Source organism: Talpa europaea (assembly GCF_964194135.1).
Source record: "Talpa europaea genome assembly, chromosome: 5".
Taxonomy (NCBI): Eukaryota; Metazoa; Chordata; class Mammalia; order Eulipotyphla; family Talpidae; genus Talpa; species Talpa europaea.
This window is the reverse complement of record NC_140071.1, coordinates 72,666,793-73,155,854: the sequence shown is the minus strand read 5'-3', so window position 1 is coordinate 73,155,854 and position 489,062 is coordinate 72,666,793. Positions and strand designations below refer to the sequence as shown.

General features: G+C 40.1%; 3 protein-coding genes and 1 pseudogene across 5 annotated transcripts in view; 3 read left to right on the top strand and 1 right to left on the bottom strand.

Moving 5' to 3' along the window:
• The window catches only part of LOC311170550 (uncharacterized protein), a gene marked incomplete at both ends in the record, with an annotated part of 7,825 nt that extends 4,864 nt beyond the window's left edge, over positions 1–2,961 (top strand). The window contains one exon of the mRNA XM_084232954.1: positions 2,866–2,961. Coding sequence (XP_084089080.1) covers positions 2,866–2,961 — 96 coding nt within the window. The remainder of the gene's footprint in view (positions 1–2,865) is intronic.
• A 55,103-nt stretch (positions 2,962–58,064) lies between these two features.
• On the top strand, positions 58,065–362,171 carry MCC (MCC regulator of WNT signaling pathway; the record flags this gene model as incomplete). Its single annotated transcript, XM_084233100.1, has 17 exons — positions 58,065–58,121; positions 223,624–223,737; positions 256,310–256,452; positions 279,800–279,942; positions 298,328–298,491; positions 300,722–300,928; positions 316,875–317,021; positions 317,912–318,001; positions 319,085–319,233; positions 326,201–326,341; positions 328,439–328,542; positions 331,561–331,744; positions 344,942–345,176; positions 346,049–346,255; positions 350,697–350,797; positions 361,059–361,181; positions 361,991–362,171. 17 exons carry the CDS (start codon positions 58,065–58,067, stop codon positions 362,169–362,171), a joined length of 2,490 nt encoding a protein of 829 aa, XP_084089226.1.
• A 24,707-nt stretch (positions 362,172–386,878) lies between these two features.
• DCP2 (decapping mRNA 2) lies at positions 386,879–434,467 on the bottom strand (the record flags this gene model as incomplete). Of its 2 annotated transcripts, XM_084234017.1 has the most annotated exons (11): positions 386,879–387,042; positions 389,193–389,244; positions 392,938–393,048; positions 396,667–396,802; positions 398,649–398,756; positions 398,855–398,967; positions 399,089–399,241; positions 408,356–408,454; positions 409,223–409,371; positions 414,851–415,002; positions 434,415–434,467. In XM_084234017.1, 11 exons carry the CDS (start codon positions 434,465–434,467, stop codon positions 386,879–386,881), a joined length of 1,290 nt encoding a protein of 429 aa, XP_084090143.1. The 2 variants fall into 2 exon arrangements, with proteins under 2 accessions (XP_084090143.1, XP_084090144.1); XM_084234018.1 differs by lacking the exon at positions 392,938–393,048.
• LOC311171163 (mitochondrial import inner membrane translocase subunit TIM14-like) lies at positions 431,769–432,152 on the top strand (annotated as a pseudogene). The gene has a single exon. The product of its transcript is annotated as a mitochondrial import inner membrane translocase subunit TIM14-like (transcript).
• Positions 434,468–489,062: the final 54,595 nt, after the last annotated feature.

Here is a 489,062-nt window from a genome sequence, read left to right as displayed (position 1 = left end):
TAGCGTTAGTGTTAGGGTTAGGGTTATATTTAGGGTTAGAGTTAGGGTTAGTGTTAGGATTTGGGTATGGGTTTGGGTTAGGTTTAGGGTCAGGATTTGGGTTAGGATTAGGGTATGGGTTAGGGTTAGGATTTGGATTAGGTTTTGGGTTAGAGTTAGAATTAGGGTTAGTGTTAGGTTTTGGGTTAAGTTAGGGTTAGAGTTAGGGTTAGGGTTAGGATTTGGGCTAGGGTTCGGGCTAGGGTTAGGGTTAGGATTTGGGTTGTGATTAGGGTTATGGTTAGGGTTAGGTTTAGGATTTGCCTTAGGGTTAGGGTTAGAGTTATGGTTAGTTTGGATTTTGAATTATGGTTAGGGTTAGGATTTGGTTTAGGGTTAGTGTTAGGATTTGGGTAAGGGTTAGGGTTAGGGTTGGTGTTAGGGTTTGGATTTGGTTTAGGGTTAGGGTTAGGCTTTGGGTTAGGTTTATGGTTAGGGTGAGGGTTAGGATTTTGGTTAGGGTTAGGGTTTGGGATAGGGTTAGGATTTGGATTAGGTTAGGGTTAGTGTCAAAGTTAGGGTTAGTGTTTGATTTTGGGTTTGGGTTTGGTTAGGGTTTGGATTTGGGTTATGGTTAGGGTTATGGTTAGGGTTATTTTAGGATTTGGGTTAGAGTTTGGTTTAGGGTAAGTGTTCAGTTTAGAGTTGGGTTTTGGGTTAGGGTTAGGGTTAGGGTTTGTATTTGCATTAGGGTAGGTTTAAGGTTTGGATTTGGGTTAGGGTTAGGTTTAGGGCTAAGTTTTGATTTAAGGTTAGGTTTAGGGTTAGGATTTGGTTGAGGGTTAGGGTTTGGATTTGGGTTAGGGTTAGGGTTAGGGTTAGTGTTAGGGTTAGGATTTGGGTTAGGGTTAGTGTTCTGGTTAGGGTTAGGGATAGGGTTAGGGTTAGAGTTAGGGTTAGTGTTAGGTTTTGGATTAGGGTTAGGGAAGTATTAGGATTTGGTTTTGGGTTAGGTTAGGTTTAGATTTAGGGTTATTATTAATTTTGGGTTAGGGTTAGGGTTTGATTTAGCTTAGGGTTTCGGTTAGGGTTAGAATTAGAGTTAGGCTTAGTGTTAGGTTTTGGGTTAGGATTAGTATTAGTGTTAGGGTTAGTTTTAGGTTTTGGGTTCCAGTTAGGGATAGGTTTAGGGTGAGGTTTAGGTTTACGGTTAGGATTAGAATTTGGGTTAGGGTTAGCGTTAAGGTTAGGGTTAGAGTTAGGGTTAGTGTTATGTTATGACTTATGTTAATGATTAGGGTTAGTGTTAGGTTTAGTGTCAGGGTTAGGGTTAGGGTTAGATTTAGGGTTAGGTTTAGGGTTATTGTTAAGATTTGGGTATGGTTTAGTGTTAGGTTTAGGATATAGGTTATGTTTAGTGTTCGGCTAAGGGTTAGGATTTGGATTAGGAATTGGGTTAGGTTTAAAGCGAGGGTTAGTGTTAGGTTTTGGGTTCGGGTTAGGGTTGCTATTTGGGTTAGGGTTCGGGTTTGGGTTAGGGTTAGGATTTGCATTATGATTAGGGTTAGGGTTAGGTTTAGGATTTCGATTAGGGTTAGGGCAAGTGTTAGGGGTAGTGTTGGGTTTTGGGTAAGGTTAGATTTAGGGTTAGGATTTGGGTTAGGGTTAGGGTTATGGTTAGGATTTGGGTTAGGTTTAGGGTTAGGGTTAGTGTTAGTGTTAGGTTTTGGGTTATGGTTAGGGTTAGGTTTAGGGTTAGGGTTGGGTTTTGGAATAGGGTTAGGTTTAGGGTTAGGGTTAGGTTTATGTTAAGGGTTAGGGTTAGGGTTAGTTTTAGGATTAATGATAGGGTTAGGATTACGGCGTGCAGGGGAGCGCCTCCCCGGGACTGGCATTTTGCAGCAGAGACAATTTTTGCTGGAGACGCTGTGAAACAAGTAGAAGGTTCACAGAGGAGAAAGAGGTAAGCTGGGAGGCTTGCCAATGCCGGGCGCCGCCTTCTTCTTCTTCTTCTTCTTCTTCTTCTTCTTCTTCTTCTTCTTCTTCTTCTTCTTCTTCCTCTTCTTCTTCCTCTTCCTCTTCCTCTTCCTCTTCCTCTTCCTCTTCCTCTTCCTCTTCCTCTTCCTCTTCCTCTTCTTCTTCTTCTTCTTCTTCTTCTTCTTCTTCTTCTTCTTCTTCTTCTTCTTCTTCCTCTTCTTCTTCCTCTTCTTCTTCCTCTTCTTCTTCCTCTTCTTCTTCTTCTTCTTCTTCTTCTTCTTCTTCTTCTTCTTCTTCTTCTTCTTCTTCTCCTTCTCCTTCTCCTTCTCCTTCTCCTTCTCCTTCTCCTTCTCCTTCTCCTCCTCCTCCTCCTCCTCCTCCTCCTCCTCCTCCTCCTCCTCCTCCTCCTCCTCCTCCTCCTCCTCCTCCTCCTCCTCCTCCTCCTTTTCTTCTCCTCTTTTCTTCTTCGATTTCTCTTAACTTCGCTCTTGTTTATTCTTCTTGTTTTTCTTCCTCTTTTTGTTCTTCTTCGCATTATCTTCTTATTCTTCACATTCATCTTCTTATTATTCTTTTTCTAGTTCTTTTTCCTTTTCTTGTCCTTCTTCTTCTTCTTCTTCTTTTTCTTCTTCTTTTTCTTCTTCGATTTCTAATTCTTCCTCAATTTCTGTTAATTCTTCTCTTTTTGCTTCTTTTTCTTGATATTCTTTTTTCTTCTTCTTCTTCGCAGTATTCTTATTCTTCACATTCTCCTTCTTCTTTTTCTGTTCTTCTTCAAGGAGAATGAGAGGAATTGGAAGTAGAAGTATATTATGAAGAAGAAATAGAAGATTAAGAGGAAGTAGAAGATTTAGGTGAAGATGAAGAAGAATAAGAAGAAAGAAGAAGAAGAAAAAGAAGATGAAGAAGAAGAAGAAGAAAAAGAAGAAGATGAAGACGAAGAAAAAGAAGAAGAAAAAGAAGAGGAGGAGGAGCAGAAGCAGTATAACAAGAAGAATTAGTTGAAGAGAAGACGAAGAAGACGATGATGAAGACATCAAAAATGACGATGAAGAAGGCGAAGATGAAGAAGATGAAGAGGAAGTCGAAGAAGATGAAGAAGAGAAGACAGAGAAAAGGAAGACGAAGAAGAATACGAATAAAACTAAATCGCTGATCAAGACGAAGACGAAGAAGAAGAAGACCAAGTTGAAGAAGAAGACGATGAAGACGAGGAAGATGAAAAAGTAGAAATAGACGAAGAAGAAGGTGAAGAAGAAGATGGCACAGAAGTAGAATAAGTTGAAGAAAAGAAGGTGAAGAATGCAGTGATGTCTCACTTATGTTGTGATTGTCACTATATGAATGAAATCACAAGTGTTTTCTTTGAGTCCAAACAGTACTCTTGGTCAAAATCTGCATCTAACTGAAAGCAAGCAGTTCCTCTGAATATCAGTGACTCTTTACACAAATAAGGCAAATGTGACTGGGCTCAAAAATCCAAGTGAAATGCACATACATCTCAATTGTCAGCTCTAAGGATCAGTGGTTATGACAGAAATCTCATGTGTTCCCTTGACCTCCTATGACACCTAATGAGGAATAGCTGAAACAGTAGGAAAACCTGCATTTCCTTGGAATGTTCAATGTCCAGGCGTTAAGAGTTACAGAAATGTGACAACACACCAGATAGCAAGTGAAATACAGAGATATCTCACTTCTATGTTGTGAACGTCATTTGGTATGTGCAAAATCACAAGTGATCCCTTTGCATCCATAGAGTGCTCTTAGGAAAAGCTCAATGAATCCAGAGCAAGCAGTTACTCTGAATATCATTGTCTTTTTGCCAGTATAAGATGTATGTAACTTTCCTCAAGAGACTAAGTAAAATGCACATATATCTCCATTCTCCGCTTAAAGATCAATAGTTATGAGAGAAATCTGCAGTGTTTCTCTGCCCTCCAAAGAGACCTACTGAGGAAAACCTGAAGCACTGTGAAAAACTGCACATGTCTGGAATGTTCCATCCAGGTGTAAGAGTTACCTGTATGTATGTGATTTTTCACAAGAAAATAAGTGAAATGCTGTGATATCTCACTTCTGTGTTATGAGTGTCACTTGGTATTAGCGAAATGACAAATGTTCCGTTTATGTCCAAATAACGCTCTTGGATAGAAGCTGAAACACTCTGATATCAAGCAGTTCCTTTCACTATCAATGTGAATTTCCTTAACAAACAGTAAAATGATTAAAAAATTCTTTGAATTGAATGACAATGAGTACACCAATTTCTAAATGCAGCAAAAGTAGTAATTAGAGGAAAATATATAGCAATAGAGGCTCACATCAATAAAAAACTCAAAGAAACAACCTAATCTCGAAGCTCAAAGATCTAGAAAAAGAACAACAAAAAAACCCCAAAACCAGTAGAAGAAAAGAAATAATAAAAACCAAAGCAGAAATAAATGAAATCGAAACTAAAAAAACAATCCAAAAGATCAATGAAACCAAGAGCTGGTTCTTCGAAAATAATCAATAAAATAGACAAACCCCTAGCCAGGCTCACAAAGGAAAAAAGGGAGAAAGCACAAATAAACAGGATCATAAATGAAAGAGGAGAAATGACAACGGACACAGCAGAAATCAAAAGAATAATCAGTAACTACTATGAACAGTTATATGGAAACAAGTTCAACAATCTAGAGGAGATAGACAAATTCCTACAACTCTACAATCACCCAAAGCTAGATAAAGAAGAAATAGAACACCTAAACAGACCAATTACAAGCAGCGAAATTGAAATGGTAATCAAAAACCTCCCCAAAAACAAAAGCCCAGGACCTGATGGATTTACAAATGAATTCTACCAAACATTCAGAGACGAATTAGTGCCTATCCTTCACACACTCTTCCAAAAAATTGAGAAGGAAGGGACAATACCAAACACGTTCTATGAAGCCAACATTACACTAATACCAAAACCAAACAAGGACAACACAAAAAAGGAAAACTACAGGCCAATCTCCCTAATGAACACTGATGCAAAAATCCTCAATAAAATTTTAGCTATCAGAATCCAACAATGTATCCATAAGATAATTTACCAGGACCAAGCAGGATTCATGCCAGGGACAAGAGGATGGTTCAACATCCGAAAATCAATCAACGTTATCCAACACATCAACAAAAAGAAATATAAAAACCATATGACAATATCAATAGATGCTGAGAAAGCCTTTGACAAAGTGCAACACCCATTCATGGTAAAAGTCCTTGAAATTCTTGGGATACAAGGAACATACCTCAACATCATAAAGGCCATATATGACAAGCCAACAGCCAGTATCATTCTCAATGGTGAAAAGCTGAAAGCATTTCCATTAAGATCTGGAACAAGACAAGGATGTCCACTCTCACCACTGCTTTTCAATATAATACTGGAAGTCCTAGCCAGAGCAATAAGACAAGAGAAAGACATCCAAGGAATCCAAATAGGAAAAGAAGAAGTCAAACTATCACTATTTGCAGATGATATGATAATATACGTAGAGAACCCCAAAAACTCCACAGAAAAACTATTTCAACTCATCAATCAGTTCAGTAAAGTGGCAGGATACAAAATCAATACGCAAAGTCAGTAGCCTTCCTATACACAAACAATAAATCTGAAGAAGAAGAAATTTTAAAAAATCCCTTTTATTATTGAAACAAAAAAATCAAATACTTGGGAATAAATATAACAAAAGAGGTAAAGGACCTATACAAAGAAAACTATAAAACACTGTTGAAAGAAATAGAAGAAGACACAAAGAAATGGAAATTCATCCCCTGCTCATGGATTGGAAGAATAAACATTATTACAATGGCCATCCTACCAAAAGCAATATACAGATTCAATGCTATTCCAATCAAAATTTCAATGTCATTCTTCAAAGAAATAGAACAATTATTGATGAAATTCATATGGAATCACCAAAAACCCCGAATAGCCAAAGATCCCCTGAAAAAAAGAGAAGGGAATAGAGGCATCACACTCCCAGACTTCAAACTATATTACAAAGCCATAATCATCAAAACTACATGGTATTGGAACGAGAACAGACACACAGACCAATGGAATCGAATAGAAAATCCAGAAATAAACCCACAGATTCATGGTCAACTAATCTTTGACAAAGGAGCAAAGAATTTGTATTGGAGCAAAGAAAGTTTGTTCAATAAATGGGGCTGGGAAAACTGGGTCGCTACATACAAAAGAATGAAGCTTGACTACTACCTCACACCATACACAAAAACCAACTCAAAATGGATTAAAGAAGTAGACACAAGACCTGAAACCATAAAATACATAGAAGGAAATATAGGCGAAACACTACGTGATGTGCACATCAAAGATATCTTTACAGACATATCACCCAAAGCAGTGATAGGGAAGGCAAAGATCAACAGCTGGGACTACATCAAATTAAAGAGCTTCTGCACAGCAAAAGAGACAATAACAAAAACAAAGAGAAACCCCACCGACTGGGAGAATAGTTTTGCACACAACACTAATGATAAAGGACTGATTACAAAAATCTGCAAAGAGCTGATGAGACTCAACAAAAACAAAGAAAATAATCCAGTCAAAAAATGGGCAGAAGAGCTAAAAAGAAAGTTCTCTGAAGAGGAAATGCAAATGGCCAACAGGCATATGAAAAAATGTTCAACATCACTTGTCATCAGGGAAATGCAAATCAAAACTACCATGAGATACCATCTTACACCAGTGAGAATGGCACATATTAAAAAAACTAACAACAACAAATGTTGGCGAGGATGTGAAGAAAAAGGAACTCTCCTGCACTGTTGGTGGGAGTGCAAACTGGTCCAACCACTATGGAGAGCTGTGTGGAGATTTCTGGACCTACTAAAAATAGAGCTTCCATATGATCCAACAATTCCACTCCTAGATATTTACCCAAAGGACACAGAAACATCAATCCAAAGAGCACCCACACCCCTATGTTTATAGCAGCACTGTTTACAATAGCTAAGCTTTGGAAACAACCCAAATGCCCAAAAATAGATGACTGGGTCAAGAAGATGTGGTACATATATACCATGGAATATGACTCAGCATTCAAAAACTATAAACACATGCAATTTGCAGCAACATGGATGGTGCTAGAAGGGATCATGCTCAGCGAAATAAGCCAAACAGAAAAAGAAAAATACCGGGTGGTCTCACTCATAGCAGGAATCTAGAAAACTTAAATAAGGAACCAGAAAAATGAATAACTATAAGAAAGTGAAAATCAAAATCAACAAAAAAATGAACCAGAGACACTCTATGGGCGGTGGGGATTGGGGAGGGGAGGGATTGGGGTCAAAATAAGGCGGCTGCAATTGTATGGGGAATATAAATATAAAATTTATTTTAAAAAAAAAGAAAAAGAAAAATATCGGATGGTGTGACTCATAGCAGGAATCCAGAAAACTTAAATAAGTGACTAGGAAAATGAATAACTGTAAGAAAGTGAAAATCAAAATCAACAAACAACTATGAACCAGAGACAGTCTATGGGGGCTTTGGGGGGGAGGGGCGGGATTGGGGTCAAAATAAGGGGGGTGCAATTGTAATGGGAATATAAAAATAAAATTTATTTAAAAAAAAAGAAACTGTAAAATGACATACATCTCCATTCTCAGCCTGAAGAATCAGTGCTTATGAGAGATATCAGAAGTGTTCCTTTGGCCCCCTATGAGACCGATTGAGGCAAAGCTGAAACACTGGGCAAACTTTGACTTCTTTGGAATGCACAAGAAAGCAAGTGAAATACAAAGATATTGCACTTCTCTCCTATGTCAATGGCTAAGAGAAAAAACATGTCTTACTTTTTCTCCAAAGTTGCTCTCAGGTAAAAAGCTGAATCACTCTGAAATCAAGAAGTTACTTGGAATATCAATGTCTCTGCAAGAATAAGATATATGTGACCTTCCTCAAGAAACTAAGTGAAATGCACATTTCACTTAGTGGTCATGAAAGAAGCCTGAAGTGTTCCTTTGGCCTCCAAAGAGACCTCATGAGAAAAAGCTGAAACAATGTGAAAACCTGCATGTCTCTGGAATGTTTTATGTCCAGGTGTCAGAGTTACATATATGTGACTTTGTACAAGAAAGTAAGTGAAATGCAGCGATGTCTCACTTATGTGTTGTGAGTGTCACTAAGTATGAATGAAATCACAAGTGTTTCCTTTGAGCCCAAAGAGTGCTCTTGGGCAAAATCTGCATCTCACTGAAATCAAGCAGTTCCTCTGAATATCAATGTCTCTTTACAAGAATAAGGTATATGTGACTTGCCTCAAGAATCCAAGTGAAATGCACATACATCTCAATTGTCAGCTCTAAGGATCAGTGGTTATGACAGAAATCACAAGCGTTCCTTTGGCCTCCAATGACACCTAATGTGGAAAAGCTGAAACCATAGGAAAACCTGCATTTCCTTGGAATGTTCAATGTCCAGGTGTTAAGAGTTACAGAAAGGTGACAACACACCAGATAGCAAATGAAATGCAGAGATATCTCACTTCTATGTTGTGAATGTCATTTGGTATGAGCAAAATCTCAAGTGATCCCTTTGCATCCAAAGAGTGCTCTTAGGCAAAAGCTCAATGAATCCAGATCAAGCAGTTACTCTGAATATCAATGTCTTTTTGCAAGAATAAATTGTATGCAACTTTCCTCAAGAAACTATGTGAAATGCACATATATCTCCATTCTCCTCTCTAAGGATGAATAGTAATGAGAGAAATCTAAAGTGTTCCTTTGCCCTCCAAAGAGACTTACTGAGGAAAACCTGAAGTACTGTGAAAACCTGCACATCTCTGGAATCTTCTATCCAGGTGTAAGAGTTACCTGTATGTATGTGATTTTGCAAAAGAAAATAAGTGAAATGCAGTGATATCTCACTTCTGTGTTATGAGTGTCACTTGGTATTAGTGAAATGACAAGTGTTCCCTTTGTGTCCAAAGAATGCTCTTGGGCAGAAGCTGAAACACGCTGAAATGAAGCAGTTCCTCTGAATATCAATGTCTCTTTACCAGAATTAGGCATATGTGACTTGCCTCAAGAATCCAAGTGAAATGCACATACATCTCAATTGTCAGCTCTAAGGATCAGTGGTTATGAGAGAAATCAGAAGTGTTACTTTGGACTCCAATGACACCTAATGAGGAAACACTGAAACAGTAGGAAAACCTACATTTACTTGAAATGTTCAATGTCCAGGTGTAAGAGTTACATAAATGTGACTTTGCACAAGGATGCATTGAAATACAGAGATATCTCACTTCTCTGTTGTGAGTTTCAATTGATAGGACAGAAAACACAAATGTTCCCTTTGCTTCCAAAGAGAGCCCTCAAGTAAAAAGCTGAATCATTCTGAAATCAAGCAGTAACTCTGAATATCAATGTCTCTCTGCAAGAATAAGATATGGAGACCTCCCCTGGTGGTGCAGTGATTGAGCGCTGGGCTGTGAAGCTGCCCGCAGTCTCTGCAGCACTGGTTTGATCCCCAGCCACCGGCAAGGGTTCCACATGTCATGACAGACCTCTCCTGCCACACCTGCTGCAGTGTATTTTGTCAGTCTGCCTGTTCTGTTCCCCGCTCTGGCTCTGGTGAATTCTCTCACCCTCCTGCATTTCTGACTGTACCCAGTGCTTGTATAAATAAATAAATGAATAAATGAACCTTTTTTTAAAAAATAAGATATGGGTGACATTCCTCAAGAAACTGAGTGAAATCCACGTACATCTCAATTCTTAGCTCTAAGGATCAGTGGTTTGAGAGAAGTCTGAAGTGTTCCTTTGGCCTCTGAAAACTTGTATAAATCAGTAAAATCAGTAAATTCAATCTCTGATAACTTCTTTGTGATTTTTCTCCAGGAAAGAAAAAGTAAAATACACAGGTATCTTAATGCGATGTGCAAATACTCTCTAGGAATGTACAAATTCTCTGGTCCTCGAACTAACTCCAGAGTGATTTTGGGTGATAATGCTGAATCACTCAAAAAACTTGCACTAACTCAGTAAGTTCAATGTCTGTTAACTTCTGTTATTTTTTCTCCTGAAAGAAAGTAAAATACACAGGTATCTTAATGCGGTGTCTAAAGACTTTCCAGGAAAGAAAGTCACTCATCCTCCAACTAACTCCACAGAGTGCTTTTGGGAAATAATGATGAATTACTCTGAAAATTTGCACTAAGTAAGTTCAATGTCTTGTAACTGCTGTGTGATTTTTCTCCAGAAAGAAAGTAAAATACACAGGTATGCTTATTCACTCTCTAAAGACTCTCTAGGAAAGATTGCACTCCATCTCCATAGTACTCCAACTACCTGCAGAGAATCCTTAGGGCGATAATTCTGAATCACTTTGTAAATGTGCACTAATTCAGTATTTTCAATATTTGATTACTTCTATGCAAAACAAATAACCCAATGAAAAATGCACAGAAGAACCAATGAAGACATTAGAATGAGCAGCAGGCACTAGAAAAAGTATTCACAGTAACTTAGAGAAATGCAAATCAAAACCATAGTGAGATACTATCACACATCTGTCAGAATGGCCCATATAAAAGGGAACAGAAACAATAATTGCTGACAAGTATGTGGAGAAAAAGGAACTCTCCTACACTGTTGGTGAGAATGCTAACTGGTCCAGCCCTTGTTCAATGTAGTATGGAGGTGTCTCAAAACATTAAACATGGATCTGTCATTTGAGCTAGTGACTGCACTCATAGGCATCTACCCCTAAAATTCAAAAACACTAATTGAAAAGGAAACTTGCATTTTATTGTAGCACTATTTATTACAGATAAACTGTGGAAGCAACCTAAGTGTCCCAGAACAGATAAGTGGAGCAAAATTATATATGAACAATAGAATACCACTCAGCAATCAAAAAAGATAAATTCATGCCATCTGCAGCAACATGGATGGAGCTTGAAATGATCATGCTAAGTGAAATAAATCAGAAAGAGAAAGGCAAATACAGAATAGTGCCATAGTCAGATAGGGGCCTTCCTGGTGGTGCAAGGAAGCTGTGCTGCGGAACAATCTGCAGCTTCTGCAGCATGAATTTGATCCCCAGCCTGCCAGGGAGCAATACACATGGCGAGGTAGACCTCTCCTGTCTCACCTGCTGCTCCCCTCAGCAGTGTATTTTGGGGAGTCTGCCTGTTCTGTTCCTCACTCTGCTGTTGGTGAATCCTCTCACCCCCTGCATCTGTGGCCCTTACCACAGCTCTTGTATGCATAAATAAATAGATATTTTTTTAAAAAAGAGTCAGATAAAGACAGGCTGAAAAACTAACCCTTGAACGCTGACTATAGAACTGAAGCACTATGGTGAAGAATTGGTAGGGGAGAGGAAAGAGCAAAGAGGAAGCACAATTGACTATGGTGGTGGAATATGGGTGTGTTGGTGGTAGGTGCACTGAGGTAGTAATACCTGATTGGGGTACCCCAATATTACCTAAGTGAACGATTAATTTTTTTAAATGAAGGTAATGTATTTCCATTTTGAAAATTAAATTTTGACAGTATTTTCTTTTTTTTTGTTGTTCTCTGTTAGTGAAACTAGGCAGAAATTAACAAATGAAGTACTTACGAGTTTTAGTGTAACACAACTCTTCTCATTATCTTTAAATTAGATTAACCCAATCATTGTCTTATATTTCTTACAGGACCTTAAATACTGTCATTCTTTTTAGTCTTTCATCCCCAACTCCATCACGTCTTCCCTATGAGAAAAAATCCCCCAGAAAACTGTGGTCTCTTAATTAAACCCTAAAACTGATATTCCAATTAAGGAATAGAAAGAGTCTTGTAATTTCCTTATCTCCAAAGAAATTAATTACATCTCCAGAGAAATTTGAAAATAGTAATTTATTAGAATTTATTAGTAATTTATTAGTAATTTATTAGAAAATAAATTTGAAAATAGTAGGATCAAGCTCAAAGGTTTATACAAACATGTCACTTTCATTCAATCTCTAGTCAGCATAAAAAGGAGTATGTATATATATTTTTACACTATCTTTTAGCATTCCTTTTTATTAAATACATGGCATGGAAGCATGCCCCAAAAGAAGTTGTCCAAAAAAATAGCATAAGAGAGAAAAAAATCATTTCTTTGGATATTTATTTGCCAAATGGTAGGTTTTCTTAATCGTAGGGAGGTGACTTATTTTGGTAAATTCTAGTTCTTCATGAAGATTGAGTTTGTAAGAAGTCTTCACAAGTACTTTTCATTTCTAAAATGAAATGAAAATTTCAGTCCCAAATTTGAGATTAAATTCTGATACACTACTGAAATTAAAATATTCTTATGGGAAAAACTAATTTTTACAAAGGTCTTCCTTTATAATTGAAAATTGATGTTTCTAAAGGATTATTGCTATCATTGCTAATATTAGTATAAAATCTGCAAACACAAGATGTGTAGTTTAAATTATTGGATTTTTCTAGAAATAGTTTCTGTTCATATTAAAGAGAATCTGACCTTACTTTTACTTTTCCTCTCTGTTCCTAGCTTGGCTTTTGTTTCTTTTGTGCCCTTGCCACAAATGGGATGACTAACAAATACATTATACATTGGCAAGAGGAATCTGCTTCTTTTTCTCTATAATTAAGTAAAACTATGAAGAGATATTATGACTCTCCTTACTGCCAAATTATCAACAACATGCACAGAAGGCATCCATGCTACTTTTCAAAGCTCTTAGCCTTGTACAGGAGTTTTCCTGTACAATAGATGAACAATGACTCCTGTGATTGTAATTTCATGGACTAGTAAATATCAAAAGACTGCGACTTGCCAACTTTTTATGTTGCCAAAAATCAAAAGTCAATCTACTGTCTATCTACCAACATCACTTTGTAAAAGAAAGGCCTTTTAAGCACCAAAATAAGACATCTCTTAATAAGTAAATAAATGAAAAAATAAATTCTTTTAACCTTAATTTTTGGTGTTTTAATGGTGGGCATGCTGTGAAAGCATACATTTACTGAAGTATGAACCTATACCACTAAAACATATTTGTGTTATAAATCAATGTGAACTCAAAAAACATAATTATATCAATAAAAATTCTTTTAACATCTCATAAAATCAAAGAATGAAAGCTTCTTGTGGTTGTTATGGGAATTATATGAGATAATGCTTACAAAGTGTTCAATGCCTCCTGCAAGTAGGTGCTCAATAAACAGTAATGGGTATTATTGTTTTCTCTAATTATTGGAAACAAATTTTGAGTTATTTACAAATGCAAAACTTTATGGTAGTATTAGAAAAGAGAATCTTTTAAAAATTGTGAAGAAATGGGATCTCTCAAGAAAATTTCAAGATATTTACTGAACGGTTTACAAGCTAGAAATTACCTCAATGATGCCACTATATTTAGTGGTAGATATGGTGAGATGTATCAGTTACTGAGAAGAAAGTGTATTCCTACAATTGTGAACTGTTACTCAATAAAACAAAAAAAAAGATGTTATTAAAAATGACACTGAATACTCTCACATGTAGAATATCAGATCATGAAAAAGAATAACGATTTCCTACCTAGAGATTAGATGGCCCTTAATGGGTTATGAAGGCAGTTCAAAAATATTTGCACAATGTCACATAGGGAGAAGGAAAACTGAGATGGGACATGAGGTCCTAACTTCATTGTTGGCAAGAGAAAGAAAAGCTGCTGACAGGAAATGAAGGATCTCATCATCTTCTCTTAAGATCCTTGCTATGCAGGAATCTAGAAAACTTAAATAATGGGCCAGGAAAATGAATAACTATAAGAAAGTGAAAATCAAAATCAACAAAAAACTATGAACCAGAGACACTTTTTGGGGGGTGGGGGTGGGATGGGAGGGATTGGGGTCAAAATGGGAGGGTTGCAATTGTATGGGGAATATAAAAATAAAATTTATTATTTAAAAAAAAAAGATCCTTGCTATGGGTCTCTGGACTTTTCTACCCTGTTGGGTGGTTGTTTTTACATCCTCTGCTCTCTTTTGTGGATCTAATATTCCACCACAAAACCTAATATATGTGGCCATTTGATGAAATATGGCATATCTCTGTACCAGGTCCCCTATCTCTGCCCACTCTCACCCAGGAAACACCAGCCTTCCCCATGATTTAATCCCAGTACCACTGCTATCTGCCATCTATTCTGAATGTTGATGGCAATGCCATGCCAGTTATGAAATATTTCAGTATCTCTTCTGCCCTTTTAGCAAGATGTTGGACTAAAATAGCAAACTCACTTTTAGAGTCTGATAAATGATAGTGAGGTGATGGGAAGTCACAAAGTCCCACTTTATTAATAACTCACATTATAAAACATGATTGTGTTGAGTAGTTCAACAAGTGTTCTTTTTTTTTATTAATCCCTTTTTTAAAAAGTTTCATTTAGGGCCTCCCTGGTGGTGCAGCAGTTGAGCCCTGGGTTGCGAAGCTGCCCGCAGCCTCTGCAGCGCCGGTTCAATCCCCGACCACTGGGTGAGTGTCCCACATGGCACGAAGATCTCTCCTGCAGCCCGCTGCTCCCCTCAGCAGTGTACTTCAGTCTGCCTGCTCTGCTCTCTGCTCTGACTCTGGTGAATTCTCTCACCCTCCCGCACTTCTGACTGTACCCAGTGCTTGTATAAGTAAATAAAATAAATCTTTAAAAAAAAGTTTCATTTATTTATACAAGAACTGGGGTACAGGTCAGATGCACAGTAGGGTGAGAGAATTCACCAGAGACTGAGCAGAACAGGCAGAGGGACTGAAAACATTGCTGAGGGGAGCGGCAGGTGAGACAGGAGAGGTCTGCTGTGCCATATGGGTATCTCCCTGGCCGGCCCGGAATCTAACCGGCACCGCAAAGGCTGTGGACAGCTTCAGAGCATTGCACTCAACTGCTATGCCACCGGGGAGACACCTAGTATTCATGTTTTATTCTGTTTTTACTGTTTTTGGGGTAAAGATTTGGATTTAACCAGAATAAAGGAATTTTGAAAATCTTAAAATATACACCAGAGGGCAGTAGCTCCATATCTAGACTCTGAAATAGACTGATTATTTTGCATTTTTCTGGCCTTTCTTTGTGTGAAGGAGGAGCTTTACCTCTACGGCATACAAAGGCCATTTGTGTCTTGAGTGTTTTATAAAGATATATCAGCTGCTTGGCAACACCCTGTCTATCTGTCCTTGTACTTTCTTTTCCATCATTCTTCCAATGATTCATCCCAGTGGGGCTTTAATAGTAGAGTTACATTTAACATCTTTTTTTAAGATTTATTTATTTATGATACAAGAACTGGGGTACAGGCCAGAGGTGTGGGGGTCATGAGAGGATTCACCAGAGACAGAATGGGGTACAGAACAGGTAGATTGGCGGAAGTACACTGCTGAGGGGAGCAGCAGACGAGTCATGAGAGGTTATTGTGCCATATATTTAACATCTTAATGTTTTTTTTTTCTTTCTTAAAGAAAAGGCAAAGGAGTGATTTTAAAAAATCATTCCTAATTTGGAATTAGGAATATCTAATTTTCATCTTTTATTTGTGAATGAAGTCATGAATTAAGAATGAAGAAGAAGGGCCTCCCTGGTGGCACAGAAGGTTGAACGCCATGCTGTGAAACTGTCCACAGCCTCTGCAGCACAGTTTCATTCCCCAGCCAGTGAGATTACCCATATGGTGCGGCAGACATCTCCTATCTCACCCGCTGCTCCCTTCAGCAGTGTATTTCAGTCAGTCTACCTGTTCTGTTCCCCACTCTCTCTCTGGAGAATCCTTTCATGTCCCCACACCTCTGGCCTGTACCCCAGTTGTTGTATACATAAAATGAATAATTTTTTTTAATATTTATCTATACAAGCACTGGGTACAGCCAGAAGCGCAGGAGGGTAAGAGAATTCACCAGAGCCAGTGCAGGGAACAGAACAGGCAGACTGACAAAATACACTGCTGAGGGGGGCAGCAGGCATGGCAGGAGAGGTCTGTCGCGCCATGTAGGACCCTCGCTGGTGGCCAGGGATCAAACCGGCGATGCAGAGGCTGCAGGCAGCTTCGCAGCCCAGTGCTCCACCGCTGAGCCACCAAGGAAGGCTCGAATAAATGTTTTCTTTTTAAAGCTGCTTGGCAGCACCCTATTTGTCCTTGTAGTTTCTTTTTTTTTAAAATATTTTTGCTAGTTTTTAAAAATTAATTAATTTATTTATACAAGCACTGGGTACAGTCAGAAGTGCGGGAGGGTGAGAGAATTCACCAGAGCCAGAGCGGGGAGCAGAACAGGCAGACTAATGAAGTACACTGCTGAGGGGAGCAATGGGCATGGCAGGAGAGGTCTGTGTGCCATGTGGGACCCTTGCTGGTAGCCGGGGATTGAACAGGCTCTGCAGAGGCTGTGGGCAGCTTTGCAGCCCAGTGCTCAACCACTGTGCCACCGGGGAGGTCCTGTCCTTGTAATTTCTTTTCCATCATTCTTCCAATGAAGAGTTAAAGATTTATTTATTGAAAGATTTAAATTGGCAATTCACCAACGGGGGATCAACATGGTGGCGAGGAAAATCTCCCATTAAAAAAAAAAAGTTAATAAGGAGGAAAAGTGGCAGGTTCAGTGAGAACTGGGACACGGAAGATAAACGGGTGACTCCAGCAAACTACCCAAAGAAGAAAGTTACCATAAAAGAGGACTAGAAGGGAGGAAAGCTCAGAACCCTGCTACCCTCCCCCACCCACAAAGTCAGCACTCTCTGACCAACAGAAAGGAGGAAAAAACTGAAACAACCAACAAGAACAAACTACACATCAAGCGGGACTGTGATGGAAAGGAACTATTTCAGCGACCACACCCCGTGAACTGGAGCTGTGGAGAACACTGCAGGATTCACCACAGAGGTGAGCGAATGGCTCCAGGCACCATTAGAAAAAAACAAATACTCCCGGAGACCTACAAACAGCCCAAGGCCAGCCAGTAAGCTTGTGCGGAAAAGCAGCGAGCTTGAAAAGGATACGCAGATTGCGGCTGCCCAGGTCCCTGTGCCTGCGACCTAGGCTTGTGGGGAGATGCGCAGGGGCCCTCACTGAGATGAATGTCCCTCACTGACTAATCAGAAACCAGGCACCTGGACATGGGAGCGGGGTGCAAAAGGCGCCATTTCTGAGGACACTGAATAGGGCTACAGCCCACATCCTGGACCTGAGGGCTTTGGAACTGAGACCCGGGGCACGAAATTCGGGGCGTGGGATCCCCACAACGGTGGGGCACAAGGCAGACACTGTTGTGCCCAGCGTCGACCAGTGCAGCCCCCAAGGACACAGACAACCGATGCAAGGGCACAAAGGAGTTTATTACGGGCTCGAGTCCGGGCCCTCAACACGCACCAATGCGACGGCAGAGGTCGAGAGCCCCGAAAAGAGGAAGCAGGGGTATCTTATAGGGTCACGAGTGGTGCAAATTTTGAAAGAAGTTGGCAATTACTCACTGGCTACTGCAAAAGCATTTTGGCATGCATGGTTATAGTTTCAAACTGATTGGACAGTTAGTGATGCTGTCCCATTTATGGATAGGACTGCCCTCATTGGCGGCTGGGGTGGTCTGCTTTTTCGTCACCAAGTGGAGTGAGGGTTGTGACTATTGAAACTATCTCTGGAATGCGGCTGTACAAGGACTAACATATCAAGCTGGAGGATATACAAAATGGCGAAACCTTGGCTAAGCTTGGTTCCACATTCCCCCATTTTCTTTCTTTTTTTTTTTTTGAAAAATGTCTAGTCAGCTAAGAAAACAATACAGCTACCAAGTCTTTTATCAGTTTGTCAGTCTCAGAATTATGGTTAAGTTCAGCCACATAATGTGTCATTTGTTGTTCATTCACAGGTTTATAGGTCCAGCAAAGTTGAAAAATTGCCATTCTTATATAAAACATTGACTTTTTCTGGGTCATCTCAGATAACAACCTCTGAAATTTAGATGCTAAACCATCCACTTAGTCAGCAAGAGGTATTATCCTCAGCCACAAATGAGAATTACTCTGCTCAAACAAGAGATTTTTCTTTAGTTAGCTAGCCACAGAGCCATTTATCTAGTCACTAAACATTAGCTATTGAATAAAAGAGGCTGCCGTCCACCAGTCTTAATGTTAACCCCTTCTCATTTTCTCCTTGCATAAATGAATTTGCTGCCCTAATTAAAACATTCTCCGTTATTACTTGAAGGAAACCAAGGCCAACGTTAACACATTTCTTTAGTTGTTTTTATCTCTGAAGCCTTCCTAAACTCTTTAGAGGTCCTCTTTTGCACTGTCCCTAAAACTTGCTTAATCACCCTAACTTGCCCTATGTTTTATTCCTCCCCTTCTGTGAATGGAGCCCCTAATTGCAGTCAGGGAAAGGGGCGTCATTCTGATCAGTAACTGCTTCCTGCTGAAAGTGGGCAATGAGGGGAAACAGTCAGGGCTCCACTCCTATGTATTGGGAGGGGTCTTGTTTTAGGGGTTGTAGGGGGGAGTCATATAGGCGTAAGGGGGCATATTGGGAGCGCAGGACCATTAACTGGACCGTGTTTACCCGTTGTTTAATAAAGGCCACGAGTCGATTAATGCAGGGCCTGATGGACAGGATTAAGAAGAGGGTAACAACTGGGCCCAGAAGGGGCAAGAGATAGGGCAGCCATCTTCCTAAGCCTTCCCAAAGAAATGTATTGTTGTCTTCTAGTATTTTTTTCTCTGGTGTTCTAGTTCCTCTTGTAGTTGCTTAATTTTGTTTCTAAATATTCCTGACTTGTTAGCATAGAAGCAACATTCTTCCCGCAGGTAGAGACAGACGCCTCCTTCCTTTGCTGTGAGAAGATCCAGCCCATGACCGTTTTGCAGGACCACTGTGGCCAAAGAGTCTAACTGAAACTATAACTGTAAGGTTGTGTCTGCTAGCTGCCCAATGTCTCTCACCAGCTGAGCTGAAAATTTTTTGTAAAGGTTAACAGAGGTCCTAATTCCAGCAACTCCGGTACCTACTCCAGCCGCCACTCCCAGGCCGAGCAGTAGTGGGACAATCACTGCCCGCTTATGTCCGGCAGGCACAGACTGGGCGAGCTGTATGGGAAGGCTTTGGTTGCCTGGGACCACTCCCACATCGGGCATGAAATATATTAAAATGCACAAGCCCAACCAGTCAGCAGGGAGTACGGGGTAGACTGTGGTGCCACAGAAGAAAACAGTGCCCAGCACCAGCGGGCGCATAGAGGCAGAGCCATTAAAACTGGGCACCGCAGCCGCACTGACTACTGAACTGCAGAGCACCTTATTTACTTGACCCACTCTTAAGGCCCCATTGTGACCAAGGCATGGCATCTGAGCAACTGTTGGAGAGAGCTTGACATTATTGATGGGCAAGGTCAGGTTACACTTATATCCAATTAGTCCAGTTGCACACAGCAGGGATCGCTGTGTAACGGCGGGGAGGGGTCCTTCTCTTACACATAACCAGCAATCGCTGGCCAGGGTTGGGTTGGTCTTGTTTAAAAATTGTAGGGCTTAGTCTAACATGGCCTGTACTGTCTTTCCCAATTTAAGGGAACCCACCGGGCCTGGGATGCGTATCGGATTGAACCACCGATCCTGTGTTTGGGCAACTTGTTCAAAAACCCTCTGAACTTCCTGCTTTCGTGCGTGGTCTTGCACCCCCACACCATCTGTCATTCCCCAGTGGGTTTGCAGAGTCCAACAAAAGGGTTTTCCTGCTTTGATAGGGCATACATATCCTGCATTATTTCCTAAGGATATGCCAGTCCAGAAAATTTGATTGGACTCTGTGCACTGATAAACAGTAGACCTTTCATAGCACTGTGAATGAACAAAGGCATAGGCTGAAAAACTCCCCCGTGCTTTACAGTGATTGCAACTTTCATTTTTAGGCGGCATGCGATTTAAACACTTCCAACAGACCACCCTCCCCACTATACCTAGACATCCATGGGTGGTGCCCTTAATCAGGGTTGCCGCAAACAGAGGAACTCCCTCAAGGCTGCAAGCATGCTTGCTAACATAGCACTTGCTCTGAATATGACTGAATACGCCTTTGGTGGTGCACCCTTGGCAGGGATCCCAGTCAGCCCCGACAAGGAAAAAACAAAGGAAGGACAGTAGTTAGCCAACATTACAGTTTGTTGTCATTTTTCATGGTGTGGGCAGTGGTCTGGGAGCAATGGGTTGCAGCCAGGAGCGCCTGAAGAGTCAGCTTGAGTGGATTGGTGGGATGCTTCCGGGCTCGCCACTGCAGCTGGGAGTCATCAGTTGGTGCCGTCTTGACTTGCGAGTGATGAACCCAGGCCGCAATGCCATCCACTTTGAGTGCGGTGGGTGTGGTCAGGAGGACGATATATGGACCCTTACACCGGGGCTGGAGGCCAAGACCGTCAGTCTTGTGTCAGTGGACAAGGACCAGATCTCCAGGCTGAAATTTGTGGGCTGTCTGAGAAGGTCCTCCCCGTTCATAGAGCGCTCTGAGGCGGGGCCAGAACTCCTGGTGAGCCTGCTGTACAGCCCATACAGAAAGAAAAAGTTCACAATCAGAAGGCAAGTCACAAGTTAACAGAACACTGTGTGGTGTGGTTGGGGGGGTGCGGTTCCGTAGATAATCTCAAACGGAGACAGACCCAGATGATAAGGGGAATTGCGAGCCCGGAAGAGGGCATAGGAAAGGAGAGTCACCCAGTCCCCGCCAGACTCTAAAGTTAATTTAGTTAAAGTTTCCTTTAAAGTTCTGTTCATTCTCTCCACCTGCCTTGAACTCTGGGGCCGATAGGCACAATGGAGCTTCCACTCTGCTCCCAGGGCAGAAGCCACAGATTTTGATACCTGAGAGACAAAGGCTGGTCCATTGTCTGACCCAATGGTCACTGGAAACCCAAACCTAGGAAAAATGTTTTCCAACAGGATTTTGGCTACCACTCGAGCCGACTCACCTCTTGTCGGGAACACCTGTGGCCATCCGGAAAATGTATCCACCAGGACCAGCAGGTATCGATAGCCAAATTTACCTGGTCTTACCTCAGTGAAGTCTATTTCCCAATGGACCTCCGGGCGTGTTCCTCATGGCCTCATTCCTGGTTCACCACTTGTCTTGGTGGCTTTTACCATGGCGCACAACTGGCAGGATGCCACTACTCGTTGCATGGAACAGGTTGCGTCCTGGACATGGAGGTTCCATTGCCTAATTAGATTTAAATTTTTTTTTCTCTCCCAAATGCGTGGCTTGGTGCAAGCGCTGAATGAGATCAGCGGCCAAGTGTGCTGGCAAGATGGCCTTAGTTTCTTGGGTGTACCACCAGTCTCCCAAAGGAAAAGCACCCGGTAGAGACTGTATGTAGTCAAAGTCCATAGTACTATACTCTGGGTCTTTCGGCAGCTGTGGGTCCCCTGGGTCTGGGAGTTTTACCGTCAGGGCATCTATCGGCATCAGGGCAGCTTGGCGTGCTGCCTCATCCACCCGCTTATTACCTTGAGTTGGAGACGAGGAGTCCTTTTGATGACCAGGATGATGCACTATAGCCAGCTTACGCGGTAGCCACAGCGCTGCCAGGAGATCCAGAATTTCCTGAGTGTTTTTAATGCCTTTGCCGTCGGCAGTTAAGAGCCCGCGCTCTTGATATATGGCCCCGTGTATGTGGGCTGTGGCAAATGTATATCTGCTGTCAGTATACATAGTTAAATCTTTTCCTTGGGCCAAGTTGAGAGCTTTGGTTAGGGCAATTAGTTCAGCCTTTTGAACGGATGTCCCGGATGGCAAAGGCTCAGCCCATATGACTTTCTGCATGGACACCACTGCCACCCCTGCCGCTCTTTGGCCCTCGTGGATAAAACTGCTTGCATCCATAAACCAAACCAGTCCGTCCGGCAGAGGGTTATCTCGCAGATCAGGGCGTAGCCCTTGGACCTGGGCCAAGATATCAACACAGTCTAGATGGGCCTCCAGGTCAGGGGCAGGCAGGAGGGAGGCAGGGTTTAGCCTCGTGGATGGTGAAAAACTGACCCTCTCTGGGTTGAGCAATAGGCTCTGGTAATGTGTGATTCGGGCATTACTCATCCACCTCTCTGGCAGCTGCCTGAGGACTCCTTCCACTGCATGGGGGGTGGTTATGGAAGTAACTTGTCCCAGAGACAGCTTTTGGGAGTCCTTGAAAAGGAGGGCAGCCACTGCCACCATGTGTAAGCACAGTGGCCAGCTGGACGCCACTGGGTCTAACTTTTTAGACAGATAAGCCACAGGACGCCTCCAGGGGCCCAAGGACTGAGTGAGCACCCCTTTAGCGATGCCCTTTGCCTTGTCTATGAACAAATGGAAAGGTTTTGTAATGTCCGGAAGACCCAGGGCTGGTGAAGACAGTAAAGCCCTCTTTAAGGACTCAAAGGACTACTGCATCTGGGGAGTCCACTGAAAAGTCACTTTTTCCTGGGTAGCCTCATACAAGGGTTGGGCCAGGTCTGCGAATCCAGGTATCCATAGCCGGCAAAAACCCAGCAGATCCCAGGAACTCACGTACCTCCCTTTTGGTGGTGGGTGTCGGTAACTGTAAGACAGTAGCTTTTCTGGCTTCCATCAGCCACCTATAACCGTTTTTGAGGCAGTAGCCCAGATAGATTACCACGGGCAGGCAAATTTGTACCTTTTTTGTGGAGACGCGGTATCCCATCTGGCTCAGTCCCATCAGTAATTCAGCTGTTCCTGTTTGGCAGGCATGCTCACTTTCTGCTGCAAGTAACAGATCATCAACATACTGGAGCAAAGTTAGTTTGGGAAATCGGCTGCGGAATTTTCACAAATCCTCATAAAGGGCCTTGTCAAAAGGGGTGGGAGAGTTTTTAAACCCTTGAGGCAACCTTGTCCAAGTTAATTGTCCACTGATGCCCCATTCCGCATCCTGCCATTCAAAGGCAAACATTTCCTGGCTTTGGGGTGCTAGTGGTAGACTAAAGAAGGCATCTTTTAAGTCCAATACTGTGTCCCACACATGAGTAGGTGGCAAGGCACTCAGCAAGGTGTAAGGGTTTGGGACTATGGGGTGGACTTCCCTGAGGTCCTGTACCAGCCTGAAGTCTTGCGAATGTGGTTTTCGCACCGGTAACAAAGGGTTGTTCCATGAAGAATGGCATGTTTTTTTTTTTTTTTTAATAAATTTTATTGTTATATTCCCCATACAATTGCAGCCCCCAGAATGGCATGTTTTAAGGATACCACTGTCCAATTGCCTCCGAATATGAGGCGTTATTCCTGCCTTGGCTTCTGCAGGCATAGGGTACTGTTTTACCCGAATGTGTTCAGCCCAGGGCTTTAGCTGGACTATAATGTGTGGTCTGTGAAACGCCAGGCCAACCCCTGCGGTTTCTGCCCAAACATTGGAGAAAGATTTCATCCACCACCCAGAAAGGGGTGGGTGATCTGGCGCCACCAAAAGGTGGTACTCATCTTGAAGGGAAATTGTGAGGAAGTGTAGGGGAGAGCCCTTAAAGTCCTTGATTTCGACACCTTCCTGTCCAAATGAGATTTGTGCTCCTACCTTGGTTAAAAGGTCTCTTCCAATTAATGGGTATGGGCATTCAGGGATTACAACGAAGGTGTGCGAGATCTGACCTTTTCCCAGGTCTACAGATTTTTTGTGGTCCAGGGATACTGCTTGCATCCTGTAGCCCCTTGCACCCACGATGTTCTGCCGGACAGTTTACCCAAGGGTTCCGTGAGGACAAATGCTGTGCCCCCGTGTCCACAAGTAAATTAACGGGTCTCCCCTCCACTTTTAAGGTTAGCCGGGGCTCGGGGAGGGTCGAGCCCTGATGGTCCTAGTCACTGTCATTTCTTGTGTCCCGAGCACCAGGACAGGAGTGTCAGAAATGGCGGGGTTGTTTTTGAGGTTATTCCCCGTTTCTTTGGGGGCCCAGTGTCCTTTTTGAGTGCAGTATGCATATTGATCACGTTGTAGGGTGCTGCCTGTCCCTGAGAAGCTGGGGTGGCGGGAGGGGCGTAGCTTACCCGGGTCATCCTTTTGAGTGACGGCGAACAGGATTCTGGCCATATCCCGAGTGTGGCGTGCATTTTCATTCGCCCTTACCTTCCGTTCTTCCTGGCAGATGCAGTCTTCTCTTTGCTCAGGAGTTTCACAGCGATTGTACACCTTTTCTGCCACCTTAATAAGATCTTGAATAGATTTTTCTCCCAGCCTATCTATTCTTTGTAGTTTTTGTTTAATGTCAGGAGCTGCCTGGTTAACAAAGGCCATTACCACCGCGGCCCTGTTTTCTGCTGCCTCTGGATCCATAGGAGTATATTGCCGAAAAGCTTCCATGAGGCCTCTAGAAAAGCCATGGGGGTCTCCTCCCTTCCCTGCTGCACATCCCCTACCGTGGCCAAATTAGAGTCTGGTAGTACACCCGGAGTCTCTCCTTACCTTCAGCCTGGTTAAAATTCCAGTCAGGTCGGGTCAAGGGAAACACTAAGTCTATGCAGGCCACGTTTGTGGTGGGCATGCCATCCTCTCCAGGGACTAACTTCCTGGCGGCCGTCAGTATACGATCTCACTCCTCAGTGGTGAAGAGAACCTGCAAGAGCTGTTGGCAATCATCCCAGGTGGGCTGATGAGTAAATAGAACAGTGTCTAGGATATTAACAAGGTCTTTAGGGTTGTCAGAGAAACGTGCATTTTGCATTCTCCAGTTGTAGAGGTCACTAGTCGTGAACAGCCAGTAGTGCATGGGCTGGTTGCCCTGCTCATTAGGCAATCCTGCCATGCGCAGGGGCAGGACGGTGGAATCCAGGGAATTCGCCTTCACTGAGTGGGTGCCTGCTGCCGGACCCTGCCACAAGCCCCACCCGCCTCTGGGGGAGGGTGGTCAGCCGACCGTAGGGGTTGGGGAGGGTTACTACAAGGGTTATGATAGGGCAGTGGAAAAAGAAGTTCCTGCAGTGTAGAGTCTTGGAAAACCGCAGGTGCCAACGGGGTGTTGGGGTGTGACCCAAGCAGTTTAGCTGGCAGTACGGGTTGTGCCTGTAATGACAAAAATGGCTTTAACCAAGCAGGGGGGTTCTGGACTAGATCTTGCCAGACTAAGATATACGGGAGTTGGTCAGGATGTCTGAATTTTCTTTCATGGTGACGATTTCCTTCATGCAATGGACAATCTGTAAATCAAAAGTTCCCTCCAGGGGCCAACCAACTCCGAACTTTGGCCACTCTGAGGAAAAAAAGGTGATTAGAGGGGATTTTTTTCATCTCAACACTGAGGTCCGACCCTCTGGACCTGACATCTTTAAAATGCTGTAAAACCACAGATAGAGGGGTAGATGGTGATTGAAACATGATGACAAATGCTAGAAGTACAGTGGCTGTTGACACAAGAAACAGACCAAAAACTAATTTTTCAAAAGGCCCCCAAAAGGGGTATCTGCTTCCCCACAAAGGGTGAGGCTTTCCTAACATGTGGTCCGGGGACATCTCCCGCGGTCCACGCCGGCGGCTTCCAAGTGCATCCACTTAAACCTGATCCGGCTATTAAGCAGATTTTCAGGTTTGCAAACAACTACAGCTTTTACAGGTACAAAGTACAAAAGATACAGGTACTAAGTACAACCACAGGTCTGCAGACTTGAAGCTTACCTGGGTGAGTGTTGGAAGTCACCTGCGTGCTTTAGAACTCCTTTTGGTTGCTCGGTAGTTGGGGTTTGCACTTGTTGATCCCGGACGAGCCCCCAAATGTTGTGCCCAATGTCGACCAGTGCAGCTCCCAAGGACACAGACAACCAATGCAGTGGCACAAAGGAGTTTATTACGGGCTCAAGTCCAGGCCCTCAACAGGCACCAATGCAATGGCAGAGGTTGAGAGCCCCAAAAAGAGAAAGCAGGGGTATCTTATAGGGTCACGAGTGGCGCGAATTTTGAAAGAAGTTGGCAATTACTCATTGGCTACTACAAAGGCATTTTGACATGCATGGTTATAGTTTCAAACTGATTGGATGGTTAGTGATGCTGTCCCATTTATGGATAGGACTGCCCTCATTGGCGGCTGGGGTGGTCTGCTTTTTCGTCACCAAGTGGAGTGAGGGTTGTGACTATTGAAACTATCTCTGGAATGCGGCTGTACAAGGACTAACATATCAAGCTGGAGGATATACAAAATGGCAAAAACTTGGCTAAGTTTGGTTCCACAGACACAGCACCCCAAAGCCGTTGAGGCTTTCCCCTCCAGTCCCACTCTGTTCCCCTGTCCCATGGTAAAAAAAAAAAAAAAAAAAAAAAACAGCTTCCCAAGGACATTAGGAGAAATCTCTGGCGCCACCTAGCGACCAGAAAAAAAAACCAACATTCCATAGAATAGGGACCTTTCTTCAGTAAAGTCTGCTTGAAACCAGCAGAAGGCTCCCGAAGGAGCCAGAGATGAGCTGGGAAGTTTGCCCAGGCCAGGTCCCTTCTGGTCAGCAGTCCGAACCCAGAGGGGGAGTGGGCACCCAGGGCCGGGGCAGACTGGGTGCGCAGAAGAGTGTGCCTGTATCCAAATAGCCATTTTAGAATAGGGACCGTTCTTCAATAAAGACTGCTTGAAACCGGCAGAAGGCTCCCAGGGGAGCCAGAGGTAACCTGGGAAGTTTGCCCATGCCAGGCCCCTTCAGGTCAGCAGTCCAAACCCAGAGGGAGAGCAGGCACCCACGGCCGGGGCAGGTCAGGTGCACGGAAGAGTGTGCCTATCTCCAAAGCACCATTTTAGAATAGGGACCTTTCTTCAATAAAGACTGCTTGAATCTGGCAGAAGGCTCCCCATGGAACCTGAGGGAGAAGGTTCCCTGTGCAGTCAGAGGTGAGCTGAAGTCACCCACAAGCCTAGTCCCACCTGGCAGGAAGTTGGAGCCCAGAGGAGGATCCAGAGATTTGGAACCCAGAGTGCAATCCTGCTGCCCCACCTCCAGGGAAGTCTGTGGGACTTCAAGACACACATTTGTAACTAAACACAGAAGGAGGAGAGATTCTGTGACAGTGACCACTAGCATATTCAAAGTACCACTACCTCACTAGACTTCTGGCGTAACAGTCTTTGACTTGTTTGGATTGCCAGTTTCTGAAACTCCTGAAAGAACACACCAAAAAGATGCCAGCCAGTACCAGCGGCACATAACGCATAAGGCCAATTAGAAGACAGGCAGCAGGGAAAAGAAAAACTACAAGCAAAGCAGCAACGCCTCAGAAAAAAGACACACCACAAAAAAAAAAAAAAACCCACCCACCAGCTTGCAACTACAGTGACTTGGAAGAACTTCTGAGCCTTCCGGAAAAAGAACTTAAAATTGCTGTGATGAAAAAAATGATGGAAGTCATTAAGGAAAACAATGCTCAGAAGAATGAAATTGAGTCCCTAAAAAGGAAAGTAAAAGAAATGCAAGAGATCAAAGAATTAATGGAGGTGCTAAAGAACTCTGGGAAAAGCAATTAAAGCAGAATAGATGAAATGGAAGAACGAATAAGTACTCTTGAAGACACACAAATAAAAAGAACCAAAACAGAAAAGGAAAGAGAAGTACGAAGGAAAAAGACCGAAGAAAGACTTCGGGAACTATCTGACTCCATGAGGAAAGGAAATATAAGAGTTATAGGAATCCCAGAAGGAGAGAAGAGAGATATAGGAACAGAGAAAATATTAAAGGAAGTAATTAAAGAGAACTTCCCAAACGTGAAGAAGGAGCTGAAAATTGATATACAAGAAGCAAGAAGAACACCAAACTTCCATGACGAAAGGAAAAATACAGCAGGACACATAGTAGTAAAGCTCCCAAGAATCTAAGACAAGGAAAAAATAATGAAACTGACAAGAGGGAAGAAACAGATAACATTCAAAGGAAAACCAATCAGACTGACATCAGACTTCTCTGAAGAAACTCTACGGGCAAGGAGAGAATGGAGAGACATAGTCAACAGACTCCAAGAAAAAAGATGCCAACCAAGAATATTCTATCCTGCAAAGCTTTCCTTCCTCTATGAAGAAAGAATAAGGACCTTCCCAGACAAACAGAAACTCTGGAATTTCATTACGACTAAACCCCCACTCCAAAAAATACTACAAGGAGTCCTAAATCCAGAACCTCAGAGAGACAAATAACAATGAAAGAAGGCCAAAAAAAAGTTATTAAAAGAATAAATAAATAAGAGGGTGGAGCAACATGGCGGCGAGGAAACGCTGCGAGTAAGAGCTCCCATTAAAAAAAAGTTAATAGGGAGGAAAAGCGGCAGGTCCCAGTGAGAACTGGGACACGGAAGATAAACGGACGACTCCAGCAAACTACCCGAAGAAGAAAGTTGCCAAAAAAAGAGGACTAGAAGGGAGGAAAGCACAGAACCCTGCTACCCTCCCCCACCCACAAAGTCGGCACTCTCTGACCAACAGAGAGGAGGAAAACAACAAACTAAAACAACCAACAAGAACAAACTATGCATCAAGCGGGACTGTGAGTGGAAAGGAACTATTTCAGCCACCACACCCCGTGAACGGGAGCTGTGGAGAATCCTGCAGGATTCGCCGCGGCAGTGAGCAAACAGCTCCGGGTGCCATTAGAGAACAGCAGAGACCACCGGAGGAGACCCACACACAGCCCTGGGCCGGCCGGTAAGCTTGCGCGGAAAAGCGGCGTGCTTGAAAAGCAAACGCGGATCTCGCGGTTGCCCAGGTCCCTACGCCTGCGACCTAGGCTTGCGGGGAGATGCGTGGGGACCCTCACTGAGGTGAAAACCCCTCACTGAGTAATCAGGAACCAGGCACCCAGGCACGGGAGCGGGGTGCAAAAGACTCCATTTTTGCGGACACTGAACTGGGCTACAGCCCGTGTCCTGGACCTGAGGGCTTTGGAACTGAGACCCGGGGCACAAAATTCGGGGCGTGGGTTCTCCACGACGGTGGGGCACAAGGCAGACACAGCACCCAAAAGCTGTTGAGGTTTACCCTACCATTCCTGCTCTGTTCCCTGTCCCATTGGGTGGAAAAATCAGCTACCCAAGGGCTCTAGGAGAGATCTCTGGCGCCACCTAGCGACTTGAAATGAGCAAAAGGCTCCTGGAGGTGCCAGTGGCCAGCTGGGAAGTTAGCCCACACCAGGCCCCTTCCGACCAGTAGTCTGAGCCCACAGGGGGAGCGGGCACCCACGGCTGGGGCAGACCGGGCGCGCAGAAGAGTGTGCCTGAGACCGGACGTGCAGGGAGTGCGCCCTGCATCGCCATTTTAGAACAGGGACATTTCTTCAGTAAAGACTGCCTGAAGAAGGCTCCCTCAGGAGCCAGAGGTGAGCGGAGAAGGTCTCCCACGCCAGGCCCCTTCTGGCCTGCAGTCCAAACCCAGAGGGGGAGTGGGAACCCACCGCCGGGGCAGACCAAGCACACAGGGGAGTGTGTCCCCACATTGGCATTTTAGAACAGGGACTTTCTTCAGTAAAGTCTGCTTGAAACAGACAGATGGCCCCTGGAGGAGGCAGAGGGGAGAGGAGAAGCTCACCCAAGATGCCGGCCAGTCCCAGCAACACAGTGTCCCAATGATTACGACAATTTAGAAAACAGACAGTAGGGAGTAGAAGAACCACACGCAACCTAACAACTCCTCAGGAAAAAAGCACACCACAAAAAGAAAACCACCCCCCAGATTGCAACGACAGTAACTTGGAAGAACTTATGAGCCTTCCAGAAAGAGAATTTAAAATTGCCGTGATTAAAAAAATGACAGAACTCATAAAAGAAAACAATGATCAGAAGAAGGAAATTGAATCCCTGAAGAGGGAAAACAATGGTCAGAAGAATGAAATTGAGTCCCTAAAGAGGGAAGCAAAAGAAACTCAGGAGATCAAAGAATTAATGGAGGAACTAAAGAACTCTGGGAAAAGCAATGAAAGCAGAATAGATGAAATGGAAGAACGAATAAATACTCTTGAAGACACACAAATAAAAAGAACCAAAACAGAAAAGGAAAGAGAAGTACGAAGGAAAAAGACCAAAGAAAGACTTTGGGAACTATCTGACTCCATGAGGAAAGGAAATATAAGAGTTATAGGAATACCAGAAGGAGAGGAGAGAGATGTAGGAAAAGAGAAAATATTCAAAGAGATAATTGAAGAGAACTTCCCAAATGTGAAGAAGGAGCTGAAAATTGATATACAAAGGGCAAGAAGAACATCAAACTTCCACGATGAAAGGAAAAATACAGCAAGACACATAATAGTAAAGCTCCCAAGAATCCAGGACAAGGAAAAAATATGAAGCTGACCAGAGGGAAGAAACAGATAACATTCAAAGGAATACCAATCAGGCTGACATCAGACTTCTCTGAAGAAACTCTACGGGCAAGGAGAAAGTGGAGGGACATAGTCAACAGACTCCAAGAAAACAGATGCCAACCAAGAATACTCTATCCCACAAAGCTCTCCTTCCTCTTTGAAGAAAGAATAAGGACCTTCCCAGACAAACAGAAACTCCGGAATTTCATTACAACTAAACCCCCACTCCAAAAATTACTACAAGGAATCCTAAAGCCAGAACCTCAGAGGGACGAATAACAACGAAAGAAGACCAAAAAAAAAAAAGTTATTAAAAGAATAAAGAAATAAAATCAAAGGAAAGACCAACACAATGGCAAATACAGATGCTAACATATCAATATTAACTCTAAATGTAAGTGGACTAAACTCTTCAATAAAAAGACACAGAGTAGCAGCCTGGATTAAGAAACAAAACCCAACCTTTTGCTGTTTCCAGGAAACATATTTAGCTACAAAAGATAAAAATGGACTCAAAGTTAAAGGATGGAAAACAATCCTATAAGCAAATGGACCAAAAAAAAAGCAGGAACAGCTATACTTATATCAGATAAAACAAATTTCAAACTCAAAAAAATAAAAAGAGACCCCAATGGTCACTACATTATGATCAAGGGGACAATACTTCAAGAAGAAATAACACTCATTAACATATACTACCCAAACGAAGGAGCACCAAAATATATCAGACAACTGTTGTCATCTCTGAAAACAGACATCAGAGAAAACACATACGTAGTGGGAGACTTCAACCCACCACTATCAACAATGGATAGATCAACAAGAAAAAAATAAGCAAAGAAACTAAAGCTCTAAATAAGGACCTAGAGCATTTGGGCTTAACAGACATCTATAGAACACTAAACCCCCAAAAACGGAGTACACATTTTTCTCAAGCGCACACGGATCATTCTCCAGGATCGATCACATACTGGGGCACAAGACACATGTCAACAGATACACCAAGATTGAAATCATACCAACCATCTTTTCTGACCATGAAGGTATCAAACTAGAAATAAACCATAAAAAGAAGGCAAGGAACTTTCCTACCTCATGGAGATTAAAAACCACACTCCTGGAAGACCACTGGACTAATGAGGAGATCAAAGAGGAAATTAAAAAATTCTTTGAATTGAATGACAAGGAGGATACCAATATCCTAAATGTATGGGATGCAGCAAAAGCAGTAATAAGAGGAAAATATATAGCAATAGAAGCTTACATCAAGAAACAAGAAAGTACTCAAAGATACAATGTAATCTCGAAGCTCAAAGATCTAGAATAAAAACAACAGAAAAACCCCAAAACCAGTAGAAGAAAAGAAATAATAAAAACCAAAGCAGAAATAAATGAAATTGAAACTAAAAAAACAATCCAAAAGATCAATGAAACCAAGAGCTGGTTCTTCGAAAAAATCAATAAAATAGACAAACCCCTAGCCAGGCTCACAAAGGAAAAAAGGGAGAAAGCACAAATAAACAGGATCATAAATGACAGAGGAGAAATCACAACGGAAACAGCAGAAATCAAAAGAATAATCAGTAACTACTATGAACAGTTATATGGAAACAAGTTCAACAATCTAGAGGAGATGAACAAATTACTACAACTCTACAATCATCCAAAGCTAGATAAAGAAGAAATAGAGCACCTAAACAGACCAATTACAAGCAGCGAAATTGAAATGGTAATCAAAAACCTCCCCAAAACAAAAGCACAGGACCTGATGGATTTACAAATGAATTCTACCAAACATTCAGAGACGAACTAGTGCCTATCCTTCACAAACTCTTCCAAAAAATTGAGAAGGAAGGGACAATACCAAACACATTCTATGAAGCCAACATTACACTAATACCAAAACCGAACAAGGACAACACAAAAAAGGAAAACTACAGGCCAATCTCCCTAATGAACACTGATGCAAAAATCCTCAATAAAATTTTAGCCATCAGAATCCAACAAAGTATCCATAAGATAATTCACCACAACCAAGTAGGATTCATTCCAGGGACACAAGGATGGTTCAACATCTGAAAATCAATCAACGTTATCCAACACGTCAACAAAAAGAAATATAAAAACCATATGATAATATCAATAGATGCCGAGAAAGCTTTTGACAAAGTGCAACACCCATTCATGATAAAAGCCGTTGAAATTCTTGGTATATAAGGAACATACCTCAACATCATAAAGGCCAATATGACAAGCCAACAGCCAGTATCATTATCAATGGTGAAAAGCTGAAAGCATTTCCATTAAGATCTGGAACAAGACAAGGATGTGCACTCTCACCACTGCTTTTCAATATAACACTGGAAGTCCTAGCCAGAGCAATAAGACAAGAGAAAGACACACAAGGAATCCAAATAGGAAAAGAAAAAGTCAAACTATCACTATTTGCAGATGATATTATAATATACATACAGAACCCCAAAAACTCCACAGAAGAACTAAATCAACTAATCAATCAGTTCAGTAAGTGGCAGGATACAAAATCAACATGCAAAAATTCGTAGCCTTCCTGTACACAAACAATAAATCTGAAGAAGAAGAAATCAAAAAATCCATCCCTTTTATTATCGAAACAAAAAAAATCAAATATTTGGGAATAAATCTAACAAAAGAGGTAAAGGACCTATACAAAGAAAACTATAAAACACTGTTAAAAGAAATAGAAGAAGACACAAAGAAATGGAAAGACATCCTCTGCTCATGGATTGGAAAAATAAACATTATTAAAATGGCCATCCTACCAAAAGCAATATACAGATTCAATGTTATTCCAATCAAAATTTCAATGTCATTCTTCAAAGCTATAGAACAATTATTGAGGAAATTCATATGGAATCACAAAAAACCCCGAATAGCCAAAGCTTTCCTGAAAAAAAGAGAAGGGAATGGAGGCATCACACTCCCAGACTTCAAACTCTACTACAAAGCCATAATCATCAAAACTGCATGGTATTGTAACAAAAACAGACACACAGACCAATGGAATCGAATAGAAAATCCAGAAATAAACCCACAGATTCATGGTCAACTAATCTTTGACAAAGGAGCAAAGACTATGCATTGGAGCAAAGAAAGTTTGTTCAATAAATGGTGCTGGGAAAACTGGGTCGCTACATGCAAAAGAATGAAGCTTGACTACTACCTCACACCATGCACAAAACCAACTCAAAATGGATTAAAGAACTAGACATAAGACCTGAAACCAAAAAATACATGTCTCGGATCTTGAAAACAGGCAGTATCATATTGTTAAAGCACAATAAAGCAATAACTATTTAAAAAATAAATAAATAAATTTCTCAAAACTTACAACTCACTGTGGACTCATCAGTCCCATTAGGGGATATAGCAGAATTACCCTTATGTGTGAAATTACCTCTTTAAACTGGTTACACTGTTCTTGAGGTTTGTTTCTATCATGGATCTGTGTACTGGTTGAAGGTGACCATCTGGTACTGGGACCGACCAACTGACCCTGAGTTTGCCCTTTGAAAGGAAAAGGGGACAGAATTTCAGGCTTCTGGGGAGTTATCTAGCTGCTGCGACCCTTTCCCCAGGGAAAAAAAAAAGATGTGGTACATATATACCATGGAATATTACTCAGCATTCAAAAAAGATAAACACATGCAATTTGCAGCAACATGGATGGCGCTGGAAGGGATCATGCTCAGAGAAATAAGCCAGAAAGAAAAAGAAAAATACCGGATTGTCTCACTCATAGCAGGAATCTAGAAAACTTAAATAAGGGACCAGGAAAATGAATAACTAAGAAAGTGAAAATCAAAATCATGAACCAGAGACACTCTATGGGGGTTGGGGAGTAGAGGGGGGGATTGGGGTCAAAATAAGGGGATTGCAATTGTATGGGGAATATAAAAATAAAATTTATTTTAAAAAAAAGATGCTGAGAAAGCTTTTGACAAAGTCCAACATCCATTTATGATGAAGACCCTTGAAATTCTTGGGATAGAAGGAACATACCTTAACATGATAAAAGCCATATACAACAAACCCACAGCCAATATTATCCTCAATGGCAAAAAGCTGAAGGCCTTTCATTTAAGATCAGAAACAAGACAAAGATGTCATCTCTCACCACTGCTCTTCAATATAATACCTGAGGTCCTAGCCAGAGCAATAAGACAAGAGAAAGACATACACGAAATCCAAATAGGGAAAGAAGTAAAATTATCACTATTTGCAGATGATATGATAATATACATAGAGAACCATAAAATCTCCACAAAAATCTACTCAAAGTAATCAACCAGTTTAGTAAAGTAGCAGGATACAAAATCAACACACAAAAATCAGTAGCCTTCCTATATACAAACAATCAATCTGAAGAAGAAATCAGTTGTAACAAAAAGAATCAAATATTTGGGAATAAACCTAGCAAAAGAGGTGAAAGACCTATACAAAGAAAATTATAAAACACTGTTAAAAGAAAGTGAAGAGGACACAAAGAAATGGAAAGACATTCCCTGTTTATGGATCAGAAGAATTAACATTATTAATATGGCCATCCTACCCAAAACAATATACAGATTCAACACTATTCCAATAAAAATCTCGATTATGTTCTTCAAAGAAATAGAACAAATACTGACAAAATTCATATGGAACCACAAAAAAAACTGTGAATAGCCACCAAAGTCCTACTGATGAAAACAAAAGAGAAATGGGGTATCACACTTCCAAACTTCAAGCTATACTATAAAGCCATAATAATTAAAACAATTTGGTACAGAAACAAAAACAGACACACAGACCAATGGAACCAAATAGAGAGCCCAGAAATAAAGCCACACTTATATGGATAACTCTTTGATGGAGGAGCAAAGAATATGCAATGGAACAGGGACAGTTTGTTCAACAAATGGTGCTGGGAAAACTGGACCACCACATGCAAAAAAATGAAAGGAGACCACCACCTCTCACCATGCACAAAAATCAACTCAAAATGGATAAAAGAACTGCACATAAGACTTGAAACCATAAAATATATAGAAGAAAATATAGGTAAAACACTACAAGACATACATCACAGTAACATCTTTAAAGACTAATCACCCAAAGCAAAGAAAACCAAGGGATAGATAAACACCTGGGATTACATCAAACTCAAAAGCTTCTGTACAGCAAAAGAGACATTAACCAAAATAGACACCCCACTGATTGGGAAAAAAATTTTTGCAACCCATTCAACTGATAAGGGACTGATCACAAAGATATACAAAGAACTCACACAACTCAACAAAAACAAAATTAAAATCCAGTCAAGAAATGGGCAGAAGAACTTAAAAGACATATGAAACAGATATATGAAAAAATGTTCAACAGGGCCTCCCAGGTGTTGCAGTGGTTGAGCGCTGGGTTGTGAAGCTGCCTGCACGCAGCCTCTGCAGCGCTGGTTCGATCCCCAGCCGCCGAGTGAGGATCCCACATGGTGCACAGACCTCTCCTGCTGCCCGATGCTCTCCTCAGCAGTGTACCTCATCAGTCTGCCTGTTCTTCTCTCCGCTCTGCCTCTGGTGAATTCTCTCACCCTCCTGCGCTTCTGACTGTACCCAGTGCTTGTATAAATAAATAAATGCTTTAAAAAAAAGAAAAAAAAAGTTCAACATCCCTTATAATGAGGGAAATGCAAATCAAAACCACAATGAGATACCACCTTATACCAGTAAGAATGCACATATAAAAAAAAAAAAACCAGCAATGACAAATGTTGGTGAGGATGTGATGAAAAAGGAACTGTGCTACATTGCTGGTGGAAGTTCAAACTGGTTCTACCACTATGGAAAGCTTTCTGGAGGTTCCTCAGTCTACTAAAAATGGAACTACCATATTATCCAGCAATTCCACTCCTATGGATCTACCCAAAGGACAAAAAAACATTGATTCAAAGTAACACCTGTACCCCTATGTTTAATGCAGCACTATTTACAATAAGTTATGCCTGGATACAACCTAAATGCCCAAAATTAGATGACTGAATCCAGAAGATGTGGTATATATACACAATGGAATATTATTCAGCAATCGAAAAAGATAAACTCACGCCATTGGCAGCAACATGGATGAAGCTAGGAATTATGCATAGTGAAATAAACCAGAAGGAAAAATGTTGGATGGTTTCACTTACAGGAGGAAAATAGGGGGCTCAAATAAGACATTAGGGGAAAAATAATAACAGTACAAAACACAATAAAGCAAAAACAGACAATTATAAATCAGAGACATACTGCAGGGGAAGAGGAGGGAAAGGGATCAGAGGGAGGGAGGGAGGAGAACAGGGGACTGAGGTGCATGGGTGCATTGGGGAAGGAAATTCTATGGGGACTACACCTGAGGGGGTGGGGGGAAACAAATATCATTTAAAAATGAACAATGATGTAAAAATTAAAATTATTTCTTTTCTTTAGATGTAAACATAAAAAAACACTTTCAAGAGTAGATCATATGTTGGAACACAAGTCAATTTTCAATAATACAATGCCGTAAAGCTAGAAATCAGCCATTTAGAAAAAAGGAAAAACCATAAAGTAGTTGGATATTAAAGAGCATATTACTTAATAGCTATTGATAAAAACAGGAAATTATAACAAATAACAGAAATACTTTGACATTTATAGATTAGGATACCCGTTACCAGAATCTATGGGATGCAGCAAAAATATTCTTATGAGAGGAGATAATTGCAAAACAGGCCCATATTATTCAACACTTAAAAGCAAACAGCCCAATTAATAAAAAGGCAGTGTGTGTGAACAGACAACTCAGTAAAAAGGATATGCAGAAAGTGAATAGACATGAAAAAATATTTAATATTTCTTCCAATAAGAGAAATACAGGTTAAAACTACAATGAATACTATCTCACAACACAAAAATGGCACAGATCAAAAAGTGCTAGCAAAGATACAAAGAGGATTCCTATTACACTGTTGGGAATATAAACTGGGGCAGCCATTATGAAAAGTTATCTGAATTTACCTTAAAAGACTTCAAATGGAAATACCATATGATCCACAATCCCACTCTCACTCATCTATTTGGAGAATATAAATTCATTAATGCACACAAAACTGCATTCTCTACAATGTTTATTGCAGCATTATTTATAATAGCCAGAATATAAGCAGCCTAAATGTACTTCAATAGATGATTGGGTCCAGAAAATGTAATATATTCACACTATGGAATGCTCTCTAGACAAAAGGATAGATTAAATGAAGCCATTACAGCAAAATGGAGGAATTTTGAGGGAATTGTGTAAAGAAAGTCAGAATGACAAAAACAAATACTCAACCTTCATACAGAGCAAATAATTTAACAAAGTAATATACTTGCAAAAATTAGTGGACATTAATAAATACCATGAGTGCTCTGAGGTTAAGAGGAAGGGTGGAGGGATAAAAGACAAGGATGGTGGTGGGGCAAAAAAAAAAAATTAAAATAAATAAATAAAATAAAATGCAAGGAAAAAAAGCAACAGACATTTTACTAACTCACACAGTTTCTGTGGACCAATAATCCAGAAATGGCAAGTTTGGTGGTTCTAGCTCAGACAAGTGGCTCACTCAAATGCCTGGCAAGATAGTGGTGACTGCGGTTTTCTCAGTATTTGCTGTTTGTTTGTTTTTTTTAATTTTCTCTCCCCAATAATTCACTCTCTCTGCCCCTTTTACCCTGTTCAGTGCCTATCAGATTTTTGCTGTTCAATAAATATTTATTAAGTTAATAGAAAACCCATATCTTCTAACTCAGCTGATGATTTAAAATAGGAGGTATGACTGATGATTTAAAATAGGAGGTATGACGATAAAGAAAATGAACATTGCTGGTTAATGTTAACTTCATTAACCAAGAAACTTTAATTGAATAATTGAATGGGAGTAATAGGAGTTGATTTCCTCTCTATTTGAAACTCTTTCATTTATTTCATTGAGGAAATTTGTACAATATAATTTTTTCATGATTAATTTCCTTGATTTTTTTATTTTTTTAAGCAAGAAATGCAGCTTTAATTTTTTTTTAATTTCACACATATCACTAATAGAAGGACATGCTTACAAAAAGGTTTAGCCAACAGAATAAGTGACACAGAAAAGGCCAGAAACCTACAAAGCAAAATTACACTCAGCAGCCCCCAGGTCATTAAAGAATACATTCAAATTTATGGGCAGCCCAGTCACCTTATCAAAGGAAAACAATATAAAAAGCTCACAGCTCTGAGGAGGAGAGTCTACTCCACAGAAGATGAGAGTGCGAGCACCAATCACACAGCTCACAGTGTTAACAACTTCTAAACAGAGAAGGTGAAATAACATTTGTTCACCAAAAGGTCACTTTCCAGATTCAAGAGGGGAAGGTTTAGGGGCACATGTTGAAAAGTTGGCTTCAGTCTGTGTCTTATTTTACTCTGGGCACAGTCTACCTATGAAACCAGACTGGTGGTAGAGAGCAATTAGTCTGGCAGCTAATCAGTGTCTCTGCTGAAACCTTTCGGAAAACCATCCCAACTTAAAGGAATGGTGCTTCAACCTGGGTTTGCTTCTCACAGAAAATATCAAGCACTGGGAATACCCTCTTGGGAATACACACGTCCCCTCAATCAGCCAGTATTTACCAAGAGCCTTTAGAAGGTATTTACATTAAATTTCTTCCCTACAAATGGTTTAAAGTCTTTTTTTTTTAAATAATAAATTTTATTTTTATATTCCCCATACAATTTTTTAAAAGATTTATTTACTTATACAAGAACCGGGGTACAGGCCAGATGTGCAGGAGGGTGACAGGATTCACCAGAGACAGAGCAGGAAACAGAACAGGCAGACTGACAAAATACACTCCTGAGGGGAGCAGCCGGCGTGACAGGAGAGGTCTGCCACGCCATGTGGGACTCTCGCCGGCTGGCTGGGATCGAACCAGCGCTGCAGAGGCTGCAGACAGCTTCACAGCATGGTGCTCAACTGCCTGCGCCACAAGGGGAGGCCCATCCTTGATTTTTTTTTTAAAGATTTATTTTATTTATTTATGCATACAGGAGCTGGGGTACAAGCCAGAGGTATAAGGGATGGTGAGAGGATTCACCAGAGACAAATTGGGGAGTAGGTGGATTGACTGAAATACTGCTGAGGCGAGCAGCGGGCAACATTGGAGAGGTCTGCTGCACCATGTGGATCCATCTAGCTGCAGTGGCTGCTGATAGCTTTATAGTGCTGAGACTTAATCCCTTATGCCACCAGGGAGGCCCTGAACACTTTCATTGTAAAAAGAATCAAGGAAGGGCCTCTCTGGTGGTGCACTATGAAGCTATCTGCAGCCACTGCAGGATGAGTTGGATCCCAGCAAGACAGGGAGCTAACCCACGTGATAGAGCAGACCTCTCCTCTCTGGCCCACTGTCAGCACTGTCAGCAGCGCATCTCATTATATCCACCTGTTCTACTCCCCACTCTGTCTCTGGTGCATCCTTGCACTGCACCTCTGGCCTAACCCCAGTTTTTGTATGAGTAAATAAATAAAATAAACATTAAAAAAAACTGTTCATAACAGATTTTTCTTTCATATGTTTTTCTTTTTTTTCTTTTCTTTTTTTATATATTTAAAGAGCAGATTTATTAGGGAAAGAGACAGAAGCGTAAAAGATACTTGTATAGACACAAGCAGGCAGGAAGAGCTGCTCCTAAAAGGACAGGTTTGCTAAGAGAGAGGCTTGCATGGTTGCAAGCAGGTGGACTTGAGGAGAGCTACCGTTGCTGAGGGAGGTCAGTGAAGAGAAGCCCCAGCATGGTACAGGTCATGGGCAGGCAGGAAGGCTGCTGTCCTGCAAAGGGAGAGAGTTGGTGAAAAGAAGCACCTGCATAGTCACAGGTGGGCATAGGGCCTGCTGCTTTCATATCTTTTCATATCTGTAAGATCATTTTTATGTTTCAATCTATTAAGAAAAGTATTTTGATGCCAAGTTAATCACAATAAAACTTAATACTAACATACAAGATAATCAGTAGAAGGACTGGGTCTGCCTAGTGGCCTAGGGGTTAAGTCTCAGTGCTATCACAGCTAAAGCCTGAGTTCAATCCTGATCAGGGAGCTAACCCACATATGGCACAGCAGACCTCTCCTGTCTTGCCCCTATTCCTCTTAGCAGTGTATTTCAGTAAATCTGCCTGTTCTGTTCCCTACTCTGTCTCTGGTTAATCCTCTTACCCTGCACCTTGGCCTGCACCCCAGTTCTTCTCTGCAAAGGGAAAAAAATAATCAGTAGTGGGAATGATATAAAATCAATCTACGGTGACTACATGTTTGCTTACAGATTTCCCACATGAGAAGTTTACCTACATGGTAATGTTGGGGGAGCCATGAGTATTCACTATATACTTACACTTAAGTATTGTCCATAAATCATTAGTATCTGCATACCAGGGAGATTGTTAGAAAATGCAGAACTTGGGCATCATCCAGACCTAATGAATCAAAATCCCTATTTTGAACAAATTCTTGGGTGATTTACATGCATTGCAGCTTGAGAAGCTGGTTTTAGATTGCACAGGAAAGGAAGGAAACCACCTATTTTAAGGCAATAGTTTTGTAGGGAACTCTGTTAGCAATAAACCAAATAGCTGGCTCCTGAAAATTTTAAGACATAAGCAGTATGAATCCCCAATTCTAAAATAAACATATACTTTTCCAGAAATATAAGTATTTGGAAGAGTAGAGGACTTGTAGGATATTAGGCTTCTATGTATTTAATGTTGTGTTCCTTCTAGGATCACATAATTTTTTTTTTTTTTTGCAGTGACTCTGGTGCACTTTCCTAAGTAGTTTTATCTCACTCACAATTTATCATCATTTGAAAATCTGTTTCCTGACATGACTTTGCATTTCTTTTCAATATATTTCTCACCCAAGAGCCATTGCCCTCTCTGCCACTGAAATTCAGTCTTTTGAGACAAACAGCTAGTATGTGTGTGTGGCTGCATGCACATGTGCACACAGGTATGTACTAGTAGATAATAATTTTGCGTGTATACATATGGGTTTTTCTGGGAAGACATGCATATAAATTACCAAAATCCCAGATACTGTTTGAGTTTCTACAGGAAGGGTAAACAGGCAGGTGCATCAAATTATAGAAGAGTAGGAAACAAAATGCTTTTGAAATAAAGATGTAGAAATATCTTTTGGTTATTGCATGTGACATGTGGATTTTTTTTTTTGGCATTTTATGGGGATAATCTTGGTACTCTAATGACCATGTTGTCATTTTGTGCTGTATAGAAAAGTTAGGAGAAGCCCAGGACAAAGTTATGTTGAAATATAATTTTTGGGCTTCTAGTACTACTCTGAGTCAGGTGTGCCCAGAATTATCCAGGAGTAGGCATTAGAACTTCTTTGCTATCTTCTCCAAGGAGTTATGTAAGAAGGGGACTGGTGATTCTTATCTGATGATGTCTTACAGTAGTTTTATGATGAAGTATGGCAAACTATAGAAAATATTTGCCACAGCCAGTATGCTTGAAGGCTCTTGGACATCAGTATCTCATAAATTAAACCCATGCTTAATTTTGAGTTGGTCCCAGACTTGTTACATATAAATTTTAACTGAATTACACATGGAGGTAGAGGCATAGCTTCCTTGGAGTTGAATTTTGATTTGAAAAAAGCAATCCGATTCAATCAATGTCCTATTTTTCTTTGCTCCAACATAAAAAAAATTGCTTAGCTTGTGATCATGTTTTCCCAAAATGTGGCCACAAGTATAGGTGGTAGGCACAATAATTATAATATATCCACTTGACATTAAACAAGATCTTAATAAAATTCACTTTCTTGTTCTCATTCAGTCCCTTTGTTTAATTGAGAAAAATGCCTCATTTGAGTACAAGAAAGTCATTAATAATCCCCTAACTTTCCCAGCCTTCCTTACAAGGAAAAGGAAGGCCCCTGGCTCAGAACTTTGGGTAAACAACAGTGTACAAGTAGAATTTATTTTTATTGTCACCTTCTAGTTATTGCAACTTATAATTGTTGTCTATTAATAGTATTACAAATGTTTCTTTTAAAATAAAGTATAAATTGACAAATTAGAGAAATATATTAAATAGAATATAATACAGATGGTGCATGGTCTGGCAAGAGATGTGGAAGTGATTCATGAAGACTGCCACAGTAAGTTCTTCTATAGAAAAAGAATGGACTTTAGAATCAGATGAGTTAGCCTTTTATTGTCTTTGGTTGGACACTTACAATTTTTGACTTGGGGAAACTATTTTATCTCTGAGATTTAGTTGCCTTCATCTCAAAAAGGCAGTAAAGTGATACTATGTATTTAAAGTATGTAGTACAGTGTTTTAACAAATTAATGTGCTCAACCCTCACTTCGATTGTCTAATAAACTCTTTGTCTATTTGTACAAAAAAAGTGATCAGAATGTACCTCCTCCTAACTCTTCATCACATATCTAATTTCTTTCAAAAATACACCTTCAGTATCAGTCATTGAAAATCATCTGCCCTCCATCTCTTTAAAATTAATTTACCTCCCTTTTGTCCTTGTGATTTATACAGTACTTAGGTCTCTTAATATATCTTATAATATTTAAGTTTTATAAAATTGTAAGTCTGTAAGACTGTGAATATGAAAACTGGAATTCTGTTCTGATCATATTTTTCCTTTTTATATTCACAAAATGGTTCTGCAATTTCCAGGACATCTGGGTGTCATAAGGTAACCAACTTGAATAGCATATCTTTCTTCATTTGCATCTTCATTAGCTCATCCCCACTGGCATTGTTGAAGACTGTGCATTGTATTTACAATTTACATGGCCACATGCTACCACCCATTTTTAAATTCTATTTGTGAAGTAAAGGTTTTATGGAATACACTTTGCAACTTACAGCAGCATATAGTAACAGAGCTGTGAATGCATTTAGGAAGATCCATGTCATACAACATGACTGTTCTTCCCTTGCCATTACCTTATTTTAAGTGCCTTCCTTAGCATCTGGTTATACACATCTCATGAAAACAGTTGTTTGTACACATGTATATATTTGACTGATAGTGCATGTTATTAAATAGATATGCCCGTAGGAAAGGCATATACTCAAATAGATCTCCCAATGTAATTCAATAAATTCACTTTTCTAGCAGACTTGGACATTGCAAGTCAAGCCCCATGTGGACCCAAGAGTCTGTTAATTCCATACATTGACCTTTTCCTGGAGGAGATATGTGAATACAGTTTTCTTCTTTAAGTGGGCTAGCTAACAGAAAATTTAGTTAACATGCTAAAGAAATTCAGGCAGTGGAGTTCCAGTCATCAGTTCATTCTAATCTTGAATTGTAGGGTTAATCAAATTCCTTCACTTAATCTGAATGTTTGTGTCCAAAACCTACCATCCTGCCTTAAGAAAATACCTTTCATTTCTTTTTCATAGTCCCCAGTTTTGTGAAATTTGATGAAGACGGACAGTGAAGTGAATCTAATTTGGATGGTTAAATACTCAGAAGGAATCAGGAAGAAAGCATAGATAGCTGCTTTCATTAAAATAGCTTTGTTCAAGAATACATGTCCACTGTACTGTTGTAGTGCTATTTCCATTTTGCTTTGTTTAATTAAAAAGGAATACTGGCACACAGTATTCTGGCTCCCCTCAGCAATGTACTTTGTCAGTCTGCCTGTTCTGTTCCCCGCTCTGGCTCTGGTGAATTCTCTCACCCTCCCGCGCTTCTGACTGTACCCAGTGCTTGTATAAATAAATAAATCTTTAAAAAAATAAAATATATAAAAAGGAATACTATTAAAACAAAAACTTCCCTTTAGAAAGATGTGCATATACAATTGAGTCAGCAGATTGGGCTGAAGACTATGCTATTTGATAGGATTTTCACAACTGACACATCATGGAAAAGCACTTTGGCTTGCCCTCTTTGATATAAAGTTAGCACATGTAAAGGAGTTTATTTGTTCAGAACTGGGCATCAGATGTAATGGAATAATGGATTGTTTTTATGTGACCCTGTTTTTTATATTCCTCAAGTTGCTCATTCATTCATTTTGCAAATTAGAGGTGCCAGGGTTCATGTGGGCTAGGTGAAAAGACTGAAAACCTTGCCTCCCCTCCCCCACACTTAAGATCAGGAATAAGACAAAAATTTGCTCGTATGTGTTCACAGTAACATTATTAACAATGGCTCAGAAATGAAGACAATTCAAAGGCCCATCACCTAATGAATGGATACACAAAATGTGTATATACTATGGAATATTACTAGGCAATAAAAAGGAATGAAGTACTGATACAATCTACAGCATAGATAAACCTTGAAAACACTAAATGAAAGAAGTCACAAAGTGTCACAATTTCATTTTATTTCACTTATATGAAGTGTCCATAATAGACAAATCCATGGAGATACAAAAGATATTTGTGTTCAGGATGAATAGGAGTGATTGTCAATGGGTATGGGTTTCTTTGGGGGGGGGTGATGAAAATGTTCTAAATTAGATAGTGGTGAAACTTGTATAAGTGTGTAAATATAGTAAAAACCATTGAATTATACACGTTAAAATGTGATTTTTTAGTATGTGAATTACGTTTTCATAAAACTTAGATAAATATATTTTAAACAATTTACCTATGATAGAACATTGTATTATGAAGAAAAATAGCTAGCTTAGATTGTGCAGAATGATTTAGACTTGAGTCCTATCATGAAGTTATAATTACCAAAATATAAAAGATGGCCTGCAATATGCAATATGCTAAAAGAGATGAACAAATGTAGAAGGTCTAAATGACTAAAAGAAGAGATGAAGGAGAAGGGAATAGAAAACAACTCCACAGTTATTCAATTATAAATTGATTCCATTTACAGAAATTTGTAAGTTGAAATTAAATCTGGGTTTTAGTGGAAAGTGACAAGGTCAGTTTTATACATGATTGGTGGTAATGATAAAACTTAATGAAAGTATCCTGTAGTTCCAGGAAGAAAAATTAACAGGAAGACTAGTAAGCATTGTAGCTAGAGATGCTGATCAAAAAGCATTTGCTTAGAAAGAAAAGTTTGAACTCATGGGCAATCCTGCAAAACAACTGAGGATGTCTGGGAGAGGGAAAGTGACTAATTAAGACAAGCAAGAGCCTGCTCCTCGTGCCTTAGCATGTCCCTTGAGGAAATCTCTACCATCGTAGCAGTTTGGAGTCTAACAGTCTGGAATGATGACTTTCCCCAGCCTGTTCCTAAAATCTTTCTTCTTCATCTTCAGTTTGGTAAGTTGTTCCGATGAACAGCCTCCTTTGCCATTATTCTATGAAGCATTATGTATACTTCTCTACCCCTTTTGGGTAGATTTTGCAACATAGCCTAGTTATGTAAGAGTGATGGAATGATGTTGTTTTCACTTCCCAGAGAACACCAGAAATAACAGTGGCAGGCAATTGAAATTCATTAAGTTGAAAATGTTCTCCAAATTTAACTACATCTATTTTCATGAATCTATTTAATATATATGCTTTCACTTTTCCTTTCCAGGAGATTGTCCAAGCATAAATATGCCTGGCAGAACTTAAAACATTTTTATAAACTTCCCTGGATTTCCAAATCCCTAATCTCCAATGATTATTTTTCCTTTTCCATAGAGAATTTAATATAAGAGAATGAATGAGTAAATACAGCAAAAATGTTCTTTGAAACATCACATGATAGTTGCATAAGATAGCGAATCTCAAGTAGGAATATCCCACTGATAATGTCAAAGATGTAGACAAATGGTTGGTGTGAGGCAGTCCAAGAATGTAATTAATGAGACAAACACCACAGTGGTCCTTTCTTTTCTTGAATTAAATTTGCATTTGGAGAAGGCTGGTTTTATGTTTGTTCTATGTGTAAGATTTAGTCTGGAAATAATTTTCAGGTATTTCATTTCTTAGAAATTTTTAAACACAGACTAACCAAATTATCTACTACTTTCCATCTATTTCACAGTAAGTCACTGGATGTAAAAACAATATAGTGTATTTCATAAACAATCAAGTGAAGAACCAGCCTTGCAAGGAACAAACAGAATTCGGTGGACCTGTTTTAAGAGGGGTCAATCATGCTAACAGCTCTGAATCTAATCCTAGTCAAGAGAGTTGAAATTAATTTGATTAAGAAAGGAAGAACAATTCAAAGGTGGAAGTTGGGACTTTGGTTTAAGGTCTCATCTGATACTTGCTCTGGTCAATGTGTTAAAGTTATCAACATGTGACCTCATGTATTCTTGAGGATTTCAATATCAACTGTAATTTATATATTGGATAATTTCCAAATCTATACATCTAGACTGACTCTTCACTGAACTCAAAACTTATTTATCCAGCTGCTACAGATTTTATCTTAGATGTCAAATAGGAATCTCCAATTCAATGCATCCAAATGGAATCCTTGATTTCCCCAAATTCAACTCTTCCCCTATCCAGTTGTTCAACCCCAAAATTATCTTTGATTCCTATGTTAATCTCATTACTTGCATACAGTTATTCTCCAAGTCCTGTTAGTTTTAGCTAAAAAAATATATATCTCTAGTCCATCCACTTCTCACCATCTTCATTGATTTCACTGAGGATGCCTTTTTACATGGAAATGCAACACACTTTAACAAGTTTCCAAGATGGGACTCCCTGTTGGTGCAGGGGTTATAGTCTCAGTGCTATGAAGCCATGTAAGCTTCTGCAGCACAAGCTGGATCCCTGCCAGGGAGCTAACCCACATGGCATAGCAGACCTCTCCTGTCTCACCCGCTGTTCCCCTTAGCAGTGCATTTCAGTAGATCTGCCTGTTCTGCTCCCCATTCTGTCTCTGGTGAATCCACTCACCCCCCCCCCACTTCCAGCCTATGCCGTAGTTCTTGTACACATAAATAAAATAAAAATAAATCTTAAAAAAAGTTTCAATGCTCTATTTTGGGACCTTTTGTATTCTCAGTATTTTCAAACATATAAAATTAGACAGAGAGGATAGCATGAACTGCTATATACCTACATCAGTATTATTTACTTATTTTAAAAAAAATAACAGAAATTTATTTTCTCAAAGTTCTGGAGGACATAAGTCCAAGATAAAGACACAATCAAGTTTAGTTTCTCCTGAGGAGATAACTGCCTTTTTGTAATTTCCTCACATGGTTGTTTTTTTATTATTTATTATCTTACATCACCGTTCATTTTTACACATTTGATTTCTCCCCTCATGTGTAGTCCCCATAATTCCCAACCACCATCACACCTGTGGCCATCACCATAGTTCTTTGTGCTCTTCCCTCCTCACACTTTCCCTAACCTGCTGTATGCCTCAGATATATGGTTTGCCTGCAGGTTTTTCTTTTTCCTGACCCTTTGTATGGTTTGTCTGTATTCTCCCTATAAGTGAAACCATCTGATATTTTTCTTTCTCCTTCTCACTTGTTTTCACTTAGCATTATTCCTTCCAGCTCCATCCATGTTGCCACAAATGGCATCAATTTATCTTTTTTGGTCACTGAGTCATATTCCCTTTTGTATATATACCATATCTTCTTGACCCACACATCTGTTTTGGGGCACTTAGGTTGTTTCCATATCTTAGCTATTGTAAATAGTGCTGCAGTAAACATTGGAGTGCAGGTTTCCCATTGAATTAGTGTTTTTGTGTCCTTGGGGTGTATTCCCAGGAATGGAATCTCTGGATCATAAGTAAATTCAATTTTAGTGTTTGAAGGATCCTCCATATAGCTTTCCATATTGGCTGGACCAGTTTGCATTCCCAACAGCAGTGTAAGAGTGTTCCTTTTACTCTGCATCCTTCCAAGCATTTGTTGTTGCTAGATTTGTTAACATGGGCATTCTAACCAGTATGAGGTGGTATCTCATTTTGGTTTGATTTGCACTAGCCTGATTGTAAGTGATGTTGAACATTTTATTGTATACCTGATGGCCATTTGCATTTCTTCTTTGGAAAAGTGTCTTTTTAGCTCTTCTGCCCATTTTTTGATCAGGTTGTTTGCTTTGTTTTTGTTGAGTTGTGTAAACTCTTTGTATATCTTTGATATCATGCCCTTATCAGTTCTATTGTGTGCAAATATTTTCTCCCAATCAGTAAGGTATCTTTTAATTTTGGTTATTGTCTCTTTTGCTGTACAGAAGATTTTTAGATTTATCTACATAAATCTCTGCTGATTATCTTTTCCTTCATTTTCTTTGCTTCTGGGATGAGTCTTCAAAGATGTTTCTGAAGTGTATGTTATAGGTTATTTTGCCTGAGTCTTCTTCCACATATTTTATGATTTCAGGTCATGCATATGGTGTGAGGTAGTAGCCTCGTTTCATTCTCTTTATGTGGCTGCCCAGTTTTCCCAGCACCATTTGTTTAAGAGATAATACTTTTCCTAGTGTATATTCTTTGCTCCTTTGTCATAGATTAGTTGACCATAAATGTATAGCCTTTTTTTTTTTTGCATTTTCAATTTGATTCCATTAGTCTGTAGTCTGCTTTTGTTACAATACCTTGCTGTTTTTAGTTTTATGACTTTGTTGTATAGTATGAAGCCTGAGTGTAATACCTCCATTTTTCCTCATTTTAGTCAGAAAAGCTATACAAAGTTTTAGTGATTCCATATGAATTTCAGTAATATTTGTTCCATTTCTTTGAAAAAATGTCATTGTGTGTACCAGTTTATCTTTGAACGTTTGGTAGAACTCACTTATGAATCTATCTGTTCCAGGACTTTGTTTTGGGAGAGGGTTTTGATTGCAGTTTCAATTTTGCTATTTGTAATCAGTTTGTTAAGGTTTTCTATTTCCTCTATATTCAGCTTTGGATTATTGCATAGTTCTAAGAATTAGTCCATCTCATCATATTGTTGAATTTGTTGGCATATGTATAATCATAGTTGTCTCTGATTATCCTCTGGATTTCTGCTCTGTCGGTAGTAATTTCTCACCTTTCATTAAATATCCTATCAATTTGAGTCTTTTCTTTTTCTTGCTGAGTCTGGCTAAAGTTTTATCAATTTTTTCCCAAAGAACCAGATTTTGGTTTTATTGATCTTGGATTGTCTTTTTAACTTCTATTTCATTATTTTTGCTTGAAATTTTACTATTTTCTTTCTTCTGTTGCCTTTGGGTTTTTGTTTGTTCTTATTCCTTTTCTAGTTCTTTAAGGTGGGAAATTAGGTTGTTGTTGTGTTCTTTTTGGGGGGGGGGGCGGGTTCATTCTTGTTTTTTGATGTGGGCCTGTATGATTACATAGTCATTACTATTTTGCTGTGTGCCATGCTGAAATGTCATCTCTTATAGAGGTCTTCCCTGGCTGCTTCATTTAAGGACCTGGTCTCTACATCATAACCCCTATTTATTTTCTGTATAGCATCCATAAGACATGATAACGATCTTCTTTATTTTTTTATTAGTCATTTTCCGCCATGTGAGCAGGGTTCTTTGACATCCTGCATAGTGCTGGATCCCAAGGCACAGCACAATGTCTGGCACACAGTGGGTGCTTTTCTTTTTTTCTCAGAGAACACTACAAACTTGCTGACCCTACATATTTTCACATATATAAATGGGTCAGGGGTGAGTTAAGTGATAATAGAATCCCTTCACGTTTTTTTATGTCATTGTCTGATGATTTAGGCCAGGACAAAGATGATCCTTTTGTAATTCTTTCTGGACTGTTCATGTCATAGCTGTTGGAGCAAGTGATATCTCTGACTAGGCAGCCACTGAGACTGCTGGAGGCTCCCAATCTGGAATCGAGCCTATTCTGGGCCTGAGAGAAGAGATGGCTTGCTGATTGAACAAAGGCCACAGGAATTGGGTTGGGAGAATATCTCTGGACACATAGGGGTGGGAGAGTATAGGGGTGGGCTTATAGATTTAGGGCAGGAAATTCTTTCAATGATACTTGAGAGCTTCCTGACTTTCATAAGCCTCAAAGATTTAGAGGTCTGTGACTTCCTGAATCTCCAAAGGACTCTGAAATCCCACTTTCAAAAGTCATCTTTTGCTTCAGGAAAATTCACTGATTTAATCATTATTTCAAAGTTCTCTTTATAATTCAAATACTTTGGGTTTGATGAAGAAGATTATAAGTGTTTTCACCTTTGTGTGTATTAGTTTCACCAGACAGTTTTCCTTCTAAAATCTGAACTCTCATGGATGGATCATATGGTAGCTCCATTTTTAGTAGACTGAGGAAACTCCAGACAGCTTTCCATAGTGGTTGGACCAGTTTGCACTCCAACCAGCGATGTAGGAGAGTTCTTTTTCATCACATCCTTGCCAACATTTGTTGTTACTAGTTTTTTTGATATGTGCCATTCTTCTGGTGTGGTTTTGATTTGCATTTCCCTGATAAGGGATGTTGAAAATTTTTTCATATGCCTGTTGGCCGTTTGCATTTCCTCTTTGGAGAAATGTCTTTTAAGCTCTTCTGCCATATCTCGACTGGATTTTTTACTTTGTTGTTGTTGAGTTGTGTGAGTTCTTTGTATATCTTTGTGCTCAATCCCTTATCAGTTTTATGGAGTACAAAGGTTTTTTCCCAATCAATAAGGTGTCTCTTTGTTTTGGTTAATTTCTCTTTTGCTGTACAGAAGCACTTCAGTCTGATGTAATCCCAGGTGTTTATCTTTTCCTTAACTTTCTTTGCTTTGAGTGATGAGTTTAAAGTTATTACTGAGATACATGTCTTCTTGTGTTTTACAATATTTTCTTCTATATATTTTATGGTTTCAGGTCTTATGTCCAGTTCTTTTATCCATTTTGAGTTGATTTTTGTGCACATTGAAATTCAACACTATTTCAACAAAAATCTCAATGACATTCTTCAAAGAAATAGAATACTGATGAAATTCATATGGAACAACAAAAAACCATGAATAGCTAAAGCGCTATCATGAAAACAAAGGAGAATGGAGGTATCACACTTCCAAATGTCAAACTATACTACAAAGCCATATTAATTAAAACAGTATGGTATTGGAACAAAAACAGACACACAGACCAATGGAACCAAATAGAGTCCAGAAATAAAGCCACACTTATATGGACAACTAATCCTTGATGAAAGAACAAAGAATATGCAATGGAACATGGACAGTTTGTTCAATAAATGGTGCTGGGAAAACTGGACCACCACATGCAAAAGATTTTGTTATTTTAATAGTGGTAACCTCAAAACTCCATCTGTATCTCAACCCAGATTTATCTCCATAGCTCCCCTTCAGGATTCCTGATGAACATATTCACTTGAATAACAGGTTGCCACCTCAAACTTAAGATATACCATATTTAGAATAACTGAGCTCAATGGGTTCACTCTCTTGGTTGGTATCAGGACCAAACAAAAGACACTGACAAGATTGAGTGCACAAAAGACCAGTATCTATTTTGTTTTTACCTGGCAAAGGGTAAAACTCACCAGGTTGGAATCTCTCTCACTGTTCCCAGTCCAGTGTATGCAAAGAAAAAGGCCTTTTGTGCAGCAAACTAAAAAAATATCAACTTATTCTCACCAACAGTGTAGAGGGAGAAGGAAAAGGTCCAGTTACTGACAGATGGTAAGAGGTGGAGCTGTAGCTATAGGAGCCAGCAGGGTGTGGAAGGAGCTTGCTACTGTTAAGGTCTTCCCTGATCTGGGGAGTTAAGGTGGAGGAAAGGTCCACTACCTGTCAGGGTAGCTGCCTTCTGCAGCATCTCCAACTCAAAAGAGACTGAGTCTACATACATGGTTCCCTATTAGAGGCTACCAAAATGGCCCCTCAGCTCCACCCTTTCCTTGTAACCCCTTCACCTAGGATGTCAAAGGATGTCAGGGGTGGAATTCAGGCCATGGCACTGTATAAGTATAGTCCCCTCCAACTTGGTTGGGGCCAGATGTCAGGGAGCAAATTAGATCCCTCAAATGCACAGGGCCACTCCAACAATGTGATGAGAAGGAAGTGGCAAAACTAGCATTTCCAAAGAAACTGTCTCCTGAGGTGACAATTGGGTAATTTTTAAAAAAGAGTTATTTATTTTTTACATACAAAAACTCTGGTGTCAGCCAGAGATTGGGAGGGGGGGATGAGAGGATTCACCAGAGACAGGTGGGGAGCAGAACAGGCATAAATACTGAAATACACTGCTGAGGGGAGCAGCGGGTGAGCCAAGAGAGGTCTGCTGCACCATGTGGGTAGCTCCCTGACCGGGGATTGAACTCAGGCCGTAGTGGTAACAGCACTGAAACTTAACCCCTAGGCCACCAGGGAGGCCCCAATTAGGTAAAATTATACAGTATTGTTTAGTGTGGGAAGGGGCTTTGAGCAATGTCTTTGTTCTTCATCTTGGCATCTTCTGGTCATTATCTTCTATAAAAGGTCTGTGCTCTGTAAAAGACATACTTCAGAGGGACATATTATAAGGATTCTAGAAACCTTAGAATATAGAATATTACTCAGCAATCAAAAAGGATAAACTCATACCATTTACAGCAACATGGACGGAGCTGCAAGTATTGTGCTCAGCGAAATAAGCCAGAAATAAAAAGAAAAATAGCAGATGGTTTCATTTATAGGAGGCATGTAGAGGAACCAAATAAGGGATCAGGAAAAAAAATAACTCTAATAAAGTAAAAATCAAAATCAACAGGCAATCACAGACCAGAGACATTCTATAGGGGAGAAGGAGGGAAAAGGATCAGGACAAGGGTGGGAAGAGCACAAGGGACTATGGTGATGGTGCATAGGTGAATTGGTAGTGGGAATTTCACAGGAAATCATACATTGTACAAAAATGAAGGATATATATATATATATATACATACATATATATGAAGCTTCTCTCTCTATATATATAGGAGAAGATTGTGTACAGGTGAGCTATGGTGACCTGAGCCAATGGGGGAAATTTACTGTGCTGATAATAATTATAACTTATTTCCTTTTCAGGAATCCCTATTTTTGGTGAAGAAATTGCTCAAAATCTCAATCAAAATTTCAATATGCGTATCAATTTTAATATTAATATCAATTTCAATATGCATATCAATTTTAAGTTCTCTTTTTGTAACAATTTCTGTCTACTTTCTTTCTATATTATCTTACGTCTATGCCTCCTGTCTATTTCCTTTCCATTTCCACTTAACTCTTTTTTAGCTGCTTCTTAGATTTTTTGGATAATCCATTTGACATTTTCCTTTTTTACTTTCAATTTACTACATCGCCTGCTGCCAGATTATACAGGAGTTGCATCATATGTGGGGGTTTAGTATTCAATTTATTGTTTATGGAGAAAATTCTGTATAGTCAAAATTGCTTTTAAAAATGCCTTGTATTGTCCGTCAAGTAGAATCTGCAGACATAGGGCTTCTTGGAAAGTTCAGCACTGCCAATATTTTCTCTACTTTTGGAACAGATCACTTTCCTTTTGGTTGAACACCAGATGAAGTCATCTGCTTGGTTTTGGGGGCTATGTAGTATGAAAAATGTTTCTTTAAACACCAGAATCACACTCAACACTAGTGTATTTGCATTCACATTAGTTACTCATATGTATGATACAAATCTACTAGAATGTCTAAAATGATAGCTCTCTTCCTAATATTTCTTTGTTCAATAACTTTTAATGGCTCTTCATTGCCTATCAGGGAGTCCCATTTATTTAGCCTGGCACTCAAAACTGTCCATGATCTACCTTAACTCACTTTTCTAATCAGATTGCACTCCAAAGTAGAATGCCTGTGACAATCCACATATATGCTTTGCATATTAGTCTGCATTCATACTTTCTTTCTTTTTTTTTCCTAAAGATTTATTTATTTATACAAGCACTGGGTACAGTCAGAAGCATGGGAGGGTGAGAGAATTCACCAGAGCCAGAGTGGGGAGCAGAACAGGCAGACTGATGAAGTACACTGCCGAGGGGAGCAACGGGTGGAAGGAGAGGTCTGCGCGCCATGTGGGACCCTCGCTGGCAGCTGGGGATCAAACCAGCACTGCAGAGGCTGCGGGCAGCTTTGCAGCCCAGCGCTCAACCACTGTGCCACTAGGGGAGGCCCCATTCATACTTTCTTGTACAGTGATCCCTCTACTTGCAATACCTTTTTCAACTCTCTCTCTGTGTTGGGATCATCCATTCTTCAAGATCAACTCACATGCTGCCTCTTCTAAGATTCCTTCAGAGGCTTCTCAACATACCCTCCTCCCAATCATTTTTCTCTCCTTTGAACAGCAGTGCTTCTTCATTTGTATTATTTTTTTTATAGGCAAGTATCATATTCTAGCTAGCATTGTGATTTCTGGTGATGTTTTATGAGACTATAAACACCTTGATGGGCAGGATCAGTGCTTGAATCTTCCTTCACTGCCATATGTATCTACAAGTAGATAGTCAGTTCTCAACAGAGTATAATGAATAAATAAGTAAAGAATTGTGATTTTTCAACCTCTTTCCAGGCAGAAGAGACTCAAAGCCTGAAATTCAATTACCCACAACAGCAGCAGACTCTGCTTATCCCAGTAGTGCCTCCATCAGGCATTAATGAAGTCAAGAGGAAGGCAGATGGGCAAGATAATATATGCAAGCAAACATTTTTTAAATTTATTTATTTTTGTTTTTATATTCCCCATACAATTGCAACCCCCTGATTTTGACCCCAATCTCTCCTTTCCCTGGCGCCCCCCCCCCCCAAAGTGTGACTCTGGTTCATAGTTGTTTGTTGATTTTGATTTTTTCTTTCTTATAGCTATTCTTTTCCCTGGTCCCTTATTTAAGTTTTCTAGATTCCTGCTATGAGTGAGACCATCCGGTATTTTTCTTTTTCTTTCTGGCTTATTTCGTTGAGCATGATCCCTTCCAGCACCATCCATGTTGCTGCAAATTGCATGTGTTTATCTTTTTTGAATGCTGAGTAATATTCCATGGTGTATATGTACCACATCTTCTTGATCCAGTCATCTATTTTTGGGCATTTGGGTTGTTTCCAAAGCTTAGCTGTTGTAAATTGTGCTGCTATAAACATAGGGGTGCAGGTGCTCTTTGGAATTGATGTTTCTGTGTCCTTTGGGTAAATCCCTAGGAGTGGAATTGCTGGATCATATGGAAGCTCCATCTTCAACAGGTTGAGGAATCTCCACACAGCTTTCCATGGTGGTTGGACCAGTTTGCACTCCCACTAGCAGTGAAGGAAAGTTCCTTTCTCTCCACATCTTTGCCAATATTTGTTGTTACTAGTTTTTTTAATATGTGCCATTCTCACTGGTGTGAGATGGTATCTCATTGTAGTTTTGATTTGCATTTCCCCGATTGCAAGTTACATTGAATATTTTTTGATATGCCTGGTGGCCATTTTTATTTCCTCTTTAGAGAAGTTTCTTTTTAACTCTTCTGCCCATTTTTTGACTGGATTGTTTTCTTTGTTTTTGTTGAGTTTCATCAGCTCTTTGTAGATTTTTGTGATCAGTCCTTTATTGTTAGTGTTGGGTGCAAAAATTTTCTCCCAGTCGGTGGGGTTTCTCTTTGTTTTTGTTATTGTCTCTTTTGCTATGCAGAAGCTCTTTAATTTGATGTAGTCCCAGCTGTTTATCTTTGCCTTCACTATCACTGCTTTGGGTGATGCGTCTGTAAAGATGTCTTTGAGGTGCATGTCATGTAGTGTTTCGCCTATATTTCCTTCTATATATTTTATGGTTTCAGGCCTTGTGTCTTGTTTTTTAATCCATTTTGAGTTGGTTTTTGTGCATGGTGTGAGGTAGTAGTCAAGCTTCATTCTTTTGTGTGTAGTGACCCAGTTTTCCCAGCACCATTTATTGAACAAACTTTCTTTGCTCCAATGCATATTCTTTGCTCCTTTGTCAAAGATTAGTTGGCCATAAATCTGTGGGTTTATTTCTGGGTTTTCTATTTGGTTTGATTGGTCCATGTGTCTGTTCTGGTTCCAATACCATGCAGTTTTGATTATTATGGCTTTGTAGTGTAGTTTGAAATCTGGGAGAGTGATTCCTCCATTCCCTTCTTTTTTTTCAGGAGGGTTTTGGCTATTCGGGGTTTTTGGTAGCTCCATATGAATTTCATCAATATTTTTTCTATTTCTTTGAAGAATGACATTGAAATTTAATTGGAATAGCATTGAATCTGTAGATTGTTTTTGATAGGATGGCCATTTTAATAATGTTAATTCTTCTGATCCATGAGCAGGGGATGTCTTTCCATTTCTTTTTGTTATCTTCTATTTCTTTTAACAGTGTTTTATAGTTTTCTTTGTGTAGGTCCTTTACTTCTTTTGTTAGGTTTGCTCCCAAGTATTTGATTTTTTTTTTGTTTCAATAATAAAAGGAATGGTTTTCTTGATTTCTTCTTCTTATGCAAGCAAACTTTTTGCTTCTTCTTAAAGAGCAAAATAAACATCTTATTTGGTTTTAAAAAAAGAACTTGGAAATTAATAACACAATGACTTTTTCATAGAAGGATTCAGGAAGTGCCAAGTTCTGTCACTGGGATGGAGACATTTTGTTCCTATTGTATAGAAAGAGACAGATGAAGTCTCTTTAGCAGTCCCAGAGACTGACTGTTTTAAAGAATCAGAGCATTTTCAGTGTATCTCAAGCTCAGCTGGACTTTAACCTTTATGGAGGAAAAAAAATCTAGTTCTTTTAACAATCAATCCCTTGAATCTTTTCTGATACATATGCCAAACCTCACATAATACAAGTCTAGCTCTGCCCAGATGAGATTTTAAAGGAAAGTCTGGAAGTTCGGATGGTAGGAGATTTGAGCCTGACTTAACATCTTTCAAATTTTAATCTTGTATTTCCTTCATGTATCACTTATGCAGAAAATGCACGCTGCCAGTGACAAAGAGGGATTTGCGAGTGATTTTACGTTCTCAGTGTTGATTTTAGACTGATCAAGGGAATGGCCGCCCACACTCATGTAAAATCTGAATGAAACCATAGAAAATTGTCTTGATCTTCCTTACTATATTATGGAAAGTGGCTTCCAGGAGGGAAGTATTTTTTTGTCTGCTTTGTTTTTAATTTTTCTGCACAATTGCTCACAAGGATCTTCCTGTTTCTTCTCTCCCTCCCGGACTTGGGTGCTGTAATTACTATCGCAGAGACCTGGAAGGATGCCTGTTCTTTGGCAAGGTCTCCTCTGCTCGGCCTCCTCTCGTTCTTTCTGGCTCCGCCTCCTCCGCACACCCTATAGCCAGCAGCTAGACAGCTGGGTTCAATCAGAAACCACTTACTACTCTAGACGATTCAAAGGGGGAAACTTCGGCGTGAAGCGCAGCCGGCTGCAGTCTGTGGAGCTTTCCATCCCCGGAACCCACCGCGCGGGATCCTTCTCGCCCGGTACCCCTGGTGTCTCCGGGGGTCCGATCCTGCGAGGAGGTGCCTTCCAGCCTGGTAATGGGTGTGGGCGAGGGACCTTAAGAGAGGCGCGGCGGCACCAGGGTGGTCCCAGCTCGGCTCGGCCGCTGCAACTGCGAGCGCGCACGCCACCCGGCGGTCTGCAGCCATGGCTGGGCGCTGAAACGCTGGCCGGCCCGGTGCCTCTTAGAAGAGCCTGCATCCTCGATTTTGGCTTCACCGCTGTCCTGGGTGAAAATGGCTGTCTAGACTAAAATGTACCTTAAGGGACCATACTGTGGTTCTCCAGCCAGTTAAGCCCAACGCTTAAGCTCCGAGACCTGGAGGAGGAGGAGGAGCCCAGCTCTGAAAAGTGCAGTCATGAATACTGGAGTTGCCATGAAATATGGAAACGACTCCTCGACAGAACTAAGTGAGGTAAGAAACAGCTGAAATGGGTTCTCTGGTTTCTGAGGCATTGGCTTTTTGGCAAACCCCCTCCTTCGCTATCTACCCCAGCCCCATACTTAAACCCCTCCCCACGCTCCTAGGCTGGAGGCAACATAATTAAAGATTAATAGATTTTTCTGGATCCTGTTTTAACTTGTAGTGCTACTCAAGGAAATGACCTGAACTGGCTTGATATTTTCAGTCTGAAACCAGTAGCTCAAAAAAGAAACTAGCTCTCACCACACCACCAAGGCGTTTACTTTCTGCTTTCTGTGCCTCTGTCCCTTTCCACCACCATCCCCCAATTTGTGTACAACATTCCTCTATGTAATCAGCAAAAAAAAAAAAAAAAAAAAAAGGTGATCCCAGCCGAACACAAGCCAATGGTAACTAATTGGCTAGGATTGGGGCTGGTGGTGTGATGGGAAACTCACTGGCGTTTTAAATCTATCAATTGACGTATTGGTGTGATGCGTTTGGTTGAGATCAAGCAAGGCGGTCTCTTCTCTGAGGAGGTGAATGGATCAGCACTGGAAGGAAACACATCAAAGCTGCTTAGAACTTTATTTCCTGCCTGAGACTGGACTCCTGACTTTCTGAGGCAAGAATATTTGCAATTTCTGATTCTCACTGCAACATATCATCTAGAATATTTGAGGCTAAAACTACATCAAACAGTATTCAACTATGTGAGATGCCCAAAGCCACCTTTTTTTGATGACTTTAGGGATGTCTCCCCCTCCCCCATCCAAGTCTTTGAATACTTGAGAAGTAGTGATGCCAAACCTAAGGAACTGTATACTTAAAAGAGAGGAAGAAGGCTGTTTTTCCCTATTAGCACCATCACTGAGTCATTTATGGGGGCAAAAGATGAATAAATACCCTGTGCTTCTTATGTATGGCTGAAGACTAGAAAAGGGAAGAAAAGGAGACTGGTGTAAAAGCAGCCAGAAAGGCAGATAGAGGTGATATCAGATTACCAACAGAAAAGGAAAAAATGAAAGGATGGCACCCTCATGGTGTATGTGGGTGTATGAGGGATAGGTTCATGTGGAAAGGGAGTGAAAAAGGGGTAACACTCCCACCCCCCAGGTCTGGGGCTAGGTGAATGCACTTATCCACTATCTGGTTCTTTAAGGGTCTTGTTGCTTTGCTGTTCCTGCTTGGGCTTAGAATAACTTTTTGAAGTGTTGATCAAATGTGGTAGAAGCATTTCCTTAGGGCCTTTTAACTTAAAAAAGAGAGGTTGTGGGAAGAGGCACAAGGACCTAAGTAACTTTTGCCAATTTCACCTGGAGGGAGAGGTTTCAAATCTAAAATAGAGGGTCCTGGGTCCTTTACTAATGCTAAGGAGAAGGCTTTGGCTTCTAAGGTCATTTAAAAATCTAACACCAAGGGAATCTTTCAGAGTCTCTGCTAGACCTTCACATTTTGTATTTCTCTGTAGCAGCTATAACTATCTTCATTTGAAGTGTGCTATTCAGTTATTTTTGCTTAAAAATAAATCACAGATTTGGAACAAAAGTGGCTAAAAGGCTCAATAGTGAAAGTGGAGAGTGGGATTGACTTTTGTAGTATTGGCATGTATAATAAATGTATTAGCTGAACCACTAGTGCTGTGGAACCCAGGTGGGAGATCAAGCTCTTTGCTTCTCTGTGGCTACTATTTAGAAAACTTACAGCCACATGAAAGTGTTAAGTGCGCATTATGAACTCTGCGTTAATTGAAACAATTAATATTTGAGCATTGTAAGGACATAGCTTTGTCCCTAAGGAAATAAGTTTTTACACAAACCACATTTTTTTACCAGATTTTTCCCTTACTGTCTGCTTGATCATTTTTTGCCTTCTTTCAAACCACTTCTAGATTCAATGATTTTGTTGTCCTCCCAATCCTAGTTTCCCTGTGGATTAACTGCAATAAACTCTAAGAGTAGTGTTTTGTTTTTGTACATATTTTAAATTAAGAGGCGCCTCCATGGACAATAACCAGGAGGTCTGTGGCTGGACTGTTAGATAGATAACTTACTTTATTTCTTAGTGCTGTGAACCTAATCCTAGCTAAAACAAATTCTAATTTATTTTCATACTTGGTTGGGAGCACTTTCTGATTAAGTGTTTGTATACGAGTAAGCTTCTGGGACTACTGTGAGAATGAGATAGTCCAGGGTTTGCTAGGGCATTAATATCATAAGGGGAAATAGGTGAGATTAACCTCTGAATAGGAGGGGTTTTTTACTTCCAATGTAGATTTCAACTCAAACTTGGAATCCCCCTTTTCAGGATGCCCTGATGTAGGCATGAAGTGGAAGGAAATCTGCTTCCTGGCATCATTGATTATAGTGACTTCCAAAATGGTTTCTCATTTGGGGCTTCTGAGCTACTTATGAAAATGCTGTCCTGGCACACAGGTAATTACTGCTGGAGAAAGTGCCTGATACTGAGAAAGCTGCCTTGTCACCATTTAACTTCTAAAGTGTTAAAGATGGTACATCTTTCTTATTTGGCATTAAAATGCCTCCAGCTAGCAGTGGTAACATATTGGGGTCAGAATAATTTGCTGAATGTCTAGGAAAGGTCTCCAGTATATGGCTATCTCCTACTCACTTCCCTATCAGGACACATCAATTGCCTTACCACCTGAGTTTGTCCTTCTGTAAGCCCACATGTACCTGGCAACACTACCCATTCTTCTGCCATAACCCTTACCACCCTGTATACCATTTATTCCTGTGTTTGTCTGTCTCAGAAGTTTACCTGTTAGGGAGTGTTCAATGGTCAGAGCAATACTTCTTTCTCAGGGAACATTCTTGCAGCATGGTTGACAGTTAAGAATGAGGGAAAGAAGTAAAAAGAAAAGACTAAAAGGAAAATGGTGTGGCCCCTACTGTATATTCTCAACTTCCTTCTCCCTGAAGTTAAGATCCTGGTTACAGAACCCCTTACCCCCCATCTCTTTCTGAAGGCACCCAGGAGCCCCAGACCTCCAACTGGGTTTGAAAAACTTTGCTTCAGCTAAATCTCATGGGAATGCCTGAATGTGTGTTTCTAGATATTCTCTCTTAAGGGCAGAGATCAGTGTGGGGGTCACTTGGATGCAGGGTCTAGTCCTAGCCTGTGGGAGTAGTTTCAGAAGTTGGAATTAGATTATGTTATTGCATTAGAAATGATAAATGTGAAGAATGGCAATGTTAAATTTTTTTAAGATTTATTTATTTATTTATACAAGACTGGGTACAGTCAGAAGCGCAGGAGGGTGAGAGAATTCACGAGAGCCAGAATGGGGAACAGAACAGGCAGACTGACGAAATACACTGCTGAGGGGATCAGTGGGCTAGGCAGGAGAGGTCTGTCACACCATGTGGAACCCTCGCCAGCGGCCAGGGATTGAACCGGTGCTGCAGAGGCTGTGGGCAGCTTCTCAGCCCAGCGCTCAACCACTGCGCCGCCAGGGGAGGCCCAATGTTAATATTTTGCTGAAATACTTCAAATGAAGCAATATTGTGCAAAACTACTTATTTCATCTTGCAAGCATTCCCTCCTTTATGCATATCAAAGGTTAAATCCATGTTTTTAAAGACATGTTGATATCAGTACAACAAAACTTTTTTTGACATGCAATAAGGTTGGTATACAGTAGCATTCTCTTAGAAATTACTGCTGTCCATTGATACTCTGGTTAAAGTAAAGTTGTTAGTGCTTGTGAAAATGGTAAGCTAATGCTGCTAGCCTTATCATGGTTTCTTTAAAAATTGAAAATGAGTATGTGGTGTTTAAGGATAAGAATGTGGAGAGTAAATCTGTATATAATTGTGCCCTACATTCAGGAAGACATCTTTTCTGACAAAGATAGGAAAGTTCCTGTGGTTAAGCTTCTGTATTCATTTGTAAGTGATAGAAATATGTTAATAGGTTTTATTTTGGGGGAATGATTTTAATCTCGTGGGAGTGATAAAGATTTCAATTCATTTTGTGTGTGCCTGCAGTAGAGCATTGATAAGTCCTTTTAAGCGTGCGGGTGAGGACCCACAGTCAGACACCCCATTTTGTATCAGGGCTGCCCTATAACAATTTTACTAATGTAAGTTTTTAAAAATATCAGTGTTCATATGGAGATTCCAATAAGGTCTGGGCTACTGTGTGGGTTTTATTCAAAATGTGATTGCAATATTCCTCAGTGGTGGAATTAAGTTATCATCAAAGCAATCAGCCTGTGATGTTGTAACTGGGTGGTCCCCCGGAAAAGGGGAAGTTTCAGGTTCCCTGCCCCACCCAAGTGAGGGTGGAGCTAAGCAGGGAGGAGAAGAAGGGAGGAGAAGGGAGGAAGCAGGATGGAGAGCAAGAAGAAGACCTGGAGGAGGTATGCTCTACAGAGCAGAGAGACATGTGAAAAAACTGCACTGGCTTTTTGGTCCTAGACTAGTTGAAACAGCTGTGGGTGAGAGACCTGTGGAGAGGTTTAAGATGGCAGCTTCTTGATTTTGCTTTTGCTTTTTTCCTCCCAGACTTGTCTGATTGTTTCTGACTCTTTCCTATGGTTCCCCTCTGGAAGGCGCTTGTGGCAGGCTTTTGGGCCTTGCCTTGGGCCAGTCCTGTTTGGCTGGACTTTTACCCATAAGGGGACCGGTAACTTCAGGTGCTTGAATTGAAAACTATATTGTCTTTTCTGTATTGTGCACTGATTGTATTGAAGTTCCTTTCCATTAAAGTTCTATATGTCTTGATGTGGCAGATGGCAGAACCTATTTAGAGCAGGCGGGTTTGAGGATTATGGGGTGCCCCTCTCCCTGTCCTGTAACAATGCTTTGGGGCTCTAACTGCACCACTGGTTCACTAGATGGGAAGTTGGCACATATTCTACCACAAAATGATGAGGCTCATACAGTGTCATAAACACAGTGCAGCAGTTGGAACAAAGATGTTATGTAACAAGCTATGTGGAGAGTTCTGAGGCTTATGCTTTTAATAAAAAAATTAAGCTTTTCAAGGTTTTTCTACCATCAAAGACCCCAGGTAAAATGGTTTTCCTTTCACATCCTGTCTTTATTTCAACAAGTAATTTGAGGAAAAATTTTAATTGCTTTAAAAAAATATTCTAACATATGAATGGTTAATAGGAAGAGGCCAGTTAAAGAAAAAAGACATTAGATTGTAAATTTCTAGACAGCAATATGCAGTTATGTCCAGTGTTCAGGAATAGTACTCAAAATTGCTAAGCCTACGCATGCCTATTTTCTGTCATTTCCCTGCTTAACACCCTTCATTTCAGGTACCCTACTCTATTTCTCTGTTGACCATCTGTATCTCTGGCCACTTCATACCCTTACATTCCAACTTCCAGCCAACTCAACTGTGTCCAGTTGAGTGCTGTTTTTTTTTTACCTCAAAACTTGCAATTTTCAGCAGAGCTGTACCTCTGCTGAAACATTCTCCGTATCTTCAACCTTGACTTATCTGGCTCCTGCTCGTCTTAGAAGACTTAGTTCAAGAATTAGTTCCCATAATAATCCTCATGACATTCTAGTAAGGTCTAGGTTTCATGCTCTCCCCTGTGCTCTGATACACCAGCCATTTCTGCATTATAGCACTTACTACCATACAGATATGCAGATTTGCTGTTCCTACCAAAGCAGCTGCTATTTGCACTGGCATGGTGCCTAACCCCTCAACATTCCCTTTGAATGAATGACCTTAATTTCAACCTATGCAGTAGTATATAGGTTCTATATTTAGGAGCATTTGCTAGTGAGGAATGGAATCTCAGACAGATTAAACCTCTTGTGCAAGGTCACATATCAAGCAGGTGGCATTATGATATTCCAAAAGTCCCTGCTATTTGCATAATACCTGCAGTCTTCTCGGAATATGTGGTCATGGCCTCCAGAAGTGGCCTTGGGGATGGTGGGTAGGTTGAAAGAGAGACATCTGGAAGGATGACCAAGCTCCTGAGAGGATTATGCTAATACAGATTGGCGATTTCATATAAAATCCAATTAATGAGGAATAATGAGTCTGTTTTTGGGCAGGCTGAGTTTGAAAATGTGGTCATCTAAGTACAAATGTGCAATAGGTTATGTGATGAAAAGGTTCAGGGAGAGGTCAAGATTAGGACTCTCTGGTCTTCATAGCTATTCTCCTACAATGCAGATGAGTTGATAGCTGATGTTATAGTCCACTTCAGCTCCTCCACAATACATGCTTATAGCTTATGTACACATAAGTTACAAAGTGGTACTACTCTGTGTGCTCAAATGTAGGTAAAAGGAATCTAGTCTGCCCTTAATATATTATTATATGTATAGTTGACTCTTGAACATTGAGAGATACTAGCTTCAAGATGCTGCCTTCCCCCACTGTAAGGAACATGAGTTCAAATCATGCTATTTTTTGCCTTCCATGCAACAGACAGCCCATACCTTGAAATGCTTTTTTCCACCATACATCTAACAAAAACAGATGGGCCTTGCATTTGTAACAGCATGGCTATGGGCATTTAACAGTGTAAAGGGTTGGCTAAGCAAATTGTCTCAGAGAACTGACAGTGAACCTACCTGGATTGGGATGGTTGGATGACACCCACTTACCCCAGGATAGCCAAATTGGCAGATGCTCAAGTACCTTGCAATCTACCCTCCTTATCCAAGGTTCAACCAACCGATATGCAGAATTGCAGACAGAAAAAAAAATCTACTTATTAGTGCACCTGTGCAGTTTAAAACTATTGATATGTTGTTTAAAGGTTATGCTTAAGTTGTGGTTCTGAATTATTTAAGAAAAATTAGCTATTAACTAGACTTAACTATGGTGATCATTTTATAATATATACAGATGTAGAATTATTATGTACTACACCTGAAACTAATATAATGGTTTATATCAATTTTATCTCACTTAAAATCTCTGAATAGCTTGGCCCAATACAATAACGTTTGTTCTTACAATTCCTCCTCAGAAAAAGGGCAGGATAAACAGATTGAATAAGTGGCTATGTTCATGAAAGTAATGTGTTTACCAGAATTTGGAAAATATGTGTGAGTAAGCAAAACATCTTGTAATTATACTACTGGATAGTATTTGAGTATATTCTTTTGCTTATAAATAATCTTTAAAGGAATAATACTTTTTATTTTTTATTTTTTTAATTCTTTTCCTAGAACTTAATGCAATATCTTGCAATCTCTGGCAATCTCATTTCTTCTTTCTTTATTGCAATCTCTGGCAATCTCATTCTTCTTTCTTTCTTCTTCTGGTTTATAACACTACATATGATTTAGGGAAATAAGGTCATACCTCTCAGATGTATGTTACTGCACTACACCCACTATCAAAGTCTCCATAGTCCTCTACTCTAGGCCATTGGGCCACGTCTGCATGTTTCCTCCCCCTCTATTACCTTCAATTTTTCAATTGTATTTCTTTTTTTTTTTTCTTAAAGATTTATTTATTTTTATTTTTATTTATACAAGCACTGGGTACAGTCAGAAGCGCGGGAGGGTGAGAGAATTCACCAGCACCAGAGCGGGGAGCAGAACAGGCAGATGGATCGAAATACACTGCTGAGGGGAGCAGCGGGAGGCAGGAGAGGTCTGCGCGCCATGTGGGACCCTCCTCTGGTGGCCGGGGAGCAGCCGGGGATCGAACTGGCACTGCAAAGGCTGCGGGCAGCTTCGCAACCCAGCGCTCAACTGCTGAGCCATCGGAGAGGCCCTCAATTATATTTCTAAGGTTAGTTTTAGTTTACTTTCATCAGTTCCTTTGTTGTTGTTTTTTTCTATGTTTTGCATACATAACTGAAATCATCCAGTAATTGTAAGTATCCTGATTTCATTTTTCACATAGTCCCCTCCAGTTCCCTGAAGGTTGTCACAAATGAGTTTATCCTTTTTTAATAGCTGAGTGGTATTCGTATATATCTATATCTATATATGTCATGTCTTCTAATCCATTTTTGTGTTGATAGGCATTTAGGTTGATTCCATAACTTGGCTATAGTGGTTTAGTGCTGTAATGAACATAAGAGTGAATATATCCCTTTGAATTAGTGATTTTGTGTTCTTTGGATAGATATTTAGGAGTATAATTGCTGGATCACTTGTAATACCTATGTTTCATGTTTTGAGAAACCTCCATACTATTTTCCATAAGGGCTAGACCAGTCTATATTCCCATTGAGTGTATGAGGGTTCCTTTTTTTAATACTCTTGCTAACATTTGTAGTTTCTGGGTTTTTTTTTTTTTTCTTCTGATATGGACCATTATCACTGGAGTGAGGTTCTGTCTCAATGTTGTCTCAGTGTTGTTTTGATTTCCCTGATGTAGAATATTTTTTCATGCACCTGTTGGACTTCTTTAGGTTTTCTTTGGGACCTCTTTACCTCTTCTGACCATTTTTTGATTGTTTTCTTTGTCTTTTTGTTGAGTTGTATGAATTCTTTGTAGATCTTGGATATTAGCTCCTTTTCAGATGTAGGATGTATACATATTTTCTTTCATTCAGCAGGTGCTTTTTCTCTCAGTGATAATTACATTCACTATGCAGAAATTATTTGGCTTTGTGTAGTACCATTTGTTTATTTTTGCTTTTGTTTTCTTGCTTTAGAATTAAATCCCCAAAGATATTAATGAAGCCATTGTTATATATAGTTTTACTTATTTTTTCCTGTGTATTTTATGTTTTCCACTCTTACATCAAAGGTCTAATCCACTTTCAGTTATTTTTGTGTGTATGACATGAGAGAGTGGTCTAGTTTTATTTATCTGCACATGGCTCTTCTTTGTTTCCTAGCGCCATTTGTGCTAGGACATTCCTTTCTCCACTTTACATTCTTGGCTCCTTTGTGGTAAATTAACTGTACAAATAAGTGTGCCTTATTTATGACTTTCAATTCTATTCCATTGTTTGACATGTCTATTTTTAGTCCAATACTGTACTGTTTTGATTACTATAGCCTTGTAGTATAATTTGAAACCTGGGAGCATGATATCTCTATACCTCTTCTTTTTTTGTCAGTGTTGCTTTGCTCTTCATTGTCTTTGTAGTCCATATAAATTTTAATAATGTTTCTGTTTCTTTGAAAATACCACTGAAAGTTTGATAGGGGTTGCATTGAATCTATAGGTCACTTTGGGTAAACTGGACATTAGCAACATTAATTCTAATTGGATGATTATCTGATTGGATAATCATCTTTCCATTTCCTTGTATCTTCTTTTTCTTTTAACATGTTTTATAGTTTTCATTGAATAAGTTGTTTATTTCCTTTTCTAGGTTTATTTCTAGGTATATAATACTTTTTGATGTTATTGTAAATGGGATTGTTTTCTATCTCTTTTAATTATTTGCATATAGGAATGCAGCAGACACTCATGTTGATTTTGTAGTCTGCCAATTTATTATACTGAATTGCTGTTTCTAAATTTTTTTTAGTGGAGTCTCTATGGTTTTCTGTGTATATTGCCATGTAACATGCAAAATTTGATATTTTACTTCTTTTCCAATTTGGTTTTTTTTATCTTTATCTTGCCTAATTTGCTCTAGTTAGAACTTCCAATACTATGTTGAACAGTAGTGATAAGAGTGGATGTCCTTATCATATAACTGACCTTAGAGGAAAAACATTGGTTCTTGCCATTGAGGATTATGGCATGTGGGTTTGGCATATATTGCTTTTATTACGATGAGCTGTGTCCCTTCTCTCATTTTTTTTAAAAAAAATGTTATTGATGAACGATTGTTTTACATCCTTAGCATTGGGACAGCATAGGATTTACCCCCTCAGGTGTAGTTACTATTAGCAGTTCCTGCACCAAACCACCACAATAGTCCACAGTACTCTCCCCCTTCTCCATCCCCCAACTTTCATCACTCTGAAAGCCACAGATCTATGTTCAGATTTTCAGGGTCAGCTTTAAAGTTTTTATTTGTCTGAACCTTGGTTTGGATTTTCTAGTAGACTCCACTTATAAGTGACAACATCCAATATTTATCTTTTCCCTTCTGGATTATTTTATGTAGTATAATCACTTCCAGCTCAACCTATGTTTCTGCAAATGGTTTGAGTTCATCTTTATTGATCATTAAGTACTATTCCATTGTGTATATGTACAAAACATATTCTTGATTCACTCACCTGTGTTTGGGCCATAGTTCCCTATCTTGGCTATTAAATAAATGCTGCAATAAACATAGGACTGCAGGTTTCCTTTTAAATTAGTATTTTTGTGTTCTTTGGGTAGATACCTAGGAGTGGAATTGCTGCATTGTATGGTAGTTCTATTTTTAGTCTTTTGAGATAACTGCACACTACTTTCCACAGGGGTAAGCCAGTCAACATTCCCACCAATGATGTTGAAAGGATTCCTTTTCCTCCACACCCTCTCCAGTATTTGTCATTTCTGGTCTTTTTGACATGGGTGATTCTCAGAAGTGCCAGGTATTGTCTCATTGTGGTTTTGATTTGCATTTCTGTGATGATAAGTGTTGGTGAATACTTTTTCATATGCCCAGTGGCTATCTATATGCTTTTGTTGAAAAAGTGCCTATTTAGTAGCTCCTGTGATGATTTTTTTGATTGAATTGTATAAGGTTTTTGTAGGTCTTTGGTTTCAGTTCCTTGCCAGATGTATGGTGTGCAAAAATTTTCTCCCATCATTCAGCAGTATGTCTCTTTGTTTTGATTAGTCTTTTTTTATACAGAATTTATTTTATTTTATTTTATTTTATTATTTTATTTGAGCTGCTGCTGGGAGTGAATCCACAAAGATATCTCTGAAGCTTATATGATGGACTGTTTTGCCAGTTTTCTTCTATGCATTATATAGTTTCAGTCTTAGAGCCAACTCATCCATTTTGAGTTGATTTTTGAGTATAGTGATAAGATAGGGGTCCAGTTTCATTCTTTTGTAACTGACAGTCCAATTTTCCCAACACCATTTATTGAAGAGACATTCCTTGGTCCAGTGTATATTTCTTATTCTTTGTTATATATGGCTTTATTTCTATGTTCTCAGTTCTAGTCCAATGTCTGTCTATCTGGTTTTTGTTCCAGATCCATGCTGTTAATTATGACTTTATAGTTACTTTGAACTCTGGACTTGTAATGGCACATTCCCTCTTTTTTTGTCAGGATAGCTTTGGCTATTTTGGGTTTTCTGCATTGTTCCATGTGAATTTTACTAATGTTTGTTCAGTTTCTTTGAAGAATGCTATTGAAATTTTTATTGGGAGTACATTAAATCTTTAAATTGTTTTGGGTAGGATGGCCGTTTTTACAATGTTGATTCCTCCAATCCATCAGCAGGAAATATCTTGCCATTTCTTTGTTTATTCTTTTTCTTTAAATAATGACTTATAATTTTCCTTGTATAGGTCCTTCACTACCTTTGTTAGGCATTTATTTATTTATTTATTTATTTATTTATTTATTTATTTATTTATTTATTTGTTTATGTGTGTGTGTGTGTGTGCTTGTAAATGGGATGGTTTTATTAATTTCTTACTCTTTCAGCTCATTGTTTATATAGGGGAAGGAAACTGATATTTTGGTGTATTGATTTTATAACCTCCCACTTTGTTGAAATGGTTTACTGTTACATTTTTCCATGGAATTTTTAGGTTTCTTTATCTTATGTCACCTTCAAATAATGATAGCTTTATTCCTTCATTCCCAATTTATAATTCTTTTGTATGTTTCTCTTGCCTAATTGCTCTAGCTAGAACTTTAAATTCTATGTTCTATAATGGTGAGAATGGACATCCTTTTCTTGTATCAGATCTTAGTGGTAAAGTGGTGAGAATGGACATCCTTTTCTTATATCAGCTATTAGTGGTAAGACTTTCAATTTTTCACTATTGAGAATGATGCTAGCTATGGGTGTGTCATATGTCTTTTATTACATTGTGATATGTTTCACGTATCCTCAGTTTTTCAAGGGTTTTCATAATAATTGCATGTTGAATCTAATCAAATGCTTTCTCAGTATTTATTGATATGAACATGCTTTTTACTTTTTTTTGTTGTTGATGTGGTGAATTATGACCACTGATTTTTTGATGTTAAAGCATCCTTGTGTTTCCTGGTATAAATCCCTCATGGACATGATCCTTTTAAACTTTAAGATTTTATTGAGCATATTTGTGTCTATACTCGTTACGGAGATTGTTCTATCATTTATTTTTTGTGTTGTCTTTGTTTGGTTTGCTATTAGAGTGATATTGGCCTCATAAAATGTGTTTGTAAGTGTTCCTTCTCTCTCAATTTTTTGAAAGAGTTTGAGAGGCCTTCCTGGTAGCACAGGGGTTAAAGTCTCAGTGCTATCAAACTATTGCCAGCCACCATGGCATGAATTCAATTCCCAGCCAGAGAGCTACCCACATGGTGAAGCAGATTTCTCCTGTCTTACCAGCTGCTCCTCTCAGCAGTGTATTTCAGTAAACCCACCTGCTCTGCTTGCCACTCTGTCTCTGGTGAACCCTCTCACCCCCTGATCTCTGGCCTATACCTCAGTTCTTATATGCATAAATAAATAAAATCTTTTTAAAAAAAAGTTTGAGAAGGGTAGGCATTAATCCAATTTTGAAAGTTTAGTAGAACTCGCTTGTGAAGCCATCTAGACCAGCACTATTTGGGGAGGGGAGAGTTTTGATTACTGTTTTACTTTCCTTGCTTATGATTGGTTTGTTCAGGTTTTCTAATTCTTCCCTATTGAAGCATAAATGATTGTATAATTCTAAGATTTTATCTTGTCTAGGTTGTTGACTTGTTGGCATGTAAATGTTCATAGTCATTACTTTTTATTCTCTGAATTTCTTCAGGGTCTGTGGTAACTTCCCCTTTTTGTTTTTTAAATTATTTGAGTTTTCTCCCTCTTTTTCTTGGTGAAACTAGCTAGAGGTTTGTCTTTGGTTTTTCGTTGTTGTTGTTAAGAACCAGCATTTTTTATTAACTTCAACATATGAATTTTATTTTTATTTTATATATATTTTATATCATTCTTCATTTTTGTACAATGTATGCTTTCTCCTCTCAGGTGTATTCTTTGTAAAATTTCACCACCAATTGACCTGTGCACAATCACCATAGTCCCCTGTGCTCTTCCCTCCCTTGTTCTGAGCCTTCTCCCTACTCCTCCCCTGCAGAATGTCCCTGATTTATAGTTGTCTGTTGATTTTGGTTTTTAATTTATTATAATTATTTTTTCCTGATCCCTTGTTTGTTTCCTCTACATTCCTCCTTTAAATGAAACCATCTGATATTTTTCTTTTTCTTTCTAGCTTATTTCACTGAGCATAATCCCTTCCAGCTCCATCCATGTTGTTGCAAATGGCATGAGTATATCTTTTTGATTGCTGACTAATATTCCATTGTCTATGTATACCACTTCTTCTTGATCCAGTTATCTGTTGAGTTATCTGTTGAGGCTTTTGGGTTGTTTCCATAGCTTGCCTATTGTAAATACTGCTGCATTAAACATAGGGGTGCAGGTATCCTGTTGAATACCTGTTTTTGTGTCCTCTGGGTAAGATTCCTAGGAGTGGAGTGGCTGGATCATATGGAAGTTCCATTTTCAGTAGTTTGAGGAACCTCCACAAAGCTTTGCATAGTCGTTGTGTAACAGGGTGGTCCCCAGGAAAGGGGGAGGTTCCCTGCCCCACCCAAGGGAGGGTGGAGCTGAGCAGGAAGAGGAGAAGCTGCAGAAGAGACTGAGGAAGGAAGCAGGATGGAGCCAGGAGACCTGGAGGAGGCGCATGGAGCCTAGAGACACGTGAAGAAACTGTGCTTGTCTTTTGGTCGTGGACTGGGTGACACAGATGTGGGTGAGACCCGTGGGGAGGTGACAATGGCAGCTTTTATCTTGATGTTGATTTTGCTCTTTTCCTTCTGGGCTTGTCTGGTTGTTTCTGACCCTTTTCTGTGGGTCCCCACTGGAAGATGCTTTAGACTTGTGGCAGGCTTTGGGGCCTTGTTCTGGGCCGATCCCATTTGGATGGACTTTTACCCACGAGGGGACGGGTAACTTTGGGTGCTTGATTTAGAAACTAGATTCTTTGCCTTTCCTGTATTGTTTCCTAATTGTATTAAAGTTCCTTCCCATTAAAGTCTCATGTTTTGTGTTGATGCGGCGGATGGCAGAACCCTACATAGAATAGGCAGGTTTGCGGGGTTTGGGCTGCCCCTCTCCCTGTCCTATAACAGTTGGAACAGTTTGCTTTTCCAACCAGCAATGTAGGAGAGTTCCTTTTTCTCCACATCCTTGTCAGCATTTGTTGTTGCTGGTATTTTTTTTAATATGTGTAAGATAGGCACAAGATTGTTTCTGAACATTTGGTAGAATTAATTTGTAAAGCCATCTGGTCCTGGGCTTTTGTTTTTGGGGAGGGGTTTGATTACTGTTCCAGTTTCACTGCTTGTAATTGGTCTGTTTAGGTGTTCTATTTCTTCTTCTTTTTTTTTTTTTTTTTTTTGTGGGACCCTCACCAGCGGCCAGGGAGCGAACCAGTGCTGCAGAGGCTGCGAGCAGCCTTGCAGCCCAGTGCTCAATCGCTGCGCCCTCAGGGGAGACCCTGTTCTATTTCTTCTTTTTCTAGCTTTGGATGATTGTAAAGTTGTACGAATTTGTCCATCTCTCCTAGATTATTTAATTTGTTTGCATGTAACTGAAGAACCAGCTTTTGGTTTGAATGTTTGGATATCTATTTCTGCTCTAAATTTTATTATTTCCTTCCTTCTACTGACTTTTGGGGTATTATTTCCCTTCTTTTTCTAGTTCCTCAAAATGAGAGAGTAGGTCGTTTATTTGGGCTCTTTTTTTTTTTTTTTAAATAGAGGCATGTTTTATTTATTTATTTATTTATTTATTTATTTATTTATTTGTTTTGTTTATACATGCGCTGGGTACAGTCAGAAGCGCGGGAGGGTGAGTGAGAAATTCACCAGAGCCAGAGCGGGGAGCAGAGCCGGCAGAAGGACCGAAGTACACTGCTGAGGGGAGCAGCGGGCGGCAGGAGAGGTCTGAGCGCCATGCGGGACCCTCCTCTGGTGGCCGGGGAGCAGCCAGGTATTGAACCAGCACCACAGAGGCCGCGGGCAGTTTCACAACCCAGCGCTCAACCGCTGCGCCACCGGGGAGGCCCTGGGCTCTTTCTTATTTCTTGATATGGGCTTCTGTTGCAATATACTTCCCTCTTAGTACTGCACTTGCTGTTGTCCCATACATTCGGGAATGTTGTGTCCTCATTATTAGTCTCAAGGTATTTTTTTATTTCTTTGATTTCCTCATTAATTCAGTGGTCATTCAGTAATGTGTTGTTCAGTCTCCACTTATTTGCAGATTCCCCTGCTTTCTTTTTGTGATTTCTAGTTTTATAGCTTTATGATCAGAGAAAATGCTTGATATAATTTCAATAATCATGGTCTTATTGATGTTTGTCTTGTAACCCAGTCTGTGTTGAATACTGGAGAATGTCCCATGTGTACTTGAGAAAAATTTTTATTTTGCTTTTTGGTGGACAGTGACCTGTAAATTTCTATTAGACACATATGGTCTAATTTAAAGTGATTTGGGGGCCTCCCTGGTGGCGCAAGATGTTAAGCACCCCACTGTGATGCAGTCTGCAGCCTCTGCAGCATGAGTTCAATCCCCGGCCATCCAGGAAGCAACCCACATGGCACAGCAGACCTCTCCTGACTCGCCCGCTGCTCCCCTTAGCAGTGTATTTCTGCCATCTGCCTGTTCTGCTCCCCACTCTGTCTCTGGTGAATCCTCTCACCCCCGCATCTCTGGCCTGTACCCCAGCTCTTGTATGCATAAATAAATCTTTTAAAAAAAATTAAGTGATTTTTTCTTTTTTTTTTTTTTTGTCTTATTGAGGTGTGTCCATTGGTGTGAGTGGGGTGCTGAAATTTCCTACCGCATATGTATTTTTTCCAATGTCTGCTTTCAGAGTTGATAGTAATTGCCTAATATATCTTGGCATGCTCCTTTGTTTGGTGATTTTATATTGATAAGTGTTAAATCTTCCTGATGTATTTTTCCCTTAATTATCATGTGGTGTTCTTTCCTGTCTCTTGTTATCTCTTTTACCATGCAGCCTATCTTAGCTGATATAAGATAACTCTTCTTGCCTTCCTTTGTGTCACATTTGCTTCTAGAATTGTTTCTGTTCCTCCTTAGAACTTTGATGGGTTTTGTGAAGATAGCAGATGGTTGGATATTTTTTCCTAATCCAGCTAGTAGCTGTGATTTTGTTTGGTGAATTTAGAGTGACTATTAACATATCAATCCCTGTTATTATCATTTTTTTTTAAAGATTTATTTATTTATAGAAGCACTGGGTACAGTCAGAAGCACAGGAGGGTGAGAGAATTCACCAGAGCCAGAGCGGGGAGCAGAACAGGCAGAATGATGAAACACACTACTGAGGGAAGCAGTGGGCACGGCAGTAGAGGTCCGTGCGCCATGTGGGACCCTCGCCGGCGACCAGGGATCGAACCAGCGCTTTATAGGCTGAGGGCAGCTTTGCAGCCCAGCACTCAACCGCTGCGCCACCAGAGGAGGCCCGTTATTATCACTTTGTCCATAATTTCGTGGTCCTATTTATTTCCTTGTTCAGTTTTTTGTGTTATTTCTCTCCCTGTTTATATACTAAAGCTCTGTTTAATATTTTTTGGATGGGGGAATCTAGTTATTGCAACTATTTAAGATTCTCTTTGTCTGAGATAGCCATTATCCCTCCATCATATCCAAAGCAGAGCTTTGCAGGCTAGAGTGTTCTTGGCTGGCATTTTTTATCTGTTAGTATTTTGAATATTTCATTCAATTCTCTTCTTGCATATAATGTGTTCTGAGGAGTCTGATTTTATCTTAATCAGGGTTCCTATATAGGTTATCTATTCTGGTCATGCTTTCTTTGTTTGGACTCTTGGAAACTATTATATGTCTTGCTGTAGGTTTTATGTTACTGAGGTAGTTTGGTTTTCATTTAGCTTGTATTTTTATGTTCATTTCTTTTTTCAAAGTCAGAAAATTTTCTTCCATTATTTCTTTAAATAATTTTTCAGTTTCCTTATCTCTCTCTTCCCCTCTGGGATACCTATGTTTCTTATATTTCCTTTCCTCTTGGAGTCATAATTCTCAAAGTGTTTCTTTCTATTTCTTTCTGGTTTTTGTTTTGTTTTGTTCTTACTATGTTTCACTTTTAAAGTGAAGTTTTTTAAAAGATTTATTTATTTATGCATACAAGAGCTGGGGTACAGGCCAGAGGTGGGGGGATGAGAGGATTCACCAGAGATTCAGTGGGGAACAGAACAGGCAGATGTACTGAAATACACTGCTGAGGGGAGCAGTGGGCAAGGCAGAAGAGGTCTGCTGTGCCATGTGGGTAGCTCCCTGGCCAGGGATTGAACTTGTGCTGCAGTGGCTGTGGACAGCTTCTTAGTGCTGTGTCTTAACCCCTTGCACCACTATTTTCACTTTTTTTGGAGAAAGGGCTTATGAATGTACTCACTCTTGATATTACTGTGTTTCTTTCATCATTCAGTTTATTATTATTATTATAAATGAGAAGATTCTTAGGGTTTTGTTTTTTTTTACCATGACTATTTGCATAGTGTTATTTGGATGTCTTAATACATTTTAATCATGAAAATGCCTTTATTTGGTCCAGCTGCCTACTTGGAATCCATACAAGTCTACTCTCACTGGCCTTTTCTAAAAATCTTGTAACATTTGGTCTCTACATACACATAATATGTACTAAAGGGTGCCTTTGTCTTGCTTTTTATGCTTATATTTTTCCTGCTCAACAAGCTTCCAAGCACTTCAGTAATTGGGAGTGGCCAGTGCTATTGTACAGTCCTGCTTTCCCTCTGTGATACCTAATACAATACAGGAAATCAAAGACCCAATTGAGAAAGATCCTGTGTGTTGAAAGCATGAGTCAGAATACTGAATTTCTGATCCTCAATTGTGCATCAGTTTACTAAAATCTCACTGCGCATCAACAGTGCTTTCCCTGAAGGCACTTTTTAGGAAATTGTGAAATGAGAAACTTCTCATCCCTATATAATACACTGTAACTGAGAGTGGAATTTTGCCAGAAGGAATAAAGGACATATATTCACAGCATCTCTATTTTTTGCTGGGAGTTGCATTGATTCAGTAATTGGTAGTGAGACAATTTCCTGCTCATTTCCTGCAGTTTACCTCTTCCCACTCCAAAAGTTTGCCCAGTATCACTTAGTCCCTCAGGAACTGCTCTGATAAATATAGTAGGTTATGCTTCTTTCCTATTATCATGAGACTAATAGATCTCTCTTCAAATTACAGTAGTAAGCAGTAGTAACTTGTCTTAACTATTCCCTGTCCCATTTCTGTAGCTACTATTACTGGTAGCCCCAAGAATAAATAGCCACTTTCTTAATGTTTTACATTTTTATGATTCTGTGCTGCCTGCTCACTTGATAGTCAGTGGTTTTATTAGCTTGTGATTGAAAATTCCAATAAATAAAAAAAGAATTACTGCAATTTATTGAAAGAAGAGTCTCATAAATTCTCAAGAAACTGATTATATTCTGTTACTTGTTTTGCAAGAATTCTAATAGGCTTATTCCTATGTCTAGATTAGTTGTTGGAAAAGGGAACATATTCTAATATCGACAAGTATATCCTGATAATCAGAAATCAACAAGAAAGCAAAAAAATTAACAAGAAAGAAATGATAGTACTTTGTTGTTAGAAGGGTTTTCTTACACTTGGTTATGTTAAAATGAGTGTGGTAGCTCCTGATTTTAAATTGAAAAAGGAAATTAAATTACCTGTTTACTTTTTTTATGTAGCCTGTAAAGGGAAGAATTAAAAGAATGCCTATCAACCTGATTACAATTGTAGGCTTTCTAAGATTGGGAAAAAAAATCCACAATATTTATATAGGTGAATGATAGATATTTAAACATTGTCAGTGGTGTGGTATGTGGCCATATTTTATTAAAAAGAGGTGATAATGCTGGCTTACATTGGAATGCTTACTACATGCCTGACACGATGAGGAACATGACTCAGAGATTAAATAACTTACTGAATGCTACAGAGTAAGTGGCCTTCAATAATTAATATTATTATTTAAAGATTTATTTATTTATGCAAGCACTGGGTACAGTCAGAAGCGCGGGAGGGTGCGAGAATTCACCAGAGCCAGAGTGGGGAGCAGAACAGGCAGAAGGACCGAGGTAAACTGCTGAGGGGAGCAGCAGGCATGGCAGGAGAGGTCTGCGCGCCATGTGGGACCCTTGCCAGTGGCCGGGGATTGAACTGGTGCTGCAGAGACTGTGGGCAGCTTCTCAGCCCAGCGCTCAATCACTGTGCCATAGGGGAGGCCGGCCTTCAATAATTAAACCCACACTTATTTCTCACCAGTGAAACTGAAATAAAATGTAAACTAGCTAAAAGTGGTAAAGATCCTATTGTGTTTAAAGTAACTATTTGTTAAATGATAAGTAATCTTTGATTATGCAAATATTATTACTCATCTGAATTTCTGTCAGGGTAATCAAATGTTCTCTTTTACCCAAGAATTTCAGTGCAGAAGCTGAGTTTTTCTTGAGCAAACTAGGTTGGTCACTTATTTCTCATGTCAATAGAAAATTTTGTTTCTAATTTCACAGTAGGAAATTCTTTAATAAACCATCTTTTCTTTCTAAGTAGCTCTCTTGCTACTGGGTTTTTTCTGCCTTCCTTTTAAGATTTGAGTCTGGAAACTTCACTGTGTCTAGCACACTCCTAATAATTTGTGAATATACTGTTCTGGGTACTTGATAGAAGAGATGACAATTAGCCATTGTTAGTGGCAGTCAAGGAAAAAACAAAATATTTCTTAAGCAGCCAAGTCAGCAGCATTACATCCTTGTGAGTCAGTCCTTGGAAATGTAAACAAAGATCTCTTAGATAAAGATATTTCCTTTCATTATCTTAAAATAAACATACTTGATCATTAAAGGTCTAAGTAGTACTGCTGCAATCACTAACTTTCTTAGCAAGATTAATTAATAAAAAATGTTAATGATGCAAACATTTTTATCTTAGTCTTAGTAAATTATTTTCCTCAAGAGATGTTAAACTCATATATGCCATGTTTTTATTTGTATATTTGTTTTTTTTTAAGATTTTACTTATTTATGCATACAAGAACTGGGGTACAGGTCAGAGGTGTGGGGCATGAGAGGATTCACCAGAGACAGAGTGGGGAACAGAACAGGCAGATCTACTGAAATACACTGCAGTGGCTGCGGATAACTTCATAGGTTGCGTCTTAAGCCCTTGCTCTGCCAGGAAGGCCCATGTTTATTTTTTTTTTTTGCAGAGAAATTTAAGCATTAAAGTGAAATCATTTTTATCTTTTTTTTAAAGATTTATTTATTTATTTGTTTGTTTGTTTGTTTATTTATACAAGAACCAGGATACAGGCCAGAGTCGAAGGAGGGTGAGAGGATTCACCAGAGATAGGGCAGGCAACAGAACAGGCAGACTGACAAAATACACTGCTGAGGGGAGCAGTGGACAAGACAGGAGATGTCTGCCGTGTCCTGTGGGACCCTCACCCACCAACCGGGATTGAACCGGGTTACAGAGGCTGAGGACAGCTTCAGAGCGTTGCACGCAACTGCCTGCGCCACCAGGGGCGGTCCCATTTTTATCTTTTTATCAAAACTTTTTCTTAACACCTATATTGGTTAGACCCTTTACTTTGAGGAGCAAAGACACCCTGAGCTAGCAGAAAGAGCACATATTGGAGTTAGGGCTATGGCTCAGATCACATGGAATTTGGTATGAAATTTTCATTTCTCAACTTCCTAAGCAAAAATGTTGTTACAATATTCTCTGCCTCATCTAGTAAGTTAAAAACTTAGAATGGACATCACATCAGAAAAAAAAAAAAAAAAAAAAAAAAAAAAACCCTTGAATCATTATTTTTACCTCTATGTGAAATAAAGGAATTTAGGGAGAGATTCTGCTAGGTGTGAAGATTGGTATCTTAGGATTCCGAAATTCTTGGATTCCATATGAAATCAGTCCTTGGAGACTAGATAGCATGCTTTATATCCTTTTTCTTTATTTTGTGTGATTGTCCTTTTTTCACAGTAATTGGTATGCATTTTATGTGACACCATGCTAAATTTTTGAGTTCTATAAATGACAACTGAATTCTCAGTTCAGTACACAAGCAGGGTCTACTTCCCACATTATTGCAATTAGCTCAAGTCAACACCCCCTCATTTGTGGCCTTCCAGGCACCCATTACCTAAACATGAACAGCCCTATTTTCAATCACTGATTGTTAGAATGATTACATTTATTGCTAGTTATGATTTGTTTAAGAAAGAATATATTGAATTTGCTAAAGAAGGAATCTATCTTTATTTTGCCTTAAAACCTAAGCAATTTTTTACTTTTTTTTAATTTTATATATTTTTTACATCATTTTTCATTTTTGCACAATGTATGCATTTTCATCTTGGTTATAGTCCCCATACAATTCCCACCCCCCCCCCTTATTTTGATCCTACTCCCTCCTACCCCCTCCCCCTCCATAGTGTGTCCCTGGTTTATAGTTGCTTGTTGATTTTGTTTTTTACTTTATTATAATTAGTCTTTTTCCCGGACCTTTATTTATGTTTTCTAAATTCCTGCTATGAGTGAGACCACAATTTTTATAGTGTAAAAGTGCTTAAAGCAATCTGAATCTAACTCCTTCTTGTACACTGTCCTCATTTTAGCATCTAAAAATTTTATGTGAATGGAAGAAAATTATATTTAGCATCCCTGCTCTTCCTTTTTCTTCCTTAAGCTCTCTTCCTTCTACAGTTAAACTTCTCATACCTTATGTATTTATTTTTCAAAAATGTAATTGCACTTAAACAATATATGTAATTATGCTTTGGGACTGAGATCTGTGCACTCCATTTCCTGTCTCAGAACTGAATCTTGTACTGAAACAGAAATAAAAAGTCTATCACTGGGGTATTCTTCCTAACCTTCTAGTCATCATCGTTATTACTATTCATTTCTTCTGATTGCTGCTCCTATATTTTCATGAAAATTACCAAGGGCAGCTGAACTAGATAAATTAGACCCTTTCAGACTGAGCAAAAAAAGAAAAAATAAATAAATGATCTGGTAGTACTAAATTCATCAGCAACATTAGCCAGGAGTCCTACTATAGCAAAGCTTCATTCTGGGTGCAGGACAATAGGTTGGGTAAGATAAAGACCATACAGCCACTAGTTAGCAAGTATGATAAATGGCAGTTTGTTGGAATCCCTGAATAACATTAATCCGATTTAGAAAGCTACCACAATTTACTAATTTGTTTCACTCACTATGTCAGTCTATAGAAAAAAAAAAAGCATATTATTCTAAAACTGTGAAGAAAGTGCTGTTTTGATGGGTTCTCATTGCAATAGTTACATTCAAGAGAGAGGAATTTAACCACATAAGCATTCTTTATCATTCAGGTGTTTGTTGAAAAAACTTATAGCAGAGCTAACAGACCTTTCATTCCTGCTAGCAGGGCCTGTTAGAGTGACAGGACCCTGTCTCCACCTGGAGAGAGAATACAGAGCCCCGACACCAGGAAAGAAACTAAACCTGCTGGTTTTTCACAGGTGTGTGTAGGCAAAGAATGAGTATATCTTGTCTCCCTCCAGCTTACAGAGCTCCTCTGATTTTCATTTCTTCACCTTTGTCTTGTCCATTAAATGCTACTCCAGCCTGTAGACCTGCTATGCCCACTGCTATCATCACTATTTCTAATGTTTGCTGACATTTTTCTTTTATCTCTTCAGTACCTTCTGCTTCTTTCCTGATTCTCACCTTTAAGAAAAAAAAGTCTGGTCTTTACAGGTAACACCAGTCAACGTTAATATTCCTTTGCTTGTGTCCTGAACTAACGGGTATAATCTTTGGCTTCTGAAGCTGGTCTATGTTAGCTGATGTTTTTCTTCCCCTAGGTCCAGTGTTTAGAACCAGTCTATAAGCCAGTTAAAACTAATTCCCAGGTAACAAAAGGTTAATGGTAATTTTAAAAAATAGTCTTCCTTGGCTAAAGTTATATTGCATAGTAAATGGGTGAACTGTTATTTTCAAAAGTTTGTGGTTTTTTGGGCAGTCAGTAAATTTAGGGACACTCTTGTATAACAGTGTTCTTGACCTAATAGAGCAAGGGAAGAGGATACGGAAGTCATACCACCATCTTACTGCCTAAACTGTTCTTGACCATCACTGGGGGACAGAACAAAAAATTGTCTTCTCTTGTTATATTACTATCAAGTGAGTCACACAGAAGATAAATGCTGGGGGAAACATGTTCTGAAATGGCTAAGGGAAATTGATGAACATGGTACAACCTAAAGGACTTCCCATAAATAAGAAGAATTTCTGGTGTGTGTGTTTGTTTGAGAGAGAATGAACTTATGAGTGCAAGTGAGGGTCAGGGAGAGCTGAGCAGAAAAGTATGACTAGGTGAAACCTCTAGTTAAAGAGGAGAAGGATTGAGTTCAGCTAGATTCCTGAGGACTTCTGTGTATTCCGTGCTAAATTAGCTACTAATAGGATTGGCTACTCTAGGAAAAGTCATTGTATAGTTTTAGCAGAGGACTGATGCAGGAAAATGGTTGCTGTATAAAAGATAAATTTTGATCAATTTTGTGTTGGATTATTTGGATAGGAAATTGTTAATGAGGAAAAATTTCAGGAATTATTTCAATAACCCAAACTTGTAGAAATTAGGGCTAAATTAAGATTGAAGAATTAATTGAATACAGCTAAGAGTGACAAGACTGACTGAGAGATTGTTAAGGGAAAGAGAAAAGAGGAATCAAAGATGTAGCTGGAATTTTTTCCTTTATCACCCATTCTACTTTTTTCATTCTGCTTTATGATCAATTCTGTTTAGGAGACCTATTTTATTACATAACATATATTAGGAGTTATTTTAATAGCTTTCTTGAGAATTATATATCATCAATTTATTCATTTCAAGTTTATAATTCACTGGTTTTTATCTATTTGCAGGACTGTGCAGCCACCACACAATCTAACTGTAGAATACCTATATACATCATGCCTGAAAGAAAGCTCATTAACACTCACTGCCCAACTCCCTCCTTCCTAGGCAGCTACTAATCTACTTCTGTCGCTGTGGATTTGCCTCTTTGTGACTGACTTCTTTCATTTACCATAATCGTTTCAAGTCCATTCATGTTGTAACCTATTTCAGTATGTAGCTGGGTTTTGATTTTGCAAGTAGTATGGAGGTTGAACGTTACATACATGGGAAAGAGCACTATGTCCTCTTTATTTCAAAAAGTTATTATGGAGATCAGGTAATGTGCAAGAACATTTATTTATTTTATAAACACTTAGAATTTTTATGGCTGAAGAGAAACAAATTTTTGGGTGATGGGATGCAACTTAGATGTCATTACATTTGGGTCGATGGTGACACACTTGTAAATTGAAGATCCTCTTGGGAAGTCCTGGTTGCTGAGTCAGTGGTTGAGTCCTTAAGACCTTGTGAGATTCTCTAAAGCAGATGTTAAAGAAGGAGAGCAGAGGGTTGAGATGCAGAGAAAACTTGCTATAGGAGGGTAGGAAGAAGAGCTATTTAGAGAATTACATGAGAGTGCTAAACCTGTTCTGCTGAAATGGTTTCATAATGCAATCATTACTAAGTTCTCTTAATGAGCTAACTATTGGCCAAGTCTTGTCTGTGCAGGAGTCTCTGGCCCACTTGTTGACCCAGGACCACATGCTAACTGGTCAGTAATTTAGGCCCTTATTTAATAAACAAAGTTAAGCAAAGGTGTAAAGTAACCTGGGCTTAGTGTGTTGGCTTAAGCTTTAGCCTAATTTTGTAGGGTCTTAGGATATTTTGTCAGTACATCATAGTTTGCTCCTTTACTGGAACATTGAAAGCCACTGCATATATAACAAGGCATGCAAAAAGCCTTTGCAAGTGCTTAGATGCCTTTAAGTGTCAGGGAGTAGTGCCATCTCACCTGCCACCATCCCTTCAAAATAAATACAAGTACTGTCACAAGTAAGATACTGGGAATTTCTGAAGGATTGACTCTGGCTTCAGTTGGGGAAGACCTGCTATGTTGTGTAACCAATTTGTTAGTGGTGTGATTGATTGTTGCTGGGTAAACAAGAGGCTTACTTCTGATATTGAACCTCTAGTGTGACTATTTCTCCTGTGTAGATTTTTTTTTTCCCAGGAGGGGTATTTCTTTTTTTTTATGGTCGGTGGTCGTGGTAATGTTGTGTGTGTATGTTTCTGTGTCTGAGTGTATGTGTGTGTGTGTGTGTGTGTGTGTGTGTGTGTGTGTAGAAGGGAGACCAGGAAAGGGAAGCAAGTAGAAAGAAATATAGATAAAAAATGAAGATGGTAGTCACCTGAGCTGGGGCCCAGCAGTATAGATAATTTTCAAGTTTCCAGGAGAAGGAGTGAAGCAAAAGGGAGCCATAAACCAAGAACACAATTGTTTCCTGGAGTTTGGTATGGGATCTCTGGTTTTAATAAAAGTTAAAATCAAATGCCTAAGACTGCACCATGCTGTAAGAGTCCTGTCTTTGGAAAGAGACTTATTTTGTCTCTTTCTAAATTTATATAGCTTGTGCTATATATTGCCTGTATTATGGGGTGAAGCAGGTACTTAAAGTGTTTATCCAGACCTCACCATCCTCTTTTTCTAGTAACCCCCTTGCACTCTGTTTCCATTGCCATGTAGATTCTGTAAACTTGACCCATCTCCTGGGCATTTGAAAGCAAGGTATGATTCTACTCCTACTCTGACTGTCTCTAAAGAGGGGAGATGTAAGACATGTGGCATATAAACTCGGAGGGGTTGGTCTGCAAGGAGGGACGAATGTAGATGTGTGTACTTTTCTGAATGGTGCCTATAGCTTCTGGAGACCTCTGTGTACTTACAACAAGTGGAAAGGGAGTTGATTCACTTTGAGAGCTTGCAGACAAAGGATCCCTAATATAATATGTGAAGCAGTCTGGGATTTTATATCTGTTCTGTGGACCTATTGAAAGATAAAATACAAGATGGAAGTAGGGGCTGAGTTACTGAATACAAGATACATTGAGATAGCTGCTGAACCCTTCCCTGGATGCAGACCTTGAAGCTGGGTCACCATCATGAAATGTCACAGACTTGCTCTGAATTAGAGAAGCATTTGTTAAAGACATCAAGTTGGAATGAGATATCAAGCTCACACTTGTGAGATTGGCTATATCCAAAAGACAGGAAACAATATAGTCAAGGATGTGAAGAAAAGGGAATGTAATTGTTGTAGTCATTATGGAATGTGGTTTGGAGATTTCTCAAGAAATTAATAGTAGAAACTCCATGTGATCCAGCTACCCTACTTTTGAAAGAATACAAAACCACTAATTTGAAGAGATGTATGCACTCCTATTCATCACAGCACTGTTCAAAATAGTGAAAGGTTGGAAACAGCCTAAGTGTCCCTCAACAGATGACTGCATAAAGAAGATGTTGTGTGTACACACAATGGAATACTACTCTACTTTTAAAAAGATGAAATCCTGCCATTTGTAGCAACATGTCAGATGGCGAGAAACACCATATGACTTCAAGCATGTGGTCTGTAAAGAAAAATAACTAAATAAAAATTAACTTCTAGATTATAAGCCCTATAAGTGATTCCCAGAAGTGATGGGGAGAAGAAAGTGGGCAAATTGGGTAAAAGAGGTCAATTATATTGTGAAGGCTAGAATTAGACTTTTAGTAGTGAACTTAATACATGAATGCATCATGACTTTTCTGGCAGAGGAAGGCAAACATTTTCTGTAAAGACCCAGAAAGTAAATACTTTAACTTTCATGGGTCATATGGTGTTTGTTGCAACTACCTAGTCATCCATAATAGGGTCAATGCAATCTTAGCAACATGGTTGCTAAGATGGGCATAGCTGTGTGCCAGTATGGTTACATAAAATTTTTGTGTTTTGTAAGTTAATCTTTGGATTTTCTTGTTTTCAGCTTACAAATGTATTTAAAAGCATTGAAAAATGTGAATACTATTTTTAGTGTGTAGGCAATACAAAAATGTGCAGGTGAGATGGATTTGGACCATTGCTGTGGTTTGCAGACTCAGAGCAAAGGGAAGGAAAAGGACGTGCGTGCTTTTATAATAGCTCCTGGAGGTGAGAAGAGCTCTCAAATGAGAGTCCTGAGCATTTTAGCCTGTTCATTGAATTTGATATTATGGATCGTATGTACTATTTTTTGTGGTTTAACTTTTTTTCATTTGACATAGTGTTTTTCATATTTAACCATGTTGCATGTTTGTAGGGAAAATGAAGTGGCTCAGTCTCTTTTTTCCTCCCACTGCTAGCCTCTATGGCTACCACCTGCAGCCTTACTTGCCTCCCAGGTTTCATTGCCCACATGTGATATTGTGTTGGTGCAAAAATTGCTTGGGAGCATGAACATGGGTCACATACACCTCTACTTGCAGGCACCTGGCAGAGAAGCCAGGGAGCACAGGACATGCACATATGTAAATATAGACACCTAAGCCAAGAAGTGAGGGGCAAAAGGGGGAGATTTGCAGGGACTAGGGGATTCCCTCTGTGTCTACTGGGCTGCCTGTGCCTGGTCCCCGGATTCAGCATGTTAGAGATACTAAAGTTTTCAAAATTCTTTTTGTCTGCCCAAATCAACAATGAACCAGCATGGCCTGGGATGGTTGCACAACAGTAATATTCCTTTGTATGAATATATCACAGTTTGTTTATTCATCTGTTGATGGACATTTGATTTTTTCCAGTTTGTATCACAAATAAGTTTACTGTAAATATGTGTGTATAGGTCTTTCTAGGGACCTGTACTATCATTTCATCTAGGTAAATACTTAGAAGTAGAATAGCTGGTTGCCTGGAAAGTATATGTTTAATTTAAAAAAAAAAAACTATCGGGCCTCCGTGGTGGCGCAGCGGTTGAGTGCTGGGTTGCGAAGCTGCCCACAGCCTCTGCAGCGCTGGTTCGATCCCCGGCTGCTCCCCAGCCACCAGAGGAGGGTCCCACATGGCGCGCAGACCTCTCCTGCGGCCCGCTGCTCCCCTCAGCAGTGTACTTCGGTCTTCTGCCTGGCTCTGGTGAATTCTCTCACCCTCCCACACTTCTGACTGTACCCAGTGCTTGTATAAATAAATAAAAATAAATCTTTAAAAAAAAAAAACCTATCAAACTATTTTTCAAAGAGATTGTACAATTTTACATTCATACCAACAATGAAGGCATGTCCTAATTGTACCACATCATCCCTAAGTGTCCTGGTTTTAGGAAGCAGTTTTAGAGTTGCCTTATTAACTCTCTTAAATGTGGAAAATCACATCCTTGGGATCACTTAATATTTTTTCTAAAGAGCAATAATATTTATTGCCACTTTTTATTTTCAGAACATTGCTGTCAAATGAGGATTGAAAAGACCAAATATGATGACTGACTCAGGCAAAGTTAAGTTGTATGGCTTCTAATCTGACCAGGGTTTTCTTTTTTTTATCCTTCCCTTTAAGTATAAGCCTCGGGCCTCCCCTGGTGGCCTGTGGTTGAGCGCTGGGTTGCGAGGCTGCCCGCAGCCTCTGCAGCACCAGTTCAATCCCCGCCCACTGGTGAGGGTCCCACAATGAAAAATAAATAAATATAAACCTCTTGTTTTTCTTACTTTCTTTCTTTTACTCCCTTCAGTTACTGTGCTTTTGTCATGTTGATTTGTGAGGTTTGTTTCTGATTCTGCGTGGAATTGGTATGTGAGAGTCAAGCTGTTTTGTGCCATATCATGACAGTCTCTGGAGAATTAGGATGTTCCTGGAGATAACCCCTTAGGTAACAGTGGTATTTTACTTTTTGGAGTAGCTTCTCTGCAATAAAATTATTATGGTCTTTTTGCCCTGTCTTTGAGTTATGCTACTCTGAGAAGTAAAATGTCACTGAAAATATGTGCAGTATGGAAACTTTGGAAAAGCCATGTTTTATCATTGCCAATTTGCAGCTTACTGGACAGAGTTTTGGTACGCTGAACATATAGCCCTCAGCTGTCCAAGTGAATCAGGGCCACTGTTGATTAATCAGTAGTAATCCAAACATGATTTTGGTGTGATAGCTAATATTCGATCCAGAGTTAATGGACTAAGATATTTCCTCCAGTACACTCCATTTCCTTGTTTTTGTCTTCACCCGCCATTCCTTCTAAAGGTCTATAGTGTCACAATCCCTTAGATTTTACCTGCAATACCCTTGAACTAGTCAATTTGGAAAGCTATCTGCCCTCTAACACCAGAAAATTCTACTAATCTATTCATTGACTTAAAATCAACACTAGTTGTTAGGGCCAATGCTTTTTTTTGTTCATTTCTAACTTGAGAATGCTAGACTTCTACCAGGTAAAGAAGTGGAGATTTGTGGTTTCTGAATGTCTCTTCTCTGCTAACTAGGTGAGGATAGTGATTACTGCTCTAGACTCATTGGTGGTACTATGAAGTAAACCAAACCTCAAGGTTTTCTTAAGGGCATAGATTGAGTACAGGAAAATACAAAAGTAAGGAATTTCTCAAAAGGAATTTTTTAAAATGTATCAGGATTACAACTTTTTAACTCCATATTTTTTCATAACCTCTGCAAGGTTATGATGGTTGAAATGGTTTAGAACAATTGTTCTCTTTGTAATTTATAACAAATCCTAATTTTCCAGATACTTTCATGGTATGGCACAAAATTGGTATACCACTTCTGTATATTTAAATAACACAAACACACCAATTTGAAGAGATATATGCACCCCCCCCCATGTTCACTGCAGCATTATTTACAGTAGCTAAGTTTCATCAACCTAACTGCCCACCAATAGATGATTGGATAAAGAAGATGTGGGGTGTGTGTGTGTGTATGTGTATATATATATATATATACACACATACAATGGAATATATGAATATATACTCAGCTATAAAAAAAGATAAATAATGTGTCAGAACTTTGAGGCAACATGTCAGATAGAAATAAGTTAGAGAGAAAAAGACAAACATCACATGACTCCACACATGTATGTGTACATAAATAAAAATAGGAATGAACTAAACAAAACAAAAACAAATTTTTAGACTATAACACCAAATTAGTGGTTACCAGAATGAAAGGGGGGAAAAATGGGTAGGTCATATAAAAGGGGTCATTTGTATGATAAAGAATAGAAGTGGATTTTTAGTGATGAACTTAACTATAGTATATACAGACAATGACGTACACCTGATTTTTATATAATGTTTTAATGCAGTGGTACTTCAAAAAAAATGTAACTACAAAAGGTAAATTATTGGGCCTACTTCACACCTACTGAATCATAAACTCAGGAAATAGGCCCAGGAATCTTTTTCACAGGTGATTCTAATGCACACCAAAGTTTAGTGCCAAACTTATATTTGGATACTAGTTGAGTTACTTGAAAGCTAACCATGGAGAAAAGGTTCCTTGTTTCACTCCTGATAAGATAATCTAGTAGGTAATTAGAGAGACTATGTACCCAGAAAGCCCCATGGCTTGGGGCAAAACTGGAACACCCCTTGGATATCAAATATTAACATAGACTGTAGCATGAGGGGTCCAGAGAAGATTCATGCTTCATTTAATGAATGGTACATAGAAAGAAGTGCCTGGAGACTGTGGTTTGGGGAGGGGGATGTTGTAGCACAAACTGCAAGGACACTATTAGCTAGGGACCTTGGGGGAGGTAGCTGAGTGTATGGAAGCATACTCCATTAACTGAGGGGTAGTACATGCAAAGATGCTGGGGTGTCCAAAAGGCAAGACTGCTCCCCAATAAGAGAACAATCTCTAGAGTGCACTCTTGCCAATCCCTAAATATTGGTACTGTCTATGAAGCATACAGACTGAGAGTCTTGGTAATTGAAACCCGGTGAGGAAGGATAACAATGGTACCATAAATAGGAACAAGTCCTTCCCCACCCCCAGCAAATTCACACCAGTGTTTGGAACCCTCAAGGTTCTCCACCACCCTGTGACTCAGGAACAGAAGTCACCAAGTCCCTAAACTAAAATAAAATAAAAACACAGCATTATCTTCTGGAAAAGTGAAATAGTTCAGTTCTCTAAGTTACTGATACAGATACTTCAAAAAATAGGTAAATCTGAAGCATCAAATTGGGCAGACAAAAAAATACAACACATGGCATCTTGACACCTCAAAGAAATATAAGATTACATGGAAAGGATAGCTCTCCAGAATCAAACACAACAAAGACTTGAAAGATTTCACTTACTATCAGTTACAGAATTCAAAAGTACCATCATAAGAAAATCAAAGAGATAGAAGAAAATGCAGAAAATCAAGTAAAATAATGACACAACTCAGAAAAGCTAATCAAAAAAGTACAAAAAAATTGAGAAATACTGAAAATGTAATGAGAAATATTATTAATGAACAGAAAATGGAAATTGAAATGTTAAATAAGAAAAATAACAGATTCAATATATAAAAAGCTCAATAGATGAGATAAATTTCTTCAGAAATTTATGGACACAGAATAGATCAAATGGAGGATGGAATCACAACCTTGAAGATAATAATGAACAAACATTGTAGGTGCAAAAAGAAAGAGAAATATGAAGAAAATAATGAAGAAATACTTTGAGAACTATTTGACTCCATTAGGAAAGGCAGTAATAATAATGGATATCCCAGAAAGGGTAGAAAGCAAGAAGGAAAGTGAGAGCTTATTCAAAGAAATAATAGAGGAAAAGGCCTCCCTGTGACAGAAGAGGTTAAGACATAGCGCTATGAAGCTATCTGCACCCACTGCAGCAGGAGTTCGATCCCCAGCCAGGGAAGTGACCCACATGGCACAGCAGACCTCTCCTGTCTTACCTGCTGCTCCCCTCAGCAGTGTATTTCAGTACATCTTCCTGTTCTGCTCCCCACTCAGTCTCTGGTGAATCCTCTCATGCCCCACATCTCTGATGTGCACCCCAGCTCTTGTATGCATAAATAATTCTTTTAAAAAAAAAGAAATAATAGAGGAAAACTTCCAAATATGCCAAGGAATTAAATACACAAGTTAGTGAAGTTAAAAGAACACCTGGTTATCTAATAGCAATAAGACCTATGCCAAGAAACAAACATAATAGTGAAAATACCAAGAGTCTAAGAAAAAGAAATAATGTTGAGGATGACTAGGGGAAAACAAGACAGGTAATCTATAAAGATACTCCCAACAGGCTTACATCATTTTTCTCAGCAGACCCTACAAGTGAGAAGAAAATGAAATGACCTATTCAAAATACTTAATGATAAAAATTAGGAACCAAGAACTATGTCCTGAAAGATATGTTTCTGAAAGATATGAAGGAGAAAATAAAGACCTTCCTACACAAACAGGAGCTGAAAGGATTTGCCAATCTAAGGCCTTTCCTACAATATAAGTTGAACAGAGCTATCCTATCTGAATCAAGAGAAGAAAATCCACAAAATAAATTGAAAAAAGGAAAGCTAGAACCAGAAAACCAAGGACAAAAATGACAGTAACAAATCCTCATATATCAATCATCCTAAATGTAAATTGACTGAACTTATCAATGAAAAGATACAAGGTTTGGTCAGAAAACAAAACCCAACTGCTGTCTCCAGGAGACACATCTGAACTCTAAAGATAAATATAGGCTCAAAATTAAATGGCTGGGGCCTCCCCGGTGGCGCAGTGGTTGAGCACTAGGCCGTGAAGCTGCCTGCAGTTCTGCAACACCGGTTCGATCCCCAGCCACCTGCAAGGGTGCCACATGGCGCGCAGACCTCTCCTGCTATGCCCGCTGCTTCCCTCAGCAGCGTATTTCATCAGTCTGTCTGTTCTGCTCCCCGTTCTGGCTCTGGTGAATTCTCTCACTTTTCTGCACTTCTGACTGTACCCAGTGCTTGTATAAATAAATCGTTTTTAAAAAAAGAAAAAAGAAACAAAAATAAATGGCTGGACAATCCTGCTATCAAATAAGACCCCAACAAAGTCTGTGACAGCCATATGTCAGATAAAATAGACTACCAGTTGAAAATGTAACAAAAGATAGAGATGGTCATTGCATAAAGATTAAGGGATCAATATATCAAGAAGACATAACTCATCAATATCAATGCACCTAATGAAGGAGGATAAAAATATATAAGGCAACTGTTATATCTAAAAACAGACATTGGCAGCAATACAATAATTGTAGATGAATTCAGCACCCCATTTTTCACCAATGGACAGATCAAACAAGTAGAAAATAAACAAGGAACCAAGAACGTTAAGTGGAGAATCAGACCATATAGGCATAGACATTGATAGGTCACATCACCACCCCTCCCCCCAAAATCTGAGCATAAATTCTTTGAAAAGGCACATACAACATTCTTCAGAATAGATCACGTTAGGTCACAAATAAATGTTAATATACTTATAAATTTTGAAATCACATAAAATATCTTCTCTGATCACAATGGTATCAAACTTGAAATCAACCACAAAAAAAAAGCAGGAAAAACCTATAGACACTAATCAGCATTCTATTTAAGAATATTGGTTTAATGAGGATGTATAAGAAGAAATTAAAAATTACCTTGAGAAAAACACAAATGAAGATTTGTGTTACCAAAAACTTGGAACAAATGAATATTACACAAAAAGAATACTAAGAGGGAGGGCCTCCCCGGGTGGCACAGTGGTTGAGCACTGGACTGCAAAGCTGCCCGCAGCCTCTACAGTGCCAGTTCGATCCCCGGCTGCCGGCGAGGGTCCCACATGGCCCACAGATCTCTCCTGCCATGCCCACTGCTCCCCTCAGCAGTGTACTTCATCAATCTGCCTGTTCTGTTCCCTGCTCTGGCTCTGGTGATTTCTCTCACCATCCTGCACTTCTGACTGTACCCAGTGCTTGTATAAATAAATAAATAAATAAATAAATAAATAAATAAATAAATAAATCTTTTTAAAAAAGAGTACTAAGAGGGAAGCATATAGCAATATAGGTGCACACCAAGATACGAGAAGAGCTCAAATAAATAATGTAACATTTCATCTTAAGGATCTGTAAAATAAGAACAAGTCAAATTAAAGCCAAAAGAACGAAGGAATAAAAATTAGAGTAGAAGTAAATTAAATAGAAATCAAAAAGGAAACACATAAGATCAATGAAATCAAAAGCTGATTCTTTGTTGTACATAAAATGAACAATGAGTCAACCTAAACAACATACCCCCACATACCCCTGCAGATTGCATGCAGAAACAGACATAATTTTACTGTTTTATATTAAGCCAGACATTTAAGAGATTTTCAAAACCAATGATAAACCAGTGCCATTCTTCTCATTAATTTTTTTCTAAAATATATATACTTTTCATAAAAAGTATTTAGGTTAGCATATAATTTTAAAAATTATTTTTAAATGCATATTTTTAAATGTTCTTAATTTTGAATATGGTGAAGAGCAATAGATATAACCCATATAGTAAAAGTCTTCTAAGATCCCAGTAATTTGAGTGTAAAAGTGTCCTGAGGTCAAAAAAGTTAGAAAACCAATGGGTTAGCTAATTTCAATGCTTAGAGTTTATTCCAGAGATCCAGATGTCATTAATTCCTGCTTTTACTCTTGAATTTGTAATGAATTTAGGCAACCTTGAGAGATGTTTATTAACCAACTTAACTATTTATCTTTATTATTTTGAGTCATTTTCTAATTAGAGCTCATTTACATATTCTGGTGAAATTTTCCTAGAAGTGAATATTTTTTTTTAAGATTTATTTATACAAGCACTGGGTACAGTCAGAAGTGTGGGAGGGTGAGAGAACTCATCAGAGAGCAGGGAACAGAACAGGTAGATGGACGAAACACAGTGCTGAGGGGAGCAGAGGGCACAGTAGGAGAGGTCTGCACCCCATGTGGGACCCTTGCCAGCTGGCCGGTGATGGAACCAGCGCTTTAGCCCAGTGCTCAACCGCTGTGCGACCAGGGGAGGCCCTAGAAGTGAATATTTTCTTGAGTGAAATGTTGCTTTCTCAGATACCTAGTAGAAGGTATCAAATAGCCTCACTTTTAATGTGATGGTTTGTGTATCTTAGAAGTTATAATCAACCTTCAAGTTAAGAATAATAGCCATGTACTTCCTCCTCCCTCAAATTTAAGCTGATTCCTGGAAATAAAGAAGCAAGTGGCTTCTCAGCTATCTTTGCAAATAACTTTTGAAGCATATTAAAAGCAGCATAATTTCCAATTTTCTTTTCCTTTAGTAATGATGATGAGTCTATTAAATGACTTGGGGGTAGGAATGGAGTACATTATCTAGTAACTTCTTGTATTTTCAAAGGCTGTCTTCTAACCAGTGAAGCAGGTTTATGGGGCTAGAAGTCAGGATTGAATGATTTCAAGGAGACTCCTGATATCTGTATAAAAAGTATGGCTTTTAGCTAAAAGAAAAAGATAGTGTTGTGCAACCATCCCAGGCCAGGTAGGTTCATTGTCAGTTCTCATAGATGATAAGAGGATTTGGAGCCTTCAGTGGATTTTGCAGACCTTTAATGCTGAGACAGGGGACCTTATCCACAGGCAGGCAGGCAGGCAGAACAAGAGAAACTCCAACCCTGAGAGAGGCAGAACAGCAACTCTCCTGCCCAGGCCCCTTTACAAGGTTATATGCCCATAGCCACACAACCCATACATTGTTGAAAACACAAGTTCCATCTGCTGTTTCCTAGAACTCAGAATCTAGGAGGAAGACATAACATTTCAACATATGGGCTGTCTATGATGTAGAAGGTGAAAAATAGCCTCATTTACTTATTTTCCTTACAACCACCCATGTCAAAGTGGGAAGGAGTGAGCAGGAGTCCATTACTAGGGAGAAGGTCAAGGCAGTGTTTCAGACAGAAAGTGATAATAAACTGGTGACAAGTTTCACAGGCATCAAATCCAAACTGAACTCAATGGCAGCATAATCACCACCAGTATGGTATTGGGTGACTTTGTTCAAGAGAATCGGCAAGAAAATCTAGACAAATCTGCATTTCATATTCTTTTACTGTGTAAAATTAATGTAATAAATTGAACTTTGTTTTTTGTATTACCTTTCTCCCTTATCAAACCCTTCTTCCCCCACAAAGCACAAATAGGATTATATAGAAACTTTCATCTAAATATTGAGATCTAACCTAGACATTACCAACTTTTTTGTTTACAAAGATAAAACAGGCAGTACTGATAGGAAGTTATGAAAGAGAGAGAAATAACTTTTGGCTTGGCCTGAATGAGAGACTATATACACCACAGCACAGCCACTATTCACAAAAGGCTGCAAGGCAAAAACTTGAATTCTCTTTCTTAGGCTCATAAGTAAGCGTGTGGATAACTACTTTTTTCCTGGCAATAGTGATGTGTTAACATGTGGAAAATGAATCTGAATGACACAGTTTTGACTCTATTGTTGAAGCATCCCCATAAGATATCCTTTTGGATAAAATCTGTGCTGGTGAATTCAGTAAAGAAAGGGTATCAGTCCTTCCTGCAGCATAATAGTTGGAAGGAACATTGCAAGATGAGACAGTTTATTAGAGCAAAGTGCCTTAAATGTCCCTACTTTGGAGGCCATGTTTTTCAAAGACTGTGCTAGGGTGTGTAGGTAAACCTTGGACTAACCCCAAGAATTCCAGTTCTCAGAACATAGGAAGTGGAGGGAGTAGTATTACACATGCTTGGAACCCAGCCCATTAGAAGAAGCTGCTTAGTTTTCCAGTGTTGGCAGTCTTTGTCTTCAGTTTTGAGTCACTCAGTATTTGATCTGAATTCCCCACACAGTTTACATAAACAGTTCCATGCACTTCTCAGGAAATGTGTGACATAACTTTGTGATTGATGTTACAATTCCAATAGCAACGATCACATGTGTTCTGATAATTTAAGCAACCTTTATTACGTTGTAAAGGTATATGTCTCAGCATGTGAAAGAAAAGATATAAGATTGAAACCATGTACCATACTAACAGGATGAATTGGGATGATGACTAAGAAACATGGGTTCTAATCCCAGTTTTGTCTCTGTCTTGCTGTGTGTTTGAGAAAATTTCCTCTTCACCTCTATTTTTGTAAACTAAGGAGGCCAGACATATGCCCTTCTATGCCCTTCAGACTTCTGATATGCCCTCCCAGTTCTGATATTTAATCAGTCATTTATTCTCATCTTTTTTCAGAGCTGATGAATCCTAGGGCAGATGCCCTGTGAGTTATGTTGGCATTGGTTGGTTAGTCACTGATCATCTTTAATTCCAGCTGTATGCAGTGTAGCTGGGGACTCTAAGAGAAGACAGACTTTATAGGGAGAAAGTCTTCTCTGGGTTTCGGAACTGTAGGGATGTTTTCTTCTTTTCAGAAGTGATAGTGATTCCTGAAATTCTGCAATATTTTTTCCTCTATTTTTTTTTCTTTTTCCTTCCTGAAGACTATGTTTTGAAGTCAGAAGAGGCTACTGACTTAGCAAGTCTTAGATTCACAGGATTTGTTTAGTAGATTTCAAAACCAAAAAATCAATGGTAGAGGCATACAGACTCCCAGGCCATCTACATCTATCAGGTAGGCTTGTCCAGCTGTCCAGATTGGGCAGGTCTGAAGGTGAGGTGAGTTATGCTACTCTTAATGACTCTCCCTGAAACCCAGTGATGGTGGGTGTATTGTACATGTCCTGATTGTACAGACATAGAGATGCCAGGTTTACCTGAGCACCTTTATAAGATGAAGCAGGAACTAGGGAGAGAAGATGCAAAGATAGGAAACACCTAATTCAATAGCAGCCAGGCAGAGGCTGTAAAGATTGGGACTGGAACATAGAAGGTAAGGGTTTATCATAATTAAAAGGAAAATTTTATCATCACAGAAACCTATGAAAGGAAAGAAGGAGCAAGTTTATAGCATGGACAGAGGGGAGATAGGACCTTGAGGAATTGTTGTTCTTATCCCCTGTGAAGTAAAAATTCTACAGTCCTCTTATTGTCCTTATCACTCTGCTGACCTCCTGGTCTTCCTGTGCTTTATTTGGTTCTAAGTGGATCTTTATGTTGTGGGAATTGTCATTGGAAGAAAATAATTTCTGTAGAGTAAACATTAGGGCTCCAGCTCATCCTACATCAATCACTATTCCTTCTTCAAATTCAGGGAGTGTCATGATTAATTGAGCATTTAACAAGACAGATTAGGGCATGTGCACCAACGACTAGGGAATATAGTTTTGGCCTGGTACAGAGAACTTTTAATATCAGAAACTACCTGCTTCTGTGGTATAGGAACATGTCAATAGCTTTACTATTCAGAACCATTCTGGGTGAATATATCAGCCAAGAAGATTTCACCTAACTCCCTTTTAGCATTTAGAAGATCACCAGAGTTGCAATGCCAATGAAACTTAGAAAAGAGCCAGGTAATTTCTACACTGTCCTTATTCTTCTATGTCACTTATGAAATGAGTTTTTCTGTTACTCAGGCAGTGAGGTAGGGATAACACTTGGTAAACCTCTGTGTGGCTTTTGTTCAGATTAACATTCTTCACTGTGACCGTAATTCCTACAAAAGCAAGAAGAGGCTAGCTAAGGGTATACATATTCTCTTTGGTTCCTGGCTTAATTGTAAATAAATTGAAGCCCCTTATTGAGAGGTATAAAAGCAAAGACAGACATTTGTGGCAGCCAGGGACAGTCACAGGTTCCTGAGAAAGGTGCCGCGGGATGCTGTGTGAAGTCAGCTGCAGTGGCTGGAGCTGGGGCTCCATCGCACATATCTGCACCAAGTGTCAGAGACTTTGCTTCCTGTGGTATACTAATGAGTAGAACTCCTGCCTAAGGAGTTACATGAGAGAACTTTCTTCAAAATTGCTGCACCATTAATAAACAAAAGGAAAGAATATTCAGAGAGGAGAACCATTGGATAGTCTATGAAAGAAATGTATGATGTAGTGTCAGGGACAGAGGATTACAAGCATTTTTTTCTAGGAGTAAAAAAATCAGATGTAATTTGTCTTTTTCCTGGTCCCTTATTTAGGTTTTCTAAATTCCTGCTATGAGTGAGACCATCCGGTATTTTTCTTTCTGGCTTATTTCACTGAGCATGATCCCTTCCAGCTCCATCCATGTTGCTGCAAATTGCATGAGTTTATCTTTTTTGATTGCTGAATAATATTCCATTGTGTATATATGCTACATATTCTTGATCCAGTCATTTATGCAAAAATGAAAAATGATGTAAGAATTGTATAAAATAAAATAAATTTTTAAAAATCAGATGTAATATCCAAGAGATCTGGATACTGCAAAACATGATTAGAAATTGGATTTCCACCCATACTGGAGCACTGTACAAATAAGTGCAACAACATTTGGTAAAGACGTCCTGTACTGATGGGAGGCTGTCAATCACTTGGAGATTGTTTTTTAGCCCAGAAAGGTGTTTTTTTAGCCTAGTTCCTCCTGGCTACTCAAGAACATGTACTTCAGATTTTTCAATTTCTTTTGAATTTCACTCATGTCAACACTCTCAGCTTGCCACATTTTTTTAAAATTTATTTTTATTTATTTTTAAAGATTTATTTATTCATACAAGCACTGGGTACAGCCAGAAGTGCGGGAGGGTGAGAGAATTCACCAGAGCCAGAGGGGAGAGCAGAGCAGGCAGACAGACAAAGTACACTGCTGAGGGAAGCAGCAGGTGGTAGGAGAGGTCTGCGCACCATGTGGGACCCTCCTCCGGTGGCCAGGGATTGAACCGGCACTGCAGAGGCTGCGGGCAGCCTAGCAACCCAGTGCTCAACTGCTGCACCACCAGGGGAGGCCCTGTTTTTTTTTTTTTTTTCAAAGATTTTTTTATTTATGCATACAAGAATGGAGGTACACAGGACAGAGATATGGGCGGGGGTGAGAGAATTCATCAGCGACAGAGTGGGGAACAGAACAGGCAGATGCACTGGAATACACTGCTGAGAGGAGCAGTGGGCAAGTCAGGAGAGGTCTGTTGCACCATGTGGGTCACCTCCCTGCCCGGGAATCGAACTCATGCTGCAGTGGCTACAGATAGCTTCATAGATTGCATCTTAACCCCTTGCGCCACCAGGGAGGCACCCCGCCACATTGTTTCTTGATGGAGCTGAAAAGCAGTTGGTAGCTTCCTTTGAAAGAAGAGAGTGTAAATCGTATGGTCCAGCAGCAACTATGCCTTGGGAATTAATGCTTCATGAAGTTCATCACATATAAGGAGAGAAGAAACTGGTCATCTACTTGTAACTTTAGTTTGTTCCCTTTTAGGAAGTGCTTTTATCATGTGCTTTCAGAAGTCAGAAAGCATTTGTTATAAACCTGCCCCTCTGAGAATTTGCACTTGGTATATGGAGCCATGTATACACAGAATTTCATCAAGTATAATTCAGAATAATGTGCACTTTAGCATATTTGTAGTCATGGGTGTCATCACTTTTGCCAGTATACTAACATGAATCTACTTAGCAGAAATTGAAACTATAAATTTAAAACTTTTAATTATAACCTTAGTTGACAGAGGTTAGTTGAGATACTCACACAGTATTTATCATATTAACTATATCACATTTAAGTTATTAAATTCAGACCATTGATAAATTATTGTCATAGGGTCTTTCTCGTGGCTTAGGATATTTGAGTAATCAGATAATTAAAGTAAAAACTTTGACTTAAAAAGAATACTGTTCATGAAGTTTCCTTCACACTTTCCTCATTTTTAAATTGCTCTTAAGAGTAGCAGTAGATAAATAAATGCTGTAGCGAGGTTAGCTTCTAGATAAAGAGTGATTTTTTTCTTTTTTTTTTTTTTTTTTTGGGTGAGTGGCTCAGAGCTTTCAGCTACATTTTTAGTACCTCACAAACTTCTCCAGGTACTCTGCTCTCCCAATAACATTAACTGTGTTGAATTTTGCTGACAACTGTGGGTAACAAATGAAGGTAAATTACTTGATAGGTTTCCAGCACCCTGTATCTTTATTTTCTATTTATCATGTATACTCACTTTCAATAATGTATTTTAAACTGGTATTTTTGTAAACAAATCAATGTAAGGCTGAAGTGGTAACTTAACAAAGTTATTGTTTAAAAAATAAAAGGACATGGGTTACACCTGAGGGGAGAAATCAAATACTGCCCACAAAGTAATAATGATATAAGAAAATAATAATTTTTAAATATTAAAATAAAAAAGCATAGAAAGGGAAACTGTATCTTTCTAAACAACCTAAGTGCCCATGGACAGATGATTGGAAAAAGATGATGCAATGCATATATATAAAGGAATACTACTCAGCTATAAAAAAATGAAATCCTGTCATTTGCAACAACATAGATGAATCTATAGGGTATTGTACTTAGATAAGAAGACAGAGAAAGAAAAACCACATGGCTTCATGCATATGTGGCATATATATAAACAAAACAAATGAATTAAATTAAACAAAAGTAAACTTTTTAGACTATAAAACCAAAGAGGGAAGGGGAATGGAAGAAGGTAAATCTAATAAAAGGGTTCAATTGTGGGGTGTAGGACAGAATTGCACTGTTAATGAACTTAATGAAGTTTATGCAGATATTTACATTGATGCACACCTGAAACTTATGTCATGTTACTTAAATGAAAAAAGTTTTAAAGACATCTTTTAACACAGCCCCAGAATTTCAAAATATTAAAAGTGAGAACATTACATGTCAGTGAAAGTGAACCATATCTGACAGTGAGAAAACAACACTTAAAAGACCTGCCCAAAATTACATACCATATAGTGATAAAGTACAGATGAGGCTTCAGGCAACCTGGGTCATGTATAGTTCTGCCACTTATGAACTTATGCTCATGAACAGGTTCTTGAAATTCTAGGTGCCTCAGTTTCTACATCTAAAATAAAATGGGACGGGGGGCTTCCTGGTGGCGCAAGGGGTTAAAACGCAACCTATGAAGCAATCCGCAGCCTCTACAGCACGAGTTCGACCCCCAGCCAGGGAGTAACCCACATGGCGCAGCAGACCTCTCCTGTCTCACCCGCTGCTCTCCTCAGCAGTGTATTTCGTCAGTCTGCCTGTTCTGCTCCCCACTCTGTCTCTGGTGAGTCCTCTCACCCCCCACACCTCTGGCCTGTACCCCAGTTCTTGTATGCATAAATAAATAAATCTTTAAAAAAAATAAAATGGGACTAATGGTTTGCAGGTCTGTTTGTTACAGGGTTGAATTCCTAAACACAGGCAAAATGCAGGGCACACATTTCATATGTGGCAGCAGAGAGCATGTCCTGTTAAATCTCCAATTTCCTGATCACAGTTCATAAAGTTTTCTATTACATTTCAGAGCCTTTCAGATTTGATGATTTGCCTACAAATAATGCAAATTATTTAGATATTTTGGGCCATTTTATTGCTTACTATCAGCCTTCTTACTTTTTCTTCCAATATTCATGATTTTCTGATCACTTCTTCTTGTATGTTTTCTCTTTTCATTTCCTTAGGCATTTACTACTACTGATTTCTGAGCCTCCTTCCTGCCTTTCCCTGTGCGCTGTCTTCATTCTTAGCCTCCTCTTGAGGCTAACCCATGTGTGTCCCCTTCCCTAAAATCCTGCTCCCTAACAATGGAATATAACCCAGGCTGTGTCTAATGACTAAAGCTAAGGAGTCCTTTGGTCAAGAAGATACTGTCCTTCCATATTGACACCTGAGATTTGGTACCTATTATTTCTGCATCTTTCTTTTTTTTTTTTTTTTTTTTTTAATAGAGGCATGCTTTATTTATTTATTTATTTGTTTGTTTTGTTTATACATGCACTGGGTACAGTCAGAAGCGTGGGAGGGTGAGAGAATTCACCAGAGCCAAAGCAGGGAGCAGAGCAGGCAGAAGGACCGAAGTACACTGCTGAGGGGAGCAGCGGGCGACAGGAGAGGTCTGCGCGCCATGTGGGACCCTCCTCCAGTGGCCGGGGAGCAGCCGGGGATCAAACCGGCGCCACAGAGGCTGCGGGCAGCTTCGCAACCCAGTGCTCAACCGCTGCGCCACCAGGGAGGCCCCTATTTCTGCATCTTTCTTTCCTGCTATATATATCTAGTTGATGGCCAAATCCCACTGACCTTTCTTTTGCAACGTTATTTCTTACCTCTGTCTTCCTTCGTGACCAGTCCCATCATCGCACATCTGAACTAATGTTCTCTTTGCAGATTTCTCAGAGTCCAGGCTTTCTTCAGTCCACCTTGGACTACATTTCCAGAGCTATTCTCCTTAAAATTCTGCCTTGTATTTATCACTTTTGTTTCTATAAAAATTCTCTCTGTATCAACATAAATCTTTACTGGCTGTCTGCTAAATCATGTCCAAATTCCTTAGTTTGCTATTGAGGCTTTCTGTAGTGTTTCTAATTCCTTCTCATGCCTTTTCATATTGTTCTTTGTTGCCCTAAAATCGGGAGTCATTCTGGTGTCTTTCTTTGTGTGCTGGGGGGAGGGACTCATTCACTGGGAGATGGGACCCATCTCACTCCCCACTTAGAATGGTCTCCTTTTGCTCTCATCCATGGTCTTTCTCTTTCTCTATCAAATGCTCCACATTGTCACAAAGTGTACCTCAATTGTCCTATCTCTTGGCAAAGAGTCCCTCCTCTGTATCCCTGTAGGAATTTTTTTCTAACTATATTATAACATATGTTTCCTTGTGTAAACTCTGTCTTCTCCAGTAGTTATAAACTTCTCCAGGAAAGGGATTTTTGTCTTAAGACCAATCCAGTGTCTAGCATCTTCTTTTCCATCAAACCATTTTAGGTAGAAAGAATGGGGTCCATAAAGGACAAACAGTAGAGCCCTGTGAGAACTGGGTTAGAATCTCACTTCTGCCTCTGAGTCACAGAGAACCTTGCCATATCTCTCTAGGTCTCAATATTTTGCGTTCTTAAATATGAATGAACTAAAGCCATTTTTCAGGTCCTCAAACTAATGTTATACAAATGACTCCACAGATTGGATTTGGAAATAGTATCTGCATTGCAGTCTCCCCTCCCTGTTATAATTAAGCAGAGGAGTAGAGTGGTTTAATGAAGCATTATGTAGCTTAATAAAAATAATAGAGAGAGTTCACATAATAAAAGTAGAATTTTCCTTAACTACAATCACAGAAAGTGATGAAACAACTTTTAAAAAACAAATAAAAAGCTGAACTAGAGACAAAGGCAGTATCTCCTCTTAGGATTCATTTACAGGGCTCCCAGCCTTGTTTTTGTTCTAAATAAGATTAGTTGCCTCTTCTTTACATTCCTCTGAATTCCTGGTTGAATAGAGCAGTCATTTGACTTTCCTGTTCTCCTAGTAATTAAATCCATTCCACCCCTCAATCTGGAAGATATAATCTGAATTCCTTTCTGTTCCACAACTGCCCTCTTTCTATTGGGATAAACTTCCTCCTTATTTTTCTTTCACTATTTTGAAATGAGACTACTTTTTATGGGAAATTGCTTTTGGAATAATGAATTGACTTCCCACTTATTAATTTAAAATAGTTCAATGGTAAAGATTGCATTATCCTAAATCTCTGGAAATATTTTAACTGTCTTTGGAACCCTAAAATAGAATCTGAGTTCTTAGGGAAAATCTTTTCTTACTATTGCTTATCAAAATCTGTTCTAATAAACCATCTTCTGTAACTAAATCCAAATGTCTTTTTCTCCTAAGAACTTTTTTTTTTTTTTTGATCCCCATCCTCCCCTTGGGAATCTTTTTCTAAGATCTCTGAAGTGACACCCTCCTCTTTGCCCCACCCCCCTCTCCCATCATTGTGAAGCCCAGACTTAACAGAGATTTTCTGATTTTTTTAGATGTGATTACTGTGGGCCCTTACTATGGTGATTTTTTTTCCTTTCAAAGTGACAATTGCTGTCATTGAATGGGTTTCAAATTATCTCAGGAGGGGTTCTTTAAGGCTGGGATCCCTTTGGATTTTCCATCATTTAGGGGTAGGGATGAAAATAAAGGTATGAGGCTTTGACATGGTACTGAAACCTAAAAGCTGTACTTCCCCCTAGGAAGGGTACAGGATTGCACAGCTTCACCATTAATCACTAGGAATTTTATTGTTTACTCCCAATTCCAAATCCACTGTTAACCTGGTTGTACACTCTTTGTTGGCCTTTATCCTTGGTTACTCCAAAGATATTGTAACAAGGATTAAATTAACCTCTCCCTTTGACTAAGTGGATTATTGATGGCTTCAGCACATTTAATTAACTTAAGTTGTTCCCTGGGTGAAAAAAACAGATAACTTGGAGAACACAAAAACGAGGATATAAGAGTTTCTTTGATTTACTCCTTAAGGATTTTTAGCTTGAACTTCCATGGACAAAATGTATATTTATGTACTTTCCAGAAGTAAGAGCTGCCCAGATGATTTAATCTAAAAAACAGGAGTAATTATATATAAACTCACATTGATTAAACAATACTAATATTTACATGCTTGTATTTCTTGTAGGACAGCAATAGAGAAACTCAGATTTTTATCTGACAAGTTTATTGCCACAGTGGATCTAGATTTCATATTTGGGGAGTGTTGTAAGAATAGAGGTGGTTGGTCCACGATAGAGCTGTGTGGAGATTTCTTGACCTACTAAACATAGAGCTTCCATATATGATCCAGCAATTCCACTCCTAGGTATTTACCCAAAGGACACAGAAACATCCATTCCAAAGAGCACCTGCACCCTTATGTTTATAGCAGCACTGTTTACAATAGCTAAGCTTTGGAAACAACCCAAATGCCCAAAAATAGATGACTGGATCAAGAAGATGTGGTACATATACACCATGGAATATTACTCAGCATTCAAAAAAGATAAACACATGCAATTTGCAGCAACATGGATGGAGCTGGAAGGGATCATGCTCAGCGAAATAAGCCAGAAAGAAAAAGAAAAATACCGGATGGTCTCACTCATAGCAGGAATCTAGAAAACTTAAATAAGGGACCAGGGTAAGAAAGAAAATATCAAAATCAACAAACAACTATGAACCAGAGACACTCTATGGGGGGTGGGGGGCGGGGAAAGGAGGGCTTGAAGTCAAAATAAGGGGGTTGTAATTGTATGGGGAATATAAAAATAAAATTTAAATTAAAAAATAATAATAATAAAATTAAATTAAATTAAAAAAAGAATAGAGGTGGTTGGAGGGACAGTAGTAAATTGAAACATTGCTTTCCTAATTATTTTAGGAAGCACCTACCTTCTTCTTTAGCCCCATTAACTACAAGCCTTTAAGTGTAGAATTCAGTAAGCTTACTTTGTGAAATCACTTCTCCAGTGAGAGAGTATGAATTTTACCAATTTTCTTTCTTTCCTTTTGATATTTCATCTTTCAGACTACGCATATTCTTAGTCACTGAAAGTACTCCTAGTAGCCAAATGTATTTAGAAATAATATTTAATTCTCTTTTCCTATTTTAAAAGCTGATACATCCAGTTTCATAATGTATAGGCTTAAAATGCAGTACAGATAATAAACCTCTTCTCTAATTCCAGAGACTAATTCAAGCATAATGTGGTTTAGAGTAGCTCCTCCATTTACTCAAAGTATTAGAAGACCAAGATACATTGTTTGTTCCTACAGACTTTAATATTTAAGTCTACTTGTACATTTCTTAAGTGTGAATATATGTGTGTGTGTGTGTATAGGCATGGGTATATATATCATGAGAATATAGATGATGTGCTCTTAAAAAGCATATCAGTAATTGAGGCCAGCAATTATATTCACATTACATATACTGTTTGGAGGTGACATGGGTATGTGCACATTTAGATATTTATTTACTGGATAAGTCAGATCTTTCAGTACTGATTATTTAAATTTAATGATTTCAGTATCTCCATGTATACTATGCAAAGAAATATATTCTTGGTATATTTACCTTGCCTAAATCGTAGAATCAGATCCTGTTATCTGCCTACTGTTGCTGGGTTCCACTCCATTAACACCTTGCTAATGAACACAAGCTGGGTCAAGCTGGGTATTGGATGAGTCGGAGAAGCTGAGGAAGATTTATAGGGAGCAAAGAGAAAAGATAGGGCAATTCTGGGTATGCCATCTGGCTGAAACATGGGGCAGATGGAGGTTGGCCTTTAGAATAGTTGGAGCCCCGGGCCGAGTCCCACTGCAAAGGCCTTGAGTATCAGACTGGGAATTGGCTATTTAGTTCAGGAGTCAAAGGATCCAGTGATAGTTTTTTTGTTTTTTTTTTTAATATATAATTTTTTTTAAAAGATTCATTTATTTATTTATACAAGCACTGGGTACAGTCAGAAGCATGGGAGGGTGAGAGAATTCACCAGAGCCAGAGCAGGGAGCAGAACAGGCAGACTGACGAAGTACACTGCTGAGGGGAGCAGCTGGCATGGCAGGAGAGGTCTGCCGTGTGGGACCCTCGCCGGCAGCCAGGGATCGAACCGGCGCTGCAGAGGCTGCTGTGGGCAGCTTTGCAGCCCAGGGCTCAACCGCTGCACCACCAGGGGAGGCCCAAAAGATCCAGTGATTGTTTTTAAATTATCTTCAGCCATGTCAATCTGGTTACATATTCCTGGCCATGTGCTGCCCTTTTCACCACCTTGATGTGAGTGCCTGAAAATTACTTCAGTCAGGTTCAGTCAGATTGTCCTGGTACCTGGTCACTGACTATATAGAAAACTTATATTCTTGAGAGCTTATAAAAAATTCTTAATAACTAACTTTATTAATTCATCTCTATTTTATTTATTTCTTTTTCATTTTGTTTTAATATTTATCTTTTTTTTTTACATTTTTTAGACAATATTTGCTTCCCCCATCCCTCAGATTGAGTCCCCATAAAATCTCCTTCCACAAGGCACCCATGCACCATCACCACAGTCCCCTGTTCTCCTCCCTCCAGACCTCTCACTCCTCTTCTTCCTCCTCCCCTGCAGTATGTCTTTGATTTGTAATTGTCTGTTTTTGCTTTGTTGTGTATTGTATTGTTATTATTATTGTTTTTTTTACACTGATGTCTTATTTGGTTCCCTCATCTCTATTTTAATATATCTTTAATAAAAAACCTGAATGTGACCTAATTTTTGAGCCAATTTTGCCCTTTATTCTGCCTATCATTTAAAATTCTATCTGTGTAGGATCCTACTTCTGTCAACTGATATATTGGCTGTCCCTCCTAGAGTGGTGTCATCTGGAAGTTTGGGAACTGTACCATCAACATATTTATCGATGACTGGAATAAAGTGTTGAATAAGCTGCATGGATGCCTGTAACTTACTATGAAAGACCTCTTTCCCAAATTCAGTCTTTCAGCCTGCTTTTATTCTGCCCCAGAGGATCAAATGTGTCCTGGAAGAATTTGTTACAACCTTACTGATGCCTGGAATTTTGTATATGGATTCAGATATGTCATGCATATTGGTCTGTTGGCACTGGAGATACAGTAGGGGATTAGGTTAGTACCAGTAAAGGCTAATGGAACATGGGAAATAAATTAGTGTGGTTAAGAGGAGAGCTTTTGTTTTTATACTCTATTGTTTGATTCTATTGTCTTTTTCTATTGTGGTAATTCCTAATGGTACTCTTAATTGTATGTTCCTAAAGAATATGAGAAAGCTAACTGGACACTCTGTGGGAGCAGGGAGACTAGTAAAAAGGAGGGCTTTGGAGTCATTTTCCAATCTGTCTACACAATAACTGGAGCTCTTTTCTTAGATTTTCCAGAGGAGGTCCCATTAATTTTCTACTTTGGGTGTATCTGCTTGACTTCTGCTATTTGGAAATACAGATCGTCACAGAGAAGGAAAGAATCAATTGAGTTCCATGTCTCAAATGCATTTTTAAATTTAATCTTTTTTTCCCTCAATCCAAGCCTCACTTGAATTGCACATAGTACTTGATGTCTGTAATCTTCATGCCTTACATTGTCGAGGTGAAAAGACATTCATCTTATACCTATGGAAGGTTAAGGTTGGGCTTGGGTTCCATCTCTAAATAAATTTACAATCTTCCAGTGTCCAATCTTGTGTCTCTCTCCTATCATCCATAGTACCCGAGGTCTCCAAACTTGAGTTCCTTGGGGAATTGTGGCACAAATATGTCTTGATATCCCTTGTAGGTCCTTAAGGCTGGAGCAGAGTTGAGGAAGTTAGGTCAGGCATCATTCTATCTATTTTATCTTCCTCCAGTTTTTAAGTATTTCTCCTCTGCTGTCTCCCCTCCTGTTCTCTTTCCCTCATTTATTTCTTTAATGTATCAATCATTGGCCATCATTTTCATGGCTCTGGAAGGAAAGGTGAATAGTGTAAGGTCAATCTGCCACACTGCTACTGGTTGAATAACCAATCATTTTCATGGTCAAAGAAACAACTGAAAGCTGAGTTTCCACATAGTTGTTGTATCAATATGTCATATGATATACTCTATTACTATGAAGTTACTATGAAGTTAAAATACTTCTAGAGCTTCTGGGTTGGTGAACATGTGGAGATTCAGGGGAGAATGGCATATTTGGAAAGGGCATGGAAGCTTCCTTCCTTACATATCTTTTCATCTGGCTGTTCCTGAGTTACAGCGTTTGTAATAAATCAGCAATCTAGTGAGTTGGAAAAAAAATTAACAAAAATAAAGATATTTCTAGTTGATTTTTAAGTGACCAGCAGATATTCAATTTCTGATATAACCGATTTATAGGAAAACCACAAACCATGGCAATACATGGACACTTATGTCCGGAGACTGCGCATCCTGGAATAGCAGTATGTGGCCAGGACAAGGATCTGCCCATCTAACTGTGATGCTCCAAGTTGACTTTCTCCCCCTTAAACGCAGTTCCCTATTTTGTGAATAATATCTCTGAAGTGCCTTGTAGGGCAAGCATTGTGTTTCTTAGCTCAGAGGCAAAAAGCTGGAGGGAGGACAGCATGTATAAAAGCAACGAATGTACCTCCCACCCCAAGGTCTTTAAACTGGACCAGGAAACTCTCCAGCCCACAGCATCTAAGCTCCCTGTGAACTGGCATTGCCTTTTCCAACAAGTGGAGCAGGGGGTCCTCTGTTGCTCAGCTCTGCTTCTGAGGCTTTGGTTCCTGGAACTCAAATTCCAGTTGACTATAATGCAAATGCCCATCTGCTTTTCCACAGCAGCTGGTGTGTTAACTTTGTGAATAAAATTATCTAGCATGCTCTCTGGAAATCCTATTACAGTTAGCATTAGACTTTCTGAGGAAGGAAAAAGTGATATCCAAGATATCTTCACTGAAACTTCCCTTACTGTAAATAGCCCTGATACCAGGCAATAAGGGACACTAAAACTGGCCAAGGACAGTGCCCACATAGATTAAAGGTCACCATCTGAGTTCTTCACCTGAATGTACAATTGCAAGACTCTCAGGTGCAGGGAAAAACAATAATGGGATTTATTTAACAAACAAGGGAAAAAGAATCACTGAAGCCACAAATGGCCAATTATCTCACCCTAAACAAAAGGTGTCTAAGAAGGCATCTCCCTACCACTGAAGACCCAGAGATCCTATCCCGAACAAAAGGCCATGGTCCCAAGATGGTGATTTCCTGCTACTAGAACTCCTGGAGTACATGGCAGCCAGATAATAGGCCAGTATCCAACTCATTAAGACAGCAGAGGTGCTGAGATGTCAGCACAGTACCACCGTGCTACAACCATCCCAGGCCGGGTGGGTTCACTGTCAGTTCAGGCTTAAAAGAGAACCTTGGAGCCATTGGCATCATCCCCACAAGCCAGCAGGGAGGCAACAATTTGGGCCCCCCTGTGAATCTATTTTTCCACTGGGCCTTCTCTGGTGTTCTCTCACGGTCTCTTCCCCTTACAGTTGTCTCTCGTCCTCTCATAGCTGTTTTCCACTGCAGCCGTCATTCCAGTCTGAGTGACACTGCCCTTATATGCTCAGCCTCCAGGCTCAGGGTACTTACTCATACATGCCCATCCCATGCTCACGTGCTCCACTTATACACGCCCACACCCTGTGCCCATGCTCCCAAGAGGCCGGTGGTATATAAGCCTGACCGTTTCACTTACCCTACAACCAAACAATTGACATTGGAAACAGCAGCTTCAGCAGCTAAACCACATGACAAGCAGCCCACACTCACACAGCTCAAGGAGGTGATTAGCTCTGGGTTTTCACCTTCCCTTCCAGGCTGTAACAGCTACAACGCCTGGAACAGTTTCAGTCACTTGGCTACTTGCAAAGCCTTTGAACTTTTCCTCTCTGAGGTTGGCTGCTGGAAGCCTTGCCACGTCCTTCAGAAGCCCACAACAGCCTTTCTGGAAGATAGGTGTGGTGGGGGCTGAATCCAGGGGACAGTTTCCACATTCCCTTATAGTTCTTATCAGAGTCTATACCGCCACTGATACTTTATTGGTATTTTCTCTGGGGCTATCTATCCTCACCAGCAACTCCATCCAGGGGTCACCACTTGTAATAGTCTTTGGCTTCAGCCCCCAGGTTAAAGGTAGAGCAGCTTGTCAGCCCAGGGCAGCACCCAGGCCTCTGCTGGAGCTTGCAGCGTAGTTCCAGTTCCAGGGTATAATAGCGTTTGGCTTCAGCCCCCAGTTACAGTCCCACTGATCTATTAAACAAATCAAATTACGGGAAAAGCTAAGAGTAGCTAGACTGTGTAAACTGGATACTGCAGATACTGTGATATACTTATGTCTTGATGAGTTGAAAATCTGCACTTATTTACTCCTATTGCCTTATAAATAACCAGATTACATACATTTTATGGCTGGTCAGCTCAGTATAGTCAAAGGTCAGTGCTTATTTCTGTTGAAAACTTAGAAATCTATTTCAAATTAGTTTAACAACAAAAAATTATCTCATAAAACTTCTGAATCCAGGAGTAACTTTACTGATCTTTAGGCCTGGGTAGTACATTCAAGGCCTACTCTCTCCCCATCTAGTGCATATTGATTTTAGGAAAGACTCACTTGGAGCAGGTCCTACCCCAGATTACTGACTGTGCTGCAGGTATTGTTACAGGGCAACCCCAATATAAAACAGGTTGCCTGACTGTGGGTCCTCACCCACACGCTTAAAAGGGACTTATTAATACTCAACTGCAGGCACACACAAAAGGTTAATAAAAGGTTTATTTACAAGGGAAGGGGAAATGAGGAAATGTACAACTCAGGGAGAAAAGAGGGACATAAATTCATAAATGCATCCTACCCATTACGCCAACCTGGAATCCCAATGGCACTCTGAGACCTGGTGGTGAACCAAGAGCCGTGAAGCCAAGAGAGCCCCCAAGACCCACATGTCTGGTTTTATACCAACCCTGGCAGCTTAACTCCACCCTCAGTCCCAGCAACCCTCCCTTTGGTGATGATGGGATTTGTCATTTCCAGTGTCTGGCTTTGGTCTGGAGTGGGGGTGGAGTCCACAAAGCCTGCATGGAATTAGCTCAGGACATCTTTTCTTTCTAACAGTATTACAACTGTTCTTCTTGCCATCCAGCAACCATAAGGAAGGAAAGGGAGCTTTTCCCAAAAGGAATAGTATGGGTGATGACAGCTTCCTATTACTCTTTGTTTCCCACATGGAGAATACAGTCACTTATGAAGATTTAATGTGCAGAATAGGAAACCAAAAAGGAAGTAGGATTTGGGCTTTTTAAAGTAGAGAGAAAAGAGCTATTAGAAGATACAAATGATATAATGAATAACCAGATAAAATTTGTGTTACCTGGACTGTGAATAGCAATTCATTCATCCAACTAAGTTGGTAGATCAGGTCCTGATTAGAAACTGACAGGACCTGGAACAGAACCAAGGAACCCGTCTTCTGGAATGTTTATATTTCGCCCAAAAAGGAATTGGTACTTCACTTTGGGAAATCTGCACAGTGTGTGTGTTAAAAATGAATGTATACACCATGGATGACTAAAATAAACATCCAGATTTACTTTCATCCATACAAACCATTCCCATTAGCTAACCTATCACAAATGGCCCCACTTTGATATATCAGATGGCAAGTTCTCACCCCAGTCTTGACTTTACAACTGAGATTCTTTCTAGTTGTGGCCAAGGCCACATTCTGCCTCCAGCAATCATGTTCCCAGGAATCCGTATTATACTATATAATCCATATTATACAGTTTAAGAAAAGAAAAAACTGAAGGAGATTAAGAACCACTGCATTGTGAGAGGCTTCCCTGGAGAAATACAGTACTTTCTCTTGAAGTACTTCTGGGATTCAAAACTCCCATTACTATGTTTCTGAAAGAGACCCACAGTGTAAAGAAATGTTCCAATGACAGATTTATTCTTGGGGACTGTCCCAGGTTTTTATAAAGAGAGCTTGTTATCCATATGGTAGCAAACAAGTAATACTAGCGTTGCTGTTTAGACTAATGGTGTCCAAACTTCTCTATTTGAAAAAACAAAAGAAGTTTGAGCACTTACAGTTTGTCATATATATGTATATGTATATATATATATATACACACATATATATGTAAAATACTTTCCCATTGTATTACTGTTACATAACCTATAAAACATAAACTAGGCGTTAAGGGACAAGGTGAAAAATAGGCAGATGAATATCCATCCCAAAATCTAATGAATTGCCATGATTACATTTCCTTTGAGACTTTTGGTTTAAACTGCATGAATTAAATAGATTCTGCAGAGTACACTGGAAATATGTCCTGTTTCTGTGGAAAATGTGTTTTAAGTTGTAAACATTCATTTTATAAAAATTGAGACCATTACTTTGTTACAAATTTGAGATTCTGGGTCTTTTCCTACTATTATATGGCATCACCTTGAGGCTCTGAGGCAAACCATGTTGAGAAAAAAGTGTATCCTCACCACACCCCATTAGGGTGTAGGGTGAACAAAGACTAATCCCCTGAGTTCCTGATGACAGTTTTTTCAAATCTCCTGGCTTTTTGTCTATACTTAACTCTTAGCATTCACAGCCTTTGTTAATTAAAAATAGACAACCATCACCACAAAATGTAAAGCTGAGAGAAATCTGCAAGCAAAATTTGATTTAGCTTAAACTACCGGTTTTTTGTTTTAACAACTTTAGTGAAGATTTTTTTTTTTTTTAAAGATTTATTTATTTATTTATACAAGCACTGTGTACTGTCAAAAGTGCAGGAGGGTGAGCGAATTCACCAGAGCCAGAGCGGGGAACAGAATAGGCAGACTGACAAAATGCACTGTTGGGGGAACAGCGGGCGCAGCAGGAGAGGTCTGTCTCGCCGTGTGGGACCCTTGGCGGCGGCCAGGGATCGAACCAGCGCTTCTGAGACTGTGGGCAGCTTCGCGGCCCAGGGTTCAATCTCTGTGCCACCAGGGGAGGCCCCTATAGTGAAGAGTTTTTGAGAAAAGAGAATAAATAAAATATAGGACTTTATTTCTCATGTGTTACCATGTTTAACTGTCAGAAAGAAAACAGGGAAAAAAGACTGGAGTGAAGCCTACAAAACACTAACAACCCATTGTGGATAGTAATTATACAGGTAACTTCTTTCTTTCTTTTTTAAAAATTGTATTGTTTTTATTGAGGTAACAATGGTTACAACATTGTATATGATTTGAGGGTAAAGGTACATATTGCAACACCCATGCCCACCACCAAAACACCCATCATCCTCCATCATCGTCCATCAGGCCTGCTCCCCTCCATGACCCTCTTCCTCTAATATCTTCAATTCTACAGTCAGATTTCTGGGGTTTGTTTTGGTTTTGATTTTCTGTTTCTTTGTTTAGTTTTCATATATTCCACATATTATAAGTAGGAAATCTCACAATGCTTGGGTTCATGAATCCTCACCCATGCACTGAAGAACAAAAGTATAAAACCCAAAACAGAAATGTGAAATGTATTTATTTGCAGAGAGAGGGCAAGAAGGGAGTGTGTTGGTGAGGGACAAATGCAGGAGGTCAGTCTGGATGTCTACTATTAAATTCATGTTCTCTTCACCTTCGTCCCAATTTTATCAGATAGTACAGAAAATGGCATTTGTAATCTACACTAATTATACTCCATTTGACCTATTAATGTATCAATTCATAGGGTAGAATAACCAGGCAGAAATTTTTTTAGTTTGTTGGAACTTTCCATAAGGGATATTAGATAGAGCTCTTCTTCTGGAGCAAGGCAATGATCTTACCTGATTCCAGAGAACATTTCCTCTTCTCAAGGTTCCCAATTTTTCTCTCTATGGTTTCCAGGTGTCCATTGGAGGCAAGCTTCCCACCTTCCTTAGAGGTCTCTAGAAACTTATGGGAAAAGTGATAGACTCTTTTCTTCTTGGCTTTGTTCAAACCAAACTCACAAAATGCATTCCAGTAAAATCTTCGCTATTGAAACATGTTTCCAATACACTAGTTTATGGAGAGGCAAATAAAATTTCCTATTGAAATTATGCAAAATAGACACATTGCCAAGAGTAATAATTACCATTTTTCCATATTATGATATTATCAAGGAGAGAGAAATGCACACACAATTTAGTTCTGTTCACAAAAACACAATTTAACATTGCTGTAGATCATAGGCTACTGAAAGAAAAAGTTTTCCTTGAATCAAAACAAATCCCAAAATCAGTATAATTTCAAACAAGCACTTCTTAAAATTGTGTTCATAGATAATAGTCCATTCAGCCTGCTTAGAAAATTCTCACTCCCTAGTTCTGTTAGTCAGCATGAATCTTAAGATATTGATAAGTTCTGTGGCCTCCCTAGTGGTGCAAGGGGTTAAGTCACAGCATATGAAGCTATTCCACAGCCACTGCAGCACGAGTTCGATCTCCAGCCAGGGAGCTACCCACATGGTGCAGCAGACTTCTCCTATCTCTCCCGCTGCTTCCCTCAGCAGTGTATTTCAGTCAATCCACCTGTTTTGCTCCCCACTCTCTCTGGTGAATCCTCTCATCCCCTCACCTCTGGCCTACATCCCAGTTCTTGTATGCATAAATAAATAAAGCTTAAAAAAAAGATATTGTCAAGTTCTTTCTCCGGAAACAATTTCTGCAACTGTCAAAACTCTGAGATAACCAAAATTTAAAATCTGTTAATAACATAATTGGCATCGAAATATTTTCAACATCATAACTTAGAACATTCAAGAACAATCAAACTTGACAATATTATAAGTACATATCAGACACTTGAAATGTTTCACATAAACCTGAGAGCCCCAATGTTAATATCCATATGAATGACAAGGTTAAATATTAATCTCAAATGACAGTGCTTCCCATTAATTTTCAATATAGCAGATAAATACACAATAAATCGAATTCATCTCATACCTTTCCTGTGAGGAAAGGGAGAAATTGTGTGCAGTGTTTCAGGAGCTCTACTGAGATTCCATAAAATTCCCTCTGATAAATCAAGCAAAAGACAACCAAGTTTTCCTAATTTATATTCTAGGAAGTTTCATCATAAGTATTAAGAAAAAAACATGTAATTACCCAATAGAGACAATCAGAGCTCTGGTTAAATTCAGCAAGCACAATTAACCTATCATTTTGATTCTATAATTGGAATTTTTAACCTTCAAAACCCCTTAACTTCCCAGCTCCCAATTTAAATTCAGTATTTAAAGACTGAATCAGTTTACCTCAAAATGCTGCTTTTATATACCATGTACACAACACCAATGACCCAGGTAGAAGAGGAAAAACAAAACAAAATAATTACAGTTCAGTGCCACAACTTTATGGGCAAATCAACCCATTAAAACCCAAGTTAGTTCTCATTGATCAAAAATTCCATGCTTCTTGGAAGCACTTGTACCAGTTCCCATTGTATTTCTGAGCTCAAGATTTCTATAGGTACTGCCTATACCAATTTTCATCCTCTAGAAGCCAAAATAATCAGGCACAACAGAGAAGATGTATATAGCTATGCAATATATAGACATAGAGAGTTCCCTTAGTTTTCTTTTAACCCATGGGGAATATCTTATGTAACTGCAGTTTTACATTGAAGTTCTCAGACTGTTTACGCACTTGAATCACACATATACCTAAAAAAAAAAAAAAAAAAAAACCTGAAAAGAGAAAAATCAAGCATAGGCCCATAAAAGACTCTCAGAAATAAAAATTATGAAAAGCAAAACTTAAAAAGCCAAAATCAAAAACAAATTCTTTCCATGTAGTCAAAATCAAATTCCTAAAGTGGAGAATGATGACAGCAGAAGTCATACACTTTCAGATGCCATCTTACATATCTTAGGCTTTGGAAGGAAAATAAAGTTTAGTTAGAGAATTATCTAAGGAAGACTCATAGCCTTATTTATCATCTCTGGGTTTCCAGGCTTCAAAAGTTATTCCTGAAGTATCCTGCATCAGAAACCAAAGGAGAAAAAATAGTCACATTGTTGCCTTTTTCTGAAATATCTCAGGTCTTCAGCAGTTTCACCATGAGTTTTGGCCTCTCGGTCATTGTCTCTGGGCCTTTATTCACTCTATAGTGATGTATCCAAAATGTTATGCCTGCAAGTTTCAAAGAAGTGTGAGTGATTAGCAAAACATTATAGGACCAGACCATTTCTCCAACAGCTGAACTTGGGTATCTCCACTGCCAGGTCTTGAGTAAGACCTGCTCGCCATACCTGAAAGCATGGAATGTTTCATCTGGAGGCATAGAATTCCTATAGAGAGCATGATTATGACTTGTAGCTACGATTTCTTGGATATGTTTTGTGAACTCTTTGATTGTACATTTTTGCTCTACCTCTGGTCAGTGTTCAAAATTGAAACTTGGAATGGTCTTCTAAAGACAATTTCAAAGGATTTAAGTGTAAGCCACCTCTAGGAGCCACTCTTATCCAAAGGAGGATGATGTACAATACCTGATCCCACCCAGATGGGCTTCTTAGCATAGTTTCACGAAGGTCTTCTTTAGGGTGTGATTTGTTTTCTCAATTTGTCCTGTATATTAGGTCTTCAGGAAGCATGTAGCTTCTACAAATCTGTAAGACACTAATTTCTGTGTGATTTTTGAAACAAATGCAGATCTATTGTCATTCTGCATTGAGTTGGGAAATCCAAAGCAAGAAATTATTTCTTTCAACAATTGGTTGGCAACCTCCTAATCTTTTCCAACCTGATAGGGGATGCTTCTACACATCCCTAGGAGGTATCCATAAAGACCAAAAGACACAGTTGGGTAAAATCCACTTGACAGTCTTTATAAGGGTGCTTGCCTCCAGCAAGTTTAGGGTGATAGCCTTGTAGTTATTTTTGGTGATATAGGGCAACAAGGGGCACTAAAACTGGCCAAAGAGAGTGCCCAAATAGCTTACTAGTCACCGTCTGAGTTCTTCACCATGCCCACAATTGTTATACTACTAGGTTCAGAGGACAAGAATAATGGGACTTATTTAACAAACCAGGGAAAACAGAGTTACTGAGGCCACAAATGGCCATTTACTTCACCCAAAGCTGTGTCCAGTGTTTTAAAGTCCTAGACACAAACGCTTCCCAAGATGGTGTCTTCCCACCACTGCGGACCTGGAGCACGTGGCAGCCACACTATAGGCCAGGATCCAACTCATGAAGACAACAGAAGCTCACCAGAGCTGCCAAGATGCCCCAGCACCAGACAAGTGACACTCAAAATAGTAGCTGCAGCATCCAAATGACCTGACAAGTGGTCACACGCAGCTCAGCAAGGTGCCTTGCTCTGGGTCTTAGCCTTCCCTGCCAGGTTATAATAGCAAAATTGGGAACAGTTTCAGTTACTTGGCTACTTATAAAACCTCTGACTTTTCTTCTCTGAGGTTGGCTGCTGGAAGCCGCTCCACTTCTTCAGAGGCCCACAACAGCCTTCTGGAAGATAAACATGGTGGGAGCAGAAACCACTGACCCCAGAATTCCTGAAGAGCCAAAAATGCTGGAATCCCAAAAAGCTGCTTCTGCAGTCCCTTATATTTTTATCATAGTGTCCACCCCCACTGATACTTCATTTGTATTTTGCTATCCATCCTCACTAGCACCCCCCCCCTCCAGGGGGCTCCACCTGTAACAATCTTTGGCTTCCACCACCAGTTACATTAGCACATAAATAGCGACCTTGAGTGATCTGTTAGGCTACCCTATGCAAATACGGGCCCTTTAAATATGGTGTGGACTCTAACAAGGCATTTTTCTTACAGTGGGCTCTCTAGTGTATATGTTTCAATACTAGGGCCTCTAGGAGGAGTATCATTCCTTGTTAGTTTATTCTGTAAGTGGAACTAGGGTCAAAGTTTAATAAATCCCCATACACAGGCTATTCCATCATCTTGATCAGTATATTTGGGAGCAAATTGAGATAAGTCCATGAGAGTGATGAATATCCCATGGAAGACAGAATGAACAGCAGCCTTAGATACATAGTCAGATGCCTTGTTGCCTTGAACATCTTCAGACCAATTCTTTTGGTGGCCAGGACAATGTATTACTGCTGTAACTGACAACCAGGCTACTACTTTCAGTAATGCCCCTAATGATCTAGTGAGTGCTTCTGTTTCTCTTCCTGCTGTGAAGAGTCTCCTTTCTTTCCATATGACCCCATGTGTGTTAGGACCACGTATGACTATTCAGTGTCATGTGTATATTACCTTGAAATATTTCCAGGGCTGAGACAGGGCTATTAGTTTGGCCTTCTCTGCCAATGTACATGCTGGGATGACCTTAGAGTCTACAGTGTCCTGAAGCATCACTACTATATAACCTGTTCATTAATGACCTTGTTCCATAAAACTGCTCCCATCTGTAAACAACTCCCACTCTTAGATCTGTCAGGAGCTAGTCAGAAAAATCTGGTTGGCTAGCATATACTGTGTCAATAGTTTCTAGATAGTTAGCTGTTAAAATTCCATCCTCAAAACTCTCTTCATGCTTGGAAACAAGGTAGATGGAATGAAAGAGCTAGTTACTTGCAGTCATACATTAGGATTATCTAATAGAGGTGCTTGATATTTCTGCATTCGTTCAGCTGTCACCTAAAGTCTTCTTGCATACATACACAGTAATAGACCTAGTGCAAATTTATCTGCCTCATGCAGAAGGTCACAAGTGGTAGTTATAGCACACAAACATTCCTTGGTGGTGTGGTCCAATTGTTTGGACAGGTATGAAATGGTCTGCATTTCTGGTCCTAACAATTGGATTAGTACCCCTAGTCTGATCCCTGTCTCTCTTTTTTATTTATATTTTATATTATATTTCTTTATATTTTACATCATTTTTCATTTTTAAACAATCTTTGCTTTTTTTTTTTTCCTCAGGTGCAGTCCCCATAGAATTTCCTCCACCAATTCACCCATGCACCATCACCACAGTCCCCTGTGCTCCTCCCTCCCTCCCCTACAGGATGTCTCTGGCTTATTTTTATTTTTTTAAAGATTTATTTATTTATTTATACAAGCACTGGGTACAGTCAGAAGCGCGGGAGGGATGAGAGAATTCACCAGAGCCAGAGCGGGGAGCAGAACAGGCATACTGACGAAGTACACTGCTGAGGGGAGCAGCGGGTGGCAGGAGAGGTCTGTGCGCCATGTGGGACCCTTGCCCAGTGGCCAGGGATCCAACCAGTGTTGCAGAGGCTGTGGGCAGCTTTGCAGCCCAGTGCTCAACCGCTGCACCAGCAGGGAGGCCCGCAAGACTGTTGTTTTTAAGCATGTTGAATGTTTATCCTTGACAAGCTCATTAATGGACCTAAAATCTTGAACAAAACAGTATTCATTTGTGTTGGCTTTCTTTACCAGCAAAGTCAGGGTGTTGTAGGAGAATGGCAGAACTGAAAGAGACTGGATATAATTAACCTTTGCAATACTGGCTGCATTCTCCTCAAGACCTCCCCTTTTAAAGGATATTGCTTTTTCTTTGGGGCTTTACTCCCTCCCACCACTTCTATTCTTACTGAGCCTGAATTTTTGGCAAATTGAAGAATTCCATCAGCCCATACCACTTTACTTACCCTTTTTTAGATTTCTGAAGCACTTCACCTTCTGGTAGAGCAGCATGAGTATTGGGAATTGCAAAGCATGTTCAGAGGGCATTTGTAGATAAAGCCTCTGATCTTGAAGTGAGATGTGGGCATTAAGTTTACTGAGGGGTTCATGGCCAAGATGGGGTTGGATTGGATAATCTTCCCTGTACAGAAATCTATGTTGGAGATTTGCTGGAAGTTGTAGGAATGTTTTTTCTTATGGCCTTCCCATGTAGCCCCAGTAACTGATAGAGTTCTCTTGCTGACTTGAGCTAATTTAAGAATCAAAACAAATAACTTGCTCCAGTGTCAACCAAAAATCAATCAAATGGCTCCCCATAGTAAGAGTTACCTAGACCTCCTAGGGACTTATCACAATAGACTTTTCCAGAACAAGTGGAGCCCCGGGAACCCTTATTCTTTATCTGAGCCCCCATCCTTGTCTTTCATTTGTCTCCTTTCCTCTCTCCTTACTGCTTCATTACCTTATGCAACGCTTGTCTGAATCATCATTCATGTTGTCTCCTGCTGCCTTTTCTTTATTCCCACTCTCTCCTTTCTTCTCCCCTTTCTTGTTTCCAACCTGAAACACCTGTCATTCCAGTGTCCCTGTTCTTCACAATAAGTACACTGATACTTCCTTTGCTTCTTCTATTTCCTTTCCATGCCACTTCTCTGTTTATCCTAAATCCTATCTTGTCTTCTCTCTCTACTAAAATGTTTGCAGGCCTAGGCCTCCTTTCTTCTCTTGCATAGTAAATGCTAATATCTATATCCACCAATCGGGAAGGATTAATCTCCATTAAGCCTTTTACCGTGGGTAATTTCTTAATTATATTCAGAGTACTCTTCCAAATGAATATCATATTAATCATCCAGGCATTTTATAGGAGTATCTAGATTCACATCTAGACTGCGTGGGTACAATAAGATTCAAGAAACTTGGGTGGATCCTCACTGACCTTTTGTTGAAGCTTTAGAATCTTACTATAATTTTTTTTTTTTTTTTTTGCTTAGGCTATCCCTTCATTATAATAAGCACTTCTTATAATGTTGCTTTTCCAATCTTCCATCATTAGGGTCCCAGTTAGAGTCTACCACTGGTACAGCCTCTTCTGATTCTGGGGTTTCTAGATTTCTTGGTGGAGATGATGAATCTCTTCACTTTCCTTCCCTAGAATCATTTTCCACCCATTTGACATTCATAGGATAGTAACATCAACATCTACCCAAGAAGGCTGATGGAAGGCAAAACCAGAAACAAATAAATCAACCATGACTTGAGGATCCTGCCAATACAGAGGGACAGAATTTTTCCAATTCAGGAGGTCCCTGGTGGAGAAGGAGATATGTGACCAATAATATCCTGAAGTTTGGCCCTGATCATTTCTACTTGTTGGGAATTGGTGTAAACAATCATCCAACCCCAGTGCATCTCCTTTGGCTCAATGGTGTGCTCTGTGTGAGGAGAAGCCATTCTACTCCTGAGGGTAAGAGGAGGAGTAGCAGTAGGACCTGAGGCAGTGTGGCCTCTGCAGCCTCCCCAAGAGGATCACTAGCCTCTTGAAAGGGTTTTCTGCTGGTGGGTTCAGAGCCTCCAGTAACTGGTAGCTTGCTTTTCTTGACTGTCTTCTGTTTTTTTTTTTTAAGGTTTATTTTTACTTATTTATTTATTTATATAAGAACTGGGGCATAGGCCAGTGATGTGGTGGGATGAGTGGATTCACCAGAGACAGAGTGGGGAACAGATCAGGCAGTTCCACTGAAATACACTGCTGAGGAGAGCAGCAAGTGAGACAGGAGAGATCTGTTGTGTCTTGTGGGTAGCTCCCTGGCTGGGCATCAAACTCTCGAACGCATGCCGCAGTGGCTGCTGATAGCTTGCGCCAACAAGGAGGCCTTCTCCTCTTCTTATCAATCAGGGTGAGGGAAAAGGCTGCATTCTTCTTCTTTGTGCCTTCAAATGGGCTTTTGACTTTTTTAACTTTAGTTCATGTAAGGCAACCAGAATTTGTCGAAGCAGTTTATCCATCAAGATAAAGACAGCTCCTGTTGAACCTAGAGTTAAATAGTAGGTCTCTCTCCCACACACACATGCATACACACACACATGCACATGACCTCCCAGAAGCCAAAGAGGCGAGGTGTTGAAAACAAACTGATGATTATGCCTACAGGGATTCCTATAAGAATAGAATCAACTGCCTAATACCAGACTTAATCAGATAACCAAAACTTGAAGAAAAAGAGGAAGGAGATGTATAAGAAATAAAATATCTATGCAAAGATTGAACTTGTGCTTAAATAAAAAATCCACACAGATAACTGCAAAACCAAGTTCCTTTCTATCAAATAAAAAGGCAAAATTCCTGGTATGTATCCAACAATTACAAAGTGCTTGTAGTGGTCAACATAAGGAAGGGTGCCTTGGACTGACCATCAATGGGTGTGATAGACCCATTTTGGATGACAAGCTACAAGCAGGCAAACCCACAATGCTTTGTTTTTGAATCCCCACCTGTGCACTCAAGTATGAAAGGATAGGACCTGAAAACAGAGAAATAAAAAGTTATTTATTTACAGAGGAAATGAAAGAGTACATTGGTGAGGGATAAATGCTGTGATGGTTGACCTGGAGGTTGGCTTGGAGTCAAGGGCTGAGCCCAGCTCTCAGGCACTTGTGCTCCTGGACCTGTGGTTTCTACCACCAGTGCTCCCCTGCCCTGATGCCTCTTTAACCAAAAAGCTGCCAGGCTGCAGCACAACATTATCTTTCAGATTAACATCAGTGGAGCAGTAAGTGGAGTATACATGAATGTCTCTCAAAGAAAAGGAAAATCAGAAGCTGTGTTCACTTATGCAGTCTCCCATTTTCTTTCAATTATATCTCAATGACTGCCTCTCTCCTTCCTCATTCCTGGGATGCTGGGAATTGGAGTGGAAGTGGGGGCAGGGAAGATGGCATCCATTCCCATGGACACAGTGAGGATCCTATAACAATATGAGTAAAATAATCTGATATTTGTTTTTATTAGTCTGACTTATTTCAGTCAGCATAGTATATGTCAGTAGGGAATGATAGGTATTGAAACATGAATTGATACTTCTGTATTTTGTATTCTAAACTACCCAGGCATCTCCACCTCTAAAACTTTGCAAGGGTTGCATTGATTACTTTTTGAATTTAAGCAACTGTGAGACTGAGCTGGTATTGCTACGATTGATGTTTGTGCCATGTGGAAAGGAAAATATAGTTGAATTTTTTTTTAATCAATCCCCCATTTATTTATTTATTTATTTATTTATTTTTAAGGATTTATTTATTTGTTTGTTTGTTTGTTTGTTTGTTTGTTTATACAAGCACTGGGTACAGTCAGACGCGCAGGAGGGTGAGAGAATTCAACAGAGCCAGAGTGGGGAGCAGAGCAGGCAGAAGGACCGAAGTACACTGCTGAGGGGAGCAGTGGGCGGCAGGAGAGGCCTGTGCGCCATGTGGGACCCTCCTCCGGTGGCCGGGGAGCAGCCGGGGATCGAACCGGCGCTGCAGAGGCTGCAGACAGCTTCGCAACCCAGCGCTCAACCGCTGCGCCACCGGGGAGGCCCAATAGTTGAATTTTTAATGTCTGTCTAACAACCAGGAATATTTGAGCTCTGTTATTGAAGGAGAGAAAATCCACAGTCCACTTTCTTCCTTTTCTAAATTCCTACTTCAGTTTTCACTTCCCTTACCTTCAGCATACTCAATTCATGGAAATAATTTTTAATTATTGTGGAAATATGATTCAATTCTGATACTCTAAGCATGAAATGATCCTAATTTTTTTCAATAATCTTGCCTTAGAAGAAATTAAATCACCCGCAATAATTTCCTCCATCCAACATACATCAAAATTCCTGTCTGTCTTGGCTTTAGTTACTTTGGAAATTTCTAAGTGAGTCAGAAATTATAGTAGAGTAGTATAACATATGCTTTATAACAGTAGTATAATACAGTTGACTGATCAATGAGCAAGCACAATCTCTTTTGTAGTGTTGTAGTGGTTGTACTTTCCTTAAAATGCAATTCACCTTTTCACCTTACTTATTTTAAACCTGAAGCCTCTTCTAAGAGGGGAGGAAAAGTGGGGAGAGATGAGAACTGGGTATGGGAAGAGCACAACAGACTGGTGAAGGACTGTAGGGGCTTTGGTGGCAGGAGAGCTTTTGACCGCACGAAAGGTATAGGAGAAATTACACACACACACAAACACACACTGGTACTTCATTAATTAAAACAACAACAACAACAAAAAATCCCTGAAACCTCTGTATTTTCCCTTGGCTGGCTGATAGACACTTTGATGTAAATGATTCTTCAGTAGATATGAATTTGACTTGGATTTTCCTTGGCAGAAATAAAGCCAAATAACTTTATGATCTCCTAACACTAGAAGCACTAGTCTTGCTAGCTTGCAATCTTATTATTAGGTTTCTCTCTAAAATAATTTTAGAACATTAGGATAAATGAGCAGTAGAGGTGGTTGATACTTGTCTTTTTGTGGAACATGCCTGTTTATTTTTCTGTCATGGTACATGATGCAAAGAGAATACCTAAGTCATACAGCTTTGACCTATGAAATGCTGAAATTTCTGTCATGTTTACTTTAAATATAATGGCCAAAATTTTTCCCATTGAAAAGTAGAAATAAAATGTTACATTTCCCTTTAGTGATCTCAGTAGCACACTTACATCATTTAAATATTTAACTTAAATATAAACTGTATTCTATGGCTACTACTAAGCAACAAGATAGTGAGTTATATATGATGAGATTTATTCCCTGAAGGCAAATATGATTTCCAGTTTTCTCTGAAGGGGCAACTTCAGTTAATTAGTAGATCTTTAGTGAACATCCTAAGAGCTTTCAACATGCAAGAGCATTTTTACAACTTTCCAATTTTTAAAAAAACAGTTAGAGTGAATACAACTTAATTTCAGGTTCTAATTTCTTTTCTCTTAATAGTATATATTCCAATCTCTTGTTTTTCATAATTAATTATAAATTCAATTGAAGAGGAAAGAGAGCAGTCTCTTGGGCGTTGACTCTTCTGGACCCATTCCTGGTCCAGCCTCCCATCCTGGCACCCTCCTCTGTCCCCCTCAATGTAGATCATATCAGCTCAAGGACAGACCTTGGTTCTCTGCTCTGAAAACTCTTCTCGCTTTCTATCTACTCTGCTCTAAGTTTAATGGCTAGCTTAATGATTTTTTGCTGGTCTCCAGAGTGCGTCATGTGGAAATTCTACTATTTAAATTTGGTGGCACTAGTAATGAGGACAAATAATGTATAGCACAAAGAGGTGTGCCTGATGTCATCCTAATAAGCACTTTATTTATTTTTTTTAAAGATTTATTTATTCATACAAGCACTGGGTACAGTCAGAAGCGCGGGAGGGTGAGAGAATTCACCAGAGCCAGAGCGGGGAACAGAACAGGCAGACTTATGAAGTACATTGCTGAGGGGAGCAGCGGGCGGCAGCAGAGTTCTGTGTGCCATGTGGAACCCTCACCAGGCAGCCGGGGATCGAAGTGGTGCTGCAGAGGCTGCAGGCAGCTTTGCAGCCCAGTGCTCAACCACTGCACCACTGGGGAGGCCCCTAATAAGCACTTTAACTCATTAAAATAATGAATTCCTACCTACCTCAACAACCCTAGAAGTAACTTTCCCCATTTTTTAGAAGAGGAACCAGAGATATAGAAAAAATTTTTAACCTGTCAAAGTCCCACAGCTAGTGATCAACATGGCTGTGACTGAAGAACAGGAGTCTGGCTCTGGTGCCTGTGCCCGTAACACCACACTGCTGCCCATGGGCCACTACCATTTATATTATTTGTTGAAATCAGCATTCCAAATTGTTGGTATCTTTGGTTTGAGATAATATGCAGCAATGCCATTTCAAACCTGGATCAAGTTTACCTCACTTAAAAGGAAAACAGCAAATCAGAGTGAGGAGGACCTTTGAGGCAAAGAGTTTGGGTCTTTTTCTCAAGGGTCTGCCAGACAACCTCATCCAGAAAAGAATGGACACCATGGTCAGCTGTCATGCAAAATGGCAAACATTTCATGCTCACAACCACTCTTGTGGACAATACCAATCCAGGTAGGTTCATTTTCAGTTGTTGCAGACAAGAAGAGAATTTTGGAAACTTTGGTAGATTTTGCAGGCCTTTAAGCTGAGACAGGGGACCACGTACACAGGCAGGCAGACAAAGCAAGAGACTCCACGCTGAGAGAGGCAGAACAGCAACTCCCCTGTCTAGCCCCCTAACACTGTTCAGTGTCCATAACCACACAACCCATACATGGTTGCAAATGCAAGGCCCATCAGTACACTCTATGCTGAATGTTGGGAAACAGCATTTGAAAGGAAGGGCTGTCTGTGGTATGGAAGGTGAAATAGTTTGATTTTAACTCATTTTCCTTATAGCATATATGTCTCCTTCTTGTGTTTTGGGCTGAATTGCTTGGATCCAAGAGTTGATCATTCTTCAAGGAAATTATAGTTGCTTTTAGAAGTTTATGTTTTATTTGTAGACTGCATATCCGGATCCATGAAGAAGAATAGTATTATGTACTCGGCTGGGTGGGGCTTTGAGTTTCCTCAAGGAAATGGGCAGGAAGAAGAGCCCTATTTTAAGTCTGGTTGTTTTCTATATATAACATCTTTACATAGTATAGCTTTCTGTTTATCTGTCTTTTTGAAGGAAAGTTGAAAAATATGAGTAGAGATAGACAATTTTTCTTCAGATATTTTGGTTTTGTAGACAATCCCTCTAGGGAGCCTACCCTGGCATGCTAAAACATCACATGGCCCTGCAGTGTGTTCTTCTACTCTGACCTGAGATGAAGTGCCTGCTTCCAGTTCCATTTCACATGGAAGAAAGTGGTAAATTTAATTGCATTGTATTATTAAAATGTTGCTTCCCGAGCCACTTCTTAACAAGACTGTAATGACTAATTTTATTCAAATATGTTTTTATGAACGTAGATTTCAGACTCCTTCTAGTAATGTAAGCCTGTGGGAAGAATTCCTCTCATGTTTACTAAATGTTAAAAGTGATCTCAGAACAAAGAAATAGCTTTACTTAAAAGTAAATTTTAGGGCCTCCCCTGGTGGAGCAGCGGTTGAGCGCTGGGCTGTAAAGCTGCCCGCAGCCTCTGCAGCACAGGTTCAATCCCCAGCCGCTGGTGAGGGTCCCACATGGCGCAGCAGACCTCTCCTGTTGCTTCCGCTGCTCCCCTCAGCAGTGTATTTCATCGCTCTGTCTGTTCTGTTCTCCGCTCCGGCTCTGGTGAATTCTCTCACCCACCTGCGCTTCTGACTGTACCCAGTGCTTATATGGATATTTAAATAAATAAATCTTTTTTTAAAAAAAGGTAAATTTTAATATAATGTACTATATTGTGTAAGGTTTCTTTATATCTTCAAATGTCTTTTATCATCAAAGTGATAGTTAATTTCATTTTCATAAACTATCACAATGTTCCCAAAAGTAGATCAGTACCTCTAAATTCAGTTGGTCAACAAATACTGAGTTTCTGTTATTCTTTTAGTTGCTAGTCAGAGTGGATGTGTAAATTTAAACTGTGTTAATGACAAAAGGTTCAGAATCAGTCCCCTCACACTTAGTGGTGGAGAGTTGAAGGACTTTTTCTCTAGCACCTACTTTAGTCTTTCTATTCTTTTTTGGTCTCTTGTGAATTGTTTTCTTCTCAGGAGCAGGGAGCATCAGATGAGCAGAACTGGTCTGACAGTCACCATCCTCCAAGGCCATCTATAGTTTGACATTTCATAGTAGTTAAGATTGAATATCACATGTAATCTAGGGATGTGGGCCAGCCAAATATATCTAGGTGATCTGGGTGGATTTGGATCTAATTTGAAAAGAAATGTTGATGTAATGATTAATGTTTCAGTCTTTCTCTCCCAAAGTATCGACAAGTTACTAGATGGAGTGGGGTGAGGGTAGGGGTTAAGAGGAGTAGGAGAGAGAAAAGAGAGAATCATACACATGTTAGTTAACATCACCTCTGAACTACAAATCAGAGAAATGGAGGTTTTGTTCCTATTCTTGATTACTGAGAGTCCAGAGAATCTAGCATTCAGTGACACTTCTTTGCCTACATATTTGTGTTTGGGCTTAATAGATGATTGCTTTGGTCCCCTTTCTTAAGTTCACAATGAGGTACTTCATAGACTGAGCCATGGAGAGGTATTTGGAGTCTAAGATTTTTACAGGTGAACATCAAAACTTTTGGTATCCTCCACCCCAAATACGGGGTATTTTCAACTTTCAAAACTCATGGTAATTTACTGTGTAGATAAATATTCCATCTGACCCAAAACAATTTTGTTACAAAAAATTCTATTTTCTATTGCTAATGGTTTCAATAAAGTGAATGGGTGCATAGTATCCATTTGCTTTTTTGTATCGTTTTGTTTCACTAATATTAATGATATTCAAGTTTATAGCATACACACTGCACCTGGGTACTTTTCTTGAGTGCTTTTGTGTAATGTTTTATTTAATCCCTATAGCAACTTTCTTTGGTGGGTATGAAGGCAGAGCTACTATGTAGCTATCCACTTGCACAGAAACTTCCAAAGTTCCCCAAATGTGGGTTGACACAGTCATGCTTTGCAAATGACTCACCACTCCACTATAAGTTTCAACTTCTCAAAATTTGGTTTTGCTTCTAGATAGCTAATTTGAATGGTCTACATTTTGTAGCTGAGGGCACAGAAATTTAGAAACATGTCCCAAATGACATAGTGGTAGAGCATAGCTTGAAGGCCAGGCCTGTCAGCTCTGAGCACGCAATGGGTAGGAACCTGTTTTATTTTTTTTCCAAAGATCTGTATGAAAGTTCTTCCTCATGTAAATGTTATATTAATTACACTTAATTTACAATTCCTTATTTTTCTTACTGTTCAAATAAGCCTGCCTTTTAATCAATTTTCAAAGTGACTTTAACTAGAGTTAGAGGTTTGTTGAAGTGTTGATACATTGAAGACATATGTATTCAATGTGTAAGTTTATATATAGATATATTATGCATCACTCAGAATTTGATGCTAATGTGAGAAGTCTACCATTAAACTGACCAAATTCTCTACTCTTAACTCTTGCATGCATACCTGTTTGCAATCACACACCTCTTTGGGTATGTGGATCCCAAATAGGGAGGCAACAGAAGCATTTGTGGTAACCTGCAAACTGGTAGACCCCTAGAATGGTACATGCATACTCACAACACCTTCTGCTGTTGTGCACTGCTATCTCAGGCATTGAACCTGGAAGACTGAAATACAAAAGTCAGCTAACTAGACCTCTCACTCACTCTCTGAGGCCCAATATACCAGCACTGGGATATGGGATATGGTCATATTAAGTGAATTAAGCAGAAACTATTAAAAAAATCTGAAAAGGTTCTGAATATATTGTTTCTCTACTTCAGTGTGAATGAATGTGGTTTTCATGCTTGGTTCTTTTTTTCCCTGGAGTTTAGAAAATCTAATGCTAGCAGTGATAAACTTTACTTTTGCTTGGTTAGAGTTTCCCATTAAAGTGAATGCTAGATAAAAAAGATAACCTTATTGCCTATTAATTAATGCTTCAGTGGCAATAAATTAACTAACTGTATTTAATATATTATGAATATACTGTGCAATAAATATAAAGCCAGAGGGTTCAAAATTATATTGGCCCCATAAAACTTAGTGTCACTTAATACATATAACAAAAAGTAGGGATTTGAATAGAGTTGAAGTGTATTAGTGTAGAGGTGAAGTGTATTAAACTATGTTGTGAATGTTTATAAGGAACATTGACCCTATGAAATAAACTTGAAATAAAGATAACAGCTATGGGTATCAACAAAATCATGATATTCTTTATTATATCAAATTTCAGCACTATTTTCTGTATTTCTTTCAAACATATTAGAAAATTGATAATCAAGATAATCTTAAAGACATTGCATGTAACTCTCATACTGGGCAAGAAAATTTGTGAGCATTTCCATTCTAGGAGATACTTTCAATTTACAGGTGATGTGGGGGAAAAGGGTTCATAAGAAAGCTCATTAGCATATTTGACTGTAGGAACAAGGTGAACTAAATAGACAGCCACGACTCTTGGGTGAAACAGCACCATATGTTTTTCTTCTGAATTGTGATCTGGCTAAATAACAGTTTCCTTCATTATAAGTAAATGTGTTAAGAAGATTGAAGATTCTTCTTCTTAAGGATTTGCATCCTACGATAGCTTTTTAAAAATTTTTTATTTTATTTTACATATTTTTTATATCATTTTTTAATTTTTGCACAAAGTATGCATTTTCATCTTGGTTATATTCCCACCCCCCTCATTTTGACCCTAATCCCTCCTCTCTCCCTCCCCCCGTAGACACACTAAGATCATTTTTAGGCAGGAACATATTTATACTACTGATGGGTAAAAATGCAATCAAACTGAGTTCCTATATTAGAGTTGGAGGTGTGGCTTTAGGGAATTTCTCAAGCTGGGAAATTCTTTTTTTTTTTTTGAGAGAGAGGCATGTTTTATTTATTTATTTGTTTGTTTGTTTTTTGTTTATACAAGCACTGGGTACAGTCAGAAGCACTGGAGGGTGAGAGAATTCACCAGAGCCAGAGCGGGGAGCAGAGCAGGCAGAAGGACCGAAGTACACTGCTGAGGGGAGCAGCGGGCAGCAGGAGTGGTCTGCGCGCCATGTGGGACCCTCCTCCTGTGGCCAGGGAGTAGCCGGGGATTGAACCGGTGCTGCAGACGCTGTGGGCAGCTTTGCAACCCAGCGCTCAACCGCTGCACCACCAGGGAGGCCCAAGCTGGGAAATTCTTATGAGTTGTGAGAGAGACTTGAAAGGACTGAGATGCATCGAAATAGGGAAATGTTGCAGTAAATTAATATTCCAATTTAAAAAATATTTAGTTTTTCCAATATTCATCAATAATTGAAGGCCAACCTCAATTTTTTTTTAACCCCATGGAAACATTTTTGGAATTAGATAAGTACATTGGATATTAGGATTTGTTTTTTAAATAAGGACTTTAAATTTTTTACTACACTATGTAAATTGTATAGTGTAAGGAATTTGTGTACCTACCAGAAGAAGAATGTGTTGGGCTCATCTCTTTAGTGTCAGAAAATCCCTTGCAAGATATAGGGAGTACACAGGAACAAGGTAATAAGTAAGAGATGCCAACTGCCCTATCATTCATTCTCCACATTACTGCTTAGACCTGCCGGAAGCAGGTATCCAAATCCATATTAGAAGACATTAGAAAAGGTTGAGTTGGGCCTGTGGTTCTCATAAGGATCAATTTTGATGACCTAAGAATAGTTCATTTTTTTAAATTTTAAAAAGATTTATTTATTTATACATACAAGAACTAGGGTATAGGCCAGAGTTGTGGGGGGTGAGAGAATTCACCAGAGACAAAGAGAGGCATAGAACAGGCAGATCGACTGAAATATACTGCTGATGGGAGCAGCGGGTGAGTCAGGGGAGGTCTGCTGTGCCATGTGGGTAGCTCCCTGGCTGAGGATGCAACTCATGCTGCAGCGAGCTTCATAGATTGTGTCCTAACCCCTTGAGCCACCAGGGAGGCCCTCATGTTTTTTTTCAAAGCTAACACCTCCAGTTGTATGTTAGGTGGAGTCACTAATTTAATTATATTAGGTATTTAGAAAAATAGTAATTGCAATTTCTGGTTGCTGTTAGTCACCACTGAGCATATATTATATATTCCCTAAATAAATAAGCCATGTTTTTTTCATAATTTCATTTCAGTTTCTGAAATTTAAAATAGATTTTTAGCTCAAATACAATATGGCTAGAACCTTTTTCTTTTGGCTCTCTCCCACCTGACTGACTGCCACTCTTGGTGTCCCTACCTGGCTCTTTCTCCTTCCCCAGCTGCACATGCACAGGTATCCTAAAGCACAACTTTTGCACCTCCTCTCAGTGATCTTGTGGCTTAAGAACCATCTAAACATTGACTTCCAAGTCCGTGTCACCAGCCCCTCTTCTAATTCCAGATCCATAATCAACTGCCTCCAATCATATTTATTTGTGTATGTATTAGGTATCTCAAACTAAACCTGCTAAATCCAAACCGTGGGCATTTCTCAATCTTTACTATATTTATAAGAAGCAATCCCAGGGCCTCCCTGGTGGCACAGGAGTTAAAGACAGCACTATCAAGCTATCACCAGCCACTGCAGCGCGAGTTCGATCCCAGGTCAGAGAGCTAACTCACATGGCTCAGCAGACCTCTCCTGTCTCACCTGCTGCTCCCCTCAGCAGTGTATTTCAGTCAGGCTACCTGTTCTGTTCCCCACTCTGTCTCTGGTGAATCCTCTTACCCCCTGTCCCCACACCTCTGGCCTGCACCCCAGTTCTTTTATGCATAAATAAATAAATATTTTTTAAAAAAGAAACAATCCCATCATTTCATTTTCTCAAGTTAAGACATGTGGGTTTTCTTTGAATCTTCTTCATTCCCCACCTTCAATCTATCACCAAATCATATTGTCTTTATATTCAAATATTATCCAAAATCCAACTACCTGTCCTCACACCCTCAACAAGTCACCATCACCTGTGCCACCTGCTTCTGTTTGTTCTGTGTTGTATATGTAGTTGTTTTGTATCCTCCCTGGCCCCACTACAGTCTGTTCTCACTACAGCAGAGGGCTCCATTAAAATATAAATCAGTTGATGTTATTTCTCTACTCAAAACTGTCTATCTTCTAAAAGTGGGCCATACAGCCCTGTATGATCATCTACCACCACCTATGTACAATTTCCTTCTCATTCTCCCTGCCCAGACACATTTTACTATATATTAATATATAGTAATATATACTAATATACTATATATTATATATATAATGTATTATATATACATATATAATATATATAAAATATATATAATGTATTTTATATATACATATATATATAACTATCCAGTGGCCATGTATATGTGTGTGTGTGTATAGCTATCCAGTGGCTGTGTGTGTTCTTGTGTTCCAGGGATTGAGGAATAATCACCGACACACTGGACTATAGGTTAGCAAGCTCAGGTTTATTGCAAGAGAGACTGCTGACAGCAGGAGGGGGTCCAAGGAAAGAAGCTGTTACTGAGCGGGGGTAGTTTACTTTTATAATCCCTCATGGGGACTTTCTGAGTTCTGGTGCTTTTTCACTCCCCTACTTTTCTTCATTGCCCTACTTTGCCACCCAGAGGTGTGAAGCCACCACTACCTACTATTACTTCCCTACACATATATGCGGCAAACAGCTTCTGCCTGCTAGCTTTGTGGTTACCAGCCTTTGCCTGTCAGCTTTCTGTTTCCTCAAGCACCCAACCTCACTCTGCCATCTTACAACCAGCCCTTTCCAGCCAGCTTGCAGCCAGCTCTTGCAAGCCATCTCCCTACCCAGCTAGTTCTCTACTCCCTCCACGTATTGTATATAATGTTTATTACACACACACACACACACACACACACACACACACACTTACACTTATTTATTGTCCCCTGACCAAGGCATGAGTTACATAAGGGCAGGAACTTTCTGACAGCCAGTATAGTGCTGGGGTACATGGCAGATTCTCGGTTAGACATTTTATGAAATGAACAGATTTTGGATTATTTCTTTTCTCTGCAAAAGTTGCAAGTATACACAATTTTATCCAAATTTTGATAATTACATTGGTTCTCAGCAATTTTCTATATCCTCCTACATATTTCATTTTAATTTCTCTCTATTAAGAAGCCTTTACATAGTATTACTGTCAAATGTAAAACTTTCAGAAAAGTTACAAGTATGATATAATGAAGAGTTGTACACTTTGCCAATCCTAACATTTTGCCTAGGTTTACATAATTTTTTTCTGAACTATTTGAATTGGTTAAGAAGACATCTTTGTAGAGCTTGACCTCCATTCTGAATTGCTTCAGAGTATATCTTCGAAGAACAAGTACATTCTGGGCCTCCCCTGTGCTGCAGCAGGTTGAACACCACTCTGTGAAGCTGTCCACAGCCTCTGCAGTGTGGGTTCAATCCCGGCCAGCTGGCAAGAATCCCACATGGTGCAGCAGACCTCTCCTGTCATGTCCATTGCTCCCCTCAGCAGTGTATTTCTGTCGTCTGCCTGTTCTGCTCCCTGCTCTGTCTCTGGTGAATCCTCTCACCCTCCCATGCCTCTGGCCTGTACCCCAGCTCTTGTATTAAAAAAAAATCTTTAAGAACAAGCACATTCTCCTACATATCCCTGATACAAGTATCATTTTGAAAAAAATTAACATTGGTACAGTACTACTGCCTAATGTATACCATATTCAAATTCCTCTATCTCCATATTGTCCATTTAACTGTTTTTTTTTTTAACTAAATTAAAAAAATACATATTTTTATTTAAAAGCTATTATTGAAGAAATGTTATTTAGGTTTCAAATGTGTATCATTATAAATCAGGGTCTGTATGTACAACATTAAGTTCACCACTGAAAGACAAAATTCCATCTTTCACCATATAGTTGCTCCCTGTTACCCAATTTACCCACTCTACTCCCCCTTTCCCTTCTGATAGGCACTAATTTAGTCTTTCTTATAGCTTAAAGAGTTGCTTGTTTGGTTCTACTTAGTTCATTTGCAACTTTTTAAAAGTCCTTGATCTATTTTTTTGATTTCTGAGTAATATTCCATTGTGTATATGTACCACATCTTGTGTATATGTACCACATCTATTTTTGGGCATTTGGGTTGTTTCCATAGCTTAGCTATTATAAATAGTGCTACTATAAACATAGGAATATTATTCAGCAATCAAAAAAGATAAACACATGCAGTTTGCAGCAACATGGATGGAGCTAGAAGGGACCATGCTCAGTGTAATAAGTCAGAAAGAAAAAAGAAAAATATCAGATGGTCTCACTCATAGCAGGCATTTAGAAAACCTAAATAAGGGACCAGAAAAAAGACTAATTAATACAAAGTAAAAAATCAGAATCATCAAGCAACTATAAACCAGAGACACACTATGGGGGGAGGAGGGTTAGGTCAAAATAAGAGGGTGTGCAATTGTTTGGGGAATATAAACAAAATGAAAATGCATACATTGTGCAAAAATGAAAAATGTAAAAATTATGTAAAATAAAATATTAAAAAAAGAAAAAAAATGATAAATAAAAAAGTCCTTGATCTAATCAAGTTTTATCCATTGCATTTAATTGCCAAGCCTCTCAGTGTTACATTTAATCTAGAACATAGTTGCCTAGATATTATTGGTATATTAAGCTTTACATTTTTTCTTTGTTTTTAAGAATCCAGGCCAGATGATTGGCAAGATGTCTTTCAATTTGGATTTGTTTGATTGTTTATTCTGATCTACTAAGAAAATGTTTTGAGGAACATAAGCCAGGTGAAATTGTGTACTATTCAGATGATCATATAGACCCACAATGTCATTCTTGTATGACTGGTAAAGCCACTTTGGATTGTTAGTTAGAGTATGCCCAGCATATTCCCCTGTCATAAGGATGTTTCTTTTCCTTTTGTAAATGATCTTTGAGGTGATGCATTGAGACAATTTGGTTCTCCAGGTCCCCTTACAACCTTTCACCAATAATTTCAATGATGTAAAATGACAATAGTCTTTTATCATTCCTCCTATGATTATTAGTTGATATCTTCTGTATAAAGCTTTCCCTTGTTTTAAAATCTTTTCTTAGTATCAGTATGGATTCATAAATTTATTTATATTTATATTTATATTTGCTATTATCTAATTCTTTCACTCATTTTGATACTCAAGTTGTCCTAAGTTTGGCTAGAGGGAATTCTATATCCCAGTTTTGATGGGGAAAATTGTGTCATTGTAGCAGCAGGAATGGGCACAGTGCAGGATCTCTATGACCCGAGCAGACAGGGTAAGGAGAGTCCTGGAGCCCTCAGTGGCTTTTCAGGCTTTTATTGGGATTTACCAGGTACACGGCAGGCAGGGGATGCCAGGGGGGCTGGGACGCTGGCAGGCCTGTGTAGGGTAAAGAAAAAAATGTCAGGCTTTTCTGCTCTCTCGCCATCAGGATAGATGGTGGATCCTTGTGGTCCTGAATGCATGCCTGATGGCGGGCACCTGGAGCAGGGTGTGGGCATAGGTAGATGGGATTCACCTGGGCTGAAACTGGGTTTTTAAGGGTGGCGTCATGGGGACGCCAGTAGAAGCCGAGAAGAGCAGAAGCAGCCGAGAGAGAAGCAGAGAAAGCCGGAGAGCCCAGATAGAGTGAAGACTTGCTGGGGGCTGGGAGGACTGCCAGCCCCCCGGTCCCCCAGTACCCCTGCCTCCCATGTACTGGGTAAATCCCAATAAAAGACCTGCAAAAGCCACTGAGGACTTTGACTCCTCCTTTACCCGATCTGCTGGATCAGAAAACCTGTACCGTGTCCAGGTCCTGACTCTACACCTGCCAGCCCCCAGCAAGTCTTCACTCTCTGGGCTCTCCAGGGTTTTTTGGTGGCCTTGTTCTCTGCTCCTCTAGTGGTTCTTCTTTCTCATTCATTCTGCTTCTGCTTCTCTGCTACAGCTGGTGTCTCCGTGACGCCGCCCTTATAAGCCCAGTCTTAGCCTAGGTGAAGGCCATCTACCTATGCCCACACCCTACTCCAGGTGCCTGCCATCAGGCATGTATTTGGGACCACAGGGTTCCGTCATCTATCTTAACGGTGGAAGGGCAGAAAAGCCTGATACTTTTTATTTACCCTACAGTCATCTACAGTCATTTGTAGGTAAGGGATAATGGGGCCTCCTAGTTATTGTATGACACCGAAGATAGTAAATTCTTCCTGAGGCAACTGAAGAGGCCTTGGGTGTCCCAGGGTGACAACCTTGTTCCACTAACTTCCTGACAATCACTCATTGTAGGATAAGGTAAGAAGTGTCAGTCTTTTCTGCCCTTCTGCCATTAGGATAGATGACAGAACCCTGTGGTCCTGAATGCATGCCTGATGGTGGGCACCTGGAGTAGGGTGTGGGCATACGTAGTTGGGATATACCTGGGCTAAGACTGGGCGTTTAAGGGCGGCATCACGGGGACACCAGCAGAAGCCTAGAGAAGAACGAATGAGAGAAAGCAGAAGAAGAACCAAGCAGAGAAGCAGAGAGGATATGAGAGAAGGCTGAGGAGCCCAGAAAGAGTGAAGACTTGCTGGGGGCTGAGAGGCCTGCAAGCCTTCTGGCCCCCCAGCACTCCTACCTGCCATGTACTTGGTAAATCCCAATAAAAACCCAAAAAGCCACTGAAGCCTCCAGGACTCCTCCATTACCCTGTCTACTGGATCAGAAAACCTGCTCAGTGGCCTGTCCTGCCCCTACAATTGGCGTAAGTCAGCAAGATGATCCATGCAGATGACTACGGAGCCCTTCGAAGACCTCAGGAGGGACTGAGGAGTAGCAGATTGAGAGCCTGTGACAATGATGGACGTGTCATGGTGATACAGGAGATGGACAAGGTCTGGGAGCTGTGGGATGAGACCTTGCCTGGAGGAGATGCCTGAGAGGACCAACCAACGACCCCTGAGGCAGCAAGAATCATCAGGGAAGAAAGGACCATGATTTGGAGCTTGCCAGTGTGGACAAAGGGAAAAACCAATGAACTTGTACAAATTAACTGACAATCCCACCACAAGGCGGAGGAACTTTGGCAAGTTAATGTTGTTTTGGGACCCTAAGGGTGGATGGTATTGCTTGTAAACCCCAGGAGATGGGAATCTGGGGGTGGCCAGTGGGCCTTGGTGGCCAAAAGCAGCCTGTGTATGCCCAGCAGCTAAGCAGAGGAGAAAAAGCCAACTGAGAAGGCAAAAGCTGGTGCTGAGATTGAGAAGCCATGAGTAATTGTTACTCAGCTTAAATATGTTGAAGGCCAGTGAGTCTCTTAAAATTACCGGTGGGTAATGCCCTGCTCATTGTTGAGTGAGGGTGAGGAGCTGAGGAACCTGTCTTTGTGGGACGGGTGGGGAACGTGGCTTGTGGTGGAGCCCAAGCCGAACAGGGGACCCAAGGAAGGCTGCATGTGGAGTTGTATCCACGGATCCCGACCCATGTGCCTGTGTAGTGGGTTGGCCTGAGTGCAGGGGTCTGTGTGTCACATTGGTGGCTATGAAAGCCAAGTGTTGGAGTGACTGCAGACAGAAACCCTGAGGGTTGGGCGATTACTCCCAAAGAGTACAGGATCACCAATCCAGGAGTGAGTGCATCCTGGGGGTGGATGCAGTGTGCAGCTTGTGGCTTACACTATAGCCAGAGAAGGCCAGGAAGCCTGATGGCTCCTGGTATGTGAAGGCAGATGCTGTAAGTGGTTCCCCCCTTGTATGAGCAGTGCCTTCAGCAGCAGATTTGATGGATATAACTGGTGCCAATAATTGCCTTTTGCCACTAGATTGGTGCCCTGCTTGGACTTATTTGTGTTCTGTTGTTTTATTGTGATGTATACCGTTTTACTTTTGTGGGCCATGGCTGCAGTGTTCATATTGCCAAAAGACATGTGTTTATGACTTGTATATAGAGACTAATAAAGACTATATGGCAGAAAACCCTGAGGGGGTGGATTGTAGGGTAAGGTAAAAAGTATCAGGCTTTTCTGCCCTCCCGCCATTAGGATAGATGACGGAACCCTGCGGTCTTGAATGCATGCCTGATGGCGGACACCTGGAGTAGGGTGTGGGCATATGTAGATAGGATTCACCTGGGCTAAAACTGGACTTTTTAAGGGCGGCATCACGGGGACACCAGCAGAAGCCAAGAGAAGAAGAACCAGAAGAGAAGCAGAGAAGAAGCAGCAGAAGCAGAACCAAGCAGAGAAGAACAGAGAATGTGAGAGAAGGCCAAAAAGCCCAGAAAGAGTGAAGACTTGCTGGGGGCTGGGAGGCTGTCACTCCCACCTGCCATGTACCTGATAAATCCCAATAAATACCTGGAAAGCCACTGAGGGCTCCAGGACTCTCTCCTTTACTCATCTGCTTGGGTCATAGAGATCCTGCTCCATGCCATTCCTGCCCCTTACAATCATTAACTGGGCTGCCGCCCTGGTCTAACCCTATGGAGAGTGGGGCAATGTGACAGAGACTGTTTATGCAGCAGCCAATCACTGAGGGAAATATTTTGGCTTATTTTGTTTTTGCCTTATCCAGACCTAAAGACTGGATTGGGCCCCATACCTATTCTGACTGTTTAAAAGGTTTTTGCAGGTGATCTTGGTATCCTAGATTTGGAAATGAGTTTGTTTAACAAAACTCAAGTGGCAAATATTCTGTCCTATTGAATGTAGTTAAACTCAGATTTATTAACATGTGAACTGATTGCAAATTAGCCTGGCATCAGCTGTGTTGTATTTAACACCTTTAGCTAGTATGGGTTAGGCTATGGATGGATCAATCTTTAACCAGAAGCATGTATTGGTCTGAGTGAAAAATCAAATGCAAAACTGATGAACAGACTTCCTTTATAGATTCTCTTTTGGGATATTCATGACAGGTGCTAAAAAGTGGAATAGTGAGAAGTAATAGCTCTTATGGGAAATAAGGACTGCCTTTACTTGACTTTTGTGATGGAAACAATGTTTTTGCATCCACTATCTACTTTATAGTCATTACAATTGTATAGAAGAAGTGGATGCCCATGAAAAATCCATAAACTATCCCTGTATTGTTTTTTCCAGACTTATGTTCTACTACTCTTACTAAAACATGTAATTTGACCTTTGCTTATATTTTTTAAATATAGGTATAAATTTTAAACCATATTTACTTGAAAACAAAGGAGTTAAATTTTATTGGCTGAAAAGCAGGTTAGGGCAAAGAATTGTGGACTTGGGTGAAGTTCATTGTCTATTTAAAGGGCAATTCAAATATGGAGAAGCATGAGTAGATTTTTCTTCATATAACTGGAGTTTTGAATTTGTTGGTGCACCTTCATCTCTAGGTAGCCCTACTCCTCTGAGTGTTCAGTCCTCAGCCCACTTTGGAGCTCAGCTCAAGGTGGTTTCTACTTATGCAGGCTGTGTCAGATAAATTGCATCTGTAAATATGAGCCTCATAAGAAGTTAGATAAGTTTTCTCTCCTTTGTGCTTCTTGGGTCTGACATCAAATCAACCATTTAGCCTCAGTTTCCCTGGGGTGAAGGGAATTGAGATGGTAGTCATAATACCTCAATGAGGTATTATGGGAAATGCACGGATAAGATTAACTTGTAACAAGATAGTCTCCAGGAAAAGGGGAGGTTACAGATTCCCTGCCCCCCTCCCCAGGAAGGGTGGAGCTGAGCAAGGAGGAGGGGACCTGGAGGAGGCACATGGAGCAGAGAGACATGGGAAGAAACTGCACTTGCTTCTTGGTCTTGGAATGGTTGAAACAGATGTGGCTGAGAGACCCATGGGTTGATTAGCAGTGGCAGTTTTTATCTTGATTTTGCTGCTTCTATCTCAGATATGCTGAGCCCCTTCTGCCCCTTTCCTATGGGTCCCCACTAGGAGGTACCTTAGACTTGTGACTGGATTTCAGGCCTCAGTGGCCCTGCTTTGGGCCAACCCTGTGTGGCTGGATATTTACCCACAAGGGGATGGGTAACCTTGGGTGCTTGATTTGGAAACTATGTTCTTTATCTTTCCTTCTCATCTCTTTATTGCACACTAATTGTATTAAAGTTCCTTTCCATTAAAGGTCTTATGCACTACAGTATGTTTTATCTTGATGCGGCGGATGGCAGAACCTATTTAGAGTGGGCAGGGTGAGGGGCTTCCCAGAGGCTCTGTAAATATGAGCCTCACATAAGAGTTTAGATAAGTTTTATTTTCTCTCATTTATACTCCTTGGGTCTGACATCAAATCAACCATTTAACCTCAGTTTCCCTGGGGTGGAAGGAATTGAGATGTCTCTGGGGAGCCTCTCACTCTGCCCTGTAACAAATTTGGTGAAATATAAGGGGAAAGGTATAGGTTTTGTGTTATATTTGGGCTCAGGTCAAAACTCAGATAATTACCAGCTTTGTGAAAATGGCTTCTTTGACTCTGCATACAACTTTGTTTATACCCACCTCAGAGATTATTACTCTTTGGGGCAATGTATAGAAAAGTTTAGGAAAGCAATAAAATACTATGTAGAGTTATCTGTTGTTTGGTCCATGTGAATGTGGCCTCAGTCTTCAACCTCTTTTATTTCTACAAACTGAGTATAAACTGGGAGCAGGATTTTCTTGTATCCTACCAACTTGTGATAAACCCAGAACTGCTACACAGCCATTCTAGGCTAAAACTTAAAAATACTGACTAGAACACATTTTTACATGAATGTCTAGCAAATGGGAATACACTGTGGTACAAATATAAATTTTTTAAACCAGTTTAGAAAACAGTTTGGGAGTTTCTTAAAAAGTTAAGCATATACCCACTATATTGCCCAGACATTCTGAACACCAATGTTCATAGCAACTTTGCTTGCAACACATAAATGGATAAAGAGACTGAGATTGTAGACTAAGTGAAGAATGTTCAGGCTTTTGTGCCATTGGCCTCTGTGGATGTAATCTGCAGCCTCAAATGCAGGAGGCATGGGCTCAGGGTACGCATGCCTGATGGCGGACACCTGAAGTGTGGTGTGGGCGTGAGTGGGCACACCTGAGCAAGAGACAAAGCATATAAGGGTGGTGTCACAGAGGACAGAGAACAGAGTGCAGTGGAGAGTGGTCGAGAATGGCTACAGAGGAAGAGACCATGAGAAAACGCCAGAGCCTAGAGAGTAAAGATTCACCTGGGGCTAAAAGGCCTGCCAGCCTCCTAGCCCCCTGGCCCCCTTACCCCTCTGCCTGCCCTGCCCTGGTTGCCTCACTACAAATGGTGTTTAAAGATCATTCAAAGCCTGAAATGCCACTGAGGGCTCCAAGACTCTCCTTTACCCATCTGCCCAGATCCACTGAGAACCTGCTCTGTGCCTTGCTGCCACTACAGACCGCCACACAGTACTAATCAGCAGTAGAAAGGAAGGAATTATCAATACATGCAACTTTGTGGATGAATCTTAAAATAATTATGATGAATAGACAAAAAGTGACAGCTGTGTGATTTCATTTGTATAAAACTATGATACATTAATGGCAAAGCACAGCAAGTCGGGGGCAGGGATGATAGGCATTGATAGGACATTTGGTGGAGGGTGAGTGAAGTATATGTAAATATGGAGGATTAAAAATGAAACAGACAAATTAAAAAATAAAATCTAGAGTATCAAAAAAATAACGGTAAAAAATGCAAATTGGTCTGTAGTAACAGAAAGCAGATCAGTGATTACCTGAGGTTGGGAGAAGCAGGAACAGCTAGAATCATGAATATGTTCATTCTCTTGATTATGGTGGTAATGGTTTCATGAGTGTATACATGTCACAACTTTTCTGTTGTATACTTTGTGTGGAGTTTATCATGTGATGATTATATCCCAAAACTCAAAGAAAAAGTCAGGACCTGTGTTTCTTTGATCTCGTCCATTATCTAGAATACATCGTTTTTTTTTTTTATTAAATAATAAATTTTATTTTTATATTCCCCCATACAACTGCACATGCCCCATTCTGACCCCAATCCCTCCCCTCCCGGCCCCCACCCCCCAAAAAGTGTCTCTGGTTCATAGTTTTTTGTTGATTTTGATTTTCACTTTCTTATAGTTATTCTTTTTCCTGATCCCTTATTTAAGTTTTCTAGATTCCTGCTATGAGTGAGACCATCCGGTATTTTTCTTTTTCTTTTTGGCTTATTTTGCTGAGCATGATCCCTTCCAGCGCCATCCATGTTGCTGCAAATTGCATGTGTTTATCTTTTTTGAATGCTGAGTAATATTCCATGGTATATATGTACCACAATAGTTTTTAACAATAGGTACTGGATGATTATTTCTGAGGTTTCCTTTTAAAATAAAGTTGGGTGTGGGCAAGAAAGTGAGGAACAACTAGAAATTCTAATGTAAGCTTTGTTTATTAAAATGAAGGCTGGCTGGGACCACCTTTCCTTATAGACCATATTGTCTGTTTTCTTTTTTAAATAGTTTCTGAAGAGTAAAATACAGCTGGTTTTTAGTTGTGAGAGCAAGAGACTTAGCTTGTATACCTTAGTGCTCAGTAGGGCCTTACAACATGGAGGTAAACTTTTTTACAGGTGAGTCAAATGACACCTTGAGAGTTCCAGAACCAAACTGATAAGTAGTATTGACCTTTTAAGAAATGGTTTTACTTTCATTAGTTTTCCTGCTAATTCATTAATTTGGTTTGGCAGATGTTTTCTTCAAGTCAGTTTGCTACTCTGTTTTGTTTTCCTGCCTGATTCAGAGAGGATGATAATCATTTTTATTTTAAGGAAGTCTAAGTAAACACTGAGTACAAATTATTTATTTTGACTCTGATGCTGCTTGATAATGTTGCCCTGTATTTCAGCTAGGAATGACCTTAATCACACTGTCTGTGGATCCTTTCATTGCTATTTTTAGAGCCCCCAAGCAAAGTGAAATGGGGAGAATGCTTTTTTTTTTAAATTTATTTATTTATACAAACACTGGGTATAGTCAGAAGCACAGGAGGGTGAGAGAATTCACCAGAGCCAGAGCGGGCAACAGAACAGGCAGACTGACGAAGTACACTGCTGGGGGGAGCAGCGGGCATGGCAGGAGAGGTCTGCGCGCCATGTGGGACCCTTGCTGGTGGCTGGGGATTGAACCAGCACTGCAGAGGCTGCAGGCAGCTTCGCTGCCCAGCACTCAACCTCTGCTCCACCAGGGGAGGCCCTGGTAGAATGCTTTTTGATCAGGTGTGTTAGCTTTACTTTAATCCTTGACCAAGATGGTATGATAAAACACATCATTTATACCTGGTGGCCACCATACTGTGGTAGAGAGCAGAAAATCTTGTAGGAGAAACAACCATGAGAGTTAGCCTGAAGTCAGTGTGGACTAGTTGAAGAATGATCAACACTCCCATCACAAAGCTTCTAGAGTATGGTGGAGGGACAGGAATTTTAGTCTTTAATATATCTGGGCTTCTGGGACTTAAAATAAGTCTTTGTTATGGATAATTTGAGCCAAATAAAAAAGTTGGAAAAGTAGGTATAAGGGGTTTTCTATTACTGTTCCCTAGATGGGACCTCTAACTCATTTTGAAATAATAACTATGAGACTGTATGTTAACTGCTAACACATAGATCCAGTCTATGAGATGTTGTTTGACCTCATGGCAAAACTATTTTATAAATAAATTTGTGGATAAATAAAACAACTGATCCTCAATTTTTAATTGCTGATGTTTAGTGCTGCTAGTAATTCCCTGTCAGGAGTCGCAGTGGATGTTAAGGGCCCCAAGGAAAGGTCTTTGAGTGAGCTCATTGCCAAGGGCTATTTCCTCAAATGTCCCTGTGTACAGACTGCGTGGCACCTTTCAAACAATAGTTTCCAAATTTATTTGGCAACATAACTCTTTGTTCAGGACCCCAACATTTAAAACAACTACAAAGATAAAAGCAGTGGACAGGTTTCCTGCCTAGGTATTTTATTCTGGGTCTGACAGCAAATATCTTGTTTGCAGAAATCTATAAATACTTTCAGGAGGCAGAGACAATTTAAAAACTACTATTATACTGTATTTCTCCTACAGAGATTTACTCCCATAAACACAAATTATGTAGCATAATACGTGGAGAATTTCTGACTAATCTTTGTTCTAGATTATCTGAAAAGGCACTCTTTTAATGTATCTCCTATTTTTTAAAAAGATTTATTTATTTATGCATATAAGAACTGAGGTACAGGCCAGAGGTGCAAGGCATAAGAGGATTCACCAGAGACAGAGTAAGAGGAATCACCAGAACAGGCAGACTGACTGAAATACACTGCTGAGGGGAGCAGTGGGTGAGACAGGAGAAGTCTTCTGCACCATGTGGGTAGCTCCCTGGCTGGACTAGGGATCCAACAGAGGCTGTGGACAGCTTGAGTGCTGTGCTTAACCCCTTGTGCCACCAGGGAGGTCCTCCTTCTGTTTTGAAGGGAAGTTATTAATTTAAAAACTATGAAGTAACTAAAAATCTAAAACTGGTTTCTTTGTGTCTGAGTTTGTATATATTGATTTGCATGAAAGATATTGCTAAACACATAGTGTGTAAATCAAAGGTTTAATTATTTTAAATGCCTGCATGAACATTTATATTCTAAAAGAATTCTATAGTGACTTCATTTGTTATGTGAAAAATAACTTTCAAATTTATTTGAGGGCATTGTTTTTGACACATGTAAATTAAAATGTACCCACTCTGGCATTTTCTCATTTGTTGCTCATGTGGGATTTGTAGGAAACAAAGGGGAAAGTCCTAATGCATTTAACTGATTATTCTGCCTACCTTTTACCCTCCTGGCTGAATGGATGGTAATATCAGTAAGAAGGAGGAGAAAGCAGGAGCACTTAGCCAATCACACATTGCCCTTTGCCCTAGTCTGACATTCACTTTACTCCTGAAACACTATTGACCCTTCCCCCAACTTTTCAGCTCAGTGACAAAACCAAAAGCTAATTTTAGGATGTGATAGAGATATGAAAGAATAAATCTAACAAAAGCCAGGGTAAGGATTCATATTACCAATGTATATTTTGTAAGTTATTTATCACAAAAGAGGCATCTCTAAGCCAGCATCACTCAGGTCATAAGAGAAGCTGGGTGGAGTCCTCCACCCTCCTCCCTGTGTTCTTCTGGCTATGTCTTCAGAGCCGGAAGCATTGTTAGGATTTAGGCTCCTTTCTAAACTAAACTATTTGCACAGACTGGCTAATGAGAGGCATATCAAGCTGCAGAAAGTACTGAAAGATGCTGATTAAATCTCTACTGCAGACTTCCCCAGACTCCCCAAAAAATGTGTTGAGTTGGAAAAGGAGTAGGGTATTCAGCATGAGGTGTAGTCATGGGTGTGGTCCTTTCTGACCTCTAATTGTGTCACTTTTCCCCTGGGAGCACATAGGATAGCACTTCGGTGTAAAGCTCAGTGGGTACCACCTGAATTCTCTGGTTTCACTTCATAAGATAAATGGCATAGCTCTGACCATCCATCACAGTCACATGATGCAACCAGAATACCAATTTAGGGATGTGGGTAGAAGGTAGGGCTCCCCCTAATTAGATTAACACTCTACATTTATTGCTAGACCCAGCCCCTCCAAACACAGATGGGATATCTGTGTTTCCTTTTTGGTGAATTTATTGTTATTACTCCCTTTTTGTTTGACCTGTGCAAAACTTAAGTATCTCTGTTGTAGCTTCCACAAAGAAGATGGAGTTTCATATATTTTCATTAAGGAAAGGGTATTTTTACAATAATACCTTAAAATTCATTCAGTGTTGTCCTTTTGGTTGCCAAAATAACTACTCTTAAAAATCTGTAACTTGAATCCTAAGTTAAATAGCTTTTAAAAACTTGCTATGGTATGGGGCCTCCCTGGTGGTGCAGCGGGTTGAGCAAAGTGCTCTGAAGCTGTCTGCAGCAGCCTCTGTAGCGCCAGTTCTATTCCCAACCTCCAGGGAGATTCCCACATGGTGCAGCAGACCTTCCCTGTCACGCCCTCTGCTCCCCTTGTTAGGGGGAAAGGATGTCCTGAGCTAATTCCATGCAGGTTTTGTGGACCTCACCCCCACTCCACACCAAAGGCATCAAGACATTGGGAAAGACAAATCCCATCATCACCAAAGGGAAGGTTGCTGGGACCTGAGGGTGGAGTTAAGCAGCCAGGTTTGGTATAAAACCAGACACGTGGGCCTTGGGGTCTCTCCCCTCTTGGCTTCAGGGCTCGTGGCCCGTGGCCAGCTCTCAGAGTGCCATTGGGATTCCAGGGCAGTGGAAAGGGTAGGACACATTTAAGACTTTATTTCCCTCTTTTCTCCCTGTGTTGTACATTTCCTCATTTCTCCTTCCCTTGTAAATAAACCTTTTATTAACCTTTTGTGTGTGTATGCAGTAGAGTATTAATAAGTCCCTTTTTAAGCGCGCGGGCGAGGACCCACAGTCAGGCAACCCATTTTATATCAGGGCTGCCTGTAACACCCTCAGCAGTGTATTTTTTCTGTCCTTCTGCCTGTTCTGCTCCCTGTTCTGTTTCTCTCTGGTGAATTCTCTCACCCTCTCTCGCCTCTAGCTTGTACCCCAGTGCTTGCATAAATAACTAAATCTTAAAAAATAAATAAAAACAAGCTATGGTAAACTCCATTACACAAAACAATTTACAGTGTAGTTTGTCAGTGTTGATTTAGAGTCAGTACTGATATTTTCTTATTTCATGAGCCTTTAAGGAAAAGAGAGAAAGACTCCTTTCTTAAAGTTTGATGTTTTATTTTGAAGAATAGTTATTATATAAGACCAAGCTGCTTGTTTTTATAATGTGCAACATGAAACCACCACCTCAGCCTGGGATCTGCTATGAAAAGCTAAACTGTGCTGCTATAACACAGATACGACATTTACAGCCATGTTCATTGCCTCTGTACGTGTAGCCTGAAAGAAGAATTTGCCCTTAAAAATACTACCCTCTATTTACACCTGATTTACTTGACAAGACTGTTATATGTATTGCTATTGTAATGATCCTGACTGATTAAAGTGGTATATTGACATTGTGCGACTGGTGGGGGGAGGGGCAACTGAGATAGAGTGATAGGTTTCAACTAAAAAAGCAATCACTTGTTTATGAAGTTAACTTGTTCATTTTAACTAAAATTAACAGAGAGAACAGTGTAGCTGAGAAGTATGGATTCCACAGAATTTGGCTGCTGGGACAGGTAATGCTGGTGGTTGGACAAGAAGCTGGAGTAGTAGGAAGAATCAAACTAGCTGGTGATGGAATCTCATGCCTTGTCCTGACCCGCGGTATTTGAGAGGCACGGAAGAGGGGCTGGGGATGAAATGAGAGGCTGACACACTGGATGAGAAGCTGCAAAACGGGGGACCTTTATTTCCTCTAGCACATGCCTTATATACCCTGTGCTTGTGCCTGCGCTTTGCCTGTGTCTCATGTTCAGGCTGCGTGCTTCTTTTTGGTTGGTACTTTCCCTGCATGCCTGGCTCGTGCACATATCGTGCTGTACACATGCGTTCCTCCCATTGGCTGCTTTGTCCCATTGGCTGCTTGCTTAATGATATGCATTCTTACTACGCCACAGCTTGCCGTGGCCCCGGACATCTCTCCCTTCTTTATTTAAGTGCGAACCTGGCCTGTCTTAGGTCGAGGCGTGCACAGTATCATCCTTACCCATCATCACAGCCGCTGTGTCTGCACAACGGTGCTGTCTTAGGTTGGTATGCCCGCAACACCTTTTTACCTGTCATTGGCTCACAGGGCATGGAGAGCTCTTTATCCAGACATTATCTGGTTGTGCCGGGGCCCGTTGTGCCTGTTGTAGAGCCACTCTTAACACGCAGCAGCATTGGACGTGGCGAATCAACAAGTACAATGCCACAGACAAGCTGACAAGAAGGACTGCAGCCATTAGGCCCTATCCACTCCAAACCTCCATGAAAGAGAAGGCTCTGGAGAGCCAGTTGGTGAACTTGGCAGGATGCATGACCTCCACATTGGTGGAGTTCATGGTGACTATCTGCTTAGTGAGGTGTAGGGTATAGTTGAGAAATTGCTGACTCCAGGGGCCACGCAGGGCAGCATTAAGGGTTTGCACAACTTGCGAATGAGTATGTAGAATAACTGGCGTAACACAAGTATACTGGTAGGTAGGCATACAAGCAATATGGGAAGTTAACATAAGCATGTCTATCTCTTCTTGAAGCAACTCTATCTGCCAATTTAAATTCAACATTCCTACATGGATATGATTGTTAATGGCATTTTGGGTAGACAGAGGGGCCGCAACCTCTGAGAATAAGGTGTTGAGTGTCTGCCCGTGGCCACGGTATTGGACAAGGCCACTGCGGCTCCCGCCGCAGCTGCTGCAGCGATGGCAGCGACGGCTATCAAGGCTGCTGTAACCCCAAAATCACACTTATGACAGATAACGATGGCTGTGGCCGGGTTGCTGATGTTGACGGGCAACGACAAGGTACCGGGCGAATGCATGACAACCAGTGTGTGTCCTTGTGACACGTTCCAATCATGATCAAAGCTGACAAGGGAGGGCAGAACAATTAAGGGTCCTAGATGTATCAAAGGGGGTAGTATTGGCTACCAGAAGGAAGTAAGGGGGTTTCACACAGAGTCCACTCTGAATAGGGACTGTCCAGTTGCTTGTGATATTGACGGTACTCTCAAAACCATGAGAACAGCAGTTGCAGGCAAAGGTGCTGTTGTTGCAGAGATACCATCTGGTGAACGCATCCGAGCATGTTGGTTTGGGGCACGGAAGACCCAGGGGAAGGGGACCTGGGACGTGTTGTCTGGGGGAGGTCTAGGACCCCAGAACACCAAGCCATCACGGGTGAGGAACTGATTGCCTTGGGGAATATAATGATGCCAACGCATGTTACTCCTGTCTAACCAGGTATTATCAGTATCGGAATCCCAACATGATCCAGCTGGAGGGGCACTCCAGCCATACACCATGTGAGTCTTTGCCTTGAAAGGGGACAGAATCCCGGACAAACCTATCATAGTACCCCCAGAACAGCTCCCCTGAAATTCCCTATTGACACATTAGTCAGAGCAATACATGAAAGGTTGTCAAGCATGCCCTCTGTCCAGTTAACCTGGGGAACATATTGAAAGCAAAGGGCATCCGTGAAATTCCAACTCGCGGTGATGTTGGTGACCAAATCCTTGAAAGGAATGGAGGGAAGACCAATAGATAGATTTGTGGCGAAGACTTGAGGGAGTAAGCCATCATGTCGGTGAACCGGAATCAGGAACGGCGGATGGTGTGTCACTGCCCAGCGGATCTCCCCTGACACCGTCACGGTCAGGGTCATCAAGAGCAACATCAGGATCCGCGGGTGCACAGGTTGCATCTTCATGATTCACCGGGGGGAGTGGAGAGAAACTGGACCAAAAGCGACGGTATCCAGATGGGACCATCAGCCAACCTAGGGAAAAGACAAACACTCCCTGGTGTTTGGGTTAACACCGGCATGGGCGGTTGCCAATCCCCTGAGGATGGCTCTTTCCACCTGGCGGTATGTAAGGGAGGCCGGCCATCTGGCATCCAATGACGATCTGCTGCCAAGCTGGAAGAAGAGTCCAGCATTAAAAAATTTAGGGTAAATAACGCTAAGGTTAATCTATCCTTGGGGGATCGATACGCCACCTTTTGTTTTTTTAAGCATGGACTTTAGGGTGGCGTGCTTGCGCTCCACGATAGCCTGACCCTGGGGATTGTAAGGAATGCCAGTGCGATGTTGTATAGCATGCTGACTGCAAAAGGCAGTAAAAGCCTTGCTGGTATAACCAGGGCCGTTGTCGGTCTTCAGAGCCCTAGGGTGGCCAAGGGCTGCAAAGGCGGCGAGCAAGTGAGATATAACATCCTTGGTCGCCTCGCCAGCATGGAACATGGCGAAAATGAATCTGGAGAAGGTGTCAACAGATACATGGATGAAAGCTAAACGTCCTAAAGCAGAAAAATGCATTACATCCATCTGCCACAAATCATTTGGCAAGAGCCCACGAGGGTTTGCCCCTCTTTGACTCTGGGGGGCAGGAGTATAAGGAGCACACTGCTCATAGGCGCGGATGATATCCCGCGCCTGTGCCCTGGTAAGACCGTAACAAACAGCTAGTGAGCGGGCATTGGTATGTAAGAACTTGTGCTCTTCAAGAGTGCTCTGCAATGCAGGGCAGAGTGGAAATGAGTGAGAGAGTCCGCAATATGGTTACTTTCAGTGAGCGGACCAGGGATGGTCAAATGGCTACGAATGTGCCCAGTGAAGAGGAGGTGAGCTCTCTCCCATATGAGAAACTGAATTTCGTGGAGTAGAGATTGAATGGGGCTCTGTGAGGAAATGCATGCCACGGTCTCTAACAGCGGGACTGACACAGCCAAATATTTACTGTCAGTATGAAGGTTCACAGGTGTATCTGAAAAATGCCGCAGCGCATGGATAATGGCCACGGCCTCTACCAGCTGCGCAGATTTATGTGGTGTCGGGATTTGGGTGCAATAAGTCCGTGAGAACACTGCTGCCATCCCTGTGGACGAACCATCCGTAAGGACCGTGCATGCCTCCGCAATAGGAGTGGTGGAAATAGCCTTCGGGAAGCAGACGGGATGAGCTTGAAAGAATGGAATAAGGGGATGATGAGGGTAATGACTGTCAAAAGATCTTGAGAATGTACAGTGCAGGATAGTCCAATCGGTGTCATGGCGGATGAGCCATTCTAATTGCCATTTGGTGTAAGGGACAACAATCTTGTCTGGCAGGGTACCATAGATTGAGGCTCTGAGATCTAAAACTATCATAATGAACTGATGAATCGCCGTAAAACAAAGGCCAATTGTTTAACAAGGGGAAGAGACGCCTCAGTATTGCCCAATATACGGCCCGCAGCCATCATCAGTCGAGCCACGAAATTGGCAAACGGCTCCGAGGCTCCCTGCACTATATGAGTTGGTTGATGTTGGCCCCTCCCCAATCGCCTAGGGCTCGCCAAGCCGCCTTTGCTGCCACTGCTACCTGAGCGAAAACGGACAGCATGTCTTTATTTCCGATGGGAAAACCCGCCGCAGCATTTTGGCGAGCGGTGCGCTCACAATTCTCAAAGAAAAGTCCCTTCCAAATAAGATTGTCTCCAGGGATCATAACTGCTCGGCATAAGTTTTTCCCATCATCAGGTGTCGGATGTTTGTCTGTGGACGAATCTAACAGGGACTGAGTGAAAGGGCTCTGCAGGCCATACAGAAACACTTTCCTTCAGCATCTTTGTGTCCTTGAAATCTGTAGGCTGATGGACCCGCTGGCGGACGCTTCATGTACAGGGTAAACGTAAACTTCATGTACAGGGTAAACGTCCACTTCATGTACAGGGTAAAAATGCTAGGAGGACATAAACATGTCCTTCATTGCTCGCAAAAGGTCAGCAATGCCAGTGGTCCCTGGTCCTACATGAAAGACGTGGTCCGGGGAGCGTCTACCGCCAGGTGCCGTAGGCATAGCAAATTGTGGCGGCCGCGGGTCATAAGATGGCAGCGGCTGCCCTGGCTCTAACTTGGGCATTGGCCGCGTCTCTTCCTCATCCGATTCCTTCTCCGAACTGGATTCGAAGGAGGAGTCATCGGATGGGATTGGCGGCCGGGCCTTCCGCTTCCCTCTTTCTGGCAGCCCTGTCGACTCAAGAGCCCGTCTTGGCTGCGCCCCACCGTTGTCACTTTCCGACTCCCGGGCAGAACAAAGGGCAGCAGTAGCTGCGGTGCAAGCCTCCCTGCTGCCGGTCTGTAAGGCATCCCTAATTAGCCGCCATAGACTACCAACCGTTGGGGGAACAGCATCCTGACCATACAAATCCCTGTGTAACTGTAGGTCTCCCCCCACCTTGATCCACCCATCTAATGTCACACAATCCTGTTTGGAACCAAAGGCTGGTCTGACTCAAGGTGTCCACCAAGAGTCACACAGCCCGAACCTTAACTGGGGTACCGTAATTTTCAAGTAATATTTGTAAGGCACGCACCAGTTGCCTCTTGGACACACTGGTGCACATGATTCCCAGTCTCCCCCTACTCACTGTAAATGCACGGCCATCTTATCCGGAGACTGGTCCCTCCGCGTGTCCCTTGTGTCCGTGCTCCACGTTGGGCACCACCTGTCCCCACCCGTGGGATTCGAGAGGCACGGAAGAGGGGCTGGGGATGAAATGAGAGGCTGACACACCAGATAAGAAGCTGCAAAACGGAGGATCTTTATTTCCTCTAGCACATGCCTTAAATACCCTGTGCTGTGCCTGCGCTTTGCCTGTGTCTCAGGTTCAGGCTGCGTGCTTCTTTTTGGTTGGTACTTTCCCTGCATGCCTGGCTCGTGCACATATCGTGCTGTACACATGCGTTCCTCCCATTGGCTGCTTTGTCCCATTGGCTGCTTGCTTAATGATATGCATTCTTACTGCACCACAGCTCAACGCGGCCCCGGACAATGCCTAACTTTTTTTCTGGCACATACCTCATTGTATTTTAGTGTTTTGCTTCTTAGATTCTCATGTTTGACTATAAGCAACATAAGGATTTTTTTATTGGATCCCCATGCACCCAACTGGCAAGATAATTTAAAGATGTTAATTCCACAGAGTTCTGTAGATGTGACCTACCAAAAGCTGAGAATCACCAAAAGCTGAGTGGTGTCTGCCCCGCCTCAGTTCCTGTTCTTTGTCAGTTATGAAAGCATAGCTAAGGGAATGAGCAGAGGGCACAACAGCCTGGGTAGACTGAGTGGGGGAGGGGGAGTTCTTGGCTGTAACCCAGAGTGCTTTCAGAGCTGATCTACTTGGTGTATGGCTTTGTGCTTTTGTTTGTCACATCATTATTCTTGGAATATGGAGACGTTGTGGAAGGGAGGATGTAAGGAGCAGGATGGACATGGGAGAAACAATACCACCATGAGCAGCACAATTCTGATGTGGCTCCCTATACCCCTTGTGGTATGGATTTAGTAAGGAGTAAGGAGGATTTAGGAAGTGGGAAGAACTAAATGATGTACCCTGCTGGTTATGCCTCAGAACTCAAAATGACTTTGGATTAAGCTCTCTTCACAGAGTAACTTTTGGTAAACAAATTACAGAATGGTGTTTACAAATGGTTGTAAAGGGAAGCTGACAATCCTCTGTGAGTGTGTGTGAAAGAGAGGGCGGTCAGGAATTAGTAATGGACCTTGCTTGTAGTTGGGCAGCTTCAGAAAGCGCAAGCCTTTTATTATTCCCACCCTAGCTCTGTGTGGTATAAAAAGGCCTTCACTTTGTCTTTTGCTCTGATAGACAGGCTTTGCCATGAACCTGTCAAGGCCATGGGCAGCTTGTTAGAGTCCTGTGCTAACAACCCAGCAGAGATTGCTGTGCTATCTGGGTTATCTCCCTGGCCAGGGATAGAACTCAGGCTGCAGTGGTGATAACACTGAGACTTAACCCTTCTGCCACCAGGGAGGCCCTGGTTATGAGCGTCTACTGATAGCATGGAATATTGTGAGACCAAGATGCTTTATCATGGTTCTGTTATAGGGCAACCCCAATATAAAATAAAATGGGTTGCCTGGCTGTGGGTCCTCACCCGCGCGCTTAAAAGGGACTTATTGATACTCCACTACAGGCACACACAAAAGGTTAATAAAAGGTTTATTTACAAGGGAAGGGGAAATGAGGAAATGTACAACTCAGGGAGAAAATAGGGAAATAAAGTCTTTATTTTTTTATTTTATTTATTTATTTATTTATTTTTTATAGAGGCATGTTTTATTTATTTGTTTGTTTGGTTGGTTATACATGCACTGGGTACAGTCAGAAGCGCGGGAGGGTGAGAGAATTCACCAGAGCCAGAGCGGGGAGCAGAGCAGGCAGAAGGACCGAGGTACACTGCTGAGGGGAGCAGCGGGCGGCAGGAGAGGTCTGCGCGCCATGTGGGACCCTCCTCCGGTGGCCGGGGAGCAGCCGGGGATTGAACCGGCGTCGCAGAGGCCGCGGGCAGCTTCGCAACCCAGCACTCAACCGCTGCGCCACCGTGGAGGCCCAGGAAATAAAGTCTTTAATGCATCCCACCCGATCTGCCGACCTGGAAACCCAAAGCACTCTCAGAGCTGGCTGAACGCTGCGAGCTGGCGGGGAGCCAAAATGGGGGATCCCCTCCAAAGCCCACATGTCTGGCTTTATACCACACCTGGCTGCTTAACCCCACCCTCAGGTCCCAGCCACCTTCCCTTTGGTGGTGATGGGATTTGGAGTTCCCAGTGTCTTTTGGCTTTGGTCTGGAGTGGGGGGTGGAGTCTACAAAGCCTGCATGGAATTAGCTTTAGGACATTCTTTTCCCCCTAACAGTTCTATGAATCACATGGCGTCTATATATAAATCAGATTTTGTTATCTTGCCCTCACAAGTTTCTGTTGCACTGTGCTACTCATTTTTTTAAGATTTATTTTATTTATGCATATAAGAACTGGGGTACATTTCAGAGGAAGGGTGAGAGAATTCACCAGAGAGATTAGGGAGCAGAACAGGTGGATCTACTGAAATACATTGCTGAGGAGAGCAGCAGGCTAGACAGGAGAAGTCTGCTGAGCCATGTGGACTGCCCCCAGACCAGCCGTGATTGAATTCCTGCTGCTGCAGCTGCCAATTTCTTGATAGTGTGTCTTTAATCCCTGCACCACCAGGGAGGTCCTATACTACTCTTAGAGCAGTGTTCACTTCCATTTAATATTTTAACACTGCATGGTATATCTCATCAGTCTGCTAAACTTTATTCCTTGAGGACTTTGCTGATGTTCATGTTTATTCCTGTTTCCACTATAGTGTATCAATACATGCTGCATCCTATGACCCCTTCACAGGATGACTTCAGGATCTGAGCTCAGTGTCGACCTCTGAATTTTGTAGTGTGTTGTAAGCACATCAAGAAATCCATGTCTGAACTTTTGTAGCTATGTTATTGGTGATGTTATTGGATAATGTAGTGGGGAACCCTGTCATTCTTCAGGTGGATGGATATATCTTTTTTAAAATGGATATATCTTTTAAAATGGATATATCTTTTTTAAAAGATTTATTTATTTATGCATACAAGATCTTGGGTACAGGCCAGAGGTGTAGGTGGTGAGAGGATTCACCAGAGACAAAGTGGGGAACAGAACAGGCAGACTGAGTGAAATACACTGCTGAGGGGAACAGTGGGTGTCAGGAGAGGTCTGCTGCACTATATGGGTATCTCCCTAGCCTGGAATTGAACTCGTGCTGCAGTGGCTATGGAGAGCTTCATAGGTTGCGTCCTACCTAACACCTTGTGCCATCAGAGAGGCCCTAATGGATCTACCTTAAAGGACTGACTCTCTTAAGAAATAGAGGTTGCCTAGGTAAAATTTCTATGACTTCCCCTTTGTCTCAGTTTCTAGCTTAGTTTTATCTTCTTACATCATAGCAATTATATTTGTCTCTTATGGTAGAAAGACTTGCCTTTTTTCAGTTTCTTCACTCCACATATTAGGTGAGATTTGAAAGTCTTTCCCCATTACAAAGAACATAGTTGAAGAAAATTGCAAAAAATTGTTATGCAGGGATTTGGCTGAGACAAGAAAGAACCATTCAAGAACTCAGGTATAAATAGCTTTTAGGTGTTCTTGAAGGATGGTAGTTTTCTTCTGCTTAAAATTAAGGACCCTACACAAAGTAATCTCTGCTTATCCATCTGGGTAAAGGACAGATAGATATGCTAACTTCCCTTCTCTTAAAGTTTGTCATGCAAGTAATTGCTTTCAACTAATCATCCGGTTTCAAGTTATGATTATTTTATGATCATATTTGGTGATTTTTAAATTTTTTCTTCAGTAACAGCATATTTTTCTTTTTTCGAAAGGATGTTTATAGGCTAGATCATTTTGGCCACATCTTTGCTCTATCTATATTAGCTCTCTTGGCTACCAGGAACTGATGAGTTGAAAGGTATAAGTGTAGAAGAAGTTCAAATCATATCAAAAAAGTGAAAGTCATGGAATTGTTATCTGAGCTACCTTTGATAAGCAAATATTGCCTGTAACTAAGCATTTGGACAGGTAACGTCTCTCTTTCAAATGAAAGGTAAAGTCAAACAATTGAAGTCTCAAATATCTCAGGCCCCACATTTGCTATCCAGGCAGTTATGTTAATGAGGTCCTTGAAAGAAGGATTTTTTAAATTGTTAACAAAAGTCATTTTGTTGAGGCACTTCCTATGGGTGTATTTTTTATGCTATTACCAGTGGCTTGGATCAGAATGGATCAAAGATGCCTTATTTTTCCCAGTTGGGATATCTCTGAAAAGTTGTGAGTATAATAATTCTAATAAATAAGTTCATGTTTTAAGTATTCTAGGAAAACTCTTTAGTCAAGAATGTTCTGCTGAGAATCATTTTGTGAAGTGCTGTGTTCATAGTAGTCACTGAATAGCTAACTACATGATGGACAGATGAAAAAAGCGTTCTTTTCATGTAAACATTCCTTTAGGTAAAACCATTCTCTAAGATTCACATCCCCCAGAAACACTATCCCAAACAGGATGGGTGTCGCTAGAGCCTGTTCCAATAATGACCTTCAAACTCTATCACCACACTGCGTTACTGTCATTAAAACAGGAACCACTTATTGTGCGAACCAGGCCCTTCACTAAACATCTTTCATCTGTCATCTCATTTAAACCTCCAAACAATTCTATTAGATGTGGAAATCCTGGTTTAAAGAGGTTTACCTAAGACATGCCGCTCTTATTTACATGGAGTCTAACATATAGATAGCCAGCAGGTACACAGAAAGCATGCAGTCACTCATTATCAGGAAAATGTAAATCGATACCACCACAAGATACCATCTCACTCCTGTGAGAATTGCTAGTGTCAAAAAGACAAGAAGTAACAAGTGTTGGTGAGGATGTGGGGAAACGGGACCCTTTGTACATTGTGGGAATGTGAACTGGTGTGCCCACTACGGAAAGCAGTATGGGGTTGCCTCCAAAATTTGAAAATAGAACCCCACCATATGATCCAGTAAATGAACCCCACCATATGATCCAGTGCACTTCTGGGTATTTATCCAAAGAAAACAAAAACATGAACTAGAAAAGATATCTGCAATCCGTGTTCATTATAGCTTTGTTTACACTATGCAATACATGGAAACAGCCTAAATGTCCATCAATGCATGAATGGATAAAGAAGCTATTTTTTATATATATATATATATATATATTTATATATATGTAATCACAGAGCTGTTGTGAGGCTCAAAGAAGAAAGAGCTAATGAAAACTATAAAGAACTATGTAAATGTTGAGCAGATTCCTAAACTAATTACCTAATTTATCTATTTTGCAAGTTCCTCAAAGCACCTGAAATATTTAAATAATTTAATTAAAAAAATTGTATTTATTTTATTACATTGTAGTTAATTTTTAGACCATATTTGATTTTTCTTCACAAGCTTTGTCCCTATAGTTCTCCCACCACCATAGCACTGTGATCCATTACCACAGAACCCTGTTCTCTTCCCCAACACAACCCACCCCACCCCAGTTCTGACCCTTGAACCTCCTCCTCCCCACATATATGCCTCAGATCTGTGGTCAGCTTGCTAGTTTTGTCTTTTTCCTGATCCTTCAGTTTCTCTATATTCCACATATAAGCAAAACCATCTGAAATTTCTAATTTTCTTCTGATGTACTTCATTTATCATGATCCCTTCCACCTCCATCCAGCTGTTGCAAATGGCATGAGTTTATCTGTTTTGATCACTGAGTAGTATTCCCTTGTGTATACATACCATAGCTTCTTGATCCATTCATTTGTTTTCAGGCATATAGGTTGTTTCCATATCTTGGCTATTGTAAATAATGCTGCAATAAACATAGGAGTATAGGTTTACTTTGGAATTAGAGTTTTTGTGTTCTTTGGGTGGATTCCTAGCAGTGGAATCTCTGGCTCATATGGTAGATGCATTTTTACTGTTTTGAGGAAAATCCATACAATTTTCTATAGTGGCTGGACCAGTTTGCATTCCCACCTACAATTTAAGAATATTCCTTTTTCACCACACTGTGTCTGTTTTTTGTTTATTTCTTTTTTTAATGTGAGACATTCTCACTGGAGTGAAGTGGTATCTTGTTGTGACTTTAATTTGCATTTCCCTGATTATTAGTTGTTGCATCAGGCAAAACCACACTGACAAAGAAACGGAAGTCATGGAGCAGGCTGCACAATGCAGGATGCTGCTTGAGAGCAAGATCCTGGCCGTTTTTATTGATAGAATAATCATATAGCATCAGTTATGTGGGGTAGGAGGACAAGGAGAAAAAGATGGGTGAAACTAAGGTATGTCATCTAGGGATTGGGGGGACATGAGTCTGCTGATCAGATAATTGTTATCAGTTTGATGACAGAGTGTTGTGATTGAAACCATACCTCAGACCCCCAGCCATGTTTCTAATCTTATCAACAAGGCTTTCCACTGATCAGCTTCTGGGTCCCAGTCCCATGTCATATATTGGTCCTTGGCCCTCCGGGCATTCCCAGTCATACCTCATGATATATGAGTCTGGAGTAAGTTTATGCATCCATCATCAGCCCCCCAGGTGTTCCCAGTCATACCTCTTGATGCAAGCTTTCTGATTTGAAAGGCATCTTGATTTGAAAGGCACATCATTGGCTCCTATGACTGATTGACTCATTTCTGAAGGGCAGTTCTGACCTTGTATAGGAATGCAGAACTGCAGGTAACAATAATGGTGGCTGAACAGGCCGCTTAAGTCTAGCAGACCCACAATTAGTGATGTTGAATATTTCTTCCTGTGCCTGTTGGCCATTTGCATTTCCTCTTTGGAGAATCGTCTTTTTAGTTTCTTCTGCAATAATGATACCCTTACCTGTTCTTTCCCTAGTTGGATTCCTTGTATGTCTTTCTCTTTCCTGACTGCTCTAACTAGGACTTCTGGTATGATGTTGAAAAGCAGTGGTGAGAGTGGACATCTTGTCTTGTTCCAGATCTTAATGGAAAGATTTTCAGTGTTTCAGCATTGAGAATGATGTTTGCTATGGGTTTTATCATATATTTTATTATGTTAAGATATGTTACTTATATCCCAAAGTTTTCAAGGGCTTTCATCACAAATGTATGTTGGACTTTATCAAATGCTTTCCTGGTATCTATTGATATGATCATATGGTTTTCCTTTTTTCTTTTTGTTGATGTGGTGAATTACATTGATTGATTTTCAGATATTGAACTATCCTTGTATCCAGGAAATATATCCCACTTGGTTATCATGTATAATCCTTTTGATGTATTGTTGGATTTGGACCATTAAGATTTTATTGAGGATTTTTGCATCTGAGTTCATTGCAGAGATTGATCTCCAGTTCTCTTTTTTTGTGTGTTCATTTTCTGCTTTTGGTATTAGTGTGATATTGATCTCATATAATTTATTTTGTTTTATTCCTTATTTCTGAAATTTAGTAGGATAGGCATATGTTTGGTAGAACTCATTTGTGAAGCCATCTGGTCCTGGCTTTTGTTTTTTGGATGGGTTTTGACTGCTGTTTCAGTTTCCTTGCTAATAATTGGTTTGTTCAAGTTTTCTATTTATTCTTTGTTCAGCTTTGGGTATCATTCTAAGAATATTTCCCTCTTATCTAAGTTGTTGAAATTGTTTGCATATAATTGTTCATATTAACCTCTGTTTATCCTCTGGATTTCTGCTGTGTCTGTTATAATTTCTCTTATTTCTGTTATGAGCCAAATTATTGGCCCTCTTTTTCTTTGTGAGCCTGGCTAGAGGTTTGTCTTTTATATTTTAAAAAAACCAACTTTTGATTTCATTGATCTTTTAGACTCTTTACAATTTCTATTTCATTTGTTTCTGCGTGAATTTTTATTATTTCCTTTCTTCTACTGACTTTTTTGTTTGTTCTTTTTCTAGTTCCTTGAAATGGGAAATTAGGTTGCTATTTTGGGTTCTTTCTTGCTTCCTGATGTGGGCCTGTATTGCTACATACCTTCCTCTTAATATTGCTTTTGTTGTGCTCCATATGTTCTGAAATGTATCTTCATTATCACTTGTCTCAAAGTATTTTTTTAATGTCTTTTTTGATTTCCTCATTAACCAAGAGGTCTTTCAGTGACTTGTTCAGTCTCCATGTCATAGGTGATTTCCTTGCTCTCTTTTTGTAATTGATTTCTAAATTGATAGATTTTGGGTCAGGGAAGATCCATGGTGTGATTTCAATCTTCATGTATTTGTTGATGTTTGTCTTGTAAACCAGTATGTGGTTGATCCTAGAGAATGATCCCTGTGTACTTGAAAAAAATGTATATTAGTTTTGGGGGGGGTATAGTGTCCTCTAGTCCATGTGGTCTAGATCTTTGCTTAGTGCTATTGTGTCTTTATTTTCTGTCTCATTTATCTGTGGGTGAGAGTGGGATGTGGAAGTTTCCTACCGCATATGTATTTTTGCCAATGTCTCTTTTCAGAAATGACAGTAATAGTCTAATGTATTTTTGTGCTCCTTCATTTGATGAGTATATATTGATGAGTGTTATGTCTTTCTGGTGTATTGTCCTCTTGATCATTATATAGTGTCCATCCTTGTCTCTTATGACCTTTCTTAGCTGGAATTCTATTTTATCTAAGTATGGCTGTTCCGAACTTCTTTTGGAGGCCATTTGCTTATAGAATTATTGTCCAACTTTTTACTTTCAATCTATGTTTATGGAACATAAATGGAACTCAGTTGTGTTTCCTAAAGGCAGCAAAAGTTTGGATTCTATTGGATAATCCAACATGCTAGTCTGTGTCTTTATATTGGTGAGTTCAGCCTGTTAACATTTATGGTGATTATTGATATGTGGATGTCTGTTACTACCATTTTATTTTTTGTTTTGTGGTACTATTTAATTCCTCAGTCAGTTTTTTGTGTTCATTCCTCTATTAATTTCAATCCTAAGTCTTTTTATAATACTACTTTGATTGGGGGGGGGTTAGTTGTAGTGAGTTTCTAAAGGTTTTGTTTGTCTGAGAAGGTCCTTATTTTCCCCTCATATTAAAAAGAGAGAATTGTAGGATATAGTATTCTTGGCTGACATTTTTTTGTCATGGTGTTTTTTGAATATGTCACTCCATTCTCACCTGAGTGTTCAGAAAAGTCTGATGTTACCCTAATCAGTTTTCTTTCATAGGTTATCTGTTTCTTCCCCCTTGTCAGCTTCATTGTTTTAACTTTGTCTTGGACTCTTGCAATCTTTAATATTATGTGTCTTGCAGTACCTTTCTTTTCATTAAAAGAGTTCAGTGTCCTTTTAGCTTTTTGTATCTTTTTTTATTTCCTTCTTCAAGTTTGGGAAGTTTTCTTCAATTATTTCCTTGAATAACTTTTCAAGCTCCCTTCTTTCTCCCTTCTCCTTCTGGGATTCCTATGACTCTTAATATTTCCTTTCCTCAAGGTGTCAGATACTTCTCAAAGTGTTTCTTCTTTTTTCCTTTGTCACTCTTTCTTTCTCATTCTTGGGTCTTGTCATGCCTGCATCTTGAAGATTCCTGATTCTTTCTTCCATATCTTTTATTCTATTTCCTTGGCTTTCTCCAGATTTTTTTTATCTCCTCCATTGATCTTTTTACATTGTGTAGTTTCTTAATTTTCTTGCTTAAAGTTTGTCTTGATTTTTTGTTTGTTTGTTATGTTACTCATAGCCTTCTTTTCCTTTTCTGCATCCTCTTGAATATATGTGACTTGTTTTTCAAATTCTTTTAGTTTCTTAATTATGGCAATTTTGAATTCTTACTTTTTTAAGATTTATTTATACACGAACCAGGGTACAGGCCAGATGTGTGGGAGGGTGATAGCATTCACCAGAGACAGAGCGAGGAACAGAACAGGCATACTGACTGAAATATACTGCTGAGGGGAGCAGCAGGCAAGACAAGAGAGGTCTGCCTCTCCATGTGGGCATCTCCACGACTGGCAGGGATTGAACTGGCACTGCAGAGGCTGCGGACAGCTTCACAGCGTGGCACTCAACCGCCTGCACCACCAGGGAGGTCACAATTTTGAATTATTCATCTGAAAAGAAGTAAAATTCTTCCATGTCAGTGTTGTTGGATTTTGGAGATTTGATTTTCTTTGTGTGGTATATCATTCCCCTAAGGTCTTGCTTGACCACTTGTATTTTTCTTTCTCCCCAGCCATTGTGTTTTGGCTTATTCTGTTATAGACGGGGCTTCTATTGCATGTGTATCTGCCTCTCCCTCTAATTCTGGATGTTTACTAAGGTGCAACATGGATTATCTTGGTGGTTGGGGCTGGTGAGCAGAATCTCTGCTTATCCTACCTGGGAGTGGGTCATCCAGGTGGGTTGCAGGTTAGTGCTGTCAGGATCTCATCCACTAGGCCTCTGCTGGTCTTGGTGTATGCCAAGTGTCTCTCCCTGAGGGTTGTGTGGTCTCTGGGTGCTCTGGCTCCCTCCCCAAGGTGGATCCCAAGTCTCACCTGATTGGGCTGGTCTGGCATGGTCCCAGGAAACTTCACAAGACCTCTGCTGCTCTGGGCGGTGGCTGGTGGCCTCACATGCTGAAAGTGGGAAGGTCTCGGGGCAATCTGTTTCCCCTTCAAGGTGGGCCCAAGTTCCCACCTGACTGGGTTGAGGTTCTGAAATATTTAAATGTTTAAAAAATAATTGGCCTGAGGAAAACACAGGGGAATATTTATCAGAGTAGGAGAAAAAATACTCTTATGTTCATTTTAAGGTCTTTTGGTATAGATATACACCACTATTGGCAAATTGGAAAACATAGGATTCCTACCAGATAAAGGAAAGCATCCCAGATTCATGGGGTGTACACTGAGTGGGATCTCTAAGGACCAGGATACTCAACAGAATAGGGATACATTAACTCTGCTGGTAGTTTGTTCTATTTTTCTTTTTTTTTAAGATTTATTTATTTATGCATATAAAAGCTGAGGTACAGGCCAGAGATGTGGGGGGTGAGAGGATCCACCAGAGACAGAGTAGGGAACAGAACAGGCAGACTGACTGAAATACACTGCTGATGGGGAGCAGCAGGTGAGACAGGAGAGGTCTGCCTTGCCATGTGGGTTTCTCCCTGGCCAGCCAGGGATCAAACTCATGCTGCAGGGGCTATGGATTGCTTTAGAGTGCAGTGCTTATCCCCTTGTGCCACCAGGGAGGCCCTGTTCTATTTTTCTTAAGGAAGTGCCTTCACCTTCCTTCAGGCCTCATTTCCCCTCTCTGTGAAACAAGATATTTGCACTGAATGATGGTTTACTAGAGTTTGGAATAATTCTGAACTTCAGTGTTTGGGTCAAACCTGCAGGACTGAATTGTCACTGCTTATTTCAGCTGGTGCAGCAGTTTTGGGCTTTCACTGTGCTGGCAAAAGGGTGGGCACATCCTACCAAGCTGAAGTTACAGATAGGATTCCAGCCTGTAGATTGCCTTCTAGTACCTCACACAACTTCCTAGATTCCAAAGCTGATCTGTGTGTACTTTAGTACTGGTTTCAATAGTTTTATTTAAGAGTATTTTTCTATTTTACCCCTTGTGCTACCTCCATGTATTTCTACAAACTCACTCTTTTTCTTTTCTTTTTCTTTTTTTAAAGATTTACTTATTTATGGATACAAGAGCTGGAGTACAGGCCAGAGATGCAGGAGATGAGATGATTCACTAGAGACAGAGTGGGTAACAGAACAGGCACACTGTCTGAAACACATTGCTGAGGGGAGCAGTGGGCAAGACAGGACAGATCTGCTTCGCCATGTGGGTTGCTCCCTGGCCAGCTGGGGATCGAACTTGTGCTTCAGAGGCTGTGGATTACTTCATAGTGTGGTGCTTAACACCTTGTGCCACCAAGGAGGCTCCAAACTCAGTTAATTCATTGATTTGAAACTGTTGTATTTCCCTTATTTAAGCAAATATTTTCCTACAATACAATTAAAAATATTCTTTAAGACTTTCAATCTTAGAATTATTTATGTTTTCAAAACTTAACATCTGAATAGAAAACCCTTTCAGTACTGATAAGAATGTGCCCTGTTATAGCAACTGTGTTTTATAATATTGATTTTCAGATTCATTTTTTAAGGTTTAGCTGATACTAGCAGGTTACAGAGTTATAATAACTATCTACATGTTATTAATGTGCCTAAAACGAAAGGAAAGTACACAAATGTTGAGGTACAGCTGGCCTCACACTTTGTTTTCTCCATCCTGTTTAGTCACCTTCTTATGGGGTTCATCTCCCTGACTGTTAGGCACCAAGTTAAGGAAGCAAACAGGGAAGGTAATGCTTGCATTACATCTGAGAAAACAGAGCCTCAGTAGTTAAACTTCTTGCCCACAGGCTGGTGGCTGTTGATTGTCCAATATGTCAAACCTATATCCTTTTCTCATAGGCTTGCTCTTTTAACTAGTCGGTTGGCTTTCATTTCAGCACTTCCTGTAAAACCTTCAGACAGTGGCCTTCTTTCATCAGCATAAAATACATCATGTCTTTAAAAACTCATTGAAGAAAATGTTAGTAAAGCTTGGGTTAAGAGAAAGGGAAATATGGAAAAGAACAAGGCCAGCATTTGAATCTCCTACCTCCTTCAATGAGTGTGGGAAAAGCAACACTCAGAATGGAATTCACTGACTCTTTGTAAAACCCTAAATCAGATTCAAACATCCTGCTTCAGCTTTATCATGTGTTTAGGAGACAGTTGAGGACACTTCTACTTTGCATTGTAGGTATTTGTATATTTCCTCTATTATTGCCTATTTGCAATTATCACTTGTCACATGTAAAACAAAGACTTCAAAATGGATTCAATTCAGTTTTCCAAATAAATCCACCTGGAATTTGAGGTCTAATATTACACAAATTGCAAAAGGTGTTATTATCAGAAAGTATTTGGAGTGATCTCCCTCTGGTCATATCTAGAATTGTGGAACAGAGATCGAGCAATGTTGAAATGAATTAATTACTCCTGGGTTCTTGATGTCCATGATTTTCCCTCATGTTTTTCTGCTTGGAGTCACTCTCTTTGCAGCCCACAGCCCTTCTCTCCTTCCCTGGGATTCCCCCTTTGTGAAGTTGACCCAGCATCCTTGCAACTAACCAACTCATTTGAACAGAGACTTAGAATAAACATTCAGTATTTAAATACTAAAAGTAAATTTGTATTGGTGATTGTTTTATTTTAATATATTTCTATTTTTTAACAGTAAACACAGATTTTTTTTATGTTTTGCAGTTATTAATTTTATTTATTTATATCTTTTACATCATTGTGTATTCCCCATAAAATTCCCACCACCAATTCACCTGTAAACCATTCTTTATGCTCTTCTTTCCCCTGTTTTGATCCTTTTTCCGCCCTCTCCCTCACAGAATGTCTCTGATTTATGTTTGCCTGCTAATTTTGTTGTTTTTATTATTTTTTATATTATTTCTTTTTTTATTATATATTTTTTACATAATTTTTCATTTTTGCACAATGTATGCATTTTCATCTTGGTTATATTCCCCATACAATCCCTCCCTTTATTTTGACCCTAATTCCTCTTTCCCTCCCTCTCCCCATACTGTGTCTCTGATTTATAGTTGCTTGTTGATTTTTATTTTTACTTTATTGTAATTAGTCTTTTTCCTGGTCCCTTATTTAGGTCTTCTAAATTCCTGCTATGAGTAAGACCATCCAGTATTTATTTCTAAAAGAAAGTTTGAATTTTGAGTAGCTATCATTGTAGTTTTATATGGAACTAAAAGCCTGTGGTTACATGGTGAAGTGGAACTCTTCTGAGGATGAGAGCTTGGTGTGTAGAGGGCTCCATCTGTTGTGATGGCCTCCTACCTTAATATTTAGTCCTATAAAAATCCTTTGTGGTCACTTTATTTATGGTGTTAATTACTGTTCTTACCATTAATGCTGTTGAAACTGTTCTCACAAAATCTCCTGATCATCTTTTTAGGCAAGTTCATGGTGGTTCTCTGGGAATGCAGAGTTAACTTTTTGACAAAGTTTGGAGACTCCATAGTCATTCTTTTTACTTATCATGTCTGTTGTATAGATCCACTGTTCTCTTGTGTCACTTATCATACTTTAGGATCAGGATTAAAATTTTTGAAAAAGATGGGAAGGTGAGGGAAATTTCCTCATTTTGGTTCCAAATCATTAGAGACTAGACTAAGCATCAATTTTAGTAATTGTTTAAGCCTCTTAAATATATTATACTTAGTTTGAATTAATCTAATAATAAAATACTATGTTGCCTTGTCTTGGATCATCACTCATCACACTCATCTTAATCTGCTATTAAATATGCAGTCCTTATTTGTAATATTTTGGCTTGGTGATGGTGACGGTATATATGGTAACTGTTCTCTACTGTAGTAGTTGCATCTTGTACAACCCAGGAATGATTTTCATTGCTGTATCTGTGTGAAACCCAGTGTAGTTTTCTCATCTCAGTGGCTTGCACAGTGCCTGGTTAAGTGATTGAATATTTGTTGCTGAGTTGCTTTGTTAAAGCCACAAACTCTGGAAGTGAAATCATCACACCAAGAGATCCGGCTTATGTCAACTTTTCTATAAATAGTATGCACTGGGGGAGTATTCTCTGGCCATCGGGGAAGGTCAGCAGAGTGGTATGAGACAGACTGATATGGTCTGGGTTGAGCTGAAAGCTCTTATTGATATAGGATTAGTCTCAGTGGAGACACTGTGCTGTCACATGGGCATCATTACTATGGAGAGGAGTGGGGTGGGCATCCAGTCAGGGAGGGGATGCTACTGAGTTCATTAAAAGGTGACTGCAGGGGCAGCAACCACCAAGACCAGCTCCTGGACTGTATTACCATCACATCCATACCTCTGGTTTAGTCAAGACTCCCTGCTATACTGGGCAAGGATATCAACAGCACCTGATGAGGTAGGGGCAGAGGCAGCTGGTCCTCCTAAGACTCCCCTGAACCTCTCCCTTTGCTAAGAACTCTGAGAAGATCCCAGTGGTGGCAGAGTGAGACCCCCAGCTGAAATGTAGAACTGGCCTGTTTCTGGATGGGGTTTTCCCTATCCAGGTGGGAAGGGGCTGGTCATCTAAAAATTTCTTGACTTGGTGGTTCAAAAGTTCTGAAAGGGAAAAGAGGAAATCATGTATGCTTTACCAATAGCCAGAAGTCAAATACTTTTTCTCCAGAGTATAATTTAAAGTCAAATTTAGACTTGATAGTGAGCAAGCATTGTTGGTATAGGTGAGTAAAACAGGGCTGTTCATTCATAGTGCCATAGACATAGAGTCTGAGACTTCCTTATCTCTAGGAAAAGTACAAAATTGACAAATTTATCTAGATTGGGATTGGGGCAAAAATAGAAGGTATTTGGGGTGAGGACTGTCAGGGTAGAAGTCACAATGTGTCTGTGTCTTGAGGAGGGCGTGTCATCTTTGCATTAAGATTTCCTAGCCTGAAATGGTAAGTACTAATTGTGAGCATGTGCTGCATAGTAGATGGAGGTGGCATATGTGTTGTGTCTCAACACATACTCTGTGGACATATATGAATGACTATTAATAAGTGAACACATCCAAAATAGTAACTACAGAAATGAGCTGATAGACTAATTGTATATGTGTGTTGTCAAAAGAAAGCTAAAATTGGTGGTGTCTTGAAAAAAAACATTTAAAGGTAAACTCTGAATGATGGAGCTACTCCAATATAGGTTATTAGTTTCAAGGATTGAGTTTGACAAATCTACATAAAAAACAGCTGCTTGGACTAGCTGAGTCTTTTTTTTTTTTAAAGGACCTACTAAGAAGTCATTTCCCCTTGAAGCTCCATGTACATTCAGGCAACATATGGCGATTAATTTAGCTTCTTCCCCATTTCTCCTTTTATATTTTCTCTTGCAAAACTGAACATTCAACTCAACTAATCACAATTTGTCCAGAGTTTGGTGACTTCATTGAAAGGTGGAAATTAGTTATGGAGGGTTGGGATTGTGTGTGGCTGGCTCATAAAGAAAGCCTGTTTTGGTACAAGAAAAGTTTGCTGTGTTATTTGTAAACTTGGTAGTCAGTAAAGATTGGGAGTTAAAGAGTAAAGATAAGGAGAATGGACTGGAAGTCATTCCTTGTTGCCCCACCCCTTTCTTGTCTGGTGGGAGTGCAGCCAGTCTACTGACCCACTAGGAATCCTGACTTCAATTGGCTTGACTGCGTAGCTTTTCTTGGCTTACTCTCTCCCTATAGCAAAATAATATCTTCCCCCTTTAAAAAGAGAAATAAATGTGTATATTGAGCATTAATGAACATTTCTTAAGCTAACTCTAACATAATTAAATCTCCAACTTTGAAGTAAAGGAGCTCCTAAAATTTAAGGGTAAAGTATGATCCAGAATATAGCTTAAATATTTCTTTCAAGTTTTAATAACAGTTTAAAAAATGAGAATGTCAAAAGCATCGACTGTGAAATGCAAGCAGTTTGTTTAGTAATATTCACAACTGGGGAAAAAAAAGAAAACTACTCACTGGTTCTTGGATGTTGTGAGTCATGGCAAAGACTATGGATTAGGATTTTATGTAACTGGGACCCTGCGTGGATAAAGGTGTGATGTTTGACTGCTGTGCACCAGTCATTTCTAATCCCAGATCCGTGCATACGTGATGGCAAGTTAATTTTAAAGGGATAGATCAGAAGCTTTTTTGCCACATTTAATTATTCAACATGAGAATTTAAATGTTTGATCTCAAATATCCTACAGTAGTCCAAATAACCTGCAGATGATCCATAGTAGAATGTTAGGCCTTTGTCTCCTGTACAGTTACATTCATTTGTTCAAGAAATGCAAATATATTTAGAGATTTATCCTAACAGAAGTTTTCCCCTTCTCCTGGCTTGTTGAAACAAAATGCTATTTCCCGTGCCAGGTGAGGGTCTTTAGACCTCACTCCTGGTCTCACCTAGATGGCTGTGTGGGTTATGTCTAGCTTCAAGCGACCTCATTGTTCTATCTTTGGAATTTTTTTCTGTTTTTGATGATTTACCCTTTTGCTTATACGGTGGGCTGGGTATCTTTCTTTCTTTTAATTTCTTAAGTTTTATCCCAACATGACTGTACCTTTGAAATACTTAAGGGACTTCCTGTATTGGCTCAGTCTGCTATAGAGACACAAGGTATAGCCCAATTATGTGAAACTGGGAAGATAAATATGGAGGACTTTCTGTAAGCTGAGCCAGTAGGACTTGCAATGGCATTGGCAGGTACCCACCACCACTCTCCCTTGTATTCTCTCTGGGCGGGGTCTGTGGAAGAGGCCAGTGATGTATTCTTATCACAACACATAGTTCCACTAGCAGATTGTCGTTTAGATACTCAGCGGCCTTCTTGTACCCTCCTGGATGACATTCACTGAACAAGATACACCTTCCTATTGTAATATCATTTCCACCAAGATTCTGTTTGTACAAGATCTCCTTTCCTTTATAACTTCATGATGTTTTTCACCCATAGTCTATGCATTTATGATGATGTTCCAGCTCCCTTTTATTTTTTCTCCCAATAAGAAGGGTGTCTCTTTGTTTTGGTTAATGTCTCTTTTGCTATACAAAAGCTTTTTAGTTTGATGTAATGCCAGCTGTTCATCTCTCCTTCACTTTTTTTGCTTTGGGGAATGTGTCTTTAAAGATGTTATTGAGATGTCATGTAGTGTTTTGTCTATATTTTCTTCTCTATATTTTATGGTTTCAGGTCTTATGTTCAATTCTTTTATCCATTTTGAGTTGGTCTTTGCACATGATGTGAGGTAGTAGTCCAGCTTCATTCTTTTGCATATTTCTATTTGCTAGAAATAAACATTTTTTATTTTTTTAATTGTTTTTTTTAATATTTTATTTATTTTTCGTAGAAGAACTAGGGTATAAGCCATAGGTGCTTAGTGAGAGGATTCACCAGAGACAGAATGGGGAGCAGAGCAGGCAGATTGACTGAAATAGACTGCTAAGGGGAGCATCAGGTGAGACGGGAGCAGTCTGCTGCAGCATATGTGAGTTAACTCCCTAGCCGGGCATGGAACTCAGGCTCTCAAGGTGATGACACTGAGACTTAACCCCTAGGCCACCAGGGAGGCCCTAACACATTTTTGGTTTTGTTTTTGTTTTTAAATTAGCACTAGTAAGTAGTCTTTATATATCAACATATGTCACTTAGAAATCGAAAATTTTGCATTTTCTTTCAAAATTATCTAACAGCCTGGGACATACATTCCCACCTGTCAGTGAGTGCTGGCAGGGAGCAGCAGCTACTCTGCAGTAAACAGGGCTGTGCTTTCTGGTTTTCCATGGGCCCCACTGCTCCCCAGTTTTCATCTTACCCACTTTTCTTGAATCACAGTTGCCTGACCCTCTGGGTACCGCAGGTTACAGCACTATACCACAACCCAAAGCCAGAAAGGAGAGTTTTTCATCCATTTCTTCTTCCAAGACTTATCCTAGGTGCTGAGGGCCATGGGGGCAAGGGATGTAGAAACTGAAGGACAAGACAAACTCCTGTATGTCGCCAAAGGAGAGGGGAGGATTCATGTATATATAATTGGAGGGACGATATTCTACTTCTGCCTGAGCTACTTATGGGGGCTCATGAATGTGGCCTTTCTCTTTAAGGTGATAGGATTTCAATATGTAGAAGGGAAATTGCTTTCTCCCTGGAGGGAGCAATACATGAGGAAAAGGCAGCTGAGACTTGACCAGTTAGACCCACAGATGGGGGAGCAGAGTTGGAAAGGAGGGGCCAAATCAGGGGCCTTTCCAGTTCAGACTGTGGACTTTGAACCACAGCACCAGGAAGCTGCCAGAGATATTGGAAGATAAATTGTGTTTAAAAGAGTTTCAGAAATGAAATTTGTTTCAGCTGTCAGCAAGCATCCCAAAGGGCAGAAATGGCCTAGATATCTGCTGCACCCTCCACCCTGCTGCTTCTCGAAGCCCATTTCTTCCAAGGGTGCATGGAGGGTGTTGGGAAGATCCACTCTCCTTCCCATCCCTGTTGCTTCTGTTAGGTGACTAAGTCCCAAAGATGCCAAGCTTCAAACCTGTAGGTGGGATAAATTTCACATGCAATTGGAAGTGCACCAAAGGGGTGTGGTGACACATGGACAGGAACTTAACCTATTTTCATAGAAAGAGGTGCAAAGTGTGTTTGGGCTGCTATAAATTATGTCAGTCCAAACAGAACAGCTGTTTGTGTCTTATTCTGGTCAGGTTATAAGTCTCATTATGTAAGTGGACTCACTAGGTTCCAAGTGATGTAATTTTGCCTCCCACCAGCAAGCACTAGAAAAGACGCCCTGCTTCTCTGTGTTGGGGTCTGAATGATGGTGAGAAATATGACCCTTCTGAAGCACATTCTGCTATGAATGCTGATGTGCCAAGTCACTATTGATAGGCTTTGTCTCCATACCATCTTGGAGCCAGCTTCCTTCACTGTTCCCTTCACCCAGAGCTTTGATATATCTAGTCCACTTTGTGCCCTTGAAAAGACAGTGGCATAGTCATCATCAGGGAGACTTACAAACTCCACTTACCTGGGGTGATGAGGTTTCACTCAGTTGCACATCTCTACTCCAGCCTAGTTGTGATGTTGCCACAGAGAGCAAAGAAGTGAGGCAGCCCCTGCAACTAAGGGATACTCTTTCCTCTATGAATTTTGTGGCTATTTTTTAAAAAAATTATTTTATTTACTTATGCATACAAGAGCTGGGGTATAGGCCAGAGGTGTGTGAGGTGAGAGGATTCGCCAGAGACAGAGTGGGCAGCAGAACAGGCACATCTACTGAAATACACTGCTAAGGGGAACAGCAAGCGAGACAGGAGAGGTCTGCTGCACCATGTGGGTTAGCTCCCTGGCTGGGGATCGAACTGGTGTTGCAGTGGCTGCTGATAGCTTCATAGTTCTGAGACTTAACCCCTTGTGCCACCAGGGAGGCCCTTTGTGGCTATTTTATGTTGGCTTGTGTTGTTTGCTTTTTGCACTACATCTAGAATTATCTCACCATGAGCCCTCCAGAGATGACTTTTGAGTGAATTAAAGATTGTGAAATCTTCTAGTGAGAAAAACATTTGTCACTTGGCAGCACTGTGACATCAAATGTCCCTCAGGTTATTTTCTCTTCTATGGGGTAGTTCTGGTCTGCTTTTCCCCATTGATTCAACAGAAATTTCTGCAATTGTTTTGTGTACATTGAACATCATGTGAGTCTCTGGAGTTGCTGAAGCAAGGAGTAGGTAAGTTAGCACCCACGGGATTTCTGGATTTCCTTGTGACAAATTCAAGGTGGATTCACTCACTTGTGGAATATAACCATTTTCCTTTTTCCTGAAGCATAAAACCAGAAAGGTGATGATTATGTCACTTAATGGATTTGGGTTTATAAATGGGTCCTCCAGATTCTGGTTAATGTTGCCCAAGTGCCCTTCCTGCATTTTGTACAGCTGCTGCCGGGTGAATAGCAATACTTGCAAATGAGATGTGCAACCAGCAGGTCGATCATGCCTAGCTATGGGTAACTGGATAATCATAAAACATACTTTCATAGAAAAATAACAAATATTACCCAAGTAGTGCTCTAGTTGATCCTTCTTTAGAAAAGAAACAAATTTGAGGAGGAATTTCTTATGTGTGTAGCAGTCACTAAGTCAATCCCAGTTGAACTAGAGACTAAATCATGTAAATTGACCCCATATACAAATGAAAATGCATGCACACATGCATTTGTGTGTGTGTGTGTGTGTGTGTGAATGAGGAACGTGAACTTCAGAAGAATGGACCCCAAGCTATAAAGGGTGTCACATTAGAAGCAGAATCTATTCTTCTTTTGTTTATTTCTGTATCATTTGAATTTGTAACACTGAGTAAAATATACCTAGATACACATATATATTGCTGGATATGGAGGGAGTTCCATGGCTTAAAATTAGGGGGAGAATCAAATAGCTTACTATAGTAAGAGCATCTTGTAAGCTAAATAAGTCCTACCATCCCACCCCTGAAAAGATGTCTGCTTCCTACTCCCTAGAATTTATGACAACTCCAGAGAAAAGGAGCTTTGCAGTATAAGTAAGACTCTTGAACTGGAAAGCCTATTCTGGATTACCAAGTGGCCCCAGTATCATCAAAAGGGTCTTTATAAGGGGGAGGCAAGAGGATTACAGTTGGAAGAAAGATGTGATTAATAGAAGCAGAGGGTCAAAGTCTGAGAGATGGGTGAGGAGCTGCACTGCCAACCTTGAAGTAGGAAGAAGGGTCTTGAAGTAGGAAGTTCTTGAGTCAATGAATACCAGCTATGGGTAGAAGCTGGAAGCAACAAAAGGACCTCTCCCCTGAACCTTGGAGGGTGCTCAACCTTACCGACATCTTAAAGTTAGCCTAGTGATGCCATTTCAAACTTTTGAACTTCAGAGATGTGAGATAATAAATGTGTGTAGTCATTTGTTTTTGTAGTAACAGGAAATTTACACAGAATGTCTCTGGACTGAGCTTTCCTAGAGATGTCTTCTCTCCCTTAGCCAGTGCTTCCAGATCACTGAGTGCTAAGCATGAATCACCTCTCTCAGTCCTCACAAACCTGTGGAGAAGGAGGGAGACCTCATTTTTGCAGATAAATTTGGGTCTTAAATTGTAAAATTGCACATCATACCACTAGTGTTAAAGGTAGCAGCCTGCCTTGTCTTCATACATGTGTGGCTTTAACTCTCACTTTAGAGTACTTGCAAAGTGCATATGGTGACGTGCTTTGTACAGCTGCTGCCAGGTAAATAGCAATGCCTGCAAACGAGATGTGCAACTAGCAGGTCTCATAATTTTCAAATTTTCTACAGAGAACTCATAATCCTATGCTCAGGAGAATGGACAAAGAATTCCTAATGAAAGACTGGTGCCTCACTCTCATGACGTATCATCCTATCAGCAAAGTCTTTCAGAGACTGTTTTATTTTTTATTTATTTATTTTTTTATTATGTAAACTTTATTTTTATATTCCCCTTACAATTACAACCCCCTTATTTTGACCCCAAGCCCTCCTTTCCCCACCCCCACCCACCATAGATTGTCTCTGGTTCATAGTTGTTTGTTGATTTTGATATTTTCTTTCTTATAGTTATTCTTTTTCCTGGTCCCTTATTTAAGTTTTCTAGATTCCTGCTATGAGTGAGACCATCCGGTATTTTTCTTTTTCTTTCTGGCTTATTTCGCTGAGCATGATCCCTTCCAGCATCATCCATGTTGCTGCAAATTGCATGTGTTTATCTTTTTTGAATGCTGAGTAATATTCCATGGTGTATATGTACCACATCTTCTTGATCCAGTCATCTATTTTTGGGCATTTGGGTTGTTTCCAAAGCTTAGTTATTGTATATAGTGATGCTATAAACATAGGGGTGCAGGTGCTCTTTGGAATTGATGTTTCTGTGACCTTTGGGTAAATCCCTAGGAGTAGAATTGCTGGATCATATGGAAGCTGTATGTTTAGTAGGTCAAGAAATCTCCACACAGCTCTCCATAGTGGTTGGACCAGTTTGCACTCCCACCAGCAGTGCAGGAGAGTTCCTTTTTCTCTACAACCTCACCAACATTTGTTGTTGCTAGTTTTATTAATATGTGCCATTCTCACTGGTGTAAGATGGTATCTCATGATAGTTTTGATTTGCATTTCCCTGATGACAAGTGATGTTGAACATTTTTTCATATGCCTGTTGGCCATTTGCATTTCCTCTTCAGAGAAGTTTCTTTTTAGCTCTTCTGCCCATTTTTTGACTAGATTATTTTCTTTGTTGTTGAGTCTCATCAGCTCTTTGCAGATTTTTGTGATCAGTCCTTTATCATTATTGTTGTGTGCAAAAATGTTCTCCCAGTCAGTGGGGTTTCTCTTTGTTTTGGTTATTGTCTCTTTTGCTGTGCAGAAGCTCTTTAATTTGATGTAGTCCCAGCTGTTTATTTTTGCCTTCACTATCACTGCTTTGGGTGATGTGTCTGTAAAGATGTCTTTGAGGTGCATGTCATGTAGTGTTTCGCCTATATTTCCTTCTATGTATTTTATGGTTTCAGGTCTTATGTCTAGTTCTTTAATCCATTTTGAGTTGGTTTTTGTACATGGGTGTGAGGTAGTAGTCAAGCTTCATTCTTTTGCATGTAGTGACGCAGTTTTCCCAGCACCATTTATTGAACAAACTTTCTTTGCTCCCATGCATATTCTTTGCTCAGAGACTGTTTTCTGAATCAAAAATCCTCTAGACGGAACTTCTCAGAGGTGCTTTTCAGAGGGTGTCTTGATCTAAGAATTTGGCCTAATCAGAACATCGCCAGGTGTTATCTGTGTTTATCTCAGGTGTAGGCATGTTTTCAGGCATTGGTGCAGATGTGGGAAGGTGATACAGAGGATCCAGGCACATGGTCCTGGGTCTGGCGTGAGGGAGAATGTGACTGATGGCCCACCAGCAGGCTGCTCTGTAATCAGTTGTGTCACTTTAGCTGTCACATAAAAAAGACACTCAAAGGCAGCTGCATTATCCCCAGCAGAGTGACCTTGCTTCCTTTCTGTTGTCCCTTTGATACACATGATAAGGGGAAGTGCCTGCAAAATGAGCCTCTACCTGTGGTGCTGTGAGGCTAGGGAGCCCTGGCCATCATCTTTACTATCTTTACTTAGTAGTTCCTCCCCTTCTCCTGTTTGTTCATCTTTACTCTGCTCCTGCTGAGGGTGGCCTAACTGACTGTGGAGAAACACAGCCTAATGAGGTGGACTCCTGAGTGTCCCCTGGATTTCCTGACATCCCCCACAGGACAGACCCATTCCCTGCAGTATAGTCTGGAACATCTTGTTCGCCAGGACCACAGATGTTGATGCAGGACCAGAGAGAGACATGAAAAAAGAGTAAGGCCCCACTCATCTGATGGGATAGGAGAAGGAGAAATGCAGACTCAAAGTCCAGCTGACATGAAACGAGAGGTTTTACAGCCACTGGGAGTTAAGTAGGCTGACAGCCGGAACACTTGCGGAGAATTCTCAAAATGATAGATGGCAGAAGAATGAGTCAGAAAACTGTGCAGAAAGCAGAGATGCCCTGGGGGCTGAGGGATAAAGCCTTCCTGCCCCTCCCACTTCTGACATTTATCACTACTGGATAGGAAGAAACAGGGGTAGAGATAGGTACACAATCTCCACCTTTCACTCAGTGGCATTTTGGGAACTTAAAATCAGTGTGATGTGTAATGACAAAGAAGGTGATAGTAATTTTTGTATTTGATGATTTCTGCCCTTTTGAAATGCTATTAATATAATCTATGGCACCCCACTGTCATAATCAGGCCTGTCTCAAGTGCCCCCATGCCCTCTTCAAAGAACTCACTCTGGGCCCTAAGACAGCTATGGATGTGGCTGTGGGCTTGTTTTCAAGGGACTTTTCCATTATAAAACCTGAGGACCAGTGATGTTTGTTTGTTTGTCCTTCCATTTGTTTTGCCTCTCAAAATGAGGCAAGCCCCAAAGACTAGAATCCACTCAGAGTGTTCTCATACACATCTGCATGGCCCTGCCCTAGGTTGCTCAGCACAGCCTTTTACAGAGAATTACACTGTAATTCTCAAACCATCAAGATATTTCTATATTATTGTAGCAGGTCCTTTCTCTACCCCACCCACCCTGAATTTTGTGGTGGTTTCTTTTGTTGATCACCAGAATTTAGCTAATATGGACTAGTCCTGCACTCTGTGATTCAGGAAGACATTTCCTCCCAGGATCTGGGACTTTTATTTTGGTCCAGAGCCTTTTGTTTTGTTTTGTTTTGTTTTGTTTTGTTTTGTTTTGTTTCTGTGTTTCAGAGTCCTCTTTTCCTATGGAGCACACCACTCACATTGGTGTGAATTCTTATGGCCTTCCTCTTCCACATGAGTTTGCCCTTGCAAATTAAGCCAGAGAACTTGGACTAGGAAAACACGAAGGCTCATCACCTTTTTTTTTCTCTGTAGTTTTTAAATGTTTTTGCAAGTTTTATTGATTTTTCTCTTCTTTATATAACTATAGTTTTGGGAGCATTGTCTCTTAGCCTCCATTTCCACATGAGCTAAGAAGGCTCCAGGGAAGAGGTGTACTCCCTTATTTGTTTTTATCATCCTTACCTGTAGTTCTCTCAGTTCAATATGGAAATGGAGACCAAGAGACGATCAAAGCCTTCAAAGCCTTCTTGAGTCAGAGCAGCCTTGCAAATGTGAGTGGAAGACTGTGCATTCTCTCACATGTTGTCCTGACCTTAGCTGTACAGTATTTTGTCAGAGATTGTTAGGGCAGCTGTCTAAGCAGGATACATGTGGACCTGCCCAGGGAGAGGGGTGGAGGGGCTATAGTTGTCTGGACTGTGTTCAGTTGCAGGGCCTTGGTTGATCCTTTGACTGGCACCTCAGCAGCTAACCAAACTGTCCTGGTGACCCCCAGATATCCTGGTCACTCCTGTATGCAGGAATGACATACAGCTATGGCACCGATGGTTATAGGCACCCTCTTTATGGTGACTGTTCATTGTGACTGTGGCTAATAAAAAATAAGTCCTTGTTTTTTAAAATTAAATTTGGTGGTATCCATCAGTGTCCTTGAATACAAAACACTTATTTTTTATGCCTTAAGCCATTATGCTACCAAACCCTGATCATCTTCAGTACTTGGAGCCTCTTGTCAGCTCAGTTGATTTGCATTCACCTGGATTTATCCCGTTTTTTGTGTACCATGATAGAGAAGAGAGATGGAGGCCTCAGCAGTGTGATAGATCGACTTGGGAGGCTTGGAGCCACCTGGGTCTTGTCTTAGCAAATCAGAGTGATCTTGGAGGGGCCATCTAGTAACTTCTCACACTGTTTTACCACCTATAAGATGAACTTATACTTAAAGAGGAAGCTTCTACTTCAAGACTCTTTGATGATGATAGCAACTAACATTTATTGAAAACTTGCTCTATGCAAGGCACATTGTATTAGGTGCTTTAAATACACTATTTTATTAAATCGTATCAGTGCCCCTGAGGAAGATTTTTTTTATATAGCATTTTACATACAAGCAAATTGAAGGTTAGTGAGGCTAAGACACTTTGTCAATGTTACGTGAACAAATAGATTGCACAGCCAGGATTCAAGGTAAGGGTTCCAACTCAAAAGCTAAAATTCTTCTTCACAATGAAAAGTGAGTAGAAATAAATATTAAGGGACAATACTCACATCCATATATTTATCAAAAAATCTTATGGTCTATATTAGAATGAGAAGTAATAGCCACTTTTTAAAAAAGATTTATTTTTATTTATTTATGCATACAAGGACAGGGGTGTATGCTGGGAGTGGGGTGGGGGGTGAGAGTATTTACCAGAGACAGAGTGGGGAACAGAACAGGGAGATCAACTGAAATACACTGCTGAGGGGAGCAGCGGGCGAGACAGGAAACATCTGCTATGCAATGTCTGTTAGTTCCCTGGTCTGGGATTGAACTCGTGCTGCAGTGGTTGGTGATAGCTTGATAGCACTGAGACCTTTAACCCCTGCACCACCAGGGAGGCCCAGCAATAGCCACTTTCAAGCCATGCTAGTTGGAGTATAAATTGGCACCACTGTTTAAAAAAGCATTTGGGGGACTCCCTGGTGGCTCATGGGGTTAAGCACTGCACTATGAAACAATAGACAGCCTCTGCAGCATGAGTTTGATGTCTGGCCTGCCAGGGAGCAACCCACATGGCGCAGCAGACCACTCCTGTCTCGCCCGCTGCTCCTCACAGCAGTGTACTTCAGTCAATCTGCCTGTTCTGTTCCCCACTCTGCCTCTGGTGAATCTTCTCACCCCCTGCATCTCTGGCCTATACCCCAGCTCTTGCATGAATAAATAAATAAATCTTAAAAAAAAAAAAAACATTTGGGCAGGTTCCTAAAAAACTGAAGACAGTAGCAATTCCTGTTCTGGCTGTGTCCTAGAAATGTCCCTGTATAAACACAGGGATGCAGGTAGAGGAGTCTACATCACATTGTTGCTTATAATAATGATCAAATCCAGTCAGCTGAAATGGCCACCAGAGGTAAATTGACCAACTAGGAAATGAATCAGTTAAAATTAATACTTCATTAATATTTCTATATCAGCATAGATAATCTTAGATTGATGAGTGGGGGGAAGCAATGTTAAAGGGTATATACAAGAGAACACTGCAGATGTGAAATGTAATGAAAGTCAAACAATTTAAAACATAGGCAGTTATGTTGTCAGTATGAAAACTTGGTAAGACAGGTTCATACCAGTATCAGTAGAATGACTGCCTTTGAGGAGAAGAATGGGGTCTGGGACAGGTACAAAGGGGCATTTGATCATAGCTACAGCGTATTTCCTTTAAAAAGTATGGAAGCAGGGCCTCCCCAGGTGGCACCGGCGGTTGAGCGCTGCACTGTGAAGCTGTCCGCAGCCTCTGCAGCACTGGTTTGATCCCAGCCAGCCAGCGAGGGTCCCACATGGCGCAGAAGACCTCTCCTGTCGCGCCAGCTGCTCTGTCTGTTCTGTTCCCCACTCTGCCTCTGGTGAATCCTCTCACCCTCCCGTACCTCTGGCCTGTACCCCAGTTCTTGTATAAATAAATAAATCTATTAAAAAAATAAAAAAATAAAAATTATGGAAGCAAATGGACAAAAGATTCATATTTATTAATTCAAGGTGCTCAGTACATGTACAAATCTGTTCTCTTCTGTATGTTCTTAACATTTTCTGATCAAAGAGAAAACACAGAGAAACTGCATTTGGAGAGCTCATCATTTGCATTTCCTTGCAAATATTGCTGGGCATTCCTATTGTGACTTTTTCTTAGTAGCCAAAATCTTCAACCTTTGAGGATGAATTGTAATTTTTTTAAATTAAAGAGCAGTTAACAGTGAATCTGAGTGAGATAGATGGTAAACCAGGAGAATGGCATTTTTAGTTGAGAATTTGGTGTGGCAGTCAGAGCAAGACTGCTGATGCTGGGGAGATGGCAGTGTCATGAAAACAGTGCCAGGCCTCCCACTGGAACTCGGTCACGCAGCATGTCAGTGCTGTCATGTCAGTGGGGCTGCATGTTCCTGGGTCACCATTGTTAGTGATCTACCTCATCATCATTCTGATCTGTTTTCTGACAGACGCACATGGTCCATCTCTGCTTTCATCACCTGGTCCTTCAAGCACCATTCTCTTCTGCTAAAGTGAAAAATTAGGCTAAAACCTCAAAGCTGTTTTTTCTCATCCTGTGGAATTGGGGCGTTTACAGTAAGTTTCTTGCACCAGAGCCACAAAAAGAACCTCCCATTCCAGGGCACAATTGACTATTGGTCACAGATTAGGATATCAACCTCTTCCTGGGAGGATGTGGGACATGGTTGTCACCAGTCACACATTGCATTATTCTTTGAAAATTGGTTTGGAGTCTTTGAAAGTAATGGGCAAGCACTGGATTCTGTTCAGGTGCTTCTTTGTCTCACCAGATGTTTTGCACTGTGATTGCCATTCACAGAGCTCAGTAGACAGCCTGATTCTTCCAAGGTGGAGCTATCTCTGACTTTGCATCCAGAAAATAAGTTGCACAAAGTTTAGCTTTGTTCCATGGTGGAATAAGAGTTTCTCTTCTCATGTTTACTTTTCCTTGTCTCTCATTTACGTTATCTAATACTGGCTTTTGATTTTCTTCACTGTTTTTGTAGTTACTTGAGCTCAGAGTTTATCTAAGTATAAAGCATGGCTTTGGTGTCCTGCAGTCATTGGATTCCTGGCTCTGACACAGACTGACCAAGTGTGACCTTGAACACATTTGTCAACCTTTGAATGTGAGGAAACTATCAACAGCACTTTCACTAGAAGGTCATTGTGATGATTAAATGAGATGTTATATGTGTGACATTCGAGTTGAATGTTGATTGGCTTCTTCAGACCATTCCCTCTGTAGTGGTGCTCTTAACCTTGATTTCTTCCTCTGCCTTTTAGCCATCATGTTGGTTGTAATGCATCTTTTATTGAGTGATCAGGAAAGCATCAAGCTTTCAGTCTCTTGATTAAGTTTGCTTACTAAATAACAAACTTTTCAGCCTTGTCCCTGTAGTATCTGTGGTTTGAAACAAAATAAATTCAAACACTGTGGTGTTTCTGTGTGTTTTTATGTGTTTCATAATAGTGCTAGAATAATTAGAATTTTACTTCCTGTTGGTAATAATGAAATGAAAATTACTGGTCAGCTGGATCATGTGTCTTTATGAAGCTTGACAACATCCAGACATGGCTGTGATGAATTGATACTGCAAAGCAGGGCATCAAGAAACTACTACAGAATTGCATGTAATGTGGACAGGCTAGTTCTGAATAAGCCCTATCTAGTGTTTCAATTCCCATCTGAGGTTCCCATCTCTTTAACTCTAAATAATGCATGGCCCTTTTTCCATCCCCTTTCAAAGCCTCAGGAGTGAAACAGATCCATTTATGGCTTGGTTTACTTGCTCCTGCTTCCCATCTCTAGAATGAAAACGGAGTCACGCTGGAGTGGGACCACTCCCCAGATTTGTTTATGCCTCTGCTGTCATGTCTTCACCCCTCAGTTTGCTCTGAGTGTGTGATAGAACTGTAAGGAGCCTGGCTTGCAGAGTGGGTTTGGACTAACCCAGTGTGACTCACATTTGTGATAACTTATCTCTTTGGGAGAGCTTTTATTTTCTGTTATGGTCATGGTGCACATGTTTGCATTTGTTATAATATGTTTTGTTACAACATTCGCTACTAGACAAAATGATACAAGTCATTTGGGAGTATACTAAGTGTGCCACCGTGCAGAAGGTGATGCACAGCCTAGACTAAGTGTGTTAGTAATGAAATGGCATTCGGACTGTGTCATGGCAGAATATAAATACCTATTTCAAGAATTCTGCAATAGATTCACAGTGGGACTAGGTTCATGGCTGCAGACATCATATTTAATCTTTGATTTAGGAATTGGAACTCTCTTGGTATCTGGTTGGATCCTCCGAGAATCCCAACTCGGGTGCTGGGTGCCACCATATCTATGGTTGCTTCTCAGTGGAGTTCTGTCTCCCTCCCTATGTAAATGGGAGCCTGCAGCCATCATCCTTGTAGCTGTAGTGTTAGAAGCAAACCTCCCCTGAGAATCTCCCAGAACTCCCTTGCCCAAAACTCCCTTGCCTAAGCCGTAAAATATCCTGGGATCCTCTGATCCTCTAATAACCCAATCTCTTGGGATATTTTTATTCCATTTTCATAACCATAGTGAGGAAACTTACCCATAATTACAAAGTCAATGAGAGGTAGCACAGAAATCCACATCCTGGTGTGCCTGGGTCCATTACCCACCTATTAATAATAAGTTTCTTGTTGACTTTCCACAGGCCTTATCAATGTCTTGAGAAGTAAGTGATGATGCAAATGCAGATAGATTGAACAACACACCAAAAGTCATCATATTCATAATATTATCAAGATTTATTTTTAATTTTTAAAATTGAAAAACACAGAAGGAAGCAAGCTAATTTTATAGGGAAGATCTGGGATCTGCCTGTAGGTGAAATTGAGAGTAACCTTGAAAGATAAGAAGTGACAGAAGAATACAATGCTGAAAAATTCAGAGATGGTGGTAACCGCTAGTTGTGTGAGGATGACAGTGAGGAGGTAAGTGGGAATGGAGAAGAAATGATGAGAGATGGCAATGTGGATGTGTTCGGAATGATTAGGACCAAATTTTGAGAAGTCTCAAAATATCTTCTATCCTGTGGGCCAACACATCTCAAACATTTCTCTGAAGCAGGATTTCTCAGTCTCCGCAGTAGGGGACTGGCAAGACTGGTGTGAGGAGACCTGCGCTTTGTAGGATGCCAGCAGCACACCTGGCCAGGAGCACTCCCCCTTCCTCCTCCCATAGTGAAAACAAAAAGCATTTCCAGACATTGCCAGGTGTTCTCTGGGAACACAAATGTCCTGGGTTGAGAACCACTGCCTTAAAATAAAGCATGACTTAGAGAATGCCTGCCATTCAGAAGCATAACACAACTTGAAATTTCTTCAACATCCTAGGGATAATAAATAGTTTCTCTTAAAACTACCCATGTGTTTTAATTTGTGTTTTAATATATATATGCCTTAAATGTAAAAATATTTTGTTATGATTAAATCAAGTAAAGTGTTGCTCTAAAGGACAAGATTTACAAACTCAGAGACCAGCCAGGGTGAGTTCAGTCAATAAAGCAGGCCAGGCAGTTCATTTGTTTTTGTTTACAAGGATATGATGTTAATTACAGAGGGGGTGGCCAAAGGAGGAAGCTGAGCCCCTTCTCGTTGTCCATTATCACCATCCCTGATGCAGGACCTGGGCTATCAGAGTTCAAATTGTTTAAAGAAATCTGGAAATATATTTTCATATTAAATCCATACATATTTAAAATAGATTCAAATGAAGGAGACTGTACAAGCTAAACACAACACTTCCATACGGCCAGTTATAAACTACTCCCCCCATCCCCAGCCACTTAGATTGTGGCTTCCACTTCTTACTGGCACTCTCCCTGTCACCCACACTTGGGTTCCCCTTGTTTGAAAAACAATGCCTCTGAGCTGAAATATGTACAGATGTTGTCAAATTGCTTGTGACACCGAGAAACTCATTGGCAACACAAGAGTGCGTTCCCTCTCCTCTAGTAACCCCAGAGACACCTGCATGTTCCCCGCAAGGGTCCCTATTCTGCTTCAGCTGCAGCAACTCTGACTCAATCCTGTTTATTAAATTTATTCATCTCCCTCCCCATCTACATGCACAGCACTTTGCCGCTTAAAAGCAAAACCCAAAATATTCCTCATATTACCTGTTTTCAAATCTCAGAATCCTGATACCTCTCATAGAAAGGCACACTTATTTACTCTTCCCTGAGTCCAGAATGAGCAGTGTGGGGTGGGGAGGAATCACCTCCTTCACACTCATTTAGCCTCTGTCAGGATCCTGAGTGTGCAGAGCCCAATGGAAATTAACCACGAATGTAGTATAATGTAGAATTCCTAAATCTCTTCAATATTTTCTGCTGCATACACTGGCAATAAATTATTTTTTTTATGCTCAGGAATGGTAATGACTCAGTGTAACTAAAGTTTGCAAAGCTGTTTGTCCCTCTTAATGCTAAAAAGACTAGGCTAGATAGCTAGATGGCTGCTGAATTTTTGACTGTTGGCTTTTTAAAATAACTGTTCTCTTTCTCCTCTCTGTCACCTGTTAGTTCTTGCTATATAGCTGTGTCTAGCATTTTAATTTGCTGCTTGTAATCTTCTATGAGTTGGGAAATCATGTGTCCAGGAATTTTAGAATTGTATAGCTGGGAGTTTTAGAATTTCAAGCAAAATAGACCATGTTACATGTGGACCCTTCTAATGTGTCAACTGTGTGAGCACTGTTTGGATACTGTCTCCTGGGCTGTTGAGAGCCATTTAGTTTTCCTCACAGTTTCCATATCTGTGGAGGAATATTTCCTCCAGGACTTCTGTCTAGTTCAGTGAGATTTCACTGCTTAGAGTAACTCTTCCCTTTCTCAGGGTCACTTCCTCTCCCTATAACCCTCCTGCGTGCTTGGAGACTTGGGACCTCATCTTGGACAGTCAGTATCCAAGGTTGGGTGAATTCAATTTCTTATACCAATTTTCTCCTCATAAAGGTGAAGTTTGAATGGTCATAGTAAGGATATTTACACAGAGAATGGGTAATAGCCTCTTGACGCCAAATATTTATTCCACCTTTTCATACCAATGTTAGTGGAGTTAGAGCAATTGCACATTATCATTATATCTCTCACTTCTACCAGTCCCCCTGGGTGCTTTTACACACTTCTCTCATCTCTCTCTGTTAAAAGGTAGAGGAAATGAGATTTAAGTTTGGAGACAGATGTTCTCAGAGTTAACTTTTTCTGTCTATCTGCAATGTATGGTTGTGAGTCCATTATAGAAAATTAACGTTGTCCGCCTGTCTGTTTCAGAGGGTAATTTTATATTTGAAGATGTGATTGTGAAGGGGTAAGCTGTCTTACCCCTGTCTAGCACACCTAGACAGCTTACCCCTGCTCATGGAATTAAAGATTTTACACAGAAGTTATGGTTTCTACAGTTTCAGACTTATTCATTTGACTTATGTCTATCTATTTCTTCTTTTGGTATTTTTAATAAAAGTAAAACTGGTTGACTGCTAATCCTATAGGACTGTAGATACTGAACAGAGGAAAGCTATGTGCTAGTTCACAAATTAGCAAAATAAAGTTTAACAAGTTGTTTAATTTTTCTTCCAATGATCTTTCTAATCAGACCACAGCAGAAAATTTTTTCCCAGTAATTAAGAAAAAACAATTGAGCTGGTGGCAGGATGGATGACATAGCATTAGAAGCTGATATTGTGGTTTATTTTATTTTTTAAAAAGATTTATTTATCTGTACATACAAGAACTGAGGTACAGGCCAGAGGTGCAGGAGGAACAAGACAGGTGGATCTACTGAAATACACTGCTGAGGGGAGCAGTGGGCAGAACAGGAAAGTTCTGCTGTGCCATGTGGGTAGTTCCCTAGCCAGTGGGGGATCGAACTTGTGCTGCAGAGTTTGTGGATAGCTTCATAGTGCAGTGCTTAACCCCTTGGGCCACCAGGAAGACCCCCTCGTGTTATTTATTTTAGATTTCTTTTTAAAGATTTATTTATTTATGCATACAAGAACTAGTGTGGAGGCTAGAGGTGCAGGGGAGTGAGAGGATTTACCAGAGACAGAGTATGGAGTAGAACAGGCAGATCCACTGAAATACACTGCTGAGGGGAGCAGTAGGCAAAACAGGAGAGGTCTGCTGTCCCATGTGTGTCAGCTCCCTGGCTGGCTGGGGATCAAACTCATGCTGCATTGGCTGCTAATAGCTTGATAGCCCCATGTCTTTAACCCCTTTGCCACCAGGGAGGCCCCTATTTTAGACTGTCTTAAATAGAAATGGACCTTTGGGTTAAGGATCTGAATTGTACCATTCTATTCTGTCAAGGTGTTGATATTATCTAAATTTATCTCAACAAAGATATGGTACTAGTAAATGGGAAAACAATCCTAGGAGAGCAAACTGATATTAAGAGATGACAGTTCCTTGAAAGTTAAATGCCAGCTGTCTCCTCTAATGAACTTTAGAAGGAGGTAGGAGTATTGCCATCAGATGTTCATTCTACTTATCAGCTTTGTGACTTTGAATGGTTACTCTTAACCTACATGGGCTTCAGTTTGTACAGTTGAAAAAATGGAATTGGGAAGTGTGACATCCTGGTAACAAAGAATAATAGGAGTGAAAGGAGCTTAATCAATAGTAGTCCCTTTTCCTCCTTCCTCTTTTCTCCCCAAGTCTTCTTTCAGACAGAACATAGACAGTTCTGACAATCTGTCATCACTGGTCTTGATGTCCAAGATCACCTCCTCTGGATGGTCCGGTTTCCAAGTAGTGTTCCCAGAATGTGTGTCTGTATATGCACACTTCTCCAGATGTCCAACCAGTTCTGGGGATGGTGAGACTCGGCCCCATTCTTTGTTGAATACAATATTTCTATTAATGCAGCTGAGGTTGGATTATTACTTAGGGCAGCTACTGCCAAATAAACCTCCAGGTCTATTGGGAGCCAAAACTTCAAGTGAAACCAGGTCCCCTGAGAAGGGAGATGTCTTGGGAAGGGAGGTTGCCAACTCTTATTATCATGATGTTTGAATTACCACAACAGCAATAATTGTACATTTTTCTTTCTTCTGACGTAAGCAAGGAAAGAATTTTTTAAATTTTAATATTTATCATTTTTAAATTTTTTTAGACAATATTTGCTTCCCCCACCCTCTAAGATTGAGTTCCCATATAATCTCCTTCTGCACGGCACCCACGCACCATCACCATAGTCCCCTGTGCTCCTCCCTCCCTCCCTCTCACCCCTCTCCCTCTTCCTCCCCTGCAGCATGTCTCTGGTTTATAATAGTCTGTTTTTCTTTGTTGTGTTTTGAACTGTTATTATTATTATTATTTTACACAGATGTCTTATTTGGTTCTCCTATATTCCTGTTATAAGTGAAACCATCTGATATTTTTCTTTTCACTTCTGGCTTATTTCACTGAGTATAATTCCTTCTAGCTCCATCCACGTTGCTGCGAATGGCATGAGTTTATCTTTTTTGATTGCTGAATAATATTCCATTGTGTATATATACCACATCTTCTTGATCCGGTCATCTATTTCTGGGCATTTGGGTTGTTTCCAGGTTTTACCTATTGTAAATAGTGATGCAATAAACACATGTGTACAGGTGCTCTTATGAATTACTGTTTTTGTGTCCTTTGGGTAGATCCCCAGTAGTGGAATTGCCAGATCGTATGGTAGCTCCATTTTCCGTAGACTGAAAAACCTCCAAAAAGCTTTCCTCAGTGTTTGGACCAGTTTTCACTCCCACCAGTAATGTAGGAGAGTTCCTTTTTCACCGCATCCTTGCCAAGATTTGTTGTTGCTTGTTTTTTTGGTATGTGCCATTCTTACTGGTGTAAGGTGGTATCTCTGTGATTTTGATTTGCATTTCCCTGATTATAAGGGATGTTGAACATTTTTTCATATGCCTGTGGGCCATTTGCATTTCCTCTTTGGAGAAATGTCTTTTGAGTTTTTCTGTCCATTTCTTGACTGCATCGTTTATTTTGTTTTTGTTGAGCTGTGTGAGTTCTGTGTATATCTTTGTGATTAGTCCCTTATCAGTTGAATGGAGTGCAAAGATTTTTTCCCAAACAGTGGGGTGTCCCTGTTTTGGTTAATGTCTCTTTGACATTAGATTTTCAGTTTGATGTAATCCCAGGTGTTTTTCTTTGCCTTCACTATCACTGCTTTGGCTGATGAGTCTTTAAAGATGTCTCTGAAATGTATGTCTTGTAGTGTTTTACCTATATTTTCGTCTATATATTGTATGGTTTCAGGTTTTATGTCCAGTTCTTTTATCCATTTTGAGTTGATTTTTGTGCATGGTGAGAGGTAGTGGTCTAGTTTCATTTTTTTTTTTTTGCATGTTAGGGTCCAGTTTTCCCAGCACCATTTATTGAACAAACTGTCTGTTTTCCATTACATATTCTTTGCTCCTTTGTCAAAAATTACTTGTTCATATAAGTGTGGCTTTATTTCTGGGCTCTCTATTCAGTTCCATTGGTCTGTGTGTTTTTGTTCCAATACACTCTGGAAAGTGGTGTCCTCCTTGTCGTTCAACTCAAAGTATTTTTTAATTTCTTCTTTGATCTCCTCATTAGTCCGGTGGTCTTCCAGTTATGTGGATTTCAATCTCCATGAAGTGGGAGGGTTCCTTGTTTTCTTTTCATGATTTATTTCTAGCTTGATGCCTTTATGATCTGAGAAGATAGTTGGGATGATTTTGATATTCATGTATCTGTTGATATTTGTCTTGTGGCCCAGTATGTGATAGATTCTGGAGAATGATCCATGCGCACTTGAGAAAAGTATGTACTTGTATTTTTTTGGGTGCAGTATCCTGTAGCTGTCTATTAAGTCCATGAGTTCTTTGTCTCTATTTAGGACTCTAGTGTCTTTGTTCATTTTTTGTCTCTTGATATGTCCATTGGTGAGAGTGGGGTGTTGAAGTCTCCCACTGTATATATGTATTTTCTTTAATGTCTGTTTTCAGAGCTGATAATAATTGTCTAATATATTTTGGTGCCTCTTCATTTGGTGAGTATATGTTGATGAGTGTTAGATCTTCCTGATGTATTGTTCCCTTGATCATAATGTAGTGTCCATCTATGTCTCTTTTTACCTTTTTTCATTTCATGTTCATCAAGTGCTGTGCCTGCAGCTATATGGCTCCCTTGCCCAGAATTCTGCACTCCAGGTCTCAGTTACAGTGCTATCAGATCCAAAACACTGGCTGTCACCCTGTGCAGTGCCCACTGTGATGGCGCATCCCATGACCCAGATTCTGCACCTGGCCCTCATTTCCAGGATGGGGTCTTGATCCAAGCCTTATTTCCCTCCTTACCCCTGTTTGCATGGCCCACCCTCTCTCACAGCCCGAGGGTGTTTTTGGGATCCCTGGTTTCCAACTATCAGGATGTTGGTGATTGTTTTCTGGTCACTAGGTGGCACAGAGATCTTTCCTAGTGTCCTTCCAGAACTGTTTTTTCCCTGCTGGGTCTGGGGGAACAGAGTGGGAATGGCGTGGAGTGCCTCAACGGCATGGGGGTGCTGTGTCTGTCCTGTGCCCCACCGTCATAGGGATCCCACGGCCCGAATTTCGTGCCCTGGGTCTCAGTTCCAAAGCCCTCAGATCCAGGACGCAGGCTGTAGCCCAGTTCAGTGTCCGCAGAAATGGTGCCTTTTGCACCCTGCTCCCTTGTCAGGGCGCCTGGTTTCTGATTACTCAGTGAGGGACAATTACCTCAATGAGGGCTCCTGCACATCTCCCCGCAAGCCTAGGTGGCAGGCGTGGGGACCTGGGCAGCCGTGATCCGTGATCCACGTATCCTTTTTGAGTGTGCTGTTTTTCCGCACAAGCTTACAGACTGGCCTTGGGCTATTTGTAGGTCTTCACGGAGTCCTCTAATGGCATCTGGAGCCGTTTGCTCACCTCCATGGTGATTCCTGCCTCGTTATCTACAGTTTCAGTTCACAGGGTACAGTTCCTGAATCAGTTCCTTTCTACTCAAAGTCCTGCTTGATGTGTAGTTTGTTCTTGTTGGTTGTTTTTGTTTGTTTGTTTGTTTGTTTGTTTGTTTTTTCTCCTTTCTGTTTGTCAGGAGAGTGCCAACTTTGTGGGTGGGAGAGGGCAGCAGTGTTCTGAGCTTTCCTCTCTTGTCCTCTTTTATGGCAACTTTCTTCTTCGGGCAGTTTGCCAGAGTTGCCAGTTTATCTTCTGTGTCCCAGTTTTCCCAGGGACCAGATGCTTTTCCTCCCTATTAACTTTTTTTTAATGGGTGGACTTACTCACAGCGTTCCCCCCCTGCCATGTTGATCTCTCCTCTAATTTTTTATTTTATATATTTTTTACACCATTTTTCATTTTTGCACAATCTATGCATTTTCATCTTATTATAGTCTCCACACAATTACCACCATCCTTGAATGTTTTGGAGAATAAATTGACAGGCTTTCCCCAACCTGATACCTATAAAAATAAAAGATACATTTGGGAAAAAATACCCATATATTGAAGACATTAGAATTTTTATTTTTTTATTTTTTTTATAATAAATTTTATTTTTATATTCCCCATACAATTGCAACCCCCCCATTCTGATCCCAATCCCTCCCCTCCCGCCCCCCACCCCCCAAAAAGTGTCTCTGTTTCATAGTTTTTTGTTGATTCTGATTTTCACTTTCTTATAGTTATTCATTTTCCTGGTCCCTTATTTAAGTTTTCTAGATTCCTGCTATGAGTGAGACCATCCGGTATTTTTCTTTTTCTTTTTGGCTTATTTTGCTGAGCATGATCCCTTCCAGCGCCATCCATGTTGCTGCAAATTGCATGTGTTTATCTTTTTTGAATGCTGAGTAATATTCCATGGTGTATATGTACCACATCTTCTTGATCCAGTCATCTATTTTTGGGCATTTGGGTTGTTTCCAAAGCTTAGCTATTGTAAACAGTGCTGCTATAAACATAGGGGTGCAGGTGTTCTTTGGAATTGATGTTTCTGTGTCCTTTGGGTAAATACCTAGGAGTGGAATTGCTGGATCATATGGAAGCTCTATGTTTAGTAGGTCCAGAAATCTCCACACAGCTCTCCATAGTGGTTGGACCAGTTTGCACTCCCACCAACAGTGCAGAAGAGTTCCTTTTTCTCCACACCCTCGCCAACATTTGTTGTTGCTAGTTTTTATATGTGCCATTCTCACTGGTGTAAGATGGTATCTCATGGTAGTTTTGATTTGCATTTCCCTGATTACAAGTGATGTTGAACATTTTTTCATATGCCTGTTGGCCATTTGCATTTCCTCTTCAGAGAAGTTTCTTTTTAGCTCTTCTGCCCACTTTTTGACTAGATTATTTTCTTTGTTGTTGTTGAGTCTCATCAGCTCTTTGCAGATTTTTGTGATCAGTCCTTTATCATTAGTGTTGTGTGCAAAAATGTTCTCCTTGTCGTGGGGTTTCTCTTTGTTTTTGTTATTGTCTCTTTTGCTGTGCAGAAGCTCTTTAATTTGATGTAGTCCCAGCTGTTTATCTATCACTATCACTGCTTTGGGTGATGTGTCTGTAAAGATGTCTTTGATGTGCAAATCACGTAGTGTTTCGCCTATATTTCCTTCTATATATTTTATGGTTTCAGGTCTTAAGACATTAGAATTTTTAAAAGCTTATTAAAAAATAAAATCTTAGGCCTCCCTGGTGGCACAAGGGACTGAGTCTCAGCACTATGAAGCTATCCACAGCCACTGCAGCACCAGTTTGATCCCCGGCCAGGGAACTAACCTATATGGCGCAGCAGACCTCTCCTCTCTTGCCCGCTGCTTCTCTCAGCAGTGTATTTCAGTCAATGTGCCTGTTCTGCTCCCCACTCTGTCTCTGGTGAATCCTCTCACTGCCCGCCCCCCCCCCCCGCATCTCTGGCCTATATCCCAGGTCTTGTATGCATAAATAAAAACAATAAATCTTAAAAAAAAAAAACTTCCAATCTCTCTTTCTCGCTCTTACACACACACATTCCTTAACTTTTTCAAACTTCTCTCCAGTGTGGGTCAGAGTTTTTCTGTCAGGAGTGGGTCTTGGTTACTGGAGCAGTCTATAATCTTTAAAATCATTATCAATAGGGAGCAGACAAAGCCATGTAAAACCCATGGCATAAAAAACCCAGAATCCTACCCAAGGAAGGTCCACCTTCAGACAACTATTTAGCCAGTATAAATCAAAAGATGCTTTACCTGAAGCTGCTCTGCCCATCCGGACACCTTCCCCTCATCTCTCATTCTTCTACCTGCTGAAATTCTCCTTTGGCTTTGCCAGAGTGCCCACTCTCTGATAAAGTCTTCCTAAAGCACCTCAGGTAGGAATTGCCTATGCTGTCTTGTGACCCATTATTAGAACTTCCACTGTGTTCCCTATCACCAGTCCCCTGTGGCAGTACAGCTGTTACCTCAATTGTCAGCTCTGCATTGGAGAAACAACTAAGAGTCTTGACTGTGACTGGTGCTTTGCTGGGAACTGGAAATAGGTAAATCTGAGTTCTCCATCATGTGTGGAGTGTCTCAATTTTTGAGGCTGAAGAGGGTTTTATCAATCTTTTATTTGCATATGTAACAGAGTACAGTGATCCAACCAATATTTAATATATGTACAATTGGCTCTTGGAGAATGGGGTTTAGGGACCCCAAGCCTCGAAGTAAAAAATACACATATTATGTTTAACTCCCCAAAACTTAATCATCACCATCCCCTGGTATCTTTAGAAAATTGATTTCAGGACCCCAGTGGATACCAAAATATGCAGATGCTCAAGTTCTTATCGTCAACCTTCCATAGCTGGGGATTCAACCAACCAACATCTGTGATTGCTGAATCCCTGAATGTGGACCCTGCAGTTGGAAAAAATACCCATATAAGTGGATCCACATAAGTGTTCACTTCTGCACTTCAAATACTTGTTGTTCAGGATCAACTGTATATTAAGTGAATCACTTACCATCTGGTTAGCAAAAAGAATTTATGCCCAGATAACCAATTGCAACACTGAGTTGGCTAGATACTCTAATGGAGGAACAGATGTCAGATAGAACAGGGTGAAAAGATTGCCTCTAACATTAGTCAGTGTTAAGTATAATGTGTATGAACCCTTCTCTTCTATAAAAACTTCCTTAAAATCGTTTCAGTTGGGGGGAACTCCCCTAAATAGAAACTAAATTGACAGACAAGGAATAGCCCTTATGAAGAAGAGCACTGTGCTGTTACTTTACAAAAGTGTGAGGACAGGGCTTGCAGAGCTGATGTGGAGCCTGGCACATGCCTGCCTTGTCACTGCAGTGGGGCTTGGCTGGGTGTTAGGGAAGAACAGATGAAGCTGAGGATCATAGCTGCCAGGGACTGCAGTCCTGTGGAGAGAGCACTGTACCTGCATTTTGGCAAGACAGGGACTCAGAATGCATATATGTAGGTTTTGAAGATTCTGCTGCATAATCTAATTTAATCATTTGCAATTCAGATCTTTTCAAGATTAGAAGTGGCTACTCAGATCATTTAGATTAAGTTATGAACAGAGTTTCTGATGACTTGTGAAGTATGGGGCTAAATGATGATAGCATAAATGATGTTACATAATTATAATTTTTTTGATTAGCAAAATAATTTGTACCCATGAATGTTTTGACATTTTTCTCTATTGTGGGAAAAAAAATGATCTTTTTTGCACTGTTGCAATCATAACATATATATGTAGATGTATACTAATTTTGGATAAGAAAGGCTAGTGTTATAAGTATTTCTCATGTCAGTAATAGTAATTTTTCTTAAGTAGCTCATTGTAGGCCACCCATTTCCCTGGAAGTTGAAGAAGAGCCCACAGATTAGAATGATTTTTTCCCTGTCTATTCTCATGGCACCAATATAGCCTGAACAGGGTTGAAAGCAGAGACAAGGGGAAGGAAGAAATTAGTAGTCCTGTTGATAAAAGATAACTAGTGAGTTTTACAAGTAGGCTTTCTGTGAACTCATGTGTCCATGAACTTGAATCATACCATTTTTTATTTTTTTCATTAGATTTCTGAGCTGGAAGCACCATACCAAAAACTTGAAATATATGAGGTTATTAAATTAATAGCTGGGAGCTATGGGATGGAATTGAAAGGAAAGTAGAAATTATGCCATAGACATAGGCATTAGAAAAGAGAAAACAGCAAATTCAAAAGCAGGTGGGGATATGCAGTGGAGATGGGCCAGTGGATCTGGCCCTTCTCAAAAAGAACTACATCTATCCTAAAATGGGGGGCACAGGTATTTACTTTCTATAGAATTCCCAGGACTATACTTTAAGGGTGGTAACAGAAATATCTAGGAAATATTTAGCACATTATATGAAGCTACTTTCTGATATAATTCAGAACCAAGGCAGGTTTGCAGAATAGTAGCTTCAATGAACACACCCAAAGCCCTTGTTAGGGATTATCCTGAGTTGGGTGTTAAATGTCCCAGATAATTTGATACTCACAGTCTCATGGCAGGTGGTTGGAGGTGAAACACAGTGAGGCTGGGAATGGAACCCAGGCATGCCTGTATCTAAGGCACATGCCCAGTCGGTGTTGACTGATAGATTTAGTTCTATGGTCTCCCCAGTGTGTGTTATAAATATATCTATCCTTGAAAATATACAAGATTCCTAATTGGGTTGTCAAATTTTATAGCAAAATCCTAGTGAATTCAGCTACACCCTTTTGTCTTATAGAGAACTTGATTTGATTAACTGGTAAGTGGGAAGATAGTAACATTTTAAAATAAATCAATAGAAATAGATTCAATCATCTTAATTTACTAAAATCTTGCCATCTGCTATTTTAAAGGATTGAAAACCAATGGTTAATGGCAACCATAAAAACCTTAAACCAGTCGGGGAAGAATTCTCCTTGGATTTCATCTACAAAGAAAGGAAAGCTGAACATTAAGTCCTGAGCATCACCCTAATATAGCTCTTGCATCACTAACATCCAGGGTACTTGCCTCTAAAGCATTCGAGAAGACAAATGTTCCCAATACTAGGCTTCAAATGGATTAAAGCAGTGTTGATCCTCATCTGTCAGAACAATTAGCATGAGTAAAATACTTGCCCTACTTAAAGCAGATGGAGGGAGTAGAGGAGGGAGAGGGTATGCTATAGTGCTGTTCATAAGATTAATGTTGCCATGTAGGGAGCAGAGAGCACTGGATTTATTTTCTAAACATCACATGGACTTAAGGGGATGTCAGTTATTGCTGAAAGCACAGACTGTGTTCTTAAAGAGTCTCTGTAGGGTATTGAATAAGGCAGGGAAGAAGCATGGGGTTGGGGAATGGTGTGTGTGATATATAGCATTTCTAACAGTAAAGTATGACTTATTGACCAGTTTTTACCTCTTCTTATTTCCAAGCCCTGTTGAATTCAAGGCTTAATAGTAACTCGACTTTTTAAAGGGTATGTAAATATCATAAAATATTTTATAAAATAAGTGGGATTGATGGGAATGGGGCTGTAATGACTTGACCACAACTCTGTGTGTTTCAGGAAGACTTTATATCCCTGTTACCTTCCAAAGCAGCTGGATTCATGCTGTCTGGGTGGAAGGGGAAAAAACAGCTTATTCATTAAGAAGATTTCTAGGAGGATTTTCTCCCTTTTTGACAGTGGAAGAGAAGTGGGAAAATTGTTGAAGTGGCACAGGAATGGTAGAGAAAAATAATATTTACATGAATGCTGAATCAAATTTTAATTAGGAAAGAGTCAGTCTGTTAGCAGAATTTTAGCTGTCACTGCGAGGCCAGACTTGGGGAGGGGATGGAGTATTATTGGGTGACCACTTATGGGCAGAGTGGGTTGAGATTCTCCTCTTCCTTTGGATACATTCCCCAAAATGTCCTTCATAAGTAAATGGTCTGCCCTAGTAGCCACCTGTCCCCTTGTTTGTTCTTCATCTTCTTGTCTTCTTGTCCCTCAGCTATTAGAAAAAGATTGGAACCCTCAGCTGGTGGCTGTGGATTTTCTGTTGAATTCTGATACTAAACCACCCTGCTTGATGATCTGCTATGCAATGAGAGGTGGCAAGATGGTCTGCTCATCCAGTGATGTATCCTGTTTCTCATTAGGGACAGTTGAAATCCTAAGAGTCTGACTTAGCTGTCTGAGAACCAAGGGTAATTTCCATCTTTGTTTTATTTGTGTCTTTCAGGAACATATTCCACTTGTACTTGTTTGTCTAAATTCCTGCATTGACCTTTCCATTTAATCAGCATCTCTCCCCTCCTCAGTCTTCTCCATCATCACTCACAACCTCCTTACTCATTCCTCTTTGCCCTCAAAGCTTGTGTTTAGATTTGCAAGTCCTTTTTTCCATAATTATACTTGCCATTATTTGGAATACTGCTCATATAGACAGTGTCCCCAAGCACACATTCATTTTAGGTTCTTTCAGGTAATGAAATAATCCTAAAAATATTCTGTACTAATTTTCCTAATGGAAAATTTTATGTGTTTTTATGTATCTGTTATATTATTATTATCATTCATAAAGATTAGAAACTACCTAAATGTGATTAAGAAAATTACATTTTCTTGATAGCATTTACTCATTAAAATTATGAATATGAAGACTGTGTACCCTGTTTGGAAAACCTATATAGAATAACACTAAATTGGCAATATATCTATGCTATTATTGTAGCCATTTAAAGGAAAATACAAATATATAGATAAAAAAATAGAAAGGACCATGTAGAAATCAAATACATATGATACAAAAATTGTGAGGTTGTGGTTGCAATTTCTTCATATAATGTTCACATTGTTTATAATCATAGAATTTATAATTAATTTTAATGTTCCTTTTATCGACTATGTGCAGTAGGGCATGCACAACCCTCTAAGTCTAGATCTTCCATCATTATGCATCTCAGGGGCTTCATGGTTTTCTAACCATTGCTCAAAGTCCTCATTGTGTAATTGAGCAAATCCCATGCTGAAATCCAATGCCTTTGGCTTTTCCATAATTCCCACTGCCCCATACAAAGGGAAAAATTAATGCTATTTTTTCAAATATGTGTCCTGAATATTTTCGTTATGCCAGACATAATGCTGGGTATTGTAAACCAGCCAGACACAATCCCACTCCTCAAGGAATTTGCAGACCCAGTATAAGAGACCCAAGAAGGAATCATTGAGGAGTGTAACAGATGCTTCAATAGGAATGAGGAAGGGCCAGTGGAAGAGATGTCCATCAGGGTACAAGAAGTCTGTCTGAAGCCAGAGAAGATTGCTCAGGGTTACTTAGCAAGCTGAGCAATTTGATTGCTGAGAAAGCTGAACTCTTCCTGAGACAAAGAGCAGTCATTGAAAGGTTGGCTGTTGTTTATTTATATTTAGTTTTTAACAAGAGAGGTGACAATTGCATTTAACAGTGTTGGCTCTGGCTTTGGAGAACAATTTGGAAAGAAGGCTAGAGGTAAGAAATCAGGTTAAATATTGGTGCAATGAGGTAAGCAGTGGTATCCTAAGCCAGAATGGTAATGGTAGGCATAGAGTGGAGAGTTTCTGGGAAGAATTAGGAGGTAAGATCAACAGAAATTGATAAAAATGAGGAGTGAGGAGTAAGGAGAAAGAATTTTTTTTCTTTTTTTTCTTTTATTTTAGGTACTTTTTACATCATTTTTCATTTTCTCACAATGTATGCATTTTCATCTTGGTTATATTCCCCATACAATTCCCACTCCCCTTATTTTGAACCTAATCCCTACTCCCCTCTCCTCCCCCCAACAACCCCCTCCCTAGTGTTTCCCTGGTTTACAGAAAGAAAAAGAAAAATACCGCATGGTCTCACTCATAGCAGGAATTTAGAAAACCTAAATAAGAGAGCAGGAAAAAGACTAATTATAATAAAGTAAAAATCAAAATCAACAAGCAACTATAAACCAAAGGAGGAAGAATTTTAAGAGGATGCCTACATCTATGGCATAGGTAAATGGGCATATAGAACTCGACTCTTGGCATTTATTTGTTCGCATAGCAGGCGTCAGAGTAGCACAGTGGAGGTATGGGGTGGGTTAGCTTGCCAGGGTAGAAGACAGGTTGAATGTGTTCCTGTGGATACAGAGGTCTGGTTGACAGCTCTGTGTAAAGATCTGGAGTACAAGGGAACATGACTACTGGAGTTGAGTTCTCTGTTTTACTTCTGTGTGTGAGGAACATGATAGGCTTTTGATAGTAAATGTCATTTGACCTTAAAATTCTGCTCGCAATGGTAGTCAGAATTGCAAGTGCTAGCCTCATAGTTATTAGAAGTAATTTTTCAGATTTACTAATTTTTTTTTTTTAAAGATTTACTAGCAGTTACACTCAGGGCATGGTTCATCTCTGTTTTACAGCTGGTAACTAGGACTTTAATTTTTCATTTTTCTTTATTTTTTTACATCATCGTTCTTTTTTTTAAGATTTGTTTATTTTTTATACAAGAACCAGGGTACAGGCCAGATGTGCCGGAGGGTGAGAGGATTCACCAGAGACAGAGCGGGGAGCAGAACAGGCAGACACCAAAATACACTGCTGAGGGGAGCAGCGGGCGAGACATGAGAGGTCTGCTGCGTCGTGTGGGAATCTCCCTGGCTGGACAGGAATTGAACCCATGCCACAGAGGTTGCAGACAGCATAACAGCACTGTGCTCAACCCACTGCGCCACCAGGGAGGCCCTGTTCGTTTTTTAAACAACATTTCCTTCCTCTCACTGGTAACTAAGTCATTTTTTTAAAAGATTTTTTTTATTTTAACATTTATCATTTTTTACATTTTTTAAACAATATTTGCTTCCCCCCACCCCCTCAGATTGAGTCCCCATAGAATTTCCTTCCCCATTGCCACAGTCCCCTGTGCTCCTCCCTCCCTCTCTCTCATCCCTCCCCCTCCTCCTCACCTGCAGTATGTCTCTGGTTTATAATAGTCTGTTTTTGCTTTGTTGTATTTTGTACTGTTATTATTTTTTTTTTACACTGTTGTCTTATTTGGTTCCCCTATATTCCTATTATAAGTGAAACCATCTGATATTTTTCTTTTTCCTTTTGGCTTATTTCACTGAGCATAATTCCTTCTAGCTCCATCCATGTTGCTGCGAATGGCATGAGCTTATCTTTTTTGATTGCTGAATAATATTCCATTGTGTATATATACAACATCTTCTTGATCCAGTCTTCTATTTCTGGGCATTTGGGTTGTTTCCAGGTTTTACCTAGTGTAGATAGTGCTGCAATAAACATAGGTGTACAGGTGCTCTTTTGAATCACTGTTTTTGTGTCCTTTGGGTAGATCCCTTAACTAAGACATTTAATGCAGGTTTTGGCAGCCTAACCTTATCCCAATTGTAACTTTATTGTTGTAATCCCACTTATTCTCATGTGGCATAATAATGTAGAAGAAAGTTCCTTTGGAACTTAGTGCCTATTTCAGGGAGAAATACAAAGGCAAAGCCAATTACCCATTAAAACAAATACTTTGTTGAGAGGTGAAGAATTATCTCTTTAATTTTCTAATGGATACATTCTTTTAAATGGCAAAATCAACTCTTGAATATCAGCAAATACATATTTTTAAAAATGTAGCCATACAGATAAAAGAAAGTATTTATTTTGTCCCTGCTGATTGGGAGTAGGAGGTAGGGAAGGGTGCAGCAAAATGGAAATATTTAGAATACAGATGGGGTTTCCATTTTTTTAAACATAGATCTATGCTGAACATATTAAATTTATTTCTAGACCATTTATGGGTCATGACCAGAGGTTAAAAATGTATATGAAATGTACTAGGGGTGGTTGACTGGGGACCATATATTCTATTCTTTCATAGAGTTAGTTATATTTTAGAATATATCATAAAGAATACCATGTTGTTGATATTTAATTTATCCTCTGGGGTAGTCCACAATAAATTTTCACTTTCATAGAAATCTCATACAGCCTCCCAAATATTTTCTTGAACAAGTTAGATAAAAGTTTCAAAAGTCAGATAAATTATGGCAGCTATAACATCATCTCATTTATCTGTCATTCCTTCCCTCCAGTTTGAGTGGCTAATCGAACATTAACTGCAGTAATTTGATTTGTATTCCCAATCAATTGTGCCACTCTGTGAATCGCTAAATTAATTTAGTCTTCCTGGAGTCTGCCCAAAATGTTAAAAACTATTTAGGTTCTTGCAGAACCATTTGGTCTATTAACTTTGTCATGAGATAAGCAGAATAAATGAGTCCCTGATATCAAAGGAAAACTAATTGTAATAGCTCTTTCCAGCTTTGAGTCATCAAAGCTTGACTGTCTCAAGTATGCTTTAGTGGGGTTCATTGTTTTGTTTATTTTACATTTAATAATTCTGAGATAATTTTTTTAAATAATAAATTTTATTTTTATATTCCCCCATACAATTGCAAACGCCCCATTCTGACCCCAATCCTTCCCCTCCCGCCCCCCACCCCCCAAAAAGTGTCTCTGGTTCATAGTTTTTTGTTGATTTTGATTTTCACTTTCTTATATTCATTTTCCTGGTCCCTTATTTAAGTTTTCTAGATTCCTGCTATGAGTGAGACCATCCGGTATTTTTCTTTTTCTTTTTGGCTTATTTTGCTGAGCATGATCCCTTCCAGCGCCATCCATGTTGCTGCAAATTGCATGTGTTTATCTTTTTTGAATGCTGAGTAATATTCCATGGTGTATATGTACCACATCTTCTTGATCCAGTCATCTATTTTTGGGCATTTGGGTTGTTTCCAAAGCTTAGCTATTGTAAACAGTGCTGCTATAAACATAGGGGTGCAGGTGTTCTTTGGAATTGATGTTTCTGTGTCCTTTGGGTAAATACCTAGGAGTGGAATTGCTGGATCATATGGAAGCTCTATGTTTAGTAGGTCCAGAAATCTCCACACAGCTCTCCATAGTGGTTGGACCAGTTTGCACTCCCACCAACAGTGCAGAAGAGTTCCTTTTTCTCCACATCCTCGCCAACATTTGTTGTTGCTAGTTTTTTTAATATGTGCCATTCTCACTGGTGTGAGATGGTATCTCATGGTAGTTTTGATTTGCATTTCCCTGATTACAAGTGATGTTGAACATTTTTTCATATGTCTGTTGGCCATTTGCATTTCCTCTTCAGAGAAGTTTCTTTTTAGCTCTTCTGCCCATTTTTTGACTGGATTATTTTCTTTGTTGTTGCTGAGTCTCATCAGCTCTTTGCAGATTTTTGTGATCAGTCCTTTATCATTAGTGTTGGGTGCAAAAATGTTCTCCCAGTTGGTGGGGTTTCTCTTTGTTTTTGTTATTGTCTCTTTTGCTGTGCAGAAGCTCTTTAATTTGATGTAGTCCCATCTGTTTATCTTTGTCTTCACTATCACTGCTTTGGGTGATGTGTCTGTAAAGATGTCTTTGATGTGCAAATCCCGTAGTGTTTCGCCTATATTTCCTTCTATGTATTTTATGGTTTCAGGTCTTATGTCTAGTTCTTTAATCCATTTTGAGTTGATTTTTGTATATGGTGTGAGGTAGTGGTCAAGCTTCATTCTTTTGCATGTAGCGACCCAGTTTTCCCAGCACCATTTATTGAACAAACTTTCTTTTCTCCAATGCATAGTCTTTGCTCCTTTGTCAAAGATTAGTTGACCATAATTCTGAGATAATTTTTTTAAAGATTTATTTATTTTTATACAAGAAATTGGGTACAGGCCAGATGCGCAGGAGGGTGAGAGGATTCACCAGAGACAGAGCAGGGAACAGAACAGGCAGACTGAAGAAATACACTGCTGAGGGTAGCAGCGGGTGAGACAGGAGAGGTCTGCTTCACCATGTGGGATTCTTGCCAGCCAGCCGGGATAAAACCCACGCTGCAGAGGCTGCATGGGGACAGCTTTACAGTGCAGTGCTCAACCGCCTGCGCCACCAGGGAGGCCCAATTCTGAGATAATTTTTCATCTGCATTATTAGTATCCATTTTTTAAAATTTGTTGACACATCTATTTATTTTCAAGAGTAACAATTTATTAGCCTTTCGTATGAAAACTCCAGAACTATGCATGCCCATTGTAACAAGTCAAAGGCATAGACGTTTATCCTGGAAAAGACCTACTCAGTCTCTTTCACCCCATATATTTCCATCTTCCTCCTTAACCCATGTTAACAACTAGGTGTTTAATCTGTAATACCCCTCTATGCTCATGTAAAATATACAAATACTTATATACATGAACATATTTTTTAATTTTTTATACATTCTCATTTATTTTTTCACAGTGTAGGATTTCTCCCCTCAGGTGAACATTTTTATATAAAATAAATCAGTCTCTCTCTCTCTGTATACACACACACACATACATCTGTGTGTGTGTGTGTGTGTGTGTGTGTGTATCCTGCCAAAAGTGGATGTGCCACAGTTTATTTATTCACTATCCTGTAGATGAGCATTTATCTTTTCAGTTGTTTAGTTTTTATTATGATTAAAGTGCTACAATGAGCATCTTTGTAAATGTATCCTAAAACTAGTAAATTTTTAGTTCAAAAGAGGTGCCCCCTAGGTGTCATAAATAATGTAGGTGACTCTTAGCAGTAATCTGGACACAATATACCACCATTCCTTCCAAGCAGATTGATTTTTTCCTAGTTGAGTGCCTTCAGCAATGCTCTGGGAAGAAGATGCATCAGGAACTGATACCAACCATTTCTTTCCCTCAGGTTGCTTCTCTCTCTCTACCCACCCCCAAGACATTGCTCTTTAAATGTTGTAATTTTCTGCTAGAATTTGGTCAGCTGACTGACATTTCCACTCCTCCATAGTAATGATGGAAAAAGGACATCTCTCCATCAAATGTTTCTGATAGTTTACCAGCATTAATTCCTAATCTTTTGATTTTAGTTCATCTTGACCTACCTCAGTGTTGCCCTCCATTTAGGAAGGTCATCATCTTTGAAGATGGTCATAATTAGGTGCAATGAGAGGCATTAGTATAGTGGTGAGCATAGCTGCCTTCTAGAATGAGTACAATGGCTCATGAACCCCCTGGTACAGATTTGACCGGTTTGTGCACAGCAAGGGCATCAGAAATATAGTGCTACTTTTAGCTATGTTAGTAGAGATATTAAATTCAAATGTTTTAGGTATCTGATTTTATTCATTCACTAACTGTATGTATGCTTATATTGTACTAGTTTTGAGGAACAGAACAGATACTGTGTTTGTCCTCAAGGAATTTTCAGCTAGGTTAAGGAGGACCACTACAAAGAACATTGCAAATGAAAATGTAATGTCCATGTCATTAGATGGGATATGACTACACTGCTGAGGGGAAAGTTGAAGTTCCATGTTCTGATTCAAAGTCCTATATGATTTTTTAAAGTCTTCATAGTAATTTCATATTTATCTGGAAGAATAAATAAGGTAATTATTTTTGAGGAACAAAGGGAGTGTTTTTATATCACCATAGCATTAAGCTTATAACACTGTAATTTAATATATAAAAAGGATTTAGATGTATCATAATAACTGCATATAAGAATAGTAGTAGGGTTTAATTATTCAATAGTATTAGGACAAATATTAAATAAAAAGAGCAAGATTTGTGAAATTCTAGGTAGAATAGTTTATTTTTTAATGACTGCATTTTAAAAAGTAGTAACTGTTTATCTGATCTAAGTGGAGACAAGCTTTCTAAACAGAAAAACAGAGGGGAAAATCTGTAAAGGACAAGATGTGAGGAGACTAAAAATATACAACGTGTAGATGAGCAAAAAATACTATATAAATTTAAATGAATAACCAACCATTGAAGAATATTTACAATACATAAGGTGAATGGTTAATATCCAAAATAAACATAAAACTCTAATGTCAAAATAGCAAAGAATTGAAATGGATAAAATATAAAACAACATGTCCAACAGATTTATGAAAATAATTTAAATTCAAATAATCAAGGAAATGAAGACTAAAAGTCTTCTTGAAACAGTACTGGCAACAAAAGAAACATTTATGATATATCTGGAGTTGTTGAGAGTAATGCAAAATAAATACAGCTGGCAGGAGCATACACCATGAGCTTTTGTAGGAGAGGCAATTTCACACTCAGATGTTATGGCCAAGTAATTCCATTTCCAGGAATTTTCCTAATGTTTTTTGTTGCAGTGTTATATAAGAAAGAAACTTGGTTTCATGCCCAATAATTGGCTGTTGGCTAAATTATGGTAAATCTAGCACATTGCTAATTATATTACAATGGACAGAAAATCGAAGTAAGGTCATCTTTCTTGTAGCCTGGTTTTTCTGGTGTTGTCAATATTTAGAAGGTACAGAGACAAAGCAGAATCTTACACTTGCCACCCCTTTCTGTTCAAACAAGGTTATTTATAAGGGGAAGGAGATGTATATAAAAAGTAAATTTCCCACTTATAAAGTTGTGGGAAATAGCTGTCCTCATACAGTGTGGAAGGAAAATAATGTATATTCTGTATCAAATGAAGTACTGAAGAAGCTAAATATCTTTAATAATCATCCAAACTTTACCTTGGCTGATTAGTAACTTTAAAGAGATGATTTTGAGGCCTGTGATACTTGCTTGAATTGTTTTATGGTCCTGAGCACAAAAGTCATGCCATCAGCTCTGAATCCTATCTTGCTTTTAGGTGAAACTTGGTCATTAATATTACGTTAGATGCCCATATTATTTGAGCCAAATTATGTTCACTGAATGTGAAATCTTCACTGATATGTCTTCTACTTCTTGAACAGAGAAAAGTATGTTCTCATACAGAATTCTTTCTCTAAATAGCAATTTTTCTCTTTGCCAAGGCTCTCACAGTGCCTTAGGTCAGTCAACCAACATTTGGACAACTTTTCATTTTATTTTTTCTTGGTCAAAATATTTAATTGATGGTAAATTTATCATGGGAGCAAGAAGGGGTATGTTCCTTTGGTGAAACTTCCTGCAACAGTGTCAATCACTAACATGTTCCAGGACTTTATGGCATGACAAGTAGATTTCTCTTTGTAAAGCATTCTGTGCCTTGAAATCTCATAATTTCTGGGAAATTCCTTTGCCAAGTCTGCTTTTATTTGGAGGCTTTCATTTACCACTGTGAAATGATACAGGACATAAAGCTGCCAATTAATTTTCTAAGTTAAGGAGTTTTTCACCTTCTGCTTGTCTATGCATATTTGCCATGTTCAGCTGATCACTAGATGCGAGCTTAATACATTTTGGAACAGAAATGCAGACTAACTGGTACCAGAATCTTGAAGCAGATCTGTTTTTTGTTCTTCCTTCTTCAGTCTTTAGAGTCAAGAAAATGACTGATGGGAAAGTGTCTTATACTGTGCAGTCTGTCTCAGGAATTTCCTTGTGGATTAGGCAGTTGCAATTAGATTTGTACTAGAGGCAGATATCTGAGTGAAATCTTAGGTCAGGATACAGAAATCCCAGGATGGGAGCCAAGCACCCATCCTTTACTTCAGAAGATTCCCATTAGCACAGAGATATTGGAAATGATATGGCAGTATCTGAACCCTGACTGTCAAATGTCAAGTCTTCTTCTTAACGAAAGTGCTCCTTCACTTCACTTCAGAGCACTGGAGGTACTTTTTCATACTGTAACCACTGCCCATTAGCAAAGAAACTGTGGGCCATTAACAAGACTGCTTGTCAAACTTTATGAACAGAGACAAATATAATAAAGTGTGTTTACTGTTGGTGGGATTGTCCAACCCCTATGGAAAAAAGTATGGAGATTTCTCAAAATTTTAAAAATAGGCCAGTCTGTGTTATGATCCAGCAATCCCACTCTTGGATATCTCTCCAAAAGATGAAAAAAACACTAATTTGAAGGGATATATATATATACACTCCTATATTCATTGCATCACTATTATAATAGCCAATTTATGGAAACAACCTAGTGCCCAAAGACTAATGAGTGAATTAAGAAGATGTGGACTAAGAAGATGTAGTGCTGACAATGGAATACTACTCAGCTATTTAAAAAGATGAAATCTTGCCATTAGTGACAACATGGAAAGGACTAGAGGGGATTATACTAAACAAAATAAGTTAGAAGAAAAACAAATATCACATGATTTTACTCATTGTAGGACACAGAGAAACAAAATAGAAGAAGGAAAAAACTAAGCCAAATCAATTCCTAAAAATCTGAAAGTAGAACTAAAGCTAACAGAGGGGGAGAGTGGAAGGAGGAGAATAAATGGAGAGGGGCTCAATGAACTGTGTTTAAGTATTATATGTTCTTTGGTAGTGCTAGTTAACATGGTGTAGAATATATCTCTGAAGAGGTATGAATCTATACTCCTAAATTATATATACTGTTGAAAACCATTGTTACCGCAATAAAAACAATAGTGTGTTAAGGACCCAAGTAAGGGGAGTTATGAATAAAAGTCAAATATCACCTTGCACAGTATCATAGATTATTACTAATAGTTTTATACTGTTTGTATCTCGCACTCCATATACATTTCCCCTTGCCCTCATATCCCTGAGTAGATAGCAGGGTCAGTAATAGATTCCACAGAACACACAAGAATGCAGGAATGACCAGGAATATAAAGGTTGAACCCTCAGGTACTTTAGTTACAGGTATCTTACCCCTGCCCCCCCCCCAAAAAAAAAAGGCAACTGAGCTTCCTGCCAGAGACGTGGAAAAAATGGTATATTGTCCAGTTCTACAAGACAGGGGTGATTCTGCCAAGGGATAGAAATAAAGTTTATTGAAGAAATGGAAAAAAAATGGGGGAAAAAATGGAACCAGGTATATCCCATTTCCTTGTTTAAAAAAAGTAATTGCTATAAAAATTAAAAGAGAAAAAAAATTTTATACTTTAAATACCACATTAATTACTTCTTTCCGTGAAGTACAGACTTAACAATGATCTTTTCTTTTCATCTTCCTAAGAATTTTACATTGGTGTGGAGATACTGAATTCTATCACAGTAACTATTACATGTATATGTATCATGTATACTTGCTGCACCCAGAAGAAATTACTTTATTCAACCAAAGTGAAATTGTGTAATGCATAAAGATAGAGCAGAATAGAAACTTCATTTTTGCTGATCTGCTGACATTATAAGCAGTGCACTTTTTCAAGTCATTCTCTGAATTGTCTCTTGCTGCCTAAATAGCTACTATTAAAGAAATGAGGCATTTTATTTTTCTCACTGGAGTACCCAGCTGCAGAGCTTTCTAGTCTTTTCCTAGGTCATCCCACAGCAGCTCAAAAGGTAATCTGTCATGGGCAAGAGGGTAAGGCTATGCATTCTAAGTACTGTCCCTTAGAATGTGTCTCCCCATGGCGGGAATGTGACCTAAACTGAATTTCTGAACTGAACATTAACCCCCTTGACTCTGCATCTGAGCAATATGACAGGGTCTGAATGAAAGAATTCTTTTTTGAGAACAAACTTGTGCTGTTTTTCAGTCCATAACTCAGCTCCACCCAATTATCTAAGCATGAATGCTCCTTGGTATGTTGGTGGGGAGGGGGTAGGGTGACTTTACAGGAGGTGATATAAGATGAAGGATTTGGCACACCTAGGGACAGGAGTGTTTCTTCAAGAAGTAGTCTGTAGAAGGGCCCATGGCTTGTTTTCTTTAACCCAAATATGAATTCCATTAATTATCTTCTTATTTTTCCTTTTCCTGGATTTCTTGGCTTCCTTCAGAGTGACTGTCTCTGCATATAGAGACATGTCCATTCTGCTTCCCATTTTGCTTCCCATTTTGCCCTTATTTCAGATTTAATTCTGTCTTCCCCCCTTCCTTTCTCTCCTCCAGTCTTACCCACAAAATAGCAAAGGTTATACAAATCACTGTCTAATCTTTGCCTCTCCCTCGGACACAGCAGACATCCAGGACAGAGGCACTTCTGTGACTTCTGTACTGGACACACTCAGGATCACCCTGGGCAGAGAGTGGGGGGCAGGGAACAGAGGGCTCCTGGTAAAGCTCTGCCTGTATAGGCAACACTATTTTCATGTGAATTGATCACTGCAGGAGAGCTGGTGCTGAAGCCTGCTACTGTTCTAGCCCAAATTCAGAGGGTCCTTGCTTTACAAACTTTAAGGGGTAAACTGCCATACATGGATTAGCCTTGTCAAATCTTTGATTCCTGCCCTGCTCTCTCCTCTCACCTCCTCTTTGTCTGCCTTCTCCCACCTCACTAGGAGGACTTAATAAAAAGCCATAGAGAGCAAATAGCATGGATGCCTCGGCCCACTATTCAAACTTGAAGATTCACAATACCATAAATCACAAGAGTTCTGTACCTATAGTATATTCTGGAATTTGAATTCACTGTAGGCAAAGACTGCTTTATATTGTCATCTTCATACTACAGATTTGTCATTCTGTACATTCTATTAATGTTTGTGGAATATTTAACTCATGGGGTGGGGCTCATCTTTTTTAAAAGCCCTTTACAATGTATGTAAATAACTGTATTTTTCACCATAAAATGTAGTGGGAGAAAGAAATATTCTTTCAGGTTGTAAAGAACAGATGATGTAAAAACCCTATTCTATGAAATTACTCTTAACACCTGAAATTTATTAGGAAAAAAAGAGTATGATTTCCAAAAAATTGAAAACTTCACATTTAAGTTATCAGGTTCTTAGTTGCCAGGTCACTCTGGTTGCCATGTTGCTACAAGTGAGAACAGTGTGTGAGCTCCAGTTGGCTTGCTCTGGTGTGCCCATGGCTTTATTGTATTAGGTACTGGAAAGGACTAAAGAAAATCCTGCTTTTCCTTATGGCTTTACAAGGATATGCTCCGGCTCAGGTGTTTCCCATGGGAATATTTGGTGATATATTTTTACTTTTTCTTTGTTAACAAATCCACATAATATCTGGAGTGAGGCGGGTTAAATTTAAAGTTTTAAAAATCTTGAGACAGTTGGCAGTTTTTCAATAACTGCTTTCTTTTAGGATGGTGACTGAAAGGGGAAGTTGATCTTGTAGGTCAGATTTCTCAGCCCTGTAAAAGATTGTTTTAAAAGTCTAAAAGGGTTGTTTCCATAGTTTAGCTATTATAAATAGTGCTTCTATAAACATCAGGGTGCAGGTGCCCTTTTGAATTAATAATTCTATATCCTCTGGGTAAATACCTAGGAGTGGAATTGCTGGATAAATAGATGACTGGATCAAGAAGGTGTGATACATGGAATATATACACAATGGAATATTACTCAGCAATCAAAAAGATAACCTCATGCAATTTGCAGCAACGTGGATGGAGCTAGAAGGGATCATGCCCAACGAAATAAGCCAGAAACAAAAAGAAAAATACCAGATGATCTCACTCATAGCAGGAATTTAGAAAACCTAAAGAAGGGACCAGGAAAAAGACTAATTATAATAAAGCAAAAATCAAAATCAACTAGCAACTCTAAACTAGAGACATACTACGGGGGGGTGGGGGGAGAGGAGGGAGTAGGATCAAAACAAGGGGGGTGGGAATTGTGTGAGGACTATAACCAAGATGAAAATGCATACATTGTGCAAAAATGAAAAATGATGTAAAAAAATATATAAAATAAAAAATAAAATAAAAATGAAAAATAAACACATTAATCTTAAAAAAATAAAAATCTAAAAGGAGTTTAGATCTGTCCCTTTACAAATTTTAGATTATGGTTCTCTTTGCCTTTTTCACTCTAGTCTCTTATTTTGGGAGAGGGAAAGCTATTCCTTTATGTATCAATCAATTTAAATAAATATCCAGTTCTATCAGTCATTTTCTGGGTAGTCCTCTCCCCTGTGGGAGTGTAGATCCCTCAGCTGTCAGGCCAAGGTGTGCGAGTCCTGTGCCTCTATAATGTTGCTGTGTTAAGAATCACTATTCCAAACAGCTTTCTTTAAGATACCTGTGTTCTGCATCAAATGATCTGTTTTCCTTTCCACATAAAAAGAAATACAGGGCCTCCTCTGGTGGCGCAGCGGTTGAGCGCTGGGCTGCGAGGCTGCGAGCAGCCTCTGCAGTGCTGGTTCGTTCCCCGGCCGCTGGCGAGGGTCCCACAAAAAAAAAAAAAGAAAGAAAGAAAGAAAAAAGAAATACATACACACAATAGAATATTACTCAGCAATCAAAAAAAGATAAATTCATGCAATTTGCAGCAACATGGATGGAGCTAGAAGGGATCATGCTCAACGAAATAAGCCAAAGAAAAAGAAAAATACCAGATGATCTCACTCATAGCAGGAATTTAGAAACCCTAAATAGGGGACCAGGAAAAAGACTAATTATAATAAAGTAAAAATCAAAATCAACAAGCAACTATAAACCAGAGACACACTATGGGGTGGTGAGGGGGGGTTAGGGTCAAAGTAAGGCGGGTGGGAATTGTATGGGGACTATAACCAAGATGAAAATGCATACATTATGCAAAAATGAAAAATGATATAAAAATATATCAAATAAATAAAAGAAATGCTCTCCAATAAATACTCTGCATATTGACTTACCTTTTTTGCATTGGTGCATCGTTGGGTGTAAGAATCAACCTGGAATGAATTTCAGGAGGCTGCCGACTAAGCAGGCAAGGCTGCCCTTACATTGTCCTAGAGAGGTGAGACCCATGCCTGACTTGAAAGATTTTCTGGGAGAGGAATTCCATACCCACTGCTGCAACTTCTCATATAAGCTTTGCTGCCATGAGAGACTTTAGTAGAAGACCTGGATCCTGGTGCTGAAATGTGAACTTATTTCTCTTTTTATTGTATTAGTTTTATTGAAGTAACAATGGTTTATAAGATGTTACAATACTATATCCATCACAAAGCCCCCAGAATCCTCTACCATATTCCATTGAGTTCCCTCCTTCCCTTGCTCTTCTCCCCCCATGCCTCTTCTTCTGGTAACTTCAGCTCTACAGTCAGATTTCTAGGGTTTCTTGTGGTTTAGTTTTTCTATTCTTTTGTGGTTTTTTTTTTGTTCTATATTACACATATTAATAAAACATCTGGTATTTTTCTTTCCCTTTCTGATTTATTTCTTGTAGCATAATCACCATCTAGTTCCATCCATGCTGTCACAAGTGGTAAGATTTCATCATTTTTAGCAGCTATTCCAGTGTGTGTGTATACCACATCTTCTGAATTCCTTCATTAATCTTTGGGAACCTAGGTTGTTTCCATAACTTGACTATTGTAAATAGTGCTACAGTGAACCAAGAACTATATATATCCCTTGGAATTGGTGTTTTTGCAGCTTTTGGAGAGACATCTAGAAGTGTGATTGTTGAATCATAAGGTAGATCTGTTTTAAGTTTTGAGAACTCTCCATTCTGTTTTCCATAGGGGCTATACTGGTCCACATTGCTGTCAATTGTGTACAGGTGTTCCCTTTTCTCCACACCCTCACCAACACTTGTTTCTGGTCTTTTTGAGATGGGCCATTCCTTTTTTTTTTTAAGATTTTATTTATTTATACAAGAACTGGGGTACAGTCATAGGTGCAGGAGGGTGAGAGAATTCACCAGACACAGAGCAGGGAGCAGAACAGGCAGATGGACCTAAGTCACTGCTGAGGGGAGCAGTGGGCCCGGCAGGAGAGGTCTGCTGTGCCATGTGGGATTCTCGCCAGCTGGCCGGGATCAAACCCATGCTGCAGAGGCTACAGACAGCTTCATAGAGCAGCGCTCAACCCGCTGTGCCACCGGGGAGGCACTGAGATGGGCCATTCTGACAGGAGTAAAGAGTGATTTGCATTTTCCTGATAAGTGATGATGAGCAATTTATCATGTGCCTATTGGCAGTTAGTATGTCTTCTTTGGAGAGTGTCTATTTAGTACTTCTGCTGATTTTTTAATTGAGTTATTTGGTTTTTGTTGTTGAGGTGTAGTAAATAGTTCTTTGTACATCTTGGATATCCAGCCCCTATTCAGATATATGATGTGCAAATATTTTCTCCTACACAGAAGAATGTCTTTTCATTTTTATAATAGTTTCTTTCACTATGCACAAAACTTTTTGGTTTCATTAGTCCCATGTGTTGATTTTTGCTTTTGCAAGTTAATTTTTGTATATGTTATGACATGATGTTTTATTTTCATTCTTTTGCATGAGACTGTCCCATTTTCCCACTACCATTTGTTGAAGAGATTATCATTTCTCCATTTTATACTCTTGGTTCCTTTGTCATAAATTAATTGTCTGGGTAAGTATAGATTTATTTCTAGGCTCTCAATTCTATTCCATTGGGCAATGTGCCCCTTTTTTATAGCAATACCATACTGTTTTGATTGCAATTGCTTTGTATTATAATTTGAAGTCTGGGATTGTTATACTTCCATTCTTCTTTTTTGTCAGGATTACTTCTGCTACTCAGGTTCTTTCGTGGTTTCACATGAATTTCAATAATATTTCCTCTATTTCTCTAAACAATGCCAGAAACTTTAATAGGAATTGCATTGAATCTGTACATTGTTTTGAGTAAGATTGCCATTTCAACAATGTTAATTCCTCTGATCCATGGACTTGAATGTCTTTCCATTTATTTGTGTTTTCTTCTTTTTCTTTTAATAATGTAGTTTTTATTGTGCAAGTCCTTCATCTCCTTGGGTAAGTTTATTTCTAAGTTTTTAATTCTTTTTGATGTGATAAATGGGATTATTTTCTTAATTTCTTTCTCCTCTAGTTAATTGCTTTTATATAGGAATGTAACAGATTTTTGTACATTGATTTTGTAGCCTGCCATTTTGCTGTACTGATTTATTGTTTCCAGTAGATTTTTAGTGTAGTCTTTAGGTAAACCTATGATTTCTGACTTTCTAAACTAGTGACTACCCACCATGTAAGAGCTCACCATATGCTTGTCAGCAAGTACTAACTTGCCTTAATTCTCTCACCTCAGAGCTATGTAATTCCACTTCAAAATTGTGATATTTTTCTGGGGCTGCATGATTCCTAGGATTGAGATTTATGAAAAAACTACCTCAGAGAGTCTTTGGATTCATCTCAGGATAGTGTTTATCTTTAAACTATAATATCACCAAATTATTTCTTAATTAGCATTTAACAATTTTGACCGACCTCATAAGGCAACACATTCAGGCTTCTGAGGAGACTGCATCAAAATATCAGGCCAAAGTCTATTCCATGTTTTTTCCACCCCTGTATTTAGTCCTGTGCCTCATGCTTGACAGCACTTCAGCAGTGAGATCTAGGTTTAATAATTTTGGGTAACCTTTGATTTTCACAATGTTGAAACTTCAGTATTTCTAACCACTGCCAGATTTAGACTTTCCTTTTTAACTTTTTTATCTTGTTGGTAAATGTTTCAATCCTACACAGCCTAGGAATATTTATTAATTTTTCTGCTCACTATATTTATGCTTTCTGAAAACAAAATAAGGAACTTCAGGTGATTTTAGTTTGCATTGTATTTCTATTATTTATAAGAAGGTACGAGGAAAGGAGTGCTTTGGAGGGGATTTGACATTGCACAAAACACAAAAATGTCATTTTAATACTTAGGCCAGACTTTGGACTTGGAGGTATAAAAGCAGCTTCTCTTATAAGGACAGGAGGAATCTAAATAATGGGAAGATTGTCCCAGAGAGAGACTCACCCCTGTCTTGAAAGATTTTCCAGGAGAGGAATTCCATACCCATGGCTGTACCTTCTCAGACAATCTTTGCTGTATGGAGCAGCTGATTCAATGCACATGTCAAAGGCAAAGTGTGGATTACTATGATTAATGTGATTAGGCCTCAATGTAATGATTCATTCTGATTGCTTAATCAGGGTTTGTGTGAATAAGGATATGGCTACTAACATATTCCTGCTTTCAAACCCCAATTATCAGGGTACTTCTTAGCAAGCCCCAAATATAGCATGATTGTCATAATTAGACTTTTGGTGGTGGACATAATATAACATATACAGCTGCACACCTGAAACTTTTAAAATGTTATAAACCAGTGTTAAAAACTTTTAGAGATGATAATGGCCATTGTGGCTAATATTCTGCCAGGCACCTTCGTGGTTAAGCAATTTACCTGCAGGATGTTCATTTAATCTCCATGATTCTGTATGGTTGGGTCTTATTCCCATTTTACAGGGTGAGTACAGTAAGCTTATAAAATTTTTAACAACTTACTCAAGGCTGCACTTGTAGTTGGGTCTGGAGATTTTTATTTTGTGTTCTAAACCACTAAACCATCATTTCCTCTCCTTCTGTTCCCTCTTCCATTTTCTTCCTTTCTGGGAACAAGATTATCATGGTTGGCTGAATTAGGTGATTCAGAAGGAGAAAAGAATCATACCATTTCTTTCTGTCTAAACACACTGTTCTCTGAAACAGTCAGTAGGGACCCTGAGGGGAGAAAACACCGACAGATTTAAAATGAGTATCTCCTATCCTTTCCTGTGCTCTGGATTTGCTGTACGGGTGAGTGGTAAGATGCCTCATGAGTGAGCAGCTCTGAGGTAAGGAGGAGAACCAGACCTGCTTGCTCCTTCACTGAAGTGGGAGCTTGATTCTGGCATCAAGCATTTTAAAGTGAATTACTTTACATGAAAATACTGCATATTAAAGCATCTCTGAAAAGTTGAGAATGCATTTAAAAATTATTGTATTGAATATCTCAGTGGTCAACTCTTGGGTGTCTCTTGTGTTTTAATGAAAAGTGAAAGCACTTTTCATTTCACTTAATACTTGAGTGTTGTATATATAGACAATCCATGCATGTATGTTTGTGTTCATGCATGTGTATAGATGTATGTATGTATCTGTATGTATATATCTGTATGTATACACATATACCCACTCAAATCTAAATATTCAGTTGTTGTCCCCAAGAAAAAAACATTGTCCTCAATCCAGTAAAAAAATAGGTCTTTACTTCAACTCTTGCTGTAAATATAAACTGACCTCCTCTGATCCATGGAGGTTCTTGACTGTTTCAATACTAAAAGTATTTGGTTTCTCTGGAATGGAGAATTCAATACCTGTTAAACTGGATCAGCATAATTTATGACAATGCAGGCCTTGTCCGGAACTCTTTTACTTAAGCTATGTAATTCTCTGTGGGAATTTCTCCCTCAGGGATCACATCAGTATTTCATGCATACTAAAGTACTCACATCCTCTGATTAGCAAAGGTAATCAGTTCATTTTCATCTCCATCGTGATGTGTCATTAGATTCAGCGCACCTTGAAACTTAAGTAAGTGCTACCAGCCCACCTTGAAACTTAAGTAAGTACTACCAGTTTATTATTGTTTTTATTTTGTCTGTGATGCTTTCTAAATGTTCTTGTATGCATCTGTAATTTTGGTTTCCCTTGAAAATAAAATAACACCACAAAAGTAAGAATTCACTTAATCTTGGAAAATACTAAATGTCTCACTTTTATTTGTATAGTAATTGTTTAGTAAGTTTTAAATTGCATGTGTATATATGTGTATATTTATAAGTTTACAGGTATAAAATAGATAAAAATATTCTCAGTTAAAATAAGCCCTCTTCCCATATACAGTTTAAAATTATATAATTAACACCTTTTTCTTGTACATTGCAATGTTCTTGTACATTGCAATATTTAGATTTGAATACTCTTTAAATTTCCCTTTTTGGAAAAAGCTGGAGATTAATTTTTTGCTTATCCTTCCTGAGTCTGATATCAAAATGTTGGATGTTTTGATGAATACTCGTTCCCCTCTTAGAGAAAGACCCTCTGTCCCAGAGCTTATCTTTTCATCAGTTCCTTGGCTGTCTGCAGGGATTCCAGAAAAGCTATGATGTTCATTGCAAAGCATGAAGCATGGTGGTTATGAACTGGGATCTGACATTAAACAATACTAGATTTTTGTTCTATATCTGTTACTTACTAGGTGGCAAATCATCTATTCTTACCTCTTACTTTGGAGTTAATAAAATTAGAGTTAAAACAGTACTCACTTCGGGTCTTCCCTGGTGGTGCAGGCAATTGAGCGCAGCGCTGCGAAGCTGTCTGCAGCCTCTGCAGTGCGGGCTCAATCCCCGCTGGCCTCGGAGCAACCCACATGGTGAGCAGACCTCTCCTGTCTCGCCCACTGCTCCCCTCAGCAGTGTATTTCGTCAGTCTGCCTATTCTATTCCCCGCTCTGTCTCTGGTGAATCCTCTTACCCTCCCATGCATCTGGCCTATACCCCCGTTCTTGTATAAATAAAATAAATCTTTAAAAAAAAAAACCCACAGTACTCACTTCCTAAGACTGTGTGAAGAATAATTAAGAAAATGTGTGTTACATGGGTAATATAGCAACTAGCACATAGCAAGTACCTACATTTTAGCCAATCTTATTTCCAGGAAAAAAATTATGATGTCACTTGTTTGTGTATGAGCATATGTTGCCAAATAGGGTAGGGTTCAGGGTTATTTACAAATCTAGGGTGGTCAAGTCTCAGCCCCTATTTATTTGAGTTTTCTGTAGGAGGGACACTGAGTGGTGGTGTGCCTGTCTTCACAGTTACCACTGGGGCCCATCGTGTGCTTTAACAACATCATGCACATTGGGCAACATATATGGGTCATTTCTTCTTGTGTGGATGGTATTGTGTGCTGCTGTGTTGAAGAGGTGTTAGAATGTTTCAACAACAAAATTTCAAATGAGTCTTCAAAAGTAACACAGAGACTTCAGATCTCTCAATAAAATTATCAGGTAAAATGAAATTAAGAAAAAAATAGCAGCTGATTTCTGAGTTGATCTAGGGCAATAGAAAGTGATTTGCCTAAAGTGAGCAATCTTGTAGATGATGTTTAATGAGTTTTAAGTTTCAAGACTGTGAGCAGGTGCCCTAGCTGGAGTTCTGGAAGCAAATAGGAATGTGCCAGTCCTGAAAGCTACTGAACAAGCTTGATTATGTCCATCTGGAAAGGAAAGCTACCCTTTGCCAGGGATTTTGTTCTTTATATATCTAATTTAGAGATCTGAGTATGAGGCCACTTCCTCTCTCCTTACAGATGTCTCCTGCTGTTTTCAAGGGTAGAACTGGGATTTTCATATTTATTCACCACACAAGAATTCTTGGATGGCCACATAGGAGAGAAAGAAGTCTTGGGACAAGGAATGAGGAAATCTGAATTTGATGAGCCTTTTGTTTCTCTGGTTTTGTTTTATGTCTTTATAACAAGGGAGTTAGACTAGATGTTCTCTACTTCCTCATAATATTAGTGGTATAATTATGTGTGATTCTGAGTGCTCTTACAAATTCTAGTGAAAGATATTACTAATATGTATGTAGCGGCCTTATACAGTGAGCTTCACTGCTTTTTGGGAGCAGTGGACAAATTAAGTCTGCAAATCCCCAAATGTAAAACTGCACAGATGAGTGTGCCAGGTATACACAAATAGGTTTATAACCAGAGGAATCTCAGGGACCATCTGTTATAGGCCCTCCTCAGATAAATGAAAAAAATACACAGGAAGTTAAAGAGAGACTCCCAAATTCACACTGAACTGAACCGGTCACCAGCCCCATTCTTTACCACTCCTAAGTGACTTGTCCTATCATCTCGCCCTGCACCCATTCTTGCAGGTCCTGACCCTGCTTCTCCTCACAACCCTACCCCTATCTGATCACCCATCCACCCACACAGACACAAATACATGCACACATGTATGTGTATCTGACAAGTAAGAGAGAACAGTGGTGTATTGAGTTGGAAGTGCCAGGAAAGCAAGTAGAGAAGATTAAAGCAAGGAATGTCTCTGTGTTAATATCTCTTCTACTATTTACTCATTTTCTGCCCTTGGCCTGATTTCTTACTCCTTCTCTATGCCTTAGTTTCCTCATTTGTCAGAAGGAAGTAATCTCACAGCACTGTGGTAAGCATTAAATGAGATACTGCTTGAAATGAACTTAACCCAAGTGCCTGACACCCATTAAATATCAAATGTCCACTATTAATATCATTTATTCTATTAGTACTATTGAATTGACTAGAATTCTCAGAATATTCCCAGAGGGTGGCATTGGGGTTGTGACTGTGCCTTTTTAGTGTAGATCCTGCCAAAAGTACATATCCGGTACTATTGAATTGCACTTATTTCTTTCTCCTTAATGAAGACAACAGTTCATTAGGTGAAAGAATTTGGCACTACCACTACCCATTATCATCACTCAAACATAAGCAAAAACTGTGTATAGCTTGTAACTAGAGGCCAAGTGGCTCAGTTAGAAGGACTGAATGGTCATTCCCATCATTACAGAAGGAAGAAAATAGGAATACCCTGGCATGAATCATACAAATTACTGGAGCACCAAGGAAAGGAGAAAGAAGTATCACAAGCACCGTGTACCTTAGATGAATTTAATGTCCAATATCATGGGGACAGCTGACTTACCTGTGGGTCCATTAGGGCCCATACCCATGAATACTATGGTGTGCGCTCCATCCTCTATATCAGCTGTGGCTTTGGAAACCATACAGGTCTCTGAAATTAGTGCTACTAGAGATCAGACCAAAAGATGAGGAAAATGTTAGCATTTAATAGCCTAGATTCAGATCCTGAATAACTCCTTACCAATGTTGTCCTTTGAAGAGTATTTATCCCCCCAGAAAACTTGAGATCACATCTTCTCTGTGGAACTCATAATTGGGGTATGATGGTAAATATGCAATGGAATGATTGCACAACAGGTGAGCGTTATGTAGGCTGGATAGGGTTGAAATGTCTGCTGTTTTATTGCCAATAGCAGTGAGGTGGAGAAGTATCTTCTAACTGTAGTGAGGCTCCCAGCACTCATCAGAGCCATTGTGCTTCTGGTCTCAAAGGCATCTTTAAGTGTGATAGTCTGTATTGTGGCTAATGTATAAGGACAACTTTCCTCAGCCCAGGAGAAACCACCAAGGGAGGATGTCACAATGAGCCTGCTCACTCAGTTCCAGACTACAAAATACTTAAGTTGTCAGCAGTTAAGCAAATTTGTCTTCATCAAACAACACAATGGTGAAATATTAGTCAAGTAATGTTTCATTCAAAAATAAAAACCAGAGGCATCCAAGATGGCTTCAGAGGAGCTTCCTTGCTTTATCTCCCAAAGGATCATCTAGATTAGCCAGTAGTATATTACATGTAGAGAGTTCTCTGGCATGTGGCAAAATTAGGACAGCTCTTAAACATCAGAGACGAAGAAGACATAGTAAAGGCTGTAGTTTAGCACAGGAATTTGCCATACAAACTGTGCTCACAGCTACTAGGCCAGTGACCCTGACAAGGGGAGAGCTAGTGTGAAGGCATACCACACCCTGGTGATGGGAAATACCAGGTCCCTAATGAAAGAAAAGGAACATGGACACTGTGCTGGCCTGCAGGCCACTTCCCTCACCTCTCAGAACTTGTGAGGCTCACTGAGAACTCACAAAGATGGGTGAGTCCCATCTTTTTGCAGAAAACTATGGAAACAGACTGGGCCAAATGAAGGATCAAATCAGTGACATTTAAGATAATAATGCACAAATTCAGGTGGAAGAAAAGAGAGGAAATATGAAGAAAAAATGAAAAAAACACATCAAGAACTACTCAACTCCTTTAGGAAAGGCAACATAAGTATAAAGGGTATCCCAGAAGGGGAATTGAGAAAGAGGACAAACAACTCATTTAAAAAAGAACTGTAGGGGCAGGAAGGGCTCTGAGCAGGTTTCTATCATCTATACAGATTGGGTAAAGAAGGAGTCCTGGAGCCCTCAGTGGCTTTCTCAGGCTTTTATTGAGCTTTACATGTAGTGTGGCAACCAGGTACAGGGCAGGCAGGGATGGCCTCCAAGCCCCCAGCAAGTCTTAACTCTGGGCTTCTCTCTCTCTCTTCAAGTTTGCTTTCCCCCTTCTCCCTCCTGCTTCTCTCCTGCTTCTCAGGTGACTATCTCAATACTACTCCCATGGCCCACAGAAGTAAATAAGTCAGTTTGCAACTATGTAACAATAGCAGGTGCCCCATCAGGCAGGCAATCCTAATGGTGGCAGAAAAGCCTGAGAACTCTTTACCCTACAGGAACTAAATATACAATTCTATAAAATTAAAAGAATACCTAGTTATCTAGCTATAATGACATCTACACCAAAACATATTATTATAAAACTGTGAAGAATTCAAGACAAAGAACATTGAAACTGTTTAGGGGAATAAAACAGGCACCCAATAAAGATACTCCTGTAAGATTTGTGAAGAAACCTGAGGCAAAAAGAAACCCTGGGCCTCTCGTGGTGGCGCAGCAGTTGAGCGCTGGGCTGTGAGGCTGCTCTGCAGCGCCAGTTTGTTCCCCGGCAGCAGGCGAGGGTTCCCCCCCCCCAAAAAAAAAACCCTACAGGTAAAAAGAGAATGACATGATACATTCAAAATACTTAAAAATAAAAATTCCTACCAAGGGAGTGCAAACTGGTCCAACCACTATGGAGAGCTGTGTGGAGATTTCTTGACCTACTAAACATACAGCTTCCATATGATCCAGCAATTTCACTCCTAGGGATTTACCCAAAGGACACAGAAACATCCATTCCAAAGAGCACCTGCACCCCTATGTTTATAGCAGCACTATTTACAATAGCTAAGCTTTGGAAACAGCCCAAATGCCCAAAAATAGATGACTGGATCAAGAAGATGTGGTACATATACACCATGGAATATTACTCGGCATTCAAAAAAGATAAACACATGCAATTTGCAGCAACATGGATGGCGCTGGAAGGGATCATGCTCAGCGAAATAAGCCAGAAAGAAAAAGAAAAGTACTGGATGGTCTCACTCATAGCAGGAATCTAGAAAACTTAAATAAGGGACCAGGAAAAAGAATAACTATAAGAAAGTGAAAATCAAAATCAACAAAAAACTATGAACCAGAGACACTCTATGGGGGGTAGAGGGCGGGAGGGGCGGGATTGGGGTCAAAATAAGGGGGTTGTAATTGTATGGGGAATATAAAAATAAAAGTTAAATTAAAAAAAAATTCCCACCAAGAACATTATATTCTACAAGACTGTCCTTCAGAAATGAGGGAAAAGTAAAGACCTTCCCAGACAAAAAAAGAGCTTAAGGAGTTTGCCAACACTAAGATCTCTCTTACAAGAAATGCTGACTGGAGCTATCCTATCTAGATCAAAAGAATAAAATCCATTAAAAAATGAACAAGAAAATAGAAAAAGAAAAGTAAAGATAAAATGACAGTAGCAAATCCTCATATATCTATAATCACCCTAAATGAAAATGGATCGAACTCACCAATAAAAAGGCACAGAATGGCTGCTTTAGTCAGAAAACAAAACCCAACTTTCTGCTAGCTCCAGAAAGAAATATAGGCTCAAAATAAATGATTGGGAGACAATCCTACAATGAAATGGTACTCAACAAAGGGAGGTACAGATAAAATATCAGATAAATAGGCATCCAGTTAAAAATGTAACAAGAAACTGAAATTGATATTGTAAAGGCAAAATGAAACAGCATCCATTGTGCCTGCCCATCTGGCTGAGTTCATGAAGTCAAAGTGAACTGCAAAGTCTCCTCCCAGGTTTCCTCCCAATTCTTCCTCAACCTTATCAAGGAACCCTTTCCTCCAGAAGTAGTAAGAAAGAAGTATAAAGGTGGCAGTGCAATGGGGATCTTTGTCCCTACCCCATGTTTCTTAAAGAGTATTTCATTTCTGTGTTTTTCATCCTTCTGGCCAGAGGTAAAGTGATGAATCTTCTCCCAAGACTTGGCATAATAATATAAAAGGCCATAGTGAAGGAAAGTCTCAGATTGGTAGTTCTGAGGCAGAGGAGGTCATATTATCTAAGGGATAAATTTGTATGCTTCTCTACTATACTAGAAGCAAAACAGCCTCAAAAAAATTATACGATGGGAGCATTGAGGCAGTTGTGCTGAGATTTCATCACACATAACCTTGTGTCTGAAACCCAAAGTGACTTTTCTAAGTAGCCATAACCCTGCAAAAGAGAGCAAATACCACCAGATTGCCTGACATTTTCTTTTTTAAATTTCAAGCATTCCTAACTCAAATCAACTATTGATCTGTTGCTTGGTAGTCCCAATGCAATTAAGTGAAGTCATATTCATTTCTGTTAAAAACAACAGTTTTGAAACCTTAGTCTTCTCTCTCCTATTCTCCTACTATATCTTTGTTAAGCCTAACAGCAAACAGGTAGTGTGAAGGGGCAGTTCACAGAAAAGAGAATTTTTCTAAACCTTAAATGTAAATCTTCAAAGTTGAGTTGTGTGCTGTAGACTGTATCCTACTTTAAAAATCAAATTTATTTACTCACTTCTTACTTTAAATCCCTCTTGGCAGATGCTACAAAAAACCTACAGAGACAGGTTTGTTGTGAGTCTAGTCATCACCCAAATGCAATACGGGATTCAACTAAGGTGATGAGTGGAACTCTACCTAGGAGAGATGGAGAAGACAGATGAGAAGTAGAGACTCAGGACAAAGAAATATGGGTGGTGCTCTAGGATCAGTGAATTGAATGGTGGTTTTTTTTTTAAAGATTTATTTATTTATGCAAGAACTGGGGTACAGGCCAGATATGCGGGAGGATGAGAGGATTCACCAGAGACAGAGGGGGAACAGAACAGGCAGACTGACTGAAATAAACTGCTGAGGGGAGCAGCAGGCAAGACAGGAGAGGTCTGCCACGCATTGTGGGTGTTTCCGCAGCCGGTGGGGATCGAACCGGCACTGCAGATTGAACTGTAGTTGAATGGTTTTAAAAATAATCTCATTTTTAAGGGGTGTGTGTGTGTGTGTGTGTGTGTGTGTCTCCTATACTGGTGGTGGAAGTCCAGTGTTCAGTCCTGAAAGCTGCACATATTGAGCTCCTGGAAGTTCATGGTACTCTGGTTTATCTGTTGAAGAACATTCTCTTAACCTCTGTCAGTTAACCTGACAGAGTTGGCCAGGAAAAGATAACTGAATGGATTCTTGGTTTGTCTGTTCATAGCAACATTTATCAGAGTTTTGGTTCTACTCCTGCTGGAGTGCCTGCTACCTCAAAGCTTCTGGTAATCAAATCTGTCTGGCAATCAGTCAGGAAGGAAGTAGAGGGAGGCATGTAATGTCTGGTTGTCTCATTTTCTATGACTTTCAGTGCTGTTGATATGCAGTGCTAAAGTTCTTTACTTCATTAGCACATACAAGCAAGAAAACAAATGGATCAACTTTAAGAGGAGACCATCTGAAAAAATGAATTGTCCCATTTTTTCTGAATATTCAGTTCCTTGGTCTGCTATATAAGCACCAAGTACAAGGGTGATTGAATTGCAAAAAAAAAAACTAAAATAAGGAATTGCCCTATTGAACTTTCATATTTCCCAAAGGTAAAAAGGCTAATTTGGTTCTGCATTTTTCTTGCTTCTTTGTTGAGAATCAGTAGCCCCACCTCAGCTCTTAACTCCATGCTTGCTGAGTCACCCAGAAAAAGCCCTTAGAGTGAAGAATGTTGCTCTCTGACCTGATGTAACCATCCAAAGTTTGTTCCCTGCCCATACCTAACAGTTTTCTCCCCACTGCACTGAGGTAACCATATCAGGTGACACCTGATTTATAACTGTCTTCTCAGATTGAGTACCCTACATATCCCATTTCATATTTTATATATATATAATATATAATACTATATATAATATATAATATATATAATACAGATAATATGTATACTCAAATTATATATATATATATATATATATATATATATTATATGAGCAGACTAATTACAGGGAATTGGAGGAAAGGAAATGAATTTTCTCCTGAAGGCTCTGATCTTGAGTGCCTTTCTTTCTGTCTCCTCAGCTCCATTTGGCAGCCCTGGCATCACTAAAGGGAGATATAGTAGAGCTTAATAAACGTCTGCAGCAAACAGAACGGGAACGGGACCTTCTGGAAAAGAAACTGGCCAAGGCACAGGTAAGGGATCTGGAATTTTTTATTGTTTTAAAATAAAACATAACTTTGGAAATTTCATAAAAATAAATTATAGCTTAATGAGCAAACTTTCATGTAACCATTGTCCAGGTCAAAAGTAGAATTTGCCAGTATCCCAGAAGTCCCTCCTATATCCTATTTCAACCCGATTTTCCCTCCAAGGAAGATGAGCACTACTGTAAAATTATTTTAGTATTTCTGGTATTTCTTTACAATTTATCACTGAAGCTTATATGTCCCTAGAGAGTTGTTTACTCTTGTCCATTTAAAAGCTGTGACTCCTTTGACTCTCTTAATCTACTGGTTTGTCCCCCATTCTTTGTCTGCTTTATATTTAATCCATTAAAACCTGACCATTTGACCTGTAGTGTTCTGACCTGGATGTTGCTTGTTGCAAACTCATGGTACAGTTCAACACATTCCCCTGTCTGCAGTACATCCTGCAAATTGGCAGCTGGATCCAGAAGTCAGTCAGTTCAAGCCAAGTACCTTTGGTGAGACCATGGAGCATATTTGCTTCTTTCAATGGGAAGCACATAATGTCTGTTTGTCTTATTGTCTGAGATGTTAGTTGTTTTTGATAACTTAGTACCCAAAAATTCATTAATCCATTAGGACTTTTAAAATCATTGTGTTTTAGTTCTAACATTTCTTTCTCAGTATTCATTGGAATGTTTTTTATACAGATCTCTCCCATCATCTATAATTTGTTTCAACAGTGGTTTAGTTCATAGAGAAAAGCAGGATGAACACTTAATTTTTTATTTACTGCTTTTCAAGATCATGAACTGATTCCCTGTGATCTTCTGAAATTGCCCAATCATTTTTTGAAATACTATTCTAAAATTAATTAAACATTTTTAGATTTCAATCAACTAATTAATTTCCTTGTTGAAACTCAAATTATACAGTTTTTAGCCAGTGAGAATATTCATGTTGGCTCTTGAGTCATCTGGCATAAACCTAGAAATTATTCCAGATTCATTTAGTACATTCCTGGATAACCATCCCCCTGCTTTTTCTCAGTAAGAAATGGTCATTCAAGACCACAGTCTGGGTGCAAATGGTTACTTATTGTTTACAGTTGCTCATTGTTTTAGAGCCTCTTTTTTTGTTGGAGACAAGAAATTATTTATTTTCTATACGTATATATGTATGTATGCATGAATATTAATATGAAATGCCTTACAATTTCTTGGGGGCCTCCCTGGTGGTGCAGGGGTTCAAGTCTCAGTGCTATCAAGCTATTGCCAGCCACTGTGGCATGAGTTAGATCCCTGGCCAGGGAGCAGCAGACCTCTCCTGTCTTGCCAGCTGTTCCCCACAGCAGTGTATTTCAGTCAATCTGCCTGTTCTGCTCCACTCTGTCTCTGGTGAATTCTCTCATCCCCCACACCTCTGGCCTACACCCCAGTTCTTGTATGCTTAAATAAATAAAAATAAATCTTTTAAAAAATACTTTACAAGTTCATACTAATTTCCCCAGTTCAGTTTCAGATTACAGGGCATTTTTATTTATCATCTTCCATATTTTATTTCTATTTCCTTTCTTTCATACTAAGAATCCTGCTTCTTAATGTTATAGAAGATGATCGAATTGGATAGTCCATAATTATGGATTTGTTTTGTCCCATATTATTTACAAAGTCTCTTAATACTATTACTATGACAAATATAGTTACTGAGAATTTTTTTTAAATGTCCACTGTACTCTCTTCATTCCTCTAAGTTATTGTAGTTTACTAAGTCCAAGAAATTACATTTTATAGTCTCCCTTTTAGTCCTCATTTAGTCTTCCACATGTAACTATATATTTAATATCATGGCCTTAATGTGAGTTTCCCTCTATTTAATTACATTTATGTATATATGTTGGTTTGTCGGCTGGCTGATTGATTTTGTATATGTGATGTGTGTGTATATGTTTATTAGTAGACTGATTGCCTAATCTTATTTTCTAGTAGATATCTCAGGGAGGATTCATGGGAATAATGTTCACCAAGTTTTTTCATGGTGTTTGTGCCTTTCATATTTGAAAGATATTTTTGCTGGATATAAAACCCTTGGGTCATCTTTTCTTTACTTGGATATATTGCTTTATTTTCTTTGGGGATAGCATGTTACTCTCAAAGTCTGATAACATGATTTTCTTTCCCTCACAAAACACTTATTATAGACTCCCATAGCATTTTTATCTTTTTTAATTTTAGTCATTCTACTTTAATATTCTATATTTGCTGTGTATTCTTTTATAAAACCATTTTTCTTAATTTCAGGTACTTTTTAAACATTACATTTAAACATTTCAGTGTTTTGTTTGTTTGTTTGTTTGGTTTTTTGTGGTACCCTCACTGGCGGCCGGGGAATAAACCGGTGCTGCAAAGGCTACGGGCAGCCTCTCAGCCCAGCGCTCAACTGCTGCACCACCAGGGGAGGCCCTAAACATTTCAGTGTTTAATATTAGTTTTGTACCCTTGCTTTGGTTTTTATATTCAAGGATGCTTATTGTATTTGTATATTAGATCTTCTTTGCCTATCTTCAATATCTATCTCCATTGCAAATCCTCACCCAACTCCTAACCCCCCCTCACTCTTGCTCTCTCTCTCTTTACTTTGTTTTCCCTGTTATTCATCTTTTATGTCTCTTAGAATACATGTTGTATTTATTCCCTCATATGACTTCTACTTTACTCTTTGTTTCTGAGATGCATTTCTTTTTTTTTTTTTTTCCTGATTCTTTTCTGTATTCTATCACCTCACTGCTGGGTCTTCCTAATTCTAAATTATGCTCTTTTGTGTCTTTTCCTTAAACTATTGTAGTTTGTTTTGAAATAGGCTATTGCTTTGAATTATTTCTGATCCATTTTTGTTATGCTTTCAAGGGTTATAGTGATGCTATTTTGCTATTTTTTCCTCGTTGTTACAATTTTGTTGGAATTTAACAGTTCATACTTTCCTGTTTTCTTTTTTTTAATTATTTCTTTTTTAAAAAAAGATTTATTTATTTATACAAAAACTGGCATACAGGCCAGAGGCACAGGAGGGTGAGAGAATTCACCAGAGACAGAGGGGGGAGCAGAACAGGCAGACGGACTGAAGACACTGCTGAGGGGAGCAGTGGGTGAGACAGGAGAGGTCTGCCGCACCATGTAGGAATCTCCCTGGCCAGCCAGGACTTGAACCCGAGATGCAGAGGCTGCATGCAGCTTCACAGCACATCGCTCAACCCGCTGCATCATCGGGGAGGCCCTCCTGTTTTCATTTTTTTTTTTTAAAGATTTATTTATTTATTTATACAAGCACAAGCACTGTGTACAGTCAGAAGCACTGGAGGGTGAGAGATTTTACCAGAGCCAGAGCAGGGAACAGAACAAGGAAGTACACTGCTGAGGGGAGCAGTGGGCGCGGCAGGAGATCTGCGCACCATGTGGGACCCTCACCCGGTGGCCGGGGATCGAACTGGCGCTGCAGAGGCTGCGGGCAGCTTTGCAACCCACCGCTCAACCACTGTGCCAACGGGTAGGCCCCTATTTTCATTTTTATGTGAACTTTTAGGAGGCAAGGTTAAGGTGACTTTTTTTAAGTTTGTAGAGTTTATTTGTTTCTTATTTTCATGTAGTCAAAAATGTGGCAGCCCACTTTCTGATAGTCCCTGGCTCTTTTCACTCTTGCTCCAACCTGGATATATCCTTTTGACTTTGTTACCCCATCCTGTTAACTTTTGATACTATTCCAAGCAGTTTCTCTTCCTAAAAGGGAGTCCTGGGGCTAGTCTTGAAAGTTCATAGGGACTAACTGCTTTAACTTCATCAGATCCTTACTCACTCACTCATTCAGAGCTCCAGCAAAACCCCTTCTATTTTAGCAGCTGTTTTCCAGTTGACCTACCTCACATTCACATGAATACTTACTGGTTATTTTTCAGATTTTCCAGTTCTCAGGTCCTTTGGTCCCTGTGCTTCTACCCACACAGGCACCATTCAGTCTTACGGATGGTGTTGGTTTGTGCTTACCTAGTTGTGCTTATTCTTAAAGGGGACACTGTGATCTAGGCATTTGGTTTTGCTATATAGATGTTCTATGTGTTTTTATGTAGGAATTTAAAGAGCTTGGCAAACCAAGATGCCACAGTCATTGATCTAAAGTAGTGGCCCATGGAAAGATTTGAAGTTCTTTTGTCATAATCAGAGATTATTTGAGTAGGTAGAAAAGACCTTTTATATTTGATCATTTGACAGACAACAGAGAAACTAAGTTGCTTACCCAAGATCAAATGAATAGTTTAACCCCAGAAATAAGACAAGGCCACAAGTGTATTTTATTCATACAGGATGTTATCCATGACCAAGAAATTTAAGTTTTTTCAATGAAAACAATAGTTAAAATATTTTCCTTCTGATAATATTTTCCTTCTGATAATAGAAAAAATTCTCTGGCAAATTAAAATTTTGAAAAATGCTTTTTAAAGTTTCATAAGTTTTTTTTAGAAAGTGGTTATTTTCATATTAAAGAAATAATAAAATGGTGTTAGGCAACTATTTTCTAACTTGCAGCTGTCCAACGAAAACCACTGTTAATAGTTCTTATCAGTGAATATTTTTATAAAAAGAAAAAAAAATTGGGCCTCCCTGGTGGCGCAGTGGTTGAGCGCTGGGTTGCGAAGCTGCCCACAGCCTCTGTGGTGCCGGTTCGATCCTCAGCTGCTCCCCTGCCACTGGAGGAGGGTCCCACAAGGCACGCAGACCTCTCCTGCCGCCTGCTGCTCCTCTCAGCAGTGTACTTTGGTCCTTCGGCCTGCTCTGCTCCCCGCTCTGGCTCTGGTGAATTCTCTCACCTCCTGCGCTTCTGACTGTACCCAGTGCTTATATAAATAAATAAATAAATCGTCAAAAAAAAGGAAAAAAAGACATCTCCAAAATTAAAAAAAAAAGAAAAAAGAAAAAAATTGTGAATGATTTCACCAGAAGTTGGTGTGTACTTTACAGGAAGTTATTCATTAAAATTTGAGACTGCATGGCATTAGAAAACAAAATCCAACCTTCTGCTGTCTCTAGGAAACACACCTAATTGCAAAAGATAAACATACATAGATAGTAATGAAACTAGACCACTACCTCTCACCATACACAAAAAACAACTCAATGGATAAATGATCTGTATATTAGATCTGAAACCATAAAATATATAGAATAAAATATAAGTAAAACACTACAAGACATACATCTCAGTAACATCTTTAAAGACTCATCACCCAAAGCAAAGAAAGTCAACGAAAAGATAAACACCTGGGATTATATCAAACTGAAAAGCTCTGTATAGCAAAAGAGACATTAACCAAAACAAAGAGACACCCCACTGATTGGGGAAAATCTTTACACTCTATACAACTGATAAGGAACTGATCACGACAATATAGAAAGAACTCACACAATTCAACAAAAGCAAAGTAAACAATCCAGTCAAGATATGGGCAGAAGAATTTAAAAGACATTTCTCCAAAGAGAATATGCAAATGGCCCACAGGCATATGAAAAAATGTTCAATATCCCTTATAATCAGGGAAATGCAAATCAAAACTACACTGAGATACCACCTTACACCAGTAAAAATGGCACATGTCAAAAAAACAAGCAACAACAAATGTTGGTGAAAAAAGAACTTTCCTGCATTGCTGGTGGGAGTGCAAACTAGTCCAACCAGTATAGAAAGCTGTCTGCACATTCCTCAGCCTACTAAAAATGGAGCTACCTTATGACCCAGCAATTCCACTCCTAGGGATCTACCCAAGGGACACAAAAACATTGATTCAAAAGAGCATCTGTACCCCAATGTTTATTGCAGCACTATTTACAATAGGTAAAATCTGGAAACCATCCAAATGCCAAAAAAATAGATGACCAGATCAAGGAGATGTGGTATATATATACACAATGGAATATTATTCAGCAATCAAAAAAGATAAACTCATGCCATTCACAGCAACGTGGATGGAGCTAGAAGGAATTATACTCAGTGAAATAAGCCAGAAGTGAAAAGAAAAATATCAGATGGTTTCACTTATAACAGGAATATAGGAGAACAAAATAAGACATCTGTGAAAAAAATAATAACAGTACAAAACACAACAAAGCAAAAACAGACAATTATAAACCAGAGACATACTGCAGGGGAGGAGGAAGGAGAGGGGTGAGAGGGAGGGAGGAGCACAGGAGACTGTGGTGATGGTGCATGGGTGCCTTGGGGAAGGAAATTCTATGGGGACTAAATCTGAGGGGGTGAAGGGAAGCAAATATTGTTTAAAAAATGTAAAAAAATGATAAATGTTAAAATTTAAAAAATTAAAAAATAAAATGGCATAACAAAAAAATAAAAATAAACAATGATGTAAAAAATATATACAAAAATTAAAAATAAATAAATACATATATAGATAGAAAGTAAAGGGCTGGAAAACATTCTACATGCAAATGGACCCCAAAAGTGGGCAGGGACAGCTATACTTATATCATATAAAATAGACTTCAACTAAAAAATATGACAAGAGACATAGGTGGACATTATATAATGATCAAGGGGGAAATATACTAGGAAGACATAACACTCTTCAATACATACTCACCAAATGAAGGAGCACCAAAATGCATTGGACAATTACTATCATCTCTGAAAACAGACATTGGAGAAAATACATATGTAATAGGAGATTACAACAACCCACTGTCACCAAGGGAATGGTCAATGAGACAAATAATGAACAAGATACTTGAGCCCTAAATAATGACCTAAACCACATGGGCCTAACAGACATCTATAGGACACTGAATCCAAAAATATCTGAACACAAATTTTCTCAAGCATACATGAATCATTATCTAGGATTGACCACATACTGGACTACAAGACAAACATCAAAAGATACATGAAGATCAGAGTGATAACACCTATCTTCTCTGATCATAAAAGCATCAAACAAGAAATCACCCACAAAAAAGAAAGCAAGGAACCCTTCCATTTCATGGAGATTGAACCCAACATTACTGGAAGACCATTGATTAATGAGGAAATCAAAGAAGAAATTAAAAAAAAATACACTGAGATGATGCCAGTGAGGACACAACTTTCCAGAATGTATGGGACACAGCAAAAGCAGTATAAGAGCAAAGTTTACAGCATACAGGCTCACATCAAGAAACAAGAAACCCAAAGAAACATGTTATCCTATCTCAAAGAACTAAAGAAAACAAAAAATCCCAAAACCCAATAAAAGAAAGGAAATAAGTTTTCAAGCAGGAATAAATAAAATAGAAATCAGAAAGATAATACAAAAGATCAATGAAACCAAAAGATGGTTCTTCAAAAAAATAAGAGAATTAGACAAAGCCAGGATCACAAAGAAAACTCAAATAAATGGGATCATAAATGAAAGAGGAGAAATTACAACAAACAAAGCAGAGTCCAGAAGATAATCAGAAATTGCTATGAACATTTATATGCAAACAAATTCAACAATCTAGAAGAGATGGAAAATTTTTAGAACTATGCAATCATCTAAAGCAGGATAAAGAAGAAACAGAAAACCAGGAACAGATGGTTTCACAAATGAGTTCTACCAAATGTTCAAAGATGAAGTAATACCTATCCCACAAGAATTCTTTCAAAAACTTGAGAAAGAAGAACTACTACCAAAAACATTTTATGAAGCCAAAATTACACTAATCCCAAAACCAAAGACAACACACACGCACGCACAAAACAGAACTACGGCTCAATCTCCTTAATGAATACTGATTCTAAAATCCTCAGTAAAATCTGAGCAAACTGAATCCAACAATACATCAAAAGGATCATACACAATGGCCATGCAGGATTTATTCCAGGGACACAAGGATCATATTAAAAGATGCTGAGAAAACATTTGACAAAGTTCAACAATCGTTTTTGATGAAAGCTTTTGATATTCTTGGGATAGAAGGAACATACCATAATAAAATAAAAGCCAGATATGACAAACACACAGCCAATATCATTCTCAATGGTAAAAAACTGAAAACCTTCCCTCTAACATCTTCAAAAACACAAAGATGTCCACTCTCACCACTGATTTCAAATATAATGCTGTAATTCCTCACTAGAGCAATAATGCAAGAGAAAGACATACAGGAATCAAAATAGGGAAAAAAGTAAAACTATCACTATTTCTACATGATCTGATAATATATAGAGAGAACCCTAATGAGTAAAACTTATTAAAACAATAAAGCAGTTCAATAAAGTAGCAGATTACAAAATCAGCAACTACAAATCAGTAACCTTCCTATATGCAAACAATCAGTCTAAAGAAGAAATTAAGAGAACCATTCCCACTTACAACTGTACCAAAAATAATTAAATACCTGGGAATAAACCTAGCAAAGGAAGAGAAAGACGTATACAAAGAAAATTATAAAACACTCTTAAAATAGAAGAAGAGACAAAGAAGAGACAAACAGGGGAAAGACATCCCCTGTTCATGGATTGGAAGAATTAATGGTATCTAAATGGCCATCCTGCCAAAAGAAATTTACAATTTCAGCTCAATTCCAATAAAAATATCAATGGCATTCTTCAAAGAAATATAACAAACATTGCCAAAATTCATATGGAGCCACAAAAGAACTCAAATAGCCAAAGATCTCCTGACTAAAAAGAAGGAGAATGGAGATATCACACTCCTAGACTTCTTTTTTTTTAAAAAAGATTTATTTATTTATTTTATGCAAGCACTGGGTACAGTCAAAAGTGCAGGAGGGTGAGAGGATTCACCAGAGACAGAGCGGGGAGAAGAACAGGCAGACTGATGAAATACACTGCTGAGGGGAGCAGCGGGCATGGCAGGAGAGGTCTGCATGCCATCTGGGACACTCGCCAGCAGCTGGGGATCCAACTGGTGCTGTGGACGCTGCAGACAACTTTGCAGCCCAGTGCTCAACTGCTGCGCCATCAAGGAGGCCCACTCCTAGACTTCTAATCATACCACTAAACCATAAAAATAAAACAGAATGGTACTGGAACAAAAACAGACACACAGATCAATGGAATCAAACTGAAAACCTGGAAATAAAGCCACATATATATGACAAAGTAGCAAAGAATATGCAATGGAACAAGGATAGTCTCTTCAAATAAATGGTGCTGGGAAAAATGGATTGCTGTGGTCTCTTTTCCACCAAGGGCCTCTGCACCTGTGTGTGCATGGCCTCTCTGTAAGCCTGTGTGTGTGTACAAGAATTGGATAAGGCACTCCTTCATTACTGCCTTGAGACAATGGCCCACATCACAAGGTGCCTGGGGATGCCTAGGTAACCCATTGAATGATTGTGTGGTCAGGGTCCAAGATGGTCTGGGAGTAGCTCGGAAATTATGCCAAGCACCTGCATTGGAAGTAGTCCCTGTATACATGGCCAACATGTCCCATCCTCCTCCCCATAAAATTGATTACCCTTTGATCTCTTTGAAGCCCTGGTCCCCATAAAGATGAATACCCTTCGTTTCCCCTGGACTCTTCTGCCATTGTCACAGAATCAATCATGCTTGTTCATTATTACTAAGTAAATAGCAAGTGGGCTGCTCACTGAGCAGCAGAGTCATGCCTTACACAACTGCTCCTTGACTCATCTCTTGACATGTCCCCAGGAGCGTGCTGGTGCATCCTTGACCACCAGAAATTGCTACATACAAAAGAATTAAAATAGACTACTACCTCACACCATACACAAAAATGAAATCAAAATGACTAAAAGTCTTGAATATGAGACCGAAACTATAAAATATATATAAAAAAAAAACAGACAAGTACTCCATGATGTACATCTCCAAAACAACTTTGAGGACTCTTCCTTTCAAGCAAAGAAAATGAAGGAAAAGATAAACCAATGAGACTACATCAACTAAAATGCTCCTATACAACAAAAGAAACAGCAACCAAACTGAAGAGACAGCCTACTGATTGGGAGAAAATATTCACACTCCATATAACTGATAAGGGACTTATTTCAAAGATCTACAAAGAACTCATATAACTCAACAAAAACAAAGCAAACAATCCAGTCAAAAAATGGACAGAAGAGCTGAAAAGACACTTCTCCCAAAAGGAAATGAAATTGGCCATTAGGTATATGAAAAAATGTTCAACATCACTTATAATCAGGGAAATACAAGTCAAAACTACAATGAGATACCCCCTTACACCAGTAAGAATGGTACATATTTAAAAAAAAAAAAAAACTAGCAACAACAAATGTTGGCAAGGATGTATTGAAAAAGGAACTCTCCTACACTGCTGGTGGGAATGCAAACTGCTCCAACCACTATGGAAAGCTGTCTGGAGGTTCCTCAGACTACTGAAAATTGAAGTACCATATGACCCAGCAATTCCACTCCTAGGAATCTACCCAAAGGATACAAAAACATTAATTCAAAAGGATACCTGCCCCCTATGTTTATTGCAGCACAAGACTTGGAAACAACCCAAATCCTGAAAATAGATGACTGGATCAAGAAGATGTGGTATATATACACAATGGAATACTATTCAACAATCAGGAAAGATAAACTAATATTCTCAGCAGCATGGATGGAGCTAGAAAGGATTATGTTCAGTGAAATAAGTCAGAAGGAAAAAGAAAGATATCAAATGGTTACACTTATAGGAGGAATATAGGGGAACCACATAGAGGATCAGGGGAAAAATAGTAACAATAAAAAAGACACAACAAAACAAAACAAAAATAGACAACTATAAATCAGATACATTCTGCAGGGGAGGGGGAGGGAGAGTGATCAAAACAGGGGTGGGAAGAGCACAACGGACTATGGTGATGGTGCACAGGTGAATTGGTAGTGGAAATTCTATGGGAACTACACTGAGAAAAGAAAGCAAACATTGTAAAAAAAAAAATGAACAATGATGTAAAATATATATAAATAAATAAATTGTTAAAAAAATTTAAACCCTTCAAAAAAAAAATAAAAACCACATACACACACATAATGAGAAACCACCTCATAGTTAGAATGGTCCATAGTAAAAAATCTGGCTGCAACAAATGCTGGCAAGGATTTGGAGTAAAGGGGGTCCTCTTATACTACTGGTGAGAATGCAAACTGGTCCAACGACTGTGGAAAACTGTGTGGAGGACCCTTAAATTACTAAAAATGGAGCTACCCTATCATCCAGCAATTCAACTCCCAGGAATTCACCCAAAGGACACAAAAACTAATTCAAAAGGCAAACTGCATTCCTGTGTTTACTGAGCATACTTTACAATAGCTAAAATGTGAAAACAACCTAAATGCCCCAGAACACATGAATGGATCAAGAAGATGTGGTATATATACACAATAGAATACTACTCAGAGCTTGAAAAAGATAAACTCATGCCATTTGCAGCAACATAGATGGAGCTGGAAGGGATTATTCTCAGTTAAATAAGTCAGAAGGAAAAAGAAAAATATCAGAGGATTACACTTATAGGAATACAAGGAAACCAAAGGGTCAGAGAAAACAAAACTAACAGGCAAATTATAGATCACAGATGTTCAATGAGGGAGGGGAAAGGAGGGGTCAAAACAAGGAAGGAAAGGAGCCTCCCCGGTGGTGCAGCAGTTGAGTGCTGGGTTGTGAAGCTGCCCGCAGCCTCTGCAGTGCCGGTTCGATCCCCAGTTGCTCCCCAGCCACTGGAGGAGGGTCCCACATGGCACGCAGACCTCTCCTGCCGCCCGCTGCTCCCCTCAGCAGTGTACTTCGGTCCTTCTGCCTGCTCTGCTCCCCGTTCTGGCTCTGGTGAATTCTCTCGCCCTCCCGCGCTTCTGACTGTACCCAGTGCTTGTATAAATAAATAAATAAATCTTTAAAAAAAAAAAAACAAGGAGGGAAGAGCACAAGGGACTATGGTGACAGTTCATGTGTGAGGGGGTGATGGTAGGTTTATGGAGACTACACCTGAGGGGAAAATTAAAATACTATACAAAAATGAACAACGATGTAAGAAAAATTTTTAAAAGGGAGAGAAAAAAATGTAAGCCTGCAAAGACAGAGTAGTTTATGCAGAAGATGGTAAGAGAATGATGGAAAACATTTCCTTTATTATGTTGAGATTGAGTACTCTTTGACTCACTTATAATCAAGACATTCCCATCTAATAGTTTATTTAGCTATATTGTTACTATTTATTTATTTTTAGTTTTTAAAAAATTATAAACCCTTGTTTATTTTTTCACAGTATAGAATTTTTCACCTCAGGTGAGGTCACATACTTTTCCCACCACCAAAATACCCATTGTTCTTCACTATAGTCCTTTGTGCTCTCTTCCCCCACTATTTGAACCCCTCCCCCTCTTTCACCCCTTCCTCCTCTCCTCTTGAATACCTCATATCTATGGTCTACTTAGAAGGGTTAGTCACAAAGTTTGTCTTTGTCTGATCCTTTGTTTGGTTTCTCTATATTCCACATATAAGTGAAAACATCTGGTACTTGTCTTTCTCCATCTGGCTCATAACTCTTATAATAATCCCTTCCACTTCCATCCATGTTGCTGCAAATGACATCAGTTTCTTTTTTGATCAGTGAGTAGTATTCTATTGTGTATATATACCACTTCTTGATCCACTCATCAGTTCAGGGGCATTTAGGTTGTTTCCATATCTTGGCTATTGTAAAGAGTGCTGCCATAAACATAGGTGAGCAGGTTTCCTTTTGAATTAGTGTCTTTGTGCTCTTTTGATAGATACCTAGGAGTTGAATTGCTGAATCACATGGTAAATCCATTTTTAGTCTTTTAAGGAATCTCCACACATCTTTCCATAGGGGCTGGACCAGTCTATATTCCCACCAACAGTGTAAGAAAATTCCCTTTTCTCCACACCCATACCAGCAGTTGTTGTTTCTGTTTTGTTTTTTTTTAATATGGCCCATTCTTACAGGCTTTAGGTAGTATATCATTGTGATTTTCATTTTAATTTCCCTAATTATTAATGATGATGTATATTTTTTTATATTTCTGCCACCCAACTGCATCTTTTCTTTGGAGACATGCTATTCTGCCCAAATTTTCTACTGGATTTTGTTTACTTTTTGTTGAATTATGTGAGTTCTTTGTAGATCTTTGATATAAATTCCTTATCATATGTATGGTGTACAAGTACTTTCTCCCATTCATTAGGATGTTTTCTTTGTTTTGTCATTGTATAGAAGCTTCTCATTTGATGTAGTCCCAGTTATTTATTTTCTGCTTTAATTTCCTTGCTGTTGGAAATGAGTCCACAAAAATGTTTCTGAAGTTTCTGTCCTGGAATGTTTTGCCTATGTTTTCTTCTATTTATTTTATGCTTTCAGTTCTTACATCCAAGTCTTTTATCCATTTTGAGCTGATTTTCATGTATGGTATGAGATAATGATCTAGTTTCATTCTTTCGCATATGGTAGTTCAGTTTTCCCAGCACCATTAATTGAAGAGGCTTTCCTTTTTCCAATATATATATATACTTTGCTTCTTTGTCATAGATTAAATTGCCCATATATGTGTGTGTTTTTTTCTGGACTCTCAGTTCTATTCCATTGATCTGTGCATCTGTTTTTGTTGAAATACTATGCTGTCTTGATTATTTTGATTTAGAGTATTGTTTGAAATCTACAGGTGTGCTGCCTCCATTTTTCCCTTTTTAATCAGGAGAAATTTTGTTATTCAGAGTTTGGGGGGTTCCATATGAATTTCAGTAAACTTTGTTCTATTTCTGCAAAGACTGCTGCTGGCATTTTTGCAGGGAATGCACTGAATTTTTAAATTGCTTTTGGTTAGTTAGCCATTTTGACAATGCAGATCCATGAGCAGGGAATGTCTTTCTTTGTGTCTTCTACTTTTTTAAACAATGTTTTATAGTTTTCCACTTATAGGCCCTTCACTCCCTTTATTAGGTTTAGTCCCAGGTATCTAATTTTTGTGTGTGAGATTGTAAATGTGATGGCTTTCTTAAGTTCTTCTAGTTCATTATTTGATTTTTGTGTGCTTTATTCTGATGCTGTATTCTGCTAAACTGTTTTTTTTTTTCAAAGAGTTTTTATTTGGGGTTCCCTATGATTGCTATTATATCATTTGCAAATAGTAATAGCTTTACTTCTTTTTCCCTCAATTTAGATTACTTGCTCTTGCCTAATTTCCCTTGCCTAATTTCCTAATTTCTAATAGTATGTTGAATAGTAGTAGCGAGAGAGGACATCCTTGCCTTGTACCAGATCTTAGTGGAAAGGCTTTCAGTCTTTTCACCATTCAGAATGATATTGCCTGCGGGTTTGTCAATTATGGATTTTATTATATTAAGATATGTTCCATGTATTTCCTATTTTCAGTGATATTCAAATAAATTGATGCTGAATCTTATCAAATGACTTCTCAACATCTATTGATATGATTGCATGGTTTTTTTTTTCATTGGTGTGGCAAATTACGTTATTTTTGGATGTTGAGCCAGCCTTGTGCTTCCAGTATACTTATTCATGATGTGTAATCTTTTTAATACAGTGTTAGATTCAATTTGCTAAGATTTTATTGAGGATTTTTGCATGTGTGTTCATTAAAGAGACTGGTTTCTGGTTTTCTTTCTTTGTGTTGTTGCTGGTTTTGGTATTTGTGTAATGTTGGCCTCATAAAATATATTTGTAAGAATTCCTTCTTTCTTGATTTTTGAAAGAGTCTGAGCAGGATAGGTATTAGTTCATCTTTGAAGATTTGGTCGCAGTCACTTGTGAAGCTATCTGGTCCTGGGCTTTTGTTTTGGGAAGAGTTTTGATTATTGTTTCGATTACCTTGCTTGTGATTGGTTTGTTCAGTTTTACTATTTCTTCCTTGTTCAGTGTTGGTTGATTCTATAGTTCTAAGAATCTGCCCATCCCATTTAGATTGTTTAATTTGTTTGCATATAAATATTCACAGTAAGCTCTTATTATTCTCTGAAAATCCACAGTGTTTATTATAACTTCTCTTTCATTTTTGATACTATTTATTTGAATTTTCCCCCTATTTTTTGTAGTGAGCCTAGCTAAAACTTCATCTATTTTGTTTATTAGTTCACTGAGCAAGTTTTTGGGTTCACTGATATTTTGGACTGTTTATTTTTTTTTTTCATTTATTTCTGCTCAATTTTCATTGTTTCCTTCCTTCTACTAGCTTTTGGATTTTTTAATTCTTTTTCTACTCCTTGAGATGAGAGACAAGATTGTTAAATTGGGCTCTTCCTAATTTGTTAATGTGGGTCTATATTGTGGTATACTTCCCTCTTAAAACTGTTGTGTCCTATACATTCTGAAAGGCTGTGTTCTCATTATCATTTGTTTTGACATATTTTTTATTTCTTCTTTTATTTCCTCATTAACCCAGTGGTTGTTCAGTAGTGTATTATTCATTCTCCACATATTAATGTATTTCCCTATTTTCTTTTTGTAGTTGATTTGTAGTTCTATATCTTTATGTTCAGAGGAGATACTTGTTATGATTTCAGTCTTCATGAATTCATTGGTGTTAGCCTTGACCCAATATGTGGTCAATCCTGGAGAATGACTCATGTGCACTGGAGAAAAATACACATTTGCACTTTTCATGAACTAAGCACATGCAGTCTAGTTCTTTGTTTAGGGTGATTATGTCCTTATTTATTTTCTGTCTTGTTGATCTGTCTGTTGGTGAAAGTGAGGTGCTGAAATCTCCAACCACGTATTTTCTCCACTGATTGTTTTCAGATTTGATAATAGGTTTCTGATGTATTTTGTTACCCCTTCATTTAGTAAGTATATATTGAGGAGGGTTATGTCCTTCTATTGTACTGTTCCCTTGATTGTTATATAGTGTCCATCCTTCTGTCTTTTTATCTTTTTTAAATGGAAGTCTTTTTTGTCTTACATAAGTAATGCTGTTCCTACCTTCTTTTCATTGTCTCTTGTTTGCAAGATTGTTCTCCATCCCTTTACTTTCAGTCTATGTTTATACTTCAAACTTAGGTATATTTCCTGGAGGCAGGAAAAGATTGTATTCTGTTTCCTAATCCAACTAGATACTCTGTGCTTTTATTTTATTGGTGAGTTCAGTCCATTGATGTTTAGAGCGATGTGTGTAAGTCTTTTCCTAACATTTTCTTCCTAGTTTTGTGGTGGTTCTAGTTAATTCTGTATTCAGTTCTTTGTGTTCATTTCTCTCTTTTGTTGAAATCCTCAAGCTCTTTGTGATATTTCTTAGGGGTGGGGCATGTGTAGATACATACTCCCTAATATTTTCTTTGTCTGAGAAGATCCTTCTTTCTTGTACGGGAAGGAGAAATTTGCAGGATAAAGTGTTCTTGCTTGGAAATTTTTGTCTTGGAGTATTTTGTACATTCCACTCCTTTCTTTTCTTGCCCATAGTGTCTCTTTGGAGATATCTTAAAACCTAATCTATGTTCTGTTATTGTTTATCTGTTTCTTCCACCTTATCAGCTTTATTATTTTTCTTTGTCTAAAACTCTTGGAAGTTTTACTACTCTGTGTCTTGCTGTAGTTTTTTTTTTTTTTTATTTAGGTAGCTTAGTGTTCTTTTTGCTTCTTGTATTTCTATGTTCAGTTACTTCAAGGTGGGGAAGTTTTCTTCCATTACTGCTTTAAATAGTTTATCAGTTGCCTTTCCTTTCTCTTCGCCTCTGGTATTCTTATGATTCTTATATTACCTTTCCTTGTGGTGTCAGATAATTCTCAAAGTGTTTACTCATTCTTTTACCTTTGTATCTCTCTTTCTTTTTCTATCTTGCTTCTTTCCTTTTTTTCATCTTCAAGATTACTGATTCATTCTTCCATTTGGTTTATTCTGCTTCCATGATGTTCTCCCCAATATTTTTCCTCCTCCATTGATCTTTTTACATCCTGCATTTCTGATATTTTCATGTTTAAAATTTCTGTTTCAATCTTCTTTTTGTTGATTATGTTTTTCATAGTATTTATTTCCTTTTCTGAGTTTTCTTTGTATTGTTCCAGTTGTTTAATTTTCTTAATTATGGCCATTTTGAATTCCATGTTTGATAGATAAATATGCTCTTCCATGTCTTTGTGGTTTAGTTCTGGGATTTTGTTTTCTCTCTGTGGTGTATTATCCCTCTGAGAGCTTTGTTGGCCATTTGTATTTTTCTTTCTCCCTGTTGTTTACTTTGAGGTTTGCTCTGCTGTTGTTGGGGGTTTTGTTTTTTGTGAGTCCTTCTCTCCTGCTATTGTATTACTTTATTGTTGGCCCACCTGCTGGAGCCTTATAGTATCTGTGGTGGTGCTACAACCTCCCCTGAAGCACTTCTGGACTTGTTTCTGGTGACTGGGAGGGCTGGGAAGGCACTCAGTCAAGGGCCTCAGTTGCTGGGAACTTACACTGCCCAGGAGTGGTGGTTCTGGGCCTGGCTCCAGTGGCAGGGTGGGCAGAGTGTTGCTGAAGATCCCTGATGAAGGGTGAGGTCCTGTGTAGTGTAAGATGGTCCATGCATCTGTTCCTTAGGCATTGATGGCTGAGGGCTGGGTGGCTGTACTGCCCAAAGGTGGCTTTGGGCTGGCGGTGAAGCATGAGGCTCTGTGTGGTCCAGTCTAGGGCATGTGTCTATTCCTGAGGCAGTGGTGGTTGAGAGCTGGGTTGGCTGCACTTCCCAATGGTGCCCGGAAACCTGATGTAATAGTTTTTAATGGCTAGTTTTACCCCTGATGACAATGGTCAAATCATAATTGCCATTATCTGGCTCTCTAACATTTGCCTCTTATGCTAGACATACTTAAAAATTAGTCTCTATTCCTCTCACTGGATATGGTTTCCCAGTTGAGCTACTTGGACTCAAGAAATAAAACATGGGGAAAAGGTTAGACTTGCCAGTCTTACAACTTTTAGAAAGATGAGATTTATACAAGACAAAATAAGAACAATGAAATTACTTTGTCATGCTTTCTGTGTTATATGTCTGGGTAAGTGATTTATGTTAGGGGTTTTTACCAGATAGTGGAAGAGCAAGTTCATATGTAAATTAATGTTCTGTGGCTATAGTAATTTTTACCAGCTCTCTAAGTATTGCTTTAAGCTAACATTTAAATTGCAGTTGTGTTTATCAGAAATAATCAAAATAGTTCCAACATCTGTTGAGTAAATATTAATTTTGACACTGGAACTGGTTAAATTAAAAGATGTTCATTATACATGGTCCTAAAGTCAACTTAAACGTGATGAGAAGAACCTGGTAAAGGAACCCAATAGCTACATGATGGGGAAGGCGGGGAACTTCTATATTGGTTTCCTGTTTCTGTGTAACAAATTGTCACAAACTTACTGTTTTTAAATATCACACGTTTATAATCTCAGTCTCTGTGCAACAGGAGGTGAGGCATGGCTTAGTTCAGTCTTCTGCACACTTGTAATCAAGGTGTTGGCCAGAGCTGAATATTCATCTGGAGGCTCAACTTGGGAAGAGTCCACACACAAGCTCACTCACTCCATTGCAGAATATTTTTCTTATTTATTGTAAGACTCATGGCAGCATCTTTAAACTCAGCAATGAAGAGAAAAATCCTTTAATAAGCCTGCCGACAAGAAAGAGTCTTATAATGCATTGTAGTTTGCGGCGTGACATCCATCATCTTTGCTATATCACATTAGTTAGAAGCAAATCACAGTTCCTGCCTAGACTCAATGAGATAGTATCCCTCAAAGACTGACTACAAGTAAACGTGGAAACAATAAGTGCACCTTAGAGTCTGTCCATAACAGCTTCCTATGAGATTTGGATAATAATACCAATTAGCTTATACCAAAAATGAAAATCACCACATTTCTTTAGCTCTATTTTGTGCCAAGAAGTATGCCAAGGGTTTCATATGCTTCATCTCACTTAGTCCTCATAATTACCTCTGTGGTAGACACTATTAACGTTTTCCCCTTTTGAGGAAAATGAGGTTTAAGAATTTGAATGTCTTGCTTGAGATTATGTAGCTAGAAAGTAGCAAAAGTCAGGATTTAAATCCAGGTTTCTTGTGAATCAATAGCAGAACTAACTCTGTATTCAGATTCTTTTTTTTAATATTTATTTATTTATGTATACAAGAGCTGGGATACAACAGAGGTGTGGGAGGGGGTTGAGAGGATTCACCAGAGACAGAGTGGGGAACAGAACAGGTGGATCAACGGAAGTACACTGCTGAGAGGAGCAAAAGGCGAGACAGGAGAAGTCTGCTGCGCCATGTGTGTTGCTCCCTGGCCAGCCTGGATCAAATTTGTGCTGCAGAGACTGCAAACATCTTCATAGGTTGCATCTTAACCCCTTGTGCCACCAGGGAGGCCCTGTATTCAGTTTCTTTCTTTTCTTTTTTTTATAAATTTTCTTTTTATATTCCCCATACAATTGCAACCCCCTTATTTTGACCCAAATCCCTCCCCTACCTGCACCCCACACCCCATAGAGTGTCTCTGGTTCATAGTTGTTGATTTTTTGTTGTTGATTTTGTTATTCTTTTTCCTGGTCCCTTATTTAAGTTTTCTAGATTCCTGCTATGAGTGAGATCATCTGGTATTTTTCTTTTTCTTTCTGGCTTATTTCGCTGAGCATGATCCCTTTCAGCGCCATCCATGTTGCTGCAAATTGCATGTGTTTATCTTTTTTGAATGTTGAGTAATATTCCATGGTGTATATGTACTACATCATCTTGATCCAGTCATCTATTTTTGGGCATTTGGGCTGTTTCCAAAGCTTAGCTATTGTAAACAGTGCTGCTATAAACATAGGGGTGCAGGTGCTCTTTGGAATTGATGTTTCTGTGTCCTTTGGGTAAATCCCTAGGAGTGGAATTGCTGGATCATATGGAAGCTGTATGTTTAGTAGGTCAAGAAATCTCCACAGAGCTCTCCATAGTGATTGGACCAGTATGCACTCTCACCAACAGTGTAGAAGAGTTCCTTTTTCTCCACAACCTTGCCAACATTTGTTGTTGCTAGTTTTATTAATATGTGCCATTCTCACTGGTGTAAGATTGTATCTCATGGTAGTTTTGATTTGCATTTCCCTGATTACAAGTGATGTTGAACATTTTTTCATATGCCTGTTGGCCATTTGCATTTCCTCTTCAGAGAAGTTTTTTTTTAGCTCTTCTGCCCATTTTTTGACTAGATTATTCTCTTTGTTGTTGTTGAGTCTCATCAGCTCTTTGCAGATTTTTGTGATCAGTCCTTTATCATTAGTGTTGTGTGCAAAAATGTTCTCCCAGTCAGTGGGGTTTCTCTTTGTTTTGGTTATTGTCTCTTTTGCTGTGCAGAAGCTCTTTAATTTGATGTAGTCCCAGCTGTTGATCTTTGCCTTCACTATCATGCTTTGGGTGATGTGTCTGTAAAGATGTATTTGAGGTACTTATCATGTAGTGTTTCGCCTATACTTCCTTCTATGTATTTTATGGTTTCAGGTCTTATGTCTACTTCTTTCATCCATTTTGAGTTGGTTTTTGTGTATGATGTGAGATAGTAGTCAAGCTTCATTCTTTTGCATGCAGTGACCCAGTTTTCCCACCACCATTTATTGAACAAACTTTCTTTGCTCCAATGCATATTCTTTGCTCCTTTGTCAAAGATTAGTTGACCATAAATCTGTGGGTTTATTTTTGGATTTTCTGTTCGATTCCATTGCTCTGTGTGTCTGTTCTTGTTCCAATACCATGAGTTTTGATGATTATGGCTTTCTAGTATAGTTTGAAGTCTGGGAGTGTGATGCCTCCATTTCCTTCTTTTTTTTTTCAGGAGAGCTTTGGCTATTCGGGGCTTTTGGTGGCTCCATATGAATTTCATCAATAATTGTTCTATTTCTTTGAAGAATGACATTGAAATTTTGTTTGGAATAGCATAGAATTTGTATATTGCTTTTGGTAGAATGGCCATTTTAATAATGTTTATTCTTCCAATCCATGAGCAGGGGATGTCTTTCCATTTCTTTGTGTCTTCTTCTATTTCTTTTAACAGTGTTTTATAGTTTTCTTTGTATAGGTCCTTTACCTCTTTTGTTAGATTTATTCCCAAATATTTGATTTTTTTTGTTTCGATAATAAAAGGGATGGATTTTTTGATTTCTTCTTCTTCAGATTTATTGTTTGTGTACAGGAAGGCTACGAATTTTTGCATGTTGATTTTGTATCCTGCCACTTACTGAACTGATTGATTAGTTGATTTAGTTCTTCTGTGGAGTTTTTGGGGTTCTGTATGTATATTATAATATCATCTGCAAATAGTGATAGTTTGACTTTTTCTTTTCCTATTTGGATTCCTTGTGTGTCTTTCTCTTGTCTTATTGCTCTGGCTAGGACTTCCAGTGTTATATTGAAAAGCAGTGGTGAGAGTGCACATCCTTGTCTTGTTCCAGATCTTAATGGAAATGCTTTCAGCTTTTCACCATTGATAATGATACTGGCTGTTGGCTTGTCATATTGGCCTTTATGATGTTGAGGTATGTTCCTTATATCCCAAGAATTTCAACGGCTTTTATCATGAATGGGTGTTGCACTTTGTCAAAAGCTTTCTCGGCATCTATTGATATTATCATATGGTTTTTATATTTCTTTTTGTTGACGTGTTGGATAACGTTGATTGATTTTCAGATGTTGAACCATCCTTGTGTCCCTGGAATGAATCCTACTTGGTTGTGGTGAATTATCTTATGGATACTTTGTTGAATTCTGATGGCTAAAATTTTATTGAGGATTTTTGCATCAGTGTTCATTAGGGAGATTGGCCTGTAGTTTTCCTTTTTTGTGTTGTCCTTGTTCGGTTTTGGTATTAGTGTAATGTTGGCTTCATAGAATGTGTTTGGTATTGTCCCTTCCTTCTCAATTTTTTGGAAGAGTTTGTGAAGGATAGGCACTAGTTCATCTCTGAATGTTTGGTAGAATTCATTTGTAAATCCATCAGGTCCTGTGCTTTTGTTTTGGGGAGGTTTTTGATTACCATTTCAATTTCGCTGCTTGTAATTGGTCTGTTTAGGTGCTCTATTTCTTCTTTATCTAGCTTTGGATGATTGTAGAGTTGTAGTAATTTGTTCATCTCCTCTAGATTGTTGAACTTGTTTCCATATAACTGTTCATAGTAGTTACTGATTATTCTTTTGATTTCTGCTGTTTCCGTTGTGATTTCTCCTCTGTCATTTATGATCCTGTTTATTTGTGCTTTCTCCCTTTTTTCCTTTGTGAGCCTGGCTAGGGGTTTGTCTATTTTATTGATTTTTTCGAAGAACCAGCTCTTGGTTTCATTGATCTTTTGGATTGTTTTTTTAGTTTCAATTTCATTTATTTCTGCTTTGGTTTTTATTATTTCTTTTCTTCTACTGGTTTTGGGGTTTTTCTGTTGTTTTTATTCTAGATCTTTGAGCTTCGAGATTACATTGTATCTTTGAGTACTTTCTTGTTTCTTGATGTAAGCTTCTATTGCTATATATTTTCCTCTTATTACTGCTTTTGCTGCATCCCATACATTTAGGATATTGGTATCCTCCTTGTCATTCAATTCAAAGAATTTTTTAATTTCCTCTTTGATCTCCTCATTAGTCCAGTGGTCTTCCAGGAGTGTGGTTTTTAATCTCCATGAGGTAGGAAAGTTCCTTGCCTTCTTTTTATGGTTTATTTCTAGTTTGATACCTTCATGGTCAGAAAAGATGGTTGGTATGATTTCAATCTTGGTGTATCTGTTGACATGTGTCTTGTGCCCCAGTATGTGATCGATCCTGGAGAATGATCCGTGTGCGCTTGAGAAAAATGTGTACTCCGTTTTTGGGGGTTTAGTGTTCTATAGATGTCTGTTAAGCCCAAATGCTCTAGGTCCTTATTTAGAGCTTTAGTTTCTTTGCTTATTTTTTTCTTGTTGATCTATCCATTGTTGATAGTGGTGGGTTGAAGTCTCCCACTACGTATGTGTTTTCTCTGATGTCTGTTTTCAGAGATGACAACAGTTGTCTGATATATTTTGGTGCTCCTTCGTTTGGGTAGTATATGTTAATGAGTGTTATTTCTTCTTGAAGTATTGTCCCCTTGATCATAATGTAGTGACCATTGGGGTCTCTTTTTATCTTTTTGAGTTTGAAATCTGTTTTATCTGATATAAGTATAGCTATTCCTGCTTTCTTTTTTGGTCCATTTGCTTTTAGGATTGTTTTCCATCCTTTAACTTTGAGTCTATTTTTATCTTTTGTAGCTAAATGTGTTTCCTGGAGACAGCAAAAGGTTGGGTTTTGTTTCTTAATCCATGCTGCCACTCTGTGTCTTTTTATTGAAGAGTTTAGTCCATTTACCTTTAGAGTTAATATTGATATGTTAGCATCTCTATTTGCCATTGTGTTTGTCTTTCCTTTGATTTTATTTATTTATTCTTTTAATAACTTTTTTTTTTGTTTTTGGTCTTCTTTCGTTGTTATTCATCCCTCTGAGGTTCTGGCTTTAGGATTCCTTGTAGTATTTTTTGGAGTGGGGGTTTAGTCGTAATGAAATTCCGGAGTTTCTGTTTGTCTGGGAAGGTCCTTATTCTTTCTTCATAGAGGAAGGAGAGCTTTGCGGGATAGAGTATTCTTGGTTGGCATCTGTTTTCTTGGAGTCTGTTGACTATGTCCCTCCACTCTCTCCTTGCCCGTAATGTTTCTTCAGAGAAGTCTGATGTCAGTCTGATTGGTTTTCCTTTGAATGTTATCTGTTTCTTCCCTCTTGTCAGCTTCATTATTTTTCCTTTGTCCTGGATTCTTGGGTGCTTTACTATTATGTGTCTTGCTGTATTTTTCCTTTCATCGTGGAAGTTTGATGTTCTTTTTGCCCTTTGTATATCAATTTTCAGCTCCTTCTTCACATTTGGGAAGTTCTCTTCAATTATCTCTTTGAATATTTTCTCTGTTCCTACATCTCTCTCCTCTCCTTCTGGTATTCCTATAACTCTTATATTTCCTTTCCTCATGGAGTCATATAGTTCGCGAACTCTTTCTTCGTTCTTTTTCCTTTGTACTTCTCTTTCCTTTTCTGTTTTGGTTCTTTTTATTTGTGTGTCTTCAAGAGTACTTATTCATTCTTCCATTTCATCTATTCTGCTTTCATTGCTTTTCCCAGAGTTTTTTAGTTCCTCCATTAATTCTTTGATCTCCTGCGTTTCTTTTGCTTCACTCTTTAGGGACTCAATTTCTTTCTTCTGATCATTGTTTTCCTTTATGAGTTCTGTCATTTTTTTAATCACGGCAATTTTAAATTTTCTTTCTGGAAGACTCATAGGTTCTTCCAAGTTACTGTCGTTGCAATCTGGGGGGTGGTTTTCTTTTTGTGGTGTGCTTTTTTCCTGAGGAGTTGTTAGGTTGCGTGTGGTTCTTCTACTCCCTACTGTCTGTTTTCTAATTTGTCGTATACATTGGGACACTGTGTTGCTGGGACTGGCCGGCATCTTGGGTGAGCGTCTCCGCTCCCCTCTGGTTCCTCCAGGAGCCATCTGTCAGTTTCAGGCAGTCTTTACTGAAGAAAGGTCCCTGTTCTAAAATGCCGATGTGGCGACACACTCCCCTGTGGGCTTGGTCTGCCCCAGCAGTGGGTTCCCGCTCCCCCTCTGGGTTTGGACTGCAGGCCAGAAGGGGCCTGGCATGGGCAAGCTTCCCCACTCACCTCTGGCTCCTGAGGGAGCCTTCTGCTGGCAGTCTTTACTGAAGAAATGTCCCTGTTCTAAAATGGCGAGGTGGGACGCACTCCCTGTGCGTCCGGTCTCAGGCACACTCTTCTGCGTGCCCGGTCTGCCACGGCCGCGGGTGCCCGCTCCCCCTGTGGGCTCAGAAGCTGGTCTACAGGGGTCTGGGGTGGGCTAACTTCCCAGCTGGCCACGGGCTCCTCCAGGAGCCTCCTGCCAGTTTCAAGCAGTCTTTTCTTAAGAAAGGTCCCTGTTCTATGGGGTGTTAGTGACTTTTTTTCTGGTCGCTAGGTGGCGCCAGAGATCTCTCCTATTGTTCTTGGGGAGCTGTTTTTTTCACCCCGTGGGACAGGGAACAGAGTGGAATTGGTAGGGAAAACCTCAACGGCTTTGGGGTGCTGTGTCTGCCTTGTGCCCCACCGACATGGAGGACCCACGCCCCGAATTCCGTGCTCCGGGTCTCAGTTCCAAAGCCCTCAGGTCCAGGATGCGGGCTGTAGCACAGTTCAGTGGCCGCAGGAATGGTGCCTTTTGCACCCCACTCCCGTGTCCGGGCGCCTGGTTTCTGATTACTCAGTGAGGGACTTTCTCCTCAGTGAGGGCCCCCGCGCATCTCCCTGCAAGCCTAGGTCGCAGGCGTGGGTACCTGGGCAGCCACGATCCGCGTTTGCTTTTCAAGCGTGCCGCTTTTCCACGCAAGCTTACCGGCTGGCCCGGGGCTGTGTGCAGGTCTCCAGAGTCTCTGTTGTTCTCTAATGGCGCCCGGAGCCGTTCACTCACCTCTGCGGCGAATCCTGCAGGGTTCTCCTCAGCTCCAGTTCACGGGGTGTGGTGACTGAAATTGTTCCTTTCCACTCACAGTCCCGCTTGATGCATAGTTTGTTCTTGTTGGTTGTATTAGTTTGTTTTTTTCCTCCTTTCTGTTGGTCAGAGAGTGCCGACTTTGTGGGTGGGGGAAGGTAGAAGTGTTCTGCGCTTTCCTCCCTTCTAGTCCTCTTTTATGACAACTTTCTTCTTCGGGTAGTTTGCTGGAGTTGTCTGTTTATCTTCCGTGTCCCAGTTCTCACTGGGACCTGCCGCTTTTCCTCCCTATTAACATTTTTTTAATGGGAGACCTTACTCACAGCGTCTCCTCACCGCCATGTTGCCGCTTGCTGAGTCGCATGTGGTTTTTCTTCTCTACTGCCTGTTTTCTAATTTGCCATATGCCTTGGGACACTGTGTTGCTGGTACTGGCCGGCATCTTTGGCAGACTTCCCAGCTCACCTCTGGCTGCTCTGGTAAGCTTCTCCAGGTTTCAAGCAGTCTTTACTGAAGAAAGGTCCCTGTTCTAAAATGCCAATGCAGGGACGCACTCCCTGCACGCCTGGTCTGCCCCAGAGATGGGTGCTCGCTCCCCTCTGCTCTCAGACTGCAGGCCAGAAGAGGCCTGGCATGGGCAAACTTCCCAGCTCACCCCTGTCTCCTCCAGGAGCCTTCTGCTGGTTTCAGGCAGTCTTTACTGAAGAAATATCCTTATTCTAAAATGGCAATGCAGGGACGCACTCCCTGCATGCCCGGTCTGCCCCGGAGATGGGTGCTCACTCCCCTCTAGTCTCGGACTGCAGGCCAGAAGGGGCCTGGCATGGGCGAACTTCCCAGCTCACCCCTGGATCCTCCAGGAGCCTTCTGCCAGTTTCAAGCAGTCTTTACTGAAGAAAGATTCCTGTTCTAAAATGGCAATGCAGGGACGCACTCCCTGAGCACCCGGTCTTGTATTCAGTTTCTTAAGCTGCCTTTAGCATCCAGAGAGGATCTAGATTGTGGTGGTACAAGGGTATAGATTAATTTGGTTTACATCGCTACCATCCTAAAGTGAACAGATAGGCAGGCAAATGCATACATTTGTACCTACATTCAACAGCTTTGTAGGAAACTGGCAAAGATCATATATAGTACTGATTTGATGTTTTCTGAATTTATGCTATTCATTTAGTACAATTGTTTTAAATTAACTTCCTCTATTTTTCCATACTAGAGAAGGAGTTATTTTTAAACATGCCGATAAGTATCTTTTAAATCAGTCAGTAATGATAGGGAGCACTTTCTATTTCTAAACTTTCTATCTTTGAAAACAAATCTCAAATTTTCTACCTCTGAGCTTTTAGAAAGAAAACATACAGAGTTTTCATTAAATATAATGGAGAGAGTAATTTCTTTCTCTTATTTTATCAGATACTAAAAATATACTTTCTCTGTTAGGCTCCTCAATACCCACTCCTTTAATTTTGTTTGTATTCAGTGACATTCCTTTTTGTGCTGGTACCTCTTTGTTCAGTTGGCTCTACCTTCTCCTCAGGGGAACCTGGGCAAGGATTTAAAATAAGATGAAAATGATCAGAATAGTGTAACTTTTAAACAATACAGTGTGACCTTAGAAAGTAATATCACTTATTAGCATATTTTAAAATGGAGTAGTACTCACTTCCTTCATAGGATGTGAAGAGGGTTAACAAATTATAGATGGCATTGCAATTTTTCAAGAATGGATTTCATAATGCTCTTAGGTTTGACAGCTGAGACTAATGTGATGATGAAGTACCAGAGGCCTCTGTGGAGTAAGATAAAACCCAGTGGAGAACATTAACAAAACCATAAAGCATCACCATATTGCATAGGATTTTTCCAGCAAGGGCTCAAGTTCTCATGCCAGTCTGTCTCAAGGCTGACTAATGGCTTCATTCCTGAATCAAATCAATGGCAATGAGCCTAAAGGGCTGTACTTTTGGTGGTTGTAATAATGATGTTGCCTGTTTTTATTAAACATTTTTAATAGCATTAAATAATGTTTAAACATTAAATATTTTTGAATATAGGCATTTTCACCAATTTATGTGGCTAAACACAAGTATTTATAGGGATTTTTATTTGCTTCATCATCATGGTAATACTGCTGAAACCTAAAGAAGAAGGTCTTAAGTATCAGATGAAATTCAGGAAAAAAAACAAAATTTTATCTTATCCAATATTAATCTTTTTCCTTTGCCTTTCAGGCTGAAAGTCTTTAATTGTAGGAGAAATTCAGACTCCTAATGATACTCACCTCCAGAAACTTATGCAAGGCAAGACACAGGCTTTCAGGCTTTTCTCCACTATAGGATCAGTCAGTAATTGAATATATCAATAGGTTGTAGGAGGGAGAACCATGGCTGCAATTACCTGTAATAACATAAACAAGCAGAACTATGTTGTTTGAGAGCATTTCTTTTTTTTCCAGCTAAAATTGCATGGGTGTTTCTGTACAGTAAGGAGAAAAAAATTTAAAAGTTTTACTAGAAGAAGCCTCCATTGTACCCCATGCTAACAAACTTGTTGCTAAATAGTTGACTTTGGAAGCTAAAGTTCACTTGGTAGGGGCTGGAGGGACTTTGACTCTCTTTTTGATACCCCTATATGTCTACTTTTCTGTTGTGGTGCTCCCAGAAAATTGAGGAGAGAATAGTTTCCTACTTGTCATTTGGTGTTGTAAGGCATACTATTCATGTTTTCTGGAGTTCACCAGAGACCAAGGTGAGACCACTGTGCCAGCACTTCAGATCTACAAGCAAATGCCAAGGAGGAGATAGGCCCACAGGTCAAAAAGATGTGAGGCAATAAAGGGGAGAAGATTGTAGCTACAACAGTTTTAACCCCTTGATGACATAAATAGGAACCTGAGAGTTTTGCAGAGAATTATGCTTGTTACTTGGCTTATAATAAATAAATTGTCACTTTCAGTCTGTTTTCTCATCTAGAAAATGGCTATATCATCAATATATGCAGTAATAACAAATATCCCCAAAATTTCAGTGACTAAAATGGCAAAGGTTTGTTTCTTGCTTCTTGCTGGGATATCAGTGGGAATGGCAGGGCACTCTGGTGTATTATCCTCACCCAGCCTCCCACATTGACTGGCTTTACCATCTGGAATATTCAGCCATGGACTAGGGAAATAACTGTGGCAAATCCTACAGGAGCTCTTAAAGACTTTCAGGTAAAAAAGGTGTCCATTCATATCTCCTTGGCCAGGAGAAGTCATGTGGCCATATCCCACTTTAAGGAAAGTATTATACTTTCCCACTTTGAGGGGAAAGTATAATCCCCTCATGCCCACACATGGAGGTGAACCAGAGTCTTGGTAAATGCCCCTCCTAGACCCATAGTATACTGATGCCTTGTGATCATTACCCCACATGGAGGTTCACCACCCCACTTACATAGGAAAAGACTAGAGAGAAATGAACACCACTGAAAAGGGATTGTTTTCATAGATATGAAAAAATGGAAGGTTATTTTAAATTTCTATAATGTACTTAAATTTGTAATTTGAAAACCAAAACATTTGTATAAATGTCAACTAGCAATAATAGAAATAATACCCCTTTTTCCTGATAAGTTGTAATTATTGTATTACCTTCTGGAATGAGGTTTTACTTGGATATATGTACTTAGGTTATTGTTACATGAAAGCACCACATCAAATTTGACCTAGCCCCTGTCCTTATGAAACAAAATACCTGAAGTCACACACCCACCTCAGTTAAAACACGCATCTATGACTAGTAAAAACTTGGAGTGGGGAGAGGCACTAACTTAGTAAGGATAATGGAATGTGACGATAGATTTGGACCTCACTTTACCAGGCCATCCTGCCTATGAGGTGGGCAGTGAGGATGGGGGTGCATTGCCAGGGCAGGAAGGCACTGATTACACACAGGACAGCTTTGTCTCAGGCACCACCCTCTCACCTTCTGCTTTTCCTGCACTAAAGTGCCACGTTCCTGGGGTTGGTGCTCATGGAGTTTAATGGGAGCTGTTTGGCAAGGATGTCTGTTGGGTTCTTTGGTTCTTGCAGGTGGTGACTTGTTCCTTCTTGCAATGTTGCACTGTGGGAGTTGTTCCACTTTTGTCAGCACTCCAGCTTGGAAAATCTCAGGTGGTTTTCACTAAATTCGGAGATCAGCACTTCTGCATATCTTTGACTCAGTGCAATGAATGTGCAAAGAATGAATGGATGAAGTGTTGTTTGAGATGCCTCAAGGGGATATTGATTTGTGCAGATGAACCTTTTCAGCCATTTATTCATCTAGAGCCTAAGAGTTTTGATAATTACTTTCTAGTATTCTCCTTTCACTTGGAAGAGTCCCTAGGATACCATTCTCTTACCTCTTCTTTTCCTTATTTCTTATTCTCCAGCAGAGAAGTCCACCTGGAAGCTCTGAGCACAGTTTCCTTCAAAGTGGGCAACAGTGATGCCCCCATCCCTGTGGTATCTTGCATAATATCTTAGACATTGTAGGGAATCAAAACATATCAATTAAATATTAAATTATTGAGGTTTTCCACCATTTTAAAAAACATACCTATGGAAAAATATAAGACTGTAACCAAATATCTCGGTTTTTTTCTTCAATATATTCTTGTTGCTATGAACTTAATGAGCCAATAAGTTCCAATACATCTTGCCTCTTTTTTCTCCCTTCAGCTATAAGTACTGTTGTGTCTCACTGAATCATCAGGCTTGTTCTTATCTCCTGTAACTATTTGTACTCTTCATTTAGAGGCAGGGGCAGAGGTACAGTAACAGAGATCATGTTCTTGTTACCCTGGCATGAACCACAGCTATCTCTACAACCTGGGAACCCCAGGAGATCTTACTTTTTTGGCAGCTTTCAACAGTCCACGGGGATGCTCAGATTTCTCTTAGTGCTCATCAATTAATCATGTGCCTTTTTCTTCTATAAATACTTGGACATCTACATTTTAGATAGATTTGCAATTTCTTGTCTACCTTGGTGGTAGTGGCCCATTGACATATAAAGACTGTGAAGGAGGAAGAATAAGTGAGGAACTGATTAAGGGACAGTGTGAGCTCATTGAGTTTGTAAGGTGAAGAATTTCACAGTAGTCTGTATCCCAGAGGACTGACTATACTGAAGAAAATCAAAGAGGAGGAACTAGAAACATGGCAATATGTGTAAGGGTCAGAGACCAGGCATTATCCTCTAGTTATTTTAAGATCTGGAGTTAGCAACCTTCATGAAAGTGTTAGGAACTCCTCTTTACATATGTACATACTATACACCCAATTAGAAGATGGGAATGAAGACCGATAGCAAAAGTTTATAGATATTCAACAGGGATGGAGAAGAGTGTAATTTACTGTTGTAATGTGCCAGAGAAATATGACACGCTTTTGTTTATTGACAGAAATTGTCTGAGACACTGTCATTTTGTGCAGTTCTGTTGTTCCTTTTAAAATGTGATGGGTCATGGAAAAAGCATAACTTCATAGAAACAACACTTGTGGCCCTTTAGGGTTTCGTTCCATTTGGGAAAGCTTCCATGTAAATGCAGCTTTTACTAAGCTTTCACCATTGCCTTTGGTTCCACTTATTTCCTGTGTATTTGATCTTGAGTGAAAATTATTTGATATTTTGGGTTGTCATTGAGAATTGTAGTTTTTCTCAAGTTTTGTCAAATTGTAGTTTTTTAGAAGTAACTAATGTAGGTCTATGATACAGTTTTCAATAGCCTTGTCACCTCTGATCTTGTTTCTGGCACCCTGAACAGCTCCCAGTATTACATTAATACTGATCAAGCTGGTGGCACAAGTCATGTTCACAGGTGTGGTCTCTACCATGACTTATACTGATGCACTTATCCAGCCTTGTCAAGTACTTTTATTTTAGCATTGAGTCGAGTTTAGTGTCATGTTCTGCTTCTCTTTGAAGGCTTTTTGTCTTTGTCCAGTAGCTTCTGAGTTGGAAGTCTACCAGTTTTAGGAAGGAAGGAGGGCTTTGAAAAGTGTGGGTGAGAAGTATTAACCCTGCCTCCTGCCAACAGCCTTGCAAGCACAAGACTGGCAAGTACATGTGCTCTTGGCATTAGGAAAGCCTTGCCGAAAATGAAATTAAAATTCCTCAGCTGGTCAGAAAATTAATCAGGACTGAATCTAAGTAGACAGAGACATAAGCTAGACTCCTTGTTCCAATACTGATGAGCATTTCATTATTATGTGGATAAAATGTAGAGTCATGGAAGAGGCCAAGTAGGGAAAGAAATGAAAGAGGTGAACAGTATCTTTAGGATTTAAATTCTGGCTACAAAAAAATTTTATAGCAGCTGTTACCTCTTAGTTGCCTTCATGACAGTATGATAAATTGTGAGTTACTCATTTCATAGCACTTCTAGAGCATCCACAGTGAAGCAGTGATATGACATGTGCTAGCACTAAGTTGTGACCATACCTAGTCCTTGCCTTCCAGGAGTTTATAACTGGGTAGGAAAGGACAGTAGAGAGTGCAAAGTCTGTAATAACCAGTCAGATAAGAAGTACTGCCATACCACTTAGGATTATTTGGTAGGAAAGTAACTGTAATGCATCCCAGCAAATTTAAAAAGGATTAAATTGATAAAAGGGGAAAGGAGCTTGAAAGGAATCTGGAGATATAGACTGCAAGAACTAAGGGACCATCTCTTCAGGATCCTCAAATGAGGTAACTCCATGGAAACTTAGGTCTATTCATTCAAAATTCAGATTCTCAAAAGAAAGAATCTGCTGGATCCAGCTGGGGCATGCACCACTTCTCAGCAGGGGAAAAGAGAAGACAGTGCAACAGCATAGAGACCTCTCTCCAGGGAGAATAAGCGCTAAAAAACAGACTCAGATTTTCCCAGAAGTAGCTGTTTCTGTGTTTCCTGGGATTGCCATCTGTGAGCAGGTGTGTGTTTATTTGTGGCACACTCAGTGTTAAGGTCATGCTGATCTGATGCCATAGACTGTAGAATCATTTCCTGTAGGTTCTTTGACTCACTGACACCTGTTTCCTTCTCTTGATCCCAGAGTGAGCAGTCTCACCTCATGAGAGAACATGAGGATGTCCAAGAACGAACAACACTTCGGTACGAGGAACGCATCACAGAGCTCCACAGCATCATTGCTGAGCTCAACAAGAAGATAGACCGCTTGCAAGGCACTACCATCAGGTAGTTGGATCCAATTTCTGGCTGTTCTCTGCCCCTCTGGGCTGTACCCTGGGATTAAGATGTTTTATTTGTAACTTAGACTTGTATAGCTAATAAACTACTTCCTCTTCTCTGTTAACCATGTACTTTCTCCTCCATTATCTGTTTTGATTTTCATCTTCTGGATAACCCTGCAAGATAGATAGGGAGGGAGTTATAATCCTCAGTTAAGTCAGAAGTTGAGTGAAAGACTTTATCAATAAGTTTAAAATGGAGGTCCTCTGTCTTGAGAGACCAGCACCTTTTTTATCCATCAGATTTGCTCTAGACAAGTAAACTATGTACAGCTCTTGGGATTTACAAATGTAGTTTATAATTAATAATAGAGGCTTCAAGCAATTCTAATAAAACTTTGAGCTTTCCTCACTGACTTAACCTCTTGCAAATCACTAAGGTAGGGGGCAAGATTTTATCCATTGTTTTACTGTGAAAAACCTGGTGCTTAAAAATATTAAGCGGCTACTTTGATTTTACGTTTATAAGAGAGTAGAAGTAGAACTAGAACCTCCAGTGTCTCTGTCCTCACTTAAGTTTTATTCCTTGCAAATGTCTATGGGGCACCCTGTCTTCCTTGTTTCTCAATCAGTTGACCCCTAAATTTCCTGAACACTCACTTTGTGTATCTGCCCTACTCTTTCAGAGGAGGCATTTGCTCTAAGTGACTCACTAAGCAAGGATGGGAACTTTTTCTCTCCCTGTCTATGTCCAAGGAACAGCCCCGAGGAAAGCGAAAAGCTGGTACTTACCTTTATGAAGAAAGAATGCTTTGTTTGTTGAATGTTTGTTCAACTCACAGTTAATACAGTTTTAGAGGCAGCTACTTTAAACCCTCCCTTTAGAAGTCCAAGTCATAAGAAACTTTGGATGCATTTCATAACAACTCCAGGAACTCCACTAATGATGGGGCTACTTGCTGACAGTACTGGTGGGCCTCTGCTTTCTGAGCAAAATCATGGAAACATTTGCACTGAGCAGAAGCCACACAATAAATTCCATATTCAAATTAGAACCTCAGTTTTTAAATTGCTTCTTGACATTTAGAGTGATTGTAGGTTAGAAATGTATGAACAGAGTAGAATTTTCAGCCCCTCAAAATGATTATAGTAGAGTTAAAGTACATCAGCAAGTTTGTAATTCCCATAAAGCACGTAAGAAGGTGAAAGCAAATGGGCTCAATTATTTTTTCATTTCCTTTGCTTCTCACTGTTTACACACAACGAAGCTACAATTTTTGTATATTGATCTTGTACCTGCCACATTGCTGTGTTTATCTATTATTTCTACTAATAGATAGAAATAGTTTTTTTGGTGGCATATTTAGGGTTTTATATAGATAATGTATCATCTACAAATAGTAATAGTTTCACTTTTCTGATGTGGATTCTGTTTAATTCCTGTTTTTGTCTGATACCTATGGACAAAACCTCTAATACTAGGTTAAAAAGGAGTGGTGACAGTGCATATCCTTGTCTTGTTCCTGATCTTAGGGGAAAACTTTTACTTTCACCATTGATTATTTTATTGAATTTAGATTTATAATATGTCACCTTTATTATATTGAGGAGGATTCCTACTATTCTCATCTTGTTTAGAGTTTTTACCATAAATAGTACTGAATGTTATGAAATGTTCTCTCTGTATATTGATATTACCATATGATTTTTATCTTTCTTTTTTGATATGGTATATTATATTAATTGATTTAAGTATATAAAGCCATCCTTGCTTCATTGGGATAAATCCCACTTTGAGCAGGGGATTAATTGTGATGTATAATGCTTTTGATACATTGTTGAACTTGATATGCTACTATTTTGTTGAAGATTTTGCATCAATGTTCATCAGGGGTATTGGTCTATAATTTTTTTTTCTAGTGCTATTATAACCGGATCTGGGCAGCCCCCAGAGGCCACAGGGCAAGAAGGTTTTGTTGGGGCTGATGCATACTGGCCTCAGCCCACCACCTGTGGATATTTCCCCTTACCTAGCCTCAGCAAGGTTGGCTCCAGCCATGGCTCTTTGGGACCAACTGGCCCACAAACCTGCACTGACCTAAGTGCAAGCCAGTTTGGGCTTTTCCTCCTTTTATATCTGACTTTCAGATTCTAAAATGGAATGGTCAGGTGGGAGCTAAATGGACCAATCAGGTGCAAGCTAAATAGACCAATCAGGCCCAAGCTCAATTAATTCATGAATTATTCAGATTGAAACATAGAAAATAAGCTGATAGGTGCTAAACAGCCGAATCTAACACTTAGGATTGAAAAGAGTCCAATCAGGCTTGTGGAGTAGGGCACCCTGAGGGGGATATAAAGCAGAGCAAGAGACAGCTTTATTCATTCTGCTTCTGGCCTTCAAAGAGGAAGCATTATTAATCAGACCACCTTTGAAGAAGGATTTGGCAGATGGCCTCTGAAGACAGAGAAGCATCAAGTAGCTCCATGGGATTCAGAGGACCTGCATGGACTTCCAGAGCTCCAGACCTCCATAGACCTGCACAGAGACTGGCTGCTGCACCTGCGTCCGACCCTACCTCTGACATCACCTGCAAGGAGCACTGTCAAGCTTGGCCCAGCTCAAAGAGCTGACCACAGCATCTGGTTCTCTGGCACCATCTCTTGGTGCTATTGAGTCCATCTCTGTCTGGTCTCGTGTCCAGCCCAGGCTCTAGACGGCTGTTGTGGACTACTGCTGTGTTGCCTCATCTTCTACGAGTGCCCTTTGTTTGGAATTTCTAGATACTATCTGGGCTGAGATAGCTGGCCACGTGTGACCTTAGAAACTCTTTCCCCCAATCTCCTGTTTGTTAAATAAATGCTGTTGTTGTTGGAGGACCCTGAGCCTGAATGGTCTTGTGTGTGGGGGAGAACCCACTGACAGTGACTTGTTTCTGCACTTTAAACACTGTCCTTTGACTCTGTTTTAGCCCCTTGGCACAGTTTGAACACTGTTTTAGATCTGTATAACATTGTCATAGTACTATTTTCAGTTTGGCAGGAGCCAACCTCACTGGGGTTTGGGAGGGGCTACATCCACAGCTGGTGGGTTGAGGCCTGTGTGCCTTGGCTCAAACAAAGCCTTCTTGCCCAGTGGCCTCTGGGCACCATGGGATCTGGTTACACTATCTTTATCTGGTTTCAGCATTAGGGTAATTAAGTACCTTGAAATGTTTTAGGAAGTGTTCCTGTGTCTTGAATTTTTAAAAATAACTTCAGCAAGACAGCCATTAATTCTCATTTAAAAGTTTGAGAAAATTCATTTTTAAAGCCATCTGGTTCTAGGCTTTTGTTTTTGAGAAGATATTCTTTATTGCTGTTTCGATTTATATGCTTGTGACTGTGGTTTATTCAATTCCTCTGTTTCTTCCTGATTAAGTCTAGTAAATTATATTGATCTATGAGTTTGTCCATTTCCTCATGATTGTTGAACTTAATGGCATATTGTTGTTTATAGTAGTCTCTTATAGCATTTGCATTTCTGTGCATATTCTGTGATAATTACTTCTTTTTCATTTCTGATTCATTTATTAATGTTTTCCTCCTTTCTTTGTTAGCCTAGCTAGAGATTCACCTATTATGTTAATCTCAAAGAACCAACTATTAATTTCATTGATCTCTTATAGTTTTTTCATCTCTGTTTCATTTATTTCCATTCTTATTTTCATTTCCTTCCTTCTGCCGAATTTTGATCTTTTTATTTCCTCTTTTACAAGTTGCTCTCAGTATAGTTTTATGTTTTTTATTTGGGATTTTTGTTTGTTTGGTTGATATGGTCATGTATTGTAATTACCTTACTTTTTAAGTCTGTTTTTGCAGCATCCCATATATTCTGGTAGCTTGTATCCTTGTCTTAATTAGTGCAATGTATTTTTAATTTCTGTTTCAATTTCCTCTTTTACTGACTGGCCAATAAGTAGCATCTTGTATAGTCTCCTGGTATTTTTTCCCATTTTTTTATTCTTGATTTCGAACCTTATGGCATTATGGTCATTGAGAATATAATATTGATTTTTGGTATAAGTTTTAGTTATAATTTTTTTGACAATTGACTTGTGTCTCAGCACATGGTCTCTTATTGAAAATTCCATGAGCATTTGAAAAAGATGTGTTAACAGTGATTTTAGGTATGGGTACCTGTAGCTACAGTAAGCCTAGTTGGTCTAGGTCCTCTTTTAAGGCTGTTGGTCCTTCATTTATTCTCTGTTTTATTGATCTGTCTACACTTGTAAGAATATTAAAACCCTCTGGCATTTGTCAATATCTCTCCTTTAGCTCTGTTAGTAATTATCTTATGTATCTCAGTGTTCCATCATGTGGTATATCTACATTTTTTCAGTATTAGTCCTTCTTTATCATAACAAAATGTCCATTTCTTATTACCATTTTTAATTGGAAGTCTAATTTATCTAATATAAATATAGCTATTCTGAATTTTTTAATTGCTGTTTGCTTATAGGATTATTTCTAGCCTTTCACTTTAAGTCCATGCTTGTCTTATTGGTAAGATGGTTTCTTGTAAACAGCAGAAGGCTGAACTTTACTTTGAAATCTATTCAGCCACTACAACTTTTTTTGTTAATTTTTTTTTATTTATACATACAAGAATGGGTACAGGCCAGAGGTGTGTGGTGGTGAGAGGATTCACCAAAGACAGAGTGGGAACAAAACAGGCAGATTGACTGAAATGCACTGCTGAGGGTGTAACAGGGTGGTCCCCAGGAAAGGGGGAGGTTCCAGGTTCCTTGCCCCACCCAAGGAAGGGTGGAGCTGAGCAGGAAGAGGAGAAGCTGCAGAAGAGACTGAGGAAGGAAGCAGGATGGAGCCAGGAGACCTGGAGGAGGCGCATGGAGCCTAGAGACATGTGAAGAAACTGCGCTTGTCTTTTGGTCGTGGACTGGGTGACACAGATGTGGGTGAGACCCATGGGGAGGTGACAATGGCAGCTTTTATCTTGATGTTGATTTTGCTCTTTTCCTTCTGGGCTTGTCTGATTGTTTCTGACAATCAGAAACAATTTTGCTGTGGGTCCCCACTGGAAGGTGCTTTAGACTCATGGCAGGCTTTGGGGCCTTGCTCTGGGCCAATCCCATTTGGATGGACTTTCACCCATGAGGGGACGGGTAACTTTGGGTTGTTGATTTAGAAACTAGACTCTTTGCCTTTCCTGTATTGTTTCCTAGTTGTATTAAAGTTCCTTCCCATTAAAGTCTCCTATGTTTTGTATTGATGCGGCGGATGGCAGAACCCATTAGAATAGGCAGGTTTGCGGGGTTTGGGCTGCCCCTCTCCCTGTCCTATAACAAGGGGAGCAGCTGGCAAGTCAGGAGAGGTCTGCTGCACCATGTAGGTCACCTACCTGGCCAGGGATCAAACTCATGCTGTAGTAGCTGCGGATTACTTCATAGCCGTCAGCCACTACAACTTTTGACTGGTGAATTCAGGCCATTTATATTATTGATTATTGAGACATAAGTATTAACTGCCATTTCATTATTTTTTACTTTGTCTTTTACTTTTGAAGTCTTCCTTCTGTATTTTGTTTAGGTTCCATTTCCATTGTCCTATTGTTACTTGTAGAAATGTTTAAAAGTACTGCTGAAGTAAATATACGACAGGCTATTTGTATGACCTATTTTATTATCTGGTCTCAAATTCATTCTCATGGGTCACATTGTAACTCTCCTAATTCTTCAGATTATATTTAATTATATAATTTAGGTATTTGTTTCTTCTGTATTTATTGTTATTTTTCTTTATAATGGCCCCATTACAACTTCCTTCAGCACAGCTCGATGTTGATCAATTCTTTTAATTTTAGCTTTTCAGTGAAGTTGCTTACCCTTCCTTCTGTCTTGAATGTTAATCCTGCTGCAAACAGGTTTCACTGCTTCATTTCCTGGTTTCTCATTAGCCCACTGCTGTCTGGATTCTGACACTAACAACTTGCCAAAATTTTTTGCTATGGATTAAACTGTGTCCCATCCTCCCCACCCCATCACCACCACCAAATTTATATGTTGAAGCCCTAGCCCTTAATTTGATACTATTTGGAGATGGGGCCTTTGGTATGTAATTAGTGGAGTTGTAGTAATGCAGGTGAGCCTGTTATAGGACAGGGAGAGGGGCAGCCCAAGCCCCGCAAACCTGCCTATTCTAAATGGGTTCTGCCATCTGCCGCATCAACACAAAACACATGAGACTTTACTGGGAAGGATCTTTAATAAAACTAGGAAACAGGGCCTCCCCGGTGGCGCAGCGGTTAAGCGCTGGGTTGCGAAGCTGCCCACAGCCTCTGCAGCGCTGGTTCGATCCCGGGCTGCTTCCTGGCCACCGGAGGAGGGTCCCACATGGTGCACAGACCTCTCCTGCCTCCCGCTGCTCCCCTCAGCAGTGTACTTCGGTTCTTTTGCCTGCTCTGCTCCCCGCTCTGGCTCTGGTGAATTCTCTCACCCTCCCACACTTCTGACTGTACCCTGTGCATGTATAAACAAACAAACAAATAAATAAAAAAAAATGCCTCTATAAAAAAAATCTATTTAAAAAAAAATAAAATAAATCTGCCTTAAAAAAAAAAACTAGGAAACAATACAGGTAAGGCAAAGAGTCTAGTTTCTAAATGAAGCACCCAAAGTTACCCATCCCCTCGTGGGTAAAAGTCCATCCAAATGGGATCGGCCAAGAGCAAGGCCCCAAAGCCTGCCAGAGTCTAAAGCACCTTCCAGTGGGGACCCACAGCAAAGGATCAGAAACAACCAGACAAGCCCAGAAGGAAAAGAGCAAAATCAACATCAAGATAAAAGCTGCCATGGTCACCTCTCCACGGGTCTCAGGGTGGTCCCCAGGAAAGGGGGAGGTTCCCTGCCCCACCCAAGGGAGGGTGGAGCTGAGCAGGGAGAGGAGAAGCTGAAGAAGAGACTAAGGAAGGAAGCAGGATGGAGCCAGGAGACCTGGAGGAGGCACATGGAGCCTAGAGACATGTGAAGAAACTGCGCTGTCTTTTGGTCGTGGACTGGGTGACACAGATGTGGGTGAGACCTGTGGGGAGGTGACAATGGCAGCTTTTATCTTGATGTTGATTTTGCTCTTTTCCTTCTGGGCTTGTCTGGTTGTTTGTGACCCTTTTCTGTGGGTCCCCACTGGAAGATGCTTTAGACTTGTAGCAGGCTTTGGGGCCTTGTTCTGGGCCGATCCCATATGGATGGACTTATACCCACGAGGGGACGGGTAACTTTGGGTGCTTCATTTAGAAACTAGACTCTTTGCCTTACCTGTATTGTTTCCTAGTTTTATTAAAGATCCTTCCCATTAGTCTCATGTGTTTTGTGTTGATGCTGCGGATGGCCGAACCCATTTAGAATAGGCAGGTTTGCGGGGTTTGGGCTGCCCCTCTCCCTGTCCTATAACAAGCCCAGCATGATAAGATTAGTGAATCTCCTCATAGAAAGAGACCAGAGCTTCTCACTCCACTTGTTTTCTCCCCTTGCCATATAAGAACAAGTATCTGCATGCCAGGGAAAGAACCAGTCTAGAAATTATGAGAGAATAAATGCCTGATATTTAAGCAAACTAGTCTATGGTATTTTGTTATAGCAGCCTTAACTAAGACACCGTTTTTGAAAATAATCAGTGATTTCTTTTTTTTAAGATTTATTAATTTATGCATACAAGTGCTGGGGTGTGAAAGGTTCGGTGTGGTAAAGAAAAGGAGAGCCAGGCTAAATTTCTCAAAGGGAGGGAAAGTTTATTGTGCCCCAGGCAGACCTCACAGACCCAAGGCGGGGGTCAGTGAAGCCGCACGTTGTTAGGGGGAAGCAGGGTTTTATAGGGCGAGGAGAGGTCAGGTGGGTAGTTGGGCTCCTATGGCTGGAAAAGTTTGTAGGGCAGGTATAGGTTCTTTGTCTGAGATGAGACTCATGGGGGGTGGGGGAGGCTCATTGTCTGAGTCCTCCAGGCAGGTATCAGCATTCCTGCCCCCCAGGTGGGCTTCCTGGTTGGCTTCTGCATTCAGGCCTCCTGCATGGACCTTTCATACCAGCCTTTTGTTGATAGGAAAAGGGGGAGGGTTCTTTCTTTGGCTACTTCCTGCTGAAAAGGGGCGAAGACCAAGGGGGTGGCTCAGGCCTGGTTATGAGGGTCTTCTGCAGGGATGCGAGAATATGGGTGGAGAAGGAGTTGGTTAAAGGTGGTAGGAGACATTTCCCGAATGCGAGCCTGTATGAATTTTAGGAGACAAGGAGCGAAAAGAAAAAAATAAGGTTATCATTAGTATTGGCCCCAAGAGTGGGAGGAGCCATGACACTATAGGATTTTGAAACCATGTCAGCGGAGAGTTGGAGTCCCCGGTTTTACTAGTAATAACATTCTTCCCTGAGGAACAGGCAGGTACCCCCTTTATTAGCTGTTAACAAGTCCAGAGCCCGCCGGTTTTGGAGAGTGACCTGTGCCAGGGAGGTGAGCTGTCTTTTTAATGATGCTAAAGACACACAGGTTTTTTGTAAGGAGGTATTTCTTTATAAAATTTCTGGGCAGAAATCAGGCTGTGTTCCAGGGCCCCACCTGCCATACTTGCAGCTGCTATCGATGATGCCAAGCTGATTACAACCATGATTGGAAGAAAGGCTGCCCGCATAGTCCGATGTGGTGAGAATAACTAACCTAACTCAGACTGTCTGTACAGAGTTAACTGTGGGACCACGAGAGAGTACGTGGGCCTGGAGTAGCAGAATTAATACACTGAGAGAGAGAGAGCCAATGCACCAGAAAAAGTTTCCCTTTGCTGTTGTTTGGAGTACAGAAGTAACCAAAAGGTTAGAAGTACAGGAATGAAAGCTGACAAGGGCATCAGTTTGATAGCAGGGGTAGCTGTGATTGGAGTCAGTGTTGCCACTGGATAGGAATGCCAGCCAGTGTACCCTGCGGCTTGGACTCCCTGTACCCAATGTTGGTCCCAAGGATCTGAAATAGCATAGCTAACTTGATTCATATTGAAGCCCGTATTATGACGGACCAGAGAGAACATTTGGCCTTTGTCTGGAAGGTGCACTGTGCATGACTGGTAAGGGCACCCCCCATATTCTCTATAGGTATTTTTGTAGTGATCTAAGGTTTGATGGTAAAGAAACAAAACAAGGTGTTTATAGGGTTAGTAATCGATGAAAGAGAGGGTGAGAGTGATAAGTGCTGTGCATCTGGCCTGTGGACACTCCGCAGTACCCACCTAGTGGGTGGTCTCAGTGGATCCTGAGACAAAGGTCTCCCTAACTTTGAATTTCCATACCCAGGACACTGAGCTAGGGGAGATTTTGACAAGAAATGCACATCCTAGTAGGACCCAGGTTATAACATACATACTGTTTGTCTTCAGGGGCACGTTTGACCCGTGATAGATGGTGCCAGGAGGGGTGTCCCAGAAGTGTTACCGCTGTAGGCATGGTGAGAATAACCGTGCGTGGGCCGGTCCACCGAGGCTGCAGTGGCTTTGGCTGAAGCGATTTGAGCAGGACTTGGTCTCCTGGATGTAGTGGTAGGGAAGGTTGGTTGAGGGGGTCGAGATCCGAGGCAGGACTGGGTAAGTACCGGTCTGTGTGTTCCTGGAGCAGTTGGCTGAGTAGGGAGAGGTCAATCCTGTCCCGGTAGGTGTCCACGCAGTTGGTGAGCTGCAAAAGAGGGTAGGCGAACTCCCCTTTGAGGTGACATGCAAGCATAGGTTTGACGACAGGAACATATTTGTCAGACTGTTATAGGACAGGGAGAGGGGCAGCCCAAACCCCGCAAACCTGTCTATTCTAAGTGGGTTCTGCCATCCGCCACATCAACACAAAACATAGGAGACTTTACTGGGAAGGAACTTTAATAAAACTAGGAAACAATACAGGTAAGGCAAAGAGTCTAGTTTCTAAGCGAAGCACCCAAAGTTACCCGTCCCCTCGTGGGTAAAACTCCATCCATATGGGATCGGCCCAGAGCAAGGCCCCAAAGCCTGCCACAAGTCTAAAGCATCTTCCAGTGGGGACCCACAGAAAAGAGTCAGAAACAACCAGACAAGCCTTGAAGGAAAAGAGCAAAATCAACATCAAGATAAAAGCTGCCATGGTCACCTCTCCACGGGTCTCACCCACATCTGTGTCACCCAGTCCACGACCAAAAGACAAGCACAGTTTCTTTACGTGTCTCTAGGCTCCATGCACCTCCTCCAGGTCTCCTGGCTCCATCCTGCTTCTTCCTTCCTCAGTCTCTTCTGCAGCTTCTCCTCTTCCTGCTCAGCTCCACCCTCCCTTGGGTGGGGCAGGGAACCTCCCCCTTTCCTGGGGACCACCCTGTTGCAATCCCCCCTTTTAATTTTTATTCCACCATATCTATGGTGGCACAGATCTCATGGTGTAATCTTAGGAGACAGTCTTTTTTCAGGGTTACAATGTGTGTAAGAGAAGCAACAATTAGTCAGCAGCATTGTCCATGAATGTCCAGTATGAGTTTCATTACTTAAAAATAGTCCATTATCCAAGCCAAAAGAAAAAAAATTTGGAGCATTGGCTAAAACAAGACAGCAAATATATCAAAATCACAGGGAAAAAATGTTAAAATGGTTCAACTTATGCAAAAACGAATTCTCTCAACCTTGATCCCAAACTTTAACAGCATAGCAAAAATTTGCAAATTAAATTTACTTTTAAACCATTTTTCCTATTTTTGCATAAAATCACAGGGCAGAAAATAACTAACAGCAATTTTTAGCTGGCTTTGTTGAAATACTCCACACAGGATCAGAGTGAACTGGTGGCATCCAGTCGATGTAGGCTTCAGGTATAAAGTTGGTCTCATCAGACTCCACCTGGGCTTTCCTCTTCTCGAGGGTACCAGGGCATTTTCGTTGGCCGGGTTGTCCAGTCCTGCCAATGGAGGCAAGCTTCCTCACCTTCTTTGGAGGTCTCTGGAACCCTACAAACAAGGCAAACAGGTTCTCCTCTTCTTGGTTCAGCTCTTTTTCAACTTTCTGGAAGAACTCCACACAAAGCCACACAATCAAACTCACGTCCAATTTTTTTGTTAAAACAGACAAAATCCCTATGTAAGTTATGCAAAAACAGACTCTGAAATAAGTAGCAAAAATTACTACCACTATTTGTATGCTGTGTTGGTATCAAGGGGAGAGAAAATGTGACAAGGTAGCTTTGCTGGGAAAAAAAATTGCAACCTTTCTGCAGATCCTGGTTACTCAAAACAAAACAAAACTTTGTGGATTCAGGACAAAATGCATAAAAAAATTACCAGTATTATGTCAAAGAAAACTTGTAAATGTCAGGTGTATTTCCAGGTCTATTCAGTCCTTTGTAGGAAAGTTTTTTACTCTCAACAGTTCCATCAATAGGAATCTGTTGAGACCTTTTCTCCCTATATTTCCAGAAACAATTTCTGTAGATGTGAAACAATTGAATTATACAATCTTACAAGGTGACAATCACCATTGACAATTTACATACATACCAGATACTGAGAGGTTTTTTTTTTATACACATTTTAGAAAACTACTGTTAACATTTTGTACATACCAAAGTTTTACCATTTTCCCAAGTGACAATGCTTCCCTTCCAGTTTTACTTCATTAGGTAAAAGCCAAATAGAACAAATTCATGTAATGCCTTTCCAGGAGGAGAAAGAGAAACTTTGTGGAGTGTCTCAGGAGCTGTACTGAGGTTCCACAAAATTTCCTTGTATCAGTCAAATGACAGGCTACCAAATTTGTACTTGAATTTAGATTTCTGGGAAGCTTTGCCATAAATATCAGAAAAATAACAGAAACAACAATATTCAATCTCTATGAAGGCACCGGCTTAGTTCAGTAGCACAATGTTGACAATCAAACCATAACCTTTTGTTTTTCTCATAACTGGAGACTTTTTTTTTTCAATGTCTATGGGCACCATGTATACCAATTTGTCAATCACTGGAGGTCAAGACAGTTAGACACAAGGACATACAGACATACAACATATAGACAAAGACAGTTTTTTTTTTTTTAGTTATGCCATGTAGAATATGTTATGTAACTGCAGTTTTTCTCCATAGGCTCAGAAAAAAAATGTCAAAGTCCAAAAAAAAAAATGTGGAGTGTTGCTGGCAGAAAAATTTCCAGTTGTCATCCTACAAACCTAAGACTTTGAAAATAGGAAGGAAAAGTTTTATTAATCATAAGAGTTACATGACCTTGTTTATCACCTTAGGGTTTTCAGTGTTGAAGACTTTTTATTAGAAGTCATTCCTGGGGTATTCTGTACAGCAACTGAAAGAATAAAAGTAACAGTTAACTTTTAAGCAAAAGGAGTCATTTCTTGTTAGCCACCAAGTAGGCACTCCTTGGGTTTCCTGGAATTGAACCTGAAAAAGCAAAATCAAATTATCAGTAATTAACTTTCAATTAAAAGGAATCATCTCCTTACTTCTGTTAGCCACTCTGGGACAGAAGCTGAAAGAGCAGATTAAACATCTAAGCACAGATTACACTTCCCCCACACTAGGGAGGGACAACAACAACACAGGTATGAAAACCTGGTACAGTTACATGATGCACCCTAAAGAGTGCTTTCCATAACAGACCTTCCTCAGTAGGAAGCAGAAACTTAGAATCTTGTCTTACACCAGCAATTGAACAAATCCAGTATTCAAAATGGCAAACATGCCCAAAACAAATTGTGTAGACAAAATTCACAGCAGCAAATCCTTTGAGACTCAGACAAAATCTTGTTAATTTTTCTGATCCAGACTTTGCAAAAATTCAAGTTATCTCCAAGAATCCATCAAGGCTACCAGCAATTACCAGTTACTGCTTAAGGCTACTCTTTCCTTAACACCCAGGCATACATTGCTAATTTAAACACCACTGCTCCACAACTGGCTTGCAAAACCAGTTGGACACAGGGCAGGAAGTAGTCAAACACAAAGCAACATATTAAAGAAGAACCATTATTGCCTTTAGAAATGCTAATGAGGCAGCAGAGATTACAAAAAGAAAGAAAAAAAAGTTCCAAAGTCCTAGCAACAAGAACCTCTGAATTTTACAAGAGCCTGCCAAGTGGCCTCAGACGCCATCTTTGATCTGGCCACATGGTCCAATGTACTGCCTAATCTTTTGAGTAAAACTGGCGCAGAACAATTTCCACAAATTAAAATCTCTTAGCAAGTCACTACAAACAAATTACACACAAACACACAGAATCTTCACAAAGCCCAAGCCAGTTTTTCAACAGCAAATCGACATGTGAAACAAACACACTGGAGAAACCAAAAATCACATTTGCGCTTATGGTAGCCAGTGCCATAGGGAAGCCCAATTTCCCCATGGGGCTGACTAACCACGGATGGCTCTGTCCTAAATCACGTTGAACGCCAAATCTGTTATAGGACAGGGAGAGGGGCAGCCCAAACCCCGCAAACCTGTCTATTCTAAGTGGGTTCTGCCATCCGCCGCATCAACACAAAACATAGGAGACTTTAATGGGAAGGAACTTTAATAAAACTAGGAAACAATACAGGTAAGGCAAAGAGTCTAGTTTCTAAGCGAAGCACCCAAAGTTACCCGTCCCCTCGTGGGTAAAACTCTATCCATATGGGATCGGCCCAGAGCAAGGCCCCAAAGCCTGCCACAAGTCTAAAGCATCTTCCAGTGGGGACCCACAGAAAAGAGTCAGAAACAATCAGACAAGCCTGGAAGGAAAAGAGCAAAATCAACATCAAGATTAAAGCTGCCATGGTCACCTCTCCACAGGTCTCACCCACATCTGTGTCACCCAGTCCACGACCAAAAGACAAGCACAGTTTCTTTGCGTGTCTCTAGGCTCCATGCGCCTCCTCCAGGTCTCCTGGCTCCATCCTGCTTCTTCCTTCCTCAGTCTCTTCTGCAGCTTCTCCTCTTCCTGCTCAGCTCCACCCTCCCTTGGGTGGGGCAGGGAACCTCCCCCTTTCCTGGGGACCACCCTGTTGCAAGACTTTTGCACTCAAGGAGGGGTGGAAGAAGAGAAGACTCAGGAATTGGCACTCATTAGGCTCCTAAGTCGGAGTGATGGAGGGGACTGATAGAGAATAGGGGAAGGGTCTGCAGCAGAGTCAGTTGTGAGAGCGAAAACCCTTGCATCCGCCTTGTTATTCCCTGTGGTAATGGTAAGAATTGTCAGTTGGTGTCCTTTCAGTGGATCATGGTGACTTCAGTTGGAAGCTGCAAGGCTATTAAAAGCTTAAGGATAAGTTAGCATTCATGATGGAGGACCCCTTGGTGGAAAGGAATCCCCTTTCCTGCCAAATCGTAGCATGACTGTGAGCAAAAAGGCAGGCATATTTTGAATTTATATAGATGTTGACTTTCTTATGTTTGCTGAGGGTAAGTTCCCTGGTTAAGTGCTATGAGTTTTGTCTTTTGGGAGGTGGTTCTTCCGGGCAGTTTTTTTTGTGTCGATTACCTGATCAATGGTAACAGTGGCCTAGGCAACCCTCCGCTGACCTCGCACACCTTTTCAAGAGCTGCCAGTCTACAAACACAGGAGGCATCTGACAAAGGAGAATCAGTTTGGAGGTTTGCATTTCTTCCAGGATTTTAGGACATGAATGAATGGCAGAAGGTGGCCAGAGACAGGCAGGAGAGTGGCTGGGTTGAGAGAATTAGACTGAGTGAGACTCACCAGGGGATTTTCAATGAAGAGCACATGGAAATCCTGTAAATGGGAAGGAGTGAGAGTGGAGAGCGAGCAGGGAGACAGGAGGGCCTGAAGGCAGTGCGAGGAATGTACTTGGGTGGGTCTTTCCGGAGTAAGTTTGAGGGATTTTCGGGTGAGTTGGGCTGCCACTGCCAGGGCTCTAGGGCAGGGTTGCCAGCCCCTGACAGTGGAATCCATCTGCTTGGAGAGATAAGCGACAGGACGCAGAGCTGGGCTCAGAGGCTGGGAAAGGACATCTGCCGCCATACCCCGACGTTCGGCTGTAAACAGGAGCAAAGGCTTTTCTGGATCAGGAAGGGTAAGGACAGGTGTCTTCAGAAGGATATGTGTGACCCTGCGGACTCTCCGTGGGATTGGAGAGGTCCTTCAGGGAGGCTTTTGCTGTATCATACAGTGGCTTGGCTAAGGAAGCAAAATTAGGGATACAGTGTCAGAAGAATCCAACCAAACCTAGGAAAGAAAGGATTTGTTTTGTCGATTCAGAGGAGGGAAGGTCCCGGATGACCTGTTTGTGGTCCACTGTCAGCTATTTGGAGGAAGGAGTTAGTCGAAGACCCAGATAGATGACTATGAGAACTGAAAGTTGAGCTTTGGATGGGGAGACAGTATTCTTTGGAGCACAGGAAGCTGAGGAGTTGTGCAGTGTGTTGCTGAGATTGTGGCAGAGAAGGACGGCAGAGGAGATCAGCAACATACTGGAGGAGAGTGCGGGGTGGAGTATGACATGACGAGAGATCACTAGCTCATGCCTGACCAAGCACATGAGGGCTGTCCCAGGAACCCTAAGGCAGGACTGTCCAGGCCAGTTGCTGGGAGGTGTGTGTTCGGATTTTCCCAAGTAAAAGTGAATAGTAAGTAACATTGAGGATCCAGAGGGATGGTAAAAAAGGCATTTTTGAGGTCAGAGAAGTGTGGGGTAGAAGATGGTATATAAGACAGAAGGGTGTAGGGGTTTGGCACTACAGGATGGATAGGCACCACCACTTCATTAATGAGGCAAAGGTTTTGAACTAGGGGATAAGAACCATCAGGCTTTTTTCCAGGGAGAATGGGAGTATTACAGGGCGAGTTGATAGGAATAAGGAGTCCCTTTCCCAGGAGTTGTTGGCTGATGGGTTTGAGACCCGGACGGTGAGTGAGGGAAATTGGAAACTGGGAGCGAGAGGGAAAAGAAGAGGGATCCTTAAGGCGAATGAGGACTGGGGTACGATGGGTGGCAACAATCAGGATAGAGATATTCCAGAACAGGGGGTTGACAGTGGAAGGAGACAGCGGGGAGTCCTGAGAAGGATTAGGAGATGTTTGGAGTCATGGGAGGATGAGAGCAGCGCTAGGGTGTTGGAACCATGAGAGAGTAGCCCTGAGTTTGGTCAGAAGATTGTGACCCAGGAGTGGTGTGGGGCAAGGAGGCATGACTAGGAAAGAGCGGACCAGTGGTCCTGGGCTGAGAAGGAAGGCCGTCAACTCCCGTAACCGAGGCCTGAGAAGGATAAACTTGACTGGATTAGGAGGGGAGGACAGAGAAGGTAGCCCCTGTGTCAACCAGAAAGGAGATGTACTTACCTGCTACCTTGACCGTTACCCTGGGCTCCTCGAAGGTTATCGGAGTTGATGAGTCCGGGCCTCTTCAGTCCTCAGCCGCCAAACCCAAGACCGCCGGTGGCAAGAGTTGCAGGGACTGGAAGGACTGGCCCACCACAGCCAGGTGTGGAGGGACAGTCACTTTTCCAGTGACCCTGGACGTTGCAGATGAGGCATGGTCCTGGCGGAGGGCGGGGGTTGGGGCATTGTCTGGACCAGTGGCCTTCTTGGCCACATTTGAAGCAGGCTTCGGCGGCGGTCGGTTGGTTGGGGCCCATGGGGCCCATTGTCGTCCTCTGTTGGGCAGCAGGCGCTGCGGTCATTGGAGGAACAGGGCCTGGTGGTCTCAAGGCAGCTACTGGGGCCTGAGCTTGAAGCTCAGCCTTCTGGCAACTGCGGAGTTTCCTCTCTGCCCTGTCATTCCTCCTGGTTGTTAAATACTGTAAAGGCCATGTTCAGCAGATCCCGGATAGGGGTTTGAGGACCATTTTCAGCCTTTGGAAGTCAGGAGGGTTTTTTGAGGAAGACTAGGTAATGTTTTTGAGCTTATGAAAGTTTATAGGTTTAGGCGCTGCCGGTTGGAGACCAGCTAGGGGACAGGTCAGAGGTCAGGGTGGAAGAGAAGATAACATGTAATTACATGTATGGTCATAGGCTTGGGTAAGATCATGAAATTTAGGTGTAGGTAGTGGGATAGTTTGTGAAAGAGCCAAGACGCTTTTCAAGTTGGGAGAGATCAGACAGAGAAAGGAACATGGATTCTAACTCCTCCTTCAGTCCCACCCACTTACCTGCGGGGAGGGAGAAGAGGATTAGCAGGGAGAGGGTGTGGCAGCTGGGAGGTGAAAAGAAAGGGGGGGAGGGGCTGGATTGGGGAGCTGGAGGAGGTGAAGACTGAGAATTTAGAGGATTAGAGAATGCAGAAGAGGCAGGGGTCAGTGAAGCCACACACATTGTTAGAGGGATGCAGGGTTTTATAGGGCGAGGAGAGGTCAGGTGTGTAGTTGGGCTCCTATGGCTGGAAAAGTTTGTAGGGCAGATATAGGTTCTTTGTCTGAGATGAGACTCTTAGGGGAGGGGGGAGGCTCATTGTCTGAGTCCTCCAGGCAGGTATCCTCATTCCTGCCCCCCAGGTGGGCTTCCTGGTTGGCTCCTGCATTCAGGCCTCCTGCATGGACCTTTCATACCAGCCTTTTGTTGAGGGTGCAGGTCAGAGATGCAGAGTGTGGGAGGATTCACCAGAGACAGAGTGGGGAGCAGAATAGGAAGATATGCTGAAATACACTGCAGAGGGGAGCAGCAGGCAAGTCAAGAGAGGTCTGCTGTGCCATGTGGGTCATCTCCCTGGCCAGGGATTGAACTCTTGCAGCAGTGGCTGTGGCTAGCTTCATAGTGCTGCTTCTTAACCCCTTGCACCTTGTGGTGACAAGGGAGGCCCTAATCAGTGATTTCTTAACTGAAAACTCAGTGACATTATCTTATTAGTGGTCCTGTTTTTGAAGCATTTGACCCTAAATATTCCTTCAATTTTGGTGTACTCTTCTCAAACATCTAGAACTCTATTGATCTTAGATCTACTCGTCTGTCTCTAAGGCCCACCCTCATCCTTAGCTCTTATCTTGGTTTCATCTCCCATTCTTTTCACCTTTAATAGCTACATCCTAAAGCACTGATCTCTCCTATTAGTGTCACCTCTGCATTGCCACTCAATTCTTCTATTTCCTTGTCTGAAAAATACCCCTCATTTGGCAACTGAGATAAGGTCCAAAATCATGGTCTAACCTAACATAATCTGGATTTTTTTTAAAGATTTATTTATTTATGCATATAAGAACTGGGGTACAGGCCAGAGGTGTATGGGGTGAGAGTATTCACCAGACAGAGTAGAGAACAGAACAGGCAGATTGACTGAAATACACTGCTGAGGGTGTTATAGGACAGGGAGAGGGGCAGCCCAAACCCCGCAAACCTGCCTATTCTAAATGGATTCTGCCATCCGCCGCATCAACACAAAACATAGGCGACTTTAATGGGAAGGAACTTTAATAAAACTAGGAAACAATACAGGTAAGGCAAAGAGTTTAGTTTCTAAGTGAAGCACCCAAAGTTACCCGTCCCCTTGTGGGTAAAAGTCCATCCAAATGGGATTGGCCCAGAGCAAGGCCCCAAAGCCTGCCACAAGTCTAAAGCATCTTCCAGTGGGGACCCACAGAAAAGGGTCAGAAACAATCAGACAAGCCCAGAAGGAAAAGAGCAAAATCAACATCAAGATAAAAGCTGCCATTGTCACCTCTCCACGGGTCTCACCCACATCTGTGTCACCCAGTCCACGACCAAAAGACAAGCGCAGTTTCTTCACATGTCTCTAGGCTCCATGCGCCTCCTCCAGGTCTCCTGGCTCCATCCTGCTTCTTTCCTCAGTCCCTTCTGCAGCTTCTTCTCTCCCTGCTCAGCTCCACCCTTCCTTGGGTGGGGCAGGGAAACTGGAACCTCCCCCTTTCCTGGGGACCACCCTGTTACAAGGGGAGCAGCTGGCGAGTCAGGAGATGCCTGGTGTACCATGTAGGTCACCTACCTGCAGGGATCAAACTCGTGCTACAGTGGCTGCAGATAGCTTCATAAGTTGTGTCATAACCCCTTGCACCACCAGGTAGGCCCTAGCATAATCTGATTTATAAGATACCTACTTGCATCATGAGCTTTGATCTTTCAGCCCACACTTCTACCTGCGTGCATCTGTCTGTCCACCTTTGTGTTGCTACATTGCAAAAACAATGTAACCAGAACGTCTTTATCGCCCAGAAAAACACGTTATTTTGATTAATTTCTTGACTAGGAAGTAAAATACAATGAAATAATAATAAAACCCAGAAAGATAAGATTTCTTTTTCTGTTTTCCTATCTAGTTTTAATTAAACCCTCTTTCACTATGTAGAAGTTCATGAATATGGATCCTATATCATCAGATCTTGTATTCATTGAGGATAAAGATGGATTATTATATATATATGAGAGCATTTCAAAATCTCATTTGTTCATTTAGTCACCAAAAGATTCATAGGTGAGTCTGATCTCCTCCCATACTATATGGAAAAAATTAGAAGAGGAAGAATTTTTTTTAAAAAAGATTCATTTTTTTATTTATACAATAGCTGGGGTACAGGCCAGAGGCATGGGAGGGTGAGAGAATTCACCAGAGACAGAGTGAGTGGGGAACAGAACAAGCAGATGGACCAAAAGCACTGCTGAGGGGAGCAGTGGGGGAGACAGAGGGGTCTGCCGCATCATATGGGAATCTCCCTGGCCAACCAGGAATTGAACCCATGCTGCAGAGGCTGCAGACAGCTCCACAGTGCTGCGCTCAACCCATTGTGCCATTAGGGAGGCCTGAGAAGAGGAAGAATTTAAGGACTATCCAAGACTTTACTCATCACTTATCTCCTGTTATAGATCCTCTAAGATCTTTATTCTTTAAAAGAATGATGGTGATTTCAGAACAAAGTTCTGCCTGTAATTGTAAGGAAAATAGAATGTAGTTGTAGAGTAAATGAAGATGCTCAGGCTTTTATGCCAATAGCCTCTGTGGCTAGCACCTGCAGCCTTGAATGTATAAGGCGTTTGGGAGTGTGGGTTTGGGTACACATGCCTGATGGTGGACAACTGGAGTATGGTGTGGGCATGCAAGCACCTCTCCTGTCATGCCCACTGCTCCCCTCAGCAGTATATTTCGTCAGTCTGCCTGTTCTATTCCCCGCTCTGTCTCTGGTGAATCCTCTCACCCGCCCACGAATCTGGCCTGACCCTGGTTCGTGTATAAATAAATAAATAAATAAATAAATCTTTTTTAAAAATCATATTTTCATAGACAGTTCACTTTTCTGATTAGATCTCTTTTTTCCTAGCCAATAACAATAAACAGTAAAAACCACAATAAAAATACCATGTTAGATTGTTTTCATTGGTATTAGACTTAGGAAACTGTGCTACTACTTAGTTGCACAAACTTGGGTAAGTAGCTTAGCCTTCTGAGGCGCCACTTGTCTTAAATGTAAAATGAAGACATTGGTCCTGGTTTAGATGGTCTCTCACATCCCTTCCACAGTGCAAATCTGTGACTTTCTTACCACTAATAGTCATTACACAGATGTGTGAGATCTAATAACTCCAAATTAGAAACAGCCCTGTTTACTTTGTTATTTGAGCTCGTAGCAAGCACTAATTATTCCAACTCTAAATAAAGGAAGGTGGAAGCACTATGAAATGATACTTTATATTCCAAAGGAAAAAAACCTGAGAACTTTGTAATTCCTAATTATGAAACTATCACAACAGCTAATCATTAACAACACTTATCAGTTTATCAAACTCCTGTTTTTATAACATAAAATAATCACTACTCAGACCTTTTCATGTTTTCTTTTTATCACTAGCATTAGCAGTTGGTGTTCATTTTGGAGGCATTTTTACTCCCCCAAAAGTAGCTATCACTTGCCAATTGAGGGAAGCAAACTATAAATTTACTTTGAGATGCTGATGTTTTGTCATTAACCATTCACTTTCACCAGCTCAGTGACACTACTGTGCAGAGTACCCTTGAAAACAGACCTCAAATTCTTGCCTTTGTAAAACTATCTTAGACTGAAAGAGTGGTTTAACTTCTTGCTCCATTGCTCCTGAATTACAGAGTAGAGAGAGAAACCCAGTGTGGGTCTTCTACATCTACTGTAAACCCAAATGGATTTTCTGCTTACACAGGGCTCTGAGACATTTAACTTCTGTCATCTCCCAGTCCCTGGTCCAACCTCTTTTCAGGAATGACGCATTGATACTCAGGCAGTGATAAGGGTATGTAGTTCCATGAATATTTTGTCAGTCAGGGGGAGAAACAATAGGGTCACACAACTTTGTAATATTCGGGCACAATTTAATTTTTTTTAAAGATTTATTTATGCATACAAGAGCTGGGGTACAGGCCAGAGATGCGGGCGGTGAGAGGATCCACCAGAGACAGAGTGGGGAACAGAACAGGCAGACTGACCAAAATACACTGCTGAGGGGAGCAGTGGGTGAGACTGGAGAGGTCTGCCTCATCAGGTGGGTTTCTCCTTGGCTGGCCGGGGATCGAATTCATGCTGCAGAGGCTGTGGATTGCTTCATAGTGTGATGCTTAACCCCTTGCACCACCAGGGAGGCCCACAATTTAACTTTTTTATACCTTATTCTTTGTGGCACAAAACCCTGCCTAGTCTTCCAAGGTTGTTTTCCACTGCTAATTACTATTTACTTTGTTTTCATGTGTTGTTTTTTTCTGTAATATACATTATCATCACCATAGGAGGAAACCTAAGCAGGGATTGGGTTCTCAGCCCATCTCCTCCCTGTGGAGTAAAGAATAGAAACTTTCTATACCTCCCACCTGCTTATTTTAACATTTCCATACAAGATCTTGCTCCTTCCCCAAATTCCTAGACATAACACATTTTATGTTTCTTTTTACCATCTAATACTGATTTTCAATACAATAAATTCTCCTTTTGATCAAAATTGCCCCTCAATAAGTGGCTTGTGTGTCCCTCCAGTCTCATGTTCCATCCTGCATCCCCTTTTGGCTTCAGCTATACTCAACTCTCCAAGTTCCACATGTTCACATTCAAGTTCAGAGAGGCCTCTGAGTCTTTGCATGAGACTTCCACCCTCATAATCTATCAAGAATCTGCTTACATTGAGACTGCATCCAGGAAGTCTTCCTGGTCACTATTTGCCTGCAGTCCCAGATATGTCCTCTTGTTTACCCATAACATCCTTTTTAAGTTAGAATTGTTTTAAATATATTTGACTCTTAGAGGTAGCAGCCATCTAGTCTTTGCTTTCCTATCCTTGTTTTGGTGCTTGAATATATTGAGCAGGCATCCTTAGTTTGCATTTCATGGCACTGAAAATCCTCTCCCTAACACAACATATCTACTGTGGTATAATTTTCTCTCAGACTTACCTCTGACATCAGTTGGAGATGTTTCTATGATCAGCAGTTTCCATCTCTCACCACTCTGACCACTCCTTTATAAACATCATCCTAATAACCCCCAGGAGTAATTCATTACAAAGCAGAATATTTGGCCAGGTACTATGTATTATGGATCCTCCCAAGGTAGAAGGGTTTGAGGTGGGTATTAAAGATTTTTTAAATGCCATTTATCCTAAAGATGAAACACAGAAGCATTTATATGGTTTTCTTGGCTGTACAACAGTCTCAGTCAAGCTGAAATTGACTACATCATTCATGATCATGCATGAAATCTTCAGTAGACTAAAATCAGAATTTTAAGTGCTAATTGAAAGGCAAGCTAATATATCAGGGCACGATTACCCTTTGGACCGCAAAAGCAACTCTTAAGAGTATTTTTTAATTGTTTTTTCCTAAACCTAATTATTGTTTGATTTGTAGATGTCTAATAGTTAACTTATTCATAGAACATTAACCTATATTTTCACCACTCCCATATCAATTCATATTTTCATGTCTGGGGCTTATATCTGTTTAAGGTCTACTCATAGTTCTGGGTGGACTTTATTTTTAAAATAGCTTGTAAACCAGAGACTGAGGTAAATCCCTGCCTTGGGAAGAATGGATTTCTCAAGAGAACCTAGAACTCTGGAAATCTCTTCACATTTCTCTAATTTATAGATGTGTCACCTCAGCTTAAATGGCGTTTGCTAGTATTCTTTGTCCTTTCCACCTCCACATTTCAGTGGGTGAGGAGATCTAATTTGTTCAGGAAATCTTTAAAAAGGAAAAGTTTCTAGTAGGCTAATAGATGAATCCAGAGCAATCTTTCAGCTTCACACACTGACCATGATATGACTATCTATATATTTGGGCTAAAAGGAAACTGGTCTATGTGTTATAAGGAGAGGGAAGAGTGTGCTCTTACTTTCTCTCTGAATATCTTTTTCTTGTCCTTAAAAGACATTTTCTGTAGGGGTTTTTCTACCAGTGGTGGCTGACTCTCCTTTTTTTCTCAGGGAGGAAGATGAGTACTCAGAGCTGCGATCAGAACTCAGTCAGAGTCAACATGAGGTTAATGAGGACTCTCGAAGCATGGACCAAGATCAGACCTCTGTCTCCATCCCTGAAAACCAGTCTACAATGGTCACTGCTGACATGGGTGAGCCTGTCTGCCATTACTACAAAGCCAAAGTTTGGTTTCTGCACTATAATAGGAATTTTAGAAATAATGAAGTAGCCCAAATTGAAATTTAGTTAATGAAGGAATTTGATGAATAAATAAAAACATATCCATTTTAGTACCCTATATACTATGTTGGTGAAATGGAACTGAATTGCTAAGTTAGCTTCCTGCAGACATTTGTGACTCAAACATACGTCACCTCTATTTCAAAATTCCAGAGATAGGGACCAGTAACAAGACTATTACAGTGTTTCAAGTTATAATAAAATTGGAACTATAATGATAGGAATGGAAAGGACAGGATGGGAGGTGATACATTGTAGAAGAAGAAACAATAGGTCTTACAAATGTTGGGTAAGGAAGAATCCAAAATACCTCTTCACATATTGATCCTTAGTGACTAAGAGAATAATTATATTCCTTAGTAAGGACATTTGCTTGAGAAATGAGTTGGGAAATATGTTAATTTTGAGGTTGTAGATAAATGTACATGTGGAAGAACATGGCATCATGTTTTATTTGTTTAAATATTTTTTTATTGAGGTAGCATTGGTTCTCATTGTTGTTTGTATTTTAGAAGTGTAGGATCTGCCCCTATCAGGTGCTGTTGCCATAGCCCATGTATGTTTTAAACTGCAGGTCATGACCCATGAATCTTAAAATTATATGAAAAATAAAATATTTCAATAATCAAACCAAAGAGGGAAAAGAATAGAACAACAGTATTGTGTGCATGCATGTGTGTGTTTGTATGTATGTGTGCAGTAAGTTATGAAATGATATGTTCCAACTGGGTTGCAATCCAAACCTTGCAAACTGCTGGTTTACTTGGAAATGCCTAAATGGATCTTTGGAGAGAATGGGGTAGAGGATAAAAGCTGAAGTTCTGATATAAGGAGATCTCTCTGCTCTCAAGGATGTGGAGTCAAAGGGAGGAGAAGCATGCTATCTGAGGAAACATTTACATGTAGAACAAAGATGGTAGAAGAACCAGGGGAAGGAAGAGTAAATATAGTACAATTTCCATAGAACTTAAAATTGGGGAGATAAATGTTAATTAAATATTGCACATTGTGCCCCCCTTTCTGGAACTGAGCAAAGGCAGAGGGAGGGCTCTGAAACAAAAGTTAAGACAGGCATGTAGGGGAAGAGACAAGCAGCATACAGACACTCAGTGATCTTCAGGGATAGCACCCATCAACCCATCCACAGCATCACTCTTCTCATGAAGTCTGGCATGACAGTACCAGACTTGGTCTGGACTCCCAAACCTGGCATCCCAGTAGAAGCACCCCAAAAAGATGCCCTTCCAGTACCAGTGGCCCAGTGGCCAAGCACGTAGAACAAATTTGAAAACAAACTACAGGGAGAAGGAAAAATACAAATAACCAAGCAAGCCCTCTGGGGAAGGACACACCACAAAAAGAAAATCAGCCCCCAGAACTCAACAACAATGACATGGAAGAACTTCTCCTCCTGCCAGATAGAGAATTTAGAATCGCCATGATTAAAAAACATAAAGAAGATTTAAAGGAAAAGAATGATTTGAGACATACGATTAATGAAGAGTGAAACTGAGGTTTTAAAGGAGAAAATGAAGAAAACACAGGATATTAAAAGATTAATGGAGATGCTAAAGAACTCTGAGAAAAAGTAATAAAAACAGAATTGATGAAATGGAAGAACAAATCAGTATTCTTGAAGATACAAATATAAAAAGAACCAAAAAAGTAAAGGAAAGAGGGCCTCCCTGGTGGCGCAGGGGATAAGACGCAACCCATGAAGAAATCAGCAGCCACTGCAGCACAAGTTCGATTCCTGGCCAGCCAGGGAGAAACCCACATGGTGCGACAGATCTCTCCTGTCTCGCCCGCTGCTCCCCTCAGCAGTGTTCTTCGGTCCATCTGCCTGTTCTATTCCCCACTCTGTCTTGGGTGAATCTTCTCACCACCCCATGCATCTCTGGCCTGTACCCCAATTCTTGTATAAAAATAAATAAATCTTTTAAAAAAAGTAAAGGAAAGAGAAGTACAAAAGAAAAACAATGAAGAAACACTTTGAGAACTATGAGGAAACACTGTGAGAAACACTTTGACACCACGAGGAAAAGAAATACAAGAGAAATATAAGAGTTATAGGAATCCCAGAAGGTGAGAAGAGGGGCAAAGTAACTGAGAAACTATTCAAGGAGATAAGTGAAGAGAACTTCCCAAGTATGAAGAATGAGATGAAAATAGATATACAGGAAGCTAGAAGAATACCAAATTACCATATTGAAAGGAAAACTACAGCAAGACACATAATAGTAAAGCTTCTAAGAATCCAAGACAAGGAAAAAATAATGAAGCTGACAAGGGGGAAAAACAGATAACCTATAAAGAAAAACCAATCAGGTTAACATCAGACTTCTCCTAATAAACACTACGGGCAAGAAGAGAATGGAGTGACATATTCACCGAACTCCAAGACAACAAATGCCAACCAAGAATGTCCTGCAAATCTCTCCTTCCTCTATGAAGGAAAAATAAGGATCCTTTCAGACAAACAGAATCTCCAGAAATTCATTACTGAATTCTGTTTGTCTGAGAAACCCCCACTCCAAAAAATAGTACAAGAAGCCCTAAGTTCAAAACCAACAAAGAAATGAATAGGAAGACAGGAAGGTAAGCCATAGAATCACAAAAAGACAAACAAAATGCCAAATACAGATGCCAATGTATCAATATTAACCCTAAATGTAAAAGGTCTAGGGCTCTCCTGGTGGCGCGGCTGTTGAGCGCTGGCCTGAGAAACTGTCTGCAGCCTCTGCAGCGCCGGTTCAATCTCCAGCTGACAGCAAGGGTCCCACATGGCACTACAGACCTCTCCTTCCACGCCCGCTGCTCCCCTCAGCAGTGTATTTCGTCAGTCTGCCTGATCTGTTCCCTGCTCTGGCTCTGGTGAATTTTCTCACCTTCCCATGCTTCTGACTGTACCCAGTGCTTGTATAAATAAATAATCTTTTTTAAAAAATGTAAATGGACTAAACTCATCAATAAAAAGACACAGAGTAACACACTGGGTTAATAAACAAAATCCAACCTTCTGCTATCTACAGAATATATATTTTACTACAAAAGATAAAAGTAGGCTGAAAGTAAAAGGCTGGAAAACAATGCTACAAGAAAATGGACCAAAAAAAAAAGGCAGTAACAGCTATTCTTATATCAGATGAAATAGACTTCAAACTAAAAAAGGTAAAAATAATCATAGATGGTCACTATGTTATGATTAACAGGACAATACATCAGGAAGATATAACACTCACCCACATATACTCACCAAATGAAGGAGCACCAAAATATATCAATTATTATCATCTGTGAAAACAGACACTAGAGAAAATACATATGTAGTAGGAGACTTCACTATCCCACTCTCCAATGGACAGATCAATGAGACAAAAAATAAATAATGACACTAGAGTCCTAAATAAAGACCTAGACCTCATGGATTCAACAGTTATCTATAGGACACAACACCCAAAAAAATCTGAGTACACATTTTTCTCAAAATGTGAGAACACATTTTGATCTATGCACACAGATCATTCTCCAGGATTGATCACATATCAGGCCACAAGACAAACATCAACTGATACATTAAGATCAAAATTATACCAACTATCTTCTCTGATCATAAAGGCATCAAACTAGAAATAAACCATAAAAAGAAGGTAAGAAATATTCCCCCTTGTGGAGATTGAAACCCACACTACTGGATGACCATTGGATTAAAAAGGAGATCAAAGAAGAAATTTAAAAATGCTTTGAGACCAACGACAATAAGGACACAACTTTCCAGAATATATAGAATGCAGCAAAAACTGTAATAAGAGGAAAGCAATACAGGCTCACATCAAGAAACAAGAAAGAACTCAAAGAAACAACTTAATTTCTCATCTCAAAGAACTAGGGGAAAAACCCAAAAACCAGAAGAAGAAAGGAAATAATAAAAATCAAAGCAAAAATAAACAAAATAGAAATTTTAAAAAATCCAAAGATAAAAAAAACCAAAAGTTTGAAAAAAATAAAATAGACAAACCTCTAGCCAGACTCATACGAAAGAAAAAGGTGGGGGGAGAAAATACAAATAAATAGGATAATAAACGAAAGAGGAGAAATTACAACAGACTCAGCAGAAATCAAAAGAATAATCAGAGATTGCTATGAACATTTATATGCAAACAAGTTCAACAATCTAGAAGAGATGGACAAATTCCTAAAACTCTGCAACCATCCAAAGCTAGATAAAGAAGAATTAGAATGCCTAAACAGACCAATTACAAACTTTGACATTGAAATAGTAATCAAAACCCTACCCAAAAACAAAACCCTAGGACCAGACAACTTCACAAATGAATTCTACCAAATGTTCAGAAATGAACTAGTGCCTATCCTACACAAACTCTTTCAAAAAATTGAGAAGGAAGGGATACTACCAGATATATTTTATGAAGCCAACATTACACTAATCCTGAAACCAAACAAAGACAACACACAAAAAGAAAACTACAGGCCAATCTCCCTAATGAACACTGATGCAAAAATCTTCAATAAAATCCTTGCCAACAGAATCAACAATGCATCAAAAGGATAATATGCCATGACCAAGTGGGATTTATTCCAGGGGCACAAGGATGGTTCAACATCTGAAAATCAATTAATGTAATCCAATACATCAACAAAAAGAAAAAAGAAAAATCATACGATCATATCAATACATGTGAGAACGCATTCAACAAAGTTCAACATCTGTTTATGATGAGGGCCCTCAAAATTCTCGGGATAGAAGGAACATACCTTAACATAATAAAGTCCATATATAACAAACCCACAGCCAATGTCATTCTCAAAGGTGAAAAGCTGACAGTCTTTTCCTTAAGATTTGGAGCAAGACAAGGATGTCCACTCTCACCACTGCTTTTCAATATAATACTGCATGTCCTAGCCAGAGCAGTAAGACAAGAGAAAGAAATACAAGGAATCCAAATAGGGAAAGAAGTAAAACTATCACTATTTGCAGATGATATTATATATCATATCAAAACTCGAATGGATCAAGAAGCTGTGGTATATATATATTTACACAATGGAATTCTCCTCAGCAATCAAAAAAGATAAACTCATGCCATTCACAGCAACATGGATGGAGCTAGAAGGGATCATGCTCAGTGAAATAAGCCAGAAGGAAAAAGAAAAACATCAGATGGTTTTACTTATAGGAGTAATACAGGGGCACCAAATAAGGGATCAGGGAAAAAATAATAACAATAAATAAAAAACCAAAATTAACAGGAACTATAAACCTGAGACATTCTGCAGTGGAGGAGGAGGGAGAGGAATCAAAACAGGGAAGGTATGAATATAAGGGACTATGGTGATGGTGCACAGGGGAACAGGTGGTGGGAATTTTACGGGGACTACACCTGAGAGTAGATAGCAAACACTGATGTAAAATATATAAAAATAAATACATTATTAAAAAGAAGAAGAAAGAAAAAGGTATTATGGCCAATGCAAAAAAAAAAAAACACTAAAGATTTAATAGTGGGAGAAGGTGATTGATGATCAGATTTTCATTTTGAATTAATCAGTGGGATAAGAAGAAAAAAATCAGTGGATCAAGAATGAATGGGGGAGATCAGCTAGGAAACCACTGAAAAAATTATTGCTAGAAATAGTGTGGTGGTAGTTGAGGTGTAGAAAAGTAGATGGTTGAAGAAAAGGTATTAAATTGGCATGACTTACTGCAGGACTAAAACAGAGGATAGAGAAGGAGAGGGTTATGGGGGTACGGGGCACTCGCATGCATATGTGTGCATGTGTGTGTGCACACATGTCCCAAAGGTGTCTGGTTTGCACCATGGATGGTCAGTGAGGCCAGTCATCAATGTGGAAGTATAGGATAATAGACCAGGGGGTTTTGTTTTGAGTTCTGTTCTGTTTTGTTCTGTTCAGAAATGGGTTGGGTGGTGATCATGTGTTTTGTTTGGGCATACACTTGAGGTGTTTTGAGATATTGGTGGAGATGCATTGGAAAGAAGTTGAAGCCCAGAAGAGAGGTCTAAGTAGAGGGAAAGCAGTTGGGCAACACCCCGATGTTTGCAGATAGTTGCTGAAGCAGAGGAAGTCTGCAGATGAGGGAGTGTGCAGAGCCAGAGATCAAGCATTCAGGGTAACCAGCTGCTGAAGAGATGGAGGGGCTTGTGGCAGGGCGTGACTGTATCTTTCCCAGAGACAGCTTCTGGAGCACAAGACCCCTATCTGCCAAATGCCTGTGTGCTCTCTGCCTTTATTTATTTATTCCACAAATTGTGGATGATCTTGCTAGATCCTGGGGGTTAGACAGAATCTGCAATCAGAATGCTGTACTTCCACACTCACACCCTAGTGACATCCACATTCTTCACCATGGCCCACTGGGCTTTCCAATTCCAAGCTTAGTCCAGCTGTGCCTGGATTGCCAGCTGTGAAGACACTGTCCTTCTTAATGTCCCTCAAACCTGACTGGCCTCTCTTGCCTCAAGGGTCTCTGCATAGTTGTTCCTTCTGTCTACAGGGTGCCTTCCTGCAGTTAACCTGTGGTGCTTTCTCTTGCATGCTATCAGCTGTCTGCTCCTGGGGGAAGAAGGGCCCCTGGGCCCCTACTGGAATTCCAGCATCACTTTCACTCACAGACTCTCCTTTCCCTGTTTCATTTTTCCTCATAGCACTACCTAGTGATATCACATTTGCATCTTTTTTGTTACATACTGTCTGTCTTTATCAGTCTGTCACACTAGAGTTCAAGCTCCCTGTGGGCATGACTTTGGCTATCCTAGTTACCAAGGTCATAGTACCCACAAAACAGGAGGCACCCAGATGTCTGTGCAACAGACTTTGCCACCTTGGAGCTCACTGTTCTATGGAGGCTGTGACAAGTAAACAAGCAATGCTCAGTGATGGGATCAGGACCAAAATAAAACACAGATGGGTCCCTAGTGACACCTCAGGGTAAAGCATCAGAAGACAAGTTCCAGGGGTTGCAAAGAAGCAGAAAGCTGTGGAATGAGTGGTAGCTATGCAGGCAAAAAGCCAGGGGCAGGAGGAGATTGGGGGGGCTCAGGACTCACACATGCCAGGTCCCTGGGGAAGCTGGGCACAGAGAACAGCAAAGACGAGCAGTCATTATAGGCACAGCAGAATGCAGTCCCTGCGTGTGTTCATTGCAACTGTGCATCTGCCTCTTCTTATTTCTTTGCTATTTTCCAATTGAATTGCTACAATAGGGAAAAAACTTCCATATTGAAATGCCATTTTAGAAAATCATTAAAACACAACCATTTCATTATGATGCTTTATTTGCAAAACTGCATTAGCAACCCAAAGATTCTCTTGAGCTACACTTGCAGTTTCAGCAGTGTATTTGCTGATCCCTATTTACAGATTGCAGAAGCCATGGATTGCACAATCCATTCCCTTCATCAGAAATATTTTTCTTTTATTTTCAAACTCCACCCAGACTTCCCTTTTCAATAAGCTACCCTTGAGCACTGTGCTCTGGTCTGGAGAAATAAACCAGCAATTTAGAAAGTGCTTTGACTTATCAAAGCAGTCATGTAAAGTAGAAAAGTCCCGGGATTATCATGTTGCATCTTAAGATAAATTGCATTACCTCATTCAAACCTGGTCATACCATTGTTTGGAAAGTAAATGTAACTAAATCAATAAAGATGAGGTGGGAATCATGGCTTGTGATTCTTATTTCCTCAAATTGGCAGAGTTCTCATTGAAAGAGAGGCTGGATATAATAGCTGACATGCTTTGCACACTTACTCTGATGCATTTACATGCATCCTTATTTAATCCTCAATCCTGAAGGAGGCCTGTGCATTTCTTCATCTATAAAATTGGGATAGCAGAGTTCAAAGAGGGTAAGTCACTTGCCTAAGGCAGCACAGCTAAGCAGTTGTTTTTGTTGATGCCTCCTATATTTCTGTGGATGGCTGTTTTTACACGCCTCTGGCAAAACAGTAAAATATGCCTGTGGTTAGTGTGTTGTGCTTCCTGTAATCCTTTGAGGTCTCTAGTGCTGCTGAGACAATTAAGGGAGCAGCTATGATAATACCTGACTTAATAGCAGAGTGTTTGTTGTTAATCCAGATTTTGCAGATCTCATCTTAGAAACAACATTCTCAAACCAATGATTCTGGGTGTCACAAAACAGCAAGGCCCAGGTGTGTGCTCGAATGCTTATGGTCTTGTACATGTTCGCGCATGCTTGGTGCACCTCAGCTCTTAATGGTATGCGCCCCCAACACTGTTACTGGAACAACAAAGCATGTTTGGAGCAATCATTTGCCAAACAAATAAAATCCCTGATCTATGGAACTTTATACAACCTGATGGATTCTGTTCCTCCATGTTGAGATCTCTTTTAAAAGGTGAGAACCTCTTATTTTCTCAAATTTACCAATGCTAAACTGTTTTGCCCCTCAGAATGTATGGAAGCATATGATACCTTGCTTGCTGGTTCTGATCATTTACATAGAGATTTCCTCCTTGTAAGTAATTTTTGGAGGATAACCAAGGAAGAATTTACACATGAAACCTGGCTCTTGGCACAGCCGTGACTGAAATAAGTTTAATGTTAAAGACAGATTTTCCTGGCTTAGTGGCCAGTGAGGCTTAATGGCTTCAGGAAAAATGTTCCAAAATATTGAGCCTTACTCCCAATTACAAGCAGGGGGCCAGAAAGGTGGGAGGCAACTGTGCTCCTCCAAAAGTGGTTTCTTCAGATTTGGAGAGTAGTGTTTACAAAAGCAGGGTGGACTAAAAGGAGAATACACAGTTTTGTTAGGAATGGGGCAGCTGGGTAGTTATTCTCCAGCAAAGAATTTTTAAGAGGACCAGATGATTCATAACCTGATGCTGAAACTTTAAGGAACCTCTCTAGAAGTTGGAAATGTTCGACAGGACTGAAAGTGGCACCCTTGACTAGTTGATGGAACTGGCTGAGCCTTTGCTGCCTATCCTTTCTTCCCCTTACTTTAACTGGGCATCTGAATTTCTCCCCAGACTTACATTGTGTTGGTCATGCCTGAGAACCAAGCCCAGGGAAGATTTTGAAGTTGTGAACATTGACTCTCTGTGGTATCCATTTGCTTTCTCTGGGGGATCTGAGTTGATCAGTCAAGACCTATCTGCAAATGTTAGCAAGATCAAGTGACTGAGGAGCCCACCTAAAAATCATTCCAGTATTTTCCTTAGAATAACCAAGTTTTACAACAGGAAAGATTGTTGTGCCACCTCAGTTTGTGTTGCTGTCCAGGTAACCATCCCAGGCTGGGCAGGTCTACTGTTGATTTGGGCATATGGGAAAGGAGTCTTGGGGCCTGTAAGAAATATGAAGTGGCTCAGGCTCTTTTTTGCCCCCGCCACTAGCTTCTTTGGCCGCCACCTGCAGCTTTGTTTTCCTCCCAGGTTTCATTACCCACACGTGATATTGTGTTGTTATAAAAAGGCACTTGGGAACATGATTACAGGGCATGCTCACCTATAAATATGATACCTGGGCAGAGTTCACGGGAGGGAGAGATCATGGGGGATCACAGAGATTGTGGAGATCTCAGAGATCACAGGGGCTGGGAGGCTGTGTTGCTCCCTGCCTGTCCCCATGTCTGCTGGTCAGCCTGTGCAGCACATCGCAGATGGAGAGAGGACACCACAGAGGCTTAGGTAGATCTGTCAGGTCTTTAATGCTGAAGCATTATGTACTGCCGTGTCCATAGATTGACCAGTAGCAATAAAATGCATAGAAGAAAACACTGGCAATCTCCTGCTTCTCCTCACGATCTTAGCCCAGGCATCCATAATCATAGGTGCGTGTGCCTTGTGCTCACTCTCTTAAGTGCTTTTTTGCATTGACACGACATCACATATGGGTCATGAAACCTGGGCAGAAAACAAAGCCACAGTTGGGGCTGCAGAAGCCAGTGGCAGGAAGGTGAAAGGAGCCTGAGTTACTCCACTTCCCTTACATTTTGCTTTGGAATATTTTCATTCTATGGAAATGTTTGTCATATCATTCTATTAAAAACAATTTTCAATCAGTCATTCTAGTCAATCTTATACCAAGTATAAGACGTAAATGAAAAGGCATCTACCACATTTGTTTAAAATGAGCTCCCCTAATTGTTAGATTTCATAAACTCCTTTTCAAATATAAGCAGTCTTCATTTTCTAAACACAACATATCTCCTCAAGTTGGATAGCTTTTTTAGGTGTTTGAAATTTGTGACATTTCTCCTTAAAACCAGCATTATAAAAGAATGGTAACATCTAAGACCAATATCTGGAACCTGATTTAATCTGCATTGGAAATAAAGTATGGGACCTCACTAGTATTATTACAAACTCCACCATCACTGTGAACATCATTCCGGCTAGAAAAGACTGTAGAACACACTTGCTCACCAGAGCACAGCCTCCACTTCTCTTGGCCATTTTAGATCTTCTCCCAGCCCTGCCACAGTAAGAGAGTGGGGCCTGGGATTGGTTCTGATGGCTACTGTGCACCAGCACAGTTTACTCTCAAGAACTAGAGCAATCTGTCTAAGATGAGCTATCCAGATACTGAGAAATCCAGATATTGGACCACCAGTCAGTGAGTTTCGGGAGAGTGGACAGAGGTGAGGCCTGAAAGCTGGGTGAGTCTGTTCAGGGGGCTGGAGTTCATTCTCTAAACACACCGCTAGCTTTTCCAGGATAACTCCTCAGAAGCTCAAACAGAGATGATTTTTAAGGCTTTCATACATATGACCAAATTATACCCTCTCCACCCCAAATATTTCCTCAGATCTTTTGCAACACTGAGCATTTTCTTATTTTTAAAAATGTATCATTTCAGGTGAATACCAAATTGGTGCCAAACAAGTAAGGAAAAGGATTAGATGTGAATTTGAACTTTTCTCACATTAAGTGTCATTGTCACCTGTGCCAGAACTTTGATACCACAGAGGATGGAAGGAAGTGGAGGGAAGGGGCTGGGAACTTAGGGAGGGGGTGCTGTGAAGCTTAGAGGGAGGTCCTAGAAGAGACACCAAAGGCAGCTGAGGCTTGTAGTCCTTGGAGGATGGCTATAGGTTATCTTTCTCGTGCTTTACCATATTTGAGATCAAGTGTGCTGTTGTAGAGAAACTGTCAAAGCAGCAAAAACAAGTCCCAGGCTGGCAAGTTTGGGCTGTGAGGAGGTGGGGCCGGGGGGCAGGGTGGGGGGGGGGCGCGAGAGGGATGGTGTGGCAGGAGGTTGCAGATAGTTCTTTTTGACTCTCACCCTGACTCAAGCCTGTGTTCTCAGGAAACAATTTGGTGTGGCAGTGTCACTTTCTGTTGTGGCTACTCTGAAAAATCCATCATCACTGTGGCCCCTAGTCTAGACTTCAGCATATCCATACTATGTCAGATCTTCTTTCCTTGAATGTGAATGTATTTATTTCCCAGTAACTTTCTGTTTTGAAAAACTTGAAACATACATGAAAAATAAATTGAATCCCTGTAAATTCTTTGCCCAGATTTACTATTTAACATGTTAACATGTTGCCGCTTTGGATTTTCTATCCCTCCCCTACATTTGCAAAAAAAACTTTTTTCTGAGGCAGTTGAAAGTAAGTTGCAGATACAGTAATTCTTCACTCTGACTTTATCAGCATAAATCTGTTAAGAATGGGGACCTTGTCTGTTATAACCACAGAACCTTTATCACACTCGAGAATTTTAACACCAGTACAACATTAACTAATATACAATCCACATTCAAATTTCCCCTACTGTCGAATTAATGTCTTTTGTTGCTTTCTTTAACCTGGGAACTACTTAAGGTGCCCACATTGTGTGTGTGTGTGTGTGTCAGCTGGTAGTTGATTCCTATGACCAGTGGTAAAGATTTTAGATCACATGGACTTAGTTATCTGCCCAGCTGAGTGACGCAAAGGGAAGCTAGCTGATGGAATGTCTGTGAATGGATCACTGCTATGCTGATATAAATCATTCTCCCCTCAGAAATCTAAAGTTTAATAGTTAAAATATTCCAAACTGCTCTTGCAGAAACGAAAGTGTTTGACCTGTTCCAGGGATTGGCAGGGAATGACTACAACACATATTCTAAGTCATTTTGACATTAAGTGGTTTGACTATGTTTTAGAACCCCAAATTTAGGAAAACCTAAAAACTTGTTGAAGGTGATCAGTAAGAACCTTGTGTAAATGCAAATAATAAAATACACATTCTTCAACTGTTTACCACCATCACAGAACCTATAGGACTTAATTGTTCTCCCTAAAGGAAATTAGATTTCTCTATCTTTAAATGCAAGGGACTTAAAGTGTGATGACTGAAGCACTCCAAATCTGCAGAATTAACATGACTCTTTGTTGTTGTTTGCTATTTCTATTGTCCTGTATTATTAGGAGTCTAATACATATTATGCAAATCAGCATTTCAGTGAGGTCACAAAATCTTAAATTTTGGCATATTATTTCCAGGATTATTATCATCTTTTCTGCTTATTTGATGTAGCAATAATTACATATATAGGTCCCAAAAACAGAAATTGCTTTTTGCCCCACTACCATCCCTACTGTCCCCTTGTGTCCCCTTGTCTCTTTCTCTCCTTTTTCTTAACCTCAGAGCCCTTAGAATGTTTATTAATGTACACTAGTTTTTGAAAGTGTTTTTACATTCTCAAATTGCCTGCTATGTCAATGTTCCATGTTTGTTTTTATCATTCTGACTTACTTTGCTGCTCTGCTCATAATTCTCTCAAATTCCCTCCATTTTATTGAAAATGAATTTATCCTTTCTTATGGCTATATAATATTCCATGGTATGTGTGTATGTATGTATATACACATACCACATCTTCTTCATCCAATCATCCATCCATGGACATTTAGGCTGCTCCCATGTTTCAGCTATTGTAAATATTGCTGCTGTGAACATTGTGGAACATGGGGGTGAAGGGTTGTCAATAGTTTCATATTCTGTAGATATATGCCACAATTGAGATTGTTAAGTCAAACAGTATTTTCACTGGTACTTTTTTAAAGTAAATCCAGGTTGTTTTCCATAGTGGTTGCACCAGTTCACATTCCCACCAACAGTGTAATATGATTCCTTTTTCCCCACATTCTCTCCAACACTTGTTGGGCATCTCTTTACGATGTGCCATTCTCATGGCTGTGAGATGGTATCTCATTGTAGTTTTATTCTGCATCTCTCTTATTAGAAGTGGTGATGAACACTTTTTTCATGTCTTGGCCTTCTGGATATCCTCTTTAGTGAATTATCTGTTCACGTCTACTGCCCATTTTTTTAATAAATTATTTATTTATATATATATATTTTACATCATTGTTCATTTTTGTACAATGTTTGCTTTCTTTTCTCCTGATCCCTTATTATTTTTCCCCTGATCCTTTATTTGGTTCCCCTATATTCCTCCTATAAGTGAAACCATTGATTATTTTTCTTTTTCCTTCTGACTTATTTCACTGAGCATAATCCCTTCTAGCACCATCTATGTTGCTGTGAACTACTTCCATTTATAAAATGGGCTATTTATTCATTTTACTGTTGAATTGTGTAAGTTCTTTATATCTTGGATATTAATCCCTTATCACTTTTATAGTGTGTGAATATTTTTTCCCATTCAGTAGGGTGTCTAATTGTCTTGTATTTCCTTTCTCTGTATAGAAGTATTTTAGCATGAAATAATACAAGTTGCTTATATTTTTAAATTCCCTTGTCTTAGAGGTTGAGTCACCAAAAATATCTGCATTGTTGATAACACCAAACATATCACCAATGTTTTCTTCTATGTATTTTATTGTTGCAGGTCTCAGATCTAAGTCTTTAATCTATTTGGAGTATATTTTTGTGTATGGAGTTTTAGTGAATAATCAGATGTCATTCTTTTATGTGTGTGTTTCCAATTGTCCCAGCATCCTTTATCCATTTTATGATCATGGATATTTTATCATAGAGTAGGTCCTGTATATACATGGATTTATTTCTTGGCTTTTGATTCTATTCTACCAGTCCATGTGTCTTTTTTGTGGAAGTGCCATATTGTTTTTAATACTTTTGCTTTGTAGTAAAGTTTGAAGTCAAGTAATATGATACCTCTATTTCTCCCCTTTTTTTCTTAGGGTTGTTTTTGCAATTCAAGACTCTGGTTCCATATAAATTTTATTAATTTTTATTCAGTTTCTTTGAAAACTTGCTGTAATTTTGATATGATTGCATTAAAATTGTGTATCATTCCAGGTAGTACAGTATTTTGATTATATTGATTCTCCCCATCTATGGGCATAGGATATGCTTCCCTTACCTTATATTACTACGTCCTTTAATAACATCTTGTAGTTTTCATTATATAGGTCTTTTGTTCCCAAAAAAAAGCAAAATGTTTATTGAAGTGATAAATATCATATAGCATAGTAAAATCAAACAGAATAGGATTCATATCCTGGCTTTGCCATCTATCATCTCTGCATTTTTAGACATATTTTTTTTAACATTTTTTTTTAAATAATAAATTTTATTTTTATATTCCCCCATACAACTCCACATGCCCCATTCTGACCCCAATCCCTCCCCTCCCGGCCCCCACCCCCCAAAAAGTGTCTCTGGTTCATAGTTTTTTGTTGATTTTGATTTTCACTTTCTTATAGTTATTCATTTTCCTGATCCCTTATTTAAGTTTTCTAGATTCCTGCTATGAGTGAGACCATCCGGTATTTTTCTTTTTCTTTTTGGCTTATTTCACTGAGCATGATCCCTTCCAGCGCCATCCATGTTGCTGCAAATTGCATGTGTTTATCTTTTTTGAATGCTGAGTAATATTCCATGGTGTATATGTACCACATCTTCTTGATCCAGTCATCTATTTTTGGGCATTTGGGCTGTTTCCAAAGCTTGGCTATTGTAAATAGTGCTGCTATAAACATAGGAGTGCAGGTGCTCTTTGGAATTGATGTTTCTGTGTCCTTTGGGTAAATACCTAGGAGTGGAATTGCTGGATCATATGGAAGCTCTATGTTTAGTAGGTCCAGAAATCTCCACACAGCTCTCCATAGTGGTTGGACCAGTCTGCACTCCCACCAACAGTGCAGAAGAGTTACTTTTTCTCCACAACCTTGCCAGCATTTGTTGTTGCTAGTTTTTTTAATATGTGCCATTCTCACTGGTGTGAGATGATATCTCATGGTAGTTTTGATTTGCATTTCCCTGATTGCAAGTGATGTTGAACATTTTTTCATATGCCTGTTGGCCATTCGCATTTCCTCTTCAGAGAAGTTTCTTTTTAGCTCTTCTGCCCATTTTTTGACTGGGTTATTTTCTTTGTTTTTGCTGAGTCTCATCAGCTCTTTGCAGATTTTTGTGATCAGTCCTTTATCATTACTGTTGTGTGCAAAAATGTTCTCCCAGTTGGTGGGGTTTCTCTTTGTTTTGGTTATTGTCTCTTTTGCTGTGCAGAAGCTCTTTAATTTGATGTAGTCCCAGCTGTTGATCTTTGCCTTCACTATCACTGCTTTGGGTGATGTGTCTGTAAAGATGTTTTTGATGTGCAAATCACGTAGTGTTTCGCCTATATTTCCTTCTATGTATTTTATGGTTTCAGGTCTTATGTCTAGTTCTTTAATCCATTTTGAGTTGATTTTTGTGTATGGTGTGAAGTAGTGGTCAAGCTTCATTCTTTTGCATGTAGCGACCCAGTTTTCCCAGCACCATTTATTGAACAAAATTTCTTTGCTCTAATGCATAGTCTTTGCTCCTTTGTCAAAGATTAGTTGACCATAAATCTGTGGGTTTATTTCTGGATTTTCTATTTGATTCCATTGGTCTGTGTGTCTGTTCTTGTTCCAATACCATGCAGTTTTGATGATTATGGCTTTGTAGTATAGTTTGAAATCTGGGAGTGTGATGCCTCCATTCCCTTCTTTTTTTTTTCAGGAGGGCTTTGGCTATTTGGGGTTTTTGGTGATTCCATATGAATTTCATCAATAATTGTTCTATTTCTTTGAAGAATAACATTGAAATTTTTATTGGAATAGCATTGAATCGGTATATTGCTTTTGGTAGGATGGCCATTTTAATAATGTTTATTCTTCCAATCCATGTGTCCTCATTCACAAGGCTCTGTTCACACTTCTGGCCTTCTCCCCATACCTGGAACGCACCAACTATCTGACTGCCTTAAGAAAGCCATAAGGCAGTCAGATAGTTGGTGTGTTCCAGGGATGGGGAGAAGGCCAGAAGTGTGAACAGAGCTTTGTGAATGAGGAGCAATGTGGACAGCTGAGGCAAGGACCAATTAGATCAGTAATTCTCACCCTGATTACAAATGAAAATTGTCTGAGGAACTTAAAAATTTTGAGTGTCCAAGCCCCACCCCCAGAGACTATAGTTTAATTGGTCTGGGGTGGGGCATGGACTCTGATATTTTATAAATCCCCAGGGAATTCCATGGAGCAGCCTGGGTTGAGAATGTCAGCATTCTTGATCATGCAGAGTCTTACAGGCTCTGGTAAGGAGTTTGGACTTTAACTGAATGACAGTGGGAAGCCATTAGATGGTTTGGACTAAGGGGAGTAACATGGTCTGATTTATGTCCTCAAGTCTCTCACTTGGGCTACAGTGTGGGAAATGGAATGTAAGAGGTTGTTTAGGTAGCTTTGTTGAGAAATGAAGATGGTTTGGATTTCAGTGGTGTCAGTGGAGATGGTATGCAGAGGTTACTTTGGGGATAAGTTTTAAAGGTTGTGGTTACAAGACAGACTGGGTTTAGATTGTGAGGCAGAAGGAGATCAAGATTACCTGAGAGTTGGCTGAATCACTGGGTGGATGGTGATACCATTTACAAAGATGGAAGAGAAAATTTGAGAGGAGGAGTGAATATTGTGTGCAATGGTTAGAGTGAATCTTTAGGCTGTTTTCTTACTGGATTTAGTGACATTCAATATAAACAGCCAAATCAGGTTAACTAAAATATTCTGATAAATCCTGTTGCTGTAGTGCTGAGTGTTCTTGAATTCTTCCAAAAGCAATTAACCATTTCAGTGCATGGTAAAAAGAATAGAGAAGCAGTGAAGAAGGGAAACTGCTGAAGATAGGGAACTTATTTCATGCAGAAATTATGTTGGATGTAGGAGAGATAGCTGTAGTTGACAACTATATTGCTGTAAGAACTGAATGGCATTCTTATACATAAAATCCAAAATAGCTGGCTGAGATATTTGTATTTAACTTTGAGGGGATTTTTCTCCACTAAAATTATCTTCTATGATATGTCTAGCTAGCATTAAGATTATTTTCCTTCCCAGACCAAACCCTTGATGTCCAGCAATTAAAAGTAGCCTATATTTTAAAATAAGAATCAAATTATTTTAATTGCTTATAAGACACTTACATGGAGAACAAAATGGAATTTGTTAGAATAGTTTATTTTTCCCCTGGCTTAGATTGAAATGGGTTAAATTGCAGATATTAAGAATATCAGGAAAAAAGTCCTGATTTTAAATTCATTGAGGGCAAAGGCTGTCTCCAATGTTTCTTTTTAATTCCAAGTTTCTGCTCACTTTGAAGATTTTGTTTTGTTTATATAGTAAAGTGATAAGACCTGTTTAACTTTCTGGAGTCAGTGTTTGCGTGAGCCTTTTCTGGGACACTCTTTTGTTCTTCCATAAGAAACTTGAGGAATGGGGGTCTCCCTGGTGGCGCAAGGGGTTAGGCACTGCACTGTGAAGCTATCCGCAGCCTCTGCAGCACGAGTTCAATTCCCAGCTGGCCAGGGAGGAACCCACATGGCACAGCAGACCTCTCCTGTCTCACCGCTGCTCCCCTCAGCAGTGTGTTTCAGTACATCTCCCTGTTCTGTTCCCCACTCTGTCTCTGGTGAATCCTCTCAGCCCCTGCATCTCTGACCTGTACCCCAGCTCTTGTATGCATAAATAAATAAATCTTTTAAAAAAGTGTTAAAAAAAAAAAAACTTGAGGCATGACTGCCTTCTAGTGAAAAAGGAGAAAGCAAGAATTCCAAGAGGCATGGCTTCAGCTAGAAAATAACTAGTGTGAAACTCATTAATAAAGACTTGACATTGGGTCTAAGCCTCAGAGACAGTATGGGCAGCCTGTGAGATTAGAGTACAAGGTGTTACAGTTGGGCTGTCAGCCTTCAGCCTTCATTAGCATTTCATTGACCCATAGGTGTTCATGCTGGTAAGAAAAATGGAGAACATCCCTTGCCTGCTTAACTCAGTTTTGTCCACATTCACTTCCAGATAACTGCAGTGACCTGAACTCAGAACTGCAGAGGGTGCTGACAGGGCTGGAGAATGTCGTCTGCTGCAGGAAGAAGAGCAGCTGCAGCCTCTCGGTGGCCGAGGTGGACAGACACATTGAGCAGCTCACCACCGCTAGTGAACACTGTGACTTGGCTATTAAGGTAGAGCCTCCTGTCCTCCATGCTCTGGCTCTTTGAGATCATAAAAAGGAAATAATCAGAGCCCTCTCTCTTTATCAAACATCTGCTAGGGATAAGTGTTCTAAGAGTTGGCCCACTAGGTAGAAGCAGGAGTCTTGTAAATTTTTTTGGCCTGAATTACATTAGAAAAAAATCATTATAGGGCCTCCCCAGTGGCACAGCAGTAGAACGCTGGGCTGCGAAGCTGCCTGCAGCCTCTGCAGCACCAGTTCGATCCATGCCCGTAAGCGATGGTCCCACATGGCACGCAGACCTCTCCTGCCGCCTGCTGCTCCCCTCAGCAGTGTGTTTCATCAGTCTGCCTATTCTGTTCCCTGCTCTGGCTCTGGTGAATTCTCTCACCCTCCCGTGTTTCTGACTGTACCCAGTGCTTATATAAATAAATAGATAGATAGATAAATAAATAAATAAATAAATCTTTTTAAAAAATCATTATATCAATCAAAATCACTGACTTTGCAGCAAAACTGACAATTTACTTGGAAACTATTAGACTACTAATACTGATCCTCATGATTTTGGTGTGGCTCATCATATTGCACTCTTCGGTTGTAAGATTAACTTGGGGGGGTTATGAAATCTTTAAGACCTCTAGAGTATTATTTCAGGAGTTACCAATTCATGGTGCCAACAAGGGGGAAGTTCATGTCTGAATGAGTTATCCATCTGGAGCACAAGGGAGCTTCACAACTTTCATGTGCATTCATTTTACTGCAGGAGGAGGCCCAAATCAGAGCAATTTGCTGCATCTGCACAAACTGGGGAACAATGGGAAAGTCAAGACCTGTTGATCCTGGGCCTCTAGTATTACTTGATTCACTACAGTTTAGTGACCTAGTTGTAGTGATCCAAACTGAAAAGTCTGGAAATAACCATTGTCAGGGAAAAAATGTGAGGTGTTATTTGAAAAATGTCTTAGCACTTTAGGCTCATTTCCATAAACCAGAATCCTAGATTCCACAAAAGAATGGTGATATTGCAAGGTAAAACATGATTCATGTTTATAACACAGCTGGGTTTCCATCTTCATTCATCTCAATTACAAATAAGAGGAGGTTTGGGGAAGCAAGTCCTGGTGTTTGCTTCTCTAGTGTCCCAAACACTATATTGGATTCGAATGTCAACTTGGCGAGGAGGCCCGGCCTCAGCATTAAGAGGAAAGGAGGGGGCTAAGCTCTTTTGCTAGCCAGTAAGGCACAGAACAGGCCCTCAAGGAAAGCCAATCTGATTTGAGAGGAAAGACAAAGCAGCAAGTGTGGAAAGTGACAGCAAGATTTGATTAACAGTCTTTATCAGAAAACCAGCTTGAGAGTCCTAGAGTGACGTGCCTCACATATCCCATTTTGGTATCTGTTTCTCATCACATCACTTCACTGCCTCCTACTACTTTATAGTAACTCTGCTTCCTCCTTTAGTATCAGTTGAATTATGCTTCCTTTTCTGAAGAACAATAACTGTGAATGAATAGTTTCTGAAAGCAAGCAGAAAAAGTTCTTCTTTTCTAACATTATGCATGTTCCTTCTCCATTGAGACTGTTTTAAGGAAATTCTCAAGAATTCTCCAAGTACTGTTAAAATTATGTTTATTTCATTTCATAGCTTTCTTATTAATTAATTGAATCCCTGTAGCTTTACAAACCTCCACAATGAGCTTCCTCATTACTGTGTAGAGGTTTATTTTTGTCTCTCACACTGAGGGATTGAACTTCACTCACACCCTCTGGATTGTGATATGAAACTAAAAGCTGGAAAAGGTGATGCAATCTGCTGTATCGCTGAGTTGGAACACAGGAGGCCTATAATTTAGGAAACTTCAAGTTCAATTTTGTATGCAGTTTGCATTATCAGGATCACTAGCTGGTGTGCAGCCTGGTAATGTGTTCACCAACTTGGAACGTGGACAGAGCAGATAAACATTTGTATGGACACGGCAGTTAGTGTCACAGACAAACTTACACATGAGGAAGACACTTTATCTTGCTTACTCTGGAGACCAGTGGGAAGCCCAGGCAGTTCGCAGAACCTCATCTGAAAATGGGTAAAGGATGATTTTGGATGTCACTCGTCGTGAGCACTGTTTGTAATGAGGTGGTGTGGAGCCCATTCTTCTATGAACTCTTACTCCTGGCCTCGTTTCTTTCCCTCCTCTTTCTCCAAAATGACTCTACTTGTCTTTGTGGCTGTCTCGCAGACTGTCGAGGAGATTGAGGGGGTCCTTGGTCGGGACCTTTATCCCAACCTGGCTGAAGAGCGTTCTCATTGGGAGAAGGAGCTGGCAGGGCTGAGGGAAGAGAATGAGAGCCTGACAGCCATGCTGTGCAACAAAGAAGAGGAACTGAACAGGACTAAGGCCACCATGAACGCCATCCGGGAAGAGCGGGACCGACTCCGAAGGAGGGTGAGTGTGGAGTGCACTGGGCTGAGAAGGACAGGCGGCAGAGCCAAAAGCGACCCGGGGAGGTATGGTATTTGTGGCTTGGGACTCACCATTCCTATCTGCAATGAAGTCATTCTTGTAAGGAAACTAATTTGAAAGTGCTGAGAAGTGGAGGTAAGATTCAAAAATCACTGGCCCCTGGAATCTCAAGTCTAAGTAGATGATAAAATTCTATCCAGGCAACAATTCTCAAACCTTTCTTCAGGGTGCGCACATTTTCCCCAAGCTCGATTAAAATTTCTTCTTTTAAGATAGACTAAAGGGCCTCCCCTGGTGGAACAGGCAGTTGAGCGCAGCACTGTGAAGCTGTCCACAGCCTCTGCAGCGTGGGTTCCATCCTGGCCGGCCAGCGAGAATCTCACATGGCACGGCAGACCTCTCCTGTCTTGCCTGCTGCTCCCTCAGCAGTGTATTTCAGTCAGTCTGCCTGTTCTGTTCCCCCTCTGTCTCTGGTGAATCCTCTCACCCTCCCGCACATCTGGCCTGTACCCTGGTTCTTGTACACATGAATAAATAAATCTAAAAAAAAAAAAAAAGATAGACTAAAAATAGTTTATAATTTGCAAAAGAATCTTTAAGTATATACTTGTTCTCTCTTAGCTATAGTGACTAGTGTGAAATGTCATCTATTCAAAGCAGACTTACTAAAATGAAAATAATCACATGTATGTATATGTGTATGCCTGTATATTATATCTATGTTCTCTGTGTTGTGTGTGCATTTGTGTGTGTGTGTAATTCCTGGCATTTAACCTAGTATGCCAATGACTGTATAGCCTGAACCAGTTGGGAACCTCTTTGTTCAGGAAATAGATACAATTTAAAGAATTGATGTTTGAAGATAGAAATGTTTGGCAGAATGGTTCAAGTACTCAGTTTTCCAAAGATGAAGTTTCCTCAAGGGAACCAACAGTGATTCTTTGTTTGGCTATGAATTTGATCTGTGCTGGACTGGGTGTGAATCAATGAATTATTCAATCAGAAAATATTCTCTCTGAACTTCACTTTGAATTAGGAGATCTACTTTATTCCCTTTCTCAATCTCAACAATATTAGAAGCTTGCCTTCTAGTTGTGCTTTGACTGGTGGTTTTGCACACAGATAAAGAAAAAATATACATTAGAACTCATCATCCTTCATCATTTTTCTTTCTTCTTCTAAATGAACACCTTGAGGGGCTTCCCTGGTGGCGCAGCAGGTTGAACACTGTGCTGTGAAGCTGTCCGCAGCCTCTGCAGCACAGGTTCAATTCCCAGCCAGCCAGGGAGATACCCACATGGCATGGCAGACCTCTCCTGCCTCACCCACTGCTCCCCTCAGCAATGTCTTTGGTCCATTTGCCTGTTCTGCTCCCTGCTCTGTCTCTGGTGAATTCTCTCACCCTCCTGCACTTCTGATCTGTACCCCAGTTCTTGTAATCTAAAAAGAAAAAAATTTTAAAAAAGGAACACCTTGAAAATAACTTTTTTCCAATAAGGTCAGAACATGTACTTCCTTCTGTTCCTTTTTTTTTTTTTTTAAGCTTTATTTATTTATTTATTTATTTATTTATTTATTTATTTATTTGTACAAGCACTGGGTACAGTCAGAAGCATGGGAAGGTATTTATTTATTTATACAAGCACTGGGTACAGTCAGAAGCATGGGAAGGTGAGAGAATTCACCAGAGCCAGAGTGGGGAGCAGAACAGGCAGAAAGACCAAGGTACACTGCTTAGGGGAGCAGTGGGCCCAGCAGGAGAGGTCTGCGCGCCATGTGGGACCCTCGCCCAGTGGCCGGGGATCGAACTGGCGCTGCAGAGGCTGTGGGCAGCTTCGCAGGCCAGTGCTCAACCGCTGTGCCACCGGGGAGGCCCACTTCCTTCTGTTCTTAACTTATGTGCAAGTTTTCATGATTGCCATTGAATATAATTATGGAAGAAATGACTATTTTTGAATGTTATCAACTCTTTTTGACTATATCAACTCCCTGGCTAATGTCATAATTAAAAGACCAATAGTCCTACCTCTCATATCGGAACATCGTTTTATCTGAATTCACAAGTATAGGCTTATTTTCAGTATCCAACTTTATCAGATGCCATTTTCCATACTTGCATAAGCAAGTGTAAATCTGTCAGCAAAAATTTTATCTGAGCAAGTTGATGAAATTTCCTTGCAGCTGAGGCACACACCACCTGTAATTTCCTGGGTCACACTCCCTCATCATTATGGCTAATGCCCTAATTCGGTGTGCTTGCTTTAGCATGTGCTTTCTCATGGTATGTGTTTTGTAAAGGAAATGTGTCTTTAGGTATAATTACATATTGTGGTTTAGAAAAAATTTCTGCCTTCAGCTTGAGTTACTGAAGCAAAAGAGAGCCCTTGTTTGTGAGTAGCAAAAGATAAGATACCACCCTCCTTCTTCAGGTGTTTTCTCCAACTCTAAAAGTCGGTATAGAGAATGGCAGAGGTGGTGGTTCTACCTGCCCTACCTGTAGTGCTCCAAGGGCCCTAGAGGCGCACTCCCTGGGCTCGTGGACCTACCCAGTCCCCTCACCTCTCTGTGCATCACTTTCCTCTGCCGTGAAGTGGGGTAATATTCATAACCAGTGCATGAAAATTAATGATACTGATAAAGCACTGAAACAACACATGGCACATAGTAAATCCTCAAAAAATATTAGTAGTTGTTGGGGTGAAAACCAGAGTTACCTGTAGAGTGGTCTAATGAGTTCACCACCCTATTGTCTTTTTCCTAGTAAAAGTCATTAGATATTTGGAGAAGTCTAATATGAACTTCTGATCACATTTATTACTTTTTAAGTTTTGTAGTCAGTGTGGTTTTATTTGTTTTTTCAGTTTTGCTTATTTATTTATTTATTTGTTTGTTTTATTTTTATATTCCCCATACAATTGCAACCCCCTGATTTTGACCCCGATCTCTCCTTTCCCTGCCCCCCACCAAAGTGTGTCTCTGGTTCATAGTTGTTTGTTGATTTTGATTTTTTTCTTTCTTATAGTTATTCTTTTTCCTGATCCCTTATTTAGGTTTTCTAGATTCCTGTTATGAGTGAGACCATCCGGTATTTTTCTTTTTCTTTCTGGCTTATTTCGCTGAGCATGAGTCAGTATGGTTTTATATAAAAGTATACAATTTACTTTCAATGACCTTCAAATCAAAATATGTTGAGGAACTTGAATCTCTTCATCAAATGGAAATGTCCTTCAGAATTTGTATACATACCATGAATTGGATTTATTTATCTTTATTTCAAGACAGTTGTAGGTCTCATAGAATTTGCCTAGATATCTTTGAATACCAATTTACCAGATGTTAAATGTTGCATTTTGTGTGGTGGGTTGTCTTCTGTTCTCTATGATGTGCAGCACTGCAGCAATTGAGTCATGGTATCAATTCCCATGCCTGCGACAGCCCCTGATACCTGACTCCTTGGCCTGTGCTGTCTTTCCAGCAGATATGAATCCATAGCTCATCGACACTGAAAAATAGTTGGGCACACATTATTTTCATACCCGTGTTCACTGTGCGGAATTCTAAATGACCAACAGTGTCAATGGTGCCTGTAATTAAACAAAGTGCTCTCAGTAGGTTTTCTGAGCCTTGTTCAAGATTTAATTGATTTAGATCTAAACTCCCAGTTTTTAATATCAGTTAACAAATTGGGCTACTGTACAGAGCAGTAAGGAGGGAATGAGAGGTAGACAATTTTTGTTATTGGTCCCATCTCATTATTAAATGAGATAATCATTTGTTTCTACATGCTCTGATATATAACCACACATCTCCTCCCACTTAAAGAAGTGGGCTTAATTTAGGCAAGGTAGAAGTAATTGACTCGAAAGGAAGCACTTTACACTTATTTATTTTTTATATCATAAATATGATTGGTCATCTCCTCTGTGCCAGGCAGAGGGACTGCAGTGATGAGCAGAACACTGCCCCCAGCTTGAAGTGGCTTGGGGAGACAGGAAAGTAAACAGGTGTTTAAAATGCTGTGTGTCAAGTGTGTCAAGTATATGTGTCAAGCATGGAGGGGAAAACACATGGGGAACACTGGGAACTCATAGGAGGGACATGTGATGGTAGGCCTAGCTTTTCCACACTATTTATAGTTTTTACCTAATTTTTTAGGACAAGTGTCTATAGCAAAAAAATAAGTGATTTCCCCAGATATTTTGGTGAAGCAAACTGAGTACACTTGACTCTTGAACAACGTGGGTCCTTAGGTCCACTTCTATTTGATTTTCTTGTTTCTATGAAGAAGTCATACTTTCTCAAGACAAACTCTTGGCTATAACAAAAGTAGCTGACTCCATTAGTTGGAAAGTTGGTAAGAAATTAGGAAGACAGCCAAAATGCTAACCTTTTCTCTGATGCAGGTTTTTTGATAATCTGGTCCTGGTTCTTTAGTGGGCTATACTACAAAAGAGAAAATAATATGCCTATACTATTATCTTCAGACAATGAAAATGCTGTCAGGTTTGTATTCCTTTTCTATTTTGTGGTTTCTTTTTCTTCTGACTCAGCCTATAAAAAATTGCCATAAGTAATTTAAAAAAACTTCTTTTCTGAAACACTATGAAAGTGAAATATACAGGAATAAATATATTATTTCTATAAAGAAACTCTGATGAGGGCTCCAACAGAAGTCTGCAGAAATGTCTCATAAGAAAGTGACTCTCCACAAAGTATCCACCAAACCTGGACATGGAGGAGGCAGCTTTCAAAGAACTACACAGAGACTAAGTGGTCAGCCTCATTAAGGAGAGCTTTTTCCAGCCCAATGATTCTAACCCTTCTTCAGGGTAAAAATCATCTCACCTCAGCCAGCTCCACTACACATTGAGATTATGAATTCACAACTTAATTAACTGAAATTATATCTGCCTAATTCACAATGCTGCCTGTCATAAACAGAACAAATTCATTTTTCATGGTTAATAGTGTTTCTAATCCCACCTAGGTATCTAACACCACCTTTCTTGTCACTAGTCTGTGAACTACATTCAGATGGCATCCTCGCTGACTCAGTCATGCTGTCTGTGTTCCTATGTTTGTACTGGGACACCACATTATCCTTGCCCTAGCCTCACTTTTTCAGTAAATTTCCCTCATTTCAGAACCCCACCTCTGTGCCCACTCCACTGGATGTTCATCTTTGACAGCTTTAGTACCAAATTCTTAACCACTTGCATCTTTCTCTCTGCTTTTGCATAATCTCTCCTGCACCTGGGCTCTCACCTTTGCATTTACTTTGTTTCTTTTAATTTGGTTTGTAGGAGCAAAGAGATAAATTACATTTCTCTGTTAAAGGCATATTCATTGATCTGTGAAAGGTCCCTCTTTCAATTTCTTTCTTTTATAACCTATTCCCTCTCCCCATTTCCCCACTTTATGTATAACCTTATATATTTTTGCATTATTTTTAATTTATGTAAATGCTGCTGTACTCTCTTTTTTTTAAAGAATGATTCCTTTATTGTAAAATGTGTATTTTATTTATTTTTGTATAGAAGAACTAGGGTGTAGGCCAGAGGTGCCGGGGGTGAGAGGATTCACCAGAGACAGAGTAGGGAGCATAAGAGGCAGATACTGAAATACACTGCTGAGGGGAGCAGCAGACAAGATGGGAGAGGTCTGATGTGCCATGTGGGTTAGCTCCCTGGCTGGGGATTTGCCACAGGAGGGCCATCTCAGTGGTAGCACTGAGACTTAACCCCTAGGCCACCAGGGAGGCCAATGCTGCTGTACTTTAGACCTCTCTTACTTACCTCAGTACACTCAGTCAGTTAAGGGCTGTCCACACTGCTGTGTGTACCTCTGGCTGATGTATTTCAGGCTTCCTTGTATTCTATAGTATCATTCACCACATCACAGTGCTCAACACTAGGTTTCCCACTACTGCAAAGAGCACTCTGGTGCTTATACTCTTGCAGATTTCTTCTGTCCTGGGTGGGACTTTCCAGGAACACATGTCCCAGGTGAGACTACAGTCTTGGATGAGCACATTCTCACCTTGAGCAAGTCTTGATTTCCAAAAGGTCTGTCTGGCCATCCCATCTCCGACAGCAGAGCAGACCTGCTCCTGTCCCTGCAGCCCTGCTTGTGCTTGCTGTGGTCACTTTCATCCCATTCTTTTTCTGGGTTTAATTTTCTTGTTTGTATCCTTAGGAAGTTCTTTCAGCAAAGGTCTATGGGTGATAAATTAGTAATCTTGTTTGAGAATGTCTTTATTTTACCTATACTTTAGGTGATAATTATGTAGCTTCCTGTTGCTGCTATGAAAAGAAAAAAACCGGGCCTCCCCGGTGGCACAGTGGTTGAGCGCTGGGTTGCGAAGCTGCCCGCAGCCTCTGCGGCGCCAGTTCGATCCCCGGCTGCTCCCCGGCCACCGGATGAGGGTCCCGCATGGCGCGCAGACCTCTCCTGCCGCCCGCTGCTCCCCTCAGCAGTGTACTTCGGTCCTTCTGCCTGTTCTGCTCCCTGCTCTGGCTCTGGTGAATTCTCTCACCCTCCCGCGCTTCTGACTGTACCCAGTGCATGTGTAAACGAACAAACAAACAAACAAATAAATAAATAAAAAATACATGCCTCTTAAAAAAAAAAAAAAGAAAAGAAAAAAACCATGGCTTCAAAGAGAACAGGCTTACTATATTTCAGTTCTATAGTTCAGAAGTCTGAGATGCATCTCTCACTAAAATCAAAATGTCATCAGGGAGTCTTCCTTCTGGGACTCTGTCTTTTTCAGCTCCTAGATGTTCTGGCATTTTGTGACTCATGCCTCTTCCTCTGTCTTCAAAGCCAGCAGCATAGTGTCTTCAAACCTCTAACGGACACTTCCCTCTTACATGGACCTTCATGACTGCTGGGTCTATGTGATAATCCAGGATAATTTTCCTATCTCAAGATTTTTTTTTTAATTTTTTTAAAGATTTATTTATTTATTTATACAAGCACTGGGTACAGTCAGAAGTGCAGAAGGGTGAGAGAATTCACCAGAGCCAGAGCGGGGAGCAGAACAGGCAGACTGATGAAATACACTGCTGAGGGGAGCAGCGGGCGTGCGTGGCAGGAGAGGTCTGCGTGCCATGTGGGACCCTCACTGGCCACCAGGGATCAAACCGGCACTGCAGAGGCTGCAGGCAGCTTAGCAGCCCAGCGCTCAACTGCTGTGCCACCAGGGAGGCCCTCCAAGCTCAAGATTTTTTTTTTTAAGATTTTATTTTAAATTTATTTATACAAGCACTGGATACAGTCAGAAGCGTGGGAGGGTGAGAGAATTCACCAGAGCCAGAGCAGGGAGCAGAACAGGCAGAGTGACGAAGTACACTGCTGAGGGGAGCAGCGGGCAGCAGGAGAGGTCTGCCACCATGTGGGACCCTCGCCGGTGGCCAGGGATGGAACCGGCACTGCAGAGGCTGTGGGCAGCTTAGCAGCCCAGCACTCAACCGCTGCGCCACCGGAGGAGGCCTGTTATCTCAAGATTTTTAATCTTTCTTGAAAATAAGGCAACATAGTCACAGGGTTTGAGGATTAGAATGTAGACATCTTTGGGAGCCACTATTGAACCTATATAGGTTGAGACTGACACTTTGTCAGGTACCCTTCAAAAGTTGACTATAGAGTGGTCAGTGAAACAGGCCAACATCCCTCCCTCAGAGCTTGAAGCATCTTATCTATTTCTCCCACTAGATGGTTTTTAGGATTATCTCTTTATCCTTTTTCCCCCTACATTTGTACTATAGTGTTTCTAGACACATAGTTATATTTTCCTTCCTCCTGTTCCAGTTAGCTTTAGCTGAATCACAAAACATCACAACTTAGAGAGCTACAGGCATTTATCCCACCTGGTTCTAGGGATAACTAGACTCTGCTGGGTAGTTCTCACTTGGACTCATCTGTGATTGGTTAGTCATCAAGAAGGTTTCTTTAGTCCTATGTCAGAACTCCTATGAACATTTGCCCTTGGTGGGCAGCCTCCAGCACGGAGGCTGACTTCTATGGATCAGCATCCTGAAAGAGTGTCAGCAAAACTAATACATTTTCTGAACTAGCCTTAGAAGTCAATTTGTATGACTTCCCTTGCATTCTGCCCATTGGATTCAATCTCTCAGTCCATGCATGTACAGAATGAGAACTGGACTCCACCTCTTCGTGGACTTCACCGCTTGAGGCAAAGAATGTTGAAGAATCTGCAGACATATCTAAAAACTGCCACATCTACTTAACACCTGATATGTAATAATGCAGTCTGATTTATGTCTGTATTCACATCTGGAAAACAAATCTGTTTTCTTTTCAGATGTTTATCAGACATTTCCTATGTTCTCTTCCTTTTGAACTCCTTTAACAATGTGTTAGAGCTTCAGTCAATCATTTATGTCTCTTAATGATGCCTGCATATTTTATATCTCTTTAGCACCCAGACTGCATTGCTAACCCCAGACTGCCAATTTCTCCATGCTGTGTTCCAATTTTTTAATTCTCTTTTCAATTTTATCCAGTAAAGGCTTTAACCTATACATGCATTCTATTTCATAGACTATATCTTTCTTTCATTGCCCATTTTTCTCATCCTCCTAATCTTATTTGATATCTGCTAGTTTTTTACTTTAAAAAAAAAGATTTATTTATTTATGCATACAAGAACTGGTGTAGGCCAGAGATGTAGGGGGCGGGTGGGCGAGAGGATGCACCAGAGGCAGAGTGGGGAACAGAACAGGCGGATCTACTGAAATACACTGCTGGGGGGAACAGCAGGGAGACAAGAGACAAATTCTATAAAATTCACAAGGAGAGGTAGCCTATGTACCCAAAAGACAGTTGGCAGGGTTTAGACTCAGCTTTGACAGGTGCTATATGACCGGTGCTGTGCCATGTGAGTTAGCTCCCTGGCCGGGAATCGAACTCATGCAGCAGTGGCTGTCATAGAGCTGCATCTTAACCCCTTTCGACACCAGGGAGGCCCCTAGTTTTTCTTTCATAATTTATTTTTTATGGAAATGCTTTTTCCATAAAATATATAAATTATTACTTTCTTTAAGGGCCCAAATATTTGTTGTGACTTAACTGAGTTTGCTTTATTTTCATTTATCTGGTGAATCCATTTCCCAATTTAGACTGCTAGCTCTCTTGGTACATCCACCTTTCTGTGTAGTTGCCCTTCCATGTCTACAGCTTCATGGAGGGCCTAAGTCTCCTATTCCATATGGATATTGTGGTTTGCAAATTAGTGTCTAAGGGAGTGAGTGGCAAAATGCAGACCAGTTTTCACTGTTAACATATAAGCCTGGGGCCCCACAATATGAAGATAATAACTTGGGAACCCATATACAAATGTGTCACAGGTCTGGAATTTGATTTCTTATGGCTGACCCCTGCACAGCTCTAAGGTTTCTTTCCAGCCTCCAGGGTAGCACTTTCAGTCCACCTTTCACACATAGGTGGGGCAGGAAGGCTCCAGGCTTTATTCCAATTATCAGCTCAAAAAGCAGACTTGCGGGCCTCCCCTGGTTGTGCAGCGGTTGAGCACTGGGCTGCAAGGCTCCCTGCAGCCTCTGCAGGGCCGGTTCATTCCCCAGTCGCTGGCGAGGGTCCCACAAAAAAAAAAAAAAAGCAGACTTGCATTTTTTCTTTATTATAGTTATTCTTTTTCCTGGTCTCTTATTTAAGTTTTCTAAACTCCTGCTAAAAATCAAAATCAACAAGCAACTATCAACCAAGACACACAATGGAGCAGGGTGGGGAGAAGAGGGATTGGGTCAAAATAAGGGGGGTGCAATTGTGTATGGAATATAACCAAGATGAAAATGCATACATTGTGCAAAAATTGAAAAATGATATAAGAAATATATAAAAAATTAAAAATCATAATAATAAATACAAACAAAAAGGCAGACTTGCAGGGGCCAGATCCCCAGCCGACCTGGAGTGAACCCTCCATGGCAGCTCAACCCCCACAGCACCCTACAGTATTGCTTTCTTCCTTGCCTCTCTAGCTCTAGTTCTCACTTCACTTCTGCAACATGGAGATTTTACTGTCTTTTTTTTTTTTAAATTTGGCAGTGAATTTCTTTCTCATTGTTCCTTTTTATGTAGCACTTCTATGCATTTTTAATAGGAGGAGCACCTGTTTACTTTAGCTGGCATGTGCTGCAAAATTTGAATTGTTCTGCATACAGACAGCTACTCTTCCCATTTGCAGTCCTTCTTCTCATTCTCATCCTTTGTAGCACCTGTCAAAGCTGAGTCTAAACCCTGCCAACTGTCTTTTGGGTATATAGGCCACCTCTCCTTGTGACTTTTATAGAATTTGGCTTTTTCCATTAAGTTTTTTTCATCAGTACTCTTCCTTCCTCTTTGCTGTTAAGAATGTGTCCAAATCTTCCTGCCAGTGCCCCAGCACATCCTTCTTATTGCCATAATTTTATCCTCTTTTATTCTTGCTATTATTATCATGAAATCTCCAGCATCTGAAGATACGCAATTGCACAATCTACTCTGTTGAACAAAAGAACTCAACTGAGTCTTCAGTGCTGCTACGCAAGCTTTTTTCTTCCATTTTTGCTCTGAGGTTAGCTTCCTTCCTCATTTCCAATGTCTGCTATTTCCGCCTTCCTTCCTCCCAGGGGACCTCAACTCTTTTCTCTTAGAGAAAGAGAAACCCTCTCCGCCCATCCCACAGCCAGGCCTCGGCTGGCAGCCTTGCCCATGCACAACATTCCCACACTGTGCTTCCAGTTCTATTCTTCTTCCTTGGATTCCATTCTAAATGCTTCCTGAATATCCTTCCTCACATACTGGACAGTTTCCTCAAATCCAGTACACCAATAGTTACTTGCCATCTTTATTTCTCTCTGAAAAAAATCAGTCTGTGTTAGGTTGCCCTTATTTTGTCGAGCAATACTATGAGTTGCTGAGTTATCCCAGCCACAAGTTTGGATGAATTTTAATTTCCCTTAATAGTTTTAGAACTGCAATGACCAATTAATAGAAGCTAGTCACAAACAGATATTTAAATGTGAATTTACATTTATTAAAAGAAACCACCATTCAATGGCTACCTTGGGCACCTAGCCAGTGCTCAGTACCATTTTGTGGCTGGGGGCTCCCTCAGGGCCTGCGGCAGCTGCGCAACAGACCCATGCATGCTTACAGGAAGTTCTCCTGGACAGAGCTGGCCTGGGTGTGTTTCACCACCGGTGCCCAATTCACTGATTGTGTTTGACACTCCTCATTTCTCATCAGCACTGTAGTGCAGCTCTTGACTCACCATCTTTGTCCTCCTCCATCCCATCCATCTTCTTCTCTAATCAGGTAATTTTTGTAAAACCCCTTCTCCCTTTGGGAGTCATTATCATTTAACTGAGAAAAGCCTGCATTCTGGCATTTTATTATCATTTCTTTACTTGAACCTTTCAGGACTTCCTGAAAGTTTCACCTTTTTGCTGATTTTACCTTTTTTGTTTGCTGATCACCATTCAGCCTTCAAGACTGAATCTCAGTGTTTCTGAAAGGGAGAGGAAATGTTTCTTCTTTCATACTTTGACACTCTGGTAGAACTGGTCTCCAATAATATCTTTTCATTATAATGTTACCTAGGGGAAAAAAAAATCACAGACCACATTTGAACCAAATGATGTTACAGAGGTCCTGATTTTGTTATACATTGTTTCAGTAAAAGTCAGCCATTTCAAGGAACCTATGAACAAATTAGCAAGGACTTATTACACCCTTTTTGGGAACACATTTGTAATATTTAACTTAGGCCCTAAAAGATAAGAATCTTCCCTTGATACTCTACCAGGTTTCCATTATATGTAACAAAGTTATTTCTCTTCTGGGAATCTAGATGGGTATGAACTATTTAGGAAAAAACAACAAAGTGACCATTTGAGTTACTTTGTGTGTTGTTGTTAAAGAACTCAGACCGAGAAAGGATATGACGGGGAAAATGACCTTCCCATAAGCATCAATTCCTAGGTTAGGACAGCTGTGATTCCTGGTTAACCTCTGACTCCAAGCCACATGTTTTGAAGAGAGAAATGTATTTTCTTTAATAAATTATCTTCAGCAAAAGATGGTATATTAATTACCTCAAACTTGGCAGCTTGAAACAATAGAAATGTATTCTCTCACAGTCCTAGAATCTACAAAATCAAAGCGTTTCCTTCAGAGGCTCCGAGGAGAATCCATTTTTGCCTCTTCAGCTCCTGTTAGATCCTGGAGTCCACTGATACGTGGCCAGGCTTTGTCTCAACCCTCACATGGCCTCCTCTTTGTCTGAAATCTCCCTCTCCTTTCTCCATTCCACTAGTCATTGGATTTAGGACCTGCTCTAAGTCCCAGATGATCTAATCTGGGATTCTTAAATTATAGCTACAAAAACTACATTTCAAAATAAAGTCATTTTCATAAATAACGGGGGTGAGGAATTTGGACATGTCTTATTTAGGGGGGTAGGGGAAGGAGGTCACAATTTAACCTACTGCAAAAGGACACAATTTTACCTACTGTAAGGACTCTAATAAAAGCTGTCTCCCCTCTCCCAAGCCTTACATAAACTGAATCAGCAAATTGTTTGTAGCCTTCATCTTTGTGCATATATTCATTTAAATTAAATTGAGACTCTTCCCCCACTTTCCCTCTCTCCCCCACATACATAATACACACAAATCAAGGCAGGAGAGAAGGCTGTGTAGCTCCATCAAGGGCCGGCCTCTCCATGACAGTTTCACACCATACCTTTCATTGATTTTTTTTCCACTGCCTAATAATTGTCTTTAAATAATAAACCATAAACCAAAATAAGAATGTTTATCAGCCTTTCGTTTTCAAAGCCATTCTATGGGTCCAAGGCTTTAAAAATGGAAATGGATGTTTAGATTTAAAAGTTATTTTAAGTGGACATACCTGTGCTTACTCACACTGTGGAAAATGACTACAAGTAATTGTCTCTGCCTGGTTAAAAAAGAGAGAGAGAGAGAGACTAGGTACTTCCTTTTTATTTTTCTCAGTGTCATCTAAACTTTCCACAATAAACATTTTTTAGGTGAAGAAACTTTTTTTAAAGATTTATTTATTTTTATACAAGAGCTGGGGTACAGGCCAGAGACGTGGGAGGGTGAGAGGATTCACCAGAGACAGAGTAGGGAATAGAACAGGCAGACTGACGAAATACACTGCTGAAGGGAGCAGCGGGTGAGACAGGAGAGGTCTGCCGTGCCATGTGGGACCCACGCCAGCCGGCCAGGAATGGAACCCACACTGCAGAGGCTGCGGACAGCTTCACAGCACTGTGCTCAACCTGCTGCACCACCGGGGAGGCCCTGAAGAAACATTTTTAAAACATGGACAGTTTTAATGACATTTTTATACATTGCACTGGTCCATTTGTATTTTTTTGAAAGGGGATAGAGTGGGCCAATTGGGCTATAAGAAAATATTACTGATTATTTTGTGACTGATTCAGGCATTCATTAGATTTTGCAGTGGTGCTAACATTATTAATTATTCAGGACCTCATCATACTTGCACAGCAGTAGAAATGGAAATATATGGGCTCCCCCAGGAGGTCTCCCAAGTGCCAGGAATTTGACATGGTGGGAAAATGGACCCTTGCCCTGTGTCATGTGGCTAGAGGAGACAGTCACCCTCAGCCATTCTCAGTCTGTTAGGGACCATTCCAGAATTACCGCTGTAATCTTTCACCAATATCATTTGACTTCAACAGGCATGTGTTTCATCTTTAAAGCATTTCAAGATCAATCTTGTGTCTGGTATATTGTGTGGTGTGGCACATATTCCCATCACCCACAGTTACTGGAAGTTACTGTGCCACATTCCGCACTTTATAGCTGTTTGACTAGTGAATGTAATTGGCTCCAAGGGAATTTTCCTAATTGGGCTTCTAATATTTTGATGAATTATTGAAACTTCAATTACTTTTGGTTCCCAATTTAGCAGGAGGAAAACATCCAAGATGTTTAATATGAAAACCTCCCATTTTATAAAAGGGTTTGGCATCAACTGGACTGCTCTGTGCCTCTTGTCTCAGGAACAAAAATGCTGCATAACTTTGGGATTCCCTTAGGTCAGTGCTGCTCTGAGTGTGGTCCTCTGACCCACAGCACCAGCATATCCTGGGAGCTTGTTAGATATGAAGATTCCTGGGCTTCATCTAGAACCAGTAAATCAGAAGCCATTGAGGTGGGGCCTCAGGATCTGTTTTTTTGTTTGTTTTGTTTTTTATTTTATATATATTTGAAATCATTCTTCATTTCTGCATAATGTATGCTTTTTCCTCTCAGGTGTGGTCCCTGTAAAATTCCCACCACCAATTCTCCTCTGTACCGTCACCAGTCTCTTGTGCTCTTCCCTCCCCTGTTTTGATCCATCTTCTCCTCCTCCCCTGCAGAATGTCTCTGATTTATAGTTCCCTGTTGATTTTGTTTTTTTTTTTTTAATTTTGTTTTTAGTTTATATAATTATTTTTTGCACTCTGTTTTAACAAGCTCTCAGTTATTTGACATTCTGATGGACCAAGTTTGGAAAACTCAGCCTTAGTTCTTCCTGTGCTTATTCTTTCCAGTGAGGCCCTAATGTGTTGTAGACAGCTTTCCCTTAAGATACACATTGTACTCAATGATAAAATGGTGATTAAGGTCATCAGGAAAAAAATAACAATTCCTAATAATCATGTTCATTTACTTGGAATGCTTCTCTCTTTGGAAGCCACTGATCAGTAACCATTGAGAAGTAGGATTTGGACATTTAAATTCTGTGCAAGTAAATATGTGTTTAAATGTAATTCAAGAGGGTCTCCCCGGTGGCACAGCGGTTGAGCGCTGGGTTGCGAAGCTGCCCGCAGCCTCTGCAGTGCCGGTTCCATCCCCAGCTGCTCCCTGGCCACCGGAGGAGGGTCCCACATGGTGCGAAGACCTCTGCTGCCGCCCACTGCTCCCCTCAGCAGTGTACTTCGGTCCTTCTGTCTGCTCTGCTCCCTGCTCTGGCTCTGGTGAATTCTCTCACCCCCCCCACCCCCCGCGCGTCTGACTGTACCCAGTGCATGTATAAATAAATAAATAAACAAAAAAACAAGAGTTCTCCTTTTAAAAAAATGCAATTCAAGGACCTGTGTTTCCTTTTTATACAGAAAGACTGTTTAGATATGCCTTTCCAACATTCCAGGAATAATTACATCTTCAAGTCTTGGGGCAAGACTGTTTTCATCCCAGCCTCAATTTCTTCCAAATGTAGAGACCTCTCTGCACTACACATATTCAATAATTTGAAGTTCTTCAAATGCAGCATATCATCTTGTGTGATCTGTTCTTACCCTGACTTACCCAGAACACCCTCAAAGCCAACCCTTTACCCATCTGTGTAACTCTCTTCACTTGTAAGACTGCTCAAGTTCCCCTCTCTCTCTTTTCCCTTCTTTAACAAATGGCTTCAGGTGGTCACATTCTTCCCTGGTCTTCTCCTTACAGCACCTCCATAGCTATTTAGCACTTGTCTGCACTTGTATTGACATTACCTACCTACATCTTCCTCTGATCCCCAAGTTCCATGAGAGTGGAGATTTCATTCTGGGTTCTCTGTCTGCAGACAGCAACAGTCACATGAGGCAGAATAAATAAACATTCCTTAGAGATAGTCATTTCAACAGTGCTAGAAGCTTCTAGTGCCTTAGATAACATGTTCACCTTATTATTTGTGGAGATTAGATGATGGCCAGTAGCAAGTCTAATTGAGGCTAGTGACTTGTGTAGACTCAATCAACTCAGTTTCTGAATGAAACTGATCCCTTCCTATAAATGAAAATTGGTCATCTACCCATCTGGCTAATTTGCTCTTTGGCCAGGAAAGTGACCAACTGTGACTAAAGGGATTATTCTTTCAGGTTCGAGAGCTTCAAACCCGACTACAGAGCATGCAGGCCACAGGACCCTCCAGCCCTGGACGCCTCACTTCTACCAACCGCCCTGTCAACCCTAGCACAGGAGAGCTGAGCACGAGCAGCAGCAGCAATGATATTCCCATTGCCAAGGTAACTTCCTGGGGATAGTGCTGGGGACCCCTCCTATTATCTGGGGGCACCAGCCTCCATGGAGCTTAACCTACTGTACAGACATGTGATTTGCTCAGCTGGCCACCAGGGGCTTTTTCAGTACTCTCTCAGAGAGGGATGCCTGACCAAGAGCATCTCTCGCTTGCAGTCTGGATGCCAGCTCTCATTCATTAGCCAGCTGGAACATGTCACAGCTGACAAGTCACTATGGAGTGAGCTGGTTTGTCAGATTCTATAATACTTCAGGTGGATGGAGTTTCTCTTCAGGCCTAAGGTTTATTCCAGGTGGGTTCTGAGTAATGAACCAATGATCTTCCCACTGAAGGACCCATAACCCCACCAGCAAAAAAATCAACTGTGATGGGCAGCCTGTGGGCTTGTAATAGGTATCCCCACTGGATCATATGTTGAGTCAACCTGAGAAACACTGTTTAAGTGATCCTCTTGCCTGGTCTCCACAAGAAGGTTCGTTCTCAACCATCAAGAAAGTTAGGTCAAGCCAATGTTTCTTTACCCAATTGCATGGGATATGGCAATGCCTCTAGCCATTTTTGGTGGTCACAACTGGAGAGCTACTGACAGCTTATGGCTAAAAGCCAGGGAGGCAGGTAACTATCCCATAACATACAGAACAAGCCCTTTTTCTCAATCCCAATGTATAATAAACCAGTCCAAAATGATAATAGCACTGTGATTGAAAACCCTTGGATTAAGCCAATGGTAGAAAAATTAGGTAAGTGAATTGTTTTTTAAAAACTAATTAACTGATGTAGTTGTCATGGTGAAACAGTAACCCTATATAAACACAGTCCCAACAGTTTGTCTGGAAATTGCTATGACATTTTTAGATTTTGTTTCATCTTTTTCAGATTGCTGAGAGGGTGAAACTATCAAAAACTAGGTCTGAATCCTCATCATCTGATCGACCAGTCCTGGGCTCAGAAATCAGCAGCATAGGAGTGAGTGTTCCTAAGAAGCGTGACCAGAAAACTCCCCATAGAACCATAACGATACCCATTTATAGATGATAGAAGAATGTCCTTGGTTCACTTCCAGTAAACCTGTTAATTATAATAATAAATCAGACCCTATTTCCTTTAGAAGATCAGATTGAAATGTATAGTGGTTTCCATGTGGTGAATTACTTCTTCAGCCATAAGGGAGATGTTTTTTCTCTACTTAAAACCATTCAAAAAGAAATGTTACTGATGATGTTACTGGTGATTTAGATGAAAGACTTGAAATATCTGCTTCATGTCACCTACTGCCTCACAAACATGTTTGAGTCATGAATGACTAAAAACACTTTACCTTTACACATTCCTCTTGAAAGGAAACATGCTCTCCAGTGAGGGTGAATGCTGCCTTTGAAGTTAGCCTGATGCTCTGAAACACTGGAACCTTCAAATATTCATTTGTAGCACCTGTGAACCCACTGAGACTGCAGACGTTAATGGGTGGTGAAAAGGGAGCTGTTTCAGTTCCCAGGTGGATATCTTTCATGATTGGGGATGAGACTAGGAGACCTAGCTTTTTGATCCTTGTGGGTAGGGAGAGCCTGAATAGCACTTTCAAGGCTTAATTTAGAACTTCACACTAAGGAAAAAGTGCATGTGTTCAGATTCCACACCAAAGCTGTTGTAAAAATACAAAGGTTGGTTGATCTCCTTTGTTGCAACAGAGACGAGAGCCTGGAGTGGCAGGGATTCAGGGAGGCAGAAGGGGAGTCCAGACTCTGTTCAATATCCAAAGTTTTAGGCACACACAGAGACATGATCAGCTGCACCTGCTGCCCAGCATCACGTGCATGAAGGAGGCAACTCTATTTGATCCTCTTTATGTGCTGCTTTTAGAGTAGTTAGCTTTTAACACTGTGTAACCTATACAGGTTACACAGACTGAGGAAGACCCAGGTAAACCACCTCCTGGTGCCTGATTCTTAAGAATATTAGCTTTAAATTATTCTACATGCAAAGCATTTGTGGGGACTGGTATCCCTAAAGTGACACTGTCCATAGGGGAATCATTGCTCACTTGTACAGGTATCCAGCAGCGTGGCAGAACATCTGGCCCACTCTCTTCAGGACTGCTCCAACATCCAAGAGATCTTTCAGACACTCTACTCACATGGATCGGCTATCTCGGAAAGCAAAATTAGAGAATTTGAGGTGGAAACAGAACGGTTGAATAGGTAAGGAGAAATACTATGTGTTTGAGTGTTGGTGGAGGAACTGCCCCTTCCTTCCCTTCCAAAGACTGATTCAGATTGATTTGTATAAAGTCATGTGTCACTTAACAATAGGGAAATATTCTGAAAGATGCATCCGTAATGATTTTGTCATTGTGTGTCTGTCATCAAGTGTAACTGCCCAAACTTAGATGGCATAGCCTGTTGCACACCCAGTGCCATGTGCTGTAGCCTGCCGGGACCACCATAATCTGGGGTGGTCCATTATTGACTGAAATGTCCATAAGTGACACAGAACTATATTGTGACATAGAACTGTATTGTGACATAGCAAAGCCCTCAGGCAGGTGAGTAGGAGTCTCCACCACCTTGCTTGTCAAAAGAGTGGCCAAGCTGTCAGAGCTGGCTTCACAGCTGTTTTGTGGTTGACATATGCATATGAATCATGTTTAGACAGACCTCATGCTTGTTTTGCTGCTCTGCTTTACCATATTAAATTCTTAATAATTTATGAACAAGGGTTCCTACCTCTTTATTTTTCCCTGGCCCTTGCAAATTATGCCTCAAGTCTGGGGAGCAGTCCACATAGGATGGCAAGTAGATCAAAAATGCCAGATAGTTACAGACTGTGCAGAGCCACAGGATGTTCTGGAATGTTGAATCTGTATCCCAGTGGTGCCTGGAGCTACCTGGAACCAGCAAAAGCATCCTAGGAATGAGTGGGCATTCTGGTCCAATCCTCCCTGTCCTCACTGAGGGATGCTTGGTTTTATCTATGCTCTATGCAAATGGCAAATGTGCACAACCCTCAATCCCTACATCCTGTTCTCCTTCGCCCTACTTAGAATGATTTTCCAAGGAGGTCTACTTAGAACTATTTTACCATAAATTACAGGTTTTAAAGTGTTCCTTCCAAATGTCATGATAGAGGTAGTTTAAGTTCACACTCCTTCCTCTTGGCATAGATGCTTATGAGGGAGTTACTGAAAAATCAAGGAAGCACCAAGGCTAAGCTATATTCACCACTCTGAATCATAATTGGTCCCCCAGTGGCAGATGGACTGTTGAATCACATCAGTTGTGTGTGGCTGCCTTCACCTATCCACCTTCAGAAAAAGCACAGTAAGAATTTGAAAGGCTTATGAGCTAACCTGGAGGAAATGTGGGTACCATTTCTCATCCACCATTGCTCAGTGCCATTCCCCTTGTGTCTGGCAAACCTGAATAAATTGAATTATTATGTTAGTCCTCCTTGATTTGAAGCTGTTTAATATAGCACTTGAGAACTATGAAACTATGGGGATCTAGGTCATTTTAAGTTTTCAAATTAAATAATTTCTTCATTAGACCCAAAATATTTCAGAGTGATAATCATGATGATTACCTTATAGCAAGAAAGAAGTAGCATTCTCAGTATCACAGGTTAGGAGTTCTTAACAAACTTAAATCAGATCTGCCCCTTGCAACTTAATGAAGTTAGATGCCTTCAAGGGCCGTCTGTTTAGGGAGGACCTCTTCTCCACAGATTCTGGAATTTAACAAGCCTGTTTTGTGGTTGAACTCAGAAGAGGTTCCTTTCTTTTCAATTACACAGGAAAAGCCAAAGAAGGGGGAAATAGTTGATGTTTGTAGCTCATATCTTTATGGTGTTTAACAGCTTGCAAAGAGTTCTCACAGACAACTACTCAGCCCTCAACTTGTTTGGGCAGAATAGTTCCATTTTTCAACTGGAAAAACAAAAGACTTCATTAAGTTGCAAGGCTTTGATGCTGAATAACTTGCCTTAAGTCCATAGCTATGAAACAGCTGAACTGCCTAGCCAGAATAGAATTCCAACCCCTGCCCTTTGACTTCACCTCCCAGGTCCTCTATAGAATCATAGTCCTGCTAAAATAAGTGAATTCTTAGAAATAGTAATACCAGTATGTTCACCTATCTCAAGTTGAAGGCCTATTATGCTCCCCGAAATGGCAGATAGCTTTGTGACTGTGTTTGGGGGTGAGTGGGGGCAGGGTGTGGGGGCTGGTGAAGAGTGATCATACCTATTCAAAAGTGTGTCTCCTCATTTGTCAAATCTGTATAAAGCTCCTACAATGTGCTGGGCTATTTGGCATGCAAAGGAACATGAAACAGACAAGGTCCCTGCTCTCTTGGAACTTATATTCTATTATGGGAGCATGGCAAAAAACAAGCAAATAAGCAAGGTTTAAGAAAGCCCCAAGTAAATAGAGAACTGTGATAGAATAATAGGAAGGGTTAATTTTTTTTTAATAAATTTTATTGTTATATTCCCCATACAATTGCAGCCCCCCCATTCTGACCCCAATCCCTCCCCTCCCACCCCCACCCCCCTAAAAGTGTCTCTGGTTCATAGTTTTTTGTTGATTTTGATTTTCACTTTCTTATAGTTATTCATTTTCCTGGTCCCTTATTTAAGTTTTCTAGATTCCTGCTATGAGTGAGACCATCCGGTATTTTTCTTTTTCTTTTTGGCTTATTTCGCTGAGCATGATCAGGAAGGGTTAATTTTAAATTGGTATCCCTGAAGATGAAACTTTAGGTTGAGATTTTTTTTTTTTAATTTTCTAGAGGCATGTCTTATTTATTTATTTATTATTTGTTTGTTTGTTTTGGTTTATACATGCACTGGGTACAGTCAGAAGCGCGGGAGGGTGAGAGAATTCACCAGAGCCAGAGCGGGGAGCAGAGCAGGCAGAAGGACCGAAGTACACTGCTGAGGGGAGCAGCGGGCGGCAGGAGAGGTCTGCGTGCCATGTGGGACCCTCCTGCAGTGGCCGGGGAGCAGCCGGGGATCGAACCGGCGCCGCAGAGGCCGCGGGCAGCTTCGCAACCCAGCGCTCAACCGCTGCGCCACCGGGGAGGCCCTTTAGGTTGAGATTTTAAGGAATAAAATGGCAGTCATTTGACAAACTGAGAAGAGTCTTATCACCATAAAGGCTGAAAAGAATTTGGCTGGAAATTCATATGGAATCACAAAAAACCCCGAATAGCCAAAGCTCTCCTGAAAAAAAAAGAAGGGAATGGAGGCATCACACTCCCAGACTTCAAACTCTACTACAAAGCCATAATCATCAAAACTGCATGGTATTGGAACAAGAACAGACATACAGACCAATGGAATCGAATAGAAAATCCAGAAATAAACCCACAGATTTATGGTCAACTAATCTTTGACAAAGGAGCAAAGACTATGCATTGGAGCAAAGAAAGTTTGTTCAATAAATGGTGGTGGGAAAACTTGGTCGCTACATGCAAAAAAATGAAGCTTGACCACTACCTCACACCATATACAAAAATCAACTCAAAATGGATTAAAGAACTAGACATAAGACCTGAAACCATAAAATACATAGAAGGAAATATAGGCGAAACACTACTTGATTTGCATATCAAAGACATCTTTACAGACACATCACCCAAAGCAGTGATAGTGAAGGCAAAGATCAACAGCTGGGACTACATCAAATTAAAGAGCTTCTGCACAGCAAAAGAGACAATAACAAAAACAAAGAGAAACCCCACCAACTGGGAGAACATTTTTGCACCCAACACTAATGATAAAGGACTGATCACAAAAATCTACAAAGAGCTGATGAGACTCAACAACAACAAAGAAAATAATCCAGTCAAAAAATGGACAGAGGAGCTAAAAAGAAACTTCTCTGAAGAGGAAATGCGAATGGCTAACAGGCATATGAAAAAATGCTCAACATCACTTGTAATCAGGGAAATGCAAATCAAAACTACCATGAATACCATCTTACACCAGTGAGAATGGCACATATTAAAAAAACTAGCAACAACAAATGTTGGCGAGGTTGTGGAGAAAAAGGAACTCTTCTGCACTGTTGGTGGGAGTGCAAACTGGTCCAACCACTATGGAGAGCTGTGTGGAGATTTCTGGACCTACTAAACATAGAGCTTCCACAGGATCCAGCAATTCCACTCCTAGGTATTTACCCAAAGAACACGGAAACATCAATTCCAAAGAATACCTGCACCCCTATGTTTATAGCAGCATTATTTACAATAGCTAAGCTTTGGAAACAGCCCAAATGCCCAAAAATAGATGACTGGATCAAGAAGATGTGGTACATATATACCATGGAATATTACTCAGCATTCAAAAAAGATAAACACATGCAATTTGCAGCAACATGGATGGCGCTGGAAGGGATCATGCTCAGCGAAATAAGCCAAAAAGAAAAAGAAAAATACCGGATGGTCTCACTCATAGCAGGAATCTAGAAAACTTAAATAAGGGACCAGGAAAATGAATAACTATAAGAAAGTGAAAATTAAAATCAACAAAAACTATGAACCAGAGACACTTTTTGGGGGGTGGAGGGCGGGAGGGGAGGGATTGGGGTCAGAATGGGGGGATTGCAATTGTATGGGGAATATAAAAATTTATTAATTAAAAAATTTTTTTTAAAAAAATGGTAGAAAATAAAAAATCCAAGTCACAAAGTCAAAAAAAAATAAGGGGAGTGGGAATTGTATGGGGAATATAACCAAAATGAAAATGCATACATTGTGCAAAAATGAAAAATGATGTAAGAATTATATTAAATAAAATGTATTAAAAATTAAAAAAAAAAGAATTTGGCATGAACTCAGAACTGTACAAAGGCCAATGGAACAGAAATAGAATTAGTGAAAGGAGGCATGACCTAGATATGGTGACAGAGTAGGCAGGGTTGCTGGGACATGGATTTTGAGACCATGAACTACATTCACTGTATTCTAAAAGTCACTGGAAGACATGAAAGTGTCTTAACTAGGGAAGAGTAGATCTGATTTTAATTGTGAATAATCACTCGGATGTGATGAATGGAGAGGTAAGGGGCACAAGTGGAAGCAAGGAGAATATTGCTGTGGAACCAGTGTGGCCAAAGTGGAGATGATGTGCAAGGGCTGGGCTCAGTGTTTGGTGGCAAAGCCAGTGAAGACTGAAACCAGGTAAGACCTGGCTATAAAAGAAAGGGATGGTCTCAAAGAAAATTCTTAGAGCTCCACCTATATCATAGGCAGATAGTTGTGGCATTTACTGAGACAGGACAGGACAAGGCTTGGGTAGAATTCAGAGTTCCACTTGGGAATGCTAGATTTGATGTGTCAATATGACATGCAAATGGAATTATCAGGAAGCAGTGGCTATGTGAAGCTGGCACTCAGACGAGAGGTCTGGGCTGTGATATTCAGGAGCTCTGGGAAAGTAATGCCTATTAAAGTCAGGGACCGGGTAGAATCACCACTATGAGAGTGTTCATAGAGGAAGGGAGACTGGGAATGAGCCAGTGGAGCATAACTGTCACAGACTTTATAGAAAATAAGGAACCTGCAAAGGAAACAGAAGAAATACCCTTTTATGGCAGGAGAAAAACCAGTAAAGACCTGTCATGACCTAAGTGAGGAAGGACAAGTTAAAGAGAGTAAGTAGGGCCTCCCTGGTGGCTCAAGGGGTTGGGACACAACCTATGGAGCAGTCCGCAGCCTCTGCAACAACCTCTGCAGCACAATTTCAATCCCCAGCCTGCCAGGGAGCAACCCACAAGGTGCAGCAGACCTCTCCTGTCTTGCCCGCTGCTCCCCTCAGCTGTATATTTCGTCAGTCTGCCTGTTCTGTTCCCCACTCTGTCTCTGGTGAATCCTCTCACCCTCCCACACATCAGGCCTGTACTCCAGTTCTTGTATGCATAAATAAATAAATCTTTAAAAAAGAGTAAGTTGCCTCAAAAACCCCTACGATGGGATCGGACACATGAAAGTCTATGAGCTGGGTAAATATTTCCTCTAATTAATAAGGACTGAAAGCATAATGGAGCAAGTTGCAAAGTAATGAGACACTAGGCAGCGTTTCAAGAAGTCTTAGAGTGAACAAGGACAGAAGAGTATGTTCTTATAACACCTAACATGAAATGGAACTGGGCACTGCAAAAGCCTCACCACAGTGCTAGCTCTACACGGATGTTCGTGTGGGTGAGCCTCTCCATGCTCCACCCTGAGATGGTGCTGCCTGGGCTCACCCTCTAGGCAATGACTGGTGAGTCCCTAACACTCTGGAGTAACTTGTATCGTGCGTGTGTGTGTGAGAGAGAGAGAAAGCCTATATATTTTTTGAGACTTCATGCCCTGCGGAAAACAAATCACCACATCTAGGGTATCAGTTCCATGGACAGAAGACTGAGAAGCTGAAAGTTTATTGTGTTTTTCCAACTTTGCCATAAACTCTCTGAATTTACAGTTCTGGTTCCTATAAAACTAAACTTCTCACCTGTTGTTTACAGTTGCAGGGCATACCGCCTGAAAGGACCTTTGCATACAACCTGTAGACTTCATTCACTTCCCATTCAGAGACTCCCAAGGGCTGTTTCTCATTTCTTAACTGATTCATCTTTTGATTCTGCTCTGTAGAGAGTAGTTAAGAGTATATGTTCTGGGTTCGAATCTCAGGGCAAGGTTCTTAATTTTTCCATGCCACATTTCTTCATCTGGGATAAATGAAAAATGGTAATAATATAATACTTATTTCAAAGGGCTGTTGGGAAAGTTATTAAGCAGGACACAGTGAAAGGTAGCTATTACTGTTCCGCTGCTTCTCACTTGTCCCTGTAGAGGGTGATTTACTGAAGTGTTTGCTCTCGTGATGGCACATGGCTTCTCCCTGTGTATCCCCAAAATCTACACAGTACCTGGCACATGGTATGTAGATGGCAAGATGGAAAATAACCATGGGGGCTTATTTTTTATTTCTAATTCTCACAGTAATCAGTGATTCTTTAACTTAGACTGTTTTCTTATTATTTTGTGTCAGTTACATTTGCTAAAACATCTGAAAAATATCCTGACATGCTTTTCTAGCCTGATCAAGATTAGATTATTCAAATATTGCAAAGTCATTATAATCCTGGTTGAAATTTTACAAGTGGTATTTCTTCTTTTGTAGCCGTATTGAACATCTCAAATCCCAAAATGACCTCCTGACCATCACCCTGGAAGAATGCAAAAGCAACGCTGAGAGGATGAGCATGCTGGTGGGAAAATACGAATCCAATGCCACCGCGTTGAGGCTGGCCCTCCAGTACAGGTAGAGAGGTGGGAGGAAGGGACGTGGAAGCCACGTTAGCTGACAGATGCATCGAGAGTAATCCTCTGCATAAAAGTAGAAAACATGTTTGTAGAAGACATAATTGGGAAAACAAATCAACAAATACCAGTATGATACTTAGAAAATCAATTAGTGTACCATAGCAATTAAGAAAATGAGGATAATGAGTATGGTTTTAGTATACAGGTATATTTCTGCTAACATAGTCATCTTAAATATTGTTCAAGTAATATCACTGAAAATGTCAACTTTTTTATTGCTCCTTGGCCTTTTGGCTAAGATCAAGTGTAAAATACCAACTTTTTGTGTTGCATATTCATTTAATTTTGTTCTTTCCATATATTCTATTTATTCACATATATTTTCCATTGTTATAAATCTAGCAATTTCTATTTCTTCAGTTTATTATAGGTTTATATTGTTTAACAGTTTCCCCTTATTTTGAATGACTGTCCCTGTGCATTATTTATATATTGTTAGTTGTTTCTCTAAAAGACATTTACATTTTTGCAGACTTTTGATATTGAAAATAATTTTATGGTGAGTGATTTATCCAGATAATACCTTCATTCCTTTGAATATTTACCTTGGGATAAAATCCCTGAAGCTAGAATTATAGGTCATAGGATATGAATATTTCCATGACTTGTCAGGCATGTTGCCAATCTCTCCCCATGAAACAAGCGGTCTAAATGAATGTGACTCATTCAGCGATGAGAAAATAGTATATGAATGTACCACTGTTTTTCAACCTCATCAGCTTTTGGCTTTTATTTTTAATTATTGCTTGTTCACTGCTACAAAACCAGAAAGCTCTATTGTGTTCATGGGCTTACTTGATTAGTGTCACCAATTGGGCATATTTGCTAAGGTCCCAGAGTAGTGACTCTATGTTACTCTTAGCATCCTCTGAAAAGTTCAATATTATTTTTAAAAAAACCCTGTCTCTTCAGCAAACAAAATCAAACCAAAATATACAAGACCAAAGCAAGAGAGTAATCATACTAATTTACAGATGCACATGAACAGAGAGATAATCCATCTATGATAATGTTCTGTGCCCACAGTCTCCCTTTCATCCTTAGAGATGAAGCAATTCCCTGGCATCTATACCCTGAAAGATGGGCTGCTCTGTGCAGGGAGAGCTGCCAGCACCCAGAGCTTGTGATTGCACCCCCTCCTTATCTCTTTGTAAAGGAAGATGAGAATAAGAACAATCAAAATCCAGCAAGTGGCTACTGTATTGAATGATAGGTCAAAATAGTCTCCTTTCTGGGATGTTATACTAGTCACCTGTTATTGTATGACTATACTTATTGTGCTATAGTTTCAAGTGTCCGGAACCAGGATGATTTAGTGAGGTAGTGCCACTTAGTTTCTGGTCAAGATGGCATCCAGGGCTGTGATATCTGAAACCTTACCTGGGGTTGGTGGGTCTACTTGGAAGAAGGCTCATGAGCCCATTATCAGATGGAGTCCAAAGTCCTTTGCTGGCTGTTGGTTGGAAGCCTTACTTCCTCATCATGTGGGCCTTCCCTAGGGCTGCTTAAAACCCTTTGAGCTATGACAGATGGACTTTTCTGGAAAGGACAATCCAGTAGAAAGTGGAGAGACCAAGAAGGAAGTCACAGTGATTTTACTGATAATAACCTAACCTGGAAGTGGCATCCCCTTACTTCTGCCATAGTCTCTTAGACACACAGACTAGCCCTGGAGCATATGAAAGGAGATGAAATGGAGTGTAGATACCATCTGTGAGGGGTGGGGGCAGTCTTAGAGGCTGGCCACCATGGGTGTGTGACCTTCCTTTTAGCTGATCATCAAAGGACAATAAATCTGCCTCTCTGCCATGCTGCCTCTCCTATATTTTTCTAGATCCCAGTTTAAATTTTCCTACAAATGGCAGGTGGCAAGATAGCCAAGCAAGTTCCTGAATTTGTCTATGAGTATTCATAGGTAGCTCCACTCTTATGGGGACAGGTCAGAGGTACCTCCCACCCCAGGAGTGCGTGGCATGAAGATACTCACACCATGCACCCCCCATCTCCATGGCCACCCCTTTTGCTTGTGTTTCAGTGAGCAGTGCATAGAAGCCTATGGGCTCCTCCTGGCATTGGCTGACAGTGAGCAGAGCCTCATCCTCGGGCAGTTCCGGGCAGCTGGTGTGGGCTCCTCATCGGGTGAGTGTGACCTGGCCCTGGCCTCTTCCTCTGTGCCCCACCCCTCTTACCTTCCTGCTCTTACTTTCATAGCTGCTGGCACTGTATACGTCCTGATATGAAATTCACTTGTCAAGTGTGTTTTGTGTTTTTTCCTCATGACTGAGTAAAGTTATGTTGGATGCAGAAAGAAGTGGAGTGGAAACAAAATTACAGACAAGTTAAAACAAACAAGGCCTCTCAGGAAACATGTCCTCCCTAGTGACAGTATGACAGATGGAGCCAGCGGCCCACATTCCTGATGAAAGGGACCAGCCTGTCTCTGCAATGCTGCTGGTTAAGGGTCCCCTTGCTGTCCACGTGGCCTTTATTTGTCTTGCTATTTTTATTGGCTATGCTTTTTCTCCAGGTTTGTTCCTTTAGTTTGATTTGAAGTATGGGTTTCCCTCTACCTCATCTCCAGGTATCTTAGCAATACAGAGGACATGGTTTCACACCTTGCCTGTTTCTCATAATGCTAACCCCCAAGCCAGGCCATGCAGTCTGCTGCTTCTCCTCAACTCCCCTTCACATCTTACCCCATCTTCTAACAGGGGATCATGTGTCCTCGTGGCCTGATTTGTACCCCTAGATCAGCACTGGCCCCCACTGCTGTCTCTCAATTTTGAGTAACTGGAAAGGATATTTGAGAAAAACAGAAGTATATCATCGTAGTTGGCAATGTTTCCGAAACTTCTCCCTGTGATCAGATTGTGGTTCTTGCAATAACATGAGAAGGAATGTAGTAGAAATGACACCTGAGAGAAGAGGAGACCAAGGGAGAAGGTTTTCATCTCTCTGGGTGAGGCCTGTACACTACCTTACCCATTACTTTCAAATTGCAGGACCTTTGGAGAAGCAATGGGTAGTAAGCAAACTGTAGTAACCAGGTCAGTTCAGAGCCAAAGATGGGTGGTATGGGCATGCCAGGAGCCCCCAGCCTTGTGACAAGGCATCTGTCATCAGGGGTGGACCTTCCAGGATACACCTTGCAAAGAAGGCTGCCATCAAGGCACCTCCCCTTAAGCCCTCCAGCCAACGCAGCTCTCTATCCACCCCATGCCTATTATTGTTGCCAACTCCTGCCTTGCCTGAAGTCTTCTTTGGCACTGAATACTAACACATTTTTATTCCTTTAGTTTTGATATGTGCAGAACTCTGAAGCAAGTCTGAAGGAAAGGCAGTATCCTACGTGTTAATTTCCCACTTCAAATCCAAGTTACCCAAAAAGACAAAAAGTCTCCATTTGTAGAGTGACTGCCTTCCACTCCTCTCTCGTGTGTTTTTTAATAGTATCACATCCCGGGCCAGAAGTAGAAACACTGCCAACATTTCCATTAGAAACCTCATTTTTCAGGGTCTTTTATCTGAACCATAAAATTTTATTCTTCATGAGAAATAGATCCTAAAATGATCTTGGCCTGCTGTCAATTTTTTTTAATATATGTATAAAGGAAAATGATCAATTAAAGGGAAAAATCAATCATTTTATTTTTGACTTGTATCAAAGGCATGTCTTAAATCATCCCATTCAAAAGCTAGGCTTTTCATAAGGTTTTATGAGGCTTCTATCTATTCAGCACAGTTGCTTTGTAGGTGCTTTTAGTTCTCAAACAAATCTGCTTTTAAAGTACTTAAAATCAATAATGAAATGCTTTGTATTAACCTAGTCCTGGGTAACATGGATATATTTATAAAATGAAATGGTCAGTAATATCATGCCTTCTTTAGAACAGAATACAAAGAGCAGTCAGTTGGTGAGCTCTCTGTAAAATTTCTTATTTGTGGAAGGAAGACAGGCAGGAAAGTTGTCAAAGAAATGCTAAAGGCGGTCCAGGGATCCTCAATCTGCAGGACACAGTCACCCAGGATTCTTCCCGTTCTCCCTGCTCTGCTGACAACCGTGGCTGAACTGTCACTCTCAGCCTTCACTAGTTGTGCAGCAAAGCAAATGCTAGTTTGTAACATTTATATTTACATTATCATTGGTGTTTTTTTTCTTTGTTTCTTCTTTACTTCACAGACTTTCCTTATGTTCATTCTAGAAAATCTAGCCACTGGTTTTCAGACTGTGCCCTGGAAAATGAGGAGTTTCTTGGACCCTAGGAAAAGAATTAGAGGGTGGGAAGACTGAGTGTTTACCCACCACCCCTGAAACTTCATCCACTTCCACATTAACCATTTTATATCTTGCTCTTTGGCATAAGATTTCATTTGAAAATATTTGGAAACCATGGCTCTCTGCTGGAGAGGTAGCAGGCTGGTGACTTATTAGAACAGCATGGTTTTTTTGGTTTTTTTGGTTTTTTTTTTTTGGTTTTTTTTTTTTTTTAATAGAGTGCTTAAATAAGGGACCAGGAAAATGAATATAAGAAAGTGAAAATCAAAATCAACAGAAAACTATGAACCAGAGACACTTTTTGGGGGGTGGGGGGCGGGAGGGGAAGGATTGGGGTCAGAATGGGGTGTTTGCAATTGTATGGGGGAATATAAAAATAAAATTTATTATTTAAAAAAAAGATTTATTTTTTATTTATTTATGCATATGAGAACTGGGGTACAGGTCAGAGGTGTGGGGGTGAGAGGATTCACTAGAGACAGAGTGGGAAACAGAACAGGCAGACTGACGAAATACACTGCTGAGGGAGCAGCGGGCAAGACAGGAGAGATCTCCTGCGCCATGTGTGTAGCATCCTGGCCGGTTATAGAACTCAGGCCAATCAGTCAGGTAGTGCTGGAAACAGATCTCAGATTACATGGACTTGTCTGTCACTTATTGATAAGGAAAACTGAGTCTAGGGCAGAGAAATGTCTTCCCAAGTCCAGCCTCTAAGTTATAGTCAGACCCAGAACCCCATCTCTGTGCCAGCCACACACAGCTTGCTCCTCCTCATCACCCCTCTTCCATCTGGAGTAACTGAGAACCAATTATTCACACTCACTTCCAGATTTGTCTTCCTAGACTGTACTGATTAAACTATTTGCTTCCTTGCCATGTAGGAGATCAGTCAGGGGATGAAAACGTCACTCAGATGCTCAAGCAAGCCCACGACTGCCGGAAGATGGCAGAGAATGCAGCTAAGGCCCTGCTCATGAAACTGGATGGCAGCTGTGGGGGGGCCTTCACGGTGGCCGGCTGCAGTGTGCAGCCCTGGGAGAGCCTGTCCTCCAACAGTCACACAAGGTAATTCTCAGCCCTCCTATCTTTCTCTTTGGTGCGCCTTCTCCTGTTTGTTTTGTTCTCTATTTCTTCACCATTTGATTTCCAGGAGCTTTTGGGTAGCTAAGGTGCATTTGCTGCAAATGGTCCATAGTATTAAGACCCAGACCACTGAATCTTATTCCCATACTCCCATTTCTCCCTTGGTCTAGTGCCTCTGTTCTTTGTAAGCTTTATAAGAGAAAAGGTAATCTACCCAGTTCACAGATGAGAAAAACCTGGCTCACATGTGTGTAAGTGACTTACTAAGTCAAGGTCACATGACTGATAGATAAAAGGAGAGTGGAGACTCGAGCCCAGGACACCAAACATATTATACTTTCCACTATACTGTGTTGGACCTCATGACGTTAGAAAACAGTGTCTGCTTTCAAATCAAGTGACAAGAACCACGTAATAGTAGGCTGACTCTCAAGAGCCAAAGGATTAATATTGATGTTTTCTTGGTGCCTGAAAGCAATTTAATATTCCCATCTCTCTTCCCCACTGGCAGGACCAGCCATCTGCCTAAGTGCATCCATTTACCTGTCCTGGATCTGCTGCCTTAGGAGAGGGGACTTTCCTAATAACGTACTTGGCCAGGGGCCCACAGGCACAGGGAACTTATTTCCACCAGATTCCAGCAACGATTGTCTTATTCAGGGAAGCAGAGATTATATAATTTATTTTTTTCTTAAAACTACATTCTTCTTTTTAAAGATGAAAGCAGATATTTTAAATGACTTCCAGATGCATATAATCTATAATTTCTGTTGTTCTTTGGAAATAGAAATGTAATGTTCATTTGTCAGCAATATTGTCCTGTTGAATTAGTAAAGATGCTGAATGGCTTGACAGGAAATGTATGCTCTCTCCATAGCTTATAAGGTTTATGCTCCAGATGCTGTGCTAACACTTTATCACCCCCAAAATTACTGTGTTATTTTAATCTAAATCAAGGATAAATTTGGTATCGATCAGGAATGGGAACATTGTTTCACCACCTGTTTATTGGGGGCCCGGTTTTGAATGTTTCTTAGAAATATTTTAACATAGAGATGAGCCTTAATTTGGACAATTTCCTTAGAGAAATTTAATTTCAGGTAACATATTTCTGCAGGTTCAGATAAATTCCGCACATAGTTTCTATTTTCAAGGATGACCTCATTGAAGAATGGTCCTTGAACTAATTTCAGCCTTAAATGGATTTTCCCATCAAAGCACAGAGGAATTTAGCTCAGATTTCATCCATTTCTTAACAATTCACCTCCATGCTCTGCCCAAATCAGAGCGGCTCCAAGTGGGAATAGAAGCCCCATACATTGAGCATCACGTGGCAACCACGTTCCATAGGTAGGTAGATAGATAGATAGATAGATAGATAGATAGATAGATAGATAGATAGATAGATAGATAATTATTTGTTTATATTTTACATCAGTGTCAGTGTTCATTTTTCTTCAATGTTTGCTTTCTCCTCTGAGGTGTAGTCCCCATAGACTTCTCACCACCAATTCACCCTTGCAGCATCACCACAGTCCCCTGTGCTCTTCCCTCCCCTATTTTGATCCCTCTCCCTCCCCCTCCTCTGAAGAATATCTCTGATTTGTAGTTGCCTGTTAATTTTGTTTCATTTTGTTTTTATTGTTACTATTTCTCCCCTGATCCCTTATTTGGTTCCCCTATATTCCTTCTATAAGTGAAACCATCTGATATTTTTCTTTATCTTTCTGGCTTATTTCACTGAGCATGATCCCTTCTAGCTCCATCCATCTGCTGTGAATAGCATGAGTTTTTCTTTTCTGGTTGCTGAATAGTATTCCATTGTGTATATGTACCACATCTTGATCCAGTCATCTATTTTTTGGGCATTTGGGTTGTTTCCATATCTTACCTATTATAAATTAGTGCTGTAATAAACATAGGGATGCAGGTATCCTTTTATTCCTAGGAGTGGAATTGCTGGGTCATATGGAAGCTCCATTTTTAGTAGTTTGAGGAATATCCACACAGCTTTCCATAGTGGTGGAAATCACATTCTTAGGACCTGACACAGCTTACTGCTATTTTGCTAACCTTGGGTTCGGGAAAATATCCCAAACTACGAGACCCTTTCATAAATTCATTTTGCCTGTAAATCTTGCTATTCCAGCTTAGACATTTCCCCATGTCAGGTTTATGGGAGAAATGGAGCTTTCTGTGATTCCATAAATCCCCTCTTCCTTCCCACTTAACCAACTAATGAGAATTTTAATCAGAATCTTGGTCACTGTTCCTCAAGTTCTCAAGAAAGGAATGCTGAGTGCCCGGCCTCCTCATGCCTTTCTGCAGCACATGGGCAGCTGCTAATGACAGTGGGATTCAAAGTTTTGGAAAGAACAGCAGAGGGTGGTTACCAGCAAAGACTAGAAATGGGAGCCAGCTTGTCAGTCGACTCTGTTGGCAGGAGCCCAGGGACGCTGCTGTTTCATCTTTGAAAAATATAGCCATGACCGCATCAGAAAGTGTAATTGTCTTAATGGACAGAGTAACTAGGTAATGTTGATTGCCTGGATAGCTTTATCAGCATATCACAACAGCAAGGCAAATGGACTGAATTGTTAAGGAGTGGGAATAGCCATTCTTAATCAAGTCCACCCTTTGTGTCAAGGATCACAATTTCAGTTCATTCCATGGAAGCACAATTATCCATCTAAATCTACAAAAAGGCTTGTGGACAAGAACAAACAAGGCATAACATGTTTATTCTCATGAGACCGGAATTTAGTCCCCTTGTCCTGACATCAGGTATGTGTTACAGTGAGTCTCTGGCACCTCCAGAGAACCAACCTGGCTGACAAGTCACAGTCGGCGTAAGTCCCAAATGGAATGGAAGGCAGTGGAGCTCAAGCCCAGCTCTCACCTTCTAAGCTAGTCTTAATTAAGGGAAAGTTTCTTTGAGGTAGAGAGATTGAGGACAGTGAAACCATGTCCATTAAATGGGTGAATGGGGTTGAATGGTTATCTAATTAGGACCACCACCACCAAAATCCAGGGAATAAGAGTTGGACTAGATCGGCCTGTAATTATCATTATCTTCCCTGGGCAAAAAAGGAGCACTTTCCTCACATATCAGGAGAGTCCATCCAAAATCTTTTGGATTAACACTTAAAAGTAAATTCTACTCAGTCTATCTCAGATATTTTTCAATATGACTGTGTGGCAGTCAGCCCTCTAACTCCAATGTCCTTTTCACATATCTTTTAGGTTTTGTGAGAACGAGGTAGAGATCTGAAATACCTTTTTTCTGTAAACTTCCTGATTTCAAAAAAATTATATGCTTGTTATAAAATAATCACTAATTTTGAGCATAGTATGCAAAGTAAAATTCTTCCATGCTAGGGACACTGCAGTGCCCACAGATTTAACTGCATTTATATTAGAGGGGAATCCTTATTTGCAAATCATGGACATATTCTCAAATCACTTAAACAAAAAAGGGTCTTCCTGGAAGACTATCAGGTCCTCACTCAGGAACTGTACCTCCAGGCCGATGGCCAGGACAGAGGCTACAATAAGGCAGAGATCAGGGGAGCCAGGTACCTGCTCCAGTGACTTTCATCTCTTCGTTGCTGCAGGTGGGCCCCCAGATGACAGGAAATTAGCCATCTACATTCACATACAAGGGTGACCAGGTCCACTGGTGTCAAGTGAGAAAATCCTGGGAGGAGTCTCCAGCCCAGTTGGGCCCAGGTGCTCACCCCAGTCTTCTCTGACTGTGGCAGTCCCTATAGGAACCACGAGCCTGGAGAAGAGAAGGAGTAGGGCTCAGAGAAGTTGTATGAAGGGCAGAGAGGAAGAGTGAAGGGCAGAGTGCTGATGGCAAAAGAAAGAACATTCCAGTAATATTAGGTGGCTCAAAACAGGGCATCTTTAAAAACATCATGTCTTCAGCAAACCTGGAGTGAAAGGAAATTTTTTCAACCTGAAAAGGTAATCTATGGGAGACACTTAGATACTGAATATGTCTCCACTCCCCTAAATTGCAAGACAATAATGAACTATTAAGTTATGCTATTTCTAGTTAACATTACACTAGAAATCCTAGCTAGTGAATTAATATAAGAAAACTAAAAGTAGTAATGATTTTTAAAAAGTGCTATCTCTAAAAGCTTGACAACATCTAATTTTTAACCTAATGAGTATCCAATTATGGGACCCTCCTGAAACTTGTTTTTTATTAGCAAGTTTTTAATTACCTTTCCATATGTGTTGTTTGTGTCAATAGTCACAAACTTTCCACTGGATGGCAATACCATTGTATAGTTAAACAGTTGCTTCTTTGTTGGACATTAATATCCATCTTTTTACTTATTAGAACATTGCTGGAGCTACCATCCTTGTGCTTAATTCTGTGACTCTTGTGTAATCCATGAGACCAGTTCTGAGGAACAGAATTTTCCAGTTCACAAATGATTGTTTCAAATGTCAAATAGCCCTTCATATACATGACCCAGTCATTCTCCCGCAGCCACAATGGAGGGCCTCTTCCCTACATCACTGCTACAACGGAGTAGTGCAATTTTTTTTAACAGGACCAATCTGTAGGCCAAAACATGACCTTAACATTGTCTGTTGTACCTCTTAATTATTAGTGGCATTTACAGTTTTCCAACCCAAGAAATCATTAAAAACACTATAACTGTCTGGCTTAGGTGGTGTCTGGCTTGGTGTGTTGAATCAGGAATAGTTCAATACTTGTTTTAGGGATGGCTGGTTTTCAGCACTATCATAATAGCACCTTTAGAATGACTGCATAAATACTATCTGTCCCCTAAATATGTCTGCTGCTTCTTTTAAATTCCATTGCTGCTTAAAGTTTAAAGCTTTCCTGCTCGCAGCCTCTGCAGCGCCAGTTCAATCCCCGACCACTGGCAAGGGTCCCACATGGTGCGCAGACCTCTCCTGCCGCCCACTGCTCCCCTCAGCAGTGTATTTCGTCAGTCTGCCTGTTCTGTTCCCTGCTCTGGCTCTGTTGAATTCTCTTACCCTCCCACACTTCTGACTGTACCCAGTGCTTGTATAAATAAATAAATAAATCTTTAAAAAAAAAAGTTTAAAGCTTTCTCCTGAAAAACAGGAAGTTTTCAAGAATTTCAGTTAGTTGGCAGCATACTTCCCATATTTTGTTAAATTATTTCACCTCATTTAACCTCTAGTTCTCCTTGTGCATTCCAGAGTACACAAGTAGGTTTCCATTGTGTTTGATATTTTTAGTCCTTGGTGACAAAGAATTGTGTAAAAAATTAAGAAAGAGGCCCTCCCCAGTGGCATAGCGGGTTGAGCGCAGTGCTGTGAAGCTGTCCACAGACTCTGCAGCACCAGTTCGATTCCTAGCCGGCCAGGGAGAAACACAAATGGCGCAGTAGACCTTTCCTGTCTCTCCTGTTGCTCCCCTCAGCGGTGTTTCCGGTCCATCTGCCCGTTTTGCTCACTGCTCTGTCTCTGGTGTATTCTCTTACCATCCCACGCCTCTGGCCTGTACCCCAGTTCTTGTATAAATAAATCTTTTTTAAAAAAAGGAAAATTTTTTAAAAAAAATTAAGAAAGGGGGAGGTACACCCCAGCACAATACTGAAAAACACAGGCAGATGACAAGGTGAACCTTGTGCTTGGCAGAATGGGGTCACCGTGACTGACCTAGAGTCATAGGGCCAACCCCTTCCTCCAAACGAACTTAAAATTCTCAGCAAGAGGTCAGCCCCAAGGCACCTTCCTTCTGAACAGGAGCTGTTCCTTGGTAGAAATGACATCCCATCTGGGAAATGCTGGGAAAAAAACTTTGGAAAAAAAGGCCATCTCTAGGTTGCAAGGCAAAGGAAATGAGATGTCCTCCTAGCTTTCCACCAAGGCAAGTCAATGAAGTGGAAGGAGATGAATTTTTCTGGCGGATTTTTTTTTTTTTTAAGATTTACTTCTGCATACAAGAACTGGGATCCAGGCCAGAGGTGGGGTGGGGGGGAAGGATGAGAGAGGATACACCAGAGACACAGTGGGGAGCAGAACAGGTGAATCTACTGAAATATACAGCTGAGGGGAGCAACAGGGAGACAAGAGAGGTCTGCTGCACCATGTGTGTTTGCTCCCTGGCTGCAGTGGCTGGCCATAGCTTGATAGCTCTGAGACTTTAACCCCTGCACCACCAGGGAGGCCCTTGCAGGGTTATCTTGAGGATGAGGTTGGGATACAGGGGAGAGGGACAGGAAAAAGGATGTTGAGATCTGTAGCTGTTTGCACAAACCTGCAGCCGGAGGCACAGCCCCAGCAGGCTTGCTTATAGTCCTGTCGTGCCCTTGGCAGAGCAGCCATGGCAGCCCTGGGCAGAGCAAAGCCTGCTGGAGAGAGCTCAGAGGCCTGCCACACAAAAGAGAACCCCACATGATCTGGCCTAGCACCTAAGAAAACCAGAGCAAAATGCAAAACTGTGTTTGGGGAGTGTGGGTTCTTCCTTCTCACCCTCCCCCACAATCCCTCACACAACCCCTCCCCCTACAGGAAGGAAATTGAGCCCACAGGAAAGTGATTTATTCCCCTTGACAACTGAGATTGCAGCATTCCGAGCTGAAGAGTTAATGGGTGGCTTAACCCTGGCCTGGCAGCCAGAGCAGGCTCTCCAGAGACCACAGTGTCTTTGTCTTCAAGAGGCTAGAAAAAGACCAGTGGCTACCCCTCCTTTACCATTGTTATAATCATATTCAGCAGTGGAGCACTGAGGGCATAGGGCAGAATTGTAATTAGCCTCACCTAGTCTGTTCCCTACTAGCATCCAGAAAAGGAGAGAGGGAAGCGGAGGGACTACAGGGTCAAGGGGCTTATGTTGAAATTAAACTTTCCTCTGACAAAAGCATTTTTTAAAAAGATTTATTTTTATTTATGCATATAAGAACTGGGGTGTAGCCTAGTTCTTGGGGGTTCACCAGAGACTGAGTGGGGAGCAGAACAGGTGTGATTTACTGAAATACACCGCTGAGGGGAGCAGCAGGCAAGACAGGAGAGGTCTGCTGTGCCATGTGGGTCAGCTCCCTGGCCGGTGATTGAACTCAGGCCACTGTCATGATAGCACTGAGACTTAGCCCCCAAGCCACCTAGGAGGCCCACAAAAGCATTTTAAACAAGGATAGGAACTGTGAGCTGAAATCTTTTGTTCCTTTTTTTCCTTTCTGAAAACTGTACCCATAACAGAGAGTGTAAAACCTCGTTGGCGGGCAGGCTAGAGTCCAACAGAGTTCCAGGACACCCCAAAATCTGTCAGGCTCTACCCATCCAGATTCATGTTCTCCTGGTAGGTTCAAGGTGATTTCTCAAGTCCACCCAAGCACAGGTGTTATCCACTAGACTGGAGGTCTTCTGTCTGATCTGCCAGGTAGTAACATACTGAGACAGAATCCTGAGTCTGGAGGTTACCGCGCAGTTGTCCCTCCATCCCAGAGCAAGTCTCTACTTTCCCCAGCCCAGTAATATTACTCGTGGTCCACTTTCCTGCAGCTCAGAAAGGACTGGTAATCTTCTCTGGACAAAGAACTAGGCTAGCAGAGGAGACATTTACTCAGAAGTCTGACATCAGAAAACTGCTGGTAATTACAGCAACCCACAGAGCAAGGGGGCATCTCCCTGGAATATTGGGAAGGTCCCACAACATCACAGACTACTAGGCTAGTGCCCACTTATTCTATAAAATAGTTCTCAAACTATCCTCTGGGATAGTTCTGGGATAGGGAACTATCTCAGACTCTATCAGATCTCCCTGGGGCCCCTGCTTCTGAAGTCCCAGATCTGTAGATCTTGTGAGTTTGGCTTGGGAAGTGCAAATCTCTACCAGGTCCCTGGGTGTTGCTGATTGGCCAGTCTTTTGACACCCACAGGGGTAGACCTGTCCTACTAAATAGAAACCAGACACAACACTATCACTTCAGCACCTGCAGGATACTTAGAGAACTCTAGCATTTAGTGGTTTTGAATTTTGAAATCTCTGAAAATGAAAGAAGGTGAAAAGAAACAAAGGTGCTTCAAATATAAATGTTAGATTTCTTAAAAAGTGGTTCAAAAAAATATAGTAACCGGTCATCTGGGTGGCAGGAACAAGGGAATTAATTATTCTGTTTTTCTATGTGCTTGAAATTTTTCAAAATGATTTTTAATGCAGCTAGAACTAGAATAAAGTGAGCCTCCAGGTCTAGCTGGATTTCTTACCTGAAGCCTCTTTCCAACTCATTGGAAGAGAAGTCTTATTTCCCAGCACCACCCTCCACCCCCTCAGAGGCAGCTGACCCTCAGCGCTGTGGAATGCTTTATGAACAAAGCCACCGCTTCCGTTTGCTTTAATTGTGTTTTGTTCCTCTGTCTATGGAACATTAGCCCTGACCCTCCACATCAATGCTGACAATCCCTGAAAGCGAGGGAGAGTAGGAAGCTGCCACAGAGCCATCGATAGGCTGGTCTCTGCTGAGGATGCCAATGGCAGGACCTGGTTCTTTCAGGACAAACCCTTCTTGTTGGGCAGCTCTCATCCCAGATTCCAGACAGCAGGCTCCCCAGTGCCCACTGGTGAGGGTGCCACTTGCCACATGTTGCTTTTGAGCTGTTTTGTTTCATTATAAACATTCACCTGGAGTTTTTCAACTGGAGAAAATACAGCTTGAGGTAACACAATCACAGCAATTAATAACTCATTTATCCTTCTTCCTGCCCCATTCCAGGATTGTTGCAGTAGCCCCCAGCCCTTGCCTCAGCAGAGCTACCAGGGGATCCTGTTAGAATGTGAGGCAGATAGGGTCTCCCCGGTGGCGCAGCGGTTGAGCGCTGGGTTGCGAAGCTGCCCGCGGCCTCTGCGGCGCCGGTTCGATCCCCAGCTGCTCCCCAGCCACTGGAGGAGGGGCCCACATGGCGTGCAGACCTCCCTGCCGCCCGCTGCTTCCCTCAGCAGTGTACTTCGGTCCTTCTGCCTGCTCTGCTTCCCGCTCTGGCCAGCAACAATGACTGGTGAATTCTGGTGAATTCTCTCACCCTCCCGTGCTTCTGACTGTACCCAGTGCATGTATAAACAAACAAACAAATACATAAATAAATAATACATGCCTCTTTAAAAAAAAAAAAAAAAAGAATGTAAGGCCGATAATTTGACTCTTCTATTGCAAACCTTCCAGAGGCTTTAAATCTAATTCTAGAGAAAAAGACACAGTCCTATAAACATGTAACCCATCCCACACACATCCCCCTCCTCTGATCAGTTCTCCTACTTCCTGTCCTGAATCTGACTCCAATTTTGAGTCATAGTTGCTGGCCATGTTCAATCACTCACCTCCCTTAAATCTACTCAAATGTGACTTTATCACAAGTCTATTTCCTACAACTTATTTCAGTTATTCCATGCCCACCTAGTGCTCCGTATACCTGATTTTTCTCCGTGGTAATTCTCACTAATATACGATATATTTTACTTGGTTTTCTCCTCTAAATAAGGTCAGGAATTGTTCTAGGGCCTAGAAAAGTGCCTGTAGTAGGCAGTCCAATGATTCTTAAATAAGTGGCAGCTGTGTTTATTAAGTGCTTACTATATACCAGTAACTGTGCTAAATTCTTCACATTTTTCACATTTAATCCTTATCACAACTTTGTAAAGCATACACTAGTGTTACCTTCGTTTTATAGATGAGGAAAATAGGCAAAAAGAGGTTCAGTCATGCCACCTCCAAATCTACAGAGTATATGAGATGTGTGGGTCATTCACAAAGATATCACCTTTGTTTTAGGGGTCTCCAGAGAAATAGATTCAATAGGGTGTGTGTGTGCATATAGACATACATGCATGTGTGTGTATGTATGTATACAGAAAGGATTAATGGATTTTAAGGAATTGATTCAAGTGCTTGGAGAAGGTAGGAAGTCCTAAATCTGCATGGCACACAGGCAGACTAGAGACCCAAGGAAGAGTAGTCGGTGCTGTCAAAATCCAAAGACTGGTTCCTTATTTGGGTTTTCTAAATTCCTGCAATGAGTGAGACAATCAGGTATTTCCAGCTCCATCCATGTTGCTACAAATTGCATGAGTTTATCTTTTTTTTTATTGCTGAGTAATATTCCATTGTGTTTATGTACCACATCTTGATCCAGGAAAAAGACTAATAAAGTATAAATCAAAATCAACGAGCAGCTGTGAACCAGAGACAAACTACAGCGGGGGAGGAGGAGGGAGTAGGATCAAAACAAGGGGATGGGAATTGTATTGTATGGGAATTATAACTGAGATGAAAATGCATACATTATACAAAAATGAAAAATGATGTAAAAAATATATAAAATGAAAAAAAAAAGAAAAAGAAATAAATATATCCTTAAAAAAAAATCCAAAGACTGGAGACAGAATTTCTTCTTTCTTGGGAGATCTCAATCTTTTCTCCTAAGGCTTTCAACTGACTGGATGAAGCCAACCCACATCACAAGCTCACAAGACTGATCTACTTTGCCCACAGGCTACCAATTTAAAATTAATCCCATTTAAAAAGTAACTTCATGGCAACATCTAGACAGGTGTTTGGCCAAGCAGCTGGCCACCATGGCCCAGTTGACTTAGGAATTTAACCATCACAAAACCTCTGAATAGTTGTATGTTGTTGGGTTGATCTCGCTTCATTTGTCTTCAGGGGAACATACTTCATGACCTGATAGGATGAGGGGAGTGGGGAAGGGCAGATACTCAGGAGTCTTCTGACTTGAAGTGCACTCCCAGCTCTGGATGCACTTTTTCTCAAGCTTCAGAATGCCCGTCCACATTCTCTCCTCTCCCCTCTCTCGGGAACCTTGTTTTCTTGATAATGTGTCATGAACAAGAAGGGAATTGCCCTTGGTCAAACCCAGTGATGGGGAGGAGAGTGCATTCAGGAAGCGGAGGTTCTAGGCCTGTTACCTATATTCTAACTGAGGTGAAGAGGGCAGCCTGTGGACATTGCTGTTTGCTCCTGGCACACTATAGCAACAGGAAGCTCAAGAAGATGGGACTAAGAATGAGAGGAGTAAGGCTCAAGATCAGTTGCACCAATATCCATTCTTAGGACTGGGCAAGACACTGAATGCCTTTGAACTTCATTTTCCAAATCTGTAATGATAGAGATGATAATGACAACCTTGCCTGTTTCACTTTTTTAAATTAAATTTTTTTACAGCACTGTTCATTTTTGTACTATGTTTGATTTCTCCCTTCAGGTATAGTCCCCATAAAATTTCTACCACCACATTACCCGTGAACCATCACCATAGTCTCTTGTGCTCTTCCCTCCCCTATTTTGACCCTTTCTCCCTCTTCCTCTTTAAAGTTGCCTGCTAGTTTTGTCTTTTTTTTTTCCTAATCCCTTATTCAGTTTCCCTGTATTCCTCCTATAAATGAAACTATCTGATATTTTTCTTTTTCCTTTTGTCTTATTTCACTGAGCATAATCCCTTCCAGCTCCATCCATGTTGCTGTAAAGGCATGAGTTTATCTTTTTTGATTGTGGAATAGTATTCCATTATGTATACATACACATTTTTTTTTAAGATTTATTTATTTATGCATACAAAAACTGGCATACAGGCCAGAGGTGTGGGGGGTGAGAGGATTCACCAGAAACAGAGGGGAACAGAACAGGCAGATTGACTGAAATACACTGCTGAGGGGAGCAGCAGGCGAGTCAGGAGAGATCTGCTGCTCCCTATTGAATTCATGCTGCAGTGGCTGCGGTAAGCTTCATAGGTTGTGTCTTAACCCCTTGTGCCACCAGGGAGGCCCCATACCACATCTTCTTGATCAATTCATCTGTTTTTGGACATTTAGATTGTTTCCATATCTTAGATATTATAAATAGTGCTGCAATAAACATAGTGCAGGTTTCCTTTCAAATTAATGTTTTTGTGTCCACCAGTCCTAGGAGTGGAATTGCTAAGTCATATGATAGATTCATTTTTAGTAATTTGAGGGTTTTCCACACAGTTTTCCATAGTGGTTGGACCAGTTTGCATTCCCACCAGCAGTATAAAAGATTTCCTTTTTTTCCACATCCTCCCCAGCAATTTTTTGTTGCAAACTGGCCTGTTTTGACAAGAGTTAAATGGGCCCCTGCTTGGGTTTTTTGCTGTCTTTCCAAAATCAGTTCCATGAGGATTGGTATAGGTGGGTCCAGTGGAGGCCCAGAAGAACTTCTGTAGGTCCACACTGGTCTCAAATGTGAGAGGACTCACTGGATGAAGTAGGCCCCTCCAATCCAGTGGGGACTGCCTATCCACTGCTGGAAAAGGCCAGAAATTTTCAAAGAAGCTACAGCCTCAGTTTCCCAATGATAGAGTCCTTTCACAGTGGTCTGAGTTCATTCACAGGCCACCACATTCCTTGTGTTCAGTCAAATGCAGCTCAAGTCTGTCAGCCCCTAGCCTGTCACCATTCAGCATGGGTGGCCAATGACCCGTTGGCCCACCTGAGTCCTTGTGGTGGACTGTACTCAATGTTGATTTGCAATCAACATGCTGTGTCTCAGGGGACCCTGTTTTCTGAGTTGTGATTTCAGTGTTATGCACCTGTGCATAACCACACCTGTGGTTTCCTGGCACAAAATCGCTTCCAGCATCTACAACCAGAGGTGCTGTTGGCCATCTGAAGCCTGTGTGTAGATATATGCACATGTCTACAGATCATGCCACAGGTATTTTGTTCTTCAACTTACTTTGTTCACTTGACATCTCCCTTCTTTAAGGTCATATCCGCATGTCCTCCTATTTTTATTGCAGAATGTTTTTCGTTTTATTTCCTTGTTGAAACGATGTTCACTGTTGTCAAAATACTGTCATGTCCACATAGTTTCCCTCCTTTTGAAATGTACTAAACCCTATATTCCATGAAACAGCTTTGTATGTATCTTATTGTGCCTGTAGAATTATTTCCTTAGAATTCTTTCTAGAGCCCCTGTAAATGTTAAACATTTCTGTTATTCTCCATACTCATTCCTTTCCTAGAAGGTGATACCAATTCATTGTGCCATGAAGATTGGTTTTGGGTTTTTTTTTACTACCACATATAGTTTATACAGTGTCTAGACTGTTGGAAAGACTGTGTGGATGAGTAAGGAAGGCTCTGTTAGTACTGATGTGGGAATTTGATTGTTTTCTTCCTCTTTTCAGCACCACCAGCTCTACAGCCAGTAGCTGTGACACTGAGTTCACCAAAGAAGATGAGCAGAGGCTGAAGGACTATATCCAGCAGCTGAAGAATGACAGGGCGGCTGTGAAGCTGACCATGCTGGAGCTGGAGAGCATCCACATAGACCCACTCAGCTACGATGTCAAGCCCCGCGGAGACAGCCAGCGGCTGGATCTGGAGAACGCGGTGCTGATGCAGGAGCTCATGGCCATGAAGGTACCTGTGGCGGGCTGTTTCGAACTCTGTTCCCATTCACATCAATTCATCAGAAAGAAATATGAAAATGTCCCTGGAAGAGCATCAGAGCCCACTTTCAGACAAGGACAATTTCAATAGGTCAAAGTCACAGGGTTTAGATGTGTTCTTGGAGGGGTCTGGGGTGGCCCTGCCTAACTTTGGGGCACCTCTGATGCATCTTTGTTATCTGGCTCTTGGTCCCAGGATAGCAGTGTTCATTTTGAATTCACCTTTTGTTTTCCACAGAAAACGCTAATTTGAATTCTCTAGCAAACTTTTAAAAGTTATTTTTGAGCAGTCACCTATGAAGGGCTTATTTCTATTGATCGTGTTTGGGCTCCCTGAAGTAGACAAGACCAGCGATGTCATTGCTGTGGGTGCACCCCACCTGATGGCTCAGCTGCAGGCCACCAAGAGTGCCATCAGGGTGGTTGACTGCATGGACTGGTGCCATAGAAAAGAAATTGGATGGAACCTGTTCAGGCCTAGCCAAATCAGTGCTGCCTCCTCTGCATCCTCTTTGACTGGTGATGCTCAGCTCCTGCATGCCAGATAGGTGGCTTCTGACAGGAAAGTATCCCCATTTGGGGGGGGGGGAGTAAGGAATTCTAATTATTAGGAAGGTTTTCCTTATAATGAGCAGAGATCTTCTTGCCTGCAATTTTACCTGTTCATCTCAATTCAGGTCCACGGAGTGACATAACACACAATTTGTCACATGTCAGTCCTTCTGGTGTGTAGAAACCACTATTGTGTCTCCTGCCCATACTGTCTTATCCCCAACCAATAGCTACCAACAGTTCAAGGTCCTGATCACATCCCTCTTCACACTGGCTTCTCTGTACCCCCAGGAGGAGATGGCTGAACTGAAGGCCCAGCTCTACCTACTGGAGAAGGAGAAGAAGGCCCTGGAGCTGAAGCTGAGCACGCGGGAGGCGCAGGAACAGGCCTACTTGGTTCACATTGAGCATCTGAAGTCAGAGGTGGAGGAGCAGAAGGAGCAGCGCATGCAGTCCCTCAGCTCTACTAGCAGCAGCAGCAGGGACAAGCCTGGCAAGGTAGAGGGCACAGCCCGAGCAGCTCACTGCCTGCCTTACCACCCCACATCTCCTGCCATGCTACCCCATTTTCCTTATGTGCATAGAAACCACCAGCCATTCTCAAGATCTGAAAGAAGGTGATATTTTAAGTGCAAAGAGACGAAATCCACATTTTTAAAAATTCTCCCTTTATATCACAGTGGAAACATTATCTCACATTACAGTCTGAATGGGGGAGGGACTTAGCTGTCCTAAGGTCTGATAATAATTTCACCTTATCTGTTGTGTGTCACACAGCAACCATCATAGATTGATCCCTCTGCACAAACCATACAGAATTCCGAGGAAGGAGTAGTTATTCCCATTTACATGAGAAAAATGAGATGTGTTAGCATCTAATAAGTGGCAGAATTGAGACAACCCAAATCTAGCTAACAAGCCCCCTCCTCTTGTCTGCATTGCCCCCCTGAGATATCTTCAATGTACAAAGCAAGCCGGGAAGGCCAGCTCTGAGTTATAGACGATATCACAGAGAGGGGCTGTCAGGGCTATCATCTTGCAAACTCACACCCATTAACCTACAATTATTTTCTAGAATTCAGTTCAAGTCACCATACCATATCTCGGCATTATTCTAAATACTGTATTGGAGGGCCTCCCGGTGGCGCAAGGGGTTGAGCACTGTACCATGGAGCAGTCTGCAGCCTCTGCAGCACAGGTTTGGTCCCAGGCCGGCCAGGGAGAAACCCACATGGCAAGGCAGGCCTCTCCTGTCTCACCTGCTGCTCCCCTCAGCAGTGTGTTTCAGTCAGTCTGCCTTTTCTGTCCCCCACTCTGTCTCTGGTGGATCCTCTCACCCCCCGCATCACTGGCCTGTACCACAGCTCTTGTATGCATAAATAAATCTCTAAAAGAAAAAAAAAAAAACTGTATTAGAGGGGGAAAGAAGCTCTAAGTCCTAAAGTGTCTTATCCCTCATCCCAGGGTGTGGAAATCTTGTGTATCCTATTTTCTGTTCCTTATAAATATCACCTCTGATGGCAATTTGTGTCAGGCCCAGAAATGTGGGAGCATGTGCTGTTTTGCTGGTATTATGAGTGGCTTCTCACAGCCCTGAGAAGGGGCACCTCAAGAAGAGCTGTGTAGCTGGAAAGGAAGCAACTTGCTAGGGCCATGTGGTAGTTCTTTCTAAATAGCTAAGAATTTTTTTTTAAAGATTTATTTTTTTTTATTTTTACAAGGAGAGCAGCAGGCGAGAAAGGAGAGGTCTGCTTCGCCATGTGGGATTCTCGCTGGCCGGCTGGGATTGAACCCGTGCTGCAGAGGCTGCAGACAGATTCACAGCGCAGCATCCAACTGCCTGCGCCACCAGGGAGGCCCTAGCTAAGAATTTTTTTAAATACTTATTTATTTATTGCATAGAAGAATTGGTATATAGGCCAGAGGTTGGGGGGGCCTGGGGTGAGAGGATTCACCAGAAACAAAGTGGGGAACAGAACAGATTGACTGAGATACACTGCTGAGGGGAGCAGCAGGCGAGTCAGGAAAGGTCTGCTGCACCATTTGGGTGGCTCCCTGGCCGGGGATCAAACTCAGGCCATTGAGGTGATAGTACTGAGACTTACTGCCCAGGCCACCAGGGAGGCGCCCTAAATAGCTAAGAAATTTTAAATGTCTTTCACAGGTACACTTTGCCCACCTCACACCTGCTAAGGAGCTAAGGGAGGGAGTAGAGTATCCACCAAGGCCAGATCCACCAGGACCCTGGTGCTTCTCAATCTTATGTTCATTTGTTAGATGTGGTTTGATCCTGGCAAGGTGCTGGGGGCAGTTCCAGGAGTTTGGGTTCCAGAGAAGACAGTGATGGACAAGCAGATAACAATAAGGCAGAACTACATCCTGAATGGTAGGATCAATTCTGAGTGTGGTAGGAGGCCACAAACCAAGCACAAAATCCAAATGTGGGGATTCACAGCAGGATTCCTGGACTGAGACCCTGTAGGGAGCTGGAGCAAGCAGGGACAGAGGGCCAGGGCAGAATGGGGAACCAGAGGAATTGACCCATTAGCTGGACAGGTTGGCCTGATGGACAGTGATGAGTCACTGAAGGGTTTGCTGCAGGAGACACTGTGACACATTCTGGGCTTTGGAGAGGCACCTGTGCATGTGTACTATGAGCCATCTATGTCCAGGAAGTGCTGTTTCATATAGTATCCGGGGTTGGAGGAGATGGGATTTTCCATTCCATGCAAATATCTTAAGATTTTTATATAGACTTTCAAGTTTGTCAGTGGTCACTTGGGGACAGAGTCTGAGAGACAGAGCTCCAGTGTTTGTGGGTGCAAACTCTTAGGGTGTGGTGGAAATGAACGTGCCAGCATCTTACCAGAAGACCCATGAACTGCTAGTTCTCAGAATTTATTTTTACTTGGGAAGCAACATGTTTTATGGAATGACTTCAAAATACAGAAATCTCTGGTGGGACAGGTAATTTGGTCAGATGATTTAAAAATATTTTTACACCAGTGTAAGAAGCTTTTTAAGTGTGCTTTGTGTTGTTCAGTTCAGGTGGTGAAATTAGAATACACTGATTTCCGTGTCTTTCAAATATTAGATCCATGTAGTATTTCAATGAAATCTCTATTTTGGGATGTTTATTTGATCTTATTTTTTGGTAGATGAGGCAAATGGTAAAAAGCCAGTCAGTCAATTTTTTAGCGTTCTTTGGGACACATGGACAGACATAACTACTCAAATTTGCTGTTACAGAATTAGAGTTTGAAAGCAGACTATAATACAAATGGGCATGGCTGTATTTCATTACTATCTATGGACAAAGGAATTTGAATTACATATGATTTCTATACATCAAAAAGATATTGTTCGGGCCTCCCCGGTGGCGCAGCGGTTGAGCACTGGGTTGCGAAGCTGCCCGCGGCCTCTGCGGCGCCGTTTTGATCCCCGGCTGCTCCCCGGCCACGGGAGGAGGGTCCCACGTGGCGTGCAGACCTCTCCTGCCGCCCGCTGCTCCCCTCAGCAGTGTACTTCGGTCCTTCTGCCTGCTCTGCTCCCCGCTCTGGCTCTGGTGAATTCTCTCACCCTCCCACGCTTCTGACTGTACCCAATGCATGTATAAACAAAACAAACAAACCAGCAAACAAATAAATAAAGCATGCCTCTATAAAAAAAAAAAAAAAAAAAAAAGATATTGTTCTAATTCTTAACCTGTGGACCCTAACAAAACAGATAGCAGCAAAAATTTGGATCTAGAACATTCATTCTTGCTCCACAGGATATAGCCATCCCTGCTTAAAAACTTCTCTGCAGCAAAAAATTTTATCCACATTGCATTAGATTTTGGTAGCTATTATCTCTATGCAATAGATATTACCAAACATGTTCAGTGAGAGGCAGGTGGGATAAAGAAGTCTCTGTCCTTAAATCTCATGAATTGTTAACATTACTTGGAAGTTGGCATACAGGGAAAGAGCTGCAGGTGGTGGGCATGAGACGAACCCCCCAGGTCAGAGGGGTTGAGGGAGACTGTGCCCTCCCTCATCTAGACCCCTAGCTCTGATTCATGCTGCCTGTACCTCTCAGACTGTCTTCACATGACTTTCCAATTACTTTCACTCTCATGTGACAGATCACACACCTTTTACTCTCTGGCCGGGGTGTGGTAGATTCTTGATATAGGACTGTTCAGAAAATTATCAGATGAGAGCTTGCCCTAGCCACTTTATTACTCAGTGCAGCTCTGTGCTCCGTCCAGGCACAGAGAAAGTGGAGTGCTCTGCTGGTGCATCACTGGTATCCGAAGAGTGTTCATTGGATTCAGGCTTTAAGAGTTCTGGCTCTTATGTTTCCTCATGTGTAAACAAGAGGATATTTAGCTAGTGTCAAGCTTCCAACCTCATGCGAAGACCTTGGTGGGTCTGCACTTGTCCATCTCCTTCCTGGGTTTTCTAGATGCCCACACCAAACCCACTATACCTCCTAAAGCTAGAGAAGATAGTGTTCTCCCAAGGAGAAGTGGGATAGGGGCAAGGACACGCGGTGTATTTTGTGAGTAATTAGAGTTTTTGCTGAGTGAAGAGGTCTCCCGTCTGAAGCAGCCGACCTGAGTCTGACTCCTGATCCCATGTGTCCTCACTGGTGACTTGGCACGTGTCCTGTACCTGTGCTTTAGTTCTCTCCTTGGTGAAACGCGGACAGTGAAGCAGCTGCCCCATAATGACACAATGATAAAATATGTGAATATATGTGGTGCTTAGACCCACACGCAGTTCCCTAGGCACTCAGAACTCTCTGCAGTGTCGCTGCCCACACCCAGCTGGGAGGCTGCAGGTTCAAGGCAGGCAGTGCTTGTTGATGGTCCTTGCTCCAGTCACCTGCGATGTATTGCCCAGTGTTCTCAGTCTTGGCCCCAGGCTAACAAGTGTGTGCTTGCTGTTCTCAGGACTGTGCTGACGCTGCCTCCCCAACTTTGTCCCTGGCTGAAATGAGGACAACATGCAACGACAGTGAGCTGGCTGCAGAGTTTGCTAATGCCATCCGTCGGTAAGCACCCTTCCTTCCACTCACGAGCATTTATTCTAGGAATGATGGCTTCATTCTGTGCTTTTGGCTGCTCATGTTCACTCTTCGTGGATCATTCCAGCCCTACCTGGGCAGAAGGAAGGGCTGACATTTGCTTCTTTTGCCTGGGCCTTGGGGCATAGACTGGAGAAGTTTGTTGGTGCCCAGGCTTCAAGGGGAATGGCAGGGGGTACAGAAGCAGTCATCTCTCCTGCAAATAGAAGTAGCTTTCCTTTTTTTTTTTTTTTATGATTTATTTATTTATTTATACAAGCACTGGGTACAGTCAGAAGCACGGAGGGTGAGAGAATTCACCAGAGCCAGAGCGGGGAGCAGAGCAGGCAGAAGGACCGAGGTACACTACTGAGGGGAGCAGCGGGCGGCAGGAGAGGTCTGCGTGCCATGTGGGACCCTCCTCCGGTGGCCGGAGAGCAGCCGGGGATTGAACCGGCACTGTAGCAGCTTCGCAACCCAGCGCTCAACCACTGCGCCACAGGAAGGTCCGAAGTAGCTTTCCTTTTTCGTTGTGGTATTGTGTTGCCAAGAACCTTCGGGACAGTGATCAATGGTAGTAATCAAAACTGGCATCTTTCCCTTGTTTCCAGCATCGGCGGGGTGCTTTCCCATTCAGAACACCTGTGTTCAGTTCTCCATGTTTCCTGTCAGTTCAGTGTTTCTTCACCTCCTTTCTTTCTCTCTTGCAAGGACACCAAGATGTGACTCATCCAGATGTGTCCCATAACTTCACTTTTCATATTTTACCATTCTTATGCACTCCATTCTGTCCCATAGAAAGGTAATGCAAATTACACATAATTTTAGACTTTCTATTAGCCAAATTAAAAAAGTAAAAAGAAAGTTAAATCCTCATCAATTATTTATCTGACTTATTTTACTTAATTCAGTGTATCCAAAATATCATTTAGCTTATAATCAACATTTTTAAAAGATATATTAATGAGATAGTTTATCTTCTTATACTACATTTTCAAGATCTGACATATATTTCTCATTTAAAGCACATTTCAAATCCAAACCAACAAAATTGTGCTCAAGAACCATAGATGGCTGGACTGCCTACTGGACAATTCTAGAGAGACTCTTTAGCTCACTAGTTTGTTCTTTAGCTATAGACAAACACTGTGGTGTTTGTCTTACATGTTGAGTTTATTTTGGTGATGAAATCTAGCATCTCTTTTTAATGATATGATATGATATCTTCTTACATCTCTCTGAGAATATTTACTATGTGTCTTCTAAAGTTTTATTTTCTCAGCTGTATTAACTGTTTCCTCACATAAAAAATCTTTTTAGAACTCCATGGTTCTTTCTTGGTTTTGGCTCACAAACTCACCTTCTAGGCTTCCTCCTGGCTGAACACAGTTGTCTGAGTTGCGAGTCTGTCCTGAGCATCTGGCTCCTGTTCTGATGTCCAGCACCTCTGGTTGGGCCATCTCTGAAGACCCTTTTTCTTTTCTTTTTTTTAATTTTTTTTTTAAAACATAAGAGTTTCTCTTTGTTTTTGTATTTGTTTTTTTTTTTTTTTAAGATTTATTTATTTATTTATACAAGAACCGGGGTACAGTCCAGATGCGCAGGAGGGTGAGAGGATTCACCAGAGACAGAGCGGGGAACAGAACAGGCAGACTGACGAATTACACTGCTGAGGAGAGCAGCAGGCGAGACAGGAGAGGTCTGCCGCACCATGTGGGACCCTCGCTGGCCAGCTGGGATCGAACCCATGCTGCAAAGGCTGTGGACAGCTTCACAGCACTGCCGTCAACCTGCTGTGCCACCAGGGGAGGCCGGCCTGTTTCTTTTTGTAGCAGCTCTCTGAGTATTTTGAACTGTGGTTTCCTTTTTCAGGAAGGATAAAAATCTGCCCCTTTACTTTGTATCTTTTTGCTAATGGTGTCTGGTATGCCAAGAGTTCTCCATGCTTGCTAACGTGTGGGGATTTTTAAAAATTACATATCCTGTCTTTTCTGGATATTTAGGGTAGAGTGAAAGGTTACATATACTCCCAGTCAGCTGTCTCCATCCAGTGGGGTTGCTTATATTATGTGGCCTCCAAGCTGAAGGCAGATTGCCTGTGGGGAGCTTTCCCACCCTCCTGACTCACTCACCCTCACTTTTATCTTTCCTTTCTTCTGTTTTTACACTGCCAGTGCCTATGGTTAAATTGGTGCATGTGGTTAAATTGTAATTGCTTTGCTTGCAGTGGGGAAAGAATGGCAACTAGGTAAGTACACTGAACAGACCTGAACCATGTGACTGTGCCTTCACCTCCAGTTGCAAACTCACTCCCTGCTTCTAATTTGGATATTGTATCTGTAAGCTAAGCCCATCCATTTTTGAAATTTCCCAAACCTCATAGTCCTTCTCAGGCAAAAATAGGATGCAGGTTCTGCTGACTAAACATAAAGAGATATTATTTGTTATTTTGGTCACAACAGATTTTTAATAACCAATCTTAAACTGGTTAGCATGGACTTCTAATCAAGACCTAGATATAAGGAGATAAGGAAGCTCCCACAAGACTACAGGAAAAAGAAAAATAATGGAATTATGCTGTAAATGCAGCTTAGAAACTAGAATAATCATTTCATAAGGGTATATAATACAGACACCTGAGGGCTGAGGTTTGGAGATCTCTTTATTTTAAAACATCAAATGGAGGGCCTCCCCCAATGTGCAGCGGGTTAAGAGCAGCGCTGTGAAGCTGTCCGCAGCCTCTGCAGCATGGGTTCGATTTCTGGCTGGCCAGGGAACAGCCTACATGGTGCAGCAGACCTCTCCTGTTGTGCCCATTGCTCTGCTCAGCAGTGTATTTTGGTCCATCTACCTGTTCTGTTCCCCGCTCTGTCTCTGATGAATCCTCTCACCCTCCCGCACCTCTGGTTTGTACTCCAGTGCTTGTATAAATAAATAAATCTTTCAAAAAAAAAAAACATCAAATGGAAACCAACAACTTCTTTGACAGTATTAAATCATTGCTGTGTTAATGGGTCAAGGCATTTGAGGGAATTTTACCAGCATTTTCTGAAATACTCCCCCCTTGAAAATGGAAAAATACTTTGCATACAACAAAGTCATGGGCCTGGGTATCCGGACTGAAAAGAGCAGGTATAGACATGGAACAGGGAGCAAGCAAGAGAGGAAAATCCGCTGCCTCCCGGAGGAGCTTGCTGGCACACATTTCACCTGCTGGCTCTAGATCAGGATGCCCCAGCCTCACCCCAACCCAACCTAGTGTCAGCCTCAGAGAACTCAGGCCTCCAAACTCACAGTGTGCCTTCCCTACCTTTGGCTGTTTAGAACAAAACCGGGACTCTATGCAGTTACACACTTATGATAGAACCCCATCTGGTCTGAATCCATTCCCATGAAAATGTATTGCAGTTAGTTGGCTCTGGTTTTGCCATAAACCCCATGTGCATGACCAGGTTTTCAGTCTTGCACAGGATGAGCATTTTTGTCAGGGCACCTTGTTTTTATAGATGCCTACACAGCCGGTGTGCTGCAAAACTCCCACCTCAGATGTCTTTCTTGCTCTTGGACCAGGTAAAATTTAAATGTGTAACTTTTCCACCAAAGACATAAACTATAAAAGTGCACTTAAGGAAGAGGATTTGCAGAAGTGATTCTTCTTTGTACTTAGATAGGGTTGTGTAGCCAACCCTCCCAAGCAGAAATTGGTTCTTCCTGCCTTTTGAAATTTGCCTCTTCAGAATGTCTATATATATAAAAAATATTCTTCTAATGGCCTAGGGTTACAACTTCGAAGTTTCTCCTACTTCTTATCAGCAGCTTATGTTGTTTTTTACCTCTTAAAGTCCCACCCATCCCTTTCCATCTGAAGTAGCTTCTCTGAGTTCTTCTCATTCCTCCGAACTCTTGGAGTAGCACCTTCTAGATCATTCTGCTGTCAATCTCACCTCATGTTCCACCACCAGAATCACTTAAAACACACTTCTGACTAGATTCTCTGCAGAAATATCTTCCATGGCTTGGCATTCAAGATTATATGTAGGTCTTTAAATCCTTAGCCCCTCCCTACTAAACTGTTTCCTCTATATACAATCTATATTCCAGACATTCTGAACAATTCCTCTTTCTGAGCATGCCCTCCACTTTATCCCCTTCTCTCTCAACCTGTGGCCATCCTGCTCCAGTAGACCACTCACCTTCTAAGTCACCTCAACTATGTACCTTCCTGCTCTCCTCAGAGTTCCCAGTGCCACTGACCACTCATTCCCTTCAGTGACCTGAAGACCACTTGTTGTTAGGAGTGCCTTTTAACAGTCCACAGCCAGCCTTCTCGGAGCTCAAATTCAGGCTGGGGCTCCAAAACTATCTGCCCAGCTCCAGAAGTATTCCAACTTATAGAAAACATCTGGCTAGAAGGGGAAGAAAGATACCACCAGCTGACCCAGATTTTAGCAATTATGGATTAATACTGCTATTGAGCCCTACAACTAGAATGAAGAAGGAACTGGGTAGAGTCCTTTCATATTTGGAGCCTCCACTGAGCAAACAAGCAGCAGAATATTCACTATTTTATTAGTAGGACCATTATTTTAAAAGGCACTTTTCATTAAACTTGTTGATCTTTGTATTTGATTGACTTGTCATAGCAATTAAGCAATGGAAGATGTGTTTAGAATTCCATAGATGCACATGGATCTGATGAGCATAATGGAGTACCAAGTATGCCTCTGAGTACACTGTCACATAAATAAGTTGCTAAACTCCAAGACCAGTACCTAGAAGCTCACAGGTAAAGACTGACTCTCATCCAAGGGGTTGGCAGGCACTGCTTGGGTAACTAGATTACTTTGGCGTTCCACTGTTTCCTTCATGTTACAAAAGCTCAAAGTGAAAGCTTTACCTGGAGCTCATGCAGACAAGTAAGGAGTGCCCCAGTGCAGGCAGAGGCAGGTCTGCCTGGGAACACTGAACGTGACTATTCTTGGCTAGAAACATGTTTTGGAAAGTCTGGACCAAAAAGATTGTACCATCCTGTTGCTGCTGAAAAATACAGCCTCAATCAAACCTAATATCTGGAGGACATCCTTATCTGGGGATACCTCACCCTTAGTCCCACAGCCTGTCTGTTCAGCAGAGACAGCTCACTTGTCTATCCTGTTGGGGCCCCAGCACACACCTGCTGGGTGGCAGATGCCTGGGTGAGTCCACTCTCAGGCATGTTGCTAGACTGTTCTAAGTGCAGGTGGAAGGCACTGAAGGGCAGTGATGTGATCTGATTTGTCATATTAAAAAATGACTGCTCTGTGAAAACCAGATTAGAGAGTGCAGAGTGAAGCAGAGAACCTAGTAGGAGACTCAGGTTGTCCAGGTAAGACATGATGGCCACACAGACCGTGTGTTGGCTGAAAGGGAAAGATGAGATTTGGTGAATCGGTTTGTGTTGAATGACTGTGGAAGACTAGGGACAGGGACCAGGTAAGAATAGCTGAAGGAAGCCATCAGCTGACAGGGCTGGAGAAAGGTTTGGGGAGGTCATATCCAAAGTCCTGCTTTGAACATGTTCAACTGAAGATGCCTGTTAAGTTCATAGTCAAATAGACAATTCCAGGATCTGAGGGAAGACCTGGAGGTAAAGATTTGGAAGTTTTTAACATGTAAGTCATCTTTAGGAAAATAAATGGGAAGAAAGACTCAATTTAGAAAGTGTAGGCTATAAAATGTATTCATATCCCACATTCTAAATAACTCCTAGTCCTTAGGGGAGTGTTATATCAATAATGAAGTCAGAGGAATGGATCATGAAATGGATGAAATCCAGGCACTCAGGAGTGAAGAGCTGTGCCCACAGGCAAGGTAAGGACAGAGGGACCTTTGGATGTGGCCATGCTGAGGTCATTAGTCTCAGTGAGCAGTTTCAGAGAGTACGGCTGGGGTTAAAAAATAAAGTGAAAAGTGAGGCCAAGAACCACATGTGCAGACAATACTCTCAAAGACAAATTCTGTAGGATGAGCAATCACTAAGGAATCCTAGCCCGTGACTATAACGTGGCAACTCCCTGCAGAGGAGTCTGATTGCAGCTCCTCTAGAAAGTTTCCTGACTGCAGAGTCAGTCACCACCTCATCAAAACTAGCTCTTAACCTGTGGACTCTCCCCTCCACCACCCAGCTCCTCATTTGGATTTTGTGATGACAGTGCTTCCCCTAATTGAGAACCTTCCTTCCAGACCGCTGGCAAGCTGACCGCATCACACAGAGAGCCTCGCCACATATCTGCAGCCTACCCTGCTTGCTGGCAGCCACCCTGGTTTTACCATCACTGACTGGCATACTCCTGCCATGAGACAATCTCTTAAATTCCCTGTGTAGATGCAACTGCTTAAAATAGTTTCAAAGAAAAAAAAAAAAAACACTCCCTATGTGATTCGAGTAAGATTCATAGGACATTTTTGTGGCCAGGAACAACCTTCATGTTTGGAGGAGTGAGAAGACCTGAAACAGACATCCTTGTATGTGCTGGTGACCTGGGTTTTCCTTGTAATGGTATAACCCAGCATGGCCTTGTTTTCACTTGATAAGTAGGCAAGTGTTTTGAGTGCCCATACAGCTCGGTGTAAGAAAGGGAGTATGTGGTTCTGGGTATTCCAGAAAAGAATATCAGCATTTCAAAATGCTTATTAGTAAGCAGGCAAATGGAATGTATGTTAATTTTTACTTTCTCATCTATGTGAGCCTTAGAAAGTGCTCATTTAGCCTTATCTGAACAAACCATACACATTCTTCCTTAACTGAAGCCCAAATTTTAATTAGAAACTAGAAGGAACAGAACATGACAGTGTAGGTTCCAAAGTAACATAGTGTAACCCCAGCATGCACAGGAAAGGTTCATTATCAACTCAAGCAGATGGATGAAGAGAGTCCCAGAGCACTCAGTAGATCTGTCAAGCTTTGATGCTCACTCAGGGAACCAGGTACACAGACACATCAGGCAGGGAGGCTGGCAAGCAAGAAGGCAGGCAAAGGCCAAGCAGAGGGGCTGGCTCCCAGCCCCCTTGAATCTTTACCATCTTTCTTTGGCATTCTCGTGTGATCTTGCTTCTGCTATAGTCACACTGCTCATCCTCCTGCTCCTGCTGCCACTGCTTTTATCCCCACCTCTAGGCTCAGGTGCATGCTCCCACATTAACATGACAAGCTCGCAGGTGATAGCCTGTAAGGGCAGGAATGGACACTGCAGGTTTTCTGATCCCATGCAGACCTAGTGAAGCAGGAGTCAGAGTCCTTAGTGGCTTTTTGCAGGTCTTTTTATTGGGATTTACCCGGTACACAGCAGGCAGGGGTGCTGGGGGGCCGGGAGGCTGGCAGGCCTCCCAGCCCCCAGCAAGTCTTCACTCCACTCTCCGGTGTTCTCTCTGCTCTTTCTTGGCTTCTCTTTGGCTTCTACTGGCATCCCCGTGACGCCGTCCATCTACCTATGCCCACACCCTACTCCAGGTGCCCGCCATCAGGCATGCATTCAGGACTGCCAGGATCCATCATCTATCCTGATGGCGGGAGGGCAGAAAAGCCTGACATTTTTCCTTACCCTACATAGCCACAGAGGCTAGTGGCATAAAAAGCCTGATTCATTTACCTTACACATGAATTAGTGGACTTAAGTTCCAAATCTTTTTCAAAATCCTTTGAGGTTCTGAGGAAGGCTGAAGACTTCAGGAAAATATGCCTTGGCCAGCAATTGTGCATGTAAATTCAAGACCACGGAAGTTAGCTACAGATGAAGAACACTCGGGTGAAGAACACTTTCATTTTATTGGCGCTTCCCAAATTTGCCTGATAAAAATCACTTGGTTCTCAATCCCAACCCTAAATCCAAACCTGAATCAAAATCCAAGGAAAACACATGGTACTATTACTCTAAACATGTGCCATCTGCACATAACACAAGAGAAACAAATACAAGCCATGTGTAATTTTCTAGCAGTCACATCGAATATTATTAAACACAGGCAAAATTAACTTTAGCCCCAAATATCCAAATTATAACATGAAAATGTAAAAAAAAAAAAAAAGTCACTGATTCTTACATTCTCTTTTCCATATTGTCTTCAAATTCATGTCTACTTTACAATGAACCAGTGTAGGGGGATCAGTTCCAGGCTGGGCAGATTCACTGTTGATTTGGCAAATGAAAGGAGTCTTGGAGCCTTATGCAAATCTTACAGGCCTTTAATGCTGCAGCAGGGGACCTGGTACACGAAGGTCAGACCAGCAGGCAGGGAGGCAGGCAGCAACAGAATCTCCCAGCCTCCCAGTCCCACCTTCCTGCACACAATCTCCACTCTGGCTTCTCACTCACTTCTCAGCCCAGGTATCCATATTTAAAATATGTGCACACACCCCATGCTCTCTGGCTTCTGGGCCCCAGTACTCAATCACAGGTGCCCAGTGCTCTTGTTCCCAAGTGTCTTTTGCAAAAACATGTTATCCCTTGTGGAGGTTGGGGATGAGGGGGCAAAAAAAGAGCCTGATTTAACCCATTTCCTTACAATAAGCCACATTTCACATGCAAAATGGCTAAGGATGGCCAGAGGCTGCCACCTTGGCAAGCCTAGAGTTGTTACTTCACAGTATTTAGTGTTTGTGTCAATCCAGGTGAGCAACAGACCTGCTTGGCTTTGTCCTGTGTGACATTTGCTGCAGGCATCTGCCTCACTCAAAAACAGGTAAAGTAACCCACGTTTTAGGTTTGAGGTTTGGCCTTATCTCTATAGTAATAGCCTAGTTTTATTGTGCAGTGTGTACAACAGTTCCATCCCACCTGCTTTCCTGAGACTCAGCTCCCAGATGTGGCTCCCCCCAAGTCCCAATTGCAGTTAGAAGTCTGTGAGAGCCTCTCCTGACTCCTGGGTTGTCCAGATATTTCCCTCTGGTTTCCCAGGGCCTGGGTGCTGGAGTGGGAAGCCCTTTCTTTTGAACTGGTCAGGGAGTTCTATATGCTTCTGCCAGTGGGCTGGTTGGGTTGCTGATGTAATTGGGAGGAATGATATTGCTTTTTATGTTGTTGTGAAGAGTTCATTGTGACCTTTTAAATTCTCTTCAACCTTTCTTCTCTTTGCACTATTAATCAGTTTTACAACAAAAGATAAAAGAATCCAAACAAAAAACCCTTCCCTGTTCTTTTTTGGCAGAGGGAAGAAAAAAAATCTTTCCTGCTCTTCTGATTTCCCCTCAGCTGACAAGTCTGCCTAGAAGGCTCAGGGTGGGAAGGGAACCACCTCCCAAAGACACCTAAACAACTTTCCGCCTCTACCCTTAATGTTAAGAAGCAGGTCTGGATTTTTGTGTTGTAATTCCTGTATTTATTAATCAATTTGGAAAGCCTGACTTGCATTTACAGTAACTAAGGGCAAGCATGTGAAAGATATGTGAAATATAAGTCAGGAAGGGGGCATCTGAAAATCCTCCCACACCTGTCCTACTGGAAGAACAGCTTAGGCTCCATCTCAAATACTTTACAAAAAAGTATACAAACATTTCAAGCAATACAAAAGTAACATGGAAAAATGAAAGCCTTCCATCATCCCTCTTCTGTAAGTTAATCTTTGAGTTTGGTGTTTAGCTTTCTCCTGTTGTTAGATTCGATCAGCTGAATACATTTAGATTTGTGGTTATTCTTGCAAAAATGACATTCGTAGAACTCATCCTTTCCACTTGACAAAGACCTCTAAAATGAGAACAATTCCACTCCTTCCACCACTACCCACCTTGTTTGTGTTTCTCTACAAGGTGGGATACTGCTGATTTTAACAAGTAGGGACTAGTCCAAGGAAGGCCACCAAAACCAGAAGTTTCTCTTCTAGACTCCTCAGGTGGTTTAGGAGATGCCTAAGATACTTGGAAGAAGCCGTTCAGGGTTTTGTGGTCAGACTCCACTCTTTACTGAGCATCTGATATGCCCACTACATAAAGGAATTTCTAGATTGATTCAGGCCAGAAACAGCTTCCTGGCTTGTGCCATATACTGGTCTCTGAAGTACCCTCATCATTACAGGAAGCAGGCTCAAACAGGCCTGTAAGATGCAGTGGTGTGGTGGTGTCTAGCAGTGCAAGTAGTCTCATGTCTACCTATTTCCTTTTCCTTGCCTTTTGACTTGGTAAGTTAAATCTCCCTCCCCTCTGCTACCACTTCTAATGCAACAGTCACTGCCACTATCGTCAAGTTGTTCATGGCATCTTTGTCTCTCCTTGATATAGTGAGAAGAAGTTGAAGATCAAAGTTCAAGAATTGGTCAGTGCCTTGGAAAGACTCACCAAGAGCAGTGAAATTCGACATCAGCAGTCAGCAGAGTTTGTTAATGACCTAAAGCGAGCCAACAGGTACAATCTCCATTTGAGGGTGGTACTTGTACTCATACACCAGTAAGGATGTTTTCATGTTTCCTGGGAACCAACTCTATAGAGTCCTCAACTGCCCCCTTTAGGGCCTGGTCATTCCTAGGACATGATTTCCAGATTGATCAACAGACACTTAAATACTTAGTGGGGAGGATGAGTTCTTCGGCCCAGAAATGCAGCATGCCATGTTACTTTCAATACTTTATATAGCGATGGTTCTGAGAAGTCATAATACAAACAGAATGAGTGTTTAAGCCAATGTTTTCCTAACAAAATTGGCCAGAGCACCTTTCACTTGAACATTTAATATCCAATGGAACGAACACCTTAGGAAGCACTATTTTAAAAGAACAGTCTCAAACTTTTCAGATTCAGGACCCCTTTACACTCAACAAAAATTGAAGACTTTATTATACTAAAACACAGACACATCTTTTTAGCTTTTATTTGTTTACAAAATAAATTTACTACATGTAATACAAATGACATTTTTATTAAAAATAACTTCTAAAAATAAAGAGTGGCACTGTTTATACAATTCTATAAATCATATCTGATTTAATAGACGGCTAGATTTTCACATCTGCTTCTACAGGCATATATTGTTTTGAAATATAGTTGTAAAACCCAGCTTCACAGATCAGTAGTTACAAGAAAAAGGATGACTTTAGGTTCTTACTCAAGAGTCTGAGTGACCTGTTTTTAGTGGTGCTCTCTGGATCTGGTTACCCAGAAGATAGGACAGGATGCTAAGATGAATCTTCATTCTCATTTTCCTCTATTCCAAAAAGCAACCTGGTGGCTGCCTATGAGAAAGCCAAGAAGAAGCATCAAAACAAATTGAAGAAGTTGGAGTCTCAGATGATGGCCATGGTGGAGAGACATGAAACCCAAGTGAGGATGCTCAAGCAAAGAATAGCTCTGCTGGAGGAGGAGAACTCAAGGCCACACACCAATGAGACTTCACTTTAACTGGCACTGGCACCAAAGTTCTGCCCATGGACACTAATCTACAACAGGTCACCAGGGAGAGGGTCGAGGGATAGAGGACCTGTGGGGAGATTAAGGAGGGAAGTTAGTGGTAGGTCAGCCCTGAGACAACAGAGTGCCATGACTCAAGCCCAGGGGCAAGTGGTCCTGGCGATGCTGCGTTGACTGCAGGTAGAGCTCCTGCTACAGAGCTGTGGCCGCTGCGCACCATGTTCAGCAGACCCTGCTTCTGCTTCCAGCTCTGGCTTTGTGCCTTTCCCTCCTTTTCTGTTTGGAGGTGGTACTTCAGTGGTGTCCCAGGCATTTGTTTATTAAGATTTTCCATTCTTCTCTTTTTGGTAGCCAATGACCTTATCTTTAGCACCCTTAATTTCTTTTTCATGGGAAAACTCTCACACACACAAGGGTGTTTGTCTCCAGCATGGAGAACTACTGGTTTGCTTATTGCAGCTGACTTTGAATTTCAAATACCTAGACTAAGATACAGGCTATCCATAAGAGGGGTGGAGAGTTTAAAGAAGAATGGTGCATGGGTTACTTTCTGTCCCAGATACCGTACCTACAGTAGAGCACCAGAGTTCTGCCCATGGAAGCTTAACCACAGCGGTGCCTGAACAGGTCTGTAGGAGGAATAAAAACTTTCACTGCTCTTAGCAACCCAGGTTTGCTGGTACTATCCCATTCCACTGGCCCTCATTAGACGCTAGGTCTTAGCACTGAGAGAATCCTGTTGGTGGTGTGTGTAGTGGAACTAAACTTCAAGAGCAGGCAAGTACTTAACCCAGAGCAATATACAAATGCTGTTCTGAACGAATCAAAGGCCAGTCACATGAGGACATATGTAGTTCTGGACCTGCCTCTTAAGAACAAGAGGCTACATGGTTAGGCACTGAGTGGATCTAAGGGTTTTTCAGACCAATCCTAATTTAGAGATTGTTACTGAACCACCAATTCAAGAAGTGATTCTGACATCATAAAGGGGAGGGAATGAGGGTATGGTTGAGGCCCCTTATACTCCCCAGACATGTTAGTTCATATATGGTGCCTAAACTGGTTAGATTTTAATCAGAATGTTGAGAACATTAGCTAGGACCACTGTACCTGAATTCTTTCAAGGTCTCCCATCTTAAATTCATTATTCCTTTTTACTGTAACCTTCCCTATTTTACCCCTTCACTTTCCTACAAGTCTTCTGTGGGTCCCCTACACTGATATATTTTAAAGGCTCACTTGACATTTATTCTGTAGTGCCTGCAGATCCTTCCACAGCCATCTATGAGAAATATGTTGTTTTAAGACCAGGGCACTGCATTAGAGTTCCCTTTCAAAAAGCATGACCCATTTCAGCCTTCTGTGTTGGGTAAGGACACACCCTACTACCTGGGAGGGCAAAGCAGTTCTGTTCCCAAATCCACCTCTCTTCTTTCTCAGGCCAGTAATGAGACAAGGCCATGCCAAGAAAAGGATAGAAGGATCAGCTTCAATCACTGTGAAAGTGCCCACTGGCTTTGTTTTGTCTGAATCTTATTTAGTTTAAGTTGGTACTTGTAATTTATGTTAATTAATTTTTCCTCTTTGGCTAGTTTCACATCGCAAGAAAAATGTTTTGGCTGAGATGTTCAAAAAAATGACTTGTGACACAATTGTGGTTTTCCCTATTTTCCAGCTTGCTTGGTTAGTGTTTTCCTGAGCAAACTGGGATATACAGGGGGGAAACCAGTCACAGCTCTTCATTTTCACCAACACTAAAAAATCTGATCTGCTGGCCAGTCAACCATTATTGCACCACATTGAACAGGAACCCAACACACCCTTTTAGGGTCATGTAGCTCTTAGACCCAGGTCTTGGCTCCTCTATGACAGGATTCAATATTACTGATTCTACCTGGCCTCATTCTGAGCATCAACTTAATCCTTTTAAGTATGTGGTGACTGGGTGAGAACGTTCCCTGGCAAAATTGTTACTTTTTTAAATGTGTAGAATAAAAAACATTAAATAGTTGATTTCCTTTCCTTGTATTTTTCAAATATTCCTTAAGTACATTAAGGTGAACCAATAGCCATTTGGTTATGCTAATTGTGGGACTAACTAAAACTGTACTGATTAAGTAACTGCAGTACCTGGATACTTTTCCTTTTAAATTACCTGAAATTTTCTTTAAATAGGACCTGGTTTATAGTAACATCTCCATTTGAGATAAACAATGATCTTGATTCTAACTTACATGAAAGTTAAAACACCCATCCAGACATCCATATTTTTCAGTTTTCTTCTAGTTTCCTCAGTGTAGTACCTTCCCTATTCAGAGTTAAGTCTCTGACTTATATGCAAGAAATAACTGATTTGACAGTACCCTTGGAGTTTATTTCCCATGGCTGAATTGAGGCACAAAATCACAGGCAAGACACTTCTGTCTACAGCTGCAGTGCCATCAATATAGGCTTTTGCCAAAATCCATGCACACCAGCTTCCAAGCAGTAAATTCCTTCTTTTGAGACTTATACCCAAGGTTATTTAAATGCCTTTACACCTTGTATGATCAGATTGCCAGTCAATGCAGGTTAAGTACTATTTTATATTCAGTTTCATCTGCTATGTCATATCAGGACTCTGACGTTAATACCCATGTTGTTAAACATAACTGCTTAATTCTCTTTTTGGTGCAAGAACTTTACCACCTTCCTCTGAGCCTCCAGCAATACTTTACAGGGACCTCAGAGAACTCTAAATTGGAGCCCTGAAGTTCCACTACTCAGAAAAAGCAGGCAAATCACAGCATATAGGCTGTTTCTTTAAAGCTGTCAGCACAAAGCTAGTAAGGATTTTACTACCCTAAATAAAACTTGAAACAATTTGAACTGCCACAGTGCCTGTTCCCTTCTACAGTTGTTTTCTATGGCCCACGAGTTATTCTGCAATCGCTTTCTAATTCTACCAATTGTCTTAAAGCTCTCAAGTTTGGTGTGTCCTGCTCTTAAGTGATGAAAAGACATCACACAACACACCCAAATGTTTATTCACAACTTCTGAAAATCATAACACTACAATAAAGCTTTAAACCATTTGCAAATGCCTGAGAGTATGTCTCATCCTGTCTACACATGAAACAAAAGTGAAAAGATCATACTAGTAATACTAAGTTTACAGCTGCACCTACATCTAGGTGCAGCAAACAGCTAAAAGTAGGATATAGAGGTTAAAACGGGAGTAAATTCTCTGGTGGTCTGCATTTAATTTAATTGGGGTACAGTCAAGATTGCTAAGTTCCCCCCACCCGCCCTTGGGGAAGAAAGTTGACAGATTAGTAGAACACTACAAAAAAAAACCTGGAGAACAATTTCTAAAACTCCATCCAAGAAAACAAATCACCCTTTCAATAAGGCCTGCAAACTCTCTAGAGCTCAGAAGGTGGGTACTCCTTTGTAGAACGGTTATCTATTATGAAACAAAAATTATTCTTTCACTGCAAACACAGTTCTTATTGAATTTTATCCAAAGCCTGTTCTAGTTCAATGAAACCTTGTGTTTATATAGGCCAGGCTGAAGTCAGTGAACAACCTTGGCCTTCTGATGGTTTGTTTCACACAACTGAATCTCCTAACTATATTTGTAATCATTAATGAAATGACATCTGCCTTAGACTGCCAATCACTTTTTAGAAGTGGAAACAGAATTATCAATTAATGTAATGCTGACTACTGTCACCAGCTTCACTGAGCACTCAGTAGCAGTTAAATATTAACAAATGGAAAAGGTTGTTGTTACAAGGTGAACAGCAACTATTCATGCATTCTTGTTTTGTTTAATTCCTGTGTAGAGAAAGACAGTTTCACAGACAACTATTACATTTTTTGGCTAAGTTATACTGGATAAATTTCTATTACATTCCAAGATTCTGCATGTGACCAAGACATTTCTGTCTCAATAACATCAACTGCTTGGATATGACAACTATATCCAAGTACTTGATTTTTCCATTGTCAGGATAATGATCACTGATCTGCTGAACATTTTAAACATTTGCTCTACAGAACAGAGTAAGCTACATACAAAATCCCCCTCATTTGCACTAATGACCTGCTTAGTTGTTCTTGCTCTACCATTTACTTTTGCACTTTTTTGCAAATCAAATCCATGTACAAGAAAAATGTTCTGTTTGTAGAACTCATAGTATTCACTTATAGTGCTCTTAGTCAGAACTGCCAAGTAAAGAACCCCTAATTTGCTTTTGTTGGAACCTAACATGTTCACTCTATTTCTAATCAGTTTTCAAAGATACTGGCAACACTTACTCACTTTGCATGAGATTTAGGTTTCCTATTATTTGAATATGTGCTACTTTTAAATATGTTGTGATTAGAATCTGCTTGAATGTACAGTTTAAATTAAAGCACACATAACTATGTGTTTGCATTTGTCAGTACTGTCCTACTGTTTATATTGAAAGTCTCACTTTAAAATTGCTACTTAAAACTGTACTATACCTTGTAATTTTTTTATTCTTCACTTGTATGCTTTAAATGGTTCCAGATGCCTTTAGTTTCTGTAAAATAGCCACTTTGTGTTGTTTGATATAAAAATGTTTAAAAAGAACTCCATTTATTTATACAGAGACATTTATAATATTTTACATGCTTATATTCTGAATAAACATTTCTAATTCCATAACACAGCTAATAATTGTGTTATCAGCTAAAAGTCCGTCTGACCTTCTGTTACAGATTCCGAAGGGTCTGGTTTCCACTAATCAATTCCCCCACAAATTTGAAAGAGCTAATATAACAAGTAAGAAACATTTACTGTGAACCACACAATAGGAAAAGGACTGCAACTGCCTTCAGCTACACTGTGGACTAGGAGTAGTGGGGGTTTAAGCTGGGCTACACTGGGGCAAGCACAGATGGGTTACGTGACTCCCATTTCCCATATCTCATTAGCACCTTAAGTCTCTGGCCAGGGGTGTGCATTTTAGCATACTAATGAATCCTTGGAGACGTCTAGGTCAGGTCTTCTGCATCTGCCTTTCCATGGCCATCAGGTCTCAGCTGGTTCTGGAGTAGTGGCCCAAAAGTCACTGCAGGGTTGAGGATGTTTCTCACTGGTAATTGGCTGGCCAGGTTTTGCAGGAAGGTGAGCCAAGCAAGGTCGAGGTGTAAGGCTTCCAGTAACAAACACTTTGGTCTCACAAGTAAATACCAAATCTGTGATGTTTCACATTTAATGAAGAGCCCTAGTCAAAGCAGAGTAACTGGCTAGATATAAGACTAGGTTAAAACAGCCAATAGCTTAGCGATTATAAATAGTGCTACTATAAACATAGGGTGGAGGTGCCCTTTTGAATTAATGTTTCTGTGTCCTCTGGATAAATACCTAGGAGTAGAATTGCTGGATCATATGGAATCTCCATCTTTAGCAGGTTGAGGAATCTCCACACAGCTTTCCACAGTAGTTAGACCAGTTTGCACTCCCACCAGCAGTAAAGTAAAAATCAAAATCAACAAGCAACTATAAACCAAAGGCACAATATGGGGGGGGGGGGGAGGGGCGGGCGCAAGGGGGTAGGATCAAAACAAGGGGGGGGGGGTGGGAATTATATGGAGACTATAACCAAGATGAAAATGCATACATTGTGCAAAAATGAAAAATGATGTAAAAAATGTATAAAATTAAAAAATATATATATAAAATAAAACAGCCAATAGTAAAAGAAACCTCATTTATATCCCATTTCTATATTGTGACTTATAAGAAAAATATGTATTTGGCCATTCAGATTAGCAAAATATGTGTCTCACACTATTGGCCTTCTGCCACAATTCCAGAATTTCCTATATGTTGAGATAAAAATATTTATTGTTGGGCCTCCCTGGTGGCGTAGCGGTTAAGTGATGAGCTATGAAGCTGCCTGCGGCCTCTGCAGTGCCGGTTTGATCCCCAGCCGGCCGGCGAGGGTCCCACATGGCGTGCAGACCTCTCCTGCCATGCCCGCTGCTCCCCTCAGCAGCGTATTTCGTCAGTCTGTCTGTTCTGCTCCCCGCTCTGGCTCTGGTGAATTCTCTCACCCTCCAGCGCTTCGGACTGTACCCAGTGCTTGTGTAAATAAATAAATAAATCTTTTTTTTAAAAAAATCATTGTTATATTTATAAAGCAGCATCAGTGAAAATACCTAAAGGGGCTGCTGCCAGGGAAACCAATATGAACAGACATGATGGGACTTTCAGTTCCATCCTGAGTATCTTGAAGGGGAATAGCGCCAGAAGTTGAATTCAACTGTCAATGGCCAATGAGTTAATCACACCTAGTTACTGAAGCCTCCATAAAAGTCCACAAAGGAGATGACTCCAAAGCCCACAATGGTGAACAATGGAGGAAAGTGGCACGTCTAGATAGCCCTTTTCCCATTTTTTGCCCTGTGCATCTTATTGAGATAGCTCCTTTGATCTACTAAGTAAACAGATTTCCTAAGTTCTAACTCCAGCAAGTAAATTCAACCTGGGGAAAGGGTGTCTTGAGAACCTCTAATCTACAGCAAGTCAGTCAGAAACACAGGTGTTACAATACAAGCACTGACACAAGAGTTGGTCCTTTGCCCTCTAGGGAAAGAATTCACCAGAGAGCATTTGATATAGCTGAACCAGCCAAGGCTTTCCTAGAAACTCATGCATGATGGAACCTGTCCTGCAAAAGAGAATTTAACCTGGTTCCTCCAAGGGAATTAGGAGGAGATATTTAAAGGGTAAGTCCATGAGGTGGGGCAGAGACCAGCATCGTAGCTTGTTCTGGGTTTGGCGTGTGCAAATAGGTTATAGTCCAACTGTGCATATGGGCTCTCCATCTGGAGGGAGACCTCCAGGAAATTTTGAGATAATTGTTGGAGGAACCGTATGTCCTGAATGAACTCCATCCACTGATGTCTTACAGATTCCACCCCCACCTCCATGCCAAAGAGATCTCAGGTGCCAAGGACTGTAACTCCCATCATGCCATGAATCTGCCTTGACTCGACTTCCTGAAGGGTGTGGGGGTATGCTGGGAACTAAGGGTGGAATGAAAAAGCCATGTTTGGTATACAATTGAACACATGTGGGCTTGCACTCTCTTGCCTTTCCTGCTTTCAGCTTGCACCTGGGGTTGCAGCTCAGACAAACCCATAGGATGACCTGTAGGATGTATTGAATAATTACTGTTACCCTCCTCTCATTTCCCTTGTAGTTAACTTTTTTAACCTTTTATAAACTTTTCTCTGCATGCCTACTCTTGAGTCTTCTCCTGAGTTCTTAAGAGAACTCACACACTAAGGTCAACCCATTTCCCTTTGGGGCTTCCCTATAGCATAATCATTAGTCAAGATCTAATGATTTTTGTCTGTCATGGGGCCTCATGGCCAGTATGGTGGGCCAAATCACTTGGTCAGGGCTTGCCAGTCCACAATTTAGTCCATCTGTTCAAAGAGGACTTGGGGCAACTCATCTTACCATTTGCTATATCTTTTACCTAGGCTGTCTCACTAAGTAACAGCCTAGGCTTTCAACTGGCATCTGAAATGGTTTTAAGATTAACCCTATAACCTGTGGAATCTGATGCTATCTTTGGGTAGAAAGTCTAAGAATTCAGCTGAATTAAGTTGGACACCTCCTGATGTTAGATAATTACTTGGTATGGTTAATACTCTAAAATTTTCTGGGAACCCTTCCCTGGTCTAGCAGGTAAGAGAGCAAAGCTACCTTCATTGGTTCCAACCTATCTGTAGGAGTCTGCTGACTGAAAATAAAGTCAGAATTCACAACCACTGTTGACCAAAGAAGTCAGGGGGAAAAAGATGTAACAATGGATACCCACTGTTTGTATCTCTGCAGGATATTCGTTCAAAAGGAATTTTTTCACAGATTAAATCCTGCGTTGCCTTCCTCTAGCAACAGCATATCTTTATGTTAGGATAACTTAGAACTGAAGCCCCTCCTATGAATAATTACATTCTTAATGTCAAGGACTCACTGTTCCTACATATATAACTAAATTCAAACTTCTGTTTATTAGAACAGCTCTCAGAATCAAATCTGTTGGTCCTGCATTCAAATTCTCACTTTGATTAACTGTCTAATTATCACCGAGATGCTTATTTTCAGTTAATACTGGTTATTTTTATTTAACACTGCTACAAGCACTGGAATTGAATCAAGGAACCCTACAGAGGCTGCCTTTTATATGTAGCATGAAGGGAAAGTTATGCACTGAAGAGTTTTTCCTTTTTAAAAAATCACCAAAATGGAGTAAAATCAGGAATTGGAAGTATAAGGAATTCATATATCCAGAAGGATGGCAGGCAATTTTGCAACATGTATGTTCAAAATAAAGCAACAACAACAACAAAAATTCCCAGCACAATGTTGTCACTTCCACTGTGGAAGCAATATTATGAATATAATGGCTTAGCTGTGAAGACAAGCCGCATACCAGACACCAAAAATCCCAACCACCAACCCCCAGGTGCAACCAAACCCCCATGGCCAGCCTGCTGTTCACATGGACAGGGAAAACCACAGAAATTATAGCACCATGATGTAAATTTTAGTCAGAAGGAGGAAGGCGGTCCATGCCCAACGGAAGCCCCATCTGTAGAAAGAGCAAATACAAAAGCAAACAAAGGGGAGAAAGAAAAATACAAATGGTCCCACAAATGCTTAGGGGAACAATACACCAAAGAAACAAAATTAACCTCCCGAATCCAAAAAAACACTGACATGAAAGAATTTTTCTTCTTGTCATATGAAGACTTCAAAGTTGCCATAATTAAGAAAGTCAAAGAACTTGAAACAGGAGCAAAACCCAGGAAAACAGATCAAAAATATATGAAAAGATACAGAAAAAGAATGTTATGAGAAAACAGAATCAATGCAGAGAGATTGAAATGGAAACTTCTTTTCTTTTTCCACAGAAGAACTGGGGTATAAGCCAGATGTGCAGGGGTGAGAGGATTCACCAGAGACAGAGCGGGGAGCAGAACAAGTGGATCTACTGAAATACACTGCTGAGGGGAGCAGCGGGAGAGACAGGAGAGGTCTTCTGTGCCATGTGGGTTAGCTCCCTGGCCAGGGATCGAACTCAGGCCACAGTGGTGATAGCACTGAAAGGGCACCAGGGAGGCCCAAGATTGAGATTTTTAATAAGAAAACAAACTGCAGGGTGCAAAAAAGGAGGTAAGAGATTCTGGGGGGAAACATGGAAAATAGAATAGACGATATGGAATAACAAATCAGTAATCTCGAAGATGCAGATACGAACAGAACCAAGATAGAAAAAGAGAGATATGAAAAAAGAGATGAAGAAACACTTTGAAAATGATGACACCATGATGAAAGGACATATAAAAGTCACAGGAACCCCAGAAGGAGAAGAGAAAAAGAAGGGAGCTAAAAAGCTATTCATGGAAATCACTGAAGAAAATGTTTCAAACTTGAAGAGAAGTGAAAATACACATACAAGAAGCTGTAAAAGAACACCAATTAGGCTAACATCAAACTTCTCTGAAACACTATGGGCACGAAGGGAATGGAGTGACATAGTCAAAAAATGCCAAGACGAAACAAACAAAAAAATCCAGCCAAGAATACATTATCCTGCAAATATCTTCTTCTTTTATGAGGGAAAAATAAGGACCTTCTCAGACAAAATTTAGAATTCGCTTTTAAACCCTTACTCCAAGAATTATTACAGAAGTTAGGATTCCTCCTAACCACGAAAGGAATGAATACAAAGAATTGAACAAGGAATTAAATAGAAAACACACAGAACTGAGAACATAATGGCAACAAAAGACTTCCAAATATCAATAATGACTCTAAATGTTAACAGACTAACTCACTAATAAAAGACAAAGACTACCATATGGTGGATTAGGAAAGAGAAACCAAAATCTGCTGTCACCAGGAAATACACCTGTTTCAAAGATAAACAAAGATGTAAAGGGCTGGAAACCATTCTATAAGCAAATGGCACCCAAATGAAGGAAAAGGCAGTCATACTTATATCAGATAAAATAGATTTGCAGCTAAAAAGGTAACAAGAGACATGGATCGACACTAATTATCAAGGGGGACAATACACCAGGAAGACATAACACTTGTCAATCTAAATTCACCAAAAGAAGGCACACCAAAATACATTAGACAACTATTATCATCTCAATAAACAGGTATCACATAAAACAAATCCATGATAGGAGACTTCAACATCTCTCTTAACCAATGAACAGATCAATGAGTGATCAATTGATCACTTGATCAATGAACAGATCAAGTGCCCATAGATCATACTCCAGGACCAATCACATTCTGGGTCATAAAACAAATATCAACAAGTACATTAAGACTGAAATCAGGGCCTCACGGGTGGCGCAAGGGTTTAAAGTCTCACAGCTATCAAGCTATCGCCAGCCACTACAGCACACGTGCAGCACACGCTTGCTCCCTGGCCAGGGAGCTAATCCAACATGGCACAGCAAACCTCTCCTGTCTCACCTGTTGCTCTCCTCAGCAGTGTATTTCAGTAGATCTGCCTGTTCTGCTCCCCACTGTCTCTGAGGAATCCTCACCTCCCACACCTCTGGCCTACACCCCAATAGCTGAGGCAAGCTATCGCCAGCCACTACAGCATGCATGCAGCATGCTTTCGCTCCCTGGCCAGGGAGCTAATCCAACATGGCACAGCAGACCTCTCCTGTCTCGCCTGTTGCTCCCCTCAGCAGTGTATTTCAGTCTGCCTGTTCTGTTCCCCACTCTGTCTCTGGTGAATCCTCTCACCCCCTGCATCTCTGGCCTGTACCCCAGCTCTTGTATGCAAAAATAAATCTTAAAAAATAAAAAAGTGAAAGCACATTAAGTATTGAAATAGGGGCAGTCAGGGTAGGAGGCTTGATGGTAGCCATGTAATGGCTACCCAACTGCTGAGGCTCTAAGATAAAAGAGTCACCAAAAAACTCCCAAAAGGTCAAAAACCAAACCAAAGGCTATACCAATACAATACCCACACCATAGGGGCCTATGAGCTAGAGCTAAACAAAGGACAGTGCCTAATAGGCCAGGTTACAATGTCTGTGGTTTCTCATGCACCCGTACAATTGTAAGAGACCCCAGGCTCCAGGAACAACAATCATGGGGTTCACAAACAGGGTAAACAAAAAACTTATTGTAGCCACTAGTGGCTGGCTATCTCACCCAGATAGTGTCAGGATAGTTGTCACTGGTCACCAGGTGTACTGGATAGCACTGGCCAGAAGTGATAGTCGCTACTGGTCCCCCAGAGGTGGTGTCAGAGACAGCCAGTGTTGACAGGTCTTTGCAGGTTGTTGGGTTATACCAACAACAAACAGCTCAGGGCCACTGGTGCTCTTTTCAGGCATTATCAGAGACAGGACTGGAGGCCCAGTCTCTGATAGAGGTCTTTGGTTTCTCTTCCCTCCTTGGAGGCTGGCTGCTGGATGCTTCTTTTCTTCTTTCTTCCGAGGCCAGGAACCAAGTCTTTCCTTCTTTCTTCTGGGACTGGCTGTCTTCTTTCTTTCTTTGGAGGCTAGAACTGTCTGTCCCTTGGCTCCCTCTGACCCTGGCTTATATCCTCTTTCAGGGTGCCCCACCCACAAGTCTGATTAGACCCTTTTTCAGTCCTGTGACTGATCAGACCATTTAGCACCAATAAGCTCACAGCTCACACCTGATTAGTCCATTCCATGATTCATAGCTGACAAAAAGGCAGTTACTGGGCTCAGAAAAGCAACTGCCACAAATGACAAAAGGGCAGTTTCTGGGCTCTAAGGAGCAACTGCCACAACTGACTTGTGGTGGAGCAGCAAGGTAAGACAACACTACTGCTGCCGCCAGCTCCTGCTGCTGAGGTGGCTGGGTTCCGAAAACAGCATCTTCTCTGACCATTTAGCCCCAAACAGTATCTAGTTCGATAATTATCAACTACAAAACGCAAGCAAGGAGATTCCCCATTACATGGAGACTGAACAACATACTATTGAAAGACCACTAGATTAATGAGGAAATGAAGAAATTAAAAAAGACCCTGAGATAAATGACAATCACAACACAATCTTCTAGACTATATGGAGTGCTGCAGAGGCAGCACAAAGAAGGAAGTATATAGCAATAAAGGACCAAGTCAAGAAGCAAGAAAGAAACCAAATAAACAACCTACTCCACCTCAAGTGAGAAAAATAACCAAAAAAAAGCCCTAATGCCAGTAGGAAAAATAAAATAAATAATTCAGAAATAAATGAAATGGATGGGGGGAAAAAACAGTCCAATAGAGCAATGAAACCTAGTATTTTGAAAAAAAAAAAAAAAAAACAAACCTCTAGGTAGGCTTACAAAAAAAAATGTGGGAGAAAATTCAAATAAATAGGATTATAAATACAAGAGAAATTATAACAGGCACAGCAGAAATTCAGTGGATAACTAGAGATTATGATGAACATTTATACGCAACAAGTTCAAGCATCTAAAGACAAATTCTTAAAATTATACAATCACCCAAGGGTGAATAAAGAAATGGAAAACTTGAACAAACCAATTATAAGGAAGATGAAACAGTAATCAAACTCTTCCAAAAAACAAAAGCTTAGGACCAGATGCTTTCACAAGCAAGCCATACCAAAAGTTCAAAGATGAACTAATATTTATCCTCCTAAAATTGTTTCCAAAAACTGAGGAAAAAGGGGTAATACCAAAAACACATTATGAGGCCAACATCACACAAGTATCAAAACCCCCAAAAGACAACACAATAATAGAAAACTGTAGGCCAATCACCCTAATGAACACTGATGTTAAAATTTTCAGTAAAATCTTAGTAAACAAATTCCAACGACGCATAAAAAGGGATCTTAGCCAAAAGGCTGAAAAGAGGCTACATCAAAAAGACTACACAACATAATCAAGTGGGATCTATTCTAGGGACACATGGATTCTTTAACATCTAAAAATCAGTCAAATCACACTGATAAAAAGAAAAATAAAAGCCGTATGATTACACCAATAGATGTTGAGAAAGCATCTGATAAAGTTCAACATCCATTTATGATGAAGGCCCTCATAAAATTTGGGAGAAAAGCCAAACTCACAGCTAACTTCATTCTCAATGTTGAAAAACTGAAAGGCTTTCTATTAAGATCTAGAACAAGACAATGATGTCCTCTCACCATTGCTTTTCAATATAATACTGGCAGTCCTAGCCAGAGCAGTCAGGGAAGAAAATCAAAGAATGGAATCCAAATTGCAAAGGAAGTAAAGCTATCATTGTTTGCAGATGACATAAGAACCCTCAAGACTCCATGCAAAAACTAATTAAAACAATACACCAGTTCAGTATGAGGATACAAAAATATCAGTAGCCTTCCTATATGCAAACAGTCTGAAAAGGAAAAATTAAGAAAATCACCTCATTTACAACTATTCCAAAAGAAATTAAATACCTGGGAATAAACCTAACAAAGGAGATTAAAGACCCATACAAGGAAAATTACAAAACACTGTTAAAAGAAATAAAAGACAACATAAATAAATGGAAAGACATTCCCTGCTCATGAATCAGAGAAATAAAATTATCAAAATGGCCATCCTACCCAAAGCAATTTACAGATTCTATGCAATTCCAATAAAAATCTCAATGGCATTCTTCAAAGAAATGGAACAAATATTGCTGAAATTCACATGGAATTTCAATATTACCTTGTATAGCCAAGCTCTCCTGACTAAAAAGGGAAAGAATGGAGGAATTAAATGCCTACAAAACCATAATAAAAATAGTATGGTACTGGAATAAAAACACACACAGAACAACGGAATCAAATTGAAAGCCCAGAAATAAAGTCACACATGTATAGTCAATTAATTAATCTATGACAAAGGAGCAAAGAATGTACACTGAAATGAGACAGGGCAAGCTAGGGTTATTAGGCAGTTTTAGGGACAGTGCAGGAGGGGACCTCTGAAGAATTTAGGGAGGCTTCAGAGATAAGGACAACCAAAGAAATATAACCAATTCCATTAGGAAAACAAACACCCCAGGACCACGAATAATATTAATACTGTTAATGCTAGTCCTGGTTTCCTTCAGGTGGTAAAGGGAGGCGGAGATTGGAGAAATGGAGAGTGGTTTAATTTATGGACACATTAGAAGGGCAGCTGTTTAACTTCAATGCAGGGATGCCCATCCACAAGACTGGGCCATAAATTTAAAGATGCAACTAATGGGGAAAGAGAAAGCTGTTAGATAAGGAATGTGAAGATCCCCACTCAGTTGCAAATTAAGTGAGACAGCCGAGAACTAACCAATCAGAGAGACTGGTGGAACTTTAGAATAATGAGGGAAAAAGGTATATATTCCCTGAGACACGACTCCACTTTGGCTTCCTTGCCCCTCCCAGGCCTGGTTCCCTGGCCTGGGAGTCCCACTTTATTTCTGCTCTTTTCCTCCTCAATAAACTTTTTCTTTCTATAAATGAACCTGCCTCTTCTCGCTTGCTTGCCTGAGCGTCTGCGAAGTTCCTGCTGCGGCTTCGTGAGACACCAACCCTGGGGGGTCTAGTGCCTGGGACTCAGCGCTGCCCTGCAGCCTGGAATCCGTTCCTGGCTGGGAGACTAGGCCTGACAATTCCGGTATCAGAAACAAGGAAAATGTTTTCAATAAATGGTGCTGGGAAAACCGGACTGCAGATGCATGGGATGAAACTACGATCTCACACCATACACAAAAATCAATTCAGAATGGATAAAAGACTGAAACCATAAAATACATACAAGAAAACATCGGCAAAACACTCCATGACATAAATGTCAGAAACATCTTTGAGGATGGTTCATCTCCAGAAGCAAGGAAAGGAAAGGAGATTAACAGCTGGGACTTCATCAAACCAAAAAGCTAAAGTACATACAGCAAAACAGCACCCAAAATGAAGAGAGACACCCTACTGAATGGGAGAAATATTTGCAAACCATACCACTGATAAGGGACTGATACCAAAATGTACAAATAACTCATACAACTCAACAACAACAAAAAAATCCAATCAAAAAATGGGCAAAGCTAAATAGACTTCTCCAAAGAAGAAATGCAAACAGCAAACAGCAAACAGGCATATTAAAAATATTCAAAATCTCTTGTTACCAGGGAATATATGATACAAATGTAAATGAAAACCACAATGCAAAAATACACACCCGTGAGAATGGCACATATTTAAAAACAAAAACAAGTGTTGACAAGGATGTGGTGAAAAAGAAACCTTCTTACACTCCTAGAGGTAACATAAACTGGTCCAGCCATTATGGAAATACTTGTGGAGGTTCCTCGAATTGTTAGGGGGAAAAGGATGTCCTAAAGCTAATTCCATATAGGCTTTGTGGACTCCACCCCCACCCTAGGTCAAAGTCAAAGACACTGGGAACTCCAAATCCCATCACCACCAAAGGGAAGGTGGCTGGGACCTGAGGGTGGGGTTAAGCAGCCAGGTGGATATAAAAGGCAGACACGTGGGCTTTGGAGGATCCCCCATTTTTGGCTCTCCGCCAGCTCGCAGCATCCGGCCAGCTCTGAGAGTGACTTTGGGTTTCCAGGTCGTCGGATCGGGTAGGACACATTAAAGACTTTATTTCTCTATTTTCTCCCTGAGTTGTACATTTTCCTTATTTCCTTTTCTCTTGTAAATAAACCTTTTATTAACCTTTTGTGTGTGTCTGTAGTAGAGTATTCATAAGTCCCTTTAAAGCGCAAGGGTGAGGACCCACAGCCAGGAACCCGTTTAATATCGGGGCTGCTCTATAACAAAATCACTAAAAATGATCTACTATATGACCCAGCAATTCCACTCCTAGGAATCTACCCAAAGGACACAAAAACTCTAATCCAAAAGGAAACCTGCAGGGCCTCCCTGGTGGCGCAGCCTATGAGGCTGGCCACGGCCACTGCAGCATAAGTTCGATCCCCAGCCAGGGAGCCACCCACATGGCGCAGACATCTCCTGACTTGCCCGCTGCTCCCCTCATCAGTGTATTTAAGTCAATCTGCCTGTTCTGTTCCCCACTCTGTCTCCGGTGAATCCTCTCATCCCCCAAACCTCTGGCTTGTGCCCCAGCTCTTGTATGAGTAAGTGAATCTTAAAAAAAAAAAAAAGGAAACCTGCACCCCTATATTTATTCCAGCACTATTCACAATAGCCAAGATATAGAAACAAGCTAAATGTCCCAAAACAGATGACTGATTCAAGAAGATATATATAAATGGAACATATATAATGGAACAATATATAAATGGAACACCAACACAACTCAGATCAAAAAAGATGAACATGCCATTATTGGCAACATGGATGGAGCTGGAAGGGATAATGCTAAGTGAAATAAGTCAGAAGGAAAAACAAAAGTATCAGATGATTTCACTTATATCTGGAATATAGAAAAAGTGAACAAAGGGTAAGGAAAAAGACAAAACTTAGAAGCTGACAACAGATCTCAGGCAGATAGCAAGTGAGAAGGGAGAGGTGTCAAAACAGGACAGGGAAGAGCCCAAGGGACTATGGGTGCTATGATGGTGGGAGAATTACAGGGACTACACCTGAGGGGTGAAATCAAATTCTGTCCAAAAATTAACAATGTAAGAAAAAAAGTACTTAAAAAATTAAAAATTTAATAAACTGGTCTTTCTTCATTCTTAAAAATTATAAACATAAACAAAGATGTGAAAAAGAAGCCATGTTTGCTTCTGAGTCTTGGTACTTGGCAAGAGGAACTCTGGGGACATGTAAGGAAAACACTTGAAAGAGATGTGGGTAAGGAAACATTCAACACAGAGCCCTCCTTTATGAGCAGTGACATAAGAATCCTACGGAACTGGCTTAATGCTGATAACAGAGTTCAGGATCAACATCCCAAGGTGGTTTATGTCATCAGTAGTTTTGTGATGGACTACTCTTAGACTGCTTAATGTCCCCAGAGCCAAGGATGAAGAAATTCACCCCACTCCAATATGTTGTAACTTCTTTTCTTTTCTACATAATCTTCCTTCACTTGTCACTTAGGGACACAGCCTTTTCTGCCTATCGACTCTCTTGTCCTCACAACCTGGTGCCACCCATTAATAAAATGCTTCCTTTGCCAAACAAAATTTTAAATAAAAATTACTATCACAGAACTGAGATTCTAGATGAGCATGTATTTGTTTCTCCCCTGAGATTCAAGGACAGTAAAGCATTAATTACATCAGGAAAAACTAATTATAGTACAAATTGAAGAGTTATTGAGCCTTATTATACTAACTCATAATTAACTCATACTAGAGCCTTGCACTAAAGTAACCAAATGTAAATTGCTTGAGATTACTTTTGTTTTTGCAGACACTCTTTTAATATTTCTTTCAATCATATAAAGATATCTTTATCTCTTATCTGTCACTTTTCTTTAAAGAGATGCAACCAAAATATGAGCAAATTTGAAACCTATAACCAGTAATAGCAACAGAAACCAGGTAAAGGTAGTAATTAAAACTGCCCAAGCAGCAATATTTATTGATATTGCACTACAGTCTAAATTTAATAGGATGTTTTACAGAAAGCCAGTATTGAACAATCAGTTGTAGAAATGTTTTAAAATACAAAGAAAACCTTCCATCATTCAAATTGTATTTCATAAAATAAAAGGTTTTTTATTTCCAAACTGGTGTTATTTACATCAAAAAACTTTCAAAAAGCCTAACTGTTAAGACACAGGACTTTGATCATTTTCTCAGTTAAGTGTACAGCTGGCATTTCTAATCTTTGGAAATGCAGTAGTCCTGTAAACATTTTAGCTCCCAATTCACAAACATGAGTCACCTAAAGTCCTTTGTTTATGACAGTCACACAACACAATGTAGGTGAAATTCAGTCCTTATCCTTTCAATAATACTGATGGAGGGAGACAAAGCTATTGTTCAGCCAGAATGTAAAATATCTAGAAACACAATAAATCTGCTCTGAAGATATTCTTATAATTTCAATGCAATCTCAACAGGTACATGGAGGTGAGGAGGATATCTTTTCTGCTCTTCCTAAATGATTGATGATTAACCAAGACAAGCACAAATGCTCCAGTACCACCACAGACAGAATTACTCCACTGAGTAACTTATCTCTCGAAACATTAAAATATTTAGAATAATGAAATACTGCTATAATTAAGGCAAAATTTAAATGTTGAAATCATTTCACATAAAACAAAAATGATTACTGATTAAAATTTAGTCTATTTGGTTATCACATTTACTCTAAAGTATTTTTTCAACTGAATGTCATATTTAATAGTAAAATCATTTCACCATTTTTTCCATCATAATTCAACATAAATCTCAAGATAATTTGCTTAACATAACTCAGTATAAATACCTTCCTACTTTTTCAGACTAAAAGCTACTCCAGATCTCCACAGTATTTAAAAAAAAAATACTTCAAATCTTCTTTTGGAAATAGGCAGGGTATAGAAAGGAATCAATTATTATGCCTTTTCCTATCAAACTAAAGTGTATGCACTTATTTTGGTTAGATGAAAGATTATCTTACATAAGAAGACTTAAGTTAGCTAATACATAAACTATAATTCCATTGATTAATCAATTATTTTATTAATCATAGAATTATTTTAAATCTTCATTAAAGTCAACAAATAAAATTTAAAATCTGAATTGCATGTGGATCTAGGATGATTAATACTTACCAAAGATAAACTTTTCAAGATATTAAGCTAATAAACTTTTGTAAGAATGTGTGTGTGTGTGTGCACGCGCGCAAAAGTTCATGGCTTTATTTCCCTTCCCAATTTGTTACTGAAGAAAAGTTTGTAATATTTATAAAATGGAAGCCAGACTAGCTGTTTTCTGTTCTATTTGAAGTGAAAAATGAGCAGAAAAGTTCTTTGGAAATTTGCATTTGAAATTAAATGGTATTTTTCCAAGATCCAAAAACAAATCTAAGTTGAACAGAAGATAGCAATGCCCTAGGATAATACTGAAATGAACAAAGACTCCCTTGCAGATGTGTCTTTTGTGTCATTTCTCTCAGTGCCTATCATTCAATACTACATGAAGAGTGCAAGTCTGTGGCTAGTAAATTTTTTTCCAAAATTGTTTAACCAACCAAACTGCTGAGGAATAGCTATTACCTTTCTAAATTCCACAGTTGAGAACTTTAGCCTTAATATGCTGTCATCCATTCTCTATTCATAAATATCACAAAAGCGTAAGCCAAGCTTTCATTTTACAAAGACCTAATTCCTTAAAGCTTGAGAAATGACTAACAATACAGATTTATGGCCAAAATGTTTCACACCATAGTTTATAGCAATTGACAGCTGAAGCCTCACATTCAGTGGGTTAAAAGGAGATTAAATTTAAATGTATTTTCTATCTTAGAAAGTCCATAATGTAAGCATGATAACTAAGAACTCTTAAAAACTGAGGACCATCAGAACGCTGTTCATTTTTCATTCTAGAACTCAAAAGAATTTCCTTTGTTCCCAAACCAATTTGACAGCTACATTCACAAACTCAAAACAGCAAGTGTTCACGGTTATCGGTTATCGTATCTAATTGTTGCAGATAGGGTCAAAGTGAGATCATCTGTGGATGGCAAGATGTGATCACTGCCTGCTAATTCCCACAGTGGTAGATTGAATTGTATAGGGACTATAGCCAAGATGAAAATGCATACATTCTGCAAAAATGAAAAATGATGTTAAAAATATATTAAAAAATAAATGAAGTAGGGTATCTAAAAAAAAAAAAAAAAAAAGGAAAGAAAAAAGAAATATAGTATAAAGGGGAAAAAAAAAAAAAACAACCAAATTGCAGGGGCAAGCATTCAATGTCTTCCTGGCCAGCCACGCCAAGAAAAAAGATTAAGAAATATCAGGTCTTCAAGCAGCACTCAACAGAGCCCTATAGCTAAAAAAGATCCAACCATCTGCAAGAACCCTTCCACTAAAAAAGCATCAAATATGTAGCAGGGCCTAATCCTTCCACTGGACTAAAGGGTTAAATCCACTAAGAGGAGGGTCCATGTAGGACAAGTTAGGCAACTGATTCTCATTTACTCCCTTTTCCCAGAGAACACTTGACCAACAATGTGAAGCTAATACAAGCATCCTGTCAAGGTTAATTTCCCTTAGACTGTGTTTCCAATCTAAACCAGAGCTAGACCATCCTCTGCTACCATAGAAGACTCTAGATAAATGGAATCTCTTAACTGGTGATTTCATTAATTTGGAGACTCAGAATAAAGATTTAATTAGAACATTTCAAAAGACTTCCATACTTTTGTCAGTTATTTCTTTATACTTCTTTGTACTTCATGCTGAAGACTGAGTTTATAAGCTGGTAGAAATCAACCATTCAAATCCACTTCCATGCATGAGTTAACTTTACCCTTCCCTAACTATAGATTTCTCTTTCAATAATAAACACTATTTGTTTCAAGGAAAGGAATAAATCATGCTCAGAACAAATGTATAGCTACCACATTAAGTGGTTACGACACATAGACACCTGACTATGGCTGTGTGTGCTGTTACCTGCCTATAGAAAAGGAGATGCACTTCAGTGTAACTGGAGTTCTATCAGCACAGAAAGGACCTGACTCCCAAACACTCAGAAGCCTTTAAAAATTGAGAAAATATACTTTAGATTTAATGGACTGCTAGGCAACTAGAAAAAAATGGATTTTTATCCAGAGATTCAAAATGATAGTAAAAGTTACACACACCTATCTTCTAAAAATCTTTTTTACATTCTCTTTGCTCAAAACTGATAACTGTATCTTTTCCCTTCAGGATACTTCTGTTCTAAAATAGTAATCTAGTCTATTTTTTGGAAAATGCAATCCAGAACTCTACTTTGAAAGCATTGGGCAGAGACTTTCCTACTTATTTGCAATCTGCCATCTTTATAACACAGTACCACAAATTTTAAGAAGAATGCAATTCTAGGATGAAAAAGATGTTGAGAAAGCCCACCATAATCTCATTTCTAGAATTTTGGCAACTATACAAATGCACGCCAAGGTCTTAGGACATAACACAAAATGAAGACCTCTAATTATGCTTACCAACAAGATATGAGGAATAAGCGTTTAAAAAAGAAACCACTGTTTATTCTTGATAATTTCTAAGTATCATTAATCTAAAGTTACAACACATGTGACCCCTTCCTCCAGACTTAAAAAAAATCAAAATCAAAATGACTGGGTAACTCTTATTTCTCTCAGTCAGAAAAAGTGAATCTGACCTTGTAACTGAATAATATGCTAAGGCAATATAGCCTCAGAGAACACAAACACACACAACACATAAAAACCAAAACAAAATCTCTGATGAGGCAGAGGGAGGTCTGACGTAAAAGTAAACATTAAAAAAAAACAGGAGATATTAATATGGTGAGTAAAATAAATTCACAAAACATCTGATTTTTATATCTAACTTTGCTCCTTTATTGTCCTATTTGCTTCCTTATTGTTTGGGGGGTTGGACACCCCTGCCCCCCAAAAAAAGTAAATGAGGGGAATAGGTAATGAACTGTTTTTAATGCATATATGTACTGAGACCGTTTCTAAAGACCACCACAATATGCTGAGCCCCATGGAAAGGATGTTATCCACTCAGATTTGAGTTTTTATTTTAGATTACTCACAAATTACTAAAGCTTTAAAAAAGTACCAACCCAATCCTATAGCATAAAATTTATTTTGCTATATATCTACGTATCAATACTTACTGATATTTACTAGAAAAATAAGGATATTCAAAGCTCAAAGCAGCAAGCAGTGGCCATAATTCCTTGGGCAGGAGACTTGCCTTTACATATTAACACAAAAATCCAACTAATATTCAAACATCTTTAATCAAATATTACCCAAGCTAAAAGAGTTCTACTAGGTTCTCAAACTTCTCCATATGTTCATTTGTCAGGAGAGCATCTGTTTGAAACCCTAAAGCCATTCATTTCTATTTCTTAACAAAGTCTTGTGAAAGCATGTAAACCAAACCCATTGTGGATCATAATGGTTAAGTACACAAACAATTCATTTAACATTTTACAAATCATTAAAGTCATACATAAAAGCACCTACAAAATTAAAAAAGATTCACAGTGCACTAGAACCTTGGAATATGTAAAGTTGAAACATAAGAACATTTTAAAAAGTGAATTTAAAGAACCATTTCTCAAAGACAAAAAACATAAGCTAATATACTTCTAGCTCCTTAAAATGCATGCAGCACACAGAAGGAAATTATTGCATATTCAGCACACCCACTTATCACTTGATTTCTTCAAACCATGCTAAAATTTCTCAAAGGAGAAATCCAGTTCTGTGCTAAACCTGGCCCTTCTCAAAATCACCTGAACTCTGAGAAACTAATACATAGCTTCAAAGGAATAAGTACAGCAGACGTAAAACAGGTACATCCAACTTACACATTTTCTGCATAGTTAAGTTACATCACAAACTTACAACACATCTCTTAATTTTTTTAATCTCAAATTGTCAAGAGAGCCAAAAGCCTCAAGTTACCAAAATACCCTCCCAACAGTACCCTTATTTTGTTCCACAGTGCATTAAATGAAGCAGCACAACAGCAATAATATTTAACCAGTTCGACTACTATATCAAAAAAGAGAAAACTTGTTGGTTCTTGAGAAAGCTCAAATTAGGACATATTTTTGGTAACTAACTCTAATGTCTTTTGCTTTAGTACTAAAAGCTGAAAAATCCAACACTAGGCACCAGAACGACTGAGTACTCACTTAGAAAAGAAAACACACACACAGAAATCACTATGTGTTAAATGCTTACAGATGACAGTAAACAAGTGAAAATGATTTACCTGTCAGGCAAACTAAATTTTCACTTTTAACAAAACTGGAATGCTGGAACTAACTATAAGGAGACCCAAGCAAGGTAGGCGTATTTCTGGAAAGAACAGTAAGAGCTTCCCAACACAGTAATATAATGCATTTTGTAAAGTCACAGAAGATTCACAATTTTGTCACATTAAAAGATGCAGGACTGGGAATAACCTAATTCAAAAAGTACTGCTTTTGTTGTGAATTCTCCTGCTTAGCACCAAGAGGGTGACACTTATTAATAAATAGAATTTCTCCTTGAAAATCAAGCCATTTAAAAGCTAAAGCAAAGTAAAAATACCAAGTGAATTCCTTACACTAGCACTTATTTTGAAAGTCCCATTGGGTTAAATAGAACTCCTATTAAATAAGCCTATGTATACAGAATAAAGATTTCCCCAATAAAATTTACAATCAGAGATATATATTTTGTGGATACCACATGTAAAAAAAGATTTTTAAAACTCACATGACAGATGCACATACATGCATATGCTCACACACTCCTCAAATGTCCCACCTCACAAATACCTTCAATGAGGTCAGAAGCAGCCCAAACATTAAGATCTCCTTATTAAAGCCCTGATGATTGTCCTCAATTAGAGCTGAAATCCTTCTTAAGATGGGCACTGCCATCCATATCTGGATGTAAGAATCCTGAATGAAAAAAAACATTCCTTACTATAAGTTATGTATGTTGCTTCCGTGTTCTTCTGGTCCTCTGCAGTGTACCTGGTTAACTGCACATCTTTCCCTTCCTGCACCATCACCCAGAAGCTTCAGCATGCAAATAAAAGCTCATCAGTCTCTGGTACTACTGCAAATTGGAACCTTATGAGTATCAGTTTCCAGAGATCAACATTGAGATGCAATGTAATATCTTATAAAGTCAGTTTTACACACACACACACACACAACTGTAATACAGAATACATTTTCACAAGAACAAAATTACTGTATTATACAATACTAACAGGTCAGCGGCAGTAAGGTTACAAAGGCATGACTATAGCTGTTGCTGAGGACGGGACCTCTTGCTCTCTGTTCCCCTCTTTTCAGCTGTGTCTCAGGTTTTCTCACTGTAAAGCACAATTTCAAATTATATCATCCAATCCCCACCAGGCTTCGCCACTCTCCAGGCTGAGGACTTTGTCCTCCAATGAAGTGCTATGAGTTCATCTTGAACATGAACATTACATAGGCAGGTACTGGCACTAAAGAAAACCTCTCAACAAAACCTTTCAAAAAAAGCAGAGGATTACAGAACCTAACTGGTTAGAAGCAGAGAAATACACAATATGCCACTATAGCAGCTGATCTGCAATCTTCACTTCTGTGACATTTCAGCAATGTGGTCATTTGAAAAGTATGTATTTTAAGTTCCTTCTAAAATTTCAATGTAAGATAACTATTATTACAATTACTGTAATGGGTAGACAGAATATTCTCATTAATGTGGCTACTTGATGACGGTAACACTATTTTTTCTGACCAAAATACAAATGAAAAGCCACAATCACACAGAAAACAAAAAATGCCCTCCAAACAGCCAACTTAAATTCAAAAGCTAAACACTGAGAAGGTATGTCTATATAAGGTTATAACTGCATTTACAGTGCAAACTCAAGTTTCTTGCTACTTCAGAAGCATCACTGCCTCCCTGCATTGCTTTAAAAACACCTGAGAAAGGTGAGGCTCAAAGAGACACCCACTCAAATGCAACATGTCTCCGGACGCAGGACTTCCACAATAAATCTGCTGCTCTCAAAGGTCCAATATTTTCATTATAGCATTATGGTCAAACTTGAAACTCAAAAAGGCTCTGGATGAAAAAGGGAACTTGCAATGTCCATTACATGCCACAGACTGTCCCTCTGCATGTTCTAGCAACTGGTCTTCACTGGAGCAAGGTAAGTCATATACAGCATCTGTTTAAAATAAAATTAAAAAAAATCACCATGCTTCACTTTGGTTATAAAATTCTTCATGGTACTAACATTCTAAATCTAAATCTATGTAGAATGATCAAGGTACTTTACATTCGCCATTCTGGTACTCAACTGAATTTCTACACCATTGCTTATTTCCATACAAACATTTAAAATCTTAACCTCAGTCTTTATTTTAATATCCTTAACATTTCCTTGCTTTCAAAATGAATATACCTTTGTCTAATCCCTTATTTGTATTTTGTGCCCAAGTAATGGGAGCCTTTTACATAAATCAAAATGTAGGTATTATAAAAATTACAATGAGAAGATTTGTTAAGATTTCAATTCTAGAAAAATAGTTTACCAAACCTTCAAGTATCAAATTAGGTATATGAACCTAAAGAAAAACTCAAATTTTCAAAATCACAGTACAACAGAACTCCAACTTATATGAGGTTTGTTTTTTAAAGTAAAGCAAGGACCTGACCAGGAAAGTAGGTTTGGAACAGACACCCAGAGACTGAGGCAGAATAAAGTCTGAAATGAAGTTCCTCAGGACAAGAATCTTTTTATATTTCTTTCTCCAGATAAATTAATTTTTATATCCATATAACACCCAACTAAGCTGGCTATACTAAGTTATAGTATACCCACCTTTAATGATTCTAAACATTGGCTTCTTTTCAATAAAGATTTTGTGAAATGATGGATTTCTGAATTTGTGGTGATTAGATTTAGTGATCAGCCTACCATTCCCTCATCACCCACATGGCCAAAAAAATCAATCAAGACTTTGGCCCTCATAACTTAGCTATACGAAACTATTCCTTAACTCAGCTATTCAATAACCTTTCCCCCCAAAAAAAGGGCTAAAGCATGCCCGCAGCCTCTGCAGCGCCAGTTCGATCCCTGGCCACCAGCGAGGGTCCCACACACACACAAAAAAAAAATAGCTTGTATCTTGCTTAAGCCATAGAGTACTGTAAGAAAAGAATTATTATGATTGGGATGCTTTTCTCATTTCTTAGATTTTTCCATATGATAGTCTTAAATTGAGATGGTGATACATATATATCAACTGTAAGGGAATTCACATAATTTGAAATAGCACCTAAGAAAAAATACAGTCTATTGCACTCCTAAAAAACATCTATTAAATCATTACTAAAGCGCTTTCTACTTTCATTAGTATTACTATCCAAATCAAATTACATACTACTCTTCATATCTGAGGATGGAGAAGTTTCAAGTACGATTTTAATAAACACTATTAAAATAATAGTGTTTTCCCTGACTTAGTGTTTATTAAAACACTAAAATCTAACTGTAGTCTAATGATTTAGTGATATAACGAGGGGTGGCCCTTTCTCTTACTACCAGGCCACAGAAAGATTGAAGATGTTATTGCTGAATAATGACTTCCCTGGTTCACTGAATAAGAAAGTACTAAGATGGTAGGAAATATTTTAAAAATGGAAAAAGAAATTCAGATTCTCTCCCTCATCTATTTCAAAAAGACTTACCAGTAATCTTCAATATCTGGTGTAGGTGTACTAGAGTTAGAAAGTCAGGATAAAGGATAAAAGTTAATAGACTTTTCTTGATAATCCCCACCATTTCTAGTTATTTCACATATCATAAATGTGGGTGTACTATCAAATTTCTCAGGAAGAAAACTAAAACCAGTATAATTTTATCCATCCCTATTCTATCATTAGTACTTTCTAGTTTTTCTTTTTAAGTCTGAAACACTTTTTAGTTCTTTATTACGTATACAATATAAAAACACTAAGTCAGGGAAACATTTCCCTACATACACAGGAAAATGAGGTCTCCTTGCTTTTACTATACTCTCCCACTAAACCTTAAGTAATTATTTATTTACAACATTCCAGCACAACCACCAAGGCTTGATATTCACAAAATAGCACATTAAAGGAAAGGTAATTTCACCCAGATCATTTACGGAAATTCATTTTAGCCAGTTTCATAGGGCTTCACCACATATATGAACTAACTCTACAGAACATAATTTATTATAAATTTATTAATTTATTATATTGTTCATCACACTGTATTCCACAAAAATCAAGTTTAAATAAAACCAAATCTCACAAGGCAGAGATTTTAAAAAGAAAATGACTTGCCTGTTTCAAAATTATCCTGAAGCTTCCGTGGATGGAGTTTTTTTTCACATTTCTAAGAAAAATACAAACACACAATACACCATTTCTAGTTATTTCACATATCATAAATGTGGGTGTACTATCAAATTTCTCAGGAAGAAAACTAAAACCAGTATAATTTTATCCATCCCTATTCTATCATTAGTACTTTCTAGTTTTTCTTTTTAAGTCTAAAACACTTTTTAGTTCTTTATTACGTATACAATATAAAAAACCAGAGTTTCTCAACCCAGAGATAATTACAATTAACATTCCAGTTTGTTTTTCCCATCTATTTTTCTGGTATGTCTGAGGGTATTTTCATATAACTGTGTAACATTTCAGGGCAATTATTCAAAACATGCAACTATTCTATAATCTACTATTCTTTATTGAGCTATGACTGACATGCGACATTACATTAGTTACAAGTATACAACATAATTTCCCATTTTTATATACTGTGAAATAATCACAATAAGTCTAATAAATATGTTACCATACAGTTAAAAAAAGTTTTCTTGTGATGAGAGCTTTTAAGATTTATACTTTAACAACTTTCAATTACACTTACTAACTCTACTCACCATGAGGTACATTACATTTCCATGACTCATTTTTAACGGGAAGTTTGTACCTTTTGACCCCCTTCATACCTTTTGTCTATTTCCTGCAACCACTCCTGGCAACCACCACAAGCTGTTTTGCTTGCTTGTTTTATTTAATAGATTCCACATAGTTAGTCAAGAGTACCTGCATTTCTGATTTATTTCACTTAGTATAAAATCTCACATCTATCCATGCAGTCACAAACTGCAGGATTTCCTTTTTTGTGGCTGAATATTTGTGTGTGTGTGCACACGCACGCGTGTATGTTTCATCTTTATTCATCCATGAATGCATTCTTAGGTTGTTTCCATGTCTTGGTTATTGCAAATAATTCAAGAAACATGGAGATACAAGAATCTTTTCAAGGCAGTGTTTTTAATTCCCTCAGAAAAGTACTAGAAGCAGGATTTCTTAATCATATGGTAGTTTTAATTTAAGAACTCTCCATACATTTCTCTTCACAGAAGTTGCATCAATTTGCAGTCCCACCAGCAATGCACAGAGGTTTCCCATTTTCCATGTTTTTGCAACACTTGTTATCTCGTGTTTTTGATAATAGTCACTGTAACAGAGTTGGGGTGATAGCTCATTGATTTTTAATACTCTGCCTTTTAAATATATTATAAATCTATTTCTGCTTTGTATATAAAGATCTATAGTACCATTTTTAATAACTACATGGTAATCTATTGCAAAGATTTACAATATTGCATTTAATATTATCTTCTTCGATATTTAGATTGTTACCGTTTTCATTATTAAAAAGATTACTGGTGTGACTATTTTTTTTTAAATTTATTTATTTATAAAAGCAGTGGGTACAGTTAGAAGCGTGGGAGGGTGAGAGAATTCACCAGAGACAGAGTGGAGAGCAGAACCAGAGACGGAGTGGAGAGCAGAACAGTGGGCGGCAGGAGAGATCTGTGCGCCATGTGGGACCCTCTTCCGGCAGCCCCAGCGCTGCAGAGGCTGCGGGCAGCTTCGCAACCCAACGTTCAACCACCGCTGCACCACCGGGGAGGCCCTGGTGAGACTATTCTTTAAACTTCTCTTCAGGGAAACAAGGCAAAAACTATTTCTATTAAAATAGCCAAACTCAGGACTCCCTGGTGGCGCAAGGGGTTAAGATTCAACCTATGAAGCTATCTGCAGCCACTGAAACACAAGTTTGATCCGCCAAGGAGCTACCCACATGGTGTGGCAGACCTCTCCTGACTTGCCCGCTGCTCCCCACAGCAGTGTATTTCAGTCGATCTGCCCGTTCTGCTCCCCACTCTGTCTCTGGTGAATCCCCTCATCCTGCACACCTCTGGCCTGTACGCCAGTTCTTGTATGCATAAATAAATCTTAAAAAAAAAAAAAAAAAGATAAGCAAACGCCTTTCCAGAAAGCTGCACCAGTTAGTAATTTTTATGTGTTGCCAATATTCAACAACACACATGTTGCTATCACATTCATCTTTGCCAGTCTGACACAAAAATTCGTATGTTATTTTAATTTATTCTTTTTTTAAAAAAAGATTTATTTATTTTATTTATACAAGTACTGGGTACAGTCAGAAGCATGGGAGGGTGAGAGAATTCACCAGAGTCAGAGCGGAGAGCAGAGCAGGCAGACTAACGAAGTACACTGTAGAGGGGAGCAGCAGGCGGCAGGAGAGGTCTGTGCACCATTGTGGGACCCTCGTCCTGCAGCCGGGGATCGAACCAGCGCTGCAGAGGCTGCAGGCTGCTTTGCAACCCAGCCCTCAACCACTCGCTGTGCCACCGGGGAGGCCCTTAATTTACATTCTTTCGTTAACACACGTGTTTACTTCTCTTACACACAGTTTCTTGTACTTGAGTCATTTTATGAAGCACCCGTAAAAAACCCACAAAGATTTGTATTGGTATTGGGTTAAATTTATATATTGAGAAGAAATGATTTTTGTCATTTTGTTACGGACAGATGTTGAGTTAGATTAAAAGCCATTTGATCATCTAGTGAGACTGTCTTCTTTGTTGTTAATCACTATTTCTGCCAGAGTAGAAGTACAGTAATAGTGAGGAGCGTAAAGAGTAAACTGATCTTTAACATGTGTTTGCTAGTAGAATTAATGCACCCCCAAATGAAGTAAATAGCATCAGGGAATTCAGGTAAAATGTTTCTGCTAAAAACTTGAAATTACTATTATCACCCACTGTTAAAGAAAAAAAAATTGGTGAAGCTACCATAAGAAAATTCTACACACAAGTATCAATGCTTAACAGAAAAGACAAGCAACAGAGATCATTAGTTATAAATTAACTTCTGGAACACAAAGAGAACGGAAATAAATGCCTTGAAATGCTTATAATTATTTGTCTCTAGATTTATTCTAATGACTAATGGCATTGGCTGTATTTAATTTTCTAAATTCTAACACCTTAACAGGGAAAAACCACATTGCAATATTTTTACAAACTTTTAACTTCATTAAAATAATACCGACTCTAGGAAAATATAGACAGTACAGCGGCCAAGCTACTGCTGTAGAAAACAGGGCTGACTACACATTGTTTTCATACTATTAAAATAAAACAACTCCACAAAAAAAGCTAAGATAAAAATATGCAATTGAACCAATGTTACAAACCTGTAATTAACAGTACCCAAGATTTTTAGTGTGAATAGCATATAATTTTGCTCCATAAAAATATTAACATATCAATTAAAGTAAGAACAAAGCAAATTAACATCAACGTGGTCTAACAAAGTTCTTGCCTCACTTTTACAAAATGGAAACTACCAGGGGCCTCCCTGGTGGTGCACAGGTTAGAGTCTCAGCACTATCAAGCTATCACCAGCCACTGCAGCATGAGTTTGATCCTGAGTCAGGGAGCTGGCCTACATGGCCCAGCAAACCCCTCCTGTCTCGCCCGCTGCTCCCCTCAGCAGTGTATATCAGTAGATCCTCCTGTTCTGAATCCCACTCAGTCCTTTGGTGAATCCTCTCTCACACACACCACCCCACCACCACCTCTGGCCCACACCCCAGTTCATGTGTGCATAATTAAATAAACATAAATCTTTAAAAAAAAAAAAAAGAAAGAAAAGAAAAGAAACTACCTTCTTAGTATAGGGGCTCTAAAACTCTTACCATCAAGGGATTCTGCTGCTTGGCTTGCTGGCTATAGATCCCGTTTGTTCGTTTCTTTTGATTAGGCGAATCTTGATACTGCTTTCTGCCATTTCCCCTCACACTTTGATTCTATTTTTCCATTAAGAAAAAATAAAATGTAAATCTACAGTGTAAATATGGTTGAATCAGTTTTCAATCAGTGTCTTATAGATAATAGTGCTTCCAAAGCAAGATTCCTTTAGAAATACATAAAAATATGTTCATTAATTCACACTATATCTACCTATATAAAAGTTTAAGGAGTTGTTAAAATAGCTTGAAAACATAAGCTAACAAGTAAAGGATGATAGGGAAACACGGCTTTCAGAAACTCGACTTGCCATACATTCTTAATTCAATTTCAATTCTACTCTTTCTGGTACCTATTTTTTATTGTGATACATAGCTGTTTACCATTTTAACTACTTTTTTTTAATCCCAAGAACACATTTATTAACACATTTATTAACCATCAGAAGTGTGAGGGCTCAGGAAAATTGCATCTGCTGTTACAAAGGTCATTCAGACAGTGACAGACACATAGGGTGCCAAGAGGAAAGCTACTTCAAGCAGTGCTGGGCAGGCAGTATGTGTCTCCTTACAGGGACATTTATTCATGCCATGAAGGAAATGGCCTTACAAGTGAATAGTGACATTCCATGTTCCCATCTAAGACAGCATGGTAAAATTTATATACAGGCTGACGTTTCATCTGCTTTATTTTAGGAGCACGGTTGGAAGCTCTCAAAACTTTCCTTCTTTTATTAGTGCTCCTCATTTTATAAACGATGAAATCCATCATCCCAACACAACCATTCTTACCCAAATCTCATGGTAAACTTGGGCAGAGCTGGGGCCCAAACATTTTTTAATGCAGCTATGAAGCATCTTGGGAACTGAACCAATGACTCCACTTTAACCACTTTTTAACTGTACAATTCAGGGGGAATACGCATGGTCACAATGTTATGCAACCATGACCCAACTCCAGAACTTTGTCATCCCAAACAGAAACTTTGTACCCATTAATAGGAAGTCCCTCTTTCCCCATCACTCAGCTCCTGTTAACCTTAAGTTTTTTTTCTGTCTTTATGAATTTCTCTATTTTAGGTACCTCATGATAAGTGGAATCATACAACATATGTCCTTTTACTTAGCATAAAGATTTTAACGTTCATAAATGTTGTCGCATGTGTCAAAATTTCACTACTATTTAAGAGCGAGTAATATTCCATTCTCATACCACATTTTGTTTATCCATTAATCTGCTGATAGCATGTAGGTTGTTATTTCTACCTTTTGGCTAATGTGGATAATGCTGCTATGAAAGTTACCCTATAAGTTATTTGTCCTGTCTTCAATTTTTCTGGGTTGCTAGGTAATAAGGTAATTCTACATTCAACTTTTGAGGAACAACCAAACTATTTTCCACAACAGCTATATCATTTTACATTGCCACCAGCATCACACAAGGGTTCCAATTTTTCCACATCCTTGTCAAAACCTTTCAGTATCCTTTTATTTTTTTAATTACAGCCATCAAAGGGTATAAAATGGTATCTCGTGCTTTTTGAATGTATTTCTCTAATAGCCAATGGTGTTGAGCATCTTTATGTCTTACTGGCCATTTTGTATGCCTTCTTTGGAGAAATGTCAAGTAATTTAACCAATAAATTGCTTTTTCCTTTTTCCCCATCACTATGTTTATATCCCCCTTGACCTTTTATTCCTTCCCCTTGCCTCTAAACCTCAGAAATCTCACTTCATTTATTAATTACCACTAGTTTTTATAAGTATTTTACATTCGCAAACCATCCACTACATAAATGTCCAATATTTGTCCTTCTGATTTGCTTTATTCCACATAATTCCCTCAAACTCCTTTGATTTTGTTGCAAATGGCATATTTCATGTTATGCTATGGCTGGAAAGTACTTCACTGTTCAGATATACTACTGTATTCTTGATATAATCTTCTATCAGTGGGCATTTGTTTTTATATCCTAAGCTATTATAAATAATATTACAACAAAAACTATAAAGCATGTGATTTTTCAAGTTGATGGTTTTTATATTCTTTGCATAGTTGTCCTAGAGTGAAACTGTTGGGTCATACAGTGTTTCTACTTTTAGTTTTTTAAGGTAATTCCAAATCATGTTTTTCTAACTCTTGCACCAGTTTACCATCAACTGTGTTAACAAGGTTCCACTGTATCTACACCCACTCCAGTACTCATTGTTATAAGTCTTTTTAATATGAGCCATTCTCATGTGTGTGAGATGTCATCTCATTGTGGATATAACCTGCATCTCTCATATTGGAGGGAAGGATGAACATTTTTCCAAGTATCTAATGGACTTCTGGATATTCTCTTTGGTGAACTGTCTCTCCAGATCTGCTACCAATTTATTATTTTTTTTTTCCTACTGTTGAATTATATGAGCTTGTACTATATCTTGCTGATTATGTAATATGTACGTATTTTCTCCCATTCAGTAAAATATCTTTTTAATATACTTATATTTTCTTTCACTTTGTGAAAACTTTTTAATCTGAGGTAGTCCCAATTGCTTTTTGCTTTTATTTCCCTTGCCTTTAAAGGTCAGGTCCCCAAAGACATCGCTGTTATCTGCCATAAAACACATCACCAATGCTTTTTTCTATGTATCTCATTACAGTAGGTCTGAATATCGACATTTTTGATCCATTTAAATTTATTTTTCTGTAGGTGGTTAGACAGTGAGCCAACTTTGTTTACACCTGACCTTTCCACTTTCCCAACACCATTCACTAAAGAGATCCTCCTTTCCCCATTATGCGGTCATGCTTATTGTATTGTAAATAAATATGTATGTGGATTTATTTCTGGGCTATTTCTTTTTGTGCCAACACCATATTTTTTTTAGTACTATCACTTCATAATATAGCTTACAATCAGGTGCTGTGATACCCCCTTTCCTTTTTTCTCAGGACCATTTATTAAGTGGATTTTTTTGTTGTAGAAATGGTTTAAATATTCTAAGTACTAACCCATAATCAGATATGTGATTTGCAAGTATTTTCTCCCATTTTGTGGGTTGTCTTTTCACTCTTTTGATTCGTGTCCTCTGACACACAAAAGTTATAATTTTGATTAGCAAATTTTTTTAATAAAGAAAAAGAAGAGTGGTAACCAAAGAGATGATTAAAGTAATAAATACATGTAAAGTAATAAAAACCAAGGATTAGCAAGGATGTGAAACAACTTGGACTCATATTTGCGAGATATAAATTACTTGAGAAAATACTCAAGCATTTTGTATATACTCAAGAACATAGGCACAGCTGACCCAACATGTCTGTTGTTAATTATATATACTCCAAAGAACTATGTATGGACATCAAAAGGCATGTTCAGAAATATTCATAGCAGTATTGTTTGTAAGAATCCATTAAGTGTGGAACATAAATAGTGGTATAAACACACACTAGAATACCACACAGTAATGCAACCTTTCACTGGTAGTATATATCCCAAAATTACTCATTACACCGGATTACACCATGCAATAAAAGTTATAGTCTCAATCCTGCTCAAATTATAAGTCATGAATACAGGAGGTCAAGAATTCAGAGCACTATATGCTAATCTGCAATTCCTCAATTTAGATGCAGTTCAAAGTCAAATGATCTGAAATTCTGAAAAATTTTAAATGTGTATCACTCACCTTTGCTTTTAAAAGGTCGGACATTTCAGAATGATTATTATATGTCTTTTGCTGCAATGGCTGCCTGTGCTTTACCCACTGGTCACCAGGAGAACCTTCAGGAAATAATTGTTGACTGTGGTGGAATTTGGTTCGACTACACCGAAATTTAAAAAATAAAAATCAGATCAGAATATTTTCACTTACATTTCTTCTAACACCTTACTTATCTTATAGACTAGAAATTTTATTTTCTTATTTATTTTCTCTCTAAGTTCTACCAGGGAAGGGAATCTAGTTTGCTTTGTCTACTGCTATATCCCTAGAAGTTTCTTTGTTCACAACTTCTTGAATGAATCCGTAATGTTATTTTTAATCCAAAACTTTTCTAAATTATCCTCACTATCTTTTCCATATAAGTGATTACACTTTTAAAAATTTGAAAAAAGAATTCTTTCTAAAATTAATGAAAAGAAATGTAAGCAGGTTTTCCTTCTTAATAAATTGAAAACTTCATTTCTTAATAGGATATTCTGAATTTAGTACTGTTTCTACACAGGTAGTTATGAAATCCATTCTTGCTGGAGGAACTGAAAAATTTAAGCTATATTCTAAAGGAAAAGATAAAGGGGCCAAAGAAAACAGATGAGCAAATTATATAAACATCAAGTCTCAAATTCTTATTGCAAATAATTTGTACAAGATAACATGAAAATGCAGTTTACAATGAAGCACTATTTTCCATTCTATAGTACCGTTTACATGTATAATACAGTCCAGAGTGAGCTCAAGAACTGTATTATATGTAAGATGATTTATGAGTATCTCAGTTCTTCCCCACTGGCATTTTCAAATTATAATATAACTGCAGTCTCTACACCCTTTTTCTAGGTAAAATTCAGGTATTTCCACCAATATATCATCACATGTAATGTAATAAAAATATAGAGTACACTCCCCAAGAAACCCGAAATTTAGTATTGTTTTATTATCTCCTAATGCCACTTTCCAGAACTACAAACCCTAGGACTAAGCATCTTGAGAACCATACCACACACTGTGGTGGATAAATCCTATCAAACATTCATACAATGCTTCCCCCAACACTGTCACTATTTCCTGACTTTTTAGTTAACGTCTATTCACTTACAATCCTCACTATATTCCTATCTACTTTTTCTATACCTGTTAGTATATAATTTTTTGGTCATAATCACAGATTGTGAAACATAGTAACTACTCTGAGGGCATTTCGCCTAAGCTCTTTATCCTCATAAAACCCCACTAAAATAGAATACTTTCTATGTATTTTAAAAATATTGATTGGTTTACTTCTATTGTTTAATTTTCAAAGCGCCAAGAATAAGTTAACAGTACATATAGTGAAGATATTAAAAATAACTTTCTGAAGCTAACAGAGGTTAAGTTCTATCTAGTAAACTGATTACAAACATATGTTTATTTAACAAAATTATTTACTAAGCCTACTAATTGTGATTTGAATACAATTAATTGCCAAATAAGAGTTCATGTAAGTCACTCTTTAGAATACACAATCTATGCCAAGGGGGGTGGGGGGAAAAGCAAGCCCAAGTTTTCATGCACAGCTCTCTTTCTGAACAAATTACACATCAGCATCACATTTCCCCTTCACAAAAAAATAATTTTCAATATTCCCACTATTCAGCTATCTTCAGAAACTAAATTATCTCTAATAGGATATGAGAATAGAGAAGTAACTGTATAATGGCACACGATTTCTTTTCCAGATGTTCTATCTACTCCAGCCAAAAAGTAGGCATCCTCTTTTATATACTATTACACAATATGCCTGAAGCACTTTTCCAACCCCACTTAATCTTTGCAGCTCATCAAAAACCCTTTAAAATCTGTATTATCTACAAGACCATTAACAAAACAGTACCATCAACTTTAGAAGCAAAATTCCACTTCATTAAAAACTAACAAAAAGTTAGACTCCTATGAATACAGGGTTTCTTTACCTTAATTTTTCCACAATTGGTTTAGCAGGTGTGCTACCAGCTGAGGAAAATCCATTATCACTGTCTGAGGAATCGCCAAATCTTCGGGAAAGCCAATCCCTTAAAGGTCTACAGAAGAGTAAAAAATCATAAAACTGGGCAACATTAAAAAGGTGACTATTAGAAGCATGAAGGTTAGTTCTATATTTCAAGATATATCAACATACCTGATAAAAGGAATGGCCATAAAAAATTTGTTAGGTGCCAAACCAAGTTTGGATTTTGGGGTCATATCATTTCTATGACAAGGCAACTTCTCAATAGAGAACCATTCAATGTTCTAAAAGAAGGAAACAATCCAGTTAGCTATTATCGATAAATTTCTAAAAGCAGTTTTATACATTATTCAACTGAGATACTTATCCAGCACAACCTAAACATAATTCCAATTTGTTACATACCCGAATTTCTCTTCTAGTTTTTGGGTTAAACTTTGTGTCTTTTGGAATTCCTGGAATGATGTATAAACGAGCAAGCTGGTCATTGATTCGAAGTTCAATGTAATCATCCTTACAAATATAATCTTTGATATCAAAACCAGTTTCTTCAAAGACCTGGAAGTAACAAATTTTGATGGTGGTTTTCAGTGATTGCTGTTAGACCTTCGGTTATTAAAAATGGTCTAGTTCAATGGTGAAAATTCAAAAATAACCAGGCAATTCAAGGCATGAAAACACTATGTAGGAAGTCCAAATACTCCAGGGCCTAGTTCTAGAGCTCTTCCTCTACTGAAACCTTATCACTACCGTCAAAACTCTTTATATATCTGAGCCTAATTTTCTTCACCTAACTGAAAATGTATTATAATGATAATTATAGTATATATTTACTTGGTCTTCATTCCCCTTCCTGACAGAGTTCTTGAAATTTCCTATGTGATTAAAGCCTCAAAGATATCTTTTGCTATGTTAATAAAGTGATTCTGGGGGACTCCCAAATGGTTGGAAATTCCAAGTTCCTTTATACATGCCTCTGGGGCAGGGAGATGGGCTGGAGATAAAGCTCTACAACTAAAGACTAATGATTCAATAAGCCACATGCTTGCTGGGGCCTCCATAAAAACCCAAAAGGATGGGGTTCAGGAAGTTTCCAATCTGGAAGCATCATACCTTTCCCCTATGTGTGTAAAAATCTCTTCCATCTGGCTGCTCCTGAGGTATTCCTTTTATAATATTATGTCCTTAAATAATAATCTAGTAAGTAAAATGCTTCTAGACTCCTGTCAGTTGCTCCAGCAAATTAATAAAACTTAAGCAGGGAGTGGTTGGAACCTCCAATCTATAGCCAGTCTGTCAGAAGCACAAGTGATAGATAAGATAGAGACAACCTAGAGGACTTGCAATTGGTATCTGAAGTGGACTCTGGAATGGAATCTGATGCTAAATCTGGATGGTGTCAGAATTGAGTTGAACTGTGAAACGCCCAGCTAGTATTTGAAAACTGCTTGTTGGTATGGGGAAACCCTCCTTTACACATAACGTATCTGAGTTAGAATTACTTCAGAGGCTCCTAATCTGTGGGAAGTATATCTAGAAACCACGTGTAGGTAGATTTTACCCACAAGATCCATAAATATATATACAAGCTAGAGACTAATAAAGGTATTACACAAAAAAAAGCTATTCTGCAAAAGTGAAAAATGAATTGTGGTTAACAATTAAGTGTCCAGATTCCAGTTACAGCCCCAGATGGGCAGGGGAGGAGGAGAGTGATTATAGGTGCAGAAGAACTGAAAACTGAAATGGATTAATGGTTCTAAAGCTGCCTTCAGCAGTGGCTCAAGGACTGGAGGAAGGAGGAAATGAAAGCATATAAATCACAGAATGTTACCTTCACCCTTCACCCCTGCCCAACCAAAGAAACCATGCTTAATCTGATTAACATTGTGTTTTACCTAACAACTGGTCTCTTCTAGCCTTTAAATTTTCCCAGTAACATTTGTATTAATCTTTGACAAAGTCCTCCCCTACTTCACCCCCCAAATGAAAAAAAAATGTGGATTCTCAGTGATGAGAAACCACTGTAGATTTTTTTTTAAAAAGATTTATTTATTTATGCATACAAGAACTGGAGCACAGGCCAGAGGTGCGGGCGGTGAAAGGATTCACCAGAGACAGAGTGGGAAACAGAACAGGTAGATTGACTGAAATTCACTGCTGAGGGGAGCCTCAGACGAGACAGGAGAGGTCTGCTGTACCATGTGGGTAAGCTCCCTGGCCTGCCAAGGATCAAACTGGCACTGTAGAGGCTGCGGATAGCTTCACAGTGCTGTGCTTAACTCCTTGTGCCCCCACTGGAGGGCCCCACTGTAGATATTTTATAATGGACTTCTTCCCTTCCTCTAGCTTCAGCATTACCTAGCCAATTAGTGGGACAAAAGACACTAAAACACTGCACAGCCCTGAATCTCTCGCAACATACAGGTAAGATGAAGCTACTTCTACCCATTGCTTTATTGTCATTCTCTGTGAGCTCTAATACATTTTTCTACCATCCTCATAATAATGGGGCATCTCAGGCATGTATACAGTGTGTGAGCCCCACACCTAACTCATTTTTGTCACCATTTCCTTATACTAGTAACTATTCTAAGCCATTTGTTTCCATTTAAAAATGAGGTAAATATACACATGTGAAAATTGCTATATGGCATATAGAAAAGGGGAGGCATCACTTGTTCTGAAAATTTCAGGCTGGGTACAGAAAGACATATGTGATAATAAAAAGAAAGTATCCTTATTCTATGTTTCTTCATATATGGTGTTATAGGTACACATATAAACAGTCTACTGTAGAGATTGTCACTGACATTCAAATGTATAAAATCCAGGATATTTCTGAAGGCTCCGTGGTGAAAGTTACATGTCTGCCCACTCCCCCAAAACTTAACATTTACATATATAAGACAATGCAATGAAAGATAGGTAGGTAGACCAATCATGTAGGTTCTTATAACTGAGGTATACACTATCTGAAAATGAATCCAAGTTCAGAAGCCCTGGCCTTCCTTTTCTTTGAAACTAGGTCCACTCTATCTTAAGACAGAGTTTGAAACCATTTTTGACTAACACTTGAAAGCTGAAGCATTCAGATGGGGAGGGAGTGAGGGGGTGAAAGCAAAGAGGAAGCACAAAGGACTATATGTGGAAGACCATATGTGATTTGGTGTTGGATGCACTACAATGGGGATACCTGGAGTGGGGAAGAGAAGGGGGTCCTGTATTTCCAAAATACCATTAATAATGTAAGCCAGGGCCTCCTTTGGTGGCGCAAGGGGTTAAGCACCACACTATGAAGCAATCTGCAGCCTCTGCAGCACGAGTTCGATCCCCAGCCATCCAGGGAGCAACCCACATGTCACAGCAGACCACTCCTGTCTTGCCCGCTGCTCCCCTCAGCAGTGTGCTTCAGTCAATCTGCCTGTTCTATACCCAACTCTGTTTCTGGTGAAACCTCTCAACATCCCCCCCGCCCCCACATCTCTGGCCTGTACCCCAGAGCTCTTGTATGCATAAATTTAAAAAAAAAAGTAAGCCAATGTTACTTTAATAAAAAACTTAAAAATAAATGTTTTTTATTATAAATCAATCTTTATTGATTAGCTATTAGATATATAACAATTAAGATTGGCTTACCTAAAAGTTTACCCACCAATGATAAACAAATTGTTTCTCTTCACCAAAAAGACTCCATTAAGACATAAACCAGAAGGTATTCACATTAGAATTAAATTTAGAATATATTAAAAAATCCTATGTATCAAATAAGCCAAGCAACCTGACAGTAAAAAAAAAAAAAAAAAAAGTGTAACATTTAAGTTGGTACTTAATAAAAGAGGATATTCAGATTGCTAATATGAATGTGACAATGTACTCAATATCAAAACATTTCAGGAAAAAGCATATTACATTTCCATCAGGATAGCTAAATTTCTTAAAATTGATAATTCTATATGTAGACCAGGACAACTAGAAAGAACGCCCATATATAGGTGGTGGGAATGTAAACTGGTACAACCAGTTTACAGTGCAGTAGGTATGTACCTTCTGTGTCACTCAACAAATCCACTCAGAGAAAACGGGCTTATTTACCTCAAAGGGCATTTACAAGAATAGTGACAGCAGTTTTATTCATAATACCCAAATAGTGGACATAATGCAACACAGAGAGAGAACGGATAAAGAACTCTGATATAAATGTACACTGGAATACTATTACTAATACACTATAATATAAATGAATCTCATGGACATTACAAATAAGCCAAAGACACAAAATACTAACAGTGCCTACTGCAAAATCCCATTCATAGAAGTTTCAAGAAAAGGTAAAAACATTGTTTACAGAAGTCAAAATAATGGTTCCCTCTAGAAAGTGGGGGTGAAAATGGGTATTTATTGCAAAAGGCTAGGGAAAAAATCTTAGGTGCTGGAAATGTTCTGTATCTTGATCTAGGTGGTAGTTTCAGAAGTATACACATATGTAAAACTGAATAAATGCTAAGAGGAATGTACCTTATGTCTCTTCTTCAACCAAAAAAGCTGAAAATGTGTATGATTCTTAGTTCTATTTTTGTATTCGCTCTAGCATCTTTCTTTGAATAGTACCTTAAAACAAAAAATAAGATAAACACCTAATCATGTAAATCCATATATTAGAAACACTATGCTAAAAAGTAAATTGTTTATGATCTATGTTCCATGTGAGCAGAGCTTGTACTTGTGTTACAAATAAGATCTAAGTGAATTCATTCATGCTTAATAAGGAAGAATTGTCTCAGATTAAAGGAGACTGAAAAGATACAATAATTAAATGTAAATACAATTCAGGAGGCTGGACAGGATCCTGGATGGGGGAGGGGCAGAAACTGCTGTTAAAAGGACCAAAATGTGGTAATTAGTAAATCTGAATATAAACTGTCCATTAGATAACACCATCCCTCAATGTTAACTTCCCTATTTTTGACAACTACACCGTGATATATAAGAGAATTTTCCTGTTCCTAAAAGTTACATGTAGGAGTGGTTCAGAGTAAAGGGACATTGTGTCCCTAATTTATTCCAAAATTATTCAGCTTTAATAGTAAGCTCCACCCCCCACCTCACCCCCATGGCACTGCTTTTGTTATACTGCAGTACCACCAAGTGGCAGACAGAAACATTGCAACTCTGGGGCTGCTAGTTTACACTTTCATCACTGAAAATGGCAATTACTGGGCCTTCCTGGTGGCCAAGAGATTAAGTCTCAGCACTACCACCTTCAAGACCTGAGTTGTATCCTCAGACAGGGAGCTAACCTACATGGCACAGCAGATCTCTCGTTTCACCTGCTGCTCCGCTCAAGTGTATCCACCTATTCTGCTCCCCACTCTATCCCTGGTGAATCCCCTCATTCCCCACAACTCTGGCTTACACTCCAGTTCTTCTATGCAAAGGGAAATAAATAAAATCTTTAAAAATGGCAACTACTATGAACTGAATTGTCTCTCTCCAAAAGCCATACACTGAATGTGTAGCCCCCAATACAACTATATTTTAAGACAGGGCCTGTGAGACAAAAGTTAAATGAGATCACAGGGGGCAAGGGGTGTTCTAATCAAAATAGGACTGGTACCCCTATAAGAGGAAGAGGAAAAGCACATAGGGAGAAAAGAGGGTAGCCTTCTGCAAGTCAGGGTAAGTCCTCTCCAGGGATTGATCTTGGCCTCTCAGCCTTGAGAACTGTGAGAAATTTCTGTTAAGTCATCAATCTGTGGACTTTTGTTATGGCATTCTGAGTGAACCAATATAGCAACTCTCCATCCTAACCCCCAAATTGTTGTCTTTAAGACAAAGGTAAGTGAGTTAGTCATTTAAAACTGAGAAATAAGTCAAAATATTTGTCTTCAAAAACCCTACTCCAAAAATTTATAGCCACTGAAGTCTTTATTGACAAGGTCCTTGAACAGTTAGAAGAGGATGCTATTTGAAACAGATGTTAGAAGTCAGAATTAATTCTTATAAAGATAAAATGTTTTCCCTAAAATTAGAGGAATATCGTTCCTTAAAATTAAGGGATTATAGTTCCCTCGGAGCAAGACAAAAACTCAAAACAGAAATAATAATTTCCTGCTGATCCAAATCAGAACAGCAACTGTCATTAGAAAATAAATAAAATCACAGATTACTTCTGCTTTCATCTGTGTATGTGTCTGCACATGTGTGTTTAGAAATACCCATTTATAAATACTATTCACATGCCTATATTGTAGTAGTCATAAACTACTATGTGCACTCCAGCGCCTGACTCCCAGGTTTGCTTGTTGTTTACTATGTAACCTTGGACAGAGTGTTATATGGCACAAAGGCAACTTGGACACCAGGGCTAACAAGAAGGTTTAATGCACCATTTGCTTCCCAAGGCGGAGCCCCATCTATAGAAAGTCAGGGGTTTATATACACTGTCAGTTTCTGCAAGGTTTCAGGTGGGTTTTCACTGGCAGCTGTACATGGTCAGATATGACGTGGCTACATACAAAGAGGTAAGATGCATAGCTGCATACCAAGCAGTGAGTAAAGGGTCAGTAGTCATGGGAACCCCCCACCCAGGTCCATTCTGCCTCAAGGAGGTATATAATCTAATATGAAGGAAGACTCATATCAGGAAATACATTGCATACCAGGAACTGAACAAAAGGTTGTTACTAAGATCCTCAGGCTGCTTATCTCAGGTCACCATGCTTCAATAGTATAAACTGCTTTGTTTCAGTTCCTCATCTATTAATGGTGATAACCTCCAAAATGATTATATCCCACCGTACAAGACTGTCTTCAGATCCTTTGATTCACGTTCTATTCTCTCACTCCCCATGTCCTAAGAAATCCATCCCATTTACTTTCTTACAAATTATGGTAAACTACTGAAATTAGTACCACACAACACACACACCTTTTATTTTAGTATCCCCGAACAGATAACAAGTAAGTGAAAATTATACATGCTTGGCTCACAGGTTGGAGTTTTCCAAATTCCCTTTTTCCTTTGGCCCCTTTCTGCATTATTCTGACTCTTTACAATGAGGAGTATTAAACTCATCAAAGGTGGGTTCCAGTGGTAGATGCAAGCAAATCCCCTGGGTCTGGTTTACTTCTTTAGTTCACAAGTTAGGTATTTGATTTCCTTCAATTTCCCCCAAGAAGACCCAACTGCAGAGACAGTCAGTCTTACCCAATGTAGCCTAAATTTCTACTATTCCAGATAACACAATGTCTTTCCCGGACCTGGACAACTATCTCACTGTTACAGGACTAGTCTAACTAGTAGGTTAATACCTCTAATTTAAGATGCAATGGTTCCTATTTTGTTCTTTCTTAGGCGCAAGAAGGTTACAAAGTTTGAGGACATAAAAGGGAAGACCTTAAAATGCTCTGTTTCATCCCTGACATCTACTGAAAGGAAAAGATCTCAGAGGAAATGGCAATTCCTCACCTGTTCCCTAAAAAGCTTTCAATTTTAAGTAGTGTGCATAAAACTTCCTTCACATGTAAATAATGGTTTTGTCTATAAGCTATTGCAAATACTTGTTAGATAAGCTGCTCCATGCTGAAATTAAAAACCAGCATTTTAAATCTTTTTAAATCCTCAACCAAAGAAAATAACCACTAGTGGTTTGTAAGAATTTTAATTATTAGCCCTCACTAATAGATTACACCCAAACTTAAGCCAACCAGTAAACAATGCTGCCTAAGAACAGTAAGGCACCAACTCAAATTAAATATGCCACAAAGTCCAAATAATCATCTCAAAAATATCTCTGAAGTCACTACCACCTTAGATTTGAAAGATATTACTTGCAATTATAAAATAATCAAACATAATACTTTTAGTTATTGAGCCCACGAGTGACAATTTATATATCTTACAGAGATTAAGTGACCAGTGTGACACATAATAGTGAATGACACATAGCAGAAACACATGGGAACAAAAATCAACATTTTAGCTAGTTCACTTTCCACTTATTCCTCTAGCTCATCTTCCCAATGTCAAGGAAAAAGATAATGAATTGATAAGAGAATACAATCTGTAATCTATTAGAAGATGCTATATAATTAATGTTAAGTGAAAAAGAGAAATGCTATTAAAATTCAGACACTACTGTGGGCTAGAACTGACAGATTTTAAAATAAACAGAATTTTGAAAAATGATTTTTAGAAAGTATCCATTCGAACCCTCAGTTTGAAATAGGGTGTGTGGAACAGTGGAGGCAGGAACAAATCAGACCAGTCGCCAACCCTCAGCAGGTCCCTGGACTGATAAGATATAATGGACACCAGAGAGACTGTATTTTTTCTGTAATCACTGTCTATGCCCCCTTTGTTCTGATTTGCACATCTTTCCACCCATGCATTGCGTCCATGAGCTTATTTAAAGCTTATGGTCAAGTTTACAAGCATCCATGATATCACCATGTAACCTCTGGAATTATGCACGCTCAGACATGTACACGCCACAGAGAACAGAGATGGCCTCAAAGAAGGACCTAAGATCTTTGAAGACTGAGTAAAATTGGTGTGGACTCCCCTCAGAGTCAACCTAGAGTCCTGTCCTTGGACTGCCTCCTTTATACTCTCTTAAGCTTAAGTGCAGCCTGCTGCTCTCTGGTACTTTCTCTTAGGGGGTCTGGTACTTTCTCTTATTGGGTCAGGGGCCTGAAACAATTTTATAAATAGGAAACTCATATCCTATTTACAGAGCTAGTTAATGATGACCTTCAGAGAAAAAAGATAATTTGAGCTGGGTCTAGAAAGGTACTTAGATAGGATTTGAACAGGCAGTACAAAGAAGGTACTTTTCAGGTAGAGAAATAACATAAGTTTAGAGGCTGAAACAAATCAAATTCAGGGGACAAATAATAAATCCTTTCAACTGAAAATAAAGATAAATTGAGGATGCGGAGGGAGTTTCAATCCTTAAAGAACTAAACTAAAGAGGGCCTCCCCTGGTGGCACAGGTGGTTGAGCGCGCCGCGCTGTAAAGCTGTCCACAGCCTCCACAGTACCGGTTCAATCCCAGCCAGACGGGTGAGGATCCCACATGGCGCAGCAGACCTCTCCTGTCTCACCCTCTGCTCCCCTCAGCAGTGTATTTCGTCAGTCTGCCTGTTCTGTTCCCCACTCTGTCTCTGGTGAATCCTCTCACCCTCTGGCGCATCTGGCCTGTACCACGGTTCTTGTATAAAATAAATAAATAAATAAATCTTTTTTTAAAAAAAAAAAATTAAAATCAAAGAGTATTTGCAGTGGGAGGCTAGACTGGGTCATGACTAATAAAACTAAATGTCTTTGAAATGTTCAAATTGTGCAAATGTTTGGAAGCCAGTATTATAAACAAAAAACAAAGGTTTAATACACAAAATGTTTTACCAATTGCAAATCCAATTCTAAAAGGAAAGGTAGGCAATATGAGAAAAGGAGTTAGAGGTGCTAGAATAGAAAATGGGACAATGAAAGAAAATGGAAATAAGAGGCAAATAAAATACAGTCAACAATTATAAAAGAGATTATTTTATGCTTCTGTATAGAGAATTAGACTATCCAAAAAACAGGTCTACATAGCTAAAACAACAACAAAAACACTTAGAGCAAAAATTAATCAAATATTATTGTTTCAAATTACAATAACTCACCTCTCTAGCAGCACAATCATGTGGCGCTTCTTCTTTATTTACTTTTCCTTTTGGAAATCCCCAGCCTGACTTTGCTAGGTAACCCTGAACCAGTAATACCTACAAAATAAGCAGGGGTAAAAATGTGAAAATAAACCTCACCCTTCTTTCCCATGCTCCTTTCTATGGAGCTATTCTTATTCTTAGTCTTAGTCTTATTCAGGTAATTGTTATCACTGATAATTTATTATAAAATACCTGGTTAAAGTATCTTCCATGAATCTGAATATACCACTAAGAAGAAAGGCCTCTGCCTATTTAAAAATATTTCTTCAGCAATTAGTTTATTCTTTTTTTTAGAATAAGTCATACCAACAAGTACAAAATATTAAGACCCAAATGCAGAATCAAAACATTAATTTTTCAATAAATATACAAAAGTTAGACTTCTAGCAATAAAAATCTAAGTACATTTTAAAACCTCAATTCAGGGGGGCCTCCCGGGTGGCGCAGCGGTTGAGCGCTGGGTTGCGAAGCTGCCTGCAGCCTCTGCAGCACCAGTTTGATCCCCAGCCACCGGGTGAGGGTCCCATATGGCGCACAGACCTCCCCTGCCGCCCACTGCTCCCCTCAGCAGTGTACTTCGGTCCTTCTGCCTGCTCTGCTCCCCGCTCTGGCTCTGGTGAATTCTCTCACCCTCTGGCGCTTCTGACTGTACCCAGTGCTTGTATAAATAAATTAAAAAAAAAAAATTCTTTAAAAATAAAACCTCAATTCAGAACATTACAGAAATAACATTTTATTGATAATCACATGCATTTTATTAGAAGGGTAAAAATTAACGGGCGTCACCATTTCACTAGAAATCTTTTATTTTATTACACTCACATTTTCAAGTGTCTCATCAAGAATAATTGCACCGTATGTTGGTACTCCCATTTTATATTCCTTCCATTCATCCAAAACTTTTTCCACATCTTCACCTTGAGGCAGCAAAAATGGGCAATGACTAAAGAGTATACATAATGTTAAGGAAACTATTGTCTCCCTTAATTAGCATGAGCACTTACATACAGAAAAAGACCTCTTTAAATAACTGTGTTTTATATGAAATTTCTCAAATCTTTATCTCAAGTTTATTTTTCTTGTTTTTGTTTACTCACATTTGTTTTCTCTTGTAACAAATCAAGCTAACTTTGAATATTCATCTCATGGATACTAAAATTAACACATATATTCCAGAACCATGTAATCACACCAGGGCTCAAAAAACTGACAGCAAGAAACAGAATTATAGTACACATACACTGGTAAAAGGTAGAAACTAGTTAACATGCTCAACTCTGGAAAGTAGAACTAGGGGTAAATTCTAGCACTCTATACTGCTGAATTTCTTTACCATGAACATGTATTTCTTTTACAATCAAAACACTCTTTTTAAGAGGAAGATTTATTAAGGACTATAGAGCAAGGTAAATCCGGGTATCAAGGTATAAGTATAGCCTATTTAAAACTGGGCTAAAAGTTGCCTCCCTCCCCCCAAATTGGGCAGAGTAAGATAATTTAGATTAAAAAACAGCAAATTAAAAAAACAAAAGTTAAAGTACATGCTCAGGCTTCCAGTATTCCATGGTATCAAGTGTCTCATCATTCCAATGCTGTGAATTACAAAAAGTATGGGAAAATTGTGATAGTGTTTCTCAAACCCAGGACATATTCTATCAGATTCTCAGGTCCTCCATGAAAACTTTCATACTCTGCTTTCATTTTAATGTTAATCTAAAAACATGTAATATGAGCATCTTTTCGATCCCTTGTATGTTCACATATACTGCATACAAAGACCAGACTTATAATAGGACTACTTTAATTGCTGTATACCATTAAGAACAGAGGAAACCTAACATGCAAGTGATGCACTGGGGCCAAATGATATACAACATTGAAAAAGCAGGTTTCATAACAGATGGAGTAAAGAACTGTGTCAGAAAAACAAGTACTAGACACACATCAAAACATCCTCGAGGGCCTCTGCAGTGCCGGTTCGCTCCCGGCTGCCAGAGAGGGTGTCCCCCCCACACACACACACAAAAATCCTTGTAAAGGATCAGCATTACGATCACATTGTGATGTGTGGTTTGGTTTATACAAAGACATCCCATTAAATTCATTATATGAAACTAAGTTTTATGAGAACTACAGCTTTGTATTTCAAACTTTGTTTTCATTTTATAGTTATAGTAAGAACCAAGAGGTCATGAAGAGTCCAGAAGTTAACATCACTGCAATTAAAAAAAGGCACTAGGTTAATCTCAGGGAGGGGAGGGGAAAGAAAAAAATCAAGTTTGGCTATAACACAAACTATAGGTTTCTACACAGATTCTAAAAGTTATTCTCAATAAAAGCCTAACTTTAGATGTTCAGTAAAATCCCTTACACCTTTTAAGGTTACAGAGATTTTTTTCAAATCTAAGTATAAATTTTAAATAAATGGCTATTTTTCCATTAAAAATTTAACCAGAGAAAAATAAAAACCCAGAAACAGGAATAAATGTCAGTAGTTTAGAAAGTAGAATACTTATTCAGTTATCTTCTTTCTCTTCCTTCTACCTACAATGCTCCTTATAATATCAACTACATCGCTAACTCTACTGTTATCTTGTATTTTATTTCTAAATCAGTAAAAAACTTCTTTTAAAAGAATAAAGAGATTAATCAACTGACAGCTTTACAAGTATTTAACACTTTTCCTTTATCCATTTTTTTACCCCAAAACCACCACAAAAGTGAGTCAAATAAACTAAATACAGTTCAAGATACACTTGTAATTAACATTGAAAAAAACGTGTACTTACCAAAGTTCATACAATGAGAACCAAAACCAAATGACATCAATTTACCCACTGAAAACTCTTTAATCCTTCTTCAAACTTAATAATCATCGAAGTAATTCATGGGACTGAAAGTTCTAGAAATATTATTATTCGATGAAAATATATTTAATTATAAAAACCCTATAATGTAAGGATTGTTAACTATCATTTCTAACTTTCACTGAAATTCTTCCTTGACTACTCTCTGATCTTAACCCCCAAATTATTCTGTGTGCTGAATCTGGGTTACTGGGCCTTAATCAACAGTACTAAGAAAAAAGAATGTCAGATGGATTAGAGATAGAATATGACAATGTTAAGCACATGTCCACTTGAAGTTTGTATTTACACATTCTTTTGAATAAGTAATTTTTATATAACCCTTTTATTAACACTTTGCAGAAACATGAAAAATCCGCTGTGGGTATAAACAAATCATTTAGGGCATAATCTCCACCTCAAATCCTACCATTATCTTAGATAACATCAATTTCCCCACGGACAACAAAGCTCTTCTGAAGTTCTTTGTTTTTTTTAAATTATAAATTTTATTTTTATATTCCCCATACAATTGCAACCCCCTTATTTTGACCCCAATCCCTCCCCTCCCCGCCCCCCAACCCCATAGAATGTCTCTGGTTCATAGTTGTTTGTTGATTTTGATTTTTACTTTCTTATAGTTATTCTTTTTCCTGGTCCCTTATTTAAGTTTTCTAGATTCCTGCTATGAGTGAGACCATCCGGTATTTTTCTTTTTCTTTCTGGCTTATTTCGCTGAGCATGATCCCTTCAGCGCCTTCACTTACGCATATTTCTTATCTTTCACATCCACTTTCTACTTCTGGGACCAATTCCCAGAGCAATGTTCTGGGCCTTGCCATCACCATCATTGGAACTATTCTGACAATTTGATTAAGATAAAATATCTTGACCATAACTTTCTATGGCATTCTTTCAGTTACTCACAGCATTATTACATCATTATTTGACATTTACCTTTATTCTCCTTTCTCCATATTAGCAATAGGGTCCATTACTATAATCAAGCTCTTAGCAATCCTATCTGTCGTTCTCTGTACAGCTCCCTAGCAAAGCTTCATCTCAGGAGCAAATTCAGGATATCCATCCTCTATCAAAATTCCTGAGCATTTACTGAAGAAAACTCATAAGATCATGTACAACTTACAAAAGTGAAAACAGGCATAAAAAGTGCCACAATCTCCCCAACATTGCATGTCTAGTGAAATGGCAAAGATGGGAAGCTATTCCAAGGAATCTGGCATCAGGTGCTATTAACTCATGCTATTAACTTTTTTATACTACACAGGCAAAATCTCCATTTAAATATCCTAAAGGTACCACAAACCATCTTGTGCGTAACTTCATTCCCCCCACAAAGTTTCTCCTAAAACTTTTTCTACCGATGGAATAGCACACCCACCCAACTCAAATGCTCAAACCAGAAATCTGTGTCCAAGCACTCATACCTTGTCCCACACCCACCCCAAACATCCAATTTAACACTAATTTTAACTTCCAAAAACATTCAAATTTAACCTCTTCATTCACTTCTATCCTAGGTTTCCATTTATTTTTCTCATAAATTATGAAAATGCGATTTACTAGATTCCCAATCTCACCTTCCAGAGTTGTCTTTCTAAACACCCCTAGACAGAAGAGCAAAGGCAGAAAATGTTAAAAATAGGCAAATACATAAGAAAGGTATGATGGCATACGTAATATTATTTCAACTTTCTTTAATGTGGAAGTTTTCCCCCAGTGAAAAAATCTAACGTTTTCTTTTCGATCTCCTACACTGGTCTATCACTCTTAAGTATAAAGTACCCCCCCCCAAAAAAAAGGCATACAAGACCCTTATAGCACTGACTGTCTCTCCAAAGTTATCTCATCTTCCACCCCACTCATTCAAAACCCAACATATTTAACTTCTCACTCTTTCATATAGCAGTTTCTCACAGATTCCCTCCAAAGAAAACTTTTATCTAGCTTCAAACCTGAGTTGAGTATCCCACTCTTCTATCCCCACTAAACCCTATACTACCCTATCAAAATTTACCAAACTGCATTGCCATCATTTCCTTTCCTGTCTCTCTTCATCTTCTTAAAGATAGAAACTGCATTTTCCTTGTTCACTGCAGAATGCCTGGCACAGAGTAAGTGCTCCATTACTTAATACCACATTAGCATAAGTTTTTTTCTTCATGTAACTTAATTTAAAAAAGCATAACTAAAATAGGTTCTCAATTTTTTAATAGCAAAGAAAGATCAGAACTCATGCTATATACAAAATTTTATCCCAAACCTCAAAGTACATGTGATATTGTTTTGGTGGACCAAACTCACAGAATTAAGAGGATTTAGCTGTTTTCATCATATTTCTCTAATTACATTATAACTGCTTAAAAGCAGTCTTTCTCCACAGAACCTATACTCCAAGGCCTTAACAAAAGAACGTTAAATGTCACCTCTATCCTCCTTGATTTCTCATTTATTTCTTCACATGGAATGTGAAGATGATGAATGATCAAATAGCTTGATCATTTCTTCCAACGAAAAGTGTCTCCTCAGTTCTTTCTTTACAGCCTCTCTATTATGGTTCAGGACCCTCAATGGTCCCTATCTCAAGTTATGTTACTGTCCATCCTATGGTTCAACCTATCCTGCCAAATAAATCTTCTTGAGTGCCACTTTCAAATGAGCTCAATAATCTTCTCTACCCCTGCTCAAAAACTTTTTATGACTATCGGTCATCTAGAACAGTGTTCTATCCATTTGTGCTGAGTCCTTACCTATTCCTACTCCAACTCTAGTACAGGACACTGAACTTTTGAATACAATTACAATTCAACATATGACTTATAGTTAAAAGTTACCTACAGAATGAAAATCAAAGATTTTAGACACAAATCCATCCTTTATACCCTCTATTCATATCTCCTATTACAGACATAATAGGAAGAACCACCCCCGGATCAAACTAATTTACTTTCTGAGATAACCATTATGTTTTCCAGCTCTCCAATTTTGCTCAATCCCTTTTCATTACCTGGTAAATATTATTCCCCACTTCTGTCTACTGAGAAAGCCCTTTATTCCCTTAAAAATATAATTGCACCTAAAATATTTCCAGTTTCCCCAAATTCTAAAAGCACTTCATATCAGGCATTTTCTGCTTTATGACACAGTTTCTTTACTAATCTTAAATATTAATATGACAAATTATGACAAGTTTCTATTATATTTGAAGTCTTCTTTATATTTTCCAGAAATCAAAAACACTAGTTTGAACACACTAAGTATTCAATAAATAGCTAAGAATTTCTATCCCATCTAATTAAAAACAATGTGGTTAAATGAAAACAATAGAAAACGAAAAATCAATTCTACAAACAGGCTGGACAGCTATAAATGCTAAGAAAATCCAATTTAATTCTAGTCATCAGTGTACACCTCAAAGGATCCTCTATGTAAAAGAACACTTTTAAATTCTGTCTACTATTTGACAATTTTAGAAATCAAGAACGTTTTATCTAATAGGTTATAAATCTCAAAGACAAGATATAATCTGTGTTAAAATATTAGTAAGAATGAACAACAGTAGTTACATTTATAAAAAGGATATCAGCTTTAGCAAAGTCTCTTATCCCACACTGAGGTAATCCTGGTGTGTTCTGCATGTAGAAATCCAAGTAAAACCAATGGGCAAGTTCAATCTGAAAACACACTCGAATAGCATTGTCTCTTTCCTCACTGGGAATATGCAAAATAAACCGGCTGTCAAAAACAAAAAAGCATGTAAGACATTACATTTACAAACCATACAATTCATTTTCATCTACTTTAACACAGAAAAGGGATCAAAAATGGTGCTGATAAAGAAAGCAAAACTGGGTGAAACTATTATAGAGAAGATGAATCTTAAGAAAAAAATAATGGTGTCCTGTGTATCTCACTCATGAAGAATTTTTGAAAGATATCATTCGCCCTCTGGCCACAAGTACTTATAGCTCACTAACAATAAATTAAGTGAGCAGGAAAACAACTTTTCCCAGGACTTCTGGCACCATTTTCTAATAATAATATGTCAATATATTCAGATAATCCAAGAGAAAAGACACCTGTTTATCTTCACACTTATTACAAAGCAATATTAAAGAAATCTATACTCTGTTGCTCATTAATAGACGTCCCAAAGAGTCTAATCTGGAGACTCTGCAGTCAGTTCAAACTAACTTTCAAATACACTCAACAATTAAAAATCCTAAAGGGAAGGTATTTTTTTACATATGGAGTATAAATGTAACTAAGTTATATATATACCTATGTATATGTGTGAATAAGATAATGACCTGCATTTTTGTGCAAGAACAATTTGTGAGTTTAAGTGAATGTGATTTATAGCAGTAATTATTTCTTCCCATTGTTTCTTCCACAGAATTGCATATTTGGCAATTCCATCTTCAAGGGAGCTTGAGAGACAAATTGCACTACAAAAGTCCACTGCTTTTTGGAGTCTTTTAAAAAATTTTTATGCCCATGACTCCCTTCCAGTCCTTCATGATTGGGTACCTGCTTATTTCTCAGCTATCACTTCTCTCTTCTGTACTAAGATTCCTCCAATGTTGTATTCTATGAATCCAACGATCTGTTCTATGTCTTCTTTATCTTTGGTTCCCTTGGTTTACAATGTAATGTCAATGACTTTCCAGGTATCTGTCGTGCACCTACTTACGCTGTACTATGGCTGTTGGTTGAATTGTGGCCCCCAAAAGAAATGTTCAAGTTTTAACTCCTACTACCCTCATTCGGAGAAGATTTCATACTCTGGGGCTATCAACTTAAAATGGTATCTTTAGGATAAGCCTTACCCAGGTATCACTGGTTTCCCTCCTAACAGGGAAATGGGACACAACACTCCTCGAGGGAAGACGGTAAGACTTGAAAGAATGCCATGTGAAGAGCGGAAAATTGGAGTAATAAATCTATAACTATAAAACACCTGGGGCTACCAGAAATAAGAAGAGGTAAAAAAAGGATTCTTCCCTACAGGTTTCAGAATCAGTATGGTTGTGCTGACACACTGATTTCAGACTTGTAGCCTCCAAAATGGTGAGAATAAATTTCTGTTGATTTCAGTCATCCATTTTGTGAAACATTATCAAAGCCCTAGGTAACTATTACATACCATATGCTACAACCAGGTAGAAATACAGAATTATAAAATATGAAATAGTATATTTCTAAATATTCCTTCTCTTACTCAGGTAAATCAGACTCCTCTGAAGACTCACTCTGAATACTCTCTCACTTCTCTACTAAAGCAATTACCTAAATTTTACTATTGTTTTCCAAACTCTTTCAAACTAATTACTGATAATTTACATGATTTTCACATACTTTTATTCCCATAGCCTACCAACTGGCTGACACATACTGATAACGACATACAGGTAATTATAATTTATCTCTTAAATGATGACACAGGTTCCTATTCCTGGTAAGAGGTCACAAGCACACACCACTCTCTTCCTTCCATTAAGATGCAGTTTGGAAACCTGGACTGAATGCAAGGGGCAGTTAACTTGAGGATTGTGAAAATAACAGCAGGAAGACTGGGAAAGATGTTCAGTATTTAAAATATATCTACAAATTTTCCAACCTCCAGTATTACCCCCAGGCTGGATTGAGGGTGTAACGAGCAGAAATAAAGAACTCGAGTTTAAACACTCTAGTTCTGCCGTAAGGATCAAGAAAGGTGTCTAAAGGAGTAACCTAAAGCATAGAATTAAAGGAGGAAATTTTCCCTTTTCATTTTCTCTTTCTCTGGTGACCCAGCCCTAAGCAATACCATACTGGTTGCAGAGGTAAGAGTAAGAGCAGCAGTGAAATGGACACAGAGCATATTAACTATGAGGGATGGGAATCCTCATCTCAATCACAAGACCTGCATGGTCTCAGGAGAATGGGACCAAATTCTATTGTTTTTTCCTTCTATCCTCCAACTGGGTGGTCCCACAAATAAGCAGAACTACAAGAAGTGTGTGGCAGTGGCATTCTAGCAAATAGACCAAAGAGGGAAGAATCAAGGAATCAAGTAGTATCAGGGGGATAGCATAGGAAAGCAGTTGAGGAAGATGGACCTGAAACAGCTACAGGGGGGTTGCGGGTGGGTAGATAGGAGGGTGTGGAGGTGGCTATCGCAGGTCAAAGGGCAGTACCCAGTAAAGGACAGTTCACTGTCTGTGGGTTCTTCACCTGCTAACACAATTGTGAGACCACTGAGGTTCAGGGAACAACAACAATGGGGCTTATTTAACAAACAAGGGAAACAGTTTCTAAGGCCACAAATGGCTAGCTATCTCACCCCAGGTAGTGTGCAGTGTCCAAAAATCCCAAACAAAAGGCCGCTCATCCAAGATGGTGATGTCCTGTCAACAAGAGCCTGGAGCTCATGGCACACCAGCAAGCAGCAGGCCAGGATCCAACTCACAGCAGCTGGAGGTGGGCACTAAGATGATGCCACAGCCCACAGCAACAGTCTGAAGGCTGTGCTGGACAGCACCAGATACTGTACCAGACAGCAAAGGAGGCAGCAGCATTAGGAGGTGGGGTCAGATAATTAACAGCTCTCAAAAGTGACCCAGACACAGAGGCAAATGGCTGGTAGTGCTGGTCACCCAATTACCAGAAGCCGTGTTATTAACATTAGTGTTACAGCTCTTTGTGAGTTGTTGGCCCACATCAACAACAAACAGTACTTGACACAACAGGTCTGGGGCCTTTGGTGCTCTTTCCAGGCGATGTAACAGGCAGGCCAGAGGCAGGTGCTGCCAACCCAGACTTTGCAAAGCTCTTCGGTTTCTCTATGAAGCTTTCAGCTTCTCTTCTTTCTTCAGAGGTAGGCTTCCCAGGCTGCGTCTTTCTCCTTTCTCCAGAGATCAGGAAAAGAGATTCCTTCTCAAGCACAGATTGACTGTGCAAGAGAGTCAGTACCTCTTCTGAGATCAGAACCAGGATTCTGAGTGTACAAGAGTCCCAAGCTGGCTCCTGCCCTTCCTTATATCCTCTTTCAGGGTTCTCCCCAACCCCCACCACAAGTCTGATTGAATCGTTTTCAATCCTGTGGCTGATTGGACCATTCACCAATCAGTTCACAGCTCACACCTGATCTGCCCATTCCACAATCCAGACACTAAATCCACAGGCCTGGTGGAGCTCCACGCTCTTCCCTGCAGCCCTGAACTAGGGGCTGCATGCCCTGGTGTAGGTAAGTGAAAATTATCAGGATTTTCCGCCCTCCCGCCATTAGCATTAATGATGCATCCCTGCAGTCCTACATAAATGCCTGATGGCGGGCACCTGGAGTAGGGCGTAGGCATGCACAGGTGGGCTTATAAAGGCAGTGTCTTGCGGACGCCAGCAGAAAATGAGAAAAAAACGAGAGAGAACCAGCAGAGCAGCAAAGAAAACAAGAGACTACAAGAGAACGCCAGAGGGCCCAGAGGAGTGAAGATTTGCCAGGGGCTGGGAGGCCTGCCAGCCTCCTGGCCCTCCTGCCTGCTGTGTACCTGGTTGCTGCATTACAGATGGTGTAAAAAGCACTCAATAAAAGCCTAAAAAGCCACTGAGGGCTCCAGGACTCTCCTATACCTATCTGCTTAGGTCACAGAGAACCTACTCTGTTGTGCCTTCCTGCCCCTACACCTGGGAACCACTGCCACCCACTATCACTGCAGGCCTCTGCCTGCAGCCCAGGCAGAGCCCAGTGGGGCCACTGGTGGTGGACGGTAAAATCCCCATTACCTGCTGCTGCTTGCACAGCCTGCAAGCAGTGGTCTGGAGCCAAGAGTCAGAGCCCTGAGGGGACAAGGGAGGCATTGGTTTTAGACCAATTGAATTGTTTATGAACACAGGTGTCCAGCCCCAAGCTACAGAATTTTGGATTAGGCTACAAAACAGTATACCACAGACTTTGTGAACAGAACTACACAAAGACCATAAACAAGCCTCAGAACAGTTACTGGGTTATATACACAACACTAACAGCACTGAAAATACTAGCAGCATTTCAGTATTTGAAAAAGTAGTTGAAATACCAATTGTAGTGCCAGCAAGGCACAGAACAGGTTTTCTAATGATTTGGACAGACAGGTAAAGGAGTCCTGGAGTCCTTGGTGGCTTTTTCAGGCTTTTAATGATCATTCTACACCAACTATTGTGGGGCAAGCTCACAGGCTGGCAAGGCAGGAAGGCCGGTGGGCAGAGGCCTCCCAGGCCCCACCCATCTGTACTCCTTGGGCTTTCTCTGGCATTGTCTTGTGGTCTTACATCTCTGCACTCATTCTCATGTAGCCATTCTCCACCACACATCGTCCTGTGTGACACTGCCCTTAAAGCCTCAGCCTCCAGGCTCAGGTGCGCCCACTTACGCATGTCCATACCATACTCCAAGTGCCCACCATCAGGTACATGTACCTTGGGCCTATGCTCCCAAGCACCTCCTGCATTCAAGATCACAGGTGATAGCCACAGCGATTATGGCATAAAAGCCTGACCAATCTTCATTTACCCTACACTAATGCAACCAGAAAATGAGAAAAGAACAACCCAATCAAAAACATGAGGGAGTCCAGAAAGATAGAAGCAAAGTGAAGATGCTGGGCTCACTACCTCCATGAACTCACAACCAGACTACAGTAGAACAAAGTAAAAGAACCCTGAAGAAAAAAACAGTGATCACCAACACACACTAGAAGAAATATTCCAGTGGAAAGGGCTAAGAAAACATTGAAGTGAATGGGCTTATGGTGACACTGGGGGCAGTACAGAACAGTCTACAATTGCTTACTCAGGAGCAAATGCCACCCACTATCAGGGACTCTTGAGACCCAGCACTGCCTTGAATAAGGGGGTGTGTAAAGCTGGTGCCCAGGCCAAAGGGTACACTATTGGAAAGCTATAGGAACAGGGGTGCAAAGCAAGGATTACTGGCTTGAGCCTCAGGCTCAAAATATAGACCAGGTGGAGCCTAATCAGCAGTGATAAACAGGTCAAATAACCTGTAGTGGCTTATAAAAGAGGCTGATACAGGCAGCAAGGGGCACTAAAACTGGCCAAGGACACTGCCCAAACAGTTTATCAGTCACTGTCTGAGTTCTTCACCCACGTAGACAACTGTAAGACTGCTCAGCTTCAGAGAACAATAATGGATTTACTTAAAAAGCCAGGGGGAAACAAAGAGTTACTGAGGCCAGAAATGGCCGTTTAGCTCACCCAAAGCTGTGTCCAGAGTTTTTAAGTTCTAAACAAGCAGCATCAAAGATGGCATCTTTCCCATCACTGACGCAGAGCTCCTCTCCCTAATAATACGTCACATGCCCAAGATGGTGTCTTCCTGCCACTGAGGCCTGGAGCATGCAGCAGCAGACTATAGTCCAGGTTCCAACTCATAAAGACAACAAAAGACAAAACAAGAGATGCTCACAGAGCTGCCGAGATGCCCCAGCACAGCACCAGACAAGCTACACTCAAAATAGCATATTCAGCTGCTGAACTACCCACCAAATAGCCACACTCATGCAGCTCAGCAAGGCACCAGCTCCAGGTCTTCCCCTTCCCTGCCAGGCTGTAACAGCAGCAAAAACCTGGAACAGTTTCAGTTGCTTGGCTACTTGTAAAGCCTCTGAACATTTCCTCTCTGAGGTTGGCTGCTGGAGGCCTCTCCACATCCTTCAGAGGCCCCCAACAGCCTCTGGAAGATTGGCATGGTGGGGGCTAAACTCACTGACCCTGAAATCGCTGATATTCAAAAATGCTAAATCTCAAAAGCTGAATCCCAAACACCAAATGCTCCAAAGCTGAATCCTGAACACCAAATCCCAAACACGGCATCCCAGGGGCTGCTTCTGCAGTCCCCTCTATTACTTATCAGAATCTCCACCCCAAAATGTGATACTTTTTAGCTTTTTCCCTGGGGCTATCTATCCTCACCAACAAACCCCTCCTGGGGGAACCACTTACAACAATCTTTGGCTTCAGCCACGGCTTACAAGGCTACTTACTCAAAGCTGTACAAGGCTACTTACTCAAAGCTGAGGTAGGGATATTCAAAACACCTGCCACCTACATCCTAGGGTCAAAACCAAAACAAGAACACCTAATAAACTAGAACTTAACCACCTGTTAATAACACTCCAAGATAGGGCTCTGTGCTGGAAAAGCGAACATTCCCAATCTGTGGCCTTGTATCAAATACAACCCATGCCCAGCAGTACACCTAGTGCTCAAAAAAAAAAACCTGCAGGTGGAAACAGACACAAGGCTATAAGAAACACTAAGACCCAGGAATCAGCCTAGAAATTACTGTGGATCCTCAACATACAACTCTGGTTCCACAGCACAGTAGAAAATGAATCCCTGACACTCACTGGAGATGCTGCTCTGGTGCTCTACCACCCTTTGAGAGTGTCAGATATTCTCTGATTACTTCAACTGATACACAGGCAACAGTCTGAAAACCTAATCCTATTATAACAATAGCTTAAAAATAAGGAGACAGAAGAACAAAAAAAAAAAAAAAAAAAAAGAGGGAAAAAACCCTTAGAGGCCCAAAACAAAATAATGTTGTAAGGGTTAGAATAGACACGGTGCAAGTTTTCTGATCCCATGCAGACCAGGTAAAGGAGGAGTCAGAGTCCTCAGCGGTTTTTTGCAGGTCTTTTATTGGGGTTTACCAGATATATGGCAGGCAGGGGTGCTGGGGGGCCAGGAGGCTGGCAGGCCTCCCAGCCCCCAGCAAGTCTTCACTCTATCTGGGCTCTCCGGCGTTCTCTGCTGCTTCTCAGCTTCTCTTTCGGCTTCTGCTTTGGCTTCTGCTGAATCCCATCTACCTATGCCCATACCCTATTCCAAGTGCCCGCCATCAGGCATGCATTCAGGATAAGGATCCATCATCTATCCTGATGGCGGGAGGGCAGAAAAGCCTGACATTTTCTTTACCCTACAAATGTAAAGCAACTTTACCGCAACAAACATAAATGGAGAAGGAAAGAAGTACCCAAGAGGAGTCCCAGTTCACAACAACTGCAGATCATGACTGAAAATGAATTCAAGGTAACAGTAATAACAACACTTAAAGAACTCAAAAAACAAAGGATATGAAACAGCAACTGAATAAAGCATAAGGCAACTATAATTGGAAATAACAACTAAAATAGTGAAACCAAATGAAAAAACGAAATTGAGTTTCTCAAGAGCAAACAGAAGAGACAAAGAGCTCAAAAGCATAATGTCAGATAACACATAAATAGAACAAGAGAAAAAAAGAACAGTGAAATACAAATAATGTAAAAACACCTTAACATAAATTAGAAAGACATATCAATATTATGCAGGCCCCAGAAAGAAGAGAAAAACAAATATAAAGAGTTCCAAACAAAACAATTCTAAATTAAATGAAGCTGTTGAAAGTCAACAATAGACACAAAATACTTCACTTCAGAAGGAAAAAAACAATAATTTATAAGGGCACACCAATCAGACTTTTCTGTAGAAACATTGTAAGAACAAAGAGACTGGAAGGAAATATTTATACTACTTAAAGCAAAAGACTGCCAAGCCAGAATCATTACCCTGCACTATTAACACTCAAGACAGAAGAGTAAGACATTACAATGAAAAGCATAAACTTAAAGGCTTTAAAAACACCAAGCAGCACATGAAAGAAATCTTGAAGGGATTACGTAAGAGCGGAACAGCCAATACAGAGGCAAGGGACACCTAAATCATTTCATATGTAGGAAGAAGACAATAACAGCATGGTCTACCAGAAAGTCCAATGGGTAACATAAACAGCCCAATATATTTATGCTAACTTCAGAAGAACCTGAGAACAAAAATAGAACAAAAATAGAAGAACCTGAGAACAAAAAACACATAAGGCAAATGAAAACATAATCTAAACTAACATAAAGCCCTCAAATAAAAAAGTCAAGACAAACCAAGAAGAAAAAAGTAAATAAACAAATGCAACGAGCACTTATGACTCAATAATCGTCATAAATGTAAATGGCCCAAATTCACCTGTCAAAAGATGTAGAGTGGCTAAATAGACTTCAATCCAACCTTCTACTCTTTACAAGAAACCCATCTTACGAAACAACCATAGACTAAGAAACATTAATAAAAGCAAATGGCAACCAAAACGCATAAAGAACAGTTATACTTTTATCTGATACAATAGGTTCCCAGTTAAAAATAGTAATGAGAGAGAAGGTTCCCGGAGGAGCCAGAGGTGAGCTGGGAAGTTCGCTCATGCCAGGCCCCTTCTGGCCTGCAGTCTGAGCCCAGAGGGGAGCGGCACCCACCGCCCAGGCACACCAGGCGCGCAGGGGAGCGCGTTCCCCGCATTGCCATTTTAGAACAGGGAGCTTTCTTCAGTAGAGACTGCTTGAAACCAGCAGAAGGCTACCGGAGGAGCCAAAGGTGAGCTGGGAGGCTCACCCACGCCAGGCCCCTTCAGGCCTGCAGTCCGAGCCCAGAGGGGAGCAGCACCCACCGCCGGGGCAGACTGGGTGTGCAAGGAAGCATGTCCCCGCATCGGCATTTTAGAACAGGGACCTTTCTTCAGTAAAGACTGCTTGAAACCTGCAGAAGCCTCCCAGAGGAGCCAGAGGTGAGCTGGGAAGTTCGCCCAAGATGCAGGCCAGTACCAGCAACACAGTGTCCGAAGGAATACGGCAAATTAGAAAACAGGCAGTAGGGAGTAGAAAAACCACATGCAACCCAGCAACTCCTCAGGAAAAAAAGCACACCACACAATGAAAACCACCCACTAGATTGCAATGACAGTAACTTGGAAGAACTTCTGAGTCTTCCAGAAAGAGAATTTAAAATTGCCATGATGAAAAAACGGAAAGAAGTCATAAAGGAAAACAATGATAAGGGAAAAATAATTAACGATCAGAAGAATGAAATTGAGTCCCTAAAGAGGAAAGTAAAAGAAAAGCAGGAGATCAAAGAATCAATGGAGGCACTAAAGAACTCTGGGGAAAGCAATGAAAGCAGAATAGATGAAATGGAAGAACGAATAAGTACTCTTGAAGACAAAGAAATAAAAAAGAACTAAAACAGAAAAGGAAAGAGAAGTACGAAGGGAAAACACCGAAGAAAGACTTCGGGAACTATCTGACTCCATGAGGAAAGGAAATATAAGAGTTACAGGAATCCCAGAAGGAGAGGAGAGAGATGTAGGAAAAGAGAAAATATTCAAGGAAATAATTGAAGAGAACTTCCCAAATGTGAAGGAACTGAAAACTGATATACAAGAAGCAAGAACAACACCAAACTTCCACGACAAAAGGAAAAATACAGCAAGACACACTAATAGTAAAGCTCCCAAGATTCCAAGACAAGGAAAAAATAATGAAGCTGACAAGAAGAAAGAAGCAGATAACATTCAAAGGAAAACCATTCAGACTGACATCAGAATTCTCCAAAGAAACACTACGGGCAAGGAGAGAGTGGAGGGACATAGTCAACAGACTCTAAGAAAACAGATGCCAACCAAGAATTCTCTATTCCGCAAAGCTATCCTTCCTCTATGAAGAAAGAATAAGGACCTTCCCAGACAAACAGAAACTCTGGGATTTCATTACGACTAAACCCCCACTCCAAAAAATACTACAAGGAGTCCTAGAGCCAGAACCTCAGAGGAACGAATAACAACAAAAGAAGACCCCCCCAAAAAAAAGTTATTAAAAGAATAAATAAAATCAAAGGAAAGACAAACACAATGGCAAATACAGATGCTAACATATCAATATTAACTCTAAATGTAAATGGACTAAATTCTTCAATAAAAAGACACAGAGTCGCAGGCTGGATTAAGAAACAAAACCCAACCTTTTGCTGTATCTAGGAAACAGATTTAGCTACAAAAAATAAAAACAGACTCAAAGTTAAAGGATGGAAAACAATCCTACAAGCAATGGACCAAAAAAGAAAGCAGGAACAGCTATACTTATATCAGATAAAACAGATTTCAAACTCAAAAAGCTAAAAAGAGACCCCAATGGTCACTACATTATGATCAAGGGGAAAATACTTCAAGAAGAAATAACACTCATTAACATATATTCATCAAACGAAGGAGCACCAAAATATATCAGACAAGTATTGTCATCTTTGAAATTAGACATCAGAGAAAACACATACATAGTGGGAGACTTCAACACACCACTATCAACAATGGACAGAACAATGAGACAGAAAATAAGTAAAGACACTAAAGCTCTAAATAAGGATCTAGAGAGCATGGGCTTAACAGACATCTAGAGAACACTAAACCCAAAAAAATCTGAGTATACATTTTTCTCAAGCGCACGGATCATTCTCCAGCATTGATCACATACTGGGACACAAGACAAACATCAACAGATACACCAAGATTGAAATCATACCAACCATCTTTTCTGACCATGAAGGCATCAAACGAAGAAATAAACCATAGAAAGAAGGCAAAGTACTCTCCTACCTCATGGAGATTGAAACCCACACTACTGGAAGACCACTGGACTACTGAGATCAAAGAAGAAATTAAAAAATTCTTTGAATTGAATGACAAGGAGGACACCAATTTCCTAAATGTATGGGATGCAGCAAAAGCAGTAATAAGAGGAAAATATATAGCAATACAGGCTCACATCAAGAAACAAGAATTCAAAAAAACAACCTAATCTTGAAGCTCAAAGATCTAGAAAAAGAACAAAAAAAAAAAACCCTAAAACAAGTAGAAGAAAAGAAATAATAAAAACCAAAGCAGAAATAAATGAAATTGAAATTAAAAAAACAATCCAAAACATAAATGAAACCAAGAGATGGTTCTTGAAAAAATAAATAAAATAGACAAACCCTAGCCAGGCTCACAAAGGAAAAAAGGGAGAAAACACAAATAAACAGGATCATAAAGGAAAGAGGAGATATCACAATGGACACAGCAGAAATCAAAAATCAGAAACTACTATGAACAGTTATATGGAAACAAGTTCAACAATCTAGAGATGGACAAAGTCCTACAACTCTACAATCACCCAAAGCTAGATAAAGAAGAAATAGAACACCAAAACAGACCAATTACAAGCAGCGAAATTGAAATGGTAATCAAAAACCTCCCCCAAAACAAAAGTCCAGGACCTGATGGATTTACAAATGAATTCTACCAAACATTCAGAGACGAGTTAGTGCCCATCCTTCACAAACTTCCAAAAAATTGTGAAGGAAGGAATAATACCAAACACGTTCTATGAAGCCAACATTACACTAATACTAAAACCAAACAAGGACAACACAGAAAAAGAAAACTACTGGCCAATCTCCCTAATAAACACTGATACAAAAATCCTCAATAAAATTTTAGCTATCAGAATCCAACAATGTATCCATAAGATAATTCACCACAATCAAGTAGGATTCATTCCAGGGACACAAGGATGGTTCAACATCCGAAAATCAATCAACGTTATCCAACACATCAACAAAAAGAAATATAAAAACCATATGCTAATATCAACAGATGCCGAGAAAGCTTTCGACAAAGGGCAACACCCATTCATGATAAAAGCCCTTGAAATTCTTGGGATACAGGAACATACCTCAACATCATAAAGGCCATATATTACAAGCCAACAGCCAGTATCATTCTTAATGGTGAAAAGCTGAAAGCATTTCCATTAAGATCTGGAACAAGACAAGGATGTCCACTCTCACCACTGCTTTTCAATATAATACTGGAAGTCCTAGCCAGAGCAATAAGACAAGAGAAAGACATACAAGGAACCCAAATAGGAAAAGAAGAAGTCAAACTATCACTATTTGCAGATGATATGATAATATACATAGAGAACCCCATAAGCTCCACAGAAAAACTACTTCAACTAATCAATCAGTTCAGTAAAGTGGCAGGATACAAAATCAACACGCAAAATTCAGTAGCCTTCCTATACACAAACTATAAATCTGAAGAAGAGGAAATCAAAAAAACCCATGCCTTTGATTATCAAAACAAAACAAAAAAAAATCAAATACTTGGGAATAAATCTAACAAAAGAAGTAAAGGACCTATACAAAGAAAACTATAAAACACTGTTAAAAGAAATAGAAGAAGACACAAAGAAATGGAAAGACATCCCCTGCTCATGGATTGGAAGAATAAACATTATTAAAATGGCCATCCTACCAAAAGCAATTTACAGATTCATTGCTATTCCAATAAAAATCTCAATGTCATTCTTCAAAGAAATAGAACAATTATTGATGAAATTCATATGGAATCACCAAAAACCCCGAATAGCCAAAGATCTCCTGAAAAAAAAAAAAAAAAGAAGGGAATGGAGGCATCACATTCCCAGACTTCAAACTATACTACAAAGCCATAATCATCAAAAGTGCATGGGTTTGGAACAAGAACAAACACACCAACCAATGAAACCGAATAGAAAATCCAGAAATAAACCCACAGATTTATGGTAAACTAATCTTTGACAAAGGAGCAAAGAATATGCATTGGAGCAAAGAAAGTTTGTTCAATAAATGGTGCTGGGAAAACTGGGTCGCTACATGCAAAAGAATGAAGCTTGACTACTACCTCACACCATGCACAAAAACCAACTGAAAATGGATTAAAGAACTAGACATAAGACCTGAAACCATAAAATACATAGAAGGAAATAAAGGTGAAACACTATGGGATATGCACATCAAAGACATCTTTACAGACACATCCCCCAAAGCAGTGATAGTGAAGGCAAAGATCAACAGCTGGGACTACATCAAATTAAAGAGCTTCTGCACAGCAAAAGAGACAATAACCTAAACAAAGAGAAACCCCACTGACTGAGAGAACATTTTTGCACACAACACTAATGATAAAGGACTGATCACATCAATCTGCAAAGAACTGATGAGACTCAACAACAAAGAAAATAATCCAGTCAAAAAATGGGCAGAAGAGCTAAAAAGAAACTTCTCCAAAGAGGAAATGCAAATGGCCAACAGGCATATGAAAAAATGTTCAACATCGCTTGTAATCAGGGAAATGCAAATCAAAACTACATTGAGATACCATCTTACACCAGTGAGAATGGCACATATTAAAAAAACTAGCAACAACAAATGTTGGCGAGGTTGTAGAGAAAAAGGAACTCTCCTGCACTTCTGGTGGGAGTGCAAACTGGTCCAACCACTATGGAGAGCTGTGTGGAGATTTCTTGACCTACTAAACATAGAGCTTCCATATGATCCAGCAATTCCACTTCTAGGGATTTACCCAAAGGACACAGAAACATCAATTCCAAAGAGCACCTGCACCCCTATGTTTATAGCAGCACTGTTTACAATAGCTAAGCTTTGGAAACAACCCAAATGCCCAAAAACAGATGACCGGATCAAGAAGATGTATGTAGTACATATACACCATGGAATGTTACTCAGCATTCAAAAAAGATAAACACATGCAGCAACATGGATGGCACTGGAAGGGATCTGCTCAGCAAAATAAGCCAGAAAGAAAAAGAAAAGTACCGGATGGTCTCGCTCATAGCAGGAATCTAGAAAACTTAAATAAGGGACCAGGAAAAAGAGTAACTATAAAAAAGAAAATATCTAAATCAACAAACAACTATGAACCAGAGACACTCTATGGGGGTTGGGGCAGGGGGAAAGGAGGGATTGGGGTCAAAATAAGGGGGTTGAAATTCTATGGGGAATATAAAACTAAAATTTAAATTAAAAAAAAAACAGAATGGTATTTGAATAAAAATAAATACAGACCAATAGAAATGAGCCCAGAAAAAAAAAAAAGAAATGAGAACCCAGATTAACTATAGACAGTTAATCTACAACAAAGGAGGCAAGAGTATACGATGGAGAATGCAAATTCTCTTCAACAAATAGTAATGGGAAACTGAACAAAAAAGAAAAAGAAAAAGAGAAACACTAGATTCCTATCATATCATACACAAAAATTAACTGGAAACGGTTTATTAAAAATTAACTGAAAATGGGCCTCCCCTGGTGGCACACGGGGTTGAGCGCAGCGCCGTGAAGCTGTCTGCAGCCTCTGCAGCGCCGGTTGTATCCCGGCCGCTGGTGAGGGTCCCACATGGTGTGGCAGACCTCTCCTGTCTCGCCCGCTGCTCCCCTCAGCAGTGTATTTCAGTCGGCCTGCCTGTTTTGTTCCCCACTCTGTCTCTGGTAAATCCTCTCACCCTCCCGTGCATCTGGCCTGTACCCGGATTCTTGTATAAATAAATAAATAAATCTTGTATGTATAAATAAAGTAAAATTTAAAAAAATAACTGAAAATGGTTTATTAAAATGTTGTCTGAAACATAAAATACACAGAAGTAAAACAGGCAAAACACTGACAGTGGCTTCAGGGATGGCAACTGGAAAGGACAACAAAAGCAAAAATAAACACATGGGACTACATAAACCTAAATAGCTTTCATACAGTAAAACTAACGATTATTAAAACAAAAAGTCATCCTACCAAATGGAAAAAAATATTTGCACATCGTTATCTGAAAAAGGATATCTAAGAGCTCAAAGAACTCAATCTCAACAAAAAGAAAACAAAGAACCCCCCTCCAAAAAAAAAATGCGTACAAGAGCTAAATGAACATTTCTCCAAGGAATATATACAGATAGCGAACAGGCAATGAACAGGAAAATGTTCATCATCAAGGAAATGCAAATCAAAACCACAATGGGATACCACCTCACCCATGTATAAGTGGCCCATACCCAAAAACAAACAAAAATCAAATGTAGGTGAGGATGTAGGAAAAAAGGAACCCTCACACACTGTTGATGGGAATGCAGAATGGCCCAGTCCCCATGGAAAATAGATATTAAAAACAGATAACATATGACCAAACAATTCCACCCCTTGGTATCTACCCTAAGAATGCAAAAACTCTAAAGGGATATATACACTCTTGTGTTTACTGCATCATTTTTTACAATAGCCAATTTACAGGTACAACCTAAAATGCACAGTGACAGAGGGGTGGCTTAAGAAGATATGGCAGATACACTTGATAAAATACTACTCATCTATAAAAAAAGATACATTGCAGGAAAAAGTAAGGTCTGCTTGATGTAATTAAAAAGTCTACTCTATTACATCCTTGGAGTTTCTTCCACAAGCATGGCAGTAGGGAGATTAACACTCAAGTCTGTTTCTTAACTTTAGCCAATAGGTTTGGATCTTGGCACCCAAAAGCAGAACTCCCATAGATTTACTTTCAAGGGCCCCCCAATGTAAAACCAAGTGTCCTATATACTCGTATAAAGAACTCTAATCAATAAATTAGACCCTCTACCACCTGACCTTGAATATGAAAAAGCTACCAAGAATCAGCCAACATATTCTATAATCTATGACAAAGAAAGTTACAAACTGGCTCTGAAGATAAGGTAGGTTTTTTTTTTTTAATATTTATTTATATATGGGGTGTAGGCCAAAGGTATAGGTGAGAGGATTCACCAGAGACAGCGTGGGGAGCAGAACAGGTGGATCTACTAAAATACGCTGCTGAGGGGAGCAGCGGGCAAGACATGAGAGGTTCTACTGTGCCAAGTGTAGCTCCCTGGCCTGGGATCGAACTCCAATAGCTTCATAGTGCTGAGACTTAACCCTTTGTGCCACCATGGAGGCCCAGAAAAGGAAGTTTTGAGGAATCTTTTAAAACCTTGGTACTAGCATGGGCCATGGACCACTAGGAAAGAATAATATGAGAAATAAGACATTTTTAAGATTCAGAAAATTTACTTTCTAACGAGTCCCTCAAAGAAAATTATTTATTAATGTGCACCACCAAAATAAGAATGAAAACCGAGAAAACATAAAACATGAGCTTCAATAGTGAATAGATACAACCTGGGAAAAGTGTGGGAGGGGAATTCCAATATACTAGTTGTTTGGCAAGTCTAGAAAGCAACCAGTCCAAGGCAAACTAAATCCTCAATCTTATATTCAAAGTTGATAAAGCAAGAAAATGGGGGTACAAGTATATTAATATACTTAATACACTGAAGTATCCACAAGAATCAACACAAAACAGACAAAAGTCTGGAAAGAAAAGAACTGGAATAGAATGGGGCAGTGAAAAACTTTCTTTTCATTCATAAATTCATCTGTAATGTTTTATTTTTTTAAACCTTATATGAGTACATATTTTTAAAAGTTAAAAGTTGACTTCTTTAAGAAACTGTGTAAGAAAAAGAAAAATCGGATACATGAAAACTACCTGCTTTCATTCTGTGTATGTTCATCTGCTTTAACTTACTCATATATGGCAAACAACTGAATTAGGCAAGATTGTCGAGAACACTTACTTTGTCAAAACGTTAAAATAGGGGCCTGTGCCAGCCAGCGGTGGCCGCACAGGTGTCTGGCGGGGACGTGGGGCTGGTGGCTGTGGCCTCTGGTCTGGGATGAGCCGCACTCTAGGTGGAGGCAGGAGAGCTGAGCCTGAGCCATGGCCAGTACAATGGTAGCAGTTGGACGGACAATTGCTGCTGCAGGATTTGCAGGCCGCTATGTTTTGCAAGCCATGAAGCATATGGAGCCTCAAGTAAAACAAGTTTTTCAAAGCCTACCAAAACCTGCTTTCAGTGGTGGCTATTACAGAGGTGGATTTGAACCAAAAATGACAAAACGGGAAGCAGCATTAATATTAGGTGTAAGCCCTACTGCCAATAGAGATTCTCATGGACAAAAATAAGAGATTCTCATGGACAAATTATGCTTTTAAATCACCCAGACAAGGGAGGATCTCCTTATATAGCAGCCAAAATCAATGAAGCTAAAGATTTACTAGAAGGTCAAGCCAAAAAATGAAGTAAATGTTACGATGAATTTTAAGTTCTTAGCTGTTGATGTATAAACACCAACTTTTTAATAAAATGCTTCAAAGCTATAAATCTTAAAAATGATTTAGCATAAATTAAAAAAAGAAACACATTAAAATAACACAAAACAAAAAGCCTGCTAAGCAGTAGAACTAGAGGGAAAATGAAGGGAGTAAAAATAAGAGCCCAGACCAAAATCATAAATCAGAGGTACTTAAGAGAGCAAGGAAATGAAGAAAAATGAGTCTTTTTCAACTTGAACTTTATTTTTGTAGAAAATGTAACTTCCAAGTGTAAAGATTTCTGTAAAAAAACCCCACAATCAAAAGTCTGAATTATTAACATTAGAAATATTTAATCAACAAAGATATATTAACTTGAAAGTTACATTACTTTTAAAACCTGAAATTTTAAGATTTGGTTTCAGAGTTAGTTATCAAATAGACCTAATTTTTAGATACATCATCCTTATTTATATTGGCATAACACAGTAATTGAAAAAACTTTGAAAAGAAAAAAAGTCACTCTATTCCAAAAGATTTAAAATGAAAAAAAAAAAACCCAACAAATATACTCTCACTGGAAAACCAAGTAAGAACTTTTATTTAACAATTTAACACTAATCGATGTCTAACATATTTAAAAAACACAGCATAATTATTTGTGAATAAACAGTTTCCACACTTAAATTCAATCATTGTCTTACTGGCCCATATAGCTCATTTAAATGGCGTAATCTTCAGTAATGTACAAAATACAACCAATACGAGTAGAAAGATTAGTTTAGCTACCCAAATACAGGTAAGATTACCATCTTTTTTTTTATTTTTATGAAGCAGATCTTTTGGTAAAACAACGTGTATCCGTATTAATCCTCCCAGGATGAATGCTCACTTTTCCAAATACTCATCTCTAACATTTTTAACTGCAATAACCCCATCCTTTAAAAATATCTTGGAAAAATGAAGAAAATAAAAACCACAAAACCACTGTGTACATTCATAGATACACATGTATCAAATCGTTTGTTCTTTTCTTACAAAATTTAGATTCTTAGAAAATAAGTGCTTATTTAAGTAGTTCAGTTAAACCTATGATATTCCCCCAATCATATCATAGCCAAAGCACAATGACATTCTTATTAGTTGCAAAATTACTCTACTTACTTATCTATATGTACTTCTCTCTTGAAAGGTTTAAACTTTTAGACTAGACCTCTTACCATCCACCTGGTCTAGGAGAAAAAGAACAGACACTAAAGGAAAAGGCCTAGGTTTCAAATCTTGTTTTTTTCTGAATCAGCATAATGACCTCTCAGAAGCTGTTTGATCAGATTAAAATGGAAATAACCGCATCCAACAAACAGGATTGTTTCAAGGATCAATAAAATGATGTACGTTAAAGAAGCTACCAAGCGTCTGGCACACAGCAAATGTTGGTTTACTGTGTTAGTTCTTTCCTTCCTATTTAAAAAAACTGTATGACAAGTACTAGAAGCCACATAGATACAATGAATTTATTCACTAGTAACCTACATTATTTCACAACCCACATACACATGCGACAGCTCAGGGTATTAACTAGCCAAAAAATAAAGCAAACAAAAAACTGAATTCGGGCAAAGAAATTTTTTAGTCCACTTACACGTGTTTTATTATGTGTAATGTTAGCTGACAACAGGGAAGAACACAGAAAACTTCTCTGTAAAAGTATACCAAGAGTTAAATCCTGTAGTTAAGAATTTCCTTTAAGAATGAGGAAAAGAAAAGCGCTCTAGACTTTTTTCCCCCTTGCAAATATAAGTTTGGGGTGGACCAGAGTACCACTCTTTATTGCAATTGACAGAGCAGGCCACAGACGTGCAAAAATACACAGGGTACGAATAAGTTTGAAAACTGCTTCTAGCGTAGATAGGGGACCCGAGATTGCGAATTAAAACCCTGGGTCTTTCACAGAATTGCAGGGGGCAGAAAAAACAATGGAAGGGGGAGGGGCGGTCGAAAAAGGGCTGAAGACGCAGAATGTGGAGAAGCCGGGTCACTGGCGGGAAAGCGAAGCAGTTGGAAAACTAAGAAAATGAGTTCGTTCCCGCGCTCCGCCGAAGGCCAGCGGAGCTGCGGCTGGAAGCGAAGGTGCTGTCGCCGGAGAAAGGGGCCGACCGGGGACGAGCGACTGGGCCGGAAGGCGAGTACAGGGAGGTAGGCCGGGAGGCCTCGGGGTCGACGAACGCGGAGAAAAGCGGGAGGGACCCGCCGCGGGCCGGCGCCGCGTACCTGCAGAGATCGTCCAGGACGCCGCCGGGAATCTCCACCCGTTTGGTCTCCATGATGAGCCCCCACAGCAGGAGCAGCGCATCCCGGCTCCGCACGGCCGGGGACCGAGGCTAAGGCGAGGAGACTACGGGAGCCGGAGATGGGGCGGCCGCGGCTCCACAGAAGACGGAGAGGAAGGGGCGGAACCGCTCACTTCCGTCCCGCTGCCTCAGCCCGGGCCCCCGAGGCCGGGTCAAAGCGCGGGCAGGGCCCCTGGAGCCACGCCCCTGCTCCGCTTGAAAGGCCCAATTGGAAGCTAGAGAAGCGGGGCCTGCCGCGTAGCCAATCAGACGTTTGCTTATTGGCCCGTCGTCGCCAACCCGCCTGCAAGCGCCTCAGTGGCTGCTCGGAAAGCCAACTTCCCCGGGGCTCCGTCTGACCCCGAGGGTGGGTGGAGTTGAGGACACGGAAGCCCGCGGAGCTGTTCCTGGGCCGTGTCTTCCCCGGCCATCCTGAGGCTTCTAACGTGGTCGCACCGTCCTTTCTGCGACCCAGTGAGACAGGGCAAGCTAGGGTTATTAGGCAGTTTTAGGGACAGTGCAGGAGGGGACCTCTGAAGAATTTAGGGAGGCTTCAGAGATAAGGACAAGCAAGGAAATGAAACCAATTTCACTGGGAAAAACAAACATCCTAGCACCATTGTTAACACTAGGGGAAAAACAAACATCCTAGCACCACAGATAATCTTGTTAAGGATGGTCCTGGTTGATAAGATAAAGTGTAAAGATACTCACCGGGAGGGCTAGACCATAAAGGTAAAGCAATAAACATAACAAATGGGGAAAAAAAATACTGTTAAAATAAGGAATGTGAAATTCCTTAGTACCCCCTGAGAGCTAGCCAATCAGGAAGAGAGACTGAACTTTTAACATAATGAGAGAGAAAAAGTATATATTGCCAATGTAATATCCCATACCGGCTCATCTTGGCCCCTCCCAGGTACTTTATACCTGGGAGTCTTTCTTCTTTGTCTCTTTTCTTCCTAAATAAACTTTTCTTTCAAAGACAAGATTTGTCTCTCTCTGCTTACTTACTCCAAAAGTCTGTGAATTCCTTTCTACGGTTTCGCGAGACAAAAACTCGTGGTAAAGCGGCAGCAGTTGTTACACACGCCGGCATCACCAGCAAACCTTTCACCTAGAAGTCAGGACCGCAGGGCCTGTGCAGCACCAGTGTGCGTGCACGATTTCTCTCACCACCTGTCCTCACACGCCGCAAGGGCTCGTGGACAGGTTACATCATTTTTGCGCAGGCTTGCCTCTGTCCCTACTCAAGCACCTGTATCCCAGTGTCACACCTGGTGAGGGAGTGGAGAACTAGCCCGCTAGGGAACTGTCCTGTAAGAGCAGGCTGGAAAGGGCTGGTTGCTTGAGGGAACTGAAAGCTGACAATCTGAGGCAGGTAACCACAAAGCTAGCAGGCAGAGGCTGTTTGCTATAAGCTAAGTGTATGGAAATAACAGTAGATAGTGGTGGCTTCACAATTCTGGGTGGCAAAGTGGGGCAATGAAGCAGAGTACGGTAGTGGAGAATTACCAGAAAGGGGGAAAGTCCCTGTAGGGTAAATGATTTTCAGGCTTTTCTGCCTTCCAGCCTTAGGACTGCACACTTGATGGCAAGTACTTGCATTTTGTTACATTGTTATATTCACTTGTATTGTGGGCTAGTATTTATATTCACCAAGAGAAGCAGAGGAGAGTGAGTTCACCCATCACAGTCTGAGTTCTGCACCATGCCCACAATTGTAAGACTTCTCAGATTCAGAGAACAACAATAATGGGACTTACTTAACAAACCAGGAAAAACAGAGTTACTGAGGCCACAAATGGCCGCTTGCCTCACCCAAAGCAGGGTCCAATGTTTTAAAGACCTAAACACGATGGTTCCCAAGATGGTATCTTCCCACCACTGCAGACCTGCAGCACATGGCAGCCAGACCATAGGCTGGGATCCAACTCAGGAAGAGAGCAGGAGATAAAACAGATGTTCACCAGAGCTGCCAAGATGCCCCAGCACAGCACCAGACAAGCTACATTCAAAACAGCAGCTGCAGTAGCCGAATTATCTAGCAATGGCCACACTCATGCAGCTCAGGGAGGTGCCAGGCACTGGGAATTCACCTTTCCTGCCAGGCTCAGTTCCTTGGCTACTTGTAAAGCCTCCGAACTTTTCCTCACCGAGGTTGGCTGCTGGAAGCCTCTCCAAGTCCATCAGAGTCCTCCAACAGCCTTCTCGAAGATCAGCACAGATGGGGGCAGAAATTCCTAGCCCCAGAATGGCTGAAGATCTGAAAATGTTGACATCCAGAAAGCTGAAACCCCAATACTGAGTCTTGGGGGCTACATCTGCAGTCCCTTTTATCTCAGAGTCTCCACCACCACCACCCATACTTTGTTCGTATTTCACCTGGGGCTATCCATTCTCACAAGCATCCCCAAACAGGGGGCACCACCTGTAACAGTGGCTTCAGCCCCGTTACAAATGGAGCCGGATACTAATGAAAGCAACAAAACAAAAATGTAAGGATTCCCTTTAATCATGTTTATGTACATAAGAGCAAATAGCCCTCTGTGTTACACGCACACACACACTGTAAAACAACCTACCCATTCTGGGTAGCTTTATTAACGGTTCTAGCAGCCACATGCTCTACGCGGTTGTTTGTAGTTGCCGTACTCCTCCGTGCACTCCACTGCACTCCTTCCCCCTCGAAACCGCACCACCACCACACCGCACTCTGCTGCACCACCCCTATAAACCAGTCTCTTAGCTCAGGTGTACCCACCTACGCATGCCCACACCCCACTCCAGGTGCCCGCCATCAAGCATGCACTCAGGATCACAGGGTTCCGTCTTCCATCCTAATGGTGGGAGGGCAGAAAAGCCTGATACCTTTTACCTACCCTACACACACACACACACACACACACACCCCACACACATGAAGTGGGCACTCGTCAAAGGCCAGGTGGCACAGAGCCACCAGGATGGGTGATATTCACTGAGCAAAATATAGCATCAGTTTTATGAACCCTGGGATGAGGGAGGGAGAGCTTAGGGGGAGGGATTAGGAATGGAAAAGTACTGAGTAGTGGTTCAGAGTAGGAAAAGGTCATCAAGGTTTTCACCCTCCCTTCCCCCATAAGCAGAGGTGCGTAAAGAACTCTGCCCAAGCCCTCAAAGACTTATTATTGAGGGTGTGGGGTTAGGAATGCAAACATGTGAAACACATGAGTCAAAGAGACCTAGCTGAAATACAAAGCCTGGCAGAGGTTGCAATGCATTGGCCATGTGCCAAGTCTGCAAAGGGATGTCAGTTATTCCTACCATGAGGCTGCATGCCAGGTGAAGCTTTTACAATAGCCAAGAGTTAGGATTGAAAAACTACCCCCAGGTTTTGAACCAGGATCCAGGTTCCTGAAGAAATGCTGGACATAAGTGAATCCTGAAGCCTATCTACAGGGTAAGTGAAAAATTATAAGGCTTTTCTGCCCTCCCACCGTTAGCATTGATGATGGATCTCTGCGGTCCTACATGCATGCCTGATGGCAGGCACCTGGAGTAGGGTGTGGGCATATATAGGTAGGCACACCTGGGCTGAGACTGGGCTTATAAGGGCGGCATCACAAAGAAGCAGAAGCAGAACAAGAGAGAACCAGCAGAGAAGCAAAGACCACAAGAGAACGCCAGAGAGCCCAGAAAGAGTGAAGATTGGCCGGGGCCTAGGAGGCCTGCCAGCCTCCTGGTCCCCCCAGCCCCCCGGCCCCCTGCCTGTAAAAAGCTCAATAAAAGCCTGAAAAGCCACTGAGGACTCCAGGACTCTCCTTTACCCGTCCGGTTGGATCATAGAGAACCTGTACTGTGCCTTCATGCCGCTACACTATCCTACCTCTGAATTTATATTAACCCAAGCATTTCTTTTCGTTTCAGCCAAAACTTCCTGTCCCTTGGATTGAAATCATTCCAATCAATATGTTCCACTGGCCATCCAGTGACCCAAACCAGAAACCTCAGAACCTTGATTCTTTGCTCACACATTACCATCAGTGAGTCCTAAGCAGTCTCTCTACAAAACATATCTAAGGTCCATTCCCTTTTCTCCACTTCAACTGTCCCCACCTTATCCACATCACCTCATCTCTCATTTGGACTACTAGCAGGCTCCTAACTACTCCTTTCTTCTACTCTTACTCTATTTTCATCCCTCCTTGTAGGGTAAGGTAAAAGTATCAGGCTTTTCTGCCCTTCCACCATTAGGATAGATGACGGAACCCTGCAGTCCTGAATGCATGCCTGATGGCGGACACCTGGAGTAGGGTGTGGGCATATGTAGACGGGGTACACCTGGGCTAAGGCTGGATTTATAAGGGCAGTGTCACAGAGATGCCAGCAGAAGCAGAACCACCAGAGAATGCCAGAGAGCCCAGATAGAGTGAAGACTTTCTGGGAGGCCTGGCAGCCTCCCAGCCCCCCGGCACCCCTGCCTGCTGTGTGCCTGGTAAATCCCAATAAAAGTCTGTGAAAGCCACCGAGGGCTCCAGGACTCTCTCTTTCACCCTGTCTGCTCGGGTCATAGTAAACCTTCTCAGTGTTCCTTCCTGCCACTACACTCCTCCATATAGCAGTAAGAGTGAGCATCTTAAAACACATGGCATCATTCTCCTGCATAAAAATCTTCATGACCCTTTAAGTAAAATCCAATCTTCATGCCATGACCCAAGAGACCTCACGTGATAGGGCACCTGCTTTTGCTGTAGCCTTGTAATTTGTCCTGTTGTCATCTCATTCATTATACTCTAGCACAGTTGTCTTCTTGCAATTCATCAAACTCACCAAGCTCTTTCCACATACCATCCCCTCCACCTGGAGTCCTGCCCACCCCATTCATTAATTTCCTCCTTTTATCCTTCATGTGCAGCTTAACGATCACCTCTTCAGAGATCTTCCCTAACCACTGCATCTAATACTCTACTATTCTCTGTCACAAGCCTTTGTTTCCTCCAAACTAGGCTTCCTCAATTAAATTTTGTTTCAATTAATTTTTCTCCTCTCTCCAACTGTAAGTTACAAAAGAGAAAGCAGGGAGAAAGCAGGAATCCTTTCTTTCATTCATTGACTCTCCGGGGCTTAGAATGTTCTGGTTATATGATAGGCACTCTACAAAGTAAAGAACAAGCAAAGGAGTAAGTTATTACCAAATATGTACTGAGTTTACTGAGGAGGAGATGAGATACAAAATCTTAATATCATTGAGTAAACATCACTCTCTTAAAAAATCTCTGCTTAAGTGCTGTGAAGCTGTCCGCAGCCTCTGCAGTGCCAGTTCGATCCCCGCCGGCCTCAGAGCAACCCACATGGTGAGCAGAACTCTCCTGTCTCAGCCACTGCTCCCCTCAACATTGTATTTCATCAGTCTGCCTGTTCTGTTCCCCACTCTGTCTCTGGTGAATCCTCTCACCCTCCCGCCCATCTGGACTGTACCCTGGCTCTTGTAAAAGTAAAATAAATCTTTTTAAAAAAATCTGCTTAGAAATCTGTTGGAAAAGATGTACTCATTCTAGCTTAATGCACTTTGTTACTTTCACCAGAGTCCTAATTAATAGATCTTATTTGTGCTCTTTCTCTGTCTATATATTTACTTATTTTATTCCCATATATAATTATGTAGATATTTATGTATTATTTATGCATAAAGCACAGGTATAAAATATATAAATATATGTAGTATATAATACCCATACATGTTGTAGGGTAAAGAAAATATCAGGCTTTTCTGCCCTTCCGCCATCAGGATAGATGATGGATCCTTGTCCTGAATGCATGCCTGATGGCGGGCACCTGGAATAGGGTGTGGGCATAGGTAGATGGGATTCAGCTGAGCTGAGACTGTGCTTTTAAGGGCGGCGTCACGGGGGGACGCCAGCAGCAGAAGCAGCAGCAGTAGCAGCTGAAGCCGAAGCCGAAGCCGAAGAGAAGCCGAGATCACCAGAGAGCCCAGATAGAGTGAAGATTTGCTGGGGGCCTCCCAGCCCCCCAGCCAGCACCCCTGCCTGCCATATACCTGGTGAACCCCAATAAAAAACCTGCAAAACCGCTGAGGACTCTGACTCTTCCTTTACCCGGTCTGCATGGGATCAGAAAACCTGCCCTGTGCCCATGTCCTGCCTTTACACATGTTAAATATAAATATATGAATACAAAAGATATAAAACACCTCTAGACTCTAGGCTATCTTCCTTTTCTTTTGCCTTTCTCTTCTTGCTTCTCTCTCATGTCCAACTTCCATATTCTGATGGGTTTGCACAGAATGGAAAGAAGTTGAAAGAGGGCAAATGAAAGGGGGGTTGTCAGACCCTGTAGGGGCAGGATGGGCACAGGGCAGGTTTTTTAATGATCCTAGGAGATGGGGTAAAGAAGGAGACTCCTGGAACCCTCAGTGTCTTTTGTAGGCTTTTATTGGGATTTACCAGGTACACCGCAGGCAGGGGTGCTGTGAGGCTGGCAGGCCTGCCAGCCCTCAGCAAGTCTTCACTCTTTCTGGGCTCTCCGGCGTTCTCTCATGGCCTCACTCTCTCTCTTGTTCTGGTCACTCTTTTTAGCTCTGCTGGCGTCCCTGTGATTCTGCTCTTACAATCCCCATCTCAGCCCAGGCGAATCCCATCTACCTAGGGCCACACCCTATTCCAGGTGCCCGCCATCAGGCATGCATTCAGGACCACAGTGATCCATCATCAATCCTAATGGAGGGAGGGCAGAAAAGCCTGATACTTCACTTACCCTACAGACCCAAATAAAAAAGCTCGTATCTAGTGCTAAATGACCTTTCGCATAAGGGACAAGTCAGGAAAAAGAAAATTGCTTCAGGAGTTTTCTGTTTTAGAAATAATTTCTTAATTCTCTGTAACAGTTCTTAAGAATTCTTTTATTAATTCTCTGTTACTAGTGAAGGGATTCCTTTTACTGAAATTTCAGAAACTAAGCTCTCTACTATGTTGAATCTTTAAACACATTTTGTTGTCAAATGTGTTTAAATGTGACATTTTCTGTCAAATGTCAAATCTTTAAACATATTTTGTTCTTGCTGGAGGCAATTGTTTTATTTTTAAATTCACCTTGAAAGTATCTTTAATTAGGAAGATCTGTCTCATAGCATCTCTTATGGTTGACTTCTTTAAGAGGTTCTGTTGAAACAGCACAAAAATCCAAAGAAATAGTTCTCCAATCACCCATTGTTAAAATATCAGCTCAATTTGGCCCTGTAACCCACTTCCCACATGGTTTACATGGGGTGCAGAGTTCACAGTTGACTCATCACTTCCCGTGAAGGTTGTGGGTGGACCTAACTGTTCCCAGAATATACAAGGAATGAGTCCAAAACACCAGAAGTCTGCTTTTCCAGCAGAGAGTGTCCATTCCTTTTCTCCATTTTTAAAGCCTACATCATAATGCTGACTCATGCTTTCAGCACAAGGGCAGGACTTAACAGCTGTGGTTTTCACCATATGTAGGACTACACTTCTAAGGAGTCTGGGTAATTACATTGTTTTCTGGTTAAATTAGTTGAATCTCTGAAGAAATCCTTTCACACATAATGAAATCTCCCCCTTAAAGTTGACTTTTTCTTCTGTAGTTGTCGCAGCACTGCCAAATGGTGACATAATTTCTCTCCATATATTCACTTTATATTGTTGCTCTAACAAATTACCACAGAATTGGTACCTCAAAAAAATACAAATTTATTATAATTCCGTAAATTAGAATTTCAACACAGGGGAAGGCTGTGTTCTCTACTAGAGGCTGTAGCGAGAATCATTTTCTTGCCTTCTCTGGCAGCTGGAGTCACCTGCATTCTTTGGCTCATGCTCCCATTCCTCCTCCATCTTCTGAGCCAGCAATGGCTGACTGATTCTTTCTCACCTCATATCAGTCTGACTTTCTTTCATATTCCTGTCTTTTTTTTTTTATTTAAGGTTTTAACATTTTTTTTTAGATTTATTTATTTATTTATTATTTATACAAGCACTGGGTACAGTCAGAAGCGCGGGAGGGTGAGAGAATTCACCAGAGCCAGAGCGGGGAGCAGAGCAGGCAGAAGGACCGAAGTACGCTGCTGAGGGGAGCAGCGGGCGGCAGGAGAGGTCTGCGCACCATGTGGGACCCTTCTCCGGTGGCCGGGGAGCAGCCGGGGATCGAACCGGTGCTGCAGAGGCTTTGGGCAGCTTCGCAGCCCAGCGCTCAACCGCTGTGCCACCAGGGAGGCCCCATATTCCCGTCTTTTTATGACTCACTCCTGCTCCTCTTCCATTTTTTTTTCTTTTTTTTTTTAAAGATTTATTTATTTATGCATACAAAATGGGATACAGGCCAGAGGTGCGGGGCAGGGGTGGGGGGTGAGAGGATTCATCAGAGACAGAGTGGGGAACAGAGCAGGCAGATTGACTGAAGTACACTGCTGAGGGGAGCAGCAGGCAAGTCAGGAAAGGTCTGCTGCGCCATGTGGGTTGCTCCCTAGCCGGGGATCGAATTCATGCGGCAGTAGCTGCCGACAGCTTCATATGTTGCGTCTTAACCCCTTGCACCACCAGGGAGGCCCTGCTCCTCTTCCATTTTTAAAGAACCTTGTGATTATACTGGGCCTACCTAGACACTTAAACATAACACCTTTTCTTAACATCAGCTGATTGTAAACTTAATTTATTTACAACCTTACTTTCTCTATTTCCATTAAAGCAGAGGAGTTGGGTAAGAGATTAAGGAAAACCAATTTTTCATCATACTGTTTTAGTCCTGAAATCCCATTCAGCTTTGAACTCCCTGTATCCCCTGGATTTTTCATTATATTTTTCATTAGCTAAGATGGCTGTGATGTTGCTCTTTAGAACTAATGTGAGTTGAAAACTTTCTTTTTGCAACCCTGAGTCCTAATGCACACCCTAAGTCTAGTAACAGTGCTTTGGGAAATCAAGAACAAAGTCTACAGCTACATTTGGGGTGTATGTTATTAGGAAAGCAAGGCAGCATGGAAAGAAAAGTTTTAAGAGAGTAAGAGTTGGAGAGTAAAGCAAGAGGGTGGGTGATTCTGGAGCTGGAGATCAGGCTCCACTCCACTATTTTGGCATTAAATAAGAATGACCTTCAAAACCTAGAGAACTTAGGAACATCTGATTGTACTAATAAAATCAATATATCACAAATAAAATATGATATCTACAGAAAACTGTCTCATAGGTCCAACTGGGAAGAGCTAAATCATACAGTCAGCTAACATTATTCACTTCCCTAAAACAACAATGAGTCAGCAAAGCACGGATGAGGAGAGTCTGAAAGAGATCTGAGATGCAGAATTTGACACTGCCTCTTCAAGTGCCATGGACTGAAGACACACCAAGAAGCCAACTTGGTCTTTTGCTTGAAGTACTTTCATGGAGTGCTCTGATAGGTCCTTTACCCTTTCCTCTTACTCAAATTAGGCTCCATTTCAATTTAGCATTATTCAAATAACCTTAAAGTTACAATTTTACATCCCATGTAGCTTTCCATGAGCACTATTGGAAGAAAGATATAGTCTAGATCAAAACCATTTAAGAGAGTGGAAAGTGAAACTGTACCTGGGAGGCAAGTCCAGTCTGGATGGTGTCAATTTGGGGAAAGAATGTGAAATTGGAAGCGGGGTGATGGTGAGGAGATTACACTTTTTGAGTCACAGAGGAATAAAAGGTCAGGTTGGAAATGAACAAAGAGACTTTGGTAATTGTTCTAATCAAACTGGGAGGCTTGTGTCTGGCCTTTGTCGGGTAGTGCTCTCAGGAAGGAGCTGGTTTAATGCAGGATGCCAGGTGGACAGGAACAGGGCCCATTTCTCTTTCTTGTAGTTTTCTGCAGAAGATTTCCTACCCACTAGGAGCCAAAACCATATTTTCATTAATATTGAAAATATTGATTTTTTTAAAAGTCTCCCATTGTCCTAAAATGTTTTCCCCTCTAAAAATGCAAATGTCCATGAAGAGAGTTAGTACATTAAACTTCATCACTCATAAAGACATTCTCATGGAAAAATTTTCCTTTTAAAGTCAAAATTATGTGTCCTCCATTTTACTATTTAAAAAAACTTCATTGTTTTTAGTAATTTTCCTAACTTTGAATATGAAAAATTTTTGCAAATAAATGAAGAACTCACTCATGATAAACAATGTATGCATTTTTTATGATTAAAATGCATAAGCCAGGATACTGTTAATATGCAAAAACTGGATTTTATACCATGATTTTTATGACAGCAGGATATGTGACCATAGGTTTACAATTTCTAAAATTATTTAAGACTTAAATAAATATATTTGGAGGTTATGTTTTGGAAAGAATGGTAATAATGACCAGCAGGTAGACTGCCAGGTTTCAGAACTACTGTTTGGCCTTGTTTCAGTACCTACTTTATCATATGCTTATTCAGTTTTCTACAGAACAGAATTCGCATTGCCAAACTTGGATAGTGTCTCATGCAGCCCTAAAGTAGATGAAACACCTAGTCTGCCAGAGCTCTAAAATTAGAAAACTATTAAAATCCTACAAAGATGTGTTAGTTTTCACAAATTTAAAGTTTGATTTGCAAAACATCTGCCCAGTCTATATGGGGACTACACTTACAATGAATTGTTCAATGAATTATTGCTTACTTCCCCTGGGTTGCTTAAGTCCCCTCCTGTCTCTGCCTTCTCCCCAGTAACCTCATTCCCATTCTTAATTAAACTTAAAGAAGGTTAACAACTTCTGCGCCAAATTGCACACATTCTCTTTACTTTTAATTAGATGAACATATATACATGGGCATTCCTGCCTCATTGTATTACAAGATAAAAGGGGGCTTACAAAATTCTCTGCATTTCCTTTTCTTAGTAAGAATATATCTATCCAAGTCAATTGACAGAGTGCACTCAGTCTTTTAAATACATAAAATTCTGTCTTCCTAAATAGTCTATGGTGTGGATATACCATAATTGAAGCAATTATTTCCCCATTGGTGGACATACACTTTGTTTCCAAATTTTTGTCCCTACAAAAAAATGCTGCAAATGAAAGTCCTTTTCTGCATATTCTTCTGTATAATTGTATGTCTAAGGAGTGGCAGGAGTGAGTTTACTATGAAAAAGTGTACATATTTTTCATTTTAGTGGATACTGCCAGTGCATTCCCAGTGGACTCTGCTGTATGAGTGAGCCTTATTCTACCCACACCTCTTCTGCTACCAACCACAGGCATTATTCCTTTCAATTATTACATCTTGACAAGAAGTAATTGGATTTTTAATATTTGTCTTATTACTTTTATTGAGAGTTCTGGATCAGAGTCAGATCTCCTAATATTACACTAAATAAGAAATATGCTGGGCCTCCCCAGTGGCGCAGCAGTTGAGCGCTGGGTTGCAAAGCTGCCCTCAGTCTTTGCAGCACTTGTACGATCCCCAGCCCCCGGGCGAGGGTCCCACATGGCCTGCAGACCTCTCCTGCCGCTCCCACTGCTCCCCTCAGCAGTGTATTTCGTCAGGCTGCCTGTTCTGTTCTCCGCTCTGGCTCTGGTGAATTCTCTCACCCTCCCGCACTTCTGACTATATCCAGTGCTTATATAAGTAAGTAAGTAAATAAATAAATAAATAATAAAATACAGCTAAAAAAAATAAGAAATGTGCTGACCTCTTTGCCCCTGTTCTAATTTAATTATTGCCTAGACCATCAATGGGATGTGCTCTCTGAATCTTTGTAGATTCATACATTCCTTTCCTTCACCTGACAACCTGACAGACAGGTATCCAAGTTGGGGAAAGACTCTTGAGTGGATTTTTTTTTTTTTAATTATTATTTTGTTAGTTTGTTTCCCTTAGAACTCTGTGGATCTTCTTTCATCCTAACTTCAGGTTTTTAATGAAAAATCTGATGCCATATTTTTCCTTCTTAAATAAATTTTTCTTTCCAACAGATTTCCAAATTAGTACTTCTGATTCTTTTTATTATTTAAATGAAAAAAATATGCTTAATGTTTCCTGGAATTCTTTTCCATGGTATAATTGAACTCTGTTAAATTTTCTTACTTCAGTTATGGTTCAGGTTGTCATCTTTCTCCTGCAGCAGTTTCTGCTAGGTATTCTCTGATGTATTTGGTACTAAGACAAATACATATTCCCTTAAAACATAGTGTCTGAAAACAGTAATAAACATTTATTATCTCTGGAGAATTCAAATGGAATAAAAATACCCAGGAAAAGAAAAGTCTCCCTTTACCCCAGAACTCCAGGTTTTACTTACCTTTTATAGTTTAAAAAATTTCTAAACCATTGGCAAATAAAAAAAATTTGAGGGAAAAAAGTCTAAGCATAACCTTTTTGTCTTGAAATACAGAAATATAATAAAGATAGCACAGACATATCTTTCACCCAAACTCCTCAAATAATAGCGTTTTGTCATAAATAGTTTATCCTCTCTCTTTACATATAGATATGTAGATGATTGATACACATTTTTTTCTGAAAAATCTGAAATTGGATTACAAATATGATGTCCCTTTTTATCATTAAATATATTGGTGTGTGTTTCCTGAAAACAAAGACATTTTCCTTTAGAATAGTTTAATTCTAAAAATCAAGAAATTAACATCAATATAATATTATCTAATCTATTGAGCTCATCCAAATCCTATTAATTATCCCACTAACAAAAGAAAACTAATTTTTTTCTGGTCTAAGATCAAATCAAAGATCACGCACTTTGTATTTACTTGCCATGCCTCTTCAGCCTCTATTTCTCTGGAAGAGTTCCCTAGTTTTTCTTTTTAGAGATATTTTCATAAAATTATGGATAGAATAATTTGATGTAAAATTATCTCTTTTGTATTGTGCTTAACATGTTTACATTTTACATCTCAGTGCATGCATATCTCTGTCATTCATTTTATTGACTGCATAGTACAGTGAAGATCACTCAGGATGATTTAGGTTATGCTATGATAACAAATAATACAGGAATCACAGTGGCTTAAGACAACAAAAGTTTATTTACTGTGTGGAAGTCCATCATTGTCCCCCTGAAGGCTCAGTATCTATCAGCTTCCATCTAGTGATTCTCCCTCTAATGGGTGTTTCTACAATTGCTGTACCAGAGGAAGCATGGAGGGTCTTCCTCATAAAATGGGTTCTTAAAACACTTCACAAATCTCAGGCCAAAACAAATCACATATATATGCCCAACTCTAAATGAACAGGGAAGCATATTCTTCCTGCAGAGTTTTGTTATGCCTCGTAAGATCTATCACACATATCATTGAATGGCAATATCACTATTTAAGTTGACATTTAGATTGCTTCTTTTTTTTTCAGTGTTCATTTCACATTTATTTTTTGCGCACTTGTATATCTCCAGTATAAATTCTAAGAAATGCATTTGCATAAGTACAGAGAATGTGTGTCTAATTTTCATAGACACACATTTCGAGTTATGTGCAAGATGAAACATGCAGGGAAGACACAAAAAGACTAGAGAGACAGAGACAGCAAAACAAAGGGAAGAAAGAGATTGGAGAGACAAAGAGAGCAGATTTGAAGCTTCCAATTCATGGACTCTTTCAATTCTAACTCTTCATGTCTACAAACTCATTTCATCTTCAGTAAACTCTTGTTTTCACTTTTGCCTGTTTGAGTGGATTTCTGGTCTTTGCCATAAGTTACAACAAACTTTGAGGTGGACACATAAATGGTATGCTCTTTACTTTCACTTCAGTTTTCAACCTGATAAAGAGTTGAATCAGAGAAAGAGTTGAGCACTGAATTAGTTACCCAATCTCAATGAAACCAGGGCCCAGCAGTGTGGACTGCAGGGCAAGACAGGTGTTTCCCCATTGCCTCCTGAGCAGCGGGAGCCACTGGAAAAATAATGTAAGGAGCACAGGAATAATGTAAGGAGCACAGGAGACATCTTGGGATCCCCCAGACTTTGGGATTCCTCCATCTCTGTACCTGGCCTCAGAAAGAAGGAGCTTCCAGCAGCTGACCTCTGAAGAGAGAGAAGTCAAAGCATTTTTCAGCGAAGTGAAATCAGCATATCTGCATCTGGTCCTATTGCTGCCACTGAAAAGAGCACCGAAGACCCTGGGCCTGTTGTCTCAAAGAGCTGTTTATCTGATCACCCAGCATTGCTTTACTGCTATTTCTGTTCTTTGCTCCATTGTCTGATGCTGTTTATCCTGACCTTCGGACTGTTGCTGCAGGCGCCTGCAGCATCCTCTTGGGGCCCCACCTGTGAATGTCTCTGGCTGCCACTGTGAGCTGTATCCTGGCCCATTGCTTGCCGGTGAGCCATGTGCTCCAGGCCCTCGTTGGAGGGACAGCGCCATCTTAGATGAGCAGCATTTGTGTTTGGGACTTCTGGACAACACAGTGGACACTATCTAGGGTGAAGTAGCCAGTCCTCTGTGTCCTTAGAAATTCTTTGTTTGCCCTGTTTGTTAAATAAACACCATTGTTGTTGTTTCTTGAGTCTGAATGGTCTTGCAATTGTGGGTGTGGGTGTAAACCCACAGTGACTTGTCCTCTCTTGGGCACTGTCCTTGCTTGGTAATAGCACCCTGCTAGCCCTGTTTCACCAAGACTAGAGCAATGTTTTATGAGTGGAGCTGCTTTTAAATCTAGTGCCAATGGTTGATGGGAATGATCTTCCTCAGATCTGCGATAAGAACACATTCCAGGAAAAGTCTTGCATTTAAGTTCCATCTTTGCACTTAGAGTAAATTCTTTTCATTTCTAAAAGCCCTGCTCAGATTTCACTAACTTTATAAGCTCCACCAACTGCTACCAGCCCTCAATCTGAATTCCAGCTTCTCTAAATTCTTTTAACACATGACATACAAATTAGCTGACATTTTATTTATATTGTTCTGTTTACTATCTCTAGAATTAGATATTAAATTCTTTGATTGGAGGGAAAATATATTTCTAATTTCCTACAGAACCTTGCATATAAAACACTCAAAAATGTAGAACTGTTGATTGATTAATTTGATATAAGTTAGGCAAACACTAGTTTACTTCAGTATATTTATAAACCACAAATAAAATGAAGGACAATTTATCTAAAACCAACATGTGGTTTCCATTTGCCAAGTTTCCCAAAGAATATAGATTACTACTTTATTGATATAACTGCAAATGAAAATTGACAGCAGACACCTAAGCATGCCATTTTAGTAACTACAGACTATTTTCTTAGACTTATATAAACCAGACCTAAGTAAGCCTAACTGTATTCTATAAATATGTTTACAGAATATGCTACTCACTTTATAAGTAATCACGTTATATGTACATTTATTACAAAGTATTGGAAGCCTGTTTCTCTCTTTCTTGGATAATTATCCTACAAATATTGTATATCATTCCCACACATTTTCTTATTTTTACCAAATTAGTATGTACCCAAAATAATATATACCACTACCGTGCATGTCTTAAATGTTTTTTTTTTATAGTTTTTTTTTTTATAGAGGCATGTTTTTACTTATTTATTTATTATATTTGTTTGTTTGTTTTGTTTATACATGCACTGGGTACAGTCAGAAGCGCGGGAGGGTGAGAGAATTCACCAGAGCCAGAGCGGGGAGCAGAGCAGGCAGAAGGACCGAAGTACACTGCTGAGGGGAGCAGCGGGCGGCAGGAGAGGTCTGCGCACCATGTGGGATCCTCCTCTGGGGCCGGGGAGCAGCCGGGGATCGAACCCGCGCCGCAGATGCCGCGGGCAGCTTCGCAACCCAGCGCTCAACCGCTGCGCCACCGGGGAGGCCCGTCTTAAATGTTTTAAATGTAATACTCTACATACTATTCTACAACATACTTTTTCTTTTCTTTTTTACAATATATAATTTATCTTGTTAATATGGGAACTTTAGATTGTTTATTTTCACTTCTTAGAACTTCATTTTAGTAAATCAGTTTTCCTGATGATCTGTTTTTAAGTTACTTACAATTTTCCCCAGGTTCAAAAAAAATGCTGCAAGGAATATCTATCATTCCTATCTACTTCCGCACATGAATAAGAGTTTCTCCATGGTATGTATTTATGTCAAGTAAAATTGCTGGGTATGTGTATCTTCGACATTGATAGTATGAAATAGCTTTTCAAAATGGTTGTTACCATTTTGGTTCCCACCAGCAATACATTAAAGTATATTGCTGATCCCTCCACCCCTGCCCCCAACCTCTTATGCTTAGTAATAATCTAAGCTGTCACAGTCATAGACTTCAATATTGCAAACCATGCCCTGATCACTGTATGGTTTATGGCCATTAACATCTTATGGCCCACCAGATGGGAGGCTCTGATCATGTGATCAGAATAAATTACAAGGGAATGCAAACAGCAAAATCCAGATGTGGAAATCCCACAAGTAAAATCAAACAACTCAGCTTCTTCCAGAACTAAGTTTTAAACAAAAGATGGGGTAAGAGGAGATAAAGGGGTACATTAGAAGAAACTTAAAGGATGTGTGTATCTATATATTTCTAAGCAAGCTAAACTATAGGGTTTAGAGATGACTCTTGGATGATGAGATCATAAAGAAAGCAAGGAGGGCCTCCCTGGAGGTGCAAAGGGGTTAAGCACCACACTATGAAGCAATCCGCAGCCTCTGCAGCACGAGTTGGATCCCTGGCCAGGGAGCAACCCACATGATGTAGCAGACCTCTCCTGACTAGCCCGCTGCTCCCCTCAGCAGTGTACTTCAGTCAATCTACCTGTTTTTTCCCACCCTGTCTCTGGTGAATCCTCTCCAACCCCGCATCTCTGGCCTGTACCCCAGCTCTTGTATGCATAAATAAATACATCTTTAAAAAAGAAAAAAGAAAGCATGGAAATGGTGATCATACAAGGCAAGATGTGGTTACTTTCAAGTAAAAGGGAAAGGACTGGGATTGGGACAAGGTAAATAAAAGACTTCTGGAGTGGCAGACTTCTCACATTAACCAGGACTGATACTAGATATTAGGCAGGTCCTTTTCTTGCAGACAAATGGTACAATACAATGATGATCTGGGAAGGTAGAAAACTGCCATAGAAATTATTCCTCTGGTCACCTTGGCAGTTTCTTTGATAGCACATTTTTCTGGGTAAAAAAAAAAATCAATCTTACCACCTATAGCAATAACAAAATTGGCAGCAAAATGATTGTGGTTTTTAATTTCTTCCCCTTGCAGCAGTTTCAGTTTGCCCTGATAAAATCACAAAAAGTTGAGATGAATCCTAAACACAGCCACAATTCACTTTAAATATATAGTTCGTGCATGTTATATACATAAATATATAGTGAGATTATAACTCATATTTTGACTTATAAAGAAATAAAATATTAATATTTGTTTGTCAACTGAGAAGATAGTAGGTCATGGGAGCAATAGTGGAACATTTAACTGAAGGATATCAATAAATACTGTGTCACTTGTTTTTCAGTAATAACATATCTTTCTTTGTAATAAAAACAGGTCTTATTCTGGTATAAAAGTAATACAAAGTACATGCTTTTTTTAAAAAGTTAAGCAATAGGAAGAAGTATATAGAAAAATGCTGAAAATCACCTGTACTTCTCCACCAGGAAATCTATATACCTGAACTTTTTTCTTTGTTTAAATCCAGATACACACATACACATAGACATATGGGATTTTACAAAAGCAGAATCAGTCTGTACATGTTGTTTTATAACCATCCTTTTATATTTAATGTATCACATTTTTAACATGTAGAATGAAAAAGGAAGTTACTGAGTAAAATATATGTTCATTGTATGACCCACATTTTAAATGTATATGTTTATATCTGGATATAAATATAGACACACAAATGATTTTATTTCTGTGGAATATGATCTATTAGGATACAAACCAAATTTAATGCAGGGGAGGGGATGGAAGTGAGGGTGAAGTAAAGGAAAATTAAAATTTTTACTTTAAATGCATTACATTATCTATTCTAATAATTGCATGCACTGCTTTAGAAATTAATAGAAGTATATACTAATGAACAGCTTTCATTTCAACTAAAATTAATTATGCCATAATTTTAATTGTTCTAAACATTCTATTATATGGCTATTTTATATCATTTAGTCAATTGACTACTTACGGGTTTTTAGAGTGTGTCCCATCTTTCCATGGTAAAACAATATTAATACAATATCCCTGTGTATGCTTTCTGCACTCTTTCATCAGTCCTGGGTATTATAAAATTTGCTATTTTTTCTCACTTATCAGCTAAAAATGTGTCTTAATGTTTTAGTATGAAGTTTGATTACAGGTGAGAAAGAACATGTTTCCCTTGATTGTCTGATTTTGTAAATTATCATATTCATGTACTTTGTCCACTTTTCTTGGAATTTTCCTATTTTTTCATAACTAAATTTACGTATGAAGTCATTAATCCTGCCTGTGCTATACATGTGAACTATTTTCCATATTTGTGTTTGCGTTTTAGATTTTTGTTGCTTGTTTTGCTTTGTTATTTTATTATATTTCCCTCCATTTTTTCACAATTTTATGTCTATTTTAGTGTCTGTCATTAAGTTGTTTCAGTTCTCTGATAGGTTCTTTTTCACAGGATCCATGTTTTAACTACTGCAGTTATACACCTGCTAAGATAAGTTGTCCTCATACATTTTTTGGGAATGTCATTGGTTATTTTTGCTGGCTTATTCTTACTGGTGACATTTAGAATGTTTTTGTCAAATTCCAAATGTTAGGATTGTGTTAAAATTACAGAACATTTGGGGAAATATTGAATATATCCCAAGTCTTTAATATTTCTCAGTCAAGTTATATAGTTTTTTACAATATGTTCAGCAAATAATTTGTCAAATTTATGTTTATTTTATTTTGTTTGGTGTTTGGGATAGAAAAGGACGCTCCAACAGTCTGAGACCAGAGTGGGAGTGGGCATCCATGGCCAGGGCAGACAGTGTGCACAGCAAAGTTCATCTCAGACTCACCATTTTAGAATAGGAACCTTCCTTCAATAAAGACTGCTTAAAACTGGGAGAAGACTCCTTGTGCAGCCAGAGGTGAGCTGAAGGCCCCCACAAGCCCCACAACTCCAGGCAGGGAGTTGGAGCCCAGAGAGGGATACAGCAATGTGGAGCCCAGAGTGCAATCCAGCTGCCCCGCCTCCAAGGAAGTCTGTGGGACTTCAAGACACACCTTTGGAATTAAACAAACACAGAAGGAGGAGATATTCTGTGACAGCGACCATTAACATACTCAAAGTATGCCTTCGTGGACATCTGGCATAACAGCATTTGACTCATTTGCACTGCCAGTTTCTGAAATCCCAGAAAGAGCACACAAAAAGATGCTGGCCAGTACCAGCGACACAGTGTCCCAACGCATAGAGCAAATTAGAAAACAGGCAACAGGGAGAAGAAAAACTACATGCAACCTAGCAACTCCTCAGGAAAAAGACACACCACAAAAAGAAAACCACCCACCAGATTGCAACATCCGTGACTGGGAAGAACTTCTGAGCCTTCCAGAAAAAGAATTTAAAATTGCCATGATGAAAAAACGGACAGAAGTCATTAAGGAAAACAACATTCAGAAGAATGAAATTGAGTCTCTAAAGAGGGAAATGAAGGCAATGCAGGAGATCAAAAGATTAATGGAAGCGCTTAAGAATGCTGGGAAAAGCAGTGATAACAGAATAGAGGAAATGGAAGAATGAATAAACACTCTCGAAGACACAGAAATAAAAAGAACCGAAACAGAAAAGAAAAGAGAAGTACAAATGAAAAAGACTAAAGAAAGACTTCAGGAACTATGTGACTCCATGAGGAAAGGAAATATAAGAGTTATAGGAATCCCAGAAGGAGAGGAGAGAGACCTAGGAACAGAGAAAATATTCAAGGAAAAAATTGAAGAAAAATTTCCAAATGTGAAGGAGCTAAAAGCAGAGATACAAGAAGCAAGAACACCAAAACTCCATGATGAAAGGAAAAATACAGCAAGAAACATTATAGTAAATCTCCCAAGAATCCAAGACAAGGAAGAAATAATGAAGATGACAAGAGGGAAGAAACAGATAACATTCAAAGGAAAACCAATCAGACTGACATCAGACTTCTCCAAAGAAACTACGGGCAAGGAGAGAGTGGAGGGACATAGTCAACAGACTCCAAGCAACAAATGCCAACCAAGAATACTCTATCCTGTAAAGCTTTCCTTCTTCTATGAAGAAAGAATAAGGACCTTCCCAGACAAACAGAAACTCTGGAATTTCATTACAACTGAACCCTCACTACAAAAAATACTACAAGGAGTCCTAAAGCCAGAACCAACAGAGGGATGAATAACAACAAAACAAGGCCAAAACAAAAAAGTTATTAAAGAATAAATAAAATCAGAGGAAAGACAAACACAATGGCAAATACAGATGCTAACATATCAATATTAACTTTAAATGTAAATGGACTAAACTCTTCAATAAAAAGACACAGAGTCACAGGCTGGACTAAAAACAAAACTCAAACTTTTGCTGACTCCAGGAAACACATTTAACTACAAAAGATAAAAATAGACTCAAAATTAAAGGATGGAAAACAATCCTACAAGCAAGTGGACAAAAAAAAAAAAAAAGGCAGGAAGAGCAATATCAGATAAAACAGATTTCAACTTAAAAATGTAAAAAGAGACCCCAACGGTCACTACATTATGATCAAGGGGAAAATACTTCAAGAAGAAATAACACTCATTAACATATATTCACCAAACGAAGGAGCACTAAAACATATCAGACAACTATTATCATCTTTGAGAACAGACATCAGAGAAAACACATACATAGTATAGGAGACTTCAACACACCACTATCAACAATGGATTGATCAATGAGACAAAAAATAAGAAAGGACACTAAAGCTCTAAATAAGGATGTAGAGCTCATGGGCTTAATAGACATCTATAGAACATTAAACCCCCAAAAAATCTGAGCACACATTTTTCTCAAGTGCACACGGATCATTCTCCAGGATTGATCACATACTGGAACACAAGACAAACATCAACAAGTACACCAAGATTGAAATCATACCAATCATCTTCTCTGACCATGAAGGAATCAAACTAGAAATAAACCATAGAAAGAAGGCAAGGTACTCTCCTACCTCATGGAGATTGAAACCCACACTACTGGAAGAACACCAGACTAATGAGAAGATCAAAGAAGAAATTAAAAAATACTTTGAGTTGAATGACAAGGAGGACACCAATTTCCTAAAATTATGAGATGCAGCAAAAGCAGTAATAAGAGGAAAATATATAGCAATAGAGGCTCACATCAAGAAACAAGAAAGAGCTCAAAGAAACAACCTAATCTCAAAGCTCAAAAACTAGAAAAAGAGCAACAAAAAAACCCCAAAACAGTAGAAGAAAAGAAATAATAAAAATCAAAACAGAAATAAATGAAATAGAAACTAAAAAGCAAACCAAAAGATCAGTGAAACCAAAAGCTTATTCTTTGAAAAAAATAAATAAAATAGACAAACCAGGCACACAAAGGAAAAAAGGGAGAAAGCACAAATAAATAGGATCACAAATGAAAGAGGAGAAATCACAACAGACACAGCAGAAATCAAAAAAATAATCAGAAACTACTATGAACAGTTATATGCAAACAAGTTCAACAATCTAGAAGAGATGGACAAATTCCTACAACTCTATAATCACCCAAAGCTACATAAAGAAGAAATAGAACAGGGCCTCCCCAGAGGCCCAGCGGTTGAGCGCTGTGTTGTGAAACTGCCCGCAGCCTCTGCAGCGCCAGTTTGATCCCTGGCTGCTCTCCGGCCACTGGAGGAGGGTCCCACATGGTGCACAGACCTCTCCTGCCCCCCGCTGATCCCCTCAGCAGTGTATTTCAGTCTGCCTGCTCTGCTTCCCACTCTGGCTCTGGTGAATTCTCTCACCCTCCTGCACTTCTGACTGTACCTAGTGCTTGTATAAATAAATAAAAATAAATCTTCAAATAAAAAAAAAGATTAGTTAAAAAAAGAAGAAGAAGAAATAGAACACCTCAACAGACCAATTATAAGCAGCAAAATTGAAATGGTAATCAAAAACCTCCCCCAAAACAAAATCCCAGGACCTGATGGATTTACAAAAGAATTCTACCAAATATTCAGAAATAAATTAGTGCCTGTCCTTCACAAACTCTTTCAAAAAATTGAGAAGGAAGGGATAAAACCAAACATGTTCTATGAAGCCAACATTACAATAATACCAAAACCAAACAAGGACAACACAAAAAAAGAAAACTACAGGCCAATCTCTCTAATGAACATGGATGCAAAAATCCTCAATAAAATTTTAGCTATCAGAATTCAACAATGTATCCATAAGATAATTCACCACGACCAAGTAGAATTTATTCCAGGGACACAAGGATGGTTCAACATCCGAAAATCAATCAATGTTATCCAACCCATCAACAAAAAGAAATATAAAAACCATATAATAATATCAACAGATGCTGAGAAAGCTTTCGACAAAAAGTACAACACCCATTTATGATAAAGGCCCTTGAAATTCTCGGGACACAAGGAACATGCCTCAACATCATAAAGTCCATATATGACAAACCCATAGCCAGTATCATTCTCAGTGGCGAAAAACTGAAAACATTTCCATTAAGATCTGAAACAAGACAAGGATGTCCACTGTCACCACTGCTTTTCGATATAATACTGGAAGTCCTAGCCAGAGCAATAAGACAAGAGAAAGACATATAAGGAATCCAAATAGGGAAAGAAGAAGTTAAACTATCACTATTTGCAGATGATATGATAATATACATAGAGAACCCCAAAAACTCCACAGAAAAACTAATTCAACTAATCAGTCAGTTTAGTAAAGTGGCAGGATACAAATCAACATGCAAAAATCAGTAGCCTTCCTATACACAAACAATAAATCTAAAGGGCCTCCCCTGGGGGCGCAGCAGTTGAGTGCTGGGCTGCCCGCAGCCTCTGCAGTTCTGGTTCATTCCCTGGCCGCCCGTGAGGGTCCCACAAAAAAAAAAACAAAAAACAACAAAAAATCAATAAATCTGAAGAAGAAGAAATAAAGAAGAAACCATCCCTTTTATTATTGAAACAAAAAAATCAAATACTTGGGACTAAACCTAACAAAAGAGGTAAAGGACCTATACAAAGAATACTATAAAACACTGTTAAAAGAAATAGAAGAAGACACAAAGAAATGGAAAGACATCCCCTGCTCATGGATTGGAAGAATTAACATTATCAAAATGGCCATCCTACCAAAAACAATTTACAGATTCAATGCTAATCCAATAAAAATTTCAATGACATTCTTCAAAGAAACAGAGCAATTATTGATGAAATTCATATGGAATCACCAAAAACAACCAAATAGCCAAAGATCTCCTGAAAAAAAAAAAAAAAGAAAGAAAGAAATGGAGGCATCACACTCCCAGACTTCAAACTATGCTACAAAGCCATAATCATCAAAAGTGCATGGGTTTGGAACAAGAACAAACACACCAACCAATGGAACCGAATAGAAAATCCAGAAATTAACCCACAGATTTATGGTAAACTAATCTTTGACAAAGGAGCAAAGAATATGCATTGGAGCAAAGAAAGTTTGTTCAATAAATGGTGCTGGGAAAACTGGGTCGCTACATGCAAAAGAATGAAGCTTGACTACTACCTCACACCATGCACAAAAACCAACTCAAAATGGATTAAAGAACTAGACATAAGACCTGAAACCATAAAATACATAGAAGGAAATATAGGAGAAACACTACACGACATGCACCTCAAAGACATCTTTACAGACACATCACCCAAAGCAGTGATAGTGAAAGCAAAGATAAACAGCTGGGACTACATCAAATTAAAGAGCTTCTGCACAGGAAAAAAGACAATAATCAAAACAAAGAGAAACCCCACCAACTGGGAGAACATTTTTGCACACAACAGTAATGATAAAGGACGATCACAAAAATCTGCAAAGAGTTGATGAGACTCAACAAAATAAAGAAAATAACCCAGTCAAAAAATGGGCAGAAGACCTAAAAAGAAACTTCTCCAAAGAGGAAATGCAAGTGGCCAACAGGCATATGAAAAATGTTCAGCATCGCTTGTAATCAGGGAAATGCAAATCAAAACTACAATGAGATACCATCTTACACCAGTGAGAATGGCACATATTAAAAAAACTAGCAACAACAAATGTTGGCGAGGTTGTGGAGAAAAAGGAACTCTTCTGCACTGTTGGCGGGAGTGCAAACTCGTCCAACCACTATGGAGAGCTGTGTGGAGATGTCTTGACCTACTAAAGATAGAGCTTCCATATGATCCAGCAATTCCACTCCTAGGTATTTACCCAAAGGACACAGAAACATTAATTCCAAAGATCATCTTCACTCCTATGTTTATAGCAGCACTATTTACAATAGCTAAGCTATGGGAACAACCCAAATGCCCAAAAATCGATGACTGGATGCAGAAGGTATGGTACATATATACAATGAAATATTACTAAGCAATCAAAAAAGATAAACACATGCAGTTTGTAGCAATATGGATGGTGCTAGAAGGGATCATGCTCAGTGAAATAAGTCAGAAAGAAAAAGAAAAATACTGGATGGTCTCACTCACAGCAGGAATTTAGAAAACCTAAATAATGGACCAGGAAAAAGACTAATCAATACAAAGTAAAAATCAAAATCAACAAGCAACTATAAACCAGAGACACACTGGGGAGGGGAGGGGCAGAGAGAGGAAGGACTAGGGTCAAAATAAGGGGGGGGGGTGCAATTGTATGGGGAATATAACCAAAATGAAAATGCATACATTGTGCAAAAATGAAAAATGATATAAGAAAAGAAAAAAAAAAGCAAAGAACCCTCATACACTCCCCCAGAGCAGCACAGCTGCATTTCCAAAACCCTGCAGTCCACCTGGGGCCATCGCTTTGTTTCAAGGACCAGATATGTTCTGGCTGGTTGGGAGAACTGGGAGTACTTTAACTATAGTTTCTCCCATGGGGTGATGGTGCATGGGTGAATTGGTGTAGGAAATTCTATGGGGACTACACCTGAGCGGGGAGCACAAATATTGTTTAAAAATGAACAATGATGTAAAATTTAAATAGATAGATAGATAGATAGATAGATAGATAGATAGATAGATAGATAGATAGATGGATGGATAGATAAATAAGGGGAGAAGGGATAGTTCTAATTAGTCCTGAAATTGAGAATAATGATGTTTTTTTCCCAAAAGCATGCATGATTAAGGGTGAGAGAATTCACCAGAGACAGAGCGGCGAACAGAGCAGGCAGACTGACGAAATACACTGCTGAGGAGAGCAGTGGGCGCGACAAGAGAGGTCTGCAGCACCACATGGGACCCTCACAGGCTGGCTGGGATTGAAACGGCTCTATAGATACTGCAGACAGCTTCACAGAGTGGCACTCAACCACCTGCGCCACCAGGGGAGGCCCTGTCCTATCACTTCTTAATAAACTTTGTTGATGGCTTCATTCTGGTGCTTCATGAAATTCTTTTCTCCAGCGACCCCAAGGGTCCTTGGGTATTTTTGTCCTCAATAATAGGAATTTAGATATTTGGCTTAACAGTATGACTGGCATTTTATACAAATCAACAAGCATTTGTTGAAAGAACTTTTAAAAGTCACAAGCACTTCAATGACTAAAGGAAAAATGTGTCCTAATCCTTGAAAGATCTGGGTTTAATTATACTAAGACAAAAAAACATGCAGCATTATTTATAATAGCTAGAACTGGAAGCAGCCTAAATGTCCATCATTGTACCAGTCAGCCACAAGATGAAATGCCATCATTTATAGGAAAATGGAGGAAACTGGAAGGAGTTGTGTGTAGAAAATCAAGTTAGAATAACAAACACAAATACCAGACATTTATATAACAGATGATTTGATAAAGCAAATGACTTTAAAAAAAGAACCAGCACACATTAATAAGTATTGTGAGAGCTCTGAGGTTAAGACAGAAGGGAGAAAGGGACAAGGAGATTAAGAATGGCATTTAGGGAAATAAAAGAATGTAGTTTGCTAGTACACTAGCGAAAGTAAGCAATAATACTGGGAAGTAAGTAATAATATGTTTCTCTGTAGCACTGTTTATAATGTCTATCAATAAAGAATGAGTTAAATAATCACAAGCATCTGTACAGCAGAAATACTACACTGACACTTAAAAGAATTATATATACTGAATGAGAAGATGTCCAAGATTTACACAGTTTAGAAAAAGCAAATTGCAGAAGAGAACCCAAGTAAGACCCTACACATTGAAAAAAATAATGTGACTTCCTAAGGGAAGGAGAATTATTTTTTTACTACTTCATGACATTCTACAATGTCTAAAATTTTTCAATTATTATATATATTATATATTATACTTTAAAGTTTTTAAGCATATTTCAGCAACCTATTTTTTTTTTTAAGATTTTATTCATGCATGCAAGAACCCAGGTACAGGCCAGATGTGCGGGAGGGTGAGAGGATTCACCAGAGACAGAGCGGGGAGCAGAACAGGCAAACAGACCGAAAGCATTGCTGAGGGGAGCAGCGGGTGAGACATGAGAAGCCTGCTGTGCCATGTGGGTATCTTCCTGGCCAGCTGGGATGGAACCCGCACAGCAGAGGCTGCACACAGCTTCACAGTGCTGCGCTCAACCGCCTGCGCCACCCTGGAGGCCCCAGCAACCTATTTTTTAACAAAACCAAACTATCTTGTATTTAAAAAACAAGCAAACATGAGGGGGTAGGGGGAAACAAATATTGTTTAAAAATAAAATAAAAATAAAAATAAAAAAACAAGCAAATACAGTTTGGTTCTCAATGGCTCATCCCTAAACAGTGCAGTGTGGACGTCTCCATGCTGGGAAACTCCATGTGGGAAACTCCACATACCCAGAGAAAAATGTCTCTACTATTTCTTCACTAAAGTCTACAGTTCCAAATTAATTTCATTACTTCACTTTAAGGGACTTTGGTATCTGAAAAAACAAACACCTCTGAGAAAGGTAGAACATTATGGATTAAACCACTACAGTCTTTAATACCCATCCGCTTCTTCCCAACTTATAATTAAAAAAAAATTTCTTTAAGAGTATAGGGACAAAATAGTGGTGACCAGAAGGGAAAGGGAAGAGAGATGGGTAAACCAGGTAAAAGAGGTCAACTGTATAGTGATGGATGGAAACTAGAATTCCAGTGGCAAATGTATATGGCATATATGGATGCTGATTTAGAATTCAATACACCTGAAACCTCTGTTCTGCAGCCATCCCAGGCTGCGTAGGTTCATCGTTGGTTCAGGCAGCTTGAAAGAGAACCTTGGAGCCCTTGGCATCATTCCCACAGGTTTGTTAACAGTACCAGGGGAAACAGCCTGCAGAGAGCCAGCAACATGACCCCCCACCCCCACCCCCCTGCGAATCCCTAGATGTTCTTTCTTCTATTAGCCTTTCTCTGACGCTCTCTGCTGCTTGGTCCTCTGCTGCGACCTGTCCTCTGTGACGCCCTTATACGGTCCCTCTCCAGGCTCAGGCGCGCCCACTCATGCCTGTGCACACCACACTCCAGGGGCCTCTATCAGGCACGCATGTAAGACCACGGGTGTTGATCATTGATGCTAATGGCAGAGAGGGCGGGAAAAACCTGATCACTTCCATTTACCCTACATCTACATAATGCTGTCAACAAATGTACTTCAGTAAAACAGATTTTTTTTTTACAGTTTTGATAAGAGAATCAAAAGATAAAATAACAAGGAGTTTGAAGAAACTGTAGAGGTAAAAAAGTAGGGAAAGGATGCTAAAATCTTTAAGTTTCCTTGAGCAGGAAGCACATTTGGTTATCTTTAAGCATATTGCCTGACACAGTACGGTCACCACACAGATGTGTGCAAGACAGATGAGCCCATGGAAAAACAGTCCTGCTCATCTAATTATTTTGCTTGTGGGTTGTTCCAAAGCTGCAGCCTCAGGGCAGTTTTGGGTTGACCACTACTCTGTTATTCTGGTTTCCTTTTCTCAGAATTACTCAGATGGGATGAGATGCCAGAATCTCATTGGTAACAGATGTTAGTTCCCTGGTATAAGAAACAATTGCTAACTGCTAACACATTTTGCATTAATATAAAACAATAATAGTCTCTACAATTTTAAATATCTCTCTGCTGAATAAAGATATTATGGTCAACTGTTTTGTCAGGTCAATGATTCCCTCCACCTCCCATTCCTCATGGGTCTAATTATGTCACTGAGAAAATCCTGGGAGACTGGAAGATGAGGGGTAAACAATAGCACTTCTTACTGTTTGTGTTTTTTTCCACTGAATTCATTATATAATGTTGCAAAATGATGAGTCAATCAAAAGGTCACCACTCCCCAACTTCTACTGGAACTGAAGAAAAGGCAAGAGAGTAACTGATGGGGAGCAACATGGCGGCGAGGAGACGCTGCGAGTAAGATCTCCCATTAAAAAAAGTTAATAGGGAGGAAAAGCGGCAGGTCCCAGTGAGAACTGGGACACGGAAGATAAACGGGTGACTCCAGCAAACTACCCGAAGAAGAAAGTGGCCATAAAAGAGTACTAGAAGGGAGGGAAGCGCAGAACCCTGCTCCCCTCCCCCGCCCACAGAGGCAGCACTCTCCGACCGGCAGAGAGGAGGGAAACAACAAACCAAAATGGCCAACAAGAACAAACGACGCAGCAAGCGGGACTGTGAGTGGAAAGGAACTATTGCAGCCACCACACCCCGTGAACGGGAGCTGAGGCAAACCCTGCAGGATTCGCCGCGGCAGTGAGCGAACAGCTCCGGGCGCCATTAGAGAAGAACAAAGACCCCGGGAGACACACAGCCCGGGCTGCCCGTAAGCTGGCGCGGAAAAGTGGCGCGCTGGGCGCGCTTGAAAAGCAAGTGCAGACCTGGATCGTGGCTGCCCAGGTCCCCGCGCCTGCTACCTAGGCTTGCGGGGAGATGCGCGGAGGTCCTCACTGAGGTGAAGGTCCCTCCCTGAGTAAGCAGGAACCAGGCGCCCAGGCACGGGAGCAGTGCAAAAGGCGCCATTCCCGCGCCACTGAACTGGGCTACAGCCCTCGTCCTGGAACTGAGGGCTTTGAACTGAGACCCAGGGCACCAAAATTCGGGGCGTGGGTTCTCCACGACGGTGGGGCACAAGGCAGACACAGCACCCCAAAGCTGTTGAGGTGTACCCTACCATTCCCGCTCTGTTCCCTGTCCCACGGGGTGGGGGGAGGCGAAAAAACAGCCCCCCAAGGACAATAGGAGAGATCTCTGGCACCACCTAGTGACCAGGAAAAAAAAGTCACTAACACCCCATAGAACAGGAAATTTCTTAAGACTGCTTGAAAAGGGCAGAAGGCTTCTGGAGGACCCAGTGGCCAGCCGGGAAGTTAGCCCACGCCAGGCCCCTTCTGACCAGCAGTCTGAGCCCACAGAGGGAGCAGGCACCCACGTCCGGGGCAGACCGGGTGCGCAGAAGAGTGTGCCTGAAACCGGAGGTGCAGTGACTGCATCCCGCTTCGCCATTTTAGAACAGGGACATTTCTTCAGTAAAAACTGCCTAAAACCAGCAGAAAGCTCCCCCAGAAGACAGAGATGGCTCCTGGAAGAGCCAGAGGGGAGCGGAGAAGTTCACCCAAGATGCCAGTCAGTCCGAGCAACACAGTGTCCCAACGCATACGACAAATAAGAAAACAGACAGTAGGGAGTAGAAGAACCACACGCAACCTAACAACTCCTCAGGAAAGAAGCACACCACAAAAAGAAAACCACTCCCCAGATTGCAACGACAGCAACTTGGAAGAACTTCTGAGCCTTCCAGAAAGAGAATTTAAAATTGCCATGATTAAAAAAGTGATAGATCAGAAGAAGGAAATTGAGTCCCTAAAGAGGGAAGTAAAAGAAATGCAGGAGATCAAAGAATGAATGGAGGAACTAAAGAACTAAATGGAAGAGTGAATAAGTACTCTTGAAGACGCAGAAATAAAAAGAACCAAAACAGAAAAGGAAAGAGAAGTACGAAGGGAAAACACCGAAGAAAGACTTCGGGAACTATCTGACTCCATGAGGAAAGGAAATATAAGAGTTATAGGAATTCCAGAAGGAGAGGAGAGAGATGTAGGAACAGAGAAAATATTCCAGGAGATAATTGAAGAGAACTTCCCAAATGCGAAGAAGGAGCTGAAAATTGATATACAAGAAGCAAGAAGAACACCAAACTTCCACGACGAAAGGAAAAACACAGCAAGACACATAATAGTAAAGCTCCCAAGAATCCAGGACAAGGAAAAAATAATGAAGCTGACAAGAGGAAAGAAACAGATAACATTAAAGGAAAACCAATCAGGCTGACATCAGACTTCTCTGAAGAAACACTACGGGCAAGGAGAGAGTGGAGGGACATAGTCAACAGACTCCAAGAAAACAGATGCCAACCAAGAATACTCTATCCCGCAAAGCTCTCTTTCCTCCATGAAGAAAGAATATGGACCTTCCCAGACAAAGAGAAACTCCGGAATTTCATTACGACTAAACCCCCACTCCAAAAAATACTACAAGGAATCCTAAAGCCAGAACCTCAGAGGGATGAATAACAAAGAAAGAAGACCCAAAAAAAAAAAAAGTTATTAAAAGAATAAATAAATAAAATCAAAGGAAAGACAAACATAATGGCAAATACAGATGCTAACATATCAATATTAACTCTAAATGTAAATGGACTAAACTCTTCAATAAAAAGACACAGAGTTGCAGCCTGGATTAAGAAACAAAACCCAACCCTTTGCTATCTCCAGGAAACACATTTAGCTACAAAAGATAAAAATAGGCTCAAAGTCAAAGGATGGAAAACAATCCTACAAGCAAATGGGCCAAAAAAGAAAGCAGGAACAGCTATACTTATATCAGATAAAACAGACTTCAAACTCAAAAAAATAAAAAGAGACCCCAATGGTCACTACATTATGATTAAGGGGACAATACTTCAAGAAGAAATAACACTCATTAACATATACTCACCAAACAAAAGAGCACCAAAATATATCAGACAACTGTTGTCCTCTCTGAAAACAGACATCAGAGAAAACACATACGTAGTGGGAGACTTCAACACACCACTATCAACAATAGATAGGTCAACAAGACAAAAAATAAGTAAAGAAACTAAAGCTCTAAATAAGGACCTAGAGCATTTGGGCTTAACAGACATCTATAGAACACTAAACCCAAAAAAAACGGAGTACACATTTTTCTCAAGCGCACACGGATCATTCTCCAGGATCGATCACATACTGGGGCACAAGACAAACATCAACAGATACACCAAGATTGAAATCATACCAACCATCTTTTCTGACCACGAAGGCATCAAACTAGAAATAAATCATAAAAAGAAGGCAAGGAACTATCCTACCTCATGGAGATTAAAAGCCACACTACTGGAAGACCACTGGACTAACGAGGAGATCAAAGAAGAAATTAAAAAATTCTTTGAATTGAATGACAAGGAGGACACCAATATCCTAAATGTATGGGTTGCAGCAAAAGCAGTAATAAGAGGAAAATATATAGCAATAGAAGCTCACATCAAAAAACAAGAAAGAACTCAAAGCAACAACCTAATCTCGAAGCTCAAAGATCTAGAAAAAGAACAACAAAAAAAACCCAAAACCAGTAGAAGAAAAGAAATAATAAAAACCAAAGCAGAAATAAATGAAATTGAAACTAAAAAAACAATCCAAAAGATCAATGAAACCAAGAGCTGGTTCTTTGAAAAAATAAAATAGACAAACCCCTAGCCAGGCTCACAAAGGAAAAAAGGGAGAAAGCACAAATACACAGGATCATAAATGAAAGAGGAGAAATCACAATGGACACAGCAGAAATCAAAAGAATAATCAATAACTACTATGAACAGTTATATGGAAACAAGTTCAACAATCTAGAGGAGATGGACAAATTCCTACAACTCTACAATCACCCAAAGCTAGATAAAGAAGAACTAGAACACCTAAACAGACCAATTACAAGCAGCGAAATTGAAATGGTAATCAAAAACCTCCCCAAAAACAAAAGCCCAGGACCTGATGGATTTACAAATGAATTCTACCAAACATTCAGAGATGAATTAGTGCCTATCCTTCACAAACTCTTCCAAAAAATTGAGAAGGAAGGGACAATACCAAACACGTTCTATGAAGCCAATATTACACTAATACCAAAACCGAATAAGGACAACACAAAAAAGGAAAACTATAGGCCAATCTCCCTAATGAACACTGATGCAAAAATCCTCAATAAAATTTTAGCTATCAGAATCCAACAATGTATCCATAAGATAATTCACCACGACCAAGTTGGATTCATTCCAGGGGCACAAGGATGGTTTAACATCCGAAAATCAATCAACGTTATCCAACACATCAACAAAAAGAAATATAAAAACCATATGATAATATCAATAGATGCTGAGAAAGCTTTCGACAAAGTGCAACACCCATTCATGATAAAAGCCCTTGAAATTCTTGGGATACAAGGAACATACCTCAACATCATAAAGGCCTTCTATGACAAGCCAACAGCCAGTATCATTCTCAATGGTGAAAAGCTGAAAGCAATTCCATTAAGATCTGGAACAAGACAAGGATGTCCACTCTCACCACTGCTTTTCAATATAATACTGGAAGTCCTAGCTAGAGCAATAAGACAAGAGAAAGACATCCAAGGAATCCAAATAGGAAAAGAAGAAGTCAAACTATGACTATTTGCAGATGATATGATATTATACATAGAGAACTCCAAAATCTCCACAGAAAAACTAATTCAACTCATCATTCAATTCAGTAAAGTGGCAGGATACAAAATCAACACGCAAAAGTCAGTAGCCTTTCTATACACAAACAATAAATCTGAAGAAGAAGAAATCAAAAAAACCATCCCTTTTATTATCGAAACAAAAAAAATCAAATATTTGGGAATAAATCTAACAAAAGAGGTAAAGGACCTATACAAAGAAAACTATAAAACACTGTTAAAAGAAATAGAAGAAGACACAAAGAAATGGAAAGACATCCTCTGCTCATGGATTGGAAGAATAAACATTATTAAAATGGCCATCCTACCAAAAGCAATATACCGATTCAATGCTATTCCAATCAAAATTTCAATGTCATTCTTCAAAGAAATAGAACAATTATTGATGAAATTCATATGGAATCACCAAAAACCCCGAATAGCCAAAGCTCTACTGAAAAAAAAAGAAGGAAATGGAGGCATCACACTCCCAGACTTCAAACTATACTACAAAGCCATAATCATCAAAACTGCATGGTATTGGAACAAGAACAGACATACAGACCAATGGAATCGAATAGAAAATCCAGAAATAAACCCACAGATTTATGGTCAACTAACCTTTGACAAAGGAGCAAAGACTATGCATTGGAGCAAAGAAAGTTTGTTCAATAAATGGTGCTGGGAAAACTGGGTCGCTACATGCAAAAGAATGAAGCTTGACCACTACCTCACACCATACACAAAAATCAACTCAAAATGGATTAAAGAACTAGACATAAGACCTGAAACCATAAAATACATAGAAGGAAATATAGGCAAAACACTACGGGATTTGCACATCAAAGACATCTTTACAGACACATCACCCAAAGCAGTGATAGTGAAGACAAAGATAAACAGCTGGGACTACATCAAATTAAAGAGCTTCTGCACAGCAAAAGAGACAATAACAAAAACAAAGAGAAACCCCACCAACTGGGAGAACATTTTTGCACCCAACACTAATGATAAAGGACTGATCACAAAAATCTGCAAAGAGCTGATGAGACTCAGCAACAACAAATAAAATAATCCAGTCAAAAAATGGGCAGAAGAGCTAAAAAGAAACTTCTATGAAGAGGAAATGCAGATGGCCAACAGACATATGAAAAAATGTTCAACATCACTTGTAATCAGGGAAATGCAAATCAAAACTACCATGAGATACCATCTCACACCAGTGAGAATGGCACATATTAAAAAAACTAGCAACAACAAATGTTGGCGAGGGTGTGGAGAAAAAGGAACTCTTCTGCACTGTTGGTGGGAGTGCAAACTGGTCCAACCACTATGGAGAGCTGTGTGGAGATTTCTGGATCTACTAAACATAGAGCTTCCATATGATCCAGCAATTCCACTCCTAGGTATTTACCCAAAGGACACAGAAACATCAATTCCAAAGAGCACCTGCACCCCTATGTTTATAGCAGCACTGTTTACAATAGCTAAGCTTTGGAAACAACCCAAATGCCCAAATATAGATGACTGGATCAAGAAGATGTGGTACATATATACCATGGAATATTACTCAGCATTCAAAAAAGATAAACACATGCAAGTTGCAGCAACATGGATGGCGCTGGAAGGGATCATGCTCAGCGAAATAAGCCAAAAAGAAAAAGAAAAATACCGGATGGTCTCACTCATAGCAGGAATCTAGAAAACTTAAATAAGGGACCAGGAAAATGAATATAAGAAAGTGAAAATCAAAATCAACAAAAACTATGAACCAGAGACACTTTTTGGGGGGTGGGGGGCGGGAGGGGAAGGATTGGGGTCAGAATCGGGCGTTTGCAATTGTATGGGGGAATATAAAAATAAAATTTATTATTTAAAAAAAAAAGAGAGAGTAACTGATGGGACTGAAAGATTTGCTATGCACAGAGACTGGTAAAGCATCATGATGACAAGGTTTCTTCTATTGATATTAGTTTTCTTAGTGATTGTAGGGTAAAGAAAATATCAGGCTTTTCTGCCCTTCCGCCATCAGGATAGATGATGGATCCTTGTCCTGAATGCATGCCTGATGGCGGGCACCTGGAATAGGGTGTGGGCATAGGTAGATGGGATTCAGCTGAGCTAAGATTGTGCTTTTAAGGGCGGCGTCACGGGGACACCAGCAGCAGCAGCAGCAGTAGAAGCCGAAGCCGAAGCCGAAGCCGAAGCCGAAGCCGAAAGAGAAGCCGAAACCGAAAAAGAAGCCTAGAAGCAGCAGAACCAACGCCAGAGAGCCCAGATAGAGTAAAGACTTGCTGGGGGCTGGGAGGCCTGCCAGCCTCCCAGTCCCCCCCAGCCAGCACCCCTACCTGCCATATGCCTGGTGAACCCCAATAAAAGACCTGCAAAAACCCACTAAGGACTCTGACTCCTCCTTTACCCGGTCTGCATGGGATCAGAAAACCTGCATTGTGTCCGGTCCTGCCCTTACAACTGGCGTAAGTCGGCAAGATCCATGTAGACGGGTATTGGAGCCCTCCGAAGACCTGGAGGGACTAAAGAGAACAGTCTGTTTGCCTGTGATGACGCTGGAGGCGCCATGGCGGCACAGAAGGGGCTACAGGACGAGCTACAGGACGAGACCTGGCGTGAAGGAGACGCCCAAAAGGACCAGCCAATGACACCGGAAAGGACCAGCCAACAACATCGGAAAGGACCAGCCAATGACCCCTGAGGCAGCAGGCCGTTGCTGACGCAGGGAGAGGCCAATGGACTTGAACTGATGGACTGATGGACTAGGACTGACAATCCCGCCAGAAGGCGGAGGACCTTGCAGGTTGATATGTTTTGGGACCCTGGGGGTGGAACAGTTTTGTTTGTAAACCCCAGGAGATGGGAATCTGGGGGTGGCCAGTGGGCCTAGATGGCCAAAAGCAGCCTGTTATGCCCAGCGGCCAGGTGGAGGAGAAAAGCCAACTAAGAAGGCAAAAGCTGGTACTGATGCTACGTTGAGAAGCCCTAAGCGGCTGTTAAGCAGCCTGGGTATGCTGAAGAACTGTGAGTGTCGTAAAATCACCTGTGGGTGATGCCCTGCTCATTCTTGAGTGAGGGTGAGGAGCTGAGGAACCTGTCCTTGGGGGACGGGTGGGGAATGTGGCTTGGGGTGGAGCCCAAGCCGAATGCAGAGTTTGGATCCCCGACGCATGTGATTGTGCAGTGGGTTGGCTTGAGTGCAGGGGTCTGTGAGTCGCACTGGTGGCTGTGAAGGCCGAGTGTTGAAGCGACTGCAGACAGAAACCCTGAGGGTTGGCGATTACCCCCAATAGAATAAAATTGCCAATCCCAGAGCTAGTGCATCCTGGGGGTGGATGCTGTGTGTGCCTTGTAGCCGAGACTACAGCCAGAGAAGGCCAGGAAGCCTGACGGCTCCTGGTGTGATATAGTAGATGCCGTGAGTGATTCCCCTCCCTCGTATGAGCAGTGCCTTCGGCAGCAGATTTGGTGGCTTATCTGCTGGTACCAATAATTGTCTTTTGCGCTAGGTTGGTGCCCTGCCTGGACTTATTTGTGTTCTGTTGTATTTTGTTATATTGTATTTTGTTATTTTGATGTATTTGCTTTTGTGGGCCATGGCTGCATTGTTTGTTTGCTTAGAAAATTGTATATATATATGTATAGACTGTATATGGCAGAAAACCCTGAGGGGGTGGACTGTAGGGTAAAGAAAATATCAGGCTTTTCTGCCCTTCCGCCATCAGGATAGATGATGGATCCTTGTCCTGAATGCATGCCTGATGGCGGGCACCTGGAATAGGGTGTGGGCATAGGTAGATGGGATTCAGCTGAGCTAAGATTGTGCTTTTAAGGGCAGCGTCATGGGGACGCCAGCAGCAGCAGTAGCAGCAGCAGCAGCAGCAGCAGCAGCAGTAGCAGCAGTAGCAGCAGTAGCAGTAGAAGCCGAAGCCGAAGCCGAAAGAGAAGCCGAGAAGCAGCAGAACAAATGCCAGAGAACCCAGATAGAGTAAAGACTTGCTGGGGGCTGGGAGGCCTGCCAGCCTCCCAGCACCCCAGCCAGCACCCCTACCTGCCATATGCCTGGTGAACCCCAATAAAAGACCTGCAAAAACCCACTAAGGACTCTGACTCCTCCTTTACCCGGTCTGCATGGGATCAGAGAACCTGCCCTGTGGTCCTGTAGGGTAAAGAAAATATCAGGCTTTTCTGCCCTTCCGCCATCAGGATAGATGACGGATCCTTGTCCTGAATGCATGCCTGATGGCGGGCACCTGGAATAGGGTGTGGGCACAGGTAGATGGGATTCAGCTGAGCTAAGACTGTGCTTTTAAGGGCGGCGTCACGGGGACGCCAGCAGAAGCAGCAGCAGAAGCAGCAGCAGTAGAAGCCGAAGCCGAAGAGAAGCTGAGAAGCAGCAGAACGAACTCCAGAGAGCTCAGATAGAGTGAAGACTTGCTGGGGGCTGGGAGGCTGGCAGGCCTCCAGCATCCCTGCTTGCCATATGCCTGGTGAACCCCAATAAAAGACCTGCAAAACCACTGAGGACTCTGACTCCTCCTTTACCTGGTCTGCATGGGATCAGAAAACCTGCACTGTGTCCAGTCCTGCCCTCTACAGGTCCATTCCTGCCTTTACAGTAATGAAAAACAAATACTGGGTTAAGATACAAAAGTTTCTTTCAAATTCTCAGTGACAGAATTTTGATCCAGAAAGTACATTTATTATCTGCTGTGCGATCTGTTAAGCTTGAACATTATCTATCTTGACTCCTGGTATATCTTTAGTGCCTAACAGATAGTAGGTGCTCAGTAAATAGCTGTTAGATTAATGAATATAAAAGACTGGTGATTCTTTAGCCCTCTGAAAGTGTTCTGTCAGGCAGGCAGGCTGGGCAGCAGGGAAGCATGGGCATGAAGAAAGTAGGGAGAGGGCCTCCCCGGTGGCGTAGCGGTTGAGCGCTGGGTTGCAAAGCTGCCCGCGGCCTCTGCGGCGACGGTTCGATCCCCAGCTGCTCCCTGGCCACCGAAGGAGGGTCCCACATGGCGCGCAAACCTCTCCTGCCGCCCGCTGCTCCCCTCAGCAGTGTACCTCCATCCTTCTGCCTGCTCTGCTCCCTGCTCTGGCTCTGGTGAATTCTCTCACCCTCCCGCGCCTCTTACTGTACCCAGTGCATGTATAAACAAACAAACAAATAATACATGCCTCTTTAAAAAAAAAAAAAGGCAGGGAGGTCAGAAGGCTGGCATGCAAGGAGGCAGGCAGGGGGGCTGGGCTGAGAATCTCCTTGCATTCTTTTAATATTTTTTTGTCATTGTTCATTTTTAAACAATGTTTGCTTCCCCACACCCCCTAAGGGGTAGTCCCCACGGAATTTCCTTCACCAATGCACCCATGTACCATCACCACAGTCCCTGTGCTCTTCCCTCTCTCCCTCTGATCCCTCTCCCTTCTCCCCCTCAGGATAGCTCTGGTTTATATTTATTTGTTTTTGTTTTGTTGTGTTTTGTACTGTTATTATTCTTCCCCTTATTTGGTTCCCCTATATTCCTCTTATAAGTGAAACCATCCTATATGTTTCTTTTTCTTTCTGACTTATTTCAGTGAGCATAATTCTTTCTAGCTCCTTGCATTCTTTCTGGCTTCTCCCTAGGTCTTGTGTGGTCTCGTAGTCCTCTTGTAGTCTCACAGCCATCCTTTTATTCCCTCCCTATAAGGGCCAAGTGTACACATTTACACATGCGCACGCCCATGCTCTTTAGGCCCAGGTGTCCACAATTATGGGAGAAGTATAAGGTGCCGGCCATAGAGGCTAGTGACAGGAGGGTGTAAAAGAGCCCAATTTTTCCTTTATCCTACAGAAAGTGATGTAAAACCTTTAAGAAATTAAATCTAAATAATTAGATACAATACAGGTGGGGAGGAACTTCAGGGGGAAGTGAGTATTCTTGAATCACTTTTCTGCTTCACAAAACCAGCATTCCTTGCTGTTCCTTGGTCTCAAATTAAGTCACCCTAAAAAACTGGGCACTTACGTCCAATAGTTCCCTGGCGGAGTCATAGCCTTCGGCTCTCTCTATCTCTCAACTTTTCTGTCAAAGTAGTTGCAATCTAAGGCAAATGAAAATAAATCACACTCTATAAACTGATTCAGGTCTTCAGACTACCCTGACTTTTTTCTCTTCCTGTTTTTTCTTTTTATTAAGATAACATTGGTTTACAACATTGCATATATTGCATATATTCAGAGGATCACACCTCTTCAGAAGTATGTTACCACCCCACATCCACCACCAAGGCACCCATTCTCCTTTGCTCCATTGAGACCCTACCTCCTTTGCCTCCATATTCCTCCTACCCCTCTAAGAGCTTCAATTTTTATTTTTATTTTTTTTAGATTTTTAAAAATATTTATACAAGAACTGGGGTACAGGCCAGATGCGCGGGAGGGTGAGAGAATTCACCAAAGCCTGAGCAGGGAACAGAACAGGCAGATTGACAAAATACACTGCTGTGGGGAGCAGCGGGCAAGACAGAAGAGGTCTGCCAAGCCATGTGGGATTCTCACCAGCTGGCCGGAATCGAACCTGCGCTGCAGAGGCTGCGGACAGCTTCACAGTGTGGCGCTCAACCACCTACACCACCAGAGAGACCCCAGAGCTTCAATTTTAAAGACAGTGTTCTAGGATCTGTTTTGTTTTGGTTTTGTATGATCCATTTTTTTGTTTCTCTGTATTCTGCATATGAAAGAGACCATTCATATTTATCTTTCTTCTTATGACTTATTTCATGTAGCATAATTCCCTCCAGGTACATCCATGTTATTGCAAATAGCAAGAGCTCATTTTTTTAATAATTGCATAGAATTGCACTATGTATATCTATGACATCATCTTAATCCATTCATCTGTCATGGGGTACTCAGGTTGTTTTCATAACTTTCCTATTATAAAGAGTGCTGCACGGCCTCCCCAGTGGCGCAGGTGGTTGAGCGCAGTGCTGTGGAGCTGTCCGCAGCCTCTGCAGCGTCGGTTCGATCCCGGCCAGCTGGTGAGGGTCCCACATGGTGTGGCAGACCTCTCCTGTCTCGCCCGCTGCTCCCCTCAGCAGTGTATTTCGTCAGTCTGCCTGTTCTCTTCCCTGTTCTGTCTCTGGTGAATCCTCTCATCCTTCCGCGAATCTGGCCTGTACCCTGGTTCTTGTATAAATAAATAAATAAATCTTAAAAAAAAAAAGTGCTGCAAAGAAAATAGGAGTGCAGAAATACCCTCTAACTAGTGTTTTTACATTCTTAGGGTAAATACCTTAGTGTGGAACTTTTGGATCAATGGTAGAGATTTATTTTTAATATTTTGAGAAACCTCCATACTCTTTTCCATAGCATCTGGACCAGCCCACATTACCACCAACAGTGTACCAAGTTTCTCTTATCCAACATCCTTATCTCACTTGTTGTTTCTGTTATACTTTAAATGGGCCTTTCTTAGGGGGTTGAGTAACACTGTGGTTTTGTTTTCATTGCTCTGATAATAAATAATGATGAACATTTTCCCATATGCCTGTTGGACATCTGCATGTCTTCTCCAGAGAAGTGCTCATTTAGATTTACTGCCCACCTTTTCATTGGGTTGTTTGCTTTCTTGCTGTTGAGTTGTATGAGTTGTTTGTAGATCTTAGATATTAACCCTTTGTCAGATATATAATGTGCCACTATTTTATCCTATTCAGTAGATATTGTGGATGTTGAAACATTTTTGAGTCCCTAGAATAAATTCCACTTGGTTGTTATATATAATCCTTTTAATATATTGTTGAATTCTGTTTGCTAAGACTTTGTTGAAGATTTTTGTATCTGTGTTCATTAGGGTAGTGGTAAATGTGAACCTCCTTGTCTATACCTGATTGCAGAGGAAACGCTTTATCATTTGCCATTGCCAGTGATGTTTGTTGTGGGTTTATCATATATGGCCTCTAATATGTTGACGTGTGTGCCTTCTATCACCATTTTTTGAAAGTTTTTATCGTAAGTTGATGTTGAATCTTATTGAATGCTTTCTCGGCATCTATTGATAAGATCATTTGATTTTTGTCTTTCTGTTGATGTAGTGAAATACATTGATTTGTGGATATTGTATGTTTTCCTTTTTAGGTGGTGTCTTTATCTGCTATTGGTATCAGAGTAATGTTGACCTCATAAAATGTGTTTGGGAGCATTTTCTCTTCCTCAAATTTTTGGGAAGAATTTAAGGTTAGGTATTATTTCCTCTTGGAAGAACTGCTATAAGTCACTAGTAAAACCATCTGGTGCTGGGTTTTTTGATTTTTGTGTACTTGATTGCTATTCCAATTTCCTTGCTTATAATTGGTCTGTTCAGGTTTTCTATTTCTTCCTGATTCAGGCATGGAAGTTTATATGCTCCTAAGAATTTATCCATTTCTAAAAGAACTGGACATAAGACCTGAGACCATAAAATATATAGAAGAAAATATAAGTAAAACACTACAAGACATACATCTCAGTAACATCTTTAAAGACTCATCACCCAAAGCAAAGAAAGTCAAGGATAAGATAAACACCTGGAATTACATCAAACTGAAAAGCTTCTGTACAGAAAAAGAGACATTAACCAAAACAAAGAGACACCCCACTGACTGGGAAAAAATTTTTGCACTCCATTCAACTGATAAGGGACTAATCACAAAGATATACAAAGAGCTCACACGACTCAACAAAAACAAAGTGAAAAATCCAGTCAAGAAATGGGCAGAAGAACTTAAAAGACATTTCTCCAAAGAGGAAATGCAAACAGCCAACAGGCATATGAAAAAATCCTCAACATCCCTTATAATCAGGGAAATGCAAATCAAAACCACATTGAGATATCACCTCCACCAGTAAGAATGGCACATATCAAAAAACTAGCAACAGGGCCTCCCCGGTGGTGCAGCGGTTGAGCACTAGGTTGCAAGGCTGCCCGCAGCCTCTGCAGCTCCGTTCGATCCCTGGCCACCAGGCGAGGGTCCCACATGGCGCGCAGACCTCTCCTGCTGCCCGCTGCTCCCCTCAGCAGTGTACTTCGTCAGTCTGCCTGCTCCGTTCTCCGCTTTAACTCTGGTGAATTCTTTCACCCTCCCATGTTTCTGACTGTACCCAGTGCTTGTATAAATAAATAAATAAATAAATAAATCTTTTAAAACCAAAAAAGTAGCAACAACAAATGTTGGTGAGGATGTGGTGAGAAAGGAACTCTCCTACATTGCTGGTGGGAGTGCAAACTGCTCCAATCACTATGGAAAGCTGTCTGGAGGTTCCTTAGTCTACTAAAAATGTAGTTACCATATGACCCAGCAATTCCACTCCTAGGAATTTTGTGTCCAAAGGACAAAAAAGCATTCATTCAAAAGAATACCTGTACACCAATGTTTACTGCAGCACTATTTACAATAGGTAAATACTGGAAACAACCCAAATGCCCAAAAATAGATGACTGGATCAAGAAGATGTGGTATATGTATACAATGAAATATTACTCAGCAATCAAAAAAGATAAACTTATGCCATTTGTAGCAATGTGGATGGAACTAGAAGGAAATATGCTCAGGGAAATAAGTCAGAAAGAAAAAGTAAAATATCAGATGGTTTCACTTATAGCAGGAATATAGGAGGACCAAATAAGACATCAGTGTAAAAAAAAATAACAATGCAAAACACAACAAAGCAAAAACAGGCAATTGTAAATCAGAGACATCATTCAGGGGAGGAGGAGGGAGAGGGATCAGAGGGAGGGAGGGAGGAGCACAGGGGACTGAGGTGATGGTGCACAGGTGCATTGGTGAAGGAAATTCTATGGGGACTACACCTGAGGGGGTGGGAGGAAGCAAACATTAAGAATGAACAATGATGTAAAAAAAAATTTTAAATTAATTAAAAAAAGAATTTATCCATTTCTTCCAGATTTTCCAGTTTATTGATATCAAGAGATCATAGTAATCTATTATGAACCTCTATTCCTGAGATGTCTGATGTGACTTCTTTTATTTCTGATTATTTTTATTAGGGCTTTCTTTCTTTGTGAACCTAGATAGTGTTTTGTCTATTTTTCCCCCCAGCAAACTAGCTTTTGGCTTTATCATTCTTTCCTTTATTTCTTTTCTAATTTTAGTTATTTTCTTCCTTCTACCAGCTTTTTATTTTGTTCTTCATTTTCTAGTTTCTTAATGTGTAACATTAGATTATTTGACCTACTTTTTCCTTGATGCAGGCCTCTATTACTATATATCCCCTCTTAGTATTGACTTTGCTGTGACCCGTAGTGCCGGGGACCAGCCTCCGGCAAAACGTCTTGCCAGGGGTTCCTGAAAGGATGAGACGGCCTAGGCGAAAACGAAAGGGCTGAAACTTAAGGGCTGAGGGGAAGGGGATGAGGTAGAATGAGGAGACACTGACACTTGGTGAGGTGCTAGTATCTTCTGCCGAGAGACTCAGCAGGTCTTTTTTTATTCATTATTAGTAATAATAATAAGGAAATACATTATCAAGTGTAAAGCATAAACAATTAGTATATTATGTTTCCCATAGACTACTGGCCCCTACAGGTCTCAGCTAGACGGCAGCTCTCAAGGTTAACAGATAATAAACCAAACCTAACATTAAAGCTACTTATTTTTTCATTTAGACAATTATTGAAAATAGTGAATAACCGCCAGTGCATCCCTATCAGCTAAAGCCTAAGCATCAAAGGACTATTCTATTCACATGACCTTCAGCCGGAGACCAGCTGCAGTTCAGCTATCAGAACTTTTTCTACCTAGAAACTCCTTAACTCAAATAGCTTCATATTAAAAACTTTCCCAAGAAACTTCAAGAGAAAACAAAATAGAAGGACCTGCTATGATTATTGTATTGTAATGCTTGTCAGGCATGTTCAATAACTTGTCTCCCATTGTCAAGTGAGCCAAACAGCCCAACAACTAATTTCTAAACAAACAATTTTTCGTGCTGTTTACTTACAGTATGCTGATACATATAATTTATTGCCTAATATACTTTCTGATAAATTTTTCTCTATGTCCATGAACAAAAAGCAAAGGGATGTCAGATCTTCAGCCCCACGGTGTGAGGCCCTTTCTCTTAGCTGCTTGTCAGTATCCTATCTGGCTGGGGCAACAAGACCTCCTGCAGCACCGTAGAATCTGATAGTTCATGTCATCATTTTTGGGTCTCCTGGTACATTTTAATTTCTTCTTTGACTTGTTCTTTAAGCCAATAGTCATTCAGTAGTATGTTGCTCAGTCTCCAAATATTAAATATTTTTTCCTTCTTCTTTGTGTGGTTGATTTCAGTTTAATAATCATTGTGCATAGAGGAGATATTTTATTTTAGTCTTAATGCATTTGTTGACAGCTGTTTTATGACCAAACATGTGACCTATTCTGGAGGATGTTCCATTTGCATTTCATCAGAATGCATACTCAGCTTTTTTTTTCCGGGGTGGGGGGGGAGGTTGGGAGGGTGGGGGGCTGGGGGGCAGGGGGGGTGGGCGGTACACAATGTACTACAAATGTCTATTCAGTCCAGGTGGTCTAACTCCTTCTTTAAGGCAATTATTTCCCTAATGATTTTTTATATGGTTGATCTGTCCACTGATGAAAGTTGGATGTTGACAATCCCTGCTACTATTGTGGTGTTACCAACATCTGTTTTCAAATTTGTTAACAGTTGCCTTGTATATATTTTGGTACTCCTTACTTGGCGCATATATATTTATGAATGTTATATCTTACTGATATATTGGTTCCTTAATCATTACATAATGGCTGTCCCTGTTTCTTTTTACTTTTTTTAATCTGGAAGTCTATTTTACCTAATATTAGTGTGCTCTCCCCCCCACTTTTTTGGGTCCCCTTTGCTTATAAAGTTATTCTCCAAACATTTACTTTGTTTTTGTTTTTTTATATTCCCCATACAATTGCCACCCCCTTATTTTGACCCCAATCCCTCCTCCCCCCACCATAGTGTGTCTCTGGTTCATAGTTGTTTGTTGATTTTGATTTTTTCTTTCTTATAGTTATTCTTTTTCCTGGTCCCTTATTTAGGTTTTCTAGATTCCTGCTATGAGTGAGACCATCCAGTATTTTTCTTCTTTCTGGCTTATGTCGCTGAGCAGGATCCCTTCTAGCTCCATCCATGTTGCTGCAAATTGTATGTGTTTATCTTTTTGATTGCTGAGTAATATTCCATTGTGTATTTGTACCACATCTTCTTCATCCAGTCATCTATTTTTGGGCATTTGGATTGTTTCCAAAGCTTAGCTATTGTAAACAGTGCTGCTATAAACATAGGGGTGCAGGTGCTCTTTGGAATTAATGTTTCTGTGTCCTTCGGTAAATACCTAGGAGTGGAATTGCTGCATCATATGGAAACTCCATCTTTAGTAGATTGAGGAATCTCCACACAGATTTCCATAGTGGTTGGACCAGTTTGCACTCCCACCAGCAGTGCAGGAGAGTTCCTTTTTCTCCACATCCTCGCCAACATTTGTTGTTGCTAGTTTTTTTAATATGTGCCATTCTCACTGGTGTAAAATGGTATCTCATGGTAGTTTTGATTTGCATTTCCCTGATTGCAAGTGATGTTGAACATTTTTCATATGCCTGTTGGTCATTTGCATTTTCTCTTTGGAGAAGTTTCTTTTTAGCTCCTCTGCCCATTTTTTGACTGGGTTATTTTCTTTGTTTTTGTTGAGTCTCATCAGCTCTTTGTAGATTTTTGTGATCAGTCCTTTATCATTACTGTTGTGTGCAAAAATGTTCTCCCAGTTGGTGGGGTTTCTCTTTGTTTTGGTTATTGTCTTTTTTGCTGTGCAGAAGCTCTTTAATTTGATGTAGTCCCAGCTGTTTATCTTTGCCTTCACTATCACTGCCTTGGGTGATGTGTCTGTAAAGATGTCTTTGAGGTGCATGTCATGTAGTGTCCAAACATTTACTTTGAACCTATGTTTATCTTTGGACCTCAAGCAGATCCCTTGGATACAACAGAAAGTTGGGCTTTTTTCCTAACCCAATGTGCCACACTATGCCTTTTGATTGGTGAGTTCAGTCTATTTTATTCCTGGTGGTTATTGATATAATCATTATCAATGCTACTGCTGTTTTGCCTTTTTTTTTTTTTCTGGTTCTATTTCATTCTCTTTGATCAAGCACTCCTTTCAATATTTTTTATAGAGGATGTCTAATATTTGAAAACTCCTTCAGTTTCTATTTGTCCATGAAAGTCTTCATTTTTTCCTCATAGCTGAAAGAGACTCTGGCAGGATATAGTATTCTTGCCATCAGTTTTTGTATTTAATATTTTGAAATCATCATTCCATTCTCACCTTGCCTATAGGATTTCCTTAGAGAAATCTGGTGTAAGCCTGATGGGAATAATTTTATTGGTTAATTACTTTTTTCCCTAGCCACCTTCAATATTCTTTTTTTGTCTTGATTCTTTAGAGTTTCACTATTTTGGTGTAGATCGCCATACATTTAGATAACCAGGTGTTTTTTAAGCATTGTAGATTTTGTATTCAGTTATTCCCCAGGTTTTGGAAGTATTTATCTATTATTTCTTTGAATAAGGTCTCTGTTCTCTTCTCTTTCTCTTTCCCTTCCTGAAATACATTATTCTTATGTTGCCTTTTCTAATAAAGTGAGATAGTTTTTGAAGTGTTTCTTCATTCTAATTCCTTGTATTTCTTTTTCTTCTTGCATGTGAGCCCTTTTTGCATTATTTGGTGTCACTGATTTAGTCCTCTATTTGGTCTATTCTGCTTCTATAGCTTTCTCCACATTTGTTTATGCTCATTAGTTGCTCTTTTTATATCCTGTTGCACCATATGTGGGTTATCTCCCTAGCTGGGGATAGAACTAAAGCCATCACAGTGGGCTGTCATAGTGCTATCGATGAGACTTAACCCCTAGGCCACCAGGGTGGTCCTGCTATTTTCTTATTTAAGGATTTTATTTCAATTTTCTGTTCATATCATTTTATATATCATCAGATTCACTTGTTTTTCTGAATTTTGTTGTTTCTCTTTGACTTTTCAATGTTCTCTTCTATCACTGTGATTTGTTTTCTGCATTTTCTTCCATTTCTTTGAATTTTTTCATCATGACAATTTTGAACTCTAATCAGATTATAAAACTTTCATAACTTTGTGGCTGGATTTCACAAGTAGAGTTGTTCTATCCTTATTATGACATCCTTTTTTTGTGGTTTCAATGTGCCATGTGTTTTATTTTTTGTCTGCCCATCTCAGTGCTTGGTTTTTTCCTATTTTTTTAAAGTATCTCTAGCAGTCATAAAGATATTGTACTACCTCTACTTCTCCAGCAGGTGGTACTGCACTTCTACTTTATTTTAATTTTCTTTAGCCCTTCTCAGTTTCTGTAGGTATAAAGATGTGATCTTCTGCCTGCTGAGTCAGGTGGCAAGGAGATTCCTGCAGGGGTTTAGTTGCTGGTGGGAATGCACTGGGTAAGGGGCCTGACTGTGGCACTGCCTATATCCTTCCTCTCTATAGTTCCGAGCCTGATTTTTGCAGTCTGTGTTTTATGAGTACTAGTCCCAAGGCATGGGGGAGAGAAGAGCACATCCCAGCACACTGTTCTTGCTCTTTTCATGGGGACCCAGACCACCTGTGGTATCCCAGCTCCTTTACATGTGTTTCCCCTCAGTCAAAGGTATGTGCTTCCACACTGCTCAGCGTTCCCCTATTCAGTGCCATACTTTGTATGGCAGCCTCTATGACCCAGACCACTGCCTACAGGCATTTCTCTCCACATGCCACCTGTGTAATGAAGTACAACTCTCCTCATTTTCTTTCTGTGGAAGCCCTACTGATCTCCAAAGTCTAAGAGGTGTTTTCCAATTTCACCCTAAATCACAGGGCCCTTTGGGTATAATACTGGTCTGGTTAAATTTCAGATTATCCTCCCAGGGACCTCATCTCATTCCATTTTGTTTTGTTCCAATCTCTCTTGATTTTTCTCTTTAATCTTCTCTGAACCAATACAAATCTAAAACACTGACTTGTGGTGTGACTTAAATAAAGTAAGCAAAAGATAAGCAAGTTTAAGGAATCAAACTGAGATATTTCTAGCCCAAGAAAAGCCTCCAGATAATTTTGGGACAGCACTCCAAATTCTGAGCCTCACAATGAGAATTTTATACAGTGTACAAAGAAAACATTTTACATTTTCAAGGAATTTACAGAGAAAGTCTGGGAAGGTATCCAGTGACTATATCTACTTGATGTTTTCTATACATTGAAGAAAACTAAGAGGCTTGTTAAAATTTACTCTATCTAGAGCCCTATCTTCTGGGAAGTAGGAATTTTAGAAATACTGTAAACCTTGAAGCCTGTTTTTCTTTGAAGTTAATGATTTGCCTAAAGTCAACTTTTTTATTATTTGTGTAATTTCTATGCAAGGTCAGTCTGACACAGGGCAGCAAGGGGGCACTAAAACTGGCCAAGGACACTGCCAAAATAGTTTACCAGTCACTGTCTGAGTTCTTCACCCATACACACAATTGCAAGACTACCCAGGCTCAGGGAACAAAAACAATGGGATTTACTTAACATGCCAGGGAAAAACAAAGAGTTACTGAGACCAAAAATAGCCTTTACCTCACCCAAAGCAGTGTCCTTAACAAAAGCAGCTAAGATGGCATCTTCCCCCCCACTGAGGCTACAGATCTCCCCTCCCAAACAATAGGCCACATGACCAAGATGGCATCTTCCTGCCTCTGCTAACTTGGAACATGTGGCAGTCAGACTCTAGGCCAGGTTCCAACTTACAAAGACAACAGAAGACCAACAGCAGACCACTCCCAGAGCTGTTAGGATGCCCCAGAACAGCACCAGACAAGTGACACTCAAGTCAGCACCTGTAGCAGCTGAACGACACGATAAATGGCCACACACGCAGCTTGGCCAAGCACGAGCTCTGGATCTTCGCCTGCTCTGTCAAGCTGTAACCTCAGCAAAACTGGGAAGTTTCAGTCACTTGGCTAATTGCAAAGTCTCGGAACTCTTCCTCTTTGAGGCTGGCTGCTGGAGGCCTCCACCTTCAGAGACCCACAACAGCTTTCTTCTTTTATGTATTTATTTATACAAGAACCGGGGTACAGGCCATATTCACGGGAGGGTGAGAGGATTCACCGGAGACAGAGCGGGAGCAGAACAAGCAGAGTGAAGAAATACACTGCTGAGGGGAGCAGCGGGCGAGATAGGAGAGGTCTGCTCACCATGTGGGACCCTAGCTGGCCAGCCGGGATGGAACTGGCGCTGCAGAGGCTGCGGACAGCTTCACAGCGCGGTGCTGAACCGCCTGCGCCACCAGGGGAGGCCCAGCTTTCTTGAAGATTGGTGCAGTAGGGGCTGGAATCCGCTGACCCCAAATGCTGAAGATCCTAAAATGCTGAATCCCAAAGGCTGAATAATCCAGTACTCCCTTCTGTAGTTCCTTATACTCTTTTATCAGTCGCTCCACCCCAAAATGCGATACTTTTTAGCATTTTCCCTGGGCTATCTATCCACACCAGCAAACCCCTCCAGGGGGCACCACCTGTAACAGTTTCAGTGGCCATTTACAAGTCCAGCTGTGCCTTGGCTTTTGGCTTATGTCTTCAGTTAAGAACAGGAAGAGGGGGACCTCCCCCGTGGCGCAGCGGTTGACCGCTGGGTTGCGAAGCTTCCAGCAGCCTCTGCAGCGCCGGCTCTATCCCCGGCTGCTCCCCAGCCACCGGAGGAGGGTCCCGCATGGCGCGCAGACCTCTCCTGCCGCCCGCTGCTCCCCTCAGCAGCCCGCTGTTCCCCTCAGCAGTGTACCTCGGTCCTTCTGCCTGCTCTGCTCCCCACTCTGGCTCTGGTGAATTCTCTCACCCTCCTGTGCTTCTGACTGTACCCAGTGATGTATAAATAAATAAATCTTAAAAAAAAAAAAGAACAGGAAGAGGGCTACCCTTTTCATTGATATCTTTAATTAACAGAGGTATCTATAAAAATAAATTATTTTAAATTGATTGCCTTGAAATTGAGCCAATGTTGGTTGTATATTTTGATTTATCAAGACACCTGCCTAACCTCCACTGAATTTTTTTCACTGAAGTCTTCTGTGGCTTAATTAACATGATTGCATCTAGTGCACATCATGGTATTTTTTGAAATTAAATAAATGTTATGAACTTGATATTAAGCAATCTAAGTAAAAAGGGACTCCTACATCTTAAAAACATAACTTTAAGCAATCAAGTCTCCTCCTTTAATTTACTTCATATGCCACACTGTGGAATTATGAACATATCAAATAAATATACATGTGGTACAAACCTGCTGTATTGTGTCCAACACAAATTCAATTACTATTGTACATGATTAAAGGTTATAATTATTGAAATTCCAAGTTAAAACTCTTTGCATAAGAATGGTCATCAAAAGTATGAACACTTATATGTCACCGGTTAAGATGATACTAACAGCAATGGTACTGTTTGGAAACAGTATGCATTAATTTTTTATAGTAAAAAATTCTCCCTTATAGCAGAGAGTTTTCATTAATGGTGGCTAATAAAGAGTTGTTAGAAACAATGTAGTGAAAATAGTCAAGCCAATGCTAGCTAGCATCAATACATTAGCATCAATTTTAGATATACTATCATGGATAATAAGCAATAAGCTACATGGTCAAATCCTTCTCCCCTAACTGCATAGCTGGGTTCATAATAAAGCAGAAGTTATTTATGTATTCAAAGGAAGAGGCATGTCCTTGAATTAACCAGTACAGTCAAGATATCCAAGAGTTGGGGGATTGTGAGCCAAAACTTATCCAAAAAAGGCTGAAAGATAAAGACAAGAGAGAGAGAATGTATTTGGAGTCTGCTACGTGATAAAGAAATGTATCAATTAGCTTGCTTGCTGTCAGAGAATAGCTTGATTTCACCTGACACAACTTGCTAGGTCAGTTCTGTTCAGTCTGGAAGATTCATTTCCCTTGACCACAGATTATTCAAAGAGTTGTAGTCAAGACCAAGAAATTACTACTTGGTCTTTTCACTACTTTGTGTGTGGGAAAAACCTACTCTGATCTTGGTGCCCCCAACCTATTGGAATATGCTCTACATCCTTTGTGCACACAAATTGCCTAGCCCAAATAGGTGTGCAACAGGGATTAAATGGTTAAATTGTTCTCAGACCCTAAAGTACAATAGAGAAAAAGAACTTATCTAACTTTCTCTTTGAAGCTTGTATTTATAGACACAGTTTAAGTGACACTGCCTAACCAAGTAGAAGCAAACATCATTGAACTGACCTCCAAGTTTGGCTAAAGACTGAGAACACAAAGCGGGAGGGAGCACACCGAGAGAAATTCAAAATTCCAGTTATTTGAAGAAAAGGCTCGTCATACTTCATGTGTAAAGTGCCTGTGAGTTAACTAATGAACTTCAGCTAAATTCATATTTTTTTGCCACAACCTGCTTTCAGTCAATAAAATTTAACTTCTTTGTTCTTAGTTCCCTTCTTAATTGGAGAGGTAGATTATCTCCCACCTCTTTGCTAATTTACTTGAAAATAAAATTGATTTCTCAAATACCTGATGTATTGCATGAGCTATCATTCTCAGTAATAGGTATGCAGTATAAATTTTCATTTCCATCCCTCTTTCTTGTAAAATTCTGATGAAAATGTGTTCTTATTTCTTTTAGAGGATATTATTTTCACAGACAGCAAATCCTGTATCAAAGGAATGAGACAGAAGGAGGAATGTCAGACATCAATTCTTTCGACAGCCTACTTAATTTCTCATGAGTCTTTTGGATCAGCTGAAGCTTCATCAGTGTTCCAAGGGGCTAGTTATACCACAAGGTGTTTCACATGGATAACATCCCAACAATCCTGTGAGGTAGAACATTAGTCCACTTGTGCTGTTAAAACAAAAACACCGTACACCACAAGGTGTTTCACATGGATAACATCCCAAAAACCCCATGAGGTAGAACATTAGTCCACTTGTGCTGTTAAAACAAAAACACCATAGAACAAGTGGCTCTGACAACAAACTTTTATTTCTTACAGTTTTGGAGGCTCAGAAATCCAAGATCAAGGCACCAGAAGATTCAGCATCTGGTGAGGGCCTGTTTCCTGCTTTGTACACTGCTGTCTTTCTTGTGCATACATAATCTGGTAGCGCAAGGGAACTCTTTTATAAGGGCACCAATCCCATTCACCAGACTCTCCTTTATGACCTTATTATCTTCTAAAACTCCCACTTTCACATACCATCACATTAAGGGTTAGGTTTCAACATATGAACTTTGGGAGAACACAAGCATTTGGTTTGTAACAGGTAGATAAACATCTTCATTATTTGGTAGGCTAAGGAAAGTAGGGATTTTGGCATTTGAGAACTTTCCTATGTTCACACAGCTAATAAGTAACATAGCCAGAGCATCTTCTTTAGGACCTGTGCCTTATTTGAACCTGTGCCAAGTCTTTGGTTGATTCCCAATGTGAGTCCTGTGAAAGGACTACGCTGATTGACCTCAACATATTAATTATTCCCAGGAAACTTGAGGCTGATTATGAGCCACCCTGTCACATATAAGTATGACTCTCCTATGTTCCCATGTCTTAATGTTGAGAATTTGTAAATATATCCCCTTAATAGCAAAAGAGACTTTCAAGATATAATTAAAGTCATGGACCTTAAAATAGGAAGACTCCCCTAGATTATCTGGGTGGTCTGATCCAATCACATGAAGCAGAAGGCACATGGTTCAGAGAGATGAGAGAGAAGGAAAAGGAAGAGAAACTTGCAGTATGAAAGGAATTCAATCCACTGCTGCTGACTTGAAGAAGAGGAAGGAAATGCCACTTTAGTCTCACCACCATACAGACCTGAATTCTACCAACAACCCAAAATGAACAAAAGCCAGATTTTCCTGTAAGTTTACAGAAAGGATGCAGCCCTGCTGACAACCCTTTGACTTTTGCCCAGTGAGGCTTGTGCAAGACATCTGACATAGAGAATTGTAAGATAATAAATTTCTGTTATTTTAAGCCCCCAAGTTTGTGGTAATTTGTTATAGCAGCAATAAGAAACTAATACAACTGATCAGTTCCTCTAGTCAAGTTAACTAAATTTTCTGATGTCTTTTCACAAAGGAAAGTACACAAAATTGACCCTTTCTTGTCCTTTTCTTACATGGGAAGAAAAGCAAAATGCATGCCACCATGTAGGCTATGAGGCAGATCTGAGACGTTCTCTGTAATTGACATCATATCCTGGGAGCATTTAGATTCCAAAGCGGGAATCTAATTACCGTGGTTTATCTTGAGCGAGTCTTGAATTCAGAGGAACAACTTTTCAGTGACTTATTTTCTATCTATCTATTGTGCAAGTGCCTCTAGAGAAACAAAAGGGTGAATTAGAAGACATTTTTTTATAGACTGTTTTCTTTTCTTTTCTTTTCTTTTTAAAGATTTATTATTCATGCATACAAGAACTGGGGTACAGGCCAAAGTTATGGTGTGGGGGATGAGAGGATTCACCAGAGACAGAGTGGGAAACAGAATAGGCAGACTGACTGAAATACACTGCTGAGGGGAGCAGTGGGCAAGTCAGGAGAGGTCTGCTGTGCCTTTTGGGTAGCTCCCTGACTGGGAACCAAACTTGTGCTGCAAAGGCTGCAGACAGTCTCATAGGTTGTATCTTAACCCCTCGCGCCGCTAGAAGAAATCTTTTATCTGGTGAAAATCTCCAGATTTCTCTGCAATTGCGTTGTTTGGTATTAATTTCAGAAAAATAATACATTGTTAAACAACAAATCACAAGGTTTATTCTTAATTGTGAGCAGTAATTTTCTAAAATTCAACTTCCCATTTGATAAATGAATACATGATAAAATGTCCATATTTTTAGTAGAAAATGTTTAAGACAAAGCAAGCAAAATGTAATTCAAATATATTCAATGAAGCATGGTAATTTTCACATTTTATTTCTCTTAACATGCTTTCATGAATTACATCTAGCCTCTCCATTTTCCTGCTGTCTTCTGCCAAGTTTGTGTCTCAGGCTGTGTTTAGTCTTTTCTCCTTTTAATTTTGTTGACATGTCACCATCAACCTTCTTCAGCAAAGGGAGGGGAGTGTGTGCCAACAGGGCTCGGTTGAAGGGGCTGAGAGCCTTCAGATAAGAATGTTGGCTGTTTCGTGGGTGTCAGGCTCCAATAAAAGTCAGGGTCCCTTCCAAGTGTGGGGGCTGGGGAAGGGTACTAAAGAAATATCCTGTAAATTTTGCCCTACATCTTCTACCTAACACCCATGAGAGAATTAGAACAGAAGTGTTAATGACTTCAAGTAGTTGAAAAATTATCTTCACTTAAAGAACCAAAGTGAACTGAAAACGTGTGTTTCCAGCAGACTTTCCTTCTCTAGTGAATGGAAACAATAGCAATGGCATTGTTGTAGAGCAACCCCGATACAAAACGGGGTGCCTGACTGTGGGTCCTCACCCGCGCGCTTAAAAGGACTTATCAATGCTCTACTGCAGGCACACGTGAAAGGTTAATAAAAGGTTTATTTACAAAGGGAAGGGGAAATGAGGAAATGTACAGCTCTGGGAGAAAAGTGGGAGACAAAGTTTTAAATGAGTCCTATCCGATC